Source organism: Mustela putorius, unplaced genomic scaffold, assembly GCF_011764305.1.
Source record: "Mustela putorius furo isolate JIRA1106 unplaced genomic scaffold, ASM1176430v1.1 tig00003976_pilon_pilon_pilon, whole genome shotgun sequence".
Classification (NCBI taxonomy): domain Eukaryota; kingdom Metazoa; phylum Chordata; class Mammalia; order Carnivora; family Mustelidae; genus Mustela; species Mustela putorius.
The window spans coordinates 3,165,592-3,740,298 of NW_025422118.1; the positions used below are offsets into that span (position 1 = coordinate 3,165,592).

General features: G+C 34.7%; 4 protein-coding genes and 2 pseudogenes across 9 annotated transcripts in view; 3 read left to right on the forward strand and 3 right to left on the reverse strand.

The window, feature by feature from the left end:
* The window catches only part of IDO1 (indoleamine 2,3-dioxygenase 1), a 15,111-nt gene extending 829 nt beyond the window's left edge, over nt 1-14,282 (reverse strand). Inside the window, exons 1-9 of one of the 2 annotated variants that reach the window (XM_004777699.3) lie at nt 14,073-14,280; nt 9,673-9,768; nt 9,426-9,545; nt 6,409-6,527; nt 5,289-5,303; nt 3,445-3,544; nt 2,515-2,632; nt 1,381-1,432; nt 772-920 (exon numbers count right to left, since the gene is read on the reverse strand). In XM_004777699.3, the coding sequence (XP_004777756.2) occupies nt 772-920; nt 1,381-1,432; nt 2,515-2,632; nt 3,445-3,544; nt 5,289-5,303; nt 6,409-6,527; nt 9,426-9,545; nt 9,673-9,768; nt 14,073-14,171 (868 nt within the window). In that variant the 5' untranslated portion in view covers nt 14,172-14,280. Of the gene's footprint in view, nt 1-771; nt 921-1,380; nt 1,433-2,514; nt 2,633-3,444; nt 3,545-5,288; nt 5,304-6,408; nt 6,528-9,425; nt 9,546-9,672; nt 9,769-14,072 lie in introns of both variants that reach the window. The other variant, XM_013048534.2, reaches the window with a different exon arrangement.
* A 49,865-nt stretch (nt 14,283-64,147) lies between these two features.
* Nucleotides 64,148-185,784, forward strand: LOC101673184 (A disintegrin and metallopeptidase domain 3-like). 2 transcript variants are annotated; one of them, XM_004777700.2, is made up of 21 exons: nt 64,148-64,405; nt 64,934-65,016; nt 71,943-71,998; nt 77,855-77,933; nt 94,449-94,525; nt 94,987-95,164; nt 104,987-105,049; nt 107,373-107,444; nt 107,680-107,846; nt 108,570-108,651; nt 112,188-112,327; nt 128,042-128,228; nt 139,333-139,434; nt 139,889-140,084; nt 146,980-147,070; nt 147,350-147,539; nt 154,081-154,167; nt 157,238-157,352; nt 180,346-180,508; nt 182,598-182,648; nt 185,614-185,784. In XM_004777700.2, the coding sequence occupies exons 1-20, from the start codon at nt 64,348-64,350 to the stop codon at nt 182,638-182,640; spliced, it is 2,229 nt and encodes a 742-aa protein (XP_004777757.1). In that variant the 5' UTR covers nt 64,148-64,347; the 3' UTR covers nt 182,641-182,648; nt 185,614-185,784. The 2 variants fall into 2 exon arrangements, with proteins under 2 accessions (XP_004777757.1, XP_044926932.1); XM_045070997.1 differs by lacking the exons at nt 182,598-182,648; nt 185,614-185,784 and having other exon boundaries at nt 157,238-157,398; nt 180,346-180,403.
* LOC106004209 lies at nt 173,192-173,589 on the reverse strand (annotated as a pseudogene).
* Nucleotides 185,785-187,589: 1,805 nt separating the features above from the next.
* Nucleotides 187,590-392,009, forward strand: LOC101691786 (disintegrin and metalloproteinase domain-containing protein 18-like). The gene is made up of 20 exons (XM_045070988.1): nt 187,590-187,681; nt 188,257-188,333; nt 196,342-196,397; nt 212,998-213,076; nt 213,482-213,558; nt 214,728-214,905; nt 222,764-222,829; nt 241,585-241,656; nt 241,830-241,996; nt 242,940-243,021; nt 258,896-259,032; nt 262,148-262,331; nt 268,912-269,007; nt 274,929-275,127; nt 282,178-282,283; nt 300,615-300,801; nt 317,852-317,932; nt 344,429-344,543; nt 362,355-362,514; nt 391,839-392,009. Exons 1-20 carry the CDS (start codon nt 187,627-187,629, stop codon nt 391,879-391,881), a joined length of 2,217 nt encoding a protein of 738 aa, XP_044926923.1. The 5' UTR covers nt 187,590-187,626; the 3' UTR covers nt 391,882-392,009.
* Nucleotides 219,950-220,879, forward strand: LOC101680495 (annotated as a pseudogene).
* A 9,758-nt stretch (nt 392,010-401,767) lies between the features above and the next one.
* On the reverse strand, nt 401,768-557,275 carry ADAM2 (ADAM metallopeptidase domain 2). 4 transcript variants are annotated; one of them, XM_013059256.2, is made up of 21 exons: nt 557,060-557,274; nt 556,480-556,556; nt 551,476-551,531; nt 540,058-540,136; nt 524,289-524,365; nt 523,707-523,875; nt 518,764-518,820; nt 496,588-496,659; nt 495,953-496,119; nt 494,840-494,921; nt 475,768-475,904; nt 463,115-463,295; nt 459,106-459,204; nt 458,798-458,993; nt 440,129-440,234; nt 433,013-433,196; nt 411,253-411,330; nt 410,888-411,023; nt 403,998-404,150; nt 402,523-402,584; nt 401,768-402,118 (listed from the first exon to the last, which is right to left on the reverse strand). In XM_013059256.2, the coding sequence occupies exons 1-21, from the start codon at nt 557,109-557,111 to the stop codon at nt 401,999-402,001; spliced, it is 2,340 nt and encodes a 779-aa protein (XP_012914710.1). In that variant the 5' UTR covers nt 557,112-557,274; the 3' UTR covers nt 401,768-401,998. The 4 variants fall into 4 exon arrangements, 2 of the variants coding, with proteins under 2 accessions (XP_012914710.1, XP_012914712.1); XM_013059258.2 differs by having other exon boundaries at nt 402,032-402,118; nt 403,991-404,150; nt 557,060-557,273; XR_001180466.2 differs by lacking the exons at nt 401,768-402,118; nt 410,888-411,023 and having other exon boundaries at nt 557,060-557,275.
* Nucleotides 557,276-574,707: the final 17,432 nt, after the last annotated feature.

Here is a 574,707-nt window from a genome sequence, read left to right on the forward strand (position 1 = left end):
CCTTTCTCACTTCCCTATTGTATTTGATCCTTCTAAAAAGCTGATGATATAGATAGGGTATATTTAATCTATACCTGACAGATCATGGCACTGACTTCAAGAGAGTTTAAGGGACAATTTTTACATAAATGAATTAACTAAGAAAAAAAAAAGCATATTTTCACCTATGTCAATATCTTTCCCTTTGACAATTACATAGAAGTTTAGGAAAAGAGAGAAAAGTACAAAAGTTCTTACTGGAGCTTCTTCTGCCTGCTCTAAACCCCTAGAAGGAATATAATGAATGTGGTTCATCTTTCACCTTTGGTTCATCTTTAAAATTTGAGCGAATGGGTCAGTAAGCCGGCCAAGAGCACTGCCAAGCCTCCCCTTACCACTGAGGTCTCCACCTCCCCAACTTCAGTCCCATGGCATTTGCAGGTGACTTTCTCTTTCTGAAACTGATCTCATACATTTCCAGAACACGTGCTATGGGCTTCACCATTCGGACCTTATGTACATGCCCAAATCTCAAGATTGAGAGGGTGATGAACTTGGGTTTTGGTTCTGGCTTCACTACTTTCTAGCTGGTTAATAAGGAGCCTATCAGTTATCCTCTAAAGAAACTTAGAAGTTCCTGCTTGGCTGTCTGTGGAATGGGATGATGACAATATAGTCTTGCCTTACTAATTCTTCTACAAGTGTCAGATAAGGTCAGATGAGATGCTGATTTTTTAGACATCAGAGCACTATTGTATATGAGATGATTATTATTTGTCATTGTCCACTCACCTTCACCAGATTTTTGCTGGATGCCCAGCAGAACATCAAAGCACTGAAAGATGCTGCTTTGGGCAGCACTGCCCCCTGCATACTCCCTTGGAGTGTCCGAGAAGCCTTCATACTTCAGACCCTTTGGCAGTTTGGAGCTGTTTTTCCACCTAGGCCAGGAAGGAAAAAAATAATCACTATTTGGATAATTGCCAAATTTTCGGGTATAAAATCTTATACTAGAGGATGAATGGAAAGTGACATAAGATCAACTTCATTATTCTTCTTCCACGTTCCCCTTCCAGTCATGTTCATGTTTGAGAAAGACAAATAACACGGTCTGAGCAAATTTGGCAAAAGTATTCTAAAAATGGAATTTTACCTTTGCACTAGCAAAGATCATTCTTTTTTTTTTGTTTGTTTGTTTCTAAATGATTACCTTTCCTGTTCATACTCCAGTGCATGCTTGGCCAAGGAATAACAGAGAGACAGTCTATTCTTTCTTTATAACATGTATTTTACGATAGGAATCATGTCCTAAACCCAATGGATAATGGGGACTATCAGTGGGAATTTGATGTGTACTTTATGTGAATTGTTTAAAACAAATTCAAGCATAAGATTACCTACCCAGACAAGTATATGCGAAGAACATTGTAAAATGTGTTTGGGTCCACATATTCTGTAAAAAAGATGAGGTGTGTTTAGTTAAGCAGTTATCAGAATTTTCAGAGGAGATCAAGATATTGTAAACAACTGATAATGGGTTTTGGTTTAGGCTGCAGGAAAGGCATTATGTCAGCCTGTGCAGAACAAGTCCCTGAGAACAAGCTCTCATTCACCTGATTTTTTCGAGGGCAGCCCACATCTACTCAAAGGGTCTACCATCAGCTGACACACAGCTTGGGTCAAAGAACATAGGCCCACCCAAGACTCGTCTTCAGGAGAGCAATTAAACTGTCAACATTTCCTTAAAGCTATTTCATCTGCTTACTGATATAACAGATAAACTACTTACATAAGGAAACAAAACTACACAAAATGAAAAGCAGAAACAAGAGCCTCAGGGGCTCTATGGACACCGTCCCTGCGTCTCCCTCCCCAAACATTACTAACTTTTCTGATTTAAAGGTCAATCTTTCTGCCAAGGATGAATCAGTAGTAACTCAAAGCCCAGTGGTACACAATCACATATTGTTAAGGCTGTCCAGCAGGGCACAATTTGTGTGTGTGTGTGTGTGTGTGTGTGCGCGCGCGCGCGTATGTGTGTGTGTGTAAATCCTTGTTTACATACTTTTTTAGTTATTGCTGTTTTTTGGCTCTTAATTTTGTAATAAATTTTGAGCTCAGTGGCTTTTCTATGTTGTTTCTTACTTAAATTGTGAAAAAGCAGAATTTTGGGGGAGTTCCTATAAAGCAGAAGCTAAGTACTTCAGAACTTAGAACAGCCTGAACCTTCCACAGGTTTCTCCATGATTTCAGTGAGAGGCAATGACATTATTTACAGTTAAGCAGACCTGGCTTCACAATTTATTACCTGTGTAACCTTGGGCCACTTATCTTATCTCTCCATTAGATTACCTTATCCATAAAATGCACATAATAAAACCTTCCACAGGAAAATATAGTCATTTAGGGAGATAAAGTGAAAACACACTCACTAAGTGAGAGTGTTTTTCTTCTGTTTTCTCAACAACTCTAGTCTCAGAAAATCAGAAGCACGTGACTGTGAGCCTTGCATGTTTTCGGGTATACAGTACTTACTATGCATTTTTTCAAACTCTTTACGGGCTTGCTTCAGAGAAGAAGCTATATAACGTAGTGCTTTTTGCAAAGCATTCTGGTCCTCGTTTTTAACTGCCTTGAATAAATCGGGAATTACCTTTAAAAAAAAAAAAAGATGAACATACAAGGTTTACTAGCATTAAATATTGGCATAGAATAAAATTCTCCTAATTCTTAATCCCTAAATTAAATGTAGGATTTCCACTTCATTTTTGGGCTGAGTATCCTTTTATTGTTTGACTAATCTCCTTATATTTAATTAAGTTTGGTTTTATTTTTATTTATTTATCACTTAGAGATAAATCTATATAGTTTTATATAGTTTCATTTCTATTTCTAATCATCAAAACCATTAGATTTATGTCACTATGTGATCTGGTTTCAGTGCCAACCTACATTAAAAATGCATCTCCCCTATTAAGGTTTTAAACTTAATTCTAAATATATGGGTCTTGGGGTGCCTGGGTGGCTTAGTGGGTTAAGCATCCAAATCTGGATTTCAGCTCAAGTCATGATCTCAGGGTCATGAGATCCAGCCCATCAGGCTCCATGCCTAGCATGGAGCCTGCTTAAGATTCTTTCTCTCCCTCTGCCCCTTCCCGCTTGTGCTTTCTCTTTCTCTAAAATAAATAAATAAATAAATAAATAAATAAATAAATAGGTCTTACATTTTTTATTTAGGTGATACACAAAAATAAAATATTTCTACCAGATGTTCATTTACCAGCCAATTAAATAATCAAATGCAGTATTTATTTATTTATGTTATGATTTATATATTTATAAATCATAATACTTATGATATTAAATATATCAAGATATATTTCATGCATAATATAGTTCAGTTACTAAGTCATTGCTCTGCTTATGCAAATAGAGATAAAAATTTGCTTGTAGGGATGGACTCACTTTGATTGCAGAAGCAGCTGCTATCTCCACCAATAGTGAAACCAGGAAAAATCCTTTACAGCAGTCTCCACCAGGAAACCAAAACAGAACATCCATGTTCCTAAGAAAATAAGTCAAGGAAGTCAAGAATTTAGCAGTAACACTGGTGTATTTGAGTGCTTTGTAGTTTTCAAGTATTTTTATTCCATTCTAGTTTCAAAAAAATCTTGTGAGGTTAAGTATAAGTTTTACTATCTATGTTACATTGTTGGGAATATGAGTGTTAGGTCCATTGTCTAAGATCTAACAGTAGGGTAAGTTGGGACTTGAAATTCGATTTTAGAATTTAGGGCTAGAAATACCAAGACCATTTCTGTTTTTATTCTCTCATTAATTTCTCGCATGCATATATATTACTGTATTTGTATGTTTATACATACTCAATGCTTATGGAGACAATTGTAAGGTATAATTTTAAGTAGTCTTTTGGCTTTAAATAAATATATCTATGTCCATATTTTTGTCTGTGAACCTGATTCAATTTTTCAGTGGTTTACCTGCTTTACATGAATTTGGGAAATGCAAATAACTGATTAGACCCTCATTTCTTTCTTTTTTTTTTTTTTAAGACTTATTTATTTGAAAGACAGATAAATAGAGACAGCTCGATCAGTGGTAGGAGCAGAGGGAAAGAGAAAATCTCAAGCAGGCTCTGCCCTGTGTGTGGAACCCTATGTGGGGCTAGATCCCAGAACCCATAAGATCAAGACTTTAGCTGAAACCAGGAGTCAGACACGTAACCATCTGAGCCATCCAGGTGCCCCCTCGCCATTTTCTCTTTTATTGTAGTTTTGCACTAGAGCAAACGAGGTCTCAATATCTGTAGATCTATACATTCATGGTGGTTAAATTCACGGACTCTGAAGCCAGACCATTTCTGCAACTTAACTTGCTGCGTGACACGTTTCTGCCTCCTTGTTCTCATCTTTAAAATGAGACTGATGATATCACCCTCTCATTTAAAAACCTTCCATAGATTCCCATTGATTTTAAGATGCTATTTAAACCCCTCATCATAGCCAAAAGTCCTATATAATCTTTCTGCTACGTTTACTTCTCCATCCCTTTTCTACTACGTCCATCTACTACGTCATCTACTACTTATCAGTGACATTAGCCTTCCTTCACTTCTGAGAATGCAACACAATTTTCATGGCTTTGAGGCCCTCACTCTTGCTGTCTCCTCCTCTATGAACACTCATCCTTTCCTTCTAGCTAATTCCTTCCTACTTACTCTTCCGAACTCAGCTTGAATAACTCGCTACAGGGATTCCTTATTCATCCCTTTCATTTAGTTGGAGTTCCCAGCACTTTATCCTCTTACTCTCCTCTTAATCATAAAGAAATTTACATAACTTTCCTATATCTGCTTTCTTCGCCAGGGCAGGATTATTCCTAGGTTATTTACCTTTGTATCCCTAACTCCTAGCCTCTGCCCAATGCATAAACTCAAAATGATAAGGATTGGGTCCAAAAGAACAGGTTTATGTATCTGGGCACTATGGTCATTAAGTCAAAGACACACAGATGTATATGCATTTTGCATTTATGCATATTAATTGCATTTTTATATATGCAAGTGCTATTTTTGTATCTATCTGTAGCTATAATATCAAGCAGACACAGTCCTATCACAGTCATAGAGCTAGTTAAGGATTGGGATTATTTGCTCTTTAAACAATTACTCGAGTTATTTTTTGCCTGAATTCAATTGGTCCTTTAAAAAGTACATTTAGAGGATATTGATAAACCTATACTCACTTTGAATAACAATTCTTATAATAAAGTAAGAAGCAAATACTTACTCATAAGTCATGGGCCTTTTGAAAACATCCATGAAGCAATGGATCAATTAGAAGAGAAAGAGAAAATCAATTTAAAAATCAAATAGCTTTGAGTTATTCTTATTCAATTTAATACTACTGAATTATCAGAGATATAAATAAAAGAGAAAAATATATACATGTGTGGTTTTTAAAAATATCAACTATGCATTGCAAACACTTAGGACTTTGTAAGTAAAAAAAATAAATAAATATAATAAAAAATAAATAAAATAAATATTCAAGGAACACACATGGTCAGTCAAAACTAGTTGCTACTAATAAACTTTTTTAAAAATTTAAATCCAATTAGCCATCACCTAGTTACCCCATCCCCTCATACTCCTCCCCTCCAGCAACCGTCAGTTTGTTTCCTATAGTTAAGAGTCTCTCCTGGTTTGTCTCCTTCTCTGATACCTTTCTATTCTTTTCTAGATCAAATCCTTTCGGTTTACACTTTGCTCTCTACAGTACTCCTCTGCAGATACGCACCCAGAGTCCTGGGACACCAGAAGTCTCAGGTCCCTTTATGGTAACAGATCGCATTGCTTAAAGGAGAGGAGGGGCCTAGAACCTCAGCAGATGGCACTGAAGGCCCAGGCATTGCCATCTCTACTGCTGAAAATGTGTCAACTCTTAACTTAACTGAATAGTTAAAAAACAAATTTGTAGGATCTCCAAAACATGTTAATTAAGGAAGGCCAGACACAAAAAGAGCACATACTCTATAATCTCATTAATATGAAATCCAATAGCAGAAAAAATTAATTTTTAATATGACAAATCAGAATAGGTTTACTTGGATGTAGAGGAGAAAACTGAATGGAAAGAGCCACAGAGGTGATATTCTGTATCTTGCTTAGAGCTAACCTGTATATAGAACAGGCAAAGTCAACAAACTGAGCAGTTAGGATGGTGCAATTCACTGTATATTAATTACACAATTCTCTTATATATTTTTAGTTATATGCCAGCAAAAGAAATCATACCTCCAAAACAGAGAAGAAAGCTGTGCTGCCGAAAATTAAATCAATGGCTAGTGCCCTATTGATGAAAATAGCATGCGCTTCTTTAGTTCCTATTATAATCACAATTCACATACCCACTGGGATCCTTTTTCTTCCAGTTTGCCAAGACACAGTCTGCATAAACCAGAATAGGAGGCAGACCGAGCTTCTCAGAGAGTTCACAGTAAGGAACAGCAATATTCTTTGGCAGGACCTAATGAAAACACAAAATTTAGTATTAACCTTCGAGGTGTCTTACATTTTCTTCTGCTTCCTGCTACCATTCCAACTACTCTATTAGTGCCAAAACATGAGCGGTTCATCACGGCACTCTGAAGCCAAACAATCATAATTTTCTCTTCCTCGTTTCATAACTTAGTCCTAGTAATCATTATATGTTTATGTTTTGGATGTGCGTTGTGTACATTATCTAGTCAGAGCAAAAGGACGTAGAGGGTACAAGGAGCAAGGATGCATCCTTGACTTTCTAATGGCCTGGAGTTACTTGTAGTCATTTATTTACTCATGTATCCATCCCATAAATATTTGTTAGACGGTTTCTCTATGTGAGGAGCTCTTTATCAATAGGCAATATAAGAATAAAGTCAATTGTCTTCAAGAAACTCAAAATCACTTGTAATTAAGACTTTGGGATATTATACATAGTAAAAGGGCAAGTGGTTGGCTGCCCTTGAGCACAGCGCTAACAAACTCTCTCCTGGATGATTTTTTAGAGTGACATTGGGGCTTATCCTTGAAGACGCGCTTGTGTCAGCCGAAGGAATCTCCTTTAGCCTTCTTTTCTGTTTCCATGCGGAGTACACCAACTGGACTGACACTGGGCTCTTTCACTCATCCTTCCTCAGAGGAGGTATAGAGGCTTATCTGACCATTGACTGTGGGAGTGGGACTGCTGCTCAGCAGACTTTGTTTTCAACACTTTTTTCCTGACCCTATTACTCTGGATCTGCTCTGTGCCTGGCCACACTCTAAAAGGCTACTATCCCCATGGGCAATCCTGAATGGCTATATGCTTTTCTAGCAGGCCCATTTTCACCACACATGCAAGCCATATTTTCTAACTGCTCTATTAATCATAATGCTGACCTTTTATTCTTTATCTCACTGACTTCCTCATCTAACTATCATTTGGTTTATAACTAGATGGTCCCATATAATAATTAAGGTTACACTTGTCATCAGCAGCTGATGGTTGGAATATGTGTATCCAACCAGGCAAAGGACAGGGATGTGTAGCTCATCTGGAGTTGTGGGCAGTGGGATTGCAATGGTAGAGGCGGTATGATGATGAGGTCCTCTCCACAGTTCTGCAAAACTTATGGGAGCTATAACCTAAGTGGCTTTATATTAACTTAATAGACCTCGAGATGATGGTTTAACAAAGAACAAAATGTTAGAAGGAAAAACATTGGCTATCAAAGTGACACCTGGATGTGTGCTCCCCGGTACAGAGCTTTGCCTCTGGGAATTGAAATATTTTGGTTTGCAACTGATTTACTTGTTTCAAAAGGAAATTTTTTGCTCTTTCTGAATTAAAGAAAAGATCAAAGGGAAACAAAAGGAAAGTTGCTTAATTAAAAAGTTAATTTGGAATGACAGGAAAAAGAAATGCTCAAACACATCTTAATCTATTAGAGACATGCAGTTACTAAGAAACTCAGACGCTAGTTTCTAGCCCATTGTAAAGAAAATTGTGCCTTATATTGATGTATCTTATTTTTTATCCATTTACTTTACTTTTCTACAATTTCCTCACTTAAATATATTTGTTGCTGGCTTCTAAAATCCTTTTTGGAATAATGTAGTATATAAAAACTAGATAAATTGAAAATATATTTTCATGTTTTATTTTAGAATTCTGACTTCACTCTCATAAATTTATTGTCTTTTGATTAATCCACATACATTCTGGTCTCCATATTTTTTTGCTGGTCCTTTCTTTCTCTTTTCTGCTCCTCTCCTCTTTGGGTAAGCTCTACCAATCTTTCAAGAAGTAGTTCAGGTCCCGCTTCTTCCTTCCCACTTTATTATACCAACTACTCTTTAGCTATTCTGGGCTCTCATGCTTCTGCATCTAGCACAGGCTACCTTTGTTATTGATGATCTTTCTATACAATGCTTACACATTTAGCGAGACTCAGATTTTAGCAAGTCTAGTGAGGTTGGGTCCTTAAGTTGTCAGGCTATCTAATACCTTTGTATCATCAAAAATCTAGACATGATAGTTTAATGATTATAAAGAAATTTAAGATGATCCCATGATTATGCAGAGCAGCTTTTTCCTTTTGTTTAGATATCAGGGGATGACATATCACATAGGTGGACAATATGTGTTGTTGTATATTTAAACAGCATGTGGAAAGACAAACAAGATAACATTCCAATTACTTTTGTCAAGGAGGGAAAAAAATATTCTTTAAATGGCAGAAGGTGCTTCTGGAATCTATTTTATCTCTTTGTGGTTTAAAGAGTCAGTATTACAATCTGCACTGGTTTCATGAAATTAGAATTGTCAGATAAAATACAAGATGATATTTTAAATCTAAAGTTATCTACTATTCATGGGAGTAGAGTGAAACCCATATATTCTTCCATGTTGATGGATGTAAGATAGCACTTTAATATTAAGAAAAGCCATAATATGTTTACATCTCCCAAAACTCATTAATAGAAAAAACATTTCATATTCAAATATACTGATTATGGTGTCATTTACAATGGTAAAATGTTAAAAATAAGTACAGAATAAATGAAGTTCAGGAACTCATTAAAAAACTATAAAGTGATTTCGAATGATGATTAGAAGGACTGTGTACTAACTAAGAAATGCTTACAGTATACATTCAGAGAAAGATAGAGAACATACACCTAGATACACAGGATAGAGCAAGTGTGTTACATAAGTAAGAGATGAAAAATCCAATAATGATAGCAGTTGGATATTAAATCAGTGAATGATTGTTTTCCTTTTTATTTTTTTCCTGTTATCCAAGCATCACAAAATCTAGTTATAATAGTTTCAGAATGTTTTTATATTAAATTGGATGTCAATTGTCATGTACCATAAGAAATATCAAAAAAATCTCCAAACCTCTCGAACATCTTTATCACCTTGATTCCACACATATGCCATGGTGATATACCCCAGGGTCAGATGTGCAAGGCGCTGCGACTTGTGACCTTTGAGGCCATCAATACTGTGAATTTGTAACTGAAAATAAAAGAGAGGTTGATTCAAATCGATATGGGGGATAGCACAGCTTCAAAGCCAGGTTAAAAATGTTAAGAAGCTAACATAGGAGTAACGTAATATAATGTAATGTAATGCTTTTCCAGACCTGGTCAACTCTTTCCCGTAGTTTATTTTTTTCAATCAGTTCCGGTAGATTCTTAGCAATGGAAATCCATTCATCATAAGGTGAAGGTAGCTCCTCCTTGAAAAAAAAGAAAGGGGACTTTTATGTAGTAGCAAAAGTTTTTATAAAATAGTTTTGCTTCTGACTGATAGTCTCTCTCGCCTCTAGATCTGTTCTGTGCAATGCTGTCCTGTCACACACTTCCCCGTCCAGTAACTCCAGTCCCTGCATTGCCACCCAGGGCTCACAACCTTCTTTTTCTCTTCTCAAGCGCTTTTACCTGCCTGTCTTTCACAGTTCATCTCAAAAAGTCCGCTGAAATCATCCTGATTATTCCAGTCTACCCTTATGTTATACCTTTACACTATTAAGTAATTTATTGTTATCTGCTATTTATTTTTTCTTCCTGGCTAAATTAAAAATTTTTTTGAATGGGAGAAAAATGAGATTTTTTTTTAAAGATTTTATTTATTTATTTGACAGACAGAGATCACAAGTACACGGAGAGGCAGGCAGAGAGAGAGGAAGGGAAGCCAGCTCCCTGCTGAGCCGGGAGCCCGATGCGGGGCTCGATCCCAGGACCCTGGGATAATGACCTGAGCCGAAGGCAGAGGCTTTAACCCACCAAGCCACCCAGGCGCCCCAAATGAGATTTTTTTTTTTAGATGTCACCAATAGACTAGACATTTTGCTCAATAAATATTTAAATGTTATAATGACCAAAAATGTTTATTGTTATCTCCATTTCATAAATGAGGAAAACAAAGCTCAGTTTATGAAGTTGTTTCGAATATGTAGTTTATTGTCATTGAATATATAAGTGTTTCCTGCTTTGAAAAATCAATGCTCTTTTAAAATCCCACTATCTGAGGGCAAGGATTTTATCATGCTTTTAATTTTCTATTTCTCACAGAACCTGGGACAATACTGGACATGTAGGAAATGCTGTATATTTCCATATTGATTGTCTGCTTTGGTACTATAGGCTTATATTTCAACCAGTAAGTGCAAATAAAAGACCAACAAAAGTTTCTCCTTGGTTCTTATTACATTTGTACTTTCATCTCAAAGGAAAACATATAGCAAAGACCTAGACAACACCCTGAAATGAGATTCAGATCTCTGCACAACTTCCCATATGCTCTTTCCTATTCCTCCTTCATGTCCTTGAGGTCATCAATTCTGAACTATGGAGACATAGCAACATTAGATTAACTCAAACCAATGTAGATGAAGTTTTGAGCTACAAAACAAAGTTAATATTATAAGTAAGCTATAAAACAAAAAGGCAAATATAACATAAAATTCAAACATTTTCACGGGCTGCAGGTAACAGAACAGTCTTTGTCTCTGTTGGGGCAGATTTTTAACAATGAAAGATCCAAGCACTAGATAGTCACCTTTCTTGTTTCTCTGAACTTTTCTCCTTATCCACAAAAAATGCTATCGTCTAGTGTTTTTAGTAATACACATATCTTTTGTTTTGTTTTGTTTTGCCTTCTACCATGTAACATAACTTAATTTTTGGTTGTTACTATTTTCCCCAAAGAATGGATTTTTTTTTTTTTTTTTGGTTATATATCATGATTAGCCTCCTGTTGGACAGAACTATCAACAGATGTAAAATTCAATCAATAATAACTTCTGGTTCAGGGATGCCTGGGTGGTTCATAAGTTAAACACCTGCAGTTCAGGTCATGATCCTAGGGTTCTGAGACTGAGTCCCACATTGGGCTCCTGGCTCAGTGAGGAACCTGCTTTTCTCTCTGCCTACTGCTCCCTCTGTTTGTGCTCTCTCTCCCCCTCTCTCTCTCAAATAAATAAATAAATAAAATCTTTATATATATATATATATATATATATATATATATATATATAAAAGATATATAAGAAGTGTATACACACACACACACTTCTGGTTTGGAGGGTGCTTAAATGGTATAATATAAATCAGTAAAAAAATAACGCAGCGGGTCATTCAACTACTGCTAGATTATATAATGTATTTTGTATTTATGTAGAATTAGAAGACATATTATTTTCTTTTGGAATAGAAAGCTAATAGATTATATGAGGTGAAATGGACATTTTTTAGTTTATAATTTTAAGGAAATATCTTCAGTGAAGAAATAAAAATAGCTCCTAATTTATTTCTCTTGTTTCGGGACATGATCTAACTTCCTAAGCATCTTAAGTAGCAACATTATTTTTTTTTAAAGATTTTATTTATTTATTTGACAGACAGAGATCACAAGTAGGCAGAGAGAGAGGAAGGGAAAGAGGTTCCCCGCTGAGCAGAGAGCCCAAAGCAGGGCTTGATCCCAGGACTCTGCGATCATGACCTGAGCCAAAGGCAGAGGCTTTAACCCACTGAGCCACCCAGGCGCCCCACAACATTATTTTTTAAACAGTTCAGGAAAGGTTTTGTTTTGCTTTGGTTTGGGGGTTTTGCTTTGCCCCTGGAAATCTGTTCTAGAGATCTCCATAACTGTCATAATTGTCTTTTTTTTTTAAAGATTTTATTTATTTATTTGACAGAGATCACAAGTTGACAGAGAAGCAGGCAAAGAGAGAGGGGGAAGCAGGCTCCCTGCTGAGCAGAGAGCCCAATGCAGGGCTTGATCCCAGGACCCTGGGATCATGACCTGAGCCAAAGGCAGAGGCTTTAACCCACTGAGCCACCAAGGCACCCCAATTGTCTTAATTTTAAGAGAACTTACTGTGGGGGAAAAGTGATATGAGGTTTCACAGTTCCTGAAAAAGATTTTTGTTCTTGTACCACTGTACATGTTCAAAATCATCTTATTCTCTCACTTTGGTGTTCTTGAATGAAACAGTAGCAAGTCTGAGTATTAACTGATTTGCAAATATAAGGCAAACTAGGTGCTTTTATCAATAACATTAAATTAAATTAATAATTTGAAGAGAAGAATAAGATTGGGAGGAAGAATTTGCTTTAGATTTGCCTTTATTTATACAAGATATTTGTAGGATGTTATTTCTAAGTACAGTCAAATTGGATCTGCATTTAAAGATGCCCTATAGGGGAACTTGGATGTCACAATCAGTTGAGCGTCCGACCCTTGGTTTTAGCTCAGGTCATGATCTCAGCTTAGTGAGATTGAACCCTGTATCAGGCTCTGCACTCAGCAGGGAGTCTGCTTGAGATTCTCTCTCCCTCTGCCCATCCCTCGCTCATTCTCTCTCTCTCTCTAAGATAAAAGATGTCCTCTAGAATACAGAGTCTGAGCCACAATAAATAGATACATACTTGTACATAGAATTATCACAACATGCAGCTGGTTCTTAGAAATCGTTTGGAATCTCATGAACCTTATTAAACTCAGGAGTGGGGTAGGGAGAAAGTAATGCTTTATGATATCTTCTTCTCTTTTTTTTTTTTTTTTACAACATACATAGCACTTTTTTTATTATTTTTTTATTTTTTATAAACATATATTTTTATCCCCAAGGGTACAGGTCTGTGAATCACCAGGTTTGTAAACCTGGTGATATCTTCTTCTCTTAAGAGAAGCAGCATATTATAATAATTTTAATATCATTAACTCTGGAGCCAGATGAGTCAAGTTCACATTCCATCTCTGCCATCGTTAGCTGTATGAGTTTGGGTAATTACCTAAATTCTTCATGACTTAAATTTCTCATCAGGAAAATTTAGGATACCTTTTAGCATGTTTGTAAAGAAGAAGTAAAAATATTTATAAATTGCTTAAAGATTCTATATGAATATTTGATAATTGAAATAGATAATAAGATGGTTTTCACAGCATTCTTTGGAATATGACTTAGAAAAATGTAGTTTTAAAGTCAAACGTTTACATGTCTTACTATTTTTACTATTTTTAAGCAAAGCTTAAATTACCTCTTTTTAAAGGTAGTTTAGACTCACTTGAATCTTACACTTAGTGACAACAAGCATTATTAATACAACACAAAGTTGCTTGATAGATTATCTCAAAAACCTAATCAAAGCAGGCAGACATACTTCATTCAGTTTATGATATATCACCCAAGAAAGAGGGTTCCTTTGACTCATGGATCATTTATTACTTTGGCTTTTTCAAAATGCCCCCCCCCCAAATGCAGTTGTATTAAAACAAAAAACTTTGATAGTTTCCTTATCACATCACTTTCTTTATTTGTGTAAGGTAACTAAAAACTGCATTTAATACTAAATTTCTAGGCAGAAAATTTTAAGTTAAGTATGAACAGTTTATTAAAATCTGCCTCTAACTTTGGCACTGCTTTATCAATTGTTTAGTAAAAATTACTGAACCGCATTTGTTCAATAGAAGTAGACTTGTCCAGGTTAGCAATGATAATAAAACATTTTTGCCCATATCTCAGTAGCCCCATCTTACCAGTGGTTTTGGCAGAGCGAAGCCCAGCTCTTTATCTATATGGTATTTTTCAAAAATTTCCTGAGAATTTCCCATAAAATCTGTTGCATTATGTGCCATCCTTGCAGTCTTCTCCTGTGGTCCTTCTCAGTTTGATGCGGTTTCAGAGCATCTATTTATTATAAAGGTGGCCATAGCCACTGACCACAAACTTAACACGTAGGCAGTAAAAAATTACTTCCACTTTTGGAATAGTTTCATTTTCTTTCTTTGTAATTTGATAAACAATAAAACCACAAAAGCATCTCTATTCATCACATGAAGAAACTGAAAGCTTCTTTTCTTATGAAGTGTTTATTAATGAGAACATCATCTGTTTACTGCCATCAGGGAAGTCAGAAGGAAACTGAAATAATCAAAACCATGAAAATAGGTAAGCAGAAAAAAAACATTTTTTATGGGACTATTTAAATCTTTGAATTAAGATAACAAATTTGACCTAGGCCAAAGTCTTAAACCATCACTTAGTCAGCACTGTCATCATTGGTTTTTCCTTAAAGTCTCCAGGGTTCTTTGAACATTTTAGTGCCTTATTTTGCAGCCCTAAAAGGCAACCTGTGGTACACTGAACCAATTGATGACTCCAAACCAGAAAAAAATAGAAACACATGAGGAATTAAGATAGTACCCCCTACACCTCCATTTTCTTACCCAGTCTTTTATCTGTGCTCACAATGATACAGTTCTTTCTTCTTCCTATTCCTTATAAGTCCTTTTTAGGAAGATTTTTATGCATCTCCTCTATATTTAACTGCTCAGGACTGATGATGAGGCAATAGTCTTTCACATTTAGAGAGCTTGTAATGTGTTAGAAGTTTAAATAAAGGATGAAATGCTCTGAAAATGTCTCTTTCAAACTGTAAATTAAAACTGCATTTGGTAAAGGTTTTTGAGGCTGCAGGAAGTTCTGTGGTCCCTTACAGGTATTGTTCGATCTTATTAATGAAGCTGAAGCAAGAGCAGAAACCATATCATTCTTTTCGATGATCAAAAGCAGAAATTAGTGTTCAGTACATTATAAAAATGCAGTTTTGTAATACAGCTTATCAGTACTTGAAGTAACTTTTGATGGTGCATGACTTTGCATTCTAGAATATCTTTCAGACTGTTCTTTCCTCTTGCATCATGGGTTTCCTCTACATCATAGTTTTTTAAGAATATGTTCTCCTGATAATAAAAGTAAGAGAAATTGAAACCAAAATTATACAGCAAAGAGAACACTTGGCTAAGCTTCTTGAAAATGAATGATTCATAAGGCTGATGTTCCTGAAACCAGGCCCAAGGCAAAAGAAACAAAAAATGTGTCATGTTGGGCTATCATATCTATATGAAAGCCAAAAATTCCAAAAAACTTTTAAGAATTAGAGAATGTGTTAGTCCTATGGTTTTTCACTTTTTGTACCTGAATTTGTTTTCATGGGTGAATCAAAAAAAGATACAAGGAATAGAGTTTCAGATAATTTTGTCTTTTTTTTTTTTTTTTGGTCTTGAAAAAGACTGATTTTTTTTAAGAAGCATAGCTTGATAAAAACTTTTCTTGACTCTGATTATCCAACTACTTCATTAAATTTGTCCTACTTTTTGGGGGGGGTGGTTGGGTTGCTCAGTAGGTTAAGCATCCAGCTCTTGACTTGACTTAGGTCATGATCTCATGGTCATGAGATTGAGACCCACTTCAAGCCCTGTGCTGAATCTTCTTCCTGTACCCCTTCCCCTTCTCATGTATGCTTTTACACCCTCTCTCTAAAATAATTAAATAAATAATAAATAATAAATCTATCTTTTAAAAAAATCCATCCTACCTTTGACTGCAGAAACAATAATACTTTAGTATCCTGCTTCATTCTTTACCTATTTATCTCTATTTACACACTTTTACCCTTTTCATATTTCAGAAACTACATTCTCAATTGATCCTCAGTCCTCATTTGTCTTACTTTTTCTTCAGCAATAATCACATCTCATTGAAAATCTCTTTTCAGGAGCACCTGAGTGGCTCAGTGGGTTAAAGTCTCTGCCTTTAGCTCAGGTCATGATCTCAGGGTCCTGGGATCGAGGCCCGCATCGGGGCTCTCTACTCAGCAGGGAGCCTGTTTCCTCCTCTCTTCCTCTCTGCCCGCCTCTCTGCCTACTTGTGATCTCTGTCAAATAAATAAATAAAATCTTAAAAAAAAAAAAAGAAAAAGAAAAAAAGAAAATCCCTTTTCACGTGGTGCCCAAAAAACATTATTATTTATTTATTTATTTATTTATTTATTTATTTTTTGACTTACAACCTTGCGGTCAAGACCTGAGTGGAGATCAAGAGTCAGATGCCTGTCCCAGGCAACCCTTTGGAAAAACATCTTGATCTTAATATTATCTATAGATTCCTTATCTTTTTCTTTCACTTTTTACCTGTGGCCAACTCATTGTGAGAGAAGGCTTCTGTAAGTTGAAACTCAGCGTTTTGCTCTACAGCCTCCCAACTCTGACAGATATGAATCTATCTTGTATATATCACCCGTTCTGATGACTAGGACTCTTCTCTATAATAATTGTACTGCCTGACTTATCTCCACAGCTATAAACTACATTCCAGTTGCCTGGTAAACATCTCCATCTGGAAATTCTGTTATCTTGTTTCATAGGGCACAATATCAGAACTATTGTGAGGAGACCTATAAATGGACTTTTATCCAGGACCATGATAAACACAAATATTTTCCCTGATAACATGGGATCACATATGATAATTCAAGTTTCTCTTTGCCATTAAGTTATGCTAGTTTACATAGAGAGTAGCTTTGTTTTAAATAAAGGATTTTTCAGTTAAAAAATAAAGTGATCTAAAGCATACACGAAGAATGAAGAAAATCACTGAAATACTGATATCCACTGACATTCACCATTAATGTTTAGTGATTATGTTTTCTACTGTTTTTTGTTTACATTAATAATATTAAAAATTTTCTGAACCCTTTTTGTGTCAGGGAATTTAAAAATTTTTTAATGCATTTATTATCTTATGAGGAAATCCTCATGATAATCCTAAGAAGAAATTAAGGTAGCTCAGGATTTCCTGTGCCTCTAGTTGCCTGAACAAAATAAAATTAAATACTCCCTTGAAAGAAGTACCCCTAAGTATTTCTGTTACTTTTATAGATATCTGGCAGTTATTAGATAAATAATCAGGCACACCTTGTAGTATCATGGAAACAACAAATTATAGAAGAGATCCATAGGGAATTAGATAAAAGAAAAGGGAAACAGACTTTAAAAGTAATTTGTTTAATATATTCAAAAAATAGAAGATAAGATTGGGAAATTTTTCAGAAAATGTGAAAACCAAATGACTATTCTGGAATTGACATCATTGATAAGAGAATTAATGAATTTGTAGCTATAGCAGAAGAAAATTTGGATTAAAGCCTGAAGAGGAAAAAAAAAGATGGGAAAGAGAGAGAGAAATAGAATGAAGAACACAGAGAGAGGGTAAAGTGAGGAAATCTTGCAGAGATGCAATCTCAGTCTCAAAGGAAGAAAAGATAGAAGGTAGAGAGAAGCAATAAGTCTGAGAAAATTTTAAACATGATAAAAGACTCTCACAAATAGACAAACACTATTTAAAAGGGCTAAATGAAAAGAAACCTATAGACATAATAGTAAAAGAGCAAAAAAAAAGTCTTTAAATTTTATTTTATTTTTCATTAAGATTGTATTTATTTATTTATTTGAGAGGGAGAGCATGATCCAGAAGGAGGGGCAAAGGGAGAGGGAGAAGATGACTTTCTAGTGAGCAAGGAGCCAGATGCTGGGCTGCATCCCAGGACTCCGAGATCATGACCTGACCTGAAGATGGATGCTCAACCAACTGAGCCACCCAGGCAGCCCCAAAACCTTTGAATTCTAAAATTAGAAAAAATATAACAAGTTATCTTCAAAGAAGCTAAAAGCCTGGAAGTTAAATTCTCAAAGAACAATTGGGACCTGAAGACAATGGAATAATATCTTAAAAGCATGCTGAGAAAAAAATCAAATCATAATTATATATTTACAAAAAATAATACTCAAGAATATAAATAAAATAAAAATATTTTCAGTTAAACAAACAAAAGATTAGAATGTATTACCAGCTAACCCACAATCAAGGAAAAATTAAGGTTTTCTGTTTGTGTGTTTATTAATTTCAGGCATAACAAAAAATGATAAATTATTATTCAGATGGATTGAATTAAAAATATATATCAACAACAGTATAAATATGAGGAGGGATAGAAACATAATTAAATTCCTTGCATTTCCTGATAAGAACTAATTTATAAAGGTTTTGAAAACTTGCATACATTTGTATTAATCCCTAGGGCTACAACAGATAAATAATGTAATAATGAAAACCAACAAGCCAATAGATGGGAAAAATGATTATAAGTAAATCTTAATCAATAAACATCAACATTAAAAAAAAAATAAAGATGCTGGGGTTCCTGGGTGGCTCAGGCAGTTAAGCATCTGACGCTTGATTTCTGCTCAGATCATGATCTCAGCATCATGAGATCAAGCCCAACATTGAACTCCATGCTTAATGAAGAGTCTGCTTTATATTCTTTCCCTCATTCTTTCCCTCCTTCTGAGCATCCCCCTGCTCACTCACTCACTCTCTCTCTCAAAACAAACAAATAAATGAATGAATGAATGACTAAATAAATAAATAAATAAAATTTAAAAAAGAAAACAAATAATTTAACATTGGATTTAAAATCATATATATCATTAATTATATTTTATATAAATGAGCCAAACCTTCTCATCTAAAATTACAAAGATTATCAGACTGCTCTTTTGAAAGCATAGTTATATGCTGTTTGAAATATAAAAATTGGAAATATAAGACTACAAAAAGTCTAATAAATAAAATAATAAAAATATATATTATATATTAGCAAACACTAATAAAAATATCTGTCATACCTATATAAATACTAAGTAGCATAGACTAAACAGTACTAGAGATTGTATCTGGTAGAGTTCTCCAGAGAAACAGGCCCAATAAGGAGATATTTTAGATGGACAGAGATGGAGGATAGATAGATGATTATAATGATGATAGGTAGATAGACAGATAGGTAGTAATGTAGATTTATAGATAGATAAACAGATATCAAGAAATGGACTTACATGATTGTGGGGGCTAGGAAGTGTGAAACCTGGAAATCTGGAGGGAAATCCAGCAAACTGGAAACTCTTACAGGATCTAATGTTGCAGTTCATAGGCAGAATTTCTTCTTTTTTAGTGAAATTTAGGTTTTTGCTCTTAAGTCCTTTCAACAATTAGAGGAGGCCCACCAAAGTTATCACACCTGATCTCTATTACTTAAAGCCAACTAATTATAGATATTAACTACCTCTACAAAATACCTTCAGAACAGTTTAACTTAGTGTTCACTTGAATATTGGGTGCTATAGCAAAGCCAAGTTGACATAAAACAAAGTATCACAGAGCTAAAAGGGGAGTACTTTATAATACAGTGTTTAATTTACAAAGATGATATAAATAACAATACTAAATTTTCTATACATTTAACAACATAATCTCAAACCATGTAAAGCAAAAACTGATGGAGATGGAACACAAAAGACAGAGATATACCCATAATTAGACTTCAAATTTTTGTTTTTATTTAAATTCTCACTGGCAGCTAGTCAAAAATCATTAAATATGTAAGCAATTTTAAAAAACAGGATTAATGAACTTGATCTAATTAAGATGTATAGATATCAAATTCATCAATTTCAGAATATGTATTATTTACAATGGAATATTTACAGGAAATGACTGTATTTGTACATGCAGGTGCATAGTCAAATTTCAAAAATTCCAGAAGATTAAATCCTACAGAATATATTTTTTAAGAAAGGTGAAATAAATAACAAAAAGTTAACATGAAAATCTGTTTGAAAATGAACACATACATTTATATAATTCATAGGTCAAAAGACCCACCAAAAAGGAAACTAGAAACTATTTTTATTTGAATAATGGTTAAAAAAAATTTCTGGGATGCAGCTAAAGTCATATTGAAAGGAAAATGCATAATCTATGATGCATAAATTATTTAAAAAGGACTCTGCATCTATTCTCATGATTTTGGGAAAATAATGTATTAATCTAAAAAATGTAAATAATGATGTGAAAGGAGGTAGATAAGTGAAGACATTAAAAAATAGAAAAATATAGGGGGAGGAGTCAAGATGGTGGAGAAGTATCAGGATGAGACTACTTCAGCTAGCAGGTGATCAGCTAGATAGCTTATCTAAAGATTGCAAACACCTACAAATCCATCGGCATATCGAAGAGAAGAAGAACAGCAATTCTAGAAACAGAAAAACAACCACTTTCTGAAAGGTAGGACTGGTGGAGAAGTGAATCCAAAGCGATGGGAAGATAGACCGCCGGGGGAGGGGCCAGCTCCCGGCAAGTGGCGGAGCAACAACCACAAAATCAGGACTTTTAAAAGTCTGTTCTGCTGAGGGACATTGTTTTAGAGGCTAAACCGGGGTGAAGCCCACGCGGGGCCAGCGTGGCCTCAGATCCCGCAGGGTCACAGAAGGATCGGGGGTGTCTGAGTGTGGCAGAGCTTAAAGGTATTAGAACAGGGAAGCCGGCTACAGAGACAGAGCCAACAGTGAGCTCACAGCTCGGGGGCACCCTGAACCTGTCACAGGCTCAGTGAGCTCGAAGCACGGCCAGAGGTCAGGCAGACGGGAGTTACTGGGCGCTGTTCTCTGAGGGCGCACTGAGGAGTGGGGCCCTGGGCTCTCGGCTCCTCCGGGCTGGAGACCAGAAGGCCGCCATTTGTATTCCTGTCCTCCAGAACTCTATGGAAAGCGCTCAGGGAACAAAAGCTCCTGAAAGCAAACCCGAGCAGATTACTCAGCCCGGCCCCTGGTAAGGGTGGTGCAATTTTGCCTAGGGCAAAGACACTTGAGAATCACTACAACAGGCCCCTCCCCCAGAAGATCAACAAGAAATCCAGCCAAGACCAAGTTCACCTACCAAGGAGTGCAGCTTCAATACCAAGGAGAGCAGCATAATTCCAGAGAAGGAGAAAGCAAAGCACCGAACTCATTGCTTTCTCCGTATGATTCTTTAGTCTAGCAGTTAATTTAATTTTTTTTCTTTTTCAATTTTTTTTCTATTCTTCTGCTAAATATTTTTTTAACTTTAACCCTTTTCTTTATTAACGTTTTTTAACTAGTATATCTAATATATATATTTTTTCTCTTTTTTATATTTTTCTTTATTCATTTTCTTTTTTAATTCTTTTCTTTTCTTTCTTTCTTTCTTTCTTTCTTTCTTTCTTTCTGAATCTCTTTTTAACCCCTTTCTCCCCCCTCACTATTTGGGATCTCTTCTGATTTGGTTAAAGCATATTTTCCTGGGGTTGTTGCCACCCTTTTAGTATTTTACTTGCTCCTTCATATACTCTTATCTGGATAAAATGACAAGGCAGAAAAATTCACCACAAAAAAAGAACATGAGGCAGGACCAAAGGCTAGGGACCTAATTAATACAGACATTGGTAATATGTCAGATCTAGAGTTCAGAAAGACAATTCTCAAGGATCTAGCTGGGCTTGAAAAAGGCATGGAAGATATTAGAGAAACCCTCTCAGGAGATATAAAAGCCCTTTTTGGAGAAATAAAAGAACTAAAATCTAACCAGGTTGAAATAAAAAAAGCTATTAATGAGGTGCAATCAAAAATGGAGGCAGAGGAAAGAATTAGTGAAATAGAAGACCACATGACACAGAATAAAGAAGCTGAGCAAAAGAGGGACAAACAGCTACTGGACCACGAGGGGAGAATTCGAGAGATAAGTGACACCATAAGACGAAACAACATTAGAATAATTGGGATTCCAGAAGAAGAAGAAAGAGAGAGGGGAGCAGAAGGTATGTTGGAGAGAATTATTGGAGAGAATTTCCCCAATATGGCAAAGGGAACAAGGATCAAAATTCAGGAGGTGCAGAGAATGCCCCTCAAAATCAGTAAGAATAGGCCCACACACCATCACCTAATAGTAAAATTTACAAGTCTCGGTGACAAAGAGAAAATCCTGAAAGCAGCCCAGGAAAAGAAGTCTGTAACATACAATGGTAAAAATATTAGATTGGCAGATGGCTTATCCACAGAGACCTGGCAGGCCAGAAAGCATTAAACAAGAAAAACATGCAGCCAAGAATACTATATCCAGCTAGGCTTTCATTGACAATAGAAGGAGAGATTAAAAGCTTCCAGGACAAACAAAAACTGAGAGAATTTGCAAACACCAAACAAGTTCTACAGGAAATATTGAAAGTGGTCCTCTAAGCAAAGAGAGAGCCTACAAGTGGTAGATCAGAAATGAACAAAGACAATATACAGTAACAGTCACCTTACAGGCATTACAATGGCACTAAATTCATATCTCTCAGTAGTTACCCTGAATGTTAATGGGCTAAATGCTCCAATCAAAAGACACAGGGTATCAGAATGGATAAAAAAACAAAACCCATCTATATGTTGCCTCCAAGAAACTCATTTTAAGCCCGAAGACACCTCCACATTTAAAGTGAGGGGGTGGAAAAGAATTTACCATGCTAATGGACATCAGAAGAAAGCAGGAGTGGCAATCCTTATATCAGATCAATTAGATTTTAAGCCAAAGACCATAATAAGAGATGAGGAAGGACTCTATATCATACTCAAAGGGTCTGTCCAACAAGAAGATTTAACAATTTTAAATATCTATGCCCCCAACGTGGAAGCAGCCAACTATATAAACCAATTAATAACAAAATCAAAGAAACACATCAACAATAATACAATAATAGTAGGGGACTTTAACACTCCCCTCACTGAAATGGACAGATCATCCAACCAAAAGATCAGCAAGGAAATAAAGGCCTTAAACGACACACTGGACCAGATGGACATCACAGATATATTCAGAACATTTCATCCCAAAGCAACAGAATACACATTATTCTCTAGTGCACATGGAACATTCTCCAGAATAGATCACATTCTCGGTCCTAACAGGGCTCTACCGGTATCAAAAGATTGGGATCATACCCTGCATATTTTCAGACCAAATGCTCTGAAGCTAGAACTCAACTACAAGAGGAAGTTTGAAAAGAACCCAAATACATGGAGACTAAACAGGATCCTTCTAAAGAATGAATGGGTCAACCAGGAAATTAAAGAAGAATTGAAAAAAATCATGGAAACAAATGATAATGAAAACAAATTGGTTCAAAATTTGTGGGACACAACAAAGGCAGTCCTGAGAGAAAAATACATAGTGGTACAAGCCTTTTTCAAGAAACAAGAAAGGTCTCAGGTACATAACCTAACCCTACACCTAAAGCAACTGGAGAAAGAACAAGAAAGAAAACCTAAGCCCAGCAGGAGAAGAGAAATCATAAAGATCAGAGCAGAAATCAATGAAATAGAAACCAAAAAAACGATAGAACAAATCAACAAAACTAGGAGCTGGTTCTTTGAAAGAATTAATAAAATTGATAAACCCCTCGCCAGGCTTATCAAAAAGAAAAGAGAAAGGACCCAAATAAATAAAATCATGAATGTAAGAGGAGAGATCACAACTAAAACCAACGAAATACAAACTATTATAAGAACATACTATGAGCAACTCTACACCAACAAATTTGACAATTTGGAAGAAATGGATGCATTTCTAGAAACATATAAACTACCACAACTGAACCAGGAAGAAATAGAAAGCCTTAACAGACCAATAACCAGTAAGGAGATTGAAACAGTCATTAAAAATCTCCAAACAAACTAAAGCCTAGGGCCAGACGGCTTCCTGGGGGAATTCTACCAAACATTTAAAGAAGAACTAATTCCTATTCTCCTGAAACTGTTCCAAAAAATAGAAATGGAAGGAAAACTTCCAAACTCATTTTATGAGGCCAGCATCACCTTGAACCCAAAACCAGACAAGGATCCCATCAAAAAAGAGAGCTATAGACCAATATCCTTGATGAACACAGATACAAAAATTCTCACCAAAATACTAGCCAATAGGATTCAACAGTACATTAAAAGGATATTCACCACGACAAAGTGGGATTTATTTCAGGGCTGCAAGGTTGGTTCAACATCTACAAATCAGTCAATGTGATACAACACATCAATAAAAGAAAGCACAAGAACAATATGATACTCTCAATAGATGCTGAAAAAGCATTCGACAAAGTACAGCATCCCTTCCTGATCCAAAACTCTTCAAAGTGTAGGGATAGAGGGCACATACCTCAATATTATCAAAGCCAATTATGAAAAACCCACCACAAATATCATTCTCAATGGAGAAAAACTGAAAGCTTTTCCGCTAAGGTCAGGAACACAGCAGGGATGTCCATTATCACCACTGCTATTCAACATAGTACTAGAAGTCCTAGCCTCAGCAATCAGACAACAAAAGGAAATTAAAGGCATCCAAATCGGCAAAGAAGAAGTCAAACTATCACTCTTTGCAGATGATATGATACTATATGTGGAAAACCCAAAAGATTCCACTCCAGAACTTCTAGAACTTTTACAGGAATTCAGTAAAGTGTCAGGATATAAAATCAATGCACAGTAATCAGTGGCATTTCTCTACACCAACAGCAAGACAGAAGAAAGAGAAATTAACGAGTCACTCCCATTTACAATTGCACCCCAAACCATAAGATACCTAGGAATAAACCTAACCAAAGAGACTAAGAATCTATACTCGGAAAACTATAAAGTACTCATGAAAGAAATTGAGGAAGACACAAAGAAGTGGAAAAATGTTCCATGCTCCTGGATTGGAAGAATAAATATTGTGAAAATGACTATGCTACCTAAAGCAATCTATGCATTTAATGCAATTCCTATCAAAGTACCATCCATCTTTTTCAAAGAAATGGAACAAATAATCCTAAAATTTATATGGAACCCGAAAAGACCTCAAATAGCCAAAGGAATATTGAAAAAGAAAGCCAAAGTTGGTGGCATCACAATTCCAGACTCAAGCTCTATTACAAAGCTGTCATCATCAAGACAGCATGGTACTGGCACAAAAACAGACACATAGATCAAAGGAGCAGAGTAGAAAACCCAGAAATAGACCCTCAACCCTATGGTTAACTAATCTTTGACAAAGCAGGAAAGAATGTTCAATGGATAAAGGACAGCCTCTTCAATAAATGGTGTTGGGAAATTTGTACAGCCACTTGCAGAAAAATGAAATTGGACCATTTCCTTACACCCCACATAAAAATAGACTCAAAATGGATGAAGGACCTCAATGTGAGAAAGGAATCCATCAAAATCCTTGAGGAGAACACAGGCAGCAACGTCTTCGACCTTAGCCACAGCAACATCTTCCTAGGAACATCGCCAAAGGCAAGGGAAGCAAGGGCAAAAATGAACTATTGGGATTTCATCAAGATCAAAAGCTTTTGCACAGCAATGGGAACAGTTAACTAAACCAAAAGACAACTGACAGAATGGGAGAAGATATTTGCAAACGACATATCAGATAAAGGATTAGTGTCCTAAATCTATAAAGAATTTAGCAAACTCAACACCCAAAGAAGAAATAATCCAATCAAGAAATGGGTAGAGGACGTGAACAGACATTTCTGCAAAGAAGACATCCAGATGGCCAACAGACACATGAAAACGTGCTCCATATCACTCGGCATCAGGGAAATACAAATCAAAACCACAATGAGATATCACCTCACACCAGTCAGCATGGCTAAAATCAACCAGTCAGAAAATGACAGATGCTAGTGAGGATGCAGAGAAAGGAGAACCCTCCTATACTGTTGGTGGGAATGCAAGCTGGTACAACCACTCTGGAAAACAGCATGGAGGTTCCTCAAAATGTTGAAAATAGAACTGCCCTATGACCCAGCAACTGCACTCCTGGGTATTTACCCTAAAGATACAAACGTAGTGATCCGAAGGGGCACGTGCACCCGAATGTTTATAGCAGCAATGTCCACAATAGCCAAACTATGGAAAGAACCTAGATGTCCATCAACAGATGAATGGATAAAGAAGATGTGGTATATGTACACAATGGAATACGATGCAGCCATCAAAAGAAATGAAATCTTGCCATTTACGACAATGTGGTTGGAACTAGAGCATATCATGCTTAGCAAAATAAGTCAATGGAGAAAGACAACTATCATATGATCTCCCTGATATGAGGAAGTGGTGATGCAACATGGGGGCTTAAGTGGGTAGGAGAAGAATAAATGAAACAAGATGGGATTGGGCAGGAGCCAAACCATAAGTGACTCTTAATCTCACAAAACAAACTGAGGGTTGCTGAGGGGAGGGGGCTTGGGAAAAGGGGGTGTGGTTATGGACATTGGGGAGGTTATGTGCTTTGGTGAGTGCTGTGAAGTGTGAAAACCTGGCAATTCACAGAGCTGTACCCCTGGGGATAAAAATATATGTTTATAAAAAATAAAAAATTAATTTAAAAAAATTAAAAAAAAAGAAAAGTAAAAGAAAAAAATATATATATATTTGAAAAAAAATGTGACCCCCGATAAGAATAATAAAGAAAAAAATAAAGGACCAAATATCTTAATGTCGGGAATGAAAAAAGGAACATCACTAGAATGTTACAGTCAATTAAAACATTAATATTCAAGTGAGACTATGTGCCACTTTTTTTGTTGTTGCAAATTTTAACTAAAATGAAGTCCAAATTATATGGAATAAATATGAATTTTTTCTTATGAAATTTTGTAAGAATGCCCTGTAAATCAAATCGTCATCAATATTTTAATTATGAAATCCTTAAATAAGTTTTTTTCTGAACAATTTATAAATTCTAACTCATATCATCCTTGCAATTATCATAAAAGGTATGTATGCTATTATTCTCATTTTCCTGGTGAGAAATATAAGAAATGCAGGATTTTTATTTTTTTTATTTTATTTTATTTTATTTTACTTTTTTGACAGACAGAGATCACAAGAAGGCAGAAAGGGACGCAAGGAGAGAAAGAGGAAGAAGCAGGCTCCCCACTGAGCAGAGAGCCCGATTTGGGGCTCCATCCCAGGACTCTGGGATCATGACCTGAGCTGAAGGCAGAGGCTTTAACCCACTGAGCCACCCAGGCACCCCAGAAATGCAGGATTTAAGTAACTCTCCAAGTTCACAAAATAAGTGTGAAAAAACAAGATTAGCGTTTAAGCAGTCTGGTTCTAGAGTCCATGATTTTAAAACTGTTATGCTATGGAGCCTCCGGTAAGGGACTACAAAGCACTGGTTTTGTTTGATTGTTTTCTTTCACTTCTGGGTTTAACAAGTTACACAAGTTTCCAGGAGAGGCTTTCTACAAACTAATTACATGTTGTGGTAATTCTGTGAAATTTATGCTAGTATACCTCTATTTGTTTATAGCTCAAACACCCCACAGTCAAGAGAGCACTTTTACATGGAAAATATATATTTTTATTCAGAGATCCCAACCTAACTGTACTTAGAAATCTCCATATATTAAATAATAAAAGGAAAAATGAGAAACAATTTTCAATGAGAATAAAACAGGGAAAGGGGAAAAGGAACCAAGGACAGAAGTTTGGTATAGAAAAAGTAGTTGTTAACATTCATAATAAATAACAGAACTTATACAGCTATATAGAAAATTAGTGAATTAGAATTGTTATGAGTTTAGTTGAACATTATTCTCTGATTTGAGCTTCAACCAAAATTCTGAGACAATAGGAAATTATCATTTAATCTCCCTTTAAAGAAATTCATAAAAACATATGTGGAAGTATCTTTCTCAATTCATTACTTCATCCTAATGCCAAAGGGAATGCCAGGTTGCCAACCCAAACTTCTAAATATTCTACCAAATAGATCTTGTAATATTTTGCTTAGGGTCCAGTAATATAAAGTATTGTGAGGGGCAAATAGACAAAGACAGGTTTCAGGAACGTGTTCTTGAAGAAATTTCTTTTTATTTATCACTGTATCTTTCACCTAATATTTGGGGGTTTTTTTTTGTTTGTTTTCTTTTTTTACATTTTGAATATTTTTATCGTGAAATGTTGGTAAAGACCAGTGAACATATGAAGACTACATTTAAGTTATAAAGGATAATACTAAAACAAGCCTATAGAAATAGAATATCACCAAATACCCAAACTGGATGCTCCTTCTCAATCACATTCCCCCAGACCCCCTTCCTATTTCAGGGAAACAGTATCCTGAATGCATGTGTGGGGATTTTTTTCTTATTAAGTTTTTTTAGTGTAGTTGACACGCATGGTACATTAGTTTCAGATGACAACATAATGATTCAACAAGTTCATACATTTTGTTATGCTCGCCACAAGTGTAGCTACCATCTGTCTGTTACACTGACTGTATTCCTTATGATGTGCCTTTTATTTCCATAACTTATTCCTTGCCTACCTGGAAGACTTTCACCCATTTTGCCCATTCCCCCACCATGCTCTCTTCTAGCAACCATCAGTTTGGTCTCTGTGTTTTCATGTTTAATTCTGCTTTTTGTTTGTTTTTCCATTTTTTAAAATTTCAAACGTGTGAAATCATAGTATTTGTCTTTCTCAAGTCTGACTTATTTCACTTTAGCATAATAGCCTCTAGATCCATCCATGTTGTCATAAATGCCATGATCATGTCCTTTTTTATGGTTGTATGATATTCCTGTGTATGTGTGTGTGTGTGTGTGTGTGTGTGTTTACCACCTCTTCCTTATCACAATTCCAGATTTTAAGATAACCACAAAGCTATAGTAATCAAAATAGTATGGCACTGGCACAAAAATAGACACCTATATTGAAGGAACAGAGAAGAGAGTTCAGAAATAAACCCACAATTATTATGGTCAATTAATCCATGGCAGAGGAAGAAAGAATATAAAATGGGGAAAAGACAGTCTCTTCAATAAAGGATTCTTTAAAAACGAGACAGCTACATGTAAAAGAATGAAACCGTACCACTTTCTAATACCATATGCAAAAATAAACTCAAAATGGATTAATAGATAAATGTGAGACCCGAAACCATAGAAATCCTCGGAGACAGCACAGGCAGTAATTTCTCTGACATTGGCCCTAGTAACATTTTTCTAGGTATGTCTTCTAAGGCAAGGAAAACAAAAGCAAAAATAAACTATTGAGACCACATTAATGTAAAAAACTCTGCACAGTGAGGGAAACCATAAACAAAACAAAAAGGCAACCTTCTGAATGGGAGATGATATTTGCAAATGATATATTTGAGAAGGTCTAAATATCCAAAATATATAAAAAACTTACACAACTGAACAACGAAAAAGGAAACAGTATGATTAATAAAATGGGCAGGGGACCTAAATAAATATGAATGCATTTTTTAAACATTATTTTTGCTTTTTTTTAGTTTTACAAGTTTTGCATGTAATCTTAAACTATATGTTGACTATTACTTGCTTTTAAAAATTTTGAAAATGATAACTCCATTGGTTATGTCTTACAATTTCCTTTTTCAATGATCATTATCTTTATAACAGTCATCCATATTGATACATTTAATTGTCATTAAATTTCACCACTTTATTGCATTCAATTTATAAATATGTTACATTTATCAATTTTCATGTTTCTGTACATAAAAGCTATTTCTGGGTTGTTTCTTTTTTATTATTTGTTTTCTTGTTTTTGCTATAAAGAACAGTGTTATAAAAATCTTCTGGTGAATCTATAAAAGAGTTTATTTAAAGCAAAATTTTTCAACCTTTGTCTCATTCACATTTGGGCCATGTCTCTTGGTTAGGTGTGGGGCTGTCATATGCACTTGAGGATGTCTAACAGCATCGCTAACCTCCACACACTTGATACCAGTAGTGCCTCTTTGTCCAATTCTAACAGCCAAAAATGTCTTCTAACTTGCCTAATGTCCCCTGAGGGCAGAAGTTGCATGTGATTGAGAGTGACTAAAGTAATACATGTAGAAAAGGAGAACTATTGAATAGAGAGGCAAAGATGTGCCACTTTTTACAAGGTACTTCTACCAAAACATTTTCCAACCAAGTGTGTAAGAATGTCTCATCATATTTTTGTTGAGACATTCTTCAACCTCATCAAATATTTGTTAGTGTTTGTAATTTTAACTTTTGCTCATATGGCTAATGTAAAAATGCCATTTCTTTGTGTGCTTGTACTTTTTGAACTTATGTTTAATTTTTTTAGAACAGAGTTAGTTTAACAAACAATTGATTAAAAAAAATGCAGAGTTCCCCTCTCCCCAGTTCTACTCTGATTCCATACTGTTTATCTATTATTTATATCTTGTACTGGTCACTGCTTTTGTAACAGTTGATCAGGTTTTATTCTTTATGTTGTTCATTCCATGGGTTTCAATAAATATATAATCAAAGTGTCCATCATTACGGTATTGTATAGAGCACCTTCACTTCCTAGAAATTGCCATGCCTCATCAACTCAACCCCTCCAAACTTCTGTTAACCACTAATCTTCTATTGTCTTCATACTTTTGCCTTTTCCAGAATGCCACATACTTAGAATCATAGAGTATGTAGACTTTTCAGAGTTTTTTTTTTCTTTTTTTTTTTAAACTTTGCATTTTATGATTACTGGTGAGATTAACCATCTATTCAGATGTTTAAGGCAAACTGTATTTTCTACTCTGTGAAATAATTGTGTCTTTTGGCTAATTTTGATTGGAGAGGTTTATAGTTATGTATTGATCTGTAATTTTTAATATTTTAATGTGCTAATTCTTATACAATTATGTGTTGTAGATAAGTACTTCTCAAATTATTTATGGTTAAGAATGAGATATTCTTTTTATTTTCAATCCTATTAAACTATTGCTTTTAAAAAATGCAAAAAAAATGCAATACAAATTATTTACTAGAAAAATAAAATAAAATGGGTAAAATATAAAATACCACGTTTTTATTACTAGAGTCAACAGATGCACATTTAATTTCCAATGCATCTATTTATTTTTAAGTACACATTATTTATAAAAAATTATAAAAATTATACACATTGTATATGGGTGTGAATAAGTGATTAATGTATACAGAGAATCTCCATTATACTTACAACTTTTTGTTATTACATAATTTTTAATAAAGTTAGGAATGAAATAGCAGTTATTCACATTAAAAGTCTGTAAGAGCACTTGAACGCTATTTTTTCAGTATTTAATTTCATATGGAAACAGGACTTAATAGGTATATAAATCATATACAGGAAAGTACCTAAATTTTCAGTTAGGGATTTGTGTTGTAAATGGAAGAGTAACTCCCTCTTGTGGATTCTTTAAGGATCATTTCAGTGTGGTTGTGAAATTACACTCTGAAATGAGGATAAAATTAAAGGATTTATTACACTCACAGTTTCTAAAAAAGGAGGCAAAATAGACCCAGATGGCCACACAGTCTCCAAAAGCCCAAAGTTTGATCATAGTAGGCAAGGAAGAAGCAGAGGAATTACCTATGGGCAATGAGTAAATACCTTTATTGTCATGAGTGAGGTAGTTTGAAGTATCCTGGAAGCATTCACATTGGATATTTGAATATGGAAAAGAGGAAAGGGATAAAATAGGGAGATCTTCATGAGACTTATTGCTTCAACACACATTGAGGATAGATACCCAGACATGGGAAATAGCTGGATAAAGTGAAAACATCCAGGGCAGGTGCTGGCACTCAAGGAGCCATTGACAGAATAAATAATAGTGTTACATTATAAGATTAATAAGATTTGCCATCACCTAGATTAGGATAGAGAAAATTTACATCATTTAGAATGTTCCCTTTGCCTCTTTTCAATCCCTTCTCACCCAGAGTCAACCACTATTTTGATTTTTATCACCAGAGATTAATTGTGTCTGGTCTTAAAGTTAATACAAATGTAATCATACAATACGTACACTTAGGATCTGGCTTCTTTCACCCAGCATAGTGTTTTGAGGATTCATTATTGAATTATTAATAACTTGTTATTCTTATTGCTCAGTCATTTTTCATTATATAAATATACTGATTTTGTTGTTTAACCATTCTCCTTATAAGTATTTAATTTGTTCCCAGCTTTTGACAGTTAAGAGTAAAGCTTCTGTGAACATTGGTCCATGTCTTTGTGTGTGTGAATTAATTTTTCTGAAGTGTTTGGCTAAGAGTGGAGTTATTATGTAATAACTTATTAGAAACGGCTACATAGTTTTCCAAGGTCGTTTTCCATTTTATATTCTCACTGTCATTATAAAATTTGTAGTTGCTTCACATTCTCACCAACATTTTCCTTGCTATTTTAGTAGATGTAAGTGGTATCACACTGTGGATTCCTTATGGTAATAATTGCTATTCAGATATCTTTTCTAATGTGCTGATTCACGACTTCCTAAAATTTTTAAAAATGTGATTTAATTTTTATTATTGACTTGTAAGAGTTGTTGATTCATTATGGATACAAATACTGTTCCAGGTACATGTCGTATTCTCCAGACTCTGGCCTTTTTACTTTCTTAATGGTGTACTTGGTGAAGGATTTTTAATTAAAGATCAATATATCAGCAGTGCCTGGGTGGCTCAGTCTGTTACGTGCCTTCAGCTCAGGTAATGATCCCAGAGTCCTGGGATAGAGGTCTACATTTCCCTCTGCCTGCTGCTCCCCTTGCCCGTACTCTCTCTCTGTAAAACAAATAAATAAAATCTTAAAAATTTGCAACAACATGGATGGAACTAGAGCGTATCATGCTTAGCGAAATAAGTCAAGCAGAGAAAGACAACTATCATATGATCTCCCTGATATGAGGAAGTGGTGATGCAACATGGAGGCTTAAGTGGGTAGAAGAAGAATAAATGAAACAAGATGGGATTGGGAGGGAGACAAACCATAAGTGACTCTTAATCTCACAAAACAAACTGAGGGTTGCCGGGGGGAGGGGGTTTGGGAGAAGGGGGTGGGATTATGGTCATTGGGGAGGGTATGTGCTTTGGTGAGTGCTGTGAAGTGTGTAAACCTGGTGATTCACAGACCTGTACCCCTGGGGATAAAAATATATGTTTATAAAAAATAAAAAATTAAAAAAAAAAAATAATCACTATATCAGTTTTTTTCATGTTTGGGACATTTCAGTATCGTATCTAAGAAAACGTCTACACCAAGTTCATAAAGATTAGTTTGTGTTCTGCTAGTAAATTTTATAGTTTTTTATTCACATTCAATTAATTTTTATATTGTTGAATAAAAATATTTTCTTTCTTTTTAATTATTCCTGTATATGAATATTCAGTTGTTCCAACACTACTCATTGAAATAACGATCTTTTAATGGATTTTTTGGCTATTCCAGATCCTCTGCATTTTATTTTTTGAAAGTAGAATAAAAAAACCTCTTTGGCTATTGATTGTCATTGCATTGAATCTTCATATCAATTTGAAGAGAATTTATATCTTATTTTGAGTCTTCTAATTTATGAATATAAATACAACTCCATCAATTTAGTTATCTGCTCAAGCTGTGTAAAAAAATGTGATTAACATTTACTGTGGAAATCTTGAAAATTGTTTCTAGGTATGTTTTTATAAACAGTAATCTCCTATAAATTCATTTTCTAATAGTTTTTTTTTATTTCTGGTATATAAGTACAACTGATTTTTGCATATTGTCCCTTGACCTTTTCAGATTTTCTTAATTGTTCTAATAAGTGTTTTGATACTCTTTTAGATTCTCTGCATATACAATTATCATATGCAAATATCGACTATTTGATTTCCTGCTTTGATCTATTTATCTAACTTAGTGCATTTATTAGTTCCTCAATGACAACAATATATAGAATATATGGGGCCCATGTTCTTGCCTTATTTTAGACCTAGAGAAAAGCATTCAGTATTTGAATATCAGAATATATATATATGTATATATATATATATATATATATATATATATATAGTGTGAATGCTATTTACTTATTGAAGTTTTTTTTCTTTCATGAGAGGAATGAATATTTTTAATTGGTTTTGAACCTTATTGAACACATTTCAAAATCCATGAAGATTAATTAGTTTTTCTACTTATTACCTTTAATTATGACTGTTAGAGCTATCTGTCATCCCCAGGTTAAATCTCTCTTGGTCATAATACATATTTTTAAAAATTTTCCCCTTTCTTTCTCTCATTTTTAAATTTTAATTTCTTTGTAGTAAATGTACAGTGTAATATTCGCCTCATGTGTACAATATAGTGTTTAACAATTCCATATATCACTCATGCTCTTCAAGATAAGTGTACTCTCATAATATGTTATTCTTGTTATATATTGCTAGATTTCCTCTGCTAATATTTTGTTAATTATTAAAATTTTATGTTCTGGAGTTTCTTTTTTTTTTTTTTTTGTTTTCTTTCTTTCTTTTTTTATTCTCATGTCCTTGCCAGATTTTGATATCAAGATTACACAGGTTTTAAAAAATAAGCATAGAAGTATTTATTTATTTTATAGCGTCTGAATGGATTTGGGTGAGATTGATACTATTTTGCTTTAACTTTTTCATAGAGTATAATAATGAAACAATGTGGGCCTAAGGGTTTATTTTATGGAGAAATTTCAAATTATGATTTTAATTTATTTAACAAACATATGCTTATTCCAATTTTCCATATGTTGTTAGGTCAGTTTTGAAAGTTCTATTTTTCTCAAAGTTACTATATTTGAATCAGCAAGAGACAGAAAATGAAACTCTGGACCCTCCTTGCTCTCAGAAACCTGCTGATTCAACAATATGGACCAATTCCTTTTGTTAGAAATCCACAAACCTGTTGAAAGGCTCTGAGATGGAGAGGGAGGCTGTGGAAAGCCAAAATGAAGACAATAAAAAAATTCATGGCATTTTGAAAACCAAAGTTGGTGGCATCAGAGAAGCAAAAAAAAAAGAAAAAGAAAAAGAAAACAACAATGAAAAAGAGTGAAGAAACCTTAAGAGACTTAAGGAGACTTCATGAAATAGATCAATATATGCATAGTAGGAGTCCCAAAAGGAAAGGAGAGAAAGGAGAAAAAAGCTTACTGAAAAAATATTGGCCAATGTCTTTTGTCTTAAGATGATTATTATATGTTGTTTTCTTTCATTTGTTAATGTGTTGTATCACATCAGTTAATTTGCAAACCTTGAAACATCTATGTTTCTAAGGAATAAATACCATTTGGATGTGGTTTATAGTCCTTTTAATGTACTAATGAATTGAATTTGCCACCATTTTAATAAGAATTTTTGCATCTGTATTCATCAAGGATATTTGCTTATAGTGTTCTTTTCTTATGTTGTCTTTCTCTGGCTTTGGTATTAGGGTGATACTTGCCTTATAAAATGAGATTGAAATTGTTTTCATCTGTTTTGGTCATAGTGAGAAGAGTTGGTATTATTGTTTTTTTAAATGTTTGGTAGAATGCACTGATGAAACCCTCTGTTCCTGGGCTTTTCATTGTTAGGAGACTTTTGATTATTGATCCAAGCTCCTTATTTGTTATTAGTCTGTTCAGGTTTTCTATTTCTTTTTGGTCCAGTTTAACTTTTGACAAGTTCAACATCTATTCATGATAAGAACTTGCAACAAACTAGGTACAGAAAGAGCTTCCTTAACACATTGAAGGCCATATATGAAAAATCCCACAGATAATATAATCAGTGGGGTAAAATCTAAAAGCTTCACTTATAAGATACAGTTTAAGGCAAGACTGCCCACTATCAGTACTATTCAATATAGTATAGGAACACATAGCAAAAACAATTAGATTAAAAGAAAGAAGGAAAGAAAGAGAGAAAGAAAAAAGAAAGAAAGGAAAGTCATTCAAATTGAATAAAATTAACTCTGCAGATGATGAGATGATCACCTATGTGGAAAGCCTTAAAAAGTCAAGAGAAAACTGTTAGAACTAATAAGTAAACTTGGCAAATTTGTAGCATATGGAAACTAGTTACATTTCTATATACAATGAACTATCTGAAAAGGAAAAGAAGAAAAAACAATGCCATTTACAACACCGACAAAAATATTTAAAGTTACATATTTAAAAATATTTTTATAAATACTTTTTATATTTTTATATTTATAAATATTTTATAAATATTTTAAGATATTTTAAAATAAAAAAATATTTAAAGTTAAGAACAAACTACCAAGAAGGTAAAAACAAAACAAAACACAAAAAAAATTGTACACTGAAAAATTACAAAACATTGATGAAGGAAATTACAAAAGATACAAATAGAAATGCACCCCATGTTTTTGGATTGCAAGAATTAATATTGTTAAAATGTTCATACTATTCCAAGTAATCTACACAACCTACAAATTCATTGTAATCCCTATTAAATGATATTCTTCACAAAAATAGAAAAGACAATCATAAGATTCTTATGGAAGCACAAAAGACTCAAATAGCTAAAGTAATCTTGAGAAAGAAAAACACAGCTGGAGGCATAATATTTCCTGATTTCAAATTATATTACAAAGCTACAGTATTCAAAACAGTGTGGTACTGGCACAAAAGGGCACGTTACCTAATGGGATAGAATAGAATGCTTAAAAATAAATGCCTGGTCAGCTTATCTTCATAAAGGGTGCTAAGAACACAATATAGGGAAAAGATCATTTCTCCAACAAGTGGTTGGAGAAACTGAATATCCACAGAGAATGAAATTGGATCCTTAGTACCCATTATATACAAAAATCAACTCAAATTAGATTAAACATTTAAACATCAGCCTGAAACTATAAACAGCTAGAAGAAAACACAAGCAAAATCTTCTTGACATTGGTCCTGGTAATGAGTTTTTGGATATGACACCCAAAGCACAGGCCACAGACACAAAATTACACAAATGTGATTATATCAAACTAAAAGCTTCTGCACAGCAAAGAAAACAACGAACAGAATGAAGAGGTAACCTACTGAATGGGAGAGTGTACTTTTAAACCATATAGCTGATAAGGGGGGCTAATGTCAAAACCAAACAAGGAACTCAAACAGATAGGTAAAAAACAACAAAATAAATGAGATAAGAGCCTGAACAGACATTTCTCTAAAAATGATACACAAATGGACAAAGATAGACATCATTAATCATCAGGGAAAGGCAAATGACAACCACAGTGAAATATCACCTCATACCTCTTAAAATAGCAATTTAAGAAAGCTATAAGATAACAAATGTTGGAAACAATGCAGAAAGGGTAAAATTTGCTCACTGTTGCTGGGAATGCAATTTGACACAACTATTATAGAAAACAGCATGAAGATTCCTCAAAAACTTAAAAATAGAATTACTAAATGATGATCCAGAGTTGTAATTCTTGGTATATATATATCCAAAGAAAATTAAGTCAGTATCTTGAAGAAATATAACACTATTATGTTCATTGAAGCATTATTTATGATATGATTAAGATATGGAACTAATCGTAAATGTCAATTGGTGGATTAATGGATAGAAAAAATGTGAAAATATAATTCAGCCATAAAAAAGATGGAAATCCTGCCATTTGTGGTGACACTGTTAAGCTTTAAGGAAATTCGATTAAGTAAAATAAGCCAGGCATAGAAAGAGAAATGCTGCCTGGTATCACTTATATGTAGACGCTAATTAAATAAAATCCATAAAAACAGAGAGCAGAATGGAGTTTCCAGGGCTAGGGGTGTAGAAAATGGATAGATGTTAGTCAAAGAGTACAAATGTTCACTTATGTAGAATAAATAAATTTTGGAGAACTAACCTACAGAATGGTGACTATAGTTAATAATGCTCTCCTGTGTATGTGAATTTTATAAAGATAATTGATCTTGTGCTCCAACCACACACACACAAAGTTGTTATTATGTGAGGTGATGAACATGTTAATTAGTTAAATTGGTATAATCATTTCACAAGGTATATGATTATGAAAACATCATATTGTACCCTTTAAATATGTAACTCTTACTTGTCAAATATACTTCAGCGAACCTGGAGAAATATTTTTTTAAGTAAAGAAATATATAACAGGCAAAAATTTTCCAAATTTGGGGAACAAACATGTGGTCCAAGAAGCCCAAAAGTCTTAAAATTGGATAAATCAAAAGCGTCTCACAACAAAACACATTATAATCATATTGTCAAAACGTAAAAACAAACGAATCATTTTGAAAGCAGAAAAAGTGATTTTTAACATAAATAAAACCCTTATAAAACAAACAAATAAACAAAGAAAAACAAAAAAGACTTGCCAGTGAAAAAGTGAAACGAAAGTGGCATCATATATGCAAAGTGCTGAAAGGAAAAAAAAAAACCTGCCAATAAAGAATAGTATATTGGACAAAAAAAAAGTCCTTCATATTTGAAAGAGATACGGACCTTCCCACATAAAAGCTGATAAAGTCCATCACTACTAGGCCTGTCTTACAAAAATGTCAAAGGGAATCCTTCAAGTTGACATAACAGTGCTAAAAAGAACCCTAAAGCATATGAAAGTATAAAGCTCTGTGTTAAAGGCAAGTATACAGACAAATACAGGATATTGTACTATAGAAACAGCCATGCAAAAATCACTTTCAATTCTAACATATAAGATAAGGAGGTTAAAAATAATCTGACATCAATAACAAAGTTTGTGGTGGGGAGAAATAAAAGTGCAGAATTTTTGTATGTGATTGAAGTAAAGATGTTATAATCCCTAACTACATCATTTTGCTTTTGTTTTACCACAAGAGATAAATACATTATATTGTGATAAAATTGTCAATTCACTTGGAAGATATAATGATTATAAATATATATATATAAAGAGCCAACATCAATACACCTAAGTATATGAAACAAATATTAACAAAACTAGAGAAAAAGCAATAATAAATAAAACTTCCCAACAGCAGATTAATAAATAAATCAAGAAGGTGAACATTATAGGCCAAATGAACCTAACAGAAATATACAGAACATTCCCTCTGAAAGCAACAAAATACTCATTCAACTTAAGCATACATGGACCATTTTCCAGGATATATCACATGTCAGTTTACCATTCTTCACAAATTTAAGATTGAAATCACTTTAAGTACATTTTTCTACCATAATAAAATGAAATTAGAAATTAATAACAGAAAGAAAACTGGAAAATTAGCAAATGTGTGAAAATTAAATAACACATTCTTGACAATAAATGGGTCAAAAAGTAATTAAAAGAGAAATTAGAAAATATCTTGACACAAGAAAAAATAAAAACGAAAACATCAAAATATGGTATACAGCAAAAGGAGTCACCAAAGGAAATTACAGCACTAATTACTTACATTAAAAAAATGAAAGGTAACTAAACAGTAGAATTTTATACCTCAAGAAATTAGAAAAAGAAGAATAATCCCAAATTAGCAGAAGAAAGGAAACAATAAAGATTTGAGCAGAAATACACAATACAGGAAATAGAATAGTCATTGACAAAAGTAAGAGTTGGTTTTTTGAAGACTGACAGACCTTTAGACTAAAATAAAAATATTCACAATTAAAAAGGCAGCATTACAACTGATACTACAGAAATACAAAGGATTATGTGACTACTATGAATGATTATTTGCCAACAAACTGGATACTCTAGAAGAAATAGATAAATTCCTAGAAACATAAACCCCCTACCTAGGTAGATTAATGAAGAAACAGAAAATCCGAACAGAACTAAAAGGGAACAGAACTAGTAGGGAGATTGAATTAGTGATCAAAAACCTCCCAATAAGAAAATCCCAGGACCAGGCAGCTTCACTGGTTAATTCTATTATACATTTAAAGCACAATTAACAATAATTCTTCTAATAATAATAATTCTCTCCCTAAAAACTGGATAGAAGGAAGCACTTCAAAACTCAATTTATAAGGCTAACATTAGACTTACCAAGGCAAAGAAACTACAGGAAAAGAGAACTACAGACTAATATCCCTGGTGAATACAGATGCAAAAATCCTCAGCAAAATATGAGCTAATCAGATTCAACAGCACATTAAAAATGCCGTAAGCTGTTGATGAAGTGGGATTTATTCCTGGGACGTAAGGATGGTTCAATATATGAAGTGAATCAATATGACACATCACATTAAGGGAATAAAGGACAAAAATCAACCGGTGCAGAAAAAGCATTTAACTAAATGCAACACATTTTCATTATGAAAAGACTCAACAAATTAGAAATAGAAGAGAATTACCTCAGTATAACAAAAGCTATACATGAAAAGACCACAGGAGACATATCAGTAAGTGGTATAAAACTGAAAGCTTTTCTTCTATGATCAAGAACAAGACAAAGATGCTCACTCTTGCCACTTCTATTCAACAATGTACTAGAAGACTGAACCAGAGTAGTTAGTTAAGAAAAAGATAAAAGGCATTCAAATAGGATATGAAATAATATTATTTTTGTTCATATATGATGTGATCTTAAATGTAGAAAACCTAGAGATTCCACAAAAATTTGTTAAAAATAATAAACACATTCACCAAAGTTACAGGATACAAAATCAACACACAAAAATCAGTTGCATTTCTATGCACTTGTGGAAAACAATCTAAAAATGGAAATTAAGAAAACAATTTTATTTATAATATACTGAAGGGAATAAAATACATAGAAATAAATTTAACCAAGGAGTTTAAAGTCTTGTACATTTGAAAATGTAAACATCGCTGAAAATAATTTTTAAAAGACACATTTAAATGAAAAGCTACTCCATGTTCATGGATTAGAAAATTTAGTACTGCTAAGTACTGCTAAGTTGTTCATACTATCCAAAAGCAATCTACAGATTCAATGCAATTCCCTTAAAAATTTCAATAGCACTTTTTAGAGAAATAGAAAAAAATAACTAACATTCATATAAAACCACAAAGGTCCTCAAATAGCCAAAACAATATTGAGAAAGCAGAATAATGCTGGAGGTTTGACACTTCTTGATTCCAGAACATATCACAAATCTACAGTAATCAAACAGCATGGTCCTGGAATAAAGACAGACATGTAGGCAGAAGGAAATTAAGAGCATAGGAAAAAACACAAAAAAATGGCCGACTCATGGATCATGAATACACAATCAGGAAAGGAAAGCCTCTTCAGCAAGTGGTATTTTTTTTTTTAATTTTATTTATTTTTTTTTTAAAGATTTTATTTATTTATTTGACAGAGAGAAATTACAAGTACACTGAGAGGCAGGCAGAGAGAGAGAGAAGGAAGCAGGCTCCCTGCTGAGCAGAGAGCCCGATGCGGGACTCGATCCCAGGACCCTGAGATCATGACCTGAGCCGAAGGCAGCGGCTTAACCCACTGAGCCACCCAGGCGCCCCAGCAGCAAGTGGTATTTTAATATTTTATTTATTCATTTTGAGAGAGAGAGAGAAAGAGATCACAAGCTAGGGGAAGGATAGAGGGAGATGACCAGGGAGTCAGATGCAGGAGTCCATCCCAGGACTCTGGGATCATAACCTGAGTTGAAGGCAGACACTTTACTGATTAAGCCATCCAGGCTCCCAACAAGCGGTATTTTTAAAAGCTGGACATCCACAGGCAAAATAATGAAATTGGATGCTTAGCTTACCTTTTTTTTTTTTTTTTTAATCTATTCATCCATCAGCAAACATTTAGGTTGTTTTCACCTCTTGCTATTGTGACTAATGCTGCAAAGAAAATGGGTGTGGAATAGCTTTTTTTTTTTTTTTTTTTAAGATTCTATTTATTTATTTGACAGAGGTCACAAGTGGACAGGAGAGGCAGTCAGGAAGAGAGAGGAGGAAGCAGGCTCTCCAGGGAGCAGAAAGCCTGATGTGGGGCTCAATCCCAGGACCCCAAGATCATGACCTGGGCTGAAAGCAGAGGCTTTAACCCACTGAGCCACCCAGGCGCCCCTGAAGTGGAATAGCTTTTTGAGGACTTGATTTCAATTTTTGTGGATAAATATCTGAAATTGGTCTTGTTGGATCATATGCTGGTTCTATTCTTATTTTGTGCAACCTCCATACTGTTTTCCGAAGTAACGATACCATTTTATATTTCCACCAATAGTTTACAAGCTTTCTAAGTTCTTTCCATCCTTGCCAACAGGTTATTTCCTTTTTTAATCTATCTTCTATCTATCTGTCTATCTATCATCTATCTATCACCTATCTAGCTATATATCATTGATTATCTATCTTTCTTATTAATTTTACTAATAGATTTGAGGTGATATTTCATTATTGTTTTGATTCAAATTTCCCTGATTATTAGTGATTGAAGATCTTTTTATATATCTGTTGGCTGTGTGTTTGTTTTCTTTGCAAAAATGTCTGTTCAAGACCTTTCCCCATTTAAAAATCAGACTCTCTGGTTTTGTTTTTTGTTTTACTAGTTGTAAGAGCTTTTTTTTATATGTTTTGGACATTAACTCATTATCAGATGTACAGTAGGCAAACATATTCTCCCAACCCATAGGTTGCCTTTCACTTTTTTTTTTCTTTGCTGTGGAGGAACTTTTGGGTTTGATATATTCTCACTTACCTGTTCGTGCTTTTGTTGGTGTGTTTTTTTTGTCATTTCCAAGAAATCATTGCAAAATCCAATGTTGTGAAGCCTTTCATGTATGTTTTCTTTTAAGAATATTATACTTTTAGCTCTTACATTTAGGTTGCTGTTCTATTTTGAGTTAACTTTTATGTATGGTATAAAAATCCAGTTCATTACTTTGCATGTGAATATCCACTTTTTCCAGAACCATTTGTTGAAAAGACTGTCTTTTCTTCATTGAATGGCCTTGGTACTTATGCCAAAAATCATTTGGTCATATAGATAAGGGTTTCTTTCTGAGCTCTCTATTGCAGTATTCTATATTATCTTTATGTCAGAATTATACTATTTTGATTTCTTCAGTTTTGTATTAAGAATAAATGAAACAAGATGGGATTGGGAGGGAGACAAACCATAAGTGACTCTTAATCTCACAAAACAAACTGAGGGTTGCTGGGGGTGGGGTTTTGGGAGAAGGGGGTGGGATTATGGACATTGGGGAGGGTATGTGCTTTGGTGAGTGCTGTGAAGTGTGTAAACCTGGTGATTCACAGACCTGTACCCCTGGGGATAAAAATATATGTTTATAAAAAAAAATTTTTGAAATCAGAACTCATGAGTTTCCAAGTTTGCTCCCTCTAGATAGTTTTCTCTATTCAGGATCTCTTAAAATTCCATATGTGTTTTAGAATGCTTCTTCTTGGGGTGCCTGGGTGGCAGTCGATTAAACATCTGACTCTTGGTATCAGCTCAGGTTGTGATCTCAAGGTCTAGATCAAGACTGGCATTGGGAGTCTGCTTGACTTTTTCTTTCCCTCTTCCTCTGCCCCTGCTGCTTGTGCTTTCTTTTTCTCTCTCAAATAAATAATTAAATCTTATAAAAATTTGTTTTCTATTTTTTCCAAAAAATACCCCTTGGTTTTTAATAGGGATTACATTGAATTGACATCTTAATATTTAAACTCCAAATCTGTGAACACCAGTGTCTTTCCACTTGTTCATGTCTTTTAAAATCTCTTCAGCAATGTTCTGCAGTTTTCAGCATACAAGTCTTTTGCTTCCTTGGTTAATTTTATTTCTAATTATTTCATTATTTTTGATGTTATTGTTAAATAAATTGTCTTATTGATTTTCCTTTCATATTATTCAGTGTTATTGTACAGACATGCAATTGATTTTTGAATATTGACTTTATATCCTGAATTTTGCTGAATTTATTAGTTTTAACAGTGTGTGTGTGTGTGTGTGTGTGTGTGTGTGTGTGTGTAATCTGTAGGGTGTTTTACAGATATAAAATTATGTCATCTGTGAATAGAAATAATTTTACTTCTTCCTTTTTGATGTAGATATTTTTACATTTCTTTTACTTGTCAATTTGTTCTGGCTTATAATTCCAGTACTGAATTGAATAGAACTGGTGAAAGAAGGCATGTCGTTTTGTTCCTACTCTTAGAAGGAAAGCTCTCAATCTTTCACCATTGGGTATATGATCTTTTCCTCTATAACCTTTATTATGTGGATGTAGTTTTCTTCTATTTCTAGTTTTATGAGAGTTTTTATTTTAAATGTTTCTTAAATGTTGTTATATACTTATTCTGAATCAACTGAAATGATCATATTTATGTACCCTAGTCTATTATGGTGATGTCCTTTGCTGTGCAGAAGATTTTTATCTTATCTTGATAAAGTCCTAAAAGTTCATTTTCATTTTTGTTTCCCTTACCTTTGGAGATGAGTCTTGAAAGAGGTTGATGTGGCCAATGTCTAAGAGGTTACAGTCAACAAAACAAAAGGGCAACCCACAGGATAGGAGATATATTTGCAAATGACACTACAGACAAAGGGCCGATATCCAGGATTTTTAAAGAACTTCTCAAACTCAACACCCAAAAAACAGATAATCAAAGTCAAAAAATGGGCAGAAGACATGAGCAGACAATTCTCCAAAGAAGACATACAAATGGCTAACAGACATATGAAAAAGTGTTCACCATCATTAGTCATCATAGAAATTCAAATCAAAACCACATTGTGATACCCCTTATACTAGTTAGAATGGCAAAAATCGACAAGGCAAGAAACAACAAGTGTTGGAGAGGTTGTGGAGAAAGGAGTACCCTCTTACACTGTTCATAGGAAATGCAACTTGGTGAAGCCACTTCGGAAAATAGTGTGGAGGTTCCTCAAAAAATTAAAAACAGGGTTCCTGGGTGGCTCAGTTGGTTAAGCAATTGCCTTTGGCTTAGGTCATGATCCTGGAGTACTAGGATTGAGTCCCACATTGGGCTTCCAACTCCACGGGGAGTCTGCTTCTCCCTCTGACCTTGTGCTCTCTCATGTTCTCTCTCACTGTCTCTCTCTTAAATAAATAAATAAATAAATAAATAAATAAAAATCTTTAAAACAAAATTAAAAACGGAGCTACCCTCTGACCCTACAATTGCACTACTGGGTATTTATCCCAAAGATACAGATGTAGTGAAAATAAGGGCTGTATGCACCCTAATGTTTGTAACAGCAATGTCCACAATAGCCAAGTTGTGGAAAGAGCCAAGATGCCCTTCAACAGAGGAATCGATAAAGATGTGGTCCATAGAGGCTTCTGGGTGGCTCAGTTATTTAAGCAACTGCCTTCAACTCAGGTCATGATCCTGGAGTCCCAGGATCGAGTCCTGCACAGGGTTCCCTACTCACCGTGGAGTCTGCTTCTCCCTCTGACCCTCTCCCTTCTCATGCTCTCTCACTCACTCTCTCTTTCTCTCTCTCTCAAATAAATAAAATCTTAAAAAAAAACCCCACAAAATTATGTGGTCCGTATACACAATGGAATATTACTCAGCCATCAGAAAGGATGAATACCCAACTTTTGCATCAACTGGGTGGGACTGGAGGAGATTATGCTGAGTGAAATAAGTCAACTAGAGAAAGTCAATTATCATAGGTTTCACTTACTTGTGGAACATAAGAAAGAGCATGGAGGACATTAGGAGAAGGGAAAAATGAAGGGGGAGAAATTAGAGTGGGAGATGAACCATGAAAGACTATAGACTCTGGGAAGCAAACTGAGGGTTTTAGAAAGGAGAGGGGATGGGGGGATGGGAGAGCCTGGAGGTGAGTATTAAGGAGGGCACAGATTGCATGGAACACTGGGTGTTACACACAAACAGTGAATCATGGAACACTACATCAAAAACTAATGATGTACTGTATGGTGACTAAAATAACACAATAAAAAAATAAAGTTACAGTTTAAAAATATAAGGTGATATACTACATTGATTTTTGTACTTTGAACCAGACTGGCAGAGCAGAAATAAATTCCAGTTGGTCATAGTGTATACTTCTTTAATAGATGTTAAATTTGGTTTGCTAGTATTTTGTTATCAATTGTTTCTGTGTCAAAATTCATTATGGTTATTGGCCTATAATTTTCTTTCCTTGTGGTACTTTGGTTTGGCTTTGCTCTAAAGGAAATGCTGACCTCATAAAACACAGTTGGAAGTGTCTCATCCTGTCTGACTTTTTTTAGAGGAGTTTAACAAAGTTTGGTGTAAAATCTTCTTAAATACTTGGCATTGCTCATCACTGAAATCTTATGGTGCAAGATTTTTCTCTTTGGAGAGGTTTTTGGTTACTAACTTAATCTTTTGTCACAGGTCTATTCAGATTTTCTCGTTCCTCATGAATTCATTTTGATAGTGTCTGTTTCTTCCAGGGATTTCTCCATTTCATCCAGGTGATCCAATTTATTGGCATGCAATTGTTCAAAGTTTTCTCATAATACTTTTAAAAACTTTCTGTGATACTGTTAGTAATGTTCCTACTTTCATTTCTGATTTTAATAATTTAAGTCTTTTTTTTTTTTTTTTTTTTTTTTTTTTTTGTTGGTCTTACTGAAGGTTTATCAATTTGGTTGAGCTTTTCAAAGAACCAACTCTTGGTGTTATGAATTTCTCTATTGCTTTTCTATTCTTTATTTCCACTTGAATCTTTATTACTTCCTTCCTCCTGACAGTTTTGTCTTTTTTGTTGTTGTTGTTGTTCCTCTTTCTAGCTCGTTGTTATGTAAAGTTAAATTGTATTTGAGATATTTTTAATGTAAGTATTTTATGGTATAAATTTGCCTCTTGGTAGGGCTTTCATTTTATCTCATATGTTTGGCTATGTTGTGTTTTTGTCCTCTTTTTAAAAAATGTGTTATCTAATCTCCTTTATGACTCTTTTTTTTTTTTTACTTAATGATTGCTTAATTATCTCTTTTTTACCTTTTAAGTGTTTTCAGGGCTTTCAATGATTTCCCATTTTTCTTCTGATAATGAAAGACATGATAAAAAAGATAAAATTTCCTATTATATTCTAAATGTTTAATTGGCTTTATATAACAAGAAATTGATGGCATTTAAATAATAATTTCTTTGGGGAAGTTTCCTTGAAGATCTTTGTAAGATACACTGTTCTAAAACAGTAGTTCATATAAATGTTAAGATAGAGTTTCCATGAGATGAAAGAATACATTGTTGCCCCTTTTTCCCTTTTTCTTGTTTTCTTTTTACTTTTTATTTAAGATTTGCATTATGCAGCCAAGATGGAATAAAATGCCTTCTGTCTATTTTCCTACTGATTACAATTAAATACTCTAGGCAGAATATAAAATAAACTACTAAGAACTCTGAAAATACACACTGTCAGGTAGACTGAAGACTAAAGTCAAAATCTGAGTATTAATTTGTAGGAGGAGAAAGTTTGCAATTTTATTTTTTTTTTCCTGGTTTTAATTCCAAACAGGTCTGTCAGGCACTAAATAAAAAGGCCATATTTCTAGTGGAAGGAATGGAGAAAGTATTCTTCACTGTTGGAAATTGTGCATGAGAGTGAATATTCATTTCTTTTCTCCTCTCTTTTCTTTCTCTCCTGCCCTACTCTGAAGCTAACTCTATTTATGGGATAGCACTACCACAAAAGTAAGCCCTGAGGTAAGGATTTCTACTCTGTTATTTACTTCCTTATGCCAACGTTAGGTTTAATTTTTCTTCTAGTTCTACCTATAAACTTCCAAAACTGAATCAGGAAGAAATTGACCACCTGAATAGACCAATATCTAGTAACAAGATTGACGCAGTGATCCAAACCTCCCAAAAAGTAAGAGCCCAGGACGTGATGGATTCCCTGGAGAATTCTACCAAACATTCAAAGAAGAAATAATACCTACTTCTGTAGTTGTTTCAAAAAATAGAAACAGAAGGAAAACTTCCAGACTCTTTCTATGAAGTCAGCATTACCCTGATCCTCAAGCCAGGCAAAGACCCCACGAAAAAGGAGAATTTCAGACCAATATTCCTGATGAATATGGATGCCAAGATTCTCAACAAAATCTAGCTAATAGGATCCAACAGTACATTAAAAAGATTATCTTCCATGACCAGGTGGAATTTATCCATGGGATGCAAGGGGCCCCAAGTGTTTGAAAAGACTATTGAATACTTTCATCACTCTTTTCTCTTACCACTTCACCTTCTAGTTATGCAAGGTTGCATAATAATAGTACAGAAGATTAAATCTCTGAGTTTATGTCCTCTTTCTGAACAAAGAAAATGTGTAAAATAATCCATAATGCAAGAATGTCAGAGAAATCACAAAAGGAGAGGGAGAGAGCGAGAGAGAGAGAGAGAGAGGTAAAAAATGGCAGCTCCAATTCTGGTGTGAGCTGACATAAGTTTTGGATTCTACCCTCAGCTGTGCACCCACAGAAACACATCCAAAGAAGTATGATAAAATTTTTAAGAACTGAACTATGATATAAATGTTTGCTCAGATCCCTAATTAAATCTTGAATTATATATGCATCCAGCAAATCCAAGTAGCATAGAAAAGCCTTTGAATTTACTTGGAAACTACTTTGCACAGAAGATGAGATAGAATTTGTGGTAGGAACCTAACCAGCATGATTATTTGCTAAAACAAATAACCAAAAAAAAAAAAAAATCAGCATTCTTCAAAAATGTTAACAGGAGCTAGAGCCTTACACCATAATATTAACAGTGTTAAAAATATAATCCAAAATTGCACGGCATTCATGGAGCCAGGAAAATCTGGCCAAGGTTTAATGAAAAAAAAAAAAATCCTGACAGGATGCACATTATAACCATCTTCGGTGCAGTAAATGTGAACACTTTTTTTAATTAATGAAAAGACAGACATCAGCAGCAGGAAATTAACATGTGAACTAAATGCAAAATTACAATGTACAGTATAAAAAACACATGTTACTGAACAACCAATGAGTTAAAGAAGAACTACAAAGAGAAATAAAAAAAGAAAAGCCTTGAGATAAATGGAAATAGAAATACAAGATGACAAAATTTACAGAATGCAGCCAAAGAAGTTATACAAAGAAAAATTTATAGTGACAAAAGCTTACATCAGGAGCTAAGAAAAATGTCCTAACTTTACACCACAAGGAACTGGAAGAAAAATTAAACCTAAAGTGAGCATAAGGAAGGAAATAACAAAGATCAGGGTGAAAATAAATGCAATAGACACTAAAATTACAATAGAAAGGATTGATGAAGCTAAGAGCTGGTTGTTTGAAAGATAAATAAAAATGACAAACTTTTAGCTAGATTCACCAAGAAAAAAAGAGAAAGGAATCAAACAAATAAAATTAGAAATGAAAGTAGGAAATTACAATTGACCACAGAAATACACAAAGGATCCTAAGAGACTACTATGAATAATCATACACCAACAAATTTGAAACATTAGAAGAAAGGGGTAAATTTATAGAAACATACAATCTACTAAAACTAAATCATGAGGAAATGGAAAATCTCAACAGGACAACAAGACTGAATCAATAATCAAAAACTTCAACAAACAAAAGTCCAGGATCAGACAGCTTCTCTGGTGAATTATACCATTTAAAGAATTAATACCAATATTTCTAAAATTCTTCCAAAAAATTAAAGAAAGGGGAATATACCCACACTCATTTTATGAGGCTGCCATTACCCTGATACTAAAGCTAGACAAGGAGACTATAGGAAAAAAAATTATGGTCCAATATCCCTGATGATCATAGATACAAAAATCTTTAAAAATACAAGCAAACTCAGTTAAAGATAGCATGAAAAATATCATACAATATGATCAAGTGGGATTTATCCCTGGGATGCAAAAATGATTCAACACCTGCAAAACAGTCAATGTGATACACACATTAACCTCTCCCTTTTGGTTTCCATATGCATGGAATATCTTTTCCCATCCCTTCACTTTCAGTCTGCATATAATGAAAGCTGAAGTGAGTCTCTGTTATGCAGCATACACTTGAGTCCCAGTTTTTTTGTTTTGTTTTGTTCTGTTAGTCCATTCAACCACTCTTTTGATTGGAGAATTTAGTTCATTTACATCTAAAGTAATTATTGATAGGTAAGGACTTACTTTTGTAATCCTTTTGTAATCTTACTTTTGTAATTTGTTAATTGTTTTCTGGCTCTGCTGCTATTCCTTTGTTCCTTTCTGTCCTGTGGTTTTCCTTTCTTGTAACCATCCATCAGAACAATGCACTGCTTAAAATATAACCCATGAGAAATTATACTAGCCACCAAACATGCTTAGATATAGCCTTAAGAAAAACAGGTACTGGCAACAGGCCTCTGGGGGAGATGATAAGCAGGTGGGAATGCCTGGCCTGCTTAGGGCAGAACGATGCCTCCTTCTTTTTTCTGTTATCTCCCCTACTCCAGACACCACTGTGGCTAATTAGATGATCCCTTCGAATGTGCTTGCTCAACTATAAACTTTATACTGCTTGACCAGATATGTTTGCCTCTCTTCTGACTTATCTACAAGGCTCATGATCAATGTGTAACCTACTCCAGCTTCTTTGTTGCTTGTTACCTGCTTTCCAATAAATATGAGACTGCAGTGTTGTCCTGGGCAAGTCTTTTCTACTGTCACCCCCTGCTCCCTGTCTCTTCCAGCTGACTTGTTTGTGCCTCATTCTACTCCCCTGAACCATCAGGAGGCAGCACTTTCTCATATGACTTTTTGTAGTGTATGCTTTGATTCCCTCTTCTTTATCTTTTGTATATACTAAAGACTTTGCTTTGTGGTTACCATGAGGCTTACATAAAACATCTGATAGTAATAACCACCTATTTTAACCTGATAAAAATTTAACTTCAACTGCATACAAAAAGTCTACTCCCCCCATTTTATGTTTTTCATGTCATAGTTTATATATTTTATATTGTTTATCCATTAACAAGTCTTAAGTATTAAATATATTTTAATACTTTATCTTTTAACTTTTATCTTGTAGTTAAGTGATGTACACACTATCATTACAGTATTTGAGTATTCTGAATATGACTCTATAACTACCTTTACCACTGAGTTTTTTACTTTCTTATGTTTCATGTTATTAATTGCTACCTTTTCATATTGGCTTGTAAGGCAGTCTAGTGATGCCATATTTGGTTTTTCTGTGAAAATTTCTACTTTTCATTTCTGAAGAGCGACTTTGCCAGGTGAAGTATTCTTGGTTGGCAGTTCTTTTCTTTTAGCATTTGAATACATCATTCCACTCTCTCCTGTCCTGCAGTATTTCTGCTGAGAAATTTGCTTATAGCCTTATGCATGTTCCCTTTTATAAGTTTCTTTTTTCTTACTGCTTTCATATTCTCTCTTTATATTTAATTTTTGACAGGTTTTTGTTGTTTTGTTTTTGTTTTTATTCTTTGCAATGTAACTCAGTGAAGTCCTCTTTGGTTTGAAATTATTTGTAGTTCTATGAGCTTCATGTACCTAAATGTACATTTCTCTCCCCAGATTTGGGAAGATTTCAGCCATTATTTCTTTGACTAAGCTTTCTGCTCCTTTCTCTTTTTCTTCTTATCCTGGAACTTCTATAATGCATACATACTTTTGATTAATTGTGTTCATATTCAGAAAATAATCTTTATCAGATATATGAACTGTAAATATTTTTCTCAACCTATCCTTTTTCTTTCTTTAATAATATCTTTTGAAGAGCAAAAAAATTCTCATAAGGTCCAATTTGTTATTATTATTATTAAAGATCATGGCTTTGGTGTATTTTTGAGAAATCTATGCTCCATTGCCATAAAAATAGTGAAAGCAAAAATATCTGTCTTATTCCTGATTGAAGAGTGACAGCATTCAGTCTTTTAATTTTAACCATGATGTTACTAGTAGGTTGCACATACTATACATGCCATTTGAGGAAGTTCCAAATTCCTTTGTAATCCTAGTTAGATTAGATGAGAATGTTTATCACAGATTAGTGCTGTATTTTATGAAATGCTATTTCTGTGTCCTTTGAGATGACTGTACATTTCCCTCCCTTTATTCTATGAATTTAGTCTTAGGTATCAACCCCATTTTGTATTCTTGGGTATGTCCCATTAAGTGATGGTGTGTAATAATTTTTATATATTTCTAACTTTAATTTGCTAATATTTCATTAAGGATTTTTATATCTATGTTTATTATACTGTAATTTCTTGGCTTGCCTCTGATAGGAGAAGAATGCTTGGCTTCTGAGTTAGAAAGTGTTTTATCTTCCTAATTTTCTATAAATGTTTGTGTACAATTAGTAATATTTCATCGAATTCATCTCTAAAGCCATTTGGCTTGGGCTTTTCTTTGTAGTTGGGGAGCACATTTAGATTCTAGACAAATTTAAAGTTCCCACTGATGTTACTTCCCATCAATCCTTCACAGATCCCTGTAGCATGTGCATGCTACTTAATAACTAGGGTTTGATAAACAGAAAGTTTATCATTTTTCTTTATAGAGCTATTATTTCCAGGATCATACCTTTAATTTCTGTCTGGTCTGTCACTAACCCCAAGTGGGACCTCAGTCTTGGGCTCACAGTGCTGCTGGTTTTTACATTCATTCCTCACCAACCTTGGTACTTTTATTCAAGGTGTTCATGGATAAAATTTGTTGTCCTCTTCACCAGATTTAGAGCCACTCCTCTGACATTTAATTTAAAGGTTTTCATGGCCAGCTCTGTCCTGGTAAAATAAGGGACAGGGCATAGGATTCCGGGAAGAAGACCACAGTTCCCACTATTCTTAGTTGATTTTCTGGCAGCTTTTCATAAATGATTCTCACTTTTTGTTTGTTTTGATCAGTTTTTATAGTTCTGAAATGGTTGTTTTGACAAATATCCCCAATTTTATACTTTTTTGGGGGGTAAATAATTTAAATATATCTTCTCTCTCTTATAGTCCCTCATTTAAATTTATCTATAAAATTTTCTTTATTTTGTGTCTGATGTATCACAAAATCTAACACTGACCCATGATAAATATTGTCATCTAGGAATAAAAAGGGACTACTTCAATCTGATAAAGCTATATGCATTTTGTACTTCTGCAAGCTTCCATCTAGGATAACTTCTCAGTGTGAAGAACTCAGTTTACTTTTTCTTTTGTCCATGAATGCTTGTGATGAATTTTCTTCATTAGTGTCTGAAAATACTGTATTTCACTTTGAAAGACATTTTCTCTGCATATAGAATGGAAAGACGGGGGCGCCTGGGTGGCTCAGATGTTCAGTGTCTGCCTCTGGCTCAAGTCATGATCCCAGGGTCCTGGGATCAAGCCCTGCATTGGGCTCCCTGCTCAGTGGGGAGGCTGCTTCTCCCTCTCCCACTCCCCTGATTGTAGTCCCTCTTTCACTGTGTCTCTTTCTGTCAAATAAATAATAAAATATTTTTTTAAAAAGTTTAAAAAAAAAAAAGAATGGGAAGACAATAGATAGTTTGTTTCTTTTTTGAACCTGTCATTCAATAATCTTCTGGTTTCCATTGTTTCTTTTGGAAAGTCAATCTTAAATTGTATTGTTGTTCTTTTGTTTTTAAGGCTTTTTCTATATTCTGGTTACTTTTATCAATTTTTCTGTAGTTTATAGCACTATCATTATAATGGGCCTTAGTGGTTTTACTTTACTTTATATTTTTAAAGTCTTTATTTATTTATTTGAGAGAGGGCACATGAACAGAGGGAGGGACAGAGAGAGAGGAAGAAGCAGACTCCCCACTGATCAGGGATCATGATGCAGGGCTTGATTCCCAAGACCCTGAGATCATGACCTAACCTGATGGTAGATGCTTAACCAACTGAGACACGTAGGTACCCCAGTGATTTTAATATTTATTACATATAATGCTTCTTGAGTGTGGGCTCAATGTCTTGTCAGATTGTAATGCACAGTGCTAAGCATAGGTATGGTGTTTAAAAAACTGAAAATAGGTGCACCTTGGTGGCTCACCATCAGTTAAGCATTGACTTGATTTCTGCTCAGGAGGTGATCTCCTGAGTTGTGGGATCTCTCTCCACATTGGCTCTGTGTTCAGTGGGGAAACTGCTTGGGATTTTCTCTTTCTCTCTCTCCTTCTGCCCCTCACCACCTCTCTCTCTCTCTCTCTCTCTCTCTCTCTAAAGTGAATGGCTAAAATCTTTATAAAACAAAAACAAAAATAAAAACACCTGAAAATAAATTCCAGTAAGACTGGTAATTAGGTAAACTTTACTAATTTTTAAGGATAGAATAAGCTTAAAATTGATCATGTTTAACAATCAAGAAAGAGTGAGGAATCATTAGCCAAAAAGTGACCAGGCTAACTACTAAAAAGATTATAATTATTAAAATATTCAGTCATTATTAACAATAACAAGTAAGAGATTCATATTTTTGGTGTTTCAAAATTAATTATATGCATCTTTTTGTAAACTTTCAATGCATTATTTAAATCTTTTTTCATTAGAAATAATATTTAATATTTCTCTGTATGGAAAACTAATAATTTTCATTTATTGATAAATTGCAAGGCTCTTCAGAATATAAAATTAATATGTAAATATGAAATCTTTTCTAAATAATATTCCTAATGCTACTATTTATAGCAACATAAATGGACACAGCTGTATCACCTTGGAGTATACATATGATTACTTTCAAATAGCTGTGAAAATAATAAATTCCCATGAGACTTTGGAGTGAATACAGTCCTGCTGTCATCTTGGTCTCAGCCCAGTGAAGTTATTTCAGACTTCTGGCTTTCAGAAATTGAAGACAATGTATTTAAGTTGTTTAAAGCCACGAAAGTTTGTTAATCTGCTGTAATGGCCATAAACTAATAATTAATTATTTCAAGTATTTTTTATGTACTTATTGGCCATTATATATATTTTGTGGAGAAATATCTTTTAAAATCACTTTCCACTTTAAAATTGGATTATGTGAGCTATTAAGTTATACTTCTTCATATATTCTGAAGGAATACAAGTTCCTTTTCAGATATTTAATTTGTAACTATATTATCCCATGTTGAGTTGTATAAGTTCTTTATATATTTTGGATATATAATATCTCCTTTGATATTATATCTTGCTAATACCTTCTCCGATTCACCAGGTTGTCTTTTAGTTTTGTTGATTATTTCCTTCACTGTGCAGAAGATTTTTATTTTGATATACTACCAATAGCTTATTTTTGTTTTATTTCCCTTGCCTCAGGAGACATTCCTTAAAAAAAAAAAAATAAATGTTGCTATTGCTGACATCAGAGACATTACAGCCCATGTTCTCTTCTAGGATTTTTATGGTTTCAGGTCTCACATTTAGGTCTTTAAACCATTTTAAGTTTATTACTGTGTATGGTATAAGAAAGTGGTCCAGTTTCATTCTTTTGGAGCTAGCCGACCGATTTTCCCCAAATAATCCAATTAAAAATGGACAGAAGACATGAACAGACATTTCTCCAAAGACGACATCCAGATGGCCAACAGATACATGAGAAGATGCTCAACATCACTCAGCATCAGGGAAATGCAAATCAAAGCTACAATGAAATACCATCTCAGACCTGTCAGAATGGCAAAAATAAAAAACACGAAAAGCAAAATTTGGAGAGAATGTGGAGAAAAAGGAAACCACTAGCACTGTTGGTGGGAATGCAAAGTTAAAATTGTTATGTATGAATGATATGAATATTATTCATCTGTAAAAAAGAATGAAATCTTGTCATTTGCAGGGACATGAATGAAGCTAGAGAGTATAATGCTAAGCAAAGTAAGTCCGTCAGAGAAAGACAAATACCATATGACTTCACTCACATGTGGAATTTAAGAAAATGAGGCAGAGAGAGAGAGAAACCAGGAAACAGACTCTTCATCATAGAGAACAAACTGATGGTTACCAGAGGGGAAGTGGGTGGGCAGATGGGTTAAAAAAGGTGATGGGAATTAAGGAATGCAGTTGTAATGAGCATTCAATGATGTATGGAACTGTTCAATGACTATCTTGGACACCTAAATAATGTTACACTGTATGTTAACTATGTTGCAATTAAAAGTTAATAAAAATAATTAGGAAGAGAAAATACCATTTCATGCTGTGGATTGTCTTTTCACTTTCTGATGGTATCATTTGAAATGTAGATTTTAATTTCAATGAAGTCCAATTTATCCGTTTTTTTATTTTGTCTCTTCTACATTTGGTGTGCTATGCTATAAATAATAGCTAAACCCGAGGTCATGAAGATTTACACCTGTGTTTGGTTCTAACAGTTTTATAGTTTTAGCCCTTACCACATGGTATACGATCCACGTGGAGTTAGGTTTTGTGTGGTGTTTGGTAGTGGTTCAAATTCTTTACTTGTGGTTACACAGTTGTCACCACAGTGTGTTACTTGTGGTTACACAGTGGCACCAGTTGTTGAAAAGACAATGCTTTCCCCCATTGAATTGTCTTTGCACTTTTATTAATAATCAATGGAAAGTAAAAGTAAGAATTCATTTTGTATTCTCATTTCAAAGCCATCAGTCTATATTTCTCTTCATATGCCAGTAATACACTGTCTTGATTACTGTAGTTTGTTGTACATTTTTAAATGAGGAAATGTATATGCCCCAAGTAAGAGATTGAAGATATTCCAGATCCTTTGCCTTTCTCTACTGGAGTGGTAAGTCTGTCATCATAATAAAATCCCATAGGATGGATGGCTAAAATAAAATAAATTAATTTTCTCACAATTCTGGGGGCTGAAAGTCCTTCTGAGGCTTCTTTCCTTGGCTGGTAGACAGATGGAGGCCTTCTTGCTGTGTCCTTACATGATTTTTTCTTTGTGCTCAAACATTGCTGATGTTTCTTTCTGTGTCCAAATTTCCTAATTTCATAAAGACATTAGTCACATCAGATTAATTTAATCACCCACTTAAAGCCTCTATATTCAAACACAGTCGCATTCTGAGGTACGTGGAGTCAAGTCTTCAACACATTTCTTTCATATCTCATTTTACTTGAGTTTTCTTACTTTCTTAGTCTAGCTAAAAGTTTGTCAGTTTTGTTTATCTTTTAAAATCATGAACTCCTAATTTTGTTGATCTTTTCTATTGTCTTTCTAGTCTCTATTTTATTTATTTATGCTCTGATCTTTGTTATTTCATTTCTTTTGCTAAGGGTATAAACTTAGATTGTTTATTTGACATATTATTGCTATGAACTTGCAATTGCTTTTGTTGCATCCTGTAAATTTTGGTATGTTGTGCTTCCATTTTAATTGTCTCAATATAGTTTGTGATTTTTATTTTGATTTCTTGTTTCCTGAACAACCCACTGGTTGTTCAGGAATGTGTAATTTTCACCATTTTTAAAAAATTTTCTAGGTTTTCTCTTATCATTGATTTCTATTTTTTAACACTGTGGTTGGAAAAAGATACTTGGTATGATTTTAATCTTCAGACATTTTCTATAGCTTATTTTGTGACCCAATATATCCTTTTTAATATTCCACATGTTCCTGAAAAGACTGTGTATTCTGCTAAGGATAGAACATTCTGTATATGTCTGTTAGATGCATTAGATCCAAAATATAATTTAAGTTCCATGTTTTCTTATTGATTTTCTATTGGGATTTCAAATTTGTTGCTATTTGCTTTATATACTTAGCTCCAATCTTGTTTATGTATAGATTATAATTACTATACACTCTTGTTGAATTGGCCCCTTCATCATTATATAATGAAAACCCAGTTAAACTGGACACAAAATTCTTAAGGACACTTCATTGGAGAGGATGTATGGATGGTAAATAAGCACATGGAAATCAGCTTACTACCACTGTTAGTTATTACACAAATGCAACCTTAAACCCCAATAAGATATCATTACAACCCATGTAGAATTACTAAAAATAAAAGACTAATTTAAGAAGTATGGGTAAGGATTTAGAGCAATTGCAAGTCATTTACTGTTAGTAAGTGTGTGAAACTGTACATTTTAGAAAACACTATGAAAGGTTCTTATAAAGTTAACCATATACTAACCTTATAACCCAGCCTTTTCTTTTCTAGATATTTACCCAAGAAAATGTAAAAACTGGCTACACAAAAACTTGTACATGAATCTTTATAGCAGCTTTATTTGTAATAGTAAAATGAGCATACAGTCTATTGTCCTTGAATACATGAATGCATAAACAAATGGTGGTATATCTATACAATGGACTGCTACTCAGTGATAAGCAGGAATGAAGTATTTATATACACAACATAGAAGAATTTTTAAATGGTTATGCTGAATGAAAGAAGTTAGACCAAAAACCATATATACATTATGTTTGCATGCTCATACAAACTTAGAGAAGATAAAACTAATCTATAGTGACAGAAAGCAGTCTATTGAGGATTGGGGGTGCTGGAGAGACAAATGGCTTATAAAGGGACAAAAGGAAACTGTTGGAGGTGATGGATATGTTCACTATTTTGATTGTGGTTTTGGGATTGTATTCATATGTCAAAACTCATTGAACTGTAGATTTAAATATGTGCAAATTTTTGTACGTCAATTATGCTTTAATACATATATAAGAAAAAGAAAAACAAAATAGGCAAAAACCTCTAAAGTCATTTCAAAATTTAATGCCAGCTTACAATTAGGTATATATATATATATACAATTTTATTTTTTGTTGTTGATTTTTCTTATTTTCTTGAGTGTATACATTTAGATTACACTTTTTATATTCAATAGATATATGTTCAGTATACGTAGTTATGGTTTTTCAAGCATTTTAGCTTATTTTGTACCAGAGGAATTTTTTAGCAAATATTATCATCCACATTGCAGGAAATATGCTTATATTCTCTCTTTAGCTTTCTTTTTTTTTTTTTTTTAAAGATTTTATTTATTTATTTGACAGACAGAGATCACAAGTAGGCAGAGAGGCAGGCAGAGAGAGAGGAAGGGAAGCAGGCTCTCCGCTGAGCAGAGAGCCCGATGCGGGACCCTGAGATCATGACCCGAGCCGAAGGCAGCGGCTTAACCCACTGAGCCACCCAGGCGCCCATCTCTTTAGCTTTCTTAATGAACTTAACTATGTTACAGGGAAGTCAGTTTATGTATTAGATGAGATATTAGATATTTATGATCTGATATAATAGCACATAATTTATCTCTCTAAAAATCTCCTAATTTCATCATTTCCATATATTGGGGGAAAATGACAATCACTGTTAAGTCCAACTGAATTCTGTTCAACCATCCACAGTGTATGCCTCCATATAGCAGCTTTTCAGCAACATTCAATTTTTTCTTTATATTCAGTTAAAAATGTATGTGAGGGGTGCCTGGGTGGCTCAGTTGGTTAAGCCTTGGACTCTTGATTTTGGCTCAGGTCATGATCTCAGGGTCATGAGATTGAGCCCTGCACTGGGCTAAGCTTGGATTCTGCTGGACAGTCTCCCTCTTACTCTCCCTCCATACACATGTACACACATACCAGGGAGAAAATACATGTAAATCTCAAACTGCCTTCACACTGGCATCTTTTTTCTCCTTGCCTCAAATATTTAAATACCTTTGTATCTTTAACAATGTTTTCATTTATCATCCATTGAAGGTCACTGGTAAATTGCTGTAGCATATGTCATGGCAGTATTCCACATTCTACTCTCTTATTATATATCTCAAATTTTGTTTTTCCTCCTTGCATGTAACATAGTTTAATGGACTGTCTAGCTGATTCATTAGGTTGTTCAACAAATATTTTTCCAGCATGTGGTTATGGACTACTAACTATATGCTAGACATTGTTCTAGGCACAGTGAGAAAAATAAAAATTTTAAAAAATTAATGAAGATATCCTTGCCCTATGCAGCTTACATTCTTTTTTTTTTAATTAATTTTTTATTTTTTATAAACATATATTTTTATCCCCAGGGGTACAGGTCTGTGAATCACCAGGTTTACACACTTCACAGCACTCACCAAAGCACATACCCTCCCCAATGTCCATAATCCCACCCCCTTCTCCCAAACCCCCTCCCCCCAGCAACCCTCAGTTTGTTTTGTGAGATTAAGAGTCACTTATGGTTTGTCTCCCTCCCAATCCCATCTTGTTTCATTTATTCTTCTCCTACCTAGAGCGTATCATGCTTAGCGAAATAAGACAAGCAGAGAAAGACAACTATCATATGATCTCCCTGATATGAGGAAGTGGTGATGCAACATGCAGCTTACATTCTAATTAGGAAAGTATTACATCATTACTATATTCTGTGTTCCACAGTAGACAATGCCTCTTAACATTTGAATTGCTACTTTTATCACCCTCTAAGTCTTATGTCTTTTGCATAAATGTCTCTCCCTTCTTTATTTTTCCGAAAATAGCAATAGGTTATTAACTTAATGTTTTAATCACGTCTCTTTCAAAGTGTGATTTCATTTTCTTTTTATTTGCATATTTTCTTTTCTTTTTTTTTTAAAGATTTTATTATTTATTTGAAAGAGAAGAGAGAGAGAATGAGAGAGGGAGCACAGCAGGGGAGGTGGGAGAAGAGAAGTAGGCTCCCTGCCAAGCAGAGAGCCTGATGTGAGGCTTGATCCCAGGACTCTGGGATCATGACCTGAGCTGAAGGCAGACTCTTAAGGACTGAGCCACCCAGGCACCCCCATGTTTTGTTTTCTAATGATCCCTTCTTATCCACCTTCACCCTTGCTTCCTTCCTAGCCAGACTTCTCTGGAAAGTATAAGTTACTCCTTCTAATATCTGCAGCATCTCCTCTCCTTTTCCTTCCCAGCTTTCTGCATGATGGTTTCTGTCCCTGCTGTTCTGCCATCTTTTCACAAGGTCTTTTTGGCTAACAGAAAAATGCACCACTCAGATTCCCCTTGAAGAAAGGATTTGCTATCTGAGGAAGAGTGTGTCTACCCAACAGCCTCAAACCCTTAGTTCCTTTAAGGTCTGTCTCAGCTTTTGAGCAAAGGACATGAGCTTTTGGGGGCGTATCAGTCCAATTACTGAGTGAGTCACCTATATGAAGGCCTATGAGTAATCATCAAGTAATCCAAGTAGGAGTACTGTTTGCCCGGGAGCTTCCTGGCTCTGCAGCAACCCTTCTGGATTGGCAGAAATTCTGTCAGGTCTTTATTACGGTCCTATGCTCCCTTTCCCAATCTTGTTTCCTCTTTCACAACTGTTACTCCCTGAAAAACCTTTTGCTCTATAACTCTTCCTCAGCATCTGCTTCCTGGAGAACACAAATGGGAACGTTCATCACTGACTCATTACCACCAAAACAATAATCACCTTCTCGGTTCTCATTCTGCTTGACCTCTGAGTAGCATTTGAAATTTCTAATATTCCACTTTGAAATTCTATTTTATTTTATTTGTAGTCACCCTAATACCTTCAAATTCTTACTCACCTTAACATTTGTTAGTGTGACTTCAAATCTGGATTCTTTTCTTCTAATCCCCAAATCCTCTGTGTTGACCACAAGTCTATTTTGGACCTCCTCTTTCTTTCCTCTGATTTCTCTCAGATGATCTTAGTCACTCTTTCTCCTTCAAGTTTTTTTTTTTTTTTTTTTTTTTTTAATGCGTTCGTAGGTTGATGTATTTCAGTTCAAGCTCTGGGAGATCAGGCACCATTTCCAACTGATCACCCAATGTCAATACCTGCTATTTCACAAGTATCTCCAAGTCAACTTCTTTAGCTGAATGTGTTATTTCTCTGTTTGAATCTGCAGCTTTCAGAACTGGTACCCCCCTCATCCAGTGGATTAGTCATCTTCACAATTTCATCAACCTCCATAAAAAAATATTCAATAAACTGACTTTCCTTCCAAAGTCTCTCTCTGATATTTCTACTACTTTTATTTTTCTACACACTCGAATCCTGAGGATGTAGACATTTTTGGCCTAAACTACTGAAAATACTCGTTAGCTAGCCTTTTGTTTCTAGTCCTCATCTTTTCAATCCCAACATACCCAAACTATTACAAGTTATTCCAATACAAAAATTCACATTTATTTGCCCCCAAATTTTTGGATTGTTTAAATTATTTAATTACTTAATAATAAAGTCCTAAAAGGCACTAATGTCCTTAAGAATCATTCACTTGCCTGAGTATTACTTACATCTCAAATGTCACAGCCACCTCTAAACTCACTTGATATCTGTAGAGGAAACAAAATTATCTTAGCTATATTCTGAGAGACTTTTGAACATCCTGGTAACAGAATTTTTCTTTCTAGTTGTGTCATAGTTTTCATGTTCAGTTTTCTGTTAGTTTCTGAGGTACTTGGAGACATGGATGTTGTCACATATATTTTGGTACCTATCTAGGTGGCCCAGGCCTGTAATAAGCATGTGAAAAACAACTGTATTACATTTAAATAATTTGAATATCTATAAATTACACTCACTAAAAATGAGCAGTCAATACCAACAATGGAAATACAATAATGAATTTAAATAACGAATATATATTTCTCCTTTTAAAACGATTTTTAATCAAGCCATGAACATTTTAATACTTATCATGCCTTATGTGATATATATATTAAACTTCAAAAATTTGGTCAGGTTATAGACAACCAGAAAGAAATTTTACTTTAAGGGCAACATAATTAATCCTGATATGCTAATTACATTGTTTCATATATTTTGGCAAAAAGATAAAAATAATAATATTAAGGTAGATAGAAATAATCAAATGAGTATTATACAATGTGCTTTCCAACAAGAATAAATGATTAGGCTATAAACGCTTTAGTGAAATATGCAGAATTGCTATTTTGAAGTTGAATTTCTTCTGTTGTCATTGTTATTGTAAGAATATTTTCTTGATAGACACCAAAGTTAGATTTTGGAAAAGCATGAAGAAGGAATATATATTTAAAGTTTTAAAAAGATTTTATTTACTTATTTCAGAGAGAGAGAGAGCCAGAGAGAAGGAGAGAGATCACAAGTGATGGAACAGAGGGAGAGGCAGAAGCAGACTCCCTGCTGAGCAAGGACACCCCCCAACCTCAGTGTCGGACTGGATCCCAGGATGCTGAGAACATGACCTGAACCAAAGGCAGACATGTAACTGACTGAGCCACTCGAGCACCCCAAGAATATATATTTTTAAAAGGCTAGCTTTCTCCATTTAATTTTTTTTTTCTTTTACAGACAGAGAAAACAATCATTTGGTTTTGTGGATAAATATTATATGTAAGGAATGCAAGCTAAAGCATTCCATAGAGGGACAGCTCAAGAATTGTCTGGCAGGGACCCTTGGTGACTCAGCCAGTTGAACATCAGACTCTTGGCTTCCCTGATCTCAGGCTCCAGGAATGGAGTCCTACTCAAGCTCCACACTCAACCTGGAGTCTTCTTTCCGACTCTGTCCCCCAGTGCTCCTCCCTAGGCTTGCTCTCTCTGAAATAAATAGATAAAGTCTCTAAAGAAAAAAAAAATTGTCTGGGGAGAAAAGTCTTTGTAAAACGGAAATTACGCAAGTCATCAACTTACATAGTAAGCCAAAAAATGAATGTTCTTTCCAAATTATTCCCTTTGCAAGTGTGAATGTCATATTGATGGAAAAAAAGTTTACATTTAACCTTTCATCCGCCACAGATTTTCCTAGGAAGCCAAGTTATATACAATGGAATAAATAAATAATGGGAAAATAAAGTTGTTCTTACAGGATCATTTTACAATTGTGATTTGTGTTTTGGATTTTTTAATTTTTTTTTTAATTTTCGGCCTGGTATTTAAATTGCAATTTCATTAAAACACATACATACATCCATTACATATTCAGCTTTATATTTAGTTTTCTTAACCAAAGAATTTTCTAAGAAACAAAGTTATTTACCACAGAACTGGTTCAGTACTATATGGTGAATTGCCATTTTCAGTTTTCCTTCCCCACAGTAATTTGGCTATTGCGCCAGAAAACCATGACGTGGACTATTAACATTGCCAAGCACTTCACCAGCAAATGGCCCATCTGCAGAAGAGAAAATGCACTTTATGATCCTTACATCATCCCTTAATGTGTTTCCAGTGTCTACGTTTTGGAAAATAAAAGCCCAAGCCCGTGAAGGCAGTGGCACCGAGTGGCGAGAGCCTCTCCGCGCGCCTCCCTCTCCAGCGCAACAGCGGCTGCGAGGGCTAGTCAGCCCAAGAGGGCGGGGTGGGCACAGCGGCTGCTCCGCGGGAAACCGTGCGGACCCCAGCCCCACCCGCCGCGAGCGCAGGGCCCCGCGAGAGCGGCCACCGTTAAGCAGCCAACAGCCACCACCGCGCCAAGACCAGCAGGCCCCGCAATGCTGTCTCTCCTGCTGATCCTCTCAGGCCTGGGCAGGCTGACCTCCGCGGGCCCTCGTGAGTGAAGGACACTGCCCCATAGAGGGCCACCTGTCGCAGAGCCTCTGGGCGTGGCGGGCCCCAGAACTTTGCTCCAGAACCCCGGGTCCGGCTGAGGAGAGCCCAGTGTCTTGTCACAGCCCACTTAGAGTCAGCCTCCTCCTGGCCTGCTGCTTGGAGGGCTTGGAGCAGAACTGGGACAGTCGCCCCTCACTTGCCTGACCCTGAACTTGGAGGAGTGGGCTCCCATCTTCTGGGAGGTGGGGCCTTAAGAGCAGCACTTCTTCACCTGCTGGGGCTGAGGTCAAGTCTCAAAGTCTCTGGATGGTGGCAGGGTCCTGCTCCAAAGTGTATGGGTGGTGGAGGTAGCCTCTTCGTGTCATGTACAAGGTCTGATTTTGTGGCGGGTGAGTGCATGCGTGTGTGTGTGTGTGTGTGTGTGTGTTGGTGCTTGGAAGTTCAAGGAGTGACGGGATGTGACGGGACGCGGGAAGAAGGATGCTGCCAGGCACTAGGCAACGCTCACACGTGTTTTTCTTACTGTAGATCTTGAAACATCGCTTCTGCAAATTACAGTGCCACGGAAGATTGAGACAAATACCAGTGCTGGTGAAGTTTCAGAAACGCGTGTAATTAAGAAGTCACTTTTTTTTTTTAATATAAATGTTTTACTTTTACCGGACTAAACTGTATTTATTACTTATAAAACTTATTTTTACTGACCCAAATCAATTCATACATATATCTCTTAAAAATTTTGTGCTCTAATTACTGTGTTAGAGTCCTTTCGTCTGAATGAAAGTGATGACTTTTTCATTCATTAAGTAATATATGAACATTATGAAATTACTTTAAAACACAGACTCAGGGGGAAAAAAATGCCCCAAATTCCTATCACACAAAATGATATATGTAGTCACTGGACTATTTGTTTGGAAAATAGGGACATTTAAATATTCTTTGTAAGTGAGGTCACAATAAAATGTATCTTGTAACATGATTTTAAAATGATAATATATAAACTCTTTCATGCCCATATTTGAGTATATATATACATAATATAAAGATTTGTTAAAAGGAAAGCACTGATATTTTTAATCTGATTAAATAAAACATACATTGTCAAATCTAGATAGCACAGAATGTTTTTTAATGGTGAAGCTCTTTTCATATCAGAGTGATTTTTATGAAAGATTCATTAAGTATAATTTCTGTGATATTTCTATGATGCATATAATTTGTGCCCATTAATTATATTTATTTATACTTTACATTTTTATTTAAATTCCAGTTAACATACAGCACAATATTAGTTTCAGGTGTTCAATGTAGTGAGTCAACCCTTCCATGCAGCACCTGGTGCTCTTTACAAAAGTGCCCTCCTTAATCCCCATCACCTATTTAACCCTACTGGTAACCATCAGTGCTCTACAACTGAGAGTCTGTTTCTTCCTTTGCCTCTCTGTTTTAAATCCCTTTGCTTTTTTTGTTTCTTAAATTCCACATATGAGTGAAATCATGTGGTATTTGTGTTTCCCTGATTGACTTATTTGCTTAGCTTAATAATCTAGCTCCATCCATGTCCTTGAAAATGCGAAGATGTCATTCTTTTTTACAGCTGAGTAACATTCTGTGTGTGTGTGTGTGTGTGTGTGTGTGTGTGTATACACACATATAATGGAATATTACTCAGTCATGTTTTTTTTTTTTTTTTTGCATTTTTACCATTACTGACTATTTTATTTCAGACAGGTGTGGCCTGGGACAACATGGGTTATATTCAGATGTCTTAATCTCAGTCATGTATTTTTTAAATTTATTCTTTAATTTCCTGGTTGGCCCATTCATTGCTTAGTAGCATGTTCTTTAATCTCCAGGTATTTGTGTTGTTTCCAGAATTTTTTCTGGTGATTGACTTATAATTTCATAGTGTTGTGCTTAGAAAAGGTGCATGATGTGATTTCAGTCTTTTTGTATTTGTTGTGACCTGACTTGTGACCTAGTGTGTGATCTATTCTGGAGAATGTTCTGGGGCACTTGAAAAAAATGTGTATTCTGTTGTTTTAGGATGGAATGTTCTGAATTTATCTGTTCAGTCCATCTTGTCCAGTGTGTCTTTGAAAGCCGTTGTTTCCTTGTTGATTTTCTGTTTAGTTGATCTGTCCATTGGTGTGACTGTGATGTTAAAGTTTTCCACTATTATTGCATTATTATTAGTTCCTTTTTGTTTGTTATTTTATATATTTTTGTGTTCCCATCTTAAGTACAGAAATATCTGCGATTGTTATATCTCCTGTCAGACTGTATCCTTTATGAGGATATGGTGCCCTTCTTTGTCTCTTGTTACAGTCTTTGTTTTAAAGTCTAGTTATCTGATATATGTGTAGCTACCCTGGTTTTCTTTTGACATCTATTTGAGTGACAAAAATTTCTTCATCCCCTTTTCTTTTGCAGGTGTCTTAAAGGCTAAAAATGAGTCTCTTGAAGGTTCTGTAAAGATGGTCTTGTTTTATTATCTATTCTGATATCAATTTAACACAATATTTGGTCTGTTTACATTCAAAGTAATTATTGATAGATGTGTATTTATCGCCATTTCATTATTTTGTGTTGTTTCTGGTGATTTCTCTGATCCTTTCTTGTCTTTGTCACTTTTGGTCTCTCCTTTGCACTCAAAGAGTTCCTTTTACTATTTCTTGCAGGCCTGGTTTAGTGATCACAAATTCTGGGATAGTCTTTATCTCTGCTTCTATTCTGAATGTAACCTTACTGGATAGAGTATTCTTGGCTACAGACTATTCTCATTTAGAACTTTGAATAAATCATGCCACTTTCTTCTGGCTTGGCAAGTTTCTGTTAAGAAATTTCCTAGCTAGACTTATGGGTCTTCCCTTTTAAGTTAAGGACTTTTTTTTGTCTTACTGCTTTTAATACTTTTTCTTTATCACTATATTTTGCAGATTTAATTACAATATATCTTGGTATTGGCCTGCTTTTGTTGACTTTAATGGAAGTTCTCTGTGCCTCCTGGATCTGGATGTCTGTTTCCTTCCCCAGATTCGGGATGTCTTAAGTTATTATTTCTTCAAATAAATATTTTGCTTCCTTTTCTCTGTCTTCTTCTGATACTTATAGATAGCACAGAGAATTGTTAAGAACATGAATGCCCATCTCAGTTTCTAAAGATAGTAAATTTGAACAGTTATTTTTTAGATACATGCACACTCCTATTTTTAATTTTTGTGATTATTTGTAGGTTTGGTATAAGTCTGTAATCTTGACATATATATTTTTATCCAAATACATTTCTTTCGACTCAGGTAGAAATACAATATCTGCTTATAGATTACACTGATAATCATGAAGTGATTTAAATTAGTAATTAATATAAATTGCCATAAAATCCTATTAGTCAAAGTTTTTATTATTTATTTAAGTTTATTTTTAATTTACTTTTATATATTTTAAAATAGAGAAGGAAAGAGGGGGAGGGAAAAAGACAGCAAGCACAGGGAGCGGCAGAGAGAGGAGATAATTTAAGCAGGCTCCACACTCAGCCTGGAGCCTGACATGGAGGTCGCTCCCAGAACCCAGAGATCATGACCTAAGCCAAAATCAAGAGTTCAACTCTTAACTGACTAAGCCACCCAGGTGACCTGGTTTTAAATTTTTAGACAAAATTCAAGAAAGGATGATGTGTCCTTTTCATAGACTGGAACACAGAATAGAGCATAAGTTAACTAATCCTTCCAATCATTTAGTAATTTTTAAAAATATTAATGCACCTTTGACATGGAACAAATAAGGTATGAGAAAAGGAAATTATAGGTCCTTTCACTTAATTAAATATTTAAAAAGTGAAAGTAGCAAGTAATTGTAGAACATTATGACCAAGTAGATTTTCTCTTGTGTTGAAGGGTGCCTTAGTAGAAGAAAAATAAGCTGGTGGGGCGCCTGGGTGGCTCAGTGGGTTAAAGCCTCTCCCTTTGGCTCAGCTCATGATCCCAGGGTCCTGGGATCGAGCCCCACATCAGGGTCTCTGCTCAGCAGGGAGCCTGCTTCCCTTCCTCTCTCTCTGCCTGCCTCTCTGCCTACTTGTGATCTCTGTCTGTCAAATAAATAAATAAAATCTTTAAAAAGAGAGAGAGAGAAAGAAAAATAAGCTGGTGCAACTATAATAATATCAGATAAAGTTAAAGAAGCACTTCAAGAGAAGAAAGGTACCTTAATGACAATGCGATCCATCTATCCTGAAGATACCATACTAAATCTGTTTGTTTGTACCTGAAAACAGAGCTCTAAAATATGTAAGGCCAAAAATTACAGATTAAAAAATTTAAAATTAAAAAATTATCACAATAATTTGGGGAGATATCAACTACCTTTTTAATATCTGTAAGCTTACAGAAGACTGAACATGAGAAAGTTTAAAATGACTTTGGCAGAAAACGGTATCCGATGACAAAATTCACATTCTTTGCAAATGTGGAAAATTTACCTACATTGACCATGTGCTATGCCATGAAGAATGTCTTTGTTTTATGTCTTTGGGATGTCTTTTATGTCTTTGGGATGTCTTTTATGTCTTTGGGATGCAGGCTTTGAGAAGATTCCTATGAAGCCTTTTTTTTAGGTTATGGTCTTGTGAGGAACCCCTGTGGAAGGGGAGGGGAGGAAGAGGGAGGGGTGACGGAGACTCAACCGAGTCTCAACTAAATGGGAAGCCAGCATGGCCCTTCAATATCGGGAGTTGGGATGCGGGGGTTCTCGTTAAATGTGGGCGGTCTCAGAACGTTGTGACTCGGTGTGAGGTGGCCCTTTGTAGCTGAGGCGATTCCTGAAGAAGACTGGGAGATGAAAAGTGTCCTTATACTTAGGGATACTTTCTTTAATCTGAAAGGGGGGCCTGCACTGCATTCTTTCCCTCTTCTTTTTTTTTTTTTTTTAATTAAGATTTTATTTATTTGACAGATCACAAGGAGAAGGAGGGGCAGGCAGAGAGAAAGGAGGAAGCAGGCTCCCCGCTGAGCAGAGAGCCCGATAGTGGGCTCAATCCCAGGACCCTGAGATCATGACCTGAGCTGAAGGCAGAGGCTTAACCCCCTGAGCCACCCAGGCGCCCCTTCTTTCCCTCTTCTTTTCAGCTTCATTATTCTCCATAATTTTATCTTCTGTACCACTTAATCATTCCTCTGCTTCTTCCATCCTGGTAGTCATCACATCCACTCAGTTTCAAATCTTGGTTTATTACATTTTTCATTTTGGCCTGACTAGCTTTTAGGTCTTTTATTTCTGTGGTAAAGGACCCCCGGGTGTCTTCTATGCTTTTCTCAAGCCCAGCTAGTACGCTAGTACCCTTATGATTGTTGCTTTAAATTTTGGATCAGGTCGATTATTTATATCTGCTTTGATTAGATCCCTGGCTGTGACCTTTTCTAATTTTCTTCTTTGGGGATGAATTCTTCCTTCTTGGCATTTTCTCTAGGTCTCTGTCTTCTTCTGTGTGTTAGGAAAACCTGTCAGGTCTCCTGCATCCTAAAAGTAATGGTTTTATGAAGAAGAGGTCATACACTGTCCAGGGCCTGGTGCTTCAGGAAGTGTCTCTGGGGTATGCTGTGTGCACTCTGCTGCTATTGTTTGGCTGCTCTTTCCCTCAGGTCAGTCTTCTTCTGCAGAGTTTCTCCTTGCCTGAGGTGGATGTTCGGACCTTGGCCAGAGTGCGGCAAGTTTTAACCAGGTGTGCTCTTGTTTGCTTGTTAAAGAGATCTGAGAGCTAAAGTTTTACAGAACTCTATGGTCAGTAGACGTGGTGTGTGCAGGGGTTTGTGCTGGTCTTTTTGGGGAGGGACCTGTTGCTCTGGTTCTCAGGTACACTTGCCTGAGAAAAGCCGTACCTGCAGAGGGCAGGGGTATGGGGCTTGGTGTAAGAATTTTAGGTAGTCAGTGTTGATGGTATGCTGCTTGTGAAGCTAGTTTATGCAGGAGAGAGAAATAACACCAGCGAGCTCCCTTGTCCCCGGAGAGGGGAGTTCACACTTGCTGTTCCCTGGGAAGTCTTCCCAGAAGAGCAAACAGTCTCCCTTCATGTGCCCCAGGCATCCCTCAGATTGTTGCCTTCACCCTGTCTGTGTTGGCCTCCTGTCCTACTGACAACAGAGTGCAACTTGGGCTCTGTCCCAGGCAGGCTGCCTGAATTTTAAAACTCCAAACTTTAGGGACCTGGGCTGGTGTGGACCCATGCTGGTCCTCTGGGGGCAGGGTCTCACTGTTCTGGGACCGGTGCAGGTTCATCCCAGAAGGGCAGTCACAACAAAGCACAGGGGCATAGAATTTGGAGTAAAGTGCAGCAAAGGGCCGGTGTCCAGGATGGGTGCCTTCAGCGGGTGACTCTGCATAGAAGAGGGGCAGGGGAAGGGAATAGTGCCCATTGGCAAGGGGTAATGCCGCCTCTGCCCAGTACACCCCCAAGAAGTGGGAATGGTCTCTTTCAGTGCAGCCCAGGGATCCTCAGATCATGCTGTGTTTCCCTGATCTATTTGGCCTCCTTCTTCACAGGAGCACTGCAGCACCCTCAGGGCTCCACACCTACCACACCGGTAACTCTAAAACTCTAGTCTTTGAGCCTCACTGGTTGTAAAACCTGAAAATCAACCATTCTCATTTTCCCATTCAGTGGCTTTGGGGAAATGTTTCCTTGTGCTACCCACCCCCGTGTGCCTCTCTCTCTCCTCTCCTGTCTTGGCTCTCCTTGTGGCCAGGGCGCCCTCCCTCCCTATTTCTCCCCTAAACCATGGCTTCCCACCTCGTGCCTTCCACAATGTGGCCCCTTCTCTCCAGTGCAGTCCTTGGATTGATTTCTTGGGTATTCAAAATGACTTGATAGTTATTCCTCTGGGTTCAGGGGTCCTCCTGCTCTGCCATCTTAGCTCCCCACGACCTGTGCTGTATTCTTTAATTTTCAATTTATTCGGGCTAGAAATTGGAAAGTACAAAAAAGATAATTCAAGTTTCTTCAAAGATTATTGAGTATATCAAAATGTAACCATTTTAAATTAAAATTTCACTATGAGGGGTGCCTGGGTGGCTCAGTAGGTTAAGCCTCTGCCTTTGGCTCCGGTCATGATCTCAGGATCCTGGGATTGAGCCCGGCATCTGGCATCGGGCTCTCTGCTCAGGAGGGAGCCTGCTTCCCCTTCTCTCTCTCTCTCTCTGCCTCTCTGCCTACTTGTGATGTCTCTCTCTCTCTGTGTCAAATAAATAAAATCTTTAAAGAAAAATAAAATAAAATTTCACTATGATAGTAAAGTCTAATGACTGATGCTTTTAGTTTAGAAATAGATTTAAACTCCTTGATTTTATTTACATTGAATTATGATTAATTCTGTCATATATTCCAAGATTGAAGAAAGATAGCAACATACATGTACATATAATTTTGAGATGTGTGATACCATCTGTTTACATGATTGAGTACTTAAATTTAAGAAATTATGGCTTTTGAATTAAGAACTTTAGATTTCTATTAATTATTTTCTCTCTGAATACTTTGCTGTAGGTCACTTATGTCATCCAAATTGACAGGAAAACATATACTTTCCATCTTAAAAAGCAGTAAGTGGCCAGTTTTCTTTTCATACACTTCTTTTTTGTTTGTTTGATTTTTACAATCACTACCCTACGTTGAGCCTAAACAAGAGCTTGGCTATTGTATTTATTTAACATGTATATCTTTGTGATTTATGACAGATTAAAATTTTAAGTCTTCATCTTGAGATTTCAAGTCTAATATTGGAGCCAAATTCTAATTTAATGATATGGCTATTAATGTATATTAGATAAATTAAAATTATTCTATGTAACTCCTTGAAATATAACCATAATAACATTAATTAAGGGAATAAATTTATTTGTACATGTACAATAAATTTATTTGTTCATTTTCGTGTTATTTTACATACATATGTGACTTTAAGCATTTTACTTGATATTGGACCATTTTTTTTCTCATCTTGGTATAAAATATAATTTAATCTCTTAAATTTTCTGCTCTTTACTTTTGCTCTTTGTGGAAACCAGCAATAATCTTGTATGTATATTTCCACCATTTTCTAAATTTCATCTTTCCCTTAGATCAAACATATAGAAACTGATCAAAAATGTTTGTTTTTACACAATTGGAAATACTGTTTTGCCACTGACAGGTCTTATTTAATAATTTTAGTCTTTATTTAATTTCTTGCCCTGTGTATATATTTTATATCATTTTTAATAGAAAATTAGTAGATTTAATAGATAACAATAATTTAATAGATAACACATAGTATGTAATTATTTTAAGATATGAGTTTAGTTCCAAGAATTATTACTATAGAGTCCCGCAGTAAACATCTTGTTTGTATGTTCTTATGTAATAGAGATTTTGTTCTTTGGGCTCAATATCAAGAAATGGGTTTCTGAATTAAGAATTATGAATAACAATAATAATAGTAATAGTAATAACAACAATAAAAAGAAAAACAAAAGTAACTGATATTTATATACCGATTGCCAGGCATATTTCTTTCTTTCTTTTTTTTCTCTCTCTAGAGAGAGTGTGTACAAATGAGTAGTGGGGGCAGGGAGGGACAGAGGGAGAGGGAGAGAGAAAATCTTAAGTAGGCTCCATGCCTAGGTTGAAGCCCAACATGGGGCTTGACCTCATAACCCTGAGATCGAGACAAAATCAAGAATTGGTCACTTAACCAACTGAGTCACCCAGGCACTCCTTGTCAGGCATATTTCTAAACAATTTGCATGTAGTAACTGATTTTATTTCACAGCAACAGTCTTAGAGCCTCTTCTGTTATCAACATGCCCACAAGAACAATACATTTGTTATAATTGATGACCCTTCATTGACACATCATTATCACCCAAAGTGCATAATTTATATTAGTCTCAAATTTTTACATTAACTTTTTTCCTTTTTATTAAAAATAAAAAAGGAACATTCTGAGAATCACATAAACTATTAGGTTTTCACCATGAGTGACACACATGTAAGCATTTTGTTTATATATTTTTCATTTTGATAGTGAAATCCCAGACTTATTCAGTTCTTTCACTCCCCAATGCTAATCACAATTATGATACTGACACATACTCTTCTGTCATATTTTCCCTTCATTCATCTGTATGCCTAGAGAGTAATAAGAATATGTTTTCAGTATTGCCCTAAATAGACTTAAATGGCATAATACTCCTCTATATAATTTATTTATCTTAGTATGGTGGACTACTAAAGTGACCCAATTCTTTATTTCTCCCTGTATCTTCACTCTTTGCCATATAATTTGAGTTCCTGTCATCAAGAGGTGGAAAATTTACATCTTCCCCAGCCTCCCCACTCCCTAGCTCTTGGATCTGAGTTTATCTATACAAGGCCAATTTCATGGGTACATGGATTCCTCAGAGTCCCATGGTTAGAAATGCCCTGTATGTTGCTGCCATGAGAGTCTTAGTACTTCTGGGAAAAACAAACACGCAAACAAACGAACAAACCCCCCAAACCTCATATTTTCATTTCATCACAGGGCCCGCAAATCATGTAGCCCATTATTCTATGGGTATGTCACTTACTTTGGCCAAAAAAATGTTAGCTAACTTGATTCAAACACAGGTTTGAAAAAGCTCTCCTTCTTTCTTGGTCTCCATCTTGTTTCTCTGCCATCCCCCTGAGTATATGCTTGGGCCATCTTCCTGGAAGATAGAGACAGGTGAAGCACAGCCAAGGTACCCTAATTATCCCTAGATCAGCCAAACATTCAGCTGAATGAATAAATCCAGAATCCAGATGAATGAATGAATCACTCAACATTCAACTGAATGAGTGAATGAATCCCAGACCATTGAGCAAGATGGGCCACCATTAGCAGAACAATTATTACTACTCACTCATGACCCAGAAAGGTGAGCAGTAGATATTCATTATGTTATTGTATGTGGTTCTGGCTTTGGGGTTGTGCTTTTTGTACAACACTTTGTATGTTTTGGATATTTTGTATATTTTGAAATTCATTCATATTGATGTGTACAAAATAAGTTCATATATTTTAAATACATATGTAACTATCAAGTATATCTCATTTATTATTTATTCACCCATATTTATGACAGGAAAATGTGTATTGTGGGTATCCTGAGCATCAATGAAATTGATGGGTTATAAATGATGCAATTCTCAGGATGCTATATTCTACCCATTTTTACTTGAGGGTTTATACCAGTTTTCATTCACACCAGTCATTCAAAAACATTGCTTTTCTCTATATTCTCAATAAAACTAGTATCTTCAGTTATTTATTTTCACTAACAGATTAGAAATGGTATTGTATTGTGTTTTTTTTAAAAAATTTTTAAATTAACATATAATGTATTATTTATTTCAGGGGTACAGATCTGTGATTCATCAGTCTACACACCACACTCACAGCACTCACCATAGCACATACCCTCCCCAATATCCATCACCCAACTACCCCATCCTACCCATTCCCCTCCCCTCCAGCAACCCTCAGTTTGTTTCCTGAGATTAAGAGTCTCTTATGGTTTGTCTCCCTCTCTGGTTTCATTTTCCCCTCCCTACTGTGTTTTAATATGTGCTAATGCTTTATTCCTGTTTATTTTTTAATATCTTATTTATTTAAATGATCAATTAATTTATTTATTTGAGGGGGGCAGACAGGGAGAGTGTACAAGCAGGGGACATAGCAAAGGGAGAAGGAGAAGCAGGCTCCCTGCTCAGCAGAGAGCTGATGTGGGTCTCAATCCCAGGACCCTGGGATCATGACCTGAGCAGAAGGTAGCCACTTAACCAGCTGACCCACCCATGTATCCCTTTATTCTGTGTTAAATAATGTTTTCAATATGTTTTAATTGTTTAAGAGTAATCTTTTCGAATGTTCACTGACTATTCTAACTGAATTTCTTCCCCTCCGTTTTGTGTTGTGTTTTTTTTTTTTTCCTTTGGGTTTTTAGTTTTAATTATTTCTTTTGAGTAATTTCAATCCACGGCTTATCTTTCTAAATTTTTTCTCCATGATCAGATTGTGGGAATTTTTATTTATCTTCTCTAAATATTGCACATATGCTCCCCAGCCTATTGGTTTCCCCCTCCCCGTGTTTGTGGGATTCATTGCTATAAAAATGAAATTTTTATGTATCATTATATTCATTATTTTTATAGGTTTTCAGATTTTTCTCTTGTATCTCTCATATTCTGGACATATGTCATAATATTCCTATAGTATTAAAAATTTATTTTATATTTAAGATATAAATCTGAGGAGTTCAGTATTTTACAACTGTATTGTGTTCTGTATTGTGTTTTCCAACTTTTATCACTATTTCTTTATTTGCAATTTTATGCTGACTCAGATATTGTTTATTTAATATACTTTCACATTGTTTTCTTCAGTTAGAATATGCAGATGGCATGTTTTCTGGATCTGTACCTATTTGCAAATGTCCCTTTTGTTCTCATAATTGAATAACATCTTGGCAGTAGGTAGAATCTGTGAGTCCTATTCCTTTGCTATTAATTTTTATAACATGATATAGTTAATCTTACATCAGTTTTCCAGTATGTATGTGTGGTGTTACATTAATCCTCCCTGACATATGATAAATCCCTGAATTTTTCATTTTAGTTTTAAATCTCTACACATTTTTAAAAAAATTTTATGGAAATCTATGGTTTCGTTGGGTCTTATGAATCTGCCCTCTATAGCATAGTTTTCCTTAGCTATTTTCAAATCTTTATTTTGGCTGTGTTTTTTACTAGCAAAATAGCAAATGTGTAGCAAAATGTGTTCCCTTTATTGACTAGGGACTCTATTTCTATTCTTAGCAAACAAATTCTCTTTGACACATTTATTGAATTATTTCTTTTCATCTGTCATCATTTTAGTTTCAGGGTGTCTTTTTTATTTTTTCTTTCTTGAAATGATCTGCTCTGAAAGATTATTAACTTTTTAAACTTCTCTTGAAATAATGATTATTTTCTTTAACCAATTTCTTCATTCAACTTCATTAGGAACTTGCTTTTATGTTTTGCCTTCTGCCCTTTTGTTGGTCATTTTCCTTACATTGGATGCTGTTTTTTCCACTGAGTGGTCATATGTATTTCTACTAATTCACTGATTAAGGCAGACTTTTTTGTTGTTTTGTGTAGAAGCAGAAGTATACGTTTGAGGACCCAGGGTGAATGAACTTACAAACTAGAGTTTTATGCTCTTAATTATGCTTGTCAGAAATCTGTTGAATTTCCTTTTCCTGGCAGATGCTTCTCGATTCCCATTTCCACCACCTCCGTTGTCTTGCTTAGTTACTAAAATGTGGTTCTGCCCTTGGGCCAGAATCCATGTTCCAGGTACTTGCACCTAAAGCAACATAGGCCGTTTGGCATTGCCCTTGAATACATGTGGAATATGAGCTGATAAATATCAGGATTTTGTTGTTGTTGTCGTTTATTTGTTTGTTTGTTTGTTTGTCTGGGAAGCTCTCTAGTTTTCTTATTTGAATTGAGAAAAGGAAGAGCTGTCAGGAATGAGAGAAGAGGAAGCAGGTCTGGGAAGAGAAGTGGTGGTGAATGGGCACACCCCATGAGTGCTCTATTCTCTCTTTGATTCTGGCTTTGAACTGCCCCTTGGTGTTGGGAATCCTTGAGAAAATGTAGTCTCCCGGCAATAAATACTATGGTCAGATTGTTCCATAACAATCACTATCTTCTCTGTTGGAAGATTACACTTTGGTACCATTTAGATGAGGCTTGTCTATAGAATTCATGCAGTTTATGAAATCTGAGCAAAACACTAGTCTTCTGATTCTAAACAAAGGCTTTAAGAACTACTGTATGGTTCTACAATTTCTTTTCTCCTTCTGCTACAAGAAAGATAGGTCCCATGGGGTAGGAGGTATGTCTTTTCCCAGGTTCCAGAATGAAGTCAGTGCGGAGCTGAGCCTGCAATAAACTTGTGAAGAACATTCATTGTTGTTTCAAAGCATTGAGAATTTGGGGTTTGTTTTCACCACAGTATAATTTCATTAAAAATAATGGGAAAGGCATATTTTTTTGTTTATCAATTCATGGCTACTTGTTAGCAAATAGTAACAAATTAGTAAATATTTATGCTATAAGATTTATTGATTATTGAATCTAAAAGAAAATTTTGCCATGGGAATCCGGAAATCCTGGTTTCTAGTATACATAAATCTATGTCATTATGGTGTCCCTACTGCTCTCTGATTATACTGCTTATTATTTTTTCTTATACAAAATGTGTTATCAGAAAGCATGTAAGATAATGGAAAGATGAGTCCATTTAACTTTTGGATTGTGGAGTTTGTAAAATTGAGAGTAAATTATTTAATATCAGATTTTATTTTTGTTAATATTACAATGAACTATCATTATTTTGGTTGAATTAGGTCATTTTTAGACCCTCATTTCCTGGTGTATGCATACAACAAATCAGGAACATTGTATCCAGATTCTTCATTTATAAAGGTACGTTTTCCTTTATGCTTTGTAGATTTACATTTTTTATATCATCAAAGTGCCATTGGCAGGAAGAAAAAGAATGCTTTCTACCCCCACAGAATTATTGGGCAGTCAGAAGCCCAAATGTAATGTGGTAACTACTTTTCATATTTGGAATTCAGGAACCTCTTACCCAAAAAGGTCTTTTAATCCATCAGAAATATTGAGAGAGGTTTGAGAGAGAAAGAATAAGAAGCCCCTAAATACAGAGCCATTTTAATTGAGATGTCATAGGACCTAAGCCGTGGAGGAAGTGGTGGAAATCACTTTGTGGAAAGACATTATAGAACGAACGAAGTGCCTTATAGAAAGGAAAGTGAGGATGCAAAAGCATAGTGGGTACCGAATCTGAATAGGTTCACTTGTGAAACATAGGAGTTTGCATTGTATCCCAAAATGCAGCTAGGGATCAAGAAACGGTTTTTCAAAAATAAATAAATAAATTTATTTATTTATTTATTTGAGAAAGAGAGATCATGAGCAGAGGGGAAGGGTAGAGGGAGAAGCAGACTCCCTGCTGAGCAGGGAGTCCACTAAGGGATTCGATCCCAGGACCCTGGGATCATGATCTGAGTTGAAGGCTCAGCTAACTTAACTGACGGAGCCATCCAGGTGCCCAGGACTCAAAAAATAATTTTAAGTGTGTGAGAAAGTTAATTTTGATTTTTTTGGTATTTATTTGGTATTTTGTGAGAAGCGATTGGAAAGAAGTAAATGCAAGTGAAGGGTCAGAATCTATTGCTATATTGCAATTAAGAGATAATGAAATAGGGACGCCTGGGTGGCTCAGTTGGTTAAGCAGCTGCCTTCGGCTCAGGTCATAATCCCAGGGTCCTGGGATCGAGTCCCACATCGGGCTCCTTGCTCAGCAGGGAGTCTGCTTCTCCCTCTGCCTCTGCCTGCCTCTTTGTCTGCCTGTGCTCGCTCTCTCTCCCTCTGTCTCTGGCAAATAAATAAAGTCTTTAAAAAAAGAGAGAGAGATAATGAAAAAAAGATAAAGTAACTAGTACAACATTGTCTTTGTAACCATCTGCAAGTAGAAAGCAGAACAAAATGCATGAGACACATGTTTGGAGACATTTGACAATAGTCAGGAAATTTTTTCCTGAGAGAAAAAAAAGCCCAGAAGGTGAGTCACATTCAACGTGTCCCTTCTGACTGAGGATAAAGTCTTAACCATAGCATAAGGAGTTGGAACCAAACAGAATGTGAAGAATTTGCAGTTCAGAGCTGCTGGGACTGGTATGACATAGGGCCAGGGAAGAGGGGCCATCAGATGTATGATACTTTTTGCAGGGAGGGGAGTTGTCCTCATTCCCTTGACTAAAGATTAGGCTGCCTGTGTGCTGGCTAAGACTCTATGAAGAGCAGAGAGTAAAATGAAGGTAATACTAACTGTCAAACAGGGCTGGGCGATGTTGGATTTTCAGCCTGGGCAGAGTGGAGTGACATTGCTAAAACCCCAGACATTCAGCTGAGACCAGAAAGGCTAATCCTAGGAAGAAGGCTCAAGCTCTAGGGTTAAGAGATACTCTTACCACCTCTGTTCCCTACCCCAAGGCCTAAAACAGCAACAAGAGGATGAAGGAAGGTTGCTATTAAATTAATTGCCTTCCAATACAAAATGCAATACTCTTTAAAGGGTTAAAGCATAGTAGAGGAAGGAGCTAATGCAGATAAGGGTAGAAATCAATGAGATAGAAAAAAAAAGATTTAAAAACTTAAAGTCCAGAATTTAGTTCTTTAAAAGAACTAATAACATTAATAATCCCTAGTAAGACTAATCTAGGACAAAAACTATTTACATCAATATTAGGGATGAACGGAGATATGATTAGTCATACAGAATATAAATTGGTATTTTGAAATATTATGAAACTTTATGTCAACAGATTTGGTAATTTAGATGAAATGGACAATTTCCCTGAAAAGGGCAACTCAGCAAAATTGAGGGGAGTAATAATAGAAAATCTTCATCACTTGAAATCTGTTTAAGAAATTCAATTTCTAAACAACTACATTCCCATGCCAGGTTTAGATATTTTCACACTTTACCTATTGAGAGATATTACGGTTGTTTCCGATTTAGCTATTAAAAATAAATAATGTTTCTATGAACATTCATATGCAGTTGTTATGTGGATATAATTTTTACTTTCTCTGGAATGCATGTCCAGGAATATGATTGCCAGGTCCTATGGTAAGTATGAGTTTATTTATTTATTATTTTTTAATGTTATTTGCATTCAATTTGGTTAACATATACTGTATTACTAGTTACAGGAGTAGAGTTTAGTGATTCATCGGTTGCATGTAACGCCCAGTGCTCATCACATCACATGTCCTCCTTAGTGCCCATCCCCCACCCACCTCCCCTCCAGCAGCCCTCAGTTTGTTTAATTACTAAACTGTTTTGGGGAGTAGCCTACCATTTTACTGTCATGTATGAGAAATAAAGAGGGCATTTTTTTTTTAATTTTTTATTTTTGATAAACATATATTTCATTTTTGACACCACTTGGTGTTATCACAATTTCTTTTTTAAATTTTAGCCATTGTGATAGAAAGGTAATGATTTTCTTATGTAAATTTGATTTGCATTTTCCTCATGACCAGTGATGTTGAACATATTTTCTTGTGCTTGTCATCTTCTGTGAAAAATTTTTTTAATATCTTTTACCCGTTTTCTAATTGGATTGATTGTGTTTCTATTGTTGCTTTTTTAGCAATCATATATTCTAAATACAAGTCCTTTGCTAGATATGTGATTTGCCAGTATTTATTTCGTCTATAATTTTTTTTATCCTCTTCTTAAGGTATGTCATTGATCAGAAGCTTTTAAATTTGATGAGGATTAATTTATCAACTTTCCCTTTTATGAATGTTGGTTTAATTATCAAATCTAAGAATTCTGTATATTTTTAGATCTTAAAGATTCTGTTTTTTTTCCTAAAATTTATATCATTTTATTTATACTTAATTTTATGTTCACTTTGATATAACTTTGTATAGGGTTTGAGATTTGAATTCATTTTCATTGTTTTGACTGAGGATGTGTGTTTTTTTTCAACATCACTGATAGAAAAGGCTGTTCTACATTAAATTGCTCTTGCATCTTGGTTAGAAAATCAGTGGGACATATTTTTGTGGTTTTATTTCTGGGTTCTTCATTCTGTTCAGTTCTTTTATGTGTTTATAATTCTGCCACTATCATGCTGTCTTCTCTAGTTTACTTGCATATTAAGCATTTATGTAAACAATAATGATTCCTCTAACTTTATTCTTATCTTCCAAGATTTTTAGATTATTGAAGATATTTTGTTTTTCATATAAATTTTATTTATTTATTTATTTATTTATTGAAAATTGTATTTATTTATTTGACAGGGAGAGAGAGAGAGATCACAAGTAGGCAGAGAGGCAGGCAGAGGGAGAGGGGGAAGCAGGCTCCCTGCTGAGCAGAGATTTCCCCCCCGCAACATGGGGCTCAATCTGAGGGCCAAGAAATCATGACCTGAGCCGAAGGCAGAGGCTTTACCCACTGAGCCACCCAGGCACCCCTTCATATACATTTTAGACTAAACTGCTCTATGTCACACAAACAAACTTGCTAGGATTGTGGTAGATCTTATGTCAAACCTATGCATCGGTTTGGGGACAATTGACATCTTCACTATGTTGAGTCTTCCAATCCATGAATTCAGTGAGTTCTTCATTTGTTTGGTCTTTCTTTATGTGTCTTTATTAACATTTTGTAATTTTAACATTTGGATTCTGTACATCTTTTTTAGGCTTATACCAATGTATTTCATTTTCTTTGATGCATTTGTAGATAGCATTGTATTTTAAGTTTTATATGCTTGTTATTATCTAGAAATGCATTTTGTTTTAATCTCATGTCCTACAAACTTGCTGAAGTTACATATTAATTCTATGATAACTTTTTTTTTTTTGTGTGTGTGTGTGTGTGTGTTTGGTAGAGTCTTTGAGATTTTCTACATAGACTTGTCATTTACAAATATGGATTTTTTTTAAAATTTTCAATCTGTGTGCTTCTATTCTTTGCTTTGCCTTTCTATGCTTGCTACAACTTACAGTACTGTGTTGAATCACAATAGTGAGGACCGACACCCTCATTTCTTCCCAATTTTAAGGATAAATTATTTACTCTTTTACCATTTAGGACAATGTTAGTTGTAGCGTTGTTGTTTTTTTTTTTTTTTTTTTTTTTTTTTTTTTTTTTTTTTTTTTTTTTTTTTTTACAGAGAGAGATCACGAGTAGGCAGAGAGGCAGGCAGAGAGAGAGAGAGAGGAGGAAGCAGGCTCCTGCTGAGCAGAGAGCCCGATGTGGGACTCAATCCCAAGACCCTGAGATCATGACCTGAGCCGAAGGCAGCGGCTTAACCCACTGAGCCACCCAGGCGCCCTGTAGGGTTGTTTTTAAACATACTTTTTATAAAGTTGAGGACAATCTCCATTTCTAGATTGCTACTTTTTTTAAATATCAAAATGTGTGTGTTTAAGTATATCAAATGTTTTTTCTGTCTCAGTTGATAAGATCACATAAATCTTTTTCAGACTATTGATATGATGTATTGCACCTATTGATGTTCAAATATTTAAAACAGTATTGCATATCTAGTAAAGTTACAGCTTGGTCCTCATATATAATTCTTTTTATTCCTGACTGAGTTTATTTGCTAACAATTTTTTGGTTTTGTGGTTGTCATCAAATTTTGTGAGAAATATTGGTCTGTGAGTTTGTAGCTTTCTTTTTTTGTACTGACTTTGTCTAAGTTTTGTATTGGGCTAATAAATTAAGCTGGGAAGTATTACCTTCTCTTCTATTTTCTGGAAGAAGTTGTGTCAAGTACATGGTAATTCTTAAGATATTTGGTAAAATTCTTCCTTGAAGTCACTGGGGATTTATGTGTGTGGGGGAGGAGATTTTTAATTACCAGTTAAGTTTATTTCATAGTTATACGACTATCTTATTTATCTGTTTTATTGTTTTGGTGGTTTGTGGTTTTTAAGGAATTGGTCCATTCCATCTCAGGTGCGGAGTTTAGGGGTGTAATTTTATCATGGTCTTTATTATCTTTCTAATGACTACGGGAGTATTCTTTTTCTGACATCAATGTTTGTTGTCTTCTCTCTTCTTAACCTTGTCAATCCAGATAGAGATTTTTACAATGTATTGAATTGATCAAAGAACCAGCTTTTTCCATTCTGTTGACTTATTTTTAATGTCATAGCATTGGCCCTTAGGTTTATTATTTTTTTCACTTATGCCTTACTTGGGGTTTATTTTCCCATTCTTTTCTAACTGTTGAGGGAAACACTTATATCATCAAGCTGTAGCCTTTCCTCTTTCCTGTTGTAAGTAAGCATTTTAGTGCTAAAATTTTCTGTTCAACACAGGTTGAGCTCAATCTGAAACAATATATTTTCATTTTAATACAGTTATGTATATTTTTAAATTTTCCTTCAAAGCTTCTTGTTTGACTTATGAATTTTAAAAAGTGTGTTGTTCAATTTCCAAGTGTTTGGAGATTTTTCTTGTTGTCTGCTGATTTCTAATTTGATTTCATTATGGTTAGCAAATATACTCTGTATGATTTTAGCTCTTATAAATTGGTGAAGGTTTGCTTTATGATCCAATATATTATATGTGTTAATGAATGCTCTTGGATAGTTGAAAAATATGTGTATTCTGCTGTTGGGTTGGAGTCCTCCATAAATGTCATGTAGATCATGTTGATTGATGCTGTTGTCCAATTCTGTATTTTTACTGATTTTCTGTCTAGTATATCAATAACTGAATACAGTGTATCGAATCCATCATTTATTATTGTGTTTTTCTGTCTTTCTCTTTTAGCTCTATCAGTATTTGATTCACATATTTTGAAGTTCTATTTTTTGATGCCCATGCATTTAGGATTGTCATGACTTCTTGATGGATTTATGCTTTCATGAATATATAGTGAGTCTCTTTGTCCCTAGTAGATTTCTTTGCTAATAAGTTCACTTTATCTCTTTATTTTTTATAAATATTTTGATGGTATATATCTTCCATCCTTTTAATTTCAATCTACCTACCTTATTATGTTTGAAGTTAAGTTTCCTATAAAGAATAGTTGGGCCATGGTGATTTCTTTTCTCTTATCTATCCTAGCACTTAGTATTTTATTTGGTGTTTTTAGACTTTTACATTTAATTATTTATATGTTAGGAATTTTGCTTGCCATAATACACATGTATTTCTCTCCTTTTTACCTGTGTTTCTCATTCTGTTGTTCCTCTCTTATTGCCTTCTTCTTTGTTACTTGAATATTTTTAGAATGGCATCACTTATTTATAGTGTTTTAATGTATTTTCCTTATAGTCTTCTTAACATTTGCTTTAGATATTATAGTATACATATATAACTTATAATAGCTGTACTGTTGTGGACTTTTTACTAGATCAACTGAAATACTAAAAATTATTTCTATGTAAGTTTCTTTATCCTCTGCATTTTAAAAATATAATTGCCAAAATATTCCTTTCCATATCTCAAACATCACATGATATTGTATGATTTTTCTTTCAACTACTAAATATGATTTTTAAAAATTCATGATGGAAAAGATAGTCCATTATATTTACCACTATTTTTACCTATTCTGTTTTCCCAAATCCGTGATGTTCCATATCTTCTTGTAATAGTCATTCTCATTTTTGGAATTTCTTTCTGATATTCTTTAGGGATATGTGTGCTAGTGATAAAATCTCCTGGTTTTCTTTTGTCTGAAAAAGTCTCTCTTTTTCCTTCATTCTTATTGGATAAATTTCCCAGATAATAGAGTTTATGTTTGTATGTTTCTTTCAGTACTTGGAAATTGCTGTGGCATTTCTTTCTAGCCTTTCTAGCCTTAATTACTTCTGATGTGAAATCTGCTATCATTCAAATTGGTGTTCCTCTATAGGTTATGTAACACTGTTCTTAGAATACTTTGAAGATATTTTTATTATTTATTCTAATTCCTAATTAGCATTTTTGTTGTTGTGGGTTACTTTGGGTCCATTACCTTTTCAGTTCACACAGCTCATGGAATCCAAATGTTTATGTCATTCATTGATTTGTGAAATATTCAGCCATATTTCTTTTTCTTAATTTTTACTTATATTTTATTTTATGTGATAAAATACTTAGCATGAGTTCTACTCTCTTAACCAATCTTACATATACATAACATTATTACTGACTATAAGTATGATATTTTATAGAAGATGCTAGAACTTATCTTTCTTGAATGGAACTTTGTACTCATTGGTTAGTAACTATCCATTTCCCCCTTTCCCCAACCCCTGGAAAGAACCATTCCAGTCTTTGGACGTATGAATTTGAACATTTTAAATATTTATATTTCCTATAAAAGGAATCATGCAATATTTGTCTCCTGTAACTGGCTTGTTTTGCTTAGCATAATGTCCTCAAGGTTCATACATGTCACATATTGCAGAGTTTACTTCTTTTTTAAGGCTGAATAGTATTCCATTGAATGTATATACCACATTTCTTTATCTACCTATCTATTGGTGGACCATTAGGTGGTATCCACATCTTGTCTATTTAAAATAGTACTGCTGTCAACAAAAGAATACCAATATCTCCTTGTGATCCTGATTTCAGTTCTTTTGAGTAACTGCACAGAAGTGACATCACTAGATCATATGGTAATTCATTTTTTTAGTTTTTAGAGGAACTTTGACTCAGTTTTCTGTAGTAATTACACCATATTTTACTCCCACTAACAGTGTACAACAGTTCCAATTTCTCTACATCATTGGAAATTCTCAGGTCTTTTTTAATATGATAATAATCATCCTAACAGGTGTGAGGTGATACTTCGTTGTGCCATTGACTTGTATTTCCCTAATGACTAGTGATGTTGGGTATATTTCATTACCTGTTGGCCATTTGTGTATCTTCTTCGGGAAAATGCCTATTCAACAGTTTTAACAATGTTATGTCTTCCAATCCATGGACACAGAATGTCTTTCCCTTTGTGTCTTATTTAATTTCTTTCATCAGCACTTTTAGTTTTCAGAGTACAAGTCTTTAACTGCCATGGTTAAATTTACTCCTAGATATTTTATTGGTTTTGTGTATGTGTTGGTGTGTGTGTGCATATGTGTGCACCATTGCAGATGGAGTTGTTTTCTTAATTTCCCTTATAGATAGTTGTTAGTAAAGAAATACAACTAATTCCTTACACCACACACAAAAATAGACTCAAAATGGATGAAGGACCTCAATGTGTGAAAGGAATCCATCAAAATCCTTGAGGAGAACACAGGCAGCAACCTCTTCGACCTCAGCCGCAGCAACATCTTCCTAGGAACAACGCCAAAGGCAGGGGAAGCAAGGGCAAAAATGAACTATTGGGATTTCATCAAGATCAAAAGCTTTTGCACAGCAAAGGAAACAGTTAACAAAATCAAAAGACAACTGACAGAATGGGAGGAGATATTTGCAAACGACATATCAGATAAAGGACTAGTGTCCAGAATCTCTAAAGAACTTAGCAAACTCAACACCCAAAGAACAAATAATCCAATCAAGAAATGGGCAGAGGACATGAACAGACATTTCTGCAAAGAAGACATCCAGATGGCCAACAGACACATGAAAAAGTGCTCCATATCACTCGGCATCAGGGAAATACAAATCAAAACCACAATGCAATATCACCTCACACCAGTCAGAATGGCTAAAATCAACAAGTCAGGAAATGACAGATGCTGGCGAGGATGCTGAGAAAGGGGGACCCTCCTACACTGTTGGTGGGAATGCAAACTGGTGCAGCCACTCTGGAAAACAGCATGGAGGTTCCTCAAAATGTTGAAAATAGAACTGCCCTATGACCCAGCAATTGCACTATTGGGTATTTACCCTAAAGATACAAACGTAGTGATCCAAAGGGGCACGTGCACCCGAATGTTTATAGCAGCAATGTCCACAATAGCCAAACTATGGAAAGAACCTAGATGTCCATCAACAGATGAATGGATCAAGAAGAAGTGGTATATATACACAATGGAATACTATGCAGCCATCAAAAGAAATGAAATCTTGACATTTGCGACAACATGGATGGAACTAGAGCGTATCATGCTTAGCGAAATAAGTCAAGCGGAGAAAGACAACTATCATATGATCTCCCTGATATGAGGAAGTTTTGATACAACATGGGGGCTTAAGTGGGTACAAGAAGAATAAATGAAACAAGATGGGATTGGGAGGGAGACAAACCATACGTGACTCTTAATCTCACAAAACAAACTGAGGGTTGCTGGGGGGAGGGGATTTGGGAGAAGGGGTGGGATTATGGACATTGGGGAGGGTATGTGCTTTGGTGAGTGCTGTGAAGTGTGTAAACCTGGTGATTCACAGACCTGTACCCCTGGGGATAAAAATATATGTTTATAAAAAATAAAAAATTAAAAGTAAAAAAAAAAAAAGAAATACAACTAATTGCATTTTTGTGTATTGATTTTGTATTTTGCAACTTTATTGAATTCTTGTGTGTGTGTGTGTGTGTGTGTGTAATCTTTAGGGTTTTCTATATATGAGATCATGTCTTCTGCCAACAAAGACAATTTTACTTCTTCCTTTCTGATTTAGATGCCTTTTATTTCTTTTTCTTTTCTAATTGCTGTAACTTCCAGTCCTAGGTTGAATAGAACTGGTGAGATGGGCATCTTTGCTTTGTTTCTGATCTTAGAGGAAAAGCTTTCAGTTTTTCATTGTTGAATATAACATTAGTTTTATAATTAGCCTTTCATAAATAGGCTTTTTATTATATTGAGGTAATTTTCTTCTATTCCTAGTTTTTTGAGAGTTATTATGAAAGTATGTTGAATTTTGCTATTTTTTCTCTGGCTGTATTCAGATGATTGTGTGATTTTTATACTCCGTACTATTAATATGGTTTATCATATTAATTGATTTTTGTGCATTAAACCATCCTTGCACTACAGGGATAATCTAGCTTGGTCTTGGTGTATAATCATTTTACATTTTTGGATGACATCATATTTGATTTACTTGTATTTTGTTGAGAATTTGTGTTTATATTCATGAAGGTTATTATAGTTTTCTTGTGGACTATGTGGGGTTTATACCAGGGTAATGGTGTCCTCATAAAATAGTTTTGAAGTTTTCCTTCCTGTTTAATGTTTTGGAAAAGTATGGGAAATGTTGTGATTTTTACTTAAATGTTTGGAAGAGTTCATTAGTTCATTTGGCTTGAGGCTTTTCTTTGTTATGAGATTTCTACTACTGATTTATCAAGACTCCATGCTTGTTTTAGGTTTGTTCAAATTTTCTATTCATGGGGGTGCCTGGGTGGCTCAGTGAGTTAAAGCCTCTGCCTTCGGCTCAGGTCATGATCCCAGCGTTCTGGGATGGAGCTCCGCATTGGGCTCTTTGCTCAGCAGAAAGCCTGCTTCCCTTCCTCTCTCTGCCTACCTGTAATCTCTGTCAAATAAATAAATAAAATCTTAAAAAAAATTCTATTCATGATTCAGTCTTGGTAGGTAACATGTTTCTAAGAACATGTCCATTTTCTATAATAATCAGTTGTTGGTGTATAATTATTAATAGTACTCTTTTTTGATCCTTTTTATTTTTATGACCTCAGTTTTAATTTCTTTGCTTCCATTTCTCCTTTTGTCTATTTGTGTTTTCTCTTTTTTTCTTGTTTTGGCTGGTGATTTGTCAGTTGTTGTTGTTGTTGTTGTTTTTTAAGATTTTATTTATTTATTTGACAGAGAAAGACAGTGAGAGACAGAACACAAGCAGGGGGAGTGGGAGAGGGAGGAGCAGGCTTCCCACAGAGCCGGGAGCTCAATGTGGGGCTCAATCCCAGGATCCTGGGATCATGAACTGAGCAGAAGGCAGATGCTTAATGACTGAGCCACCCAGGTGCCCATTGTCAGTTTCATTTATTAAGTTCATAAAAGCGACTAAGTTTCATGATTTTTTTCTGTTACTTTCTTCTTTCTTCTTCTTCCTCTTTGTCCACTCCCCCTCCTCCTTCCCCTTCTTCTTCTTTCCTCTTCTTCTTCTTGAGTGGTAATACAAAGCTCCCAAAGAAAGAGGGGACCTGAGAAGGTTGCCCTTTTTATTTACTTATTTCTGCTCTAATATTTGTTATTTCTTTATTTTTGCTACTTTGGCTTTAGTTTATTCTTTTGGTTTTAGCTTTTGTTTATTTCTAAGTAGGCTCCATGCCCAATTTGTGTGTGTGTGTGTGTGTGTGTGTGTGTGTATTTTTTCCTATTCAGCCACTGTATGTCTTTTGTTTATGGAGTTTACATTTAAACTATTGATAGTGAAGTTATTTAGTATTAAAATTTTATTAATTGTTTTGCGTTTGTTTTGTAGTTATTTTGTCTGTCTTTTCCTATCTTCCTGTCTTCTATTGTGTTTTATTGATTTTTTTTATCTTTTTATTTCCTAGTCTTTTCCTTTTGTGTAATTTCTATTAGTATTTTCATTTTGATTACCATGTGGCTTACATGAAATACTGTATAGCTATGACAGTGTATTTTAAACAAATAACTTCAATTACATAAAAAAAATTAGAAATTTATAACTCCCCTTCACACATATGTTATTAATGTCACAATTTACATTATTTTATATTTATGTATTTTTTAACATATTTTAGTTATAGTTTTAATATTTTGCCTTTTAACATTCGTATTAGAATTAAAAGTGATTTACCCACCAGTATCTCAGAAATAGAGTATTCAGAATTTTCTGTATATTTACCCTTACCAATGAGTTTCATTCATTTTTATGCCCTTATATCATTGTTTAGCACCCTTTCATTTCTACTTGAGAAACTCTAATTTGTATGTCTTGTCATGTAGGTATAGTGGTGAGAGCTACCCTGACTTGGGAAACATCCTTTACCATGTCTGATTATGATGCTTACTCTTTCTCCTCAAATTGTTTTTTTGATTTTTTGTATGCCTTGTAACCTTTTTCTTGTTAGTTGGGTACAAGAAACTGCTACAAATATATTTAGTGTTGGTGAGATGTGGGGAGAGAGGAGGTATCCTACAATCTTATGATTAAGTCTCAATTTTGTAGTGAACTTATGCCTTTGCATTCACAGGTGTTTCTCAGTTTTATTTCCCCTGAATGCAGGCCCTCTTATGAACAGAGTATCTGATGTATTTCAGAATGGTTTCATTTCCCCTCCCATTGCTGATAATATGAGGGCTTTTTTTTCTCTGATATTTACTGTGGCACCTTTGTCAAGCTCCTGTAGGTAAATCTTGCAAAATTGTGGGGGCTTCCTCGTGAGTTCTCTGGAATTTTTTTTCCAGATTTGTCCATACTGATCTAACATTTCATCAGTTATAATCAGGATGACAGGGGCCAATGGGTGGCTCAGAGGGTTAAGTCTTTGCCTTCAGCTCAGGTCATGGTCCCAGGGTCCTGGGATCGAGCCCCACATTGGGCTCTCTGCTCAGCAGGGGGCCTGCTTTTCTCTCTCTCTCTGCCTGCCTCTCTGCCTACTTTTGATCTCTCTCTCTAGCAAATAATCTTAAAAATCTTAAAAAATAATAGTAATCTTATTCCCTGATGCCGAGTGATATGGAGCACTTTTTCATGTGTCTGTTGGCCATCTGGATGTCTTCTTTGCAGAAATGTCTGCTCATGTCCTCTGCCCATTTCTTGATTGGATTATTTGTTCTTTGGGTGTTGAGTTTGCTAAGTTCTTTATAGATGTGAAGTGTGTAAACCTGGTGATTCACAGACCTGTACCCCTGGGGATAAAAATATATGTTTATAAAAAATAAAAAATTATATTAAAAAAAATAATAATAGTAATCTTAAATCTTAAAAATCTTAAATAATAATAATAATCTTAAAAATAATCTTAAAAAAATAATCGGGATTACATGCCCTGGTACTGGTTCCAGCAGCACTTTTCACTACTGATTCTCTACTTCAGTAATCTGCAACTCTCTGTGTTCTCTTCAACCCTGGAGTATGTCATTTTTGCCTTGGGTCCTTACATCTCTTGCAAATCCAAGAGGACTTATTGATTTTTCAGTCTGTTCAGGTTTTTGCATTCTGTTATGGTAGAGTGTTGACTTCCAAGCTCCTCACATGCAGAACCAGGAAACAGAAGTCTCTTATTCATTTCTTCAGATTTGTAGTGTATATTTTTGGTTGACTTTTTTTCTTCTCAGTACTTTGAATATATCATCTCACAGACTTTTGGCTTGCAAGGTTTCTGCTGAAAAATCTACTGAAAGTCTTAATGTTCTTCCATTATATATGGTAAATCCCTTTTCTCTTGCTGCCTTCAAAATTTTCTCTTTATATTTCACTTTTGACAATTTAATTATAATATATCTCAATGTGAATTTCTTTAGGAACATTTTATTTGCTGTCTTTTGAACTTTTATATCTGGATATTAATTTTCTTCTATACATTTGGAGGGTTTCAAGCCATTATTTATTTGAATAAGCTTTCTGTTTTTTTCTTTGGAAAAGAATATTTTTAAATTAATTTATGGGAGAAGGGGGGCAGAGTGGGAAGGAGAGAGAGAGTTAGAGAATTTTAAGCAGACTCCCTGCTGGGCACAAAATTCCATGTGGGGCTTAATCTCAGGGCCATGAGATCATGATCTGAGCCAAAATCAAGAGTTGGATGCTTAACCAACTGAGCCACCCAGGTGCTCCAGGTAGTATAGACACATGCTGATCTGTTAGGGGTCTTGCCACACTCTGGCCAGTGCCAGTTTGTCCCCGAAACCAGTCATATGACCACACAGCAGTTCAGAGTTTATGGTAAAGTTAAGGTTTACTGCCCTCAGCTGGTGTCTCTGTCTCTGTGCTAGTGAACAAGGCAGCACAGTGTCGGGCAGGAGTCAGACACTACTAATTATTTCGTCCTTAGAAAGGCAATTCCAACACTCCCAAATGCACTCAAAGAAGGGGAACTGTTTTTCCCCATTCAACCCATGAGATTCTCAGACCGTGCTGCCTGTTCCTGGACTTTTGCCCACCTTCCCCACTTGCTAAGCCCACCAGGCACCACCCCAGTGATGTGTGGACTTCTAAAACTTCATCCTTTGAGCTCTGCTGCTTACAAAAACTTATAGTAATCAGCCTCTCTCCTTTTCTCAGTCAGTGGTTTTGGGACAGTTTTTCTTGTGCAATCCCTTGTGCACACTTTCACTCTTTTTCTCTCCCTCTCTTTCTCTCTCACTCCTCTCTCCGTAATCAGGGTTCCCTCCCCTTCACAGCACCCACAGTTCTCTTCTCCCCCAAATCAAATCTGTGCAGTTCCTACTTTCCACAATGTGGCTGTTTCTCTCTACCTGTAGATGTGCAGTTTGTTCTCTGTCCTCAGATTGATTTATTGGGTGTTCAGAATAATTTGATATTTACCTAGCAATGTTCAAGGGATAAGGCAAGTTCAGGGTCCCCTTCCCCTCCTCCATCTTAATTCTATCATCTGTTTCACACTTTAAGAAAATATTTTCTATCCTTTTTTGAAATTCCCACTTTGTTCAAGCATTGCTCCCTTGACCTCTTTGAGCATTTTTAATTCTCTGTGAAGTAAACTATTTAGATTAATTTCATTAGAATTGGTTTCCAGAGATATCTTCTTTTGTTTGAAACTTCTTTTCCTGATCCTTCATTTTACTTGACTCTGCTTTGGTTTCTGCTCTTTAGGCAAAACTAATTGCTTTGAACTAGCAATTGTCTTTACTGATGGGCCCTGCACATAAGAGGATCCTAACAAGTCATCCTGGCCAATGATTATGGGGGCCTCTACCAAATCTTTATCTCTCCAAAAGGAAACATGCATCTGTCTTTTTCTGCTCTGTGTTGGGCAGGAGAGAGAATCAGTAGCATCTGCCCTGACAAGCTTCTGCCTCTATTCTCACCCTGGCAATTCTACCATTCTTGGTCCGTCTATACTGCAGGATTGTTGAGACAGATGCCAATTCTTTGGGAACTTTTGGTGAAGTAAGAAAACTGCATGCATGGATCAACTTTTTCTTCCCCAGGGAGAAGCAAAGCTGGCATCTTTTTGTCCATTTACTCTGTGTTTAGTGGGGACACAGGGGGAGAAATCAATAGTGTCTACTAGCCTAAGTCACCATCTCCATTTTTGCCTGGATTTTGGCTAGATTTTGTTGAATCTATTAGAGCTCCAAGACAGGTGAAATGGGTTCTAGTTCTTTGGATAACCCCTCCAGAAAAATTGGGGCACTAGACATGGACAAACCCTTCTCGTGCTCCGGGTCAAGCTGGGAGCCAGAGTGTCTTTTTCTGATCATATTGCAGTGCACTGGGGCAGTGTCCTTGTGGAAAGGGTATGCCAAATCTTCAAATTGGCTGGGTGAGTCTGATTTTGCATTCTTCCAGAGTTTGCAGGGGCCTTTTATTAGTTTCTGTTTCCTTATAAAGGAAATATGTCTGTGAATTGCTGCTGAATTAGTTTTTTTGTTTTTGTTTTTGTTTTTGTTTTGTTTTGCTTTGTTTTTGTTTTTGCTTTTGTTTTTTTAGGGATGGAGGGTTCAGGGCTTCCTGTTTTAACAAAATAAAGGCTAAAACTCTGACCAGAAAGATGGTTCCTGATGGAGAGGTATATCTGGGAGGAATAACATATAAACTAACTCATAGGTGAGAATGTGATAACACTGAAGTTTTTATAGCACAGCATTAAAGGAATAGGTTGGACTCTAGATATCAGCAAATTTTTAAGGCAGGAAAAGGGAATATTCACTGAATGAGAATATTAGGGGCAGGCCTGGATAAACTCATGCTGTGAAAGTTCATGGTACAGAGAGCTTGAACTAATGATGGTGAAATATTAAATAGATTGAATAATATGGTGAGATATTAAAGACAAATAAAAATGAGGAAATATCAGGATACTTTTGGGTAACTTAGAAAAAAAGTGAAATGTTAACATTGGAAGTCAAATTAATATTATTTATATTGAGTTAGGAGTTATAGATTATATATTCAAGAATGTCAACTATACTCAAATAAAAAAATTAACCTGATAGAAGAAAAAAATCTGAGTCATTAAACATAATACTGTAAAATAAACTAAGATCATAGAACAGAGTAAAGCAGAAAAAATGTTTACAAGTTAGAAAAAAAACAAGAAAATTGTGGCTGAGAAAGAAAAGATAAGAAAGTTATTCTTCAAAAACTTAGAATTATAGCAAGAATTATTTTGCAGAAGAAAAGCAAGAGTCATTACTTGTAGGTAAAAGTGGTTTAAGAGAAATAGGCTATGGGTAGGTAACAAGGAAGTGGGATATCTGGTGAATAATATATGGTAATGAGTAAATCTGAATGTTTGATGATGACTAGGAAGTAACGGTAAACCAAAACTTTATTTAAAATCATTCATAAATGTATCTTCATATACTCCCATTTAGGGCCATTGCTTTTATCAAGGATATGCCACAGAAGTTCCAAAATCAGCTGTGACGCTTAGCATCTGTTCTGGACTCAGGTAATGGCATATTCCAGAGGCGTACATGATTGAAAATTTTGCATGACTCTTTAATTTTTAGAAACATCTTGAAGGATAGAGTGAAAGCAAAGAAAATAGGCTTTGGTTATTTCTTCTCATATACTTATCTCTTCCTCCTCTTATCATTTTTCTTATCTCTTTGTCTCCATCCCAGGCTTGCAGTCATAGAATTTATGCAGGAAAACTCCCCCTAGTATGAGGAATATTCACATTCCTCAGTCATACTAAAACCACAGTAATCCTAAATGACATAATAGACAGAAATTGGTAAAATTAAGTTTGAAAGTTTATCCATGTAAGAAGGGATGATTCTTAGACTTTAGACTACAAAGACCACTATTAAATTTCTATGAAATGTTCTTATTTAGTGGTGATTTATATTCTCAGTGGAAAATCTATATTATCTTTTTATTTCTTTTTTTATGTGTTTAATTATCTAGGGGATCTTTGCAATTGGAGAATATCAGTTATGGCATTGAGCCATTGGAATCTACAGCTGTATATGAGCACATGCTTTATCAAATAAATAATGATAAAAATGATTTTTCTCCCTCAAAAGAAAATTTTCTTATGCCACATTTGGTACAAAAGTCCTACAAGATCCTTGTGAAATCAAAAGTAAGTAACTCCTTTTATGAAATCTTTGGGTTACTTTTAATAAATGTATTCACATTGAGATGTGTTATATTTGGGAAAAAAAATTTAACTGATATTGACTATACTATACTAAAACCTTCTGTTGTAAGATGCTTATTTTAAATATGTTTTTGTTTACTCATAGTATTTAGAAACTGTAATAGATACAATCCCATATAATTTAAAAATCAAAGTACTCACATTTCCCTAATTGGAGGTGATTTTTATGCATATGAACACAGTTTCATTGTTACCAAATTTGCATAATACTAATATAATGATATCCAAATTTGCTTATTATTAGTTTGTCTATGTTTTCCTTGACAATACATGTTTTCTTTATTATTTGATTAAAAAATTAAAAATAGAAAAGAGGGAAGAAATTATTCCAAAGATCATCATCTAGAAATAGTGCTTAGAATTTTGGATTATTTGTTCCAATTCTTTTTCTATATCTAGTTACAAATGTAGATTTACAAATATATTTTTTCAAACAAAAAATGAAACAACCACATATGCCTCTTTGAAATTTCCATTTTGCTATTAAGAGGATAATACACATCATGTTACACTTACTATTATTTACAATTAAATAATATGCATGTTAGCATCTATTAAAATATTAAACGTATGCATTTTTCAAGGAAGAAAGCATAGACCATAATGTTATTTTCTAAAGGTAAATGCACATTGCTGTGGTATCCACTGTGATCATTTTTTTTTAAAGATTTTATTTATTTATTTCAGAGAGAGAGATCACAAGTAGGCAGAGAGGCAGACAGAGAGAGAAGGGGAAGCAGGCTCCCCGCTGAGCAGAAAGCCCCATGCGGGGCTCTATCCCAGGACCCTGGGACCATGACCTGAGCAGAAGGCAGAGGCTTTAACCCACTGAGCCACCCAGGCGCCCCTCCACTGTGATCATTTTGTTGTATACTGCTCTATAGTTTTTCATATATATATATATGCATAAACTTAAAATGTACATATTTTATACAATTATGTCATATTTGCATATTTATATTTTCACATTAAGTAACCAGTTTGCATGAATGTACCACAGTTTTGAAAAATTACACTTTGACTATAAATGCTTACATACAAAGGTAAGCATATTTCTCAAGGTTTTTTTGAGATATATATATGTATATACCTATATCTATATGTATCCTAACTTCCTCTTCATTTCTACAACTTTATATTTTATCATCGGTGATTAAATAAATGAGTATCTGTTCACACACACTGTCATCACAATTAGATATCACATTGAAGAGAAGTAAAACAAAATAATTATGAATGAAACCTGAATAGAATTTTTTATGAACTCCGTCTCCTTATTGCTTCAATTTGCTTTTATTTATTTTGATAAGTGGTATGAAAACAGATTAATAAAACTATACTTTCTGAAACTCAAAAAAATGATAAAGTGTAATTATATAGAGAGATGAAAATTTCATTTTTAATAAAACTCAAATGTGACCCCAAACTTTATGCCAACTCTGGAAATCACCTGCATATTGAGATACAATATGAGATAAAATTGAAACAATTTTCACTTGTGAAATAGAGCACTATCACATAAGTAAATTGAAAAACTTTAAAAGAGGCATGAATACTCCTCTGTGGCAGAGGAAGAACCTGAAGGGATGGACATAACTTTGGAAAAGACAAATAACACAGCACTTGAAGTCATCCCCCTCCAGAATCAGCAAGAAGTTAGAGATTAGACAACATACAGATAACATGCTGTCCCAATTGCCTTGGTTTGAATTCCAAGTCTGTCTGTTTTACCCACAAGAACCTGGGCAAATAACATAACCTTTCTCTGTTTAAATGTTCTTATCTATAAAATAATAATAATAATAAATAATAATGATATTACATACCTAATTCATACAGTTATTTTAAAGATTTAAAAAGTTTATAAGTAGAAATTACTTAGTATGTGGACAAATTAAAAAACTGATCAATAAAAATTACTACTATTAATAGTTGCTCACTATAGTTTCTAATGTAGTGGAGCAAGGTAATGATGGAAAATCTGAGTACAAAACAAAATGTAATAATGAAGTAAAATAGAGACAAAAATTTCAGAACGTAAGAAGAAACCAGAATTATCACTGCAGGAATGGAGATAAATAAGTATTGATATGTGTTTGTGAATTTTATTTTTCATGAAGTAACTCGATAATTGTTTTTCATCCTGAATTTAGTAGACTTATCTTTAAGTTTGGTTAGGCATTCTTTCATATATGACCAGTGCTTTTACAAGCACAGATATATAGAATTAATATCTTTACTATATCAGATTTTTTTTCCTTTTTTTTGAATTGTTATTTATTTTTATTTATTTTTTTTAATTAATTTTTTATTTTTTATAAACATATATTTTTATCCCCAGGGGTACAGGTCTGTGAATCACCAGGTTTACACACTTCACAGCACTCACCAAAGCACATACCCTCCCCAATGTCCATAATCCCACCCCCTTCTCCCAAACTCCCTCCCCCCAGCAACCTGATTGGGAGGGAGACAAACCATAAGTGACTCTTAATCTCACTATATCAGATTTTTAAAAGAAACAGAAAAAATAAAAGCTTAAACTTTAGATATATTGGTATAGTTTTTAAAGTAAACAGAAAAACCTTATAAACGAGGTAAACAGCTTCATCATAACCAGAGTTGAAAAGTAGATAGAAACCAAACAAAATACTGTAAAGGGCTTCTCTGTTGAAAGCATCTTGGTCACATGCATTTACTCATCCCTTCCTTAATCCCCCCTAAAATGAAAATGGATTTTTAAAATGGTAAAAACATACAGAAACAAACAAACAAACAAACAAACCAAAAAAAAAAAAAAAAAAAGGAAAGGAGTAGTAACAATGGACAACGAATAGCAGATAGCTGGTTTAAGAACCTGAATTCTAAACTAGTAATTGGGATAGACTGTAGGAAACTTGAAATACTGCAGTACTATTCAGATGTTTCTGGAATTGCACGTCCAGTTCCCCTAGGGTTTTTAAAGGTGGACCTAAGAAGATAACTGGTTGAAAGTAAGTTGTGTAAGTAAGTAAGAAACCTTCATTTCCTTTCTTAACTAACTGTCTCTGATGTAGACTGACAGATTGTTGAAAGCTGTTTTCCTTGGGGAGTCTATGAAATGGGGACACCAGGCACGGATGTTCTATTGTATTTCCCAATAGAGGAGGAAAACCATACTAAACTAGTGTGATTAAGTTAAACCTGGCACATTGGATATTGGGAACCAGTGTTACACATTCTAAGAAGTATATTGGAAGACCTCCTCTTCAGGAGGGAATCAAACCAGCCAAAATAAAAAACAAACAATAAGAACAAAAACTAACCACATTAACAGTAGGGTTTTCCCAACCAACAACCCAGACAAAATTACTCTGTGTAAAGACAAAAGTTCATAAACTCCATATGTAGTCATAGAGATGTTGAAATAAGCTATTAAATGCTCAACTGCTAATATGAAGAGGCACTAAACATATGATGAAATAAGTTAGTATGAAAGGTAGAGACATGAATAAATCAAAATTTTCAAGTTTGAAGTACCAAAGAATACAGAGGGTGAGGAAGACACATGGTAGAAAAAATATTTTATCCACAAAATAAGAATGAAGTGATATTTTAAAAATAACTTTGAGTGGATAAGTAACAGTTGTTGGAAATGAAAAGTAGGATAATAAAAATGTAAAAATTCAATAGAAATTTCAAAGGATAAAATTCCAGAAATTACACAAAAAGAAAGACAAAGATAGATGACAGAAATTTGAGAGATAAGGAATGGAATTAAAATAATAACATGGCTGGCCCCCTGGGAGACTCAGTTGGTTCAGCATCTGGGTTTCCACTCAGGTGGTGATCTCAGGATCTTGGGATAAAACTCTACATAGGGGTCCCTGCTTAGCAGGAAGTTTGCTTCTTCCTTTTTCTCTGGCCCTCCCTCATATTCATTCTCTCTCAAGTAAATAAAACATTAAAAAAAATAAAGTAACAATATGGATGATAGAAGTCTCAGTATGAATAAATAGAGAAAATTAGACTGAATAACTCATAAAACAATTTAAGAAAAATTCTCAGAATTATTTAAGACTGGGACACCTGGGTGGCTCAGTTGGTTAAGACTCTGCCTTCAGCTCAGATCATGATCTCAGGGTCTTGGGATTGAGCCCCACATTGTGCTCCCTGCTCAGTGGGGAGTCTGCTCCTTCTTCTCCCTCTGCCCCTGCTTGTGTGCTTTCTCGCTCTCTCTCTCCAATAAATAAATAAATAAATAAATAAATAAATAAATTAAAAAATCTTTTCAAAAAGAATTACTTAAGATGATTTCTAGATTGATATTTTAAAAATTGGTTTCTTATATATGACCAGAATGCAGAATGGCATGAAATTTTCCCACAGCAAAACTGGAAGTTGAAGGGCAATGGGGCAATTAGTGAAACAAAATAATTTCCAATCTGTAATTCTATACCAATCTAGAACTTCAGAATTGAGCGTTTTTTGTTTTTTGTTTTTACTAAAAACCATTTCTTCCTAATGTGAAATATTCTTCCCAATATATAAAACAAGCAAACCACAAAAGGAAGAAAGAGACTCTAATCTCATCCTAATTGAAGATAGTAGCCAGACACAATTACAACCAAGTCCAAAAACAATAGTTGTCAAATATTGTGAACTTTCAACCAAATGAAAAGATAGAAGAAGTGTGTAAACAGGCGTCCTCAATCTGTATTTTTCATGAGAATCACTATTACGTCAAATGCCACCAGATGTTGAAGCAAACAATTCTGTCAGTGGTTTAACAGGTTTACGTCTTGCTCATGAAAATACCAAAGTGGATGAAACTCTAATAATTGATTCCCTTCCTAGCTCTGAATGGGGGCTCGTAAGGGCCCCCTACTAATTTATTTGATTTTAGAGTAAGGGGGAAAGGGTATGTACATCCCCTTCCATGCAGTTGAGCCTGAGCAGGTGTCTCATTGACATCTTCTCTTAGAGAAGGATGCAAACATTTTTAGATAATTGGCCCTTCCTTCTTTCCCTCCTCCCTCCCTCCTGCCCTCTCTTTCTTTTTTCTTTCTTTACCTTCTTTCCTTCCTTTTTTCCTCCCTCCCTCCCTTCTTTCCCTCTCTCTCTCTCTTTCAAGATTTTATTTGTCAGAGAAAGAGAGAGCACACAAGCTGAGGAGCAGCAGGCAGAGGGAGAAGCAGACTCCCCACTGAGCAGGAAGCCTGACTTGGGACTTGCTCAGCAAGTAGCCCAATGCGGGACTTGATTCCAGGGCCCTGGAATCGTGACCTGAGCTGAAGGCAGACACTTAACCAACTGAGCCATCCAGGCAACCCATGATTGGCAATTTCTTATAATAAAGCAAAAGTGTAATAAAAGTCATTAATCCCCACCCACTGTTCAAGATTCGTTTGGCTTGAAAGAACTATATATATTCTAAAATAATAATAATTTGAAAGGAATAAACATGGAGTATATGAAATATAAACATAAAATATAGGATAGAAAAACACAAAATCCAAATTGAATGAAAAAGACTGTATATACTGCCTATAGGTGCCACATATTGTTCTAAGAGCTTTATATGTGTGTGTGTGTGTATATAAATATATATGTACATATATATAAAAATTATACATATAGCCAATCTTTCCAGTTCTTTAAACCATTTTAATGTTACCATTATCTCCCTTTATATATCAGGAAATAGAGATTTAGAGTATTTAAATTATTATCTTGGGAAATTCTCTGGTAAATGTAGCATTAAAACTCAAACCCAGAGAATATGACCCCAGAGATATGTTCAGTAGTAGTTTAATGGTCTACCTTCATACAGTCTGTTTAAAAATTCCTTGAAAGTGCTCAGGAAATAAATGTAAGTGAAAAATAAAATGAAAGACATTGATAAAAGAACTACTGAATAATGGTAGACATTGTGGTAAAACCCCAACTTACAATTTATGTCAACTTGACAGGGCCACATGGCCCAGATAGTTATTTTTTTCTGGGAATTCCTGTGAAGTCATTTTGTTTGTGTGTGTTTGTTTGTTTTTAAAGATTTGACAGAGAGAGATCACAAGTAGGCAGAGCAGCAGGCAGAGAGAGAGAGGGGGAAGCCAGCTCCCCATAGAGCAGAGAGCCTGATGCAGGGCTCGATCCCAGGACTCTGGGATCATGACCTGAGCTGAAGGCAGAGGCTCTAACCCCCTGAGTCACCCATGTGCCCCTGTGAGGTCGTTTCTGAATAAGATTAATCTAAAACAGTGAACTTTGAATAAAGCAGAACGTCCTCCATAATGTGGATGGGCCTCGTGCAATCAGGTGAAGTCCTGAATGTAGCAAAAGGACTGACCACACCCTTAGTAAGAAAGAATTCTCCAGATGATTACCTTTGTACTGAAACTGTAGCGTCAGCTCACCCTGGATCTCTAAATTGATGATTTCTAGACCTAAAGTATAATGTCAGTTCTTACTAGGTTTCCAGCCTACTGGCCTTTTCTTTCTAGCTTTTGAACTTGCTAACCCTCCATAACATGTGATTCAATTCCTTACAATAAATCTAATTATAAGAAATAATCATATACATCTTACTGGTCCTGTTTTTCTGGGGAACCCTGAATAACTGAGTATGAAATGCTGATAATGGCAATTCAAGATAGTAAAAATATCATTAATGAATAAAGTAGCACCCAAGATATTTCTATTAAAGAATAAAATTTCTAAAAATACTCCTGAATTAAAAAAAAATTCTTAAGAAACCTGTCAACTTGAGATACAATATGATTAATATATTAGACTTTATAAGTAGATAATGAACAATCTCAAAGGCATCTTGGCCTCAAAATCACCCATAAAAGTAGAGAAATAGACTGGCTTTAGCCTTTGACAAATGAAGTGCTTATAAGATAGTGTGTAATGTATATCTAGAGTATATATGTATATCTAGTGGCTTCTCTGGAAGGCATAAAAATCCCAACAATTTTTTATCTAGTCAAGTTGCCATTATAGTTTAAAAATATTCATACTTTTTCAAGAATTTTGAGACTATAGTATCTATGGGACTTTGAGGCACTATTATTTAAATGAGTAGAGCAGAACAGGAATGAAACAATTTAACAGATTTATGTAGAAAGACACATGACCATATCAATAGTTCCAGAAATGCCATTTGGTCAAATTCAACACCCATTCATGATAAAAACTAGAATGTAGAAAACATCCATTATCTGTCCATGTCCCTCACGTGAGCGTATAAGAGGAAGATAGCCATTTGCTGTCCTCACACCGCACCTGCTGGTGCCTTTATCTTGAACTTCCCAGCCTCCAGAACTGTGAGAAGTAAGGGTACATTGTTTAAGCCACCTAGTTTATGGCATATTTATAAGAGCTTGAACTGACTAAAATAGCCTGTAAGATTAGGAATAATGCAAGGCTGTCTGCCCTCACTGTTTCCAGCCAACTTTTTCCTAGAGTTTCAATAGGAGAAAAAATAAAGGGCATACAGTGTTGAAAGAAAAATAATGTCTTTTTTTTTTTTTAAGTGGCCTAACTCAGTACATAGAAAATATTATACAATTTCCACCAAAGTTATCAGAACTAAAAAGAGAGTCTAGCAGGGTCACAAGAAAGAAAGAAATTGATGTTAAAATGTTTAGTTAACCCAAATGGATCTGTAGAGTCAGTGTAATCCCAGTTGAAATTCCAGAAAACATTTTTTGTGGAAATTGGTTCTCAATTTTATAAGGAGAGATGCAAAGATCATAGATTACTCACATGGTTTTAAAAAACAAGAACAAAATGAAGGACTTACATTGTTTTTTTCTTAACGGGCGACAGTGTAAATATTTAAGATTTGTGGGGCAGGTGGTCTGTTGCAGCTACTTCACCTAGCCTTTGTGGCATGAAAACAGCATAGAAGATGTATAAACAAATGGGGGTGACTCTTTTCCAATAAAATTTTTTTATAAGGTAGGTGGCTATATCTCGGGGCATAGTTTGTGGACCTCTGCTATAGATATGCATATTGTTATTATTATTATTTAGATTTTATTTATTTATCAGAGAGAGAGAAGGAGAGAGCGCAAGTGCAGGCAGACAGAATGGCAGGCAGAGGCAGAGGGAGAAGCAGGCTCCCTGCCAAGCAAAGAGCCCGATGTGGGACTCGATCCCAGGACGCTGGGACCATGACCTGAGCCGAAGGCAGCTGCTTAACCAACTGAGCCACCCAAGTGTCCCTAGATATGCATATTATTATTGACATAAATGTTGACATATAGATCAGTAGTAGATCAGAAATAGACCCACATGCTATTGGCTGATTGATTTTCCACAAAGGTACTAATAAGGACTTTGGAAGACTAGAAATGATCTATTGAATGAGTGGTGCTAAAAGACTGGATATTCACAGAAATAAAATCAATTCTGGCCCTTATTCAGGAAAATTGAATTAAAGCATAGACTTAAATGTTAAGGTTAAACATAAAATTTATAGGAAACTTAAGAAAAACCAAATTAATGAGACACAAGCCTGTAAAAGATGTTCATTGGGAAAGATGTTCAATATCATTCATTAATCATCAGGGAACTGCAAATTTAAATGTCAATGAGATAACTCTACAGACCAATAGGATTGGGTACAATGAGAAATACTGATAATACCAAATGCAGGAAAAAATGTAGAGTAATTGGCACTCTTTTTAGTTCTTCGTAAAAATGCAGAGTGATCAAACTGTTTTAGAAAGCAATCTGGCATTTTTGTCCTACTTTATACACAATTACTGTATGACTTAGGTATTCCATTTTTGAGGATATTCCAAGAAAAACTAAAGAACATAATTGCGAAAAGACTGCTACATGGATATGCATAGTCTTATTTATAATAGCTACAATTTCTTAATAATCCAAGTTATGATCAACAGGTAAATGTATAAACAAATTGGGATATATTTCTAAAATGGCACACTACTTAACAATAAACATTAGTGAATTATTAAAATCACAATGTAACAGATGAATGCTGAGTGAAAAAAGCCAGATATGAGTATGTAGCATATGATTCCAGTTTTAGAATAGATTATTCTAACCTATGGTGAGAGAAAGCAGATCATTGATTGCCTTGAGTCATGTGGGCTCTTGACTTGGAAGAGTGTGATGGAAACATTCTTAATTACAGAAATTATCTTAATTACAGAAACAGTTACATGGGTGTACACATTAGTATCAATTAATATAACTGTTTTAGAGTTAAATAGTTAAAAGTATAAAAATAATGAGAAATTAAAAGCAATGTTTGGGGGAAAGATGATGGGAGTTAATTTAGCTTGAAGGCTGGAGGAAGGTCTAAGACAAAGGTTTTGAGAAAAAGGAAACATGGGTTCTCCCTCATTTCACCAACTTTTTTGAGGATTCTAACTATAAAGCATATAAGGTAAAAGCTTTGATTTATTCCCAAAATTTTAATTTGGAATCTCACCTACTAATTCTTTCAGGGGCCTCCATCCTCTTATTTTCCTATTACCTATATCTGTACCTTTATGTATCTGTAGCAAACTATCGCATATATCTATCATCTACCTATTTGTCTATCATCATCTGTCTGTCTATCTCTTTCTGTGTGTGTGTGTGTGTGTGTGTATATATACACATATATATATATATATATATATATATATATATATATATATAATGTGTGAGAGAAGCAATATAAGATTTTTTTCTTATAAAATGTTTTATTTTAATTTTATTTAATTCATGTCCTCTGTTTTGCAGAAAGATTCAGATGAACTTTTGAAAAAAATTCTGAAAATACAAATCATTATGGATAAAGCTTTGGTATGCATTATTGATATTGATAATATCTTTGTTTTGTGTTTAAATTCAAAGGGAGCATGAAAATAAATATTCCACTTGTTGAAATACAGATATATTTTACTCCATTCAAAATATGTGTCTGAGTGTAGTAGGACATAAAGAAATGTCAATCACCTTTGCATTGGGGGGACTAGTATGCATAATATTGATTTCAAAATCAATATAGAATTCTAGCAAAAATGTATAATTTGTGGTATGGGAGTGTTCTACTACATTATAATCCAGTCAGTTATAATGAGCTGCATATATTTCTAGATTCACTCCAAATATTGAAGATTCAATATTCAATTGGAGATTCCTGTTGTTAAAATAATTTTTTTAGGATTATTTTATGCTTTATAATTTCTTGGATTCTCTTGGATTCTTTGATAGAAATTTTATATTTTAAAAATGGGAAGAAGTAGTCCTAGGGATATTCATTTAGTTATGGAACTTTTTTTTTAAAGAATTTATTTATTTATTTGAGAGAGAGAGAGCATGAGTGGGGTGAGGAGCAAAGGGAGAAGCTGATTCAAAGCCCAAAGTGAGTCTCCATCCTGGGACTTCGAGATTATGACCTGAGCCAAGGGCAGATGCTTAACCAATTGAACCACCCAGGAACCCCAGTTAGGGACGTTTCTGTTTATATAATCAGTTTTAGCAAAGTCATTATGGGTAGCAATGAACAAATCCTTTTCATTATCACTGGTATTTTTGTATAAGGTCTGTCAATATGTGCCATAATTTAATCAGACACTAAGAAAATGTTAAAATTAAATGGAAACATTTCATTAGCATGTGGGAAAACATTATAAAATAACTTACAAAATAGCATATATATAAAACAAAAGTATAAGAACATACATATATATATATATATATATTTAAAAAACAGGAAATGTGTGCATAAAATTTATCTCCTGATAATAAAATTAAATTTTTTTCTTTATTATTTTGCCTATTTTTTCCTGTAGTTTTTATAAAAAATTATTTAAAGATGTAAATATTTCCTTTTATCCTTTGCCTCATGTTTACCATTTTCAAAGCTCTTCTTTCCTTCTTATAAGTCTGTGTTTCTGAAAATTCTGTTTAGCCTGATGAATTTGGTTCAGCTTTTGCTCATCTGAAATCATTTTTATTTTATCTTCACTTTATAAATATTTTATTTGGAAATATTTTCAAACTTACAAAAAAGTTACAAGAATAAGAGTAAGACAAAAATACTTACACTCTCTTTACTCAGATTTATTAATACTCTACCCCATTATCACTTGTGCTCTATTTAAAAGTTGTAAATTGCATCATGGAGCTTTTTTCCCAGTGTGAATTTACCTAGAATAAGATCATTATCTTATATAGCCACAATAGAGTTACCCATGTAAGGAGAAATAACATTGTTAAAATATTTTTTATCAGGTCTACTGTAGCATGATTGCATTATAGTTGGACAATGTGATCTAAGTGACACTCAATATTTTATATTCAAATAACTTTTCAAGATGGGTCAATTTATATAAAACTTCCATATATATTTGAAAATGTATATATATTTTAATACGTATATAGATATATATACAAATAAGGCTTCATTTATGCCACACATGCTGCATGGTGTAAATATACAATATGACTTATTGGGAAAGATTACATACAGAGAAATAGCAAAGTACAAATAGTTTCTAGAGACCCAGGAGTATAACATCTCTTTTGTCTATATCAGACAACTCTATCCATTAAATTTTATTTTCTGTTAGTAATTCTCAGTAGACCTGCTGCAGGTTGTTGAAGATCTCATGTTGCCACTTTTCATGTTTTCAGCAAAAACTTAGAAATATGTGTACACATATAATTAAAGTATTTAAGAGAGAATATGTGATTTTTGTCTCCTTGAATGAGGACAATTGCTTGAATTTTTTTAATTATTATGGCACATTGTTTATCAAGGATATGTAGTCAAATTATCTTATTGCAATAAAGATAAATGGTGGCAGATAAAACAGATAAAAATGACTTAATACATTAGAGATTTGAGTCCCGATTCTTATATTTAGTAGTTTATAATCTTGGAAACTTACCTTTCAACCCTTCATGGGTGAAGAGGAAAATAATCACAACCTTCTCATTTTAATATTATTGATTAATACGTAAGCTCCACAGGTTGAAGCCTAAAACTTCCTAAGCAATTGATAACTCTTAATTCTGTTTTTTTCCTTTCACTGAGTACTACCTTATTCTAACATTTTATATCCATTTAAAATGTGGTAGTTTAGTAATTTTCAATAGTGAAATGAAATTTGTCTTTCAGTTTGATTATATGGGCTCTGAAGTGGCAGTTGCAGCTGAGAAAGTTGTCCATATCTTTGGTCTTATCAACATTGTAAGTATTTATGTTTAAATATTAAATATTCCTACTAATGCAATAACATTTATATTTATATTTATAAATAGCATTTGCAATTTTATTAAAAAGTTTACTCCTACCAACTAGTTTCAACCACCAATGGATTCCATCTACAAAAATGAATAAATTGAATATATTAGCGTTATGTATAGAGAAGTAATATAATACTTATGAAGACCTAACCTGTATGCGGTGTATCTTCTATTTTTAGATGTTTTCCCAGCTTAAAGTGACTGTCAAGCTAACTTCTTTGGAGCTCTGGTCTGATCAAAATAAGATTTCAACTACGGGGAATGCTGAGGAAGTACTACAAAGATTTGTGTCATGGAAAGAACGATTTTTGTTTCAAAGATCTCATGATATGGCATACTTATTAATGTAAGTGCATTTTTACATTGATATAGGGCTTATCAAATGATATGTGTTAGCTCTCAAAATTATATATAAAATGTGTTATATATGATGACAAGAAACCTCAAAAATTGTATGTGTACTGTTAGCAAAATGCAAAGTATAAAAATCTGATAACAATGTAAGACACTAAATCATGACAGACCATTATTCTCAGAGTAAACTGTTTACCCATGGAAATGTAGTAAACTTGAAAATTTGGAAAGCCTGGGGAGAAATATGGGGCCTCAAGGATTTTAAAGATTTTCTCAGAGGTAAATAATTGAAAACATTGTTTTAACACTAAATAAAATATAAATTAGTTAACAGAATGAAGTAATTGCATATAAAGATAGTTAAAATGCAAACATTTAAATAGTAATATGGTTACCTTCTGGTTTTATATACTGACCCAGTGTGTAGCTATATAACTATATGTATTGTAACTTTCAAAAGTTTTCTTTTTGCTTGAATAATTTGATTAAATGGAAAGAATAAAAACATAATTCTGAAGGTCTTAAGCAATATGGGATATATTTATACATCTATTAGAGTTTCCTGTGGTATTTAAGGTCAGGAGCAATATTAACAGGACTGAAATGCAAGTTTCAAAAAACACCTTTCTTTACTGAGGGATCCAATTTTTAAAAGGTCATTAAGTTAATAATAATTTAAAATGTATTTATTTACAAGAAAAATTTTGTTGTTTAGTTATAGGGATCATCCTAATTATGTAGGAGCAACATATCATGGAATGGCATGCAATCCAAAGTTTGCTGCAGGAATTGCTCTGGTATGCATTTTATTCCCATCTATTCAGTAATTATATCACATTTTGCAAGTTAATATCCACTTCAAGGAGCCAAAGTACATATAGTATATTTACCATGCTGTTGTGACATATTTCTATAAAATAACTTTTATTTGGATTTTTAAACTAAAATATTATAATTTTTGAAAGTTTGTGTGTATGTGTGTGTGTGTGTGTGTTTGTGTGTGTGTGTGTGGTAAAATACACAGAACATGAAATTTACTATTTTATAGTAAGTGTTAAGTTTGTTCCATTGTTGTGTGTAATAGATCTCCAGAACCTTTCATCTTGCATATCTGTAGCTTTGTACCTTTTCACCAACATGGCCCCATTTTCCAAACCCTGGCATCCACCATTCTACTGTCTGTTTCTGTGAGTTTGATATTTTTGGATTCCACATACAATGATGATCATACAGTATTTGACTTCATATGCCTGGCTTATTTCTCTTGTATAGTACCATCTAAGTTCATCTGTGTCATTACAAATAGCAGGATATCATTCTTTTTATGGCTGAATAATATTCCATTCTGTGTGTGTGTCAGTGACATTTTATTTTTCCATTCTTCTGTCAATAAACACTTAAGTGTTTTCAATGTCTTGGCTATCATAAATAATGCTGCAATGACCGTGGAGGTGCAGATATCTCTTTATGGATACTGATTTCAGTTATTTTGGATAAAAATACAAAAGTGGGTTTGTTAGATCATATGGTAATCCTATCTTTAATATTTTGAGCTATCATACTGATTTTGAGAGGGGTTGTGGAATTGTATAATTTCACCAGCAGTTCACATTATAGTCATCACATTCTCACCAACACCTATTATTCTATTATTTTCTGTGGTTGCTTTTTTTTTTTTTTTTTTTTTTAATGGTAGCCATTCTTTTGGGCATGTGGTGATATCTTAATGTGGTTTTGATTTGCATTTCTATGATTATCTTTTCATATACTTTTTAGACTTTTGTATATCCTCTCTGGAGAAATGTCTTTTCAAGTCTTTAGTCCATTTTTAAATTGGTTTATATGAATTTGATGTTTTTTATTCTTGGATTATAGGAGCTCTTTATATTTTGGATTTTAATATGTTATCAGGTATTTGATGTGCAAATTTTTTCCCTCATTTTTTAAGTTGCCTTTATGCTCTGTTAATCATGTTCTTTGAAGCACATAAGTTTTATGTTTGATGTAGTCCCATTTGTCCATTTTTGCTCTCGTTGCCTGTGCTTTTGGCATAATATCTAAGAAATCATTGTCAAACATGATGTCATGAGGATTCCCCCCATGTTTCTCTTAGGAGTTTTATAGTTTGGGGTCTAACATTTAGATTTTTAAGCTATTTTGAATTAATTTTTGTATATGGTGATGGAGGTCTAACTTTATTCTTCTGTATGTGCATATCCAGTGTTCCCATCACCGTTTATTGAAAAAGCTATATTTTCTCCATTGAGTATACTTGTTGAAGAGACTGTCCTTTCTGCATTATGTTATCTTGGCACCCTTTTATAGATCACTTAACCATATATGCAAGGGTTTATTTCTAGGCTGTCTATTTCAGTGATATATATGTCTGTCTTTATGCCAGTACCATACTGTTTTGGTTACTTTGCTTTATAATATGTTTAAAATCAGGAAATGTGTATCCTTAAACTCTATTCTTCTTTTTTGAAATTAGCATGGTTATTTAGGGTCCCTTAAGATTCCATATTAATTTGGGGATTATTTTTTCTCAATTTCTATTAATAGCTTAACTTTGATTGCATACAAAAGCACTACTCACAATTCTACTCCACACTTTATGTTACACCATAGATTATAGCGTTTTCTCCTCTCTTGAGTCCTCTGGATTTATCCTGGTTGGAATTTGTTGAGCTTCTTTTGTATGTTAACTCAGATTTCTGAAGTTTGTGGTCATTATTTCTCCAAATGAACTTCCTTTCTGTCCATTTCTTTCTCTCTTCTCTCTCTGAAACTCGTTATAGGAATAATGCATACATTGGTCTGCTTTTTGATGTCAATAGGTTCTTTTTACATCCTTCATTTTTTTTTTCTTTTATTTCTCTCACTGGATGATTTCAAATGATCAGTCTTCAGGTCTGATTTCTTCTTCTGCCTGATCAAATTTGATTTTAAATAACTTTTGTTTTGGTATTTGTCCTTCCAATTCTATACAATATTTAAAAGTGAATTTATCCATTTGTGATGAAATTTTGGAAAGGAGGTCTAGAAGGGAACTTCCTTAAAATATGAAAGAACATCTAGAAAAAAACCTACAGTTAACACCTCAATGGTGAGAAAATAAATGCTTTCCCAGTGAGATAAGAAACAAGGCAATAATGTAACTTACCAGTCCTTCTCGGCTTTGCGCTGGAAGTGCAAAACACTGGTAACACAAAATGTTGTGAGGATGTAGAGCAACAGAAACGCTCATTCACAAAGAATGAAGAAGACCATTTGGCAGTTTCCCCCACTTGTCCTCTTAACAGTCACTCAAATGAGTTGAAAACATATCCACACAAAATCCTGTACATGAATATTTATAGCAACTTTATTCATAATTACCAAAAATCGGAAGGAAATAAGATGTCTTTTAATAAGTGAATGGATAAACACACTGGAATAAATACATATAAAGAAATATTATTCAGTGATTTAAGAAGTGTCTCATTAACCCACTAGAAGATATAGAGGAATCTAATATTTGTTAGTGAAAGAAGACACTTGAAGAAAAGATTAAATACTGTTTATCCTTTATTATACTGTATATTTTACTGTATTATTATTCTGTGACATTCCATAAAAGGCATTATTTATGGAAATAATGCAAAGATCATTGATTACCAGAGGTTTCTATGTTTCTAATATCATTAATTCTCAAGTTTTAGTTTTTAAGATGAAAGAAATGCTACTTGCCAGATATTAATATTCTGCCTTTAGAAAAAAGTTAATTTGATTTTCTTCCCAAAAACTATTTCTGAAGTGAAAACTAATTGCTGAGTCAGCCCTTAAGAATCTCTGTGTTTTTTCTGAGGGTTCATTTGGAAAGTAATATAGTTACTGAAGCAATGCTTATTTTCTCAATTTAAAAAGAAATTAGGGGGACCTGGGTAGCTCAGTCAATTAAGTGTCCAACTCTTGATTTTGGCTCAGGTCATGATTTCAGAGTCATGAGATCAAGCCCCACATTGGTTGTCTCTTAAATAAATAAGTGAACAAACAAATAAATAATAAAAATAAATTAAAACCAAATTTAAAAAATAAAAAATAAGATCTATATCAATAAAGTCATAAAATCATGAGATTACATTAATCTTAATTATTATTTCTCAATGCTATTTGGATAAAAATGCTATTACTCAAAGATAATAACAAAATTTACCTATTTGTCCATATTTTTAAGCAAATAATTAATTTCGGTATACTGGTTCTTTTTTTAATTTGTATTTGCATTTACTTGACAAGATAAAATAGGTAATGAAACAACTTAGATAACAATTCTGATTTTTTTTCTTTTTAGTATCCACAGACAATAACTTTAGAAGCATTTTCAGTTGTTATGACACAGTTGCTTGGAGTTAGTCTGGGATTAACATATAATAATGACATCTTCACTTGTTACTGCCCAGGAACTACATGCATAATGAACAGCAAAGCAATGTAAGGTTTTATTTTTGTCAAATCTATATCTTCATATGGGAAATGTTTACAGTATTTTTAATGCAAAATATCTTTCAGTATAACCTGATTAAGAATATATTTATTAAATAAACATGCACTTATTTAATGCTTAGTGAAGGAAGTGAGTATTTTATATTGTAGAAAATGTGCTCAATCATTCTGTATTCTGTGTAATAATGCATTTTTAATGAGTGTCTACTATGTCCTGATTATTGTGTTTGATTTACAAGTGATAAACAAGGTAGATAAGTCCTATATATATTTGTCCATCAGGGACAGAAAATTAAAAACTGGACATAAGAACATAAAAACATATAAACATAAGACATAAGAACAAACAAAATCTAAACAGTTAATGATAGCTGCTAAGAGGAAAATGAATAGGGAAAATATGGGGAGGAAAAAATTCTGATAAAGTGGTCTAGGAATAATTATGGAAATAATTATGTTGGGATCTGAAAGGGAATGAATGAATCTGGTTATTAAAGAGCTCATTGAAAACTTTTCAGTCAAACGAAGTGAAGTAATACTTGGATAACAAGCTCAAAAACCTTGGCAGACTGAAATAAGAAGGTTGCAGGGAGAATAAAATTGAAAAAAATTACTAGTTAGGACTATAAACAAGAATGTTTTTAGATATAAGAAAAAGAAGTAATACAGGGTGAGGCTAAAGAATCAGTCAGAGGAAGAAGTCCAGGATATAATATAGGAATGTAGGAAAGAGCCTGCTCATGCATTCATGACGTGGGAATTGGGGTTTTATAATAACTGTAATTAAATATATTCTTAATTGGTTCCTTCAGTATGGATAATAAAAATTATAAAATTTTTAAAAAATAAATAAAATAAATATAAATATATAGAGAGTGTAGTGATGTTTGGGAAATGAAAAATTTTACAATAATCAATAGCAGTTTCTTATGACTGAGCAAAAAGGAGATGTCAAGAATTATTTATTGTAGAGGTTCTGGATCAAGAAGGCAACATAGGAAGAATCTGAACTCATGTTCTCCCACAGACACAACAAATCCACAGCTATGTAGGGAACATTTTCCTCTAAAAAATACAAAAATTAGCTGAGGGCTCCTACATATTGGGCAAATGAGAAAAAGCCCATATTTGAGTGGGAAGGAGAGGCTAAGACACAATCTTACATCTTTCTGTAATGGCCACCCCTCCAATACCAACCCATAACTGGGAGGGACATGAAATCAGGAGTTTCTCCCTGAGGAATAAAGGGTTGAACTCTCATCGGACACCCCAACCTTTAAGATAGTGGGTGCTCATTTGGTTCTCTCCATCTGTTGTACTCTAGAATGTCAATCTCTTCCAAAGAGGAGCTTTAAAAGTTGTCTGAGATACCACTTTTTAATGGCTGCTACCCAAAAGGCAACCCTTGATCACCTAGCTCTGTGTCCAGAAAGATGTGTAACAAATGGAGAAACATAGCTACTGTGTTCTTGGTACTGCACAGATAAGAGATGGAAACACAACCCCAGACTTTCTGTGAAATGGCCCATTTGATCATCCTGGAGCATCTACATGAGAGTCAAGCTTCTGGTTTGGGACACCTCTTGAGTCTAACTAGGGTGGACTCTGGAAATGAAATTTATTTTAATAATTTTTTAATTTTTAATAAACATATATTTTTATCCCCAGGGGTACAGGTCTGTGGATCACCAGGTTTACACACTTCACAGCACTCACCAAAGCACATACCCTCCCCAATGTCCATAATCCCACCCCCTTCTCCCAAAACCCCTCCCCCCAGCAATCCTCAGTTTGTTTTGTGAGATTAAGAGTCACTTATGGTTTGTCTCCCTCCTAATCCCATCTTGTTTCATTGATTCTTCTCCTACCCACTTAAGCCCCCATGTTGCATCACCACTTCCTCATATCAGGGAGATCATATGATAGTTGTCTTTCTCTGCTTGACTTATTTCGATAAGCATGATACGCTCTAGTTCCATCCATGTTGTCACAAATGGCAAGATTTCATTTCTTTTGATGGCTGCATAGTATTCCATTGTGTATATATACCACATCTTCTTAATCCATTCATCTGTTGATGGACATCTAGGTTCTTTCCATAGTTTGGCTATTGTGGACATTGCTGCTATAAACATTCGGGTGCACGTGCCCCTTTGGATCACTACGTTTGTATCTTTAGGGTAAATACACAGTAGTGCAATTGCTGGGTCATAGGGCAGTTCTATTTTCAGCATTTTGATGAACCTCCATGCTGTTTTCCAGAGTGGCTGCACCAGCTTGCATTCCCACCAACAGTGTAGGAGGGTTCCCCTTTTTCCGCATCCTCGCCAGCATCTGTCATTTCCTGACTTGTTGATTTTAGCCATTCTGACTGGTGTGAGGTGATATCTCATTGTGGTTTTGATTTGTATTTCCCTGATGCCGAGTGATATGGAGCACTTTTTCATGTGTCTTTTGGCTACCTGGATGTCTTCTTTGCAGAAATGTCTGTTCATGTCCTCTGCCCATTTCTTGATTGGATTATTTGTTCTTTGGGTGTTGAGTTTGCTAAGTTCTTTATAGATTCTGGACACTAGTCCTTTCTCTGATATGTCGTTTGCAAATATCTTCTCCCATTCTGTCAGTTGTCTTTTGATTTTGTTAACTGTTTCCTTTGCTGTGCAAAAGCTTTTGATCTTGATGAAATCCCAATAGTTCATTTTTGCCCTTGCTTCCCTTGCCTTTGGCGATGTTCCTAGGAAGATGTTGCTGTGGCTGAGGTCGAAGAGGTTGCTGCCTGTGTTCTCCTCAAGGATTTTGATGGATTCCTTTCACACACTGAGGTCCTTCATCCATTTTGAGTCTATTTTTTTGTGTGGTGTAAGGAAATGGTACAATTTCATTTTTCTGCATGTGGCTGTCCAATTTTCCCAGCACCATTTATTGAAGAGGCTGTCTTTTTTCCATTGGACATTCTTTCCTGCTTTGTCGAGGATTAGTTAACCATAGAGTTGAGGGTCTATTTCTGGGCTCTCTATTCTGTTCCATTGATCTATGTGTCTTTTTTTGTGCCAGTACCATGCTGTCTTGATGATGACAGCTTTGTAATAGAGCTTGAAGTCCGGAAATGTGATGCCACCAATGTTGGCTTTCTTTTTCAATATCCCTTTGGCTATTCGAGGTCTTTTCTGGTTCCATATAAATTTTAGAATTATTTGTTCCATTTCTTTAAAAAGATGGATGGTACTTTGATAGGAATTGCATTAAATGTGTAGATTGCTTTAGGTAGCATAGATATTTTCACAATATTTATTCTTCCAATCCAGGAGCATGGAACATTTTTCCATTTCTTTGTGATTTCCTCAATTTCTTTCATGAGTACTTTATAGTTTTCTGAGTATAGATTCTGTGTCTCTTTGGTTAGGTTTATTCCTAGGTATCTTATGGTTTTGGGTGCAATTGTAAATGGGATTGACTCCTTAATTTCTCTTTCTTCTGTCTTGCTGTTGGTGTAGAGAAATGCAACTGATTTCTGTGCATTGATTTTATATCCTGACACTTTACTGAATTCCTGTATAAGTTCTAGGAGTTTTGGAGTGGAGTCTTTTGGGTTTTCCACATATAGTATCATATCATCTGTGAAGAGTGATAATTTGACTTCTTCTTTGCCGATTTGGATGCTTTAATTTCCTTTTGTTGTCTGATTGCTGAGGCTAAGACCTCTAGTACTATGTTGAATAGCAGTGGTGATAATGGACATCCCTGCCGTGTTCCTGACCTTAGCGGAAAAGCTTTCAGTTTTTCTCCATTGAGAATGATATTTGCGGTGGGTTTTTCATAGATGGCTTTGATGATATTGAGGTATGTGCCCTCTATCCCCACACTTTGAAGAGTTTTGATCAGGAAGGGATGCTGTACTTTGTCAAATGCTTTTTCAGCATCTATTGAGAGTATCATATGGTTCTTGTTCTTTCTTTTATTGATGTGTTGTATCACATTGACTGATTTGCGGATGTTGAACCAACCTTGCAGCCCTGGGATAAATCCCACTTGGTCGTGGTGTATAATCCTTTTAATGTACTGTTGAATCCTATTGGCTAGTATTTTGTTGAGTATTTTCGCATCTGTGTTCATCAAGGATATTGGTCTATAATTCTCCTTTTTGATGGGATCCTTGTCTGGTTTTGGGATCAAGGTGATGCTGACCTCATAAAATGAGTTTGGAAGTTTTCCTTCCATTTCTATTTTTTGGAACAGTTTCAGGAGAATAGGAATTAGTTCTTCTTTAAATGTTTGGTAGAATTCCCCCGGGAGGCCATCAGGCCCTGGGCTTTTGTTTGTTTGGAGATTTTTGATGAGTGTTTCAATCTCACACTGGTTATTGGTCTGTTCAGGCTTTTTACTTCTTCCTGGTTCAGTTGTGGTAGTTTATATGTTTCTAAGATGGATCCATTTCTTCCAGATTGTCAAATTTGTTGGCGTAGAGTTGCTCATAGTATGTCCTTATAATACTTTGTATTTCTTTGGTGTTAATTGTGATCTCTCCTCTTTCATTCATGATTTTAATTATTTGGGTCGTTTATCTTTTCTTTTTGATAAGTCTGGCCAGGGGTTTTTCAATTTTATTAATTCTTTCAAAGAACCAGCTCCTAGTTTCGTTGATTTGCTCTATTGTCTTTTTGGTTTCTATTTCATTGATTTCTGCTCTGATCTTTATGATTTCTCTTCTCCTGCTGGGCTTAGGGTTTCTTTCTTGTTCTTTCTCCAGCTCCTTTAGGTGTAGGGTTAGCTTGTGTACCTGAGAACTTTCTTGTTTCTTGAGAAAGGCTTGTACCGCTACATATTTTCCTCTCAGGACTGCCTTTGTTGTGTCCCACAGATTTTGAACCATTGTATTTTCATTGTCATTTGTTCCCTTGATTTTTTTCAATTCTTTAATTTCCCGGTTGACCCATTCATTCTTTAGAAGGATGCTGTTTAGTCTCCATGTATTTGGGTTCTTTTTAAACTTCCTTTTGTGGTTGAGTTCTAGCTTTAGAGCATTGAGGTCTGAAAATATGCAGGAAATTATCCCAATCTTTTGATACTGGTTGAGTCCTGATTTAGGATCGAAGATGTGATCTATTCTGGAGAATGTTCCATGTGCCCTAGAGAAGAATGTGTATTCTGTTGCTTTGGGATGAAATGTTCTGAATATATCTGTGATGTCCATCTGGTCCAGTGTGTCGTTTAAGGCCTTTATTTCCTTGCTGATCTTTTGCTTGGATGATCTGTCCATTTCAGTGAGGGGAGTGTTAAAGTCCCCTACTATTATTGTATTATTGTTGATGTGTTTCTTTGATTTTGTTATTAATTAGTTTATATAGTTGGCTGCTCCCACGTTGGGGGCATAAATATTTAAAATTGTTAAATCTTCTTGTTGGACAGACCCTTTGATTATGATATAGTGTCCTTCCTCATCTCTTGTTATAGTCTTTGGCTTAAAATCTAATTGATCTCATATAAGGATTGCCACTCCTGCTTTCTTCTGATGTCCATTAGCATGGTAAATTCTTTTCCACCCCCTCACTTTAAATGTGGAGGTGTCTTCGGGCTTAAAATGAGTTTCTTGGAGGCAACATATAGATGGGTTTTGTTTTTGTATCCATTCTGATACCCTGTGTCTTTTGACAGGGGCATTTAGCCCATTCACATTCAGGGTAACTATTGAGAGATATGAATTTAGTGCCATTGTATTGCCTGTAAGGTGACTGTTACTGTATATGGTCTCTGTTCCTTTCTGATCTACCACTTGTAGGCTCTCTCTTTGCTTAGAGAACCCATTTCAATATTTCCTGTAGAGCTGGTTTGGTGTTTGCAAATTCTTTCAGTTTTTGTTTGTCCTGGAAGCTTTTAATCTCTCCTTCTATTTTCAATGATAGCCTAGCTGGATATAGTATTCTTGGCTGCATGGTTTTCTCGTTTAGTGCTGAAAATATCATGCCAGCTCTTTCTGGCCTGCCAGGTCTCTGTGGATAAGTCAGCTGCCAATCTAATATTTTTACCATTGTATGTTACAGACTTCTTTTCCTGAGCTGCTCTCAATATTTCCTCTTTGTCACTGAGACTTGTAAATTTTACTATTAGGTGACGGGGTGTGGGCCTATTCTTATTGATTTTGAGGGGCATTCTCTGAACCTCCTGAATTTTGATGCTCGTTCCCTTTGCCATATTGGAGAAATTCTCCCCAATAATTCTCTCCAGTATACCTTCTGCTCCCCTCTCTCTTTCTTCTTCTTGTGGAATCCCAATTATTCTAATGTTGTTTTGTCTTATGGTGTCACTTATCTCTCGAATTCTCCCCTCGTGGTCCATTGGATTTTTGTCCCTCTTTTGCTCAGCTTCTTTATTCTCTGTCATTTGGTCTTCTATATCACTAATTCTTTTTTCTGCCTCATTAATCCTAGCTTGAGAGCCTCCATTTTTGATTGCACCCCATTAATAGCTTTTTTGATTTCAACTTGGTTAGATTTTAGTTCTTTTATTTCTCCAGAAACGGCTTTTATATCTCTCGAGAGGGTTTCTCTAATATCTTCCATGCCTTTTTCGAGCCCGATTAGAACCTTGAGAATTGTCATTCTGAACTCTAGATCTGACATATTACCAATGTCTGTATTGATTAGGTCCCTAGCCTTCGGTACTGCCTCTTGTTCTTTTTTGTGTGTTGAATTTTTCCGTCTTGTCATTTTGTCCAGATAGGAGTATATGAAGGAGCAAGTAAAATACTAAAGGGGTGGCAACAACCCCAGGAAAATATGCTTTAACCAAATTAGAAGAGATCCCAAATCGTGAGGGGGGAGAAAGGGGATAAAAAGAGGTTCAAAAAGGAAGAAAGAAAAAAAAAAAAAAAGAAAAAAGAATTAAAAAAAAGAAAACAAATAAGAAAAATATAAAAAAGAAAAAATATATATATTGGATAAACTAGTTAAAAAACGTTAAAAAAGAAAAAGGTAAACGTTAAAAAAAACAAAAAAAAATTTACCAGAAGGCGAGATAAAAAACAAAAAATGAAAAGGAAAAAATTAAATTAACTGCCCGACTAAAATATATCACAGGGAAAAAGCCATGAGTTCCGTGCTTTGCTTTCTCCTCCTCTGGAATTCTGCTGCTCTCCTTGGTATTGAAACCACACTCCTTGGTAGGTGAACTTGGTCTAGGCTGGATTTCTTATTGATCTTCTGGGGGAGGGGCCTGGGTTAGTGATTCTCAAGTGTCTTTGCCCCAGGCGGAATTGCACCACCCTTACCAGGGGCCGGGGTGAGTAATCTGCTGGGGTTTGCATTCAGGAGCTTTTGTTCCCTGAATGCTTTCCGTAGAGTTCCGGAGGATGGGAATACAAATGGCGGCCTCCTGGTCTCCGGCCTGGAGGAGCCGAGAGCCCAGGGCCCCACTCCTCAGTGCGCCCTCAGAGAACAGCGCCCAGTTACTCCCGTCTGCCTGACCTCCGGCCGCGCTCCGAGCTCACTGAGCCTGCGACCGGTTCAAGGTAACCCCGAGCTGCTAGCTTACTGTCAGCTCTGTCTCTCTAGCCAGCTTTCACGTTCCAATACCCGCAAGCTCTTGCGACACTCAGACACCCCCGATCCTTCTGTGACCCTGCGGGACCTGAGGCCACGCTGACCCCGCGTGGGCTTCGCCCCGGTTTAGCCTCTGGAGCGATGTCCCTCAGCGGAACAGACTTTTAAAAGTCCTGATTTTGTGCACCGTTGCTCCGCCGCTTGCCGGGAGCCGGCCCCTACCCCCGGGGTCTATCTTCCCGTCGCTTTGGATTCACTTTCGCCGGTCCTACCTTTCAGAAAGTGGTTGTTTTTCTGTTTCCAGAATTGCTGTTCTTCCTCTCTTCGATCTGCCGATGGATTTTCAGGTGTTTGCAATCTTTAGATAAGCTATCTAGCTGATCTCCAGCTAGTTGAAGTAATCTCAGCCTGCCACTTCTCCACCATCTTGACTCCCTGGAAATGAAATCTTATGCCATTTTGTGCCCTCACTATGCCTCACAACAGATCTCTGGGATGTCAGGGAAAGGAACTTTTATAATCACCTGGTGCCCCAATTTTTGAAAATGATGCCCAATGGACACCTCTATATCTCATGGCTATGTTGGTCATCGGGATGTATGTTTGTGGTCCCTATCACTTGTGTACATTTTCATACTTTAAAAATTTGTTGCTTGACGGTCTGTCTTCCAATAACCCTGAACTTATGTGCTGATTGAGGTCCTCCTTTTGAGTCAACGAAAGGCCTTGGTACATCCTTCAACCGTTGGAGCTAAAAACTAAATTTAGTGCTGCTTGGACAATCATAATAGTTTGAGACAACCAAGATTTAGGACAAGGTTGAAGTGCAAGGTTCAAAGCAAGGGCACCCCTTCAAAACTGGAAGAGATGGCTGTTTAATCTAATACCTAGCAATGAACAGAGAATAAAACAGAATGAAAAGACAAAGGAATATGTTCTAAGCAAAAGAAGGTGGGAAAACCTCAGGGAAGGACTTCAGTGATACAGAGGCTAAGTAATCTACCAAATGAATGGGAAGTCATGATGATAAAGATGCTCACCAAGTTTAAGAGGAGAAGAAAAGATCAAGGTGAGAATATCAACAAAGAGTTACAAAATATAAGAAAGCACCCAAAGAAGTCATGGAACCGAAGAAGACAATGACCATACTGAAAATTTATTAGAGGGATTCAACAGTAGACTAGATGAAGAACAAGAAAAGATCAGTGAACTCGAGAACAGGATAGTGGAACTCACAAGCAGAGCATCAAAAAGAAGAGGAGAATAATAAAAATGAAGATAATTAAGGGGCTTACTGGACAAATTAAGCAAACCAATATTCACGTTATAGGGCTCCCAGAAGGAGAGGAAAGAGTCAAAGGGACGGAAAACTAGTTGACATTTGTCACCATAAAGAATAACATATGTGATTTTTTTTCTTGTGATAAGAACTTTTAAGATCTAATCTCTTAGCAGCTTGCAGATGTACAATACAGTGTTCCTCCGTCCTGCCACTCTTGCTACGCACACTTGGGCAATAAAGAGCCCCATCTAAGCAACCTACCCCCAGTCCTGCCATATCAAGTGGGTACCATCAGCTAGCACTAGAGCTGCTCCCAAAGGCCCCACATAATGGCCTGTAGGAGTCATGGCCAGGACTCTCAGGTGGGCCAAGGGCCTGCCCTGTTCGCTGGTGTGCCTGGAGCAGTTGTGGCTGCACCTCACAGGTGCCTTGAGAGACAGCCCCACTCACCAGAAAGTCTGTATCAGTCATAGCATCACCAGAACAGGAGATTGCACACAGCCCATACAGGGGGCAGGCCTGGAGCATGTGTCTAGGTGGGTTTACATTACTGGGCTCTACAGGACCACCTTCTGCTTAAAGCCACTCTTGCAAGACATAACTACCCAGTACATAGAAACAAACAGAAGGAAGCAAAATAGGCACCAGATGTTGCAAATGAAAGAACAAGATAAAATCTGACAAAAAGAATGAAATGGAGGTAAAGTTCAAAGTAATGGTCATAAAGTTGGTCACCAAACCATAAGAAGACCGATCACAGTGCGAACTTCAACAAAGACATAGAAAATATAAAAAAAGAACCCATCAAGCTGAAGAATACGATAATGAAATTTAAAAAAACACACACACTAGAGGTAATCAACAGCAGATTAGATGATGCAGAAGACTGGATAAGCAGTCTGGAAGACTCGATAATGAAAAGCACCCAGAGAAGCAAAAAGAAAAAAATAATTTAAAAAAAGTCAAGGATATTTTAAGGGACTTCTAGGGTAACATCAGGCATACTGGCATTCATATCAGAGGTTCACCAGAAGGAGAAGAGAAAGAGGAAAGATCAGATAACCCATCTAAAGAAATAATGTCTGATACCTTACCTAATCTGGTGAAGGAGATCCAAGTTCTTAGGAAGCAGTGTCTGAAATAAGATGGGCCCAAAGAGAGCAAAGACACATTATAATCAAAGTGTCAACGTTTAAACATCAACAGAGAATCTTAAAAACAGCAAGAAAAGAAACAGGTATAAGCGAATTTCCATAGGATTATCAGCTGTTTTTCAGCAAAAAATTTATAGGCCAGAATGTAGTAGCATGATATATTCAAATTGATGAAAGGAATACTTACATTAAAAAAAAAAAATGGTACCATCAAGATTGTCCCTCAGATTTTAAGAAGAGTTGAGGAGTTTCTCAGACAAGCAAAGCTCAAGGAGTTCATCAAAACCAAACAGGTCACACAAGAAATGTTAAGGGAGTTCTATCAATGGAATAGAAGAGACCATAATTAGAAATAAGAAAATTATGAATGAAATTAATCTCACGGGTAAAGGTAAACATATAGTAAAGGCAGCAGGTCAATCACCTATGTAACTAGTGGACGGCTGAAAGACAAAAGTAGACAATCATCTACCTATAATAGTCAAGGTATACACAAAATAAGATGTCAAATATGATATTAAAAACAAAACATAGGGGAAGTATAAATGTAGCACTTTTGGAACACACTTAAGCAACCATCAACTTGAAATAGACTGCAATATTCATATAATTTACATATGAAATTACATATTACATGGTAAACACAAAACAAATACGAATAGTTACACAAAAAATTAAGGAACTTAAACATAACACTAAGGGAGGTCGCCAAATACCAACAGAATACACCAAGAGAAGAAGGAAACAGAACCACAAAAACAATAAGAAAACAATTAATAAGACGGCAGTAGGTACATATCTTATCAATAATTTAAATATACAAATTGACTGAATTCCCCAGCCAAAAGACATACGGTGTTTAAGTGGACAGAAACAAGAGTATATGTGCTACCTACAATAGAATCAAATATAAAGACACACAGAATGAAAGTGAAGGGATGGACAAAAGATATCCCATGCAGATGGAAATGAAAAGAAAGTTGAGGTAGCAATACTTCTATCAGACAAAACAGATTTTAAAACAGAGGCTGAAATAAGAGACCAAAAAAGGCCATTGCATGATGATAAAGGAATCACTCCAACAAGATGATGTAACACTTGTAAATATCTATACACTTAACATAGGGGCACCTAGGGGCACCTGGGTGGCTCAGTGGGTTAAAGCCTCTGTATTCAGCTCAGGTCATGATCCCAAGGTCCTGGGATTGAACCCCGCATCGACCTCTCTGCTCGGCAGGGAGCCTGCTTCCCCCTCTCTCTCTTGCCTGCCTCTCTGCCTACTTGTGATCTCTGTCTGTCAAATAAATAATAAATAAAATCTTAAAAAAAATAGGGGCACATAAATACATGAAGTGTGTCTTAGCAGACACAAAGGGAGATATTGACAGTAATAAAATAATAAGAAGAAACTTCAATGCCCCACCTATATCAATGGATAGATCAACCAGACAGAAAATCAATAAAGAAACATTGACCTTAAATGACACATTATCCAGATTAATTTAATCGATATATACAGAGCTTTCCATCTAAAATTGGCAGAGTGCACATTCTTTTCAAGTACACATGGAATATTCTCCAGGATAGGTCACATTAAGTCACAAAACAAGAATAAATACATTTAAGAAGATTTAAATTCTATCAAGCATCTTTTCCAACCACAAGAGTATGAAACTAGAAGTCAAATGCAAATCAATTTAAATTTAGTAGAAGAAAGTAAATAATAAAGATAAGTGGAAATAAATGAAATACACACTTAAAATTAGAAAAGAGGAACTTAAAGCAGATGTCTTGAAATGATAAAATCAATAAGCCTGTAGCTATACTTTCAAGAAGAGAAACCTTGATGAAAGAAATTGAAGACAACACACAAAAAAAGGAAAGATATTCCATGCTCATTGATTGAGAGAATTAAAATTGTTAAAACGTCCATACAACTGCATTTACAGATTCAGTGCAATCCCTATCAAAATATCCATGACATTTTTCACAGAGCTAGAACAAATAATCCTAAATATATATAGAACCACAAAAGACCCTAAACAGTCAAAGAAATCTTGAGAACAAATAAAACTGTATCATACTCCCTGATTTCAAACTCTATCACAAAGCCATAGTGATCAAAACAGTGCAATGTTGGTAATTAGGACACCTGGTGCATTTTCTTTAGGATTATTTTTTATTGAGTTTCAATTTACATTAAAATAAGTGTTCATATTTTACCTGAACATTTTGATGCATTTTGACAACATATACATCTTCACAAATACCATCCCAATCAGGATAAGAATACCTCCCAATACCTCTGAAATTCTTGGTGTATTTTTCAAGTCAACCCTCCCCCCAAAGCAAATGCTTCACCAATTTCTGTCACATTAGATTAGTCTCATATGTTCCAGGAATTTGTATACACAATAGGCAATATTCACATCTGACTTCCTTTGCTCAACAGAATGTTATTGTATGCATCAGAAATTCATTCCTTTTTATTGCTGGCTAGTATTCTTTTTTTTTAAGATTATTTATTTATTTATTTGACAGATATCACAAGTAGGCAGAGAGGCAGGCAGAGAGAGAGGAGGAAGCAGGCTCCCCGCTGAGCAGAGAGCCTGATGGGGCTGGATCCCTGAACACCAGGATCATGACATAAACTGAAGGCAGAAGCTTTAATCCCTACTGAGCCACCCAGGTGCCCCACTGGCTAGTATTCTATTGTGTGGAAAAAAAAAAAAAACACCACAATTTGTATATTTACTGTTTAGTGGATGGACATTGGAGTTGTTTCCAGTATTAAACCTTTATGAATAAATCTTGATGAAAATCCTTGCGCCTCAAACCAAACCAAACCAAACCAAAACAAGAGTTAGCACAAAAATGAACACAGAGATCAGTGGAATAGAGTTCAGAAATAAACTCACACTTAAATGGTCAATTAGCCTTCAACAAAGTAGGCAAAAAATTCGGTGAAGAAAGAGAGTCTCTTCAATAGATGATATTGGGAAGACTGGACAACTACATGCAAAACAATGAAACTTGAATTTCTTATTTCATTTACAAAAATAAAGTCAATGTATTTAAAGACTTAATTGTAAGAATGGAAGTTATAAAACTCTCAGAGGAAAACGTAGGAGTAAACTTTGAACATTGGTCTGAGCAATATTTTTTGGATATGTCTGGTCATTAAAGGACAATAAAAGCAAAAATAAAGAAATGGGACTACATCAAACTAAAAAAAGCTTTTGCGCAGTGAAGTAAAACAATAAAACGAAAAGGTAACCTACTGAATGAAAGAAGGTATTTGCAAGTGATATACCTAATAAGGGGTTAATATCCAGACTATATAAAGAATTTACACAAAACTAAGAACACAAATAATTCCATTAAAAATTGACAGAGAACCCAAATAGACATTTCTCCAAAGAAGACTTACAAATGGCCAGCTGACTCATGAAATAGGCTCAACTTCATTAATCACCAGAGTAATGTAAATAAAAACCACAATAAAATATCACCTCATACTTGTCAGAATGGCTGTTATCAAAAATAAGAAGTAGCAAGTGATGGTGAGGATATGGAGTAAAGGGAACTCCATGTAGTGTTTGTGGGAATGAAAAATAGGGTAGCCATTATGGAATATAGTATGGGGGTTCCTCAAAAATTAAAAATGGAACTACCATACAATTCTGCAATTCCACTTCTGGGTATTTAATCTGAAGAAAATAAAAACACTAATTTGAAAAGATATATGCACCCCTACCTTCAATCGCAGTATTATTTACAATAGCCAAGATAAGGAAGCAAGCTAAATGTCCCCTGATAAATGTATAGGTTAGAAAATATTTTTTATATATATCATGTATATATATCATATATCAGCCATAAAAAACTATGAGATCTTGCCATTTGTGCAACATAGATGGACCTAGAAGGTACTATGCTAAGTGAATAAATCAGAGAAAGACACAATACCCATGATTTCACTTATATGTGGAATCTAAAAAAAAGTTAAAAAAAAAAAAACCCAAACAGAAACATACTGTAAATACAGCAAGCAAACTGGTGTACTGGTGTTTGCCAGAGAGGAGGGGATGGGAGAATGAAATTTTTAGAGGGGATGGGAGAAAGAAATTAAATGGTACAAACTGCCAGTTATCAAATAAATAAGACATGGGGATATAATGTACAGCATAGGAAATATAGTTAATAATGTGTAACAACTTTTTGTATGACAGATGGTTAGGGTCATTTCCTTGCAATGTATACAAATGTTGAGTCACACTATGTTACACAGGTGAAACTAATATAATATTATTGTCAACTACACTTCAATAAAAAGAAATTTAAAAAATACTATTCTCCACTAAAAGGAGCTGGGCTACCTTGGATAAATGATTGATTCTAGGCTAAGGCAGAAAAATCACATGAGTATGGAACATCTCATGTCAGAATATAAGGAGGCGTTCAAAGAACCATGGAGATTTGTCAAAGGGACACAAAACCAGTTTGAAGTGGCTCCCAAAAGCCAAATCAGGGACAATTTGAATGCCATAAATAACAATGGTAGTAATTGGATTATAACCCAGTTAGTATAATTTGAAAACATGATTCAAAATTAAAATTGGAGTCATTAGTATGCAATGAAAACAGACTCAGTAATGATTCTGTAACAAAGTTGCGAAGATGGATAACCTCAGTGTAGTTATGAAAGAACAATTTATAACCTTAAATCCTAAATTGAGGAGAAGGTTTGTTTTAGCAAATAATCAGCCTATAATCATAAAACTTTTCAAGATCATGAAATGTAAGAACAAATGTAGATGATTAAACTAAGCAACAAACTTAGATATTGAGAACTAAATGATTGATTGTGAACTGGATCCTATTGCTATAAAGTGCCAATATTTTGATGAAAGGGAAATTTGAATAGAATTTGAGGATTAGATATTAGTAATGTATCACTATTTCCTGATTTTGAAGGGCCTGCCTGAGGAGAATTCATTTCTATGTAAGAATTATACATTAAAATACTTAAGAGTTATTAAGATTATTTTTGGCAAGTATTCTTAACTGTTTCAGGAAACAAAATTTATTCTTTAAACCATGTTGTATCATTTCTCTGAGATTTATATTACTATAAAATTAAAGAAAACATTAAGCAGTACACTTAGAAATGTACAAATATAAGATAAGGATTTGTACTTACAGATTTTATATACTCTATGTTGATATATTTAAATTGATAGATTTTGATACCAAAGACTAAATAACTCTGATTTTTCATTAACACATTAGTCATCTTTTATTCCTTCAGTTTACATAAATTTCCTAATGTTTCATTTTAACTATTACTTATTATAATGCTAATAATTATATTGACAATAAAAATGAAAATAAGATGTATTTAAAGAGAGCTTTTTGTGTGTGAAGCACTGTTAAGATTGGTAATATATTCTGACTCATGTCATTTTAACTTCCTCTATGTACTAGATGTCTATTATATGAATTTACCACTTTTATTTTTGACTGGCATTAGGATAAAAGCACATGATACTAATAATACTCTATATTAACTAACAGGTATTTAAAAAAAAAAACTTAGGGGGGGGAAAAAAACATTCTCCCCACCTTCTTGTGCACCTGAAGTGCACAGAATTCATAGTATTCTATTGAAGGGGGGTTTCTTTGAAACTGATTTTATTCCATTTATCTGAAGAATGTAATTTATTTTTAGACGTTCCCATGGTGTAAAGTTTTTTAGCAGTTGCAGCATGGATGAATTTAAACGTATGATTTCACAGCCTGAATTTGAATGTCTTCAGAATCAAATAGCTTCAGAAGTGGTTTACCAAGGAAGACACTCACTTTGTGGCAATGGAATTTTGGAACCACCAGAACAATGTGATTGTGGTGGTACAGAGGTTAGTGATAAACATAATAGTTTATCTAAAGATTTTTCTTTGTGTTTCTTGTGTAGCCTTATAGATGTGATATAAAACGGAAATACCTCCCCCCCAAGTGATGCACCACTTATCAAATATCTAAGGGAGATATTGGGACATGCGATAATGGGCTTGTCATGAATTTAAAGCATTTGAAGAGTAAATAAGAAGTAAATGTAGCATGGATTAAAGAGGTAGATTTTCTTCACTGTGTAACCGTTAATAGCAATATCCACTTTTCTGTATTATAAACATGGTTAAGGTCAATACTATTACCATCACCTCAGTCAGCTCCTGAACTCCTCCAAAGCAACTGCATTGGTTCACTAAGTTAATACATGTGTATTGTTTACCTCCTCATCTCCTAATTTCCATTCTTGCAACTGTGGGATCTTTATTTATTTTACTTGACTTCAAAGAATTTGATTAATAATAAATCTTGATGTATTGTTTTTATATTTAGCTTTTTGCTATTACTTTTTTTTTTTTTATTTGTGCTCGGTAAGATGGCTAATCATTGAATTTTGTTATAACTGCTTTCTTATAATTTTTAAGTTAATGACTCAAATATTTTGTATTTTTATTAGTTTCATTTGCTCGAGCTCTCAGTACTTAAGAAATAATACTGATACCTCCAACTATACAGTTGTATTTGCCTAATTCTCATTATAATTTACTCATTTCGTGCTTTGTATATTTGAAGATTTTTATATAGTAAACATATTTACAATTTTTATATCTTCCTAGAAATTTAACGTTTACCTTTAAATGCTGAATCTGTTTTTCTCTCATGTTTATATCTGTTTTAAATTCTATCTGGTCTGGCATACATCTGTATCTGTGCACTCGCTTTCTTTAATTTGTATTTCCCTGATATTTTTAGTTTTTCTGTCTATTAAGTTCAATATTTTCATTGGGTTTTAATTTATTATTCACTCTGTCTTTGATTTATAGGATTGTCCCTATAAACATTATTATGATTTTTTTGCCTATTGTTTTAATTAACTAGAGTCCATAATTTATTTAGATTTCATTTGTTTTTACCTAATGGCATCTTTCTGTCACCGGATCATCTCCAGGATACCTCATTATATTTACCTGTTATGTTATATTTACCTCATTATATTTACCTGTTATAATATAATGGTATATTTACCATTATATTTACCTGTTACATTTATTTATTTATTTATTTATTCATTTGAGAATGTGGGAAAGAGTCAAGGGAGAGGAAGATAGAGAATCTTAAGCAGACTCCATGCCTATCTAACAGAGCCCATAACAGAGCTGATCTCACAACTGTGAGATCATGACCCCTGCTGAAACTGAGTTGGACACTTAAGTCACTAAGCCACCCAGGCACCCCTGACTATTATGATTTCTTATCGTCCTCTAGACTACATATTCTTCACAAGTTTAGTTGTCTCAAAATATGTATATTTTGTATGTTCACTTTGCCACATTTGTTTTTCTCTGTATGTTTTGTTTTTCTTCCACTATTTCTTTCAATGATTCAGTAGGTATGTACTTTCAGTCTCCCTTTAGTGATTATCCTTACATTTTTTTTTTTTTTTTACTATGCATACCTAAGGTTTAACCATATTTAGGCCACATTTCCCCCAAACTAACAGGATTTAAACCCAATTAACTTACAAGACATTTTTATAAAATATTTAATTTCTGTTATTTGTATTCTTTGCATTAAAAAGTACTCCAGGGGCGCCTGGGTGGCTCAGTGGTTTAAAGCCTCTGCCTTCGGCTCAGGTCATGATCCCAGGGTCCTGGGATCGAGCCCCGCATGGGGCTCTCTGCTCTGCGGGGAGCCTTCTAACTCCTCTCTCTCTCTCTGCCTGCCTCTCTGCCTACTTGTGATCTCTGTCTGTAAAATAAATAAATAAAATCTTTAAAAAAAAAAAAAAAAGTACTCCAGATATTTTATTCAGGAGATAGTTGTTTTATTTTGCCTACCATTCCTTTTGTTTATTAAAGGTTTTGTTTTTTTGCATGTATTTCATTTCATTATTCTGAAATAATGTCCTTTTGAATTATATTCTATTCCTTAAAATATACTTATACTTAAATATATACTTTATATATTCTCTTTATATATGTTCTTTTTTCAATTTTTTATTTTTTATAAACATATAATATATTTTTATCCCCAGGGGTACAGGTCTGTGAATCACCAGGTTTACACACTTCACAGCACTCACCATAGCACATACCCTCCCCAATGTCCATAACCCCACCCCCCTTCTCCCAACACCCCTCTCCCCAGCAACCCTCAGTTTGTTTTGTGAGATTAAGAGTCACTTATGGTTTGTCTCCCCCCCAATCCCATCTTGTATTTGCGACAACATGGATGGAACTAGAGGGTATCATGCTTAGCGAAATAAGTCAAGCGGAGAAAGACAACTATCATATGATCTCCCTGATATGAGAATAAATAAATATATATGCTCTTCTGATAGGGCAGTTCACTGCCCACTTTTGTTTATCAAAAAAAAATTATCATACTCATCATTTCATTGTGATATATAATACACATGAAATATGAATGATGAATATAACAAATAGATACTTAGCAAGCACCTGAATAATTTACACTGAGGTCCAAACAAACCTTATATCTGCCAAAGGAGTTCCTTTTATGTCTCATCCCAATCATATGCCCCTTCCTTCCAACCATCATTCACAATTTAATGATGATCATTTCAGTGCTTTACTCTTCAACATAGTTTTACCTCTATTTTTTGGATCCTTATGCAATATCATTTGGTTGACTATTTTCTACCTTTATATTGCAATCATGATTTATATCATTTGGTAACTTGGCCTTTCACTCAATATTATGCTTGCAAAGTTCATCTATTTTTAAATGTAGCTATAGTCCAAATGTTTTCATTCCTTTTAGTGTTAATTTTATGAATAGTATAATCTATTTATTGATCTATGTCAGTGAAAACATAAGCTTTATTATTAAGACTCATGTGATTATGGCTTTTTTTGCACATATTTCTTGCTGAACATGTGCCTGCATTGTTCTAAGCTGTACCCCAATAGGTGAATGTGCTATGTCCTGAGGTATGTGTATATATTTCTTTGAATTGAGGATATTTTACCTACTTTGGGTTTTTTTATTCTTGAATAGTCTGTACATGTCTTTAATACACTTTTTGGCTTATTTCATCAGCATTTACTTCTGTAAATTTTCAGCAATTTATCAGTAGTATGGTAGAAGGCTCAGAGATATGCTTTTTCTCCAGTAAAACAAGTTTTCTTGGCACGAGACCAGTCTTGTAGGGAGGATCCCAATGAGCTAGTAGTTCAGGTGAAGCAGTAGGTGGGCTGGTGATACCTGTTTCTTGTGGGTGAACAGCCTTCTGTTTGCAGAATTTACCAGTGCTGAAGGCCAGTCTGTTTATGATGGAACTTTTAGGGATTTTCCCACCCAATTAGATTGGATTGTTTCATAAAGAACTTCTAATGAGAATATCAGAATCATAACTTTACCTCACATAACTATGGAATAAAGTTCTTGGTTCCAATGAACCGGTGAATATCAAAGGAAATTCAGGGCCAGAGGATGAAATCAGCTGTGTGTGGCCACAGATACATGAAGTTTCATGAGATCATAATCAGATGTAGGGCCAACGGTAACTCTTTCTTCCCCCATTATCCTGGACTGCTTTCAGTGGTCTTGTGGCTGAACTCTGCCTACCCCCAATGAAACTTAGCTGCGTTTTTTGGTGACTCATATACTAGCATATCAAGAATATTATTTGGATTGTAAAGTCTGTCTTTAGTCCTTTGCATTTAAATTAAATAGCATTCAGCATAAAGCAATAAAGTTTTTCAGTGAAGGCTATTATAAAAATGTTATGATGGTGACAGAATATCTACACACTCAATAGTGTGTCACATTTTACAAGAATTAGTATAATCCAGAGAAGACACATCACTGTGGGAGTTAAGAACAGTAAAGCTATGCTCTAATTATTGCCTAATGAATTTAAAATGAATTTGGTCAACTTCCCATATGGTATACAAAATAGTAGCTATACACTTTGCTATATACCAAAGGTCATTAGTGGGGAAAAAAAATTATTTATTTTTTTAAAAGATTATTTATTTATTTATTTGTCAGAGAAAGAGAGAGAGAGAGAGCATGTGTGCACACAAACAAGGGAGAACAGCAGGCAGAGGGAGTAGCAGGCTCCCTTCTGAGCTGGGAGCCTGTTGTAGGACTCTATCCTCAGACCCTGGGATCATGATGAGCCAAAGCAGACCCTTAACCAACTGAGCCATCCAGGCGTCCCGGAAAAAACAATATTTTAATTATTGATAATTTGCTATTCATTCTGGGAACGATCGTTTCTAATTCTTTTTTATATTTCAGATCCCTAGGTAACCCAGTGGAACCATCAGTTCCACAAAACACACAGAGTCAGCAATGCATGACCTGAGAGTGTGTACCTTCTTAAAATTTGTTATACTAGGTTGTTTACCTACTTTACACAAGTCCCACCATTGGTAACCAATATCCATCATTGCCCCAGTGATCCTTTTCTGTGGATAATCCTGCCACACTGAGTAGAGCCCTCCTCTATGATCATTAGGATCTGTGGAAATGATGGTGTGCTACTGTTGTGGATAAGCCAAAACAAAGAGTTGTGATCTCTGCATTTTATAGAATATAGAGCAACACACAAATATTCACATGTATTTCTCAAAATATATTTGGAATTTTTTCTACAGTTTAGGTTTAGATATGCAATCCATCTTTAATTTTGCCTTACGTGGCAAAAGGGACTTTGAATATATGATCAAGCTAAGGACTTCAAGAGTGTTAATTATCCTCTATTATCTAAGCAGATCCAATGTAATAATGACAAGGGGCAGGTCAGAGTCAGAGGACATGAGAATGATATTTGGAGATATTGTACTACTGATTTTGAAAGTGAAGATTCCATGAGAAGGAATGCAGGTGGCCTCTAGAAGATTGAAAAGGTAGGGAAACAGATTTTCTCTAGAGCTTCCAGAGAATGAACAGCTTTCATTCTTAATTTTAGTCCAATAAGACCCCTTTTGGACTTTTATCTCCAGAGTTATAAAATAATGCATGTACATAGCTTTAGGCCACCGAGTATGGTAATTTTTTCTTACAGCACAAATAGGAAATGAATACAAGACTGTCAACTCTGTGTTTCTTTTGATAGGCAAATTCCTTGAATGCATTTTAACTATTTCCTGCCAAACAGCCTGCAGTTTCTTGAAGAGAACAGTGATTTGGCTATCATAGAAAGCCTAGATCCAATACATTGGCCTATTTTGGGAGAAATCATTATTAGTAGGTAATCTATATTCTATATCCCCTTATCCACCAACTGAGCCAGCTAGATGCCCTAGAAATTACCATATTTAAAGACTATACTGCCTGTCTTAAGTGTGTATTCCACTGGAGTTAACTCTTGGTTGTCTACTTACCTTTTTTAAAATTTCTTTTTAAGAATACATTTCAGGACACCTGGGTGACTCAGTTGATTAAGTGTCTGACTCTTGATTCCAGCTCGAGTCACGATCTCAGGGTTGTGGGATGGAGCCACGTGTCAAGATCCATGCTCAGTGGGGGGCTTACTAGAGATTCTCTCTCTTTCTCTCAAATAAATAAATAAATATTTTTTAAAAAAGCATACATTTCATCTTTCTGAAGATGATCTTCTATTGCCCAGTAGTGAGAAAGAATTTCTCCCAAGAACAGACCATCATATTCCTCATTAGATTTTCTCTGGCATAATATCCGAATCTTCATGGCCTAATGATTCAACTATTGGTTGGCTTCTTTTTCTGGCTCTTGGCTTGCAGGGAATTTTGTCTACCTTTTGCAAAAGTGTTTATTCAGAGTATTTCATTGCCCAGTTCCTGAATGGTTTTTCAGAGATTGTTCCTGGGACACAAGAGGAGATTCAGTTGTTCTGGTAGCCTGGTTGCACTGTTTGTGTGAACTGATTGATTTGACTTGCATGGCCTATTTCATCACCTGGACACTCTTAGTCTTCATTAAAAACCTAGGATGGAGTCACAGTGAACCAAAGGAAATGGTTGCTTCCCCACTGGATTTCAAGGGCATCTACTGGAAAACAGGAATTTATCTTGAGTAGACCATTGTTTTATTATAGCTGTAAAGACTGTTAAAAACAAGATAACAAGCCCACAAAGGAGTTAGTTGGCGTAAGCCCCGTGTTGACCAAACCAAGACTTACTTGGTTTTAACTCTCCCAGAAGAGAGTCTTAAACCAGCCAATCAGGAATCACCTGATCAGTACTAGGTATTCCCTGATAGATCCCTGATATCCCCTAAAGGAATATAACTTTGCAATAACAAACATGCCTTTTTGCCAGTATAACTTCCTGGTTCCCGCTCCCTTCTGCCTGTAAAAGTCTTTTATTTTGTATAGCTTCTCAGATCCTTCTTTGGCTAGATGGGATGCTGGCCAATTTGAATTGACTTTTGCTCAGTCTTTTAACAAGACCTACTGAAATAAGCTGCGGTAAGTCTTTACATTCTCTTCCTTAATGTCTGTATCATTAACCAGAGTGGTCATTGACCAATGATGCTTAGAGCATGAGGTTGCTTCTTAAGTGACCAAGTGACTTCCTATCTTCAAATCTAGAAAAACATGCACTGATCCCTCGTATGTTAGTCAGACAAGCCTACGTTTTAGGATTTCATTAGGCATTTGCCTAAATATATCTCTAATTTCTTCCCTTTCTCATATATTAAGAACATATCTCAGTAAATGTTACAGTGACTAACTGCTCTTGACCACCAGGGATTTTTCTATCTATAGTTACGGCTACTGGCAGAAGGAAAGTAGTTTTACTTTTTTGATGGAGTAGGTGAGTAAAATACCACCACAATAAGCTTTCCTTAATATTAGAAAACCACCAAGCCCACTGATGGAATTCATCAGGAATCTCATTATCACTGAAAACTTCAGCAAACAAGTTAGCTCCACAACTGGCCAGAAGATCCATAGAATCCATTTGTCTTTATAGGCATTGTGACTTTGCCTTTCTTTTGTTTCAGACAAAGGTTTAGGATATGTCTAGGTACTCTTCATTATATTTATTTATATTTTCCTTCTGGCTTACTGAGTTTTGTTTTGTTTTTTAATTTGACTTATGTTATACTTAATTAGATGTAAATAAAAGAAGTATTAGGATATTTACATTACCACAGACAGTTCTCCCATAACTCCATTGACAAGGAGGAGTCAATCCCATCAGCATCTGAAACTTCTAATCCAGTCACAACACATTATTTTTGCCCACTACTGAACTTCACATGAATGAATCATAGATTTTAGATCCTTTCTGATTCTAGATTTTTTTGCCTATATTTTTGATATTCGGTTTGCATGATTGAACATATCTATAGTTCATTGATATTTATTGTGGAGTAGTATTTCTTTGTATGAATATAACATTGTTTATTCATGCTATTATTAATGAACATTTAGGTTGTTTTTGGTTTCAAGTCTTATGAAATTGCTTCTAAAGAACATGTCTTTTTTTCCCTATTTTTAGGAATAGAATTGCTGGGTCATATGTTAAATGTACTATTAAATTTGTAACAAAGTATCACTCTGCATTTTTAAATTCTTGTAATATTTTACATTCCAACCACCTATGTATGAGAGGGACAGTTTTTCCTTATTCTTAACAACTTTTGTTACTGCTAGTCTCTTACATTTTGGTAATTTCAATGTATGCTTGTATTTCACTGCAGTTTTAATTCATATTTTTCTGATAACTGATCATTCTAGACAGTGTTTCATGTGATTGTGCGATATTCATATGTCTTTTTCTCCTTTTTGAATGTTCATGTATTTTGCATAGTTTGATGGATTTTTTTTACTATATAGTTATAGTAATTCTTAACATAAGCTATATGCAAATCCTTTGTCAGATTTTCTCCCAGTATGTGGCATGTTTTGTACTTTGTGTCTTATCAGTTCCAAGTTGTGAAACTTTCTCATAAGTTTTCTTCTAGAAGTTTACTGATTTTATCTTTGATGTGTATGCCTATGATACATTTTGAGTAGCTTTTGTTTTTAAGTATTAGGGCGTATTTTTTCTCTATATGTATATCTTTAAAATCTCTAGCCCTATTTGTTGGAAAACTACCCTTTTCCCATTGAATTACCATGCTATCTTTATTGAAAAAACAGTTCACATACTTTGTGTTTTATTGATCCATACATCTAGCCTTACATTAATACCAGCCCTTCTTACTCTGATTCACAAAATTAGGTAAATTGTGTCTTCATATTTTGTACTTTATTCTGAAGATAGATTTGGTGATTTTAGGTCTTTGTATTTCTGTGTAAAATTTGGAATCAACTTTTCCATTTCTACTCATAGCCCCCCAAAAATAAAAAAAAAAAAAACTTTGTGAAATTTTAATTGGAACTCTTTTGGATCTATATATGAATTTGTGGGGAATTAATGTATTCTTAATGTGATTTTCAAACTATGAACATAGTATATTGTTCTATTTATTTAGATGTCTCTAATTAAATTAAAACCTAAATATTTCATATTTCTGAATGTTATTATAAATTGTGTATCTTTTTAAAAAATCTATTTCCAGTGTCCTTTTCAGGTATATAGAAACAGAATTAAATCATGAAAGTTGATTCCTCTGATCGCCAGTTTAAGATTTCTTTGAATGATTCATATTTTGGAAAATACCCACAAAATGGCTAAATTAAAATGATCAAATAATCCCAGTGAATATATGAAAAAAGAATATACTTTTGGAGTTTATTCCAGAAGTAGGAAAACATTTCAGTACTTTTCAACATATATCAAAATTAAAAGAGAGACAAAAATTATGATATTAAATATTGAAGAGATATTTTATAAAAGTTTGGACATCTAGAACTAAAAATTATATCCTTTTGATTTCTCTAATTTCTCAATGGCATACCACAGTTACCTATTTTTTTAAAGATTTTTATTTATTTATTTGAAAAATAGAGAGCTAGAGAGCACAAGCATGGGAGAAGGAAAAGCAGGCTTCCTGCAGAGCAGGGTGCCTGATGTGGAGCTCAGTCCCAGGGCTCTGGGATTATTACCTGAGCTGAAGGTGGCAGTTTAACTAATTGAGACACCCAGACTCCCCAACAGTTAACCTATTTTAAAAAGTTCTCACATTTGGTCCCATTGTGGGATTCCATTTTTAAACCATGATTCACTGAACATTAATTTCTAAGCTCAATGTTTATTGTAGCTTTCCATTATACACTGAGTATTGTCAAAAAATGCTCCTCACTATAGGCTCTCTCTTTGATTCTAGCCTTAGGAGGCTTTCCCTTTCATGTCATTGATTTTTGTCCACCCCCCCAATATTAATATTTAGTGTGTGTTCAATCTTCTGTCTTTACTAAATACTTTTGATAAGTTTTATTAAAATCTTTATGTTATAGAGCATAATACATTCTTTCTCATAATGAAACAAAAATATCTGACTCATAAATATTAAAACTTATACAATAATAACTTTTTAAAATTTTATTTATTTTTGTATTTGACATAGAGAGATAGAGAGCTCGAACAGGGAGAGTGATAGGCAGAAGCAGAAGGAAAAGCAGGGTCCCCACTAAGCAGGATATCCCAATGCAGGGACTCTATCCCAGGACCCTGGGATCCGAGGACCTGAGCCAAAAGCAGAGGTTAACCGACCGAGCCATCCAGGCACCCAATAATAACATTTTAAAATATACTTTAGTATATGCAGTTAATGCAATTGAAGACATTGACATTGTATCTAATTTTATATAGGATATTTATTATAACAATCCAGGTATTACAAAAGTTCAGAAATAAATTTTATTCTATAAAAGCAACTGATAAACTTCTGTTTGGGGAAAGAGATACATCATTATAGTTTCTTTCACACACTACTCAAACCATTCAACAAAAAAATAAATAAATACATACATAGTATGTATAACACATTTTACACACATACGAAGACTCACATATTTCCTGGGGTTAGGGTGGAAGAAACTTCTATTCGTAAACTCAAGAACAAACCCCAAAAAGATGATAGCTCTCAGAGTTCTGAGATAGGTCTACTATTTCACACTCTCACAATATCAAAAATTTACCCAAACAAACAAACAAAAAAACCCAAAATGCACCAAAACAAAAGTCAGTTGTCAATGACAAATTATAAAATATAGCAAACATATACTGGTGGCCAAGGGTTAATATAATTACTACAAAAGTGCTTACAAATAAAGGAAATAAACAGAATGATTTGACAGAAATATATGCACAGAAATATAAAATAAACCAGAAATTTAAAAAATTTATAGCACATTAGTAATGAAAATTATAAAATTGAAACAGATGTAAGCACTTAGTTATTTTTACCTATAACACCTATTGCTTTACTAATTTTTAAATATTACTATCAGTCCTGTGAAACATCACTCTTGCACTTAATAAATATATAGAAAGAAGGAAATAAGCGTATTTTGTAGTCTTTAATAGTTTTATACTCTATGATCTATTTACTGCTAAAATCAATCTTTAATATAAAATCTTGGAAATAAAAATAATAAAAATAAAATTTTCATTGAAACATCCTTTGAATAAAAAAGTTATAATTTAGAAACCTCTATTTTATCACATTCATAAATTTTTATATAATCTCAATATGTTATCTTGAGGAGAATTGATGAGATGAAAAAGTACTTATAGTAAATGGAAAAAATACTTTTAAACTTATAGTGCGTCTATTTATGAACACAAAAAAGGTTGACAAATTACATTAAATTTTTAATGGTTCAGTTTATTAAGCATAGAATCATAAATAATTTCATTACTATCTTTTTTCCCATACTGGAACTATATTTTAAATGAAATGTTGTTAAAAATAAACAGAAGTAAAATTCATATAGTGATTGTAATTAACTAAGAGACATACTAAAGTACATTTTGACAATAAATAAAATAATTTATTTGATTGAAAATTCCTACTATTGAACTTAATTATATGTACTTTTAGCATTGCAGAGGATTTAAAAAATGCTGTAATCCTGCAGATTGTACTCTGACTGAATTTGCAGATTGTGGCACTGGACCGTGCTGTGATAGAGAAACTTGCCTGGTAAGCTTTCAAATTACTATAGTATTTTCTTTCATGATTTTTTTTTCTGCTATTGTGCATTCACTTTTTTTTTTTACTTCTTTTTTCATATCCTTCAAATATATAACTTTAAATACTTGATTCATACACGGTTGACTTCAGAATTCAGAAGATGTTCTTAGATTTTTTTCAATTTCTTTCTTATCTTTGCCTTCACTGTATTGTTTCAATCTCCACTCAAGATCCATCCAGTTATCCAATACCAATTCCAGATTATTTGGGCATATGAATTCTTGGTCAGACCCGAGGCAATACCTGAATGTAGTTCTTCATGACCTAACAACTTATAACAAAATTACAAATAAGCCAAATATAATATTAATGGAAATGACAGAAATACTTTGCTCTTGTGTAAGTTGTTTTATAGTTTTGATTTACTACCTTACAAAACTAATTGTTTTTCTTTGTCCCACAGATATCTATAAGAGGAACTGTATGTCGGGAAAGCAAAGATCCCTGTGATTTTCCAGAATTTTGTGATGGAAAAAGTGAATCTTGTGTACCTGATACAAAATCTGCTGATTTAGAGCCATGCAATAATAAGACTGCCTATTGCTATAACGGAATATGCCAAGATACAGATAGACAGTGTGCAGACTTATTTGGAAAATGTAATCGTTGTACTTTTTTTTCTGGGGTTCATTTTCATTATTTTGTCTTATATTTTTTTCCCAGTAAAGTTAGTATACAGAATTATATTAGCTTCAGGTGTAAACTTCAGTAATATAACAATTCTATACATTACTCAGTGCTCATCATGATATGTGTACTGTTTAATCCCCTTCACCTATTTCATCCATCCCTCACCTATCTGGTGACCATTATCTGGTAACCATTGGTTTGTTCTCTAGAGTTAAGAGTGTGTTTCTTGGTTTGCATCTCTCTTTTTTCCCCTCTGTTTGTTTTGTGCCTTCAATTCCACATGTGAGTGAAATCATGTGATATTTGTCTTTCTAAGATTGACTTATTTTGCTTAGCATTGTTCCTGACTTCCTGTATCACTTCTAAAATTTTTTTCCTAGTGTCTTTTGGGTTCTCTAGATAGAGTATCATGTCTGGAGGTGTCTTTGGGTCTAAAATGAGTCTCTTGCAAATGACATATTAATGGATCTTGCTTTTTTATCCAGTCTGATACTCTGTGTCTTTTGATTGGAGCATTTAGCCCATTTAGATTCAGGGTAACTATTGAAAGATAGGAAATTAGGGCATTATCTGTATATTAGGGTATAATATGTAAATGACTTTCTGTATATTGACTTTCTGTATATTGTCTTTCTTCCTTTCTGGTCTTTTTAACTTTTGGGATTTATCTCTCCTTAATGGATTCCCTTTAATATTTCTTGTAGGGCTGTTTTAGTGATCACAAATTTCATTTTTCTGTTTGTCCTGGAATCTTTTTTATTTCTCCTTCTTCCCTAAATGACAGTCATATTGGATAAAGTATTCTTGGCTGCATATTTTTTCTCATTTAGCACCCTGAATATATCATGCCAGTCCTTTCTGGCCTGCAAGGTCTCTGTGGACAGGTCTTCTGCCAGTCTAATGTTTCTACCCTTATAGGCTACAAACCTCTTTTCCTGAGCTGCTTTCAGGATTTTCTCTTTGTCTCCGAAATTAGCAAGTTTCACTTTTATATATGGAGATACTGACCTATTTTTATTGATTTTGAGGGAGTGTCTCTGTGTCCCCTGGAATTGAATGCCTGTTTCTTTCCTCAGATTAGTGAAATTCTCCACTATAATTTGCTCCTATATACAGCTTCTCTTTCCTCTTCTTCTGGGATCCCAATTATTCTAATATTGTTTCACTTTATGGTATGACTTATCTCTCAAATCCTCACCTCACGATCCAGTAGTTGTCTTATTTCTCTTTTTCTCAGCTTCTTTAGTCTTAATCATTTTGTCTTCTATGTCACTAATTCTCTCTTTCTGGCTCATTTATCCCAGCAGTTAGAGCCTCCATTTTTTTTAAATTGCATCTCATTTAGCCTTTTTAGTTTCAACTCGATCAGATTTCATTTCTTTTATTTCTCCAGAAAGGGATTCTCTGGTGTCTTCTCTGTTTTTTTCAAGCCCAGCTAGCATCTTTATTATAATTGTTATTCTGAACTCTTGTTCTGAAATATTACTTATATCCACACTGATTAGGTCCATGTCAGTCTCTACTCCCTCTTGTTCTCTTTTTGATGTGAATTTTTCCTTCTTGTCATTCTGCCCAGAGAGAGATGATGCAAGAATAGATGCATGTGAGAACAAAATACTAAAATGGCAACAATGACCCAGAGAAATGTACACTAAGCAAATAAGAAGAGACCTAAAACTGAAAAATAAAATTAAAAGGAAAAGAGAATATAATCAGACAGGGGAGCAGAACAGAACAAATTCCTGGATCCTGTGTGTATTTTGGACTTTTTAATAGAAAAGTAGATCCCAAAACTAAATAAAAACATAACAGTAAAAAAATAAATTATACAATATAAGGATAGAGTATAATTATAAAAATGAAATTAAAAGACAAAAAAACAAAAAGAAAGAATAGAAACAGGTGAACAGAACAAAACAGTACACTGTGTCCTGGGGATATTTTAGTATGTTTGTTAGAAGAAACTATATCCCAAAATGGCAAAGAAAGAAAAACTTTTTTATACACAAAAATAAAATTAAATACAGTGAAAGGATAGAATGTAATTGTGTTAATTGTGAAGGCAAAAATTAAAGACTTTTAAATGAGTTGATAAAATAAGAAATTGGTTGAGAAGGGAAGAGAGAAAAATTAAAATTGGAAGATTCAAGAATCATGGGAGAAAAACCATGAATTCTATATACAATTTTCCCTTAGCACTGGAGTTTTGCAGTTATTTGTGATCAGCAAACTTAGTCTTTTTTTTTCTTTTCTTTTCTTTTTTTTTTTTTTTTTTTTTTGGTGCAAAATGATGGTTTATTAAAGCACGGGGACAGGACCCGTGGGCAGGAAGAGCTGCTCAGCAAACTTGGTCTTAACAAGATGTTCTTGCTGATCTTCTGGTGGAAGGGGCCTGTTCCACTTATTCTCACATGTCTTTGCACCTGGTAGAACTGCACCACCCTTGCCAGGGGTTTAGGCTAATTAAGTGACTCTGGGTTGCTCTAGAGCTTTTGTTCCCTGAAGGCTTTGAGTGCCTCTCTAGAGGATGAGAATGAAACTGGTGACCTCCCAATCTCCAGTCTCAGAGCTAAAAGCTTGCATCCCCAACTACTCAGTGCCCCCTCATGGATAAGCGATCAATCACTCCTGTCTCCTTGGTCTCTGTCCACCCTTCATGCTCACCCAGTCTGTGATCAAGCATTTCTGTCTCAGGCATGTGATCCTACTTCAAGTCTCCAAACGCTACAGACTCCTGCAACAGATACATGTGGTGTTCCTGGTTGGGGAGATGACTTGGCTTGGTTTTTCTCCTTGCTGGGACCCAGCTGATCATGTTGTGGTTTGGGCATTATGGCAACCCTGAGCCTAGTGTTCACTACTGGACTTGCTGATTGCACCTGGCTTTCCAGCTCACATGCCTGGGGAACTCTGCTATGCTCAAGCATCCTTGTTCTTTCTTAACTCTGGGGATTCTGAGACCATGCTGTCTCACCTAGGATTCTACCCTGCTTTGCCATCTTAGTGCCTTTCAGGCAGGGACATCTGGAGAAGACTTTTAAAAGTTCTTATTTTTTGCTCCATTGCCACATCACTTTCTGATAGCTGACTGATGGAGGCTCTCTTCCCCCATGATTTATCTTCCCATGTATTGCCTTGGATTCACTTCAGACCTCCTACCTTGCAGAAAGTGGTGGCTTTTCTATTGTAGAGTTGTTGTTGTCCTTTCTTAGGTCTCCATTTGAGTTCAGACTAATTTGATAGCTTTCTAGCTGAATTCCTGGGACCAGATGAAACTAAGTTTTCCAAGTCCTCCACAGCACCTTGGACTACTTCCTTACTTATTTGGATAATATGTATTTCTTTTTGTTGTCTGATTGCTGGGGATAGGACTTCTTTCTATTATAGATCTACTTTTGTGAGGGTTTTTATTATGAATGGATATTATACTTTGTCCAGTGCTTTTTCTGCATCTATTAAAATGCTCATATGGTTCTTGCCTTTTTTCTTATTGATGTGATACTGATTTGTGAATATTGAACTACCCTTGCATCCCAGGAATAAATTCCATGTGTTCATGGTGAATGATTTGGATTGTTAGTATTTTGTTGAGGATTTTCGCCCCATGTTCATCAGATATATTGTCCCATAATTTTCTTTTTATTTATTTTTTTATTTTTCTTTTTTTCTTTCTTTCTTTTCTTTTTTTTTTTTTTTTTTTTTTGGTGCCCTCATATGGTTTTGATATCAGGGCAATTATGGTCTCATAGAATGAAGTAGTATTTTTCTATTTTTTGAATAGTTTGAGAAGAATAGATATTAACTCCTCTTTACATGTTTTGTATCTTTTGCCTGTAAAGCCATTTGGTCCTGGACTCTTGTTTGTTGGGAATTTTTTTGATTAGTGATTCAATTTCATTTTGCTAGTAATAGATATTTTCAAATTTGGTTTTGGTAGTTTATATATTTCTAGGAATTTATCCATGCATTCTAGGTTGTCCAATTTGTTGGCATACAATTTTTCATAATCTCATAATTCTTTATGTTTCTGTGGTATTGTTTGTTTCTAATTGTTTTTGTTTTATTTTTTTGTTTGTTTGTTTCTAATTGTTTTTTTTTTTTTTGCGGGGGGAGGTCCTCTCTCTCTTCTTTTTCTCTCTCTCTCTCTCTCTCTCTTTTTATGCTCTGGCTAGAGGTGTATTAATTTTGTTGATATTTTCAGAGAACCACCTCTTGGTTTTATTGATCTTTTTTTTTTTTAAAGATTTTATTTATTTATTTGACAGAGCGAGAGAGAGATCACAAGTAGGCAGAGAGGCAGGCAGAGAGAGGGGGAAGCAGGCTCACTGCTGAACAGATCCCAGGACTCTGAGATCATGACCTGAGCTGAAGGCACAGGCTTAACCCACTGAGCCACCCAGGCGCCCCTTATTGAACTGTTTTATTGTTCCTTTAGTGTCTATATAACTTATTTCTGCTCTAATATTTGTTATTTCCTTCCTTATGCTGGTTTTGTTTGTTGTTCTTTTTGTAGTTCCTTCAGGTACCAGGTTAGGCTGTTTATATGATATTTTTCTTGCTTCTTGAGGTAGGCCTGCATTGCTCTAAACTTCCCTTTTAGAACTGCTTTTTTTTCTGCATCCCAGAGGTTTTGGACTACAGTATTTTTGCTTTTATTTGTTTCCATGTTCTTTCTGATGTCATCTTTGATTTCTTGATTAACCCGTTTATTGTTTAGTAGCACATTAGTTAGCTTCCATGCATTTATGCTCTCTCCAGATTTTTTTCTTGTGGTTGATTTCCAGTTTTATAGCACTGTGGTCAAAAGAGATGCATGGTATGACTTTGATCTTCTTGAGTTTGTTGAGGCTTGTTTTGTGGGCTGATTCTGGAGAATGTCCCATGTGCCTTTGAAAAGAATGTGTATTTTGCTCTTTTAGAATAGAATGTTCTGAATATATCTATTAAGTCCATCTGGTACACTGTGCCATTCAAAACCACTATCTCCTTGTTGTGTTTCTGTTTGGATGATCTGTCCATTGACATAAGTGGGTTGTTAAATTCCCCTATTGCTATTGTATTACTATCAATTATTTTCAGTTATTATTTCTTCAAAAAAATTTTCTGCTCCCTTTTCTTTCTCTTCTTCTAGGAGATCCCTTAATGCAAATATTTTAAGCTTGATGCAGCCACTAAGTTCTCTAAAACTATTCAAAATTTGCATAATTATTGTTATTCTTATTTGCTCAGCTTGATTACTTTCCAGGCCTCTGACTTCCAGGTTACTAGTTCTTTTCCTCTGCTTCATGTAGTCTACTATTTATTCTATTGGGTGTATTTTTAATTTCATTTATTGTGTTCTTCAGTTCTGGTTCTTTTTTATCTTTAAGAGTCCCACTGATGTCCTCCACTCTTTTTTCCAGTCCAGGGAGTATCTTTATGATTACTACTTTAAATTCTCTATCAGGCATATTACCTGTATCAGTTTTGGTTAGGTCTCTTACTGTAGTTTGGTCTCATTCCTTCATTTGGGGCACGTTCCTCTGTCTCCTCATTTTGTCTAAATGTGTTTTTTTCTCTGTGTTAGGAAATTCAGCTATTTCTCTTGCTATTGAAAATAATGGCATTATGAAGAAGTGCTCCTTTAGTACCCTGCAGTACAGTGTCCCCTGTTCCCCAGGACCTGATACTTTCAGTGAGTGAGTGTGTTGCCTGAGCTCTCTTTTTCCTTCAGTAAGGTTGTCTGCAGAGACTCTTCTTTGCTTGCTGTGCACAGTGTTTTGTCCATGGCTGGGTGCAGCACATTTTAACAAGGTGTGTGTTGGTCTTCTTGTGAAATGAGACCTGCTGCCATCATCATGCAGGAACTGAGGTCTCATAAAACATGAGAGTCTATTGACTGGGTATTGGTGGGTTTTGCACTGATTTTCTGGGGTGGGAGGCCCATGCATTGGGATTAGGGCAAGCATGACTGGGTAGGGCTGATCCACTAAAGCATGGGGAGTGGGGCTTGGTATAAACAAATTAGGTAGCAACTGTTTGTGCCATGCTCTTTCCTGCAGGTGACTCTGTGTTTATACTGAGCAGTGGGGAGAAAAATGGCACCTGACAGCTTGTTTTTGGAGTCATTTCTCTATGATTCTGGCTTCTCTGAATGATGGTCTGAGATGAGTAAATCCCTTTCCTGCCTGTCTGCCCCTGGTATTTTTTAGACTGCTGTTTCCATGTTATATCTCTGCTGGCTGTTTGTTTTGCTACCTAAGAATGAGAACTCAGCTTCCTAATGACTTCTGGGCTCAACCATAGCCTACCTGCTGATTTTTAAAATTTCAAGCTTTAAATACCATTGGTTGTAAGAATTCATAAAATTTGTCTCCTCCTGCTTTCAAAACCAAATATGCAGGTTTATCTTTCCTGTGTGGGCTCCTGAGGGGATCATTTTAAAACTACATTTTCCTAAAGTTAGTAATCTACCCTGTAGCCATGATAAAAGGTATTGTTTGTGCAAATCCAAACTTGAAAATAAGTTGCGAATCAAAACAACTTTGAATTACATCAAGAGATAGATCTAATAATGATAAGACAAAAAACAAGATATTAGTTAAATTTCAGGTAAGTGGTGGAAAAAAGTAGAATATTAGAATTGCAGGCAAGAGAGTAAGTGATTGATTTCTCAATAATTTCTGCACTACGATGGCAATTTTCTTATTCTCAAGTAGATAGTTTTTAGTGTTTCTTCTTGTATAGCCAGTAGATAATATCAAAAAGTTACTGTAGCTGACACTGATTGGGCATTGCTGTCACCTAGATGTCTCTATGTTAATTTACCATACTTTAAGTTTTTAATCTTTTTAAAGATGAGTAATTGGAACTTTATATCTTCAGTTGCAAAGGGTTCTACTCTTCTGTGTACACAAGAAGTAAATATGCAGGAAGATGACTTTGGAAACTGTAAAAGAACCTTCTGTAATTTTAGGTATGTATTTAGAAAATTATACCTTTTCCAGTTGTGTTTGTGTGTTTATACTGAAAAGAGTCATTTAGTACAAAAGAGAAATGAATACATTATATACAGATAAATATTAATGTTGCACTTCCTTAGATTGTTTTGTTTTGAATAGCTTTGGTGCTATGATCTATAACATATTCAATAATCTTCATATTTTGAACTATTATTTCCCTTATATTTTTGTCCTTAAGTGAGATTTAGATAATTTTTTCTGCCTTTAGATAATTTTTTCTGCCTTATTGCCAGGGATATCCTTTGTGGAAAGATAGTTTGTCACTGGACACGTTTAGAAATAATACCATTTAAAAAATTTGATGTTCAGTATACTTACATGGAAGGCCATCTGTGTGTCTCTGCATATTTAAGAGTACCAACAAAATATGTAACAGAAGATTTTACCTATACTTCAGATGGCACTATGTGTGGTCCAAATAAGGTAAATAAAAATTTGACATGGTTAAGTATGTGGTGTGCGGGTGTCTGTGTGTGTGCACATGCACACATATGAGAGAGAAACAGAGAAGACCTTAACATCTGTTAATAAAGATTATAAATTTTGGTTACTGCATCATTATCTTAAGATTTAAATTTCAAAATTTCTGTTGGTCAAAAAACACTTGCTTCACTATCATTTGTTTATTATGAATTTTTCTATAGATATTTAAACTTGTTTTCTCAGACTTAAGAATATTAACCTCTTCATTAGGCCAGGATCTGGTCTGCAAAAATTTATAGAAAAAACAAAAAAGAATCAAGTAATACAGCAAAACTAAGTGAAAACTACCTGAATAATAAGAATGGCAATGAAAACAAAAACAGCCAAATATTTAATCCTGCAATAATTGACAAAGAAGAATTAATTTGATTTTTGAAAATAAAACAGCTATTTGCTCATTAGTCAACTCCTCTAATTGTTCTTCCAAGAGCATACTATATAGTTGTTAAAAATTTGGCCACGACATGAGACACAATAATAAAATGGAGTTTAAGCTTTATTTATTTTTCTTTTCTGTAAATAGTTTAAGAAACAAAATAAAGGATCTTTAAGCTTACTACCATTGAAAAATTAGTTGGCTAATTTAAAACACTACTAAAGTATCTCATGTTTATTTTTAGATAATTTATATCAAGATAACATATTTTAAGAAATGTAAAATAGAAGAAAATGGAAATGAGTAGTAAATTTATCTCAAAATGGGAAAATGTATCTCTGCATAAAAATACTGGAATAATCACAAAGGAACACATAGTGCTGACTACCTTATAAAAGTAATATGTCATCCCTTTAAGGATTTATTTCAGACAAATTGAAAAAATGTTTACTACAAATGTGAAAGATTAAATTTATAAATTTAATCAGCTAATTTAATTATTCATTATTAGAAAAACAAAAGCACTCAAATGGTGCAAAAACAATTTGATCTTTGTCCTTGATTTTTGGCACAGAGCCCCTAAATGCCTTGGAATTTCCCGAGTAATAGGAATTTTGTTATTGTTGTTGTTATTCATAAAGAGCCTCTTCTAATCAAACTGAATTTATGCTAATGAAGTAACAGGATGAAGACTTTAGGTAACTTTATGATGGAGCTGATCACTAGTAAGACCAATTAAAGTGTTATTACTTTCAGCCTTCAAGAAGGGAAGTAGTATGGTTAGAGATTGAACAATATAAAAACTTTTAAACAATGAGATATAGTATGCTTCTAGGTTGGTGAAATAAATACAGACTACATGAATATTCAGTTACTGTTTTTGTCTAATCAAATAGGAGTTGAACATAATAATTGATGATGAGAAGCATAGCTTATTATCATCCTAAAACAAATATAAATTAACACATAATTTCTGGGATGTGATTTAGAAATGTCTATGGAGCCAAATATATTGTTACATGTTTTTATTGATTTTTTAAAATTATTATTTGTTGCCAATTTTGATTGACATATAATTGAAATATAACATTACCTTAGTTTCAGGTGTACAACATAGTAATTCAATATTTGTATATATTGTGAAATAACAACTGTAAGAAATCTAGTTAACATCCATTACTATACATAGTTACAGAATTTTTTTATTATTTTAAAAATGTTGAAGTTTTACTCTTTTAGCAAGTTTCAAATAGGCAATGGTGTTATTAACTGTAGTTACTGTACAATAATTCCCATTAGTTATTTATTTTATAACTGCAAGTTTGTAGTTTTTTACCCCATTCGCCCATTTTATCTACTCCCCTAAAGCCCCACCATTGGCAACTACCAATCTGTTCTCTGCATCTAGGAACTTGGATTTTGTTTTTTTTTTTTTTTTTTTTTTTTAATTTTTTATTTTTTATAAACATATACTTTTATCCCCAGGGGTACAGGTCTGTGAATCACCAGGTTTACACACTTCACAGCACTCACCAAAGCACATACCCTCCCCAATGACCATAATCCCACCCCCTTCTCCCAAACCCCCTCCCCCCAGCAACCCTCAGTTTGTTTTGTGAGATTAAGAGTCACTTATGGTTTGTCTCCCTCCCAATCCCATCTTGTTTCATTTATTCTTCTTCTACCCACTTAAGCCTCCATGTTGCATCACCACTTCCTCATATCAGGGAGATCATATGATAGTTGTCTTTCTCTGCTTGACTTATTATACATCCAACTAAGATAACACAGTATTTGTATTCCTCTGTCTGACTTATTTCAGTCAACTACCATTCTCAAGGTTCATTCATGTTGTCACAAATGGCAAGATTTAATTCTATTTTATGGATGAGTAATATTCCATTGTGTATATTTGCTCCATTTGCTTTATTCATTCATTCCTCAGTGGACATATAGGTTGCTTATGTATCTTGTCTACTGTAAATAATGCTGCAGTGAATATGAAAGTGCATATTTATTTTTGAGTTACAAGTTTTTATTCATTTTGTATAAATACCCAGAAGTGAAATTGCTCTATCATATGATGTTTCTATCTTTAATTTTTTGTAAGAACCTCCATACTCTTCTATTTCTATCTATCTACTATTTCTACACTATTTTCTGATTTACATTTCTACGAATAGTGCACAAGGGTTCCATTTTCTCTACATTGTCACAAACATTTATTATTGCTTTGTGTTATTATAGAAGTCATTCTAAGATCCTAGAAGAATAGGAGAAAGAATTGAAGGATGGAAAAGTATTTCAGGGAATAATACTTGGAATGTTTCCACATTTGGCAAAAGGCACAAATACCCCGATGCAAAAAGCAAAGAACATCATATAGGATGAACCCAGTGAAATCCACAGCAGAATACAGCATAATGAAATTTCTGAAAATTAAAGACAAAGAAAAATAATCTTATCATAAAAGTAGTGAGCGTGAAATAACATGTACAAGAAAAATACAATTTTAATAGTGACAATTAAAACATACATATGCCACAAACGATTTCCATGCTGGTCAGTCCCACTACTGCATATGACCACTAAAAACTCTAGAGATCACTCATCTCTTCATCAGTGATTCTCTGCCTGGGAAAGTCTGATCATTAGCCTCTGTCCACCTGGCCAACGTCCCCATGGAGGGGAAATCAAAGAAAGAAGTGAGGGAGGAAGGAAACTGAAGGGAGGGAATGGGAAAGGAAATTGGAAGGAAGGAAAGAAAGAAGGAAGGGCAAGCCGGAAGAAGGCAAGCCAACTTTTCCTACTTGGTTCTGTAGAGGCTTTCAGCTGGGCTGACTTTATACTCCCATACCATTTTTAATTTATAAATAAATAAACAAATAAAACAACTGGAGTAGAATTTAGTGATTCATCAGTTACCTATAACACCCAGTGCTCTACTCCAGAAACCAATATCGCATTGTATGTTAACTACTTAAAATTAAAAACAAACAAAAATCCCCCAACTAACTGACAGGCTTCTACATGTAATAGGGACTTGTCACATGATAGTATGCATTAGGGAACTGGCCTGTAGGGCAAGGTACTTCCAGTAGTTTAATGGACTAACAACTCTTCTAGAGTACAGACCTCTTGAAAAACCCAAATTCTATAATCACCATTAATTCAATTGCTTTAGGAAACAAAATACCTTTCTAAATGTTCTCCCTTGGGATAAAAGTGTTGTGCTGGCTGAATTTTGTAATTGAGAGAACAGAGAGGTGAGTAGTGAATATGAGAGCTAACTGCTTCTGTGATTTTGTGTACACTTCCATGGGTAATTGCGCATTTTGCCCCCCTGGCCAAACTGCACTTTTGGCTCTATCCTTTGCTTTTCCTTATTACTCTGAGGCTGCAGATCCTCCAAGCATCCCAAGCTGGTCAACCAGGCTCCCTCCTTGACCATTGTATATGATGTGGTTGCTTCCTCACTTCATTTTACCCATCGGTGGCTTCGTTTTATTTTGAAACCCAGAAAGTTCTTAAATCTCTCGTCTTCTAATTGCCTTGTTCTGATTCTCCTTTACTCAGTTTAATTGGGAAAGGGGAGCAATTGTGAGTGCCATGTCTGTGAATTTGAACTGGTATTATTCTGTAGTTATTTTAAAAATTCATCAGATATACTTTATTTTCATTGTTATTCTACATTGTTCAATTGATCTCAGAGTGGTTGGAAAGAAAAGATGTCTTTATCTTACTCTCATTAACTATGGCTCCTATGTAAAAGTTATCTTGATAAGAGAAAGAGGGAGAGAGGGGAGACTATATGTCTTATTTATTAACATGAAGAAAAGTATGTCTCTTATGAATCATAACAAAATTTTAAACAAAACACATATATTAAATACTGAAAAAAGTATACTACATAGAGATAAGCTTTATTTTAACAATGCAAGTTTGCTTAATATTGGATGTGATAGAAAGATTTTATGATTTTTTTTTTAAATTTATAAGACTTAGAACAGGAGACTAGGTTATCATTTGATTTCTAGTTTGCTTAGGTAGGGTAGGGAAGATAATCACATCTCAACACATTCATTTCAAACTTGAAAAAGGTGCATTTTTTTCACCACATCTGTATCTTTGGAGTAAATATCCAGTAGTACCATTGTAGAGTCATAGTGTAGCTCTATTTTTAATTTCTTTAAGGAATCTTCACACTATTTTCCAAAGTGGCTGCACCAACTTGCATGAAGCAATGGGTGTGGTGCATAAACAGTGAATCTTGGAACACTGAAAAAATAAAATAAAATCTAATTTAAAAAATAAAGAAAAAGAAAAAAAAAGAAAAAAGTGCATTTTACTGTCCAAAATTAGGTAAGCTAATCAATGAATAAATAAATATAATTAACCATCTTTTTCTTACTCATACCTGGGACTATAAGGAAATATACTTAAATAATTTAGACATTTCTCCTTAGAAATAGGTATTTACTTACATTGCTTCTTATTGTTTCTTCTTTTTTCTTTTTTTTTCTTTGAACCATGATGTCCTGCGTCTGGGACACTATTTGTGTCTCTTATTCTAAGAAGGAGGTCTTGTAGAGTAGTTTATATTCAGAACATCATATCAATCATTGTCCAAGGCTAAGTACTTTTATAGTGTCTCTAAGTTTTTCTGTCATTACAAAAGAGCCAAATTGATCTGTTTACTTGAAAGTAACTGTATCAGGGGTGCCTGGGTGGCTCAGTGGGTTAAAGCCTCTGCTTTCAGCTCAGGTCATGATCCCAGGGTCTTGGGATCAAGCCCTACATTGGGCTCTCTGCTCAGCAGGGAGCCTGCTTCCTCCTCTCTCTCTACCTGCCTCTCTGCCTACTTGTGATCTTTATCTGTCAAATAAATAAATAAGATTTTAAAAAAATAACTATATCAGAAGTATAGGTTTTAACTTTCCTGGATTATTTTTCCCCTAAAGACAATGCAGTGAAGTATGACTAGTTTATTATTGCTTCAGTGATAATGTTTAAGAAGAACTAGAAAGAAGATGGTTCTTTGGACAGGTAATGCTGATTTGCCCAACATTTCATTATTCTTGCTAGTTTCATCAGAGCACTTACAGTAATGAACAAGTTGATATTCTTTCCTTTATGGTGACTGATTAATGGTGATAGAAAATAATGATTTTTAAGACTATTTATCATATATTGAATAGTCTATCAGATAACTTGAGAAAAGCCAACATAATTTTACAGACTCCCCTAAAGATATTCACATTAAATTAAAATTAGCATGAAGTTTACATACAAATCAGGTCATCAATAAATAATAATTAAAATGATATCTTGTATTTAGTAAGGATTTACTATGTGCCAGGCACTGCTTTTGTTCCTTTATGTCTAACAAATTATTTCATCTTCATAACCTACACTTTTAAAAAATTTGGGTATAATTGTTATTCCAAATTCAAAGGTGGATAAATGGAGGTATGGAGAGATTAAATAACTTGCTTTAGTGCAAATATGAAAGGTAAGAGACACTGTCATTAAAGCTGGAAAAATGTAAAATATAAAAATGACAAGAACACTAATTTAGCATTGATAAATATGTGGTTCTGTGACTAAGGGAGTTCTTCTACTGAATATTGGTCATTGATAACTTGTGCATGAATTTAAAAGAGTAGATTTATTATCATCAAATATAAAATGAGGATAAAAATATTTCCTTTGAGTATAATGAGCATGTCTCATAAAAATACATATAAAGTGCAAAGACAGATCCAATCTCATTACAAATCACCAGTAGAACTTGGCCATTTTTGTTCTTATATCAATTGGTATCAATATATCAAAATTCACAGCTGTGCTCCCTCATGGGAAAGAAATAGTATCTCATTTCAAAATTTTATATTTGGTAAAGCAATAACATGTCATTTGGACTCTCATGTTCTTCTTTTAGAATGAGTAGATTCGTGAAATCCAGATTCATATTATAGATATGATATATTTTATATGAAAAGTAAATATACAGTGTATTGTGCATTTAATTTTTGTACCAAGTACAATTGCTCAACTTTTGACTTTACATTTACAGTTTTTGTTGTTTGTTTTTTAACATTTTAGTATTGTGATCGGGGGCGTTGTGTTCCTAGGAGTTCGTACACACAGAGAACAAATTGTGATGCAAATATAAACTGCAGTGGACATGGGGTATGTAATGGTTATTTCATTTCAGTACAGCTATTTTAATTCATGTCAACAACATTGTCCAAGATAATGAGGTTTAGAATTATTTGATATAGAAATTACTTTGAAAATTTTCAGTTAAAATAAGGAAAGTAGATTCCATTATTTATACATATACATATGATTTGTGTGTTCACTCACATTGTTGTAGGCTTCATGAGCTTGGAAGTTTGTAAAAAAATACAATATGAAATAAATTCATTTCTAAATTGAATATTTTAAGGATTACTCATACACATTTAACATACATGTAAATCTTGCTTGTGGTTGAGTGTATGTGTACCGATAAATATTTGAAAGCATACTCAATATATTTATATTACACATATTATAATCTAATATTTTTGTGAGAGTAGAGTTTCTTGTCTATTAAGATCTCATTCATCCTTCAGTGGTTTCAATTTATTTCCCTGTATGTCTCCTCAATGCTATATTTTAAGAATCATTCACTGATGGACTTTTGGAAAATGTTAACTTTTACTTAACTATTGTAAGTAGTGGGACAATGGACATTATGGTACAGTTACCTTTGCACATTTGCCTGACTTCTTTAATTATTAATGAAATACATGATTGGCTACATTTATGCAACATTTAAATTTTTATAAATATTATATTGTGTTTAAAGAATATTATACCAGTTTTTACTCCCACCTACCGGATATAAAAATATGCATTTCCTTAAATTCTGACCAGACTAGCATCTCAGCTTTTTAAAAATCACTTTCAACATGCTAAATCCATTGCTAATTTATAATTCCTTAATGATAGAGTTTTTAGGCACAATATATGTATGGTCATACTTGCCAATTGCATTTTTATTTGTCTATACATTGTGAAATTATCTACTAGGGAATAGAAACTGGTAAACTTTGTTTTCCTGAACATACATTTAGGCTTTAACTTTGTGGCTGGTGTCTCTTGCCATATCAATGCTTCATATTTTATATGATAATCTGGAATAAAGTGACTTACCTGCATGTCTTGTATTCAGCTTTTCTCCCTAATCACTTATGTGCCCTATTAAAAATTTATTTCTTTTTTATTTTAATTTAATTTAATTTCTTATTCAATTTTTGCATGACCTAGTTCTAGATTCCCTATTCTGCTTCCAATCCTTTTTTCAGTTCATCCACCAGATGACATTTGGAGATAATTTCTAACCCTCCTATCTAGCAAAATATGTTTTGGTATTTGGTATGTCATTAAACAAACTTCTGTTTGTTTTTCTCTCCCATTTTTGGTAAAAGATTTTATAACAGCTATTTTTTAACTTAACACAATTCAAGAAAAACTTTAACTCCTACTATTTTATATTTTTTTTATTGAAACATAGTTGGCACACAGTGTTACATTAGTTTCAGGTGTAAAAGAGTAATTCAGCAACTCTGTACATTATGCTATGCTCACCACAAGTGTAGCTACCATCTGCTATTACAATATTATTGACTATGTTCCCTATGCTATATTTATTAGCCCCATGACTTACTCATTCCATAACCGATGCCTGCAACTCCCACTCGCTTTCACTAGTTTAGTCCTTCTCACCATTACTTCACTTTCTGGTAACCACAGTTTGTTCACTGTATTTATGGGTCTAATTCTGCTTTTTTGTTTGTTTATACATTTTATTTTTTATATTTCATATGAGTGAAATCATAATGGCCATTTTTCTTTCTCTGTCTGACTTACTTCATTTAGCACAATACCTTCTAGGTCCATCCATATTGTCAAAAATGTCAAGATCTCTTTCTCTTTATGACTGAGTAACATTCCATTGTATATATATACATACCACATCTTCATTCATCTACTGATAACCACTTAGGTTGCTTCCATATCTTTGCTAGTGTAAATAGTGCTGCAAGAAACATATGCCTTTCTAATTAGTGTTTTTATTTTCATTGGGTAAAAAGTAGTTTTAGAATTACTGGATTGTATATATTTTTATGTTTTGGAGGAACCTCCATAATGCTTTTGACAGTGGCGGTACCAATTTACATTCCCACCAACAGTGTTCAATTGTTCCCTTTTCTCTAAATCCTGTTTTTCTTGTTTTGGTACCAGCCATTCTGAACGGTGTGAAGTGATACCTCATTGAGGTTTTTATTTACATTCTCCTGATGATTAGTATAATTTTTGGTTCATAATTTTATGCTTTTCTGGAATAAGACATTTCAGTTGTGTCAAGAAGGTTATCTACTTTTACTTAAAAAATACATGAGAAACAATCTCCCTATGACTCTGCAACTGCACTACTGGGTATTTACCCCAAAGATACAGATGTAGTGAAAAGAAGGGCCATCTGTACCCCAATGTTCATAGCAACAATGGCCACGGTCACCAAACTGTGGAAAGAACCAAGATGCCCTTCAACAGACGAATGGATAAGGAAGATGTGGTCTATACACTATTGGAGTATTATGCCTCCATCAGAAAGGATGAATATCCAACTTTTGTAGCAACATGGACGGGACTGGAAGAGATTATGCTGAGTGAAATAAGTCAAGCAGAGAGAGTCAATTATCATATGGTTTCACTTGTTTGTGGAGCATAAGAAATAACATGGAGGACATGGGGAGATGGAGAGGAGAAGGGAGTTGAGGGAAATTGGAAGGGGAGATGAACCATGAGAGACTATGGACTCTGAAAAACAATCTGAGAGTTTTGAAGGGGAGGGGGTGGGATGTTCGGTGAACCTGGTGATGGGTATTATGGAGGGCACGTATTGCATGGAACACTGGGTGTGATGCATAAACAATGAATTCTGTTACACTGAAAAGAAATTAAAAAATAATAATAATAAAAAAGAAATTCTCTATGATATTTGAAAGGTATAATTGTAATAAATTTCATGGGAATTTATTATATTACATTTTATTTTTTTAAATATTATTTTCCACATTAAGTAAAAACCATTGATAATACATAAATTACAATAATTCAATAATTTACATTGACTAACAATCAGAGTAATGCATTTAATTTTTATGTTGTATATAAAATGTTATTTTTTTATTGGCTTTGATTTCAGGTTTGCAATAATTTTCTTCATTGTCACTGTGATGTTGGATATTCTCCTCCACTTTGTATACCGTCACGAACATCAAAAGGAGGAAGTATTGATGACGGGTTTTGGAGTAAAGCATGTTAGTATCTAGATGAGTGTGCTTCAAGGAGCTTTCTGCCCGTACAGTAAGGGTCTACATCTCCAATGAATATGTGGCTACAGAGCACCCAACATATGGATAGTGCAACTAGGAAATGAAGATTTCCATTTTATTTTACTTTATTTAAATTTAAGTAGCCACTTGTGACTTAGTGGCAACTATATTAAACAGTACAGCTCTGTACCATATTGCCAATCAAAATTTTATATATACTTTTAATTCCAATTAAGACGTGAACATTTTAATAGACCTCTTTAATTTTAACCATGGTTATGAAAAACATTTCTACATATACAACAGAATTCTCTAGATAGGTGATAGGTATAGTTAAAATATACAATAGGTGATAGTTTTAATATATATTCTGCATATTCCCAGGAAGTTAACTATCATGATGTGCTAGTTCACAACCAAGTTGCTTTTTTTTACCAACATATAATTTTTTTAACATATAATTATTTGCTTCAGGGGTCTGTGAATCATCAGTCTTACACAATTCACAGCAGCCACCATAGCACATACCCTCCCTATTTCCCATCACCCAGCCACCCGATCCCTCCCTCCCTCCCCAACCCCCCAAACCCTCAGTTTGATTCCTGAGATTAACAGTCTCTTATGGTTTGTCTTCCTCCCTGATCCCATCATTTAAAATTTTTCCCTCCCCTCCCCCCATGACTCCCCATCCTTCCTCCCAAATTCCTCATATCAGAGAGATCATATGATAATTGTCTTTCTCCAACTAACTTATTGTTCTTAGCATAATACCTACTAGTTTCATCCATGTTGTTGCAAATGTCAAGATTTCGTTTTTTTCTGATGAATGCATAATATATATCACATCTTCTTTATACATTCATCTGTTGATGGATATCTAGGCTCTTCCCATAGCTTGGCTATTGTGGACATTGCTGATGTAACATTCAGGTGCATGTGCTCTTTTGGATCACGACATTTGTATCGTTAGGGTAAATACCCAGTAGTGGGATTGCTAAGTCATAGGGTAGCTCTGCTTTCAACTTTCTGAGGAACCTCCAAACTATTTTCCAGAGTGACTGCACCAGCTTGCATTCCCCTTTCTCCACATCCTTGCCAACATCTGTTCCTGACATGTTAATTTTAACCATTCTGAGTAATGTGAGGTGGTATTTCACTGTGATTTTGATATGTATTTCCCTGATGCCAAGGGACATTGAGCACTTTTTCATGTGTTTGTTGGCCATTTGGAAGTCTTCTTTGCAAAAATGTCTGTTCTTGTCTTCTGCCCATTTCTTGATTGGATTGTCTGTTACTATTTGGGTGTTGAGTTTGATAAGTTCTTTATAGATTTTGGAAAATAACCCTTTATCTGATATGTCATTTGAAAATATCTTCTCCCAGTTAATTGGTTGTCTTTTGGTTTTGTTGACTGTTTCATTTGCTGTGCAAAAGCTTTTTATCTAGATGATGTCCCAGTGTTAATTTTTGCCCTTTCTTCCCTTGCCTCTGGCGATGTTTCTAGGAAGAAGTTGCTGTGGCTGAGGTCGAAGAGGTTGTTCCCTGTGTTCTCTTCAAGGACTTTGATGGACTCATGTCTCACACTGAGGTCTTCCACCCATTTCGAGTCTATTTTTGAGTGTGGTTAAGGAAATTGTCCAGTTTCATTCTTTTGCATGTGGCTGTTCAATTTTCCCAACAGCATTTGTTGAAGAGACTGTCTTGCTTCCATTGGACATTCTTTCCTGCTTTGTCAAAGATTAGTTGAACACAGGGTTGAGGGTCCATTTCTGGGCACTCTAGTCTGTTCCATTGATCTACGTGTCTGTTTTTGTGCCAGTACCATACTGTCTTGAGGTTTATAGTTTTGTAATAGATCTTGAAGTCTGGAATTGTGATGCCAGAAGCTTTCATTTTCTTTTTCAAAATTCCTCTGGCTATTTGGGGTCTTTTCTAGTTCCATATAAATTTTAGGATAATTTGTTCCATTTCTTTGAAAAAAATCGATGATATTTTGATAGGGATTGCATTAAATGTGTATATTGCTTTAGGTAGCATAGACATTTTCACAATATTTGTTCTTCTAATCCATGAGTGTGGAACATTTTTCCATTTCTTTGTATCTTCCTCAGTTTCTTTCATGAGTACCTTATACTTTTTTGAGTACAGATTCTTTGCCTCTTTGGTTAGGTTTATACCTAACCTTGTTATCTTATAAGGTATAAGATATACCTTGTTATCTTATGGTTTTGGGTGCAATTATAAATGGGATCAAGTCCTTACTTTCTCTTTCTTCTGTCTTGCTGTTGGTGTATAGAACTGCAACTGATTTCTGTGCATTGATTTTATATCCTGACACTTTACTGAATTCCTGTGTGAGTTCTAGCAGTTATGGAGTGGAGTCTTTTGGGTTTTCCACAGAAAGTATCATATAATCTTCAAATCAAATAGTGAAAGTTTGACTTCTTCTTTGCCGATTTGGATGCCTTTAATTTCTTTTTGTTGTCTGATTGCTGAGGCTGGGACCTCTAGTATTATCTTGAATAGCAGTGGTAATAATGGACAGCCCTGCCATGTTCCTGAACTTAGAGAAAAAAATCTCAGTATTTCCCCATTCAGAATGATATTGACTGTGGGTTTCTCATGGATGGCTTTGATGATATTCAGGTATGTACCCTGTATCCTTACGCTATAAAGAGTTTTGATCAAGAAAGTATGTTGTAATTTGTCAAATGCTTTTTTAGCATCTATTGAAAATATCATATGGTTCTTGTTATATCTTTTATTAATATATAGTATCATATTGATTGATTTGTGGGTGTTGAACCAACTTTGAGCCCAGGAATAAATCCCACTTTGTCATGGTGAATAATCCTTTTAATGTTCTGTTGCAACCTATTGGCTAAAATTCTGAGAAGTTTTGCATCTGTGTTCATCAAGGATATTGGTCTGTAATTCTCCTTTTTGATGGGGTTTTGAGATCAAGGTTTTAGGATCAAGGTAATGCTGGCCTCATAAAATAGATTTGGAAATTTTCCTTACATTTCTATTTTTTGGAACAGTTTCAAGAGAAAAGGTATTAATTCTTCTTTAAATATTTGGTAGAATTCCCCTAGGAAGCCGTCTGGCCCTGGGCTCTTGTTTCTTGGGAAATTTTTGATGACTGCTTCAATCTCTTTACTGGTTATGGGTCTTATTCAGGTTTTCTGTTTCTTCTTGGTTCAGTTTTTATAGTTTATATGTCTCTAGGATGCATCTATTTCTTCCAGATTGTCAAATTTGCTGGTGTACAGTTGCTCATAATATGTTCTTATAATAGTTTGTATTTATTTGGTGTTGGTTGTGATCCCCCCTCTTTCATCCATGATTTTATTAATTTGGGTCCTTTCTCTTTTCTTTCTGATTAATATGTTCAGGGATTTATCAATCTTATTAATTCTTTCAAAGAACCAGCTCCTAGTTTCATTGATTTGTTCTATTGTTCTTTTGGTTTCTATTTAATTAGTTTCTGCTCTGATCTTTATTATTTCTCTTCTCCTGCTGGGTTTAGGCTTTCTTTGCTCTTCTTTCTCCAGCTCCTTTAGGTGTAGGGTTAGGTTGTGTACTTGAGACCTTTCTTTTTTCTTGAGAAAGGCTTGTATTGCCATATATTTTCTTCTCAGGACCGCCTTTACTGTGTCTCAAAGATTTTGAGTTGTGTTTTCATTTTTATTTATTTCATGAATTTTTTTAAGTTCTTTAATTTACTAGTTGACCCATTTATTCTTTTGTAGAACGCTCTTTAGCTTCCATGTATCTGAGTTCTTTCCAACTTTCCTCTTGTGGTTGAGTTCTGGTTTCAAAGCACTGTGGTTGGAAAATATGCAGGGAATGAGCCCAATCTTTTGGTAGCAATTGAGACCTGATTTGTGATCCAGGATGTGGTCTATTATGGAGAATGTTCCATATGTACCAGATAAGAATTTGTATTCTGTTGCTTTGGGATGGATGTTCTGGATGTATCTATGATGTCCATCTGGACCAGTGTGTCTTTTAAAGCCTTTATTTCCTTGTTGATCTTTTCCTTAGATGATCCATCCATTTTGGATGGACCAATTCTTAGAGGACCCTTTCAATATTTCCAAAAGGCCGCTTTGGTGTTTGCAGGAGGGTGTTAAAGTCCCCTGCTATAATTGTATTATTGTCAATGTGTTTATTTGATTTTGTTATTAATTGGTTTATATAATTGGCTCCTCATGTCAGGGGCATAGATATTTAAAATTGTTAGATCTTCTTGAATGACAGACCCTTTAAGTATGATATAGTATCCTTTTCCATCTCTTATTATCATCTTTGGATTGCCACCCCAGCTTTCTTCTGATGTCCATTAGCATGGTAAATTGTTTTTGACCTCCTCACTTTAAATCTGGAGGTGTCTTTGGGTCTTAAATCAGTCTCTTGCAAAAAGCATATTGATTTTTTTTTAATCCATTCTGATACCCTGTGTCTTTTGATTGGAGCATTTAGCCCATTTAGATTCAGGGTAACTATTGAAAGATACGAATTTAGTGCCATTATATTGTCTGTAAGGTGACTGTTACTGTATATTGTCTCTGTTCCTTTCTGGTCTACTACTTTTAGGCTCTCTCTTTGCTTAGAGGACCCTTTCAATATTTCCAAAAGGCCACTTTGGTGTTTGCAAATTCTTTTAATTTTTGTTTGCCCTGGAAGCTTTTTATCTCTATTTTGAAAGACAGCCTAGCTGGATATATGATTCTTGGATGCATATTTTTCTTTTTTATTGCTCTGATGATATCATGAAAGTCCTTTCTGGCCTACCATGTCTTGGTGGATAGGTCTGCTGCCAATCTAATATTTCTACTATTGTGTTACATACCTCTTGCCCCAAGCTTCTTTCAGGATTTTCTTTTTGTCACTTAGACCTGTAATGTTTACTATTAGATGACAGGGTGTTGACTTATTTTTATTGATTTTGAGGGAGTTCTCTGGGCCTTCTGGATTTTGATGCTTGTTTCATTCACCAAATTAGGGAAATTCTCTGCTATTATTTGCTCCAATATACCTTTTGCCCTCCTCTCTCTCTCTTCTTCTTCTTCTGGGATCTCAATTATTCTAATACTGTTTCATCTTATGGTAACACTTATCCCTCAAAATCTCTGTTCGTGGTCCAGTAGTTGTTTATCTCTCTTTTTCTCAGCTTCATTGTTCTCCATCATTTGATCTTCTATATCACTAATTCTCTCTTCTGCCTCATTTATCCTAGCAGAAGAGTATCCATTTTTGCTTGTACCTCATTAATAGCTTTTTAAAATTTCAAATTGTTAGATTTTAGTTCTTTTTTGTCTCCAGAAAGGAATTTTATTTCTCCAGAAAGGGATTTTTCTTGCTTTTTTTGAGCAGAGCTAGCACCTTGATAATTGTCATTCTGAACTGTAGTTCTGACATCTTAGTAATGTCTGTATTGATTTGGTCCCTAGCCTTCAATACTGCCTCCTTTTTTTTTTTTTTAAGGTGAGTTTTTCCCCCTTGTCATTTTATCCAGGTAAGAATAAATGAATGAGAAAACAACATACTAAACAGGTAGCAAGAACCCCAAGAAAATATACATTAACTAAATTGGACGAGACACAAAACCGGAGCAGGGGAGAAGAAAGGAGAAAAAAGAAATATACATATATGCATATTATAATTTATATGATGTGTGTGTGTGTGTGTGTGTGTGTGTGTGTATAGAGACTGGTGAATAGAACAGAAGCACACACTTGATTTGGGGTGTATTTTGGTCTTTTAGAAGAAACTGCCACACAAAATTTTAAATTTTAAAGAAAGAAAAACATATTTATATAAAAATAAGGATAAACATGATGAAGGGATGGAATGTGACTGTAAAGATGAAAATTTAAAAAGATTCTGACAAAGGAATTGATAAGAAGTTTAAAAAAGAAAGAAAAAAAAAAAGAAAGAAGGCAATCAGTTTGGAGACTAGAACAAAGCCATGCACTAGATTTAGGGTATATTTTGATCTGTTAGGAGAAACTGTATCCCAAAATTTTAAGGAAAGAAAAACCTACCTGTGTATAAAAAAAAATTAAAGCTAAATACCAACAAAGTGATAGAATATGACTATAATTGAAAATTTAAAAAGATTTTTAAAAAATTATTGATAGGGCACCTGGGTGGCTCAGTGGGTTAAAGCCTCTGCCTTCGGCTCAGGTCATGATCCCAGGGTCCTGGTATCAAGTCCCACATCAGGCTCTCTGCTCAGCAGGGAGCCTGCTTCCTCCTCTCTCTCTGCCTGCCTCTCTGCCTACCTGTGATCTCTGTCAAATAAATAAAACTCTTTAAAAAAATTATTGATAAAATTGTTTAAAAAGATTAAAATAAGAAAGAGGAAAATTTTTTTAAAAAATGGAATAAGAAAAAAATAAAATTAAAAAATTTTAACTTTGAAAGACTAAAGAATCATGGGGAAAAAGCCATAAATTCTAAATGTTGCATTCCTTTAGCTCTGGAATTATGCAGTTCTCATTGATTGGTGAACTTGGTCTTAGCTAGATGTGCTTGCTAATCTTCTGGAGGAGGGGTCTGTTGAAGTGATTCTCAAATGTCTCTGACCAAGGTGGAATAGCTCCATCCTTGCCAAGGGCCAGACTAGGTCATCTGCTTGGGTTTGCTCCTGGTCACTTTTGTTCTTTAAACACTTTCCATACAGCTTTGGAGGACAGAAATAAAAATGGTGGCCTCTCAATCTCCGGCCCTGTAGAAGCTGAGAGCACAGGGGCCCCCTCCTCAGTGCACTCTCAGAGAAAAGCAGTCAATCGCTGCTGTCTCCCTGGTCTCTGGCCACACTGCATGCTCACTCAGCCTGTGACCAAGCATTTCTATCTCTGGTGCATGGCCCCAGTTGGAGTCTCCAAACCTAGCAGATTCCTGTAGCATGGTCCCATGCCACTTTTCCTGGAGGAGGAAGGAGCAGGTCTTCTCCTTGGGTCTGCCACTTATGGGGTCTCTGCTTGAAGAGTAGTGGCCTCACTGTGCCTCGGATCATAGCTTTTGGTAAGCCCAAGCTGAGAGCCCCCTCCTCAGCTCTGGTCTCTGCAGTCAGCTTCCCTGCACTGATACTTGACAACTCTGTCACATTCAGATACCCTTGCTCTTTTTGTGACCCCATGGTTGCTGAGATCACATTGTCCCCACAAGGGCTCCATTTCCCACTTAACCTATGGAGCAATGTCCCTCAGTGGAGAAGACTTCTAAAAGTTCTGATTTTGGCTCCATTCTCTACCACTAGTCAGGAGCCAGCCCCTCCCCCCGTGGTCTATCTTCCTGTATATCTCCTTGAATTCTCTTCTCTGCATATCCTGCCCTCCAGAAACTGGTTGCTTTTCTATTCCTAGAATTGGTGCTCTTCTTTTTTGATTTCCTGTTGAGTTCGTAGGTGTTCAGAATGGTTTGATAACCATCTAGCTGAACTGAACTCCTGAGACCTGAGGATATTTAGGTCTTCTACTCCTCCACCATCTTGCTCCACCCCCCTCCAAGTTGCATCTTTTAAGTTTCCCTTTTCAAAAGGGAAAAGTAATCAGATCTTCCATATCCATTGCATATGGATAGTAGATGGTACAATTTTAAAATTTTATTTGATAAACATTCATGAACAAATATAACATACTTGTTTTTTTCTAAACTTCACAATTTATAAATCTTAATGGTATAATTTCATTAATGTCTTTACATCATTTGTATTTTTACTTTATATTATATTTTTATTGTTGTAAATCTGATAGTACATTATTAGATTTGCCTTAAATAGGCAATGGAGGGACGCCTGGGTGGCTCAGTTGGTTAAGCGGCTGCCTTTGGCTCAGGTCATGATCCCGGCGTCCTGGGATCGAGTCCCACATCGGGCTCCTTGCTTGGCAGGGAGCCTGCTTCTCCCTCTGCCTCTGCCTGCCACTCTGTCTGCCTGTACTTGCTCTCGCTTCTCTCTCTATGACAAATGAATAAATAAAATCTTTAAAAAAAATAGGCAATGGAATTTTAAAGTTTTTTAATATAAATATTTACACTTACCCATTTACTGTTTCCAAGGACTTTTCAATTCTTCAAGCATATTCAAATTCCATGTGGGCATTTTCTTTCTATCTGAAAAACTTCCTTTTGTACTTCTTTTTGTTTTACCTTGTGATGAGCAGTTGTCTCAGCTTTTGTTTTTAAAATGTTTTTTATAAAAATGTATTAATTTGTGAAGAATATTTTCACTGGAATTAGAATGCTACATTGAGAAATTTTTCTTTCAGCCATTCAAGGATGTAATCTAGGTGTATCTAAGCTTACATTTTCTGATGAGAATATAATGTCATTCTTATTATTCTATTCATCCCAATAATATAATGTTTCCTTTATTCTTTGAGTTTCAGAAATTTTATATGTTTTTATTTTATATGTTTATATTTCATATGTTTATATGATTTTCTGCAGTTTGGCTGAAATTTATCAGGACACATTTCTTTTTTAATTTATCCTGCTTGCATTGACTGTGATTCTTGAGTCTATAGCTTACTGTGTTTGGGGAAATTTTAAGAAACCTTTTAGCTGTTTTCTCCTTTTAAATATTTTTTTTAATGTGTTTGCATTTAAAAAAATGATACACAGTGACATTCACTCTGTGGTATAGAACTCAATGAGTATTGAAAAAATACTTGTTCCCACTGCCAGTCATGATACACAATAGATCTATCACCTTAAAATTTCCCTCTGGCTGCCCCCTTCATATTCATCCCCCACTGCCAATTCCTGGCAACCAATTACCTGTTCTTGTTCCTATATATTTGTCTTTTCCAGAATGTCATATATAATACATAAGAATTTGAGACCCACTCCTGTTGCCATGTTTTAATAGGTCATGTGTTCTACCTACTAAGCCAGCTAGGTGCTGCTAAATAATTCATTCTTTTATTCTTTTATTGTTAAAAAAGTTTTTTATTTAAATTTTAGTAAGTTAACATACAGTGCAATATTGGTTTCAGGAGTAGAATTCAGTAATTTGGGGTACCTGGGTGGTACAGTCAGTTGAGTGCCTGACTCTTGGTTTCTGCTGCGTTTGTGATCTCAAGGTTGTAAGATAGAGTCCTGTGTCCAGGCTCCATGCTCTGTGCAAAGACTGCTTAAGTCTCTTTCTCCCTATGCCCCTCTCTCATACCCTCTCTTTCTCAAATAAATAAATCTTTAAAAAAAAAATCCAGTAATTCATCACTAACATGCAATACCCCGTGCTTATTACAAGTGCTCTCTTTAATGACGATCACCCACCTGGTCCATCCTCCACCATCTCTCTCCATCAACACTTTGTTTTCTATCCTTAGGAGTCGCTTATGGTTTATTTCCCTTTTTCCTTTTTTCCTATCTTCCCATATATGTATCTGTTTTGTTTCTTAAGCTCCATGCATGAGTAAAATCATATGTTATTTGTCTTTCTCTGGTTGACTTACTTCACTTAGCATAATCCATTCTAGCTCCTTCCACATTGCTGTAAATGTCAAGATTTCATTCTTTTTAATAACTAATATTCCACTATATCGATATATAGATATGTATAAAAATTTATTTATTATTTATTTATTTATTTATATATCACATCTTTATCCATTCACCAGTTAATGAAACATATGCATATAGGCTTTTTTGTATATGTAAGTTCTCTCTTTTGGTTGATAAATACCTAGGGATACAATATAATTTTATAAGAAATAGCCAAACTATTGCTAAGGTGACTATGCTAGCACTCCTTCCCATTCATCTACAAGAGTCCCAGTTTCTCTGCACAGATGCTCCATACTTCACAAGCGTACTGTCATTTTTGTTCTGTTTTATTTGATTTTTTTTTTGCCAGTTGAAGATGTCTAATGATATCTCCTTGTGATTTTTATTTAACTTTTTATCTTGAAGTAAATGTAGATCACAAAGAGTTGCAAAGAAATGCAGATGGAAGACCTGTATATCCCTTACTCAGATTCTGTCAGTGTTAAAATAAAATATTAAAGTGTTAAAATAAAATAAATAAAATGTTAACATGTTTTATTACTACAGCACAGTAGTAAAACCAGGAAATAAGCGTTATTAAAATGCATGGACCATATTCAGATTTCAACAGTATACATGCACTAATTTGTGTATATGTGTATAAGCACATATGTGTGTGTGTTTGTATTTAGTTTCATGCAGTTTTACATGTTCAAATTTATGTAACCACCATCACAATCAAGATACCGTAGTGTATTATCACTATATGGCTCCTAATATCACCCTTTTATATAGCCTTACTGATCCCCTTCTCTGCCATTTCTAACTCTTGGCAATCACTACTATTTGCCTCTAATTATGTTATTTCATGAGTGTTATATATATGGAATCATACAGTTTGTATCTCTTGGAGATTTACTTTTTTCTCTTCCATAATTTCTACCAACTGTATTGAAATTCCTTGCATGGATAAGTACTTCATTTCTTTTTATTGATGACTAGTATTCCTTTGTGTGGATGTATCAAAACTATTGATGGACATTTGGGTGTTTTGCCAATTTTTAGGTATTGTGGAGAGTTCTGCAGTGAACAATTGTGTAGAAAACTCTGCATGAATGTAAAATTTTAATTCCCCAAGAAACATCCCCAGGAGTGCGATTGGGGGGTCAATGGGAACCCATTTATATTTTAAAAGTAACTACCAAACTATTTTTCAGAGTGACTGTAACATTTGGCATTCCCACCAATACTATATGAATGACCCAGTGTTTTGGCATCCTTACTAACATTTGATGATAATGCTTTTTTCCCAGTCATTCTATTAGGTGTGTATTAATATTTCATTGTGGATTTAATTTATATTTCCCTAATGGATAATGATGTTGAATATCTTAAACATGTTTATTTGGCATCTGTATATTCTCTTCACTGAAAAATCTGTTCACATCTTTGTCCATTTTCTTATTTTTCTTATACCTGCTTTTTATATTTATTTATTTACTTTTTTTTATTTTGTTATGTTAGTCACCATACAGTACATCATTAGTTTTTGATATGTCCCATGATTCATTGTTTGTGTATAATACTTAGTGTTCCATACAATATGTGCCATCCTTAATACCCAGTCACTGGATTAACCCATCCCCTGATGCCCTTGCATTCTAAAACCCTCAGTTAGTTTCCTGGAGTCCATAGTCACTCACAGTTTGTTTCCCCCTCTGCTCCCCTCTTCATTTTCCCCTTCTTTCTCCATGCTATCCCTTTTGTTCCACAAATAAGTGAAACTATATGATAATTGACTTTCTCTGCTTGACTTATTTCACTTAACAAAATCTCCTCCAGTTCCATCCATATTGATGCAAATCCTTTATGATGGCTGAGTAATATTCCATTGTATGTATGGACCACATCTTCTTTATCCATTCATCTGTTGAAAATCTTTGCCCACTTTCTAATTAGAATTTTTAAGTGTTGAATTGTCAGAGTTTTTCTTTGTTTGTTTCCTAGATATATATGTTTTTGGATATGTGATTTAAACACATTTTTTTCCATTTATATAAATGGTTTTATCTCAGAACCCAACTTCCTTTAAATTCTTTTTCTGATAAAGCTTACTCCTTTTCCTTTTTGGATCATGCTTTCTGTATCAAGTGTATGAACTCTGTCAACCTTAAGTTTTGAAGATTTTCTATCATGATATCTCTAAAAGGTGTGGTTTTGTGTTTTACACATAAATACATAATCCATTTTGTGTCACTTTTTGTAAAGGGTGGGAGATTAAATTTTTGACTAATCTCACTTCAAATGTTCCACCATAATACTTTGAAAAAGATATCTCTCATCCTTTGAAATGTTTCTGCCCCTTTGTCAATAAGTAATTGGACATTTCTGTATTGGTGTATTTCTCACTTCTCTATTCTGTTCATTGATCTGTGTGTCATTCTCTCCACCATTTCTATGCTGTTTTGATTACTGTAACTGTATGGTAATCATTGACATTAGGAAGAGTGATTCCTCCCAATTTATTCTTCTTTTTCAAAATTGTTTTTGCTATCCTAGCATATCCTTCCACATGCACTTTAGAATAAGTTTATTTTTGTTTAAAAATTTTTGCTATTATCTTTATATAAACTATGCTAAAACTGTGGAATAATTTAGGAAGATTTTACACCTCTACTGTATATTATTGAACCTTCTAATCTATGAATATGGTATGTCACTTAATTTATTTAGAATTTGTATGATTTCCTGCATCAGAATTTTGTACTTTTCACCAGATATTGTACATGGGCTTTTAAATGTTTATTTATTTATTTATTTATTTATTTATTTTATTTAAATAAAATTAATTAACATTTAACATATTACTTGTTTCAGAGGTAGAGTTCAGTGATCCATCATTTGTATATAACACCCAGGACTCATTACAACAGGTGCCCTCATTAATATCCATCACCAAGTTACCCCACTGCCCCTTCTAGTGACATTTGTTTCCTAGAGTTAAGAGTCTTATGGTTTGCCTCCTCTCTGATTTTGTATTTTATTTTTCCCTCCCTTCCAGATGTGATCATCTGTTTTGTTTCTTAATCCCACATGTGAGTGAAATCATTCAACAATTTGTCTTTCTCTGATTGACTTATTTCACTTAGCACAATACTCTCTAGCTCTAGCCATGTTGTTGTGAATGGTAAGATTTCATTTTTTGATGGCAGAGTAATATTCCATTGTGTATGTATACCACATCTTCTTTATCCATTCATCTGTCTGTAGACATTAGGACCCTTTCCATGTTCTGGCTATTGTGGACATTGTTGCTATAAAGATTGGAATGCAGGCGCCCCTTCAAATAAGTATGTTTGTATTCTTTGGATAAATACCCAGTACTGCAATTCCTGGGTCATAAGGTAGCTCTATTTTTCATTTTTTTCAGGAACATCTATACTGTTTTTTTTGGAGTTTCTGCAGCAGCTTTTTCCCATTGGATATTTTTCCCTGCTTTGTCAAAGATTAGTTGACCATAGAGTTAAAAGGGTCCATTTCTGGGTTCTCTATTCTGTTCCATTGGTCTATGTGTCTGTTTTTGTGCCAGTAATATACTGTCTTGATGGTAACAGTTTTGTAATAGAACTTGAAGTCCAGAATTGTGATTCCACCAGCTCTGTATTTCTTTTTCAACGTTCCTTTGGCTATTTTGGGTTTTTACTGTTTCCATACAAATGTTAAGATGATTTGTTCCAGCTCTGTGAAAAATGTTGATCATATTTGGATAAGGATTGCTTTAAAAATATAGATTGCTTTAGGTAGCACAGACATTTAACAATATCTTTTTCTTCCAGTCCTTGAGCTCAGAATGCTTTTCCATTTCTTGTGTCTTCCTCAATTTCTTTCATGAGTGTTCTACAGTTTTTAGAGTACAGATCCTTTACCTCTTTGGTTAGGTTTATTCCTAAGTATCTTAAGGATTTTGCTGCAGTTGTAAATGGGATCAACTCCTTAATTTCTCTGTTTTTCTGTCTCATTGTTAGTGTGCAGAAATGCAACTGATTTCTGTGCATTGATTTTTATATTCTGTCATGTTGCTGAATTCCTATATCATTTCTAGCAATTTTTTGCTGAGTCTTCTGGATTTTCTACGTAGAGTATCACATCATCTGTAAAGAGGAAAAGTTTGACTTCTTCTTTCTTGCTTGGGTTGCCTTTTACTTCTTTTTGTTGACTGGTTGTCAACACTAGGACTTCCAGTACTGTGTTATACAGCAGTGGTGAGAGTGGGCATCCCTGTCCTATTCCTGACCTTAGGGGAAAAGCTGTCCGATTTTCCCCATTCAGATTCATCTTTGGTGTTGGGTTTTTTGTATATGTCATTTATGTTATGGAGGTATGTTCCCTTTATCCCTACACTGTGGAGAGTATTTTTTTAATCAAGAAAAAGATGTATATTTTGTCAAATGCTTTTTCTGCATTTATTGAGAGGATTATATGGTTTCTGTCCTTTCTTACTAATGTGATGCCTCACATTGTTGGTTTGTGGATGTTGAACCATCCTTCCATTCCAGGAATAAATCCCATCTGGTTATGCTGAATAATGCTTCAAAATGTACTGTTGGATCCTATTGACTAGTATCTTGTTGAGATTTTTTTCACCCCTTTTCATCAGGATATCGGTCTGCAATTTTCTTTTCTCATGGGGCCTTTGTCTGGTTTTGAGATCAAGATAATAATGGCCTCATAGAATGAGTTTGGAAGTTTTTTTTTACATTTCTATTTTTTGAAAGAGTTTCAGAAGAATAGGTATTAATTTTTCTTTATTTTTTAAAATATGTTTTATAGAATTCTACTGGGAGATTACCTGGTCCTGGACTCTTGTTTTTTTGGGAGGTTTTTGATTACTAATTCAATTTCTTTGTTGATAATGGGTCTGTTCAGGTTTGTTTGTTTGTTTGTTTTTTCCCTGCTTCAGTTTTGGTAGATTATATGTTTCTAGGAATGCATCCATTTCTTCCACATTGTCTAACTTATTAGTTTTAATTTCTCATATTCTCATAAGTTGTTGTATTTCTTCAGTGTTTGTTGTGCTCTGTCCTCTTTCATTCATAATTTTATTTATTTGGGACATTTCTCCTTTCTTTTTGATAATCTGGCTGGTGTTTATTAATCTTATTAATTTTTTCAATGAACCAGCTCCTCATTTTGTTGATCTGTTCTACTATTTTTCTGATTTCTATATTATGGATTTCTGCTCTAATCCTTGTTATTTCTCTTCTCCTGCTGGGTTTAGATTTTATTTGCTGTTCTTTTCCCATCTTACTGAGCAATAGGGTTAGATTGTGTATTTGAGACTTTTCTTATTTCCTGAGATAGGCCTGTATAGCCATATACTCTCTCCAAGGACTGCCTTTGCTACATTCCAAATGTTCTAAACTGTCTGGTTTTCATTTTCATTTTCTCCATGTTTTTTTTTTTTTTTAATTCTCTAATTTCCTGGTTGACCTATTCATTCTTCAATGGGATGATTTTTAACCTCCACATATTTGTTTTGCTTCCAAATTTTCTATTGTGATTAGGTTCAAGTTATAAAGCAACATTGTTTGAAAATATGCAGGGAATAGTCCCAGTCTTTTGGTGTTAGTTGATACCTGATTTGTGACCTAGTATGTGATATTCTGGAGAATGTTCCATTTGCATTTGAGAAGAATGTGTCCTATTGCTTTAGTAGTTCATCCTAATGTATATCTGTAAGTCCATCTGGTCCACTATGTCATTCAAAGCCCTTATTTCCTTGTTAATCTTCTGCTTAGATGGTCTATACATTGCTATGAGAGGAGAGTTATATTCTCCTACACTTTTTGGGGAAGGGTTAGGGACCCATTTGCTTTATTGCTTATGTTGCATATTCAAACAAATAAATAAACTCCACTTTAAAAATGTAAGGAACATAAAAGCCTCTGTGCAAGTTCTGTATTATTTTTAAACTTCTACTGGCTAATAAAAGTATTTCCACTATGGAATTGGAGCTATCTAGAAATGCACATGATGAATTTTTGTCATGCAGGATACCTGAAACATTATTATATCTTAACTCATGATACAATTGAACAGTTTCAAATCAAATGTCTCTATGTGAATAATGATTATAACTATTGTTACAGTTGCAAAAATCTTACTAGTTTAGGAACATAGTAATAGGTCCCCAAATGTTAATTATATAAAATCTTAAGGAAGAAAAACAGTGTCTAGTTGCAGCTGTGTCCCATTTCTTTAAAGGGATATTTGGCATTTTTCGTCTTCCTTCTTTAAGTCATGTTGATTTGCAAAGGTCAGTGTTATATGACACTGAAAACTGTGGACAGATACTGTTCATAGGACGCCTGAATCCAGATGTTCTGATCCATATCATAGCACCTGAATGTAATGGTCAACCTCTGCAAGATGACACAGCCCTGGATGAAATTGTCAAATGTGATCTACCCCCATCATTGTTGTTCAAACTTGCAAATGAAGATGTTGTGAAACTGGTCAGAGAGCTGGTACCCAAAACCAGCTTTGTCTGAGCTAGTTCTTGAGCTTGTTTGAGTTAGTTCTTGTTGGTCATCCCAGAGTTATCCATGTCATAAGTACAGAATACATTCTGCCAGTCTGTGTTGTATTTCCACATGCCAGTGAACTCATTGACCTTCATGCCAGCCTTGTTCTCTTGGTCAAACTTAGATACAATTGACATGATAGTCACTGGATTAAATGGAGTCCATATGCTTCCAGAAAACATTCCACAAGAAGCTTTGGTCGAGCAGTGCCTTGCCTTCAGCCAAGACGGTGGGAGCTGGTTGGGGCTAGCAGGTAGGAGTAGGCAGCCATAGGCCTAGGGGACCACTGGATTGCAGAGGCCCAGGGCATCTCCACTTCCACCAAATTCTCCTATATTTTATTATTGTATTATTTTCAATGTGTTTCTTTAATTTTGTTATCAATTGCTTTGTGTAATTGGCTTCTCCAATGTTAGGGACAAAAATATTTACAGTTTTTAGATCCTCTTTTTGAATAGGCCATTTTCTTATGATACAGTGTCCTTCCTCATTTCTTATTACAGTCTTTGGTTTAAAATCTACTTTGTGTGATATAAAGACAGCTACCTCTACTTTCTTTTGATGTCCATTAGCATGATAAATAGTTCTCCACTCTCTCACTTTCAATCTGGAGGTGTCTTTGGGTCTAAAATGAATTTCTTATAGACAGATATATAGGATGGGGTCTTTGTCTAATCTGATACCTGTGTCTTTTAATAGGAGCATTTAGTCCATTTATATTCAGAGTAATTATTGAAAGAAATGAATTTAATGTCATTGCATTATTTATAAAGGTCACTGTTTCTGTAAATCTAAAGGTCACTGTCCCTGTTTCTTTCTGGTCTATGTTAGTTTTGGGCTTCCTCTTTGCTCAAAAGATCCCCTTTAATATTTCTTGGAGGGTTGCTTTAGTGATCACAAGTTCTTTTAGTTTCTGTTTGTCCTGGATACTCCTTTCCTTCTCTTCAAGATGACACCTTGCCAGATTCTTGGCTCCATATTTTCCTCATTTAGCACCTTGAATATAATGCTGGTTCTTTCTGGCCTGCCGGTCTCTGTGGATAGGGCTGCTGCCAGTCTTATGTTTTGACCTCTGTAGGTTAAGGACCTCTTGTCCTGATCTGCTTTTAAGATTTCTCTTTATCTCTGAAATTTGCAAGCTTCACTATAAATAATATAATATAATATAAGTCAAGCCATTAACTTATTTTTTATTGATTTTGAGAGGTATTCTCTGTGTTTTCTGGACTTGAATACTTCCTTCTTTCCCCATATTAGAGTTCTCAGTTATAATTTGCTGCAATATACCTTCTACCACTCTACCCCTTTCCTCTTCCTCTGTGACTCCAATTATTCTAATACTGTTTTACTTTATGGTATTGCTGATCTCTTGAATCCTCCCTTTCTGATTAGGTAGTTGTTTGTCTCTTTTTCTCAGCTTCCTCATTCTCCATCATTTTGTCTTCTATATTACTGACTCCTCCGCCTCATATAGCAGTTAAAGCCTTCAGTTTTTATTGCCTCTCAGAACTCTTTTTTTATTTTGGCCTTTTTAGATATTAGAGGTTTCTTTTGTTGTTTATTTTATTTTATTTTATTTTATTTTATTTGGTTTCTCAATAAGGGATTCTCCAGTGTCTTCTCTGCTTTTTTCAAGTCCAGATAGTATCTATAGTCATTGTTTTGAATTCTTAGTATGTCATCCTTCTTATATCCATATTGATTGAATCCCTGCCAGTGAGTACTCCCTCCTGTTCTTTATTTTGGGGTGAGTTTTTCTGTCTTGCCATTATGTCCAGAAAAGATTAGATGAATGAGAGAGAAAATTCAAAATAGAAAAATAGCAAAACACACTAAAATACACACTAAACATATGAGAAGAAAATAGGGGAAAAAATGAGAAAAAAATCTATCAAGAAGTAGAATAGAACACAAAAATAAACTAGATCCTAGATATATTTTTGTCTGTTTGTTAGAAGAAATTGATCCCACAGAAAGAAAGAAGTTATATATATACAAAAATATAATTGAATACAATGAAAGGAAACCAAAAAGTTAAAAACATACATATAACATAAACGTAACAATAAAAATTTTAAGATTTTTTTTCATTTTTAAAAAATGATATTTATTAACATATAATGTATTATTTGCCCCAAGAGTACAGGTCTGTGAATCATCAGGCTTACACATTTCACAGCATTCACCATATCACATACCTTCCCCAACGTCCCTAACCCAACCACCCTCTCCCTACCTCTCCTCCCCCAGCAACCCTCTGTTTTGTGAGATTAAGAATCTCTTATGGTTTATCTCCCTCTCAATCCCATCTTGTTTCATTAAAAATATTTTTTAAAATGATTGATAAAATAAGAAAAGAGCTGAAAGAGAAAAAGTAAATAAAACTGAAGGACTAAAGAATAGTAAGGAAAAAACATGAGTGCTATATACTGTTTTCTCCAGGAGCTGACATTTTGCATTTCTCTATGATCAGTAAACTTGGTATTAGCTGGATGTTACTGTTGGTCCTCTGGGAGAGGGATCTGTTGCACTGATTCTCAGGTACCTTTGCCTGGGGGAATTGCACCACCCCTTGCCAGGGGGTGGGCTCAGTGTAAGTGGTTCTGGATTGCACCACATGGCACTGGTGGCTCCCTGAAGGATTCTAGTACCAATGGGGGCGGGGGGGGGGCTAAAGATGGTGATGTCCTGAGCTGAACGCTTGCTTCCCCCACTCTTCAGTGAACCTTCACAAAACAAAACAAAACAAAACAAAAACAGTCGATCACTCTTGTCTCCCTAGTTTTCACCAGAACTCTGTGTTCAGAGTTGCCTGTGACCAAGCATTTTTATTTCCAGCATCCTACCCTGCTTAAGTCCCCAAATTTTATAGACTTCTGTGGTGTGGATCCATGCCATTCTTCCCAGGGAAGGGTGGGGAGGGGACTCACTGTACTTCTGCGCTTTGCTGGACCCCTGCTCAGAGAGCAATTGCCCTACCATACAGTGGTTCATGGCTTATGGCAACACTGGCAGCAACACTGCCTAGTTTTGCTGTTTGCAGCTAGCTTCCCTCCTTTGATGCTTGAAAACTTTGCCACATTTAGGTGCCCTGTTCTTTTTGTGGCCGTTGCTCCATGCAACGCATGCCCTTAATACCCATGACCCAGGTCACCTGTCTCCACACCCCTCTCCCCTCCAAAACCCTCAGTTTGTTTCTCAGAGTCCACAGTCTCTCATGTTTCGTCTCCCCCTCCGATTTCCCCCAATTCATTTTTTCCTTTCATTCTCCTAATGTCCTCCATGTTATTCCTTATGCTCCACAAATAAGTGAAGCCATATGATAATGATAATTGATTTTCTCTGCTTGACTTATTTCATTCAGCATAATCTCCTCTAGCCCCATCCATGTTGATACAAAAGTTGGATATTCATCCTTTCTGATGGAGGCAGAATATTCCATTGTATATATGGACAATATCTTCTTTATCCATTTGTCTGTTGAAGGACATCTTGGCTCTTTCCCCAGTTTAGAGATTATGACCATTGCTGCGATGAACACTGGAGTACAGATGGCCCTTCTTTTCATTACATCTGTATCTTTGGGGTAAATACCCAGTAGTGCATTGAAGGGTCATAGGGTAACTCTATTTTTTATTTCTTAAGGAATTTCCACACTGTTTTCCAAAGTGGATGCACCAACTTGCATTCCCCCCAACAGTGTAAGAGGGTTCCCCTTCTCCACATCCTCTGCAACACTTGTTTACTGTCTTGTTAATTTTGGCCATTCTAACTGATGTAAGGTGTATCTCAATGTGTTTTTAATTCGAATGTCCCTGATGGCTAATGATGATGAACATTTTTCATGTGTCTGATAGCCATTTGTATGTCTTCTTTGGAGAAGTGTCTGTTCATGTCTTCTGCCCATATTTTGACATGTGTTTTGAGTTTGAGGAGTTCTTTATAGATCTTGTATATCAGCCCATTGTCCATAGTGTCATTTGCAAATATCTTCTCCCATTCTGTGGGTTGAAAACTAATTTCAAGGTTGTTTTTAAAATTCCATGTACCATGAATTTCTGTATGACTTTTATGGTCAGTTTGTCAATTTTTGCAGAAAAAAAAATACTGCTTGGGTTGGTTAAGAATTGTGTTGAATTTGTAGATTGATTTGGGAAGTATTTCTGTATTAACAATATTGAAACTTCTACTACATGAATATAGCATGTCTACATTTTATGCAGATCTTTCTGTCAATATTGTATTTTTAGTTTTCATGGTTTATCTTATACTCCCTTCACAAAATTAATTTAAAATATTATGCTCCTTTTGGCAATATCATAAAGGGATTTTTTCCTAATTTATTGTGCTAAAATACAAAATAGATAAAGTTTATAATTTTAAACATTTTTAAGTGTGCATCAGTACCGCCATCAGACACCAGAACTTTTTTATACCCCCCAGATGGAACTTCTTAAATATTAATTTACCATTTCCAGTCCTCACCCAACCTCTGATAATTACCCTTCTATTTTTTTCTATAAATTTGACTATTCTCATAAAAGCAGAATTATCCAATATTTTTTCTATTGTGACTGCCTTATTTTAATTAGTATAAGGTCTTTACATTCCATCCATGTTTAGCATGTGTCACAATTTCATTCCTTTTTAAAGCTGAATAATAGTGCATTATATGTGTATACTACATTATGTTTCTCCATTTATCTGTCCATGGACAATTGAATGTTGGTACTTTTTAGTTATTGTAAATAATGCTCTTAAAAGCATGGGTCTACAAATACCTGTTTAAATCCATGCTTCCAATACTATTAAGTATATAATTAGATGTGGAATTGCAGGATATGTTGATTCCTTATTTAATTCCATGAGGCACCACCATACTACTTTCCACAGAGGTTGCAGCATTTTATATTCCCACTAGCAATGCACAAGGATTATAATTTCTCCACATCCTTATCAGCACTTGACATTTTTGAATTTTTTCACAATAGCCGTCCTAATAGGTGTGAATTGGAGTCTCATAGTTCTGACTTGCAATTTCTTAACAATTACTGATGCTGAACACCTTTAAAAGTAAATATTATTTAAAAGTAAATATTTGTGAATCATATATCTCATATGGGACTTGTATCTAGAATATGTAAGCAATACAAGTTCATAATTTTTAAAAAAGACTACTCAATTAAAAATGGGAAGATATTTAAATATATATAACTCCATAAAAATATACAAATGGCCAATAAGCCTATCTTTAAGATAATTGTAATAAAAATACAGGCAACGCATGTTAGTGAGAATGTGGGTAAATTGGGATCTCCTTGCTGCCCTTTGCTCAGCACCGCTCCAACTCTGGTGTCTCCTTTCCACTCTCTACCCAGTAAGAGCTGCTGTTGCATTAGCTTTAGGTTATCTCATAGTGTGTGTGTGTGTTTATATATCTTTCCCTTTCCCTTCAGTGCTTCACCATGCAGATTCTAGCCATTAAAACTGTTGTGAATACTTTCTTCTGACTCCTTAACTCTGGGAATTCAGCACTTTCCCTAGGACTTCCAATTCTCTGTGCTGAGATCAGTAAATTGTCCATGGGTAAAATTGGATTTTTATAAAATCAATATCATGTTTCCTTCCTTCAGATATTATAGCTTTGCATTTTTTACTGCTTTCTAGAAACCATTTATTTCATGTATTTTGTCCTATTATATGTTTTGTTATGAGGATTAGTTAATCACCATTTAATGAAAAATAGTCATCATAGCCAAAGCAGAAGCTCTTTCTTCCTTAGAATAATGGATATTGCCAAATTAATCCAATAATGATTAGGTTCAGGTTGGTTAATGAGCCTTTGGAGTAATTAAGCACATGAGAAGGAAGCTCCACTTCCAGTATGGTATAATTTTTAGTTATGGTGAATTGATGGAGAGTTGACCTTTTCTGGCAGATGAGGCAGGAAAGGATAGCTTAAAAGTATTGAGTTCTACCACAGCCTAAGCCCTCTAAATATGTGCTTAATTTTAATATTTTGCATATATTTGTTCATTTATTTCCTTTAATACATGTAACATCTTGAGTCACTTTCTTTTAGGTAAATCACTTCTTATCAACATATAATTGGATTTTATGTTTTAAAGTTACAGAATTTTTATCTTTTTTGGAGAGACACTAAATTCATTTGCATTTAGTATCACAATTGTTTTGGTGGTGATTCTGATTGCTTAATTTAGTCTTTTATGTATTTACTTGTATAGTTTATTTTGTTTAATTGGAACAATGTTTCATAGGTTTTTCTAATTTTCTGTAACGTCTTTATAACATCTAGAGGAATATTTATTTTTCTAAGTAATATAGTCAAAATTAGAATTATATTACCTTATACAGATAATATGGAAATTTAACTTAGTTTACAGTCATTATTGTATTTTAAAAGTAGTCATCAATTACATCACTACTTTTTTATTAGATTAGTTTTTTTATATTAAATTAGTTTTAAAATATGTTTTTGCTTTACTTTTTTAATGGAAGAAATATTAGGTAAGTATCAATTTAATGTATACTACATAGCTCATAGAAGGGAATGTAATAGAATAGAATATGTATGATAAAGCACATAACTAAATATACATATAAAAATAAAATTATATTTTATTAAAAATAAATGTATAAAAATAGATTAAAAATAAATGTATATCAGTGATATAGATAGCTAGATATACATATACATATATACATATAATTATAAGGGACTTTAGGGAATAGTCACACAACACAGGAAAATGCTTTTAAATTTATTTCTTCTCTTACTGTGTTATTTGAATCCCTAACTTTTATATTTCAAATCACTAATATACTTTTAATATAATTCTTGAAAAAGTTAAAAGATACTCTCACATTTTCAGCTCAAGAGAAGTACCTGCCTATAAAACGACGCTCTCCTTCTCGAAAAAATAACTTCTTGTTTGGTTTCTACATTTTTCTGCCTCTCCTTGTTTTAACCGCCATCATTGCTTTTAAATGCAATAAAATAAGATTTGGGGACCGAGAGGGAACAGCAACCGAAGGGTAAGTAAACTTTTTATTATTTATATTTAACATTAAAATGCATTGCAAGAAGAATTCAAATGTAATTAAAATGTTGCAAGTAGGGTTTCTTGGATGGAGTGTGTTAATATTTTGAAATCATTGAGCCTTAGTATATACCAACTTGTTACTAAATTTCAGTCAGTCAGATATCCTTTATGTTCTTATAGGTCAGAAACAACTGAAGATACTTAGTAAGTTCATAGGACCTTTCAAGTAGAAAACCATGTTAACTATAATTTCTTCAGGAGTAATTTCTACTTCCCAAGCAACCCCACTTTCCTTGTCTTGACATTCAGTTGTGCCAAGGAGATTAGTAAAGATAGAGAAGGAAATTTTGTGACTAGAATATGTAGAAGGTGAGAAAAATATAAAAAGAATATAAGACATGAAGGAAAGAACACAGATCACAAAGTCACAAACCATTTACACTTAATATTGTTCATGTGTTTCTAAATTTAGCATTAAGGTACTTGCACAGCTATTTTTATATTCTTGTTAGAGCAGAGCTTGATTAGGTCTTTTATTTTAAATAAATATAATTTACATATGATATTATATTAGTTTCTGCTGTACAAAATAATGATTCAATATTTTTTATATATTACAAAAACAAGCACCACAATGTCTCGTTTAATGTCCATCACCATACATAGTTAACAAGTATTTTTCCCCTCTGATGCTGACTTTTAAGATCTACTCCCTTAGTAAGTTTCAAAGATGCAATACTGTATTGTTAGCTATAGTCACTATGCTGTATATTATATACCCACAATTTATTTATTTTTTATCTGGAAGTTTGTACCTTTTGGCTCCCTGCACCCATTTTGTCCACTCTGTACACTCATCTCTGGCAACCACCAATCTGTTTTCTGTATCTAGGAGTTTGTTTGTTTATTTAGTTGTGGATTATACATATAAGTGAGAATATATCATAGTTGTCTTACTCTGAATTATTTCCCTTAAACACAGCTTTTTTCTTTACCATCACACCAATAGAAACCATAATTTTGCTTAGTGGATGTTTAGGAAATGAGAATGCAGAAGTAAAGATAAATAAGTGGATCTTGTTGTTCCATGCTAAAGGAAAATATCTTTTTTTCTTACTTATGTAGACAGAGATAAAATAATATAAAATTTCCATTGACATCTCCATTTCTGAAGTTAGTTCATTTTATTTCTCAACAAGTTAGTAAGCAACCAGTTAAAGTCACCATAATTTGTACAGGTATTTCCATAATAATTAAATTGTTATAATTTATTTGAATGAATGATGTCTGGCATAAGCCTTCCACTGCTCTTACTTAAGACATCCTGGAAAATCTGAATAGTTGCTAGAAACAAATCTGACTTTTGGAAGAAATGTTATACTAAGGGATCATTGGTCATAAATAACAAACTCTGGTTATAACAGCCCAAGTTTTAGATCAACAGTAAGTGGTTTTAGGGCCACAAATGTAAGTCATTATGTAGAGCTGAAGTCCAAAGGAATGGTAATGAATTAGATATTCAGGAAATAGATTATTCTTTCCATCACCCAAGGACTTTATGAATAAAAACATCTCTTCTTGTCTATCAATTCCCTCCAAAATGACTTCTCTGCTTGCACATAGTCCAGAATACCTATCTCAATCCTTTCTAGATTCATTTTCAAAGAAAATACAAATAAGCTGTCCAGAGCCAATGCTTCTTAGTTCACATTTTCAAGAGATAAAGAAAATAGCTCTGCAAATGTATCTAAATTCAGCTAATGTTCTGTCTGGATTTATAGTTCTGAGTTAGATGTTCAAAACTGATCTCATCATCTGTGGCCAAGGAATTGTTGCCATGTAATATGAACCGGAACACAATAACACTCCTCTTCAACAGGAATTGAGTATGTATAGGAGCCAAAGGAAAATAAAAATGGAGGCTATATAAATTCCACAACATGTAATGTTGTAGCTGAGAGATATAGAGGACTCATTTAGGACCTCAAAAAAAGTGAATAGTTATTTACATAGTTAATTGATAAAACAATAAAATTGGAAATATGATAACCCTAAAAGTAACGCTATTTTTTTTAACACAGGTTTATATCAGAAGACAGCGATAGTAACAGCACCATGTCATAGAGTTAAAGGTGAATTGAAAGAGTCAAATTATTTAAAATGATGTTATTCATGAAAAGGTTTTTTAAAAGAAACTTAATAATGCTTCACTATAAGGAAGCTATTATTCCACATTTCATAATATTGATTCTTATTTATCAATATCATATACTAAAACAAAGACCAAAAGCATTTGATAATTTTGTTTTACATTAATTTAGAAATGTTAATATTAACTAATATTAGCTAGAGATTTATTAAACAACATATTTATAATGAAAAATTACATTAAAGAGAATTTAAATATATTCTTAAAATATTTATGAGCAATTATGCATCCTTCTCTGACATTTGAGATTCCTATTAGTAGATATATACAGATTAACTCCTGCTGTTTATATTTATTCTTCACTAAGATTCCATGGTTATTGTTATTCTCATACCAAAATGAGGAAACAGACATAAAGGAATTTAAGTAATTCCCTGTAAATTTTAGCAAGTTTCAGTGAGTTTTGAACTGGGGTTTCAATTCAGACAACCAGACTTCAGGGTTAAACTCTTAAGAACTCTACAATTTGACACATAGTCTGCTACATCTGGTGAAGGGGAATGGAATTTACATTTATTGAGGATCTATTAAATGCCAGGCAAAATGATAAATTAACTGTCCCTCAAGGGTAGAAAGATAATTCTTTGCTAAAAGAAGGAATAAGGTTGGCATCTGTATATATTCAATATACATACCTATATATTCTCTCTCTCTCTCTCTCTCTCTCTATATATATATATATATATATATATGAATATGTCTGTATGTATTCAAATTTATGAGACATATACATAAATAATAATATTTGACATATTAGACATATCACTGATAATAAATGTAAAAATTCAACCATGAGTGAAAATAAGAGTTCATCCAATTACTAATGTGCCATTCCTCCATATTTTACTTTGATGGAAAGTTAAGTCAATGGATCTCTGTTTACCATCTGCCACCAGAGAAGACATTTACAAATACTACCCTACACATAAAATGGTCTTATTTCTGAGTAAGGGTAAATGGGAGAGTTGGTGGTGAAGAAAGAGCTGGATAGAGGTTTTGAATATGATTGAAAGAGTGAGCCCTATTCAGCAAGGGATTTGTAAGCAAAGAGTTGGAGGAGGTGCAACTATTTACCCAGTTCAGATGTCTGAAAGTAGGTACTTGACGTCCCAGGGTCAACTCACAGGAGGCTTTTATTGAAATGTAAAGGATACAGTGCAGCTAAGAGAAGGCAAGCAAGCAGGAGACTCCCCAGAGACACTTCATGCACAAGGCCTCAGGTTTCCTTATTTTGAGCTGTAAACAGCCCATTACAAATCCCACTGCCATTGTCTTGGCAAAAAGTGACACCAGGCATCCAGGCTTTCCCAGAGAGAAAGAGTTTTTGCATTCCAGCTGTAAATCAACTCTTTCTGACACAGGTGTAGAGCTGGCAGAGGTATGCATGCATACATCTGGGCAGGAGCTTTTCAAGCACGTGAATGATCCAATGAAAAAATAAGTCAGGAATATTTGATGAATAAAAGTGATGTTTAGTTGGAGTAGAGTTAGCAGGCGGCTTGTGGTAGTAAGTCAGACAGTAAACACCTGTAGACTCTGGGAAAGTCTTGGGGGCCACCTGTGTCTTATTCTCAGTGAAAGGGGGAAATCACTGGAGAATTAAAGTTTCAAGCCTATGACTTCCACCTTAAAAGGCTGGTTTGTTAAAAAATGAAAAAAATAAAAGTCTGGTTTGTTGAAAATAGTCTGTATAATGACAAGAGTAGAAGTAGAGAAACCAGTTAGTGGTGAAACTACTGCCATGATCCAGGAGGGAAGGGGTGGTACCTCTGACCAGGAATAGCAAAGATGGTCTTAGGAATAAATTTTGAAGGTGACCAACAGAATGAATTGACAGTTTGAATATAAAGTAAAAGGAAGAGTGCTTAAATAATGTTTATTGATAAAGCAACAAGATCATCGAAGTTAAATGCAAATGCAGACTTATTTTAAAATGTGTGCTCTTAATACATTTAAAAATTTACATTAAAATTTATGAACATTGTGAGAGAAAAATCTGCATGGGTAATGGTGAGCCAAGACAAGTGCCTGGTATGCTCTGGCAAGTAGTTTGTTTTCTCATCTGTGAGAAAGTATTTTTCCTATAAAGTATTTTTGAAGTGGTAAGGGAATGATTCAGCATGGCATGGTTTTCTTTTTACAAACCTTACTGGGATAAAGTAGGGAAAAAGTCAGTCAGACACAGTAAGAACCAGAGGCTAGTGAAACAGCTATGAGACTAACGAATACACAGAAATGCAGGAGGAGGCAGAATCAGGTAAGAGGAAAGGAACAGGAAAGTTTGGGGAGTTATAACAGAGGTAGACTCAATTGAAGGGGTGACTGGATGGGTATACTTTGAGAGAACTACAAAGACTTAAACATTTCTGACACAATGGATGACAACACCTTTTAGTCATGACATATTGTGTAGCTAGGTCAGCACCAGTTTGTGTTGGTATTGACGTGGAGGGGTGAACAATGAGTTTGGTTTTGAACATGTGTATGTATGTGAGATACCTGTTGGACATGCACAGAGGACTTCTGGAAGTACTCTTCCTCTGAAGATAAAAATACACTAATAGTTATTATTTCTTCACATATTTTCCTTTTCCTCTGTTTCCTTGTTGATGATTTTCTTTTGTCTGCATGAATTGTTAAAACTGTGTAAATGAAATGCATGTGACTACCACTTTATAGTATTTCCCTTTACTGGGGCTGTTGCAGATAATTCAGGACAAAGAAAGCTGGGTTTAAGAATTTCATGGAGCATAGGCATAGACTGTGGCACTAAAAGCAGTGCTATAGGTTAATTACTTGCCACACCTGTAGTTGCATCATAAAATTAGATAGCTTTTATTAACAACTAAATTTTAATATTTCTTTTTTCTATACTTGTTTCACAACAGTGACTAAATGATGTCAAAAAGCCAAAGATTGGAGAAAGAATATTAATTATCAAGACGCTCACTGTTAACAGCTTTGCTCTTGAGTGTGGGAAAAAAAAAAAAAAAGAATCTGCTATTCTCTCCTTTTGTTATGGCTTAAAGTTTTGAATTTCACAAAAATAAATCCTGGGAGTGAAAATATATAGGCTTGTGTCTATTGATTCTCCTACCTGCTGTGATCCTCTAGGAAAAAATAAACATTGCCTCTTTTGAACCAGGGAAGCTTATACATCCCAAGCTGTAAGCATTCCATTGTTCACCCTCTGATGCCCAGGGCCATGCTCACTGCATGAAGACACCCACAGTCCACACCTTTCCAATAACTCATGGTTCCCTGCCTTATCCATTCCAGGCTTTGGGATGTTGAGAGGAAATGATGCTAGGTAAGGCCAGCCCCAGAACCCTTGGATAGTCATGGGTAAGATTTTCTTGCTTCAGTGCCTTCCACCCCATCTCCGTCTTACTGAGATAAGTGCATTTCTGCATACCTCAAAGCATTGTACATGGATAAAGGAACCCTCACCCTAGCTGGAGTCTAATGAGAACCTTCATAAAGAGTCTCCATCATAAAGAAGATGTTCCTGTTTCAGGGGTGGAAGTACCTCACCACAGAGACCAAGAGATTGCTTTTCCAAAAATCCATCAACTAATAAATGGATAAACGTTGCATGAATAGTGATCTATGCACAATGAATATTATTCAGTCATAAGGAGGAAGGAAACCCTGACACAAATTGCATGAACATTTGAAACCATTATTCTAAGTGGATAAAGCCAGTCACAAACCCTGTATGTTATTCATTGGTATGAAATACCCAGAATGGAGATATCTAGAGAGACAAAGTTTAGTGTAGGGCTGGGGTTGTTTAGGAGGATACTAAAGAGCTGGGGGTGAGGGGTGGTGATAGCACACATCTGTGACTATATGAAAAATCCTAAAATTATTCAATTGTACACTTTACTGGGTGAATTGTGTGAAAAAAAAAAGTACACTTCAGGATCATTCGAACATAACTTTCCTTCATCTTCATTGCCACTAACCTATTTTAGGTCATTATGATCAGTAGGCTGCCTTATTTTGAAAAGAATTTTTGAGGATCCCAGATATACTACCAGCAGGTCCAAGTTTTAATCTTGACTGGAGTTTGACGTTGCAACTGTTCACACAATTCATCTGTGCAAAAGGCTGTACTGGGATAAAAGAAGGTATAGATGAGAGGTGGGCAGAAGTTGTTTTAGGTTTTGGGTATGTGTGGTTTAAAATTTCTCTTAGAACATAGACATTCTCTTGTCCACTGGAGACATATTTCCTATTTGCCTTGTTGCCCTTCCCACCTCTATAGCTTCCCTGCTAGTGCTTAGAGTAACTGTTAACAAGACACTTAGGTTTCCTTTCCCTCTCTTCCGCTAATTACAATTTAATGCTATAAGCATAGGCACAGAGTTGAAAAGTGTTTTGATTGCCTTGTCCAAGATCAATTTCAATATTCTTGATTTTTCCTTATTTGCAAAGAGAAGTCAGCAGGAGCACCATTTAGAAAATTTCTCCCAAGAGTGGTTAACATTCCTATTTCCCTTTTTCTCCTCCATCACAGCAAATAAAAAACATATCAGAAAACCATGAAATGGAGAATTAAAAATTACCAAGAACTTCACCAGAAAAGCAAATCCCGCTCCTTTGCCCCTTTGTCTCTATTGGAGGGTTTAATCAACGTAAACTTAGCCAGAACAAATCAGTTGTGTGCAAAGACACAAGCTTGTGTCCGGTGTATCCCGTCCTTTATATGAGCTGTGGAAGCCGCTGATCTACTCTGGAGCCCTTAGGGTGAGCCAGCGCGAGCTTAAAGCAAGCACAACGCTCACCCGCCCGAATGGGCCAGCCGTGCTGGACTTTCCGGAGTACTCCTGACCACGAGCCTCAGAGCTGCCCAACGGCCTTCAGCCTCGGAGGTGCTGGTAGCGCTCTGGACAGCCATGTTCCTTCTGTTTGCACTTCTCTCTATGTTTGGAGGGCTGCGTGCCCACCTGGGTAAGACTACTGGAGCCTCGACTTCCTTTTCCTTTTGCCTCCAAGCAGGGCCAGACTTCTGGGGGAGCAATTTCTTTTTCTCTGGGACCCCTACTGCCCCCACTCACGGATCCCCTTCTGGTGCCCCCCCCACATCTCCCCCTCCCGCAGGTTAGAATAGGTGACTGAGGATGTTATCCAAAGCATCCACACTCCGCATCAAAGGTGGAAGGTCCTAGTGGCTGAAATGCAGCCAGTCTTCCTGGGTCAACCCGTCTGTGGCCAGAGGTTCTGGAGGTGTGAGCACTGTCCTCAGTTTATTCCTCAGTCTCAAGGAAACGGGTCATGATGTGGTTCTGGAAACAAACAAGATGGTCCTATAGAACTGTGATGTCTAATTTTTATTTATTTTTTGGATCTTAGCCATTTTAAGTGTGCCATTGAAAATCTAGTGAAAGCTGTACACCAAGGAAAGCGGGCACATCTACATAAATTCACTTACATTTTGAGACCCCACCATGTACTGAGGATTAAGAACCCAGGCTTGATTGAGAGAACTGTTCCAGAAGAAAAAAAAAAAATTTTTTCTATTGCAGATTCTGAAGGAATATTACTGCATATCACAGTTCCATGGAAGATAAGGTCGAATGAGAGTGAAGATTCAGAGAAACAGGTAAATGACAAGAATGTATGTTTTATAATTTAATTTTTTAAGTCTCTTTTTATTTACCTTTGTATTAAATCAGATCCTACTGCTCTATAGTCACTTGCAAAGTACAGTATTTTCCCTGTGCTATTTTGTACATTCTGATCCTCCCTTCCTATACTTCTGCTAACTCCTGTGCCTTCCTCACTTCTCCATCTCTTCCAACATACTTGTACACAACTTCCAATAAATATTAAACTCATTTCAGAAATCATACTGGTAGGAAAAATCAGTATGAAATAAGTATAACAATGGCCCAGCCTGTAATTTATATAAATTTGTGAATGGCCACCAAGTGACAGGAAAAATAGTCTTGAGGAAAATTTGACCCAGGAACAAAAGGGCTCATGGAAGTAATGGCCAAAGAAAGAAAGAAGAAGAAGAAAAGAAAAAAAAAATTCACATTTACTTGCCTATAATGATATTATAATAAATAAATAATGTAAAAAAAAAAAGTAGTTGAAAGAATGCTCACTTGTCATATAAAAAAAGTGATTAAATTGAAGGCATCCACTTTATTTTCTTGGTTAAAGTACTTCAAATTAGTATAGTTATAATGTTTTGCATTATAAACTGGAGGTTAAAGTGCTGTAGTCAATATATGGTAACTGAGCAAATTTTTCAGGTTGAAGGAAAAATTTTTGAAAAAAGGGTAAGTTAAAAAATTAAGAATTCATTAACTCATTTTGACACACAAAATTGGAACTTATCATGATTAAGTTCTACTATTGAACAATTACAATAAAAATTAAAATGTGAAAATGTACTTGAAAATCACAATAATTTCCTTTAGAATAGTTTCATATACTAATCTCATTTAGTTCTCAAATTAACCTTCTGAGGTAGGATATATATATTCATATATGTATATATATATATGATATATATGAATTTTTTAAAAAAGAAGATTAAAAAATGTTAACAGCATCAAACCTATGTTTCAGGACATGAAATATAATCTTTATGACTGCAATTCCATTACAAGTAAACTGTTTTCTGTTGAAAAACTTTTACATGAAAAAAATTTCTTCTGTCCTACTTTAGTTTGTACATTGCCATTGTATGACAACTTAATTTTTAAAAAAGATTTTAAAGAATTTATTTATTTTAGAGAGAGAGAGAGTATGAACAGGGGGAGGGGCAGAAGTAGAGAGAGGGAATCCCAAGCAGACTCCACACGGAGTGAGGAGCCAGACAGGGGCTGGATCCCACGATCCTGAGATGATGACCTGAGCTGAAATTAAGAGTTAGATGGTTAACCAACTGAGTTACCAAGGTGCCCCTGAATGATCACTTTAAAATTCAAACTGTTGGGGTGCCTGGGTGGCTCAGTCAGTTCAGCAGCTCCCTTTGGCTCAGGTCATGATCCAAGGGTCCTGGGATTGAACTCTGCGTCAGGCTCCCTGGTCAGTGGAGAGCCTGCTTTTCCCTTTCCCTCTGCCTGTCACTCTGCTTACTTGTGATCTCTATCTCTCTGTCAGAAAAACAAAATATTTACAAAGAAACAAACCAAAAACTTCAAACTATTTACTTCAAATGCCCCTCACAAAGCATAAGGTGATATTGCAGGAAGTAGTTTTACATGATGTGTTCAGTACCTGTCTACATTTTTTTGTATTCTATATATGGAATTCCATAAACTGTTTTTCCCTCTGGTAGAGTATGCTAATATGCTTTGGTTTCTGATAGTAGACCTCCTTTATCTCTCTTGTTTTCTTGTTTTCTTCCTTTAATACCTTATCATCTTTTTAAAACATTTTTATTAGACATATAAAAGATTCTTTTTTTTCATAGATTTTTGGGATGTCATAACAACCATACATTCCACTAAAGCAGTGGCTTAGATTTGGGGCTATTAGAGGCTTTATGCAGCAGGTGTCCAACCTTCAAAAGTTTATCTAAGTATGTCTGTGAGTAACACTGAGAAGAATGTCCTCAGTTGAGGAAAGTAGATAGAGTGGGTTTATTTCCTTCTGTCAAGGTCTTCCTGCAAAAGACCATTGTGAACACACCTATAGACAAACAAGTTAGGTTTATTAGTCATTGCAGTAGAGAGTACACAGACCATAAGTACCGATGGGGCATCTCAGCAAGGTGTTAGAAAGGCATTATAAGATTTAGGCTTAACAGATTTGGGAGAGGTTTTAGGAAACAGGCCTTTGCTCTGGTTTGGATGGAGCCCAGGAAATAAACGTAAGTCTATGATTATGCATTTTAATAAATTTTATCTAGGAGAAGGAAAGGGTAGAATAATCCTAAAGCTATGATTGTTAAGAAACAATAGCTCCTCAATAGCTCAATAAAGGCATACTTTGTCATTTTTTTCTGGCTTGGAAGATGTTTATATTTGATTCATATTTAGACACAATTGTGAAATTGCCTTGTTTTTGTCTTGACCCATTATTGTCTCACTGTGACTGTATGTGATGTTGATGTTTTATGAATATGTTTATGTTCAACAATAGAACAGCAAGGCTAGCTGATAGGACCAAATCAACTATTCAGTACCAGGGATTGCTTTTTCCTTTTTTTCTCTTTTGTAATTAATATAAGTTAGATTATGTTAGACCTTAATCAAGGCTATACATTGAAGCAGGAATTGTAATCATAAATGGCAGAAGACAAGTGGCTTATAGATGTATATATTAAGTTTAAGCTGTCCTGGTAGGGAGCAATAGCTACAAAGAGGACTGGTTTTACTGAACCCATCCTCCTGACAGGGGGTGGGGCAATTCCATATAGGTGGCATTACCTGAGAAACAGCACCACAGGCCCCTCCCCCAGAAGATAAGCTAGAAGAACAGGTGGATGACAATCTTTATGGATCCCATGAGAGTATAAAATCCCAATGCCAGGGGAAAATTGTATATTGAGTTTCAAGTGTGGCCTCACAACCTGTTTATTTTCAGATAGAATTCTCCTTTTTTTTTTCCCTTATACTTTATACTTTATCTCTGTTTTTGTTTTTTAACCTTCTAACTTCAACTAGATGTTTATTATATCAACTTAACTTGTATTGTTTCACACCTATATTTTTACAGATATATGCTTTATTTTAGTTCTTTTTTTTTTAACTCTATTCAATTTTACCTATCTATGTACAAGTTTTACCAAAAATGCTGTTAATGAGATGCTGTCTAAACTGGATAAGAAAAATAGAGATAAGTTAGTAGTAACACATGAAAAAAGAATTGGAGAGATTAATAATGCCATGAAATGTTCCAATATCAGAATTATTGGTATCCCTTAGAGGGTGGAGGGTGGTGTCTAGAAGGTAGATTTGAGCAAACCATAGCTGAGAACTTCCCTAATGTGGGGAAAGAAACAAGCATTTTAGTCCAACAGGCAGAGAGGACTCCTTTCAAAATCAATAAAAATCGATCAACACCCCGACATAAAATAGTGAAGCTTGCAAATTTTACAGCCAAAGAAACTATCCTGAGAATAGCCAGGGAGAGGAGGTTCCTTACATATGGAGGGAGGAATATCAGAATAACATCAGAACTGTCCACAGAAAACTGGCAAGCCAGAAAGGACTGGCAAGACATATTCAGGGTACTAAATGAAAAGAAGAGATTTGGGAGAGAATGAAATGAAATGAAAATGAAAAGAACATGCAGCCAAAAATACTTTACCTAGGAAGGCTGTCATTCAGAATGGATGGAAAGATAAAGAGCTTTCAGGACAGGCAGAAACTAAAAGAATAGTGACACTAAGCCAGCCATGGTAGAAATATTAATGGGGATTCTGTAAGCAAAGAGAGACCTCCAAGAGTAATATAATCCAGAAAGTAACAGAGACAATCTATAGAAACAGAGACTTTACAGGCAATACAATAGCACTAAATTCACACCTTTCAATAATTACTCTGAATATAAATGGGCTGAATGTTCCCATGAAAAGGCACTGGGTTTCAGACTGGGTAAGAAAGCAGGACCCAGAGTGGGAGGAGCAAGATGGTGAACCAGTAGGAGACCTAAATATCATCAGGTCCCAGGAATTCAGCTAGATAGTTATCAAACCATTCTGAATGCCTACAAACTCAACAGGAGATCGAAGAGAATAGCAGCAATTCTATGAACAGAAAGGCAATAACTTTCTGGAAGATAGGATATGTGGAGAAGTGAATCGGAGGTGATATATTGGAAGACAGGCTGCTGGGGGAGGGGTTGGCTCCCGGCAAGTGATAGAGAAGCAGAGCACAAAATCGGAACTTTCAGAAGTCTGTTCTATGGAGGGACATCACTCCAGAGGCTAAGCAGGGAAGATGGAATCTTCACTGGGGCAGGGTGGTCTCAGGACCCTCAGGGGTCACAGAAAGACAAGGACAGAGTTCCCAGGTATTGGAGCAAGGAAGCTGGCTGCAGAGACAGAGCTAAGGAGAGGGTTCTCAGCTCAGGGTTGCCAAAAACCAGGATCTGAGGCACAGTCAGGTCATTAGTCTTCAGGCAAGGACCCCTCAAGTGGCAGATGTGGGGACACCTCCCCTCCTACCTTCATCCACCAGGAGGATCAGTGCTGTGGGCATCTGCTGGGTTTGGAGACTCCAAACGGGGCCATGTGCCAGAGATAGAAATTGATTTATTTTATACCATTGTGTGTGGAGGAGATGCTTGATATGGTTTCAATATTGATTTTTTAGTCTTGTTTGGTATAACATGTGATCTGTCCTAGAGAGTGTTTTATGTGCATCTCAGAAGAATGCACATTCTTTTGTTTTGGTATAGAATATTCTGTGTAGAACTTTTAAATCCATCTGGTTTAATATTTTTTAAGACCAGTATTTCCTCATTGATTTTCTATCTGGTTGATCTACTGGGGTTTAATCTCCTACTATCTTATATAACCTTTTATTTTGGTGGTTGGGGGGGAGAGTGAGAGACAGCATGGTCCTGGGGAGGGGGGGAGAGGGGGAGAGAGAGCGAGAATCCCAAACCGGCTCAAGCAGGCATGGAGACTGACACAGGGCTCAAACTCAAGACCCTGAGATCATGACCTGAACTGAAATCAAGAGTTCAATGTTCAACTGACTGACTGAGCCATCCAGGCTCCCCCCATATAACTTTTAATTTCTCTATTTAGATACATCAATATTTGCTTTATGTATCTTGGTGCTCCTATTTTGGGTGCATATGTATTGATAAACATTATATCTTCATATTAAATTGACCCTTTTATCATTATATAATGTCTTTAACTATTATTACAGTCTTTATTTTAAAGTCTATTTTTTTGGTTATGAATATAATTATGCCAGCTTTTTTGTTTCCATCCCATGAACTATCTTTTTCCATCCTTTCCGTTTCAGGTTGTGTGTGTCCTTTCTTCTGAAATTCATTTCATGTGGGTAGAACATGGATAGGTCTTGTTTTTTTTTTTTTTTTTTTTTTAATTTTTTATTTTTTATAAACATATATTTTTATCCCCAGGGGTACAGGTCTAGAGGTCTTGGTTTTTTTAATCCATTCAGCCACGTTATGCCTTTTGATTGTAGAGTTCATTTACATTTAAAGTAATTATTGATAGGCATGTAGTTATTGCCATTTTGCTATTTGTTTTTTGGCTGTTTTTGTAGTTCTTCTCTGTTCTTTTCTTTCTCTCTTCCCTTGTGGTTTGATGTTTTTTGTTAGTGCTATCTTTAGATGTCTTTCACATTTTACTTTTGTGTAGTTAATTTTTTTATGTATTTGTGATTATTGTGAGGTTTACATATAACTTCCTATTTTATGTTTTGAGTTGACAGCAACTTAAATTAGAACATATTCCAAAACTTTACATTTGTCTCCTCCTCTCATGTGTTATATTCTTGTCACATGTTGCATCTTTTTATTACCCTCCAACTAATTCTTGTAGTTTTAGCTAATTGTATTATTCCTGTCTTTTAACCTTCATACTTGCTTTATAAGTCATTGACCCACTACCTTCACTATGTGTTGACCTTTTCTAGTGATCCTTTTTAATTTTATATGTTTTCCTGTTATCAATTGGTGTTATCTCTTTTCATTTTAGGGAAGGCTTTTTAACATTTCTTTTAAGGCCAGTTTAGTGGCGATAACTCCTTTAGATTTTGCCTAACTTGAAATCTTAATCTCTTATTCGATTTGGAATAATAGCCTTTCCAGGAAGAGAATTATTGGTTGGAAGTTTTTTCCATTCAGACACTTGAATATGTCATATCACTCTCTTCTGGCTTGCATAGTTTCTACTGAAAGACTTATGAGCTCTCCTTCCATGTGGTAACTTGTGCTTCTTTTGCTGTTTTTAAAAAATCTATCTTTAACTTTGACCATTTTAATTGTAATATATCTTGATGTGGATCTGTTTGAGTTTATTTTATTTAGGACTGTCAAGGCTTCCTGGACCTGTGTATCTGTTTCCTTCCTCACTTTAGGGAATATTTCAGTCACTAATTCTTCAAATAATTTTTCTGGCCCTTTGTCTGTCTCTCTGCTCCTTCTGGGATCACTATAATCTAAGTATTATTCAACTTGATGTTATAGCAATGGTTTCTTATTTATCTTCATTTTTTAATTCTTCTTTTTATCCCCTGGGTGAGTTCTCTTGCTTTTGTTTTCCAGCTCAATGATCCAGTCTTCGGCTTCATTCAGTGATGTTGAACCCCACTAGTATATTTTTCATTTCAGTTATGGTATTCTTTAGCTCTTTAACTTCTATTTGGAACTTTCTTATATTTACTGTCTCTTTGTTGAGGATATCACAGTGCTTATCACTATTCTTCCAAGTTTGGTGAACATCTATGGGACTGTTACTTTTAACTCTTTATCAGGTTGATTGTGCATCTGCATTTCATTAATGACTTTCTGATGTTTTGTCTTTTATTTGGAATATATTCTCCTATCTCTTCACTTTCCTGATTTTCTGTATTTGTTTTTATGTATTAGGCAAACCAACTACCTTTCCCAGTCTTGAAGGATCACCCTTTCGTAGTTGTCACAAGAAGCCTAAAAACACAGTCTCCTCTGACCGCTAGAGTTACATCCTCCAGGGGTGTCACTATAGAAGCTGTGAACACTCATCTGCCACACAGGGGTTGGCAGAGCTAACACCCATGCCAGCCAGATACATCATAGAGCTGCACTGAGGCCCAGGGTGAGTGCGGGGTGGTGTCTGGCCTGGCTGTAAAGAATGGATACCCTGCCATAGTGTGGACAGGGTCCTTAGTTGGGTGTGCCCAAAAGCCCTCACAAGTTAGAGAGATAGTTCCAAGATGACGCCCACCAACACTGACATTAGCAAAGTAGGATGATATTGCTGCTATGGGACCCACCAGCTTCTCTGTCACCAGAGAGAGTTCCAGTGGTTTCCTCCTTTTCTGGCAGGTGCTTTAAGTTGAGTAAATGGGTCACCTTTACATATGCTCTAGATGATTTTCAAATTCGTGTTTTTGCTCTCGGTCCCAGGGTCGGCAATCCTGCATGTGCTCTGTTTAACAGTGGGTTCTCCATGCTCTACAGTTCTGAGGTTTTCCTGGAGGTAATCTCTATTGGTTTTCAAAGCCTGGTATTTTGGGGACTCAGTCTCTTATCTAGGGTCTAACGTTTGAGGTGTCTACAGTATAGCACAAGCCTCTGACTCCTTAGGGAAGTCTTTGTCTTCCCTCCCAATTATGTACCAGCCTTCTGGAGTGTTTTTTGTTTGTTTTTTTTTTTTTTTTGTTTTGTTTTGTTTTGGGCAAGATTGTATCTCTGCCTCTCCTGGCCATTGCAATGCTGTCTTTTTTGTTTTCTCCTGTAGAGTCCCTATTCATCCAGTTTTCCAGTTTTCTTCAGAGTAAATTACTTCATATGTAGCTATATATTGGTTGTATCCATGGGGAGGTGTGAGTTCAAGATTTTCTTGTGTTGATATCTTGAACCCAGACCCCCCCAAGTGAGTCTTTTTTGTTAACATGAGAGAGAAGTATCAGTTCATATATTTCTGATTTACTAAATCATCTTTATTTGCTTTATTTTAGGTGACTTATATCATTACAATTGATGAAAAACCATACACTCTGCATCTCAGAAAACAGTAAGATATAATTTTTCATTAAAACTCGTATTTTAGTTTTTAAATATTTTGGTATACAATTTAAATTAAATAATGCAAAATAACGTAGACTGCTTGATCAATTTGTTTTTCAGTTAGGATTAATTAAGTCTTGAATCATGGAAGAGTAGAATGTTGAATAATAGAATGCTGCATTTTAATTTTCTAGCTTGCTATTGTCACATTAAGAAATAAATTACTTATTTGTAAATCTTTAATTGAGTATAAAGTCATTAAACCCAAGAACTGCAAGTTATATGTTTAGTGTGCCTGATGTTGGGGGGGAGGCAAGATGGTGGAGAAGTGGGAGGTGCTGTTTCAACCAGTCCCCTAAAGTGAGCTGATTATCTACCAAAGAACTCTGATCCCCCATGACATCAGTCTGAGATTAAAATTATATCCTTCTGGATCTCTATGGGGGCAGAAGATGCCAGTGGACAGGTAAAGCAGAGTGGGAACATCAGACAGATATCGGAAGATAAACAAAAGGGGGAGGGAGCTACCAGAAGCGACATATTAGAAGGTAATAGCCCAATATGAGAGTGCCCTGTGATTGGGGACCAGCATTAACCTGAAATCAGGTTTGAAAGCACTCAAAAAGACAAAATATTTGAAGGGGAAATTGGTGGAATCAGGCGGTTAGGGACAAGGGCTTAAGCCCACGGACCCAGGACAGCCACTGCTGGCACTGAGTCAGAGAGAGTGCAGCAAAGAAGTTAGGCGTTGGTTCCTGAACTTCCAGTGTTCATGAGAGAGTCTGGTGTGGACACCATCCAGCGCTCTCTAGAACCACAGCCTTTTGCACTCTGCACTTGCGCTGCACTACTGGGGTCTGAGTCATGCTCCACAGCCTCCCCTGAGAGAGTTCCATGCTAGCTGGTGCTCTCTAGGACCTGGAGAGTCTGAACACACCCAGTCTGGTCCAGCACAAAAATCTCAGTGTGCTATCTCTGGTCCCAACCTGCCCAGACAGTCATGGCAGAAGCAACCGCTGGAAGCCAGCTCTCTGGACAAGTACTTCTCATAGTTTTGGTAACACTGGAGTACAAGTAGGAGCTCCTGCGACCCTGAGCCTGTGACTGGGGTTGTGCTCTGCTGACAGCAGAGGGGGAGTTTATGTGCTCTGGAGCATCCAGAGGGGAACAAAGCTTCTCTCTGAGATGGAGGTCTGGGTTCAGTTTGCTTTCCTCTAAATCACCAAAGAACCGCCAAAAGATGCCAAGGGGAGAAAAACAAACAAAGAAACAAAAAACAAAACCTCCAGAAAACAAATGCCAAAAAACCAGTTTCCTCAGAGCCCACCCCTTGATAGGGGACAGGAGGAATCAACTCTAGCAAGACAACCTGAGAAACCATGTGGCAGGCCCCTCCTCCAGAAAGCCAACCAAAACAAAATAAAAGAAAACAAAAACAAGAGGACAACCACCACTACTTCATAGATATGACTTTTATTTTTAATTTGTTCCCACTATTCTCATTTTTTCAATTTTTTAAATAATTTTTTGGCCTATTTACCATCACAGTGAGATGTTCAGTACAACAAATTCCATAATAACTTTTTAACTTTTTTGATACGTATACCTGTGTTTTTCTTTTGCTTTTCTACTTTTTTTTTTTTAATATTCTTATAGAGATAAGCTTTAAGGTAATCCTCTTCCCCAGTCAATACTACCCCTATATATAAACCAGTTTTAATCCCCCTTTATCTCAGGAAAGTTGAGTCCTTTAACAAAGACACCAAGATACACCCAGGAAGAATCAAAATAACATTCCTTGGCCACACTGAGAATTTATAACCACCCTCCCATCTTTTTCTTATGTCAGTATTTCTGTGTATTTGTTTTTGTTCTGGTAGTATATAAATCTTATACTTCTGGTTCATTTTTGCTGGGTTCCTCTTTTTTTGGGGGGGTCAGTTTTTGTTTGTATGCTTTATAAATGTTACCTTTGTGGCCCATTCAGGCTGGGTTTTGTTTTGTTTTGTTTTGTTCCCTCTCCTTCTCTCTCTCTTTTTCTTTTTGCTTTCTTTTTGGCAGTGAATCCCGATTGCTCAGAAATATTCCAGGGTGCACCCTGCCTGCACCACAGTTGATACATTCAACTATACATGTTCTCAGCCATCTTTCACCAAAATGACTAGGAGGAAGAATGCCCAAAAGAGGAAAAATTCAGAGACTTTGCCCTCTCCATCAGAGCTGTTGGATATGGACATAAACTGTATATCTGAAAGGGAATTCAGGCTAACAATTATCTAGGCAATGGCTAGGTTGGAGAAAAACTTTAATGACAAAATGTAATTGATTAGGGCAGAAATGAAAGCCACCAGGGAAGACGTTAACGATGCTCTCAATGAGATCCAATCAGGATTCTCTAACAGCTAGGGTAACTGAGGCAGAAGATAGAATTAGTGATCTAGAGGACAAACTGATAGAGAAAAAGTATCAGGAGGAGGGTGGGAACAAACAACTTAGAAGCCATGAAAACAATTAGGGAAATAAATGACGCTATGAAATGTTGCAAGGTCAGAATTATTGGAATCCCTGAGAGTGAGGAGAAAGAAAGAAGACTAAAGAATATAGTTGAATAAATTCTCCATTTAAATTTTCCCAATCTGGTGAATGGAAACGACGTTCGTGTCCTAGAGGCAGAAAGCTTCCCCCCAAGATCACAGAATATAGAAAGAACTCGAGACACCTGATTGCAAAAATGATAAATCATAATGTTAGACAGGAGCTCTTGAAAGCAGCTAGGGGAAGAGATTCCTTACATACAGAGCAGGATCCATCAGAATAAGGTCAGACATGTCCACAGAAACCTGACAAGCCAGAAAGGGTTAGCAAGATGTATTCAGGGCACTAAATGAAAAGAACATGCAACCAAGAATACTTTATCCAGCAAGACTGACATTCAAAATGGATGGAGAGATAAAGAGCTTCCAAGACCAGCAAGGTTTAAAAGAGTATGTGGAGGGAGGAGTCAAGATGGCGGAGAAGTAGCAGGCTGAGACTACTTCAGCTAGCCAGGGATCAGCTAGATAGCTTATCTAAAGATTGCAAACACCTGAAAATCCATTGGCAGATCAAAGAGAAGAAGAACAGCAATTCTGGAAACAGAAAAACAACCTCTTTCTGAAAGGTAGGACCAGTGGAGAACTGAATCCAAAGCGACGGGAAGATAGACCCCGGGGGGAGGGGCCGGCTCCCGGCAAGCGGCGGAGCAACGGCGCACAAAATCAGGACTTTTAAAAGTCTGTTCCGCTGAGGGACATCACTCCAGAGGCTAAACCGGGGCGAAGCCCACGCGAGTGCAGCATGGCCTCAGGTCCCGCAGGGTTACAGAAGGATTGGGGGTGTCTGAGTGTCGCAGAGCTTGCGGGTATTGGAACGGGAAAGCCGGCTACAGAGACAGAGCCGACGGTAAGCTCGCAGCTCGGGGTTACCTTGAACAGGTCGCAGGCTCGGTGAGCTCGGAGCGCGGCCGGAGGTCAGGCAGACAGGAGTAACTGGGCGCTATTCTCTGAGCGCGCACTGAGGAGTGGGGCCCTGGGCTCTCGGCTCCTCTGGGCCGGAGGCCAGGAGGCCACCATTTGTGTTCCCGTCCTCTGGAACTCTACAGAAAGCGCTCAGGGAACAAAAGCTCCTGAAAGCAAACCTGAACGGATTACTCACCCCGGCCCCAAATAAGGGCAGTGCAATTCCACCTGGAGCAAAGACACTTGAGAATCACTACAACAGGCCCCTCCCCCAGAAGATCAACAAGAAATCCAGCCGAGACCAAGTTCACCTACCAAGAAGTGTGGTTTCAATACCAAGGAGAGCAGCAGAATTCCAGAGGAGGAGAAAGCAAAGCACGGAACTCATGGCTTTCTCCCTGTGATTTTTTTTAGTCTTGCAGTTAATTTAATTTTTTTCTTTTTTATTTTTTTTTCTCGCCTTCTGGTTAAATTTTTTTTTTAACTTTTACCTTATTCTTTTTTAACGTGTTTTAATTAGTTTATCTAATATATATATTTTTTCTTATTTATATTTTTCTTATTTGTTTTTTTTTTTTAATTCTTTTCTTTTTTTTTTTTTTTTTTTTTTTTTTCTTTCTTCCTTTTTGAACCTCTTTTTTATCCCCTTTCTCCCCCCTCACGATTTGGGATCTCTTCTAATTTGGTTAAAGCATATTTTCCTGGGGTTGTTGCCACCCTTTTAGTATTTTACTTGCTCCTTCATATACTCTTATCTGGACAAAATGACAAGGTGGAAAAATACACTACAAAAAAAGAACATGAGGCAATACCGAAGGCTAGGGACTTAATCAATACAGACATTGGTAATATGTCAGATCTAGAGTTCAGAATGACAATTCTCAAGGTTCTAGCCAGGCTCGAAAAAGGCATGGAAGATATTAGAGAAACCCTCTCGAGAGATATAAGAGCCCTTTCTGGAGAAATAAAAGAACTAAAATCTAACAAGTTGAAATCAAAAAAGCTATTAATGAGGTGCAATCAAAGTGGGAGCTCTCACTGCTAGGATAAATGAGGCAGAAGAAAGAATTAGTGATATAGAAGACCAAATGATAGAGAATAAAGAAGCTGAGCAAAAGAGGGACACACAGCTACTGGACCACGAGGGGAGAATTCGAGAGATAAGTGACACTATAAGACGAAACAACATTAGAATAATTGGGATTCCAGAAGAAGAAGAAAGAGAGAGGGGAGCAGAAGGTATTCTGGAGAGAATTATTGGGGAGAATTTCCCCAATATGGCAAAGGGAACAAGCATCAAAATTCAGGAGGTTCAGAGAACGCCCCTCAAAATCAATAAGAATAGGCCCACACCCCGTCACCTAATAGTAAAATTTACAAGTCTCAGTGACAAAGAGAAAATCCTGAAAGCAGCCCGGAAAAGAAGTCTGTAACATACAATGGTAAAAATATTAGATTGGCAGCTGACTTATCCACAGAGACCTGGCAGGCCAGAAAGAGCTGGCATGATATTTTCAGAGCACGAAACAAGAAAAACATGCAGCCAAGAATACTATATCCAGATAGGCTATCATTGAAAATAGAAGGAGAGATTAAAAGCTTCCAGGACAAACAAAAACTGAAAGAATTTGCAAACACCAAACCAGCTCTACAGGAAATCTTGAAAGGAGTCCTCTAAGCAAAGAGAGAGCCTACAAGTGGTAGATCAGAAAGGAATAGAGACCATATACAGTAACAGTCACCTTACAGGCAATACAATGGCACTAAATTCATATCTCTCAATAGTTACCCTGAATGTGAATGGGCTAAATGCCCCTGTCAAAAGACACAGGGTATCAGAATGGATAAAAAAACAAAACCCATCTATATGTTGCCTCCAAGAAACTCATTTTAAGCCCAAAGACACCTCCAGATTTAAAGTGAGGGGGTGGAAAAGAATTTACCATGCTAATGGACATCAGAAGAAAGCAGGAGTGGCAATCCTTATATCAGATCAATTAGATTTTAAGCCAAAGACTATAATAAGAGATGAGGAAGGACACTATATCATACTCAAAGGGTCTGTCCAACCAGAAGATTTAACAATTTTAAATATCTATGCCCCCGACACGGGAGCAGCCAACTATATAAACCAATTAATAACAAAATCAAAGAAACACATCAACAATAATACAATAATAGTAAGGGACTTTAACACTCCCCTCACTGAAATGGACAGATCATCCAAGCAAAAGATCAGCAAGGAAATAAAGGCCTTAAATGACACACTGGACCAGATGGACATCACAGATATATTCAGAACATTTCATCCCAAAGCAACAGAATACACATTCTTCTCTAGGGCACATGGAACATTCTCCAGAATAGATCACATCCTCGGTCCTAAATCAGGACTCAACTGATATGAAAAGAAAGGGATCATTCCCTGCATATTTTCAGACCACAATGCTCTGAGGCTAGAACTCAATCACAAAAGGAAGTTTGGAAAGAACCCAAATACATGGAGACTAAACAGCATCCTTCTAAAGAATGAATGGGTCAACTGGGAAATTAAAGAAGAATTGAAATAAATCATGGAAACAAATGATAATGAAAATCCAACGGTTAAAAATCTGTGGGACACAACAAAGGCAGTCCTGAGAGGAAAATATGTAGCGGTACAAGCCTTTCTCAAGAAACAAGAAAGTTCTCAGGTACACAAGCTAACCCTACACCTAAAGGAGCTGGAGAAAGAACAAGAAAGAAACCCTAAGCCCAGCAGGAGAAGAGAAATCATAAAGATCAGAGCAGAAATCAATGAAATAGAAACCAAAAAGACAATAGAGCAAATCAACGAAACTAGGAGCTGGTTCTTTGAAAGAATTAATAAAATTGAAAAACCCCTGGCCAGACTTATCAAAAAGAAAAGATAAACGACCCAAATAATTAAAATCATGAATGAAAGAGGAGAGATCACAATTAACACCAAAGAAATACAAACTATTATAAGGACATACTATGAGCAACTCTACGCCAACAAATTTGACAATCTGGAAGAAATGGATGCATTCCTAGAAACATATAAACTACCACAACTGAACCAGGAAGAAGTAAAAAGCCTGAACAGACCAATAACCAGTATGAGATTGAAACACTCATCAAAAATCTCCAAACAAACAAAAGCCCAGGGCCTGATGGCCTCCCGGGGGAATTCTACCAAACATTTAAAGAAGAACTAATTCCTATTCTCCTGAAACTGTTCCAAAAAATAGAAATGGAAGGAAAACTTCCAAACTCATTTTATGAGGCCAGCATCACCTTGATCCCAAAACCAGACAAGGATCCCATCAAAATAGAGAACTATAGACTAATATCCTTGATGAACACAGATGCAAAAATACTCAACAAAATACTAGCCAATAGGATTCAACAGTACATTAAAAGGATTATTCACCACGACCAAGTGGGATTTATCCCAGGGCTGCAAGGTTGGTTCAACATCCGCAAATCAGTCAATGTGATACAACACATCAATAAAAGAAAGAACAAGAACCATATGATACTCTCAATAGATGCTGAAAAAGCATTTGACAAAGTACAGCATCCCTTCCTGATCAAAACTCCTCAAAGTGTGGGGATAGAGGGCACATACCTCAATATCATCAAAGCCATCTATGAAAAACCCACCGCAAATATCATTCTCAATGGAGAAAAACTGAAAGCTTTTCTGCTAAGGTCAGGAACACGGCAGGGATGTCCATTATCACCATTGCTATTCAACATAGTACTAGAGGTCCTAGCCTCAGCAATCAGACAACAAAAGGAAATTAAAGGCATCCAAATCGGCAAAGAAGAAGTCAAATTATCACTCTTCGCAGATGATATGATACTCTATGTGGAAAACCCAAAAGACTCCACTCCAAAACTGCTAGAACGTGTACAGGAATTCAGTAAAGTGTCAGGATATAAAATCAATGCACAGAAATCAGTTGCATTTCTCTACACCAACAGCAAGACAGAAGAAAGAGAAATTAAGGAGTCAATCCCATTTACAATTGCACCCAAAACCATAAGATACCTAGGAATAAACCTAACCAAAGAGACACAGAATCTATACTCAGCAAACTATAAAGTACTCATGAAAGAAATTGAGGAAGACACAAAGAAATGGAAAAATGTTCCATGCTCCTGGATTGGAAGAATAAATATTGTGAAAATGTCTATGCTACCTAAAGCAGTCTACACATTTAATGAAATCCCTATAAAAGTACCATCCATCTTTTTCAAAGAAATGGAACAAATAATTCTAAAATTTATATGGAACCAGAAAAGACCTCGAATAGCCAAAGGGATATTGAAAAAGAAATCCAACGTTGGGTGCATCACAATTCCAGACTTCAAGCTCTATTACAAAGCTGTCATCATCAAGACAGCATGGTACTGGCACAAAAACAGACACATAGATCAATGGAACAGAATAGAGAGCCCAGAAATAGACCCTCAACTCTATAGTCAACTAATCTTTGACAAAGCAGGAAAGAATGTCCAATGGAAAAAAGACAGCCCCTTCAATAAATGGTGCTGGGAAAATTGGACAGCCACATGCAGAAAAATGAAATTGGACCATTTCCTTACACCACACACAAAAATAGACTCAAATGGATGAAGGAACTCAATGTGTGAAAGGAATCCATCAAAATCCTTGAGGAGAACACAGGCAGCAACCTCTTCAACCTCAGCCGCAGCAACATCTTCCTAGGAACAACGCCAAAGGCAAGGGAAGCAAGGGCAAAAATGAACTATTGGGATTTCATCAAGATCAAAAGCTTTTGCACAGCAAAGGAAACAGTTAACAAAACCAAAAGACAACTGACAGAATGGGAGAAGATATTTGCAAACGACATATCAGATAAAGGACTAGTGTCCAGAATCTATAAAGAACTTAGCAAACTCAACACCCAAAGAACAAATAATCCAATCAAGAAATGGGCAGTGGACATGAACAGACATTTCTGCAAAGAAGACATCCAGATGGCCAACAGTCACATGAAAAAGTGCTCCATATCACTCGGCATCAGGGAAATACAAATCAAAACCACAATGAGATAGCACCTCACACCAGTCAGAATGGCTAAAATCAACAAGTCAGGAAATGACAGATGATGGCGAGGATGTGGAGAAAGGGGAACCCTCCTACACTGTTGGTGGGAATGCAAGCTCGTGCAGCCACTCTGGAAAACAGCATGGAGGTTCCTCAAAATGCTGAAAATAGAATTGCCCTATGACCCCGCAATTGCACTATTGGGTATTTACCCTAAAGATACAAATGTAGTGATCCAAAGGGGCACATGCATCCGAATGTTTATAGCAGCAATGTCCACAATAGCCGAACTATGGAAAGAACCTAGATGTCCATCAACAGATGAATGGATCAAGAAGATGTGGTATATATACACAATGGAGTACTATGCAGCCATCAAAAGAAATGAAATCTTGCCATTTGCGACAACATGGATGGAACTAGAGCGTATCATGCTTAGCGAAATAAGTCAAGCAGAGAAAGACAACTGTCATATGATCTCCCTGATATGAGGAAGTGGTGATGCAACATGGGGGCTTAAGTGGGTAGGAGAAGAATAAATGAAACAAGATGGGATTGGGAGGGAGACAAACCATACATGACTCTTAATCTCACAAAAGAAACTGAGGGTTGCTGGGGGGCAGGGGGTTTGGGAGAAGGGACTGGGATTATGGACATTGGGGAGGGTATGTGCTTTGGTGAGTGCTGTGAAGTGTGTAAACCTGGTGATTCACAGACCTGTACCCCTGGGGATAAAAATATATGTTTATAAAAAAAAATTAGAAAAACAAAACATAAAAAAGAGTATGTGACCACCAAGCTGGCACTACATGGAATTTTAACGGGGGTTCTATAAAAGAGGAAAAAACCCAAGAATATCATTGGACAGAAATTTATGGAGACAATCTATAGAAACAAAGACTTCACAGGTAACATGATATCAATAAAAACGTATCTCTCAATAATCTCAATGTGAATGACCTAAATGCACCCATAAAATTCCACAAAGTTGCAGATTGGTCAAAATGATAGGACCCATCCATGTTGTCTATATGAGACTCATTTTGAACCTAAGGATACATCCAGACTGAAAGTGAAGGTATGGAGAAGCATCTTTCAAGCCAATAGGCTTCAAATTCTCATATCAGATAGCAATTCTCATATCAGATAAATTAGATTTTAAACTAAAGACTGTAGCCAAAGATATAGAAGGACACTACATCATTCTTAAAGGGTCTATCCACCAAGGAGATCTAACAATTATAAATATTTATGCCCCCAGTATAGGAGCAGCCAACTATATAAGACAAATGTTAATCAAGATAAAGAGTCATATTGATATGAATACATTAAGAGTAGGGCAAATTAACACACCACTCTCAGTAATAGAGAGATTATCCAAGCAGAAAGTCAATAAAGAAACAAGAGCATTGCATGACACATTGGATCAGATGGACCTCATAGATATATACAGAACATTCCACCATAAAACAACAGTATACTCATTAATCTTGAGTGCACATGGAACCCTCTCCAGAATAGACCACATACTGGGTCACAAATCAGGGCTCAACCAATACCAAAAGAATGAGATGATTCCCCGCATATTCTCAGATCACAATGCTTTGAAACTGGAGCTCAACCACAAGAAAATCTTTGGGTTGCAGCAAAGGTGGTCCAAAGGGGGAAATACATAGCTATCCAAGCCTCCCTCAAAAAAATGAAAATCCAGAGTACACCAGCTTTCCTTACACCTCAAAGAACTGGAGAATCAACAACAAATTAAGCCAACCCCACACACAAGAAGGGAAATAACCAAGATTAGAGCAGAGATCAATGAGAGACAAACTAGAGATATAGTAGAATGCATCAGTGAAACTAGAAGCTTTTTTTTTGAAAGAATCAATAAGATCAATAAACTATAGACCAAACTAATCCAAAAGAAAAGAAAGAAGACCCATATTAATAAAATTATGAATGAAAAGGGAGAGATCACAACACAAGGAAATAGAAACAATCATCAGAAATTATTATCAATAGTTATATGCCAATAAGTTAAGCAACCTAGATGGAATAGATGCATTCCTGAAAACCTACAAAACCTACAAACTTCCAAAACTGAATCAGGAAGAAATTGACAACCTGAATATCTAGTAACAAGATCAAAGCAGTGATCAAAAACCTCCCCAAAAAACAAGAGCTCAGGACCTGATGGATTCCCTGGGGAATTCTACCAAACATTCAAAGAAGAAATAATACCTATTCTCCTGACGCTATTTCAAAACATTGAAACAGAAGGAAAACTTTAGACTCTTTCTATGAAGCCAGCATTACCCTGATCCCCAAACCAGGCAAAGACCCCACCAAAAAGGAGAATTTTAGACCAATATCCCTGATGAATACAGATGCCAAGATTCTCAAGAAGAACCTAGCTAATAGGAGTCAACAGTACATTAAAAAGATTATACATGACCAGGTGGTATTTATCCATGGGTTGCAAGGGTGGTTCAACATTTGCAAATCAATCAATGTGATAGAATAAATCAATAAGAGAGAAGAACCACATGGTTCTCTCAATTGATGCAGAAAAAGCATTTGACAAAATCCAGTATCTGTTCCTGATTAAAATGCTTCAAAGTATAGGGATAGAAGGAACATTCCTCAACTTCATAAAATCTATCTATGAAAAACCCACAGCGAATATCACCCTCAATGAGAAAAAGCTGACAACCTTCCCTCTGAGATCAGGAACACGACAAGGATGCCCACTCACACCACTCTTGTTCAACATAGTATTAGAAGTCCTAGCAACAGTAATTAGACAAAAAAGAGAAATAAAATGTATTTAGATTGGCAAAGAAGAAGTCAAACTCTCTCTCTTCACAGATAACATGATACTTTATATGGAAAGCCCAAAACACTCCATCCCCAAACTACTAGAACTCATTCAGTAATTCAGTAATGTGGCAGGATATAAAATCAATGTACAGAAATCAGTTGCTCTCTTATACACCAACATTGAAAATACAGAAAGGGAAATGAGAGAATTGATTCCATTTACTATAGCACCAAGAACCATAAAATATCTGGAAATAAACCTAACCAAAGAGGTAAAGGATCTGTACTTGAGGAACTACAGAACACTCATGAAAGAGATTGAATAAGACACAAAAAGATGGAAGACTATGCCATGCTCATAAACATTGTTAAAATGTCTATACTGTCTAGAGCAATCTATACTTTCAATGCCATTCCGATCAAAATTCCATGGGCATTTTTCAAAGAGCTGGAGCAAACAATCCTAAAATTTGTATGGAATCAGAAGATACCCCAAATTGTACAGTGTGGAGATTCCTCAAGAAATTAAACATAGAGCTTCCCTATGACCCTGCAATTACATTACTGGGTATTTACCCCAAAGATACAGATGTAGTGAAAAGAAGGGCCATCTGTACCCCAATGTTTATAGCAGCAATGGCCATGGTCACCAAACTATGAAAAGAACCAAGATGCCCTTCAACGGACAAATGGATAAGGAAGATGCAGTCTATATACACAATGAAGTATTATGCCTCCATCAGAAAGGATAAATACCCAACTTTTGTAGCAACATGGACGTGACTGGAAGAGATTATGCTGAGTGAAATAAGCAGAGAGAGCCAATTATCATATGGTTTCACTTATTTGTGGAACATAACAAATAACATGGAGGACATGGGGAGATTGAGAGGAGAAGGGAGTTAAGGGAAATTGAAAGGGGCGGAGAACCATGAGAGACTATGGACACTGAAAAACAACCTGAGGGTTTTGAAGGGGCGGGGGGGTGGGAGGTTGGGAGAACCAGGTAATGGGTATTGGGGAGGGCACATATTGCATGGAGCACTGGGTGTGGTGCAAAAACAATGAATACTGTTACACTGAAAAGAAATAAGAAAAAATAAAATAAAAAATAGGAAGACAAGAAAGAAAACCAATGAAATAAAAAAGTGATTTTTTTGGAAAAAAAAAAAGATACTACAAATTGCTAAGGAAATGTTGAAAAAGAAAAACAAAACTGGGGGAATCATGTTGCCTGATTTCAAGCTTTACTACAAAGCTGTGATCACCAAGACAGCATGGTACTGGCATAAAAACAGATACCTAGACTAGTGGAACAGAGTAGAGAGCCCAGATATGGACCCTCAACTCTATGGTCAAATAATCTTCAACAAAGCAAGAAAAAAATATACAGTGGAGAAAAGACAGTCTGCTCAATAAATGGTGCTGGGAAAATTGGACAGCTATGTGTGGAAGAATGAAACTCGACCATTCTCTTACACCATACACAAATATAAGCTTGAAATGGATAAAAGACCTCAATATGAGGCAGGAATCCATCAGAATCTTAGAGGAGAACATAGGCAGTAACCTTTCGACATCGGCCACAGCAACTTCTTTTAAGATGTCTCCAAAGGCAAGGGAAACAAAAGCGAAAATGAATTTTGGGGACTTCATCAAGATCAAAACCTTCTGCACAGCAAAGGAAACAGTCAACAAAACAAAGAGGCAATCCACGGAATGGGAGAGATATTCACAAATGACACTACAGACAAAGGGCTGATATCCAAGATCTATAAAGAACTCCTCAAACTCAACACACTCAAAACAGATAATCATGTCAAAAAAATGGGTAGAAGACATGAACAGACACTTCCCCAATGAAGACATACAAATGGCTAACAGACACATGAAAAAATGTTCATCGTCACTAGCCATCAGAGAGAGTCAAATCAAAACCAGATTGAGGTAACACCTTACATCTGTTAGAATGTCAAAATTAACAAGACAGTCAAACAACACGTGTTGGAGAGGATGTGGAGAAAGGGGAACCCTCTTACACTGTTGGGGGGAATGCAAGTTGGTGCAGACACTTTGGAAAACAGTGTGGATATTCTTTAAGAAATTAAAAATAGAGTTACCCTATGACCCCCTAATTGCACTACTGGGTATTTACCCCAAAGATACAGATGTAGTGAAAAGAAGGGCCATCTGTACCCCAGTGTTCATAGCAGCAAGGGCCACAGTCCCCAAACTTTGGAAAGAACCAAGATGCCCTTCAATGGATGAATGAATAAGGAAGATGTGGTCCATATTTACAATGGAATATTATTCTCCATCAGAAAAGATGATATCCAACTTTTGTGTCAACATGGATGGGACTAGAAGAGATTATGCTGAGTGAAATAAGTCAAGCAGAATCGATTATCATATGGTTTCACTTATCTGCTAAGCATAAGGAATAACACAGAGCACATGGGGAGATGGAGAGTAGAAGGGAGTTGGGGGAAATCAGAGGGGGAGACGAAGCATGAGAAACTTTGGACTCTGAGAAAGAAACCGAGGGTTTTGGAGGGAGGGAATGGGACTGGGGTGAGCCTGGTGGTGGGTTTTATGGAGGGCACATATTGCATGGAGCACTGGGTGTGGGTGCATAAACAATGAATTCTGGAACACTGAAAATAAATTTAAAAAAAATAAAAAATAAATAAAAAATAAAAAATTTAAATTTTAAAAAAGTTTTTAAAAGTGTGCCTGATGTAAAATCAATCTTAATTATGCATCAAGTGGTTATTGGTGGGAAATTCAACTAATGACATATTTTATGAATGTGTTAATTATATTTGCATTTATTTTTAACAACTTTATTGGGTACATTCATATATCATAAAGCTCACTCAAGTGTATAATTCAATAATTTTTAATAACTATATACAGTATTGAAACCAGCTACCATAAATCAGTTGTAGAACATTTTATATCCTATGTAAGATCCTCATGCCATTTCACATTTAATCCCTGTTTCCACCCACCACTCCAGGCAACACTCATGCAATCAACATACTTTCTGTCTCCTAATTTGCAGTTTCTCAAAATTTCATGCAAGTGGAGCCAAACAGCCTCTTCTTTGCCTGCTTTGAAAATATATATTTGTAACTACTGCAATTTGTCTGCCTTACATCTCCGTAGTTGAACAACATGGAAGAAAACTCCTCATTTATGACTATTCTCACCTAATTCATGATCATTAAACCTATGTTGGTCTTTAATGTCTGTAAAACTCAATTATAATAAGAAACTTCTTCATGTTTCTGAATGCCAGTTATTTTTTAGTCTTCATTTTTCTTGACCAAATGGCAGTATTTTGTCTAGCTGATCAGTATCTCCTCCAAAAATACTTTCTTTATTTGGCTTCCAGAACACTGCAGACTTCTGGTTTAATTCTTACCATTGTGTTTACTCTCTCAGTTTTCTTTGTTTCATCTTGTTTGTTTTTTAGATTCTTCCCCATCTCTCCAATCTTAGAATACTCCATGGTACTTTTCTTGGATCTTGTTTTCCCTCACTGCATTCAATCATCTGGTTATTTCATCCCCTCTTGCAGTTTTAAATACATCCATGTATTGATTACTCCCAAGTTATATCTCTACTTTCTTCCTCTCCAATGAACACCTACTTGTTTATCTGACTACTTATTTGACAATCTGGTGTTTGCTAGAATTCTCATACTTATCATATCCATACTGTACTTCTTTTTTTTAAAAAAAAAGATTTATTGGGACGCCTGGGTGGCTCAGTTGGTTAAGCAGCTGCCTTCGGCTCAGGTCAAGATCCCAGGGTCCTGGGATCGAGTCCCACATCGGGCTCCTTGCTTGGCAGGGAGCCTGCTTCTCCCTCTGCCTCTGCCTGCCTCTCTGTCTGCCTGTGCTCGCTCGCTCTCTCTCCCTGTCTCTGACAAATAAATAAAATCTTAAAAAAAAAAAAAAGATTTATTTATTTGACAGACAGAGATCACAAGTAGGCAGAGAGGCAGGCAGAGAAAGAGGGGCTCCCGCTGAGCAGAGAGCCTAATGCGGGGCTCGATTCCAGGACCCTGAGATCATCACCCAAGCCAAAGGCAGAGGCTTTAACCCACTGAGCCATCCAGGTGACCGCATAATGTACTTCTGATACTTTCCTAAGATTTATTCCTTCCTACAGTCATCTCAGTAAATGGCAACTCTAGTTTCTCAAAACGAAATCTTGGAATCATGCTTGATATCAATTTTTTCTTTTGTTTTCCCTCACAATGCATTATTTCCCACAATAGGTTATTAAATTCCATGTTCAATCTTCAAAATATACTTGTAATTGGACCTCTACTATTGTTACTGTTTTAGTTCAAGTCACTATCATATCTTGCCTGGATAATAGCCTAATTGCTCTCTCTGCTTATTTACTCTACAGATAATTCTCAAGATAGCATTCAGTCTGATTCTATTAAAATGTTGGTCTGAGGGATGCCTGACTGGCTCAGTCAGAAGACTATGTGACTCTTGATATTAGGGTTGTGAGTCTGAGCCCCATGTAGGGTGTAAAGATGATGTAAATAAATAAAACTTTAAAAATAACATAAAATATTGGTCTGATCCTATCATATATCTGTATGAAATCTTCTAATGGCTTCTCATCTCTGTGACACTATCTCTTATTACTGTCTCTCATCTTCAATCAACATTTCATTCCAGTCACGCCACCCCTTAGCTGTTCTTTATATACCGAAGGCATATTTTGGCCTAAGGGTCTTTTCATTTTATCCTGTGTCTCAAATAACATATCTGTACAAATCCATGTGGTTTGTTTTCAGGTTCAGTTTATTCAGTGAGGTTTTTCATGCCATCCTATCTACCTTTGTAACCAAATTCCCTCACCCAGGCCTTATTTATAACATTTAACATCTAACATGCTAGCAGTATTTGTCTCTCACTCTCATGAAGACCAGTGGTTTTGTCTTTTGTTTACTGCTGTATCCCAATGCCTAGAAGAGCATCTATCAGTAGTAGGCACCTAGTAAATGTTTGTTAGATAAAGACATACATAGGCTCATATGTTAATATCTGATACAGAGGAGTCAGTATGCTCTAATTAAAGCAAATTATTATACAAACTTTAGGTTTTTCACATTTGTTTTTATTTTGATGTTTATATTAATATTAAATTCATGACTCAACCATTTTTATTTTTGTTTTTCTTAGCTCATTTTTATCCCAGGACTTTTTGATTTATACATATAATGAAACTGCATTTTTGCATTTAGAGTCTTCATATTTTAAGGTAAGCTCTAGATGTCACAGATATTTGTTTTCATATGTTTTTTTTTTTTTTTATTGACGTGGCCTTATCACTACCATTGGGATATGTCTATCCCATGATGACAATTTAATACAAATATTTTATTTTGCATAATTATGACCTGTTCTGTGGTTGATTGTTGTACATAAAAATAGTACATGATAGAGATAAAACCAGACCTGAAAGAATACTCATTGGCACCTTGGTGGTGCAAAATAAAGAGGATTATCAAATACCCTTTTTTCTTGAAAAGCTGCATTAACAAATCTATATGATACACAATCATTATTTTCAATTATTTTAACGTTTTTAATCTACTGTAATGTTAGCAAATACATTTTTATTCATAAAGAATTTATTTATTTACTTTTCCATACTGTTTTTTAGATACATTGCCATTACCAAGGATATTTTGCAGATATTCCAAATTCCCTTGCAACACTCAGCATTTGTTCTGGGCTCAGGTAATAGGATCTTACATGATACTTATACATGGAAAACTTTAAAATGAAACTTAGTGGCTAGCAGAAATAAATCTGGGAATGTTTAAGAAGAATATAAATCTGAGAGGTTGCTTTATATCAATATTAGCAGCTGAACTCTAGTGTCCATTCAAATGAAATCACTCCAGGGATTCCTGACTGGAGTTATTTTTTTTAAAGATACTGTGCAGAAGGGGATAGTTTCAGTAAAGGAAACTTTAGAACTAAATAATATTGTTGTTTTATCTTTCAACTATCTCAAATTGTTATGGAAAATGATATGAATTAATTATTTCAATACATACGTATTGTATGCTTTGAGTTTAGGTGCACTAAGTTTCAGACATAAATCAACTAATTAAGAAAGCCCCTGGGAGGTAAAAAGGCAGAAATAAGTTATTTTCATCAGTGGTGGTGGCAAGAGAAAGATACTAAGTTTATTAGAGGTAGTCTGGTCCAGAGCAAAGGAAAAAAAAAAAAAAAGATTCTCCAGATTCTCCCTAACTTCCTTTTGGTTTTGGTTGCCTGACTTCTAGAATTTGCTCATGTCAACTCAGAAAAATTGGCATTCGTTTAATGTGGTTTTCATAGATATCCACTTCTTTAAATATACACTCAATATACCTGCTTTCCCTTATTCTAAACTCTGAGAACATGACCATGATTGGAATTCTCAATAAGTACTTGATTTTCAACAAATACCTGATCTTAACTAATATATCTTGAATAAATATGACTACTATACAGGTAATATAAATTAATTTGAAATATATTTTTTCTTTAATATATGAGCAAAAGTAAGGTAAATGTGATATCTCAGTTACTAATGGTATACCAGAAAAATGGGAAAATAGAGTGTGTTCATAATGTGTTTCTTACTGTATTTCAAACTGCAGTTTCTATTGATTTCATCTTTATAATTTCCATGCCTTTGTTGATGTTCTTTATTTATTGAGACATCATTAAAATATTTCCCTTTAGTTGCTTATATATGGTTTCTTTCAGCTCTTTGAAATTATTTAAACACCTAGTTTAAAGTTTTTAAATTTAATCCTTTAAATTTTTTAAGTTTTTTTTTTTTCACATTTCAGATTATAGCTTTGATGGGATCACTTGTAGGGTTTTTATATCATTGCTTTCTAAATATTCAGGGGATTCCTTCAGTTTGAAAACATCAGCTATGGAATTGAGCCATTGGAATCTTCAGCACAATTTCAGCATGTAATTTATCAAGTGAAAAATGAGAATCCAACTATACCACTGTTAGCAGAAAATTATAGCAATATTTGGCAGAAAGAACAACCCTATAAAGATAATTTAAGCTTACAGGTAACATGATGATTCTAATGTAATAACATACTGTGAAATTATTTATGTAGAATTTTTTTGATTGTGGAAAGGAACTATTTAGCTATGGAAATATCAAATTTGATATCTTCTTTCTGACTTTTAAATAAAATGCCCATATTACATCTAAAATATATGAAAAATTACACAATAATGTATTTTAGGTTTATTATAATGTATTATGTAATATTTCTTGTTTTCTATCTTATTCCAGCAAAAATGGAGATTTTTGAGTAAAATTTAGAAATACAGGAAGAATGAAATCACTATATAAATAAAGACAATAAAATAAGTCAAATTACCACTACCTTGCTTAAATTACTTTTAATATTTTTATTCAGTTTTGTGTACTGCTGGAACATATCTTTCTAAAATAGATAATCATTTATGTATTATTAAACTCTTAATTTACCTGTTAGTTGTATATAGAGTTCCTGTGTGACAAATGTTTTTCTTTCATCATTTGGAATATTTTAATTCACTGATTTATGGCCTCCATGATCACTGATGAAAAATTAACTGTCATTAATCTTATTGAAGATTCCTTTTACATGATGAGTCCCTTCTCTGTTGCTTATTCCAAGTTTCTCTCTTTATCTTTGGCTTGCCTCTTTTTAAAATGTATTTTTTGAGTGGTTCTTTTGAGTTTATCTAAGTTGGATTTGACTGAGCTTCTTTTTTGTGTACATTAATATTTTTCACCTGATTTGAGAAATCAGGGGCCACTAGTTCTTTGAATATTCTTTGTCCCTTCTACGTACCTTCTCACTTTCTGATACTCCCATTATGTGTATGTTAATATGCTTGACAGTGCCCCTTAGGTCTATTAGATATTGTTTATTTTGCTCCATTCTTGTTTCTTTCTCTTTTTTAGATGGTTTAATCTCAATAGATCAGTCTTCAAGTTCCTTGATTCTTTCTCTTGTCTGCCCATATATGATGTGGAGCCACTTTAATAGATATTGTATTTCAATTGTGTTTTTCAATACCAGAAATTCTATTTATTTCTTTTTAATAATTTTATGCCTTTTTTGATAGTCCATATTTAGTGAGACTTATTATAATACCCTCCTTCAGTTATTTATACATAACTCCTTTTAGCTCTTTAAAATTATTCAAAATACCTGATTTAAAGTATTTTTCTAGTAAATCCAATATCTAATCATCCTCAAAGACAGTTTCTGTTGACATTTTTCCTGTATATGGGTCATACTTTATGTCCTTTTCATGTCTCATAATTTTTTGAAAACTGAAACTAGTCACTCCAAGTAATACATGTGGTAACTCTGGAAATCACATACCCCTCCATCAAATATTATTGCTATTCATTGCAGTTACTATTTGTTTTGCAAATTTTTGACTGTTTCCCTGAAGTGCGTATTCTGTGTTGTATGTAGCCACTGACGTTGTATGTTAATGATCAGAGTTTTTTTTTTTTTTTTTTTTTTTTTTTAGAGTTCTTTAAATGCTTGGAATCAATAAGTTTCCCAGTTCTTTTTTTTTTTTTTTTTTAAGATTTTATTTATTTGACAGAGAGATCACAAGTAGGCAGAGAGGCAGGCAGAGAGAGAAAGGGAAGTAGACTCCCCATTGAGCAGAGAGCCTGATGTGGGGCTCAATCCCAGGACCCTGATATCATGATCTGAGCTGAAGGCAGAGGCTTAACCCACTGAGACACCCATGTGCCCCAAATTTCCCAGTTCTTGCTGAGAGTCTCTCTCTACCTTTTGGAGCATGACTTTGTCACTCATTCAGGCAGTTAACAACTGCACCTTTCCTTCATTTCTGCTTGCACAGAGCCTCAAGATCAATCAGAGGTGAGAGTTTAGGTCTTTCCTGAGTATGTGTACAGACTTGGGGATGCACTTAGTCTGATACATGTGTGTGGTCTGCCAGATTCCCAGAAATTGATCATAGCTTTTCAAAGCTCTGTATGAATATCTTATTCCTCAGCTTTAAGTTTTTTTGTTGGTCTGCTGTTTGCCTCACAGTCATTCACTGCCCCAGACAACTCAAAATGCCTATAGTTTCTAAAAGCAAATGTCTTTAGAAAAACTATGTAAAATGTGACTTAGGTCAATATGGACCTATTTTAGGAACAAAAGAGGTCAGGTCATGACATTTCTTTGGAAATGAGATTTTGAAGATGTTCCAGCCATGTTTTTTCTTTTTCTGGAAGTTGTCAGTCTACTTGTATTCACTGAAAATTTGAGCTATTAGTTTTCAACTAATAGGAGAAAATACTGGAGTGAATTCAAGTTCCACAAAAATCATAATTTTTACCCAGATCAGTTATTTTTCTTGAATAAACACTCCCTCTAACACTGCAAGCCATTTGTTAATTTCTAGAGATCTGAAAAAAAGTTGATTCTAAATTTTGGCAGTTCTTTTGTTGGCCTTATGTAGGGGATAATTTTTGATTCTTAATCTGATTTTAATTGATGTATTTTCATTTCTTGAGTTTTATATACCATGTATTTATAATCTTTTAATGTAACATTTAAAATTTTATCTTGCTATTCCTCCATTGACCCATGGGAATTTTAGAAGTATGCATACTTACACATTTTCTACATATCTTTCTTGGTACTTACATTTAATTGATTTTGATCATATTCAGGTAGTGCATTTGACTTTAGTATATGTGTTTGTCTATATATCTTGCAGTTTCGTGTAGTGTTTTATAGATGTTCATTAGGTCAATTTATTTGTATTCTTCAAAATTTATGTTTTCCACATTTTTTTTTCTTATAGGAATTCTATAGTTTGTGTCTGCTATCACAGCATCCTCCTGTGGGACATTTTGAGCTTTGTTCTGTACTTTTCATTTTCACATCATATTTCATTATTAATTCTTATTTAAAGTAATAGAAGATATGTTTGCCAAACCTTCACTAGGTAATCATTATTTTTGCCTAAAAATTAGAAAATTTTAATATTTTTTTTTCTCTGAAAGACAAGCAGGCAACAATTTTCTCTTTTCCAGATCATTCCTAACTGCATTTACACACACAGGCTTATCAAGAAGACAATTCAAAGGTATTCAGTGTTAAAATAATGTGTGCATAGACACCTGTGGATAGGGGCAACCAACTACTTTCCATACATTGGATTTTCTTCTTGCCTGTCCTTATCCCTTCTCTCTCTCTCTCGTGAAAGCTGAACATGTTACATAACACAGTAAGCAGTCGATATTGAATTAAATATTAACTTTAGGTTTGGAGATGAACATATCTTGTTGCTGGGACTTTGGCTTAAAATTTTCTGTTAATATAGTCAGAATATACATCTGTTTATGTATGTTTTTGCTTTTGCTACTCTTAGTGTACTTACAACAGCTTCACATTGTTTTTAGCAATTACTTTTTGTTAAATTTTGTTAATTTTTGAGAGGAATCCTGTTCTGTATAGCTTTGTATTTTTCCACTTGACTGTTTTGGGATTTTTAGATAAAATCTGTCTCCTCCAAATCTTCCTGCTCTCTTTCCTGTTTTGTTTTGTTTTGTTTTGTTTTGTTTTGTTTTTGGTACATTTTAGCGCAGGTCATAGATTTGGCATGGAGCAGAGAACAGAGGGATTCTCTGATATTTGGATTAAAACTCAATGTTAGGAAGGCACTGTGAACCTGGATATGGGAACGTAGTCTTCACAAATGTCACCAACATTCTTCTCCAGATGTAATACTGGGCCTAACAGGTATTCCTTACTGTTCTTACAGAATTAGACCTTTTTATTCATTTTCCTATCCTGGCTGTAGTTTTTATCAGTGCCTTCAAGACATAAATCTCTTTCCACTTTTTCTGATAGATTAAGGCTTTTGTGTAATAAAGGAGATAGAGAAGTTTGTGTAGTTCCTTCAGTGTCTGATGTTCCTCTGCACCAGCCAACACTATATATTTTTCAATATATGCTGTAATCTTTATTTTGAGTAACTGATGGAATTCCTGAAGAAAAAGCCTGTAAGAATCTGTGAAATCAAATATCTTTATGATTCCCAGAGACTTCATAGTTTAATGTTAGCCAAGCTTGGCCCGTAGAAGTTTAGCCAAAATTCCTAGTTGGATATTCTTATCAACTTACATGGCTTTTGGTGTCATCAGAACCAGCTAAGCAAATACTTGATTTCTCGCCCTCCCTGCAGGCACATTTCTCTCTCCAGATTTTGGTAAATGGCTTAATTTGCAGTCTTAGTTTTCTGATGAGTTAAGTAAAAATCATTAATATGTACTTTGTTCAGGTTACACTCTGTTGTGCAACACTCATTTCTGATCTCTGATCTTAAACCAGATCACTAATACTGCAAACAACTCTAACTACATACATTCGGCAATGTAAATAAAACGTGGCCATTATCTTAAAAACAATGCACTATCAAAACCCAACCAAGAGGGAATAGACAACCTAAACAGTCCTGTAACCATTAAAAACCACTGAATTTTCAGTGAAAAATCTCTCAAACACAAAACTTCTCTGGTGTAGATGGTTTTATGTATAGCTTAGAATACCTGTTAAGAGAAGATAAAAGCCAATTCTGTACAATTTCTCCAACAAAAATGAGGAGGAGTGAACACTTTACAACTAACTCTGTGAGGACAATATTGTCCTGATACTAAAACTCTATTCAGACAGTATAAAACAAACAAGCCCATTAACCATATGAATATAGATGTAAAAATTCTGCATAAAATACTGGCAAAAGTAATTGAGTAATTTATTAAAAAAAATTGCACACCATGATTAAGCATTGTTTATCTAGCAATGGAGGTCTGGTTCAATATCTGAAAATATACCAAAATAATCTACCATATTACTGGGTTAGAGAAGAAAAGGTACACAATCTTCTCAATACAGAAATATAGGACAAAATTCAATTCAAAATTCATTTATTATATAAGGTCTTGGTGATGTTGGCAACTTGTAATGATAAAAAACAATCCTATAAAAGCAGATATTGCTCTCTGGTTTACCCCATTCGACAAACAGCTGCATCTTCTGCTGTGCAGTGCCAGCCGTCATCAAGAGACATGATGGTGAAGGTCAGAGTGAATGGATTTGGCAATATTGGGTGCCTGGTCACCAGGGCTGCTTTTAACTCTGGAAAAGTGGATAGTGTGGCCATCAATGACCCCTTCATTGACCTCAGCTACCTGGTCTACATGTTCCAGTATGATTCCACCCATGGCAAATTCCACAACACAACCAAGGCAGAGAACAGGAAACTTGTCATCGATGCAAATTCCATCTCCCATCTTCCAGGAACAAGATCCTGCCAATGTCAAATGAGGTGATGCTGGTGCTGAGTATGTTGTGATCTTCACCACCATAGAAAAGGCTAGCACTCAATTGCAGGGTGGGGCCAAGAAGGTCATCATCTCTGCTTCTTCTGCTGATGCCATTTTCATGATGAATGTGAACCATGAGAAATATGACAACTCCCTCAAAATTCTCAGCAATGCTTCCTGGACCACCAGCTGTTTGGTTCCTCTGGCCAAGGTCATCTATGACAACTTTGATATTGTGGAGAGACTCTGACCACCATCCATGCCATCACTGCCACCAAGAAGACCATGGATTGCCCCTCTGGGAAGCTGTGGAGTGACAGCCATGGAGCTGCCCAGAATATCATCCCTGCTTCCACTGACATTGCCAAGTCTGTAGGCAAGGTCATCTCTGAGCTGAATGGGAGGCTCACTGGCATGGCCTTCCATGTCCCCACCCACAACATGTCTCTCATGGATCTGACCTTGAAGGGCTCCTTCAAGGTTTTCCTGGGCTACAATGAGGGCCATATTGTCTCCTTCAACTTTAACAGTGACACTCACTCTTCTACCTTGGATGTTGGAGCTGACATTGCCCTCAAATACCATTTTGTTAAACTCATTTTCTGGTATGACAATGAATTTTGCTACTGCAACTGGCTGATGGACCTTATGGTCCACATGGCCTCCAAGGAGTAAGAGCCTGCTGGCCTATCAGCCCCAGTGACAGCAAAAAGAAAGAGAGGCCCTCAGTTGCCAGGGAGTCTCTGCCCCAACTTATCCCCCAAAACACTGAGACTCTCCCAACCTCCACAGTTTTCACCCCAGACTCTCAGAAGAAGTAGAGAGGACTGGGGAGCCCTCCTTGTCATGTATCATCAATAAACTATACTGTACTCAGCCAAAAAATTTAAAACACATATAGAAAATATAATACATAATGAAGAAAAACAGAGTACTTTTATGTTAAGATTTGGTATAAGGTAAGGATGTGCACTCTCTCCAACATTATTTAATGCTGTTGGATTTCTAGACAGAATAATAAAGCAATAAAAGGCATACAGATGAGAAAAGGAAACATAAGAATGCCTTTATGTGCAGATGACATAGTTATCTGCTTAGAAACTCATGAAAATACCTGCTGGAACTAAGTGAAATCAACAAAATTACAGAATACATTATCAAGATAAAAAATCAACCATTTCTACATATTAGCAATGAATATGTGGAAACTATAGGGAAAGTGTATGACATTTTCAATCACTGAAAGAATAAAATGGTATCTTAGTTTAGGCTGTTACAACAAATTACTGTAGACTAGTGGCTTAAAAAACATATATTTATTTCTCACAGTTCTGGATACTGGAAGTCCAAAATCGATGTGAGTATGTTCAGATTTTTGGTGAATGTCCTCTTCCTGGTACCTAGAGGACTTCTTCTTGCTGTATGGTGGAAAGACAACTAGCTAGCTCTCAGTCCTTTCTTATAAGGGCACTAATCCCATTTGTGAGGGCTCTAGCCTCCTGACCTAAATACCTTCCAAAGCCACCACGTCCAAATGTAATTACATTGTGAGTGTTTCAACATATGAATTTGTGGGATGGGAACACAGACACTGCAGATACATATATAGCAAAACATGTACAGGTTTTATATATTGAAAAGTATAAAATGTTGATGTAATAAATCAAAGAAGACATCAATAAATGAAGAGACATACTATAGATTGGAAGACTCAGCATAATAAATATTCCATTTTTCTCCAAATGAGTGTATAGGTTTAACATAATTCCTCCAAAATCTTAACAATAATTTTTATAGCTACATATAAACTTGGTCTAAAAGGTATATGGAAAGTCCAAGAAACTTGGATCAAAGAGGAAATATAGAATTTTTTTGAAATTTCTATAGGTAAAATGGAATTTCAGTATCTTAGAAATACAGCTCCTATAAAATTACCATTATAGTGTTGTGATGATATAATAAATTGATGATATATAGCTGACTGACTTGACACAATCAAGAATTATTACATCATACCAAATGGAACATACAGTCTATACTCAGAGAGTACAGAATTATTTCTGATATTGTGCATTTTGTTCTTTTATGTGTACCCATGTATTTAATAGCACCAAGTATGCTATTTGCCCAAATTTCTGTGTAGACTGTGAATTCTCAAATATTTCTTATATTTTTCTGTGAATGAATTAAAGATTTCCAGTGCACCATGGTTGTTGTTGTTACCATAATCTTTAGGAGGACAGTGTGTGAAGTATTTTCCAATATGAACTGGTAATGTAGGTTTGTCATGAGATGAAGACGTCAGGATGGTGTCTTTATTTTCACTTTTTCATTCAGTATTAGTAGAGAGTACCTAAGCTCTTATATTACTCCAGCAAGCTCACTGGAACTCTTAAACCTGGAGTATGTTTTCAAATGAAATTTTCTGATTTGTAATTAATTTTTATATTTAATTCCTTATGAATTTTTTATGTGTTCCCTTTATATATATGTTACTCTTTGCACTTAACAAATTCAATACATACTAACATTTGATAAATCCTGTTTTTTTCCTTTCAGGAAATAACTCTTTCAAAACTATTACCCCAATACCTAGAAATGCACATTATAGTGGAAAAAGCTTTGGTAAGTCAGACTTTTCCTTCCTTTCTTCCCTCTCTCATTCCTTTTATCTCTCTTCTTTTTCTTTCCTTGAACTCAAATATTTTTTTCTTAACTTCAAAAACATAATGTAATTTTTAAACTATTTCCAAGTAAAGATATTTTATTTTAGTTGTTAGTTACGACTAAAAACCCAAACTAGCCTAGAATGCCTTACATTATCCTCCCAGCCCCCAAGCTCAACATAGTTCAAATCTCTCTTTGACTTCACTTTCTAGCAGCCCTGAGTTTCCCTTAATCTGCTCTAATCTCTCTAGTCACATCACTTTTTAAAGCATGCCAGATAATTACCATACCAATTTACTTAATGTTTTCTAACTTTATTGAGAAATAATTAACAAATATAATAGTGTAAATATAAAGTTTTAAATGTGATGATTTGATAAGCATTGTGGATTGATTGCCAAGACAGATAATTAACACATCTGTTACTTACATAGTTAACTTTGGTTTTGCAAATAGGAATTGCAAATTTTTCTTATTTTTTATGACTAATATTCCATTTTGTGTGTGTGTCTTCCTGTGTGTGTGTACATACAATAATCATTTTTCTATCCATTCATCTATTGATGGACATTTAGGTAATTTCCATATTTAATCTGTTATGAATAATGCTACATTGAACATGAGAATGCAGATATCGCTGAGATACTGATTTTGTTTCCTCAGTATATATGCCCTGAAATGAAATTGCTGGATAAAATTGTAATTTTATTTACTTATCTTTATTTTTTTTTTTTGGTAGTTTTATTTTTAACTGTTAAGGAGCCATCATACCGCTTTCCATAATGGCTGTACCAATTTACATTCTCACCAACAGTGTAGAAGGATTTCCTATTCTTCACATCTTTACCAACATTTGCAATCTCTTGACTTTTGGATAATAGATATTCCAACAGGTGTATGGTGCTATCTCATTGTGGTTTTGATTTGCATTACCTTGATAAATAGTGATGTTGAGCACCTTTTCATGTACCTGTTGATCATTTGTATGTTTTTTAAAAAATACCTATTTGGTAGACATAATTTCTTTTGAATATCTACCTAGGAGTGAAATCCTTTTGTCATAGGCTTAGTATCTGTTATTTTAGGAGATATATGAGAGTTTTTCAAAAAATATAATAATTTGTTCTCCCATCAACAATGTATGAAAGATCCAAGTATTCCATATCCCCACAAAAAAATGCTATTAATAGTCTCTTTAAATTTTAACTATTCTGGTATATGTGTAATGAGATCATATTGTGGTTTTTATTAGTATTTACCTGATGATTAAAGAGTTGAAAAACATTTGATACTGTTCCTAACTATGTGGATACTCTCTTTAAGAGAATATACATGTGTTTTCCATTTTATTTATTTATTTATTTTATTTGAGAAAGAGAGGGAGTATATGAGCAGGGGAAGAAGCAGAGAGAGAGACTCTTGAAATAGATTCCCTTTTGAATGTGGAGCCCAACATGGGTCTCTATCCCACAACCCATGAGATCATGACCTGAGCCAAAACCAATAGCTGGACACTTAACCAGCTGAGTGACCCAGGCACTCCTCATTTTAACATTTTTATTAATCTTTGTGGGATTTTATATATTTTGAGTATGAATCTTTTGTCAGGTGGTATATCGGAGATATCTTCTTCCAGGTTGAGGCTTGTTTTTTTACTCTTGTAATGGTGTCTTTTAATGGGCATATTTCTTAATTTTTATGAATTTAAGTTCAGTATATGATTTTTATCATTATCTTTTCCATTTAAGAAATATTTTCTTGGGGTGCCTGGGTGGCTCAGTGGGTTAAAGCCTCTGCTTTCTGCTCAGGTCATGATCCCAGAGTCCTGGGATCAAGCCCTTCATCAGGCTCTCTGCTCAGCAGGGAGTCTGCTTCCTCCTCTCTCTCTCTGCCTGCCTTTCTGCCTACTTGTGATCTGTCTGTCAAATAAATAAATGTTTAAAAATCTTTTAAAAAAAAGAAATATTTTCTTACTCCAAGGACATAAATATTTTTACCTTTTTTTGGAATTTATTTTTATTTACCTTTTCACATACAGCTTTATGGTCATCTCTAATTGACAAAATGTGTGGTGTGAAGTAGGGGTTAAAGTTTATCTTTTCCATATTCATTTGCCCCAACACTATTTCTAGAAAGACCTGTCTTATCTCATCCAATTGTGTTGGCAATTTTTAAAAAGTTAAGCAATGGTTACATGTGGCCTATTTCTCAAATCCCTGTCTTCTTTCCCCCCATTGGCTAATTTATATATTGTTGAATCAATACTTCACTGTATTGATTACTAGAGCTTTATTACCATTTAATCTATTTGTTTAAATCCTCTTATTATTCTTCACTATTGTTTTGACTATTCTGGGTCTTTTTCCTTTAAACATATTTTAGAATTATTCTAAATACACACACACACACACACATAGAAACACAGAATACAACCAAGATTTTGATTTGGGAATTGCATTGAATGCTTATATCTCTTTGGAGAGAATTGTCATCTTAACAGTATTGAGTCTTCCAATCTAATACACACAAATCTTTACTTTTTTTTGTTATTGTTAATACCTTTCACCAGTATTCTCTCATTGTCTGGAATACCCTTTTTATTTTTATTGTTATGCATTTGATGGTCTATAATAATTATTTTACATTAACATTTCAATTTTTCTTGCTAGCTTATGGAAATACCATTGATATGTATGTATTCACCTTATATTCTGTGATCATACTTAATTGTTAATTCTTTTGAATTTTTTTAGTTTCTTATATGAACAATAATACTTTTTTAAAAATTATTTTTATTAACATATAAAGTATTATTTGTCCCAGGGGTACAATCTGTGAATCATCAGGCTTACACATTTCACAGCACTCACCATAGCCCACACCCTCCCCAATTTCCATAACTTAACCACCCTATTCATACCCCCCAACCCAGCAACCCTCAGTTTTGTTTTATGAGATTAAGAGTTATTTAGGGTTTGTCTCCCTCCCAATCTCATTTTGTTTCATTTTTTCCTTCCCTACCCCCCACAATCCACTGCCCTGCCTCTCAAATTTCTCATATCAGAGAGATTGTATGATAATTGTCTTTCTCTGATTGACTTATTTTACTCAGCATAATACCTTCTAGTTCCATCCAGGTTGCAAATGGCAAGATTTCATTTTTTTTTTAAGATTTTATTTATTTAATACTTGACAGAGACAGAGAGATCACAAGTAAGCAGAGAGGCAGGCAGAGAGAGAGGAGGAAGCAGGTTCCCTGCTGAGCAGAGAGCCCGATACCGGGGCTCAATGCCAGGACCCTGAGAACATGATCTGAGCCGAAGGCAGAGACTTTAACCCACTGAGCCACCCAGGTGCTCCAAGATTTCATTTTTTGATGGCTGCATAGTATTCCATTGTATATATATGTACCACTTCTTCTTTATCCATTCATCTGTTGATGGACATCAAGGTTCTTTCCATAGTTTAGCTAGTGGACATTGCTGCTATAAACACTTAGGTGGGTGTGCCCCTTATGATCACTACATTTGAACATTGATGCTTTTAATTTCTCTTTTCTGATCTTAGATTTCCTTTTCTAGTTTTTGGGTTTTATTTTTATTTATTTATGTATTTATTTATTTATTTGCTTCTTTACTTGTACTTCCTTTTCTTGCTTTATTGTCTTAGCTTGGCTCTCTAATACATAATATATATGAATGTATTGTGTATATTCCTAACTCCTCCTCCACCTTATAGAGTAGCTATTTTATATACTCCTTAATCAGATTGTACTCATCTTTACAAATCATGGATTTTTTAAAACTTGATATTCTGTTTAGGATTTTAGGGTTCATGCTTAGGAAATAATAATATGTAATATCCTTCTTATAATGTTTTATTTCATTATATTAAGCTTATGCAAACCTCATAAAATGAGTTATAATATTTTATTCAGAATTTATACATTATAAGTTTGATCTCTTCCATATGTACTTGGAAACGTTCACATCTGAAGCCAAAGAGATCTTCAGCTTTCTTAAGGGAATATTTTTAAGTACTGATTTAATTGCTTTGGTGTGTATAAGGCAGTTTAGATTTCTTTATTTTGTTTTACTTTCTGTAAGTTAGGTTTTTAAAGAATTTTTTATATCATTTAAGTTTTCTTTTTATCTTTAAAAAATTGGTAATGTAGTAGTGATATCACCATTTCTATTGCTCACCATTGCTATCAGTGATTTCTTTTTGTTCTTAAGTTTTTTAATGAAATCATCAAATATAAAAATTAACATTCCTACAAAACTACTTACTAGTATATATAGATTTTGTTTGAATTTTGATAGTTACCCCATAAATGTTGTTTTTCTTGCCCATCCTCCAATCTAGGATCCTACACTCCATTGAGTTGTAATGTCTTTATTCTCTTCTGATATGTTACAGTATTATGATCTTTCTGTGTGTTTCCTATACCTTGAAATCTTTCTTGTCTTTCCTGATACCTTTCTTGTATTGGAGAATACTATCCAGTTACCTTGATGAACATACCTCAATATTTAAACAGAAAATAAAAAAGGAAACAATGGCTTTGAATGACCACACTGAACCAGGTGGACTTAGCAGATATCTTCAGAACAATTCATCCTCAAACAGCAGAGTATACATTCTTCTTCAGGGCACATGGAACATTCTCCAAAATAGATCATATACTGGGTCACAAATCAGGTTTCAAGTGGTACAAAACATTGAGATCATACCATGCATATTTTCAGACCATGGTGCTATAAAACTACTAGTCAACTACAAGAAAAAATTTGGGAAGACTACAAATAGATGGAGGTTAAAGAACATCCTACTGAAGAATTAGTGGGTTAACCAGGAAATTAAAGAAGAAATGAGAAATACAATACAATACAATACAATAAAGAAGAAATACATGGAAGCAAATGGAAATGAAAACACAACAGTCTGAAACTTTTAGGATACAGCAAAAGCAGTCAAAAGAGGGAGAAATGTAGCAATACAGGCTTTCCTTAAAAAACAAGAACAGTCTCAAATATATCATCGAACCTACACCTAAAGGAACATGAAAAGAATAACAAATAAATCCAAAGTCAGTTGAAGGAGGGTAATAATAAAGATTAGAGCAGATATCAATGATATGTAAACAAACAAACAAACAAAAGTCCAGAATGGATCAGTAATCTAGGAGCTGGTTCTTGAAATAATTAATAAAATTGATAAACCTCTAGTCAGATTTATAAAAAAAAAAATAGAAAGGAAGGACCCAAATAAATAAAATCATGAATAAAAGAGAAGAGATCACAACCAAAAACAAAGAAGTACAATCATAAGAGAATATTGTGAAAAATCTTCCAAAAATTGCATAATTGGAAAGAAATAGGTTAGTTACTATAAATATATAAATTACCAAAAGTGAAACAGGATGAAAAGAAAATTTGAACAGTTGCATAACCAGCAAAAAAATTGAAACAGTAATCAAAAATCTCCCAACAGGGGGCGCCTGGGTGGCTCAGTGGTTAAACTTCTGCCTTTGGCTCAGGTCATGATCTTAGGGTCCTGGGATCAAGGCCCGCCCGCATTGGGCTCTGGGCGGGGAGCCTGCTTCCCTCTCTCTCTGCCTACTTGTGATCTCTCCGTCTCTCTCTGTCAAATAAATAAATAAAACTCTTTATAAAAAAAAAAAAAAATCTCCCAACAGGGTCCAGGGCCAGATGGCCTCCCAGCAGAATTCTGCCAAACATTTAAAGAAACAATAAAACCTATTCTTCAGAAACTGTTTCAAAAGTGGATGGAAGGAAAACTTCCAAATTCACCCTATGATAACAGCATTTCCTTGATCCCCAAATCAGACAAAGACCTGCAACAAAAAGAATTACAGACCAATATCCCTGATGAACATAGATGCCAAAATTCTCCTCAAGATACTAGCTAATAGGATCCAACAGTACATTAAAAGGATTATTCACCATGACCAAATGGGATTTAATCCTGGGCTCCAAGCATGATTCAATACCCAGAAATCAATCAATGTGATGCATCACATTAATTAAAGAAAGGACAAGAACCATATGAGTCTCTCAATAGATGCAAAAAAAGCATTTCACAAAATACAGTATCTTTTTTGATAAAAACTCTCTGCAGTGTTGTTATAGAGAAAACACACCTCAATATCACAAAAAGAATGTATGATGAGCTAATATCATCCTCAATGGGGAAAAACTGAGAGCTTTTCCTCTATGTTCAGAACCAAGACAGGGATGTCCACTGTCACCTTTGTTTTTTAACATAGCACTGGAACTATGTTCCAGTTGCCTCAGCAACCAGACAAAAGAAGGGCATAAAATCTATCCAAATCAAGAGCAAATCAACGAAACTAGGAGCTGGTTCTTTGAAAGATTAATAAAATTGATAAACCCCTGGCCAGACTTATCAAGAAGAAGAGAGAAAAGACCCAAATAATTAAAATCATGAATAAAAGAGGAGAGATCACAACTAACACCAAAGAAATACAAACTATTATAAGACCATACTATGAGCAACTCTACGCCAACAAATTTCACAATCTGGAAGAAATGGATGCATTCCTAGAAACATATAAACTACCACAACTGAACCAGGAAGAAATAGAAAGCCTGATCAGACCCATAACCAGTAAGGAGATTGAAACAGTCATCAAAAATCTCCAAACAAACAAAAGCCCAGGGCCTGATGGCTTCCCGGGGGATTCTACCAAACATTTAAAGAAGAACTAATTCCTATTCTCCTGAAACTGTTCAAAAAATAGAAACGGGAGGAAAACTTCCAAACTCATTTTATGAGGCAGCATCACCTTGATCCCAAAACCAGACAAGGATCCCATCAAAAAAGAGAGCTATAGACCAATATCCTTGATGAACACAGATGCGAAAATTCTCACCAAAATATTACCCAATAGGATGCAACAATACATTAAAAGGATTATTCATCATGACCAAGTGGGATTTATTCCAGGGCTGCAAGGTAGGTTCAACATCCGCAAATCAGTCAATGTGATACAACACATCAATAAAAGAAAGAACAAGAACCATATGATACTCTCAATAGATGCTGAAAATGCATTTGACAAAGTACAGCATCCCTTCCTGATCAAAACTCTTCAAAGTGTAGGGATAGAGGGCACATACCTCAATATCATCAAAGCCATCTATGAAAAACCCACCGCAAATGTCATTCTCAATGGAGAAAAACTGAAAGCTTTTCCGCTAAGGTCAGGATCATGGCAGTGATGTCCATTATCACCAGTGCTATTCAACATAGTACTAAAAGTCCTAGCCTCAGCAATCAGACAACAAAAGGAAATTAAAGGCATCCAAATCGGCAAAGAAGAAGTCAAATTATCACTCTTCGCAGATGATATGATACTCTATGTGGAAAACCCAAAAGACTCCACTCCAGAACTGCTAGAACTTGTACAGGAAGTCAATAAAGTGTCAGGATATAAAATCAATGCACAGAAATCAGTTGCATTTCTCTACACCAACAGCAAGACAGAAGAAAGAGAAATTAAGGAGTCAATCCCATTTACAATTGCACCCCAAACTATAAGATACCTAGGAATAAACCTCATCAAAGAGGTACAGAATCTATACTCAGAAAACTATAAAGTACTCATGAAAGAAATTGAGGAAGACACAAAGAAATGGAAAAATGTTCCATGCCCCTGGATTGGAAGAATAAATATTGTGAAAATGTCTATGCTACCTAAAGCAATCTACACATTTAATGCAATTCCTATCAAAGTACCATCCATCTTTTTCAAAGAAATGGAACAAATAATTCTAAAATTTATATGGAACCAGAAAAGACCTTGAATAGCCAAAGTTGGTGGCATCACAATTCCAGACTTCAAGCTCTATTACAAAGCTGTCATCATCAAGACAGCACGGTAATGGCACAAAAACAGACACATAGATCAATGGAACAGAATAGAGAGCCCAGAAATAGACCCTCAACTCTATGGTCAACTAATCTTCGACAAAGCAGGAAAGAATGTCCAATGGAAAAAAGACAGGCCCTTCAATAAATGGTGCTGGGAAAATTGGACAGCCGCATGCAGAAAAATGAAATTGGACCATTTCCTTACACCACACACAAAAATAGACTAAAAATGGATGAAGGACCTCAATGTGAGAAAGGAATCCATCAAAATCCTTGAGGAGAACACAGGCAACAACCTCTTCGACCTCTGCCCAAGCAACATCTTCCTAGAAACAACGCAAAAGGCAAGGGAAGCAAGGACAAAAATGAACTATTGGGATTTCATCAAGATCAAAAGCTTTTGCACAGCAAAGGAAACATTTAACAAAATCAAAAGACAACTGACAGAATGGGAGAAGATATTTGCAAACGACATATCAGATAAAGGACTAGTGTCCAGAATCTATAAAGAACTTAGCAAACTCAACACCCAAAGAACAAATAATCCAATCAAGAAATGGGCAGAGGACATGAACAGACATTTCTGCTGAGAAGACACCCAGATGGCCAACAGACACATGAAAAAGTGCTCCATATCACTCGGCATCAGGGAAATACAAATCAAAACCACAATGAGATATCACCTCACACCAGTCAGAATGGCTAAAATCAACAAGTCAGGAAATGACAGATGCTGGCGAGGATGCGGAGAAAGGAGAACCCTCCTACACTGTTGGTGGGAATGCAAGCTGATGCAGCCACTCTGGAAAACAGCATGGAGGTTCCTCAAAATGTTGAAAATAGAACTGCCCTTGACCCAGCAATTGCACTACTGGGTATTTACCCTAAAGATACAAACGTAGTGATCCAAAGGGGTACGTGCATCCGAATGTTTATAGCAGCAATGTCCACAATATCCAAACTATGGAAAGAACCTAGATGTCCATCAACAGATGAATGGATAAAGAAGAAGTGGTATATATACACAATGGAATACTATGCAGCCATCAAAAGAAATGAAATCTTGCCATTTGCGACAACATGGATGGAACTAGAGCGTATCATGCTTAGCGAAATAAGTCAAGCAGAGAAAGACAACTATCATATGATCTCCCTGATATGAGGAAGTGGTGATGCAACATGGGGGCTTAAGTGGGTAGGAGAAGAATCAATGAAACAAGATGGGATTGGGAGGGAGACAAACCATAAGTGACTCTTAATCTCACAAAACAAACTGAGGGTTGCTGGGGGGAGGGGGGTTGGTAGAAGGGGGGTGGGCTTATGGACATAGGGAGGGTTTGTGCTTTGGTGAGTGCTGTGAAGTGTGTAAACCTGGCGATTCACAGACCAGTACCCCTGGGGATAAAAATATATGTTTATAAAAAATAAAAAATTTAAAAACACTGCAAAAAAATCTATCCAAATCATCAAGGAAGAAATCAAATTTCCACTCTTTGTAGATGACATGATACTCTGTAGACTCCACCAAAAGAGTCTACCAAAAGAGAAGACTCCACCAAAAATTTTCTGGAACTAATACACAAATTCAGTAAAGTTACAGACTACAAAATTAACACACAGAAATATGTTGCATTTCTGTACACTAATAATGAAGCTACAGAAAGAGAAATCAAGGAATCAATTCCATTTACAATAGCACCAAAAATCATAAAATAGCTATGAAGAAATGTAACTTTATTTACAGAGATAACTGTCTAGAACAGTTATCTCTGTAAAAACAGAGAACTATTTATTTACAGAGAAAAGATCTGTACTCTGAAAACTATAGAACACTTATGAAAGATAGAAGAGGAATGGGAAAACACTCCATGCTCTTGGATTGGAAAAACAAATATTGTTAAAACTTCTATACTACCCAAAGCTATCTATACATTTATTACAATCAGCATCACACCACCACCAGATAAAATAATCCTAAAATATGGGTGGGACCACAAAAGACCCTGAATAGACAAAGCAAACTTCAAAAAGAAAAGCAGAGCTGTAGGCATCACAATTCCTCATTTCAAAGTATAATAACAAAGCTCTAGTCATTAAGACAGTATGGTACTGGCACAGAAACAGACACATAGATGAATTGAACAGAATAGAAAACCCAGAAATGTATCCTCAGTGCTATAGTGAACTAATCATAAACAAATCAGTAAAGAATATTCTATCAAAAAAAAGATGGTCTCTTCAACAAATCATGTTGGGCAAACTGGATAGCAAAACTCAAAAGAATAAGACTGGACCACTTTCTATACCATCCATAAAAATAAATTCAGAATTTGTGAAAGACCCAAATGTGAGACAAGAAACCATCAAAATCATAGAGGGGCACACAGGCAACAACCTCTTTGACATTGGCTGTAGCAACTTTTTACTGGATACATCTCTGGAGGCAAAGGAAACAAAAGCAAAAATTAACCATTTGGACTTCACCAAGATAAAAAACTTCTGTGTAGTGAAAGAAACATTAAACAAAACTTAAAGGCAACCTATGGAATGGAAGAAGATATTTTCAAGTGACATATCTGATAAAAAGTTAGTATCCAAAATATGTAAAAATATATCAAACTCAACAACCAAAAACCAAATAATCCTGTTAAGAAATGGTCAGAAGACATGAATAGACATCTTCCCAAAGAAGATTTGCAGATGGCTAACAAACAGATAAAAAGATGCTAAATATCACTCATCACCAGAGAAATAGAAATCAAAATCATGATATCACCTTACCTGTCAGAATGCCTAAAATTAACAACACAAGAAGCAGCAGATTTTGGTGAGGAAGTGGAGAAAAGGCAAAATTCTCACACCATTGGTGGCAAACTGTAAGAGACTATTAACTTTAGAGAACAAACTGAATGTTGATGGGTGGGGGGATGGGCTATATTAGGGTTAGGTATTAAGAAGGAAACTTAACTGTGATGAGCACTGACTGCTATATATAATTGATGAATCACTAAATTCTACTCTTGAAACAAATATTACAGAGTATGTTAACCAACTAGAATTTAAACCAAAACTTGAAACTTACAGAAGATAAAAAAAAAAATTAAAAATATTGGCATACTGTCTTGCATGGAACACTGGGTAAATGCAAACAATGAATCATGGAACACTACATCAAAAACTAATGACTAACATAACATAAAAATATATTGGCAAAAATGTTTTAATAGTCAATTTTTAGCCTTTCATTATCTGGTAGGATGTGTATTTTGGCCTCATTTATGCTTGATATTGGTAATTTATATCATCTCTCAATTTTCTTGATAGTACTTATAAGGGTATCAATTATACTCATCTTTTCAAAGAATCTTTATTTTTATTACTTTATTTCTATGTTTATTTCCTAATTTATTGCTTCCTTTTAAAAAAATTTTTTTTTCAGTGATCCAAAATTCATTGTTTATGTGCCATACCTAGTGCTCCATGTAATATGTGCCCTCCATAATACCCACCACCAGGCTCACCCCACCTCCAACCCCTCCTTCCAAAACCCTTTTTGTTTCTCAGAGTCCACAGTCTCTCATGGCTCTCTCCATCCGATTTCCCCCAACTCAATTCTCTCCATCTCCAAATGTCTTCTGTGTTATTCATTATGCTCCACAAGTAAGTGCAACCATTATGAGAATTGACTCTCTCTGCTTGACGTATTTCACTCAGCAAAATCTTTTCCAGTCCCATCCATGTTGATACAAAAGTTGGATATTCAACCTTTCTGCCGGAAGCATAATACTCCATTGTATACATGGACCATATCTTCTTTATTCATTTGTCTATTGAAGGGCATCTTGGCTCTTTCCACAGTTTGGTGACTGTGACCACTGCTACTATGAACATTAGGGTAGAGATGGCCCTTATTTTAACTATATCTCTATCTTTGGTGGTAAATACCCAGTAGTGCAATTTCAGGGTCATAGGGAAGCTCTATTTTTAATTTCTTAAAGAATCTCCACACTGTTTTCCAAAGTGGCTGCACCAACTTGCATCCCCCCCACAACAGTGTAAGAGGATTCTCCTCATCCACATCTTCTCCAACATGCTGTTTACTGTCTTGTTAATTTTGGCCATTCTAACTGATGTAAGGTGATATCTCAAAGTGGTTTTCATTTGAATCTCCCTGATGGCTAATGATGATGAACATATTTCCATGTGTTAGCCATTTGTATGTCTTCATTGGAGAAGTGTCTGTTCATGTTTTCTGCCCTTTTTTTTGACATGATTATCTGTTCTGTGTTTTGAGTTTGAGGAATTCTTTATAGATCTTGGATATCAGCCCTTTGTCTGTAGTTTCACTTGTGAATATTTTCTCCCATTCTCTGGGTTGCCTCTTTGTTTTGTTGACTGTTTCCTTTGCTGTGCATAAGCTTTTGATCTTGACAAAGTCCCAAAAGTTCATTTTTGCTTTTGTTTCCTTTGCCTTTGGAAACATATCTTGAAAGAAGTTACTGTAGCTAATGTCAAAGAAGTTACTGCCTATATTCTCCTCTAGGACTCTGATGGATTCATGCCTCATGTTGAGGTCTTTTATCCATTTTGAGTTTATATTTGTGTAAGAGAATGGTTAGATTTCATTCTTCTATTCATAGCTGTCCAATTTTCCCAGTACCATTTATTGAAGAGACTATCTTTTTTTTCCCCACTGGATATGTTTTCCTGCTTTGTCAGACATTAGTTGACCATAGAGTTGTGGGTCCATATCTGGGCTCCCAACTCTATTCCACTGGTCTATGTGTCTGTTTTGTGCCAGTACCATGCTGTCTTGGTGATCACAGCTTTGTAATGAAGCTTGAAATCCAGCAATGTGATGCTCCCAGCTTTTTCTTTTTCAATACTTCCTTAGCAATTTAGGGTCTTTCCTGGTTCCATGCAAATTTTGGGATTGTTCCAGCACTTTGAAAAATGCTGGTGGAATTTTGATCAGGATGGCATTGAAAGTATAGATTGCTTCTGGGCAGTATAGACATTTTAAGTGTTTATTCTTCTGATCCATGAGCATGGAATGCTTTTCTGTCTTTTTATGTCTTCTTCAATTTCTTTTATGAATGTTCCATAGTTACTTGAGTACAGATCCTTTACCTTTTTGGTTAGGTTGTTCCCAGATGTTATGGTTCTTGGTGCTGTAGTAAATGGAATCGATTCTCTCATTTCCCTTTCTGTATTTTCAATCTTCATGTGTAAAAAAGCAACTGACTTCTGTACATTGATTTTGTACCCTGCCACATTACTGAATTACTGAATGAATTCTAGTAGTTTGGGGGTGGAGTCTTTTGGGCTTTCCATATTAAGTATCATGTCATCTGTAAAGAGAGAGAGTTTGACTTCTTCTTTGCCAATCTGAATACACTTTAGTTCTCTTTGTTGTCTAATTGCTGTTGCTAGGACTTCTAATACTATGTTGAACAACAGTGGTGAGAGTGGGCATCCTTGTGTTCCTGATCTCAGAAGGAAGGCTGTCAACTTTTTCCCATTGAGGATGATATTCGATGTCGTTTTTTCATAGATAGATTTTATGAAGTTGAGGAATGTTCCCTCTACCCCTATACTTTGAAGCATTTTAATCAGGAACAGATGCTGGATTTTGTCAGATGCTTTTTCTGCATCAATGGAGAGGACCATCTGGTTCTTCTCTCTTCTCTTATTGATTTGTTCTATCACAAATTGTTCTATCACAAATTGATTGATTTGCAAATGTTGAACCATCCTTGCATCCTATGGATAAATCCCACCTGGTCATGGTGTATAATCTTTTTAATGTACAGTTGGATCTTATTAGCTAGGGTCTTGTTGAGAATCTTTGCATACATATTCATCAGGAATATTTGTCTAAAATTCTCCTTTTTGGTGGGGTCTTTGCCTGGCTTGGGGATCAGGGTAATGCTGACTTCATAGAAAGAGTACGAAAGTTTTCCTTCTGTTTCAATGTTTTGAAATAGCTTCAGGAGAATAGGATTATTTCTTCTTTGAATGTTTGGTAGATTTCCCCAGGGAATCCATCAGGTCCTGAGCTCTTGTATTTTGGGAGGTTTTTGATCACTGCTTCAATCTTGTTATTAGATATTGGTCTATTCAGGTTGTCAATTTCTTCCTGATTCAGTTTTGGAAGTTTGTAGGTTTTCAGGAATGCACCTCTTTCATCTAGGTTGCTTAACTTATTGGCATATAACTGTTGATAATAATTTCTGATGATTGTTTCTATTTCCTTGGTGCTGTGATCTCTCCCTTTTCATTCATAATTTTGTTAATTTGGGTCTTCTCTCCTTTTTTTGGATTAGTTTGGTCAGTGGTTTTTCAAACTTATTGATTCTTTCAAAAAAAAAAAAAAAAAAAAAAAAACCAGCTTCTCATTTCGTTGATATGTTCTACTGTATCCCTAGTTTCTATCTCATTCATCTCTGCTCTAATCTTGATTAGATTCTTGTGTGGGGGTTGGCTTAGTTTGTTGTTTCTCCAGTTCTTTGAGGTCTATAGAGAGCTGCTGTATTCAGAATTTTTCCATTTTTTTGAGAGAGGCTTGAATGGCTATATATTTCCCCCTTAGTACTGCCTTTGCTGTATCCCATAGGTTTGGGGCTGATATGTTTTCATTCTCATTGGTTTTTATGAATTTTTTAAGTTATTCTTTGATTTCCTGATTGACCCAAACATTCTTGAGTAGGACAGTCTTTAGCTTCCAAGTGTTTGTGTTCTGTCCAAACTTTGTCTTGTGATTGAGTTCCAGTTTCAAAGCATTGCAGTCTAAGAATAATCAGGGAATAATATCAATCTTTTGGTATCAGTTGAGTCCTTTTTGTGACCTAGTATGTGGTCTATTCTGGAGAAAGTTCCATGTGTGCTTGAGAAAAATGAGTATTCTGTTGTTTTAGGGTGGAATGTTCTGTATATATCTATGAGGCCCATCTGGTCCAATGTGTCATTCAGTGCTCTTGTTTCTTTATTGATTTCATGCTTGGATGATCTATTACTGAGAGTGGTGTGTTAAGATCCCCTAAAAGTAATGTATTCATATTGATATGACTCTTTTTCTTGGTTATGTCTTATGTAGTTGGTTGCTCTTATATTGGGGGCATAAATATTTACAAACTGATAGAGGAAAAGGATCAGGAGGAGGCCTGAAACAAACAGCTTAGAAGCCATGAAAACAGAATCCTGGAAATTAAATGATGACATGAAATGTTCCAATATCAGAATTACTTGGATCCCTGAGGGTGAGGAGAAAGAAAGAAGACTAGAGGATATAGTTGAACAAATTCTCCATGAAAATTTTCCCAATCTGGGGAACAGAACAAGCATTCGTGTCCTAGAGGTAGAAAGAACACCCCCATGATGAATGAATCTAGAAAGAGTTCAAGGCACTTGATTGAAGACTGTCAAATCATAATTTTAGACAAGAACTTTTGAGAGCAACTCTGAAGAAGAGATTTCTTACATACAGAGGAAGGTCCATCAGAATAATGTCAGACCTGCCCACAGAAACATGGAAAGCCAGAAAGGGCTGGCAAGACATGTTCAGGGCACTAAATGAGAAGAACATGCAGTTAAGAATACTTTATCCAGCAAGGCTGACATTCAAAATGGATACAGAGATAAAGAGCTTCCAAGACTGGCAAGGTTTAAAAGAGTATACGACCACCAAGCCAGCACTACAAGAAATATTAAGGGGGGTTCTATAAGAAAGAGAGAAAAAAAAAGAATATCATTGGACAGAAATTTACAGAGACCATCTATAGAAACAAGAACTTCACAGTCAACATGATGTCAATAAAAACGTATTTTTCAATAATCACTCTCAACGTGAATGGCCTAAGTACTTCCATAAAATGGCACAGGGTTGCAGATTGGATAAAACGACAGGACCTGTCCATATGTTGTCTACAAGAGACCATTTTGAACTTAAGGATACATCCAGACTGAAAGTGAAGGGATATAGAAGCATCTTTCATGCCAATAGGCCTCAAAAGAAAGCTGGAGTAGTGATTCTCATATCAGATAAATTAGATTTTAAACTAAAGACTGTAGTCAGACATAAAGTCTGTCCACTGCCTCATTCCTAAAGAGTCTATCCACCAGGAAGATCTAACAATTTATTGCTTTCTCTTCTTTTCTTTGTTATTTCATCCCTTTTAGTTTCTTTCATTTGAAGATCACTGATTTTATGCATTTTTTTAAATTTTATAGTATATACACTGTTAAAATATACACTGTTAAAATATACAATGAGTAACTGTCTAGTACAAGGGCTTTTGTTTGTTTTTAGCAACTGAAGTTTTGATAAGTCTGATTTGTATCATCATTTCAGTTTTTCTAAATCATTTTCTAATTTGTGTGTGTGTGTCTGTGTCTGTGTCTGTGTCTGTGTATGTGACCCTTGGGTAATTTAGAATTGTATGGGTTAGATTAAAAATATTTGGGGATTTTCAAGTTATATTTTAGTTGCTCATATCTAGGTTTTTTTTTTTTTTCTATATTGGTAAAAGAGCATAATCTGAATGACGTAAAATTTTGGAAATCTATTGTGACTTCCCTTGTGGCCCAGTATATGGTCAATTTTGTAAATGGTCCACACGCATTTGGAAAGGATTTATTACATTCTGCCCTTGTTAGATGCAGTACTCTTTGTATATTAATGAGTCAAATATTTTAACTGCATTGTTCAGATCTTCTATATTTATTACATTTCCTCTCATTGTATCAGTTGTTAAAAGAATTATTTTAATATCTGGAACTAGGATTGTGGGTTTCTTAAATTTTCCTTTTAATCGTGTCCATTTTGTTTTCCATATTTTGGTGATGTGTATTTTTTCCTACTATTTAAGCATTGTTATGTCTTCTCTATAGAGAATTTTTAACTTGTGAAATAAACCTTTGGAGCTAGTGATATCTTCCAAAGAGTCTTGACATTTAGTATATGAAATTATACTTCTACTCTGATGATCTTGAATATTCTCAGATTGTCGTAAGTAAGGATTATTCTATTTGTGTGTTTTATGGGGATATCTTTCATGTATATAACAACTGTCTAATGGACTGTTTCTTTGACTATAAGGAAAACATTTTGACTAGAATATATTTCTTATTCATCCAATGGAAATATATAATTAATTTTCCATTACTTCTATTATCAACAATTATAACAAGTAATTCATTTCCTTAACTATCATAATTTTGAGGAAACTATACAGATTTCTAAGATTTGCTAGGATTCTTTTTTTCATTTAAAAAAATTAGAACTTTTGCAAAAGTATTAATCATTTTCCAAAATATGACTCGAAAGAACATGTGTTAATTAAGTTCCCAAATAAGAATTTATGTCCTCTCACCTGGGTGGCTCAGTTGGTTAAGTATCTGCCTTTGGCTCAGGTCATGATTCCAGGATCGTTGGGATCCATGATCCCAATGCAGGGCTCCTTGCTCAATGGGGAGCGTGCTTCTCCTTCTGCCTGCAGCTCCCCTTGCTTGTATTCTTTCTCTTTCACTCTCTCTAACAAATAAATAAAATCTTAAGAAAAAAGATCTTATGTCCTCTCAAGAATTTTCTAGTTTCAAAGGACTTTTTTTCTCCTTGCTTTTACATAATTTCATCTTATTTATCAAAACTTTTAAATTCTTATGCCACATAATTTTTAATATTTTATAATTGGGATTTCTGGGTTTTGTTCTGTAGAAATATTTAAGCATTTTGACTTTTAAACATTTATTTATTTATTTGATTTTTTTTTTTAACCAACCATGTGACAAGAGGTTCTGTGATTCCTTCTGTGTCATAAAAAATGACTGCTATTTTCTCTGTGTCTGGCTGAAAAAAAAAATCCCATTATACTAAGGAGGAATCTATGAAGAAGTTATTTTAGGACTTTTTGATTTCAATTGTTTCTGTTTGAGAGTGTCTATTTTTTTTTGAACTATTTTAATTTTTTATTTTTTATAAACATATATATATATTTTTTTAATTTTTTTATTTTTATAAACATATATTTTTATCCCCAGGGGTACAGGTCTGTGAATCACCAGGTTTACACACTTCACAGCACTCACCAAAGCATATACCCTCCCCAATGTCCATAACCCTACCCCCTTCTCCCAACCCCCCTCCCCCCAGCAACTCTCAGTTTGTTTTGTGAGATTAAGAGTCACTTATGGTTTGTCTCCCTCCCAATCCCATCTTGTTTCATTGATTCTTCTCCTACCCACTTAAGCCCCCATGTTGCATCACCACTTCCTCATATCAGGGAGATTATATGATAGTTGTCTTTCTCTGCTTGACTTATTTCGCTAAGCATGATACGCTCTAGTTCCATCCATGTTGTCGCAAATGGCAAGATTTCATTTCTTTTGATGGCTGCATAGTATTCCATTGTGTATATATACACCACATCTTCTTGATCCATTCATCTGTTGATGGACATCTAGGTTCTTTCCATAGTTTGGCTATTGTGGACATTGCTGCTATAAACATTCACTATTGCACTATTGGGTATTTACCCTAAAGATACAAACGTAGTGATCCAAAGGGGCACATGCACCCGAGAGTGTCTTTAAAGCATCAACAATTGAGAACCTATTTCAGAAACCTATGATTTTTATTGTTTCTTTTATTATAAGTATTATTATCTTCATATTAATATGCTTTATATTGTCTGACAAATGCCGTGGTTTACCTACCTGGTGTAAGCAAGATATACCCACCATAAAAAATTGCTATCACTCACTCACATTTTTTTTAAATCACTTAAAATATTTTTCAGTATGATTATATGGGATCAGAAGTGATGGCTGTAACACAGAAAATTATCCAAATTATTGGTCTTGTCAACACTGTAAGTCTTAAGTTTTTTACATTTATAATTTTATGAAAAATCACTGAAACTTATTTCTATCCTGACAAATTAATGACTTAAAAATCTTAAACTGAACTTATTCTTTATTTTTATGTAATTTTGAACTAATGACTAATGTTATTTGAACAAGTATGCCATAAATCTTATTTTAGATGTTTACCCAGTTCAAACTGACTGTGATGCTGTCCTCCTTGGAATTGTGGTCAGATAAAAACAAAATTTCTACCAACGGGGATGCTGGTGATTTATTACAAAGACTTTTCATATGGAAACAGGACTATCTTATCCTACGGCCCCATGACATAACATTCTTACTTATGTAAGCACAATGTTCTACATTAAAAAAGAGATATCAAATAATTTCAATAATTTGATAATTTAATACATTTATTGTGTTCTTCAATTTCTGTAGGCCCCTCTGAAAATTTTAAATAAACATGGCTGTTGCCATGAGTGCAATAGTATAGTTGAGAATATGCTAAAAATAAAAACAACATAAATAAATTATATAAAAATATATTTTAGAATATAATTTATGTAAGATTTGCCTTTTATAAACTTTCATGATGTTAGCTATACTATAGAATACATGTAAGCTTTAGCTTTTTAATAATGTCAAAATTGTCACTATTCATTACTATGACCTATAATATGTTAATAATTTTTTGTCGACTCTTTGACTAAAGAAGATATTTTTGGTAATAATTTAAGAAAATGCTTACATTTTAGATAGGCAAGACTTCTTATTACACAAGTTAAAAACTCCTTTGTTTAACTTTTAGTAACCAAAAGAATGCATGCAGTACAAAGAAAACCGAGGAAAATTCAAGATAGTAAAATTTTATCAAGTCTAGGAATTAGGTGAGGAGAGAAAATTGGATTTAAAATGAATTTTAGGAGTGCCTGGGTGGCTCAGTTGGTTACGTGTCCAACTTAGGATTCAGCTCTTGTCATGATCTCAGGGCTCTGATACGGAGGCCCCACAATGCACTCAGAGATGACTCTGCTTGAGATTCCCTTCTTCTCCCTCTCCCTCAGCTCCTCTCCACCCTCAAATAAATAAATAAATATTTAACTAAAAAAATAAATTATAGTTTTTAATGATTTGACCCATTTTGTAAATATATTAGATAATATCCAGATCAAAAATTGGTTTGTTTGAAAAATCATTTTAAATATATAGGAGATTTAATTTAAAAGTAAGCTAGTAAATTGTTCTGAATAAGTATGGCAATAAAAAAGGCTATACTATAATGATGTAGTTACAGGAAACGTCCTGCATATTTGGGAGCAACATTTCCTGGCACAATATGCAATAAAAGCTATGATGCAGATATTGCTATGGTATGTAATTTTTATCCTTCTTTACTATTTTTATTTATATTTTATATTTATATTTTTATAATATATATTTTTTATTTTATATTTAATTATTATATATGTTTATATTTTATATTATTATATATTACATAATTATAATTATATATATTACATATATATTATATATATTGTTTTCTATATTTTATTTTATATTCTTTTACATAGCTAAATAGTATAAAATAAAAGTAGTGAATATTAACCTGACATTTTCCTCTATATGTGTGTTTATTATTTTGTTGGGACAGAATTATTTTAATCTCAGAAAGTTTATTTAATTATAAGTTATAACATAAATCAAAAGTGTAACATACATTAATATACTTATTCACCAAGTAGGCAAAATGACTAACGTTTATATCAGATTTTCTAAGCCATAGAAAAAAGAGCATGTCTACTTTAAAGAACAAAAATCATGAATTTGTGCTTCCATTTTATGTGTACTTTATGCAGTTGTTACAAATGTATGTATCCATTAACCATCATTGTTCTGCATTGTCCTTATTTATGCATCATTTCAGTCCTATTTTGAACAGCTTTTAAAAAGATGCATATATGTTGAATCCTATAGCTCCACTTTTTTGTTTAAAATTTATATGTTACCAAGAAATACACATTCACTTATCATAAATATAAGTGGTTTTACAGGACTATTACTGAAAAACAAACAAACAAACAAACTGAATCCCCCCTTGCATAAACTACACTCCTTGAATTATTTTTCTTAATTTTTAAAATTGTTCTTCCTGGCTTATACTTTCACTTTCATTTCCTTATAAATAAAAGTTTTACTGGAGTATATCATATATAGAGAACATGGAAAAGATCATAGATATATAGGAGAATAAATTTTGACTAAGTCAATATGTAGACATGAACCTCACAGAGACCAAGAAATAGAATATTTCAGCATTTCAGAAGACCACTGTGAATCATATATCTTGTTCCACTGACTATCCATACCAAAGAAAACCACTTTCCTGACACTTCACATCCTTGGTTAGTTTGGCCTCTTTTTGAACGTTATGTAACTTAAATAATGCAGTGTGTATTCTTATGTCTGCCATTTATTTGTTCAAAATTATGTCTGTGAAAATTATCCTGTTTATATGTGTAGGAATAGTTTATTCATTTTTTACTCCATATTTCTAAATAATATCCCCATGAAATTTCTTGCATTTTCAAATTTAGACATCTGTTGACTTCTTATCATTGAAATCAGAATTTAAGACCCTAATAGTTCATCATACTTACATGCCACTTCTTCCATTCTTCCTCTATAATCATATAAATTATTAGAATTTTGTTTTATTCTCTGATGGGCCAAATAATGAACTAAACTTAAATTGTCTTCATTGCATAACTTTTGTCTCTTCCCAAATTTGTAATTGTTATCATATTGCTTTTGCCCAATTTTTCTAATAAAATTAAAAATTTTCTCTACTTCTCTACATGTTTCAAAAAAATCCTCTTTTTAACCCTAGGGACGTATATTTATTCCCCAATCTCTATTAGACTTTTTGCATAGGTGTTTACAAATTTTCTATTGTGTCTTTTTTGGGACATGTGTATTCTTTTTTTCATGACTGGCTTACTCATTTTGGGAGTCTATATGCCTCTATAATTTACTTAAAAAATAGATGTGTATTAAATTGTTTGAGAGTGACATGATTGAAAATATATTTAATTATTTCAAAGATTGCTTGGTTAATTTTACTTTTAAAATAATTGTACTTTGGAATTTTAAAGGTCTTTTCTTTTGTCTTTTATCATTTCTTTAGGAATTTAATGCTATTCTTATTCTCATTCATTTGTGTGTGTTTTATTTGTTTTCTCTATGGAAACATTTAAATCTTTTGATCCTTACATGGTGTTGTTTTTCATCATCCAGTATGGCAGTTGTACTGAAGACCTTTCAATCTGGATACTATTTATTTCTGATCTGAGAAATTTTACTATATTACATTTAATCATTTGCTTCCCTTTTCTCTCTGGAGCTTTGTTAATTAAAGCATGTTGACTCATCATCTAATTTATTTTATCTTATTTAATTTTTCTTTTATTTCTACATCTTCTAATATTTCTTTATATTTTCACTTTGGAGCAATCACCTAAATGTTCTTATATCCACTTCACACTAATCCTCTTCTCTGGTCTATCGCACAAGGAAATATATACATTCCCTGGGCATCTTTGCTTTGATGCTTTTGAGTATATTCAGCAAATATGGATGATTGGATGGTGGCAGTGAAATATTTTATTATCTCTACATACTGACCCTGCTTAGAACAATGTATTAAAACTATTGCTTCCTGTTCCTGTGAAACTGCTCTCCCTTCTGTTATGTAGCTCTTGCTGAATAGCACAATCTAAATTTTTTAATTCATTCATCCTGTTCTGGTGTTGTTAGCAACATTCTGCTTTTCTAATCTTAGAGTTGCCTCTCACTTCTCTGGTGTAAAGATCCTGTAATAATTTCATTTGAATTGGATGCCTTATGATGACACCTATTCACTTTAAGCTCTACCTTAAGGATTAGAAAACATTATAAAGAAAGAGGTAGTAAATGTTTTAGGCTTTGTAGACCATGTGAACTACTATGTCACAGATACTCTATGGTACTAAACTCTGCCATTGTAATGCAAAATCCAATATAGAAAAATATAAATTTATGAGCATGGTGATTTTACAATAAAAACTTATTCATGAATACTGAAATTTAAACCTCATATAATTTCATATGTCACAAAATATTATTTTTTTTGTTTTTTTTCAACTATTAAAAAATACAGAACAATCCTTATTTGCAGACTATACAGGTCATACACCAGATTGGGTCTGTGGACCATAGATTACCCTGTCCTACTTTAATCCCAACAGCCCTTATCCTCACAGATTAATATTACAAATTGTAAGGGCTTTCTCAGAAAAGGATAATTTATAAACCGAAACAACTTATAAGATCTTGCTAATTTATGTTGACATTTTCCTGGAGAAACAAATAAAGGAATAGAAACTAAGTGTTCAGGACAAACAAGAACAGAAAAATCTTTATTTAGCAGTAAATTTATTATCTAGGTAAATACATTTGAGTTTTTGAATTTAGTGTGCCAGCTCAAATATTTGAGAGTGTTTTTTTTATTATTTTTTTAAATAATTTTTAAAATTTTTAATAAAACATATAATGTATTTTTAGGCCCAGGAGTACAGGTCTGTGAATCACCAGGTTTACACATTTCACAGCACTCACCATAGCACATAACCTCCCCAGTGTCCATAACCCCATCACCCTCTCCCTCCCCACGTCCTACCCTCAGTTTGTTTTGTGAGATTAAGAGTCTCTTATGGTTTGTCTCCCTCCCGATCCCATTTTGTTTCATTTATTCTTCTCCTACCCCCAAAACCCCTCACGTTGCATCTCTACTTCCTCATATCAGGGAGATCATATGATAGTTGTCTTTTTCCAATTGACTTATTTCACTAAGAATAATACCCTCTAGTTCCATCCACGTCATCACAAATGGCAAGATTTCATTTCTTTTGATGGCTGCATAGTATTCCCATTGTATATAAATATACCATCTCTTCTTTATCTATTCATCTGTTGATGGACATCTAGGTTCTTTCCATAGTTTGGCTATTGTGGACATTGCTGCTATAAACATTCGGGTGCATGTCACCCTTCAGTTCACTACATTTGTATCTTTAGGTTAAATACCCAGGAGTGCAATTGCTGGGTCATATGGTAGGTTTATTTTCAACTTTTTGAGGAACCTCCATGCTGTTTTCCAGAGTGGTTGCACCAGCTTGCATTACCACCAACAGTGTAGGAGGGTTCCCCTTTTTCCGCATCCTTGCCAGCATCTGTCATTTCCTTACTTGTTAATTTTAGCCATTCTGACTGGTGTGAGGTGATATCTCATTGTGGTTTTGATTTGTATTTCACTGATGCTGAGTGAGGTGGAGCACTTTTACATGTGTCCGTTGACTATCTGGATGTCTTCTTTGCAGAAATGTCTGTTCATGTCCTCTGCCCATTTCTTGATTGGATTATTTGTTCTTTGGGTATTGAGTTTGCTAAGTTCTTAATAGATTTTGGACAATAGCCCTTTATCTGATATGTTGTTTGCAAATGTCTTCTCCAATTCTGTCAGTTGTCTTTTGGTTTTGTTAACTGTTTCTTTTGGTGTGCAAAAGCTTTTGATCTTGATGAAGTCCCAATAGTTCACTTTTGCCCTTGTGTCCCTTGCCTTTGGCGAAGTTCCTAGGAAGAAGTTGCTGTGGCTGAGGTTGAAGAGGTTGCTGCCTGTGTTCTCCTCAAGGATTTTGATGGATTCGTTTCTCACACTGAGATCCTTCATCCATTTTGAGTCTATTTTCATGTGTGGTGTAAGGAAATGGTCCAGTTTCATTTTTCTGCATGCTTTCTGCATGTTTTCTGCACCATTTGTTGAAGACGCTGTCTTTTTTTCATTGGACATTCTTTCCTGCTTTGTCGAAGATTAGTTGAGGGTCTATTTCTGGGCTCTCTATTCTGTTCCATTGATCTATGTGTCTGTTTTTGTACCAGTACCATACTGTCTTGATGATGACAACTTTGCAATAGAACTTGAAGTCTGGAATTGCGATGCCACCAACTTTTGGCTTTCTTTCTCAATATTCCTCTGGCTATTCGAGGTCTTTTCTGGTTCCATATAAATTTTAGGATTATTTGTTCCATTTATTTGAAAAAAAATGGATGGGATTTTGATAGTGATTGCATTAAATGTGTAGATGGCTTTAGGTAGCATAGACATTTTCACAATAATTTTTCTTCCAATTCATGAACATGGGACATTTTTCCATTTCTTTGTGTCTTCCTCAGTTTCTTTCATGAGTACTTTATAGCTTTCTGAGTATAGATTCTTTGCCTCTTTGGTTAGGTTTATTCCTAGGTATTTTATGGTTTTGTAAATGGGATTAACTCCTTAATTTCCCTATTTTTCTGTTTTGTTGTTGGTGTAAAGAAATGCAACTGATTTCTGTGCATTGATTTATATCCTGACACTTTACTGAATTCCTATACAAGTTCTAGAAGATTTGGAGTGGAGTCTTTTGGGTTTTCCACATATAGTATCATATATGTGAAGAGTGAGAATTTGACTTCTTTGCTTATTTGGATGCCTTTAATTTATTTTTGTTGTCTGATTGCTAAGACTAGGACATCTAGTACTATGTTGAATAGCAGTGGTGATAATGAACATGCCTGTAAGACTGATATTCACAGTGGGTTTTTCATAGATGGATTTGATGATATTGAGGTATGTATCCTCTATCCCTACACTTTGAAGAGTTCTTTTATTAATGTATTGTATCATATTGATTGATTTGCAGATGTTGAACCAACCTTGCAGCCCTGGAATACATCCCACTTGGTCGTTCTGAATAATCCTTTTAATGTACTGTTGGATCCTGTTGGCTAGATTTTTGGTGAGAATTTTTGCATCTGTGTTCATCAGGGATATTGGTCTATAATTCTCCTTTTTGATGGGATCCTTGTCTGGTTTTGGGATCAAGGTGATGCTGGCCTCATAAAATGAGTTTGGAAGTTTTCCTTCAATTTCTATTTTTTGGAACAGTTTCAGGAGAATAGGAATTGGTTCTTCTTTAAATGTTTGGTAGAATTCCCCTGGGAAGCCGTCTGGCCCTGGGCTCTTGTTTGTTGGGAGATTTTTGATGACTGCTTCAATCTCCTTACTGGTTATGGGTCTGTTCAGGTTTTATATTTCTTCCTGGTTCAGTAGTGGTATTTTATATGTCTTTAGGAATGCATCCATTTCTTCCAGATTGTCAAATTTGCTGGCGTATAGTTGCGTATAGTTATGTTCTTATAATTGTTTGTATTTTTTTGGTGTTGGTTGTGATCTCTCCTCTTTCATTCATGATTTTATTTATTTGGGTCCTTTCTCATTTCTTTTTGATAAGTCTGGCCAGGGGTTTATCAATCTTATTCTTTCAAAGAACCAGCTCCTATTTTCATTGATTTCTTTTCTTTTTCTTTTTCTTTCTTTCTTTCTTTTTTTTTTTTTCCTTTGGTTTCTATTTCATTGATTTCTGCTCCAATATTTATTATTTCTCTTCTCTTTCTGGGTTTAGGCTTTCTTTATTGTTCTTTCTCCAGCTCCTCTAGGTGTAGGGTTAGGTGTCTTTGGGACCTTTCTTGTTTCTTGAGAAAGGCTTGTACCACTATATATTTTCCTCTCAAGACTGCCTTTTCTGTGTCCTACAGATTTTGAACCGTTTTGCTTTCATTATCATTTGTTTCCTTGATTTTTATCAATTATTCTATAATTTCCTGGTTGGCCCATTCATTCTTTAGAAGGATGCTGTTTAGTCTCCATGTATTTGGGTTCTTTCCAAATTTCCTCTTGTAATTGAGTTCTAGCTTTAGAGCATTGTGTTCTGAAAAAAGCAGGGAATGATCCCAAGTTTTTGATACTGGTTGAGACCTGATTTATGACCCAGGATGTGACCTATTCTAGAGAATGTTCCATGTGCACTCAAGAAGAATGTGTATTCTGCTGCTTTGGGATGGAATGTTCTGAATATATCTGTGATGACCATCAGGTCCAGTGTATCATTTAAGATCTTTATTTTCTTGTTGATCTTTTGCTTGGATGATCTGTCCATTTCAGTGAGGGGAGTGTTAAAGTACGCTACTATTATTGTATTATTGTCAATAATTTCTTTGTTGAACATTTCTTTGATTTTGTTATTAATTTGTTTATATAGTTGGCTGCTCCCATGTTAGGAGCATAGATATTTAAAGTTGCTAGATCTTGTTGGACATACCCTTTGAGTATGATATAGTGTCCTTCCTCATCTCTTATTATAGTCTTTGGCTTAAAATCTAATTGATCTGATATAAGAATTGCCATCCCAGCTTTCTTTTGATGTCTATTAGCATGGTAAATTGTTTTCCACTCCTTCACTTTAAATCTGGAGGTGTCTTTGGGTCCAAAATTATTTTTTGTAGACAGCATATTGATTTTTTTGTTTGTTTTTTGTTTGTTTGTTTGTTTGTTTTTCCATTCTGATACCTTGTGTCTTTTGATTGGGCATTTAGCCCATTTACATTCAGGCTAACTATTGAGATATATGAATTTAGTGCCATTATATTGCCTGTAAAGTGATTATTATTGTATATTGTTCCTTTCTGATCTACTACTTTTAGGCTCTATTTGCTTAGAGGACCCCTTTCAATATTTCCTGTAGAGCTGGTTTGGTGTTTACAAATTCTTTTAGTTTTTGTTTTTTCCTGGAAGCTCTTTATCTTTCCTTCTATTTTTAATGATAGCCTAGCTGGATATAGTATTCTTGGCTGCATGTTTTTCTCATTTAGTGCTCTGAATATATCATGCCAGTTCTTTCTGGCCTGCCAGGTCTCTGTGGATAAGTCTGATGCCAATCTAATATTTTTACCATTGTATGTTACAGACTTATTGTCCAGGGCTGCTTTCAGGATTTTCTCTTTGTTGGTAAGACTTGTAAATTTTACTATCAGATGATGGGGTGTGGATCTATTCTAATTGATTTTGAGGGGGATTCCTGCTCCTCCTGGATTTTGATGCTTTTTCCCTTTGCCATATTAGGGAAATTTTCTCCAATGATTCTCTCCAATATACCCTCTGATCCCCTCTCTCTTTCTTCTTCTGAAATCCCAATTATTCTAATATTGTTTCATCTTATAGTATCATTTATCTTTCAAATTCTACCCTCGCGGTCCAGTAATTGTTTGTCTCTCTTTTGCTCAGCTTCTTTATTCTCTGTCATTTGGCCTTCTATATCATTAATTCTCTGTTCTGCTTCATTTATCCTAGCAGTAAGAGCCTCCATTTTTTTATTGCACCTCATTAATAGCTTTTTAAATTTTAACTGGGTTAGATTTTAGTTCTTTTATTTCTCCATAAAGGACTTTTATTTCTCCAGATTTGTTTCTCTTATATCTTCCATGCCTTCTTTGAGCCTGAGAATCATCATTCTGAACTCTATATCTGACATATTACCAATGTCCATATTGATTGGGTCCCTAGCCTTTGGTACTGCCTCTTGTTTTTTTTTTTTTTTTTTTGGTGGTGAGTTTTTCTACCTTGTCATTTTATCCAGATAAGAATATATGAAGGAGTGAATAAAATATTAAAAGAGTGGCATAGACCCCAGTAAAATGCTTTTATCAAATCAGAAGAGACCCCAAATTGAGGAAGGAAGAAAGAGTGTAAAAAGAAGTTCAGAAAAAAAAATTTTAAAGAAAAAAATAAAGAAAAAACATAAAAAAGAGAAATACATATTAGACTGGTGAATAAAACAGGGTCATCCACTTAATTTGGGGAGTATTTTGGTCTCTTAGAAGAAAATACCTCCCAAAATTTTAAAGAATGAAAAACATATATAAGGTTAAACACAATGAAGGCATGGAATATGACATAAAGATGCAAAAAATTTTTTAATAAATTTCTAAAGAAGGAGTTGAAAGATAAGTTGGTTGGGAGAATAAAGAAAAAGAATGTGGAGAGAATTTGCTCAGGGTGGAGACTAGAAAAAGCCCTGTGCTAGATTTAAGCTATATTTTGATATTAGAAGAAGTTGTATCCCAAATTTTTTTAGAAGAAAAAACCCTATGTGTATACAAAAAAAAATAATAATAAAGTTAGACACAATGAAGAAAAAATATGACTATAATAATGAAGAGTCAAAAAAGATTTTTTTGATGAAAGGTGTTGTTAAGATATACTAGTTAAAAAACATTTAAAGAGGAAAAAATAAAAGTTAAAAAGTTAGCAGAAGAAAAAAATAAAATTAAAAAAATTTCTTAACTTTGCAAGACTAAAGAGTCATGGGGAGAAAGCATGAATTCCATGCTTTGCTTTCTCTTCCTCTGGAATTCCAGTGTTATTCTTGGTAAGTGAACTTGGTCTTGGCTGGATTTCTTGCTGATCTTCTTGGGGAGGGGCCGGTTGTTGTGATTCTCAAGTGTCTTTGCCTGAGGTGGAATTGCACCGCCCTTACCAGGGGGCCAGGCTAAGTAATCCACTGGGGTTCGCTTTAGGGAGATTTTGCTCCCTGAATGCAGTCCATAGATTTCCAGAGGACGGGAATGAAAATGGCTGCCTCCCAGTCTCTGGCCTGGAGGATTCAAGAGCTTGGAGCCCCACTCATCAGTGCGCCCTTGGAGAAAAGCACCTAATCACTCCCATCTCCCTGGCCTCCAGTCATGCTCTGAGCTCACCCAGCCTGTGACCAAGCATCTCTGACTCTGCACACCGACCTGCCTGGAGTCTCCAAATCCAGCAGATCCCTTCACTCTTCCAGGGGGGTCTCCCCGGATCTTTTTGGGGTCTCTGCTCATAGAGTAGTGGTCTAACTGTGCCACGGATCACAGTTTAAGGTAACCCCAAGTTGAAAGTTCACTCCTCGGCTCCGTCTTTGTAGCTGGCTTCCCCACTCTAATTCCTGCAAGCTCTGCAACACTCAGACATCCCTGATCATTCTGTGACCCCATGGGACCTGAGACCATGCTGTCCCACATGGACTTCACCCTGGATTAGCCTCTGGAGCAATGTCCTTCAGTGGAGCAGACTTTTAAAAGTTCTGATTTTGTGCTCCATTGTTCCCCCGCTTGCTGGGAGCTGGCCCCTCCCTCCATGGTCTATCTTCTTGCTGTAAGATTCACTTCTCCACAGGTCCTACCTTTCAGAAAGTGGTCAATTTTCTGTTCTAGAATTGCTGCTCTTTTTTCTTTTATCTCCTTTTGGATTTGTAGGTGATTGGAATGGTTTGATAAGCTATCTTATCTAGCTGATCTCCTGCTACCTGATGTTATCCCAGCCTCCTACTTCCCTGCCATCTTGACTCCTCCTCCCAAACTAGATTTTAAACCAAAGACTGTAATAGGACATGAAGAGGGACACTAAATTATAATAAAATGGTCTATCCAAAAAGAAGATCTAATAATCATAAATATTTATGTCCCTAACTTGGGAGCACCCATATATATAAGTGAATTAATAACAAAATTAAATAAATACGTTAATAATAATACAAAACTAGTAGGGGACTTGAATAATCATGCAGTGGATAGATCATCTAAGCAGAAAATCAACAGGAAACAGGCTTTGAATGACATACTGGACCAGATGGAGTTCACAGGTATATTCAGAGCATTTCATCCTAAAGCAACAGAACACATACTTCTCAAGTGAATGTGGGACATTCTCCAGAAGAATAGGTCACAAACTGGCTCACAGATCAGGTCTCAACTTGTACTAAAAGATTGGGATTATTCCTTGCATATTTTCAGACCACAGTGCTTTAAAACTTGAACTCAATCACAAGAAAAAAAAATTAAGAACACAAATATATGGAAGTTAAAGAGCATTTTACCAAAGAATGAATGGGTCAACAAGGAAACTAAGGTATTTTAAAAATTCATGGATACAAATGAAAATTAAAATACAACTGGGGGGTGCCTGGGTGGCTTAGTCAGTTAGGGGCTTGATCCCTCCCTGCTCAGTGGGGAGCCTGCTTCTCCCTCTCCTCCTCATTTCTGACCTCTCTCTTTCTATCTCTGTCAAATAAATAAAAACCTTTAAAAAAAAAAATAAAGAAAATTAAAAGAAAAAGAAAATACAACTGTTCAGAACCTTTGGGATGCAGCTAAGGTGGTCTAGGAGGGAAGTATATAGCAATACAGGCCATTCTCAAGAAACAATAAAAGCCTCAAATACACAAACTAAACTTACACCTAAAGGATCTGGAAAAAGAACAGCAAATGAAACTTAAATCCAGCATGAGAAGGTACATAATAAAGATTAGAATGGAAATCAAGGATAAAGATATTTTAAAAAAATAAAAGATCAATGAAACTAGGAACTGATTCTTCAAAACAATTAATAAAATTGATAAGCTCCCAGCCAGATATTAACAAAAAAAGGAAAGAAAAGGAAAGAGAGAGAAAGATAAAGAGAGAAAGGGCCCAAATAAATAAAATAATGAATGAAAGAGGGAGATCACAACCAATACCAAAGAAATGTAAACAATTATAAAATAATATTATGAGCAATATATCCCAACATATTAGGCAATCTGGAAGTAAGGGATGTGTTCCTAGAAACATAAACTACAAAAACTGAAACAGGAAGAATAGAGAACCTGAACACACTGATAACCAGCAAAGAAATTAAATCAGTATCAAAATCTCCCCCAAAATATGAGTCCAGAGCTGGATGGGTTCCCGGGGGAATTCTACCAAACATTTAAAGAAGATTACATTTGTAAAGTTCTTTACAGATTTTGTATTCTAGCCCTTGATCTGATGAGACATTTGCAAATATCTTCTCCCATTCTGTAGGTTATCTTTTGGTTTTGTTGAATATTTTCTTTGTTGTGCATTTTATCCTGATGAAGTCCCAATAGTTAATTTTTGCTTTTGTTTCCCTTGACTTGGAGGCATGACTAGTAGAATTTGCTGTGGCCTAGGTCAAAGATGTTGCTGCCTGTGTTCTACTCTAGGATTTTGATGGAGTCCTATCTTACTTACATTTAGGCCTTTCATCCATTTTGCGTTTATTTTTGTGTACGGTGTAAGAAAGTGGTCCAGTTTCATTCTGCATGTGGCTGTCCAAATTTTCCCAACACCATTTGTTGAAGAAACTCTTTTTTCCATTGAATATTCTTTCCTGTTTTGTTCAAGACTACTCAACCATAGAGCTGAGGGTCCATTTCAGGGTTCTCTATCCTGTTGCATTGATCTATGTGTCTATTTTTGTGCCAGTGCCATACAGTCTGGATGATTACATTTTTGTAATAGAGCTTGAGGTCCAGAATTGTGATACCACCAGACTTTCTTTGGAAAAGTCTTTTACTGTTTTATGTAGTGAGAGTGCAAACACAAATAGAGACATGCAAACACACACACAAATGTGTGTATAGAAAGTTTTATCACTTCAAATAGAATGTAGAAATGTTAACACCATCTTTTAGGTCTCAAATCATATCATATAAACATAAAATGAGTAATTATGTAATTTACTTAAATATTACTTTTAAATACATTTAAAACTATATCACACAAATTAACATTTTATTTTCAACCACAAAACAATTTCTTTAAAAAAATCAGTGGAGAGAAAGTTTATTATATTTTTCCATTTTCTTCCTCTTCATTCATCCTTGATGTTACAATTTCTCCTTTATTATCAATTTCTTTTTAACTTCCAAAAATTCTTCAGTCATTTTTTTTAAAGCATAATATCTTAGTTTTCCATCATTCCAGGATGTCTTCATTTCATCTTCATTCTTGAGGGATATATTTTCCAGATTAAAGTTGTGGATTGACATTTTTTTCTTTTAGCACTTGAAAAATATTGTGCTATATCCTCTGTGCATCATTATTTCTGATGAGAAATTCTCTGTTTATGAATCATTACTCTTCTATAAATAATGTGTTGGTTTTCATTGGCTGATTTCAAGATTTAAATATTTTCTCCAGCTATTTAATCATGATGTATCTGCCATGATTGTTTTAGTTTATCTTGTTAGAAATTGGGAACATTTTAGCAATTTTCCTTCAAATATTTTTCCGTTCTGCCCCCTTTCTCCTTTTCTGGAACACTAACAGCATTGATGTTTGATCTTTTGCCACTGTTCCACTGCTTCCTGTATCTCTAATTTTATAAAAAAAAATTTTCTCTATCTTGTTCAGATTAGATAATATATCTGAATTAGTCCTTAAATTCACTCATTCTAACATCTCCATTTTGCAACCAAGTCCACCTACTCAGATTTTATTTATACCTGGCCTTAGGCTGAAAGTCACAAATACTGTCACTGTTTATAGGTATTTTCTTTGGGCATGGACTCCCAACTAGTAATGTTAGCTTCTGATGTTTGTTTGTTTGTTTGTTTGAAGTTTTTAGTAATATTCCAGTTAGCTACTATATGATGTAATACTAGTTTCAGGTGTATAATATAGTGAGTCAGCACTACCATAAAACACTCAATGCTATAACTTTAAAAAAAGTCAAACTATGGAAACACAGAGTAGAACTGTAGTTGTTAGCAGCTAGGGGAAGGGGGAAATGGGAAAATGTTGGCCAAAGGGTACAAACCTCCAGTTATAAGATGAATAAGTTCTGAGGATCTAATATATCTATGGGAACTATAATTCATAATGTGAAAATTTGATATATTTATATTATGAAACAATTCCCATATCAAATTAATATATTCATCAACTCCCATAGTTATATTTTATGAGAATGCTTAAGACATGCTTTCTTAACAAATTTCAAGTATATAATACATAATGATAACTTATAGTTTAAAGTTATCATATGTATGTGATAGCAAACGTATTTGTCTTTCTCATTTTATTTAGAATAATGCACTCCTGGTCATCTATGTTGTTGCAAATGGAAGTATTATCTTCTTTTTTATGACTGAATAATACTTCATTGTATAGATACACTACATTTTCTTTATTCATTCATCTATTGATAGATATTGATGTTGCTTCCAAAACTTGGCTATTATGAATAATGTTGCTATTGACATTGGGTACAGATAGTGATTTCACTTATTTTGCTAATTTAGCCAGAAGTAGGATTGCTGGGTCATATGGTAATCCTATTTTGAATTTTTTGAGGAACCCCCACACTATTTTTCATAATGACCATACCAATTTACATTCCCATCAAGAGCTTTTCTCCACATCCTAACATTTGTTATCTCTTGTCCTTAAGATAATTAGCTATCTTACCTGCTCTGAGATATTATCTCATGGTGGGTTTGATTTGCATTCCTCTGATGGCTAGTGATGTTTAGCATCTTTTCATAAACCTGACCATTTGTATGTATGATTTGGAAAAAATGTCTATTCAAGTCCTTTGCCTATTTTTCAGTTGAGTTATTTGGTGTTTTGCTATTGAGTTCTGAGTTCCTTATATATTTGTTATATAATTACTTATTGGATATATGGTTTGCAAATATTTTCTTCAATTCCATAGGTTGCTTTTTCATTGTGTTGATTTCTTTATCCTTTGCTATGAAGTAACATTTTAGTTTTATGTAGTCCCAATTTACATCTTTTTGTTTTTTGTTTGTGTTTACTTAAGTGTAATTAACGTGCAGTGCTATGTTAGTTTCAGGTCTACACTATAATGATTCAACAATTTTGTACATTTCTCAGTGCTCATCAAGATATGTGTACTCTTAATCTTTTTTTAATCTGTTTTGTTCATCTTCCTCCATCCCACCAACCTGCCCTTATGTTGAGGTCTTTTATCCACTTTGAGTTTATCTTTGTGTATGGTGTAAGAGAATGGTCGAGTTTCATTCTTCTATACATAGCTGTCCAATTTTCCCAGCACCATTTATTGAAGGTATTTTTTCTTCTTTCTCAAAGATTAGCTGACCATAGAGTTGAGGGTCCATATCTGGACCTCTACTCTATTCCATTAGTCTATGTGTCTGTTTTTGTGTCAGTACCAGCCTGTCTTGGTGATGAGAGCTTTGTAGTAAAGCTTGAAATCAGGCAACCTGATGCTCCCAGCTTTGTTTTTCTTTTCAACATTTCCTTAGTGAATTGAGGTCTCTTCTGGTTCCATACAAATTTTAGGATTATTCCAGCACTTTGAAAAATACCAGTGGAATTTTGATCAGGATGACATTGAAAGTATAGATTGCTCTGGGCAGTATAGACATTTTAACAATGTTTATTCTTCTGATCCATGAGCATGGAACCCTTTTTCATTTTTTTGTGTCTTCTTCAATTTCTTTCATGAGTTTTCTGTAGTTCCTTGAACATAGATCCTTTACCTCTTTGGTTAGGTTTATTCCCAGGTATCTTATGGTTCTTGGAGCTATAGTGAATGGAATCAATTCTCTAATTTCCCTTTCTATATTTTCATTGTTCAAGTATAAGAAAGCAACTGATTTCTGTGCATTGATTTTGTATCCTTCCACATTACTGAATTGCTGTATGAGTTCTAAAAGTTTGGGGGTGGAGTCTTTTGGGTTTTCCATATAAAGTAACATGTCATCTGTGAAAAGAGAGTTTGATTTCTTCTTTGCCAATTTGAATACCTTTTATTTCTTTGTGTTTTCTGATTGTTGTTGCTAGGACTTCTAGTACTATGTTTAGCAACAGTGATGAGAGTTTATACTACAACATTTTAATGAGCTCCAATATAAGCATCTTACTCCTATTTATATTGCACCTCAGCTTAAATACTAATTCACAGATATTAAGTAGTTATACTCCTCAAAATTCTCTATTGGAGTACTTCATTTTCTTTAGAACACTTTTCATGATCTCTTTGTATTTGGGAAATTTGTTTCAAGTCGTTAGTTTATTTTCTTTCTCCCCTTCTGTAATGGAAGTTACCAGTGTGAATAAAGTCCATTTTTTCATGCATGCCACTACATTTTCATTTTCTTTTAATGTGCTTGACACATGTGTATTCTGAATTAAGATTTGTTAATTGGGTAAATTTATTTAATGAGAATATTAAATAAATGTATTTTGTTGATTGTATCAGAAATACTATGGCTATACAATTTGAGTATGTTAAATATTAAACCAGAGAATACTTCTTGCTTGATCATTCTTTACACTGTTGCTTAGTTCTTATGTCAATTAGTCAGTATGGATAGTCTTATCAATGACCTATCAAAATAACATGTTGTAAAATACACTTAACATAAGCAGTGTTAAAATATAAAATTTTACAGAAACAAAATATTTTATTACTTTATTTGTTAACTACTTGTATGATGGTTTTCCTTTCAATCTTCTTTATTTTAGTATCCAGATGCAATAACTTTGGAGGGATTTTCCGTTATTATAGCTCAACTACTTGGGCTTAAAATGGGATTAACATATGATGATATTAATAACTGTTCTTGTCCAAGAGCTACATGCATAATGAATCCTAAAGCAGTGTAAGACTTTTTTCTTCTTAATTAATTTCACATATATGTTTGTGAAGTTGTTTACAAGATGTGTTTTGTTTTTATTCTTTATATTCAACTCCATGTCAAAAATTGGAAAGTGTGTTGTGCCAAAAGAGATATCACACTAACAAATATGTCTAAGTGATATGACTCCAGGAAAGTGGTAAATGACATGATTAAGAAATGCTCACTTGAGAGAATTAGAGGGAAATTTTTAAGATTTATGAAGACTGTGAAATTTTAAATAAGCATGGTGCTATTGTTTTGGTTGTTGTAGTATATTGCATTCAAAGCAAGCATATCTAAAATTACCCTTAGTAATATAGTATTGGCAGTTTGGGTTAGAATTTTAAAGAGATAGTATAAGGGGAAAAGGTTTGCAGAGGAAAAAAAAATTGTCCCTATTTACAGATATTATGATGACTACCCACATATATCAACAGTATCAGTATGCAATTAGAAAAAGAACATCGAAAATTTATTAGGATGGGAGAAACTACATATTATATACAGGCCAAAAGACATAAAAAGAGAAGGAAAAGACAATGATGTTGGATATAATGAAGACTTAAAAACAAAATCATTGAGTAAATTAGAGAGGATAGAATTTAGTGCATGAGTAGAGAGGCTGACTTTTATTGGAGCTGAGTATATTCAGTTATTGTGGTAAGATGTTAGCAGAGTAAAGAGATAAAGATTTAGGTAGTTTGGTTAATTGAATTATAAAGATGAGGACAATTTCTTCTAGTAAGGAGTATATAAATTTGGATAAAATATGTGAAACACTTGTCTTGGAGAGAGGCTGTGGACTCTGAGAAACAAACTGATGGTTTTGGAGGGGAGGGGGTCCAGGGAAGGGTGAGCCTGGTGGTGGGTATTAAGGAGTGCACATATTGCATGGAGCACTGGGTGTGGTGCATAAACAATGGATTTGGGGACACACACACAAAATAAAATTAATTTTTTTTAAAGTATGGTAGGATTGTAGGACCTTTTGAAGATATACTTAATATTAGTAATTGCAAATGCAATGTGAATTCAAACAACATGTTATTTATTTTAGTCCATATAATTCCAGCCACCAAAGTGTATATATAAAGAAAGTAAATAGTTGAGGTTTTGTCAAGTTAATATCCATGGGATTCAAAGAGAGTTAGGATTGCAGGAAAAGCTATGTTCCCCTAAAATAATCATTTCAATTTTTCATAGACTGCTCTTGGAGTTTGGGATTAGAAATTAAAGGGAGTTGAGGGAAACTGGAAGGGGAGGTGAACCATGAGAGACTATGGACTCTGAAAAGCAACCTTGAAGGGGCGGGGGGTGGGAGGTTGGGGGAACAAGGTGGTGGGTATTAGGGAGGGCATATTAGGAAGCACTAGGTGTGGTGCAAAAACAATGAATACTGTTACACTGAAAAGAAATTAAAAAAAAAAAGAAATTAAAATACTTTGAGGCTGCTGCCTTACCTTGACTTATTTTATAGTTGTCTTTAGACCTGGGCTTTAATCTTCTCCACAAAAAGCTAATTAATTAATATTTACTTTTAAATGCCTTGGTCTATTAAAATTCTATATACTTAGGCTAATACATTAATTTCTTCCTTTTCATGGCCATCTTTTAAGTAAAGATTACAAAAATAAATTGCTTTGTACACAGTTATACAAATGTTCCAAATTCTAATTAATACTACCAATTTTTACTCAAAAACATGTGACCCAAGTAAAAGATAATGTTTCTATTTTTTATTTTTGAATTTTTATTTAAATTCTAGATAATTAACATATAGTGCAATATTGGTTTCAGGATTAGAATTCAGTGATTCATCTAAGTCTCTATTTTTAAATTAATTTTGTATAAGAAATATCAGTGCTCAAAATTTGTGACTTTTTGCCTGAGAATGGCCTGCAAAAGTGGAGTGACACTGATACCTATTGAAACAAAGTAGCTGTAAGTAATTGAAAATTGCTTAAATCATATTATTCCTTGTGGCATTCTTCCCATTTTTCCCCCATTTATTCCATTACAAAAGGCTAAGTGAAAGCTAAAGCATTACTTTTTCCTCACTTTACTAACATCAGAACGTTAGCAGCTGTACATTTAGAGGCTCAGCTATGGCTGTTTTGGAGTTATTGTTTCAGACATGATTGCTTAGACTGGCAATAGAAATAAAATGTGACCCACATATGTAATTTTAACTTTTTTAGTAGTTGCATTAAAAATTTTTAAAAATCATATGAAGTTAGCTGCAATAATGTATTTTAATATTTTATTTAACAATATATCAAAAATATTATCATTCCAACATTCAGTCAACATGAAAATTACTAACTGTATATGTTATGTTCATTTACATGCATGTGTATTAATAAAGGATGTATACAAGAGAAAAGAGTCCAGGGATTACACCAATGTGTATCAGCTTGAGAAACAAGAAGAATAGAATTGCCTGGAACTGAGAATAGTGGATGGTACAGTCTTGGCTGAGAAGACCAGTAGTCAGTATTGTACATAGTATATTCAGAATGTCTAGTGAAGATCCATTAGACATATTTTTTTAGATATTCCACTAAAAACATAGCAGTGAACATGAAAATGAAGACCTTAATGGAACTTATATTATAGTGTTAAATTTAAGTTACATAAAAACAAATTTAAAAAATACAAATGAGCTTATTTTTACATGATGCAAAAGTACCATGTGGAATAATAAATATTGACAGTGGAAGTAGAATGGGGGAGGGGACACAATTTTATATAATGTCAAGAAAGACTTTTTTGGACGATTACATTTGAGTAGACATCTAACTGAAATGAGGGAGAGAAGCTTTGGCTATATGAGAGAAGAACATATTAGGTAGACAGAAAGATAGATGATAGATAATAAATAGATGATAGATAGGTAGATATCTAACCATTTTACTTTATTGCTTTCCTGGAAAGATACATTTTTGATGGCATTTTAAATCATGCTTGTCTTCATCTCTGCTCAGGTAGAAGTTTTTCATTAGCCATCTTGCAATTTATGTCATTATATATAGGGGCATTGTTTAGGTGGAGTTCTATTAGCCTGAGGACTTACCTGAGGATTATTATTTCATTGTAGGGGTTCCAGTGGTATAAAGATTTTTAGCAACTGTAGCATGTATGACTATAGATATTTTATTTCAAAATTTGAGGCTAAATGTCTTCAGAATTTTTCAAATTTGCAACCATTATATCAAAATCAATCAGTATGTGGTAATGGGATGTTGGAACCTAATGAAGAATGTGACTGTGGCAGCCAAGAGGTAAGCAATAAAAATTGGAATTTGAGCAAAATTTCTGTGTTTCTAATAAGTAGTTGTCATGGTATATAGGAGATAATATATGCAATTATGTCTTTAATATAAAACTTAGATATGAAAATGAGTGTAAGATAGGGTGTATGAATTGCTTTTCCATCCCTTTTCAAATGAGAAAACAAATGACTCATGAAAACTTGGTTTGCATATACTGTTCCCAAGTATGCCAGCAGAGAGGTTTTGCACATAAGGTTAATCCTCAATTTATTTCCTAACTCATGTGACCACCATCTGTTTTCTCTACAAACTTTTCCTGAATTTGGTTCAAATTTCCCCATTTCTTTTTGTTACAAGAATGGTGAAAAATGATGATAGATTTTTCTTAATCTTTAAGCATTCTTGCATTTCCATGTTTCAGGATGATCAAAACTTGTTCTGTTTCCTCACTTCTAAAAATAGATATCCATTCTACCACAGTCCTATTAACAAAACACTCTCTGTACACTATTCTTAACAGATAATACCACATATTTAATCTAATATCATTATTATATAACATTTTGCAATTCCTCTCTATTTAAATAAAATAAGATTTAGTGATTAGTCCCCCAGCCATTACATGAATTTCTTATCCACCTACAAAAAGAGCTGACCATTTGTTTATATAACATTAAATCTCTACAAGTTTTCTTAATCCCCACTATTCCCAAAAGTGTGTGTGTGTGTGTGTGTGTGTGTGTGTGTGTGTGTAGGTTTTCCATTTATCTCAGATCTTTCTTTCTTCTTTATTTTTATTTATTTTTTTTAATCGCAAGAACTACCTTAATAGAGAAATATAGAAGGGGTCAAAAGCTCAGAATAGTGGTCATATTATAATTGAATATAAGAATACAAATCCAGCACCCAATTATTTGGATGGCTTACAGGATATTGCTTTCCACTAAGGCAATGAAAAAATCCACTACTAAGGAGGTAATAATGTTGAAAATCTCAGTGGTAGCTTTCTTTTATAGACAACAGTTGGTGGCTGAAAGTGCCCTTATAGAACTGGGCACCCAGTGTCATTAGGAATCACTGAATACCAAATAGCAGAGGCCAAGAGACAGTGCTTAACAATAACAGCCAAAGTGGATGAAGTTAGCATAAAGGGAAGAAAAACATAGATGGCATCTACTGGTTTTGAACTGCATGGATTTATACTGATAGTTAAGAAGGATCTGGGTAGTTAATTACCATATTTCTTGGTGTAAAAGAAAAAGTGAACAGAGGATTGAGGCCAATTGCTACAAATCTCTTACTAATCTCTCGCTAGATTTTCGAACCCAAATCAGTCTTAGAGCTTGAGCTCATTGCTCAGGTAGAGGATGAAATCCTACAATGCTCCAGTAAGGACAACAAGCAGCAATTTCCTCAGTCATTCCCCTCTCCCAACAGAGCGTCCTATAGTCTTTTACTGAAACAACTATCCACTGGGGTATGGAGAATACCCAGATCATTGTAGGATGATTCAATACAGAATCTTTGCTGTTATTCCCATGAGAGGACCCAAAACATCATCATGAGTAGAGTGAGGGTATAGAGAATCCAGGTGATACCTGGAGTCCTTGAAAAAAATCTAAATAAATAAATAAATAAATAAATAAATAAACATAAAACAATCCCAAACCCAAAACAAAACAAACAAACAAACAAACAAAGCCCAAACAAACAAAAAAAGAAAAGAAAAGAAAAAAGGAAAAGGCCATCTCATGGAAGGTTCAATGAACCCCAGGTTCTCACAGACTCTGCATCCAAGCATCCTGCAACCAAATGTAAGTTGTTTGAATAAATAGCTAGATAGCTAGAAATGCCCTTAATGACACTAATAAAAAAAAGCCAGCAATAACAGTAACTAAGACATTACTGTTAGGGATATCAATATAGATTTTATGAATATGATTTTAAAATGGTAAGAAGATATGATGAACAACATTATATTAATAATTTAACAACCTAGATTAAATGGACAAATTCCTCGAAAAAATGCATTTGCAAAAACCAACATGATTAGACATCTAAAATGTGAATAGCATTATTAAGAAATAATGCTAAAGAAATGCTATCTATATTTTCAAAACTTCTCATTAAGAAAAGCCCATACACATGGATGGAACTAGAGCATATCATGCTTAGCGAAATAAGTCTAGCAGAGAAAGACAGCTATCATATGATCTCCCTGATATGAGGAAGTGGTGATGCAACATGGGGGCTTAAGTGGGTAGAAGAAGAATCAATGAAACAAGATGGAATTGGGAGGGAGACAAACCTTAAGTGACTCTCAATCTCACAAAACAAACTGAGGATTGCTGGGGGGAGGGGGGTTGAGAGAAGGGGGTGGGATTATGGACATTGGGGAGGGTATGTGCTTTGGTGAGTGCTGTGAAGTGTGTAAACCTGGTGATTCACAGACCTGTACCCCTGGGGATAAAAATATATGTTTATAAAAAATAAAAATTAAAAAAAAAGAAAAGCCTATACCACATGGCTCTACTGGTGATTTTTTTTTAATTAATAAAAGCACAGGATAGAGAATATAGTCAATGACACCATAATAGCATTGTATAGTGACAGATGGTAGCTACACTTGTGGTGAGCAGAGCATAATGTATAGAGAAACTGAGTCACTCTGCTGTGCATCTGAAACTAATGTAATGTTGTGTGTCAACTATATTCAATTTAAAAAAAGAAATTATGCTGATTTTATACAATATTTTCTAAATTATAGAAGAAAGACATTATGTTCTAACTTTTTCTTTCCATGTAGAAATAAAAATCAAGTCTATACACCCATTTTATTAATTTGGGACAATTAACATCCCTAGCAAATTAAATACAAATGTGCACACACAAACACAAACACATACTGTGATTAAAATGAGGTGGCATTGGCAAAACAAAACAAAACAAAAAACAGAAAATTTAAAATAAATATAGTCCATATCTTAATAATTGCTTGATTGCCAGTGCATAGACTAGCATCTGGTACTTACAAGATACTCAACAAATACTTGTTGATTCAGTGAATGCGTGGATAGTGTAATTATCTTTATAATTATGTATCATTTCTAGAATACCCATTAGTCATAACAGTACTTGGAGAGTTTATTTGAAAGTTTTTCTTAACAAGAACTTAGAAAGAATGTAAGGAACTTTTTATAGAAAAAGTTGATTTGGAATAAATCTTGCCTTAAACATCAAACATACTTTGAGGCTGTTTAATTGCATTCATGTTGTATTGGGCTATTGGCACAAGAAAAGAAAATTGATACCTATATATCTTTATCTATAATATCTACACTTATCCATCAGTGATTTAACTATCTATATATGTAAAAGTTATATAGATATATAACATTCATTTTCAGGATGGAAATATATAATGTCAGAATTGTTTATCTATAAATCCAGTGCATTCATTATGAGAAAGGTAGAAGCAGCCTCTGATGTGCAGGATCTGGCCTAATAATATCAGCTGGGCCTTGGTGTTGCTAGGAGCTGGCCTGCCATAGATGGGTTGTGGGGTTCTCCTGTTAAATAATTTCAGAAAAACTCAACATCTGTGATCATGATAGATGAAGAGAAAAAGCAAGGCCACTCTCAATGTCTGAATACAAGTAAAACTTGGGAATTATTCAAGTCACAGAAATGACCAAATATCCTCCTATCCTGGCTAATGTGAGAAATTCCTGCTCCTTTATCAATTTCAGCTTTAGCATTAGTATAGTCCCTCCTCTTCTAGATAAGCACTATTAGAATACTTAGTCAGAGATATACCCCTTCTTTTCTGACAGCATCTAATCTGACAAAGCCCAGATTCCTTATATGCCTCAAATTACCCAACACAAGCCCAAATTCTGTAATTGTAACCTTTCACTGAGGAGTACCACAGTTTCTCAGAATGTGCATTCTCCTTGGCTGACACTAGTAATAAATCCAATTTGTTGAACTACAGGTGTGTTCCAGGTGGTCTTTGGCAGAATGAAATGGACATCTGTATCTTCATAAATATCCTTAATTTTACAAAATGAAGTTCTATTTTATAAACCCACCTATACATGTGGAGTATACATTTGTTCTTGTATAAACAAATATAATGACAAGTAATACATATTTGAACAAATATCCCACAAAATATAAACATACATTTCAGAAAAAATAAATCTGTAAGTTTTAAATAAAAACAAAGATACAATCAAGTATTGATAATAGTCTTTGCATAATGGAGGTCTTGGTAAAGAGACATAAAACCCAATAATCATAAAGAAAGGACATTACAAATTTCACAATATGACAGGCACCATTAACAAGACAAACAATAGACTTCAAAGAAATGTTGTAAACATACAGAAGAGAGAAAGGATAACTGGATATTATATAAAAACTTTTCCCACTAGTTAGTGGGAAAAAGAAGGAAAAACAAAATACTCAAAGTGGTCAAAAGTAATGATCATTTAATTCATAATGTTGTACAAAGTGAAAGTTCATGCTCACATTCACTAGTAATTAGAGAAATGATTTAAAAAATGAGACACAATTTCCCTACTAACTCATTGTAAGTTAAACACATTTTGTCATAATTAGTATTGAAATATGTAGTTGGGAGAGGATCTTCAATTACTGTCCGTGAAAGAGCACACACACACACACACACACACACACACACACACACACACTAATAAGGATATTGAAGCTATGGATAATCTGGGAAGTATAGAAACAGCTTCAGCTTTTACTCTATATTTTCTGCATGATTTCTAGCATGTGAATATTTATAAATACATTCCTATTGACATTGATTTGATTGATTGACTGACTATTGATTTTTCATGTCTTTAGACATGAAAAATCAGAAACAAATGGAATAGAAATAAAGAAGAATCTTACCTTTATGTTAAAGGACAAGATCTTTGAAACCAGTTTTTTGAGTAAACAGAAAATGTTTGACTTTTTTAAAGTGTTAAGAATACAAAAATATTAAAAAATTATATAAATGCAATTTATTTACATGGAAACAATATTTAGTTTATTATTTAAATTATTACTCCTTTTGAATAACAATTGACTGTCATTTAACTTGTAAAAATACAGAGGGGCACCTGGATGGATTAGTCCCTTAAGTTCTGCTTTAAGCCCAGGTCATGATCCCAGAGTCCTGGGACCTAGCCCTGCAACAGATTGGGCTACCCTGCTCAATAGGGAGCCTGCTTCTCCCTCTCCCTCTGCCTCCTGCTTCCCCTGCTTGTGCTTTCTCTCTTGCTCACTATTTCTCTGTCAAATAAATCTTCAAAACAAGAAATATTAAATGCAAGTTGGTGCAGTCACTTTGGAGAATAGTGTGGAGATTCCTCAAGAAATTAAAAATAGAGCTTCCCTATGACCCTGCCATTGCACTACTGGGTATTTACCCCAAAGATACAGATGTAGTGAAAAGAAGGGCCATCTGTACCCCAATGTTTATAGCAGCAATGGCCACGGTCGCCAAACTGTGGAAAGAACCAAGATGCCCTTCAACGGACGAATGGATAAGGAAGACGTGGTCCATATACACTATGGAGTATTATGCCTCCATCAGAAAGGGTGAATACCCAACTTTTGTAGCAACATGGACGTGACTGGAAGAAATTATGCTGAGTGAAATAAGTCAAGCAGAGAGAGTCAATTATCATATGGTTTCACTTATTTGCAGAGCATAACAAATAACATGGAGGATATGGGGAGATTGAGAGGAGAAGGGAGTTGAGGGAAATTGGAGGGGGAGATAAACCATGAGATACTATGGACTCTGGAAAACAACCTGAAGGTTTTGAAGGAGCAGGAGGTGGGAGGTTGGGGGAGCCAGGTGGTGGGCATTATGGAGGGTGTGCATTGCATGTAGCACTGGGTGTGGTGCAAAAACAATGAATTCTGTTACACTGAAAAGAAATTTTAAAAAAAGAATAAATTATAAGCATTTTTAAATAAAAAGCAAGAAATACTAAAAAATTAAAATTAAAATTTATTAACATATTATTATATGTTATATTATTATATAACTATATATAATTATATAACGTAAATATATGTTAATATTTATTAACATATTAACATATTTATTAACATATCTTTTTTGTTAATTTCATTATAGTAAAACATAACACATAATTATTAAATCAAATGTATTTTAGTTGTAATTATTGTCTAACTCTACTTTAACTTTATTTGCAAAATGAACCTGGAATAAACAAAACACGAAGAAGACAATTGGGGAAGATTTTCTCTTGGAAACTCACATGTTCCTTCCTCGAAAATATATTTCCATTTTGGTAATTTATGAATTAGTCACCAATGATTATAAGTAATAAATGTCACTGATCAACTACTATTTTAGATGTTATTTTGTTCTTATATGTTCTTTTGGACATTCTAGAAGTAATAAAATAATAAAGCTTCATTGAATATATTGTATAATTGAAAAGTTGAACACAAAAATGTATAAATAGAAGCTAAGATTAATACATAAGAGCTGTTAAATTGTTGAACTACAACAATATTTCTTATGAAATTTTAGGAATGTCAGTTTAAGAAGTGCTGTGATTTTAATACATGTAAACTGAAAGGCTCAGCAAGATGTGGTTCTGGACCATGCTGTACATCAAACTGTGAGGTAAGTTTCCAATGTTTACAAAAAGGAAATTAAATTGTGATCATAGAAGTCTATATTAATTAAATTATTGTGGAGTTGATAAAATGCATATAGAATAATGAAGAGTCCATAAACAACCACAAGTAAAAAGGAAAACTACCATGAATTAAAGAATGCATCACAGATAGGTACTGATTATTCTTTTGTGTTAAAACTACAGTTTACTGCCTTCTAAATTACCATATAAAGAAAGGGTAAACATAGGGGCGCCTGGGTGGCTCAGTGGGTTAAAGCCTCTGCCTTCAGCTCAGGTCGTGATCCCAGGGTCTTGGGATCGAGCCCCACATCTGGTTCTCTGCTCAGCAGGGAGTCTGTTTCCCCCTCTCTCTCTCTGCATGTTTCTCTGCCTACTTGTGATCTCTGTCTGTCAAATAAATAAATAAAATCTTAAAAAAAAAAAGAAAGGGTAAACATAGACATTACTATGTCAAGATATTATCAATTATACAGGAAATTGTGAAGTCAAATAAATGGTAAATGACCATGGAAAAATTGTAACACAAATCGACAAATTGTGTAGCAGAGAAAATGAATAGCATACAGAATATGTAAATAACTCTCAGATATTGATAAATAAAAGACAAATCACACACACAGGCAAAGGGGATGCTCAGGCAATTTATAACAATGAAAGTAAAATTGTTCAATATGTGTACTTCATGTGCAATAGTTAAGGTAAACACAAATAAAAATAATACAATATATAAAGTAGTCATCCAAATGGTAATCTTAAGAACAACAGTGTTAATATTAAACCAAAAAAAAAGGGATAAAGATCATTTTTTGAGAGTATTTGTGGAATTTTGAATTGCTACAATCCTTTTGGTGAGCAATATTTGAATATCTCTGAGCAGAGTATAGATTACCAGTCAGTTTCTCTTATGTACATATGTTAGAAATATGCACATGTATGGAAAATTCAAAAAAGAATATTAATTGCAGAATTGTTCACAGTAGCAAATAAACAATATTTATTAGTATTTGAACAGTTAGATAAATTAGTGCATATTATAAAAAAATTAGTAACTGCAGGCTAAATATTGGTATACTAATATGATATTATTTTTAAGACATATGTTTGGGTGAGAACTCAAGTTCCATAAAGCAAAATATTTTATAATTTTAATTTTGATATATTATATACACATAAATATTCCACATGTTCTTTTTGTTCAAATATTCCACAATATTCTTTTTGTTCAATTTTTCAATTAAGGTATAACTTACTAAAATATAACTTTATTAGAGTAAAATTCTTTCAGTGAATAATTCTGAGCGTTTTAACAAACTTTCAGTCTTATAAATAGCACCACAATAAAGGGACAGTTGATTTTATCACCACTCCCAAAAAGTCACCATGTACTTCCTTGTATTCAACCCATTTCTACACCCACTGACCCTGGAAACTACAGATCTGTTTTCTGCATCTGCAATTTTCCTTTTGCTGAAATATAAATGGAGTCATATGTGTAAACATTGTAATTAGGCATGTTAGCATAATGCATTTGAAGTTCATTTATGTTGCGGTGCTTGTTAGTGGCTCATTCCCCTTTTTGTTTGTTTAGTTTGTTTTCAAAAAAAGTATTCATTATTTAAAAATTATACAAACTGTCTCTTTATTATTCACAAATTATGAAAATTTGTAAGCAGTTTGTCTCAACCCTTCAAAAAAATGTACTCTCTCTTTACAGTCTTTAGTGGCAGTGCATTTTGATGGTGTGGAAACTAACTCACAAACATTCCAAATAACTTGGTTGGAATGTACAAAGATATAGCAGAAGATAGAATTCCTACAATGATTTAAAAAATACAAGTTTAAATTGAAGTTATAGAGAAAGTGAGGATTACAGAATAAATGGTAAACAGACGCCTCTGTATAATTTTGCAAAGCAAAAATTATAAGTTTTGTATGTTTTCACTTTGTTTCAGCCTTTCCAAAACACTTTTAACCACAAAAGTTGAGGGCACTTTGATGGTTCAGTCAGTTAAGCATCTGCCTTGGGGTCAGATCATGATCCCAGGGTCCTGGGCTTGAGCCCTGCAATCAGGCTTCCTGCTCAGCAAGGAGTCTGCTTCTCCCTCTGCCCAGCTCCCCAACTTGTTCTCACTCATTCTGCTCTCTCTCTATCTCAAATAAATAAATAAATAAATAGTCTTTAAAAAAAAAAGTGCAAAAGCTTAAAATTTTCCAGTTACCTAAAACTTCAAAAATCTATTGTACTTTAGGAAAACTCTAAAAAGCAGCAGCATTCAAACAGTGGTTAACTCACAAATGTGTGTGCAACATCCACAACTAAACTCACTATTACTCAAGCATGTCAGAGTACAAGCCAAGGCAGAGCCAGTAGCAGCATCTCTGAGAGTAAAGAGGACTAGTGTGCGGCCCAGGGCATTAGGGTGCTTGCTTGTGGAAAAAAACGGATAAAAACTAAAATGACTTTTTTTACAGAATCCGAGGTCCTAATTAAAAGCAGCTCCTTTAAACACCTAGGACAGTCTCATTTCTAGAAATGCAAAATATCTTGTTACTATTTTTGCTTTATATATATTTTTTTATCTTTTAGAGAAGTTAAATAAAGGAAAAATGAACTTAATAACTAAAAATAATTATTCCATCTTTTATTCTTAATTTCCTTTTGTATTTTAGATTTCTGTTTGGTATCATATTCTTTGTGCCTGACGTCCTCCCTTATGATTTCTGGTAATTTAGATCTACTAAAAAAGAATTTTCTCAGTTTATTACTTGCTTAAGAAAGTATTTCTCATTAATTTTTGAAATATAGATTTTGAAGGTATAGGATTTTAGGTTGAAATACTTTTTTTAAAAAAATTTCATCACTTTAAGACACCACTTCATTCATCTGTTACTCATCTTTGTCTCAGTCTATTATTAATTCAATTAAACAGAACTGTGGAGTGCGTGTGTTGGGGAAAGGAGATAAACCTCCCTATGAAAGGTAATAGATAAAGTACTTCACAGGCCCTATAAATTTGACAATAACTAAGCTATGCAAGGAGGCCATTCTACTTCCCGATAATAATCTATATAATGATGTTGATAACTATTATATACATTGTTTACTATGTGTTGTTCTAGCACTTTTTACTTTAACTCAGTTTTTTCTCAAATTTTTATTTAAATTCTAGTTAGTTAACATACAGTGCAATATTGATTTCAAGAGTAGTGTTGGTTCATCACTCACATACAATGCCCAGTACTCATCATAGCAAATGCCTATTTAATTTATTTTTTTTAATAACAAATGTCCTTCTTAATACCCATCACCCATCTAGCACATTCCCCACCCACATACCTCCATCAACCCTTAGTTTGTTCTCTATTATTAAAAGTATCTTATGGTTTATTCCCCCCCTCTTTTTTTCCCTTCTGATATGTTCATGTTTTATTTCTTAAATTCTACATATGAGTGAAATTATATAGCATTTTTCTTTCTCTGACTGATCTCCCTTAGTATAATACATTCTAGCTCCACCCATGTCATTGTAAATGACAAGATTTCATTCTTTTTGATGGTTGAGTAATATTCTGTTGTATATAGGAACCACATCTTCTTTATCCATTCATCAGTTGATGGACATATAATTTGGCTATTGTTAATAATGCTGCTATAAATATTGAGAGGCTTGTACCCCTTCATATCTGTGAATCTTTTGGGTAAATATCTAGTAGTACAATTTTGGGATCATAGGGTAGTTCTATTTTTAACTTTTTGAGGAAACTCCATACTGTTTTCCAGAATAGCTGCACCAGTTTGCATTCCTAACAGTGCAAGAGAATTCCCCTTTCCCCACATCCTCACCAAAACCTGTTGTTCCTGAATTGTTAATTTTAGCCATTCTGACAGGTGTGAGGTGATAGCTCATTCTGGTTTTGATTTGTACTTCCCTGATGATGAGTGATGTTGAGCATCTTTTCATGTGTCTCTTACCCATCTGGATGTCTTTGAAAAAAAAAAAAAAGCCTATTCATGTCTTCTGCTCATTTCTTAACTAGATTATTTGGTGGAATATGCCTCAACAGCATAAAGGCCATGTACAAAAAACCTACAGCTAATATCATCCTCAATGGGGAAAAACTGAGCGCTTTTTCTCTATAGTAAGGAGTAAGACAGGGATGTCCATTGTCACCATTACTATTTAATACAGTACTGGAAATCTTAGCCTCAGCAATCAGACAACAAAAACAAATAAAAGCCATCTTAATAGACAAAGAAGAAGTACAGCTTTCAATATTTGCAGATGATATGATACTCTGTATAGAAAACCAAAAAGACTCCATCAAAAGATTGTTAAAACTAATACCTGAATTCAGCAGAGTCACAGGAGATAAAATAAATGTACAGAAATTTGTTGCATTTCTATGCACCAATAATGAAGCAGCAGAAAGAAAAAACCAAGGGCTCAGTCCCATTTATAATTGCACTGAAAACCAAAAGATGTCTAGGAATAAACCTAACCAGATAGGTGGAAGATCCGCACCCTGAAATGTATAGAACACTGATGAAAGAAATTGAAGAGGACACAAAACAAATGGAAAGACATTCCATATGCATTGATTGGAAGAACAAACAATGTTAAAATGTCTATACTACCCAGAGCAGTCTATACATTTAACACTATCCCTATCAAAATACCAACAGTATTTTTTCACAGAGCCACATCAAGCAATCCTAAAATTTGTATGGATCCACAAAGACCCCAAATACCTAAAGCAACCCTGAGAAAGAAAAGCAAAACTGGAAGCATCATGATTCCAGACTTCAAGCTACAGTACAGAGCCGTAGTCATCAAGACAGTTTGATACTGGTACAAACATATATTGATCAATGGAACAGAAAAGAAAAACCAGAAATGGACCCACAACTATATGGTCACTAATCTTTGCAAAGCAGGAATTTACAAAAATTTACAAGAATATCCAATGGAAAAAAGTTTCTTCAACAAGTGATGTTGAGAAAACTGAAGAGTAACGTGTGATAGAATGAAACTGGACCACTTTCTTATACCATACACAAATATAAATTCAAAATGGATGAAAGACTTAAATGTGAGACAGGAAACCATCAAAAATCCTAGACGAGAACACAGGCAGAAAGCTCTTCGACCTCAACCATAGTAAATTCTTACTAGACATGTTGCCAAAGGCAAGGGAAACAAAAGCAAAAATGAATTATTGGGACTTCATCAATATAAAAAGCTTTGTCATAGCAAAGGAAACAGCAAAACTAAAAGGCAGCCTACTGAATGGGGAATATATTTGCAAATGACATAACTGATAAGGTGGTATCCAAAATTTATAACAAACGTATTAAACTCCACACCCCAAAAAACAAATAATCCAGTTTAACTCAGTTTAATACTAACAAAAACTCTCTGAGAGTATGTTTATCATCCTGAGTTTACAAACTAGAAACAACTGCAAAAGAGAGATTATATATCTCACCACACAAATAAGCTAGTGAAAATCCAAACAAGATATTGAAACGAGGCAGTTTGGTTCTTGGTCACTTCAAGAACAAAAAAGTATGGGCATTTTTCCTTCAGTTTTGCGGAACGGGTATGTGTTACCTCTTTAGGCTCCCTCTAAATGCAGGTTGAGTTAGATGGCCTCCCAATGCGGAACACAGAAGAGTTGTAAACTCTCTGTCACAAAGAATCCTTTTATATCTGAGACACTTTCCTTCAGGCTTTATAATGAATAATGGATCTGACATTTCTTTCAGAGAACTCACAACCTTGGGAATTTTATGATTCCCCCAAATATCAATAATTAGGCATATTTTATTTGATAAATCTCTTTACTAAGTAAGGAAGAATAGTCATCCCCAAGAACGTGATTTTCTTTTTCTGTTTGCTCCTAGATAGCAGTAGCAGGCGTTCCATGTAGAAAGAGCGTTGATCAAGAATGTGATTTTACAGAATATTGCAATGGAACATCCAGTAATTGCGTCCCTGACACTTATGCATCAGATGGCATGTTGTGCAGTTTGGGAACTGCATATTGTTATAAAGGACGATGCCAAACTAAAGATAACCAATGTGCCCAGGTACTTGGAGAAGGTATTGTTCTTTCTTATGTATTTATATTACCTTAAATTTGGATTCCTCTATATGATGAAATACATATCACACCACTCTGACGTAGAACTTGGATCTCAAGCTCAATAATGAACAAATTTGAATTAAGGAAGATTTTTTAGAGGACAGTAATATAGTATAGTATTGTATAGTATCTCCAGGATAATATTGTACATCTCTCTTTTCATGGTTTGATTTTTGATTTTTATACTTAGCAACCTGCGCAAAAATCCATTTTTACCACTCATAATTACTTAGAGATTGGAACAGCAAGTTAGTAGATTCTAGAATTTTACTTAAATTTTTTTACTTCGTATCTTCACCATCTAACTTTAATGGCATAAAACAAGAAGTTCAGAGTGAATTTCATTCAAGGATAATCATATCTCTTGACTGAGGAACAGTTAGGAGAGCAGTATCCATAAGCCACTGACCCAAATTCATTTTTATATTTTCTTTTTAAATGATTTTTCCAAATAATTCAAATAAGAGTTGCGCATCTATGCTTCCTTTTTAGGCAGTAAGTATTCATAATACCCCAATATGATTTTAGAAGGATTAAATGAAATTTGAATGGACAAAAATTACTCAATGAAATGTATTCAGATAAATCATTTACTAATTGAGTAAAAGTAGTGCAAGCACCACTTTTTAGTTATTTGCCCTGCAATAATAAGGTCTATAGTTTATACCAAAGGGCATGGAATGCAACTTATACTGTTTTCCTAATTATCTGAAACTTATCCTTAGTAACAAGTTTCAAATTAGGTGACTTAACCAACATTTAACCAGAGCTACAGAGCTATAATCTCCTAAATCAGAGCAGTGGTATTTTCTGTTGGCTGTATTTCAGGATTCCACTTTTTATTTGGTTATGTCTTTGCTGTTTTTCTTTTTCAGTGCTTATTTGCATTCAAAAATATTATTTGTCATTGCCACAGTATCTTTATATCAAGATTTAATACATCATTTAAAAATAAAATTAAATAATGGGGCACCTGGGTGGCTCAGTGGGTTAAGCCGCTGCCTTTAGCTCAGGTCATGATCCCAGCATCCTGGGATCAAGCCCCCGCATCAGGCTTTCTGCTCAGCAGGGAGCCTGCTTCCCCTCTCTTTCTGCCTGCCTCTCTGCCTTCTTGTGATCTCTGTCAAATAAATAAATAAATAAAATCTTTTTTAAAAATTAAATAATACTCCCTATAACATCCATTAAGGATTATCCAGGCCATACTCTTCTTTTTTATTAAATAAATCTTTGATCCAGAATTGAACTACTTGTCATTTGACATCTTTTTGAGTTCTAATTAAAATGAGGATGTTTAAGTATGACTTAACCATTAGTATGCATTTCCTCTTCTAAGTTATGATCCGGTGTCCCACAAAAACTTACCTAACTGGGTCAAAATTTGATCTTTTGATGTAGTTCATACATTCATCCCCCCTTTCTTCATTTATTTGGCTCCTACCCGAAGGAGGCACTTTTTTATTGTTCTTATGTTACCAAAAATTATAGGACAAAAGGCTGTACTTAAGGCAAGAGCACACAGAACTGATAGTATTCAACAAGTTGAATATTGTCACGTGGTTATTTTACTCATGGAGTTTATGATCAAGAGACAAAGATAGTAAAAACATAAATACAAAAGAAATATTAAAACTTTAATTGTGCTAAGTGCAGTTAAAGGAAAGAAAATAAAATGCTGGGAAAATTGTGTAGTGGACAAGAGAAATACCATCTGCTGTCATTATCAATTCTAGCTGTTAGCTCATTTCTCCAGAATTTGTCTTAACTACAGACACCTCACCCAAAAGTACATCTTTCCCAGGACAGCACAAATCTAATAATTAATTGAGGTGGGATATAAAGGCCTGAGCATTGGAGTCTAATCAGGCATAAATCAGGCACACTTTGTACTCTGGCAAACAGCGTAGGACTGGTCAAGTCTTTGTTGGGCTTGCATTTCTGTTTGACTTCTTATCTTTTCTATCCTGCTTTCTTCCTCTCACTTCCAGATGCTCTAATCACTAATAAATAGCTTTCACATTATACTTCATCTAGATGCTAGCTTCTGGAAGCTCTAAACATTAACAAACGATCCTTAGAGTGGTATGAAAATATTCTATAAGATCATTTTCTTTTCTTTTCCTTCTTCTAAAGACTTTATTTCATTTATTTGAAACAAATCACAAGTAGGCAGAGAGGCAGGTGGCGGGGGGCGGGGGGAGGCAGGCTCCCTGCTGAGCAGAGAACCTAATGCTGAGCTCAATCTCAGGACCCTGGGATCATGACCTGAGCCGAAGGCAGAGGCTTTCACCCACTGAGCTACCCAGGCACCCCTATAAGATCATTTTCAAAACGAAGTTACTTACTTCCAAGCTGTGAATAAGCATGCCATAACTGGTGAAAGTTGATAATACCCTCACTGAGTGAACTAAGAAGTCAAAGATAACCCATTAGCTGGTATAATTGAAATGTGTGGGGGAAATTGTAACTATAAGGATAGGGGTATTAGATGGTTATTACTAATCAACACTGAAATCTAAGAAAAGATAACAAAAAGGTGTTCGTTTGAAATCAAAGTGTATGTTGAATGAGCCCCCACTGTTAACTCATAGAAAGATTTTAATTTTTCAAAATAGAAGGTTAAAGCAAGTTAAAAACTTAATTATCAAGTTGAAGGAATTTTCAGAGAAGTTTAAATTCTCAGTCAAGTCTGCTTTACCATGATTAAGATTCTGGCTGGAAAAAGAAGAAGAACCACAATTGGGATGTGAACAGATGAAAACATGTTCCCTGCAATTTTAGCCTCTGAAACTACTCTATTTATAAAATGACACAACTCTGATCCCTTACACCACCACCTTTGTCCAATTAAGAATGGTAGAAGCATGTTCCCATTTTTTGAAGAAAATGTGGAAGCCTATCACTCATAACACAAATTTTATCTCCATTAGGATCTCTCTCCTACCTGTCCTGGACACTAAAGCTGAAAATTAAGTTAAGGCACAGCAAATAGAGACAGGATTTGCTGGAACTTATAAGGGAGTAAAGGAAATATACCTCAATGGATCTGTAGGTACTAGCCAGCATTTACTGCTAGAATCAAGAGACTTTACATGGAATTGGATTCTGAGAGTGTTTGATATAAGATTAGACAGGGGAACATAAGATCAGATAAGAAAGTTCATTGTTTTTGGAGTACTCTCTTAGAATAATAGGGATTAACATCCTGGCTAGGATCCTAGAAGATGGTAAAAAAATTCTATTAGAAGTGTTTCCAGAGGCAGGGGAGAAAATGGGACGGCTCACTCTAAGTGAAATTTAAATGATGAAATTATCATGAAATAATGGAGGAAAGAAAGAAAAGTCTCGGGGAAATGAATATAATGTATATGCTATAAATACAAGGCCAAACAGTCCCAACAGGAAGACCCAATGTCACAGGGAATGTGGTGCTAACAGGTGTATCAAAATCACTTTAAGTCTTCATTGTGGCCTTCTCTGTAGGCCAGTGGTGGCAGGAGGAGATGGTAATATAGAAGTAGGCTCACTAATAGCAAAGGCATGATTGATGATAGGTCTTAAAAATATCAAGGCCAGAGAGCAGTACTTGGCTTCCAGAAACCAGATGGATAAAATTATTGTAATAAGCAGTAGCAGACAAGGACACCTATGCTACAGACAAAATTATTGTAATAAGCCATAGCAGATATGGACACCTAGACTACAGACAATCAGGAAGATAGATAATAGAATATTACTCAGTTTGTACCATCAAAGGAAATTAAAAAAATGGATGACTAGGGGACTCGGTAGAGTTCCATTAATAAATGCTATAATTTCATGTTCAAATTCTGAATGTAAGCCACTTTTCACAACCAAAACTCATTGACATAAGAGAGGGTTAGAGAGTTCCAGAAGGGAAACCACACAACACCTTGGCAAACATACATGTTAATAATTTCTCTAGCACATCCTTGAATGATTCTCAGTCACCTAATTAGGTTTCTATCTGTTCATGTGGGAAATGAAATAGCCAAGCACCTTGGAAACTAGTGGACAAAGAGTGTATGAATTAACATGAATTAACCAGAAACCCAGTGTCATCATTTTGTCTTTGTAAGAGCGGGGACTCATAGGGGCTAGGTAATAGAGTCTTTGATAACTTTCAATGTACAATGGGTCCACTAGATCCACGAATCTATTTGCTAATTATTTTTCAGTCCTAGGGGATATCATCAGGTTTGACATGTTAATAGTTTTTGCAATCCTATCATTATATCCTTAGCCTAGTTGGCAAGGTCATGGAGAAAGCTTGTGTAAATGTCTCTTTCCAGAAATTAGTGCTATTTGTTTTAAAGCATCTTTGAGCTCATAAACCTGAGATCAAGATCTGACCTGAAACCACAGACAGATGCCCAACTGACTGAGATAACCAGGTGCCCCCAAATTAATGCCACTTTTTTTTAAAAGATCTAGAAAATGCAGAAATGGTTCTGTATATCTACATTTAATTACAGAAACCAGATGGCATCAGAAGATAATAAGAATCTATTGCAAATGCAGACAAGTAGTAGACTAAGTAATTATATCCACTATGCCAGATATGGTGTCTATGCTATAGCAGAATAACATGGCCTCAGATATGTGGTAGGAGTATAACCACTGATTTGGAAAATATATTCTTTTCTTTTCCTATTTGAAAAAAAATAATTAGAAATGGTTTGCTTTCATGTGGAATGGATAATAGCATTAATGTTGAGTTTTGTTGCAGGGTTAGTTTTACTCTCCTGCCCTCAATCATAATGCAATTGTAGAGATATGTAATATCACATTGTCTACTCCATCAATAATTTTGTTCTAATCCAGCTAAATAAGCAAAGCCTCCTAGAATATTAGAACATTAAATAAAACACACATAAATAAAAACACCAGAGACAGATTTTCAAAGTGTTTAGAAATTTGTCATCAGTAAAATTTTAGAGTCCAGTGATCAGAGGTATGACCTGACATCCCCTACAAAGTATAACAAACTTTATGTATCTTGCATCTTATTGAACTAAGAAGTACAATCGCTGGTAGTTCTTTTTGGGATCTAGAGGCAGTATATTCCACATGGGGAAGTACTGCTTAGTTTCATCTACTAGATGACATAAAATGTTGCTAATGTTGAGTGAGGTGAAAAGCAGAAAAGGGCTCTGCAGCATGTCCAAGCTGCAATGCAAGCAGCCATGCATTCTGAATTATAAAAACACAGTGGCCCCAATAATAGAAGTGTAGGTTGTGAGAGAGAAAAAAAAAAAAAATTCTGTGTGGGGTTTATACCAAGCTTCTTTGGGAGAATGACAGGGCAGTTCACTAGGCTTCTGGAGCAAGACTGTGCCATCTTAACTGGAGAACCATACCACTTTAACAAAACAATTCTGGTCACACTAGTGACCCCTGTAGAGATAAAGCATTTCAGACACCAAATAACCATGCATTCAGAACTGTACAGCCTAAACTCAGTTACGTCAGACATACTAAGTTAAATGGTCAGATAGATAGAATCATTCATTCACCTGGATTCAAGCACAGGCAAAAAGAGAGAGCAAAAGGAAAAAGTCCATAAGCAGGAAACCTAAAACAGTACACATTTTTCTTTACATCTCCTTCCACTCACACCTGTGGATACATGGGATTTCATCATGACCAAATTACGCAAGAAGAACAAACCAAGGCTTATTTTATACATATGATGGGTCAGTCACTGGTTATAAGTCGGCTGGGGGGAGCAGTAGCCATACTGCAAACTCACTATGGAGGATGCCTTGAAAGATACTGACCATTTAGTTATCCTTTTCATGTAGAAGGAGAAGCAGCCAGAGGCAGATTATAGATAAACTCATGAACAATGACAAAGGGCCTAGTTTCTTGGTGGGGAGCCTGGATGTGAAAAGACTAGAAGATTAGAGGCAAGAGTTTTGGGATAGAAATATGTGCGAAGAACATGGAAATGAAAAATAATATGAAAACTTTCTTATTAATCTAACAGATTAACACCCATCAACAAGCACCACCACTGAAGAGACACAGAACAATCAAATAAGCATAATAATTTGGCTAGTTTACACCAGCCAGCAACCATCATTATCCACACCAATGCCAGTAGAATGGACACCTTTCTAGGCTTTCTCATTTTTTTTTTTTATTACTGCCTCTGAAATAATTGATTCTATCCTGAGTTTAGTTTATCTTTTTCTTGAGTACTTTTGACTTCTGTTCAAATACAGCCAAAAGTAACAGACAGATTCTGTTTCCCTACTTCTTTGCCTAACACAACATGTTTATTAGAGCTATTATCACCCTTTCAATCATTGAGAAGAGAGTTTCTCCAAGTGTTTCACCCTCACATAGCATAAATTACTCTTCCTTATCCAATGATAATAATTTTCTTATCACCTACTATAAGGCTTCAATTGACAATGCCACATATTTTACAGGAAAATGCCACTTTTATGTACCAATTCATGTATTTAATGAAATGGAAACAATTCTAAAATATCTCAGATTTCCATATACAATACAACTATTCTGCTACTCCATATTACTTTGACAATTATACCTAGACAGACAAATGAACCTTTACTTAAAAGATTGCTTATTTCCCATCAGAAAAAAAAAAAAAGGAGAATGTAACATTTTTGTTCTATTCACAAGTCCCACAATACTTTCTGCCCGTGAGATATTCAAATCTCTCATTTCATTGAGAAGGTCAAATCACAAGGTCAATTGGATGAGGCAGTGTGCATTCTCACAGAGGCAGCAAATTATTTTTAACAATAATTTAATTTTACTACAATAGATATAATTATTTTCTGTTTTTTGTTAGATAATTATTTCTTTCTACTTGCATTAACAGTATACACACAGGAAAAAAAGAATGACTTTTTTTCTTTATATTTTATTTATGAATTAAGTTTGTTTTTTATGAACAAAAAATTTAATTTGGATTAAGAATAATAATTTGATAGACGTCTTTACATTTTTAGGTGCTCAAGGTGCTCCATTTGCCTGTTTCAAAGAAATCAATTCCCACATTGACAAATCTGGAAACTGTGGTTTTAAAAATTCACAACCATTACCTTGTGATCAGAAGTATGTATATAGAAATTAATTTTTATTGAGTCATAAAAATTATAGCTTTCTTGTCAATAGACACTAAAGAGTAATGGACAGTAAACTGTATAACAGGAGAAAAATTTTCAAGTAACATTATATATATTGTTCTTCAATATAATTCAGTTTTCTTTTTTGCTGTTTTTTTTTCCCAGATATAGTCTAATAATGAGACTAAACAAAAAAAAAGGGGGGAGCTGATGCTTATCTTATTACCAGAGGTAGGAAGTAGGCCAAAACCCAGAAACTTATACATTATCTTGAGATTTAAAACTGAGTTTTTTTTAAATTTAGGTAATAATCCTAAGGCTTTGATTTTTAAAACATAAAATTATTGAGAGGAGTAAGTTTCCTTCTTTTGTTTTTGTTGTTTGTTTCCAAAATACTGATATGTAAAGTGTGGCAGTACCTATGAGAACTTAATTGGGAGTACTAGAATATTTTTAAGGGATTTATGAACTCCAATAAAGGACAGCTTAATCCATAACAAATACTTCCTGAATTTCATAAAAGTATTGAAAACAAAAGAATCAAAAAGAATAATAATAACAGAGAGGAAGTTGACCAAGATGGCAATATAGGAGGTTCTGGAATTTTGCTGCTACCACAGAAACACTGCATGTGCATGTACACAGGGAACAATTACTTCTGAAAGAAATCCAGAAAATATCTGAGACTTCTACGCACTGAGCAATTGAGGAAATACACTGAAACGGGCAGATATATACTCTCTTCCTAAACCCCACAACTGGCCCAGCACCACGCAGTTGGAAGGGAACTCTCAACTGCAGCTTCTTCCTGAGGAGCAAAGGATTTGGACTCCGCATTTAGTGTCCCAATATGTACAACACCTCCATGTCTTAAAAAGGAAAGAAAAAGAGTGAAGATTGCTTAAGGAACTCAAGGAACACCACTAAAGAGAGCATTATACCACTAAAGAGAGCATTATAACAGAATGGAAAGAGAGCAAGAAAAAGACAGAAAGGTTATTCAAAGCAATAATGGGTGGAAATTTCCCTAACCTGGGGGAAAGAAACGGATACTCTGATCCAGGAAACCCAGGGGAAGCAAAAAGATGAATCAAAAATCCCCACAGCAAGATATGTTAAAATTAAACTGTCAGATTAAAAACAAAAGAATCTTAAAAGCATCAAGAGAAAAGTAACTTGATAGGTACAAGAGAACATGAAAAAATTATAAGTACGTTTTCAGCAGAAATCTGCATGCCAGAAGAGAGTGAGATGTTAGAATTTTCCAGTCAAGCAAAAGCTGAAGTTTATCACAAGACCAGCCTTACAAGAAATGACAAAGGTGGTTCTTTAAGCCAAAATGAAAGGATACTAATTAGAAAAAGAAAACATATGAAAGAACAAAACCCACAAGAAATAGCAAATAAATAGTTTAAATCCTAATGTAATATAGTGGGGGGTAAATCATTCACACTCTAGTTTAAGATTAAAGAACAAAAACATAAAAATAACTATAACTACCATAAGTTGTTAATTTATAAATACTGTAAAAAAAACACATTGTGAGCACAAAAATACAAATGTACAGGAGGAGTGTAAGAATGTAGAGCTTTTATATGTGTTCAGTTTTTATCAACTAAGATTGATTGTTACAAATATAAGCTGTTTTATGTAAACTTCTTGACAAACAGAAAGCAAAAACTTTAAAGTAGATACACATAAGATAAAAAAGAATTGTATGGAATCAAAGCATAAAACTACAGAAAATAAAATCATAGAGGGAGACAATAAAAGAGGAGTAAAGGAACAAAGGAATTACAAAACAACCAAAAAACAATTTACAAAATTGCAATAGTAAGTCCCTATCTATCAGAAATATACATAGACCCTGTTCTCCAATCAAAATACATAAAGTGACTGAATGCATAATCAAACAAGAGCCAACAGGGGTGGCTGGTGGCTCAGTTGGTTAAGCACCTGCATTTAGCTCAGGTCATGATCCCAGGCTCCCTCCTCAACAAGGAGTCCACTTCTCCCTCTGTGCCTCCTCCTGCTTTTGTTCTCTTTTTCTCTCAGATAAATAAATAAATAAAAATAAATAAAATAAATTTTAAAAAGACTTAGCAATACGTTGCTTTCAAGGAACTTCAGCTTTACAACACACAGAGTGAAAGTGAAATTGGAAAAAGGTAAGCCATGCAAAATGTGAATAAAAACAAAATAAATCAAACAAAACAAACAAAACAACAACAATGAAAAGCCAAAAGAAAAAGCACAGATAGCTATACTTATATCAGACAAAATGACTTTAAGCCAAAGACTATATAATAAGAGACAAAAACGTCATTATATATAATGATAAAGGGATCAGTTCATCAAGGCAACGTACCAGTAAGTATTTTTGTACCAAACGTAGGAGCACCAAAGTATATAAAGCAAATATTGATAGATTGAATGGAGAAACATAGAACAATACAATAATGGTTGGGACCTTCAATACTCCACTTTCAACAATGGATAGATAGATCATCCAGACGGAAAGTCAGTAAGGAAACATCAGCCTTAAACTACCTATTGGACCCAATGGACTTAACAGACATTTACAGAACATTCCATCCAGCAGCTAAGTACATTCTTCTTAAGTGCGCAGAGGCTTTCTTCAGGAGAGCATATGTTAGGCCAAAAAAAGAGTCAATAAATGTAAGAAGATGGAAACAATATCAAACATCTATTCCAACCATAATAGTATGAAACTAGAAATTAATTCCCAGAAGAAAACTGGAAAATTCACAAGTTTGTGTGGAACAAACAACATGCTACTAAACAACCAATGAGTCATAAAAGAAATAAGAAGAGAAGTAAAAAAATAAAAAAATAAAAATAAATGGAAATGGATACACAACATACCAGATGTTTGATGTAGCAAAGCAGTTGTAAGAAGGAAGTTTATTTGATAAATATCCACATTAAATAGAAGAAAGGTACAAAATACCTCAAATTCTAGAAAGAAGAATAACCTATGCATAACTTGAGTAGAAGAAAGAAAATAGCATAGAGTGGAAAGAAATGAGACTAAAAAGTCAAGAGAAAAGATCAATGAGGTCTTTCATCCATTTAGAGTTTATCTTTGTGTATGGTGTAAGAGAATGCTCCAGTTTTATTCTTCTATATATAGCTGTCCAATTTCCCCAACACCATTTATTGAAGAGACTGTCTTTTTTTCCACTGGATATTTTTTCCTACTTTGTCGAAGATTAGTTGACCAGAGTTGAGGGTCCATATCTGGGCTCTCTATTCTGTTCCATTGGTCTATGTGTCTGTTTTTGTGCCAGTACCATGCTTTGTATGATCACAGCTTTGTAATACAGTATGAAATCAGGCAACGTGATGCACCCAGCTTTGTTTTTCTTTTTCAACATTTCCTTAGTGATTTGGGGTCTCTTCTGGTTTTGAACAAATTTTAAGATTGTTTGTTCCAAATTTTGAACAATGGTATTGGTATTTTGATTGGGATGGTGTTGAAATATAGATACCTCTGGGCAACATATTCATTTTAATGACATTTATTCTTCCGATCCATGACCATCTAATGTTTTCCCATCTTCTTGCGTTTTCTTCAATTTCTCTTTTTTAAAAAGATTTTATTTATTCATTTGACAGACAGAGATCACAAGTAGGCAGAAAGGCAGGCAGAGAGAGAGGAAGGGATGCAGGCTCCCTGCTGAGCAGAGAGCCCCGATGTGGGGCTCGATCCCAGGACACAGATCATGACCTGAGCCGAAGGCAGGGGCTTTAACCTACTGAGCCACCCAGGCACCTCTCTTCAATTTCTTTTATGAGTATTTTGTAGTTCCTAGTGTATAGATCCTTTACCTCTTTGGTTAGATTTATTCCTATATTTTGGATTTGGGTGCTATTGTAAATGGAATTGATTCTCTAATTTCTCTTTCTACAGATTCATTGTTAGTGTATAAGAAAGCAACTGATTTTTGTATCCTGCCACATTACTGAATTGCTGTATGAGTTCTAGTAGTTTGGGGGTGGAGTTTTTGGGTTTTCCATATAAAATGTCATGTCATCTGCAAATAGAGAGAGTTTGAATTCTTTGCCAATTTGAATACCTTTTATTTCTTTTTGTTGTCTTATTTCTGTTGCTAGGACTTCTAGTACTATGTTGAACAACAGTAGTGAGACTGGACATCCTTGTCGTGTTCCTGATCTCAAAGGGAAGGCTGTCAGCTTTTCCCCATTGAGGATGATGTTTGCTGTGGGTTTTTCCAGATCGATTTTATGAAGTTGAGGAATGTGCCCTCTATCCCTATACTCTGAAGTGTTTTAATAAGGAACAGATGCTGTATCTTGTCAAATGCTTTTTCTGCATCAATTGAGAGGACCATATGGTTCTTCTCTCTTCTCTTAATGATTTGTTCTATCACATTGATTTGCAAATGTTGAACTACCCTTGCATCCCATGGATAAATCCCACCTGGTCATGGTGTATAATCTTTTTAATGTACTGTACTTTTTAATGTACTGATCTCTGCTGAGAATCTTGCATCCATATTCATCAGGAATATTGGTCTGAAATCCTCCTTTTTGGTGGGGTCTTTGCCTGGTTTGGGGATCAAGGTAATGCTTGCCTCATAGAAGGAAGTTTTCCTTTTATTTCTATTTTAGGAAACATCTTCAGGAAAATGGGTATTATTTCTTCTTTAGATTTTTGGTAGAATTCCCCAGGGAATCCATCAGCCCCTGGACTTTTGTTTTTTGGGGAGGTTTTTGATCACTGCTCCAATACCATTATTAGATGTTCATCTATCCAGGTTGCCAGTTTCTTCCTGATTCAGTTTTGGAAGCTTATAGGTTTCCAGGAATGCATCCATTTCTTTTAGGTTGCTTAACTTTTTGGCATATAGCTGTCGATAATAATTTCTGATGATTGTTTCTATTTCCTTAGTGTTATTCATGGTCTCTCCCCTTTCATTCATAATTTTATTAGTTTGGACCTTTCTCTCTCTCTCTTTTTGTATAAGTCTCTCTCTTTCCATCTCTTTTTGTATAAGTCTGGCCATTCTTTCAATGTACCAACTTCTTATTTTATTAATGCACTCTACTGTATTTCTGGTTTCTAATTCATTGATCTCTGCCCTAATCTTATTTCCCTTCTTATTCATGCATTAGGTTTGATTTGTTGTTGATTCTCACAGAATGGAAGAAGATATTTGCAAATGACTCTATAGACAAAGGGCCGATATCCAAGATCTATAAAGAACTTCTTCAGCTCAACACCTAAAAACAGATAATCATATCAAAAAATGGGCAGAAGACATGAGCAGACACTTCTCCAAAGAAGACATACAGATGACTCACAGACACATGAAATACTGTTTATCATCATTAGCCAGCAGGGAAATTCAAATCAAAACCACATTGAGATACCACCTTACACCAATTAGAATGGGAAAACTACACAAGGCAAGAAACAACACATGTTGGAGATGTTGTGGAGAGAGGGGAACCCTCTTACACTGTTGGTAGGGATGCAAATTGTTGCAACCACTTTGAAAAACAGTGTGGAGATTACTCCAAAAATTAAAAACAGAGCTACCCTATGACCCAGCAATTACACTACTGGGTATTTATCCCAAAGATATAGATGTAGTAAAAAGAATTGTCATATGCACCCTAACCTCCATAGCAGCAATGTCCACAATACAAAAAATGTGGAAAGAGCCAAGATGACCTTCAGCAGACAAATGATTAAAGAATATGTGGTCCATATACACAAAGTAATATTACTCAGCCATCAGAAAGGATGAATACCCAACTTTTGCATCAACATAGATGGGAATGGAGAAGATTATGCTAAGTGAAGTAAGTCAAACAGAGAAAGTCAATTTTCATATGGTTTAACTTATTTGTGGAACATAAGGAATAGCATGGAAAATTAGGAGAAGGAAAAAATGAGGGGGGAGAAATCAAAGTGAGAGATGAACCATGAGATAATATGAACTCTGGGAAACAAATGGAGGGTTTTAGAAGGGAAGGGGGTGACAGGATGGGTAAGCTTGGTGATAGGTATTAAGGAGGGCACAGAGTCCATGGAGTACTGGGTGTTATATGCAAACAATGAATCATGGAACACTACATCAAAAATTAATGATACACTATATGGTGCTAACAACACAATAAAAATGACCATGATTGAAGTATTAAAAACAGGGGAAAAAAGAAAAGATCAATTATACTGAAAGTTGATAAAAACATCAATAAAATTGATCAACCACTAACTAGATCTACTGAGAAAAAAGAAATATGACTCAAATAGCTAAAATTGGAAATGAAAGAGAAGACATTATAAATGATATCACAGAAACAAAAAGGATCATAAGAAATAACTATGAATGGTTATCTATTCCAAAATTAGTCAAGGTAGAAGAAATGGATAATTAACCTAGACAAACACAATATACCAAGGGAATCATGAATGAATAAAAAATCTTAACTGACCAAATGAGAGTGAATAATTAGTCAAAAACCTCCTCAAAAACAAAATTCCAGATTCAGATGTCCCATTGGTGAGTTCTTTTTTTTTTTTTTTAAGATTTTATTTATTTATTTGACAGAGAGAGATCACAAGTAGGCAAAGAGGCAGGCAGAGAGAGAGGAAGGGAAGCAGGCCCCCTGCTGAGCAGAGAGCCCGATGTGGGACTCGATGCCAGGACCCTGAAATCATGACCTGAGCCAAAGGCAGTGGCTTAACCCACTGCGCCACCCAGGTGCTCCCCCATTGGTGAGTTCTGACAAGCTTTTAAATGATCAATAGCAATCCTTGTCAAAATCTTGTAAAAACCTGAAGAGGAAAAAACACTTCTGAAGTCATTTTACAAAGCTAGTATTATTACTCTAATAACAAAGCTGGGCAAACATATTACAAGAAGAGAAATAATAGGCCAATACAACACAGATGCAAAAATCCTCAACAAAATATTAGAAAATTAATTAAGGAGTACATTAAAAGGGGGATGCCTGGGTAGCTCAGTTGGTTGAGCACCCAACTCTTGATTTCAGCTCAGGTCATGATCTCAGGATTGTGAGATTGAATTGGGACTCAATCAGCATTGAGCCCTCTTAAGATTCTCTCTCTGCCCCTCCCCTCTTGCTCTCTCTTTCTCTCAAAAGAAAAAGTACATTAAAACGATCACACATCATGATCAAGTGACATTTATTCCAGTGATGAAGGGATGGAGCACCCTCCACAAATCAATCACTATGTTATACCACATTAACAAAATGAAGTATAAAAATCACATGATTATCTCGACAGGTATGGAAAAAGCATTTGACAAACTTAAACATTTTATTATAAAAACATATTTGTATAGCAGGATTGTACCTCAACATGATAAAAGTCATATATGACAATTCTACAGCTAACATTATATTAAAGGTGGCAGCTCAATATTTTTCCTCCAAGACCAAGAAAAAGACAAGGATTCATTCTCTTGTTACTTCTATTTGAAATAATGCTACAAATACCGGTCATAACAATTAGGCAAGAAGAATAAGAGGCATCCAAATAAGAAAGAAAGAAGCCTGGTGGTCGGTAATAAAGAGAGCACATGTTGCACAGAGCACTGGGTGTGGTGCATAAACAATGAATCTTGAAACACTGAGAAAATAAAATTAAATTTAAAATAAAGAAAGAAGTAAAATTGTCTGTTGTAGTCGATACAATCTTACATGTGGGAAACACATGTGGGAAACCACAAAAATGTTAGAGCTAGTATAAAAATTCAGTAAAGTTGCAGGACACAATTTCAATATACAAAAATTATTTGCATTTCTATAACACTAATAATGGAAAGAGAACTATTGGAAAAGGAAATTAATAATCCCACTTATAATAACATCATAAAGAATAAAATACTTGGATATGAATTTGTCCAAGGAAGTGAAAGATATATGTATTGAAAACTATAAGAAATTGAAAAAATAAATTGAAGAACACACAATAAATATGAAGACATTCTATGCTGATGGATTGGAAGAATTAATATTGTTAAAATATCTCTGCTACCCAAGGTATGTACAGAGTCAATGCAATCCCTATCAAAATTCCAGTGTCATTTTTTACAGAAATAGACAAAAGAATTTAAATTATATGAAACCACAAAAGACCCCAAAGATCCACAGTGATATTGAGAAAGAAAAACAAAATGTCACACTTCTTGATTTGAAACTGTACCAAAAAACTATAGTTATTTAAAAAAAAAAAACTATAGTCCTTACAAGAGTATGATATTGGCACAAAAACTGGCATATATTAGTGGAATAGAATAGACAGTCTAAAAATAAATACATGCATATACGATTGATTAATTTTCAACAAAGAGACCAAGATTATACAATGATAGTCTGTTCAATAAATCACGTTGAGAAATTGGGATATCAATATCACAAATACACAAATATTAACTAAAGTGGAAAAAAGACTTGAATTTAAGATATGAATATGTACAACTCCTAAAGGAAAATACACATGATAATTTCCATGACAGTGGTCTTGGCAATAATGTTTTATTGTCACTGAAAGCAAAAGCAGAAAAATAATTACACAAGTCGGAGTACAACAAACTAAAAATCTTTAACTTAGCAAATGAAATCATCCAGAAAATGAAAATTCAAACTATGGAATGGAAGAAAACCTTTGCAAACCAAATATCTTATAAGAGTGATATTTAAAATAGGCAAGATATCTTCCAACTCAACAATAAGAAAAAAAAAATTATTTTAATGGGCAAAGGACCAGAACAAACATTTTTCCAAGGATATGTGTATGGTCAACAAGTACATGAGAAAGTATTCAGCATCACTAATCATCAAGGAAATGCATGTCAAAACTACAAAAAGATATCAAATCACATCTGTTAGGATAGCTATTATAAAAATGGATAACAAAGGCTGGCAAAGTTGTATGAAAAAGGGAGCCTTCATATAGTGTTTATGGGAATGTAAACCGTATAAACACTATGAAAAATAATTTGGAGTTTCCTAAAAAATTAAAAATAGAACCACCATGTGATCTCTCAGTCTTACTTCTAACTGTAATGAAAAGAAATGAAATCAATATTTTTTAAATTTTTTTATTTTTTATAAACATATATTTTTATCCCCAGGGGTACAGGTCTGTGAATCACCAGGTTTACACACTTAACAGCACTCGCCAAAGCACATACCCTCCCCAATGTCCATAATCCCGCCCCCTTCACCCAAACCCCCTACCCCCAGCAACCCTCAGTTTGTTTTGGGAGATTAAGGGTCACTTATGGTTTGTCTCCCTCCCGATCCCATCTTGTTTCATTGATTCTTCTCCTACCCACTTAAGCCACCATGTTGCATCACTACTTCCTCATATCAGGGACATCATATGATAGTTGTCTTTCTCTGCTTGACTTACTTCGCTAAGCATGATACGCTCAAGTTCCATCCATGTTGTCGCAAATGGCAAGATTTCATTTCTTTTGATATCTGCATAGTATTCCATTGTGTATATATACCACATCTTCTTGATCCATTCATCTGTTGATGGACATCTAGGTTCTTTCCATAGTTTGGCTATTGTGGACATTGCTGCTATAAACATTCAGGTGCATGTGCCCCTTTGGATCACTACGTTGGTATCTTTAGGGTAAATATCCAATACTGCAATAGCTGGATCATAGGGCAGCTCTATTTTCAACATTTTGAGGAACCTCCATGCTGTTTTCCAGAGTGGTTGCACCAGCTTGCATTCCCACCAACAGTGTAGGAGGGTTCCCCTTTCTCCACAACCTCGCCAGCATCTGTCATTTCCTGACTTGTTCATTTTAGCCATTCTGACTGGTGTGAGGTGCTATCTCATTGTGGTTTTGATTTGTATTTCCCTGATGCCGAGTGATATGCAGCACTTTTTCATGTGTCTGTTGGCCATCTGGATGTCTTCTTTGCAGAAATGTCTGTTCATGTCCTCTGCCCATTTCTTGATTGGATTATTTGTTCTTTGGGTGTTGAGTTTGCTAAGTTCTTTAGAGATTCTGGACACTAGTCCTTTATCTGATATGTCGTTTGCAAATATCTTCTCCCATTCTGTCAGTTGTCTTTTGATTTTGTTAACTGTTTCCTTTGCTGTGCAAAAGCTTTTGATCTTGATGAAATCCCAATAGTTCATTTTTGCCCTTGCTTCCCTTGCCTTTGGCGTTGTTCCTAGGAAGATGTTGCTGCGGCTGAGGTCGAAGAGGTTGCTGCCTGTGTTCTTCTCAAGGATTTTGATGGATTCCTTTCTCACATTGAGGTCCTTCATCCATTTTGAGTCTATTTTCGTGTGTGGTGTAAGGAAATGGTCCAATTTCATTTTTCTGCATGTGGCTGTCTAATTTTCCCACCACCATTTATTGAAGAGGCTGTCTTTTTTCCATTGGACATTCTTTCCTGCTTTGTCGAAGATTAGTTGACTGTAGAGTTGAGGGTCTATTTATGGGCTCTCTATTCTGTTCCATTGATCTATGTGTCTGTTTTTGTGCCAGTACCATGCTGTCTTGATGATGACAGCTTTGTAATAGAGCTTGAAGTCCGGAATTGTGATGCCACCAACTTTGGCTTTCTTTTTCAATATTCCTTGGGCTATTCGAGGTCTTTTCTGGTTCCATATAAATTTTAGAATTATTTGTTCCATTTCTTTGAAAAAGATGGATGGTACTTTGATAGGAATTACATTAAATGTGTAGATTGCATTAGGTAGCACAGACATTTTCACAATATTTATTCTTCCAATCCAGGAGCATGGAACATTTTTCCATTTCTCTGTGTCTTCCTCGATTTCTTTCATGAGTACTTTATAGTTTTCTGAGTATAGATTCTGTGCCTCTTTGGTTAGGTTTATTCCTAGGTATCTTATGGTTTTGAGTGCAATTGTAAATGGGATTGACTCCTTAATTTCTCTTTCTTCTGTCTTGCTGTTGGTGTAGAGAAATGCAACTGATTTCTGTGCATTGATTCTATATCCTGACACTTTACTGAATTCCTGTACAAGTTCTAGCAGTTTTGGAGTGGAGTCTTTTGGGTTTTCCACATATAGTATCATATCATCTGCGAAGACTGATAATTTGACTTCTTCTTTGCCAATTTGGATGCCTTTAATTTCCTTTTGTTGTCTGATTGCTGAGGCTAGGACCTCTAGTACTATGCTGAATAGCAGTGGTGATAATGGACATCCCTGCCGTGTTCCTGACCTTAGCAGAAAAGCTTCCAGTTTTTCTCCATTGAGAATGATATTTGTGGTGGGTTTTTCATAGATGGCTTTGATGATATTAAGGTATGTGCCCTCTATCCCTACACTTTGAAGAGTTTTGATCAGGAAGGGATGCTGTACTTTGTCAAATGCTTTTTCAGCATCTATTGAGAGTATCATATGGTTCTTGTTCTTTCCTTTATTGATGTGTTGTATCACATTGACTGATTTGCGGATGTTGAACCAACCTTGCAGCCCTGGAATACATCCCAGTTGGTCGTGGTGAATAATCCTTTTAATGTACTGTTGAATCGTATTGGCTAGTATTTTGTTGAGTATTTTCGCATCTGTGTTCATCAAGGATATTGGTCTAGAGCACTCTTTTTTGATGGGATCCTTGTCTGGTTTTGGGATCAAGGTGATGCTGGCCTCATAAAATGTGTTTGGAAGTTTTCCTTCCATTTCTATTTTTTGGAACAGTTTCAGGAGAATAGGAATTAGTTCTTCCTTAAATGTTTGGTAGAATTCCCCCGGGAAGCCGTCTGGCCCTGGGCTTTTGTTTGTTTGGAGATTTTTAATGACTGTTTCAATCTCCTTACTGGTTATGGGTCTGTTCAGGCTTTCTATTTCTTCCTGGTTCAGTTGTGGTAGTTTATATGTCTGTAGGAATGCATCCATTTCTTCCAGATTGTCAAATTTATTGGCGTAGAGTTGCTCATAGTATGTTCTTATAATAGTTTGTATTTCTTTGGTGTTAATTGTGATCTCTCCTCTTTCATTCATGATTTTATTTATTTGGGTCTTTTCTCTTTTCTTTTTGATAAGTCGGGCCAGGGGTTTATCAATTTTATTAATTGTTTCAAAGAACCAGATCCTAGTTTCTTTGATTTGCTCTATTGTGTTTTTGGTTTCTATTTCATTGATTTCTGCTCTGATCTTTATGATTTCTCGTCTCCTGCTGGGCTTAGGGTTTCTTTCTTGTTCTTTGTCCAGCTCCTTTAGGTGTAGGGTTAGGTTGTGTACCTGAGACCTTTCTTGTTTCTTGAGAAAGGCTTGAACCGCTATATATTTTCCTCCCAGGACTGCCTTTGTTGTGTCCCACAGATTTTGAACCGTTGTATTTTCATTATCATTTGTTTCCATGATTTTTTTCAATTCTTTTTTAATTTCCCGGTTGACCCATTCATTCTTTAGAAGGATGCTGTTTAGTCTCCATGTATTTGGGTTCTTTTCAAACTTCCTTTTGTGGTTTAGTTCTAGCTTTAGAGCATTGTGGTTTGAAAATATGCAGGGAATGATCCCAATCTTTTGATACCGGTTGAGTCCTGATTTAGGACCGAGGATGTGATCTATTCTGGAGAATGTTCCATGTGCACTAGAGAAGAATGTGCATTCTGTTGCTTTGGGATGAAATGTTCTGAATATATCTGTGATGTCCATCTGGTCCAGTGTGTTGTTTAAGGCCTTTATTTCCTTGCTGATCTTTTGCTTGGATGATCTCTCCATTTCAGTGAGGGGAGTGTTAAAGTCCCCTACTATTATTGTATTATTGTTGATGTGTTTCTTTGATTTTGTTATTAATTGGTTTATATAGTTGCCTGCTCCCACGTTGGGCGCATAGATATATAAATTGTTAGATCTTCTTGTTGGACAGACCCTTTGAGTATGATATAGTGTCCTTTCTCATCTCTTATTATAGTCTTTGGCTTAAAATCTAATTGACCTGATATAAGGATTGCCATTCCTGCTTTCTTCTGATGTCCATTAGCATGGTAAATTCTTTTCCACCCCCTCACTTTAAATCTGGAGGTGTCTTTGGGCTTAAAATGAGTTTCTTGGAGGCAACATATAGATGGGTTTTGTTTTGTTATCCATTCTGATACCCTGTGTCTTTTGACAGGGGAATTTAGCCCATTCACATTCAGGATAACTATTGAGAGATATGAATTTAGGGCCATTGTATTGCCTGTAAGGTGACTGTTAATGTATATGGTCTCTTTTCCTTTCTGATCTACCACTTGTAGGCTCTCTCTTTGCTTAGAGGACACCTTTCAATATTTCCTGTAGAGCTGGTTTGGTGTTTGCAAATTCTTTCAGTTTTTGTTTGTCCTGGAAGCTTTTAATCTCTCCTTCTATTTTCAATGATAGCCTGGCTGGATATAGTATTCTTGGCTGCATGTTTTTCTCGTTTAGTGCTCTGAAAATATCATGCCAGCTCTTTCTGGCCTGCCAGGTCTCTGTGGATAAGTCAGCTGCCAATCTAATATTTTTACCATTGTATGTTACAGACTTCTTTTCCCGGGCTGCTTTCAGGATTTTCTCTTTGTCACTGAGACTTGTAAATTTTACTATTAGGTGACGGGGTGTGGGCCTATTCTTATTGATTTTGAGGGGCGTTCTCTGAACCTCCTGAATTTTGATGCTCGTTCCCTTTTCCTTATTGGGGAAATTCTCCCCAATAATTCTCTCCAGTATACCTTCTGCTCCCCTCTCTCTTTCTTCTTCTTCTGGAATCCCAATTATTCTAATGTTGTTTCGTCTTATAGTGTCACTTATCTCTCGAATTCTCCCCTCGTGGTCCAGTAGCTGTTTGTCCCTCTTTTGCTCAGCTTCTTTATTCTCTGTCATTTGCTCTTCTATATCACTAATTCTTTCTTCTGCCTCATTTATCCTAGCAATGAGAGCCTCCATTTTTTATTGCACCTCATTAATAGCTTTTTTGATTTCAACTTGGTTAGATTTTAGTTCTTTTATTTCTCCAGAAAGGGCTCTTATATCTCTCAAGAGGGTTTCTCTAATATCTTCCATGCCTTTTTCAAGCCCGGCTAGAACCTTGAGAATTGTCATTCTGAACTCTAGATCTGACATATTACCAATGTCTGTATTGATTAGGTCCCTAGCCTTCGGTACTGCCTCTTGTTCTTTTATTTGTGGTGAATTTTTCTGCCTTGTCTTTTTCTCCAGATAAGATATATGAAGGAGCAAGGAAAATACTAAAAGGGTGGCAACAACCCCAGGAAAATATGCTTTAATCAAATTAGAGGAGATCCCAAATCATGAGGGGGGAAAAAGGGGATAAAAAGAGGTTCAAAAAGGAATAAAGGAAAAAAAAGAAAAAAGAAAAAAAAACCGAAAAGCATTTAAAAAAAAGAAACAAATAAGAAAAATATAAAAAAGAAAATATATATATATATATTAGATAACCTGGTTAAAAAATGTTAAAAAGAAAAAGGTAAAAGTTGAAAAAAAATTTACCAGAAGGCGAGAAAAAAAAAAAACAAAAAATGAAAAAGAAAAAAATTAAATTAACTGCAAGACTAAAAAAAATCACAGGGAAAAAGCCATGAGTTCCGTGCTTTGCTTTCTCCTCCCTGGAATTCTCCTGCTCTCCTTGGTATTGAAACCGCACTCCTTGGTAGGTGAACTCGGTATTGGCTGGATTTCTTGTTGGTCTTCTGGGGGAGGGGCCTGTTCTAGTGTTTCTCAAGTGTCTTTGCCGCAGGCGGAATTGCACCACCCTTAGCAGGGGCCGGGGTGAGTAATCCGCTTGGGTTTGCTTTCAGGAGCTTTTGTTCCCTGAGCGCTTTCCGTAGAGTTCCAGAGGACGGGAATACAAATGGCGGCCTCCTGGTCTCCGGCCTGGAGGAGATTAGAGCCCGGGGCCCCACTCCTCAGTGCGCCCTCATAGAATAGCGCCCAGTTACTCCCGTCTGCCTGACCTCCGGCCGCATTCCGAGCTCACCGAGCCTGCGACCGGTTCAAGGTAACCCCCAGCTGTGAGCTTACTGTCGGCTCTGTCTCTGTAGCCGGCTTTCCCGTTCCAATACCCGCAAGCTCTGCGACACTCAGACACCCCCGATCCTTCTGTGACCCTGCGGGACCTGAGGCCACGGTGACCCCGCGTGGGCTTCGCCCCAGTTTATCCTCTGGGGCGATGTCCCTCAGCGGAACAGACTTTTAAAAGTCCTGATTTTGTGCGCGGTTGGTCCGCCGCTTGCCGGGAGCCGGCCCCTCCCCCCGGGGTCTATCTTCCCGTCGCTTTGGATTCACTTCTCCGCCGGTCCTACCTTTCAGAAAGTGGTTGTTTTTCTGTCTCCAGAATTGCTGTTCTTCTTCTCTTCGTTCTGCTGATGGATTTTCAGGTGTTTGCAATCTTTAGATAAGCTATCTAGCTGATCTCCGGCTAGCTGAAGTAGTCTCAGCCTGCTACTTCTCCACCATCTTGACTCCTCCCCAGGGCTGAAATCAATATTTTGAGTCAATTTAAGTACAGCATGATTCATAACAGCCAAGATATGGAAACAATCTACATGTCCCGCAACAGGCAAATGGATCAGAAAAGTGTTATGTATAAAGTGAAATATTGCTCAGCTTTAAAAAGAAGAAAATCTTGTCATTTGTGACAACATGGATGTACCTAGACCATCTGTATGCTAAGTGAAATGACCCAGACAATGACAAATAACTCCACATGTGGAATAAAAAAGAAAGTTAAACTCCTATAAACAGAGAGTAGAAAAATAGTTGTCAGTGAGAAATAGAGGTAAGTTAATAAAAGGGCACCAATTTTCAGTTTTAAGATGACTAACCTGCAAGGATCTAATGTATAATATATGGTGACTATAGTTGATAACACTGTGTTATATAATTGACATTTTCTAAGAGAGTAGAACTTAAATGTTCTCACACAAAAAAAGATAAATAAATGAAGTGATAAATGTGTTACATCAATGGGGAGAACCCTTTCATAATATATACCTATATCAAATCATCACTTTGTGCATTTTAAATATCTTACACGTTTGTTAATTGTACCCCAATAAAGCTGGAAGAGCACAGTAACATAAACATGTCCTGGAGATCTACTATACAACATAGTTACTACAATTAAAAAGATGGCATTGTATACTTAAAATTTGCTAAGTGGTAGTTGTTATATTAAGTGATCATGCCACAAAATATTTTAAAATAATATAATAAATAAAACTATTTATTATTATTATTACACAAAGGCAGGAGGAAATTTTGGGAAGTGAAGGATATGTGTATGTCCATGACAATACTGATAGATTCATGAGTGTGTGTTTATCCCCAAATTCATCACATTGTTTACATTAAATCTGTATAGATTGTAGATGTTAATTGTAACTTAAAGTGGCTTAAAAAATAGGTATAGATCCAAATTCAAGAAATAAGGGAATGGAGAGAGAATATAAAAATATTCAGGGTCAAGTGATCCAGGGAGAAGCAGGATTTTCCTTAACTTCCAAAGACATGATCAGGAAAAATTTGTAAAATGCTTTGGTAAGCACAACATTCAGCATGCTTATAAAACAAAACAAAACAAAACAAAATACCTTGCTTCCTTCATGAAGATTACAAATAGCCAAAGAAAACATCTAGTTGGGTGGGACTAAGATTGTATCCACCACTTTGCATCCACATGAATTTACTATGACATATAGAGGATTCAGAATTTCCCATATGCCGCAATGTACGACTATTAGATTGAAAGAGAATCTCTGGAATCACAAAATAGTGATGAGGAGAGATCTGATAAGGAGATCCATATAAGCTCCAAAAGACAAGATTTAGTCAGTCACACCTTGTTAGACACTAATACAGAATACCAGTGATCAGGCGGATTCAGTTATACCACAGTGGATGACAACAAAAATAGGAGGTAGAGATAAGCCAGTTATGCTTAATTGCTCTCTGGGAAGGCCAGAAGGCATGTCAACTACCCTTGGCCTAAGATTATTTGTGGAAGTATGGACAGAAAAAGTGGAAGAAACTGTGAAACTCTAGCAAGCACAACTTACCCAGATTTTATGGTGCATACATTTTCCTGAAATAAAATCACCAGCACAATTCATCTGCTCTAAGCAGACTGATTCCTTTCCAGAAAAGAAAAGCCTGTTATTTTCAAGAATTCAACCATATATGCATATTCTGAGAGAAACGATTTTGGAGGAAGAATTTGTAATAAATAACCAGACTAGAAAGAGAACTACTATGAAAAGCTGGATTAAGACATATGCTATAGAAAGTGGAGCTGCAACCAAAAGAAGTATCTAGATCCAAGATAGAAAATGTTTGCCGGGAAGAAGAAAAGCTTGAAAAGAGATTTGAACTTTGGCTCCCAGTTTCACTTGAGTCTTTTTCCTCATTGTGCCATTAACCTTATCTCTGTGATGTTAAAAGAAACTAAAATGGTCTTTTAGGAAAAATGGATAAAATTTTCTAAGGGAAGACTTTTGAAGAAATCATAAGGACATGCTTGACAAGCACATATCGATAGTTAAGAATAGTTGTTTCTATTGAAAATGAGAATTGATATATTTGAGTGACTCCATGAGCAAGAAATGACATAGATTACTTTCCAGGGCATGGTCTAGGAATATTGTATGCCTTTAGAGAAGGCAGTATTCTGTCCTATGAATGGCTAAATAAACTGTTTATGGGATAATGTTTGGTATGCTTGTGGCATAAAGAAGATCTCAAGTTTCTTAATTCTCAAGTGAGGTGCAAAACCAGTGCAAGTATCAGCATGTTGGAAAAATCTTGGGATCAATGTGAAGAGTGTGTATACTAAGAGATGTACTGATTAAAGTTCATGGTAGGGACAATGGACATTAACAGAAGGGGCTCAAAATATATAAAGAGTTAATAAATGCAACCAGCTACTCTCAGGAAATGTTGGGTAACAAATGACCAGACTGGCCTAGCGGTATCAAAGTAGAGGCAGGTGATGAATTTTCCCAAAGAATGTGGTGAAATATGATGAATGGCCTAGGTCAACTGGAGACTAGACAAAACCTTGAGTTCTGAAATAGGAAATGAGGTTACGACTGCAAATTTGAGTTTAGTGTACAGTATTCAATTCAGTTCCAGTGCTGATGACTGGATTGTATTCAGTTGTTGTGCACCATAGGATAATATTATCTTGGCTTTTTTTCTGCCAAAAGTTTTATACCACATATTAAACAATATTAATGTTATATAATACTTATTTGGAAGTTGGTATCATTAAAAGACAAAATGATAGGAATTTTTTTTTTTTTCATTTCAGGGATGTTCTCTGTGGAAAATTAGCTTGTGTTTGGCCACTTAAGAATTATAAAAATGATGTTCAATCTGCAGTTTATTCATATATTCAAGGACATGAATGCATATCTGTAGCTACTGGGTCATCAGTGAGATCAGATGGAAGAGATTATGCCTATGTAGCTGATGGAACTGTTTGTGGTACACAAATGGTAACAAAACATGTTCATTTATATTTAGCTGTGTTATATTATGTAATTATCAAATACTATATTCCATAATGACTGTCACAGTTATACTGAATGGATTTGAACCTGGTGCTGTAAATTATTTTCCATACAATATTGAAAATATAATTAAACTAGGCCTCAGCTATCCAATAACTTTGCTTTTTGGTTGTTATAACCTGTCATAACCTTGTTAACATGTTATGTCAACATGACATAACAGGTCATGTTATAACCTGTTATGTCAACATGACATAACAGGTCATGTTATAACCTGTCAACTTCTCATCTTTCATGAGAAGATATGCATGTGTTTTAAGCACAGCATTCCACTAAAATGAGAGATGCTTTTTTTAATTAGATCTTTGAATTATAACAAATTTAAGAATTCTGAGCTTTCAGCTTTTCCTGCTTCACAAAGAAACATAAATGAGCTTTTATATTTCCTAAACCATCTGTTTACATTTATAATCGGAGTATAAGTGTGAGACGTTTGGAAGAACCAAATAAGAAGTCTATACCAGGAAAGCATGGTTATAGTGATGTACAAGCTTACATCCATATGCATATATACATACATGTAAGCATTTGCACTTTTATATGCATACAATAAAGGGAGAAAAAAGATGATTTCATTCAGAGGTTCTAGTCAATTTGGAAGTACAAGTGCACACATTCCAGAAACTATAAGGCATCTGACATTTAAAGTAGCAACTGTAAATCTGTGTGCTACATATAAATGGCATTCTAACTTACTTGTTGAATTAAAAATAAAACAAAACCTTGAAATGACAAATCGTTTAGCCAATTCTTTTTTATTTTATAATGTATGTTCATTTAATTTTTATTCAGGTATGTTTGACATAAAAATTATATTAGTTTCAGGTGTATAACACAATTTAACGTCATATACATTGTGATATGATCACGACAATAAGTCTATAGTCCATCATCATCAATACATTATTGACTCTATTCCTCATGCTGTGCATTATATCCCCATGACTTATTTTATACCTCTATGCTTGTACTTTTTAATCCCCTTCACCTCTTTTGCTCTACACAAACACTTTCCCTCTGACAACCACTGATCTGTTCTCTGTGACTGTAAGTCTGGGTTTTATTTTGATTGCTTTGCTCTTTAGAATTATAAAGGTGAAGCTATATGGTATATTTTTTTCTCTCTCTTATTTCATTAGCTTAATAACCTTAAGTTTCATCCACATTGTCACAAATACCAAGATTTTATTATTTTTTGTGGTTAAGTAGTAACGCATTGTGTATATATATATATATATATATATATATATATATATATATATATATATATATATATATATATACACCACATCTTTATCCATTCATTTATGGATGGACATTTGGGTTGCTTACATATCTTGGCTAATGTTGCAATCAACAGAGTGGTACACATACCTTTTTGAATTAGTGTTTTTATTTTCTTCAGATGGATATCCAGGAGTAGAATTACTAGATAATATGGTAGTTCTATCTTTAATACTTTTTAATTTTATTTTATTTTTTCACTGTATCTTTAATACTTCGAGGAAACTCCATACTATTTTTCATAGGGATTGCACCAATTTACACTCCTACCAATAACACACAAGATAGTCCTTTTCTCCATATCCTCACCAACACTTGTTATTTCTTGTCTTTTTGCTTCTAGCCATTGTGACAACTGTAAAGTGATACTTCACCGTAGTCTTGATTTGTATTATCCTGATGAGTAGTGATGTTGACCATCTTTTCATGTGCCTGTTGGCCATCTCTATATATTTTTTGGAAAAATGTATTCAGATCTTTTTTCCTTTTTTTAATCAGAATTTTTCGGTTATTGAGCTGCATGTGCTCTTTATATATTTTGGATCTGAGACCCTTATTGTACATATGATTTGGAAATATCTTTTTTCAGTAGGTTTTTGATTTTTTATTTTGTATCTTTTTATTTTGCAATTGTTTCCTTCACTGTGCAAAAGCTTTTTAGTTTTGATGGAGTTCCATTTGTTTCTTTTTACTTTTGTTTCTCTTGCCTTTGATGTCAGATTCCAAAAATATTTTTAAGACTGTGTCAAGGAGCTTATCACCTATGTTTCCTTCTAGGAATTTTATGATTTCAGATATTACATTCAAGTCTTTACTATATTTTGAGTTAATTTTTGTACATGTTAAGATGATAGTCCAGTTTTATTCTTTTGCATGTAGCTGTTAGTTTTCCCAACATTATATTTTGAAGACATTATACTTTCCTAATGTATATTTTTGTCTCCTTCATTGTGAATTAATTGACATACATGCATAGGCTTCTTTTTCTGTTCAGTTGGTTTATATGCCTATCTTGATTTCTGTACCACACTGTTTTATTTGCTATAGTTCTGTAGCCTAGTTTGAAAATAGAAAATGTGGTGTCTCCAGCCTTGTTTTTCTTTTGGAGGATGGATTTGTCAGTTCACTGTCATCTGTGATTCCATACAAATTTTAAACTAATTCTTGTTTCCATTTTGGTGATGAATGTCTTTGGAGATTTGATAGGCATTGAATTTAATCTGCAGATTGCTTTGGATAGTAGTGATATTTTAACAATATTTATTCTTCCACTGCATGAGCACAGAATATCTTTCCATTTATTTGTGTCATCTTCAATTTCATTCATCAATGTCCTATTGTATTTTTAGCATACAGGTCTTTCACCTCCTTGGTTAAATTTTATCTCTAGGTATTTTATTCTTTTTGATGAGTTATCAGTGGAATTTTTTTAACTTCTCTTTCTGATAGTTTATTAGCATGTAGAAAACACAACAGGTGTTTTTATATTGATTTTTTTTTTATCCTACAACTTTACTAAATTTAGCTCTAACAGTTTTGTGGTAGAGTCTTTAGGGTTTCCCCTTTTTTAAAGATTTATTTATTTTAGAAAGAAAGGGAGAGTGTGTGCAAGTGGGGGTAGGAGCAGAGGGAGAGGAACAAGCAGACTCTGCACTGAACATGGAGCCCAACATGGAGCTTCATCCCAGGACCCCGCAATCATGACCTGAGCAGAAATTAAGAGTTGTATGCTTAACTGACTGAGCCACCCAGGTGCCCCAAGGATTTCTATATATAATATCATATCATCTGATAATAGTTAGTTTTACTTCTTCCTGTCCACTTTCTATGTCTTTTATTTGTTTTTTGTTGTCTAATTGTTGTGGCTAGAACTTCCAATACTATGTTAACTAAAAATTGTCTTGTTCTTAGTCTTAGAGGTAAAATTTTCAGCTTTCCATCATAGAGTATGATATTAGCTGTAAATTTGTCATATATGGAATTTATTATGTTAGGGTATGTACCATCTATAGACACGTTGTTGAGAGTTTTTATCATAAATGGATGATGAATTTTGTCAAATTTTCTTCTGTATCCATTAAGATGATCATGTTTTTTTCTTTTATTTTGTTAATTTGGTATATTCCCTCAATTGATTTGCTGTTCCTGCATCACTGGAATAAATTCCACTTGATTATGGTATATAATTCTTTTAATGTATTGAATGCAACTTGCCAGCATTTTATTGAGAATTTTTATATCTATATTCATCAGGGATATTTGCAATACATTTATTTTCTTATCATGTTCTTGTCTGGTTTTAGTATCAGGGTAATGCTGGCTTTGTAAAATGAGATTGAAAATATCTTTTCCTCTCCAATTTTTTGGAAGAGTTTGAAAAGGATATGTAGTAAATCTTCTTTGAGCATTTGGTAGAATTTACCATTAAAGATATCTGGTCCCAAATTTTTGTTTACTGAGAGTTTTATTTTTAATCACTGAATCAAATTTCTTATTAGTAATTGATCTATCCAGATTTTCTATTTTATTTATTTATTCATTTATTTGAGGGAGAGAGTGAGAAAGGAAAGAGAGAAGAGAACACACAAGCAGGGGAGGGCCTAGGGGAGGAGAAAGAATCTCAAGCAGACTCCATGCTCAGCACAGAACTGAATGTGGGGCTTGATCTTGTGACACAAAGAACAAGAGTTAAGAGTCTGAACATAAACCAAGAGTCAAGAGTCAGACACTTAACCAATTAAGTCACCCAGACACTCATAGATTTTATGGGGTTTCTTAATGAGTTAGTACTAACAGATTATAAGTTTCTAAGAATTTATCCATTTCTTGTAAGTTGCCCAATTTACTACTGTAAAATTGGCAATCGTAGTCTCTTATGATTCTTTGTATTTCTATGATAGGAGTTGTAATTTCTCTTTCATATCTAATTTTATTTACTTGAGCACTCTTTTTCTTGGTAAGTCTAACTAAACATTTGTCAGTTTTGTTTATCTCTTCAAAGAATTAGCTCTTAGTTTTATTAATATTTTCTTTTTTTTAATTTTTTATTTTTTTATAAACATACAATGTATTTTTATCCCCAGGGGTACAGGTCTGTGAATCACGAGGTTTACACATTTCACAGCACTCACCATAGCACATACCCTCCCCAGTGTCCATAACCCCACCCCCCTTCACCCAGCCCCCCTCCCCCCAGCAACCCTCAGTTTGTTTTGTGAGATTAAGAGTCACTTATGGTTTGTCTCCCTCCCAATCCCATCTTGTTTCATTTATTCTTCTCCTATTCCCTTAACCCCCCATGTTAATATTTTCTATTGCCATTTTAGTCTTTGGTTCGTTTATTTTAGCTCTGATCTCTATTATTTCCTTCCTTCTACTAACTTTGGCCTTACTCTGTTCTTTTTCTAATTCCTTTATGTGTAAGGCTAAATTATTTACTTGAGATTTCTCTTGTTTCTTGTGATAGACCTGTATTGCTATTAACTTCCTCTTATAACTGTTTTTTTTGCACCACCCCATACATTTTGGTAAGCTGTATTTCTTTTTTTATTTGTCTCAGGATTTTTAAAATTTCTTTTCTGATTTCTTTTATGATCCAGTAGTTGTTAAGCAACATTTATTTAATCTCCATATATTTCTGTTTTTTCTAGTTTTCTTGGGATTGATTTCTGGTTTCACACCACTGTGGTGAGAGCAGATCTAATATGATTTCCATTATCTTGAGTTTGAGTCTTGTTTCATGGCACAACATGTGATCTATCTTGAAGAATATTCCATATACACTTGACAAAAATGTTTATTTTGCTCCTTTTGGTGGAATATTCTCTCTACATCTTTTAAGTCCATCTGCTCTATGTGATGTTTAATGCTGATTCCCTTTTTAAATTTTCTGTCTAGATGATATATTCATTGATTTTAGTGGGATGTTAGAGTGTCCTACACTTACTGTATTTCTGTCAGTTTCTCCTTTTAGTTCTATTAATATTGTTATGTATTTTGGTGTTTCTATATTAGTTGCATATATATTTATAGATACTACATCTTTCTTGATTGGTCCCTTTATCATTCTATAGTGTCTTTGTCTTTTATTATAGCCTTTGTTTAATGTCTGTCTGTTAAGACTATACTTATCTTAATGACCACTGAGTAACATAAGATATACTTATCTTAATGAGTATTGAGTAACAACATACTGTTGAATCACTCTGTTGTACAGCTGAAAATAATATAATACTGTAAGTTAATTACAGTGGAATTAAAATTTAAAAATAAAAAAGACTATTTGTCTGATATGAATCTAGCTATACAAGCTTTCTTTGCTATCTTTCTCCATTCCTACATTTTCAATATGTGAGTGTCCTTACTTCTGAAAGAAATCCCTTGTAGGCAATGTATAGATGTGTTTTGTTATTTTATCCATTCAGTCACTCTCTGACTTTTGATTAAAGGATTTAGGCCATTTACATATAATGTAACTACTGACACATATGTACTCATTCTATTTCATTCATTGTTTTCTGGCTGTTATTGTAGTTTGTCTCCTTTTCTGTCTATTCTCCCTTGGTGTTTTGATAATTTTCTTAAGTGTATGTTTACATTTCTTCCTCATTTTCTTTTGTGTGTTTAGTATAAATTTTTGCCTTCTGGTTACCATAATGTTTACATATATCTTCCTCTGTATAGCAACTTAAATTTGAATATGTTCTAAAACTTTGAATTTTTGATCCCCACATTTTATATTATTGATGTCACATTTTACTTCCTTTTTATTCTACATATCCCTTATCTAATTATTACAGCTTTAGTTAATTTTGCTACTTTAATCTTTTGACATTCATAAAGTAGCTTTATAACTATTAATTGACTGCCTTTATTTATTTTTTTGCATGAGATTTTTACTGTTGTATGTTTTTTCTGTTATTAATTACTGTTATTTATTTTCAGCTTTAATAAGTCCCTTTAACATTTCTTGTAAGGCTTGTTTGGTAATCACAAACTCCTTTAGCTTTTGCTTATCTTAAAGACACTTTACCATTTCTTCAATTCTGGTTGTTAATCTTGCTGGTAAGAGTATTCTTGGATGGAATGAATGTCATGCCACTTCCTCATGGCCTGAAAAAGAATCTTTGCTGAGAAATCATGGATAGCCTAGTGAGGTTTTCTATGTACATAACAATTTGTTTCTCTCTTGCTTTCAAGATTCTCTTCTTTAAATTTTAACATTTTATTTTTGTTTTTGTTTTTAGTTTTCTTTTAAGTCATTCAAATTCCAGTTAGTTAACAAATTATTAATATTATTATTATATATTATACATTTATTTTATATATTATATAATTATATTATATTATTATTATATATTATTTTCAGTTGTATAATTTAATGATTCAACACTTAATTTCAATACCCAGGGCTCATCACAACTAGTGCACTCCTTAATCCCTATCACCAACTTAACCAATCCTCCAACTGACCTCTCTGAAAACCATTAGTGTGTTCTCTATAGTTTAGAACCTTTCTGTTGGTATGCCTCTTTTTTTCCCCTATAGTCATTTGTTTTGTTTCTTAAATTCCACATGTGAGTGAAATCATATGGTATTTCTCTTTCTTTGACTGACTTATTTCACTAAACACAATACTCTCTAACTCCATCCATGTTGTTTCGGGTTACAAGGTTTCATTATTTTATGGCTGAATAATATTTCATGCTATATATATACTACATCTTCTTTATCCATTCATCAGTTGATGGACATAGGCTGTTTCAATAGTTTGGCTATTGTAGATAATGCTGCTATAAACATTGGACTACATTTATCACTCTGAATTGGATTTTTGTATTCTTTAGGTAAACACCTAATAGTACAATTGCTGGATCATTTTAATTATAATGTGTCTTGGTGTGGATTGCTTTAGGTTCATCTTATTTGGAACTCTCTGAGCTTCTTGGACCTTGATGTCTGTTTCCTTCCCTTGGTTATGAAAAATTTCACTTGTTATATTCTCAAACAAGTTTTCTGTCCCTTGATCTCTCTGTTCTCCTTCTGGAACACCAATAATGCAAATGTTATTCTGCTTCATGTTGTCTTAAAGGTCTCATGTTTTCTTCATTTCTTAAAGTTTTTTTTTTTCTTTTTTTTCCTTTTTGCTGGTCGGTCTGGATGAGTTACATTGCTTTGTCTTCCAGCTTGCTAATCCATTCTTCTATTTCACCCAGTCTATTGTTAAAACCTCTTGTGAATTTTTTTTTAGTTATTTTATGCTTAACTCTGTGACTTTTATTTAGTATTCTTAGATTTTCTTTTTTGTTTTTATTGTTGACTTTCTCACTATGTTCATTCATCTGCCAAGTTAAGTGAGCATTTTATGACCATTATTTTGAAACCCTTATCTGGTAGGTTACTTATCTTCGTATAACTTAGGAGTCTTTTCCTGTGTTGTTGTTTTCTTTTTTCTTGTTCCTTGTTTTGGGTTACAGTTCTCTGTTTCCTAATTTTGCTTGACTCTATGTATTATTTTTTAAAGATTTTATTTATTTTTGTGACACAGAGAGACACAGTGATAGAGGGAACACAAGCAAGAGGAGTGGGAGAGGGAGATGAAGTCTTCCTGCTGAGTAGGGACCCTGATGTGGGCTCAATCCCAGGACCCTGGGATTATGACCTGAGCCAAAGGCAGATGCTTAATGACTGAGCCACCCAGGCATTCATATTTCTAGCTACTTCTCTCAATCTGGAAGGAGTGACTTTGTGTACGTGATCAACTTTCTTTTTTAATTTTACCCTAACTATTGACTATCTCTCAAATCTTTGTGATTGTCTAACCACCCGATTTATTCTTGATTAATTCCTATTTCTGAGTGTGTACCAAGACCTCTCAGTATTCAATGGGAAGAATCTCATTTATGCCTACTTTCAGGTTAATTGGAAACCAGACCCTTAGGCAAATATGTAAATATGTAAAATGTGAACATATGTGTACAGTCCTATGGGAATGCAGTTATAATCCCTGCTGGTATCTAGAAGATCTGGAAGTATCCTTAGGGTGATAGTTGCAAAAATTGAGGTTGTAGATAAGTGCATACGCTCCTTTCTGGAGCAGTAGTGAGGCCCAGAAGGATGTGCTTACATTGCCAGGAGTGATTCCTTAGCCTCATTGTATGGAGATTTGAAAACTGTCCCTCAGGCTGAAGTTCCATATTTGACAAACAGACTTTTTCCACAGGAAGACTGGGGTTGTGTTTCAGTCTATTGTCTGTGTATTAACCTAGGTGTGGTGACCAACCAAGAACTGTGTTTCCAATTATCATATTCCCATTGATATTAGGGTGCCAGCCTCCTTGATCACCAGAATCAGGTAGATCAAAGGGAATTTCTCTTTGTGAATTATCCACACGTACTGGATTTAGATATACAGCTGGAGAATGTAGAGATTGGAGCATTATTTGCTGGCTTAAGAAAGGCAGTGATGATGTATCTTAACTGCACATTTCCATAGGTTAGAATGCAGCTGAGAGTCCTTGTCTGTTTATGTATGCTGGCTTTAGTTTCAGAGTAGAATGCCATAACCCCTTGCTCCCACAAAGGAGTGTCATAATTGTTCATGCTTGCTGACTTTATCTAGTGAGCATGAGAATGTCATAACTGTTCATGTTCACTTGCTCAAACCAGCTAGAGGGAGAGTGCTACAACTGCCTGCACAACCAGACTTCTGTAAGGCAGTAGAACAGTACTTGAATGCTGGCCTTTTCTGTCTTGGCAAGGTGGAGGGAATGGGCTGTGTCTGAACTTCCTCCTGTGCTAACAGGATAGGTGCAGATTGCAAAAATGGTATCTGCCAGTGCCTCTGACTCCAGGGAACACTCCTCCACAAGAGATTTTTGAATTAGCAAATGAATCTCCTTCACATATATTCATAACGCTTTCCAATCTGTTAAGGGATTTGTTTGTTTTTGTTTGGTTGGTTTTGTTGGATTTTGGTTGAGTGAGACCATATGTAAGCTGTTTAAAACGTGAATCTCAAGTTTGTAATAGCAGTTTGGGTCCCTTGAGCATCAGTCTATTTGGTTTTCTAAGCCATACATTTTGGGAGTTTGTGTTTCCAGTGCAGATCTCAAGGATTGAGATGACTAATATGGGGGCACCAACCCCTTGCTTCTCCACGGGAAACACTAGATGGGTGAGATCCATCCCTATTCTAGGATGCCATGGCAGCACAGTTTTTGGTGAGATGATATCCCTGCCTTCCTACCCATTTTGATATGGTCTGATTTTAGTCATAATGACTAAAATTACAAGTCAGGAAATGACAGGTGTTGGCAAGGATGTGGAGAAAGGGGAACCCTCCCACACTGCTGGTGGGAATGCAAGCTGGTACAGCCACTCTGGAAAACAGTATGGAGGTTGTTCAGAAAGTTGAAAATAGAGCTACCCTATGACCCAGAAATTGCACTACTGGGTATTTATCCTAAAGAAATAAATGTAACGATCCAAAGGGGCATGTGCACCCAAATGTCTATAGCAACAATATCCACAATAGCCAAACTATGTAAAGAACCTAGATGTCTATCAACAGATGAATGGGTAAAGAATACATGATATATATATATATATATATATATATATACAATGGAATACTATGTAGCTATCAAAAGCCTGAATTCTTGTCATTTGCAATAACATGGATGGAACTAGAAGGTATTATACTAAGTGAAATAAGTCAATCAAAGACAATTATCATATGATCTCTCTGATATAAAGAATTTGAGAGGCAGGGTAGGGGGGTTATGGGGAGTAGGGAGGGAAAAAAATGAAACAAGATGGGATCAGGAGCGAGACAAACCATGGATACTATTAATCTCATTAAACAAACTGAGGGTTGCTGGGGGGTGGTGGGGTAGGGATAGGGTGGCTGGGTTATGGACATTGGGGAGGGTATGTGCTATGGTGAATGCTGTGAAATGTGTAAAGCCTGATGATTCACACACCTGTACTCCAGGGGTAAAGTATGTGTTAATAAAAAAAAAAGTGTGATTTATGGTTCACATGAGAAGTGCATGTTTGATTCCGTAAGAACCTGATAGAATCTTTGCCAGAGTAGTTATGCCATTTACTTTTCCACCAACAATATTTAAGTGATCAAGTTTCTCCACATTTGGACCAGTATTTTTTGTTATTACTATTTTTTATTTTTGCTATTTTGATACATGTATATGGACATTTGTGCTTTTAATTTCCACTTCTGTAATGGTTAATTATATTCAACACATTTGCTTATATACCATCAATACACTCTTCTCATTAAAATGTTTACTCGTGTCTAATCAGATCACCTTTTTTATAAAAGATGTTGGTCTTTGTTTTTTTATAAATAGTACACTCAAGTTTACAAATGTTTTCTTCTATTCTGTAGCTTTTTTTCAAGCTTTTAATTTTCAGGATGTCCAGTTTATCAATTTTTCCTCTTATAGACTATGTTTTTGGTGTCAAGTCTAATAATTTCACCGAGCTCTAGATCATGAAGATATTTTTGCATGTTCTAATATTTTTTTCTAAAAATGTATAATGAGTTTTACAGTAAATTTTTACTTATTGCTAACTTTTTTATAAGGTGTGAGGTTTAGGTTGAGGTTCTTTTTTCTGTACCATTATAAAAATTAAATTGGGATATTTTTGTGGTTCTATATCAGGGTTGTCTATTCTGTTACATTGATCTTTCTATCCACCCACTAATATGTTTTCTTGATTAGTTCAGTAATGTAGTAAGCCTTACTAATAGGTAGAGTAAATCTTCCCATTTTACTTCCCTTTTTCAAAATTATTTTAGCTATTCTAGGTCCTGTATTTTTTCCATATAAGTTTTCAAATAAACTTATAAAGGACAATAAAATATTTTCTGGAATTTTAATAAGAATTGTGTTAAAACTACAGTTCATTTTGGGAAGTACTGATATTTTTACTGTACTGTATCTACCATACCATGAATATGGTAAGCCTTTTAAATTATTTATGTAGTCATTGACTTTTTCAAAAATAATTTTCAAGGTGGAGATCCTATACATCTTTTGTTAGACTTATATCTAAATATTTTATTCATTTGGGAGAATGTGTTTTCATCTCACCTTTTATTGTTGTTAGTATACAGAAATACTGTTTTTATGTATCTAACTTGTACCCAAAATACTTGCTGAACTCATTTATTAGTTTTAGAACTTTATGTAAATTCCTCAAGATTTTGTGTGTAGACAATGATGCCATCTGTGAAAAGGGATAGCTTTTTCTTTTTTTCCTTTGGTAGTCTCTCTCTCTCATCTATCTGTCTTCTGCTATCTATCTATCAGTCTGTCTATCTGTCTATCATCTATTTATCTATCATCTCTTTTAAATATATGTTCCTTGCTTATTGAACTGGGTAGAACTTCATGTACTATGTTGAATAGAATCATAAGACTGTATACCCTTGCCTTCTTCCTGATCTTAAGGGAAAGCATCCAGTCTTTTACTATCTAGTACATATCATGTTAGTTGTAGGTTTTTGAAGAGGACCTTTAGCCAATTGTGGAAGTCCCCTCTATTTCTTGTTTGTTGAGATTTTCTTTTTCTATCATGAATAGGTATTGAATTTTGTCAATATATATGATTATGCAATTTTTCTTCTTTGGAATTATAGTTTTATTTTATTGAAATCTAAAAAAAGCAATATATGGGAGTTCACTGATGGTATTTGAGTAGTCTAGATTCATAAGGAAAAACCATGGATATGTGAAGATATCAAACTTCCTCTTATGTTAGTTAATGTAGAGATTAGGCAACACACGTGATTAAATTTACATTGAGAATTTTGGGAAATTGTTCAGAATTGCCAGACTTTGATCATAACTATCTAGGAGACTCAGGATGCTAAGCACCACTGTTATTCTGAGCTTCTAGTGAAGAGTACCTCTCATTCTTAATTAAGCAGGATAAAAAATGTTATAGCAGTAGTAATGTGTGTTGTGTTATTCTAGGAAAATTGTATTTGGATGTATGTATAACACTACTATTTTGATAAAGTTATTTTTATTTAAAAATAACTATAGCTTATTTTCTTTGATGTTAAATACCTACAATTCCCTCCACACAAATAATAACTGATTATTTTAAAAAACGTTTTCAGACACAGATTTTTTAATTTATTTTTTCTTTCTAAAAATTCATAGAAATCAGAACTCTACAAATAGAAATTTACTGTAAAACTACTAGTTATAGTACATCATTTGTGGCATATTATTTGACTAAAAGGATACTTCCAAAACTTTGCCTGACACATATTTATAGTTACAGCAGTGTGTTGAATGGAAGCAAAGTGTGCTCTCATCACAGGATATGGAAAATATTGGTATTTTTTGAAATGCAAGATTCTTATTTTTGATAGACATATATGTTATAACTAGACTTTTAGAGTGGATTTCAGAAATCCAGGATATTAAATCTGGCATGTTCAACTATAATATTAATATACATGGTCCAATAAAGATAAATTATTACTAATAAGACTACATTGTCTTTTGTATTTGTATATAAAAGATATTTGTGCTACTCAAAATATGAAAATAAGATAATATCACAAGTATTGAAAACATCTCTTAAAATAGTCTTGTGAAGGGGGCACCTGGGTGGCTCAGTGGGTTAGGCCGCTGCCTTCAGCTCAGGTCATGATCTCAGGGTCCTGGGATCGAGTCCCACATCGAGCTCTCTGCTCAGCAGGGAGCCTGCTTCCTCCTCTCTCTCTCTCTGCCTGCCTCTCTGCCTACTTGTGATCTCTGTCTGTCAAATAAATAAATAAAATCTTTTAAAAAAAATAGTCTTGTGAAGTTGGCAGTGCCATTAAAGTGCCATATATGGTATGTTTTTTCTGTTTCCAAAATTATTTATTGATAGCATTGTCCTCATTTTCTTAATGAAATTATTTCTTGATTAATAATCTATAACTTGCAATCATGTGTGTATATATATATGTATGTATGTGTGTGTATGTATATATATATGTATATATATGTGTGAGTGTGTGTGTGTGTGTATAGTTAGTTAGAGTGGTGAATACAATAGAGCCACACACTTGATTTGGGGTGTGTTTTGGTCTGTTAAAAGAGACTGCCTCCCAAAATTTTAAAGAAAGAAAAACATATATATACAAAAATAAAGGTAAACACGATGAAGGAATGGAATATGGCTGTAAAGGTGAAAATTAAAGATTCTAAAAATGGAATTGATAAGAAGTTGGTTGAAAAAAGATAGAAAAAAAAGAGGAGAAAATGTGATCAGGCTGGAGACTATAACAAAGCCAAGCACTAGATTTAGGGTATATTTTTGTATGTTAGAAGAAACCGTATCCCAAAATTTTAAAGAAAGAAAAACCTATATGTATACAAAAAATAAGGCTAAATACAATGAAGGAATAGAATAGGACTATGACAATGAAAATTTTAAATTTTTTAAAAGGTATTGATAAGATAAAATAGTTTTAAAAGGTTAAAATCAGAAAGAGGAAAAATTTTAAAAATAGAATAAGAAAAAAATAAAATTAAAAAAAAATTAACTTTGAAAGACTAAAGAATCAAGGGGAAACGTCATGCATCCTATGTGTTGCATTCCCCTAGCTCTGGAGTTCCACAGTTCTCATTGATCAGTAAACTTGGTCTTGGCTGGATGCTCTTAATCTTAGTTTTGCTCTCAGGAACTTTTGTTGCCTGAACACTTTCTGTACAGCTTTGAAGGGTGGAAATGAAAATGGGGACCTCCCAATCTTCAGCCCCATAGGAGCCAAGAGCACGGGTCCCCACTCCTCAGTGCAGTCTCAGCAGAGAAAAGCAATCAATCATTCCTGTCTCTCTGGTCTCTGGCAACACTCTTTGCTCACCTGGCCTGTGACCAAGTGTTTCTATCTCTAGTGCATGGCCCTGTTTGGAGTCTCCAAACCCAGCAGATTCCTGCAGTGTGCACCCATGCCACTCCTCCCAGAGGAGGAAGGGGATGGTTCTTCCTAGATCTGCCACTTGTGGGGTCTCTGCTTGAAGATTAGTGGGCCAATTGTGCCTTGGATCATGGTTTAAGGTAACCCCGAGCTGTGAGCCCACTCCTTGGCTCCATCTTTGCAGTCAGCTTCCCTGCTCTGACACCTGGCAGCTCTGCCACACTCAGGCACCCCTGGTCTTTCTATGACCCTGAGAGTCCTCTAAGACCTCACTGTCCCCATGAGTGTTCCACGCCCCCACCCCACCCCTGCTTAACCTCTGGAGTTATGTCCCTCATGGAGCAGACTTCCAAAAGTTCTGATTTTGTGCTCTGCCACTCTACTGCTTGCCAGAAGCTGTTCCCTCCCCCCATGGTCTCTCATCCTGTATATTGCCTCAGATTCATTTTTCTGTACATCCTTCCTTCCAGAAAGCTGTTGCTTTTCTGTTACTAGAATTGCTGCTCCTCTTTGATCTCCTGTTGAGTTTGTAAGTGTTCAGAATGGTTTGATAACTATCTAGCTCAACTCCTGGGATGTGGGGATATTTAGGTCTGCTACTCCTCCACCATTTTGCTCCTCGCCCTGTTTTGTTTTGTTTTTAAGAAATGGTCATTCTGTTTTCACAGTGGCTGCACAATTCTACATTCCCACTGGTAATTCACAAGGGTTCCAATTTGAACTACTTCTTTACTAACACTTACTTTCTGTTTTGTTTTGTTTGGATAATAACCATCTTAACAGATAGGAAGTGATATTTTATTGAGTTTTTAATTTTCATTTTCCTAACAATTAGTAATATAGAACTTTTTTTCACAAGCTTGTTGGCTATCCCTATATCTTCTTTGGAGAAATGTCTATTTAAGTCTTTTGTCCATTTTTAATTTAGTATTGGTTTTTGTAATTGTTGAGTTTAAAGAATCCTACATATATGTTGGAAAATCCCTTACCAGATCATGATTTGTTAATATTCTCTCCCATTCTATGGATTTCCTTCTCAGTCTCTTGATAGTGTCCTATGGCACATGAAAGTCCTTTTAATTTTTTTGAAGTCCAATGTACCTGTTCTTTCTTTTGTTCCTTATCACTGGGTGTCATATTGAAAAAATCATTTCCAAATTAATGTTCTGAAGCTTTCCCCTATGTTTTCTAAGAGTTTTATTATTTGGCTCTTTAGGTCTTGAATTTTTTTGAGTTAATTTTTGCATATGGTGTAAGATCTAATTTCATTCTTTTCATATGGATATCCAATTTTCCAGGATCATTTGTTGAAAAGATTATGTTTTGTCATTGAATGGTCTTGGCAGCAAAATTATTTGACCATATATGCAAGGATTTATTTCTTGGCTAATATATTCCATTCATCTTTATTTCTGAATTTATGCCAAGACTACTGTTTTCATTGCTGTAGCTTTTTAGAAGGTTGTGATAGCAAGAAGTGTAATTTCTCCCACTTTGTTTTGTTTTTAGGCTGTTTTGGCTATTTGATGTCCCTTGAAATTCCATCTTAGATGGGTTTTCTATTTCTGAAAAAAATGTCTTTAGAATTAGCATCTTAACAATGTCTTTCAGTCCATGTACACAGGGTATCTTTCTATATATTTATACCTTCACATCACTTGCCTGCTTGGTTTAGTCGGTTAATAATAGTTAATACTGTTTCAAATTGAATTGTTTTCTTAATTTTTCACAATGTTTATTGCTAGTGTAAAGAAATGAGTTTATTTTTTGTATGTTAATATGTTATCCTGAAACTTTACTGAATTTGCCAATTAGTTTTGAAAAGCTTATTTGTGTGTAGAGAGTCTTTAGGATTTACTATATATAAGATTATGTCATCTGCAAACAGATAATTTTACTTCTTTCTATACAGTTTGTATGCCTCTTATTTATTTTTATCACCAAATTTCTTTGGCTAGAATTTCCAAAATTATGTTGAAAAGAGGAGGTAAATGTAGGCTGGAATATGCAACATCTTTTAAGTATTGGGTGTATGTTAATTTTCAGGAACTAATTTCAAAAATCCAATTTTTATTCTTATTATCTTCATATTTTCAATGTATTATTTATAATTTATGTGACTTTTTAAAATAAAACAAAAAAAAAAACGTAAGCCAAGAGGACAGTTAAAAAAATTTTGAAAGGTAAATGAGGCAAAAGTTATATATACAGGTGGCCAATTACCACTAGATTACCCATTTTGACATAACAAGGGTTTTACAATGGATACAAATATAGTTAAAATATTTTTGTTGACAAATTATTCTTATCAATATTTAACAAATATTCATAATCCAAAATACTAACATATCTGAAACTCAAACAAAATTAATAAATTTTGTTCTAATTTTTGAGGGGACAAATCATTAATATTAATCTAGCTAATTATTTATAATAGAACATTAACATAATGTAGAAAATTTTCCTGATGGAGATTTTCAATTCAATTCCAAATTCTAAGTATCAAAACCCAAATTATATTACATTATTTTAAAAATTACATCAAGGTAAACACCTTCAGTAATTTTTCTTTTTTCTATTGTTTAGATTTTTTTATTGAAATGCTAGAATCTTTGTATCAGAATCAGAGTAATATGGAATAAAATGTCTCAATTTGAGCATCACTTATGTGTATATAACAAATAATCCTTTTCTCATATTGCTTCAAATATGTGACTATGAAATATCTTTGTTTTATTTTAGTACTGTATAAATAAAACCTGCAAAGAAGTTCATTTGGCAGGAAACAAATGTAATGCTGTTACAAAATGCAGAGGAAATGGAGTAAGTTTTCTTTTTGTAGTTCTAAATTAAATATTATTTTTGTGGGTAATTCAAATTAAAGTTTATCTTACTGGGGAGAACTGAGAGTCTAGTTACTTTTAAACTGAACTTACCAAGGAATAGCTAACCAATATAAAGGAAATAATTGGGATGATAAATGTCTGCCATTTGCATCAACATGGATGGAACTGGAGGGGATTATGCTAAGTGAAATAAATCCAGCAGAGAAAGACAATTATCATATGGTTTCACTCATATGTGGAACATAAGGAATAGACCAGAGGACCATAGGGGAAGGGATGGAAAACTGAATGGGAAGAAATCAGAGAGGGAGACAAACCATGAAAGACTCTGGACTGTAGTAAACAAACTGAGGGTTACAGAAGGGAGGAGGGTGGATGAATGGGGTAACTAGGTGATGGGTATTAAGGAAGACAGGTGCTGTGATGAGCACTGGGTGTTATACAAAACTTATGAATCATTGAACACTACATCAAAAACTAATGATATACTCTGTGTTAGCTAATTTAACAGAATCATAAAAATAAATTTAAAAATAAAGAAAATCAGTGGAGCTAATTAAAACACTGTTAAACTGTACTACATCTGTTGATTTTATTCTCAAAATCCACAACTTATGAATTAATAACATGTTTGAATGAAAAATACTAATTCTTTTCTTATGCCAATAAATGTATAATTGACTTGTAATTATGAACATATTTTGTTCTTCCTCATTTTCTTAATAATTAAAATTTATAGCTGTATAATGTTTTATAGAGAGTACACTTAAAAAAACCTGTTGAAATGTTAGCGAATTGTCAGATTGTTCCTATGAAGAGGATTCCAGTCGGATATGTATCCTCATGCAAAATTTCTTTGTTTCTTCCCAATGGCTTATCTATCTTAATCTGCTAATACAAATCTGCTGTTACTTTTGTATTTAAGTTTTATATCTTAAAATTTATAGTATTGGTCCTTTTAAAATTATTTTTCCTGAAAGAAAATCAGTGTAAGTGACAGTCAACATTATAGGAATTATTCCGGATTTATAATATTTATCAGTATTCAATTTATAATTTTTAATTTGATTGGATTTAGAATGTATAAAATACCTATTCCATGTCTTTAGCTTTCTAGAGGCTGTTAACAAAGAGGATAAGTACATTTTCATGTTTTGTTTTTTACTCTCTATAGTTATAGTTATTGACCTTATCTTTTGCTTTCCATTGTTTAATTATCTGTTTTAAGTATGAGCACAAATTATTTTTATTAAGTCTCAAAACAAAGTTATAGATTATAAATTATTGATACTGTTCCACTGGATACAAATTTGTTTTCTTTGCCTACTACCATTTAGTTTCCATTTTTATTTTACTTAGTTTTTGGATTTTTAAATAAAATTTTTCTTTTTTTATTAATATATCCCTATGTCCAGCATATACTTTATGTTATTTTATTTATTTATTTTTTTTAATTTTTATGTATTTATTTGACAGTGAGAGAAATAACAAGAGAGGGAACACAAGCAGGGGGAGTGAGAGAGGGAGAAGCAGGCTTCCCACCCAGCAGGGAACCCAATGCAGAGCTTTATCCCAAGACCCTGGAATCATGACCTGAGCTGAAGACAGATGCTTAATGACTGAGTTACCCAGGAGCCATATTTTTTTTTATTTTATTTTTCCAGTGTGCCAAGATTCATTGTTTATGCGCCACACCCAGTGCTTCATGCAGTACGTGCCCTTCTTAATACCCACCACCAGGCTCACCCATCCCCTGACCCCCCCCTTGCATCCAAAACCCTCAGTTTGTTTCTCTGAGTCCACAGTCTCTCATGCTTCCTCTCCACCTCTGATTTCCCCCACTTCACTTTTCCTCTTCTTCTCCTAATGTCCTACATGTTATTCCTTATGTTCCACAAGTAAGTGAAGCCATAGGATAATTGACTCTCTCTGCTTGACTTATGTTACTCAGCATAGTCTACTCCAGTCCCATCCATGTTTCAACATGGACCCAAAAAAGTTGGGTATTCATCCTTTCTGATGGCTGTGTAATACCCCACTGTATATATGGACCATATCTTCTTTATCCATTCATCTGTTGAAGGGCATCTTGGTTCTTTCCACTGTTTGGTGACTGTGGCCATTGCTGTTATGAACATTTGGGGTACAGATGTCACTTCTTTTCACTACATCTGTATCTTTGGGGTAAATACCCAGTAGTGCAATTGCCTGATGGGTCATAGGGTAACTCTATTTTTAATTTCTTAAGGAATCTCCACACTGTTTTCCAAAGTGGCTACACCAACTTGCATTCCCCTCAACAGTGTAAGAGGGTTCCCCTTTCTCCACATCCTCTCCAACACTTATTGTTTCCTGTCCTGTTATTTTTTTTTTCCGTTCTAACTGGTGTAAGATGGTATCTCAATGTGGTTTTGATTTGAATCTCCCCTGATGGCTAATGATGATGAACATATTTTCATGTGTCTGTTAGCCATTTGTATATGTCTTCTTTGGAGAAGTGTCTATTCATGTCTTCTGCCCATTTTTTGACGTGATTATCTGTTGAGGAGTTCTTTATAGATCTTGGATATCAGCTCTTTATCTGTAGTATCATTTGTGAATATCTTCTCCCATTCCATGGATTGCCTTTTTGTTTTGTTGACTGTTTCCTTTGCTGTGAAGAAATTTTAATCTTGATGAAGTCCCCAAACTTGATTTTTACTTTTGTTTCCTTTTCCTTTGGAGACGTATCTTAAAAGAAGCTGCTGTGGCTGATGTCGAAGATGTTACTGCCTGTTCTCTAGGATTTTGATAGATTCTTGCTTCATGTTGAGGTCTTTTATCTGTTTCAAGTTTATCTTTGTATATGGTGTAAGAGAATGGTCGAATTTCATTCTTCTATACATAACTGTCTAATTTTCCCAGCACCATCTATTGAAGAGACTGTTTTTTTTTTTTTCCTACTGGATATTTTTTCCTGCTTTGTCAAAGATTAGTTAACAATAGAGTTGTGGGTCCATATCTGGATTCTCTACTCTGTTCCACTGGTCTATGTGTCTGTTTTGTGCCAGTACCATGCTGTCTTGGTGATAACAGCTTTGTAGTAAAGCTTGAAATCAGGCAAAATGATGATCCCAGCTTTGTTTTTCTTTTTCAACATTTCCTTAGCAATTCAGGGTCTTTTATGGTTCCACATTAATTTTAGGATTGTTTGTTCCAGCACTTTGAAAAATGCTTTTGGAATTTGATCAGGATGACATTGAAAGTATAGATTGCTCTGGGCAGTATAGACATTTTAACAAAGTTTATTCTTTTGATCCATTAGTCTGGAATGCTTTTCCATATTTTTGTGTCTTCTTCAATTTCTTTCATGAGGGTTCTCTAGTTCCTTGAGTACAGATCCTTGCTGTGAGTTCTAGTAGTTTGGGGGTAGAGTCATTTGGATTCTCCATATAAAGTATCATGTCATCTGTGAAGAGAGTATTTGACTTCTTCTTTGCCAATTTGAATACCTTTTATTATTGTTGTTGTTGCTGTTGTCTGATTGCTATTGCTGAGACTTCTAGTACTATGTTGAACAACAGTGGAAAAATGGATATCCTTGTCATGTTTCTGATCTCAAAAGGAAGGCTGTCAGCTTTTCCTCATTGAGAATGATATTTTTAGCTGTGGGTTTTTCATACATAGGTATTATGAAGATGAGGAATGTTCCCTCAATCCCTATACTTTGAGGAGTTTTCATGAGGAATGGATGTTGGATTTTGTCAAATGCTTTTTCTGTAACAATTTAGAGTACAATTTATTTTTTTTCTCTTCCCTTATTGATTTGTTCGATTAATTCTATCACATTGATTTGTGAATGTTGAACCATCTTTACATCCCAGGGAAAAATCCCACCTGCTCATGGTGGATAATCTTTTTAATGTACTGGATCCTATTATCTAGGATCTTGTTGAGAATCAATTGTATTCATATTCATCAGATATATTGGTCTGAAATTCTCCTTTTTAATGGGGACTTTGCATGGTTTGGAGATCAGGGTAATGCTGGCCTCATAAAAAGAGTCTGGAATTTTTCCTTCTGTTCCTGTTTTTTGAAACAGCTTCAGAAGAATAAGTATTAATTCTTCTTTGACTGTTTGGTATATTTCCCCAGGGAATCCATCAGGTCTTGGGCTCTTGTTTTTTGGCAAGTTTTTGATCACTCCTTCGATCTCATTATGAGGTATTGGTCTGTTCAGGTTCTCTATTTCTTCCTGTTTCATTCTTGGAAGTTTAGAGGTTTCCAGGAATGCATGCATTTCTTGTAGGTTGTTTAACTTATTGGCATGTAGCTGTTGATAATAATTTCTGATCATTTTCTCTATTTCCTTGGTGTTAGTCGTGATCTCTCTCCTTTCATTCATAATTTTATTAATTTGGGTCCTCTTTTTTCTTTTGAATTAGTTTGGACAGTGGTTTATTGATCTTATTGATTCTTTGCAAGAACCAGCTTCTAGTTTTGTTGATGTGTTCTACAGTATCTCTAGTTTCTAATTCATTGATCTCTGCTCTAATCTTGATTATTTCCCTTCTTGTGCCTGGTGCTGGCTTAATTTGTTGTTGGTTTTCCAGTTCTTTGAGCTGTAAAGAGAGCTGGTGTATTCAGTATTTTTCAATTTTTTTGAGTGAGGCTTGGATGGCTATGTATTTCCCCCTTAGAACCCTCTATGTGATATCCCATAGGTTTGGGCTGATGTGTCTTCATTCTCATTGGTTTCCATGAATTGTTTAAGTTCTTCTTTGATCTCCTGGTTGATCCAAGCCTTCTTAAGCAAGGTGGTCTTTAGACTCCCTGTTTCAATTCCTTCCAAACTTTTTCTTGTGGTTTCAAAGCATTGTGATCTGAGAATATGCAGGGAATAATCTCAGTCTTTTGGTATTGGTTGAGTCCTGATTTGTGACCCAATATGTGGTCTATTCTGGAGAAGGTTCCATGTGAACTTGAGAAGAATGAGTATTCTGTTGTTTTAGGGTGGAATGTTTTGTATATATCTATGAGGTCCATCTGGTCCAATGTGACATTCGAAGCTTTTGTTTCTTTATTTTCTGCTTGGATGATCTGTATATTACTGAGAGTGGTATGTTAAGATCCCCTACAATTAATGTGTTAATATCAATATGACTCTTTATTTTGGTTAGCAGTTGACTGATGTAGTTGGCTGCTCCCATATTGGGGGCATAAATATTTATAATTGTTAAATCTTCTGGTTGGATATACCCTTTAAGAATAATGTAGTGTTACAAAAGTTGGGTATCACATTGATTGATTTGCGAATGTTGAACCATCCTTGTAGCCCAGGGATGAATCCCACCTGGTCATGGTGGATAATCTTTTTTTTATTATTATTATTAATTTTTTATTTTTTATAAACATATATTTTTATCCCCAGGGGTACAGGTCTGTGAATCACCAGGTTTACATACTTCACAGCACTCACCAAAACAATACCCTCCCCAATGTCCATAATCCCACCCCCTTCTCCCAAACCCCCTCCCCCCAGCAACCCTCAGTTTGTTTTGTAAGATTAAGAGTCACTTATGGTTTGTCTCCCTCCCAATCCCATCTTGTTTCATTTAGTCTTCTCCTACCCACTTAAGCCCCCATGTTGCATCACCACTTCCTCATATCAGGTATATATACACAATGGAATACTATGCAGCCATCAAAAGAAATGACATTTGCGACAACATGGATGGAACTAGAGCATATCATGCTTAGCGAAATAAGTCAAGCAGAGAGACAACTATCATATGATCTCCCTGATATGGTGGATAATCTTTTAAATGTGCTGTTGGATCCTGTTTGCTAGGATCTTGTTGAGAATATTAGCAACATGGATGGGACTGGAAGAGATTATGCTGAGTGAAATAAGTCAAGTAGAAAGAGTCAATTATCATATGGTTTCACTTATTTGTGGAGCATAACAAATAGCATGGAGGACATGGGGAGTTAGAGAGGAAAAGGGAGTTGGGGGAAATTGGAAGGGGAGGTGAACCATGAGAGACTATTGACTCTCAAAAACAACCTGAAGATTTTGAAGGGGCCGGGGGTGGGAGGTCAGGGTACCAGGTGGTGGGTATTATAGAGGGCACGGATTGCATGGAGCACTGGGTGTGGTGCAAAAATAATGAATAGTGTTATGCTGAAAATAAAAAATAAATTAAAAAAAAAAAGAATGATGTAGTGTTGGGGCACCTGGGTGGCTCAGTGGGTTAAGCCTCTGCCTTCAGCTCAGGTCGTGGTCTCAGGGTCCTGGGATCGAGCCCGATGTTGGGATCTCTGCTCAGTGGAGAGCCTGCTTCCCCCCCCCCCTCTGCCTGCCTCTCTGCCTGCTTGTGATCTCTCTTTCTGTCAAATAAATAAAATCTTTTAAAAAATATGATGTAGTGTCTTTCTGTATCTCTGACTATGGTCTTCAGCTTAAAATCTAATTTATCTGATATGATAATTGCTTCTTCAGCTTTGTTTTGAGGCCCACTGATATGAAAGATTCTTCTCCATACCTTCATTTCATATGGATGTATCTTTACATTCCAAATATGTCTGTTGTACACAGCATATGGACTGGTCCTATGATTTTATCCAATCTGCAAGCCCTGTGTGGTTTTATGGGAGCCTTTAGGCCATTCTTGTTGAAAGTGCTTATTGAAGGAATAGTTTTTATTGACATCATGTTGCCTGTGAAGTCTTTGTTTCTATAGATTATCTCCGTAAATTTCTGTTCTGAGACTCTTGAGTTCTTTCTTCTTTTATAGAACCCCCCCCCCTTAATATTTCTTATAGTGCTGGGTTGGTGGCCACATCTTTTAAACCTTGCTGGTCTTGGAAGCTCTTTATCTCTCCCTCCCATTTTAAATGCCAACCTTGCTGGATAAAATATTCTTGACTGCATGATTTTCTCATATAGTGCCTTGAATATGTCTTGCCAGCCCTTTCTGGCTTGCCAGGTTTCCATGGACAGGTCATTATTCTGATTGAACTTCTCTCTGAACTTAAGGAATATCTTCCCCCTAACTGCCCTTAGGACTTCTTGTTAAAATTATGATACCTGAATTTCACAATCAAGTGTCTGGAGTCTTTCTAGACTTGTTGATCTTGGGTGGGGGGTGTCCTTTCTCCCTCTAGAACACAAACACTTGTTCCATTCCCCAGACTGGGGAAATTTTCATCCAGAATTTGTTCAACTATATCTTCTAGTCTTCTTTCTTTCTCCACCCCCTCAGGGATTCCAATAATTTTGACACTGGAATGTTTCATGGCATCATTTATTTCCCTAATTCTGTTTTTGTGGTTTCTAAGCTGTTTTTTCCAGGCATCCTCCTTCTTATCCATTGGTCTTCTAGATCACTAATTCTATCTTCTGCCTCAGTTACCCTAGCTGTTAGAGTATTTAGATTAGACTGGATCTCATTGATAACGTTTTTTAACTTATGCCAGATCAGCTTTCACTTCTGCCGTTAGAGATTCTATGTTGTCACTAATGGTTTTCTCCAACCTAGCCATTGCCTGGATGATTGTTATCCTGAATTCCCTTTCCGACATACTGTTTATGTCCATATCCTATAGTTCTCTGGCAGAGGGCACAGTCTGTGATTTTTTCCTCTGTTGGGTGTTCCTCCTCCTAGTCATTTTGGTGAGAGGTAGTTGAGGGGATGTATAGCTGAATATATCAACCACGATCCGGGCAAGGTGCACCATGGAAAGTTTCAGAGCATTCAGATGTCACCACTGAAAAGAAAGAAAAGAGAAAAAACAGAGAGAAAGGGAGGAAAAAAGAGAGAAAATCCAACCAAAATGAGTCCCAGAAGTAAGGTTTACATGGTACATAAACAAGAATGAACAAACAAAAAGACCGACAAAAGTAAACGACAAGAAAAATTTAAAAACCCAGCCAAAATGCATCCCAAGTATAAGATTTATATAATAACCAGAATGAAAACAAGTACAGAGAAATACTAACAGAAGAATAAGATGGGAGGGTGGTTATAAATCCTTGATGTGGAGAAGGAAATTTATTTTGGTTCTTCCTGGGTATATATTGTTATTTTTGTTAAAGAATAAGAAACCCTGGTATATGTATGAAAAAATTTCAAGTTAAAAAGTTATTATAAAGTATGTTTTATTATGATTTATGTAGCTGTAATAGTAAGTAGGTTAAAAAAATTAAAAGAACAAGAATCATTGAGAACTAATTTAAAAAAAAAGAAAGAGAAAAGGAGAAAAAGAAAGGAAGGAAGGAAGGAAGGAAGGAAAAGAAAGAAAAAGGTTGTATCTATGAAATATACAGGTTTTGGAGCAATATCAGGAGCTTAATATATTGTTTTCTCCTGCTGTTGGGGTTCTACAGTTTTATGGGGACCCTGTGATGGATGTCCTCTTGTTCTTTTGACTTCTCAAGGAGAGGCCTGTTCTGTTGTTTTCCAGTCAATCTTGCTTCAATTGAGTAGCCCTGCCCCCTCTCAAGGGGCTTGGGCTCTATGCAAACTGGTTTTTCAGGCTTTTGTTCTCTAGAGGTTTTTTTTTGTTGTTGTTCTTTGATGGCTTTTTGTGGCTTTTCAGAGGGTCAGAACAAAGAATCTGTCTGCACCCAGACCTCTACCTCAGAGAGAAACCTCAGTCTGCACCCCTCTGGATGGTCCAGAACACACAGACTCCCCCTCTGCAAGCTCCACTGAACCTCTCACAGGAGGCGTGCTCCCCCAGCCATGTCCCAGTTGTCACACAAGGCCCTGCTTGTCTCTGCACCCCCATGCCACGAATACCGCAAGAGATAGTGATCCAGGGAGCCCACTTCTGGTGGTTGCCTTTGCTGAGACTACTCTCTGGAGTCCAGGCCCACACCAGGTGCACTCAGATCCTACAGCTGCACAGGTCATGGAAGGCTATGGGCCAAGGGATATGGACTGGAGTTTGCACTGGGTTCTCTCAGGCACAGGTGGGATTGTGCCCAGTCCTGAGAGGTGGTGCAAGTAGTGGAAATCAGCAGGCTCAAGGACCACGGACTGGGGGCCCCACTGGCTCTGCAACAGGTTGTCACTGTCAGTGACCATGCTGGGACCATGGACTTAGACCCCTGCCTGTGAACGCTGTATTCCACCAGTTGCCCTGTAAGATCTTCTGCTTTTTTTGAGTGCTTTTAACCAACTCCAAGTTAATCCTGGTCCCCAATCACAGGGCACTTTCGTATTGGGGTATTACATTCTGCTTATCCTCCAATATCAATCGGAGCATTCCCACTCTGCTTTTCCTGTCCACTGGTGTCTTCTACCCCCAAAGAGATCCACAAGTATATAATCTTACATCTCAGGCTCATTTCATGAGTGTTCAGAGTATACTGGTAGATATTTAGCTCATGTTAGGGGACCGGTTGAAACAGAGTCTCCTACTTCTCCACCATCTTGCCCCTCCCTCTCAGCATATAAGTAAAATTTTTCACTATGAAATGACATACATAAAATAAGTAAATAAGATTAAACTTCTGCATTTATTTTAAGATATCTCTGTGCTTATTAATTTCAAAATTAAAATGTTAAGTAAAATCTAACTGCCTCTAGAAGCTCTGTTTACTTTCCAGTGACATCTCACCAGATAGACAGCTCTATTATTTACAATCGAAAGGGTTGACTTATAACTATAATTTGCAGTTTTAATTCAATTTTTGAGCTGTTTAGAAATCTTATTATAAAATATTGGCAAGCATTGTATTCTTTTTTAATTTCTGATACACACTTTTTTTTTTTATTAACAAGACTAGTTTTTAGACCAGTTTTAGGTTCACAGAAAACTTGAGGGAAAAATACAGAATTTTCCCAAATATCTCTTTTCCTGACACATGTATCGCCTCCCCCAATGTCAACATCCTGCACCAAAGGTGTACATTTGTTATTATTTATGAACATACATTGACACACCTAAACTATTGGTAGTTTACATTAGGGTTCATTCTTTTTGTTGTACATTTTATGGTTTTGGATGAATATAAAATATACCCTTTATTATAATACCATAAGAGAATTTCACTGGCCTAAAAATCTGTGCTCTCCCTCTCTAAGCCTTCCCCCAACCTATAATCTGTTATGTTTTTACTGTCTCCATAGTTGTGCCTTTTCCAGAATGTTTTATAGTTGAGATCATACAGTATATAGCCTTTTCAGAGTAGCTTCTTTCTTTCTTTCTTTCTTTTTTTTTTTTTTCAGAGTAGTTTCTTTCACTTAGTAACATATACTTAAGGTTCCTTCATGTCTAATGTCTGGATTTTCCACAGTTTCCCCTTAATACCCATTTATTTATTCACCACTGAAAGACATATTGGTTGCTTCCAAATTTTTGCAGTTATGAATATAATTACTTAAATATCCATCTGCAGATTTTTGTGAAAAGATAAGTCTCCAACTCTTTTGGGTATATACTTTACTTTAAATTAGGCTCCCTAGCAATTTATCATTTTATTAATGATCTAAGTATATCAAGAATTTAAAACAATAGATTATATTGAAAATTTTATTTATTGACTATAAATGGTGGACATTCCTGAATCTGGTCCCCATTGTTAAAGACAAAGGTTTCAATATTCAATTCCATGTCTTTCTTTCATACAACATGCTATTTTAAATTTTATTTTTTGTGTCCCAAGATCCACTGTTTATGCACCACACCCAGTGCTTTATGCAATACGTGTCCTCCTTAATACCAACCACCAGGCTCACCCATTCCCCCCACCCTTCCAAAACCCTCAGTTTGTTTCTCAGCATCCACAATCTCTCCTGGCTCATCTCCCCCTCCAGTTTCCCCCAACTCATATCTCCTTTCCTCCATCCAATGTCCTGCATGTTATTCCTGTACTACACAAGTAAGTGAAACCATATGACAATTGACTTTCTCTGCTTGACTTATTTCACTCAGCATAATCTACTCCAGTCCTGTCCATGTTGATACAAAAGTTGGGTATTCATCCTTTTTGATGCAGGCATAATAGTCCATTGTGTATATGGAACATATCTTCTTTATCCATTCATCTATTGAAGGGCATCTTGGCTCTTTCCACAGTTTGGCCATTGTAGCCATTGCTGTTATGAGCATTGGGGTACAGAAGTCCCTTCTTTTCACTACATCCTTATCTTTGGGTAAATACCCAATAGTTCAATTGCAGGGTCATAAGGTAGCTCTATTTTTAATTTCTTAAGGAATCTCCACACTGTTTTCCAAAGTAGCTGTACCAATTTGCATTCCCATCAACAGTGTAAGATGTTGTATATAAAAAGTTATCTCCAAACCCAAGATCACCAAGATTTTCTCCAGTGTTATCTTCTACAAGTTTGATAGTTTTGTATTTTACATTTAGTTCTATGATCCATTTTGAGCTAATTTTTATGAAAGGCATAAGTACTAATTTTTTGCATGTAAATTTCCATCACCATTTTTTAAAGTATGATTCTCCATTAAACACTCTGCCTTTGCTCCATTATCAAAGACCAGTTGACTATACTTATGTGGATTTAATTCTGGTTTCTCTATTTCATGCTATCAGTCTGTTTATTCCTTTGTCAACACCACACTGTTTTGATTTTTTAGCTTTAAAATAAGTATACACGTCAGGTAGTTAAAGAGAGCATTTTTTGTTCTTTAGTATTATGTTGGCTATTCTGTGTCTTTTGTCTTTCTATAATAAACGTAAGTTTGCCAAATAAGTTTGTCAGATCCACAAAATAACCAAATTGAATTTTGGCTGAGATCATATTGAATAGATCAAGTAGGGGAAGAACTAACATCTTGACAGTATTGAATCTTCATATCCTTATACATGGACTCTCTTTCCATTTATATAGATCTTTGAGTTTGTTACATTAGACTTTTGCAGTTTTCCTAATATAGGTCTTTTAAATTTATAAACAATTATTATTTTTTGGTGTTAATGTAAATGCTATTGTTTTTAATTTCAAATTCAATTGTTTATTGTTATATATATATAAATAAGCAATTAACTTATATATTAACTTTCATTAGGCTACTTTACATAATCACTTACTGGTTCTTATAACTTTTTTGTTGATCATTTGGGATTATTTACACAATCATGTCATCTGAGAACAAAATATTTTATTTCTTTCTTTCTGAATCTTATATCTTTTATTTTCTGTTCTTATTGCATTAGCTAGAACTTCTGGTATAATGTTAAAAGGAGAAAAAATATTAAGAATAAACATCATGGCCTTGCTCCTGATCTTAGCAGGAAAGCTTCTCATGATTTTTCTTATATTCTTTCAATGTAGTAGACCATATTAATTTGTGAAATTCTAAATAAGGTAGAGCAATTTTTTATCTGTATATTTAAAAATAGTTTCAAACTTTACAAAAAGTCAGATTCAAATAAACATGTCTAAATTAAAAAAAATAATAAAAACATTTACTTCCTGAATACAACAGAGGGGATGTATTCATCAGCCCAGGGCACACATCTTACATTCCTCCATCCTCTCATCTGTGACCTTCCATGACCAACACCCAAGTGAAAGCTCACTTGTCTCCAAACCCCATGGCTTACTCTCTCCTTTCCAATTTTTTCTTTTCTCCCTCAACTTGTCTATTTTTTTACTCTTTCATTTACTTCCTATTTTTTTCCCTAAGTTTCTCCAGATTCTCTTATATATTCTTAGCTTCAATTGTCCTCTACCTTTTTCTCTTTTTATTGAAGTATAATTGACAAATATACATTTTTTCCAGATGTACAATATAATGATTTAATATTTCTATGCATTGCAAAGTGATCACCACAACAATTCTAGTTAACATCCATCATTAACTTTTTTTTCTTGTGCTGAGGAACTTTAAGATCTACTGTTCTCTTGGCAACTTTCAAATATCCAATAACATATCATTAATTATATTCACCATACTTATATTACATCCTTATTATTTATTTATTTTATAACTGGAAGCTTTTATCTTTGAAGACCTTTACCAGTTTCACCCATCATTCCTTCCCCACCCTTCACCCTTAGTAGTGGCACCTACTAATCTGTTCTCTGTACTTATATACTTTCTTAAAAAAATTTCTATCTATAGAAGGGATCAGATGATATTCAACTTTCTCTGTCTTACTTATTTTACTTAGCATAATGCTCTCAAGATCCATCCATGTTGCCACAAGTGACAAGATTTCATTGTTTCTAATGGCTGAATAATATTCCATTGTGTCTGTGTGTGTGTGTATACATACAATATCTTTTTTTATCCATTTATTCATAGATGAACACTTACATTGTTTCTGTATCTTGACCATTACAAAAAATGTTACAGTAAATATCTTTTTAAGTTAGTAATTTGTCTTTTTGGATGGATACTCAGAATTGGAAGTACTGGATTGTATGGTATTCTATTTTTATGGTTTTTTTTTTAGGAAAAGACATGCTGTTTTCCACAGTGGCTGCATCAGTTTACATCCCCACCACCAGTGCACAATGGTTCCCCTTTCTTTTCATCCTGACCAACACTTGTTATTTCATATCTTTTTTAAAAGATTATTTATTTATTTATTTGACAGACAGAGATCACAAGCAGGCAGAGGGGCAAGCAGAGAGAGACAGAGGAGGAAGCAGGCTCTCTGTTGAGCAGAGAGCCCTATGTGGGACTCGATCCCAAGACTGGGATCATGAACAGAGCCGACGGCAGAGGCTTTAACCCACTGAGCCACTCAGGTGCCCCAAGTTATTTCATATCTTTTTGATAATAATCATTCTATCATGTGTAGGGTAGTATATAATTGTGGTTTTGAATTGCATTTCCTTGATGATTGGTGATGCTGAGCATTTTTGTATGCACTTATTGGTTATCTGTATGTTTTCTGCTTCTCGTTATTATGATTTAAGTTGTACATTCTTTTGTAAGTATTCCTCATATTGAGGAATTTCCCCCTCTATGCCTGGATTGATGATAATTTTTAATCATAAATGTGGTGTGTTAGTCAAGTCCTTTTTTCTTAATCTATTGATGCAATTGTATGACTTTTCTTCTTTAGCCTATTGATGTGATAGATTACAGCAATTGATCTTCAAATGATAATCTCAACTTGTATATCAGTAATAAAGCCATTTTGTTCTAAAATATTCTGATATGTTAATTAATTTGATTTACTAATTTTATTGAGGATTTATGCACTTATAAGTGATATTGTTTATAGTTCTTTCTTGTAATGGCTTTTCTGGTTTGGTATTGGGATAATGCTGACCTCACAGTGAATTTAGAAGTGATCTTTCTGCCTCTATTTTCTGAGGGAGGTTGTAAAGAATTGACATAATCCCTTTCTTAAATGCTTGATCAAATTCACCAGAGAACACATCTGAGTTATGTGCTGTTTTGGAAGATTATTAGATATAGATTTAATTTATTTAACAGATACAGACCTATTCAAACTACTTCTTCCTGTGTGACCTCCATAAATTGTGTCTTTCAATGAATTGGTTCATTTCACCTATGTTATCAACTTATACACATAGAATTTTTAGGATATTACTTTACTATCATTTTGTATTTTTATTTAAAATCAATTTAATTAACATATAGTGTATTATTAGTTTGAGGCAGAATTTAGTGATTCATCAGTTGCATATAACACCAAGTGTTCATGACATCAAGTACCTCCTAATGAAAATCACCCTGTTACACCATACTCTCACCTACCTCCCCTCCAGTAACCCTCAGTTTCATTCCAATAGTTAAGAGTCTCGTATGGTTTGTCTCACTCTTTAATTTCATCTTATTTTATTTTTCCTTCCCTTCCCGTATGTTCATCTGTTTTTTTTAAATTCCACACATGAGTGAAACCATATGGTATTTGACTTTCTCTGACTGACTTGTTTTCCCCAGCATAAAACACTAGTTCCATCCACATCATTGGCAAATGGTAAGTTTTCTTTTCTTTTCTTTTTTTTTTTTTTTTTTTGATGGCTGAGTAATATTCAAACACACACACACACACACACACACACACACACACATATCTTCTTAATCCATCTGGCCTCTTTCCTTATTTTGGCTATTATGAACATTGTTGCTACAAACATTGGGATGTAAATGCCCCTTCAGATCAATACATTTGTACCTTTGGGATAAATATCTAGTAATGCAATTATTTCTGGGTTGCAGGGTAGCTCTATTTTTAACTTTTGAGGAGCCTCCATACTATCTTCTAGAATGGTTATACCAGTTTGCATTCCCACTGTAGTGTAGAGAACTTCCCTTTCTCTGTATCCTTGCCATAATCTGTCATTTTGTGACTTGTTGAGCTTAGCTATTCTGACTGGTGTGAGGTGGTATGTCTTTGTTGTTTTGATTTGTATTTCCCTGATGCTGAGTGCTGCTGAGGATTTTTCATGTGTCTCTTGGCCATTTGGATGTCTTCCTTGGAGAAATATCTGTTCATATCTTCTGCCCATTTCTTGATCAGATTATTTTGTTCTTTGGGTGCTGAGTTTGAGTTCTTTATAGATTTTTGGATATTAGCCTTTTATCTGATAATACATTTACAAATATCTTCTCCCATTCTGTAGATTGTCTTCTAGTTTTGTCAACTGTTTCCTTTGATGTGCAAAAGCCTTTTTTGTCTTAATGAGGTAAAAAATAGTTCATTTTTGCTTTTGTTTCTCTTCCTTTGAGACATGTCTAGCATCAATTTGCTGTGGCCAAGCTCAAAGAGGTTGCTGTTTGTGTTCTTCTCTAGGATTTTGATGGATTCCTGTCTCACATTTAGAGCTTTGATCCATTTTGAATTTATTTTTGTGTATAGTGTAAGGAAATGGTCCAGTTTCATTCTTCTACATGTGGCTGTCCAATTTTCCCAACTCCATTTGTTGAAGGGACAGTCCTGTTTTCTATTAGCTATTCTTTCCTGCTTTGTCAAAGATTAGCTGTTCATAGAGATGAGGGTCCATTTCTGAGTTCTCTATTCTCTTTCATTGTTCTAAGTGTTGGCTTTACACCAGCTGTCTTGTTGATTACAGCTTCATAATATAGTTTGAAGTCCAAAATTTTCATCTCACCAGCTTTGTTTTCTTTTCTTTTTTTTCCCCCAACATGTTTCTGGTTATTCAGGGTCTTTTCTGATTCCATACAAATTTTAGAATTGTTTGTTCCAGCTCTGTGAAAACATGCTGATCGTATTTTTATAGGGATTGCATTGAATGTATAGATTGCATTGACAGTAGCATTGATATTTGAACAATATTTAGTCTTCCAATTCACTAGCATAGAATGTTTTTCAATTTCTTTGTGTTTTCCTCAATTTCTTTCATCAAAGTTCTATAGTTTTTAGGGTATAGGACCTTTACCTCTTTGGTTAGGTTTATTTCTAGATATCTTACGGTTTGGGGTACAATTGTAAATGGGATTAACTCCTTAATTTCTTGTCTTCCATCTCATTGTTAGTGCAACTGACTTCTGTGCCATTGATTTATTTCCTGCCACTTTGCTGAATTCTTGTATGAGTTCTAAAAATTTTGGGGTAGGGCTTTTGGGTTTCCTATATAGAATATAATGTTGTCTGCAAAGAGTGAAATTTTGACATGACTTTGTTAATTTGGATGCCTTCTATTTCTTTTTGTTCTCTGATTGTTGAAGCTAGAACTTTCAGCACTATGTTAAAGAACAGTGCTGAGATTGAAGATCCCAGTTATGTTTCTGATCTTAGGGAAAAAGCTCCGTTTTTCTCTGTTGAAGATAATATTCACTGTGGGTTTTTCATATATGGCTTTTATGTTACTGAGGTATGTTCCTTCTATCCCTACATGGCAGAGAGTTCTTATCAAGAAAGGATTCTGTATCACATCAAATGCTTTTTCTGCAACAATTGAGAGGATCATAAAGTTCTTGTTCTTTCTTTTATTAATGTGGTGTATCACATTGATTGATTTGTGGATGTTGAGCCACTCTTGCAGCCCTGGAAGAAATCCCACTTGGTTATGGTGAACAATCCTTTTAATGTATTGTGGAATCCTATTAGCTGGAATCTTGGTGAGAATTTTTGTATCCATACTCATCAGGGATATTGGTCTGCAATTTTCCTTTTTGGTGGGGTCTTTGGTTTTAAGATCAAGAAAACGCTGGTGTCATAGAATGAGTTTGGAAGTTTTCCTTCCTTTTTTTTTTTTTTTTTTTTTTTTCTTGAAACAGCTTCAGAAGAATAAGTATTAAATCTTTAAATATTTGGTAGTATTCTACTGGGGGCCATTTGGTCCTGGATGTGGTTTGTTGGAAGCTTTTTGCTTCAACTTTCTATGCTGGTCATGCGTCTGTTCAGGTTTATTATTTCTTCCTGTTTTAGTTTAGGTGGTATATTATAGGTTTTTAGGGATGTATCCATTCTTTCCAGATATAATTGTCATAATATTCTCTTATAATTGTTTTTATTTCTTTGGTGTTGCTTGTGATCTCTCTTTCACTTATGATTTTATTTATTTGAGTCCTTTCTCTTTTCTTTTTGATAATTCTGACCAGAGGTTTATGTAGCTTATTAATTCTTTTAAAGTCCTAGCTCCTAGTTTCATTGATCTGTTCTATTGGCTTTTTGGTTTCTATTTTATTGACTTCTGCTCAATATTTATTAATTCTCTTTTCCTGCTGGGTTTAGGCTTTATTTTCAGTACTTTCTTTAGCTCCTTTAAGTGTAGGGTTATGTTGTGTATTTGAGACCTTTCTTGTTTCTTAAGAAAGGCTTATATTGCTTCCTTCTTAGATACTTCCCTTATATACTTCCCTCTTAGTATCATCTTCACTGCATCCCAGTGGTTTTGAACATTTATATTTTCTTTTCATTTGTTTCCATGTGCTTTTAAAAAAATTCTTCTTTAATTTAGTGGTTGACCCATTCATTCTTTAATAGGATGCTCTGTAACCCTAATGCATTTGTGTTCCTTCCAAATTTTCTCTTTGACTGAGTTCAAATTTTAAAACAATGTGGTCTTAAAATATGCATGGAATAATCTCTATCTTTTGATACCAATTCAGGACTGATTTGTGACCCAGTATGTGATCCATTCTGGAGAATGTTCCCTGTGCATTCTGTTGCTTTAGGATGAAATGCTCAAAAATATCTGTTACGTTTATCTGACCCAGTGTGTCATTCAGAGTCTTGTTGATCTTCTGCTTAGATGATCTGTCCATGGCTGTGACTCAGGCGTTCAAGTCCTCAATTATTTTTTTAAAGATTTTTATTTATTTATTAATAAATAAATTGATGTTTATTTATTAATATGTTAATAATATGTATGTTTTTATTATTTATAAATTGTTAGGGCCCAGGCTACTTGTAATGGCTCCAGATCATACTATGTGGCACTGTTTTGCTCTCTGAAGGCTTTCAGTATCAATGTGGAGTTGAAAATGGTGGCACTCCAATCTCTAGCCCTGGAGATGAAAGTTCATGTTCCCCACTTTTCAGTGAGCCCTCACAGAAAAGGAGTCAATCAGTTTTATATCCCTGGTTTCCACCAGAACTCTGTGTTCATTTGGCCTGTGACTAAGCATTTTTATGTCAGGCATGCTACCATATTTCAAGTCTCCAAACTTCACAGGCTTCTGTGGTGTGAACTCATGTTGTTCCTCCTGGGGGAGGGAGGGGGGTCTTGTCAGACTTCTGCTTTCTGCTGGTCCCCTGCCCAGAGAGTGGTCATGGGAACTTGCAGCAGAGGAGGTTATAGCAATACGAAGTAGAAGGCCAGTGCCTAGACTCACTGTTTTCAGCCAGCTTCCCTTCTCTGATGTTTGGGAACTCTGCCACACTCATACACCCTCACTCTTTTTGTGACCCCAGGGATCCTGAGACTACACTGTCCCACCTGGGATTCTGTTCCACTTCACCACCTGAGCACCTTCAAGCCAGGGCCATCCCCAACTCTAGTAGACTTCTAAAGGCAGCACTCTGCTGCCTCTTTATGCAAGTTCCCTCCCCTCTGAGCTTTATCTTCCAATATATTGCCCCAGATTCACATCTCCACAATCCCTACCTTCCCCAAAATGATCAATTTTCTACCTGTAGAATTGCAGCAATTATTTTCTCATATCTTGATTTTGCTGATGTTCAGAATGATTTGATAACTATGTGCATTCCAAAGATCAGACAAAATTAAGGTCCCCTACTTCTCCACCACCTTAACTCCTCCTCCTCCATTATCTTTTCAATGTTCATGGATCAGTAATGGTGGTACTTTATGATATCAATAATTTGGATTTTTTTCTCTTTTTTCTTGAATTTACCTGGTTAGAGACGAAACAATTCATTTATTTTATTAATAAGTGAGCTTTGATTTTAATTTCCTCTATTAATTTTTAGTTTACAATCATTTTCATAATAATCTTTATTAGATTTAGTTTTCTCTCCTTTTTTCTTGTTTCCAAAGCACAGAATAGATTATTGATTTTAGATCTTTTCTAATGCATGCACTAAATGCTATAAATTTCCCACTAAGCTGTGGTTTCACTGTGTCCCACTAGATATTCATAAGTTGTATTTACATTTTGATTTAGCTTTTTTAAATTTCTTTTGAAACTTTTTTGACTAATATATTATTTAGAAGGTGTTGCTTAGTTGCTTAGTCACAACATATTTTGGGGTTTCCAGTAATATTTCTCTTATTGATTTCTAATTTAATTCCACCATTCCTTCTTGGCATGAAGCATACTTTGTATGATAGCTATTCTTTTAAAATTTTTAAGGTGGGTTTTATAGCCAAGCATTCAGTTTATCTTGGTGAATAATCTCTGTGAGCTCAAGAATAATGTATATTTTCTTGTTTGGGTAGACTATTCTCTAAATGTCAGTTACATACTGGTCCAGTCAACTATATACTTACTGATTTTCTGCCTGCAGGATATCAATTATAGATAGAGATGTATTAAAGTCTCCAACTAAAATAATGAATTTATCTTTTACTCCTTACAGTTCTATCAGCTTTTGCCTCATAAGCTTGACACCTTATTCTTAGTTGCATACACATTAAGGATTGTTGTATCTTTTTTTTTTTTCATTTTGTAATGCCCATTTTAGCTCTGAAATTTTTCTTTCTTTTGATTAGTGTTACTGTGGTTAATCTTTCTGCATTCTCTTTTAGTCTAGCTGTGACTTTACATTAAAAGTGGGTTTTTGGTAGACAACATTCTTGTTTACCCACTCTGAACAATCTCTTTTAATAATGGTGTATTTAGACTATTGGTTTTCAAAGTAATTATTGAGGTAATTAGATTAATATGTACTTCTGTGTTACAGTTTTCTGTTTGTTGCCCTGGTTTTTCTTTTGTCTTCCACTCTTTTTCTGTCTTTTCTGTTTTGAATTCAGCATATTAGAGAATTCAATTTTTACTTTTCTCTCAGTAAATCAAATATATTTAGAAATTTTTATCAGAAAGGTTGAATACCCAACACTTTTTTTTTAGTTAACTTTCTTTTTTTTTAATTTACTTTTTATTTTCAGCATAACAGTATTATTTTTGCACCACACCCAGTGCTCCATGCAATACATGCCCTCCCTAATACTCACCACCTGTTCCCCCAACCTCCCATCCCCCGCCCCTTCAAAACCCTCAGGTTGTTTTTCAGAGTCCATAGTCTCTCATGGTTCACCTCCCCTTCCAATTTCCCCCAACTCCCTTCTCCTCTCTAACTCCCCATGTCCTCCATGCTATTTGTTATGCTCCACAAATAAGTGAAACCATATGATAATTGCCTCTCTCTGCTTGACTTATTTCACTCAGCATAATCTCTTCCAGTCCCGTCCATGTTGCTACAAAAGTTGGGTATTCGTCCTTTCTGATGGAGGCAAAATACTCCATAGTGTATATGGACCACATCTTCCTTATCCATTTGTCCGTTGAAGGGCATCTTGGTTCTTTCCACAGTTTGGCGACTGTGGCCATTGCTGCTATAACCATTGGGGTACAGATGGCCCTTCTTTTCACGACATCTATATCTTTGGGGTAAATAGCCAGGAGTGCAATGGCAGGGTCATAGGGAAGTTCTATTTTTAATTTCTTGAGGAATCTCCACACTGTTCTCCAAAGAGGCTGCACCAACTTGCATTTCCACCAACAGTGTAAGAGGGTTCCCCTTTCTCCACACCCTCTCCAACACATGTTGTTTCCTGTCTTGCTAATTTTGGCCATTCTAACTGGTGTAAGGTGATATCTCAATGTAGTTTTAATTTGAATCTCCCTGATGGCTAGTGATGATGAACATTTTTTCATGTGTCTGATAACCATTTGTATGTCTTTATTAGAGAAGTGTCTGTCCATATCTTCTGCCCATTTTTTTGATGTGATTGTCTGTTTTGTGTGTGTGTTGAGTTTGAGGAGTTCATTATAGATCCTGGATATCAACCTTTTGTCTGTACTGTCATTTGTAAATATCTTCTCCCATTCCGTGGGTTGCCTCTTTGTTTTCTTGACTGTTTCCTTGGCTGTGCAGAAGCTTTTGATTTTGATGAAGTCCCAAAAGTTCATCTTTGCTTTTGTTTCCTTTGCCTTTGGAGACATATCTTGAAAGAAGTTGCTGTGGCTGATATCAAAGAGATTACTGCCTATGTTCTCCTCTAGGATTCTGATGGATTCCTGTCTCACATTGAGGTCTTTTATCCATTTTGAGTTTATCTTTGTGTACGGTGTAAGAGAATGGTCGACAGTCTCTTCAATAAATGGTGCTGGGAAAACTGGGCAGCTATATGTAGAAGAATACCCAACTTTTGTATCAACATGGACAGGACTGGAGTAGATTATGCTGAGTGAAACAAGTCAAGCAGAGATAGTCAATTATCATATGGTTTCATTTACTTGTAGAGCATAAGGAATAACATGGAAGACATTAGGAGAAGGAAAGAAAAAGTGAGTTGGGGGAAATCAGAGGGAGAGACAAATCATGAAAGACCGTGGACTATGAGAAACAAACTGAAGGTTTTGGAGGGGAGGGGCATGGAGGGTTAGGAGAGCCTGGTGGTAGGTATTAAGGAGGACATGTATTGCATAGAGCACTAGATGTGGTGCAAAAATGATGAATCTTGGAACACTGAAAATAAAATTAAATTAAAAAAAAATAAAGCCAACAATGGAAAAAAAAAGAAATTTTTGTGAGTAGTTTATGTACTTGTAACAAAGTATTCCCAGTACCTCCCTCTTATACCTTATGTTTCTATAATTAATTTTTCTTACCTATAAACTGTAATCACCAAATGCAATGTTGCCATTATTTTGATCAAATTGTTATTTCTTAAATCAATTAAGAATAAGAAAAAGAAAAGATATTATTTTACTTTCCTTTATTCCTTCTCTTTTACTTTTTTTTTTTTTATTTTTGTATGTCTGAGTTTCTAATCTATATCAGTCCTTTCTGTAGCTTTTCTTGGAAAACAGGTATACTCATGAAAATTTTCTGAAAGTTTGCTTAAGAAAGTTTTTATTTTTTTTTCTTCTCTTTTGGAAATAATTTTAATGGATACACATTTAAGATGGGGATTTATTTTTTTCACTATTTTAAATATCTCACTCCGTTTTCTTCTTGCTTTCATGATTTCTGAAAAGAAGTCCAATGTAATTCCCTTCCTTACTCTTCTATAGATGAGGGTTTTTTTTTTCCTACCTTTTTTCAAGTTTTTCCTCTTCAATTTTTTTTTTATTCTTTGCAGTTTGAATATGTTGTTTCTACATGTAGTTTTGAAATATTTACCTTGCTTGGTATTCTCTGAAGTTCCTGTATATAAGGTTTTGTATCTATCATTAAATTGGGGAAATTCTGCTTCAAATATTTTTCTCTTCCTTTCTTTTTTCTCCTTCTGGTATTCCCATGATATGCATGTTGTATCTTTTTTAATTATCCCACACTTCTTAGATATTCTGTGATGTCTTTTTTACTATTTTTTGCTCTTTACATTTCAGTTTTGGAATTTTCTATCTCTCTTCTTGTATTACCTATCTGTTCTTTTATATTTTCTACTTTCCCCTAGTACATTAGCCATGGTTGTTTAGACCTCTAGTCTAATAACTCCAACATATCTGCCCTATCAATCTGACCTTCACCTTGTTCTATTTCTTCAAATTGTGCTTTTTCTCTTTTAGTATGGCTTGTAACCCTACAGAAATGGTCCATTTATTTCTTTCAAGGGACAGCATTCCTTGCTTACTAGAATATTATACAGCGTTATGGTCCTTGCAACTTAACATCAGATATTGCTCTCTTAAGTTACATAAAAACAAAATGTGAAGTTAAAAGATTACAATAATATTAGCTTTTAGAGTAATAATTGTTTTTTAATCTATTAGTTTCTTGTCATGTAGAAAATAAAAAGTAGAGTTACAGTTGTTACAATAATTTTAGTTTTTGAAAATCCACATGAATTTGCCTTCATTGAGATCTTTATTTTTTTTTTAATTTTTTATTTTTTATAAACATATATTTTTATCCCCAGGGGTACAGGTCTGTGAATCACCAGGTTTACACACTTCACAGCACTCACCAAAGCACATACCCTCCCCAATGTCCATAATCCCACCCCCTTCTCCCAAACCCCCTCCCCCCCAGCAACCCTCAGTTTGTTTTGTGAGATTAAGAGTCACTTATCTTTATTTTTAAATATAAACTTAAGTTATAATATACTATCCTTTCAAATCACCCTGCCAGACTCCTTTGATCATTTCTTGCAAGGCTGCTATAGTAAGAGTTAATTCTCTTAATTGTTTGTTTGGGAATTAATTTCTCCCTTACATTTGAAGAACTCTTTTGCCAAATATAGGATTCTTAGTTGACAGGCATTTTTGGTTTTGTTTTTGTCTGTCTGTCTGTCTTTCTCTCTCTTTTTCTTTCTTTTTTTCTATCAGCACTTTGAATATAACTTTGAATATAACAGCCATCTGCCTGCTCGTTTCCCAAGTTTCTCACAAGAAAGCTGTTGATAATCTTACTTAGGATCTCTTGTATGTGACAAGTTACTTCTCTTGCTGATTCTAAATTCTCTCTCTGCTTCTGGCTTTTAAATTTTCATTATAATATGTACTGATGTGAGCCATTTTAAGTTCATCTTACTTGAAGTTTATGAGTTTCCAGATGTTTGTTTTCATGTTATTCATTGAATTTGGGAAGTTTTCAGTTATTATTTCTTCATATATTCTCTCTTCTGAAATGGACAAGGGAGTTCTTCAAGTTTAAAAATAGACACTAACAACATGAAAACGTGTAAAAGCATTAAAAGTCACTGTAAAAAATAAAATAAATTCAAATTCAGAATATTCTGATATTGTAATGTTAGCATATAAACTCTGATGTAAAAGTTAAGAAACACAAGTTTAAAATTAGGGCAGCTGGGTGGCTCCATTTAGTGTCTGCCTTTGGCTCAGGTCATGATCTCAGGGTCCTGGGATCAGCAGGTAGTTTGCTTTCCCTGTCTCTCTGCCCCTTCTCCCTGCTTATGCTCTCACTCTCTCAAAAAAAAAAAAAAATCTTTAAAAGAAATGTATTAAAATTAACTAGATACAAAAATATGTTAATGAATACACCATATAAAATGATGGAAATTTTAGTATCAATTACACAAAGTGTGGGAGAAGCTGAAATTAAAGTGTAGAATATTTGTGTAAGTCAAAGTTAGGTTGTTATCAGCTTAAAGTAGACTGTCTATCCAGAAAATATTTTATATAAGCTTCATGATAACCTCAAACAAGAAAACCTGTAGTAAACACCCTAAAGAGAAAGAGAAAGTAATCAAAGCATTAACGTATATTTTTAAAAATTAAATCATAAAGGAGGACAGCAAGAGAAGAAAAACAGAACAAAGAAACCACCAGAATATAATGAACACAAAGGCAATAGTAAATCCTTTCTAATCCATAATTACTTTAAATATAAATTAATTCATTTTTTATTTAAAAACAACAGGAAATTATAGGGCGCCTGGGTGTCTCAGTGGGTTAAAGCCTCTGCTTTCATCTCAGGGCATGATCTCAGGGTCCTGTAATCAAGCCCCCCATCAGGCTCTCTGCTCACCAGGGTGCCTGCTTCCCTTCCTCTCTCTCTCTGCCTGCCTCTCTGCCTACTTGTGATCTCTGTCTGTCAAATAAATAAGTAAAATCTTTAAAAAAAAAAAAAACAGGAAATTATATACTGCCTATAGTGATTTTCTTTACTTTTAAGAATACCCATAGGTTTGGGGTGCCTGGGTGGCTCAGTGGATTAAAGCCTCTGCTTCTGCTCAGGTCACAATCCCAGAGTCCTGGGATCGAGCCCCACATTGGGCTCTCTGCTCAGCAGGGAGCCTGCTTCCTCCTCTCTCTCTCTGCCTTCCTCTCTGCCTACTTGTGATCGCTCTCTGTCAAATAAATAAATACAATTTAAAAAAAGGAATACACATAGGCTAAATGTGGAGGAATGGAAAAGAGATTTTTCATGCAAATGGTAACCAAAAGAGAGTAATGTGGCTATATTTATATCAGAGAAAATACACTTTAAGCAAAAATTGTCAAAAAAGACAAGAAGGTCACTATATGAAGAGTCAATTCATCAAGAGGATATAAAAATTGTAATAGATACATGCCTGAATTTCAAACATCTGAATATATAAAAGAAATGTTAACAAAACTAAAGAGGGAAATAGACAGTGATACAGCAATAGGAAGGAAACAAGGAAAATTTTTAGTGGTGGAGAGTAGAACTTAGTGAGAACTCCTAGCTTTATGCATTTTAATTGTTTGAATCTTACAAAATTTTATTTACTTGTTTTACTTTAAAATGAAAATTAAAACTAAACTGTTAAATGTAAAAGCACAGTAACATGTAAACTCCATAGATGTTAACCTCTAGAATTGCAAATTTATTGTAAATTTTTATTTTATTGCTCATTTTAAATAGTTTTTGCATCTATTTTATTTTATTTTGAAAAATGTGTTTAGTTAAAAATGAAATACAAATATTGGTCGCTAAAGTAAAATTCGGAAAAGGGGATTAAGATAAAAAATTGAAGTGGCCAAGTCAATCGAGGATAATTTTATTATAATATTTTGTATAGAAATTAAAGTGTAGGTGTAGAAGAAGTGGTGATAGCAAATGTTTAGCAAAATAACTAAATGAGATATTTTTGAGAATTTCAAACTTCACAAAATGTACCTTTCTCTGAATAAAATGGCCATAATTTATTGTATCCTATTTATTAAAAATGATTAGGGCAAGGCAAGGTACATATCAAAAACAGTCAATATATAGAGGTCATAAATATAGTATCATGCAGGATCATGTAGGTATTAATTTTGTCATTGACTATTATGTTGTCAAAATTTTCACTACTTTTTCTCATACAGTATTTCTCATACAGTATTAAACATTTCTCATGCAGTATTAAACAGAAAAATAGTGATTTTATTCTTTTGAATATATACATAAGATATAAAAACTAATTTATAGTAATTATGTGACTTTTTTGTTTGTTTGTTTCAGATATGTAATAATTTGGGTAATTGTCATTGCTTTCCTGGCTATAGGCCTCCACATTGTGAATTCCAGATTGGCTCACCAGGGGGAAGTATTGATGATGGAAATGTCCAGAAATCTGGTGAGTAGAAATTAAACTTTTAAAACAAAATATATGCTCTTTTATTAAATACTTAAAGAACTATAACACTAAGTCAAATCTCTCATCATCACCTGAGTAACATTTTTTATTAACATATAATGTATTATCTGTTTTGGAGTACAGGTCTGTGATTCATCAGTTTTACACAATTTACAGCATTCACCATAGCCCATACCCTCCCCAATGTACATCACCCAGCCACTCCATCTCTCCCACCTTCTTCCCCTCCAGCAACCCTCGGTTTGTTTCCTGAGATTAAGAGTTCTTATGGTTTGTCTGCCTCTCTGGTTTCATCTTGTTTCATTTTTCCCTTCCCTCCCCTATGATCCTCTGTCTTGTTTCTCAAATTCCTTATATCAAGAAGATCATATGATAATTGTCCTTCTCTGATGTATTTTGCTCAACATAACATTCTCTAGTTTCATCCATATTGTTGCAAATGGCAAGATTTCCTTTTTAATGGTTGAATAGTATTCCACACATTCCGTGTGTGTGTGTGTGTGTGTGTGTGTGTGTGTGTGTGTGTGTATGTGTGTATAATATCCTTATCCATTTATAAGTTGATGGACATCTAGGTTCTTTCCATAGTTTGGCTATTGTGGACACAGCTTCTATAAACATTTGGGTGTACATGCCCCTTCGGATCACTGCATTTATATCTTTAGGGTAAATACCCAGCAGTATGATTGCTATGTCATAGGGTAGCTTTATTTCCAACTTTTTGAGGAACTCCTGTACTGTTTTCCAGAGTGGCTACACCAGTTTGCATTCCCAAAAACAGTGTAGGAGGGTTTCCCCTTCTCCACATACTCACCCACACCTGTCATTTCCTGACTGGTAAATTTTAACCATTCTGACTGGTGTGAGGTGGTATCTTTCTGTGGTTTGGATTTGTATTTCCCTGATGCCAAGTGACATTGAATGCATTTTCTTGTGTCTGTTGTCCATTTGGATATCTTCTTTGCCAAAATGTCTATTCCTGTCTTCCGTGCATTTCTTCATTAGATTATTTGTTCTTTTGGTGTTGAGTTTGATAAGTTCTTTATAAATTTTGGATACTAACTCTTTTATCTAATATTGCATTTGCAAATATCTCCTCCCATTCTTTTGGTTGTCTTTTGGCTTTTTTGATTGTTTCCTTTGCTGTTAAAAAGCTTTTGATCTTCAAGAAGTCCCAATAGTTCATTCTTGCCTTTGGAGATGTTTCTAAGGAGAAGCTGCTGTGGCTGAAGTCAAAGGGGTAGCTACATGTGTTCTCCTCAAGGATTTTAATGGATTCCTGTCTCACATCGAGGTATTTCATCCATTTTGAGTCTATTTTTGTGTGTGGTTTAAGGAAATGGTCCAGTTTCATTCTTCTGCATGTGGCTGTCCAATTTTCCCAACATTGTTTGTTGAAGAGACTCTTTTTTCCATTGGACATTCTTTCCTGTTTTGTCAAAGATTAGTTAACCATAGAGTTGAAGGTCCATTTCTGGGCTCCCTAGTCTGTTCCATTGATCTATGGGTTTGTTTTTGTGCCAGTACCATACTGTCTAGATGATTATAGCTTTGCAACAGAGCTTGAAGTCTGGAATTGTGATGCCACCAACTTTGGTTTTCTTTTTCAACATTCCTCTAGCTATTTGGGGTCTTTTCTGGTTCCTTATAAGTTTTAGGATAATTTGTTCAATTTCTTTGAAAAACATTTATGGTATTTTGATAGGGATTCCATTAGAACATATTTATTCCACATATATTCTAGAACATATAGATTGTTCTAGGTAGCATAGACACTTTCACAATATTTGTTCTTCCAATACATGAGCATGGAACATTTTTCCATTTCTTTGTGTCTTCCTCAATTTCTTTCATGAGTAATTTATAGTTTTCTGAGTACAGATTCTTTTTTTTAAAGATTTTATTTATTTATTTGACAGACAGAGATCACAAGTAGGCAGAGAGGCAGGCAAAGAGAGAGAGAGAGCGAGAGAGAGAGGGAAGCAGGCTCCCTGCTGAGCAGAGAGCCGGATGCGAGGCTCAATCCCAGAACCCTGAGATCATGACCTGAGCCGAAGGCAGTGGCTTAACCCACTGAGACACCCAGGCGCCCCCTGAGTACAGATTCTTTGCCTTTCTTTTGGGTGCATTGTAAATAGAATCAACTCCTTAATTTCTCTTTCTTCTATCTTGCTGTTGGTATATAGAAATGCAACTGGTTTCTGTGCATTGATTTTATATCCTGACACTTTACTGAATTCCTTTATGAGTTCTAGCAGTTTTGGGGTGAAGCCTTTTGGGTTTTCCACATAAAGTATCATATCACCTGCAAGGAGTGAGAGTTTGACTTCTTCTTTGCTGATTTGGATGCCTTTTATTTCTTTTTGTTGTCTGATTACTGATGCTAGGACCTCTGGTATTATGTTAAATAGCAGTGGTGATAATGGACATCCCTGCTGTGTTCCTGACCTTAGGGGGAAAGCTGTCAATTTTTCCCCCTTGAGAACAATATTTGCTGTGGGTTTTTCTTAGACAGCTTTTATGATATCGAGGAATGTACCCTCCCTCTATCCTTACACTGTGAAGAATTTTGATCAAGAAAGGTTGCTGTGCTTTGTCCAATGGTATTTCAGTATCTATTTAGAGTATCATATGGTTCTTGCTTTGTCTTTTATTAATATATTGTACCACATTGATTGATTTGCGGATGTTGAACCAACTTTGAAGCATTGAAATAAATCCCATCTGGTTGTGGTGAATAGTCCTTGTAGTGCACTGTTGGATCCTATTGGCTATTATTTTGGTGAGAATTTTTGCATCCTGTTCATCAGGGATATTGGTCTGTAACTCTCCTTTTTTTTTTTTTAATTCCATTTTTTAAAATTTATTTTCAGCATAGCAGTATTCATTATTTTTGCACCACACCCAGTGCTCCATGCAATCCGTGCCCTCAATCCGTACCCACCACCTGTACCCCGACCTCCCACCCCCCGCCCCTTCAAAACCCTCAGGTTGTTTTTCAGAGTCCATAGTCTCTCATGGTTCACCTCCCCTTCCAATTTCCCCCAACTCCTCTCTAACTCCCCATGTCCTCCATGCTATTTGTTATGCTCCACAAATAAGTGAAACCATATGATAATTGCCTCTCTCTGCTTGACTTATTTCACTCAGCATAATCTCTTCCAGTCCCATCCATGTTGCTACAAAAGTTGGGTATTCGTCCTTTCTGATGTAACTCTCCTTTTTGATGGGGTCTTTGTGTGGTTTGGGGATCAAGGTCATGCTGGCTTCATAAAATGAGTTTGTAAGTTTTCCTTCCATTTTTATTTTTTGGAACAGGAAAATAGGTATTAATTCTTCTTTAAATGTTTGGTAGAATGCCCCTGGGAAGCCATCTGAACCTGGGTCTTGTTTTTTGGGATATTTTTGACTACTGCTTCAATCTCTTTACTGGTTATGGGTCTGTTCAGTTTTTCTATTTCTTTCTAGTTCAGTTTGGTAGATTATACATCTCTAGGAATGCATACATTTCTTCTAGATTGTCAAATTTGCTGGCGTATAGTTTCTCATAATATGTTTTTATAATTGTATTTCTTTGGAGTAGGTTGTGATCTCTCCTCTTTCATTCATGATTTTGTTAATTTTGGTCCTTTCTCTTTTCTTTTGGTTAAGTCTGGACAGGGGGTTATCAATCTTATTAATTCTTTCAAAGAACCAACTCCTAGTTTCATTGATCTGTCATGATCACCTGAGAAATTAAAAGAGTTATCTTGAATAGTGGCTTTAATTAAATTGGTGTTACACAATATTTGTAATGAGATTTTCTCAGATACTTAGTTTTCCTCAACTTAGTTAAATAAGTTAGAAGACAGTCCTCAAGTGTTATAAGTCTCAAAGCAAGAAATAAGATAATGAACTTAATTAATAAATATTATATATACCTTGATTTCTCCACCAATAAACTATTCCTCTTCTCCCTCTTCATGGGCCTCTATATCCTTGATACACAACAATATTTAAGTTAGGCCAGTTAAAAACCCTACAAAGGCCTCTAAGTGCACAGGGAAAGGAAAAGTCTCATATCTCTGACTTTAAATCAAAAGCTCTAAATGATTAAGCTTAGTAAAGAAAGAAAACTGAAAGCCAAGATAGGTCAAAAGCTAAGCCTCTTGCACCAGTTAGGCAAGTTGAGGGTGCAAAGTTTTTGAGGAAAGTTAAAAATGTTAATCCATTAACATACAAATAATTTAAAAAACAAAATAACCTTACTGCTAATATGAAGGAAGTTTTAGTGGTCTGGATAGAAGATCAAACAACCATTTCTTTAAGCCAAAGCCCAATCCAGAGCAAGACCCTAATTCTTTTCTGTTCTTCTAATACCAAGAGATGTGAGGAAGCTGAAGAAGAAAAGTTTGAAAGTAGCAGAGGTTGGTTCATGATATTTAAGGAAAGAAACCATCTCCATCATATAAAAGTGCAAAGTGAAGCAGCAAGTGCTGATGAATAAACTGCAGCAAGTTAGCTAAAAGATCTAGCTAAGACAACTAATGAATGTGACTACACTAAACAACATATTTTCAATGTAAACAAAACATTGGAAGAAAATGCTGTTTATGAATTTCATAGCTGGAGAGGAAAAGTCAATGCCTGGCTTCAAAACTTCAAAGGGAAGGGTGAATCTTCCTGTTAGGGACTTATGCAGCTGGTGGCTTAGTTGAAGTCATTGCTCATTTACCATTCTGAAAATCCAAAAGCCTTAAGATTTAAGCTAAATCTACTATTTAAATGGAACAGAAAAGCCTGGGTGACAGAACATATGTTTATAACATACTTTACTGAATATTTTATACCCAATGTTGATGACTACTACTAAGAAAAATAGAAGTTTTTCAAAATATCATTGTTCATTGACAATGCACCTAGTCCTGTAAGAACTCTGATGGAGATTTACAATGAGATTAATGTTGTTTTCATGACTGCTAACAAAGCATTCATCCTAAAGCCCATAGATGAAAGAGTAATTTTAATTTTCAAGTCCTATTACTCAGGAAATATGTTTCATAAGTCTATGGCAGCCATAGGTAGTGATTCCTCTGATAGATCTGGGCAATGGAAATTTAATACCTTCTGGAAAAGATTCACCATTTTAAATGCAACTAAGAGCACTTGTGATTCATAAGAAGAGGTCAAAATATCAACATTAACAAGAGTTTGAAACAAGTTGATTCCAACACTTACTGATGACTTTGAGTTATTCAAGACTGGTGGAGGAAGTAATTGCAGACATGGTTAAATTGCAAGAAAATTAGATTAGAAGTGATACCTGAAAATATGACTGAATCACTGCAATCTCATGATAAAACTAACATTAGGAGTTGCTTCTTAGGATGAGCAAAGAAAATGGTTTCTTGAGAAAGAATCTACTCCTGTGAAGGTACTGTGAAGATTGTTGAAATGACAGCAAAAGATTTAGAATATTACATAAACTTGGTTTTTAGCAGGGATTCAATTTTAAAAGAGGGTACTTTTTTATATTACTATAGCTAAAAAATGCTACAAACAGCATCACATGCTACAAAGAAATCATTCATGAAAGGAAAAGTCAATCAATATAACAAATTTCATTGCTGTCATATTTTAACAAAATGCCACAGCCATCCCAGTCTTCAACAGCCACCCCCCTGAACAATGCACAATCATCAACACTGAGATAAAATTCTCCTTTGCAAAAATATTATGGGGCACCTGGGTGGCTCAGTCAGTTGGGTAGCTACCTTTGGCTTGGGTAGTGATCCCTGCATCCTGGGATTGGGTCCCCCGTTAGGCTCCTTGCCTGACAGGGAGCCTGCTTCTCCCTCTGCCTGCCACTCTGCCTGCCTGTGCACTCTCTCTCTCTCTCTCTGACAGATAAATAAATAAAATCTTTAAAAATACATTATGACTCACTAAAAGTTCAAATGATACTTAACATCTTTTAGCAGCAGTGTGTTTTTACATTAAGGTATTTACAGTGTTTTTGTAATGATATTGTACACTTAATAGACTACAATATACTGAAAACATAACTTTTATATACACAGGGAAACTAGAAGACTAAGTTAACTTGCTTTATTGTGTTACTTGCTTTTTTGTGTTGCTATGGAACTGAACCTGCAATATCTTTTGCCTGTATTGTAATTCCAGAGTAAATACTAGGAAAACAATTCAAAATTTTTAGAAAAAAATTAAAGAATTTTTTTTAATTGTACAAGGTATTCCTTTCCACCAATTAATAAGATGAAGTCTAAATAAAGGAAAAAGAACATTAGGTAAATAGAATAGTTAAATGTATATATTTAAATCCAATAATGATACTTTAACTAAATATCTATGAAGTAAACATTCAATTTAAAAGCAATTGCTCAGGCTTTCCAGGATAGTGATATATGAATACTCAGAACTTAACTCACCTTCCCCCAAGGACACATCAAGTCTACAGTTACAGATAGATCATTTCCTCTGAAAAAGATCTGAAAACTCAAGAACTCTCCACAACAAAGAATAAAAGACCACACTGAAGACTAAACATGGTCTTGCAAACACACACATATATGCACACACACACACACACACAAATACACCCTTGTGCAGAGTTACACAAGACAGGCACTTCTCCTAGAGGAAGGAAGTGTTAATGCCCCATGTAGCCCCTGGGATCTACACACAGAGATGAGTTCCCAAAAGACTTGGCTTAGGAAAAAAACAGTGGGAGTGATATCTGGGAATCCCAAAGTGCTATAGGAAACTGCGATTCTGCTTTTGGGGAGCTCATGAGTGGTCTCACTGCAAGACCTGATAAACAAACAAACAAACAAAAAACAGCTCAGTTTGCAAGGCACTTAGCTTATTTAAGAATTTTCTTGACTTTCTGGGGACATTGCCTCAAGAGCAGGGAACAGCTGAGACATTCAACAAAGACAGAAGCATTAGTAGATGCCAGTATTGCATTCTCCACATAGCCTGTTAATAAGGGCCGGTGAGTTCAGATGCAGCACCCTTCAGTCATCTTGCTGGGTTGGACAGGAGTGGCAGGCATGGCACCTTTGAGTCCTAAAAGTATGAGTGGTTGCAGTGCTCCCCCACTCTCTGGCTCCGATAGGCAAAACTAACAGTTGAGAGTTATTCCATTCCTTAGCATAAGTCTGCAAGAATAGGCTATCATGACATTTTCCTAATTCCTGGCTGGGGCTAAGAAGTGTGATCATGATCAGCATTCTCCTATTCCCAGACTAAACCCAACACATACACAAACGAGGCACTCTCCTGCTGCATTGCTGAAGCCCATGGGCTTGTGTAATCAAAACATTTTCTTGATGCTTTTCTGAAGCTGGTAAGAATGTTCCACCTCATACACTCTCCAGCTGTGTTGCTAAAGTGAGAGGGTACACATAATTCACACAGGAATCACCACTTGATTTCCTAGCCTAGTGGCCACAAGTGCTGGCATTCCAGAACTTCATGGGGCTATAACAATCAGAAAGAGTTTTTGACAGACCACCATCATAGTGGATAAACAGTGCATAACAGTGCATAAACAGCAGACTGAAACACAACCCCCGTCTTCCTTTGAAGAGGCCTATTTAGTTAGTCTGGAGTTTAGACCAGAGGCTTAACAAGTTTCCCACAAATGTAGAGGCTACATTTTAAAAAATATATTCTTTAAAAATATTTTAAAAAGACAAACATTTAACTATACTAACTCAAGAAAAGAGAAATAAATTTTAAAAATCAGAAAAGGAAAAGGAGACATTACAACAGATACCACAGAGTAACAAAATTTAATTAATTAAATTTGACTTATTTGCATGTGGTTATCCAGTTTTCCCCTACATGACGTGTTGAGGAGACTATCCTTTCCTCATTGAGTATTCTGGGTCTCTTGTCAAATATTACTTGAATATAAGTGCATAGGTTTATTTCTGGGCTCTCAATTCGGCTCCATTTTTCTACATATCTATTTTTATGCCAGTACTAAGCTGTTTTGATTACACTAGATTTGTAGTATAGTTTGAAATCAGAAAGTGTGATACCTTCAGCTTTTGGTTCTTTTTCTGGATCACTTTGGCTCTTCAGGGTCTTCTGTGACTCCATACAAACTTTAGAATTGCTTTTTTCTATTTTTGTGGAATATTTTTGAGGGATTCCATTGAACCGATGGATGACTTTGAGTCATATGGACATTTTAACAATATTAATTCTTTTAATCCATGAACATGGGGTACATTACCATTTGTTCGTGTCTTCAGTTTCTTTCATCAAAGTTTTATCATTTTCAGTGTACAGATTTTTCACCTTATTGGTTAAATTTATTCTTAAATATTTTCATTTTTTTGATGCTATTGTGAATGGAATGTTTTTGTTTTTTTAGTTTTTGTTGTTTTTTTTCTCAGATGTTCTGTTATACATGTAAGAAACACAACTGTTTTCTGGATATTGATTTGTTATCTTGGAACTTCATTGCATTTATTAGGTAGATACAATTTTTTGGTACTGTCTTTAGTATTTTCTATATATAGGATCATATTATCTGCAAAGATCATTTTTCTTTTTCATTACTGATTTGGGTACTATTTATATCTTTATCTTACCTGATTACTATAAATGGAATTCCAGTACTATGTTGAACAAGAGTGGCACCCTTGTCTTATTTTTCATCCCATATGAAAATCTTTCTTACCATAAATGGCCTTTATTAAGATGGGGTATCATAGTAAATTTGTTGAGAGTTTTTATCAGGAAAAGATACTATATTTTGTCAAGTGCTTTTTGTGCATTTATTGAGATGATTGCATGATTCATATTTTTTTATCTCTCATTAAATTTATGTGGTGTTTTGCATTTATTAACTTATATATGTTGAATCATCTCAGAGATAAATTTTACTTTCTCATGATGAATTACCTTTTTAATGTGTTTTTGAATTTTATTTGGTAACATTTTGTTAAGAATTTTTGCATCCATATTTATTATAGATACTTGTCTTTAATTTTCTTTTCTTGTGGTATAAGGTAATGCTGCTCTTGCAGAATGAGTTTGAAAGTGTCTTTTCAATTTTTGGAAACATTTGAGAAAGATTATTGTTAATCTTTCTTTAAATATTTGCTATCATTCACCAAAACAATCTGGTTTGAGAATTTTCTGTTTTGAGAGACTTTGATTACATTTATCTCCATACTTTTGTTGGTCTGTTCAGATTTTCTATTTTTCATGTTTCAGTCTTGATAGATTAGATGATTATAGGAATCAATCCATTTTATCTAGATTATCCAGTTTGTTTGGCTATAGTTATTCATAGTAGTTTCTCATGATTCTTTGCATTTTTGTGGTATCTGCTATAATGTCTCCTCTTTAATTTGATTTCTCTCTCTTTTCTTGAGTTAGTATAATTAAAGATTTATCTTTTTCTTTTCTATTTTTTAAGATTTTATTTATGTATTTGACAGACAGAAATCACTAGTAGGCAAAGAGGCAGGTAGAGAGAGAGGGGGAAGCAGACTCCCTGCTGAGCAGAGAACCTGATGTGGGGCTCGATCCCAGGACCCTGAGATCATGACCTAAGCTGAGGCAGAGGCTTAACCCACTGAGCTACCCAGGCACCCCAAAGGTTTATCTTTTTCAATATTTTTAAAAAGTCAAGTCTTAGCTTCATTGACTTTTTCTGTTGTTTTTCTAGTCTCTATTTCATTTATTTCTGCTATGATGTTAGTTATTTCCTTCCTTCTACTAACTTTGAGTTTAGTTGTTTGTTTTTTTTCTCCTAGTTCCATGAGGTATAAAATTAGGTAGTTATTTCCATATTTCATTCCTTTAACTTCTAGTTTTATACTACTGTGATTGGAAAAGATACTTGGTATGATTAAGGAACTTTTGTACACTGTGGGTAGAAATTTAAAATGGTACAGCCAGTGTGGGAAACATTATGGGAGTTCCTCAAAATTTTAAAAATAGGAGTACAAATGGATCCAATAATTCCACTATTGGATATTTACCCAAATAAATTGAAAATGATAATTCAAAAAAATTTGAATTTTTTCATCAAACATGCATCCCTATGTTTATTTCAGCATTATTTACAATAGCCAAGATAATGGAAGACACTTAAATGTGCATCTATAGACACATGTGGTATACATATACAATGGAATATTACTCAGCCATAAAAACGAATGAAATCTTGCCATTTGCAATGTCATGGGTAGATCTCCAGAATGCTATGCTAAGTAAAATGTCTGTCAGAGAAACACAAATACCATGTGATTTCACTTATATGTGAAATTTAAGAAACAAAACCAATGAGGGTGCCTTGGTGGCTCAGTGGGTTAAGCCTCTGCCTTCAGCTCAGGTAATGACCTCAGGGTCCTGGGATGGAATCTCGCATCGGGCTCTCTGCTCAGCAGGGAGCCTGATGCCCCCCCTCTGTCTGCCTGTTTCTATACCTACTTGTCACCTCTCTCTGTCAAATAAATGAATAAAATTTTTAAAAAGAAAAGAAACAAAACCAGTGAGTAGAGGATTTAGGGGAAGAGAGGAGAAAGCAAACCAAGAAACAGTCTCTTAACTATCAAGAAAAAAACTGATGTTCACTAGAGGGAAGGGGAAAGAGTAAAATAGTTGATGGGGATTAAGGAGTGAGTGTACTTGCTAAGAAGAGCATTGGATATTGTATGGAAGTGCTAAATCACTATATTGTACAAATGAAGCTAATATTACACTGTATGTTAACTAACTGGAATTTAAATAAAAACTTTTTAAAAAGACAAATGAATAAGGATGATTTTATTCTTCTTAGACTTGTTAAAACATATTTTGTGACCTATCATGTGGTCTACCCTAGAGAATATGTGCATAAAATATGTATTCTGCTGCTTTTGGATGGTAGAAATTTCTGTATGTGCTGTTAGTTCCATTTAGTCTACAGTATGATTCAGGTCAGTTTCCTTGTTGATTATCTGAATATCTAATTATGCAGAAAGAAGATTATTGTGGTCCTCTACTATTATTACATTGTTTTCTTTTTCTTCCTTCACACCTGTTACTATTTGCTTAATATATATGCAGGTGTTCTTATTTTGGGTGGATGCATAAATATAATTGCCATATCTTATTGATTAATTATATAATAATCTTCTATGTTTCTTGCTACTATTTTGGCTTAAAGTCTGCTTTTCTGATTTCAGTATAGCTACTTCTGCTCTTCTTGTATGGAATATCTTTTGCTGTCTCCTTACTTTGAATCTATGCATGCCATTGAAGCTGAAGTGAGTCTATTATAGGAAGCGTATAATTGAGTCTTATTTTTTATTCATTAACTCTATGCCTTTTATTTATTTATAATTTTTAAAACATTTATTTATTTGAGAGAGAGAGAATGTATGTGAGCAGGGGAAGGGGCAAAAGAAAAGGGAGAGAATCTCAGTCAAACTCCCCACTGAATGCAGAGTCTGACATGGATTTGATCTCATGACCCTGAGATCATGACCTGAATGGAAATCAAGAGTCAGATACTTAACTGTCTAAACCACCCAGGTACCACACTCTTTGTGTTTAAATTGGTCTATCCATTAACATTAAGAGTAATTATTGATAAATACAGACTTATTGATGTCATCTTGTTTTCTGGCTGTTTTACAGTTCTATTTTTCTTTTATTCTTTTTTTGATGCCTTCCTTTATATATTGATGGTTTTCTTCTCCATCTTTTTTGTTTCTATTGAGGAATTTTTCTTTGCGGTTTACATTATAAAACATTATAATGAGGTTTACATTATAAAACATAAAACATAAAGTAAAAACATCATAAAACAAATTATATATACATATATATGCATATATACACATATATGTATATATATATATATACACATACACATATATGTGTATATATGCATATATATGTATATATAATTCTGATAACAGTGTAACCTTGATCATATACAAGACTAATATTCTTTTATTCCCCCTTCTATGTTTTGCATTTCAAAATTTGTATCTTTTTTGTATCCACTAAAAACTGGTGAAACTATAACTATTTTTAATATTTCCTGTCCTCTAACCTTTATTCTAGATTTAAGTAGTTAGCAAATTAGTGGGGCATTTTGAATCTGACTACACACTTAACTTTGTCAATGTGCTGTGTATTTTCATATGTTTATATGTTACTAATTAGCATTCTTTTGTTTCAACCTGAATAAAACTTTTCAGCATTTCTTATAGGGTAGGTTTAGTGGTGATAAATTCCCTCAGCTTTTGTTTATTAGGGGAAAATCTTTATCATATCTTCAATTCACAAGGACAACTTTACTACTTGAAGTATTCTTAGTTGGCAGTTTCTTACTTTTAGCATTTTCAATATGTCATCCCATTTCTCCTGCCCTGTGAGGTATCTGCTGAGAAACCCACTGATAGCCTTATGGGGATTTTCTTGTCTGAGAGATATTTTTTCTCTCACTTTTAAAATCCTCTCTCTTTAGTTTTAGACAGTTTTGTTATTGTCTTGGAGAATAATATTTTGGTTGAAATTTTGCTTTATTGAAATATTTGCTTTATGAACTTTGATGTCCAAATCTCTCTCCAGTCTTGAGAATTTCTCCATTATTCTCTTAAAACTTATTTAAAAGTTTCCCATTCCTTTCTCCCCCTATTCTTCTTCCAGGAATCCAGTGTGTACATTATATCTTTTCATGGTGTTCCATAATTTCCACAGGCTTTCTTGATTCTTCTTCCTTATTTATTTATTTATTTATTTTTGTTTTGCACTTCTGATTAAATAATTTCAACTGATCTTTCTTCTAGATCACTCTCTCTTCAGCTTATTCAGGTTTGCTGTTGAAGATCTCAGCTATGAGAGTTCTAGTTTTTTTTTCTTTTTTTTTTCTTCTCTTTGTTGAGCTTCTCATTTTTATTCCTGGTATGATTAAGTTATCTGTATTCTTTTGTAGCTTTCTGAGTGTCTGTAGAGCAGTTACTTTGAATTCTTTGTTGAGCAATTATTCGATTACCATTTCTTTGGGACAGTTATTGGAGATTTCCTATATTCTTTTGGTGGAGTTATTTCCTGATTCTTCAGGATCTCAGTAGACTTGCATGGATGTCTATACATTTGAAGATGTGGTCACCTCTTCCAGACTTTATGGACCAGTTTTGAAAAAGGGAAGCTTTCACCTGTGAATGGAGCACACTTTATCAAGCTGTGATTCTGGGTGTAGTGATGCAGAGTACTAAGTCTTGTTGCACCCAGTGACACAGGGTCCAGGGAGCTGTAATGTCTTTTTGGCTTAGGTTACTGGGGTCTACCTTATCAATGCTTGTATTATCCTTGGGTAATACCTTATGGGGTCTATAGTTGCTACAAGTGTTGTTTGGGTCCTAAGTGGCATTTCCAGGACCAACAGTTAGCAGCAAGTTTAAGCAGTGTTGGTGGCTTGACCAAATGATGTGCACACATTTAACTGTAGAGCCCAGCTTCAAGTGCCTATGCAATGGCAGAGATCAGTTGTAGACACAGGTGTGATCAGGGCCAGGGTAAGAAGGAAGGGCCAGTGCCAGCTATGGGTCACGGGAAGCTGCAGTGGCTCTGGGTTTCTTTGCTTTCATGATTTCACAATCTATCTCCAGGTGTGCATACTTGAGTGGAGGCACTGATGGGTCTTTGGCTAAGAGGCATAGAGACGCACAGCTTGAGGGGTTATTTTCAGGTGCACTGTTGAAGTATTTGTATTTAGAATATACAAAAAGGATACATAAAGAACCTTGAAACAATAAAAAGCAGACAACCCTACAAAAAATGGACAAAATATCTGAATTGAAATTTCATCAAAGAAGAGATGACAAATAAGCACATGTAAAAATGTCCAACTTAATTTTTCATTGGGAAAATACAAATTATATTCAAAATTAATACCATTACATCTCTATAAAAATTGGTTAAATTTTAAAAACTAACCATGGTGTAAGATAGTGTCCCATATACTGTCATTGTAATGTAAAATTGCAATTTCACAGTTTCTTAAGAAGGTAAGCATTCACTTACCATATAACCCACTCATTTCATGATTTACCCAAGAAATAGAATGCTTATGCAAGTACAAATCTTTGTATATAAATGTTTATAACAGTTTTATTTGTAGTAGATAAAATTTGGAAATAACCTCAATATAAATCGACAGTGAATTAATAAACAAAGTACTATATATTTAAATAATAGATTACTACTGAACAACAAAAAAAAGAATGAGCTATATAGTTACATGAACCAATGTGTACGAATTTCAACATTACCCAATGTGAAAAGGAAAGATTAAAAAGAATACTGTCTAACTTTATATTAAATTGTAAAAACATGTAAACTAATGTATAGTGAGAGAATGCAGATAAATAAGTGGCTGCCTATGGGGGGGAGTGGTAGCATGGTGAGATTATAAAGGAGCAAGAGGAAAGTTTTGTGGATGATGGATATAGTTATTATTTTGATTGAGGTGATGATTTTATGGATGTATACATAGAACAAAACCTATTAATCACAAATTTTAAATATATGTATTTATTATATATCAGAAAACCTTAAAGTAAAATTTAAATAAATGAGGATATTCACACTAATTTGTTGTCCAATCTCAGACACTAGTTAAAACTAGCTAAAGTAACAAAATTTAAATAAATGAGGATATTCACACTATTTTGTTGTCCAATCTCAGACACTATCTAAAACCATTTTATTATTTACCAAATAAAAAATTTAAAGAATTTTACACTAAATGGAGGAAAGCCCCAAATGTCAAACAAAACAATCTTTAAATGTTTGCCTAATTGGGGTATATATTTATCAAATCTTATCCACATGTACAGTTGAAATATTTGCATTTTATTGTATATAAAGAATAACTATGATAAAAAATAAATATCATATATATGAAATATCCAAGACTCCCATCCACTGCTAATGGGAATACAATTGTTCATTTAGGAAAATCACTGGAAAATTTACTAATGTTTAAAATAGGCATATGCTGTGAATAAGCATTGCTACTCAAAGGGCATATATCTAATAAGAAGTATGTGTAGTGTACATATGTTGACTAAAAGACATGTAGTAGAATACTCATAAACCACTATTCATTACACTCATAAATGCAAGTTACACAAATATTCATGAGGAATAGAATGCATTAATGGTTGGTATTTCTATGCAAAGATATAGCATACAGTGGTGTGAATGAACATTTTGCAACTATAAACAACAACGTGAGTGAATTCTCAAGTTAGGTAATAATGAGCAAAAAAAAAAAAAAAGGAAAAAAGTATATACAATATAATTCTATTTACATAAGGCTTAAAATCTTTAAAAAAATGGATTCATGCTCTTAGAGACCAAAATAGTAATTATCTTTAGGAAGAATAATGATTGGAAGGAGTCAGGTTGGGAGTTCTGAGATACTGTAATATTATGCTTCCTGGATTTGGTGTTGGTTACATTGAATGTGTTTAATTTAGAAAATTCTTTAAGCTGTGTAATTATGACATACATCCATTTCTGTTTACATGTTATAATTCAGCAAAAATTCACTAAATAAATAATAATAATAGAGGAAATCAAGATATTTATAAACTTTGGAAAGAAATAATGATTAAAAACATCCTGAGGATTCTCTTGGATTCTGGCAGGATCTGTTTTGAGATCTAAATAATTTTTGCTAATTCATTGCTAATATATTTATATATTGTGTAAATTTCTGAATCATGTAACACTTTAATTTTTAAGTATAAGAAATGACAGATGTTTGTCTTTCTCTGACTGTTTGTTTCATTTAGCATTGTTCTAGTTCCATCCATGTCATTGGAAATGGCAAGATTCCATTTTCTTAATGGCTGAATAATACTCCATTGCAAATATATATATATATATATATATACACACAAATACACATCTTTTTTTTAATTTATCATGTTTTTTATTTGAGTTCCAGTTAGTTAACATGCAGTATAATATTAGGTTCAGGTACACATCATTTTTTATATATATTCTTTTTTAATTTAATTTTATTTTTTTACAGTGTTCCAAAATTCACTGTTTATGCACCAAACCCAGTGCTCCATGCAATACATGCCCTCCTTAATACTCACCACCAGGTTCACCTAATCCCCTACCCCCTCTCCTCCAAAACTTGGTTTGTTTCTCAGAGCCCACAGTCTCTCATGCTTCATTTCCCCCTCCAATTTCCCCCAACTCATTTCTCTTCTCCATCTCCCAATGTCTCCCGTGTTATTCCTTATGCTCCACAAGTAGGTGAAACCATATGATAACTGGCTTTCTCTGCTTGACTTATTTCACTCAGTATAATCTCTTCCAGTCCCACCCATATTGATACAAAAGTTGGCTATTCATCCTTTATGATGGAGACATAATACATTGTAAATATGGACCATATCTTCTTTATCATTCATCTGTTGAAGGGAATCTTGGTTTTTTCCACATTTTGGTGACTGTGACCATTGCTGCTATGAACATTGAGGTACAGGCAGCCCTTCTTTTCACTACATCTGTATCTTTGGGGTAAATACCCAGTAGTGCAATTGCCTGATGGGTCATAGGGTAACTCTATTTTTAATTCCTTAAGGAATCTCCACACTGTTTTCCAAAGTGGCTGCACCAACTTGCATTCTCCCCAACAGTGTAAGAGCGTTCCCCTTTCTCCATATCCTCTCCAACATGTGTTGTTTCCTGTCCTGTTAATTTTTTCCATTCTAACTGGTATAAGGTGGTATCTCAATGTGGTTTTGATTTGAATCTCCCTGATAGCTAATGATGATGAGCATATTTTCAGGTGTCTGTTAGCCATTTGTATATGTCTTCTTTGGAGAAGTGTCTGTTCATGACGTCTGCCCATATTTTGATGTGATTATCTGTTTTGTGTGTGTTGAGTTTGAAGAGTTCTTTATACATCTTGCATATCAGCCCTTTGTCTGTAGTGTCATTTGTGAGTATCTTCTCCCATTCCATGGGTTGCCTTTTTGTTTTGTTGACTGTTTCCTTTGCTGTGCAGAAGCTTTTTATCTTGATGAAGTCCCCAAAGTTCATTTTCCCTTTTGCTTCCTTTGCCTTTGGAGACATATCTTGAAAGAAGTTGCTGTAGCTGATGTCGAAGAGGTTACTGCCTATGTTCTCTATCATTTTGACAGATTCCTGCCTTGAGTTGAAGTCTTTTATCCATTTCAAGTTTATCTTTGTGTATGGTGTAAGAGAATGGTCGAGTTTCATTCTTCTACACATAGCTATCCAATTTTCCCAAGGTGTATATCTTCTTTATCCATTTATCTACACTGTACATTATTAACAGATTTTATCTAGTGCATAAAACATGAATCCTTTAAAGATGATTTTCTCCAAGAAGAGAAACTGACTAGGCAAGGATGAGGGAAAAGGGTTTTCATAGAATATTCCTTTCTAAGTTTTTTAACTTAAATCCTATTAATGTGTTACTTTTTAAAAACATTGATGCCATAAATATGCTGAATATAGTAAACAGTACTCAAAACATTTATACAGTTACCATAATAATTAAACTAATATCCATGAAAAACAAATATGAAATGTGATAAATGTATCATTGTTGTTAGGAGTTATGAGTTTAAATGTCCTTTCATTTTCCTCTGTAAGAGTTGGCAATGTATTAAAATTTTAATTATTTATACAAATATTTATATAAAAATATTAAAGTAAAAAATATGTTTATGTAAATATTTGGTGAAGTGAATATCCACTATGTTTTATTTCTAGATATAATTTTTATTAAAGAAGACTCCAGTGCACAGCAGAACAACTGGCTTATTCTGAGTTTCTACATTGTTCTGCCCTTTATCATAATATTCACCATTATGATCATGAAACGAAATGAAATGAGAAAATCATGCAACAGGGAGAATGCAGAATATGAAGGGTAAATATGACATGTGAATAATTTATTATCTTAAATTTTACTGCTCATCGACCGGTGAAATACATTCATAGTTCTATAATGCTTAGTGATATTCATTCTTAAGTATGCTTTTATATTTTTATTTTCCAATAGATTGTTGCTTGCATATTGCATCAAGTCAGAATTGTGGCTATTCTAGAATTGTTTTCCTCATAAGTATTTACAGTGTTTAGATGTTGCTATTCTTACATTTGCCATTCTTCTCTTCTGGTAACCAAACTGTTGACTCATTGAAAGTAAGAAACCCTCATTTAAATCCTTAAATGTAACATCACAAATGAAAATTTCAGCTTCAAAGTAGTAATGGGTCTTTTTTGAAGGCTAACTTACTGGTCTATTTTATGAAGATATTTTTTCTATACACACCTTGCTTGTAATATTGTTCAGGGAAGTGATGGATCATACACACTGAAAGAGAAAGTGAATTAACTGACCTATCATAATTCTCTGCAGAGAAAAAAAGAAAGAAATCAATGAAAGGCCTCACAGGTAATGATATTTATGGGATCTGAGTAATTTGCATGTTCGACCTATCTCCACAACCCAAAAATTTCTCAATAAATATCCCAGACTCAGACTCAATAAATATCCCTTTATAAACAGTTTTAGAAGTCCTGGGATATATATCTTTTGGCCTTTCATCTTGTGTATTCTATAAGTAATATACACTTGGAACCATTGAAAACATTATTTTAACCAGATAGTAATAAAATTATTTCATCTTATAAATAAATATTCATTTCTGTTATGTATTGCCTTCTTAATTAATTTTATAAAGGACCTTGAATTTCAACTAAGTTTGGAATATCTAGCATAGAACCATCTATCCTGAAATCATCAGGTATTCCCTTAGAATGGCATCCCAAGCTTGATCCTTACAGAGTCTTATTTTCAGAGTTGCCTTAATCAACTTATTGATATCTTATGCTATAGGTAAGAAAATATTGACTCTGGAATATAACCACCTCAACATTGAGTAAACTATGTAAGAGAGTTTGATTACCTGGTTTTTCTTTCTTATTTCTTCATTAGTTTCCCAAAGAAACTTTTTATCCATCTTTTTGTTATATTTTGGATGGCCTCTGCAAGAATGCCCTTTCAGTCCTTGCTCTCCATGACACACTCAGTCTTTGATTTGAGTAAACTTATGCAAAATTAATAGGTAAAATATTGGATCTTCTAATAAAATATGGTAATCTGGATCACTTGTCTTCATACCAAGTGGGATTTATTCCAGGGCTGAAAGGTTGGTTCAACATCCGCAAATCAGTCAATGTGATACAACACATCAATAAAAGAAAGAACCAGAACCATATGATACTCTCAATACATGCTTAAAAAGCATTTGATAAAGTACAGCATCCCTTCCTGATCAAAACTCTTCAAAGTGTAGGGATAGAGGGCACATACCTCAATATCATCAAAGCCATCTATGAAAAACCCACCGCAAATATCATTCTCAATGGAGAAAAACTGAAAGCTTTTCCGCTAAGGTCAGGAACACAGGATGTCCATTATCACCACTGCTATTCAACATAGTACTAGAGGTCCTAGCCTCAGCAATCAGACAACAAAAGGAAATTAAAGGCATCCAAATAGGCAAAGAAGAAGTCAAATTATCACTCTTCGCAGATGATATGATACTATATGTGGAAAACCCAAAACACTCCACTCCAAAACTGCTAGAACTTATACAGAAATTCAGTAAAGTGTCAGGATATAAAATCAATGCACAGAAATCAGTTGCATTTCTCTACACCAACAGTAAGACAGAAGAAAGAGAAATTAAGGAGTCAATCCCATTTACAATTGCACCCAAAACCATAAGATACCTAGGAATAAACCTAACCAAAGAGGCACAGAATCTATACTCAGAAAACTATAAAGTACTCATGAAAGAAATTGAGGAAGACACAAAGAAATGGAAAAATGTTCCATGCTCCTGGATTGGAAGAATAAATATTGTGAAAATGTCTATGCTACCTAAAGCAATCTACACATTTAATGCAATTCCTATCAAAGTACCATCCATCTTTTTCAAAGAAATGGAACAAATAATTCTAAAATTTATATGGAACCAGAAAAGACCTCGAATAGCCAAAGGGATATTGAAAAAGAAAGCCAACGTTGGTGGCATCACAATTCCGGACTTCAAGCTCTATTACAAAGCTGTCATCATCAAGACAGCATGGTACTGGCACAAAAACAGACACATAGATCAATGGAACAGAATAGAGAGCCCAGAAATAGACCCTCAACTCTATGGTCAACTAATCTTCGACAAAGCAGGAAAGAATGTCCAATGGAAAAAAGACAGCCTCTTCAATAAATGGTGCTGGGAAAATTGGACAGCCACATGCAGAAAAATGAAATTGGACCATTTCCTTACACCACACACAAAAATAGACTCAAAATGGATGAAGGACCTCAATGTGTGAAAGGAATCCATCAAAATCCTTGAGGAGAACACAGGCAACAACCTCTTCAACCTCTGCCCAAGCAACATCTTCCTAGGAACAACGCAAAAGGCAAGGGAAGCAAGGGCAAAAATGAACTATTGGGATTTCATCAAGATCAAAAGCTTTTGCACAGCAAAGGAAACAGTTAACAAAATCAAAAGACAACTGACAGAATGGGAGAAGATATTTGCAAACGACATGTCAGATAAAGGACTAGTGTCCAGAATCTATAAAGAACTTAGCAAACCCAACACCCAAAGAACAAATAATCCAATCAAGAAATGGGCAGAGGACATGAACAGACATTTCTGCAAATACGACATCCAGATGGCCAACAGACACATGAAAAAGTGCTCCATATCACTGGGCATCAGGGAAATACAAATCAAAACCACAATGAGATATCACCTCACACCAATCAGAATGGCTAAAATCAACAAGTCAGGAAATGACAGATGCTGGCGAGGATGCGGAGAAAGGGGAACCCTCCTACACTGTTGGTGGGAATGCAAGCTGATGCAGCCACTCTGGAAAACAGCATGGAGGTTCCTCAAAATGTTGAAAATAGAACTGCCCTATGACCCAGCAATTGCACTATTGGGTATTTACCCTAAAGATACAAACGTAGTGATCCAAAGGGGCACGTGCACCCGAATGTTTATAGCAGCAATGTCCACAATAGCCAAACTATGGAAAGAACCTAGATGTCCATCAACAGATGAATGGATCAAGAAGATGTGGTATATATACAAAATGGAATACTATGCAGCCATCAAAAGAAATGAAATCTTGCCATTTGCGACAACATGGAGAACTAGAGCGTATCATGCTTAGCGAAATAAGTCAAGCAGAGAAAGACAACTATCATATGATCTCCCTGATATGAAGAAGTGGTGATGCAACATGGAGGCTTAAGTGGGTAGGAGAAGAATAAATGAAACAAGATGGGATTGGGAGGGAGACAAACCATAAGTGACTTTTAATCTCACAAAAGAAACTGAGGGTTGCTGGGGGGAGGGGGTTTGGGAGAAGGGGGTGGGATTATGGACATTGGGGAGGGTATGTGCTTTGGTGAGTGCTGTGAAATGTGTAAACCTGGTGATTCACAGACCTGTACCCCTGGGGATAAAAATATATGTTTATAAAAAATAAAAAATTAATTAAAAAAAATTTAAAAAAATAGTCATTGAAATTAATAAAATAACATACTACTAAAATGTTCTATTAAATTAAACCCTGGAAAAAAACTAGAAGACAGCATAGTAGTTATCAAAACATGAAGAAAGCTTCAGCAAGACTGGCAAAGTTAAGGAAGAATATTTGGAATAGCCATAGTATTTTGGGGGCTTAAACAACTGGGAATAAGGGATGGCATGCAAACTGTGCTGGGAAGCCAATTCAAAGCCAAATCTAAGACCAAGATTTCACAACAAGAGAGATTCAATTTTACTCTATATGAGATAAGAATGATGATAGTGTTTCTTCTATACATATTTTAATTACTAGTGAGACTGCCAAGTTTCATTTTCTTCTGGGCCATACTGTTTTTCTGTACACAGAAATTACTTTTCATATCATTTGACCTCTTGCCCCATTTGTTTATATTTTATCTTTACAGAAGTTGTATACACACATATACGCACATATAGTTTACTCATGCTTTTTTAAAGATTTTATTTATTTATTTGAGAGAGAGAGAGACAGAGCACAAGTGGGGTGAGGGGCAGAGAGAGAAGCAGGCTCCATCCTGGGACTCTGGGATCATGACCTGAACAGACGCTTAACTGACTGAGCCACCCAGGTGCCCCTATCAATGCTTTTTTATTCATACATGAATAGTCCCCTGGAATCTTATATTTATAAAGTATTTAGAGAAACTGACTTTAAGTATTGTTTATGTTTATCCTGGAGCATGTAAAACAGGAATAAGTTCAAAAATATCAAATGATGGGGGGACAAGATGGCGGGGGAGTAGGAGGAGGCACCTTTTCAGCTGGTACCCCAAAGTGAGCTGATTACCTACCAAAGAACTCCATTCATCCATGAAATCAGCCTGATATCAGAATTATACACGTCTGGATCTCTACAGGGGCAGAAGACGCCAGTGGGCAGATAAAGTGGAGTGGGAACAGTGGACTGATATCAAAAGATAAACAAAAGGGGGAGAGAGCCACCAGAGGCAACCAGTTGGAAAGTAATACCCCAATACGAGCGAGAGTGCCCTGCGTCTGGGGACAAGCATTAACTTGGAGACTGGTTGAAAACACTTCAAAAGAGCAAAGGATCACGGGGGAGGGGGGGAGAATTGTGGGAATCGGGGCGGCTAGGGACAGGGGCTTAAGTCCCCGGTCCCAGGACCGCCTCCCTGGCGCTGAGGCAGAGAGAGTGCAGTGGAGAAACCAGCTCTTGGTCCCTAAGCCGCCAGCGCGCCCCAGAATGCCTGGGTTCTGGCTCCTGTGAGGGGATGGGAACCACGCTGGTGGACAGAATGCGTGAGCCCAGCTACAAAGCCCGAGATACGCGCGCACATCCCTCATGCTCCCCTGAGAGAGTCACAAAGGCCGGCCGGTGGTCTTTGACCCACGCCATTGTTTCAAAGCCTAAGCCACGCGCCCCAAACTCTCCCCTGACAGAGGTGCGCAAAAGCCCAGCCTGGGGCTTTCGGACCTGCGCCCCGTTCTCAGTGCCCAAGACGCGCACACGACCCATAGCCGCCTCTGAAAGAGGTGTGCGCAAGCCAGGCACTCTTTGACCCAGCAAGACCAGGCACTCCCAGCCCATACAGCGGCAAAATCTCAGTGTGCGATCGCTGCTTGGAACTTCTCTGGAGGTCTGGAGCTCCCAGACAGCTGCCACTGCCTTGGCTTTGGGTACAAGCAAAGGATCCTGCGCCCCCAGGGTCTGCAACATGGAACCTGCTCTGCCAGTGGCCAAAGGGGAACTTATTTAGGCTCTGCACCCAGACTGAGGCTTCTCTCTGAGAGGGAGATCAGGGTGTGGTTTGTTTTCCTCTAAAATTACAAAAACCATCAAAAGTGGTCAAGGTGAGAGAAAAAAAAAGTGAACAAGCATAAAAACTGCCAGAGAACAAAAGCCTGAAAAAAACCAGTTTCCTCAGAGCCCACCCCCTTGAGGGGGGCGGGAGGATTTAACTCAGGAAACATCATTGACTGACAACCCACGTGGCAGGCCCCTACCCCAGAAAACAAACCAAGAAAGAAAAAAAAAAAAAAAAAAAAGAGAAAAAAAAAAGGACCACAAGAGAACAACCACTATTTCATAGGAAAACTTGTATTGTTCACTTGTTCCCACTATTCTGGTACATTTTTTTTTTTTTACACATAGGTAATTTTTTTAACCTATTTACCATCACAGCAAGCTGTACAGTACATCAAATTCCATAATACCTTTCTAACCTGAACTTTTTGATACATACACCTATGTTTTTCTTTTGCATTTTTATTTTTTGAATTCCTTTTTTTAATTTTAGTTTAGTTTAGTCTAGCTTATTCCTTTTTATTTTTATCCTCTAATATTCATATAGAGTTAAACTTCAAAGTAATCTCCTTTCCCCAATCAATACTACCCCTATAGGTAAACCAATTTTTAATCCCCTTTATCTTAGGAAAGTTGAGTCCTTTAACAAAGATATCAAGATACATCCAGGAAGAATCAAAACAACCTTCCTCACACACACTGAGAATTTATAAGAACTCTCCCATCTTCTTCCACCAGTGTTTCTGTGTTTTTGTGTTTGTCCTGATAGCTTATAAATTTTACACTTGGGGTTCTTTTTGACAAGGTTCTTTCTTTATTTACATATATATTTTTTTCTCTTGTCATATACTTGTATCAGTCTTTTTATCTCTTTTTGTTTGTCTACTTCATAAATCTTCCCTTGGGGCCCATATGGGCTGAAACTTCTCTTTCATCTTCCCTTTTTTTCCTGTCTCTCTCTCTCTCTCTTTTGTTTTTTCTTCTTTTCTTTTCTTTTTTCTTTTTCTTTTTCTTTTCTTTTGTTTCTCATTTGGGTGGGGAATCCTGATTGCTCAGAAGTGTTCCAGGGTGCACCTTGACTGCACCACAGTTGATATATCCAGCTACATCTGTTCAGTCATCTCCCACCAAAATGACTAGGAGGAGGAATGCCCAGCAGAAGAAAAATACAGAGGATGGACCTTCTGCAACAGAGCTAACAGCTACCAACATAGACAATATGTCAGAAAGAGAATTCAGGCTAACAACTGAGAAAGGTTGGAGAAAGCCGTGGATGACCAAACAGAATTGATTAGGGCCAAACTGAAAGCGACCAGACAGGATGTTCACAATGTTAGCGCAGAGCTTAAAGCTACCAGGGAGGAGGTTCACAATGCTCTCAATGAGTTCCAATCTATTCTAAACTCTCTCAAAGCTAGGGTAACTGAGAAGATAGAATTAGTGATCTGGAAGACAAACAGATAGAGAGAAAGGATCAGAAGGAAGCCTGGAACAAACAGCTTAGAAACCACAAAAACAGAATCAGGGAAATAAAGGATGCCATGAAGCGTTCCAATGTCAGAATTATTGGAATTTCTGAAGGGGAGGAGAAAGAAAGAAGTCTAGAAGATACAGTGGAACAAGTCCTTCATGAAAAATTTCCCAATCTCGCGAATGGAACCAGCTCATATACTAGAGGCTGAATGGTCTCCACCCAAGATTCTACATTCCAAAAAAAATCACGACACCTGATAGTCAAATTGAGGAATTATAATTGTAGGTATAATCTCTTGAAAGCCGCCAGGGCAAAGAGGCTCCTTACTTAGAGAGGGAAGCCCATCAGAAGAACGTCAGACCTGTCCACAGAGACCTGGCAAGCCAGAAGAGGCTGGCAAGATACATGCAGGGCACTAAATGAGAAGAACATGCAGCCAAGAATACTTTATCCAGCAAGACTGACATTCAAAATGGATGGAGAGATAAAGAGTTTCCAACCGGCAAGGCTTAAAAGACTATGCAACCACGAAGCCGACACTGCAGGAAATATTAAGGGGGGTTCTATAAAAGAGTAAAAAATCCCAAGAATAGCATTGAACAGAAATATAGAGACAGTCTACAGAAAGAAAGACTTCAAAGGTAACTCGATGTCAATAAAAACATATCTATCAATAATCACTCTCAATGTGAATGGCCTAAATGCACCCATAAAATGGCACAGGGTTGCAGATTGGATAAAATGACAGGACCCATCCATATGTTGTCTACAAGAGACCCATTTTGAACCTAAAGATACACCCAGACTGAAAGTGAAGGGATGGAGAAGAATCTTTCATGCCAATGGGCCTCAAAAGAAGGATGGGGTAGTGATTCTCATATCAGATAAATTAGACTTCAAACTAAAGACTGTAGTCAGAGATACAGAAGGACACTACATGATCCTTAAAGGGACTCTCCACCAAGGTGATCTAACAATTGTAAATATCTATGCTTCCAATATGGGAGCAGCCAATTACTTAAGAAAACTGTTAATCAAGATAAAGAGTCATATTGATATGAATACACTAATCGTAGGAGATCTTAACATGCCTCTCTCAGAAATAGACAGAACATCGAAGCAGAAAATCAATAAAGAAACAAGAGCATTGAATGACACATTGGACCAGATGGACTTCATAGATATATACAGAACATTCCACCCTAAAATAACAGAATACTCATTCTTCTCAAGTGCACACGGAACCTTCTCCAGAATAGACCACGTACTGGGTCACAAATCAGGACTCAACCGATACCAAAAGACTGAGATTATTCCCTGCATATTCTCAGATTACAATGCTTTGAAACTGGAGCTCAATCACAAGGAAAAGTTCAGAAGGAACTCAAACACCTGGAAGCTAAAGACCACCTTCCTTAAGAATGCTTGGATCAACCAGGAGATCAAAGAAGAACTGAAACAATTCATGGAAACCAATGAGAATGAAGACACTTCTGTCCAAAACCTATGGGATACAGCAAAGGTGGTCCTAAGGGGGAAATGCTTAGCCATCCAAGCCTCCCTCAAAAAAATTGAAAAATCCAGAAAATCCAGAATGAACCAGCTGTCTCTACACCTTAAAGAACTGGAGAATCAACAACAAATCAAACCAACTCCACACATAAGAAGGGAAATCATCAAGATTAGAGCTGAGATCAATGAGGTAGAAACCAGAGATACAGTAGAATGTATCAATGAAACTAGAAGCTGGTTTTTTGAAAGAATCAATAAGATCAATAAACCATTGGCCACACTAATCCAAAAGAAAAGAGAGAAAGCCCAAATTCATAAAATTATGAATGAAAAGGGAGAGATCACAACGAACACCAAGGAAGTAGAAACAATCACCAGAAGTTATTATCAACAGTTATATGCCAATAAGCTTAGCAACCTAGATGAAATGGATGCATTCCTGGAAAAATACAAACTACCAAAATTGAACCAGGAAGAAATCGACAACCTGAATAGACCGATATCTAATAATGAGATTGAAGCAGTGATCAAAAACCTCCCCCAAAAAAAGAGCCCAGGACCTGATGGATTCCCTGGGGAATTCTACCAAACCTTCAAAGAAGAAATAACACCTATTCTCCTGAAGCTGTTTCAAAAAATTGAAGCAGAAGGAAAACTTCCAGACTCTTTCCATGAAGCCAGCATTACCCTGATCCCCAAACCAGGCAAAGACCCTACCAAAAAGGAGAATTTTAGACCAATATCACTGATGAATATGGATTCTAAGATTCTCAACAAGATCCTAGCCAACAGGATCCAACAGCACATTAAAAAGATTATCCACCATGATCAGGTGGGATTCATCCCTGGGCCACAAGGATGGTTCAACATTCACAAATCAATGTAATACAACAAATTAATATGAGAAGAGAGAAGAACCACATGGTCCTCTCAAACAATGCAGAAAAAGCATTTGACAAAATCCAGCATCCATTCCTGATTAAAACGCTTCAAAGTATAGGGATAGAGGGAACATTCCTGAACCTCATCAATTCTATCTATGAAAGACCCACAGCAAATATCATCCTCAATGGGAAAAAGCTTGCAGCCTTCCCGTTGAGATCAGGAACAAGACAAGGATGCCCATTTCACCACTCTTGTTCAACACAGTATTAGAAGTCCTAGCAACAGCAATCAGACAACAAAAAGAAATAAAAGGTATCCAAATTGGTAAAAAAGAAGTCAAACTCTCTCTCTTCACAGATGACATGATTCTTTATATGGAAAACCCAAAAGACTCCACCCCCAAAAGTACTAGAACTCATACAGCAATTCAGCAACGTGGCAGGATACAAAGTCAATGTGCAGAAATCAGTGGCTTTCTTATACACTAACTATGAAAATACAGAAAGGGAAATAAGAGAATCGATTCCATTTACTATAGCACCAAGAACCATAAGATACCTGGGAATAAACCTAACCAAAGAGGTAAAGGATCTGTACTCGAGGAACTACAGAACACTCATGAAAGAAATTGAAGAAGACACAAAAAGATGGAAGACCCTTCCATGCTCTTGGATCAGAAGAATAAACATTGTTACAATGTCTATACTGCCTAGAGCAATCTATACTTTTAATGCCATTCCGATCAAAATTCGACTGGTATTCTTCAAAGAGCTGGAGCAAAGAATTATAAAATTTGTATGGAATCAGAAGAGACCCCAAATCACTAAGGAAATGTTGAAAAACAAAAATAAAGCTGGGGGCGTCACATTACCTGATTTCAAGCTTTATTACAAAGCTGTGATCCCCAAGACAGCATGGTACTGGCATAAAAACAGACACATAGACCAGTGGAACAGAGTAGAGAGCCCAGATATGGACCCTCAACTCTATGGTCAATTAATATTCAACAAAACAGGAAAAAATGTACAGTGGAAAAAAGACAGTCTCTTCAAAAATGGTGCTGGGAAAACTGGATAGCTATATGTAGAAGATTGAAACTCAACCATTCTCTTACACCGTACACAAAGATAAACTCAAAATGGATAAAAGACCTCAACGTGAGACAGGAATCCATCAGAATCCTAGAGGAGAACATAGGCAGTACTCTCTTCAATATCAGCCACAGCAACTTCTTCCAAGATACGTCTCCAAAGGCAAAGGAAACAAAAGCGAAAATAAACTTTTGGGACTTCATCAAAATCAAAAGCTTCTGCACAGCAAAGGAAACAGTCAAAAAAACAAAGAGGCAACCCACGGAATGGGAGAAGATATTTGCAAATGACAGTACAGACAAAAGGTTGATATCCAGGATCTATAATGAACTCCTCAAACTCAACACACACAAAACAGGCAAACATATCAAAAATGGGCAGAAGATATGAACAGACACTTCTCCAATCAAGACATACAAATGGCTATCAGACACATGAAAAAATGTTCATCATCATTAGCCCTCAGGGAGATTCAAATTAAAACTACATTGAGATATCACCTTACACCAGTTAGAATGGCCAAAATTAACAAAACAGGAAACAACATGTGTTGGAGATGATGTGGAGAAAGGGGAACCCTCTTACACTGTTGGTGGAAATGCAAATTGGTGCAGCCTCTTTGGAGAACAGTGTGGAGATTCCTCAAGAAATTAAAAATAGAACTTCCCTATGACCCTGCCATTGCACTCCTGGCTATTTACCCCAAAGATATAGATGTCATGAAAAGAAGGGCCATCTGTACCCCAATGTTTATAGCAGTAATGGCCATGGTTGCCAAACTATGGAAAGAACCAAGATGCCCTTCAATGGACGAATGGATAAGGAAGATGTGGTCCATATACACTATGGAGTATTATGCCTCCATCAGAAAGGATGAATACCCAACTTTGTAGCATCATGGATGGGACTGCAAGAGATTATGCTGAGTGAAATAAGTCAAGCAGAGAGAGTCAATTATCATATGGTTTCACTTATTTGTGGAGCATAACAAATATCATGGAGGAAAAGGGGTGTTAGAGAGGAGAAGGGAGTTGGGGTAAATTGGAAGGGGAGGTAAATCATGAGAGACTATGTACTCTGGAAAACAATCTGAGGGGTTTGAAGTGGCGGGGGTTTGGGAGGTTGGGGTACCACCAGGTGGTGGATATTAGAGAGGGCATGGATTGCATGGAGCACTGGGTGTGGTGAAAAAATAATGAATACTGTTTTTCTGAAAATAAATTTAATAAAAAATATCAAATGATTTTTCATCACATAAAGGCATAATTGTTGATTTGCATTGATACATTGCATATGTGTGTGAGCTGTTGAAAACCTACAAGAAGCACACAACACAGTATGCACAATTTTAAAAACATCAATGTGGACACTCATATCTCCTCCAACAATTTCAAATGTAAGATATCACCAGTAACAATATCCAGTTCTGAGGTCTCTTTATAGGAAGAGTTTTAATATTATTTTGATGCCTTTATTTGTTGTAATCTATTCATATTTCATCTTCTTTCTTGAGTCAACTTTAGAAATTTGTGTCTTCTAGGAATATTATTTCATCAAAATACAATATTTTGCTACATACAGTTGTTCATAGTATATTTTCTTGAAATTATTTTAATTTCTGTAGGACAGTAGTAAATTCTTATATCTCATATTTGATTTTGTGTCTAACCTCCTTTTTTCTTCTTAAATCTAGTTAAAGCTTTCTTAATTTTTATACTCACCACTGCCTCTGCACTGTTTTTGATGGAATTACCAAAACTCTTAGTTGTCAAAACTGACCAGCATTTTTTTTAAAGATTTTTTTTAATTTATTTATTTGACAGACAGAGACCACAAGTAAGCAGAGAGGCAGGCAGAGAGAGAGGAGGAAGCAGGCTCCCTGCTGAGCAGAGAGCCCGATGTGGGGTGTGATCCCAGGACGCTGGGATCATGACCCGAGCGGAAGGCAGAGGCTTTAACCCACTGAGCCACCCAGGCGCCCCCTGACCAGCATTTTTAAAAAAGATTTACTTATTTGACACAGAAAGAGAGATCACAAGTAGGCAGAGAGGGAGGTGGGGGTGGGAGGAAGCAGGCTTCCTGCTGAGCAGAGAACCTGAATCTCAGCTCAATCCCAGGACCCTGAGATCATGATCTGGGCCAAAGGCAGAGGCTTAACCCTCTGAGCTACCCATGCGTTCCCTGACCAGCATTTTCTTTAATATTTTGCTTGTTTTGTCAGAATATTTCACTCTGTTGACCATTCTCTGCTTTCCTGAAATTCTTAATTGCAAAGCAGGTCTACTAGCAACAGGTTCCCTCATCAGTTGTTAATTTTCAGTTTGTTCTTTTACTTGTAGTTATTTGGGATGATTAAGGGATAGATTTATTACATGCCAAAATAAAAACTGAAAGTTTGTATATACTGTTTTTTATAGTCACCTACAAATCTGTCCTTAACTCATGCTCTTTGCCTTGTTATATGGATTAGAATTACTATCCTGTGTAGTTTGCTTCAGTCTGAAGAATGGCTTTTGTTATTTCTTGTAAGGGATGTCTACTAGTAACAAATTTTCCTAAAAAGAGAAAATATCTTTGCTAGAATTTTGTAAATTTAGGAATAGCTTTATGTGACTATTATTATGGAAACGCAGTCTTGCTAGATATAGGATTCTTAGTTGACAGGTTTATTTCATTCAGTAATTTCATATAGCATCAAATTGTCTTCCTGCTCCCACTGTTTCTGATGAGAAGATGCCATACTTAATAAAATCTCTTTGTAGGTGATAAATTGTTTATTCTTAATACTTTAGAGATTATTTTTATGTCCATGTCTTTCAAATTTTAACTATCATGTGTCTAAGTATGAATCCCCATGTTTATCCTACTTGAAATTCATTGAACTTCTGTGGTATTTAATGTATTTCATCATATTGGGGAAATACCAGCCACTTATCTTCGGATATGTACTTTTTTCTCCCATGTCTCTCTATTCTTTTCAGAATCTATTAGTTATATGCCAGTGCACTTCATGATGTCTACATATATGTGAAGCTTTTCTGACTTTTTAAAAAAAATTTCCTCTTCTAAATATTTATCAGTATGGATCTGTATTCAAGTTAGCTAAATTATCTACAAACTCACATCTACTGCTGAGTCTTTCTTTTGACTTTTTTATTTTAGTTATTGTATTTTCAATTTCATAATTTCCATTTGTATGTTTTTTATAATTTCAATTTTATGTTATCCTTTTTTAAATTGAGGTATGATTGATGATATACAGCATTATATTAGTTTTAGATGTACAACAAAATGATTTTATATCTATAAGCATTGCAAAATTATTGCCACACTAAGTCAAGTTAAGATGCCTCATACAGACATATAGGACCAATTTTTTTCTTGTGACAAGAACTTATAAGACCTGGATTTTTTGGAGCTTTAAAATATGCCATACAGTATTATTAACTATAGTCACTATGTTGTACATTACATCCCTATGATGTATTTATATATTACTGGAAGTTTGAACCTTTTCACTACCTTCTCCTATGTTACCCAGTCCCTAACCTCAACACCTGGTAATGGCAAAATTTTCTTTGTTTCTATGAGCTGGTTTCTTTTTGTTGTTGTCATTTATTTTACTTAGACTCCACATATAAGAAAGTGAGAGCATACAGTATTTGTATTTCTCTGCCTGACTTATTTCACTTACTATAGTGAATTCAATGTCCCTATGTGTTTCACTCCTTTTTATGATTGAATTCATTCATATATATATATATATATATATATAATTTATTTTAATTCATATATATATACATATATATGTATATATATATATAATTTTCTTGATAGGTCCATCCATTGATAAACACTTAGGTTGTTTCTATATATTGGCTAGTATAAAAATGCTGCAATGAACACATGGTGCATATATCTTTCTCAGTTACTGTTTTTTAGTTTCTTTCAGATAAATACTCAGAAGTGAGATTGTTGGATCATATGGTAGTTCAATTTTTTAATTTTTTGAAGAAAAGACATGCTGTTTTCCATAAAGGTAGCACCAATTTACCTTCCCACTAATAATGTGTAATGATTTCTTTTGTTCCACATCCTTGCCAACACTCATTTTTTGTTGTCCCTTTGAAAATATCAATCCCAAAGTTTCGCTGTAGTTTTGATTTGCACACTCCTGATGATTAATGATGTTGAGTATATTTTCAGATATCTGTCAGCCATTTATAAAACTTATTTGGAAAAAATTCTATTCAGATTTTGTACATGTTTTTCAATTAAATTGTTTTTTTTCAGTCAAGTCATATTAGTCATTTTTATATTCAGAATCTTAACCCCTTATCTGATTTATGAATTGCAAATATTTTATCCCATTTAGTAGGTTGCCTTTTCAAGTTGTTGATGGTTTTCTAGCTGTTTAGAAGTTTTCAGTTGGATAAAATGCCAGTTGTTTGTTTTTATTGCTTTTCTTTTTGGGGTCAGATTAAAAAAATCAACAAAATCAATGTCAAGAAATTTAACTGCCTCTGTTTTCTTCTGGAGTTTTACAATTTCTGGTTTCCATTAAAGTCTTTAATCCATTTTGAGTTAATTTTAGTGTATTGTATAAGATGGTGGTCCAGTTTCATTCTTTTGCATATGGCTGACCAATTTTCCAACACCATTTACCAGAAAAGATTTTCTTTTCTCCATTGAATATTCTTATCTCTTTTGTCATAAATTAATTGACTGTATATGCACGGGCTTATTTGGGGGGGCTTCTATTCTTTTTCATTGATCAATATGTTTGTTTTTATGCCACAACTATAATGTTTTAATTACTACACTTCTGTAATACATTTTGAAGTCAGAGACCATAATGCTTTCAGTTTTCTTCTTCTTTCTCCTGATTGTTTTGGCTATATGGGGTCTTCTGTTGTTCTATACCCTATTGTAGAATACTTTGATGTATTTCTATGAAAAATGCCATTGAAATTTTGATAGGGATTACATTAGATCTGTGGATCATTTGGGGTTATATAAAAATATTAATAATAAATTTTCTAATCCATGATAATAGATTATCTTTATATTTTTTCTTTAATTTCTATCATCAGTGTTTTATAGTTTCCATGTACAAGTCTTTTACTTCCACAGCTGAATTTATTTTCTAGATATTTTATTTTTGATGTATTTAAAGGCATTTTTTCTTTCTGATAGGTAATTATTAATGTAAAAAATGCAGAAGATTTTGTACATTGATTTTTCATCCTGCAACTTATTTAATTTGTTTATTCTAACAACTTTTTGGTGGAGTCGTTAGGGTTTACCATATATAATATGTCATTTGCAAAGTGACAGCTTTGCTTCATCCTTTCCAATTAGACACATTTGTATCTTTTCTTGAATAATTGCTCTGACAAGGATTTTAATCCTATGTTGAATAACAGTGATGAGAGTGGGCATCCTTTTCTTATTTCTGATCTTAGAGGACAGCTCAGCTTTTTCACTGTTCAGCATGGTGTTAGCTATGTGTTTATCATATTTGGACTTCAATATGTTGAGGTATATTCCCTTTATACCGTTTTGTTGAGAGGTTTTTTCATAAATTGGTATTAACTTTGTCATGTTTTTGCATCTAGAAAGATGATGATATAATTTTTCGCATTCATTTTGTTAATGGAATGTGTCATGTTGGTTGGTTTGCAATTGTTGAAACATCTTTGCATCCCAGAAATAAATACTATTTTGATTATGTATATGATCCTTTTAATGTATTGTTGAATTCAGTATGCTAATGTTCTGTTGAGAATTTTTTGCATCTATGTTCATCAGGGATATTGACCTACAATATCCTTATATTGTGGCATACTTGTCTGGTTTGAGTATCAGGGAAATGCTGGCCTCATAAAATGAGTTTGGATGTTTTCTTCTGTTTCTTTGGTTTGGTTTGGTTTGGTTGGGTTGGGTTTGGTAAGGAGTGGTTTTAAATCTTTGAATGTTCTGAAGAAATCATGAGTGAAGCCAATTGGTCCTAGAATTCCATTTGTTGAGTGTTTTTTAGTTATTCTTTCAATTTCCTTACTAGCAATTTTTCTAGTCAGATTTTCTATTTCTTTTTTCTTCTTTTTTTAAAATTTGTTACTTTTTATAAACATATATTTTTATCCCCAGGGGTACAGGTCTGTGAATCACCAGGTTTACACACTTCACAGCACTCACCAAAGCACATACCCTCCCCAATGTCCATAATACCACCCCCTTCTCCCAAACCCCCTCCCCCCAGCAACCCTCAGTTTGTTTTGTGAGATTAAGAGTCACTTATGGTTTGTCTCCCTCCCAATTCCATCTTGTTTCATTTATTCTATTTCTTAAGAATCAATCTTGGTAGCTTGTTTCTTAGATTTTATTCATTTCTTCTAGGTTGTAAAATTTTTGTCATATAATTATGGTACTTTTATGATTCTTTGTGTTTCTTTTTTTGAATGTATCTATCTTAAAAAGAGAGAGAGAGAAGGGGAAGGGGTAGAGGAAGAGGGAGAGAAAGAATCTCAAGCAGATTCCCTGCCGAGTGTGCAGCCTGATGAGGGGCTTGATCCAACAAACCTGAGTTCATGACCTGAGCTGAAATCAAGAGTTAGCCACTTAACCAACCAAGCCACCCAGGCGGGCCAATTTTTTGCATTTCTGACATCAGTTATACCTTATATTTCATTTCCAATTTTTTTTAAACTCCTCTCTTTTTTCTTCAGTGAGTGTATCAAACTTTGTTAGTTGTGTTTCTTTTTAGAGAACCAGCTTTAAGTTTTATTGATTTTTTTCTATTGTCTTTTTAATCTCCATTTATTTTATTGCTATCTTTATCTTATTGTTTCTACTAACTTTGGATTTGTTCATTCTTTTTTAGTTCCTTGAGGTGTAAAGCTATGCTGTTTACTTGGGATTTTTCTTGTTTCTTGATGTAGGCATATATTGTTATGAAATTCCCACTTAGAAGTGCTTTTGTTGCATCCCATAAAATTGGTAAGTCGCATTTCCGTTTTTATATGCTCAGGTATTATTTTAATTCTCTTTTGATATTTTGACCCATTGGTTGTTCAGCAGTATATTATTTACTCTCCACATATTTGTGAACTTCCCAGTTTTCTTTTTGTAATTGTTTTCTAGTTTTATGTCATTGTGATCAGAAAAGATGCTTGATATTATTTCATTCTTCAAATGTATTAAGACCTTTTTGTAGCTTAATATATCATCTCTCCTAGAGATGTAGAACTAGATCTATCTTTTCCAGGTATCTATAGCTTAATTTATGCTGTAACCTAGGTCTACACTAAGGTTCCATATATGCTTGAGAAAAATATGTATTCAGTTTTTCTTGGATGGAATGTTTTGTATGTATCTGTTAAGTCCATCTGGTCTAATGTATCATTTAAGGCAAATGTTTCCTTAATGGTTTTTCTGTCTTGGCGATCTTTCCTTTGATTTAAGTGGGGTATTAAAGTCTCCTACTACTATTGTATTGCTCTATCTCCTGGTAGGTCTGTTAATATTTGCTTTATATATTTAGGTGCATTACAATTGTTATATTCTCCTTGAACTGACCCTTTTATCCTTATGCCTTCTTTGTCTCTACTACAGTCTTTGTTTTAAGGTCTCTTTTGTATATCCCAGCTTTCTTTTGTTGTATTGTTATTCTATATTAGATAAGACATTATTACAATACTTTCTTTTCCTTTTTTATGGTTTCCTTTAATTCATGGAACAGCTGCTTTATTTATGACAGCTGCTTTAAAGTTTTTTCTTCTAAATCTGGCAACTATGATTTTTCAGGTAATTTGTTTCCTCTTCTTTCCCTGGGTGTAGGTCACAATTTCCTCTTTCCTTGCAGTTTATAACATCTTCATTAGAATCTGGAAATCTTAGATAATACATTAATATGGTAGCAATTATAGATACTTATGCCCACCCACTACACACTCACACAAGGCTCCTTGTTCTTGTTTGACTTTTTGTTTAATGACTTAACTAGAATATTTCATCAAAATGAATTTTCCCTATAATATGATGCCTCCATATTGCTCCTCAGATATCACAAATTGCCCTACTGTCTGATCCAATATATCCAATTGCCTTTGCAAGAGTAGCCTTTGAGGATTGTCTCTCTCTGACCCCAAAAGACTTTTCTTAGCTGTCTCTTTTTTTTATGGTTCTCTCTGTTAAAATTTTAGATGGTCTTTAGTTTAGCTTTTTCTCATGAACTACAAGCCTTGTGTACCCAACATAATCTTCATAGTGTATGACAGTGTCCTTAGGTTTGAACTGCTCCTGTTCCCAATAAATCATTTTCCTTCAGAGAGCTACAGATCTAACAATTTCACTCTTGGACATTTATCTTTGAGAAATGAAAATCATGCTTTCACAGAAACTTGAGAACATATGTTCACAATACCTTAATACACAATATCTTAATCTGTAAATCAAGGTCATTCAATGCATAAATCATTACACAACTTATGGTAAATCCATATTACCACATACTACACAATAATAAAAGAAAACAAAGTATTGATAGAAACAATTTTGAGGACACAAAGGGAACTATGCTAAGTGAAACAAAACCCTTTTCAAAAGTTTATATACACTATGCTTCCAGTTATATAAAGTTCTTGCTGCATTAAAAATTACAGGTTTGGAGAATACAGCAGTAGTTGCCAAGAGTTAGGGATAATGAGAAGAGTGGGTGAGTATGTCTACAAAAGAGTAGCAACAAGAACTTTTTTTGATGGTATAGTTCTGTATCTTGATGTGATTATAGTTACATGAAGCTACACATGTGATCAGGTTGCATAAAACCAAACACACACAAATACATGTGTAAATGGTACACTCTGAGCATATTCTGTGGATTGTATTAATGTCAGTTATCTTGCTTTCATATTATAGTAAGGCAACATGTTAATATGGGAGAACTGGATAAAAAGTACATGAAACCTTTCTGTACATGCCTTTGCAATTTCCTATGAATATACATTTACTTAAAAATAAAAGTTTAAAAAAATTGGATCATGGGTACAAATTTAATAAGTTGAATTATGCAATTTCCGAAGAAAACACAAAAAAATTCTGTGGATCTAGGACTATACCAAGAGTTATTTTACATAAGAACAAATCATGAGGGTCACCTGAGTTTCTCAGTGGGTTAAGCATCTGCCTTTTGCTTGGATCTTGATCCCATTGGCTCCATTCTCAGCTGGGAGTCTGCTTCTCCTTTTTCCTATCCCCCTACCCTCTCTGCTGATGCTCTCTCTCTCTCTCTTACTCATTCTATCTCTCTCAAGTTAATAAATCTTAAAAAGTAGAAGAAGGAGGAGGAGAAGGAGGAGGGAAACAAATGATGATCCACAAGGAAAATTTGTATGTGATCAAAATTAGAGATATCTGATCTAAAAAATACCTTGTTAAGAAGGTAAAAAGACAAGCTTCAGTCTGGTGGAATATATTTATATAATATATATTACCATATATCCAAATGTATAGACCATATATCCAACAAAATTTTTTTATCTGTAAAATATTTTAAAGTTCAGAATCGACAATTAAAAAGAAATTTGGTTAGCGAAGGGAAAAGACATGAACTGAGATTTGACCAAAGAATGTATAAAGATGGCACACAAGCACATTAAGTGATGCCTGACATAATTAGTCATTAGAGTAATGCTAATTAAAACCACAATGAGATATCACACTTTTCCCAACAGATTGACTAAGATTAAAAAAATAATAATAATAGTAAGTACTAATGAAGATAAAGAAAATTAGATCACTCATATATTGCTGGAGGAAATACAAAACATATAGCTACTATGACATATAACTTAGCCTTATTATAAAACCTGACAATTTTACTCTTGGGTATTTATCCTAGAGAGAACTTTTACAATTATGCAAAAAACCTGTAAATGAACATCCATAGCAATGTTATTTTTAATAGATAAAAACTAAAAATTATCCAAATAATCCTTTGATGGATGACTCATTTAACAAACTATGGAACACTTATACCATGGGCACTGCTCAGGAATAGCAAGAAATTATTAATACATGGCACAATTTTGCTGGATATCAAGGGATTTACATGAGAAAAAAACCCCAAAGCTCAAGAGCTACTATATGAAGTTATTTATATAAAGTACTTGCATTACAATTATAGAAATAAAGACCAATTAGTAGTTACCAGTGATTAGGAAATGGGAGTAAGGCAGATAGGTGTACTATGTAGGGGTTGTATGCTTTTTGTTGTTGTTATTGTTTGTTTGTTTGTTTGTATTTTGGTGTGGAACAATTCTGTATTTTGATTTTGTGTTGAACACACTAATCTATATGTGTAATAAGATAGGATACACTTATATACACATAAACATGTCAGTTCATGTAAACAATCATGAAATCCAAATTAACTCTGCAGATTATACCAATGTTGATTTTCTGCTTTTGACAATGTAATTAATCATGCAAGTGTTTACCATGAACAAAAACTAAGTGAAGGGTATACACATGAACACTCCCAGTAAAATTTTTTAAACTTTCTATAGATGTAGAATTATTCCAAAAAATTAAGTAAAACTAACTTTGGCTCCCCAAAAGCTTATTAAATGATTCCCAAGAATCTAGAAAAGAGGATAAAGAAAATGACAATAATAATATATACCAAGGTATTAAATTGAAACCCAACCTTATCAAGTCAATAAACTTAAATAGTCTAAGTATTTCAATTTTTTTAAAAAAGCAGAAAATGTAAAATTGGATAAAATCAAGAGAAACATATACTATCAACAAGATATCCACTTTCAATCTAAAGAAACAAATGGGTTAAAAGTAAAAGATGTACCATGCTAACACCAACCCAAAGAAAGCTAAAGTGACTGTATCTCTATCAAAGTAGTCTGAAGAAGAAATATTATCTTATGCAAAAAGCATAATTTGATCATTATAATTATAATAAAAGGATCAAGTCTTTAAGAGCACATAAAATCTTTCAGTTCTGACAGCCTTTGCTCTATGTATTTGAAGCTCTGTTATTAGCTGCATAAGAGAAAAAGCCACAAATATCATTAGAAGTTTCAACATCTCTCTCTCAATACAAATAGATTTAAAAACAGTAAGAATAAAATAGAAATGAAAAATATTAATTAGCCGCATGATCTTTCAGAAGACCTCACTACAACAGCAGAAATCACATTTGTTTCAAATACACCTGAAACATTTCACAAGTTAGGTCAAATGTGTGCCATGAAAAAGTAACAGTAAATTCAAACAAATTCATATCATGAAAAATATGTAGTCTAAACAAAGAGAATTACACTTGTCAATAACAGTAAAAAAATCTTAAAACAGTTTGGAAAGCACACATTTTTTTAAGTAATTCACTAATCAAAGAAAAAATCACCAAGGAAATTGAACATATTTGAACACTAATTGAAAAAAATATGATAAAATTTGTCAGATATATATAAAGCAGTACTTTAAGGGAAAACTTACACTCTTAATAATTTATATCAGAAAGTAAGAAATTTTAAATCAATTACATAAGCTTCCAAACAAACAAACTAGAGAAGGAAGAGCAAATTCAACCCCATGTAAAAAAGAAATGAAATTATTAAGTTTAGGAAATAGCAATAACAAAATGGAAAACAGGAAAAAAATATGAAATCAGTGAAACAAAAATTGTTTTCTGGGTAACATTAAAAAAGTACTGGGGCATCTGGTTGTCTCAGTGGGTTAATCCTCTGCCTTCGGCTCAGGTCATGATCTCGGGGTCCTGGGATCGAGCCCCACATCAGGCTCTCTGCACAGCAGGGAGTCTGCTTTCCCCCTCTCTCTGCCTGCCTCTCTGCTGACTTGTGATCTCTCTGTTACATGAAGAAATAAAAAATCTTTAAAAAAAAAAAAGTACTAACTGTGTAGCCACATTGGTAGGAATGAGAGAGAATAGATAACAATTACAAATATCTAGAATGAGAGAAGATCCCTCATTACTGATCTTATAGAGAATGAAAAAATACTGAGGAACTTTTTTCACTTTCATATATATTTTTTATTAGTAATGACGAGATTTTCCCCATTGCTTTATTTTTTATTTTTTATTTTTTCAGTGTTCCAAGATTCATTCATTGCTTATACACCACACCCAGTGCTTCATGCAGTATGTACCCTCCTTTATACCCACCACCAGGCTCATCTAACCCTCTACTCCCCTCCCCTCCAAAACCTTGTTTGTTTCTCAGAGTCCACAGTCTCTCATGGTTTATCTCCCCTCCAATTTCCCCCAATTCACTTTTCCTTTCCTTTTCCTAATGTCCTCAATGTTATTCCTTATGCTCCAGAAATAAGTACCACATTTACTCTCTCTGCTTGACTTATTTCACTCAGCATAGTCTACTCCAGTCCAATCCATGTATTGACATGGACCCAAAAAAGTTGGCTAGTCATCCTTTCTGATAGTTGTGTAATACTCCATTATATATATGGACCATATCTTCTTTATCCATTCGTCTATTGAAGGGCATCTTGGCTCTTTCCACAGTTTGACAATTGTGGCCATTGCTTCTATGAACACTGGGGTACATATGGCCCTTCTTTTCACTACATCTGTATCTTTGGGGTAAATACCCAGTAGTGCAATTGCCTGATGGATCATAGGATAACTCTATTTTTAATTTCTTAAGGAATCTCCACACTGTTTTCCAAAGTGGCTGCACCAACTTGCATTCTCCCCAATAGTGTAAGAGGGTTCCCCTTTCTCCACATCTTCCCCAACACGTGTTGTTTCCTGTCCTGTTAATTTTTTCCATTCTAACTGGTATAAGGTGGTATCTCAATGTGGTTTTGATTTGAATCTCCCTGATGGCTAATGTTGATGAACATATTTTCATGTGTCTGTTATCCATTTGTATGTCTTCTTTGGAGAGGTGTCTATTCATATCTCCTTCCCATTTTTTGATGTGATTATCTGTTTTGTGTGTGTTGAGTTTGAAGAGTTCTTTATAGATCTTGGATATCAGCCCTTTGTCTGCAGTGTCATTTGTGAATATCTTCTCCCATTCTGTGGGTTACCTCTTTGTTTTCTTGACTGTTTCCTTTGCTGTGCAGAAGCTTTTGATTTTGATGAAGTCCCAAAAGTTTATTTTCTCTTTTGTTTCCTTTGTCTTTGGAGACATGTCTTGAAAGAAGTTGCTGTGGTTAATGTCGAAGAGGTTACTGCCTATGTTCTCCTCTAGGATTCTGATTACTACCTCATGTTGAGGTCTTTTATCCATTTCAAGTTTATCTTTGTGTATGGTGTAAGAGAATGGTTGAGTTTCATTCTTCTATACATAGCTGTCCAATTTTCCCAGCACCATTTATTGAAGAGACTGTCTTTTTTTCCACTGGGTATTTTTTCCTGCTTTGTCAAAGATTAGTTGACCATAGAGTTGTGGGTCCATATCTGGACTCTCTACTCTGTTTCACTGGTCTATGTGTCTATTTTGTACCAGTACCATGCTGTCTTGGTGATCACAGATTTATAGTAAATCTTGAAATCTGGCAATGTAATGCTCCCAGCTTTGTTTTTCTTTTTCAACATTTCCTTAGCAATTCAGCGTCTTTTCTGGTTCCATGCAAATTTTAAAATTGTTCCAGCACTTTGAAAAATGCTGGTGGAATTTTGATCAGGATGACATTGAAAGTATATATTGCTCTGGGCAATATAGACATTTTAACAATGTTTATTCTTCTGATCCAAGAGCATGGAATTCTTTTCTATCTTCTTGTGTCTTCTTCAATTTCTTTCGTGAGTGCTCTGTGGTCCTTGAGTACAGATCCTTTACTTCTTTGGTTAGGTTTATTCACAGGTATCTTATTGTTCTTGGTGCTATAGTAAATGGAATCAGTTATCTAATTTCCCTTTCTATATTTTCATTTTTAGTATAAAAGAAAGAAACTGATTTCTGTGCATTGATTTTTGTAATCTGCCACATTTCTGAATTGCTGTATGAGTTTAAGTAGTTTTAGGTGGAGTCTTTTGGGTTTTCCATATAAAGTATCATGTCATCTGCAAAGAGAGCGAGTTTGACTTTTCCTTTACCAATTTGAATACTGAGGAAATATTATAAAAAGTGTTAATACTAATAAATCTGACAACTTAAATGAAATGGACAAATTCCTAAAAGACAAAAACTATCAAAGCTTATTCAAAAAGAAATGGGGAGGAGCTAAGATGTTGGAGTACTAATAGAACACTTGGTAGATAGATATCAACTCATTCTGAATATCCAAGAAATCAATATGAGGATGAACAGAACAAACTATACAACTAGGAGAGAAGGAGCCACAATATGGAAGGAAGGGGGTGTGAAGATGTGATTTAGGGGAGAAATAGGTAGCAGATGCTGCCAAGGGGAGGAAACCCTGGTCATGAAGAGAGAGAAAGAGAAGGACACAGGGGATCTTACAAGGAAAACACTTCCCAAAAGCCATTGACTGGATATTTCATGAGTTTTTTTTTAAATCAGCAAGGCTCACAGACTGGAGTTTTAGAGGTCCATGGTGAAGCTGGTATGGAGCCCTGAGGGTGTTGGCACTGCTCATGTGGAGAAGAAAGGAAGATAGCCCAGGAACAAATAGTGGCATCTGAGCATCCCTTGGGATATATAGGGAGAAAAGGTTTTCCCTTGTTGGAGTGCATCTGGGAGAGGTGCATTTCCTCTCCAGGAACCAAAGATCTGGTGAGATCCATTACCTTCCCCTTCCACTCAGCATGGGTGCAGAGACACCTTTATTCCAAACTCCACTGTACTGCAGTTTGGTGCAACTGCTCTTGTAGGGCAAACCTATGTTAGTAGCAAAGCAGTGAGATCTTCCCCCAGAAGGCCAACATGGGCTTGTGCCACACCAGGCCCCTAACGTTGAGAGTTTTAAAACTCAGCCTGCCTGCCTGCGATAGAACACAGGTGCACTGCACTACCAGGAGAGAAGACACACACACAGGGTGTGGGCAGGACACACAAAGGGTGAAGGCAGAGATCTGAGGGATGCCTGGGACATATGAGGGGAGATTGTTTACTCTTCTGGAAAGGCTTCCCAGATAGGGGTGGGCATGAACTCCCCTCTCTAAGAATGAGGGAGGCAAATAACTAACAATGTAAGAAAGATATTATTAATTTGTATCCCTCATGAAAGTGGATGGAAATTTTAACAAACTGAATCCAACGTTATATAAAAAGGGATAATATATCATGACCAAATGTAATTTATCCAGAGAATACAAAGTTGGTTTACCTTAATAGTCAACCAATATTAGATTGGATTTTTAAAAGATCAACTCAACAGGTGCAAGAAAATCATTTGAAAAAAATCACAATATTAACATTCTAATTCCTAACCTACCTCAATTTTTAATCTCTTTGTTTGATTTTCTCTCTTGACTGCTGTTCCCTTAATCACTTTATGATCCATAAACTCCTTTTGGACATCTACTTTTCATTCTATGTATTTTTTCTTAAGTTATCTAATTCACTATCTTTCCTTCAAATCACTTTAAGTGTTTAATTCAAATTGTAAGGATCAAAATTTGTCTCCAACAACCTATTGCTGGTTCACAAGGGCCTCAAATTCAACAAGTCTTCAACCCAATTGATTATCTCCCCACTCTTGCACAAATTTGTCTCTCCTAAAATTGGTAGTATTATCATCTGAGTTGAAATTAGTCAACACACCTATTTTGTTCCTTGTATGTCTTAAGTGTAAATACAAACCTATGAAATAAAATATTAATTTTCCTAGGCAACACACTTGAAAGAAAGTAAACACACACACACACACACACACACACACAACTTCCTTTTCTTAACTTATTTCCTTAGATAACTGTAACTGTTAATCCATTCTCTGTCTCTTTGAGATGTATGTAATTCTTCTTGAAAACTAAATAAAAGTTGTCAATTTCACATTCTAGGAATATTTTCCTTAAGGACTTTGTAGGCCGGTATCTCTTTAAAATATAAATATTAAGGAAGATAGCTTCCTGTCTCTCTGGCTCCTTGGGAATTTAACCTTGTTGTCTGGTTCCAAGCTGTAACTTCTTGGTTATCCTAAAGAAATTAGAATTTTTCTTTATACTTTGGATAAAGAAAGTTAACATGTATGAAATGGACTGTATCTGTCCTGTTAAATAAAAGGGTAAGATTTCTTCCTCTCCTTGCAATCTCCTTAATACACCTGTTCAGTTTAGCACTTATTCAATAATAAAACTGCTTTGTTCCTTTCTACCTTTGTGAAGAGGATTTCGGGTGGGTTGATAGAGATACTATTTTTAATTAGTTTTCCAAAATGCCTCTCATATTTCTATCCCCCCCACACACTCATGGCCTAAACTATGCAAAATTCTCCTAATTAGTTTTACTATTTTCAGTCCTCATTATTCCTAGCTTACCATCCCTAGGACAATGATAAGGTTTGCTTGTTTATTTGTTTGTTTGTTTGTTTTATTTTTTGAGATGAAATACCATTCATTCACACTTACAGATTTTGGGTGATTTAATATTACTCTTAGGAGAAAATTACTGACTTTATATAAGTCATTTATTGATCCAATTATGGTTCAAAACTCAGATGTTACATCCTTTCTTTTTTTTTTTAAGATTTATTTATTTATTTGACAGACAGAAATCACAAGGAGGCAGAGAGGCAGGCAGAGAGAGAGGAGGAAGCAGGCTCCCCGCCGAGCAGAGAGCCCGATGTGGAGCTCAATCCCAGGACCCTGGGATCATGACCTGAGCCGAAGGCAGAGGCTTTAACCCACTGAGCCACCCAGGTGCCCCTGTTACATCCTTTCTGTAACTACATTTGATATATGTAGAGAAAACAAATTAACTATATTTCCAAAGAATTTTGTATATCATGCTAACAATGAATTTATAACATCTCTCATGCATCTCTTTATGACGTCTCTTATGCAAATCTGCTTTCCTTCAGTCTCTGACCTGTTTGGTATATAGATAATTTTTCTTTTTTTTTGAGAGAGAGAGAGTACTAGTGGCAAGGAGAGGCAGAGAGAGGAAAGAGAGAATCTTAAGCAGGCTCCAGCCTCCGCATGGAACTGACATGGCTCCATCTCATGACTCTGAGATCATGAATTGAACTGACATCAAGAGTCAGATGCTTAACTGAGTGACACAGGTGACCAAGAAGTAAATACTTAAGCAAAATAAGCAGACATAGATATCTTAGGATTAAATATTATATTATTTGCTACTGAAACAAATATTTAGGAAGAAGTATGAAAATTAAATTTTCTTTAAAAACCCGTTTTTGTGTTTCTATTTACAAACAGGAGGAGCAATCAATATTTGAATCTCTCTATAGGTATTTATTTTAAGATATATAAGCACAACTTTTCATGGAAGGATAATTTAAGAATAACTTGAAAAATAGTCCTTATGAAATTGAAATTAGGTAATTCTGTTTTAAATAAGTGAAAATTTTTTCCGAATCTATATGCAGTTCACACATTGAAAGGCAATAAAGTTAACTTGGAAAGAACTATCATTTCATGGTTTAGTATACAGGTTGGTTACTTGCCTAACTTCAGATTTTTTTTTAAATTAACTTTTTATTGTAGTAAACTACATCTAACATAAAAAGTTACCATCTTAACCATGTTTATTTGTATAGTTCATTGCTATAGAGTGTCTTCACATTGTGTGCAAACATCCCCACCAAGCATCACCTGAATTCTTCATTTTGCAAAACTAGAATTCTATATCCATTAAGTAAGTCCCCATTTCTCCCTCTTCCAAATCCTGGCAACAACAATTCTGCTCTCTGTCTCTAGGAATTTGGCTACTTCAGGTACCTCATGTAAGTGGAGTCATACAGTATTTGTCTTTTATCACTGGCCTATTTTATTTAGCATAATGTCTTCAAGGTTCACCCATGTTGTAGCATATTGCAGAATTTACTTCCTTTAAAAAAAAAAACTGAACTTTTCCATTGTATGTACATACCACATTTTGCTTATCTGTTCATCTGTCATTGACACTTGGGTTGCTTCCATTTGTTAGTCACTGTAGTAATACCGCAATGAACATTAGCATATTAATCTCTCTTCTGGACCCTGATTTCAGTTATTTTGGATATAGACCCAGAATAACAACAAGTAAAAAGCAACCCCCCAAAATGGGAAAAAATATTTGGAAAGCATATATCTGATAATGGATTAATATCTAGATTATAGGTGCACCTAGGTGGCTCAGTGGGTTAAAACCTTTGACTTCAGCTCAGGTCATGATCCCAGAGTTCTGGGATTGAGGCCTGCATCGGGTTCTTTGATTGACAGGGAGCCTGCTTTCCCCTCTCTCTCTGCCTGCTTCTCTGCCTACTTATGATCTCTGTCAAATTAATCAAATCTTTAAAAAAAAAATCTAGACTATATAGAGAACTCCTCAGATTCAACAACAAAAACAAGCACCTGATTAAAAAATGGCAAAGGACCACTTAGTCTCCTAAACATAGATTTTTTTCTAAGAAATATGTGTACAGAATTGAATGAACATAATTTATTTTTCAGTCATTTCATAGCCAAAATTACTTCGCTTCATGCTTAAATTATAAATCAATACTAGAATAATATACACATATTTTAATTTGTTTCGTGTTTTATTTGGACTCTAGTTTTGTAAGAATCAAATTTATCTATAATAGAATTGATTTTTGAATTTTTAGTGTTCTTTTTATGTGTGTTTTCACCTGAGATTTAAAATTATAAATTCAGTAGTAGATATGGTTAAAACAGGCAACTGTTTGCTGCCAAACATATTGTGAATTTCCATTTTCTGTTTTCCTTCACCACAGTAATTCAGTCATTGTGCCAGAAAACTACAATGTGGACTATTAAAATTGCCAAACATTTCACCAGCAAATGGCCCATTACTAAAGGAGAAAACGCATTTTATGACCCTTATGCCATCCCTGAACACATTTCCGATGTCCGCAGTTTGAAAAATAAAGCCCAAGCCCACGAGGGCAGAGGACAAGCTGGCATATGCCTTCCTGTGTGCAAGGGGCGGTGGGTGGGCTCCCCGGACTGCGACTGTGCAAGCGACTCGACAGAGGGGCGGGATGGGCGGAGCAGCTGTGCCCCCTCCCCACCGGCCCCCTCCTCCCCCGCTCCTCCACCTCCCCACAGACCGTGCACTCCTCTGCCCCACCCACTGGAGTTTGCAGGGTCCCACGGGAGCCGCCTCCCTTAAGCAGCCAACAGCAGCCACCGTGCTAAGACCAGCAGGCTGCGCAATGCTGTCTCTCCTGCTGAGCCTCTACCCTCTCATGCCTGGGCAGGCTGACCTTCGTGGGCCATCTTAAGGGAAAGGACACTTCTCCATAGAGGGCCACATCCACAGAGCCTCTGGGCATGGCGGGCCCCAGAACATTGCTCCAGAACCCCGGGTCCAGCTGGGGAGAGCCCGGTGTCTTGTCACAGCCAGCTTAGAGTCAGCATCCTCCTGGGCTTTCTTCTTGGAAGGCTTGGAGCAGGACTGGGACAGTTGCTTCTCACTTGCCTGACCCTGAACTTGGGAGGAGAGGGTGCGCATCTTCTGGGAAGTGGGGCCTTAAAAGTAGCACTTTTTCACCTGCTGTGGCTGAGGTCAAGTCCCAAAGTCTCTGGATGGTGGCAGGGTCCTGCCCCAAAGTGTATGGGTGGTAGAGGTAGCCTCTTCCTGTCATGTACAAGGTCTGATTTTGTGGCGGGTGAGTGAGTGCCTGTGTGTGTGTGTGTGTGTGTGTGAGAGAGAGAGAGAGAGAGAGAGAGAGAGATGGGGCTTGGAAGTTCAAAAAGTGATGGGATATGACAGGACACTTGAGGAATAAGGATGCTTCCAAGCATCTGGGGAATGCTCACAGTTAGGTCCATAATCAAAGGAGCGAGACTGATACAAAGCGAAGGTCAAGCAAATCTTTATTTCGTGCCAAGCACTGAGAATCAAACTGACAGGCTGGGGCTGTCTCTTAGAAAGCGGCAACCCCTCCCAGCTTCACAGACTAACTTTTACAGAGCAAAGGCCATGTGGTTGAGCCTGGCCACACACAGGTGGCCAATGAGATTGCAACACATAGAGAAAACTGCACAGTCATGCTAGGTCACACACGGGTGGCCAATTGAATTTCAATTTACCCTAGTAGATATATGCGTGCCCCACTGATTGGATGTCTCCACCCTTGTATCTGGTCTTTGCTACCTGGGACTGGTTTTCCAGACTTGTTTTTAAGTAAGTTCCTCTGGGAGGGGCAGGGTCAATCTAAGTTTACTGCATAAACAACAAAATGGCTTCCTCTGTCTAAGTAGACCCTTACACTCACACATGTTTTCCTTACTGTACATCCTGAAACACAACTTCTACAAATTACAGTGCCACAGAAGATTGAGACAAACAGCAATGATGGCAAAGTTTCTTAAATGCATGCAATAATGGGGTACCTGGGCGGCTCAGTGGGTTAAAGCCTCTGCCTTCAGCTCAGATCATGATCTCAGGGTCCTGAGATAGAATCCTGCATCTGGCTCTCTGCTCAATGGCGAGCCTGCTTCCCTCTCTCTCTCTGCCTGCCTCTCTGCCTACTTGTGATCTCTCTCTCTGTCAAATAAATAAAGTCTTTAAAAAAAAAAGTATGCCATAAGAAATCATTATTTGTATTTTCTGTACTTTTTCTGCTTACTTGTGTTCTGTCAAATAAATAAAATCTTTTTAAAAAATGCATGCAATAAGAAATCATTATTTGTATTTTCTGTACTTTTTATTATTTGGACTATATGGGACAAATCAATTCATACATAATCATTCATAAAATTGTATTCATATTTACTATGTTAAAGAGCTTTGATATTTGAATGAGAGCATTTATATTTTGATATTTAACTTTTAAAAACTATTCCTCAAGTAATATATAAGTATAATTCTATCTCACAAAAGGGCTATACAACTTACCAGTATTTTATCTATTAAATTATGAATTTAAATATTTTTTAAAGATTTTTATTTATTTATTTGACCAACAGGGATCACAAGTAGGCAGAGAGGCAGGCAGAGAGGAAGGGAAGCAGGCTCCCTGCTAAGCAGAGAGCCCAATTCGGGGCTCTATCCCAGGACCCTGAGATCATGACCTGAGCCGAAGGCAGAGGATTTAAACCACTGAGCCACCCAGGCGCCCCTGATTTTAAATATTCTTATACAAGTGCGATCATACTAATACATTTGATGATTGTGGTAGCTATGTTTTATAAACACCCACCACACTGAATTAGCTCCTGCTGAATCAATCATTGCTGAATCATAGGTATATATCTCATGTATATAATCATATATATAATCTGAAATTCTAAAAGCAACCTATCCTTTGGAGATTTTATTTTCTCTAATTTACAAAGAAGCAAAGGAGGTTCAGAAGTGCAAAGTGATTTGCATGGGGCCACCCCACTAATAGATGCTAGAGTTGAGATTCAAACACTCTCCAATGGCCCCTCGATGTGATCTTGCAATACAGTGCATTGCTCCATACTTTTTTTATACTCTCTGTATAAGAACTGAAATAACAAGGCAGAGTATCATTTGTTCAACCTCAGCAGAGAATGTGAACCTTAGAGTCACTGAATTTTTTTTCATTTTGGGCATTAATTCAAATGATCAAGTGAGATCTATGAATATTGATTTGGGGGTAAAAAATCCTAGCAAGTAGGCAAATTTGAAAATACAGAATACTTGAGTAATTACTGACTATTCTGTAACATTGTTTGAAATAAATTTGAAGTAGATAAGTTTTAAAAGGTAAAATATAGGGGCACCTGATTGGCTCAGTCAGAAGAGCATGAAACTCTCATGAGGTTGCAAGTTTGAGCCCCACCTTGGGTGTAGTAATTACTTAAAAAATATATTTTTTAATCTTTTAAAAAATCAATCAATGGAAGGCAAAATATAAGCCAGATTTTTTTTTTTTTGCAGGTTATATGTTTAGTTGAAAGCTTGAGAGATTTTACATATAAGTTTTTAATATTAATTAGAAAGGTTAGCAAAAGATATCTGGGCACTGAAATAGATATGTGTATATAATACTGGTGAAAAAGCTGAAATGAGTTAAAGGAACTGATGCTTCCAGATATCCATCACTTACTAGCTATGTGTCAAAATAAACTTAACATCTTTAGTTCCCTTAATTGTAAAATGGATAAAATAGAACCTAGCATATAAGTACTGTGAGACTTTAAAAAGTATTTTATGGATTACTTAGCTATAAGGCAAAGAATTTATTTTTTTATATTTCTGTTATAACCAATAAGGTGCAGATATATTTTGTTGTTGAAACAGATTGGGGCTTTGAGTAATGGTACATGAAGAAAATATTACATGATATCCAGGATGTGGAAGGCAAATTATACATTTTTATTCTCAAGCAATAAAGGAAGGATAACGAAAGTATCTCATTGGTTTGTTTTATATACAGTTTGTAGCAAATATAGTTATAAAATTCAGTAATATAAAATAGTTTGTATATTTTTTTTTATTAATCAGAAACAGAATCAATGCAGCACACCACACTAATAGAATAAAAAAAAAAAAAAAGAACCACATGTTCACATCAATGATGTGGAAAAAGCATTTGACTAAAAGCACACCCATTCATGACAAAAACAACAAGGTAAGAACAGAATGATACTACCTCAAAATAATAAAGGATGTATATAAAAACCTATAGCTAACATTATGCTCAATGGTAAGAGATTGAAAACATTTCCCCTAAAATCAGGAAAAAGACAAGGATGCCCATTTTTGCCACTTCTTTTCAACAAAATTCTAGAAATTCTAGCCAAAGCAATTAGGCAAGAAAATTAAACTAGAGATCCAAATTGCAAAGAAAAATTATCTCTATTCACAGATGATACCATCTTATACATACAAAATCCTAAAGATGTCCCCCCAAATTGCTAGACCTAATAAATTCAGCAAAACATCAGGATACAAAATCAATACCAAAATATCAATTACATTTCCACACACTTAACAATGACAAGTCCAAAAAAGAAAACAATTCCATTTACAATAACATCAAAAAGAATGAAATACTCATGAATAAACAACAAAGAAGATGAAAGAACTATAATTAAAACAAGAAAACTTTGTTTAAAGAAGTTTAAAGAAAATATAGACTCCCATGTTTGTGGATTAGTCAACTTAATAGATGCAAATATTACCCACAGAAGTCTACAGATTCAATCAACTTCCATCAAAATCAGCATTTTTTGAAAAATGGGAAAATATATCCTAAAATTCAAATAGTCAAAACAACCTTTATAAAGATGAGAAAAATTTGAGTACCCACACTTCTTGATTTCAAAACTAACTAAAAATCTACAGAAGAAAATGGTATTGACAGACATGTATACCAATGGATGGATATAGAGCCCAGATATAAACCCTCACATATAAACCCTCACATATATGGTCAAATTATTATTGAGAAAGGTGGAAAGACTATTCAATGGAGAAAAGACAAATGGTGCTGGGAAAACAATATCCATATACAAATGAATGGAATTAGACCCTTGTGTGGCTGGTTTAGTGTTCAGGAACCCCTCTAATTTTTGTTTGTGTGGGAAACTCTATCTCTTTTTCTATTCTGAATGATAACCATGCTAAATAGAGTATCCATGGATGCACATTTTTTCCATTCAGCACTTTCAATATATCATCTTACATGATAACTGGGCTTGAACCAACTGTCCACAGTTAGCCTTATGAGTTTTCCCTTGTAAGTTAAGGACTTCTTTTGCACTTTCATGATTTTTTTCTTTATAATTGTATTCTGCAAATGCAATTACAGTATGTGTTGATATTGGCCTGCTTTTGTTGATTTTGATAGTTCTTTGTGCCTCTTGGGTCTGGATGTCTATTTCCTTCCCCGGATTAGGGAACTTTTTTTTTTTTTAGCACTTATTTCTTCAAATTTTCTGCCTCCTTTTCTCTCCTCTTCTTCTGGGACTTTTATAATGTGAGTATTATTATGTTTGATGGAGTCACAGAGTTCCCCTAAGTCTAGTCTTGTGTTCTACATTTCTTCTTTCTTCCTTTCGTTCAGCTTCCTTATTTTCCATTATTTTCTCTTCTATATCACTAACTAATTCATTCCTCTGCTTTTTCCAGACAATTGTTCATTGCACCAAGCCTGTTTTAAATCTCAATTATTGCATTCTTCATTTCTGACTTTTTTTAAATTATGTGGTAAGATTCTCCCTGGTGTCTTCCATTCTTTTCTCAAGCCCAGTGGATATCTTTATGATTGTTGCTTTACATTCTCTGTCAGGCATGTTACTCTTATCTGTTGTGCCTAGATATCTGGCCATAAACATATCTTATTCTTTCATTTTGAAAGAATTCCTCTGTCTTGGCATTTTGTCTAGTCTCATCCTTCTTTTCTATGTTAGGCCAGTTATGTATTCTTCTCCTGAGAGTAATGGCTTTAGTTTAGTTTAGTTTAGTTTAGTTTAGTTTAGAGATACACAGGAGTGACACTAAAAAAAATTTTAAGATGACTGGGTAGCTTAGTTAGTTAAGCATCTGCCTTTGGCTAAGGTCATGATCCCAGGGTCCTGAGATCAAGTCCCATGTAGGTCTCCCTGCTCAGTGAGGAGTCTGCTTTTCCCTCTGCTCCTATCCCCCATTCATGCTCACTCTCTCTCACAAAAATAAATAAAAGTCTTTAAAAAAAAATAAGAAAATGTTTTAATGTTTGTGAGTCAATAAGCTTTACTCAATAATGTTTGTAAGTTTTAATTTAAATTCCAGTTGGCTGACATACACTGTTAGTATTAGTTTCAGGTGTAGAATTTAGTGATTCTTCACTTAACATGGAACACCCAGTTGCCCTCACAAGTATACCCCTTAATACCCATCACCCATTTAATTCATTCCCCCACCCACCTCTCCTCTATTTACCATCAGTTTGTTCTCTATAGTTAAGAGTCTGTATTGGCCTTTCTTAAAGATATTTATTTGCAATTAGAAAGACCACTCAAGTGAGAGGAGAGGGACAGAGGGAGAAGGAGAGAATCTTAAGCAGGCACTATGCTCAGCATGAAGTCTGACATGAGGCTCAACTTCACCACGCAGAGATCATGACCTGAGCTGAAATCAAAATTTGGATGCTTAATTGACTGAGCCACTGAAATGTCCCCTCTCTTTCTTGTTTCCTCTGTGCTCATATGTTTTCTTTCTTAAACTGTACATATAAGGGAAATTATATGATATTTGTTTTTCTCTGACTTTTTTGCTTAACATGATACTACCTCCATCCACATCATTGCAAATAGAAAGATTGCATTGTTTTATGGCTGAAGAATATTCCATCGTTTTATATATATACAACACTTTATTCATTTATCACTTGATGGACATTTGGGCTCTTTCCATATATTGGTTATTGTTGATAATGCCACTGTAAACATTGGGATGTATATATCCCTTTGAATCAGTATTTTTGTATCCTTTTAGTAAATACCTAGTAATGCAATTGTTGGATTATAGGGTAGCTCTATTTTTAACTTTTTGAGGAAACTCCATACTGTTTTCCAGAGTGGCATTCCCACCAACAATTGTAACAACAACAATTGTAAGAAGGTCCCCCTTTCTCTGCAACCTCATGAACATCTCTGTCCATTCTTGTGTCATTAATGTTAGTCAGTCTGACAAGTGTAAGTTGATTTTCCATTGTAATTTTGATTTGTATTTCCCTGATGATCAGTGATGTTGAACATCTCTTCATGTGTCTGTTGGACATCTGTATATCTTCTTGGGAAAAATATTCATGTCTTTGCCCATTTTTTCATTGTATTATTCATTTTGGGTGTTGAGTTTGATAAGTTCTTTGTATTTTTTAGATGTAACCCTTTATAAGATAAATCATTTACAAATATTTTCTTCAGTTATGTAGGTTAACTTATAGTGTTGTTGATCATTTCCTTCACTGTATAGCAGCTTTTTATTTTGGTGAAGTTTCAATAGTTTATTTTTCTTCTGTTTCCCTTGTTTCAGGACATACATAGAAGTTGTTACAGTGTATGTTAAAGAACTTGTTGCCTGTGTTCTCCTCTAAGATTTAATGGTTTCATGTATCACAGGTTGTTCACCCATTTTGAATTTACTTTTGTGAATGGTGTAAGAAAGTGGTCCAGTTTCATTCTTTTGCATGTCACTTTCCAATTTTCCTAACACAATCTGTTGAAGAGACTTTCTTTGTCTCACTGGATATTCCTTCCTTCATTGTGAAATATACAGTATATAGTTGTGGGTTCATTTCTGGATTTTCTCTTCTGTTCCATTGATTTATATGTTCATTTTTATGCCAGCACCATACAGTTTGGATCACTATAACTTTGTAATATTACTTAAAATCTGGAATTGTGATGGCTCCAGCATTGCTTTTATTTTCAATGTTGCTTTGGCTATTCAGCATCTATTGTAATTACACACAAATTTTAAGATTGTCTGACCTAGGTGTGCCTGGTGGTTCAACTGGTTAAGCAGCTTCCTTAGACTCAGGTCATGATCTCAGGGTCTTGGGATTGAGCCCTGTATCAGGCTCCCCTACTAAGTGGGTAGTCTACCTCTCTTTCTCCCACTGCCTACTGTTCTGTTCACTTGTGTTCTCTGCTCTCTTATGTTCTCTCTCTCAAATACAGAAATATAATATTTTTTTAAAAAGATTGTCTGATCTAGCTCTGTGAAAAATGCTGTTGGTATTTTTTATACGGATGGCATTAAATGCATAGATTACTTAGGGTAATATACACATTTTAACAATATTTGTTTTTTCAATCCATGAGCAGAGAATAGTTTTTAATTTCTTAGTGTCATCTTCAATTTCTTTCATCAATGTTTTATAGTTTTCACAATACAGATCTTACATACTAGGTCACAAATCAGTCCTCAATAAATATAAAAGGATTGAGATAATGCCATACATATTTTCCAACAACACTATACAACTTCAAGACAACCACAAGAAAAATTTAGAAATACCCCAAATACATGGAGGTTAAAGAACATTCTACTAAAGAATACATTTTTAAAAATGGAGGTAAATGATAATGAAAGCATGATGATCCACAACCTCTGGGATACAGGAAAAGCAGTCATCATAGGGCAGTATATAGCAATACAGGCCGACATCAAGATGCAAGAAAAATTTCAAGTAAGCAACAAAACTTTACACCTAGATGACCTAGAACAACAACAAATGAGGCCTACAGCCAGTAGAAGAATAAGGATCAGAGCAGGCATAAATGACATAGAAACAAAACAAAACACCCAGTAGAAGAGATCAGTGAAACTGGGAGCTGGTTCTTTGAAAAAATTAATAAAACTAACAAACCCCTAGCCAGACTTAACAAAAGAGAGAGAGAGAGAAATAAATAAATAAATAAAGTCACAAAGGAGAAAAGTAACCAATACCACAGAAATGTAAACAATTATAAGAATATTATGAGAAATTTTATGCCAAAAAATTGGATGATTTGGAAGAAATGGATAAATTCCTAGAAACATACAAACTATCAAAACTCAAACAAGAAAAAAGAAAACCTGAACAGATGGATAACCAGCAATGAAATTGAATTAATATTCAAAATCTCCCAACAAACAAAATTCCAAGGCCAGGCAGCTCCTCAGAGGATTCCTACCAAATATTTAAGGAAGAATCAATACCAATTCTTCTCAAACAATTCCAAAAAATAGAAATGGAAGGAAAACCAATGGAAATAGGCATTACCACCTGTTGAGGACCTGAATAGGGAAAAAAAAAAAAAAGAAAAAAGAAAGAGAGAGAGAGAGAAAGAAAAAAAAAAGTTGGAATAAAGGTGAAGCTGCTCTCTGCTTGAGATAAGACATCCACCTTCTTCTGCCCTTGGACACCCATTGGCACTTCTGGTTCTCAGGTTTTGAACTCAGACCTTAACTTACACCATTGGTTTTCCATGTCTCAGAGTTTTTGAGCCATAGTAAGTTATACAACCAGCTTTCCTGGTTCTCTAGCATCCATATGGCAGATCATGGGACTTCTTGGCCCCCATAAACATATGAACCAATTTCTATAACAAATCTCATTTATCTATTTATCTAACTGTTATCATCTATCATCTACCTATCAATCATCATCTATCTATCATCTATCACCTATATCATCTCTATCATCTCTCAAGCACTGATATCCTATTGGTTCTTCTTCTCTGGAGTACTCTAACCAATGCATTTGTACTATTGTAATTTCCTTTTAAGAATAACCCTTTGTAGGTATCTAGGTTGTTCAGTCAGTTAAGCATCTACCTTTGGCTTGGGTCATGATCCCATGGTCCTGGAACTGAGTCCCATGTCAGGTTCCATGCTTAGCAGGGAGTCTGCTTCTCCCTCTTCTTCTGCCCTCCCCTCCATGCTCTCTCTCTATATCTCTCTCTTTCAAATAAAGAAAAAATCTTTTAAAAAAGAATAACCTTTTGTGTTATTTTTTATCTCTATGAATGTTTTTAGTGTTAAAGTCTATCAAGCTTTCTTTTGTGTAAAGTTTTGTGGTATATATCTTCCCATACTTTAACTTGAACCTTTATATAACTGAGTTGTGTCTTTTTCAGGCAGCTAAAATTGAGACTTTTTTTTCCAATTCTTAGGGTCATTGTTTTTTGATTGGTAGCAGACCCGACTATAACATAACTACATAGCACTGCAATTTAAAATATAACAGTGAGCTTTAGTCATGGTATTAGATTTATTATATTATCAACTGTATCACATTCCTACTAATAACAGAGTTATTAGTGCCTATGCCTATGTTGAATAGGCATAGATTAGTATGAGATAGCTTTAAAAATAAGAAATATGTAATATAAAAACTCATAAGTATGCATTTCTTACAAATAATTCATCTGAGGAGTTTTATATATAAACATAAATGTATATTATATTTATATTAAAAATCATCTATATGTTCTTATCTATCATAACTATTAATATGCAGGTTTTTGAATCCCAGATAATCAGGCCTTGCATGTAGTTTTGTTTTTGTTTTTCCATTTTTCCTGTCCATTGAAGATAATTACTCTGGAAGAATAAATAAAAGGGGAAAAGTTACCTATTTAATCAATCAAGTTAAAAATGACAATTCAACAAAAAGCATGAGGATACCCTAATTATAAGAAAGAGTTCTATCATGTGATTTATTCATAACCAACTTCTGAACACACAAATGCTAAAGGATTAGATATTATTAGAAAAAATTTAAGATTACAGCGCAAAGAAGTTTTAAAATGGCAAATTAAAAAGTCATTTATTGTTTACTGTGCCTATGATCTAGTTTTCAATATTGAAAAATATTTTCCAATTCAATTTTATTATATGTAGCTATATAACTACCATCATTAATATATATTTATATTATTTACATTTATCTGATACATTAAATTTTCTCTATTTCTGTCTCAACCCCTAAACTATTTTATACTCACTGTGATATGATGGATTCGGTTTTCCTGGTTACTCTTTAGTTTCACTCTCACTTTCAAGTTGCCTATATGTTTCAAAATAAATATAATCATTTAAAATTATATTTTCTTTGTTCTACAAAACTCTGTATACACCATCAATATTGAAACAGCTTTGAAATCCTATTTAGGATCTGATACTCTGAGACCAGCTACTACTTGAGAATATCTTGCCACTGAGAACACCTCTCAACTAATAATCCTAACATGAGAAAAAACAGTAATACAAGTTTACCTAAAAATGATTTCATAATTTCAATATTTGTAAAAAGTAGCTAAATAGACTTAAGCTTTCTCGTGATTCACCTTCTACCATATTTATTACTACTACTTTTACTAGCTTTTCCCCTCAAGATATGTTATCAGTTTTTCCATAATACAGTCATGCAACATATGAATATTCCTTTAATGTTGAATTATGTTAACTATTTCACACACATTATTTCAGCAATTTTACATAAATTTATCAAAACATTTCTATGAAATGTATTCCCTTTTGGTATTATCTTATCAATTTTAATATTTTAATAAAATTTACTTATATTAAATAAAATGAATAGCACAGATATAAAATTCAAAGACAAAAATTATTTTGTAGATATTTCTCTGAAGTAAGCTGATTTTAATATTATTTTTATTTTGAAGCAAATTTTCAGATATTTCTAAGGTCTTTTAATGAAAACTAATGAAAAACTATTTGTTCTATTTTTCATTAGGTTAGCTTTGACTACAAACTAGATTTTTCAGTCTATTATTTATTGATTTTTAAATTTTTCTATCTCTAGTTGCCTCTCAATCTATTTAACTGCCTGAAAGACTATTTTTTAAAGATTTCTGCTTTCTTTTAATAAGATATTCATAAGAGGGGTGCCTGGGTGTCTCAGTGGATTAAAGCCTCTGCCTTTGGCTCAGGTCATGGTCTCAGGGTCCTGGGATCAAACCCTGCATTGGGGCTCTCTGCTCAGCAGGGAGCCTGCTTCCTCCTCTCTTTCTGCCTGCCTCTCTCCTACTTGTTATCTCTCTCTCTGTCAAATAAATAAATATAAATTTAAAAAAAAATCATAAAATACTTTGAAATATAAAAATATTAAAGAATAAAGTAATAATGCTTATATATATTTAATAGTTAAGATCAAAAGTAAATGGAGGTAAACATTAACTAAAAATCATTTCCACTTAATTTTAACCAAACAGAATTAGTTATAAGATTAAAATTAAAATTGATGACTTTTGGAAAAATTCTGTTTTTCACCCATTGTACTAATTATTAATATATTATTATTATATTTTAATATAAATTTAAATTTTCTCCCTAATTTTGAGTTATTAGTTATATCATGATACTTTTATTAATAAGTCATATATATGCCAACAAATTATAAAAGTAATAAATCTTAAATATTAAATCATATGAAATATGAAATCAATATACTCATCACTTGTATACTCCTCAGTTTTCCATTTTTTCCTTTGGAAATAAACTTTTACCAGGGTGATAATCAGTACACAGAGAATAATGAAAAAGGGAATAAGTAAGAAAAATGGCCATCTGGTAGGTTTAGAATGGTAAATATCCTCAATGTAGCTTCTTTCTAGGAGAGAAAACATCAGTGATTTAAAAGCAATTACTAAGAATATAATAAAGATATTTCTTTATTTTAATATGACTATTAACATACGAAATTTTAACTTTTATAATTGTATAATTAACAAGATTTTAAATAAAGTAGATAAGTTGACAGCATAAGTGCCCTCCAAAATATTTCCTACTTCCAGAATATTCCTTTGCTTCATTATTAACTTTTTATTTCACAGTTTCTTTTCAGAACAGTTTGATAATACAGAGAAGAAAGTGTGACCTCTGTAAAGAACACTTTTTCTCAATACCCTATTTTTAGTAAATACTGTACATGTTATAACGTTTTCATGAGGTCCAAATTGCCTTTCATGTCTTGTATTGATATGTATTTTCATGTCTTATCTAAGAAATTATTGCTTATTTTAAGGTCATATGGACATTTCTCTGCTTCTTTCAAGAAGATATATAGTTTTCATTTATATGTTCAGATTTATGATTACTTCTTATAAACTGTTAAGTTGAAATTTTAAGTATCATTTGATCTTATTTGGATATTTAATTCTTACAGTACAATGTTTTGAACTGATTTCCTCCTTCATTGAACTACCTATATTTTCCTTGAAAAATTGATAAAGCAATAGATACAATTACCAATGCCACACTAAATATAATCTATAATATACAATCTATCTATCTATATATATATATAATCTCTATATGTACATACTATATAATAAAGTAAATGCAATATAAGCCAAATGGACAAAGATGTCCCTCTTGTTCTTTTTCTGGGATTTTTTTTTCTGTTCTGACACTTTTTGCAAATATTTTAGAATTAAGTTGTTAATATATAAAAGTTGCATGGTTTTATGATTGGGTATTTTAATCTATACATTTTATTAGAATTGACATCTTAGCAATAGTAAATCTTCCAATAGGTAAACATGACATATTTCTCCACTTATTTTGTTTCATTTAACATGTTTGCATTTCTGTTTTAGTTTCAGTGTAAAGGTATTAGACATCCTTTGTTAAATTTATCCTTAAAATTTTATTTTAATAATATTGTAAATGGTATTAATTTTAAATTGATTTCCACTTACTACTGCTATTATATAGCAAAACTACTGACTTGTTTTTCTTTGTTTCAAGTTTTTATTTAAAGTCTTGTTAGTTGGGGTGCCTAGGTGGCTCAGTGGGTTAAGCCTCTGCCTTAAGCTCAGGTCATGATCTCAGGGTCCTGGGATGGAGCCCCATATCAGGCTCTCAGCTCAGTAGGGAGCCTGCTTCCCCCTCTCCCTCTGCCTCCCTCTGTTTGCTTGTGGTCTCTCTCTCTCTCTCTCTCTCTTTCTCTTGTCAAATAAATAAATAAATAAAATATTTTTAAAAAATTCTTTAAAAAATAAAGTCTAATTAGTTAACATATAGCATAATAGTGGCTTCAGTAGAAGAATTTAGTGATTTGTCAATTATATATAATACCCAGTGCTCAACACAAGTGCAATCCTTAGTACCCATAACCCATTTAAACCATCCTCTGCCCACCTTCCCTCTAGTAACCTTCATTTTGTTTTAAATTTTTTATTTTTTATAAACATATATTTTTATCCCCAGGGGTACAGGTCTGTGAATCACCAGGTTTACACACTTCACAGCACTCACCAAAGCACATAGTGACACTCAATCTCACAAAACAAACTGAGGGTTGCTGGGGGGAGGGGGTTTGGGAGAAGGGGGTGGGATTATGAACCTTCAGTTTTATTCTCTATAATTAAGAATCTCTTTTAAAAAGTCTCTTAGGGTTTTCCTTTTATTTCCCCCCTTTCCCCTGTATTCATCTGTTTTGTTTCTTAAATTCCACATATGAGTAAAATTATATGGTATTTGTCTTTCTCTAACTTATTTCACGTAGCATTTCACACTCTAGTTCCATCCTCCATCCACATCATTGCAAATGGCAAAATTCGTTCTTTTTTAAGGCTGAGTAATATTTCATTATTTATCTATCTATCTATATCATCTATCTATCATCTATCTATATCTAGCTAGCTAGCTATCATCTATCTATCTACCTAATCTCACATCTTCTATCTATATCTATCTTCTTTCTATCATCTATCATCTATCTTATCTATCTATCATGTACCTATCTAATCTCACATCTTCTTTATTCATTTATCAATTGATGGACACTGGGGTTCTTTCCATAATTTTTGTAGATAATTATAAATATTTTTGTAGATAATACTGCTATAAATCTCAGGGTCCATGTGTCTCTTCAAATCAGTGTTTGTGACCTTTGGGTAAATACCTAGTAGTGCAATTCTGGGTCATAGGGTATTTCTAACTTGCAATTTTTGAGTAAACTCCATACTGTTTTCCAGAGTGGCTGCACCAATTTGCAACCACCAACAGTGTAAAAGGGTTTCCCTTTCTCCACATTCTCAGCATCTGTTGTTTCCTGTGTTGCCACTTTTAGCCATTCTGACAGGTGTGATGTGATATCTCATTGTAATTTGATTTGTATTTCCCTGATGATAAGTGATATGGAGCATATTTTCATATGTCTGTTGGCCAACTGTATGTCTTCTTTGGAAAAAATGTCTATTTGTGTCTTCTACCTATTTCTTAACTGGATTATTTGGCATTTGTGTGTTGAGTCTGATAATTTCTTTATATATCTTGGATATTACTGACTGAAAATTTCCTTTGACCTTTCAAAAGATATTATTTCTAAAAGTGTTTTGCAGATTCCTTAGGATTTTCTATATACTTTAAAACATCTTAGTCTCATTTCATCCTTTCTAATAATCTTTATGCTCCTGGTTTCTCCTTTTTTGTTATTGCACTGGCTAGGATTTATGGGAAAATGTTGAATAGGCATAGTGAGAACATAATTAGTTTCCTCATCTTCAAATTTTTTTTGAAAAAAGAGTGTATTTCATCACAATCTATAATAGCTATGTTTCCTTTTATTTTTTAAAATATTTTATTTATTTATTTGACAGACAGAGATCACAAGTAGGCAGAGAGTCAGGCAGAGAGAGGAAGGAAGCAGGCACCCCGCCAAGCAGAGAGCCTGATGTGGGGCTTGATCCCAGGACCCTGAGACCATGACCTGAGCCGAAGGCAGAGGCTTAACCCACTGAGCCACCCAGGCACCCCACTATGTTTCCTTTTAATTTTTTATCAGAGTAATCAAGTTTACTTCTGTTTGCTGCTTTAAAAAATTCATAAACAGGTGTTGAATTTTTTTTGTTAAATGATTTTTATGTATCAAGTGAGAAAGTCATATACTTTTTAAAAATAATTTTGTTGACTTGGTTGCACTGATTGACTTTCTAGTGATTAAGGAGACTTGCATTTCTAAGATAAAGTCCAACTAATTTGGATTACTATCCTTTTAATATAGATAGGTATAGAAGATGAGCTAATATTTTGTTAGGAATGTTTACATCTATGTTTATGAAATGTTTACATCTATGTTCTGTAATTTCTCTGTGTTAACTTCCTTGTATGGATTTGATACTGGGTTATATTTTCCTCATACAATTAGGTGAAGAAGCCCCCTTAACTTGTTTTTTATTTTTTTTTATTTTTTAAAGATTTTAATTACTTAAGAGAGAGAGAATAAATAGGTGGGAGGTGAGCAGAGGGAGAGAGAGAAGCAGACTTTCCACTGAGCAGGGAGCCCTCTGCAGGTGGTCCTAGGACTCTTGAGATCACAACCTGAGTCAAAGGCAGAAGCTTAACCAACTGAGGAACCCAGCTGACCCCCTACCAGTTTTGCGGGAACCAGGTGGTGGGTATTGGAGAGGGCACAGATTGCATAGAGCACTGGGTGTGGTGCAAAAACAATGAATACTACTACACTGAAAATAAATTTTAAAAATAAATTTAAAATAAAATAAAAATAAGTTTTAAAAAAATAAAAATAAATGATAAATAATATTTCTTCCTTGCAAACATTTGTTGGATTTGACCTGTGAAACCATCTATACCAATGTGTGGAGGGAGGGGGGGTTGTTTAATTCTGTTGGTAGTTACATTTAAAAATTATAAACCCACAGATCAAAAAAGTTTTAATTCTGGTGTCTTGGTTATATCCTTTGATTTATAATTCCTTTTCCAAAAGGAATAGCCATTTTTAAACAACTGAATAGCTTTATCAGCCTTGTTTCTTGCCCATACCTAATAAGATATAAGCCTTTTGAGATAAGCCTTTTTCTGCATAGAATCTTGGTGAGACTGCTATGGGATAACTGACTTAAGATTCTTCATAGTCTTGTTCTTTGACAGTTTTTAGAAGCATTCTACTACATCACTTGGAAGACCCTTGCATAGATTAAGATGTATAAAATGCATCACTACCTTCCTGAGGTTTAAAAAAAAGTTGGGAGGGGTAGATGTCTTAAAGGGACACCTGGGTCTCTCAGTCAGTCAAGTATCTGCCTTCAATTCAGTTCATGATCCCAGGGTACTGGGATTTAGTCCCACATCAGGCTCTTTGCTCAGCAGGAAGCCTGCTTATCTCTCTGCCTGCTGCTCCCCCTGATTGTGTTTTCTTTCTCTCTCCCTGACAAATAAATAAAATTTTAAAAAATATATAAATATTAATAAATATAAAAAATAAAAATTTTAAAAAGGGTCTTACAGTCACGTGCTTGATTTAATTTTTTAGGTCAAATTTTATTTTTCAATATCTCAAATTTAGTTTTTAGCCATTTCTTACAATAAGAATGTTTTGTTGGAAGCGAGTCCAGGGATAAGAATGTTTCATTTTCAAACTAAATCCAAATGAAACCAAAAAAACCCCAAATCCTGTCTTTGTGTTTGATCTACATTGTACTTGAAAATTGAAGTATTTTTCATCAATTATTACTGTCTTCTCATGTTTTACCATAGGTTACTTAAATCACATTCTGGAAATCTTTACAATCTACCTGGAAATCTTGTTGACCAGAACCAGTGAATTCTACTTTCCACATTACCACAGGCAGCTGTGATGACAAACAATTTACCACTTCATAATAAATGTCCCTATTTCTCCAACATCTAATAACATGTGTTTTTTTTTAAAGATTTTATTTGTTTATTTGACAGACAGAGGTCACAAGTAGGCAGAGAGGCAGGCAGAGAGAGAGAGAGAGGGAAGCAGGCTCCCTGCTGAGCAGAGAGCCCGATACGGGACTCGATCCCAGAACCCTGAGATCATGACCTGAGCCGAAGGCAGCGGCTTAACCCACTGAGCCACCCAGGCGCCCTCTAATAACATGTTTTTAAGCTGTCTTTCAATTGATCACTCACAGTCTTCTCAAGACAATTTCAACAATATACTAAAAGTCTTCAACAGTTTCCTAGAGGTCTACCTTCTGAGCAACATTCAGTTCCAAAGCTAATGCCTTAATATCTTAGATTCATTTTATGTAAATAAAAACCCCCATCTGATTATCAAATTGTTTTCTATTACACACACACAAAGATGTTTTCATATATATATAATATACAGAGAGAAAGATGTAAGACATGCAAGAAACTTCTTAGTAATGTAGTAATTTATATTTTTAAGATTTTATTTATTTATTTGTCAGAGAGAGAGCACACGCAAGGGGAGTGGCAAGCAGAGGGAGAAGCAGGCAGAGGGAGAAGAGGGCTCCCACTGAGCAGGGAAACCTATGGGGGACTCGATCATGACCTGAGTCAAAGGCAGACACTTAACAAACTGAAACACCCAGGCATCCACAAATATAGTACTTTAAAATAATCATTTACTTTTGTCCATTTTGTTCATTTTGTGTGTCATGAATTTGGGGAATTTGCATTTTGTGTCTCAGTGTAATCAAATTTCAAATTGGGAAGATGATTTTCAACAGATGAGTGTTCCAATAATGAGAGTTACAAGAATTAGTATTTTAAAAGACCCAGTCAGAATCTCACTTCTGTACTTTTTGTAAATAACATCACTAAGGTCAAACTGAAATGATATGTGTGTGCTCAAAATATGCCTTAATTATCCTAAATTTAAGTTTTCATATGTAGTCTGGCCCTAAGTATTGTGGGATATGCTGGGTTACTCTAAAACCCAATTCTTTTTGGACCTAAAAAAAAAAAAATGTAGGAAACTACTTCAGACTTTAGTTATATTCAGCCAACAGGAATAGCTGGGTAACATTTGGAAAGTCAGAATAATGAAATATTCATGATATTTATCCCCCTGCCTCTGCAGCATCTCCCATGGTGGCTGCATATACTCTATACCTCTACCTCATGCTGGACAGTACCTCTCCCTATGATTTAGATCCTAGTATGTATCCCTGACCATAGTTACATGTCATGAAAGTGCCTCAGATTCTGGTTCTAATAATACCACCTCTTCCCATTTTTTTTTTTTATAGGCCTAAGAAGTAGTAGTAGATTCCTGTGTTGCCTCAAGATTCTCTGACGGGCTTTCAACTCTGCTATTATGTGTTAGCTAACTAAGCCTTATATTGAATTCTTTCTGTGTGAAGGACTAAAGTCATTTCTATTTTACTGGCTGGGCCTTTACTGATATATCTTATTTATAATGTATGTTACATATGTTATATTACTCTCTACAGTAAAACTTAAGTTAGCTAAAATGTCTTATTATTTGATGTCTATACATAATTTAAATAAAGATTGACAGACAAATAAATAAAATGTTATTTTATTAAATTTAATAAATTAAAATAGTTTTAGTTATATTTTCAGTTTGCTATTAATACTTACCAGAAGAGAGACCACCAAGTACACCTTGAAAATTACCACTGTCAATACTCCCACCAATCCATTTTTCAGAAATAGTTAGGCAATTAGGAGGTAAATATTTGGGGTTACAATGACAGTTCTTTTTATTATTGCATATCTGAAACCAGGAGAAATATCACCTTATGAGATAGGTTGCTATAATTATTTGTGTTCCAGTAGAATTTTAAAAATAATACTTAGGTAAAGTAAGGCCAATCTTGTTATGTGGTTTATGAGTATATAAATCTGTGTGTGTGTGTGCGCGTGTGCGCACACGATATTGTGTGTTTACATTCTAGCATTATTCTCAATGATTTATATTCTCACATCATATTACTAGTACTTACTCCTTGTTCATTGCATTTTTTTGGAGTACAATCATAATTCAAGTATGCAGCATCTACACATTCTTTATTCCTACAAACCTAAAATAAAAATAAGCCAAAATAGATTAACATATGAAATAATATCTGTATTTGTCATTTCACTAAAAGAATTTTATATTATTCTGACATAAGACACATCCATTTAGCAATAAGTGTTAACACTAAGTGATTATTTTATAGTGCTACTGTGTTTCCAGCACTAGATGAGACTCTGATTATCTGATAGTAAAGAAAACAACAAAAGTATCTTCCCCTCTTATACTGGAATAAAATGTATGGACATGAAATAAATAAAAGTGAAGAGCTAACAGGAGATCAGCTAGATAGCTTATCTAAAGATTGCAAACACCTGCAAATCCATCGGCAGATAGAAGAGAAGAAGAACAGCAATTCTGGAAACATAAAAACAACCACTTTCTGAAAGGTAGGACTGGCGGAGAAGTGCATCCAAAGCGATGGGAAGATAGAACCCGGGGGGAAGGGCCGGCTCCCAGCAAGCGGCATAGCAATGGAGCACAAAATCAGGACTTATAAAAGTCTGTTCCGCTGAGGGACATCGCTCCAGAGGCTAAACTGGGGCGAAGTCCACGCGAGGTCAGTGTGGCCTCAGGTCCCGCAGGGCAGAAGGATCGGGGGTGTCTGAGTGTCGCAGAGCTTGCGGGTATTGGAACGGGAAAACGGGCTACAGAGACAGAGCCGACAGTAAGATCACAGCTCGGGGGTACTTTGAACTGGTCACAGGCTCGGTGAGCTCGGAGCGTGGCCGGAGGTAGGGCAGAAAGGAGTAACTGGACGCTGTTCTCTGAGGGCGCACTGAGGAGTGGGGCCCCAGGCTCTCGGCTCCTCCAGGCCGGAGACCAGGAGGCCGCCATTTGTATTCCCATCCTCCGGAACTCTACGGAAAGCATTCAGGGAACAAAAGCTCCTGAAAGCAAACACCAGCAGATTACTCAGCCCCTGGTAAGGGCGGTGCAATTCCACCTGGGGCAAAACACTTGAGAATCACTACACCAGGCCCCTCGCACAGAAGATCAACAAGAAATCCAGCCAAGACCAAGTTCACCTACCAAGGAGTGCGGTTTCAATACCAAGGAGAGCAGAAGAATTCCAGAGGAGGAGAAAGCAGAGCACGTAACTCATGGCTTTCTCCCTGTGATTTTTTTTAGTCTTGCAGTTAATTTAATTTTTTCTTTTTCATTTTATTTCTCTACTTCTGCTAAAATTTTTTTTAACTTTTAACCTTTTCTTTTTTAATGTTTTTTAACTAGTTTATCTAATATATATATTTTTTCTTTTTTATATTTTTCTTTATTCGTTTTCTGTTTTTAAATTCTTTTCTTTTATTTTCTTTTTTCTCTCTTTTCTTTTCTTTCTTTCTTTTTGAACCTCTTTTTATCCCCTTTCTCCCCACTCATGATTTGGGATCTCTTCTGATTTGGTTAAAGCATATTATCCTGGGGTTGTTGCCACCCTTTTAGTATTTTACTTGCTCCTTCATATACTCTTATCTGGACAAAATGACAAGGTGAAAAAATTCACCACAAAAAAAGAACAAGAGGCAGTACCGAAGGCTAGGGACCTAATCAATACAGACATTGCTAATATGTCAGATCTAGAGTTCAGAATGACAATTCTCAAAGTTCTAGCCGGGCTCGAAAAAGGCATGGAAGATATTAGAGAAAACGTCTCGGGAGATATAAAAGCCCTTTCTGGAGAAATAAAAGATCTAAAATCTAACCAATTTGAAATCAAAAAAGCTATTAATGAGGTGCAATCAAAAATGGAGGCTCTCACTGCTAGGATAAATGAGGCAGAAGAAAGAATTAGTGATATAGAAGAGCAAATGACAGAGGATAAAGAAGCTGAGCAAAAGAGGGACAAACAGCTACTGGACCACGAGGGGAGAATTCGAGACATAAGTGACACCATAAGACGAAACAACATTAGAATAATTGGGATTCCAGAAGAAGAAGAAAGAGAGAGGGGAGCAGAAGGTATACTGCAGAGAATTATTGGGGAGAATTTCCCCAATATAGCAAAGGGAACGAGCATCAAAATTCAGGAGGTTCAGAGAATGCCCCTCAAAATCAATAAGAATAGGCCCACACACCGTCACCTAATAGTAAAATTTACAAGTCTCAGTGACAAAGAGAAAATCCTGAAAGCAGCCCGGAAAAAGAAGTCTGTAACATACAATGGTAAAAATATTAGATTGGCAGCTGACTTATCCACAGAGACCTGGCAGGCCAGAAAGAGCTGGCATGATATTTTCAGAGCACTAAATGAGAAAAACATGCAGCCAAGAATACTATATCCAGGTAGGCTATCATTGAAAATAGAAGGAGAGATTAAAAGCTTCCAGGACAAACAAAAACTGAGAGAATTTGCAAATACCAAACCAGCTCTACAGGAAATATTGAAAGGGGTCCTCTAAGCAAAGAGAGAGCCTACAAGTGGTAGAACAGAAAGGAACAGAGACCATATACATTAACAGTCACCTTACAGGCAATACAATGGCACTAAATTCATATCTCTCAATAGTTACCCTGAATGTGAATGGGCTAAATGCCCCTGTCAAAAGACACAGGGTATCAGAATGGATAAAGAAACAAAATCCATCTATATGTTGCCTCTAAGAAACTCATTTTAAGCCCGAAGACACCTCCAGATTTAAAGTGAGGGGGTGGAAAAGAATTTACCATGCTAATGGACATCAGAAGAAAGCAGGAGTAGCAATCCTTATATCAGATCAATTAGATTTTAAGCCAAAGACTGTAATAAGAGATGAGGAAGGACACTATATCATACTCAAAGGGTCTGTCCAACCAGAAGATCTAACAATGTTAAATATCTATGCCCCCAAGGTGGGAGCAGCCAACTATATAAACCAATTAATAACAAAATCAAAGAAACACATCAACAATAATACAATAATAGTAGGGGACTTTAACACTCCCCTCACTGAAATGGACAGATCATCCAAGCAAAAGATCAACAAGGAAATAAGGCCTTAAACGACACATTGGACCAGATGGACATCACAGATATATTCAGAACATTTCATCCCAAAGCAACAGAATACACATTCTTCTCTAGTGCACAGGGAACATTCTCCAGAATAGATCACATCATGTGTCATAAATCAGATCTCAGCCGGTATCAAAAGATTGGGATCATCCCTGCATATTTTCAGACCACAATGCTCTGAAGCTAGAACTCAAACACAAGAGGAAGTTTGGAAAGAACCCAAATACATGGAGACTAAACAGCATCCTTCTAAAGAATGAATGGGTCAACTGGGAAATTAAAGAAGAATTGAAAAAAATCATGGAAACAAATGATAATGAAAATACAACGGTTCAAAATCTGTGGGACACAACAAAGGCAGTCCTGAGAGGAAAATATATAGCAGTACAAGCCTTTCTCAGGAAACAAGAAAGGTCCCAGGTACACAACCTAACCCTACACCTAAAGGAGCTGGAGAAAGAACAAGAAAGAAACCCTAAGCCCAGCAGGAGAAGAGAAAACATAAAGGTCAGAGCAGAAATCAATGAAATAGAAACCAAAAAAACAATAGAGCAAATCAATAAAACTAGGAGCTGGTTCTTTGAAAGAATTAATAAAATTGATAAACCACTGGCCATACTTATCAAAAAAAAAAAAGAGAAAGGACCCAAATAAATAAAATCATGAATGAAAGAGGAGAGATCACAACTAACACCAAGGAAATACAAACAATTTTAAGAGCATATTATGAGCAACTCTACGCCAACAAATTTAAAAATCTGGAAGAAATGGATGCATTCTTAGAAACATATAAACTACCACAACTGAACCAGGAAGAAGTAGAAAGCCTGAACAGACCCATAACCAGTAAGGAGATTGAAACAGTCATTAAAAATCTTCAAAAAACAAAAGCCAGATGGCTTCCCGGGGGAATTCTACCAAACATTTAAAGAAGAACTAATTCCTATTCTCCTGAAACTGTTCCAAAAAATAGAAATGGAAGGAAAACTTCCAAACTCATTTTATGAGGCCAGCATCACCTTGATCCCAAAACCAGACAAGGATCCCATCAAAAAAGAGAGCTATAGACCAATATCCTTGATGAACACAGATGCAAAAATTCTCACCAAAATACTAGGCAATAGGATTCAACAGTACATTAAAAGGATTATTCACCACAACCAAGTGGGATTTATTCCAGGATTGCAAGGTTGGTTCAACATCTGCAAATCAGTCAATGTGATACAACACATCAATAAAGGAAAGAACAAGAACCATATGATACTCTCAATAGATGCTGAAAAAGCATTTGACAAAGTACAGCATCCCTTTCTGACCAAAACTCTTCAAAGTGCAGGGATAGAGGGCATGCACATACCTCAATATCATCAAAGCCATCTATGAAAAACCACTGCAAATATCATTCTCAATGGAGAAAAACTGAAAGCTTTTCCACTAAGGTCAGGAACACGGCAGGGATGTCCATTATCACCACTGCTATTCAACATAGTACTAGAGGCCCTAGCCTCAGCAATCAGACAACAAAAGGAAATTAAAGGCATCCAAATCGGCAAAGAAGAAGTCAAATTATCACTCTTCGCAGATGATATGATACTATATGTGGAAAACCCAAAAGACTCCACTCCAGAACTGCTAGAACTTGTACAGGAATTCAGTAAAGTGTCAGGATATAAAATCAATGCACAGAAATCAGTGGCATTTCTCTACACCAACAACAAGACAGAAGAAAGAGAAATTAAGGAGTCAATCCCATTTACATTTGCACCCCAAACCATAAGATACCTAGGAATAAACCTAACCAAAGAGGCACAGAATCTATACTCAGAAAACTATAAAGTACTCATGAAAGAAATTGAGGAAGACACAAATGGAAAAATGTTCCATGCTCCTGGATTGGGAGAATAAATATTGTGAAAATGTCTATGCTACCTAAAGCAATCTACACATTTAATGCAATTCCTATCAAAGTACCATCCATCTTTTTCAAAGAAATGGAACAAAAAATTCTAAAATTCATATGGAACCAGAAAAGACCTTGAATAGCCAAAGGGATATTGAAAAAGAAAGCCAAAGTTGGTGGCATCACAATTCCGGACTTCAAGCTCTATTACAAAGCTGTCATCATCAAGACAGCATGGTACTGGCACAAAAACATACACATAGATCAATGGAACAGAATAGAGAGCCCAGAAATAGACCCTCAACTCTATGGTCAACTCATCTTCGACAAAGCAGGAAATAATGTCCAATGAAAAAAGATAGCCTCTTCAATAAATGGTGTTGGGGGCGCCTGGGTGGCTCAGTGGGTTAAGCCGCCTCCTTCGGCTCAGGTCATGATCTCAGGGTCCTGGGATCTAGTCCCACATCAGACTCTCCGCTCAGCAGAGAGCCTGCTTCCTCCTCTCTCTGCCTACTTGTGATCTCTCTCTGTCAAATAAATAAATAAAATCTTAAAAAAAATAAATAAATATATAAATATATAAATAAATGGTGTTGGGAAAATTGGACAGCCACATGCAGAAAAATGAAATTGGACCATTTCCTTACTCACACATGAAAATAGACTCAAAATGGATGAAGGACCTCAATGTGTGAAAGGAATCCATCAAAATCCTTGAAGAGAACACAGGTAGCAACCTCTTCGACCTCAGCCGCAGCAACATCTTCCTAGGAACATCGCCAAAGGCAAGGGAAGCAAGGGCAAAAATGAACTATTGGGATTTCATCAAGATCAAAAGCCTTTGCACAGCAAGGGAAACAGTTAACAAAATCAAAAGACAACTGACAGATTGGGAGAAGATATTTTCAAATGACATATCAGATAAAGGACTAGTGTCCAAAATCTATAAAGAACTTATCAAACTCACCACCCAAAGAACAAATAATCCAATCAAGAAATGGGCAGAGGACATGAACAGACATTTCTGCAAAGAAGACATCCAGATGGCCAACAGACACGTGAAAAAGTGCTCCATGTCACATCGGCATCAGGGAAATACAAATCAAAACCACAATGAGATAGCACCTCACACCAGTCAGAATGGCTAAAATCAACAAGTCAGGAAATGACAGATGCTGGTGATGATGCGGAGAAAGGGGAACCCTCCTACACTGTTGGTGGGAATGCAAACTGGTGTAACCACTCTGGAAAACAGCATGGAGGTTCCTCAAAATGTTGAAAATAGAACTGCCCTATGACCCAGCAATTGCACTACTGGGTATTTACCCTAAAGATACAAATGTAGTGATCCGAAGGGGCAGGGGCACATGCACCTGAATGTTTATAGCAGCAATGTCCACAATAGCCAAACTATGGAAAGAACCTAGATGTCCATCAGCAGATGAATGGATCAAGAAGATGTGGTATATATACACAATGGAATACTATGCAGCCATCAAAAGAAATGAAATCTTGCCATTTGCGACAACGTCATGGAACTAGAGAGTATCATGCTTAGTGAAATAAGTCAAGCAGAGAAATACAACTATCATATGACCTCTCTGATATGAAGAAGTGGTGATGCAACATGGGGGCTTACGTGGGTAGGAGAAGAATAAATGAAACAAGATGGGATTGGGAGGGGAACAAACCATAAGTGACTCTTAATCTCACAAAACAAACTGAGGGTTGTTGGGGGGAGGGGCGTTGAGAGAAGGAGGGTGGGGTTATGGACACTGGGGAGGGTATGTGCTTTGGTGAGTGCTGTGAAGTATATAAACCTGGTCATTCACAGACCTGTACCCCTGGGAATAAAAATATATGTTTATAAAAAATAAAAAATTAAAAAATTTTTAAAAATTTAAAAAAAATAAAATAAAATTTTAAAAAAAGATGAAAAACTGAAACTGAGAGCTAACATTTAGAAAAACTAATAAAATGAACAAACTTTTAAGAACACCCCATCTACCAACCTGAATCACAAAAAAGTAAAATGTCTGACTAGATTTATAAATCATAAAGAGATTAAATCAGTAATCACAATCCTTGAAACAAAGAAAATTCCTAGACCAGATACTTTCACTGGTGAATTTTACCAAATATTTACAGAAGAGATAAGTCAATCTTTCTCAAACTCTTCCAGTAAATATAACAATGGGTCCCACATCAAGATGCATTCTCTGAGGCCAGAATTACCCTAAAACATGAACTAAGTACCCCATAATAATGGAAAGTTATAAACAAATATTGATTATGAATATTAATATATGTCCTCAACAAAACACAAGTAAACAGAATTCAACAGATATTTTTAAAAATTGTGTATCATGACTACCTGGGAATAATTCATGAAATATGAAAATGATTCAACATATAAAAATCAATGTATTACATTGATTACAACACATTAAAGGAATAATAGGGAAAAAAACACACAACCATCTCCACTGAAACTGAAAACTTGGCAAAATTGAATAACTTTTCATTATTAATAAAATACATAACAAATTAGGGGTAGAAGAAAACTCCTTCAATATAGTAAGGACTACCTGTAAAAAATACATAGCTATACTTCCAGGGAAAATGGCAGAGTAGCAGAATTCTAAGTCTACCACATCTCATGGATACAACTAGATAACACTCACATCTGTGTAAATAATGCCCCAAATGGCCCAAAGACTAGCAGAACAGATTCTTCACATCTAACTGTAGAGAAGAGACCATCTTAGAGAGGATATGATAGACAGAGATTAGATCCAGAGAAATAGAGCTATCAGACCACAGATGAGAGAGACATTTCAGGTGTGGAGAGAGGAGAGAAACAGACTCACATCAGAAAGCTCAGGCAATGGGAACTCACACGGGAAAGAGAAATCCCCACAATATTTGGCTTTGAAAAACAGGGCATAATTTCACAAAGGTTTATAATCAGTGGGGCTTAACACTTGGAAGTTTAAATATCACTGGAGTTGGCTCTGGGAGAACCAGGAAGGTGAGAGGAAATTTGAGTCCCTGCCCTTAAAGAGATAGCACAACAAACAGCCTTATGAAGATGGAGCATAGAAAGCAGTTTTTAAAATACCTGAGGTATACAAGAGGGTGATTTATTTACTAATCTCAGAGCCTGAGCTGGAGGGGGATCTTTTAGAGACTTCTCCAAGAACAACGGAACTGTCAGGCACCATTTCCTGCCTCTGCTCCACAGCCTATACAAACAGACACCTGTGGGAAACAGTGCAGCGTCAACACTAGTTTGCTAGTTTGCTAACGGGTCACCCTGCCCTTTCATTCTCCTGCAGACATGCGCTTTCCAGCCAGGCCTTTTCTCATGTTTCCTTCCATAACAGCCCCACACAAAGCTTGCTCACACCATCCCCTAAAGTCCCCCGCAAACTTGCCCCCTCCAGTATGCCCTTGACCAGTGCCTATTCAAAGTAGTACCACAAACCTGGCAGACTGCAAGTTATCCCAACAGGGGCCAGTGCCTCACCAAAGTGACTCTTACTCTGGGGAGAGAGGAAGATAACCACATATACCAGTCCCATTGCAGCCCCAGCAGTGTGCTGGGGATAGTCATCTGGTCTGACTGCAGGCCCTGCCCACAAAACTTCTCAGGGAAGAGCACAGGGAAAAGTGTCCTGTAGTTTGGTATTAACACATCTCTAAGAAGCTCCTGATCTGACCCAGCTCAAGCCCCTGGATTTGCCCCCTAACTGCACAGGGACCAAGCCCTGCCTGTAATAGGTAAAAGCAGGTCAGCTATAATAGTAGGGTGTATACAATGAACATAGGAGATACCCTTGATACACCAGTTTCTGATAAATGGGAACATTGCACCTGCAGGGCACTATAGGACCTCTTCTTCATAAGGCCTCTGCTTTCTAAAGCAGGACACATAACTTCCTTTCCTAACATAGAAACAGACACAAAGAGGTGGACAAAATGCAAAGGCAGAAGAATATGTCCCAAATGAAAGGAAAGGACAAAATCACAGCAAGACACATAAATGAAATTGAGAGAAGTAATATGTTTGAATGAGATTTTAAGTTAATGGTCATAAGGATACTTATCAGACTTGAAAAGAGTGGAGGACATCAGTGAGACCCTTGACAAAGAGACAGAAAACAGAACCAATCAGAGATGAAGAACTCAATAACTGAAATTAAAAATGGGCTAGAGAGGTCACCTGGGTGGCTCAGTTGGTTAAGTGTCTGCCTTCAGCTCAGGTCATGCCCCCAAAGTCCTGGGATCAAGTCCCACATCCAGCTCACTGCTTAGTGGAAAGCCTGTTTCTCTCTCTCCCTCTGCCTCTCCCCCCTCTCAACTCTTCTGCTCTCTTTCTCTCTCTGTTCTCAAATAAATAAATAAATAATTTTTAAAAATACACTAGATGGGATAAATAATAGACTATAGGAAAAAGAATGTATCAGAAACCTCGAGAAAAGAGTAATGTAAGTGATCAAGTGAATAAGAGAAAAAATAATAATAAATTAAAATGGACTTAAGGAACCCAGCAACACCTAAAAGTGAAATCACATTTGCATTATGGGATCCCAGAAAGAGAAAACTTGGCAGAAAATGTATTTGAAGAAATAATGGTAGAAAACTTCTTGAATCTAGGGAAGAAAACAAAAATCCATACTCAAGAGGTACAAGAAGTCCCCAACAAAATCAATCTGAGAAGGTCTATACCAAGAGACATGGTAATTAAAATGAGGAGAAAATAAGTAATGAAGAGAATTTTAAAAGAAACAAGAGAAAAGAATACAATTATATACAAGAGAAACCCCATAAAGCTATCAGTTGATTATTCAGCAGAAACTTTGCAGGCCAGAAGAGAGTGGCATCATATATTCAAAATAGTGAAAGGAAAAAAAAAAAGCTGTGACAACACTCTATCTAGCAAGCCTCTCATTCAGAATAGAAGGAGATAAAGAGTTTCCCAGATAAATAAAAGTTAAAGGAAATCATGACCATTAAACCAGTTCTACAAGAAATGTTAAAGGGGACTCTTTGAGTGGAAAGGAAAAACCACAAGTAGGAAATAAGAAAAGTTTAAAGCACAGAAGCAGTAAAAATAAGTATATCTATAAAAATGAATCAAAATAGGAAGGCAAATGATGTAATAAGCATTGGGTATTATGTAAGATTAATGAATTACCTCTACCTCTGAACTAATAATGCATTATGTATTAATTAATTGAATTTAAATTTAAAAATAAAATTTTAAAAATGAGTCAAGGGATTCACAAAATAAAAGGATGTAAAGGATGGTACTACATACCTAAAATTTAAAAAGAGTTAAATAATGGGTTCAATCTTAAGCAATCATCAACTTAATATAGACTGGTATATACAGGTTATGCTATATATAAATGTGATAACCATGAATCAAAAACCAGTAATAAAGGTGTATAAAATAAAATATATCACTAAAGAAAGCCAACAAATCATGAAAGAAGAGACCAAAAAGGAACAGAGAATGACAAAAACAACCATTAAACGAGTAACAAAATGGTAGTAAGTACATAACTATGAATAATTATTTTGAATGTAAATGGACTAAATGTTCCAATCAAAAGATACAGGGATGAGTGGCTCAGTAAGTTGAATATCCAACTCAATTTTGCCTCAGGTCATGGTCTTGGGTTTGGGATAGGACCCCATGTCAGGCACTTTTCTGAGCAAGGAGTTTGCTTGAGCATTCTCTTCCTCTCCTCCTCCCTCATTAACATTCTGTCTTGCTCTCTCAAGTAAACAAATAATTTTTTTAAAAGATAGAGTGAAAGGATGGAAAAGAAAGCAAGACCTTTCTATATGCTACCTATAAGAGACTCATTTCAGACCAAAAACACATGAGATTGAAAGTGAAAAGACAGAAAAGCAATAATTATGACAATGGAAGTGAAAAAAAATAACAATAACAATACATATAGCGAAAATAAAATTTTTAAACAAAGGGTGTAATAAGACACAAAGAAGGACTCAATATAATCATAAAGGGAATAATCCAACAAGAATATATAACAATTTTAAATATGTATGTAACCAACATGGGAGAATTCAATTTCATAAATCAGCTAAAAACAAACACAAAGGAAATAATCAAAAGTAATCTACTAATAGTAGGAGACTATAACACTTCACTTAAATCAATGGATAGATCATCCAAACAGCAAATCAAAAAATAAACAGTGTCTTTCAATGGCACATTGGACCAGATGGATCTAACAAATACATTCAGAACATTCCATCCTGAAACAGCAGAACACACATTCTTTTCAAGTACAATTAGAACATTGTCCAGGATATATTATGTATTAAAACAAAGAAAATCTCAACAAATTCAAAAAGACCAAAGTCATGTCATTCGTCTTTCATCTCTCTGACTATAATGTTAGGAAACCAGAAATTAACCACAAGAAAAATCTGGAAAGAACACAAATAAATGGATATTAAATAACATGCTACTTAACAATGAATGGGTCAACTAAGAAACCAAAAAGGAAATTAAAAAACACATAGAGACAAATGAAAACACAATGGTCCAAAAATTTCGGGATGCAGCATAAGCTCTTCTAAAAGGAAAGTCTGTAACAATACAGGCCTACCTCAAGAAGCAAGAAAAATATCAAATGAACAACCTAACCTTACACCTAAGAGAGCTAAATAAAGAAAGAGAAAAAAAAAAAAAAAAAAACTCCAAACCAGTAGAAGGAAGAAAACAAAGATTAGAGCAGAAGAAAAAACAAAATGAAATGGGAACTAAAAGAACAATAGAACAGATCAGTGAAACCAGGAGCTGATTCTTTGGAAATATCAACAAAATTGATAAAATTTTATCCAGACTCAGAAAAAAAAAAATGAGGACTCAAATAAAGGAAATCAGAAATTAAAGAAGAGAAATAACAACTGACATCATGGAAAGACAACTATTTATGAGAATAGTGTGAAAAATTATTGCCAAAAAATTGGATGACATAAAAGAAATAGGTAAATTCCCATAAACATATAATTTCCCAAAACTCAATCAGGAAGAAATAGAAAACTTGAACAGATGGATAACCAATGAAATTGAATCAGTAATTAAAAAAACAAGCAAAAAAAACCCCTTCCAACAAACAAAAGTTCAGGACCAGGGACACCTGGGTTACTCCTTTGGGTAAGTGCCTGCCTTTGGCTCAGGTCATGATCTTAGGGTCCTGGGATTGAGTCCTACTTCAGGCTCCCTGCTCAGCAGAGAGTCTGCGTCTTCCTTTCCATCTGCCCCTATCCCACTTGTTGTTGTTGTTTTTTTTTTCTCTCTCTCTCTCAAATAAATAAATAAAACTTTTTAAAAATGTTCAGGACTGGGGCGTCTGGGTGGCTCAGTGGGTTAAAGCCTCAGCCTTCAGCTCAGGTCATGATCCCAGGGTCCTGGGATCGAGCCCCGCTTTGGGGCTCTCTGCTCAGTGGGGAGCCTGCTTCCTCCTCTCTCTCTGCTGCCTCTCTGCCTACTTGTGATCTCTGTCTGTCAAATAAATAAAATAAAATCTTTAAAAAAATTTTTCAGGACTAGATGACTTCACAGAGGAAGTCATCTACCAAACATTTAAAGAAAAGTTAATACTTATTCTCCTCAAACTATTTCAAAGAAAAAAAAATAGAAGAGGAAGGAAAACTTTCAAATTCATTCTGTGAGGTCAGCATTACCCTGATAACCAAACCAGATAAAGACACTACAAAAGAAAGAGAGAGAAGAAAGAACTAAAACTACATGTCAATATCTCTGATGAACATAGCTGCAAAAATCTTCAATAAACAAACAAACAAACAAAATTCCTCAACAAAATGTTAGCAAACTGAATCTGACAATATATTTTAAAAGACCATTCACCACAATCAAGTGGGATTTATTCCCAGAAAGTAAGAATTGCTCAATATTCACAACTCAGTCAATGTGAAAATGTAAGTCAATGTAAAAGAAAGTATAAAAATCGTATGATTACTTCAATAGATGTAGAAAAGCATTTGACATAGTACAAAATCCATTCATAATAAAAAACCCAGCAAAGTAGGTTTGGAGAAACATGCCTCAACATAACAAAGTCTATATATGAAAAACACACAGCTAATATCATCCTTAATAGGGAAAAACTAGCAGCTTTTCCCCCCAAGACTCAAGCAAAAACAAAAATACCCAATCTCACTACTTTTATTCAACATAGTACTGGAAGTCCTAGCCACAGAAATCAGACAACAAAAAAATTAAAATTAATTAGGAAGAGGTAAAACTTTTATTATCTTCATATGACATAATACTATATATAGAAAACTGTAAAGAATTCACCAAAGGGACCCCTGGGTGGCTCAGTTGGTTGGACGACTGCCTTCGGCTCAGGTCATGATCCCGGAGTCCTGGGATCGAGTCCCACATCAGGCTCCCAGCTCCGCGGGGAGTCTGCTTCTCCCTCTGACTTTCTCCTTGCTCCTGCTCTCTCTCACTGTCTCTCTCTCAAATAAATAAATAAAATCTTTTTTAAAAAAAAGAATTCACCAAAAAAACTATCAGAACTGATAAATGAATTCAGTAAGGTCACAGGATACAAAATTAATATACAGAAATCCATTGTATTCCTATACACAAATAATGAAGTAACAGAAAGGGAAATTACGAAACTAATACATTTACAATTACATCAGAAATAATAGAATACCTTGGAATAAAGTTAACCAAGAAGATTAAAGATTTGTATTCTGAAAACTATAAAACATTGATGAAAGAAATTGAAGATTACACAAATAGATATTCTAGCTCATGAACTGGAAAAACAAATATAGTTAAAATGTTCATACTATCTGAACAGTCTACAGGTTAATGCAATCCCTATCAAAACACCAACAAAATGTAGGTTGCCTGTGTGACTCAGCTGGCTAAGCAACCAACTCTTGATTTTGGCTCAGATCTCTGGTCATGAGATTGAGCCCCGAGGTCAGGCTCTGCACTGAGTGTGGAGCCTGCTTAAGAGTTCTCTTTCCTTCTTCCTTTATTCCTCCCTGCTCATTCTCTCTCTCTCTAAAGAAAAATACCAATGGCATTTTTCACAGAACTAGAATAATACTAAAATTTGTATGGAACCATAAATGACCCCAAATATCCAAAGAAACCTTGAAAAGCAAAATTATAACCTCTGGAGATTTTGATTCCTTAGGTCTGAGATGGTGCCTGGGAATCTGTTTTTGTGAGTGGAGCTTCAGGTGATTCTTAAGGATCAAACAAGTTTGGGAATATTGGTGTGGTAGTTAACCGCAGGGCTTTGGAAGCAGATGGACCTTGGTTCTAGTCACATTTCATTTAATTGCCAGCTGTGTGTTTTGGAGCACATAAATAGCCTCCTTAAGTTTGATCTTCCTCTAATATCAGTATTTACCTCTTAGAATTGTTGATAGTTAAAAAAAAAAAAGAATTGTTGATAGTTAAAGGAAATAGCCTATTTATACAGTGGGGCCCATAATAAATATGCAACAAACACTATCTATTATAATTATGTTCTATTTAACAATAATTAGAATATTTTTGAGCATTTATGGCTAATGATGAAGACTTATTCTTTGCCCTCTAGGTGGAGAAGATATTTTATACTAAAGGTAGTAAGTTATATCAAGGGGCACTGGCTGGCTCTGTGGGTAAATCATATGACTCTTGACCTTGGGGGTCCTGAGTTCAAGCCCACATTGGGTATAGAGTTTAAAAAAGCTATATCATCAAGTAAGTTAAGAGCCTTTTTTTTTTTTTTAAGAAAATAAATCACATAGGTGGAATATGCTAGAATTGAGTTATAGGGTGAGTGAGTGGGATGGAGTCGTGTACTTTAATCATCTTAAAAGGTTACTTCAAGTTGACCTGGCAATTGTGTGAATGCAAGAATTAATTCTGGGGAAAAATTAGAAGTTTGCTTCAATAGTACTGGTGATTTAATAGTAATTCAGGTTTAATAAAAATGGGAATCCATATCTCAAAACAAAATGTAGATGCTTAAAATACATCTGAGAGGTACCTGGTATCTCAGTTGGTTAAGTATCTGCCTTCTGCTCAGGTCACAATCCCAGGATCCTGGGATTGAGTCCTGCATTGGGCTCCCTTTTCAGAGGGAGTCTGTTTCTCCCTCTACCTTTCCATCCTGCTCCTGGTCTTCCTCTCTCTCTCTCTCTCTCTTATGCACTCAAATAAATAAATAAAATCTTTTAAAAAATACATCTGAAAGATGTTCTGTTTAACTCCTACAGTCTAGGTAAATAAAGAAAAAATGTTCATATTAAATATTTTCTGTACAGTCCACTAAAAAGAAGTAAAACAAGAATAAAACTGGAGCTCTCACAATTCCAGATTTCAAAATATATCACAAAGCTGTAGTGATCAAAAGAGAATGGTACTTGCACAAAAATAGACACAGAGATCAATGGAACAGAGAGCCCAGAAATAAACCCATGATTATATGGTCAATTAATCTTCAACAAAGGATGCAGGAATATGCAATGGGAAAAAAAAGTATATTCAACAACTGCTGTTAGAACTGAACAGTTGCATGCAAAAAGACAAAAAATGGCATCCATAAAAGATTAGTACAGAAATAGATAAAGAACTTATATAATTCAATACCACGAAAACAAATAATCCTATTAGAGAATTTGCAGAAAACATGAACATTTATTCAAAGAAGACATCCAGGTGGTCAAGAGAAACACTAAAAGATTTTCAACATCACCCATCATCAGAGAAATGCAAATCAAAACCACAATGAGATATCACCTCAGATGTGTCAGAAACAGGGAGCGCAGAAACACAAGAAACAGGGGCGCCTGAGTGACTCAGTGGGTTAAACCTCTGACTTTGGCTCAGGTCATGATCTCAGGGTCGTGGGCTTGAGCACCACATCAGGCTTTCTGCTCAGCAGGGAGACTGCTTCCCACCCCCCTCTCTCTACTTGTCTCCCTGCCTACTTGTGATCTCTCTCTCTCTCTCTCTCTCTCTGTCAAATAATAAATAAAATCATTTTTAAAAACTCAAGAAACAAGTATCTATGAGGATGTGAAGAAAAAGGAATGCTTGTGCACTGGTGGCAGGAATGCAAACTAACAGAGCCACCATGGAAAATAGTATGGAGTTTCCTCAAAAAATTAAAACTAGAACTACCATATTATTCAGCAATTTCACTACTGGATATTTACTCAAAGAATACAAAAGCACTAATTCGAAAAGATGTATGTCCCCTATGTTTATTGCAGCATTATTTACAATAGCCAAATCTTAGAAAGAGCCCAAATGTCCATCAATGGATGAATGGATAATGAATATGTGGTATATTTATATACTAGAATATCAGCCATAAAAAGAACAAAATCATGTCATTTGCAAAAACATGGATTAGAGAGTATGATGCTGAGTATATAAGTCAGTCAGAGAAAGACAATACCATATGGTTTCACCATAAGTGGAATACCATAAGTGGAATTTAAGAAACAACAACAAAAAAGGCAAACTGAAAAAATAGACTCAACTATAGAGAAAAGACTGATGGGTTATCAGAGGTGGATGGATGAAATTGGTAAATAAAACACACACACACACACACACACACACACACATACACAGTGAGAGACAGACAGAGAGAGAGAGCTAACATAACACTCAATGATGAGTTAAAATTTTTTCTTTAAGATCTGGAACAAAACAAAGATGACTGTTTTCATGACTTCTGTTCAACTTGGGATTGGAAATTCTATCTAGAACAATAAAAAGAAATAAAAGTATCCCAGTTGGGAAGAAAAGAGCATAATCATCTTTTTCCAAATAACATTATCATATTTGTAGAAAACCATAAATACTACACACAGAGAGACACACAATATTAGAACTAATAAAGAAGTTCAGCAAAGTTTCAGGATACAAAATCAAGACATAAAAATTGGATGCATTTCTACACACAAAGGGTAAACTTTCTGAAAAGGAAATGAAATTATCAGTTCCATTTATAATATCAACAAGCATAAAATACTTAGGAATAAACTTAATCAAGGATATAAAAGACATACACTGAAAACTACAAAACTCTGATGAAAATTATTAAAGACACAAGTGGAAATGTATTCCATATTCAATAATTGGAAGACTTGTATGGTTAGGGTGTCAATACTACTTACTTAAAGTGAAATGCAGATTCAAAGCAATCCTTATAAAATCCCTTGGGTTTTTGTTTATCTGTGTTTCAGAAATAGGAAAACTCATTCTAAAAATTATTATAGCATCAAAGGACCACAAATAGCTAAAAAGATCATTCAAATTTAATAAAAAGTTGTGTAATCAATAAAATGTAGTACTGACAAAGACAGCCATATAGACCAATAGAAAGGAATTAAGAGTCCAGACATAAAGTCTTGGCTATATGGTCAAATGACTTTCAGTAAGGCTGCCACAGAAATTCAATGGGGCAAAAATTAGTCTATTTAATAAGTGATGCTGGAAAAACTGGATGTCCACATAAAAAATAAATGAACGAGGACCTTTACCCTACACCATAAATAAAACTAACTATAAATGTATTCTAGGCCCAAACATCAGTACTAAAACTATAAAACTCCTCAAAAAATACTGGGGAATATTTCACGATATTGGGTTTAGCAATGATATCTTGAATATGGCACAAAAAGCACAGGCAAAAAGAAAAAAAATAGATAAATTGGATTTCATCTAAATTAAAAACTTTTGTGTATTAAATCACACTATCAACTGTTAAAAGAATCCCATGGATTGGGAGAAAATATTTTCAAATCATATATCTGATTAAGATTAATATTTAGAAAATAAAAAGAATTACTAAAACTCTCAAAATTCAATTTTTTTTAAATGAGGAAAGATTGGGAATAAACATTTCTCTAAGAAGATATGCAAATATCCAATATATAGAGAGATGCTCAACATCACTAACCATTAATGAATAAAAATGATAATGAAGTACTACTTCATACTTATTAAAATGGCTATTATAAAAAAATGAAAAGAACAAATGTTGGTGAGAATGTAAAGTCATTGCAACCCTTGTGCATTGGTGGCAGAAATGTAAAGTAGCAGAAAATGGTTTGGGAGTTCCTCAAAAGTTAAACAGAATTGTCATACGATCCAGAAATTCCTTTAGGTCTATAATCAAAACAAAACAATATAAACAAAACAATCAAAATCTGAACAGAGATTTGTACACCAAAAGAGGTAGAAACCTTTTTTACAACAGTCAAAAATGAAACAAACCAAATATCCATTTATATATAAAAGGATAAGCAACATATGCTCTAAACATGCAATGGAATATTATTCAGACTTAAAAAGGAATGAAATTTTGATAAAGCAACAAAACGGATGATTTTGAAAACATTATGTCAGGTAAAATAAATCAGACTCAAAAGGATAAATAGTGTATGATTCTACTTGGATTAGGTACCTAGAATATGCAAATTTATAAAGATAGAAAGTAGAATAGTGGTTATCAGGGCTGTGGGGAAGGCTCATTGGAGTGTTATAGTTTAACGTTTACAGAGTTTCAGTTTATAATGATAAAAATTTTCTGGAGATGAATAGTAATGGTAGTTGCACAACAATGTGAATGGACTTGTGCTCCTGAACTGCACACTTGAAAATGATTAAGGGGGTAAATTTTAAGCTATGCATGTTTTACCACAAAAAGTAGTATGTATTTTATATTTGGTGTTTTAAAAACTAAGATAGGAAATACAGTCACTAAACTCATATTGTGAGAACAGTATATACTGGTATTTATAGCAAACAAGGGCATCCTAAAAGACAATATACGATTTGTTAATATATGGGGAATATACAGTCTAAACAAATTGAATTATTCTCCATGGTTGAAAGGGTGGTGGGAAAGCAGAATAGTTATTTAATACACACTATAATGTGATTAAATGTAAATAAAATGCAAGATAAGTCAAATTAATGTAGACAGAAAAAAATTGAAATTCATTTATTATAATAAAAAAAGCAATTTGGGGAGGAGGGGCAAGATGGTGGAGAAGTAGGAGACCCTATTTCAACTGGTCCCCTAAAGTGAGCTGAATATCTACCAGAACTCTCTGAACACCCATGAAATCAGCCTGATGTAAGATTATACACTTCTGGATCTCTATGGAGACAAAAGACATCAGTGGAGAGGTAAATTGGAGTGGGAACACTCCGACTGATATTGGAGGATAAACTGAAGGGGGAGGGAGCCACCAGAAGTGACCCATTGGAAAGTAATACACCAATACAAAAGTGCCCTGTGATTGGGGACCAGAATTAACTTTTGTTAATTAGCCAGTGTATGGCTAAAAGCACTCAAAAAGAACAAAAGATCTTAAGGGGAAACTGGTGGGATCAGGTGGTCACAGGCAGGGGCCTAAGATCACATTCCCAGGACGGTCACTGCCAGTGATCACCCATGCCAGAGAGAAACACCCATGCAGAACCTCAAGTCCGTGGTCCCTGAGCCAGGGGTTTCCCGCTGCTTGCACCACTGCTCAGGCTGGGCTGACTCCTGCCCCCACCTTAGACAGCATGGTGTGGACGCCAGACTGCGGTCTCTAGGATCACAGCCGCAGGGTCTGAACACTCCCAGCCTGTGCCAGAGAGAACCCTGAATGATCTCTGGTTGGGATCCCACTGTGATAGCCTTCTGTGACATGTATGACCCCTGGACTGGGAGTACCTGGCGTGGCCTGGATTCCAGACAGCAGTCCCTGCAGAGGCAGCCACCAGAAGCAGGCTCCCCAGACCCACTGGACGGTGGCTGGGGTGTGCACCACCTGTGGGAGGTTGCGTTGTTCAGAGGAGTTTGCAGAGGGGGAGTCTGTGTGTTCTGGATCACCAAGTGAGGAACAGTCTGAAGCTTCTCTTCGAGGTGGAGATCTGGGTGCAAATTCTTTCTTTGCTCTGACCCTCTGAAAAGCCACAAAAATCCACCAAAAAAACAAAAAAACCCCACAGAACAAAAGCCTGAAAAATCAGTTTCCACAGAGCCCAGTCCCTTGATAACCTGCAGGAGGACTCAACCCAAGCAAGATTGTCGGAAGAACAATGCAGCAGGCCCCCCCACAGAAGACAAGCCAAAAGAATGAGAGGACAGCCACCACAGGGTCCCCATAAAACTATAAAACCCCAATATCATTGAAAAACAACATATTAAGCTCCCAGTATTGTATATTTCATAAATACAACTTTTTTTAAATTCGTTCTCACAATTCTTATTCTCTTAATTTTTTTAGCCTACTTGCAATTACAACTAGAGGTTTAATACAACGTATTCCATAATAAATCCAATATAAATCTTACTTTGGGAGTTCATTTTGACTGGGTTTTCTCTCTTTTCTTTTTCTCTTTCTCTTTTTTCATTTTTCTTTCTTTTTGGTGGTGACTTCTAATTGCTCTGAAAATTTCCAGGGTGCCCTTGCCTGGATTGTGGTTGATATATACAGCAATACATCCCTCGACCACCTCTCACCAAAATGACTAGGAGAAGGAATATCCAACAGAGGAAAAATTCAGAGACTGTGCCCTCTGCCACAGAACTACTGGATATGGACATAAACAATAAGTCAGAAAGGGAATTCAAGGTAACAGTTATCCAGGCAATGGCTAGATTGGGAAAAAACATTAGTGACAACATAGAATCTCTAAGGGCAGAAGTGAAGGCTGACCTGGAAGAAGTTAAAAATGCTATCAATGAGATCCAATCTAATCTAAATACTCTAACAGCTAGGGTAACCAAGGCAGAAGATAGAATTAGTGATCTAGAAGACCAATGGATAGATAAGAAGGATCAGGAGGAGGCCTGGAACAAACAGTTTAGAAGCCACAAGAGCAGAATTTGGGAAATAAATGATGCCATGAAACATTCCAGTGTCAAAATTATTGGGATCCCTGAGCGAGTGGAGAAAGAAAGAAGACTAGAAGATATAGTTGAACAAATTCTGGATGAAAGTTTCCCCAGTTTGGGGAAGGGAACAAGTGTTTGTGTCCTAGAGGCAAAAGGAACCCCCCAAGATCAATCACTCTAGAAAGACCTCCAGACACTTGATTGTGAAATTCATGAATAATTTTAGACAAGAAGTCCTAAGGGCAGCCAGGGGGAAGAGATTCCTTACATACAGAGGAAGGTCCATCAGAATAATGTCAGAACTGTCCATAGTACCTGGCAAGCCAGAAAGGGCTGGCAAGACATATTCAGGACACTAAATGAGAAGAATATGCAGTCAAGAATACTTTATCCAGCAAGGTTGACATTCAAAATGGATATAGACATAAAGATCTTCCAAGACTGGCTAAGTTTAAAAGAGTTTGTGACCACCACTCCGGCACTACAAGAAATACTAAGGGGGAGCTCTATAAAAGAAGACAGAACCCAAGAGTAACATAGAATATAGAACAGAAATTTCTAGAGACAATCTATAGAAAAAGGATTTCACAGGCAATATATTCAACAAATATACATAATTTCCATGAAAAATATATGAAATAGCCAATAAAATATTTATAGAAAAATAATCTGTGTGTGAATGAAAATTTAAATTTTTTTCTTATTTTTAAAGTTTCTTTTTTTATTTTTGAAATCAAATGTGCAATTAAATTATGAGAAAAATTTTAAACATATATTTGAAAATAGACTTTAAAATGTTAGGAATAAAATAAAGTAAATATTAGGAATTCATTTGGGAACAAAGGCCACATACCTTATTAACACCACAAATAGTTCCTTCTTTTACCCACATCATTTCACCATTACTAACACCATCTGGAAAATCCAAAGCAACACAGAGGAATCCATTTATATTGGCATAAATAGTAGTGGCATTTGGAATTTTTACTATTTCTTCATTTTTATGTAGACATATTAATTTTCCACACAGCAAATCCCTAAAATTTATGAATAATTGAAATCATTAGACTTTAACAAAAAGATATTGTAATATCATTTATAAAGCAAAAATATTTAAGTAAAGCATTTAAGGCGTGCAAAAAGATGCATGCAATTAATTATAAAATAACAGAAAAAGTATAAATATCTTGACTGCATTGTTAAAAATAACAACATTTTAATAATTTTTAACTACTTCACAGTTCACCTGATCACTTTCTTGGTAACAATTCCATCACTCTTTTTTTTTTTTTCAATTTTTAAGGATAAGCAATTCCAAACTTACTCCATTTTTAAAAATTGATAAAGTTAATCTAATTACCAGCCTCATTGAATTTTCTTTTCCCTGTTCAAACATAGCACCTACTCTCAGAATTATGGGTTCCAAATAGACAAGAATGTGAGATTCACATTCAAAAAGCATTATATAATAAATACTAAAATAAAACCATGAAAGATATCACAGAAAAAGTGATATTGTAATGAGAATATAAAAAAGTATTAAAAGCAAAAGAGCAATAATAAAATTTAAGATAGACTTTCCAAGAAAAATAATGACCAAAAGATTACTGAATGGAAGATTCATAAAAGAAACAAATTGTCTTCCCTCTATATGCAGAGAAAATATCTTTCAAAATGAAACATGGCATTTTCAGACAATAATTAAGAAAATTTATCACCAGCAGTCCTGAACTAAAGAAAATATAAACCAAGTTCTTCACACTGAAAGAAACTTAATCTAAGTGGAAGTTTTGCAGAAGTACAAAATGTATATAATTTTATCAGATTGAGGAAGTCTCTTTTTAGTCCTAGACAACAGTATTTATCATAGCTCATTGCTAGATTTTGTGATAATTTAGACACAAAACCAAAAACATTGTGCTGATAAATGTAAATGAGAAGGCTATAAGAGAAAGGGAGAAGATATATTTAAATCATCTACCCCAAAAACAAATATAAAACTGGTCAAATTTGTCAAAACAACCACTTCAAGGCTATAAAATCTGATCAAAACAAAAAAAAAGTGGAAATCATTTATGAAAAGCTGCCATAAAATCAAGAATAGTGGGAGGTATGATCTTTTTTGCTGAGTCTGCTCCTAAGTCCTCTCCCAGTTGATGCTGCTATTTACCAGGGCATGGGTGGCCATGAAAACCTTTAAATTAAATGTCAGAGGAGTGGTTCTAGTTTGGTGAAGAGAACAAACAACAACAACAACAACAAACACCTATCAACGCTTTGAATGAAAGTAGCCAATAAGGTCAGAAAAGAATGTAAAACCAGTAGCACCATGAGCCCAAGATTGAGGTCCCAATTAGGGTTAATGACAGATCAGACAGAAATTAAAGGCATGATCCTGGAAACAATAGTTCCATAAAGGGTGGTGATAAACTCTCCTCATATCACATCCCTAGCTGACAGGGAGGCTGCATTTCATGTGCCAGAGGGACCTGAGAAGTACTGATGAGAAGTAGCACCAGTGGGAACTTTAAATTTGCCTAAAATGTAAATGTGCTCCCCAATTACAAAGTAAAGCCCAAAGCCACATGATTCTAGTGATAAATTCTATGAAATGAACAAAGAAAACATAATTCTGCACAAATATTAACAGAAAGTGAAAAATCAATGTAAAACACCACATTAATAAAAGAAAGGAAAAGAACCATATGCCCATTTCAATAGATGCAGAAAAAAAAATTTCAACAAACTACAACATCCATTCATGATAAAAACCCACAACAAAATAGGGATAGAGGGAACATACCTCAATATAATCAAGGTCATTTATGAAAAACCCACAGTTAATAAAATCCTCAAAGGGGAAAAACTAAGACCTTTTCTTTTCTACAGTCAGGAACAAAACAGGCATGTCCACTCTCAACACAGTTATTTGATGTAGTACTGGAAGCCCAGCCACAGCAATCAGAGCATAGAAGAAGGAGAAGAAGAAAAGAAATGAAAGAGCAAGCGAGAGAGAGAAACAAAGAAAAGGCATCTAAATCAGCAAGGAAGAAATAAAACTTTAACTATTTGCGGATGACATGATGATGTATAGAAAAGACCAGAGACTCCAAAAAACTGATAGTTCCAATACACAAATTCAGTAAAATCACATGATACAAAATCAAGGTACAGAAATCTGTCACATTTCTATTTTTTTTTTTTTTAGATTTTATTTATTTATTCTACAGAGAGAGATCACAAGTAGATAGAGAGGCAGGCAGAGAGAGAGAGAGGGAAGCAAGCTCCCTGCTGAGCAGAGAGCCCGACGTGGGACTCGATCCTAGGACCCTGAGATCATGACCTGAGCTGAAGGCAGCAGCTTAACCCCACTGAGCCACCCAGGCACCCCCACATTTCTATACAAAAATAATGAAGCAGCAGAAAAAGAAATTAAGAAATTAAGGAATCAATCCCATATAAATTGCACCAAAAACAATAACAGGAATAAACCTAATAATAATAAACCTAGGAATAATCCTAAACAAAGAGGTAAAAGGTCTGTACTCTAAAACTATAATATAAACACTGATGAAATAAATTAAAGATGACACAAAGAAAGTTATTCCATGCTCATGGATTGGAAGAACAAATATTGTTAAAATGTCCATATTACCCAAAGCAATCTACACATTCAATGCAATCTCTATCAAAATACCATCAGCATTTTTCACAGAACTAGAACAAACAATCCTAAAATCTGTATGGAATCACAAAAGACCCCAAATAGCCTAAGCAAACTTGAAAGAGAAAAGCAGGATGCATCACAATCCTGGACTTCAAATTATATTATGAAGCTGTAGTAATCAAAACAGTACAGTACTGGCACAAAAATACATACATAAATCAATAAAACAGAATAGAAACCCAGAAATGAACCCACAACTACATGGTCAATTAATCTTCAACAAAGCAGGAAGGAATATCCAATGGGAAAAAGACAGTTTTGTTAAGGAATGGTGTTGGGGAAAACTGGACAGCAACATGCAGATAAATGAAAGTGGACCATTTTCTTACATGATACACAAAAATACAATGTGGTTGAAAAACCTAAATGTGAGACAGGAATATAAAAATCCTGAGAAGAAAATAGGTGGTAACCTCTTTGACACTGACTATAGCAACCTCTAACTACATATGTCTCCTGAGCAAGGGGAACAAAATCAAAACAATACAAAACAAAAACAAAAACAAAAAACAAACTATGGAGGCTTCTGCCTAGTGAAGGAAACCATCAACAAAACTAAAAGGCAACCTGCAGAATGGGAAAAAATATTTGCATATATCCATAAAGGGTTAGTATCCAAAATATATAAAGGACTGATATAACTCAACACTCAAAAAACAAATAAACCAGTTAAGAAATGGACAGAAGACATGAATAAACATTTTTCCAAAGAGGACATATAGATGGCTAACAAACATGTGAAAAGATGCTCCACATCACTGATCATCAAGGAAATACAGTGAGATGTCACCTCATATCTGTCAGAATGGCTAAAGTCAATTACCCAAGAAATAATGGGTTATGGTGAGGATATGTAGAAAGGGGAACCTCTTGCACTGTTGGTGGGAATGCAGACTGGTACAAGCCTCCGGAAAACAGTGTAGAAGTTCCTCAAAAAGTTAAGTTATGATCCAGCAACTGCACTATTTCGTATTTACCCTAAGGATACAAAAAATACTGATTTGAAGGCATGCTTGCACCCCTATGTTGTCAACAGCATTACCTACAGTAGCCAAACCATGGAAATGGTATAAGATCCACTGACTAATGAATGGGTAAAGAATAAGTGATATCTGTATATAATGGAAAATATTACTAAGCCATAAGAAAGAATGAAGTCTTGTCATTTGCAATGATGTGGATCAAGCTAGAGTATTGGGCTAGGTGAAAGAAGTCAATCAGCAAAAGACAAAGACCATATGATTTAACGTATATATGCAAATTAAGAAGCAAAGCATATGAGTATAGGGGAAAGGAGAGAGAGAGAGAGAAACCAAGAAACAGACTCTTAATTATAGAAGAAAGTGATGGTTACCAGAGGAGAGGTGGGTGGAGGGAGATGGGTTAAATACGTGATGGGGATTAAGGAGTGCTCTTGTGATGAGCATCAGGTGTTGTATATATGGTTGAATCACTAAACTGTATACCGAAAACTAATATACTGTATGTTTACTAGAATTTAAATAAAAACTTAAAAAATTAAGATTTTAAGAGCTTAAGTTAGATTAACAAAAGTAGATGAATTATATCTTGTAGAGTTATCACTATGTTTTTTAAGGTATATGCAGTATTTTAATGAAATCTCACATTCTTCTCTGGTGGATAATGTGAACATCTATTTATAGTAGATGTTATACCATAAAATTTTTATTTGGCTTATGAATAGTTTTGGAGGTCTCAAATGCCACACACCCACTGATATATCAGAGGATTCAACAAATTGTCCTGCACCAAAAGTGGGAAGGGAGACAAAGACCAAAAAAATATATACAACATGTTCTAAAAATAACATCCTAATCAGCAAAATCTTAGCAATGATGAAAATAGAGATATCTTAGAGCAATTTCCTATGGCCTGAACTTTTCTTCTTTGGGGCAAAAAAGGAAAATGGAAAAGAGAAAACAGCTTTTGACATTCAGGTGTAAGTATTAACAGCAAGACATGAGAACTGTTAGAGACTGACTTGCACTTATAGCTAGATCATCATGAGTAACTGTTGAATATAAGCAATTTGGGGAATATTAACTTTAAGCCACGTCACTCTGTGACCATAAAGGATCAAGAAAAAGACAAATCTGTTCCATAAGTTCTGTCTTGAATATGGAGAGACAAGCTATAAATGTTGCCCAAACAACAAAACTACCAAACATCCCTCTTAGCTAACTAATATGAGTGACTGTTACTCATTATCAGTTACAACTTTAACTTCTCTCCAGTCTTGCTTATTCATATATAAGATTATAAGTACTTTGTGGTGTTTAATCAAAAATAAAATTATTTCTTTGAGTTCATGTTTTAAATACAGAGATACATGAACATATAAGTAATTGTGTGATACATGTATGTGCATATATTACATGTATGTTCTAGCTCTGTTGACTAAGAAGGCTTAGAGGTAATGAAAGACAGAGGAAATAAGCACACTGGTGTCCAAATATTTATTTTTTAAATATTCTTCTCTACTCAAAGGTATATGAGCTACTTGGATAAATAGCTGAATCCAGAATAGGGGTAAAACAGGAGCTTAGAACACTTTGTGCTAGAAAATTGTGGAAGTTCTTGAAGAATCATATACACTTTTGAAAATGAGAACACTGTGGCCAAATAAGAGACTCTCAGTAGCCAAATTGATACATTTGAAAAAGAATTGACATAAGTAATAATAATAATGTATTCTATGCTATTGAATAAAATAACAATTGCTGAGTCTGAACTGACATAAATAAATACATAAACAAATAAATAAATATAGTGAAGGGAATACTTCCTACAGTACATTTCTAATTTAAAGGCAGAGTCAATAATGGAGTTAGAAATCAGCAATGGATTTTAAACCTAGTGAGTCTAAGTTTGAAAGGGAACAGAGTATGTCCATGGTCTCAATATAATTTAACCTAAAATATCTAAGATTGAGAAAAAATGTCATGTACCCTTTAAAAATTGCACCAAGACATACATCACTTCAGTAGTAAGAATGCCAAAATGCTTAATTTGAGTTTAATTATGAAAAATATCCATCAAAACCAAATTGAGGGAAATCTTTAAAACAATTACTCCATAGCATTAAAAAAAAAAAAAAAAAGAACCATGGAAAAGAAAAAAATTAAAACAACAAAAAAAAATCTAGATTAAAGCTTAAAAATACATTATGACTAAATGCAAATATATGACTGGATTAGTTCCTGGAAAAGGCAAAATAAGTCTAAATATTTTACTGAGACAATGAAAGAAGTTTTAATACGAACCATGTTTTATAGCTACAATATAGTTATGTAAGAAAATATCTTTATTCTCAGGAAAGACACATGATTTATTTAGAGGTAAAGGAGGATAGTTTTCAATATTCTTTCAAATGGTTTAGGAAAATCATTTTGATGACATAAGAGGAAAGTTGGAAAAAACAGAAGGATAAATAAAACAAATGGAGAAAATGTAAACAATTGGTAAACCTGGATAAAAATATATGGGGAATCTGTACTATTCATGCAAACTGGAAGTGTTTTACAGAACTTTTACTATCAAACCAATTTTGAAATCATATCAAAATAAAATATTATAAAAACAGTAACATTCTAGATCTAATATATATATATATATATTAATTATAAGATTTAATAATTAACTCTCCTACAGTGCATACTGGGTGTCAGTCCCACTCTAAATATTTTCAATAGAGTATCTAAATTCCATACTGGCATTAGCCCAATGGTGTTAGTGGAATTAATATTCATATTTTACATATCAGAAAAATGATGCACATTATCACACAAGAAGGTAAGCAGTGGGATTAGTATTTGAAACAAAGATGTATGGCTATAGAGCACATGATTTAAACCTAGTGCTTTACTTACTGGATAGTAAAAATTCATGCATTTCCATTTAATCACTGTAAGAATGCTCATCTTTTGTAAAATTAAAGTGACAGTATGCAAAATAAGAATTTTAAGTTTTAATTGGTTACGTCCACTTAACCAATGTTTTCAGTGCACCAATATAAATCAAACACGAAGTGGGAAGGTATAAGGGATAAGTGACTATATGGGAAGGAGCAGTACAAATATTCTACATTAAAGACATTTATGATTTATTGTCTCACTTTTTGATCAAGTAATATTCTGACTACCCATATGCTTAATTATCTTGTGCTATTTTCTAATTTAAAGCAATAAATAGAATTTCTCAGTTAAATTTCTTAAAGCTTACTGAGTTTTACACTGTATGTATCCTGAAGGAGTTGAACCACAGTTCCCAGATATATCAGCCTTAGAATTAAGATGAGTATAACACTCTTCAGGAGCAAATTCTGACTCTGAAAAAAAAAAGAGTGTGGTTAGCCATATTAAGCTTATATTAATTTAAATTAATTTATTAGTATATTTGAAATTCTGAAATTGTTCACAATTTATTATAGAAAATATGACCTTAATATGTTGAAAACAAAATTAGATTTAAGATTACACAAAATCATTTCAATTAAATATTTAAAATTTGAAAGCAAGTTGCCTCGTTAGTACAGTAGGTAACTCATCAGTCTCATAAATTGAAAGCACTCTTGTCTACTATCCAAAAAGATATCTTAAATTTAACCATGGTGTGCAGTTTATTTTGCTCATTTTTAGTAAGTCTAGATATCTATAAATGTATAAGAAACTAAAAATTGATCTAAAAATTGATTTATTGATCAAGAACCTATTTTGCATAAATGCCTTTTCAAGTCAAACTATGAAATTAATATCTTATTTTTTCATCATATTTTCCTCAGACCAAAAAATCTTGGGGAGTCATAATTTTTATATTCACTATCCAATCCACGTACATGATTTGTTCAATTCTCAGAAGAACTAACCTACTTAAAGAGCAGTTTATTTCTTATAACTTCCATTAGTTCTATTGTAGTTGAAAGATTATCCAAAAAATCTCTGATAGAAAGATTTAACCACTGCATTGTGGTGCTGAAGAAAAACAGCACACCTAAGAGGATCACAATAGATACATCAGGATCTCAGCTGAAACTCCTACAGTCTCTTGAACTGAAAATAAGCGCTTCATTTTATCCCGGAGGTCATTTGCAAACCTAGTTATGTGTGAGAAGTCATAATTATATGTTTAGCTAATGAACCAGGCCATTGATGGTAGACATAAAAATAAGCCAAAGTTGAAAGATCTTTATAGCTATAGTAATAAAATTGATGATCCAAGGAGTCTCAACATATAGTTTATTATCCCCTCAAAGTTTTTTTCTGCTTCTAACATGTGAAGAACAGGAGATTAAGCCATAAGAGATTCTTAACTATAGGAAACAAACTGAGGCTTCCTGGAGGGGAGATCAATGGGGGAATGGGGTAAGTGGGTGATGGGGACTAAGGAGGGCACTTGATAAAATGAGCACTGGGTGTTACATGCAACTGATGAATCACTAAACTCTACCTCTGAGACTGCTAATACACTATATGTTAATTAATTGATTTTAAATAAAAATGTTAAAAAAATAAAATAAAATATAAGGAGATGACTTCCATAAAGCAGTGTGGATTTTTCTGCCATTTCTGAGTTGTGGTTATGTATCTGCTAAGGGAAAGAGTCTCAGGAAATGTAACAACTCTCAGTTGAAAACCCGGAAGAGTTATGCCATAGAAACAACAGTGAACTAGACAGACTGAACTTTATTTAAACTCTAACCAAAGCATAATACATATCAGTTTCTGATATAATTAAAGTGATTACACTCTCATTTCATACACTTAACAGAAGAAAAAGATGGATAATAATAGTATCCATGCAAAAAGCATTTTAGAATGAAAGCAGGCATTCAAAAAGGCAAAAATTGAAAAAAATGAAAAAAGTTAACTAGAAATGTGTCTTTATCATTCAAGAAAAAAATAAGATAAAGATATCTACCTACATTAAAATAGTGGAGAAAGAGAACAATGATACATATATATGAAAATTAATTACAAAGATATAAATATGTAAGACAAGTATCAAAAATAAATATATTGAATTAATTTCGTGGAGAGATAATTAAATACAAATTAAAATTTTAAGAAAATCGATATAATAATATAGTATTTACACCAGAATTCCAAGAAACTCACAAAACATTAAGAAGAATTAAGCACACACATCCAAACATAGTATGAAGATTGGTTAAAAAAAAAAAAAAAACCCACAGGGAAAATCCTGATGGTTCAGAAAAAAGAGACACAATTTGACAGATTTTCTTTAGAAAATTTGGAAACCAGATGACAACAGAGGAACATCTTTAAAATGCTAATGGAGATAAGGTTTCTAATTCAAGATGGCAGCGTAGGAAGATTCTGAACTCAACCTCTTCCATGGGCACACCAGATCTTCAGCTCCACATGGAAAAATTTCATCTCAAAAACATTAAAAACTAATTGAGCAACTCGTACACACTGGGCAAAAGAGAAAAAACCCTCTTAGAATTTGGTAGAAGAGGCTGAGGCACAGATGTCACCCCTGACATAGTGATCCACAATCACTAAGAAATATAAAACCCAGAGCAATAACACAAAGAAAGCTGGAGTGCCTATACCAACATCACAAAAATGCACTAAACAACAACAAAAAAAAATTACTAAAGACAACCAAAAAATTTTTACAATGATAAGAGAATCAATCTGTGAAGAAAATATTAGTTTAAACATTTCCCCTAAGAAAAAAGCTCCAAAATCTACAAAATAAAAACTGGCAGAAGGAATAAACAAAAATAAAGCCAGATTTCTGTCAACTTTCAGTAATGGACAGAACAAATAGATCAGTAAGGAAATAAAAAATTAGAACACTAAAAATGAACTAGACCTAACATAATCTGTAAAACATTCTATCCAACAAAAGCAAGATACATATTCTTCTCCATGCATATGTGAGACCAAGGCAGTTAAAGAAATTGAAAAGAACTGAAATCATATGAATTATGTTCTCTGAATATTATGGAATTCAGTTAAAAATCAATAATAAAGGAGGGGGGAGGAGTCAAGATGGCGGAGAAGTAGCAAGCTGAGACTGCTTCAGCTAGCCGGAGATCAGCTAGATACCTTATCTAAAGATTGCAAACACCTGAAAATCCATCGGCAGATCGAAGAGAAGAAAAACAGCAATTCTGGAAACAGAAAAACAACCACTTTCTGAAAGGTAGGACCGGCGGAGAAGTGAATCCAAAGCGATGGGAAGATAGACCCCGGGGGGAGGGGCCGGCTCCCGGCAAGCGGCGGAGCAACCGCGCACAAAATCAGGACTTTTAAAAGTCTGTTCCGCTGAGGGACATCGCTCCAGAGGCTAAACCGGGGCGAAGCCCACGCGGGGTCAGCGTGGCCTCAGGTCCCGCAGGGTCACAGAAGGATCGGGGGTGTCTGAGTGTCGCAGAGCTTGCGGGTATTGGAACGGGAAAGCCGGCTACAGAGACAGAGCCGACAGTAAGCTCACAGCTCGGGGTTACCTTGAACCGGTCGCAGGCTCGGTGAGCTCGGAGCGCGGCCGGAGGTCAGGCAGACGGGAGTAACTGGGCGCTGTTCTCTGAGGGCGCACTGAGGAGTGCGGCCCTGGGCTCTCGGCTCCTCCGGGCCGGAGAACAGGAGGCCAGCATTTGTATTCCCGTCCTCTGGAACTCTACGGAAAGCGCTCAGGGAACAAAAGCTCCTGAAAGCAAACCCGAGCGGATTACTCACCCGGCCCCAGGTAAGGGCGGTGTAATTCTGCCTGGGGCAAAGACACTTGAGAATCACTACAACAGGCCCCTCCCCCAGAAGATCAACAAGAAATCCAGCCAAGACCAAGTTCACCTACCAAGGAGTGCGGTTTCAATACCAAGGAGAGCAGCAGAATTCCAGAGGAGGAGAAAGCCAAGCACGGAACTCATGGCTTTTTTCCTGTGATTTTTTTTAGTCTTGCAGTTAATTTAATTTTTTCTTTTTCATTTTTTTTTTTCTCGCCTTCGGGTAAAATTTTTTTTAACTGTTACCTTTTTCTTTTTTAACGATTTTATACTAGTTTATCTAATATATATATTTTTTCTTTTTTACATTTTTCTTAGGTGTATTCTTTTTTTAAAAATTCTTTTCTTTTCTTTTTTTTTTTTTTCTTTCTTCCTTTTTGAACCTCTTTTTATCCCCTTTCTCCCCCCTCACGATTTTGGATCTCTTCTAATTTGGTTAAAGCATATTTTCCTGGGGTTGTTGCCACCCTTTTAGTATTTTACTTGCCCCTTCATTTAGTCTTATCTGGACAAAATGACAAGACGTAAAAATTCAACACAAAAAAAAGAACAAGAGGCAGTACCGAAGGCTAGAGACCTAATCAATACAGACATCGGTAATATGTCAGATCTAGAGTTCAGAATGACAATTCTCAAGGTTCTAGCCAGGCTCGAAAAAGGCATGGAAGATATTAGAGAAACCCTCTCGAGAGATATAAAAGCCCTTTCTGGAGAAATAAAAGAACTAAAATCTAACCAAGTTGAAATCAAAAAAGCTATTAATGAGGTGCAATCAAAAATGGAGGCTCTCACTGCTAGGATAAATGAGGCAGAAGAAAGAATTAGTGATATAGAAGACCAAATGACAGAGGATAAAGAAGCTGAGCAAAAGAGGGACAAACAGCTACTGGACCACGAGGGGAGAATTCGAGAGATAAGTGACACCATAAGACGAAACAACATTAGAATAATTGGGATTCCAGAAGAAGAAGAAAGAGAGAGGGGAGCAGAAGGTATACTAGAGAGAATTATTGGGGAGAATTTCCCCAATATGGCAAAGGGAACGAGCATCAAAATACAGGAGGTTCAGAGAACGCCCCTCAAAATCAATAAGAATAGGCCCACACCCCGTCACCTAATAGTAAAATTTACAAGTCTCAATGACAAAGAGAAAATCCTGAAAGCAGCCCGGGAAAAGAAGTCTGTAACATACAATGGTAAAAATATTAGATTGGCAGCTGACTTATCCACAGAGACCTGGAAGGCCAGAAAGAGCTGGCATGATATTTTCAGAGCACTAAATGAGAAAAACATGCAGCCAAGAATACTATATCCAGCTAGGCTATCATTGAAAATAGAAGGAGAGATTAAAAGCTTCCAGGACAAACAACAACTGAAAGAATTTGCAAATACCAAACCAGCTCTACAGGAAATATTGAAAGGGGTCCTCTAAGCAAAGAGAGAGCCTACAAGTGGTAGATCAGAAAGGAACAGAGACCATATACAGTAACAGTCACCTTACAGGCAATACAATGGCACTAAATTCATATCTCTCAATAGTTACCCTGAACGTGAATGGGCTAAATGCCCCTGTCAAAAGACACAGGGTATCAGAATGGATAAAGAAACAAAACCCATCTATATGTTGCCTCCAAGAAACACATTTTAAGCCCGAAGACACCTCCAGATTTAAAGTGAGGGGGTGGAAAAGAATTTACCATGCTAATGGACATCAGAAGAAAGCAGGAGTGGCAATCCTTATATCAGATCAATTAGATTTTAAGCCAAAGACTATAATAAGAGATGAGGAAGGACACTATATCATACTCAAAGGGTCTGTCCAACAAGAAGATTTAACAATTTTAAATATCTATGCCCCCAATGTGGGAGCAGCCAACTATATAAACCAATTAATAACAAAATCAAAGAAACACATCAACAATAATACAATAATAGTAGGGGACTTTAACACTCCCCTCACTGAAATGGACAGGTCATCCAAGCAAAAGATCAGCAAGGAAATAAAGGCCTTAAACGACATACTGGACCAGATGGACATCACAGATATATTCAGAATATTTCATCCCAAAGCAACAGAATACACATTCTTCTCTAGTGCACATGGAACATTCTCCAGAATAGATCACATCCTCGGTCCTAAATCAGGACTCAACCGGTATCAAAAGATTGGGATCATTCCCTGCATATTTTCAGACCACAATGCTCTAAAGCTAGAACTCAACCACAAAAGGAAGTTTGGAAAGAACCCAAATACATGGAGACTAAACAGTATCCTTCTAAAGAATGAATGGGTCAACCGGGAAATTAAAGAAGAATTGAAAAAAATCATGGAAACAAATGATAATGAAAATACAACGGCTCAAAATCTGTGGGACACAACAAAGGCAGTCCTGAGAGGAAAATATATAGCGGTACAAGCCTTTCTCAAGAAACAAGAAAGGTTTCAGGTACACAACCTAACCCTACACCTAAAGGAGCTGGAGAAAGAACAAGAAAGAAACCCTAAGCCCAGCAGGAGAAGAGAAATCATAAAGATCAGAGCAGAAATCAATGAAATAGAAACCAAAAAAACAATAGAACAAATCAACGAAACTAGGAGCTGGTTCTTTGAAAGAATTAATAAAATTGATAAACCCCTGGCCCGACTTATCAAAAAGAAAAGAGAAAGGACCCAAATAAATAAAATCATGAATGAAAGAGGAGAGATCACAACTAACACCAAAGAAATACAAACTATTATAAGAACATACTATGAGCAACTCTACGGCAATAGATTTGACAATCTGGAAGAAATGGATGCATTCCTAGAAACATATAAACTACCACAACTGAGCCAGGAAGAAATAGAAAGCCTGAACAGACCCATAACCAGTAAGGAGATTGAAACAGTCATTAAAAATCTCCAAACAAACAAAAGCCCAGGGCCAGACGGTTTCCCGGGGGAATTCTACCAAACATTTAAAGAAGAACTAATTCCTATTCTCCTGAAACTGTTCCAAAAAATAGAAATGGAAGGAAAACTTCCAAACTCATTTTATGAGGCCAGCATCACCTTGATCCCAAAACCAGACAAGGATCCCACCAAAAAAGAGAGCTATAGACCGATATCCTTGATGAACACAGATGCAAAAATACTCAACAAAATACTAGCCAATAGGATTCAACAGTACATTAAAAGGATTATTCACCACGACCAAGTGGGATTTATTCCAGGGCTGCAAGGTTGGTTCAACATCCGCAAATCAGTCAATGTGATACAACACATCAATAAAAGAAAGAACAAGAACCATATGATACTCTCAATAGATGCTGAAAAAGCATTTGACAAAGTACAACATCCCTTCCTGATCAAAACTCTTCAAAGTGTAGGGATAGAGGGCACATACCTCAATATCATCAAAGCCATCTATGAAAAACCCACCGCAAATATCATTCTCAATGGAGAAAAACTGAAAGCTTTTCCGCTAAGGTCAGGAACACGGCAGGGATGTCCATTATCACCACTGCTATTCAACATAGTAATAGAGGCCCTAGCCTCAGCAATCAGACAACAAAAGGAAATTAAAGGCATCCAAATCGGCAAAGAAGAAGTCAAATTATCACTCTTCGCAGATGATATGATACTATATGTGGAAAACCCAAAAGACTCCACTCCAAAACTGCTAGAACTTATACAGGAATTCAGTAAAGTGTCAGGATATAAAATCAATGCACAGAAATCAGTTGCATTTCTCTACACCAACAGCAAGACAGAAGAAAGAGATATTAAGGAGTCAATCCCATTTACAATTGCATCCAAAACCATAAGATACCTAGGAATAAACCTAACCAAAGAGACACAGAATCTATACTCAGAAAACTATAAAGTACTCATGAAAGAAATTGAGGAAGACACAAAGAAATGGAAAAATGTTCCATGCTCCTGGATTGGAAGAATAAATATTGTGAAAATGTCTATGCTACCTAAAGCAATCTACACATTTAATGCAATTCCTATCAAAGTACCATCCATCTTTTTCAAAGAAATGGAACAAATAATGCTAAAATTTATATGGAACCAGAAAAGACCTCGAATAGCCAAAGGGATATTGAAAAAGAAAGCCAACGTTGGTGGCATCACAATTCCGGACTTCGGGCTCTATTACAAAGCTGTCATCATCAAGACAGCATGGTACTGGCACAAAAACAGACACATAGATCAATGGAACAGAATAGAGAGCCCAGAAATAGACCCTCAACTCTATGGTCAACTAATCTTCGACAAAGCAGGAAAGAATGTCCAATGGAAAAAAGACAGCCTTTTCAATAAATGGTGCTTGGAAAATTGGACAGCCACATGCAGAAAAATTAAATTGGACCATTCTCTTACACCACACACAAAAATAGACTCAAAATGGATGAAGGACCTCAATGTACGAAAGGAATCCATCAAAATCCTTGAGGAGAACACGGGCAGCAACCTCTTCGACCTCTGCCGCAGCAACATCTTCCTAGGAACAACGCAAAAGGCAAGGGAAGCAAGGGAAAAAATGAACTACTGGGATTTCATCAAGATCAAAAGCTTTTGCACAGCAAAGGAAACAGTTAACAAAATCAAAAGACAACTGACAGAATGGGAGAAGATATTTGCAAACGACATATCAGATAAAGGACTAGTGTCCAGAATCTATAAAGAACTTAGCAAACTCAACACCCAAAGAATAAATAATCCAATCAAGAAATGGGCAGAGGACATGAACAGACATTTCTGCAAAGAAGACATCCAGATGGCCAACAGACACATGAAAAAGTGCTCCATATCACTCGGCATCAGGGAAATACAAATCAAAACCACAATGAGATATCACCTCACACCAGTCAGAATGGCTAAAATCAACAAGTCAGGAAATGACAGATGCTGGCGAGGATGCGGAGAAAGGGGAACCCTCCTACACTGTTGGTGGGAATGCAAGCTGGTGCAGCCACTCTGGAAAACAGCATGGAGGTTCCTCAAAATGTTGAAAATAGAACTGCCCTATGACCCAGCAATTGCACTATTGGGTATTTACCCTAAAGATACAAATGTAGTGATCCAAAGGGGCACATGCACCCAAATGTTTATAGCAGCAATGTCCACAATAGCCAAACTATGGAAAGAACCTAGATGTCCATCAACAGATGAATGGATCAAGAAGAAGTGGTATATATACACAATGGAATACTATGCAGCCATCAAAAGAAATGAAATCTTGCCATTTGCAACAATGTGGATGGAACTAGAGTGTATCATGCTTAGCGAAATAAGTCAAGCAGAGAAAGACAACTATCATATGATCTCCCTGATATGAGGAAGTGGTGATAGAACATGGAGGCTTAAGTGGGTAGGAGAAGAATAAATGAAACAAGATGGGATTGGGAGGGAGACAAACCATAAGTGACTCTTAATCTCACAAAACAAACTGAGGGTTGCCGGGGGCAGGGGGTTTGGGAGAAGGGGGTGGGATTATGGACATTGGGGAGGGTATGTGATTTGGTGAGTGCTGTGAAGTGTGTAAACCTGGTGATTCACAGACCTGTACCCCTGGGGATAAAAATATATGTTTATCAAAAATAAAAAATTTAAAAAAAATCAATAATAAAAGTTCATTAGGGAATGTACAAACATGACAATTTATTTAAAAACACACTCCTAAATAACCATAGCACCAAAGAAACAAATCTCATGGGAAATTAGAAAATATTTCAAAATGAATAGGAATAAAAACATGACATACAAAAATTTATGAGAAACATTGAAAGCAGCATTTAGAAATTGATATCGGTAGATGTTGAAAATAGGAAAGAATATTTCAAATTTATAACCTAGAATTCCATCTTAAGATACTAAACAAAGAATTCTAAGCAGAAGGAAAGAAATAATAGGAATTATAGCAGAAAACAATAACATAAAAAACAAATGACAGAAAATCAATGAAACCAAAATTTTGTTCTTTGAGAAAATCAACAAAGCTGATGAATTTGAATTATTAATCAGGAAATCTCCTGCAATGAAAAGGCTGAATGCAGATGACTTCATTGGTAAATACTGCAAAATTTTCAGACAACTGATACATTACAGATTCTTTCCCAAAATATGAATAATGAATTGTATCATTCACTATGACTTATCAAAACAACTCAAGCCATTTCAAAAAAGAAAAAAAATTAAAACAGTATCTCTCACAAATATAGACATAAAAACTTCAAAAAATCTGTGGAATTTAAGAAACAAAACAAGTGAACATGGTGGGCGTGGGGGAAGAGAGGAAAGCAAAGAAGCAGACTCTTAACTATAGATAACAAACTGATGGCTCCCAGAGGGGATGTGGGGAGGTGGACAGGTTAAATAGGCGATGGGGATTAGGGAGCACATTTGTGATGACCACTGGTTATTGCATGGAAATGTTGAGTCACTATGTTGTGCACCTGAAACTAATATATTATACTGTGTGTTAACTGAAATTTAAATAAAAGTGTTTTTTAAAAACCCAAAGATTAATGCCCTTTATGGAGAGTGACTTAAAAACCTCAACAAAATGCTAGTAAACTGGATTTTAAAGCATATTAAAAGCCTTATACTTCAGGGTGCCTGGGTGGCTCAGTCAGTTAAGCATCTGTCTTTGACTCAGGTCATGATACTAGTGTCCTGGGACCGAGCCCTATGTCAGAGAGCCTGCTTCTCCCTCACCCTCTGCCAACTCCCCCTGTTTGTGCTCTCTCTATATAATAAATAAAATCTTTTAAATTTTTTTTATAAAATAAAAAACAAAAGCATTATACTTCATTTACCAAGTGAGATATTTTCCTGTAATACAAGGATGATTCAATATACCAAAAAAAGCCAATGTTATACACCAAAATAGCAGGATAAGTGGGCTGGGGGGCGGGAAACACATGATCATGCCAATTGATGCAAAAAAAAAATTAAAAATTCAATACATTTTAATGATAAAAAACACTTCAACTAGAAGTAGAAAGAAATATAATATTCAATATAATAAAGACCATCTATGAAAAACACAACACAACACTCAATGGTGAAAAATTGAAACCCTTTCCTCCAACAAGGAGCAACACAAGGATGTAAGATTTTGTTACTTATTTAATGTAGTAGAAGTCCTAGTCTAGAGCAAGAGCAAATAAAAGAAATAACAAACACATAAATTGGAACAGAAAAAGTAAAATTATCTCTCTTCACAGTTCCCATGATTTCATATAGATAGAAAACCCTAAGGATTTTACACATATACACATAGACACACACAACTAATAAATTCAGCAAAGTTTCAGGATAAAAAATTAACACGTGAAAATCATTTGTATTTTTATACATCAGCAATGGAAAGTCTCAAAAGGAAATTAAGTAAAATATTTGATTTATCAATGTATCAAAAGAAAAAATACTTACAAATAAAATTAACTAGAAAAGAATTGTAAAATGAAACCCACAAGATGTTGCCAAAGAAAATTAAAGGAAACACACCAACAAGTGGAAGGTTATCCCATGTTTATGGCTTGGAAGATAAACTATTTAAGATGGCAATATCACCCAAACTGACCTACTGTTCCAAAGCAAACCATATCAAAATACCAACATGTCTCTGCAGAAATAGAAAAGTCCATCTTAAAATCTGTATGGAATCTCAAGTGCCTCAAATACAAAAAACAATCTTGAAAATGGATAACAAACTTAGAGGTTTTATACTTCCTGATTTCGAACCTTACCACAAAAGCTACAGTATTCAAAACAATGTGTATTTGCATATTAACACAAAGACAGATATTTATACACTAATAGAGACCCCAGAAGTAAATCCTTCCATATATGCTAATAATTTTTGAGATAGGCACCCAAACCATTCAATTGGAAAAGACAGTCTTTTCAACAATTGGTGTTAAGAAAGCTGTATATACACATGCAAAAGAATGAAGTGAAATGCTTACCTACATGATATTCTAAAATTAACAAAAATGGATTAGATACAAATGTAAGAGCTACAATTATTCTTTAAAAATGATGGGAGATTAGATAAGCACTGGGTGTTACATGTAAGTGTCGAATCACTAAATTGTACACCTGAAACTAATATTTCACTGTATGTTAAGTAGCTGGAATTTAAATAAACACTTTAAAATATTTTTGTATGTATAGTTGACACACAATGTTAAATTACTTGCAGTTATACAACATAATTATTCAACTTCTCTAGGCATAATACTAAAAACTATACAATACTTAGAAGAAAATATAGAGGAAATGTTTTTTGACATTGGATTTGGCGATTATTTCTTGGATATGATGCCAAAAGCCCAGGCAACAAAACAAAATATAGATCAAAATTTTAAAAAGATTTTTACATGAAAATCGACAGTGAAGCCAACTTTAATAAATATAGAGTTTCAGTTTGGAAAATTGAAAAATTTCTGGGGATGGATGATGGTAATGTTTGTAAAGTAACATGAATACATTAATGACACTGAACCGTACACTTAAAAATAGTAAAAGTGCTTTTATGTTATTTAGTTTTTTCACAATGAGAAAAACATTCAAGTATAAACCAACAATCCATATATATATATATATATATATATATATATATATATATATATAAAGGTAATATGCCATGACCAAGTGGTATTTTTTTCCAGAAATGCAAGGCCGGAAATTAAACAGTGTAATGTACTGTAATAAACTAGAAGATGAAAAAAATGATCATTTCAATAAACACAGAAAAGAACAGGAAAACCTGACATTTATTTATTGATTAAAAAAAAAAAACTTAGTGAGTAACAGAAGTGGAACTTCCTTAACCTAATAAAGAGGATTATGAAAAACTGTAGTTAACATCATCCTTAATAATGAAAATCTCAATGCTCAATCTGTAAGATAGGGAACAAGTCAGAATATATACGATGAGTACTTCTACTCAGTATTGTATTGCAAGTACTAATCAGGAAAAATATCCAAGAAGAAAAATCAGAAGGCATATAGATTGTAAATTAAGTAATTAAAATATATCCATTTCCTACAACATTTTCTGATATATAGAAATTCTAGGAATCTGCTAAAAATACTTACTAAAACTACAAAGATCTTTAGCAATGTTGCAGGATAAAGGTTCAATATTCAAAATCAATTGATATCTATATACTAGTAATAAACAATGAAATTTTTAAAAATCCTATTTATAATAGCATCAAAAGAATATCAAGAAATATATTTAACAGAAGAAGTATAGAGCTTGTATACTGATAATTATAAAACTATAAAACATTTAATTGCAATTAACTAAATAAGATACAAATATTGTAAAGACATTTTATGTTTATGGATTGGAAACCTTAATATAGTTGATGTAACATTATACCTCAAATTGACGTACAAATTCAACACTAAATTACTATCAAAATTCCACAGCAGACTTTTTTTTGCAGAAATTGAGAGTTGATTTCAAAATTCAAGAAATGTGGGAGATCTAAGATATCCAAGACAATCTTAAAAAGAAAAAAAAGTTGGAGTGCTCACATCCTTGATTTCTAAACTACAAACCTAAAGTAATCAAGACAGTGTGCAACTGACATAAGCATATACATGTGTAGATCAATAGAGTGGACTTTGCCCAGAAATAAACCCTTATATTTTCAATCAAGGGATTTTTCAGCAGAGATGCCAAGTCAATTAAATGGGGGAATAATCATCTTTTCAACAGTGATGCTGAAACAATTGGATATCTGCATGCTAAAGAATTAGGTAGGAACCATTTTTCATACCATATAGAAGTTAGCAAAATGGATTCTAGACCCAAATTTAAGAGGAAAACATATAAAAACCCCAGAGGAAAAAGAGGGGTGAGGGAATAAGTCAGGATCTTGGATTAATCAATGCTTTCTTTCTTGTAACACCAAAATCACAAGCAGACACACACAAAAAAATAGATAATTTGAACCCCACCGGAATTAAAACTTTGCATTTCAAAGGTGGCTATCAGGAAAATGATGACATAATATATACAACAAAATACAAGATTTGCAAAACATGAATTTAACAATAAACTGAATACAGATTATATAAAGAACTATTACAACTCAATAATAAAAAAAAAACTAATTAAAATAAATGGCTAAAGGATATAAATAGATATTTCTCCAAACAAGATACAAATGGTCAATAAGTACATGAAAAAAATGTTCATCACTAGTCTTCAGGTAAATTCAAATCAATACCACAAGATACCACTTCACACATGGATATCAATTCAACTAAACTTAAGCATGAGTTAACATATTAATCTGGTTCTTAAATTCATTAATCTGTTCTTAAGGAAAGTCATGTCAATATGTATGAAGAAGATACAAAAGCTAAGATGGCTTATTTTTGAGATATTAAAATAATTATAAAGGGAGATAAATTAAAATAGCATAAGATTGGCAAGATAGAGAAAAATTGACCAAGGGCATGAGAAATATTGACAGTTTGGGGTTTAAAAACAACCAACCAATCAACCAAACAGACAATTTTTAGTAGATACCTGCATGGCTGTGCATTCGAGTATTAAATTGGTTAGTAAAGGTAATTGATCATCAATAGGCAGTAGTATTAAACTGGATATATGTCAAACAACACACACACAATTACATATATGCTCTCCTTCCCTCCCTTAGCCTCAGGCAACAATTAATTTACTTTCTGTCTTTATATATTTGCCTATTCTGTAAGTTAAATATAGTTGGAATCAGAATCTGTGGTCTTTTGTGACCTGCTCTCTTAGCTTGGTGTAGGTTTTCGATATATATTCATATTTGGTAAATATCATCACCTCATTTTTATTAACTAAGTAAAATTCTGCATTTTGTTCACTCATTCATCAGTTGATGGACATTTGGGTTGTTTCTACATTTTGGCTATTATGAATAATGGTATGATGAGCATTTGTACTTAAGGTTTTGTGGGGACATGTTTTCAGTTCTCTTGGGTACACACATCAAGGATTAAATGGTTATGTTCAACATTTTGAGGAACTCCCAAATTGCTTTCTAAAGCAACTGTACCATTTCTATCTAGCAATTCATGAGTTCGGATCTTGCCATAACCTCACAAAAATTGCTATTGTCTTTTAATTATAGCATATTTAGTGACTATCTTTTTTTCCAGTAATGCCTATTCAATTTTTTTCCTTATTTGTTAAACTACATTATCTTTTTTATTGTTGAATTATGTATTCTATATGTGTCCGTATTAAAAATATTGTTTCCAAATATATTCTCCCATTCCTTGAGCTGTTTTTACATTTCCTTGGAGATTTTCCTTGAAGAACAAAGGTTCTTTAAATTTCTGAAGTCCAAATGATTCCTTTTTCTTTAATCACTTGTGCTCTGGGTACCTTACCTAAGAAAACATTGCCTAACCCAAGATCACTAAGATTTATGCATATTTTTTTTCTAAAAGTTTTATAGCTTTAGCTCTTACATTTAGGTCTACAATACATTTTAAGTTAATTTTCCTGCTTGGTATGAGGTAAGGGGTCAAATTCATTCTTTTGCCTGTGAACATACACTTGTTCAAGCACATTTATTGAAAAGATTTTGTATTTTTGCTCATTACAGAATTCTGGGTGGGCAAATATTTTCTTTTAGTTCTTTAGAAGTGTCTTTGTCATCTGGCTTCTGTAATTGTTGACAAGAAATCTGACTCACACTTGCTTTTTAAAAGTTATTGTGTCTTTTTCTCCCACTCTAGATGTTTTATTTTCATCTTTTCATTTTTTGTAGTTTTGCTATGACTTCTTTATGTGTTTTTTCTTTAAAGACATTCTTCTTAAGATTCATAGAGCATCTTGAATTTGTGGGATTAACTTTCATTTTGAAAATTATTGGTTTTATCTCTTTAAATATTGCTGCTTTCTGTTATCTATTTTATCTTCTTAATGACACTTTACTGAGTTAGGCAGATCTGGTGAGGTAATGATCGCTGAAATCTAATCAGGCAATTAAATGGGCCAGGTCTGATGTACATTTTTTTTCTGGATCTGCTTCATTGTCTTTGGTGTGACCCATGTAAGCTACTGATTTAAAGCCTTATCAATATTTGTTTTCACTGTAAGTCTGCCTAAGATAAATTCTTACCATTTAGAGAATCTCAGAATAGCTTTCTAGCCTACTAACATAGGCACTTCAAACTGTAGTGAAATCTTTCAGAAGACTAAGATTTTCTGGAGCAAGCTTCTTCTACCATTTGGTCTTTGATTATCTTGTGACTGCAGGGAAATTCATAATGCTTTTTTAATGTTCTTAACCTGGTTAACCAAATTGTTGAGCAGCTTCAGACCTTCAAAAATGTCTCATAGAAAAAATTTTCTATGGTTTTGATAGTCCCCTTAAATTTTTTTTTAAAGATTTTATTTATTTATTTGACAGAGATCACAAGTAGGCAGAGAGACAGGCAGAGAGAGGAGGAAGCAGGCTCCCTGCTGAGCAGAGAGCCCGATATGGGGCTCGATCCCAGGACCCTGGGATCATGACCTGAGCCAAAGGCAGAGGCTTTAACCCCTTGAGCCACCCAGGCGCCCCAGTCCCCTTAAATTAACTGCTAAAATTTTTCTTTTTTTCTTTCTATTAGAAGATCTCTGCCTAATCCAAGCTTGATCTTCAACTTTCAAAATCTCCAAAGTCTCTAGGAAAAACAACTGTCTAACATAAATGAAATGTGCAAAATTTCTCTCCTGTTATAAACAATTAGTTGGCTTTGGTTTTATTATAGTCTAATGCTTTTTATAATAGACCAATAAAATATATCTTAATTTTTCTAGTTATCTTCTCACAGTTATATCTGTCACTACTTGCTAAAAACTTTCCCTAAATTCATTATTTAATACAGGTTTTTGATTTAATGTAACAGCTAAATATTTAAATGTAAATTAGCTGCCTTAGAATTTATTGTCTTATGTCCTTTTTAAACTCTGTTCTTATCATCTTTGGAATTAATCATGTATTTTTATTGTTTTCGTTTTTCTCCTTTATGAGCTTGCAGTTTCACCTTATTCTTATTATAGCTGTCTTAAATTATAAAATTAATACTTGACTTATGCCGATTTTTAATTCCACTTTATGCTACATTTTATTGGAATAATTGAGTTTTGTTTCAGGTTTTTTTTTTCCCTTGGTGAAACTATTTTTTCTATTATTCTTCTTCTAGAGTTTAGCATTTTTGACATATTAATATCTCCATTTCATACTATTCTTTATATTTTAAAATATATAAATTTTAAGAGATATGTACATTAGCCAAAAAATGAATTCTGCTAATTTCTATGATGATTATTTCTTCTCATTTAATTCTTCCATCTCCTGGCTTAGAATCCCTTTTTTTAGACATCATTCACAACCAGTTTCTACAGAAATAAATTTAGAAAGCAAATTACAGGTGTTCAAATGTGTGCTTTCATATTTTTTTTGAGTATCTACCTATTTAACATTGGGTGAAATTTGCAATTCTACCTGCCATCTTAAGTTCTACCATTTCAATGATCTAACCAATATGCTTATTTTTACATTTTAACAAGTATACCTTTCAAATCAGGATTTTCTTTTCCTTTCTCTTTCTTTCTTTTTCTATCTATCTATATATATGTATAGGTAGATATAGATAGATCATGTAGATGAAAGATAGAGATGGGGGCGCCTGGGTGGCTCAGTGGGTTAAAGCCTCAGCCTTTGGCTCAGGTCATGATCCCAGGGTCCTGGGATCAAGCCCTGCATTGGGCTCTCTGCTCAGCAGGGAGCCTGCTTCATCCTCTCTCTCTGCCTGCTTCTCTGCCTAATTGTGATCTCTGTCTGTCAAATAAATAAATAGAAATCTTAAAAAAAAAAAAAGAAAAGATACAGATGATAGAGATAGATAAGAGATAGGTAGATCTAGATGATAACTGATATTAGATGACAGATTAGATAGATAGATAGATAATAGATAAATGATAGATGACAGAAGATAATTAAGGGAGAGATGGAGAGATAGAGATATCTTTCTTCAAAATTTTCTTTGTGGTTCAAATCACCCAGTTCCTTGGGAGAGCACTTCACCATTATATGTTTCTTTTCTTGTATCTTTGTGTTGCCTTTCTCCAAATCAATATTCATTCTATATGTATTTTGGGAGTTGATAAACACTTTGCAACTCCTTTTTACACAGAAATTAGAGTAGGCATTTACCTGTTACCATTAAGAAAAGTTTTACCCACCCAGCTATTTTTATGAGTATCCTGAATATTTCCTCTGTCAATTGCTCTTGCTTCTCCTGATAGAGACATAACATGCTGCTGTCATTTCTGCTGTCTCCATCTACTTCAGCAAATGATTCTGTGTATATTTTGTACCATGGCTTTCCTTTTTGCTTTCAACCTTGGTGCACATCATCTTTCAATGATTTCATTGTTACTGGATCTTCATGACCCCTTTTAGGGATTTTCATAAGCTTTTCTTGCAGTTCCCAGGTTCAAATGCGTGTATCTGGTTGTGTGTATCTGCATGTATGATTTAAATTGCACTCATATGCCAACTTACATTTATGGCCTTTAATGTCCATACCCATATGTGTTTATTTTATGTTTACTAAGAAAACTGTGAATATGGCTCAAGTGAGGAAAACGTAATTTATGTCCAGTCTGCTTTCTTCCTTCTCAAATGAAGATCCCATGGATTTTGAATGTTTCCCTTTATTATTCTGTGGAAACAATTCATAGCTCTAACTCAAGACAACTTGTCTGGGGCGCCCTGGGTGGCTCAGTGGGTTAAAGCCTCTGCCTTTGGCTCAGGTCATGATCCCAGGGTCCTGGGATCAAGGCCTGCATCGGGCTCTCTGCTCAGCAGGGAGCCTGCTTCGCTCTCTCTCTCTCTCTCTCTCTGCCTGCCTCTCTGCCTACTCTGTTAAATAAATAAACAAAATCTTAAAAAAAAAAAGACAACTTGTCTGATTTTTTTCTTACAGTATTTCTTCTTTCTGTAATCCTTTAAAATATTTATACTAAAAAATCACATTATTTTTTAAAATCACAATTATGTATCAATTTCTATTTTTTTGGTGTCCAGAAAAACACATATATGGGAAATCAAATTATGATAAATACCTTCACCAAATACAGCTGTACATTGTTTTATCCCACTTATACAAGTTCCATTCAGACAGAGCCATTGGTTATCTCCACATGGATGCCCATTCTGAGCATAAAAGTTGTCTTGGCACATCGCAGAGGATCCATTGCAGAACTCAGGGAGATCGCATTCATCAGTGGGAGGCCTACATATTTTTCCTATTGCCGAATACTGATGGGGTGAAGTAAATGACATTGAATAAAGCAGAATGTGAACATATAAATATTATTAAGAAGATGACTTTGTTCACATAGGCAGTTAGAAAATTTAAAAAGACTCTTACTTGGCAATTTGAACAGCATTTACCAGTATCACACACTGAGCCAGCTTTCAGTGTACATGTGGCAGGATTACAGCATGTGTTTTCCTGAGTTTCACAATCCTGAAAAGCAAACCAAATGCTCTGAACTATCTTCCAATTTTTACTTGCATTAGATAGATATTTTAATGGTAACAGTGTATTATATAATATACAGATAGATGCCTAAATCCCATGTTGGCAAACATGAAAAATAAAGCCACTTATTGATTTACGTAACAGATATTTATTAGTTACTACTCAGTGCTATATTGTGTATCCCTAGAGTAGGTTTGACTATATTGGTAGTAGGACTTTCTGAAACTTTCTGAAGCAAAACATCAAGCTCTCTGGTGCTTGTAGACAAAGAGACAATTAAATACAAGACATAAAATAAACAGAAGCTATGATATATCAATTTCATTATAGTGACTAGTTCCTAATCAACTCTTATGAATCTACTGTATTTTAATAATTCTGTAACTTTTATGGGATGTCCAAAGTTTACTTTACTTTTAATACTCTAAAGACAAAAGCTAGAAATGATATTTCTAAACGTGATTGAAATTATCACCATTATATCACTTATCTATATCTTATTATGCCTTGGTTAATGCTATGATTCATCCATGACTAGTGATTTTGTTTTTAAAGATTCAATTATTATGCTTAATAAAAACAACAGATAAGAAAAGATGCTAGAGAAACAATTCTTACACACACACACACACACACACTTTTTGATTTCCCCAGGATTTGGAATAAGTTAATTGGACAAAAGTATTAATAAGAAAATAACAAATAATAAAAATTAATCATATTATAGCATAATACTTACTAGGGTAAACTAAATTTGCAGTATTTTCCAGAACTATTTTGTTCTTTCCAGAACAATGTCATTGTTATTGCTATTTATATGGGATTCCAGAGAATCAAGTTATATCACAGGGACTAGCTCAATTATATGACAGTTAATAGAGCTAAGATACACAACTGTGAATTTTTACGAGAAATTTTCAATTTCCATTCAGACCCAAACAAGAAAAGACAAGTAGGTATTGGGAAATAATTTCCTAAAAACACATCATCCAACTAGGACTCTAAAAGCTCACTTTTATATTGGGGAATGTACACATGTGTGACTAGCTACTGCTATAGGGAACAGTAAACTTCTTTCATGTCTTGATTTTTTCACATCCATATGCCCATCTTGAGTCTCAGGATCTCTCTCCCTTACAGCATTCCTTTTAACTCCCACTTCCCTCCAATTCAGCAACTTTATCTAAGACTTTTGTGGGTTAGAAAACATGCCTTTATTGGTTATGTATGTCCAAATATTTCTTACTTAAATATTGACCTGTATTAAAATATTCAAAGCCACAAGTGTGCCTCATTTTCTTGTTGATTTGTGAAAACTGTATCTATCTATTTTCCTGAATGCCAGCAGATCTTAGGTTTGGAAGAAATATGAGCATACCCTAGTTTATTGTGCTTCACTTCACTGCACTTTGCAGAGATTACATTTTGTACAAACTGAAGGTGGTAACCCTACATGAGGCAAGTCTATCAGCATCATTTTTCCAACAGTATCTGTGTCACATTTTGATAATTCTTGAAGTATTTCAAACTTTTTATTTATTATTATATTTGTTATGGTGATCTTCTTTGAGTGGTTTTTGATGTTACTATTGCAATTTTGGGGAGTGTCATGAACCATGCCCATTTAAGACAATAAACTTAATTGTGTATGCTCTGACTGTTCCACTGGTGAGCTGTTTCTCTTTCTCCCTCTTCTCAGGCCTCCCTATTCCCTGAGACATAACAACATTGAAATATGGCCAATTAATAACCCTGCAATGACCTCTAAGTGTTCAAGTTAAAGGAAGAGTCTCGTGTTTCTCACTTTAAGTGAAAAGCTAGAAATTATTAAGCTTTGTGTGGAAGGCATGTTGAAGGCTGAGATAGGCCAAAAGACAGGAGTCTTACACTAAAATGTAAGCCAAGTTTTGAATGCAAAGGAGAATTTCTTGAAGGATATTAAAAATACTTGCTTCACAAGGAATCAAAATGGACTTAATTGCTGATGTGGAGAAAGTTTTAGTGATCTGGATAGAAGATCAAACCAACCATACATTTCCTTAAACCAAAGCCTCATCCATAGAAAAGAACCAATTCTTTGCAATTCTATGGAGGCTGAGAGAGGTGAGGAGGCCGCAGAAGACCCTGAAGCTGGCAGAGGTTGGTTCATGAGGTTTAAGGAAAGAAGCTATATCTATCACATAAGAGTGTAAATTTAAGTAACAAAGTAGAAACTGTAACAAGTTATCTCAAAGATTGACTAAGAGAAGTAATATAGGTGGCTACACTAAACAACAGGTTTTCCATGTATATAAAATAGCCTTCCATTGAAAGATGTCACCTAGGACTTTCATAAGCAGGGTGGAGAAGATAATGCCTGGTTTCAAAGCTCAAAGGACAGGCTGAGTCTCTTGTTGGGGATTAATGCACCTGATGATTGCTAGTTGAAGTTAATACTAATTTACCATTTCAAAATTTCCAGGGCCCTTAAAAATTATCATAGATCTACTCTGCCTGTGCCTTATAAATGCAAAGTCTGGATGACAGCACGTCTGTTTACACCAAGGTTTAGTGAATATTTTAAGACACTGTTGAGACACACTGCTCAGAATAAAAGAATCTTTTCAAAATATTACTGCTTATTTACAATGCACCTGGTCACCCAAGAGTTCTGGTGGAGATGATGTACAAGGAGATTAATGTTGTTTTTATGATTGCTAACACAACATCCATTCTACAGTCCATCAATCAAGGGTAACTTCAACTTATACTTCAAAAGGTTATAATTGCAATACAGAGGATTTCTCTAATGGACCTGAGCAAAGTTGAAAACTTTGTGGAAAGGACTTACCATACTAGGAACCATGAAAAGTATTCAGAAAGCAGTAACCCAAGTTTGGAACAAGTTGATTCCAACCCTCATGAATAACTTTGAGGGTGTCAAGTCTTCAGTGCAAGAAGTAATTATAGAAGTGGAAATATCAAGAAAACAAGTAAAGCCTGAAGATGTGACTGAATCACTAAAATCTCATGATAAAACTTCAATAGACAAGGAGTTGCTTCCAACAGATTAGCAAAGAAAGTGGTTTCTTGAGATGGAAACTACTCCCACTGAAGATGATGTGAAGACTAATGAAATGACAACAAAAGACTTAGAATATTACATATATTTGTTGATTAAATAGCAACAGGGTTTGAGAGGATTAACTCCAATTTGAAAGTTCTATTTTGAGTAAAACATCATCAAACACCATCAGAGGCTTACAAACTGTTTATGAAAGAATCAATCAATGCAAGGAGCTTCATTGTTGTCTTATTTTAGAAACTGCCACAGTCACCCAATCTTCAATAACCACAAGCCTGATCAGTCAGCAGACATCTGCATTAAGGCACGACTGTAACTTGCTGAAACCTCAGATGATGGTTAGCACTTTTTTAAGAAAAAAAAAAAAAAGTACCAGCAAATGTATTTAGAAAAAAAAAAAAGTATTTTTAATTAAGATATGAACCTTGTTTTTTAGCCATAATTCTATTTCACACTTAATTGAATATAGGATAGTATAAACACAGAACTTTTATATGTACCAGGAGAACAAAATTTATTGTGATATTCACTTTATCATCGTGGCCTGGAATCAAAGCCACTATATCTCTGAGGTATGCCTATATTCAGGAAGAACACACTCAAGAAGGAAAGTAAAACCTAGGTCAACTCAGAGAATTAATGACCTTGAAAATCACCTGTATGGATAATCTACAAACCACTGAATCCATATACTGATATATAAGTGCACTTATCAGCTTATTACAATATAAAAGTGAGCTTGACATATGAGGGAAAATGACCACATAATACTGTAAAAATTTATAATTTTTCAAGCAATTCTGCTATATATTCTTCCAAATGCGTACTCACCTCTGCACTTCCACAGTCACATTGTTCCCCTTGTTCTACTTCTCCATTGCCACAAACTGCCGCTTTGTATGATGGATCTAAGTGTGGCTGATTTTGAAGACAATGGGACTTCGGGTTTGAAATAAAATGCGCAAAATCCTCCATGCTGCAGTTACTAAAGCTCTTCACACCCCTGGAATGACTAAACATACATCAAACATCAGATTTTTATTAAGTATTGCTTCATACATTGTGCCAAGACTTGGAATAAAGCTATTTTATCACATTCCACAAGTCAGAATTCTTAATTTTGTTAGTGTCAAACTTTTATTTTCTGTACAAAGGAAGTCAATTGTGCAAGAACTTATATTAAATATCTTTAGTTACAATGAAATAATAAAATTTTATTCTCATATTACACTCACTCATGAAATTATTTCCTCTTATAGCTCCTACCTGAGAAAGTACTCCATCTATTTCATTTGTTTCTTTTTCTTTTCATGACTCAAAAATGTTATAATAGCCTGTGTTAACGAAAGATTGGATTTTTTGTTTCTTTTGTCTATATTTATTTATAGATGATCTTATTCAGCACTGCATTTTGAATAACACCTATACCTGACTGCTCAGATAATTGTTTCTCTGACTTAAATTGCCTAAACTTGAGCCCAGTGTCTAATTCTTTATTCAGTAACATTTAATAACAAGATAACATTTCTAAGCACACATCTAAAATACTACTCTTTTAAGTTTGCTACTCTTTATTATTTATTATTTGTTTTAAATTACTACTCTTTGTTCTTTTAGTGACATTTATTTTTCTTTAAAATCTTTATTAACAATGAAAATATTATTCATTTGCTCATTATCTTCTCTAAGTTTTTTAGCTCCAGGAGAAAAGGCATTCCAATCCCTTTGTTCTCTAGCACAGAGTACAGATTTTAATGACTTTTTAAAAAATAAATGAGTCTATGGTGGAAGCCATCTGTTGTAAATAGTACATTCTTTGGTTGCTGTTACATTATGACTTTTATTATTCTGAATAGTATTAACACACGAAAAGATTATATTCAGAAAGGTTTATAACTTGATGACAGATATAGCCAATGTGAAGTTACTGGATTTTTAGGGCACTAGACTCAAATCATAGTCCTTTGGGTTAGGACAGGGAAATGTTATATACATAAGGCTCATGAACAAATCAGGAATTTTTAATGGATTACCAATTATTTTTTAGAGGTCACATCCAGGTTGAACATACTGTTCAGTTATAATAAGCACAATAATGGATTTATTGTTACATTGCAAATAATTCGGATGATTTCTATCTAAATGCCAAAAAGCAAAAGCAAAAAAAAAAAAAAAAGTGATACAGCATTATATTACTTAAAACAAGGCAATGTAATATATGTTTATTATGTGTAACTGGTTTATAGGGAATACACTTCCTAGTAGTAAAATCAATGTCACTGAAGGAAAATATTAATCAAAATTATATCCAACTAGAGAATTTATTTGCAGCTTGAATCTTTGCAAACATTTGTTAGGCATTCCAATTCTCCATTCTCTGTTTTCCTTGATAATAGATCTTCTGATTTTCGGTTGAATATAGGACTTCCTTGTACAATCCTTACATTTCTTAGCCTTTCATAAAGTTAGGAGTATACGTCTGTAAATGTGAGATAATCAGCGTATGTTTAAACACCATATGTTTAAATTCTAGAAAGTAATGTTGACAACCATGCTTTCATTCTATTGATGACTATAATTTTTGTTAACTGTTATAGTTAAAGCTTCCATCATGAACTATGAGATGATCTTGGATAAGAAAGCCACTGTGTATAAATTAATGTGAAATTAATAGTGAAATGTGCAATTAATATAATGCTAATTCCCAAAAATAAAATTAACTTTTTTTAATTTAAGCCATTATTACTTTGGGATTTATGTAACTTATACTCAAATCTAAATACAAATTCCATCCCCGAAAATACAGATCTCAATCAGGGCATTGTTGTTTTAATTACATTTCAAACACTCATTTTTCTCACCACTCACCACAAAATTGCAAAGTATTGACAGCAAGGTGCAGGATTCTAATTACAGTGAGGTAGAGAATGCTAGAATAGATCATCTTTTGCTTAATCCATAAGCAAAACATGTGTCCAATATCTGCATTTTTTTTAGAACAAGCAATACTCATTAGAAATAAAATGAATAAAACCCTGTATTCAAATATAACTCTGGAGAAGTTATTAGAGCATTTTGATTACTAATTGAAAAAGAAATACACTTCAACACATACTCTCTGTAAAGTTTGTAAAGCATGGAGATAATCAAGCAAAAATGGGAAACAATAGGATAAAAATAATTACTATTATTAAATAAGTCACAATGAATTTCAAAATATGTACATCTAAAATAATAAATATTCAATAAGAAATTAATAACAAAAAGGCATCTAGATGATCCACAAATATTTGAAAATCAATGGACATACTTCTATTTTTTTTTAAGATTTATTTATTTGACAGAGAGAGAGACAGCGAGAGAGGGAACACAAGCAATGGGAGTGGGAGAGGGAGAAGCAAGTCTCTGTGGAGCACACAGAGCCCCATATGGGGCTCAATGCAGGGCTCGATGTGGGGTTTGATCCCAGGATCAGGGGATTGAGATCTGAGCTGAAGACAGAAGCTTAACCATTGAGCAACCCAGGTGTCCCCAGTTGACATACTTCTAAACCAACCTACTAGACAAAAAAAAAAAAAAAAAAAAAAAAAAAAAAAAAGCAAGCATCACAAAGAAAAGGGCTTACACAAAAAGAAAGAAGGTTTAAAATTAAATATTTGCATTTTCACATTAAAAATCTAGGAGGAAAAACTAGTTTACCCCAAACTATGCATAGAATTACAAAAATAAACTGGACAAGTGACAAAAATTAATAAAATTAAAGTAAAGATTTTTTTTTAAAAAAATCAATTGATTTGATAAAACCCAAGTTGGATTGATTAAGAAGAAAAAAAAAGAAAAGAAAACACAAATTGTACAGAGATAAAAGAAGTAATACCAGTAGAGATTCCAGTGACTTTTAAAGAAAAATAAATGGAATTCAGACTTGGGAAGATGCAGAGTAGGAGGACCCTAAGCTTACTTCATCCCATTTTACAACTAGACATCACTCTCATTCCATTAATAAATCAGAGAGTGATCCAAAGACTGGCCAAATAAATTCCATGACTAAATGTAGAGAAGAAGCTATATCAGAGAGGTTAAAAAGAGCAGAAATGGTGGTCAGGAGTTGTCCATAAGAAAAGGGGAGCTTCAGGATCTCAAAAGGGAAAGTACCAGGGGGCCACATGGAGGGTAGCGGCCCCCAGAAGTTTGGCTAACCCAAACTTCTGAAGGCTCCAAGTTTTGGAGCCTGGAACTTCAGAAGTTTGGGTTAGCCAAAGAGTGAGTAATAAATGGATCCTCACCCTTAAAGAAACAGCAGCTCTCAGAGAGACAACATAGAAGTGACAATTTGCACAACAAAGAAGCAAATGAGAGGGAATTTAGTTTATACTAATTTCAGAATGTGATGAGGGACTTCTCCAGCAACAAAAGACCTGGCAGGCACCATTCTCTTCTCTTGCAATCTAGCATAAACATAGAGCCACTATGGGAGATGATACTGCACTGACACTTGCTACCTAACTTGTTAGTAGCATTCCCTGTCTGTGAGTTCTCCAGAGGAAAAACACAGTCCAAGGCTGCCAGCCTCAGCCCTGGACTCAGTGCAAATTTTGTTAACTCCACACATGTCCTCTCCAGTTGCCTCAAGAATAGTAGCCACAAAACATATGCCATACTGGCCTGTGACTAGCAGCTCAGTGCAAATTTTGCTAAAATCACTGTCCCACCCTTGAGTACTCTTGCAGTCACATCCCCTCAGAGCCAGCCTGCCTGGGTCTCACTACCACCACAGAGAGCAAGCACAGCCCACAACAGGTAGAGAGCCAGTGGAGACATCTGGACTGAAAGATAAAGCAACTCAAACACAACAGCATGATGCAGGCAACACACAGAGAAGACTCCATTGAAGTGTGAGATTCTGGTGAACAGGAAACACTGCACTGCAGGACATTACAGGACCTCTTCTTCATACAGGCACTACTTTCAAGAGCAGAAGATTTAACTGTCTTTCCTAACACAGAGAAATAGACACAGAGAAGTACACAAAATGAGACAGAGAGATATGTCCCAAATGAAAAACACAACAAAATCATAGCAGGAGATCTAAGTGAAACAGATATAAGTTATATGTCTGATAGAGAATTTAAAATAATGATCATATAAGGTTACTCATTGGACTTCAGAAAAAGTGGAGGATACCAGTGAGAACCTTGACCAACAGATACAAAATAATATATCAGAGATGAAGAATTTAATAAGTTAAAAACAAGATAGATGGAATAAATAGTAGACTACAGGAAGTAGAGGAATATATCAGCAACCTGGAAGATAGAGTAATGGAAAGCAAGCAAGCTGAACAGGTGGGAGACAAATACTGCATAATGAGAATAGACTCAGAGAACTCAATGACTCTATCAAGCATAATAACGTTATACTATAGGCATCCCAGAAGGAGAAGGGTAAAAAATAAAATGTATTTGAAGAAGTAATAGTTGAAAGCTTCACAAATCTCGGGTAGGAATCAGATCCAGATTCAGAAAGCAAAGTTTCCCTCAACAAATTCAACCAAAAGAGGTCCACACCAAGACACCTATTAATTAAAATGGTTTAAGAAAAAAGAAAAAAATAGAGATAAATAATTGTAAAGGTTGCAAGAGAAAAGAGGATGGGTACATACAAAGGACACTTCATAAGGCTAACAGCTTACCTTTCAGCAGAAACTTTGCAGGTGGGAAGAGAATGGCACAATATATTCAACATGCTGAGAGGGAAAAATCAGCATCCAAGAATACCCTATCCAGGGGGTCCCTGGGTGGCTCAGTGGGTTAAGCCTCTGCTTTCATTCAGGTCATGATCTCAGGGTCCTGGGATCAAGCCCCACGTCAGGCTCTCTGCTCAGCAGGGAGCCTGCTTCCCCCTTCTCTCTATGCCTGTCTCTCTGCCTATCTATGATCTCTGTCTGTCAAATAAATAAATAACATATTAAAAGAAAAAAAAAAAGAATACCCTATCCAGCAAGACTATCCTTCAGAATAGGAGAGATAAAGTGATTCCCAGACAAAGAAAAGTTAAAAGAATTGATGACCACTAAACCAGCCCTACAAGAAATCATACAGGAGACTCTGTGAGTGGAAAACAAAAACATAAGTAAAAGTAATAAAATAGGAAGAACAAAAGCCAAAAAAAATGAATTATACCTGTAAAAATCAGTCAAGAGAAGCAAAAAATAAAAAGATGTAAAATATGATACCAAATATGTAAACATGGAGGCAAGAGGAGTAAGAATGAGATCAAAATTAAGTGACTATTAGCTTAATATAGACTGCTATATGTAGAGGATGTTTTGTAAAAATTGAATAGTAGAATAGAATAGTAGAATAGAAAGAATAGTAGTCTTTCTCCAGAAATTAAAAAAAAAAAACAGTAATCGATTTTTAAAAATTCTTTTCTTCACTTGTATTCATCACTAAAGAAAACCAGCAAACCATGACCAAGAGAAAGAGAAGAAAGAATCAGACAAAAACTACAAAAACAATGAGAAAACAACTAACAAAGTGGCAATAAATATATACATACCAATAATTATTTGAATGTAAATGAACTAAATGCTGCTCCAATCAAAAGACATAAAGTGAGAGAGTATTAAAAAAAAAATACCCTTCTATATGCTACTTACAAGAGACTCATTTCAGAACCAAAGACACCTGTAATTTAAAAGTCAGGAGATGTTTAAATAACAGCTGTTGGCCAAGATGTGGACAAGGGGGAACCCTCCTGCACTGTTGGTGGGAAGGCAAGTAGGTACAGTCACTCTGGAAAACAGGATCCTCAAAAATTTAAAAATAGAACTACCCTATCATCCAGCAACATGCAAGTTAAATAACATAATATTAAACACTGAATGAGTCAATCAAGAAATCAAAGAAGAAATCAAAACTACATGGGAAAGAATGAAAATGAAAACACAATGATCCAAAACCTTAGACTACAGCAAAAGCAGTTGTAAGGGGGAAGTATACAGCAATGCAGGCCTACCTCAAGAAACAAGAAAAATCTCAAATAAACAACCTAACCTTAAACTTAATGAAACTGGAAAAAGGAGAACAAGTAAAACCAGCAGAAGAAAGGAAATAATTAAGATTAGAACAGGAATAAGTGATACAGAAACTTAAAAAATGAAGGAGATGGAGTAGGAGGAGAAGGAGATCAATGAAACAGGAGCTGGATCTTTGGAAAGATCCACAAAATTTATAAACCTCTAGCCAGACTTATGAAAAAAAAAAGATTCATATAGACAAAATCACAAATAATGGGAGAAATAACAACCAACACCAGAGAAATACAATCGTAGGACAATATTATGAAAAACAATACAACTGGGTTTTTTTTCAAGATTTTATTCATTTATTTGACAGAGAGAGCAAGAGAGCACAAGCAGGGAAACCAGCAGAGGGAGAGGGATAAGAAGCAGGCTCTCCACTGATCATCTGGGACAAGATCCTCGGACCCTGGGATCATGACCTGAGCTGAAGACAGATGCTTAACCATCTGAGCCACCCAGGCACCCCTGAAAAGCAATACAATCATAAGAGAATATTATAAAAAACTATATATACCGAAACATTAAACAACCCGGAAGCATGGATAAATTCCTAGAAAAGTATAAACTACCAAAACTGAAATAGAAAGAAGTAGAAAACTTGAACAGAGCAATAACCAGGAAGATCAAATTAGTAATCAAAATACCTTCAACAAACAAAAGCCTGAGCTGTATGGCTTCACAGGCAAATTCTACCCAACACTGGAAGAAGAGTTAATATTCTTCTCAAACTATTCCTGAAAAATAGAAAATGAAAGAAAACTTCCAAATTCATTCTATGAGGCCAGCATTACCCTGATACCAAAATCAGATAAAGACTCCACTAAAAAAAGAGAAATGCATGCCAGCATCACAGAAGAAAATGGATGGGAGAAATTCTCAATAATATACTAGCAAATTAAATTTAACAGTATATTTAAAAAGTCATTCACTACAATCAACTGGGATTTTTCCTGGTTTGCAAGGGTAATCCAATATTGACAAATCAATCAACATGATATCTCACATCAGTAAGGGAAAGGATAAAAACCTTTTAATCATTTCAGTAGACACACAAAAAAACATTTGATAAAGTACAACTTCCATTTATGATTAAAAAAAATCCCTCAGCAAAGTAGGAATAGAGGGAATATACCTCAATATGATAAAGGTCATATAAGAAAAACCCACAGTGAATATTATACTCAATTGGGGAAAACGGAGATCTTTCCCTTTAAAGTGAAGGACAAGACAAGGATGTCCATTCTTACCACCTTTATTCAACATAGTACTGGGAGTCCTACCTTCAGCAATCAACAGTAAAAAGAAATAAAAGGCATCCAAATTGGAAAAGAAGAAAACTCACTTTTTGCAGATGGCATAATACTACATATAGAAAACCTGAATGACTCCACCAAAAACTACTAAAACTGAAAAAGAATTCAGTAAGGTCATAGGATTTAAAATCAATGTACAGAAATCTGTTGCATTTTTAGAATAAGAAAGCAGCAGAAAGAGAAATTAAGGAACTGATCCCATTTATAACCGCACCTTAAATAATTAGATACTTAGTAATAAACATAACCAGAGGTGAAAGACCTGTACTATAAAAACTATAGAACCTAGATGTCCATCAACAGATGAATGGATCAAGAAGAAGTGGTATATATACACAATGGAATACTATGCAGCCATCAAAAGAAATGAAATCTTGCCATTTGCGACAACATGGATGGAACTAGAGCGTATCATGCTTGGTGAAATAAGTCAAGCAGAGAAAGACAACTATCATATGATCTCCCTGATATGAGGAAGTGGTGATGCAACATGGAGGCTTAAGTGGGTAGGAGAAGAATAAATGAAACAAGATGGGATTGGGAGGGAGACAAACCATAAGTGACTCTTAATCTCACAAAACAAACTGAGGGTTGCCGGGGGGAGGGGGTTTGGGAGAAGGGGGTGGGATTATGGACATTGGGGAGGGTATGTGCTTTGGTGAGTGCTGTGAAGTGTGTAAACCTGGTGATTCACAGACCTGTACCCCTGGGGATAAAAATATATGTTTATAAAAAATAAAAAATTAAAAAAAAAAACTATAGAACACTGATGAAAGAAAGTGAAGATGACACAAAAAAAGACATTTCCATGCTCATAGATTTGAAGAATAAATATTGTTAAAATGTACTATCTAAGGCAATCTATACATTTAATGCAGTTCCTATAAAAATACCAGTAACAGTTTTCACAGACCTAGAACAAAAAATCCTAAAAATTTTTATGGAACAACAAAAGACCCTGATTAGCCAAACAATTTTGAAAAAGAAAAGGAAAGCTGAAGGCATCACCATTCTAGACTTCAAGTTATACAAAACAATATGGTACTCGCAAAAAAAATAGATACATAGAGCAATAGAACAAAATAGAAATTCAGAAATAAACCCTCAACTCTATGGTCAATTAATCAACAAAACAGGAAAGAATATCCAATGGGACAAATTCTCTTCAACAAATGGTGTTGGGAAAACTGGACAGCAATATGCAAAAGAACAAACCTGAGTCATTTTTTTCACACCATATACAAAATAAACTCAAAAGGAATTAAGGATTTGAAGTTGAGACCTGAGATCATAAAAATCCCTAAAAGAGAACAAAGGCTGAAATGTTTCTGATATCAGCCATAGCAACATTTTTCTACATATGTCTGAAACAAACTAAATAAAAGCAAAAATAAACTACTGGGACTATTTCAAAATAAAATACTTCTGCAAAGCAAAGGAAATAATCAACAAAACTATAAGGCAACCTACAGAAGATAGGGATAAAAGATTTTAAATTACATATTTGATAAAGGGTTAATATCCAAAATATATAAAGAACTTCTAAAACTCAACACCCAAAAAAGAAATAATCCAATGTAAAAATGGGCAGAAGACATGTACAGACATTTCTCTGAAAAAAAATCCAGATGGCCAACAGATATATGAAAATATATTATACATTGCTCATTATCAAGGATATATAAATCAAAACCACAGGGAGATATCACCTCACATCTGTCGGAATGGCTAAAATAAAAAACACAAGAAACAAGTTTTGGTGGGAATGTGGAGAAAAGGAATCCTTGTGCACTATTGGTGGGAATGCAAACTGCTGCAGCCACTGAGGACAACAATATAAAGCTCCCTCAAAAAGTTTAAAATAAAGCTAACCTATGATCCATTAATCGCACTACTGGGTATTTACCCAAAAAATACAAAAACACTAACTCAAATGGATACATGCATCCCCATGTTTATAGCAGGATTATTTATACTATAAAAGTCATGGAAGCAGGCCAAGTGTCTTATCAATTGATAGATAAAGATGATGTAGTATATATACAATAAATATTATTTAGCCTTAAAAAGAACAAAATCTTGCCATTTACAATAACATGGATGGAACTAGAGAGTATTGTGCTAAGCAAAATAAGTCAGTCAGAAAAAGACAAATGCTATATGATTCACTTATATGTGGAATTTAAGAAACAAATGAGCAAAGGTTAAAAAAAGAAAGAGAGAGACAGAGACAAACTAAGAAATAAACTCTTAACTACAGAGAACAAACTGATGGTTACCGGAGAGGAGGTGGATTGGAGGGATGGGTGAAACAGGTGGTGGGGATTGAGAGTGCATTTGTTGTGATGGGCACTGAGTAATACATGGAATTGTTGAATCACTGTATTATACATCTGAAACAATATAATGCTGTATGTTAGCTATACTGCATTCAAAATTAAGTTAAATTTAAAAATAAATGAAGATTATAGAAACTTTATGACAAGTTAATTTCAAAGAAATACTTTTTAAATCCCAAATAAATATCCTCATATCTTAAAATTAACTATTAAACACCTTTCCAGAAAGAGAAGTCTAAGTCCATATGGCTTCACTGATGAATTACTATCAAATAATTTGTGAAGAACTAATATCAATTTTCCAGATCACTTTTAGGAAATTTTAGGATGCCTGATAATAAAACCAGTCAAAATTATTAAAAGAGTAAACAACTAAAGACCAATGTCCTTCATAAATATACGGAGAGGCAAATATTAGAGAAGAAAAATCCAGCAACAAGTAGGGCAATACACAAAAAAGATTATTCATCATGTCCAAATGTGGTTTACCCCAGGAAAACAAGTTATTTAACAATTTCAACATATCAACTGAAAAAAGTAAAAACAACAATAACAACACACTAACTTTTTTATATGCAATGAAATCTATTCATGATGGAAATTTGGACAAAGAATAAGAAAAGTACTTCCTCAATCTGAGTGAAAGCCTCTATGAAAATATTTCAGCTCATATATTTAATGGTGAAGGATTAAAGATTTTGCTCTTAAATTAAAAGAAAGAAAAACAGCCACACATCCCATATCATCTAACATTGCATTAAAGGTCCTAACCACCATAGTAGGCAAAAATAAGACTTGAAAAAATATGAAGATTGAAAAAAATGTAAAACTGTATATATAATATGTGATCGTATATGTGTAAAGTTCTAATAAAGATAAATTAAAATTCCAGAACTAAGTTTAGCAAAACTGTAGGAAACAAGTTCCATGAAATTTTATATATACTTGCTACTTGCTATGAACAGTTGGAAATTTTATAGTCTTATATATAAAGAGGTGCAATTAGAAAGAATAGTATATGCTAATCTATTTATACCTAATTTAATAATTTCCCCAAAGAAAAAAAATTGTGGAAACACAGCACTTTGAAAATTTCTAACCATGATGATAATAATTTAAGCATCTCAACAAAATAAACTCTTTTTAAATTGAGCAAAGAATACTTTGACAATATTGAGGAGAAGGTGGAGGGTCCATGGAGCTATTAATATTCAGATCTTCTAGTCCTTCTGTCATTTCCTTACCATCATAACCCTTATAATCATTGTAATCAGTATTAAAGGTAACATACCATTATTGTAAAAAACTATAGTTCAGTCAAAGATAAATCAATATTTAATAGGCAGTGTTAAACATTATTAATATGAGGTACATATACCATCATCCATCTTTACTTAGATTAAAAACAAAAGCAAAAGTAATGAACTTGATTGTAGGACATACATTTGGGACATGATACTAGGAAATAGGACTAAAGAAGTAGGAATAGAGAAAGAGAGAATGAGGAAAAGTCAACATCTTTTATTGAGATGACAATTGTCACTCCATTCCGCTGGGACCACAGAGAAGTACAGAATATTTAATGGATTGTAGGGTAGCTTTGTTGCACTATTGGGTATTTATTGCAAATGGCAAAATTTCATTCTTTTTGATAACTGAGTAATATTCTTTGTGTGTGTGTGTGTGTGTGTATACACATAAATGCACACACGCATGCATACAATCCTCTTCTTTATCAATTCATCATTGATGGACATTTGGGTTCTTTCCATAATTTGGCTATTGTTGATAATGCTGTTCTATAGCCCCTTCTGAGATAACTATTTCCATATAAGTCGCTGCCAAATCAGAGCCTGAGATAAAGATTTGAGTGCAAGTATTCTTTTTTTTTTTTAAGATTTTATTTATTTGATAGAGATTGCAAGCAGGCAGAGAGGCAGGCAGGGAGAGGGGAGGAAGCAGGCTCCCCGCTGAGCAGAGAGCCTGATGTGAGGCCTGATACCAGGACCCTGGAATCATGACCTGAGCTGAAAGGAGAGGCTTTAACCCACTGAGCCACCCAGGTGCCCCGAGTGCAAGTATTCTTAAGAAACAATTCCAGAAGCAGAAGTGAAGGAGTGGAGAGAATGTGATGTTATCAACTTTGTTGCTGTAGGAAATGGGTCTTGATTTTCTAAGACATATGAGAAGCAGAAAGTGGCTGTGAGAAATGTCCTTCAGAAGCACAAGAGGCTGGCTCTAATCACTTGCTGGATGGTGGTTTCCCTAAATCTTCTATTTGATCCTAATTCTATGAAATCTCACCATTGTATACTCCACCAGATTCACTAGGTCTTTGAGGCAGGGTGAGGATATTGCAAAAAGGCCTTCTCTAGTAACAGAAAAAGCTGAAAAACAGCACCTCCCAATTCAGACAATGCCAAGACTTCAGGTTGAGAGGGCAAAATGGAAGAGATTCATGCAAACAAAAATCATTCTTGTAGAGTGATCACAAGCCTGTATTTAGCTTATGAAATCATGCATTAGATTATAATATCTGGCAAGTGATTTAGTGATAACTGTAGAGTTAGGTCACATATGACAAAGCAAGTGCGGTATCAGATTACAAGTGACAGGGATGTAGACATGCAGCATTGGGCATTGTTGGGTATTGTTTTAGCACCCTAGACTTTTTAAAACTAAATACACCAAAGTTATTTTTACATAAACTATGTATATAAAGAATATAAAAGTAAAGCATCTTACATTGCTTCTGGATTCATTATGCAGACAGTTCCTGAGCACTGGCATTTGCTAATATCATCATAAGCTATTCCCATACTAAGGCTTAGTAATTGAGCTATAACAACTGCAAGCGATTCCAGACTTATGGTTCTGGGGTGCTGGAAAAAAACACACACACACACGTACAAAAACAAAACAAACAAACAAACAAACAAAAAAACCCACACTCAAATTTTAGAAGATACTTCATTTACCTGGAAAGTAATGTAATTATTAAAAATAGTCACTCAATAAAATTGAATAGAGGCATCTAATATGTTAACCACAGGTGTGCCAACCATATTTATCTAACATGTTACAGGTACCATTACCAATATAAGAAAAATATAAAAAGGGAGATCTGAAATTTTACCAAGATGTAAATGCATGGTTCACTGGGTGGCATCAGGGCAAGAAAAATATTGTCCCAATAACTTGTTAATTATATATGAGAATTATTATAGTCATACTTGCATTCACAAAAGAAAATCTTTAGATACACACATATACACAAACTATATGTGTGTCAAATTAACAGGTTATGATCATTTATAATTTAATTATTTGGGGGTAATATTTTGTGTAAATTTTCCATACATTTAAAAAATCATAAATTAACCCATTAAATTAAGCTAAATAATGACTGAAATTAAAAATGCTGATTTTCCATAGTTGTTTAAACTTTATTTTTAAAACTAAAGTAACTTTATAATTTTGCTTTTTGCAAATATAGGATACTTATTATAGCACATTTTAACCATACTAAAACATAGGCAGTTTAAGAAAAATACAAAAATTACATTATCTGTTCATATAGATCTAATAGTATTTTATTAAATATACTTCAAGATTGGTTTCTAGGAATACATTTTGGTATCTTCTGTTTACCTCTCAAACCTGCACCATTTTCCACCATTTTCCACCTATTTAGCCCAGAAAGTGAAACCAATAGATTATGTTAAAGCGTTGCTTTAACCTAGATTTAATCTAAAGAGATTAACAAGCTAAGAAAAGAGTAGGACGTTTCACTGCCAGGGTGCCTATAACTGTCTGAATCCTTGAGTGGAAGCCTCTACCTTCTGTCTGTGACTGTAGGAAAATGACATTGTCCTTTCTTTCAAGTCTGAGTGACAATTAAATTTTTTTATTGCTAGCCCTAAAGTACGGCAAAGTTCCTATATCTTGCATACACATTGATAAATGGTCCCTTTATCAAATTACCACAGTTTAATTTTCAGAGAGAGAAAGGGAGAGGGAGGAAGAGTGGAAAAGAAATTGAAGAACTCTGAAGATTCTAAATTTCAAGAATTTAAATAATTGGATGTTACAAATAATAATAGTATATTACATTTTTGCTGCAGTTACAAATTTTCCTTTTGCGGGATAAGTAGAAAAGGTCTAGCATTATTCAATGTATCTTTACATTTGTTTCTTATTCTGTATCTGTCCCATTCCCTGTTATCTTTTACAGCTTAGTAAGATGAAAAAACCAATATTCAAAAATTCCATTTTAGTTATTTGTGTGAAAGTATTCTCCTCCCCACCCCATGCAACTGCTTCTTTATTTTCTATCTTCTTACTACCACATGTATTTTGACTTTTCCTTTCATTGTATGATAGGATCAGATACATGGTTTAGTTTTTGAGATGAAATTTCTTTATACTCTATACTTCTACTATTCAGCTCAGAATGACATTACAAAATACTACAGATGGGGATGATTTAAACAACAAAATTATTTTTTCATAGTTCTGAAGATCAAAAGTCCAAGATCAAAGTACCAGCATCATTCGTTTCTGGTGGGGTCCTTCTTCCATGGCTGCCTTCTTTTCTCACTTGGTTTTTCCACTGCGTATGTACAGATAGGTATCTCTGCTGTCTCGTTCTCTTTCTTTATGAAAGCCAGTTCTATTGAATTAGGGATCCACTTTTATGATCTCTTAAGTATCTCCACAAAGTGGAGTCACATGGGGCTTTGGGGTTCAATATATGGATTTTAGGAGGACATGACTTAGTCCATAACAGACCAGTATGAAAAATTTGAAAACGGTATGGACTAGAATATGAGAATTTCCTATAGGATATTTTTATGATTACTTCTGTTTTGAAAACAAAATAATGGAAAAAAATAAGTTAAATATAACTTATAATCTAATGTTAAATATTAGATTTTTTAAAAATATTTGAGGAAAAATGTTACGACTAAGTAGATGTTTCTTTTTGTAAATAATACCTACTTAGAACAATAGTTGTAAAATATTAACAGTAACTGACATTTATTAAGGCTTCTTAAGCATCAATCACCAGACAAAAAAGTTGGTAGACAAGGAAGTATTGATTGAGACTTCCTTACTCTGCAACATGTGATTATTCTACAAATGTGCCTGACACGCTCATAAAAACTTCTGATCTCCAATTTTAGAAATCAAGATTCTATATATGTCTTTCAGATAAAGCTTGCTAATATTGTTCAAATCTTCTAAATTTTAGTCTGAAAAATTAATTATCCAAGTATGATTTATTTGGGCTAGTAGTTTTCAGTGTTTGCTTTGTGTACTTTGAAGGTATTTAGTTGGATACATATGATTTCAGGTTTAATATATAAGGCAGATAAAATTTTGTTTCATCCTAAATAATGAATCACTTAAAATTCATATCATTTTACCTGAAGAACATTTTGCTGTTTTATACTAATACTGATATATTAGTTTTCCTTTGGCACCATATTCTGTATTTTTATACTCATTAGGGTTAAAATTTCTGGCATTAGATAGGTAGATTGATTTGAAACATAAAAGAGAAAAAATCTGATTTTTTAATTTTTTATAGTTGAAATTAAAATATTTTTAACCACTTTTGGGTATTGCCTTTTCAAAATTATTGATAACATTTTATTTTGTGTGATGTTTTCATGCTGAGTGTACAAATCTTACGTACCTTGATGCAGTTTTAGGTAAATATACACATACATATATATAGAATATTTATTTACACATACATATGTATTCATATATAATTTATACATATCATATGTGTATACACATATACATACATATTTATGATGTGTATGTGTCACAAACTTGCTTAAGTACTACACTGTAGAAGATACAGAATGTTTTTACTACTGAGCAAGCTTTCTCCAGCAAGTTTCCGGACATTACCTCTCCACTAAATATAACTTCTTTTTTTTTTTTTAAGATTTTATTTATTTATTTGATAGACAGAGATCACAAGTAGGCAGAGAGGCAGGCAGAGAAAGAGGAGGAAGCAGGGTCCCTGCTGAGCAGAGAGCCCGATGGAGGGCTGGAACCCAGGACCCTGGGATCATAACCCAGGCGCCCATCCACTAAATGTAACTTCTAATTCTGACTTTTAAAAATATAGCTTATCTTTAGCAACACTTTAGCTTTATTTTTTTAAATGGCATCATGCTCTTCTTTTGCTCAGCCTACAGTTTTTGAGATCCATCAATTATTCAGTGTACCAATAGTTCTTTTTTTTTTTTTTGCTTGTATCATATGACTATACCACACATGTTTATCCAGTTCATGGATAAGAGGACTCAATATTGTTAAAATGTCAATCTTCCTCAAAGTGACCTAAGGATTCAATTAAAAAAATAATCAAAATCCAAAGATTTTTGTTGAAATTCACAAACTGATTCTAAAACAGAAATGCAGAAAACTTAAGATACCCAAATTAGGGGTGCCTGGGTGGCTCAGTGGGTTAAGCCTCTGCTTTCGGCTCAGGTCATGATCTCAGGGTCCTGCGATCGAGCCCCTCCCCTCTGCTCAGCAGGGAGCCTGCTTCCCCACCCCTCTGCCTGCCTCTCTGCCTACTTGTGATCTCTCTCTGTCAAATAAATAAATAAAATCTTTAAAAAGATACCCAAATTAGTCTGAAGAATTAGTAGGAGGGTTTATACTACCATTGTTGATAATAAATATAAAACTATAATTATTAAGATAATGGTGTTGGTGGAAGAACAGAAAGAGCAATGATCATAAAAGAATCAAGAGAGAGACCAGGAATATGATGATCAGATTTATATATAACAAAGGCACCACTTTAATTCTGTGAAAGAAAAATGGCCTGTTTACTAAGTGTCATTTAGTGACTACTTACCTAATGTGAATAAATAATCCTGACCCCTAACTTACACCAAATGAGTTATTTTAATGTGGTTTATATAGACCTATAATTGAAAGGTAAAAACAAGTTTGTATTAGAAAACATAAGTGAGGAGCACCGGATGGCTCAGTGGGTTAAAGCCTCTGCCTTCAGCTCAGATCATGATCCCAGGGTCCTGGGATTGAGCCCCACATTGGGCTCTCTGCTCAGCAGGGAGCCTGCTTCCTCCTCTCTCTCTACCTGCTTCTCTGCCTACTTGTGATCTCTGTCTGTCAAATAAATAAAATCTTAAAAAAAAAAAGAAAGAAAACATAAGTGATTAACTTTAAGACCTTTGAGTGGACAAAAATTTCTTAAAGGTGTTAATTTTTATAACTAGTTTGTTGACAGTTTTATCTCTATTTTGTCATAAACAGGTTCTAACTTTACCAAATGTTTTTTTCTGCACCTATTATTTCTTTTGGTATGGTAGATTATGATTTATTTTCAAATACAAAATTGACTTTGCATTCCTGGAATAATTCCTACTTGGGTTATGTTGTGTTACTCTTCTGATAAATTGCAGAATTCTTTTGCTAACATATAGTTGGCATAAATCTCAATTCATAACACAAGCAAAGAAACAGCCCCTCCTTTTATATTCTCTAGAAGAATTTGTTTTACACTGGTACTAAAACTTTTGGGACTTCTTCAAGGAGGCCCTCTGAACCTACTGTTTGTGTGTGTTCATTTTGAAGTCTTAAGACTCAGTTACCCAATAGGTCAATGTTCATTCAGGTTTTCTTTCCTATTCATTTGATAGATTTTATTATTCATGAAATTTGTTAACTTTATCCAAATCTCTTGCCATACATTAGTTGAGAATCTGCCTTGTTTTATTTTTAATATATGTAGGATCTGTGGTGATTGTGTACTTTTATTCTCAATGAGGTATTTTTTGTTTTGTTTTTTGGTTTTTTGGTTTTTTTTTTATTTATTTTCAGCATAACAGTATTCATTATTCTTGCACCACACCCAGTGCTCCATGCAATCTGTGCCCTCTATAATACCCACCACCTGGTACCCCGACCTCCCACCCCCCGCCCCTTCAAAACCCTCAGATTGTTTTTCAGAGTCCATAGTCTCTCATGGTTCACCGCCCCTTCCAATTTCCCCCAACTCCCTTCTCCTCTCTATCTCCCCATGTCCTCCATGCTATTTTTATGCTCCACAAATATTGAAACCATATGATATTTGCCTCTCTCTGCTTGACTTATTTCACTCAGCATAATCTTTTCCAGTCCCATCCATGTTGCTACAAAAGTTGGGTATTCGGTGTTTTTTTTTTTTTCTCAATGAGGTTTTGATAATTTATTTGCTCTTTTACAAATAGGACACTAGTTTTGCTTGAGGTTTATCAATTTCATTTATCTTTTCAAACAAATTACTTTTGGATTTGATGATTTTTTCCATGATATACATATTTTATATTTTTCGTTGATAGTATTATTTTTTATTACTTTCTCCTTTCTAGAGTCTTTCAGTTTAACTTGAAACTGTTAACTTGTTTTTTTAAATTGGATTTACATCATCTATATTCAAGCCATCTTTATTTTAATTTGTTTAATTAAAGGACACATATTTCATGGAGCACTGGGTTTTATACACAAACAATAAATCATGTAACACCACATCAAAAACTAATAATGTACTGTATGGTAACTAACATAACATAATAAAGAAATTATTTTTAAAAAGCTACAATGTTCTCAGTTCTGTTTTTTTCTGATAGCCCAGGAGTTTTTTAGGATATTTTTAGTGTCATTTAGTTCAAAATGAGTTCTAATTTCTCACATTTTATTTGCAACCCTTTAGAGGTTTTAAGTGATCTTTCTATTATTTAGTCTAATTTTAATCCATAGTGGTCAGAAAATATTCTCTGTAAGATTTCTATCATCTTATATTGATATTGTTTTATTTATCACTATTTTATTTATTTCAGTAATTTTTTTTAAAAAGCAGAGGAACAGAAGAAATCTTTTGTAGGTGATGGATATATTTATTCCTTTGTTTGAAGTGATGGTATTACAGATTCATGCATATGATAAAACCATCAAAGTGTATACATTAAATATGTATAAATTTTTATATTAAATATACTTTAATGGAGTTTAAATAATATCCTGCTGCTCTTTGGAATAGAGCTTTTAAATATTTTTCAACAAAATGGAAAATAGGGCATTGCTGAGTTAAATTTCTCCTCATTCTCAAATTATCATTGTGTACATCTTTTTTCTTTTATTCTTTCACGTTTGCTATATATATTTTGATGCAATATAATTAGTTATATACAACATTATGATTGCTATGTCTTTCTTTTCAATTCCTTTGATTATCATTTGATAGTCCTCTTTATTGCTTTTGTTTTGCTTTGTTTTGTTTTGTTTTGAATTTAAATTTTATTTTTCCAGTGTTCCAAGATTGTTTATGCACCACACCCAATGCTCCACGCAATCTGTGCCCTCCTTAACACCCACCGCCAAGCTTGCCCAACTTCCCAATCCCCTCCCCTTCAAAACCCTGTTTGTTAATTTCTCATAACACATCTTTCCTTAAAGTCTACTGCTATAGATCGAATTGTGTCCTTTGCAACATCCTATGCTGAAACCTCAGCCCCCAGTGTGACCAATGTGACTGTGTTTGGAGATGGGTATTTAGAAATAATTAAGGTTAAATAGGGGCATCTGATAAAACTGTGGCCTTAAAAAAAAAGAATATCTCTTTCTCTTTCTCTCTTTCCCCACTTCTCCCCACTATTTGAGAACACAAGAGAAGGCAGATACCTGCAAGCAAGCAAGACAGAGCTCTCACCAGAACCTGACCTTGCTGTCACCCTCATCGAAAACATCCAGCCTCTAGAATTGGAAGAAAATAAATTTGTGTGGTTTGATCTACCCACTCTATGTTATTTGGTTATGGCAACCCAACCTAATTAAAGCAAGTATTTTGTATTTTGTTTTAATATACCCAAAACAAATTGCTTTTGTTTAGTACTTACATTGTATAAATTTTCATTGTTTAAATTTCAGTGTATAGACTCCATTTCCAAAAAGATGGAACAAACAAATGTCAGTCTATCTCTCCCACTGAACTCAGCTATAATACCAAGACAGAATAGATACACAACTATTTGATTTTACAAGCCTGAAAGTATCAGCATTCAAAAGGGGAAGAACACCCAAATTCAAAGTACCAGTGGATTGGTCTCTCCCAACCTAAAAGCCATATAGTCTGAATTTGCAAGCAAGCACTATAGTGCACACAGAGAACCAGGAGAAGTTCTGAAGTTCTGAATTGAAGAGTGGAAAAGGAAACTCTTAAATCTCAGGGAAAGTGGGTATATCCTATTTATTTCTTTTTTCTTTTTCCTTCTGTTCTTTCATGCTCCATCCATCAGATGATTCTTCAGCAGCTTTAGCACCACCAAAGCTGCCATAAGGGGGTAATTACAGAACCAAAGTTCCAAAGGAGGAGCATTATTCCTTTCCTTTCATAGAGTTTTATGTTAATGAGTTTGGGATCAAATAAGGTAGTTCTGTTATATTCTCTTCTCCAGTACTTGGTCTCCAGAGGTGACACAATCACAGAAATGGGAAGATTCTGGACAAAATACTATAAAAAAAAGCAGCCATAAAGAACTGAAATGTACTAGGGAGATAGAGAGCTGTGAATTAAGGAAATCAGTCCCACAAAGCTATATTCTATCTATCATCTATCTCTCATCTATCTACATCTATCATGATCATCTCTATCATGGATCTATCTTTTAATATTTAAGTATATATTTTTTATATTTAAGTATTAGCCATTGTATTAATCTGGGCTCTCCAGAGAACCAATAGCATAGGGAGAGAGAAGCAGAGAGGAAAAGATATAAGGAATTGGCTCACATGGTTATGGAAGCTGGCAAGTACAAAACCTGCAGAGTGAGACAGTAGCCTAGAGACCCAGCAGAACCAGTGATTACATTCCAGTTTGAAGACCAGAAGGCTGAGAACACTCAAAGATGATGATGGTGCACATGAAATCTGAAGGCAGTTCTGCTGAAGATTTCTCTCCTGTTTGGGGAGGATGATCATTTTGTTCTATTCAAGCTCTCAACTGATTGGATGAGGCCACCCACATTAGGGAGGGCAATATATTTTACTCAAATTTCACCAATTTTTTAAAAGATTTTATTTATTTGTTTGACAGAGAGTTCACAAAGAGACAGAGAGGCAGGCCAACAGAGAGGGGGAATCAGGCTCCCTGCTGAGTAGGGAGCCCAACTTGGGGCTCAATCCCAGGACCCTGAGATCATGACCCAAGCCAAAGGCAGAGCCACCTAAGCACCCAGATTTCACCAATTTAAATATTAATCTCATCAAAAACTCTCCAAGTCAACATACAAATTAATCATCACAAGCATCACTCTACCCTTTCAAGTTTAGGTTCCAAATTAAACTTCTCTTCTACCCTTCTCTTTCCCTTATACCTCCTGGCCTGTGTCCCTCTGCTTAGGGCCTATTCTTATTGATTTTGAGCGGGGTTCTCTGCACCTCCTGGATTTTGATGCTTGTTCCCTTTGCCATATTGAGGAAATTCTCCCCAATAATTCTGCTCCTCTCTCTTTCTTCTGCTTCTGGAATCCCAATTATTCTAATGTTGTTTCGTCTTATGGTGTCACTTATCTCTCGAATTCTCCCCTCGTGGTCCAGTAGCTGTTTGTCCCTCTTTTGCTCAACTTCTTTATTCTCTGTCATTTGGTCTTCTATATCACTAATTCTTTATTCTGCCTCATTTATCCTAGCAGTGAGAGCCTCCATATTTGATTGCACCTCATTAATAACTTTTTTAAATTTCAACTTGGTTAGATTTTAGTTCTTTTATTTCTCCAGAAAGGGCTTTTATATCTCCCAAGAGGGTTTCCCTAATATCTTCCATGCCTTTTTCAAGCCCGGCTAGAACCTTTGAGAATCGTCATTCTGAACTCCAGATCTGACATATTACCAATGTCTGTATTGATTAGGTCCCTAGCCTTTAGTACTGCCTCTTGTTCTTTTTTTTGTGGTGAATTTTACTGCCTTGTCATTTTGTCCAGATAAGAGTGTATGAAGGAGCAAGTAAAATACTAAAAGGGTGGCAACAACCCCAGGAAAATATGCTTTAACCAAATCAGAAGAGATCCCAAATCGTGAGGGGGGAGAAAGTGGATAAAAAGAGGTTCAGAAAGAAAAAAAAAGAAAGAAAGAAAGAAAGAAAAGAAACAATTAAAAAAAGAAAATGAATAAAGAAAAAATATAAAAAAGAAAATATATATATTAGATAAACTAGTTTAAAAACATTAAAAAAGAAAAGGGTAAAAGTTAAAAAAAATTTAGCAGAAGAAGAGAAAAAAATTGAAAAAGAAAAAAAATTAAATTAACTGCAAGACTAATGAATCATGGGGAGAAAGCCATGAGTTCTGTGCTTTGCTTTCTCCTCCTCTGGAATTCCGCTGCTCTCCTTGGTATTGAAACTGCACTGCTTGGTAGGTGAACTTGGGTCCTGGCTGGATTTCTTGTTGATCTTCTGGGGGAGGGGCCTGGTGTAGTGATGCTCAAGCGTCTTTGCCCCAGGCGGAATTGCACCGCCCTTACCAGGGGCCAGGCTGAGTAATCCTCTTGGGTTTGCTTTCGGAAGCTTTTGTTCCCTGAATGCTTTCCATAGAGTTCTGGAGGATGGGAATGAAAATGGCGGCCTCCATGTCTCTGGCCTGGAGGAGCCGAGACCCCAGGGCCCCACTCCTCAGTGCACCCTCAGAGAACAGTGCCCAGTAACTCCCGTCTCCATGGCCTCCGGCCACACTCCAAGCTCACCAATCCCGCGAATCGTTCAAGGTAACCCTGAGCCGGGAGCTCACTCCTCCGCTCTGTCTCTGTAGCTGGATTCCCCATTCTAATACCCGCAAGCTCTGCCACACTCAGACACTCCCGATCCTTCTGTGACCCTGCGGGATCTGAGGCCACGCTGACCCTGCGTGGGCTTCAGCCCGGTTTAAACCCTGGAGCGATGTCCCTCAGCGGAACAGACTTTTAAAAGTCCTGATTTTGTGCTCCGTTGCTCCGCCGCTTGCCAGGAGCTGCCCCTCCCCCCGGGGTCTATCTTCCCGTCGCTTTGGATTCACTTCTCCGCCAGTCCTACCTTTCAGAAAGTGGTAGTTTTTCTGTTTCTAGAATTACTGTTCTTCTTCTCTTTGATCTGCCATTGGATTTGTAGGTGTTTGCAATCTTTAGATAAGCTATCTAGCTGATCTCCTGCTAGCTGAAGTAGTCTCAGCCTGCTACTTCTCTGCCATCTTGACTCCTCCCTAGAAGTTTTTATCTTCTACTTTTCCTTCAATTTCTAAACTTGCTTTATCTATTTTCTTTTTAATATTTGTATATGAAATTTTTTATCAGCTTGTTAGTATTTACCAAAAAAAAAAAAAAAGGAAAAAAGCCTGCTGATATTTTGGTTCGGACTGCATCATTATTTCTATAAAATTGGAAAGATAATTTAGTTTTATATGATAAGGATATTTCAACAAAATTTTTATAAGAAACAAAGATATGATTAAAAAAATAAAATACATTTTAAAAAGCTTAGAAAATTCAAAATAAAAATGAGCATCTTTATTATGTTACAAAGTGTCTGTAATAATCTAGAGCAAACATAATACCTAACAGTGAAATACTGAGTTTTTCCCTTAAAATCAAGAATGATACAAGAATGAATACAATTGATTCAATTAAACATTGTTCAATTTGGGGTTCCTGGGTGGCTCAGTTGTTAAACATCTGCCTTCAGCACAAGTCAATGTCCCAGGGTTCTGGGGTCAAGCCCTACATGGGGCTCCCTGCTAAACGGGAAGCCTGCTTCTCTCTCTCCCTCCCCCCTTCCCTCCTTCCTCTGCTTTTGTGACCTCTATTGCTGTCTCTTTGTCAAGTAAATAAATCAAATCTTAAATAAATAAATTAACACTGTTCAATTCAACTGTTTCAATTGAATATTATTCTTGAGATCCTAGCCAATTCAATAGGAGGAAATACCTTAAAAGATGTTTGTATTAGAAAGGAAAAAAGAATGCAATTTTCCTTATTCACATAAGACAATATTGGACACAGAAAATTTAAATTTAAAACTACAAATAAATATAGAAATATACAAATCAGTGGATAATATTTTTCAACATAACAGAAACACATATTATATTTAAAATATAATATTCACCAATATTTCCAAGAAGGTCAAATACCTATATATATGGTACTTAATATATGCAAAATATCTACATGGAAACCTACCATGAAATTTATGCCTATTTGTTTTCTATGTTTTCTATAAATTCTGTCTTCTCATATTTACTTGCTTTTTATTTAACTTCAATATATTTTATCTTTTTATATTCACCTTCACTTAGTCCTAGTATATCTCTTACAAATAAATATTTGACCTTTAAATAATATTTAAATCCATCAAAGATTTTATCACTTAGTTGGTGAGTTTAACCTAATTTATATTCACACAATTGCTGTTATATTAAAATATATTAAACCATTTTATTTTATATTTTCTATTCATTTTCTATTCTGTTCTATTTTGCATTATTGTTCTTATGCTTCTTCTTCCTTGGCTGTATTTTCATTTCTTTCATTAGGTTATTAAATAGTATAGCTTTGTTCTTACTACCTGTTCTTAAGACCAATATTCATCTCATATGCCCTTACTTCTTTCTAAAATTTATCATTATCTATACCTTTCTCTTAAGAAAACAAGTCCTATAACACGCTTTCATGTCAATTCTATTACTTTCTTAACCACACCATCATAGAATGTGCTCTGGTTTAATATTGATATAATACCTGTCATTTCGCACAGAACTCAGTTCCAGCTCTTTTAATTTTAAGACAATAATAAAATTTAGCAATATTTATTCACTTTTAGTTTCCTGATCCTTGTAGTTTTTCATATTATAAGTAATTTCTACAAATGTATTCTGAATGTTAGTCATTCATTTGGTAAATCTTTTGAGGACTTATATACCTGAGACTGTTTTTATTGTGTCTTATGTTGAACGATTTTTTAAAGATATTAATTGTGCTTTTAAAGTACTTTTATGTTATTATTTTAAGAATACTATCTTTTTTTGTATTCAATGTGATCTTTCCCATTATAGAACTTTTTTATTATGATTTTCTTTTTTCAAGAGATAAAGAAATTTCTCTTTGTATTTGATATTTTCATTTCATTGTCAGTGTGCATTTTTTTAATTCTATTTTGACATTTTATGTGCCTTTTTCATCTGACAACTCAGTTTTCTCCCCTCCTACCAGATGACTCAGGATAAGGGATTATTTGGAGACTCCAAAAAGGATTTCCTGGCATAAGGGTATTGTTGATCAGATAATGGCTATAATTTGGTGAAATTTATTTTCATTTCTCCTTCAAAAGTTTTCTTATGGTTTTTTTTTATTATTATCTCCATTACTCTTTTTTTAAAAGATTTTATATACTTATTTGAGGGAGACAGAGAAAAAAAGAGAGCATACTCAAGTGGGAGGAGGGGCAGAGGAAGAGAACCTCAAGCAAACTCCATGCTGAGCACAGAGCCCCACAGTGGCTCAATCTCACACCCCTGAGGTCATGACATGAGCTGAAATCAGGAGTCAAAATCTTAATAACTGAACCACCCAGGCGCTCCAATCTCTTTTACTTTTAATATCTAGATATTAGCATTTCTACTTCAGTAATCCATTTCTCTTAATCTTGTTGTTTGTTTGTTTTGATTTTTGGGGTTTTCTTTTTGTTTTTTTTTGTTTTGTTTTGTTTTGTTTTGTTTTTACTGTTCCTATAACTTTTCTGATGTCTCCTAGGAGAGGTTCTGATTCTAATTTAATCTAACACCCATGCAATTTATTATATTTTTTTGTGCCTAATACTTCCAACTAGTCCTTTTCTATAATTCCTTACACTTTATTTTATTTGAAGTTTCTATAACTACTGATAGTTCTGCTTTAGGTAGTATGTAATGTGTACTGTGTTTTCTTCTGAGGACATTTAGTATTCAGGATCTATACACTCCATGAACTGAGGGCAAGAGATAATGTGTCCAGTAATATGTAATGGTATAAAAATATTGAGACCAAGAACTAGCTTGTGTCAGTCCTCATGAAAGAGTAAATTAGTGACTAACAAGGAGTAGATGAGTCCCAGGAAAAAGAGTTGCAAGACATCAAATATCTTCTGCTAATTATTCCTACATGTTTCCACTCATCCAAAATCACCTGGGCTGTGGTTTATCTATAAACTTTTAAGAAGTATGAATGAAGGGATATAGATCTTAGATTTTATTCCACAGATCTGGGAGATTAGGGAGGACTATGGGTGTTTAAGAGTACAGAGAGGACCTAAGATGGAGTAGGAGGACCCTAGGCTTGCCTTTTCCTTCAAACACAGACAGACAACAATGAAGTCATTCAGGATATCCAAGAAATTGATCTGAGGACCAACACAACAAATTGTGTAACTAGAGAGAGAAATAAGAGGCCACATTATGGGAGGTAGGAGGTATGGAGAGGTAATGTGGGGAAGAAAAGGATCCCAGTGAGGGAACCTAGGTCAGGGAGAGAGATAAAAGGGAGGGAGGGAGGGAGGGAGGGAGAGGGAGAGAGAGAGAGAGAGAGAGAGAGGACCCCAAAAGAGATCAGACAAGAAAAACACTTCCCAAAAGACACTGAATGGTAAAATGAGAAAAGCTTATTTTCATGAACTTTAAAAACCAATGGGACTCAAAGATTGGAGTTTAGGTATCTACATTGTTATCAGTGTGGATCCTGGTGGGTGCTATACTGTTCCTGTGGAGAAGAGCAAACAGCCAAGTAAGCAGACCAAGAAATCTGAGGATCTCTTGATGTGCACTGGGAGATAGTTTCCCTTCATAAAGAGCATCTGGGAGAGATGGCATTGTTTCTCCAAGGATAGAAGAGCTGGTAGGCGCCATTCTCTTCCCCACCCTTCAACATAGGTACACAGATAACTGCTGAGGGCTGCTCACCTGGACACTGGCTCTTTGCTGCACTTTATTCCAAAATCAACCCCCCTGTGCTTGGTGTGTCTGTCCTTCTGGGCAAACCCACATCAACACCAGCATGGCAAGATCCTCCACCAGAGAACCAATGGGTTCATGCCATGCCAGGCCCATAAAGTTTGGAGTTTAAAAACTTAGACAGCCTCCCTGGGATAGAATGCAGGTGGCATAGTGCTTCCAGGGTGCAGTTAGTCAGTGTGAAGGCAAAATATGAGCCCTGCCTGGAACACATGATGGGAGATTGTTCCTTCTTCTGGGAGAGCTTCCCAGACAATGGCAAGCAAAAACTCTTTTCTTCATGATGATGGAAGGGGCTTGCATCATTTTTCTCCTCTTCCCTTAAGCATAAACTAACTTCAGTAAGCACAGCACCAACAGTGGGAGCCTAAACGGCTTACACGAAGCCCTACCCTCTCACACTCTGCATATGCTGCTTTTCTAGAGCACTTGTGCTAGAGAACAAAATCATTGGAGCCCTATACCAGATAAGTAGCACAAACTCTGCATGTACCATACCTACTGACCATAAAGTTCTATAAAGCTTCAGTGCTAGTAGAAATAGTATCAGGTCTCTTTTAACAAGCAAACCAGAGCACACCTAATTAAAACTCACCATACTCTGGACAAGATCCAAACACTCCCCACTGCAGGCAAGGAGAAACTCTACAGAGGACTCACTGAAAGAAAACAGCAGCCAAAATAAAATAGCAGAGTATACACAACATACACCAGAGACACATCCTAACATGCCAGGACCTGCACAGTATACAACTTCTTCTTAATAATGCCACTACTTACATAAGCAGGAAATATAACAGGCTTTTGTAATGCAGAGAAGAAGACAGGGACCTAGCCAAAATGCCAAGATGGAGGAATCCATCTCAAAGAAAGAACAAGAAAATGTCATGGCCAGGGATCGATCTAATTGAAACAGACATACAGATATGCCTGATCCAGGATTAAACAACAATCATTAAGGATACTAGGTGGGCTTGAAAGAAGCATAGGAGACATCAGGAGTCCCTGAAACACAGATATGAAAGACCTAAAAACTAGTCAGGTCGAAATAAAAAATGCTATAACTAAGATGTGAAAGCAAGGGAAAATAATGGCCACAGGATGAAAGAAGCAGAAGAATGAATAAGTAATATAGAAGAAAAAATTATGGAAAATATGAAGAGAGAAAAAAATACTGGATCACAAATGCAGATTTAAGGAAATCAGCAACTCCAGAAAGCATAATAATATTCATATCATAGAAGTCCCGGAAGAATAATAGAAGGAGAAAAAGTGGGCAGAAGATTTACTTGAGAAAATTACAGCTGAAAACTTCTTTAATCTGGAAAAGGAAATAGATACTGAACTCCCATCAAAATCAGGAAAAGCTGCCCAAAATGTATTTTAGTCAAATTCACAAAACACAGACAAGGAAAGAGTCCAGAAAGCAGGAAAAGAGTCGTTAACCTATAAGAGAAGGCAAATCAGATTTGCAGAAGATCTCTCCACAGAAATTTATCAGGTCAGAAGAGAGTAGTATATATATTCAGTGTGCTTAATGGAGAAAATATGGAGCCAACAATACTTTATCCAGCAAGGCTTCCCTTCATAAAAGGAGAGACATAGAGTTTCCCAGACACACAAAAACCAAAGGAGTTCATGACCACTAAACCATCCCTGTGACACTGAATGGGGGGAAAAAAGACCAAAAGCAACGAAGACTAGAAAGGAACAGAAAAAACATCACCAAGAACACCAACTCTACAGGTAACACAATGACACTAAATTTATATCTATCAGTAATCACTCTGAATGTAAATGGACTAAATGTTCCAATCAAAAGACATAGGATATCAAAATGGATAAAACAAAACAAAACAAAACAAAAAATGACCATCTATATGCTACCTGCAAGAGAGTCACTCTAGATCAAAAGTCACCTACAGATTTAAATTGAGGAGATGGAGAACCATCTATCAAGTCAAAAGAAATCCTAAGTAACCATACTTATATCAGTCTGATATAAGTATGGTTATATCAAAGATATATAATAGATGAAGAAGGGCACTATGTCATAATAAAAGGGTCTATCTAACAAGAAATTCTAACAATTGTAAATATTTATGCATCCAACTTGGGAGCAACTAAATATATAAATCAATTAATAACAAAAGTAAAATGATTGGTAATAGTACAATAATAGTAGGGGACTTCAACATCCCACTTGCAACATCTAAACAGAAAATCCTCTCGGAAACAATGGCTTTGAATTACACACTGGACCAGATGGACTTAACAGATATATACAAAACATTCATTCTAAAGCAGCAGAATACACGTTCTTTTTGACTGCACACAGAACATTCTACAGAATAGATCATATACTGGGTTACAAATCAGACCTCAACAAGTACACAAAGGTTGAGATCATACTATGCATATTTTCAGACCACAAAGCTATAAAACTTGAAGTTGACGACAAGAAAAATTTGGATAGATCACAAATATATAGAGGTTAAAGAATGAATGGGTTAAACAATACTTTTTTTTAAGATTTTATTTTGAATTAAACAATACTTTAAAGAAAAAATAAAAATATATATGAAAATGAAAATATGACAGTCCAGTATCTTTGGGATGCAGCAAAGGCAGCACTAAGAGGGAAATAAATAGTAATACAGGCCACCTTAAGAAACAAGAAATGTCTCAAATCTACAACCTAACCTTCCACTTCTAAAGGAGCTAGAAAAGTAAAACCTAATAAAGCCTAAAGCCAGGAGAAGAGAAATAATAATGACTACAGCAGAAATAAATGATATAGGAACAAACAACAAAAGAACAGTAGAATAGATCAATGAAACTAGATGTGGTTCTTTGTCAGAATTAATAACATTAATACCCCTAGCCAGACTTATCAAAAAGAAGAGAGAAAGGACCCAAGTAAATAAAATAACGAAAAAAGGAGAGATCACAACCAACACCACATAAATATAAGCAATTATAAGGGAATACAATAAAAAAGTATATGCCAACAAACTGGTCAATCTGAAAGAAATGGGTAAATTCCTAGAAACATATAATCTACCAAAACTGAAACAGGAAGGAATAGAAAATTTGAACATCCCCATAACCAGCAAAGAAATTAAGTCAGTATGCAAAAACCTCCCCCTCAAAAAAAAAAGAACAAAAATATTAAAAAAAAAAGGGGCCAATGGCTTCACAGGCAAAGAGTTAACTCCTATTCTTCTTAAATTATTACAAAATTTCGAAAAGGAACAAAAATATCCAAATTCATTCTAAGAATTTAATATTTCACATTTAATACTCTACAGTACATTAAAATTACCCCAGAGAAATCAAGAAATCAATCCTATTTGCCCTTGCACCAAAAATAATATCCTTAGGTATAAACCTAAAGATGGAAAAGACCTGTACTATGAAAACTATAGAAGAACACTGATGAGAGAAATTGAAGAGGACACAAAGAAAGGAAAAACATTCCATGCTCATGGATTGGAAGAAAAAATATTGTTAAAATATCTCTAGTATCCAAAGCAACCTACACATTTAATGCAGTCCCTATCAAAATACCACCAGCATTTTTCAGAGTTAGAACAAACAATCCTAAAATTTGTATGGAACCACAAAAGACCCCAACAAGCCAAAGCAATCTGAAAATGAAAAGCAAACCTGGAGGCATCACAATTCCAGACTTCAAGTTATATTACAAAGCTGTAGCCATCAAGACAATATGACACTGACACAAAAGAGGCACAGAGATCAATGGAACAGAATAGAAAATCCAGAAATGGACCCACAACTATATGATCAACTAATCTTTGACAAAGCAGGAAAGAATATCCAATGGAAAAGAGATAGTCTCTTCAACAAATGCTCTTGGGAAAACTGGAAAGCAACATGCAAAAGAACGAAATTGGACCACTTTCTTACCCCATACACAAAAATAAACTCAAAATGGATGAAAGACCTAAATGCAAAACAGAAAACCATCAAAATCCTTGAGGAGAACACAGGCAGTAACCTCTTTGACCTCAGCTATAGCAACTTCTCCAGAGGCAAGAAGGATGATAAGAGAGGCAAGGGAAGCAAAAGCAAAAATGAACTATTAGGGCTTCATCAAGATAAGAACTTCTGCTCAGTGAAACAGCCAACAAAACTATAAGGCAACTTTCATAATGGGAGAAGATATGTGCCAATGACTTATCTGATAAATGGTTAGTATCCAAAATCTATAAAGAACTTATTAAACTCAACAACAAAAACCAAATTATCCAATTAAGAAATTGGCAGAAAGAAAACATGAACAGACATTTTTCCAAATAAGACACATAAATGGCCAACAGACAGATCATCAGGGAAATAGGAATCAAAACCACAATGATATATCACCCCATACCTGTAAGAATGGCTAAGGTTAACAACATAGGAAATAATATGTGTTGGCAAGGATATAGAGAAAGGGGAAAATTTTTGCACTGTTTGTGAGAATGCTAAGTGGTGAAACCACTCCAGAAAACAGTACTAAAAATAGGACTATCCTATGATCCAGCATTACTAATTATTTACCCAAAGGATACAAATTTTATATTTATGAAGTTCAATAAGATCTTTTTAAAGTCCCAACATTTCCAATCTGCAGCAAGGACAAAGATCCTCAGAATCATTTTGCAAAATTTAATGAACATAAAATAATAAAATAAAGAAATGCTTTACTATATATTAATCTAAATAGCATTCTACTTAGACATCTTAGCCAAATAAATTAAACCATATCATACCAGAGCAACAGCTCCTCCATAATGGCTATCACACATCTTCCCTTGAAAGGTTGCACCAACATAATTTGATTTTTCTCTGTAACTTAAGTTTAAAAAAGGATCATAGTCATATAACTTTGTAAAATTAAGCACAATTACTATTAAATATTCCTAATAACATTTTTATTTGCATATTTATATAATAAATTAATAAATATTTCCACTTAACATTAGGGTAATGAAGCTTGGAAGTGACTAAATATGTCTGCTTGTCTTGAAAACAATGAAATATTTTTAAAAAACAAATAATAGAAATTTTATATTCATACTGAATTTTTAGAAAACAACATTATTATGTAATACTTTTTAAAATTAGGTAATTCCTAAAATATCAAAATAATAAAAATAAATAAAACTTCTTAAAGTTAGAAAGCTAAAGAAATACAATTGATAAATAAAATGAGCAGAGTCACCTTATGGGTTGAAGTTTCTTATATAATTGGATAGAATTAGACAACCAGGATCATGAGAATATATGGCATACTTGTGGAACAGAAAATAATTTAAAATATTATAATTTTATAAATATATTTTATATAATATAGTAATATATTATATATAGATCCTAAATATTAATAAGAGAAAAACAAAGAGCTTATTAAATAGAAAGGAAGCCTTATATTTTTTAAAATGCAGCACAATGTAAATATGGTATGTTAGAGATATTTAAATTTACAGTAGTGTCGCCATATCCTTGGGTGTTTTTTTTTTGCTATCTCATAAAAATAAAGCATAAAAAGAAGTCCTAATTACTACATTCATCATGTGCATTTCTTCAGACAGATACTACTATTATTTTAAGTATTGTTAGGGACATTTAATGATATGGTACACATTCAAAGGTAATGGAGCATATAGTAACAATATTGAAAGGGCGAGTTTTAACTACAAACAAGTAAATAGAATGATTGACATCAATAACTGTTATAAAAACTGTTTGAACAATAATATTCACATGATATTGTATGTAGAAAAAAATGCATATGTTCCCTAACAGCCTGTCAACTATCAGAAATGAGGCCAAATATGGATGGTTCCTTTGTATAAGACATAGTAAAACCAAAATATGCTTACACAAGTAAAAATGCTATATCATGTGGACGCAAAACAAGATAAGATCTTTTCCATTTTAAAAATCTGTATAATAATTCATTTGCATCTCCGGTTACTGAGATTTTATTTTCATCTATCCAAAGTTCCAATGAAGAGAGAATTATTGTAACATTAAATGATGTAAAAATCTAAAATAGAAAACATGAAGAAAATAGGTTCAGATATCAAGGTTTAAATAGATCTGGAGATCTATCTATAAAAATAAACACTACACTGATGACAAATATTAAACAACAGAATTGCTAAGTCTGGATTGGATCTTAGAAAGTATATTAAGTAATAAGTATGACTTATAAAACAAGTAATAATTAAGTTTGAAATGCTTGTACTTCAGCAAGCCCTATGTGAAGTGCTTTATTAATTTTATAATTAGGTATAGATTATTATAGTATATATAATCATGGTATACAAACTTAGGAATATATAATAATTATTATTCCTATTATTATTCCTATTCAGAAAACTGAAACTTAAAACAGTTACATAATTTGGCCTATTTTATACATCATGTGCATTCAGCAGTGCCATAAATAAAGTATGGGAATTCTTTAGGTAACACAAGCAAATGCAAAAAGAATTTAAAAGCAAATACTTACAGCATTGGTCAGTCCAATCAACTGGAAGATCTTTTGAGTGACAACAATTGTATCAGAACCCATATGATTATACTGAAAAAGGTAAGAAATTGTTTAATTTACCAATTTATTAGTTTTTAAACATTATTATTATAGAAGTAATATTATACTCAGTGTAAAATAGGAAAAATATTTTTAAAAATACAAAAGACACTACAAACTCTTCCAAATATAAGAGGAGGGAAGATTTCCAAACTCATTTTATGATGCCACCATTACCCTAATAACAAAATCAAACACTGCAAAAGTAAAATACAAACCAGTATTCCTAATGAACACAGAGGCAAAAATTCCTCAACAAAGTATAGGCAAATTAAGTTCAACAGCATATTAAAAGGATAATATGCTATGATCAGTAGGGATTTTTTCTAGTAATTTAAGAATGGCTCAACATCTGCAAATCAGTCAATATGCTACATTACATCAACAAAATGAAGGATACAAATTACATGATCAGATGATAAAGAATCATCAGAAGATGCAGAAAAAAACATTTTAATGAACTTTAACATCTTTTCAAAATGAAAACTCTCACCGAAGTGGGTATGGAGAGAAGGTACATTAACATAATAAAAGCCATATATAACAAGCCTATAACTAATATTATACTCAACTGAGAAAACCTGAAAGCTTTTAGTTTAAGATCGGGAATGAGACAAAGATGCTCACTCTCACCACTTTTATTTTATATAGTATCAAAAATTCTACCCAGAACAACTAGGTAAGAAATTATACAAATTGGAAAGGAAGAAGTAAATTATCATTATTTGCAGATCACATGATATTATACATAGAAAACCCTACAGATACATACACACATATACACACACACACTTAGAATAAATTTTTAAAATTCACTAAAGTTGCAGGATAAAAAATCAATATGCAAAAATCTGTTGCATTTCTGTATACTAATAACAAACAATTAGAAAGAAAAACTAAAACAATTCCATTTGTATTTGCATCAAAAAAAATAAAACACTTAGAAATAAGTTTAAATAAGGAGATTAAAGATATGTACAGTGAAAACTATAAGACAATGATAAAAGAAATTAAAAACACACAAATATTGAAATATATTCTATATCCAAGGATCAGAAGAATTAGCATTGTTAAAATGTCCATACTACCTAAAGTAATATATGGATTCAATTTTATTAAATGAATGCTTATTAAATTTTCAGGGACATTTTTCACAAAAATCAAACAAAGAGCCTTGAAATTTGAGTGGAACCACAAAAGACCCTGAATAGCCAAAAAATCTTGAAAAAGAACAAATCTAGAGACATCATGCTCTCTGCTTTCAAAATATATTACAAAATTATAGTAATCAAAACAGTATGATATTGCCATAAAAACAAACACATAGAACAATGGACTAGAACAGAAAGCTCAGATATAAATCCATGCATACCTTATAGTCAATTAAGTTGTAACAAAGGCGCCAACAATACACAACAGGGAAAAATAGTCTCTTCAAGAAATGGTATTAAGAAAATTGAACAACACATACAAAAGAATGAAACCATACCACTATCTTATACTATATATAAAACATAACTCATAATGAGTTAAAAACTTGAATGTAAGATCTGAAACCATAAAACTCCTAAAGGACAACATACAGGAAACTTTTTCACATCAGGTGGCAATGACTTTTTTTGACTTGACACCTAAAGCAAAGGCAACAAAAGTAAAATTAAGCAAGTGGGACTATATCACTCTAAAAACCTTATGCACCGCAAAAGATGACAGGAATAAAATGAAAAGGCAATCTACCAAACAGGAGAAGATATTTGTAAATCATACATCCAATAATGTGTTAATATCAAAATATGTAAAGAACTCATATGACTCAATAGCAAGGGAAAAAAAAAGCAAACAATCCAATTAAAAAATGGGCAGAGGATCTGAATAGACAATTTTTCTGAGAAAATATACAGATGACCAAGAGGTACATGAAAAGGCACTCAAAATTACTAATCATCACGGAACTACTAATCAAAACTACAATGAGATCATCTCACACCTGTTAGAATAGCTGTTATAAATTTAAAAAAAGGAATAGCAAGTATTGGTGATGATATGTAGAAAAGGGAACCCTCATGCACTGTTGGTGGGAATGTAACCTGGTGCAGCCACTCTGGAAAAGAGTATGGAGGTTCCTCAGAAAATTAAAAATAGAGCTGCCATATGATCCATCAATTCCACTTCTGGGTATTTGTCCAGAGGAAATAAAAACATTAACTCAAAAAGACTTGTGCCAAAAAAAGAAGAAAGTCTTGCCATTTGTGACAACATGGATGCAGCTTAAAAGCATTATTCCCAAGGAAATGAGTCAGAGGAAGATAAATACTGAATTATCTCATTTATATCTGGAATCTAAAAACAAAACAAAAAACCAAGCTCATAGATACAAAGAAAAGATTGGTGGTTTCCAGAGGTGAGATGTAGGGAATAGAAGAAATGGGTGAGGTGATCCAGTTATAAAATAATTAATTCCTGGGAATTAATATACAGCATCATGACTATAGTTAATAATACTGCATTGTATATTTGAAAGTTGCTAAAAGAGAAGATCATAAACATTTTCATTATAAAAAATTATAGATATGTGTGATCATTTTTCAGTACATATTTTGCAAATACTGAATCCTTATGTTGTACCCCTGAAACTAATATAATGTCACATGGAAATTTTATCTCAATTTGAAATCAGACACTACAACTAAATTATAGTTTTACTATCAAATAATAATTGTTGAAAGAAAATGTTACTTTAAACTATAGGATTTAAATGTGAATGAAGATTATGTATTGAATATATGCTTTCAAAACCATGCCTTAGTGAAATATTTAAAAAGTTAAAAATATTAAATTATTAAACATTGCTAATAGAAAAATAAAGTTTCAAGAGCACAAATAAAAGTAAAAGCAAACACAAAATTTGAAAACTGAAGAACAGAAAAGTGATAAAAGATAAAGCAGATTTAAGATATTTAAATGATAGACCAGTACAGCAATATAATTCACCTCAGAAACCCTAAAATATTCAGATTGGCTCTATCAACTTTTCTTCAAGTACAAGAAATTGGCACTAAGAGCAGGCAGATTGACTTTAAAATTTGTTTAAGGAGCAGTTAAGGCGGGCGCCTGGGTGGCTCAGTGGGTTAAGCCGCTGCCTTCGGCTCAGGTCATGATCTCAGAGTCCTGAGATCGAGTCCCGCATCGGGCTCTCTGCTCAGCAGGGAGCCTGCTTCCCTCTCTCTCTTCTGCCTGCCTCTCCATCTGCTTGTGATTTCTCTCTGTCAAATAAATAAATAAAATCTTTAAAAAAAAATAAAAGAATGAGAAAAAAAAAAAAAAGGAGGAGCAGTTAAGGCTGGGAGAACATCCAGAATGGCTGTGTGAGAAAAGGCAATCCAAGGATATTATATATTGAATGATTCCATTTAGATAACATTTTGGAAATTTAAAAGTATAGACATGGAGAACAGATTAGTTGTCTTCAGAGATCAGGGAAAGGGTAATGAAGGAGAACTGGGTGTGGCTGTGAAAAGGCCACACAACAGATCCTCATTTGAAGTTATTCTGCACTTTGACTATGTTTGTTAATATCCTAGATGTAATACTGTATTATGATATTTTAAGTTGTTACAAATTGGAAAAAATGGATACACAGTATCTCTATATATCCTTTTTATTTTGATATATTTTATTCATGTTTTATTCAGTAAAAATGAAAATTGACACTACTAACAATGTGTACACACAAACCACACAAATTCACAAACACATAGATATATATTAAGGTGATTAGTCAATAATGTAAGCACTCTATGCCAACATTTGAGATAACAAAGCTATGCTAAATGTTTCAAACCAAATTTATAACTCACCCATCTTTAAGTAATAAAGAAGACCAAGAACATAATTTTTGGAAGGCAGATAGGGCAGAAAGTTCATCAAAGTAATTGAGTCTTTATTTAAAAGTGCATTAAACCTCAGAAAGGGTAAATATCATAGATTTTTCAGGATTAAATGAAAGAACAAGGGAGTTTGAGATACTCAAGAGTAAAAACTTCAGAATAAAAGTTTTTGTTTGGGGCCAATGGATTTATCACACAAAATAATCTTTAAATATTCTTATAAATGCATGTGAGTAAATGACTATTTCTAATAAAAAGATAATTCTAAAAAACTAGAAAGCATGTGCTTATGACAAAAGGAGATAGTAAGGAAAGAACAAATAGCTATAAAATAGAGAAAAAATCAAGATGGCAGATATACATATAGACATATAAATAATGACATTAAAATGGATGAAAAAAAACTATTTTTTATAAAGATTTTATTTATTTATTTTACAGAGTGAAAGATCACAAGTAGGCAGAGAGGCAGGCAGAGAAAGAGGGGAAGCAGGCTCCCTGCTGAGCAGAGAGCCTGATGCGAGGCTTGATCCCAGGACCCTGAGATCATGACCTGAGCCGAAGGCAGCGGCTTAACCCACTGAGCCACCCAGGTGCCCCTCACTTAAACTATTAAGAAATTAAAACTACAATGAGATAGTACCACACACCTGTTAGAATGCTTGCAATCAAAACAAGAAGATATAATAAATACTGGTTGGGACATGGTAAAAATTTAAGGGTTCATCAATGGATGAATGAAGAATTGTGAGATGTGTATGCGTGTGCATGTACACACATACACACACCACAATGGAGTATTATTTGGCCATAAAAAATGAAAAATTTCCATTTGTGTTATGGATGGACCTTGCTATGAACATTGGGGTGCATGAGGGCATTATGCTAAGGGAATTAATAAGTGAATTAAGTCAAACAGAAAAAGACAAATACCTCTGATCTCATTTACATGTAGAGTTAAAAAAAAAAAAAAGCACACAGATAAAAAAAAAGAAAAAATTGGAAATTGCCAGAAGGAGGAAATGGGCAAAATGAGTTAAGAGAACTAAAAGGTACAAACTTCCAGTTATAAAATAAACAAGGTATAGGGATGTAATATATAGCATGGCAACTACCTAACAACACTGTACTGCATATCTGAAAGTTGCTAATAAAGTAAATCTTAAAAGTTCTCATCACAGGAAATAAAATTCTGTGACTATGTGCTGTGGATATTAACTAGACTTATGGTGGTGATCATTATGCAATATATACAAATACTGAATCATTATGTTGTACACCTGTAACAAATATGTCAATCATATCTCAATGAGTAAAGAGAAGAAAAAACTATTCAAAAGTCTTAAGCAGGGGATAGATACAATTTGATTTATGTTTTTAAAAGGTAAAAGGTCCTAGCCTCATGAGATTTGGGATATTAAAGATTTTGTCTATATAAAATGAATTAGGAGCCTTTTTAAATTATGTTAGTCACCATACAGCACATCATTAGTTTCTGATGTAGTGTTCCATGATTGATTGTTTGCATAGAACACCCAGTGCTCCATTCAATATGTGCCCTCCTTAATACCCATCATTGGACTAACCTATCCCGCCAACATCGTTCCCCTCTAAAATCCTTAGATTGTTTCTTGGAATCCATAGTCTCTCATAGTCCCCAAAGCTATTACTTATGTTCCACAAATAAGTGAAACCATATAATAGTTGCCTTTCTCTTCTTGATTTATTTTACTTAGCACTTAGTAATCTCCTCCAGTTTCATCCATGTTGATGCAAATGTTGGGTATTCATCCTTTCTGATGGCAGAGTAATATTCCATTGTATAAATGGACCATATCTTCTTTATCCATTCGTCTGGTGAAGGGCTTCTTGGCTCCTTCCACAGTTTGGCTATTGCGGACATTGCTGCTATGAACACTGGGGTGCATGTGGCTCTTCTTTTCACGACATCTGTATCTTTGTGGTAAATACCCAGTAGTTCAAAAGCTGTGTCATAGGGTAACTCTGTTTTAACTTTTTGAGGAACCTCCACACTGTTTTCCAAAATGACTGCACCAGCTTGCATTCCCACCAACAGTATGAGAGGGTTACCTTTTTCCACAACCTCTCCAACATTTGTTGTTTCTTGCCTTGTCAATTTTTTGCCAATCAAATGGGTGTAAGGTGGTATCTCAATGTGGCTTTGATTTGAACATCCTTGAGAGTTAATGGTGTTAAACATTTTTTCTTGTGTCTGTTAGCCATTTGTATGTCTTCTTTGGAGAGCTGTCTGTTCATATATTCTGCCCGTTTTTTAACTTGATTATTTGTTTTTTGGATGTTGAGTTTGAGAAGATCTTTATATATCTTGGATACCAGCCCTATATCTGTAGTGTCACTTGCAAGTATCTTCTCCCATTCTGGGGTTGCCTCTTTTATTGACTGTTTCCTTTGTTGTTCAGAAGCTTGTTATCTTGATGAAGTCCCAAAAGTTCATTTTCACTTTTCTTCCCCTTGCCTTTGGAGATGGGTCATGGAAGAAGTTGCTGTGGCTGATGTCAAAGAGGTTACTGCTTATGTTCTCCTCTAGGATTCTGATGGATTCCTGTCTCACATTGAGGTCTTTCATGCATTTAGAATTTATCTTTGTGTATGGTATAAAAGAATGAGTTTCATTCTTTTGCATGCGGCTGTCCAATTTTCCCAGCATCATTTATTGAAGAGACTATCTGTATTCCATGTGATATTCTTCCCTGCTTTGTCAAAGATTAGTTGACCATAGAGTTGAGGGTCCATTTCTGGGGACTCTATTCTGTTCAATTGATCTATGTGTCTGTTTTTGTGCTAGAACCATGCTGTCTTGGTGATCACAGATTTTTAATATTTTAAATAATAATTTAATATTCTAATTACTTGAATTTGAATATTTGAATTCAAATAATAATTTGAAATCAGCCAATATGACGTCCCCAGGTTTGTTTTTCTTTTTCTACATTTACTTGATGATTCAGGGTCTTTTCTGGTTACTTACAAATTTTAGGATTGTTTGTTCTAGAACTTTGAAAAATACCACTGATATTTTTATTGGGATGGTGTTGAAAGTGTAGATTGCTGTAGGCAGCATATACATTTTAATAATGTTTATTCTTCTGATCCATGAGCATGGAATGTTTTTCCATCTTTTTGTGTCTTCTTCAATTTCTTACAGAAGTGTTCTGTAGTTTCTAGAGTATAGATCTTTTACTTCTTTGGTTAGGTTTATTCCAGGTATCTTATGGTTGTGGTGCTATTGTAAATGGAATCAATTCAAATTAATGCTAAACCATGCACAAAAAGAGAAATAATTAAGATTAGAGCAGAGATCAATGAATTAGAAACCAGAAATACAGTAGAGCAGATCAATGAAACTGGAATCTGTTTTTTTTTTTTTAAAGAATAGTATCAATAAACCACTAACCAGACATATCCTTAAGAAAAGAGAAAGGACCCTAATTTGGGATATTAATTATTAATACAAAATTATTAATGAAAGGGGAGAGACTATAACTAACACCAAGGAAATAGAAACAATTATTAAAGACTATAATCAACAACTATATGCCAATAAATTAAGCAACCTGGAAGAAATGGATGCCTTCCTGGAAATCTATAAACTACAATGACTGAAACAAGAAGAAACTGATAACATGAATAGACCAATAACCAGTAATGAGATTGAAGCAGTGATCAAAAACCTCCCCCAAAATGAGTCCAGGGCCTGATGGATTCCCTGCAGAATTCTACCAAACATTCAAAGAAGAAATAATACCTGTTCTCCTGAAGCTGTTTCATAAAATAAAAACATGAGGAAAACTACCAAACTCGTTCTATGAGGCCAACATTACCTTGATCCCAAAACCAGGCAAAGACCCCATCAAAAAGGAGAATTTTTTCCAGACAATATTACTGATGATTATGGTGACCAAAACTCTTAACAAGCTCTTAGCTAATAGGATCCAACAGTACATTAAAAGGATTATCCATCATGACCAGGTAGGATTTATCCCTCGGATACAAAAAGTGGTTCAACACTCATGAATCAATCAGTGTGATAAAACACATTGCTAAGAGAAGTGACAAGAACCATACGGTCCTCTCAATTGGTGCAGAAAAAGCATTTGACAAAATACAGCACCCTTTTCTGATTAAAACTCTTCAGAGCATAGGGAAAGAGGGAACATTCCTCAATTTCATAAAATCCAGTTATGAAAAGCTCACAGTGAATATCATTCTCACTGCGGAAAAGCTGAGGGCCTACCCCTTATGATCAGAAACACAACAAGGATGTCCATTCTCACCACTATTGTTAAACATAATACTAGAAGTCCTAGCAACAGCAATCAGAAAACACAAAGAAATGAAAGGTATTCAGATTGGCAAAGAAGAAGCCAAACTCTCTCTCTTCATGGAGGACATGACACTTTATGTTGAAAACCCAAAAGACTCCATCCCCAAACTACTAGAACTCATACAGAAATTCAGTAATGTGGTAGTATACAAAATCAATGCACAGGAAAGAAATTAGGGAACTATGAGCTTTTAAAACAGTTTAGAAAGTAACTCTCAGATTTTGGCAGGTCAGAATCACCTGGAAAATGAGTAAAGAATACAGAGACCTAGATTTGTTGAAGTACAACAGGATCTGGGTGTGTGATTTTATCACCAAGTTTCCTTAGTGATTCTTATTTATACCAAAGTTTGAAAATGACTAGATTATAATGTGATTATCAATTATTTAAAGCTTAGATAAAATGCAGATATGAGATCATAAGTTCCTGAATTTTTAATCAACTTTCAGGTTTCTTCTGTGGTAAATGATCTATTTAATAAAACTATAAAATATAAAACATCTGTATCCATTAATATGAATGCAGATTTTATAAATGTTAGTAGATTCCAGCAATGTATCATAAGAATAATATTTGAAGATGAGGTAGCTGATTTCCCATAAACTCATGCTCAACATCAATAAAATATGTATTATTGCATTACATCAACAAACTAACAAATAAAACCTGCATGGTTGATATAATAAATTCTGAGAAAGAATTCAATAAAATTCACCAGAAATTCCTAATAACAAGTCAAAACATTGGAATCAAGTGAAACCACTCAGGTGTTATAAAGACTAAACACAGCAACAATGGCAAAAATCAACAACAAAAAACTAATAATAAATATCATTCTAAGTGGGAAAACGATTTCAACTAAAATGAGGAGCTTATCTATTATTCTCTTCATTATTTAACATGGTCAGGGAAATTTTTGTGAATGCAAAAGCACAGGAAAATAAAATAACTAAGGCACACATTTGGATAGAAGAAATAAAACTCCATCTTTGAGTTTATGATACATTTTATACTAGAAAACACATGAGATTCCAGTAAAATTACTACAATTATAAGAATATGGTTAAGATTGCTAGATATAGGAGATATCTATAAAGTTAATGATTTTTTTAATTTTATATAAAAAATTCACTTGCAATACTAAAAAACTAAATTACTTTACTTAAGAATAAATTTTAAAAAGGCAATATCTATATGAAGAAAACTACAGTAATCTTATTAAAAGGTATAAAATCAGTCTAATGACAAGAGTATACATTATTTTTGGATAAGGAGACTTTCTATCCTAAGTTTGTTAATCACTTGAAGTTAGTATTAAGTTTTAATGCCATCCCAACTAGAGTTCTCCATTTTGGGAGTGAGGATTACGAAAATGATCTTAAGGTTTATACATAAGGAAAAGAATCAAGAGAGAAAATATGTTAAAGTATGAAAAAAACAGGATGAGATTTGCCTTGCTAGATATTATGATACCATAAAGCCACTGCAATTGTCACTATGATGTTAGCTTATGAGTGGAAAAATATTAATGGGATGCAAAATAGAGAAATCAAAATGTATCCCAATCACATGTAAGACTTTTTATATTTAAGAAATAATGCTTGCAGAACCAACTATTCATCTGAAAGAAAACAAAAGTAGACCCCCATCTCGGGTCGTGGTTTATCCTATACCATATATAAAAATAGATCCCAAGTGAATTAAAGAGTTAAATGCAGACAAATCTAGAAAACTACATAAAAAAATATAGGCATTACTGATACCTCCTAAATAAAATTGCAAAGCTGAAAGTTGTGTAGGAATAGGAAGACATATTTGAATACATGAAAATCAAAGTTTTGTGATACAAAAAATCCACAAATGAAGTTAATTACCAAAGTCAGCATTTTGATAATATTTTATCTCAGACAATAAAAATGTGAATATTTTTAAATATTCAAAGATTTCTTCTAACAAGGCAAACAAGTAAAACATGAGAAAAGGCATAAATTATCAATTCAGAGAAAAGCTATATCAGTGACCACTAAATATTAAATGATGTTTAAATTAATTCTCAAGGAAATAGAAATTAAAATCCCATTTAGATAAAATTTGATGTGCACTAACAAAAATTAAAGATAAATATAAAATCAATGATTACTAGTTATGAAAGGAATATTGTATTTTCAGTTTTAACTTGGATATGTGAAAAAAGTTACAATCTTTATGAAGCAATGGATAATATCCATTAAAATTAAACAACATAAATCCTTTAAGCCATCATCCCTATTCCTGGTGAACTTTCTGATAGGCGTTAAATGCCCAAGATGGAAGTGCTCATGAATAAGGATAATTCATAAGCATTATTTATGGCATAAAGCAAAAAAAAGAAAGAGAAAAGAAAAGGAAAAGAAAAAAAAAGAAAGAAAACTGGAAATAGAGTGAATACTCACCAAAAAGGGAATAAGTGAATCCATTACAGCACATGCATACCATGAAGTACTATTAAGACCTCAAAAATGAGTTAAATACTCAGTTGACTTGAATAACCTCCCGTACACAAAAAAATATATTTAAAAATTAAAGTAATCCAACATCATTGCATGGCTCAGTCAGTCTAGGAACTGCCTTAAGCTCAGTTCATTATCCCAGAGTGCTGGGATTGAATCCCACATTGGGCTCCTTGCTCAGCAGAGAGCCTGCTTCTCCTTCTGCCTGCCCCTCTCTCTGCTTGTGCTCTCTCTTGCTCTTTCTCTCTCTGACAAATAAATAAAATCTTTTAAAAAATTAAATAATCCAAGAAGATATCAGAGGCTGCCAGATTTGATAAAGGGAAAAGAAGAACTAAATATATATTGTTTACAGAAGACATACTACATTTTATTTTCAAAGATACAAATAATTTGAAAATAAAAGTACTGAAAGAGAATAATATGAAAACAACAAGAAGAGAACTGACATGTCCATGAAGAAGATATAAAATTATAAATACATACACATCTGAAAACAGAGTCTGGGGAAGGAGTTAAGATGTTAGAGGAGTAGGGGTCCCTAATTCCTTCTGGTCCCTGGGGTGCAACTAGCTCTCTAGTGGGGATCTGAGAGAAGATCTGAGAAAATGGGATATCTGAGAAAATAATTGCTGCAGTTCTACAAATAGGAAAGTGATGCACTTTTTGCAAGGTAGGAGGTGTAGAGGAGATGTGAATATGGGGCCAAGGAGGGGAGGAAGCACTTAAGCAGGCTACCAGAAAGTATTAAAAGCATATAAGCATCAGATTGCAAAATGGGAGCATTAAGAAATCTGCCAACTTGGGAACATCCCTGGCTCAAAGGTGCTCAGGTTGTGAAGTGGGGCCAGGTGGACAGCATGGTATCAAGATCCTCATGGTCACAAAAAGAATGGTGGTACCTGAGTGTGGCAGAGTTCCCAAGCATCAGAGAAAGGAAGCCAGCTGAAAGCAGCAAGTCTAGGTGTGCCACCTTTCTGCTCAGTGTTGCCATAAACCAAGTACCACTTTATGATGGGGTGACCCTTCTTTGGGCAGGCGCCCAGAAAAAGACAGAAAATCAATGAGAACACCCCCTTCCCCAGGAGAAATTGCTCCAGTCCACACTGGAGGAGCCCATAAGTTGGGAGACTGGAAACTGGGTCATGTGTTTAAAATAAATAAATAAATATACATATATATTAGATTAATATATAATATTTAATAATATATAAATATATAAAATAGAAAGAAAAACATTTGTATATAAATTATATATTATATATAATATAATATAAAAATATTATTAAATATTAATATTAATAAAATTTATTTATTATATGATATTATTAATTAACAATAAAATTAATTAATAAAATTAATATTAAATATTATATATTATTCATATATCATATAATGTATATATGAGTAATTATATAAATTATATATAATTAATATTACATATTAATTATATGTGTTTTATATTTATATTAACCTATATAAATATAAAACATATACAAATATATTAATATATAATATTAATTAATTAATATAAATATAATTTATATTATATATGTTATATAATATATAAATATATATGTTATATGTAATATAAATATATATATGTAATATAAATTATATTTATATTAATTATAAATATATAATATAAATATATAAATTTATAAATATGGATATATATTTATATTTTATATATAAATTTATATATATATAAAAATATAAAAAATTATAATTAATTATAATTATATATAATTAATATAATATAAATGTATTTATATTAATATTATAATATATAAGATTAATAATATTAATTAATATTGTATAGTGATATTATGTATATATGTAATATAATAATATTATATAATATTAATATATATTAGTAATATAATATTAATATATTAGTATATATAAATACATATATATATTAATATATAATAATATTATATAATATTATTATATAATCTAATTATATAATCTATTATATAATCTAATTAATATTAGATACCTATAATTACTATATAATTACTATATAATATTAATAGTAACTTATTTATTAATAATATGTTAATGTTATTAATAATTTATATTCATATGAATTAATATATTGATATGATTATAACATATAATAAATAATAAATATAATATATATTATATATCTATATAATTGATATTAATATAATTAATAGTTATATATTAATATATATTAATACATTTATATATAAATGTTTTCCTTTCTATTTTATATACATATATATTATATATGATCATATATATAATTATAATATATATATTAAAAACATTTTTATAGGGGCGCCTGGGTGGCTCAGTGGGTTAAAGCCTCTGCCTTCAGCTCAGGTCATGATCCCAGGGTCCTGGGATCAAGCCCTGCATCGGGCTCTCTGCTCAGCAGAGATCCTGCTTCCTTCTCTTTTTGCCTGCCTCTCTGCCTACTTGTAATCTCTGTCAAATAAATAAAATCTTAAAAAAAAACATTTTTAATATATAAATGTTTTCCTTTCTATTTTAAGATCTAGTTTCCTTTGACAAATAGACCAAAATACACCCAGGATCTAGTTTATTGTTTTGTCCTGTTTTACTTATTGTTTGATTTTTTTCTTCCTTTGTTTTGTTTTTGTTTTCTTCCAGTTTGGTTTGTTTGTATTTTTCTGGTGTTGTTGCTATTTTTGTCTTTTTCTCTCTTTCACTCTTTCTAGACACAATGATGAAACCGAGAAACTCACCCCAAAAGAAAGAATAGGAGACTGCCCTCCCTGCCAGGGATTTAACCAGCATAATTATGTCAGAATTAGAATTCAAAACAATGAGTATAAAGATACTAGCTGGGCTTGGCGGGGGGAAACGAAACACAGACGACAGTAAAAAATCCACTACTATAGAAATAGAAGAATTAAAATCTAATCAGGTCAAATTCAAAATGGTATTACTGAGATGCAATAAAAAATGGAGGCTCTACCTGCTAAGATAAAGAAAGCAGAAGAGGTAGTCAATGATATAGAAAATAAAATGATGGAGAATAAGAAAACTGAGAAAAAAAAGAGAAAACTACTGGATCATGAAGGTAGATTTTGAGAAATCAGTGAACATAACGCAAAATAATATTTGAATAATAGGGGTCCCAGAGAGGAGGAGAAAGATAGAGGGGCAGAGGTTTATTTGAACAAATTAGAGCTGAGAACATTGTTAATCTGTGGAAATAAACAAGCACTCAAGTCCAGGAAGCATAGAGAATGCCTTCAAAGTCAATAAAAATAGGTCAGCATCTCAACATATCATAGTGGAGCTTGCAAATTTCAGAGACAAAGAGAAAATCCTGAAAGCAGCTTGGGACAAAATGCCATAACCTACAAGACAGAAACAAGGCCGGCATCCAGAAAGGACTGGTATGACATATTCAATGTGCTAAATGGGAAAAATATGCAGCCAAGAATACTTTATCCAGCAAGGCTGTCATTCAGAATGGAAGGAGAGATAAAGAGTTTCCAGGACACACAGAAACTAAAAGAATTTGTGATCCCTAAGCCAGCCCTCCAAGAAATATTCAAATGCACCCTTTGAGCAAAGTAACAAAGACCAGAAGAGAAAAGACAATCTACAGAGACAGTGACTTTACAGGTAATACAAAAGCACTAAACTCATATCTTTAAATAATTACTCTGAATGTAAATGGACTAAATGCTCCAATCAAAAGAGAGTATCATATTGGACTAAAAAACAAGATCCAGTGATATGCTGTCTACAAGAGACTCATTTTGGACCCAAAGACACCTCCAGATTGAAAGTGAGGGGGTGGAGAACCATTTATCATGTTAAAAGACATGAAAAGAAAGCTGGGATAGCAATCCTTATATCATACAAACTAGATTTTTAAATCAAAGACTGTAATAAGTGATAAGAAGGACACCATATTATAATAAAGAGGTCTACCAACAGGAAGATCTAACAGTTACAAATATTTATGTGCCTAACTGGGAAGCAGTCAATTATATAAAGCAATTAATAACAAAAACTTAAATAAATTCATTTGTAACACTACAATAATACCAGGGAATTTTAACATCCCACTCACAGCAATGGACAGATCATCTAAGCAGAAGAGCAAGAAGGAAACAAAGGTAACACACTGGACCAAATGGACTTCACAGATATATTCAGAAGATTTCACCCTAAAGCAACAGAATATATTCTTCTAGACGATACATGGAACAGTCTCCAGAATGCACCACATACTGGGCCACAAATCAGGGTTCAACTGGTACCAAAAGCTTGAGATTACTCCATGAATATTTTCAGACCACAATGCTTTAAACTCAGGGGCACCTGGATGGCTAAGTCATTCAGTGTCTGCCTTCAGATCAGGTCATGATCCCAGGGTACTCTATCAAGCCCCACACTGGGGTCCCTGCTCAGCAGAAAGTCTGCTTCTCCCTTTCCCACTCCTACTGCTTGTGTTCCCTCTCTTGCTGTCTCTCTCTCTGTCAAGTAAATGAATAAAAAATTTTTAAAAAGCTTAAATTTAATTACAAAAGAAAATTTGGAAGGAAAACAAATACATGGAGGTTAAAGAGCATCCTATTAAAGAATGAGTGGATTAGCCAGATAACTGAAGAATTTTAAAAATACACAGAAACAAATGAAAATGAAACCACAAAATTTCAGAATATTTATGATGCAGCAAAGGCAGTCCTAATAAAAAAGTATATAGCAACAGAGGCTACTCTCAAGAAACAAGAAAAGTCTCAAATACACAATCTAATCTTACACCTAAAGGGGCTGGAAAAAAAAGAAGAGCAAATAAAGCTTACATCCAGCAGGAGAAGAGAAATAATAAAGATTAGAGCAGAAATCAATGATATAGAAATTAAAAAAAAAAACCAGTAGAATAGATCAACAAAACAAGGAGCTTGTTCATTGAAAGAATAAGCTAGATAAACCCCATCTCAATAGATATAGAAAGAACATTTGACAAAATAGAGCATCATTTTTTATAAAAACTCTCTGCAGTGTAGGGATAGAGAGAACATATCTATCATAAAAGCCATATATGAAAAACCCACAGCAAATATCACCCTCAATGGGGAAAAAGCTGAGAGTTTTTCCCCTAAACTCAGGAACATAACAGGGATATTTACTCTCTCCACTCTTGTTCATCATAGTACTAGAAGTTCTAGCTTCAGTGATCAAAGAACAAAAGAAATAAAAATCATCCAAATCAGCAAAGAAGTCAAACTTTCACCCTTTGCATGATACTCTATGTTGTCAACTTGTAAGACTCCATCCCAAAATTGCTAGAACTCACATAGGAATTCAGCAAAGTGGCAAGATATAAAATCAATGCACAGAAATCGGTTGCATTTCTATACACTAAGAATGAGGCAGAAGAAAGAAAAATCAAAGAATGGGTCCCATTCACAATTGCACCTAAACCATAAGATACCTAGGAATAAAGCTAAACCAAAGAGGTAAAAGTACTTTGAAAACTCTACAACACTTATGAAAGTAATTGAAGAAGACAAAAAGAAATGGATAAACATTCCATGCTCGTGGATTGGAAAGACAAATATTGTTAAAATGTCTTTATTACCTAAAACAATCCACACTTTCAAAGCCAGAGCAGTAATGTTTATATGAGACAAACTAGACTTTAAAACAAAGACTGCAACAAGAGATAAAGGATGCTATATAATTATAGAGGGGACAATCCAACAATATTTATTCCTCCATGGGAGCACTAAGTATGTAAGTATTAAAAACAAACATAAAGGAACTCAATGATAATAAAATAATATGGGACTTTAACACATCACTTATATCTATAGACAGATCATCTAAACAGAAAATAAAGAAACAATGGCTTTGAATGGCACATTGGAACAGACAGACTTAACAGATACATTCAGAACATTTAATTCTAAAACAGAATATAAATTCTTTTCAAGTACATATGGAAAAATCTCAAGAATAGATCATATATTAGATCTCAAATCAGGCCTCAAAAAGTACAAAAAGACTGAAATAATACCATACTACATTTTCTGCCCACAATGCTATGAAATTTGGAGTTGATCAAAATATAAAATTTGGAAAGATCATAAGCACATGAAGATTAAACACCATGCTACTAAAACAATAAATAAATCAATCAAATAAGAAATTTTTAAAAATACATGAAAACAAAACAGTCCAAACCTTTGGGATGCAGCAAAAACATTTCTAAAGAGGGAAGTATATAGAAATACAGGCCTATTCCAAGAAACAAGAAAAACCTCAAATAAGCAACCTAACTTATTACACCCAAAAGAGCTAGAAAGTATAACAAATGAAGACTAATCCACCAGAAGGAAGAAAATAGTAAAGGTTAGAACAGAAATAAAAAATATAAAAACAAACAAACAAAACCCCAAAACCTCAAAACCAAACCAAACCAAAATAAAACAAAAACATAATAGAATAGATCAATGAGACCAGGAATTGGTTCTTTGAAAAAAATTGACAAACCACTAGCCAGGTTTATTAAAAGAAAGGAAGAGAGAGAAATTAAATAAGTTAATTCACAAATGAGAAGAAAAACAATAATCACTACAGAAATATAATTATAAGAGTTATTATGAAAAAGTATATGCCAAAAAAAGCATATGCCAAAGAACTGGACAACCTGAAAGAAATGAATAAACTCCTAGAAACATACAGATTATGAAAACAGAAACAGGAGAAATAGAAAACTTGGAAAGACCAATAACCAGTAAAGAAATTGAATCAGTAATCCAAAAAATCCCCCTCCACCTGCCAAAAACCCAAAAGTCTAGGACCAGATAGCTTCACAGGTGAATTCCACCAAACATTTAAAGAAGAGTTAAGGGGCACCTGGGTGGCTCAGTCGATTAAGCCTCTGCCTTCAGGTCAGGTCATGATGTCAGGGTCCTGGGATCAAGCAGCACAGCTTGATCTCTGCTTAGCAGAGAGCCTGCTTCCCCTTTTCTCTCTGCCTACTTGTGATCTCTCTCTCTCTCTCTCTCTCTCTCTCTCTGTAAAATAAATAAATAAAATATTTTAAAAATAAAAAATTAAGAAGAATTAATACCTATTTTTCTCATAATACTACAAAAAATATAAGAAGGCGGCAAACTCTCAAAGTCATTCTGAGGCATTACCCCAATACAAAAGCCAGATAAAGGCTCCACTAAAAACAGAGAACTACAGGCCAATATCACTGAAGAACATGGATCCAAAAATTCTTAATAAAATTGTGGCTAACTGAATCCAACAATACATTAAAAATAAAATCACTCACCAATCAAGTGATATTTGTTCCTGGGTTGCAAATCAATGTGATATACCACATTCATAAAAGAAAGGATAAAAACCATACAATTGTTTCAATAGATGCAGAAAAAGTATCTGAAAAGTACATCAATTTATGATAAAAACCCTCGACATAGTAGGTTTAGAGGAACATACCTCATCATAATCAAGAGAATTTATGAAAAACTCTCAGCTAACATCATCTTCAGAAAAACTGAGAGCTTTTCCTTTATGGTCAGGAACAAAACAGGGATGTCCACTGTTATTTAAGATAATACTAGAAGTCCTAACTAGAGCAATCAGACAACAAAAAGAAATAAAATTCATCTATATTGGCAAGGAAGAAGTCAAACTCCCACTATTTGCATATGACATGACACTCTATATGGAAAAACCTAGAAGATTTCACCAAAAAAAATGGCTAAAAACTGATCCATGAATTTAGTAAAGTCACAGGATACAAAATTAACATAAAGAAATTTGTTGCATTCCTATACACCAATAATGACACAGAAAAAGGAGAAATTAAGGAATCAATGCCACTTACAATTGCACCAACAATCATAAGATACCTAAGAATAAACCTAACCAAAAAGTTGAAAGAGCTGTACTCTGAAAGTTATAAAATAGCTAATAAAAGAAACTGAATAGAAATGGAAAGGTGTTCCATGCTCATGGATTGAAAGAAAAAATATTGTTAAAATGTCCATAGTACCCAAAGTAATTACACATGTAATGTAATCTCTGTCAAAATACCAATAACATTTTTCACAGAAGTAGAACAAACAATCCTAAAATTTGTATGGAACCACAATACATCTTTCATAGCTAAAACAACTGTGAAAAAAGATATCAAAGCTAAAGACATCAAAATCATAACTTCAAGTTGTGTTACAAACCTGTAGTGATCAAAATAGTATAGTACTGGCACAAAAATAGACATACAGAGCAATAGAACAGAATAGGAAACTCAGAAATGAACTCACAACTACATGGTCAATTAATCTTTGATAAAGCAGGAAAGAATATCCAATGGGAAAAAGATTTTCTCTTCAACAAATTGTATTGGGAAAATAGGATAGCAACATGCAAATAATAAAACTGGATCACTTTCTCACACTATATACAAAGATAAATTCAAAGTGGATGAAAGATCTTAATGTGAGACCTGAAGACATAAAAAGACTTTGGGCAGTAACCTCTCTATTGGCCACATCAACTTTTTTTCTAGATATAATATGCTGAGCCAAGAAAAATAAACTATTGAGACTTCATCAAGATAAAAAGCTTCTGCACAGCAAAGGAAAAATTAGAAAAACTAAAAGGCAGCTTACAGAATAGGAAAAGATATTAGCAAATGACATATCTGAAAAGATTAGTACACAAAAAGAATGTATAAAACTGAACACCAAAAAAAATGAATAATCTAATTTTAAAAAGGGGGAAAGACATAAACATTTTCCCAAGAAGATGCACAGATGGTCAACACACATGGTTGCTCAACATCATTCATGATCAGGGGAATACAAATCAAAACTGCAATGAGATATAACCTCACACCTATCAAAATGGCTAAAATCAACAACACTAAAACGATAGCTATTGGTGAGGATTTGGACACAAGAGAACCTTCTTGCACTGTTGGTGGAAATGCAAAGTAGTTCATCATTCTGGAAAACAGCATGGCGTTTCCTCAAAAAGTTAAAAATGAAAATATGCTACAATCAGCAGCTGCACCAGTAGATATTTACCCAAAGTACACTAAAATACTAATTCTAAGGGATGCATAAACTCCAATGTTCATAGCAGCATTATCTACATAGCTGAAATATGGAAACAGCTATATCCATTGACTAATGAATGGATAAAGAAGAAATGGTATATATACAAAATGGAATATTACTTAGCCATGAAAAAGAATGAAATCTTGCCCTTTGCAGTGACACAGATGGAGCTAAGAGCATTATGCTAATACCATATGATACCACTCATGTGTGGAATTTAAAAAATAAATTATTTAAAGTGGGAGGAAGATTAAAAAACAGAGAAGTTCTTAACTATAGACTATAGAACAAACTACAAACTGATGGTACCAGAGGAGAGGTAGATGGAAAGATAGGTGAAATAGGTGATGAGGATTAAGAAAGGTACTTGTGATGAGGACCAGGTGTTGTATGGAAGTGCTGAATCACTATATTTTACACCTGAAACTAATATACTGTTTGTTAACTAACTGAAATTTAATTAAAAGCTTCATAAAAAGATAACATAAAATATGTTAACAGCTAAAAGGAAGAACTAAGGAAAAGGAATATGAAACATGAACAAAATGAGAATAATAACAGACATAGAAATTATAAAAAGAAATGAAACAAATTCTGGAGTAGAATTAAACAGTAAGTGAATTGAAAATTCATTAGAAGTGTTCAACAGCAGATTTGAAGAGACATAGGAAAGAAACAGCAGGTAGGATAATTGAAATTACTGAGTATGAACCATGAAAACTATAGACCCCAAGAAACAATCTGGGGGCTTCAGAGGGGAGGAGGGAGGTGGTTAGGGGGGAATAGGGTGATGGATATTGGGGAGAGCATGTGCTGTGATAAGCACTGGTTGTTATACTTAACTAATGAATCCCCAGACACTGCATCAAGGACTAATTATGTACTATGCAGTGGCTAGCTAAACATAAATAAATAAATAAATAAATAAATACCTAACCAATGAATGCATAAATAAATAAAATTAAAATAAAGTAATAAAAAATTACTGAGTCTAATGACCAGAGATAGAGAAAAAAAGAATTATGAGACACTATTGTGTGTAAAAATATATTAATATGGAAGTCCCTGATAAAGAGAGAATTTTTAAGAAACAATGGCCAAATCTTCCCAAATTTGATGAAACACATAAACCTATAAATCCTGGAAGCTTACCAACACTAAGAAGCATAAATCCAAAGAGAACCATACCAAGACACATTATAATCAAAGGCATTATAATCAAACTATCAAAGCTAAATACAAATATAGAATATTGAAAGCAGAAGAGAGAAGTAATGATAAGATATCAGTCAGTTTTTCACCAGAAACCTCAGAGTTCAGGGACACCTGGCTCAGTAAATTAAACATCTGACTCTTGATTTCTGCTCAGGTCATGGTCTCAGGATTGTGAGATGGAGTCCCACATCAGACTCTCTGTTGAATGTGGAGTCGGCTTCAGATTATTTGCCCTTCCCCCATTCTTTCTTTCAAAAAAAAGAAAAAGAAAAAGAGAAACCTCTGAGGCCAGAAGACAATAGGATGATATATTTAAAGAAGTGCTAAATGCAGAATGATGCAGTCACTTTAGAAGAAATTCTAGAAGTTTCTTATGAAATGAAAAGAACTCTTACATTAGGATCTAGCAATAATACTCCTTGATATCTCCCCAAAGGCCTCAGAATTTAAATCCACACAAAAACCTGCATATGGATGTTTTTTCAGTTTGGTTCACAATTTTCCAAACTTGGAAGCAACCAAGATATGCTTCAGTAGTTAAGTGTATAAATAAATTGTAGTATATCCAGATAATAGAATTTCACTCAGTGCTGAAAATAAATGAGCTATTAAGCCATGAAAAGGCATGGAATAAAGTTAAAAACATATTACTAAGGTAAATAAAACTGTTCGTAATAGCTACATACTGTATATTTCAATTACGTGACATTCTGAAAAAGACATAACTATGGAGACAGTAAAAAGTTCAAGTATTCCCGAGCATTAGGAGGATGGGAAGGATAAAATTTACTAAATAAATAAATAAAATTACATTCTAAATGTAGCAGTTGTTTTAATCTACATTATTTATATAAGGCTAAGAATAAAGTTATAGAGATTTGATTTCTAATTTACTACTAATTTAAATTTAAATTTAAAATACATTAAAGCAAAAATGGTCATTTATTGTCATTTGTTAAAAATTTATTCCAACTTTTTATAACCCTTCATTGTTAATTTAAATGGACATAAAATAAACAAATGAAAATATACTTACCAAATTTTTTTCTACTACAATATGCATTTCTATATACTGAGAGAACTCTGAAAGTGGCTGAAAAAAATCCACAAATTTTATATCAAAATTGAAGTATTACTTGTTTTAATATATATCACTGTCTCATGAATTCAATGTTGCAAAATACAATTTTAGATATAAAAAAGAATTAGATAACTTAACCAAAACTTGCCATCACTGAATCATTTTCAGAAATTTTGCATTTGTCACTTCTTTTGTGCTTGATCAAATATTTAATTTATTCAAAAAAACCTTTCTTTTACTTCCATTGTCCATATTCTCACTGGTATTGGGCTATTTGTATTATTTTCTCTAAGGAAACTTTTCCATTGACTTTCCATTACAAGATGATGTTTAATTAGCTTAAAAATTATATTAAACTGTAGTATGTAGTCCTAATAGTTTTTTCTATACCCCAAAATAGTGAAGACACAGCTCTGAGTCTAGAAGAGTGGGATTTCATTTGAAAGATAAAGTTAGTGTTTGTATAATTTGCCCAGAAAAATGTCAGCAAATTAAATTAAAAAAACAAACAAACAAACAAACAAACACTATCCAACAGAGATTCAAAATGACAAACTTTGTTAAATCATATCATAGGTATCTCAAGATGTACATTCTGGATTTTGTGTGATCCACCTTATCATGGTGGTTAAATTAGGCACAAATGTGAAGTCTAATGGTATTTGAAATCTGGCTTATCATTTATGTGACTTAGACTGTTTCCCAAAAATTAGGATAAAGTAATAATTGTTAGATACTAATAATAAAATTACTTATATTCATCATTATTTTTTGGTGAAGGAGGAAGGCACTGGAGAAAACATATAAGACAGTCTTTGTAAGCACTTAATATATGTATGGAAAACTTCAAATATTTTGTTTACTAAAATAGCATACATTTACATTACTGGAAAATATTTGGAAGCAAAGAAGGATCATCAAATTTCAGAAACTGAGTTTATCAAGTTTATTTTAGTGTCTACATGTTTTCTTCTTTAAACTGATATTTAATCCCCTGAAAGTTCAAAACCATTCCATTTTAGGTAAACTATTTTCCTTAACACATAAAAAAGGACAATTAAAGAGGGAAAAACAAATCTGGGGTTTAGTGGAGAAGAAGAATAATGATTTTAGTAACTTAAAGGAAAAAGAAAAGTTGAGAAAGATCAGAAAAACAAATTTAGGGATCACTAATTACTCATTTTCCCCCCTTACTTTAAAATTCTCTTTCTTGGCCCAAGTGTTGGAGATTTGAGGATTTTATTTTTAAAATGCTGATGCGAGGCCTGGGTGGCTCAGTGGGTTAAAGCCTCTGCCTTAGGCTCAGGTCATGATCCCAGGGTCCTGGGATTGGGCCCTATATCGGGCTCTCTGCTCAGCAGAGACCCCGCTTCCTCCTCTCTCTCTGCTGCTTCTCTGCCTATTTGTGATCTCTGTCTGTCAAATAAATAAATAAAATCTTTAAAAAAATAAAAAAATAAAAATGCTGATGAAATCCCCTTATGGTCTAATTGGTTTCTTATCATTTCTTCCAAAGTTAAGTGCCAAACGTTGCAAAATAGTCTTGTCTATAGGGCTCTATCCTTTAATTAAAGTCCCTAAACAAGTAAGTGACACTACCTTACTGGCCAATAAAACATTTAAATTAATTGAGAGAAATAATATATTAGTGAACTGAGGGATTCAAATTTCTTTGTTTTAATGAACGTAAGTGTTGTGGAACATTCCCTGAAGTAATTCTTGACCTTCAAGATGAGGATTGGTTAATATTTAGTTAATAACAATTTATTTATTCATTTAATGAACAGTATGCTTCTATGCAGAAAAAAATACACAGTCCATTCTAGCCAAATAAAAGCTTAAGACAAAGGTGCATAAAATAATTTGAGAAATTGTGTGTGTTGGAAAAGTGAGAAGATATTTGATTTCAAAAGATCTCTAAAACTATTTTATTTAGTAAGAGAAAGTAACCATATACAGAGACAAGTTATTTATACATCTGTTATGTAAAGATGACTCCAATTGCAGGCAAATTTGCTTTAGTCAAGTAAATACTAAAGAATTGAATCCAAGCAAGAAGATCATATAATGCTATCAGATGATCCAATTGCAACATATATAGATTAAAGATTTAAGTTCAAAAAATGTAGAAGTCATGGGTAGGAATATTTAGGGAGTGAGAAGGGACATAAAGATAATTGATAAGTAGACATGATAGAAGATAGATAGATGATAGATGATAGAGGATACAGATATAGATAGATCATAGATAGATGATAGATGATGATAGATAGATGATATCTATTATATAGGAGATACTCAGATATACAGATGATACACACAAAGATACATAGACAAATAGATGATAAATATATATAGGTAGATAGATAATATGTATTTGTGTATTTTAACATGAGATAACTCAGGAAAATTTTAGAAAGAGTGGGAGATCTGTAAATCACAGTAGATAAATCCATGAAAAAATATATGACAAACAAATGAAAACCTGAGACATAACATAAGAAATATCAGTATCTAGAATGTGATTGTGTAAGAAAAAGTCAGAAAAAGTAGGATGGAATGAAAAACAGGAGAGTTTTATCAGAGAGTAAAGTGAGTCAAAAATTCCAGAGAGTTTTTATTTTATTTCACCAATAACATACTTAATGACAGCAGACTTAATCCTTTCCACCTAAGATTGGAAAAAGACAAAGATATCTCTTCTTACCTATTCAACATCGTACTTGAGGTGCTAACCAGGCAATTCAGCAATGAAAAATAAGTGAAAGTTATCTTAATTGCAAAAGAAAAAATAAACTACCTTTATTGAAGATGACATTATCTTATACATAGAAAACTACAAAAAGTTCAATAAGAAAACTAATAAATAATTTAAACAAGTTTGCAAGATAGAAAACCCGTACAATGAATTCTGGAACTGAAAAGAAATTTAAAAATAAATAAAAATTAAAAAAACAAAAGCATTATAAATAAATAAATGCTGTGTAAGTACATCTAAAAAAAAAGAAAATTTGTACATATAAACCAATAATTTTTGAACTTTAAAATAAAAATTAAATGTACCTTAATATTTTTTTAAAGATTTTATTTATTTATTTATTTATTTATTTATTTGACAGACAGAGATCACAAGTAGGCAGAGAGGCAGGCGGGGTAGGGGGAAACAGGCTCCATGATGAGCAGAGAGCCTGATGCGGGGCTCAATCCCAGGACCCTGAGAACATGACCTGAGCCAAAGGCAGAGGCTTTAACCCACTGAGCACCCAGGCGCCCCAAATGTACCTTAATTTTTAAATAAAAAATATAGAAATAAATTTAACAAAAGAAGTTTTGACAACAATTTGAAGACTGAACAATATAAGACATTACAAAATGAAATTAAAGTAAACCTAAAAGTAAAAGGCTATTCGATGCTCATGGATAGAAAGAGTTAATATTGTTAAATGTTAAATTTCCCAGAGCAATCTACAAAATCAACATAATCCTATCTAGCTTTTTAAGGGAACTTAAATAAATAAAATTTAAAATTTGTTTAGAAATGAATACTACCCCAAATATCCGAACAGTCTCATAATAGGACATCTCTGAAGAGTTTACACTTGCTAATCCAAAACATACTTCAAAGGTATAGTAGTTAAGAAAAAAAAAAGTGAGGTTCTGGCATAAAAATAGACACACGGATCAATGAAACATAATTGCAAGTACAGAAATAATCCCAAACATTTATGGTCAACGGATCTTTGGGTAAAAAAAAAGCTATGAAAATTCAGTGGAACAAAGTATAGTTTTTTCAATAAAAAGGTGTTGGGAAAACCAGTTTTCAAATAAAAAATAATGAATTTAGAAGTCTACCTCACTCTTTACAAGAATTGACTTAAATTGGATCATATATTAAAATGAAAGAGATTAAACAATAAAAGTTTTAGAAGAAATACAGTAATGAATTTTCTAATTCTGTGTGATAGTTAATTTTACCTGTCAACTTGCTTGGACCACAATGCTCTGAATTGTAGTTAAACATTATTCTGGATGTTTCTGTGAAGGTGATTTTAGATCAGATAAACATTTATATTGGAGGACTTTGATTAAAGAAGATTATCCTTCAAAATAGTTGAAGCTCATCCAATCATACATACACATATATAGGCATCTTGGTTATGTTTCTCTGGAAAATTTCTGCCCTGAAAGATACCCTTAACTACTGTATTTGTAGAGCTGAGATTGTTGAAAACCAAGTTCAGAATCTCATTTGTATGAATGGACGAATTATAACACAAGCTGAACTTCCAATGTTACATGTGTCTACTGTTAAATTATGGACATTGATTAGGAGGAAATGAGATCCTGAAAACCGGAATAAGGACATATGGAAAGATTCTGATGAAGCTGAGATTCACTGAACCCCTGAATTCTGATGAATCTTCTTTGCCAGTAGAAGTAACCTCTCCATCCCTGAATGTTAAGATCAACCCTGTCTTTCTTTAAGATAATGTAATGACCTGTCTTGAGGCAGTTGCTTTAAAAGATGCTGGTGATTCTCCTCAGGACTCTAGATATGTATCTTTAATATTTATGTGAATTGAAATTGTGTTAATTATTTGACATTATAAATATGGAGAAAGGAGTGTATCTCCAGACAATAAAGATCTAGATATCACAAGTAAAAAATGCAACTAACAGTAGAAAATGCCAACTTGGAGTTCTAAAAAATTGAATGACTAGTTGTAAGGCTTACAATGGAAGTCATGATGTTTCTGGTGCATCTATCTATCATCCATCCATCTATCTATCTATCAATCATCTATAATCTATATTAATGTAAATAACTTGTACATTAGAAACATACATTGTTTATATTGCTGCATATCAATAATCATATATTTTACTCAATCACCTACCTCTATGCTTTGTATTTTATAGGGCATTTCTCTTGACTCAATATCCTTCTCAGCATATAAAGAAACATCTTTATTCTTATGTTCTACTTGATAAATCACATGTTCAAAACCAATTGAAGGTTCCAAGGGCTCAATACCATAACTTACATTTTCAAATTGTAGTAAGCCCCTACAAATTTCAAAAAGATAAGTAAATAAATAAGATAATGCATTTTTAAAGTCAACACAATAAATACGAAAATGACACTGAATGAGTTTTAATAGTATGTAGATTATTTTGAGTTTTAGTCTTAGATGGTAATATAGGAAAAGATTACTGAATATCCAAATACTTATTGAGTAGCACAGATTAGTAACATTATTGGTATTCGCTTAGCAATTAATATTTTATGGTCTACAAATATATCAAAAGTCTTAATTCAAAATTGGGTAGGAGACATTATACGAATTTGCATATTCTGCTTTTCCCCTTAGAGTTTCCCACAATAAGTCATGCCTCACTTTAGAACCCCTGAATATAATTTTAAAAATTTAAAAATTTCTAAAACACTATTCTACTTCATAATCATAAAATGATATAACCTGAGTCCAGTACATGTGCTAACAATCACCATAGAATTTGGATAACCTTCAATATACCCTTGGTAGTAGCAAAAGTTCTGAAAAAGATAAAATACAAAAAGATAAAGATAAAATACATGCACCACTATTACAATAATTCATTAAAATAATTCATGTTAAAGGAACTACTTTCAAATATTTAAAACATATATTTTATTTGTGTGTATGTGTCAAATACTCATTGTTTCCAAAATAGATTTCTAAGATTATTAAATGAAGATTTGGTTCAATTTTCCAAAAAATTTCCCTGCAGGGTCAAAAAGAATTAAGTTTGTACTGATTTTGAAAACTTCAAAATTGCTCCCAACATTTTCAAAGGGCAATCATAAAATATTACCTCTCGGTATTCAGAGAATTAAAACCTTTAAGTATTAAAAAGGAATAAAGAGAATTAACTACTTTTCATATTTTTTCCCGTTAAAAATTTAACATGACATTTGCAGTCATTAGGATCAAAATAAAAATCATTAAAAACTTTTTCTCCACTCTCTTCACTTAATTTTGCAAGATTGAGGTTTTGGGACTTCATTGAGATAAAAAGCTTCTGCACAGCAAAGGAAACAGTCAACAAAACAAAGAGGTAACCCATGGAATGGGAGAAGATATTCACAAATGACACGAGAAACAAAGGGCTGATATCGAAAATCTATAAAGAACTCCTCAAACTCAACACATCAAAAAATGGGCAGAAGACATGAACAGACATTTCTCCAAAGAAGATATACAAATGACTAACAGACACATGAAAAAATGTTCATCATTATTAGCCATCAGGGAGATTCAAATCAAAACCACACTGAGATACCACCTTATACCAGTTAGAATGACCAAAATCAACAAGACAAGAAACAATAAGTGTTGGAGAGGATGTGGATAAAGGGGAACCCTCTTACACTGCTGGGGGGGAATGCAAGTTGGTGCAGCCACTTCAGAAAACAGTGCAGAGATTCCTTAAGAAGTTAAAAATAGAGCTACCCTTTGACCCTGCAATTGCACTACTGGGTATTTACCCCCAAAGATACAGATGTAGTGAAAAGAAGGGCCATCTGTACCCCAGTGTTCATAGCCCCAATGTCCACAATAGCCAAACTGTGCAAAGAGCCAAGATGCCCTTCAACAGATGAATAGATAAAGATATGGTCCATATATGCAAAGGGATATTATGCCTCCATCAGAAAGGATGAATACTCAACTTTTGTATCAACATGGACTGGAATGGAGGAGATTATGCTGAGTGAAATAAGTCAAGCAGAGAGTCAATTATCCTATGGTTTCACTTAATTGTGGAGCATAAGGAAAAACATGGAGGACATTAGGAGAAGGAAAAGTGAATTGGGGGAAATTGGAGGGGGAGGCAAACCATGAGAGACTGTGGATACTGAGAAACAAACTGAGGGTTTGGGAAGGGAGGGGGCAGGGTATAGCTGAGCCTGTTGGTGGATATTAAGGAAGGCATGTATTGCATTGAGCACTGGGTGTGGTGCATAAACAATGAATCTCGGAACACTGAAAAAATAAAATTAAATTAAAAAAAAAAAAGATTGAAGTTTAAAAAAATGATTCCAAAGGAGAATTTTTTCTTTTCAGAATTACTTGAGTGTAATGCCAGAGTAGCATGCATCAATTCTCTCACTGATAACAAATATAAATTCTGGAAAAATAATCTTTAAACGATCACTACAAAGGATGAAAAGTAAAGTAAGGGTCAGGGAATCCAAACTAGGAAGAAGAAAGCTGCATTTTCTTAATGTGCATTTGTAATGACTTTCAACTGAGGGCACTCCACAAGGCAGGGCAGCATAAAGCAGCTAATGTTCAAACAACAACCAAAACAACAACAAAAATTACCAAGTGTCTAGAAACTGAGATGCAATATTCAGGAAAGGAGGCGGCATAAAGTTAGGGCTTAAAAACGGGTGCTATTAACATAGGTGTAGGTTCTTTTCTTACATCTAAACTGAGACTATATGAAAGAAATCTCAAGTAGCTTAGCAGAAACTAAGACCAGAAAAACTGGAGGAACTAAGGAGAGATTTTTGGCTATCTCCAAACACAAGACAGTAGAATTTAGAAACTGGTTCCAATCAAGTTAATTGTCTGCAATAGTGGGAATAAAAACAGTCACATGGTCCAAAGTGTCATTGAATATGGTCAGTATATGATTTTAAAATATTGCATATCTGAATAAAAGAAAAATGTGGTCCATAGTCAAGAGAAAAATCCAAAATAGAACTGACAAGGAAATAACTCAAGAGTTTGGAATTAGTAAAGAAGAAAAAAAAGGCATGAAAATAGATATTAAAAATGTGATCAAGAATATAATGGATAATTTGAGCACAATAAGGAAATTCAGCAGAGAAATAAAGGTTATAAAAAATGTCAACTCTAGGGGTGTCTGGGTGGCTCAGTCAGTTAAGCATCTGCCATCAGCTCAGGTCATGATCCCCGGGTCCTGGGATCAAGTACCACATTGGGCTCCTTGCTCAGCAGGGAGCCTACTCTGCCTGCCACTCCCCCTGCTTGTGCTCTATCTCTCTCAGACAAATAAATAAATAAAATCTTTTTAAGAAGTCAACTCTAAGTTTTAGAACAAAAAATGTATTTAAAATGAAATATAGTGTGACATCTAGGTGGCTCAGTCAGATAAGTGTCAGCCTTCAGCTCAGGTCATGATCCCAGGGTCCTGAGATCAAGTCCTCCCGTGGGTTTCTTACTCAGCAGGGAGCCCACTTCTCCCTCTGCCTGCTGTTCCTCCTGCTTGTGCGCTCGCTCTGTCTCTCTCTCTTACATACATAAATAAATAAGATGTTTTAAAAAAAATTAAGATAAAATAAAATGAAATATACCGGGTAGGTCTTACCTGCACAGTGGAGAAGGTAAGAGAAAAGTTTTAAAAAAAATACCTAGAGTATGAGCTTATGGATATTATAATGTCTGAAAGAAAGTTAAGGAAAAAAAGAGGCTTTAAAAATTAAATGTAGTTGGGGGAGGAGTCAAGATGGCAGAGAAGTAGCAGGCTGAGACTACTTCAGCTAGCCGGAGATCAGCTAGATAGCTTATCTAAAGATTGAAAACACCTGAAAATCCATCGGCAGATAGAAGAGAAGAAGAACAGCAATTCTGGAAACAGAAAAACAACCACTTTCTGAAAGGTAGGACCGGTGGAGAAGTGAATCCAAAGCGACGGGAAGATAGAACCCGGGGGGGAGGGGCCGGCTCCCGGCAAGCGGCGGAGCAACGGTGCACAAAATCAGGACTTTTAAAAGTCTGTTCCGCTGAGGGACATCGCTCCAGAGGCTAAACCGGGGCGAAGCCCACGCGGGGTCAGCGTGGTCTCAGGTCCCGCAGGGTCACAGAAGGATCGGGGGTGTCTGAGTGTCGCAAGCTTCCGGGAATTGGAACGGGAAAGCCGGCTACAGAGACAGAGCTGACAGTAAGTTCGCAGCTCGGTGTTACCTTGAACCGGTCACAGGCTCGGTGAGCTCGGAGCGCGGCCGGAGGTCAGGCAGACGGGAGTAGCTGGGCGCTGTTCTCTGAGGGCGCACTGAGGAGTGCATCCCTGGGCTCTCGGCTCCTCTGGGCCGGAGACCAGGAGGCCGCCATTTGTACTCCCGTCCTCCGGAACTCTACGGAAAGCGCTCAGAGAACAAAAGCTCCTGAAAGCAAACCCGAGCGGATTACTCACCCCGGCCCCGGGTAAGGGCGGTGTAATTCCACCTGGGGCAAAGACACTTCAGAATCACTACAACAGGCCCCTCCCCCAGAAGATCAACAAGAAATCCAGCCGAGACCAAGTTCACCTACCAAGGAGTGCGGTTTCAATACCAAGGAGAGCAGCAGAATTCCAGAGGAGGAGAAAGCAAAGCACGGAACTCATGGCTTTTTCCCTGTGATTTTTTTTAGTCTTGCAGTTAATTTAATTTTTTTCTTTTTCATTTTTTGTTTTTTTTTTTTCTCGCCTTCGGGTAAAATTTTCTTTTTTAACTGTTACCTTTTTCTTTTTTAACGATTTTTTAATAGTTTATCTAATATATATTTTTTTTTCTTTTTTACATTTTTCTTAGGTGTTTTCTTTTTTTTAAATTCTTTTCTTTTCTTTTCTTTTTCTATTTTTTTTTCTTTCTTCCTTTTTGAACCTCTTTTTATCCCCTTTCTCCCCCCTCACGATTTGGGATCTCTTCTAATTTGGTTAAAGCATATTTTCCTGAGGTTGTTGCCACCCTTTTAGTATTTTACTTGCCCCTTCATATACTCTTATCTGGACAAAATGTCAAGACGAAAAATTCAACACAAAAAAAAGAACAAGAGGCAGTACCGAAGGCTAGGGACCTAATCAATACAGACATTGCTAATATGTCAGATCTAGAATTCAGAATGACAATTCTCAAGGTTCTAGCCGGGCTCGAAAAAGGCATGGAAGATATTAGAGAAACCCTCTCGGGAGATATAAAAGCCCTTTCTGGAGAAATAAAAGAAATAAAATCTAACCAAGTTGAAATCAAAAAAGCTATTAATGAGGTGCAATCAAAAATGGAGGCTCTCACTGCTAGTTTAAATGAGGCAGAAGAAAGAATTAGTGATATAGAAGACCAAATGACAGAGAATAAAGAAGCTGAGCAAAAGAGGGACAAACAGCTACTGGACCACGAGGGGAGAATTTGAGAGATAAGTGACACCATAAGACGAAACAACATTAGAATAATTGGGATTCCAGAAGAAGAAGAAAGAGAGAGGGGAGCAGAAGGTATACTGGAGAGAATTACTGGGGAGAATTTCCCCAATATGGCAAAGGGAACAAGCATCAAAATTCAGGAGGTTCAGAGAACGCCCCTCAAAATCAATAAGAATAGGCCCACACACCGTCACCTAATAGTAAAATTTACAAGTCTCGGTGACAAAGAGAAAATCCTGAAAGCAGCCCGGGAAAAGAAGTCTGTAACATACAATGGTAAAAATATTAGATTGGCAGCTGACTTATCCACAGAGACCTGGCAGGCCAGAAAGAGCTGGCATGATATTTTCAGAGCACTAAACGAGAAAACCGTGCAGCCAAGAATACTATATCCAGCTAGGCTATCATTGAAAATAGAAGGAGAGATTAAAAGCTTCCAGGACAAACAAAAACGGAAAGAATTTGCAAATACCAAACCAGCTCTACAGGAAATATTGAAAGGGGTCCTCTAAGCAAAGAGAGAGCCTACAAGTGGTAGAACAGAAAGGAACCGAAACCATATACATTAACAGTCACCTTACAGGCAATACAATGGCACTAAATTCATATCTCTCAATAGTTACCCTGAATGTGAATGGGCTAAATGCCCCTGTCAAAAGACACAGGGTATCAGAATGGATAAAAAAAAACAAAACCCATCTATATGTTGCCTCCAAGAAACTCATTTTAAGCCCGAAGACAGCTCCAGATTTAAAGTGAGGGGGTGGAAAAGAATTTACCATGCTAATGGACATCAGAAGAAAGCAGGAGTGGCAATCCTTATATCAGATCAATTAGATTTTAAGCCAAAGACTATAATAAGAGATGAGGAAGGACACTATATCATACTCAAAGGGTCTGTCCAACAAGAAGATCTAACAATTTTAAATATCTATGCCCCCAACGTGGGAGCAGCCAACTATATAAACCAATTAATAAGAAAATCAAAGAAACACATCAACAATAATACAATAATAGTAGGGGACTTTAACACTCCCCTCACTGAAATGGACAGATCATCCAAGCAAAAGATCAACAAGGAAATAAAGGCCTTAAACGACACACTGGACCAGATGGACATCACAGATATATTCAGAACATTTCATCCCAAAGCAACAGAATACACATTCTTCTCTAGTGCACATGGAACATTCTCCAGAATAGATCACATCCTCGGTCCTAAATCAGGACTCAACCAGTATCAAAAGATTGGGATCATTCCCTGCATATTTTCAGACCACAATGCTCTAAAGCTAGAACTCAAACACAAAAGGAAGTTTGGAAAGAACCCAAATACATGGAGACTAAACAGCATCCTTCTAAAGAATGAATGGGTCAACCGGGAAATTAAAGAAGAATTGAAAAAAATCATGGAAACAAATGACAATGAAAATACAACGGTTCAAAATCTGTGGGACACAACAAAGGCAGTCCTGAGAGGAAAATATATAGCGGTACAAGCCTTTCTCAAGAAACAAGAAAGGTCTCAGGTACACAACCTAACCCTACACCTAAAGGAGCTGGAGAAAGAACAAGAAAGAAACCCTAAGCCCAGCAGGAGAAGAGAAATCATAAAGATCAGAGCAGAAATCAATGAAATAGAAACCAAAAAAACAATAGAACAAATCAACGAAAGTAGGAGCTGGTTATTTGAAAGAATTAATAAAATTGATGAACCACTGGCCAGACTTATCAAGAAGAAAAGAGAAAGGACCCAAATAAATAAAATCATGAATGAAATAGGAGAGATCACAACTAACACCAAAGAAATACAAACTATTATAAGAACATAATATGAGCAACTCTACGCCAATAAATTTGACAATCTGGAAGAAATGGATGCATTCCTAGAAACATATAAACTACCACAACTGAACCAGGAAGAAATAGAAAGCCTGAACAGACCCATAACCAGTAAAGAGATTGAAACAGTCATTAAAAATCTCCAAACAAACAAAAGCCCAGGGCCAGACGGCTTCCTGGGGGAATTCTACCAAACATTTAAAGAAGAACTAATTCCTATTCTCCTGAAACTGTTCAAAAAAATAGAAATGGAAGGAAAACTTCCAAACTCATTTTATGAGGCCAGCATCACCTTGATCCCAAAACCAGACAAGGATCCCACCAAAAAAGAGAGCTATAGACCAATATCCTTGATGAACACAGATGCGAAAATTATCACCAAAATACTAGCCAATAGGATTCAACAGTACATTAAAAGGATTATTCACCACGACCAAGTGGGATTTATTCCAGGGCTGCAAGGTTGGTTCAACATCCGCAAATCAGTCAATGTGATACAACACATCAATAAAAGAAAGAACAAGAACCATATGATACTCTCAATAGATGCTGAAAAAGCATTTGACAAAGTACAGCATCCCTTCCTGATCAAAACTCTTCAAAGTGTAGGGATAGAGGGCACATACCTCAATATCATCAAAGCCATCTATGAAAAACCCACCGCAAATATCATTCTCAATGGAGAAAAACTGAAAGCTTTTCCGCTAAGGTCAGGAACACGGCAGGGATCGCCATTATCACCACTGCTATTCAACATAGTACTAGAAGTCCTAGCCTCAGCAATCAGACAACAAAAGGAAATTAAAGGCATCCAAATTGGCAAAGAAGAAGTCAAATTATCACTCTTCGCAGATGATATGATACTATATGTGGAAAACGGAAAAGACTCTACTCCAAAACTGCTTGAACTTATACAGGAATTCAGTAAAGTGTCAGGATATAAAATCAATGCACAGAAATCAGTTTCATTTCTCTACACCAACAACAAGACAGAAGAAAGAGAAATTAAGGAGTCAATCCCATTTCCAACTGCATCCAAAACCATAATATACCTAGGAATAAACCTAACCAAAGAGACACAGAATCTATACTCAGAAAACTATAAAGTACTCATGAAAGAAACTGAGGAAGACACAAAGAAATGGAAAAATGTTCCATGCTCCTGGATTGGAAGAATAAATATTGTGAAAATGTCTATGTTACCTAAAGCAATCTACACATTTAATGCAATTCCTACCAAAGTACCATCCATCTTTTTCAAAGAAATGGAACAAATAATGCTAAAATTTATATGGAACCAGAAAAGACCTCGAATACCCAAAGGGATATTGAAAAAGAAAGCCAAGGGGCGCCTGGGTGGCTCAGTGGATTAAGCCGCTGCCTTTGGCTCAGGTCATGATCTCAGGGTCCTGGGATCAAGCCCCGCATCGGGCTCTCTGCTCAGCAGGGAGCCTGCTTCCCTCTCTCTCTCTCTGCCTGCCTCTCCGTCTACTTGTGATTTCTGTCTGTCAAATAAATAAATAAAATTAAAAAAAAAAAAAAAGTAGGTTTCCTCAGTGAAGCCTTTAAAAAAAAAAAAAAAAAAAAAAAAAGAAAAAGAAAGCCAAAGTTGGTGGCATCACTATTCCGGACTTCAAGCTCTATTACAAAGCTGTCATCATCAAGACAGCATGGTACTGGCACAAAAACATTCACATAGATCAATGCAACAGAATAGAGAGCCCAGAAATAGACCCTCAACTCTATGGTCAACTAATCTTCGACAAAGCAGGAAAGAATGTCCAATGGAAAAAAGACAGCCTCTTCAATAAATGGTGCTGGGAAAATTGGACAGCCACATGCAGAAAAATGAAATTGGACCATTTCCTTACACCACACACAAAAATAGACTCAAAATGGATGAAGGACCTCAATGTGAGAAAGGAATCCATCAAAATCCTTGAGGAGAACACAGGCAGCAACCTCTTCGACCTCTGCCACAGCAACATCTTCCTAGGAACAACGCAAAAGGCAAGGGAAGCAAGGGAAAAAATGAACTATTGGGATTTCATCAAGATCAAAAGCTTTTGCACAGCAAAGGATACAGTTAACAAAATCAAAATACAACTGACAGAATGGGAGAAGATATTTGCAAACGACATATCAGATAAAGGACTAGTGTCCAGAATCTATAAAGAACTTAGCAAACTCAACACCCAATACACTCAACACCCAACACTCAATACAATAATCCAATCAAGAAATGGGCAGAGGACATGAACAGACATTTCTGCAAAGAAGACATCCAGATGGCCAACAGACACATGAAAAAGTGCTCCATATCACTCGGCATCAGGGAAATACAAATCAAAACCACAATGAGATAGCACCTCACACCAGTCAGAATGGCTAAAATCAACAAGTCAGGAAATGACAGATGCTGGCGAGGATGCGGAGAAAGGGGAACCCTCCTACACTGTTGGTGGGAATGCAAGCTGGTGCAGCCACTCTGGAAAATAGCATGGAGGTTCCTCAAAATGTTGAAAATAGAACTGCCCTATGACCCAGCAATTTCACTACTGGGTATTTACCCTAAAGATACAAACGTAGTGATCCAAAGGGGCACGTGCACCCGAATGTTTATAGCAGCAATGTCCACATAGCCAAACTATGGAAAGAACCTAGATGTCCATCAACAGATGAATGGATCAAGAAGAAGTGGTATATATACACAATGGAATACTATGCAGCCATCAAAAGAAATTAAATCTTGCCATTTGCGACAACATGGATGGAACTAGAGCGTATCATGCTTAGCGAAATAAGTCAAGCGGAGAAAGACAACTATCATATGATCTCCCTGATATGAGGAAGTGGTGATGCAACATGGGGGCTTAAGTGGGTAGGAGAAGAATCAATGAAACAAGATGGGTTTGGGAGGGAGACAAACCATAAGTGACTCTTAATCTCACAAAACAAACTGAGGGTTGCTGGGGGGAGGGGCTTTGGGAAAAGGGGGTGGGATTATGGACATTGGGGAGGGTATGTGCTTTGGTGAGTGCTGTGAAGTGTGTAAACCTGGTGATTCACAGACCTGTACCCCTGGGGATAAAAATATATGTTTATAAAAAATAAAAAATTAATGAAGGCAAAAAATAATAATAATAACTTTGCCTCCACTTTTCCAAATAAAAAAAAAATTAAATGTAGTTGCAGCAATCAGTGAGACAATATTATCTAATATAGGTTTAATTGGAGTTTCAGATAAATGGAAAGAAAAAAATGGGTAGAAAAATAGTTGAAAAGATAATGGCCAAAGTTGCCCTAAATTTAGTGAAAAACTACAATTATAGATTGAAAGACTGAATATACAAATGGACAAAGGCCAGACCAAATATAAAAAGAGAAGTGTGTCACACAACCTTCAGTAACCTATCCAGGAAACTAATCCTGTTTGTGAACATAAATAACCTAAAAAGACAGCCCCACTACATGTCAGATTCTATAGGAAGTCATATCGCTATCTTCAGTAACAATCAAGAAAACTAAACAGTAACTTATATAACAGTCACTCTCAAATAACCAAGACTTGATTAAAACCCTTCAGCTTTCCTAAATTTTGTCTCTCCTTCCAACTTAGAAACAAGCAGAGAAAATCATATATGTAGTCCTAAACATAAAATACTTCACCACTTCTAGTTAGCCTACCTACAGATTTCTCATGCAAATGATTTCTCATCAGGGCATTCCTGAGGCTTTCCCTTTTTTCTACAATATCAACATTTCCCACTCTTTTCCTGCTTTTAAGTGCCTGCAAAATTCAAGTGATGGTGGCTGACTCTCTTACCATGGCAAGCTCTGAGTAAGTAGTCCTTGCTTATTCTCATTTGTTTGGTTTGTTTATTTCCCAATATCATTAGTGTGAAAAAAGCAAGCATTAGAAACTGCTTGTGAAAGTGACCAGATATTGGATTTAACAGAAAAAAACTTCAAGCAGACATTATAATTATATTCAAAGAATTACTGAAGTAAACCATGATGTAAAAAATAGATGTATGTTAACAATATATCAAATAGAGTCTATCAGTATAAGGTAGAGATTGTCAGAAGAGGTAAAACACAAGACACAACTATAGTCTATCGATGGGTACCATGCTTTAAATTCAAAGATGCAAATAGGTGGGGAATAAAAAGAATGAGAAAAGATGTATCATGCAAATAGCAACCATAAGCAAATCAGAGTGACTATTTCCAGTATCAGACAAAATAGACTTTAAAACAAAAAAATTGTTACTAGAAAAAAAGAGCAACATTTTATAATAATAGAAGTTTCAACCCACAAGGAAGATACAACATTTGTAAATATATATGCACCAAATAACAGAACACCAAATTGCACAAAACAAAACAAAAAATAAAAATATAAGGAGAAATAGACAATTCAACAATTATGGTTGGAGATTTCTTTTTCTATCTTACCTTACTTTCAGTAAGGGATAGAACAACTAAGCAGAAGATCAACAAGAAAGTATAAAGCTTGAAAACACCATAAACCAATGAAACCTTACAGACATCTATAAAACACTCAACTGAACAACAATAGAATATATCTTCTTATGAACACATGGAATATTTTCCAGGACAGACCATATGCTAGGCCATAAAAGAAGCCTCAATTAATTTAAAAGTATACAAATGATAAACGTATGTTTTCTGATTACAATCACATGAACTTAGAATCATTTACATAAAAATCTGGAAAAACTAAAAAAATAAAGATCACATCCTAAATAACCTATATGGGTCAAAGGAGAAATAACCATGAAACCAAAAAATAGTTTAAAATAAACTAAAATGAAGACACACCATACTAAAAAGTATGGTAGGTATCTAAATTAGAGATAAATTTATATGTAAGAAAATCTTAAATTAATAATCTAACCATCCATCTAGGACACAGGAAAAAAAATATAGTAAATCAATATCAAGCAGAATAAAAGAAAAAAGATTAGAATGAAATAAAATAAGGATAAAAAATAAATCAATAAAACCAAAATGTGACTCTTTAAAAAGATAAACAAAAATGACAAATCTTTATATAACAGTCTGTGTTTGATACAGAAACTTATTTCTCAGAAAATAAAGTACATCAGGGGTTTATGTGCTTGAAATTAGCATATGCTTTACCATATAATCAGTTGAAAGCAGCTAACCTAGTTGGAAGATATATTAGGTTATTAAATAGTCATTTACCATGCCAGTCAGTACTCTGAAAGACTGGGGTTATGGCTGATCAGTATATGATAGTTTCCTGATAGCCAGAATACATAGGTTCAGGAAGTGGGAATGTTGAAGTGGGAATGTCTCCTGTCACCATTATACCTAACATGCTAACCTTTTTCTTTTTTCTTCTTCCTACAAGCTGTTGGAAGTTAACTTCACAATTTAGTCTCTAGTTAACATAGTATTAATTAATGGACATGATGGTTCTTGTGATTGTGTGTCTCCTCAGTTGAGGGGAAGGGTGGGAATTTCTTCACTTGTAAAAAGGGTAGCTGAATCTTGTTAAATAGAAATATGGGATAATTATGCTGTTTTACCAGAGCTCAAATGTGTGCAAATGAAAGCTGATTTTCATTTAGCTAACTTTATTTAAGCTGACTTCATTTCAAAGCTGAAGTCAAAGTTGTAGACTTTATCAATTACTGATGTCTTGGCACTCAGCTTCTAACAGATCTTTTACCTGCTTTGTGAAAATGAATCTGGGCCCCTAAATGATTTTCTCCTTTGCCAAGTGGCTCTGAAGTTTTGCCAGTAAAGGGTGTAGGAGAGCATGTCTCCTGGTTCCAGTGTGCCAGTTTGGAAATCTCCTGTAAGTATCCTGCTCATTGAACCACCAGGATCCCTCAGTGCTCGGTGATTCTCCAGTACACAGACCCTTCAGTGTATCATGTTCACTAGCACCCATCAGCCTCTAGGTTCCCCCCATAATTCAAGTTTCTCTCCTTTCACAGCAGAGTAACTTTGTGAAATACTTCTTTGTGAACAGCTTTCCTGACTACCCTAAAATGATTTCTGGGAAGTTCCAAAGAGAAATTCTATGGCAATACCTACTGGTACAGCACCATTGTGACTTCCTACTATTCAGAGATCCACAGCTGTGTCCCTTCTAACAAGGTTTGGATCTCAACGCTGGGATAACAACATTGTCTTCTTCATTACAGTCCTAGGGCTGCTGGCTGTTTCTTGTATCTGGTATTCCTATGTTTTTTAGAGTTCTCTTTACTTCTTACTTTTTATTCTAGTCTCTGTTACAGTTAATAACTCTTTATATTACACCTTCCCTGTTCAAGTTACTATATGATTTCTTTACATTAATTAAACATAAACTAAAACAGTATCTTATTTTTTTTAAAATTTCATTAGCATACCATCATAATGAATTTCTTTGTATTTTTTTTATTGTGGACCCATGCAGCATTTCAGTTGTATGAATCATACTTTTTAAGATCAAGATAAAATACCTGGACCTTCCCACCAGGTTAGTCTACTTCCTTCTAAATGTGGTTTCTATTGCTCAGATTGATAACATTTCTAATTCTTTGGAATAATCAGTTATATCAGCATTATAAATAATTAGAAAGGTTATAAATCAATAAGTAAAAAATTATTTTTAAGTAAGCATTAAGAGAAAATTTTCATGGAGGAGTCAAAAAGCTCGTTATTATTATTAATGAGCTTATTATTATTATTATTAATCTATTTCTTTCTTTGGTTTTTCCTGTTCTAATCATTGTCATTTCTTGCACTGTTTTCCTCTATTATATCTTGCTCAATGTTCTCTTTGCCCTGAGAAGAACATGTATACTGTTGGAACTGTGTGTTCGCTCCTATAATTGTTGATTAGATGAAGTTGATTGATAGTTCCACTCAAAATCCAAAAGATTTGTTGAGTTTCTTACTTTTCAATTACTGAGAAAAGAATATTTAAATCTCCAGTTATATTAATAATTTATCTGTTTCTCTTTTCATTTCTGTCAATTTCTGCCTGATGCAACTTGAGGTTTGTTTTTATATGCAAACACATTTTGAATTGTCATGCTGTTCTGGTGATTTTACCTTTTAATCATGATGAATATTTATTTGTTCTATAGAGATTGTAAAGTCCATGACAATGATGAATGGCTTATACTTCTAAGCTCTAGGCGCTGGTAACAAATTCCTTCTATGTATAACGGACTGATTTGTTCTAAAATAAGTCTGTATTTACCAAGATAATATGAGGTTGAAGGATAAAAATCATTTGTAGACTTCATTAAAAATAAATTTACCTACTTTAATCTAATTTAATAAAATTTCCTGATTTTTCCTGCACTGGAAATAGGCTTGCAGCTTTAGTAAATGTAAGCTATCTATACAGCACCAATATTGATTGCATTCGAAGCTGACACTAACGACCCACTTCATTCAGGTTATCAATAAAACATTCATTGCTTTGTTTCTTAAATTATACATTTCTCTCTCATGGATACCTCCTGGGAAGTAGGAAGCAGAGTTAGCTGTTAACTATGGCAGAATTACATAAAATTCAGGTATGGGATACTATAGCCCTGTATAGCTCTTTGTCTCACTGGTGCTAACTCTGTCTCTCTCTCACACACAAAAGAAGAACAGCATTTCAGACAAGAGTAATTCCTGCAATTCTATGCATACTTCTCAATTATTTTTACAACAAATTATAGATACTATTTTTTAAAGTTTGTTTTTTTTTTTAATTTATTTGAGAGAGAGGGAGAGTACAAGCCAGGGTAGGGGCAGAGGAAGAGGAAGAAGCAGGCTCCTGGCTGAGCAGGGACCCACCACGGGACTCGATCCCAGGACCCTAGGATCATGACCTGAGCCAAAGGCAGTCGCTTAGCCAACTAAGCCATCCGGAAACCCAGTTATAGACATTATTAAATGAAGCTCCAAGCGTTCCAAATACATGAAAGTTTAATATATTCTTACATGCACATGAAATTCTGTTTGTATTTATTTGATCCTTGAACGTATGTTAGACAAGCCTTTGGATTTTCCTCTTCTTCCCAGATTTACCTTTCCTGATTTAAATCATAATTTTTTCGCTCTAAGTATTTCATGGTATTTTCAATCCTATTGCTACATGTACTTAAGCACATATATGTACATCACTGTGAAATAATAGCACAATTGTTTTTGGTTTGGTTAACCATCTGTTTGATAAGGCTAACTTGAGACACATTTTAAGCAGAAAGTGCAGGGTCCCCAGAAAAAGAAAGATGAGATATAGCTTTTGTGATACAAGAGAAGGCATTTTAGGTCCCCAGCTCTTTTCTGTGATCTGTGCCCTACCAGCACTATTTGCCCAAGAACAGTTTTTGCAGATCTTCCAAGGAGGTATCAGAATTACAAAGAAATGCTATTAAGGAGGGCACAGTATTGCATGGAGCACTGGGTGTGGTGCAAAAACAATGAATTCTATTATGTTGAAAAGAAATTAAAAAAAAAAAAAGAATTACAAAGAAATGCAAAAACCTCAGTAGTTAAGGATTTTAATGGAACAAAGGGAATAGGAAAACTAAGTCTCAATCAGGCCAGGAACCAGCCTAACCATATCAGAAACAATAAATCTGTAGTAAAATAAGCAAGACTCTGCATTCTTTACTCAAGATAAGAGCCCAAGATCCTCTCTAGTTTACACTCTCTGAGTATCCCCATAACCCTCCGACACTTACCTCTGTTTCATTATAATGCTTTATAATTTTTTTATAATGTTTTCATTATAATCTCCACCCTATGAGGAGTACAAGCTTCATTAACAAGCATAAAATGTGTGTATAGGTGTGTTTTCTAAGGACACATGCACAACTTTATGCCTACCTTTATATGCGATGACAAAGCTCTCCTTTCTGAATCTTCATCCTAAGCACTAAATAAAAAGAACCTGCCCCTTCTTGCTTAGGCTTTGGAGCTATGCCCTATGATCTTATTTGTTGTAAAAATTTTCCTTTATATGACAACCACCTGGTGTAGTCTCTATCTGTAATTCGCCAAGGAGCTAACTCATGCTAGTTCAGTTACATCATCATCAAAAGTAAATGGTTAACCTCCTTTTAAAATAAAACATAACTCCAACCCTTTGTGTTCTAACAGGCCAACCCTAATTAAGGCGAACAAAGAAACACATAGTAAAGATAAAATAGACAGTAAAAGTCATACCTGAAGCAGTTGTTCAAGAGGCTTCATACTTCCTGTGCCATTATAACCATAAACTCTAAAATTATTAGGTAAAAAAGCTCTGTAAAATAAAGATAAAATGTATTTAATGGGGAATTTGTTTTCTAAGCTCCTATCTTGAAAATGTGTTTATTTTATCCTACTTATTATAGATAGGTAGAAAGACAGGGTTAGGGAGAAATAGAAAGTCCTGAAAATATGGATTTCATTCTAATTTTACTCAAAAATCCTGGTGTCTAGACCTCTCCTCGTTCACTTTACCATCACACTGTCCTCTAGGCTGTTTTTTAAAATATAATCACCAAGGGGTGCCTGGGTGGCTCAGTTGGTCAAGCATCTGCCTTTGGCTCAGGTCATGATCCCAAGGTCCTGGTGATGAGGGAGCAGGAGGCTGGCTGAAGACAAAGCAAAAGCTGGCACCTTGCACCCCCTCTCCACTTGCTTCCCTCAGTAATGTGTGTGACATTCCTCAGGCACCCCTGACTGCCATAAATGAGAAACAAATAGTTAACTTGCAGAGATCACAATCCTGCAAGACAGCGTCACCCTTGGTTTACAAATGTCCTAGAGATCTACAAACAAAGAAGTTACCTTATCAATAATACAATTTCCAGAGGCAAATAACTCAGTTCCTCAAGCCCTAAATAAAGTTAAATTTCTTCTAAACCCAAATCTCACTAACAAAGATGCTTGATAGCAGAAATGTGAATGGCTTGCCAAAAGACAACATTGATCAAGTTGCAAGGCCTCTGGTATCCCAGCACCTTCTAGGCCCTCTTTAGCATATGAAAGTTCCGTTGAACTCCCTTCCCCTCACCTTCCCCTACATAAAACCTGCCATCTCTCACAACCGAGGGGGGGGGGGGCCAGCTCTTCCTGCCCACGGGTCCTGTCCCCTTGCTTTAATAAACCACCATTTTGCACCAAAGATGTCTCAAGAATTCTTTCTTGGTCATCGGCTCCGGACCTCAGCCCACCAAACCTCACCTACGTTCTAGAACTTCGTCACTGGGATGGAACCTGAATTGGGCTCCCTGCTCAGCAAGCAGTCTGCTTCTCCCTCTGTCTCTCCCTGTGCTTGTGATTTTCCACACTCTCTCCCTCAAATAAATAAAATCTTAAAAAAAAAAAATAGACAAGTTTGTCTCAGAGTATTTGTACCAGTTGCTGCCCCTTCCTGGAATGTTCTTCAGCATAGTTCATTGTCTCATTTACTTCAAGTCTATATATCACCTTCTCAGTGAGACTGATCTGGGTAAGTTTATTTTTTAAATGCAACTTTCCTAATTATCAAAACATAGGATTTTCAAACAATACTTCTAACTTTGCTCTCTATTTTTGCTTAAGCATTTATCACCTTCTAAAATTCTTCCTAATCCACTCATTTACAGTATTTGTGTAGGAAAGAGATTAGGGTTCAAAGCTGACAGCCAGAGAAGAGAGAATTCTTGAGACATTTTGGTGCAAAAAAGTGGTTTTATTAAAGCACAAGGAGAGGACCTGTGGACAGAGAGCTGAACTGGGATCATGAGGAGTCACCAATCATATACTTTCAAGTTTGGAGGGGATTAGGAATAGTGTAAATCCCTAAGAAATTTTAGAAGCAAGGTTTCTAGGACCTTGAGGGGCTAACTGTTGTTAGGAAAAGTTCACTTATGACTGTCTAATAAAACCTTAGTCATGTGATCCCCTCAGATGTATATCAGTGGGTCATATGCTTGTGGGAGGACTACCAATATACATCTTTGGGGATAGAGATAAAGGAAGTTTCCGAAGGAATTTTTATATGTTAAAATAGACTTACACAATCCTGGGGGTTGGACTAAGATTGCCTTTCAACCCTAACAAAGTCTTAATATCAAGGCAGCAGAGTTTCTAGAGAAATGTCACTCTGCCTATTTCAAGGACTTGTTATTAGGCTATAGGCAGGTAAGGAAATTTAATTTTTCCTTTGTCATTAATATCATTATTAGTTTCATTTGATAATATAAACAGAGATTCTTGTCCATTTTGTTTACTAGTGCATCTCAAGTACTTAAAAGAATACTGGTAAAATAGCAAATGGTCAGTAAATATTGAACTAATGTGACAAGAATTCAACAGATTAGATGGAGAATTCACATGATAGTATATTATTTGTAAATATGGGATGGATATGCTGAAATGGCTTTATAAAAAGAAAGGGTAAATGTAGATATCCCATTTCATTTCTCTAGTAAGTGTAACATAAAATTTGTGACTACCATGGCAGTCTGGATTTGTTGGAAGCAAAAGGTCAAAGAGCCAAACATTGATAAACAGAGCAAGATTTTTTTTGCATTTTTGTCATACCAAAAAAAATAATATGACCCACAGTGGGGGAGGGGCTCCAGGAAACAGATTCTCAGTAGAAGGTCCTATAAAGAGGTTTAGCTGGTCATATGCAGGCACCGGTTTTTTGGAAAAGAAAGAAAAAGCCAAATGTCTGTGTTTGGGCAAGAAAACTGCTGGGATGTCTAGAAACAGGCTGAATCACTGGTGTCCTGTACCCCTAGAGAGAAAGTAATAAATGTTTGAGGTATATCAAATACATAACTTCTCTCCCTGTAAAATCTTTTGCCTGTGTTGGAAAATGTGCAGAGTGGCCAAAGAGCTAAATTTAAATTCTCTGAAAACAAGAGCAAAATTTTTATTTAAAAAAAAACTGAGGGGTGCCTGGGTGGCTCAGTGGGTTAAAGCCTCTGCCTTCAGCTCAGGTCATGATCCCAGGATCCTGGGATCAAGCCCCATATCAGGCTTTCTGCTCAGCAGGGAGCCTACTTCCCTTCCTCTCTCTCTGCCTGCCTGACTACTTGTAATCTCTGTCTGTCAAATAAATAAATAAAATCTTTAAAAAAATGATAATACAGAATTAAGAAGCTCTATGTGATTCAACCATGATAAAAGCAAAGAAAAATTACATGTGTTTTGTTTAGAAGACTAATGAAAACCAAAATAAAATCTTCAAATTATTAAGAGGAAAAACAAAGATGTTACCTTCAAAGAATCAGCAATAAGACTGACAACTACTTTGTCCGTAAAAATGAAGAAAGTCAGAAGACAATAGAATGACAAGTTTAAAAGGTTAAAATCATTTTTTAAAATGTCATCCTAGAATTTACTTCAGCAAAAAAATGTTTCAGAGGAAGGTTAGGTAAAAATTTAACAATGAATACAAACCAATATAATTTTTAAAAAGCAGACTCACAACAGAAATATAGATAATTCCAGAGAGATATATAAATTAACTGCATATAGAAACAGACATGGGGAAGGAGATGTAAAGCACCAGAATAAGTAAATTTATGGTTAAATTTAAAGAATGTTGGCTGTACAAAAATAATCTAATTGGGGTTTAAAAGTATCAGGATTATAATGGGTGAAAAAATAAAAACACATAAAAGAAGGCAAATGGAATTAAAAGATTTAATAATTTGACAATACAGGATAACTGATAAAAGTAATAATGCATATTAGTGTCAATAACTCAGAGATTAACATGTTAATCGAAATAAACTATTAAAAGAATAGTAAAAGAACATATAATAAAGAATTTGATTGGAAATGATACAATATAAAATGACAGATTCATTAAAATGAAGATAATAAAAAAGAATATAAAATAAAAGGCACAAAAGAAAAATAATAAAATGACTTCAAAAATTATATGGAAAATCAGAGGGTCAAGAAAAGCAAGGACATCTTAAAACTCTTGAACAAGGCTGGGCATCAAGAACTGTAATAAATTCACTGTAATTAGTTTAGTATGGTATTTTATAGATCAATAGGATGCAAGAATAAATATATAAACTAGCAGAAGAGAAAAAAGGATCCAGAGTCATTCAATTTATGACATCAATTACATTACAATGCAGTGAAGGAAGGTTGTGTTTTCTTCCAAATGGCCTTTGCTAAATCCATACAATGCTAATATGAAAAAATAATTAAATCTTCACTCTTATGCTCACAAAACACATAAATATCAATTCTGGATAAATTTTAGAGCTAACTGTGAAAGTGAAAACAATAAGAATATTAAAAGAAAGTAGTAGCTTTGATGGGTATCTGTATGTAGACCATCACTTCTTTAAAAATTATAAAAAGAATAATAACTACAAAGTAAAAAATGATCATTTGTACTGCATTTAAAGTAAGAATATCACACTCAATAAAAGAAAAATCCAGACTGGATAAAAATTGAAAGACAATGGTAGGAAAAATGTAGTTTACAAATACTAAACAAAAGAAAGTTTGTGTAACTATACAAACATCAAATAAAATGTAAAATAATTACTAACCACTTCATAATGTTAACATTTTATTCATCTAAAAGGGAAATATTTAAAATTTTTACTTAATTATTTACAATCTCAAAATAGGGAATTCAAAAATTAATCAATTTGAAAATCACTGTGGAAGATTTTAATACATATATTATTAAATAGAAAACTCATTTTTGAATATGGAAGAATTCTATGATATGATTTTAAAAGAACATTATAGTAAGTAATTATAGGATACTTGCTATTTTCTAGTACATATAGAATATTTACAAAAACTGAATATATATCACATCACAAAGTTAGCCTCAACTTTTAAAGGATTGAAATCAGAGCATATTCTGTGGTTAAAAATTACTAGAAATAATTCTTAGAAAAGTGCCACATGTATTGATGTTTAGAGATACAGTGAAATAATTCATGGGCCAAAGAGGAAATATAATATAAAGTTTAAAATGTTTGTTAATGGCAAACTAGAGAAAATTCTATACACCAAAGATGTAAGGGACAACTAAGCAGTATTTGGAGAAAAAAGTTAGCCTTAAATCTTTAAACTGGAAAATAAAAATGGTGATGAGTAATCAACTTAGAATTATTTTAAGGAAGTTATAAACAAAGTTCAAAATAAACACAAAGATATTAAAAGCAAAACAATAATACAAAATTCATATAATGTAGAGGACACCTGGAGTAAGGAGGCATTTTTTATACTAGATAAAACAAAAATTTTTCACAAAAGAAAAATTCTCTTTACTAAAATACCATAAGTATGAAAACAGAAGGCATAAAACAGAAGTTATTTGAAAAACACATCATGAATTAGGCTTTTAAGGCAAAACGTTAAAAGAAATCCTTAAAATAGGAAAGAAAAGGTCAAATTAGACATGTCTTTTTTAGGAAGTATAAATGTCTTAGGAATACAATGGTGGAGGAGATTTAAATATTTAAATATTTATTTATTCATTATATATAAATTATATATATATTATTTATATATTTATTTTAAATATTTAAATATTCTCAGGTCCTGGGAGTTCAGCTAGATAGCTATCAAACCATGCAGAACACCAACACACTCAACAGGAGATCAAAGAGAAGAGGAGAAACAATTCTAGGAACAGGAAAGCAACCACTTTCTGGAAGGTAGGATGTGCAAATTATATATATATATATATAATTTTATTTTTTTCTTTTTCTTTCTCCTTTTTTCTCTGCTGGTTTCAGGTCTCTTCCGATTTGGTTAGTGTATATTTTTCTGGGGGCATTGATACTCTTAATATTTTGTTTTCTCACTCATCTATTCTTATCTGGATAAAATGACAAGGTGAATTTGAGGTGAAATACAAGAAGATAGACCTGGGCGGGGGGAGGGGCCAGTTCCTGGCAAGCCGTAGAGCAGTGGAGCATAAAATCAGAACTTTAAGAAGTCTGCTCCATTGTGAGATGTCTCTCCAGAGGCTAGGCAGGGGGTGAAGCCCTCATGGGAACAGTGTGGTCTCAGGACCCACAGGGTCACAGGAAGACTGGGGGTACATGAGTGTGGCAGAGCTCCTAGGTGTCAGAGGAGGCAAGCCAGATGCAAAAATGGAGCCAAGCAGTGGACTCCCAACTTGGAATTACCTTAAACCATGATCTGAAGCACAGTCAGGCCGCCACTCTTCAAGCAGGGACCCCTCAAGTGGCAGGTCTGGGAAGACCCACCTCCTTCCTTCACGGGAGGAGTTGCATAGGAACACATTGTAGGAATCTGCTGGGTTTGGAGACTCCAAACTGAGCCATTGCCAGAGATAGAAATGCTCAGTCACAGGCTGGGCAAGCATGGAGTATGACCAGAGACCAGGGAGACGGGAAGGGTTGACTTCTTTTCTCTGAAGGCACACTGAGGAGTGGGGCCCCGAGCTCTCAGCAACTACAGGGCCAGAGATTGGAAGGCTGCCATTTTCATTCTCATCCTCCAAAGCTGTACAGAAAGCACTCAGGGAACAAAAGCTCCCAAAAGCAAAACCAAGCAGATTACTTAGCCTGGTCCCTGGCAAGGGTAGTACAATTCTGCCTCAGGCAAAGACATTTGAGAATCACTGCAACAGGCCCCTCCCCAAGATCAGCAAGAACATCCAGTCAAGATCAAGTTCACTAGTCAATGAGAACTTTGGAATTCCAGAGTTAGGGGAACACAGAACATGGAATTCATGTCTTTTTTCCCCCATGATTCTTTAGTCTTTCAAAGTTAACTTTTTAAATTTTATTGTTTTCTTATTCTTTTAATTTTTTCTCTTTCCCATTTTAAATATTTTAACTATTTTATCTTATCAATACCTTTCTAAATTCCTTTTTTACTTTTTCATTGTTATATTCTATTCCTTCATTGTATTTAACCTTATTTTTTGTATACATATAGGTTTTACTTTCTTTGAAATTCTGGAATACAGTTTCTTCTAACAGATCAAAATATACTCTAAATCAGCACATAGCTTTCTTCTAGTCTCCAGCCTCATCACATTCTTCTTGTTTCTTTTCTTTTTTCAACCAACTTCTTATCAATTCCTTTTTTAGAATCTTCTTTAATTTCCATCTTTACAGCCACATTCCATCCCTTCATCATGTTTACCCTTATTTTTGTATATATATAAGTTTTTCTTTCTTTAAATTTTTTGGATAGTTTCTTCTAACAGACCAAAATACACCCAAATCAAGTATGTGGCTCTGTTCTATTCAGTTTAATCATATATATATATATATATATAAAATTTTATTTTTTTCTTTTTCTTTCTCCTTTTTTCTCTGCTGGTTTCAGGTCTCTTCTGATTTGGTTAGTGTATATTTTTCTGGGGGCATTGATACTCTTAATATTTTGTTTTCTCATTCATCTATTCTTATCTGGATAAAATGACAAGGTGGAAAAACTCACCTCAAAAAAACAAAGAACAAGGGGCAGTACCGACAGCTGGGGACCCAATCAATGCAAACATTAGTAAGATGTTAGAAGTAGAGTTCAGAATGACGATTATCAAGGTGCTAGCTGAGCTTGAAAAGAACATGGAACATACTAGAGAATCCCTTTATGGAGAAATAAAAAAACTAAAATCTAACCAAGTTGTAATCAGTGAAATGCAATTAAAAAAAAAAAAAAAAGGATGTTCTAACTGCTAGGATAAATGAGGCAGAAGAGAGAATTAGTGATATAGGAGGCCAAATGATAGAGAATAAAGAAGCTGAGAAAGAGAGAGATAAACAACTACTGGACCACAAAGGGAGAATTCAAGAGATAGTGATACCATAAGATGAAACAATATTAGAATAATTGGGATCCCAGAAGAAGAGGAAAAAGAGAGAGGGGCAGAAGGTATTTTGGAGCAAATTATAACAGAGAATTTCCCTAATTTGGCGAAGGGAACATGTCAAAATTACTTTTAACAACATTGATAAATCTCACAGACATTATTTTGAGTGACTGTAACAAGTTGTAGGAGAATAAGCTATGATTCATTTAGAATTCAAAGCAAACAAATAGAAATATGTTAATTAGGATAATTAAATAAAATCAAGGAAATGGTTAACACAATGATCAAGAAGGTAGTTACAAATAGGGATGGAAAATGATACCTTTTTGAGGGCAGTCAATGTCAGGGGGTACAGGAATGTTTATTTCGTAGTTATTCATTTAACTGCATAAACATATTTCAGATATTTTAACTTGTACTTAACATATTGTACAATAAGGAATATTAAAACAACAATTAAATAAAGGTAATTGGTAGTGATTTTTCTGAAAGAGAGAAGATCCAATCCCCTATTTCCATCTCCACTCTCATCATTCAGAAATGACCAATTAACCATTAACCATTTTTAAATATGGTACTAAATTTTAGAAAATAAAATATGTTGACAAAGTATGGCCTATAGGCCAAACCCAACCCACCACTTTTTTTTTATATAAAGTGATATTAGAATATAGCTATATCCGTCTATCTGCATATTCCCTATGACAGCTTTCACAATAGCAGAACTGAGTGGTTGCAAGAGAGACCATATGGAGCCCATTCTAAAATGTTTGCCCTGTGCCAAAGGAGTACTGATTCTTGCTTTAAACAGAATGATCAAATGGGGCACCTGGGTGGCTCAGTGGGTTAAAGCCTCTGCTTTCAGCTCAGGTCATGATCCCAGGGTTCTGGGATTGAGCCCAGCATTGGGCTCTCTGCTCAGCAGGGAGCCTGCTCCCCCTCCCCCACCATCTGCCTCTCTGCCTACTTGTGATCTCTGTCTGTCAAATAAATAAATAAAATCTTTTTAAAAATTATTAAACAGAATGATCAAAGAAATAAAAGTAAAGACTAGTGCTGCAGCTGAAAGAGTGAGCAGGTGACATTGCAAACAAGGACAGAATCTGGACCAGAACTGTGGCCTTATGGATGGAGGGTTAAATGGCCTCTGGTCTCTAGCATGAGAACACACTGTGGACTTTCCAGTAAAGGGCATAAAGCTAGAAATATCCTCACAATTTTTAAACAGAAGGAGAAAAAAATCAATACCTGCTGTCTATAGACAATGGAGGAAATGAAGCTACCCAATCCTGACAATGGCAAAAGGAGCATCACATGCAAAAATGAAAACCCTAAACTACATCTCATGCAGATGTGGAATGGATTACAAATAGCCCCATCACTGCTGAAATTCTTAGGTGATGAATTATATAAACATTGGAGCCAGCTAAATGGATTCACTAAATGGAATGAAGCCACTGCTTGACATAGGGTTGCCACAAAAACCCTTAATATGTAAAACATATAGTATGTGAACAATAAGATGAGGCTTGCCTGTAGTATTACCTTCAATATTTTAATCTAGAACCATTCCTGAGTTTGGCAGGAACACCTTTGAGCAATGTGATAAAACTGGTGTTCTAATTTTGTGTGTTTGAAGGCTGTAGGGGACTGTGGAGTTTCTGTGACAAGGCACAGATTGCTGCTAGCTCTACACACAGCCAAAGCTTCATAGGCTGTTGAGAGTGCAAGTGACATCACTGTTTGTATATAAACTGTTGACTAAGCCTGAAGCCAACTACATGGCAAGACACCCTGAGTCCCTGGGACAGTGGTCACTGAAGGCTTTGTGACTCCACCAGCAGGGATTCCCTGGACACACATTATTCTGTCTCCTCTTCACCACAGTCTTACTCACTATATTCTCATCTGTTGCATTAAAATGAAAAAAAAAAAAGGAAAAGTTTTTATGTTTTACTTTGTATAGTTTTGGTCAGATCTAAAAAGCTGAGTTCTATTTGTGACTACTTTTTTGACTTTTTGCAACAATATTTTGAAAATTTTTAAGCCAAGACTTACTAGGTAACTCTTACTTAATTTCCAAAAAGCTGGTTCCTCTTTGATTAAACATTTGTAATTATGTTCTAATTTTATCATGCTAGTCATTGAGAATATGGTTACTCTTAAAAAACTTTGTGATGGTTTTTCCTTAAGTGTATTTTGCTTGTATGCATGAAGAAAGCATTAATTGTAGGGTATGTAATACTCAATTCATCCATTATATCATCATCAGCTGTATTGTATATTCTATACTCTTTTTTCCTAATATAAAAAAAGACAGAGCTTAAGAAATATACTGCTATTCAGAAGCCAACTTTTTTAATATTAGGAAAAAATATAGAATATACAACTAATGATGACACAGATGGCTGACAGACACATGAAATAGCAGACACATGAAATGATCAACATAACTCATCATCGGGGAAATACAAATCAAAACTTCAATGAGATATTACCTCACACCTGTCAGAATGGCTAAAATAACAACACAGGAAACAAAGACGTTGGCAATAATGCAGAGAAAAGGGAACCCTGTCACAGTGTTGATGGGAATGCAAATTGATGCAGCTGCTCTGGAAAGCAGTATGGAGGTTCCTCAAAAAGGTAAAAATAGAACTACCCTACAATCCAGCAATAACACTACTAGCTATTTACCCAAAGAATACAAAAAATTCAAAGGGATACATGCACCCCAGTATTTGTAGTAGCATTGCCTACTGTAGCTAAATTACAGAAACAACCCAAATGTGCCATCAATTGATAAATGGATAAAGAAGAGGTTGTATACCTATATAATGGAATATCACTCATCCATAGAAAAGAATGAAATCTTGCCATTTGCAATGACGTGTATGGAGCTAGCAAGATCAGTCAGTCAGAGAAAGACAAATAAATACCATATGATTTCCCTCATATGTGGAATTCAAGAAACAAACAGATTAACATAGGGGGAAAAAAGAGAGAAAGGCAAACCCATAAAAGAGACTTAGCTATAGAGGGGCACCTGGGTGGCTCAGTGGGTTAAAGCCTCTGCCTTTGGCTCAGGTCATGATCCCAGGGTCTTGGGATCAAGCCCCTGATCAAGCCCCGCATCTGCTCTCTGCTCAGCAGGAGGTCTGCTTCCTCCTCTCTGCCTGCCTCTCTGCCTACTTGTCATCTCTGTCAAATAAATAAAGAAAATCTTAAAAGAGAGAGAGAGAGAGATTTATCTATAGAAAACAAACTGATGGTTACCAGAGGTGAGTGAGGGATGTGCAAAATAGGTGATAGGGATTAAGGAGGGCACGTGTGATAACCACTAGTTGTTATATGTTAAGTGTTGAATCACTAAATTCTACTCCTGAAACTAATATTACATTATATATTAACTAACCGGATTTTAAATAAAAATTTGGAGAAAAAAGAAAAACAATTTCACAGTTTTAAAAACAAATTAGAGTTCTGAAATTCCTATTTTTACCATTTAAGAAGTACCATTACAATTCTGAATTTTATTTATTCCTTAGTATGATGTGCTTATTTTTCCTAATTCATCAGCTGGCATGGGATTGAGTTTGGCTAATTACACTTATATTCTAAGTCCTAAATACATTCTGATATGATGTGTTAAGTAATTTTCTTTTAGTTACCACTTTTCTTTCCACCCTAAAATTCAAGATGTTTTCAAATGAATAGTTAGTAACTAGGAACATCTAGAAATACAAAATAATTAGACTCTGGATTAATTATAAACAATAATTAGAACAAATAGAGATGACAAAATAATCTAGAACACCTACTTTTGCATTAGGTTCACCGTGTATGTTTTTCCTTCAATCATAATGTTGTAGGACACCTAGAAGAAGAGTATATTAAAAAGGCAAAGAAAAGTGAGAAGAATGTTAGAAAGGAACACTATCATTTTATATCAATGCTAACTACATTCAAAGCACATGAATACAGTAAAAAGAGGAAAATTTATAATTTAATGTTGATTTATTTCAGTAAAACTTGATATTTAAATATTGGCTTTCATAATAAATATAATGGAAGAATATGATTTGTTATTTCTTATTTGTTAATTTTCAAATGTAGCTAATAAAATATTTGAATCTGAAAAATTAGTTTTTATCCAATAATTACATTAGTTTAATGAAGTCACTGCAAAACTTATGCTTAAAATGGAAGAGTAGAAATTATTCAACACAAAATTTATATGGTAGAACAAAGATTTAACAGCACATATTTGCAGATTTTATAAAATTCATTCCAAGTTTGGATCAAAACTCATTGACTTATTTTATTAATAGTAAGATTAAGAAATGATGTCTCACAAATGGGCAATTCAGTCTTTGTAGATCAATTTGGGTAGCTTTGACATCTTTACATTATTTGGCCTTCCAATCCAATAACATGGGATATACTCTATTTATTTAAGCTTTTAATTCTTCTCATCGTTTTATTGTCTTCAGAGAGGAGGCTTTGCTTATTTTTGTTAGAATTTGATTTTGATTTTTATGTAGTATAAAATTTTCTTTTTAAAAGTTTCATTTTAGGTGTGCCTGGGTGGCTCAGTGGATTAAAGCCTCTGCCTTCGGCTCAGGTCATGATCTCAGGGTCCTGGGATCAAGTCCCGCATCAGGCTCTCTGTTTGGCAGGGAGCCTGCTTCCTCCTCTCTCTCTGCCTGCCTCTCTGCCTACTTGTGATCTGTCTCTGCCAAAGAAATAAAATCTTAAAAAAAAATTGTTAAAAAAAAGTTTCATTTTATATTTTTGTTCTGCAGAATAGAAATGCAATTGATTTTTGTTTTGATCTTGTTTCTTTTTGTCTTGTTGTGTTCTGATCTTGTTTCTAAAGATTTTACTAAATTATTGTGCTATTTCTAATTTTCTCTAGATTATTTTGGATTTTATTTTGTAGAGAATTATTTAATCTGTAAATAATGATAGCATTATATTTTCTAATTATTATGCTTATTTTTAATTTTTGTTATTTTCTTTCCTTACTGCAGTGGCTAATATTTCCAGGCAAGGATAAATAGAAAAGGTAATAGTGGACATCCTTATCCTTTTCTTGATCTTAGGAGAAAAACCTTTCAATATTTCAACTTTATGCATGATTTTTTTTCAAAGGCATTTGATATCCTCTATAAGCCACGATTAATTATTATTTTTAATTATTATATATTTTGGACATATAAACATGACAGAAAATCATATAAAATGCCTGTCACTAATGTCTATGTTAAAAATTAAGAGCATTGCAAGTATTTGAAAGCAATTTTAAGTACTCTCTTATCCCATGATCAATTCCCTTTCTTACACTCCAGCTAACCAACATCCTGAATTTCATGTTTATCATTCCCATTCATATTTTTATATTTGTCCTAATTATGGATGTTTAATTTTTTGCATAAATTTTTGTTCTTCATAGATGTAATCCTACAAATTACGTATTTCATTGCTGGATTACATCTCTGCTTGAAACACTATCTCATACAATAAGCACAATGCAAACATTGCTATCGTCATCATCACCAATACATATACCTTTCTAATTTATTTTTTTGATGGTATAGCATGCCATATGAATATAGCACAGTTTATTCATCTATTCTGTCAATGGATGTTTAGTTTTCTTTCATCACTATTTTAAGCAATGGCCCAGTAAATAATCTTAGACATATATCTTTGTGCATTTTTGTTAAATATGTTAAACTAAACCTATGAGTGAACTTCTTTTATTGAAAAGTACTTTTACAACTTCAAGCTTAAAATTAATCTGCAAATTTGTTCTACCAACGTAGACACTCACAAAAAGTAATATTATCCTTCAATCCATCTCCTTTAATTGCATTTTGTTTTGTTAAGAGTTAACTTTTGCCATTGCTGATGTGAAATAGTAACTTATTGTGTTTACTTGGCAATTCCTTAAAAATATCCTGATTTGTATATATGTTTGATAATTATTACCCACTCAAGTTCAACCCTTGTCATTTATAACTTTGTACGTTTCTATTTTTTGTTGTTGTTTTTTATCTTATTGACTCGTATGAATTCTTTTTTTTTTAAGATTTTATTTATTTATTTGACAGACAGATATCACAAGTAGGCAGAGAAACAGGCAGAGAGAGAGGGGGGGAAGCAGTGCTCCCTGCTGAGCAGAGAACCCAGTGTGGGGCTCGATCCCAGGACCCTGGGATCATGATCTGAGCTGAAAGGAAAAGCTTTAACCCACTGAGCCACCCAGGCGCCCCATGACTTGTATGAATTCTTGATATATTCTGGATACCTTTTCTGTGTTATATGGATTTCAAATATCTTCTGTGAGTCTGGAATATTTTTCACTTTATTTATTGTATCTATTTATTTTTATCTTTGAATCTAGATGTTCCTTAATCCTTCATTTAAGTATTTATATTCCATTTTCTTTCTGGTATAATTCTTCCCTATTATAAGGTCCTAGAAATAATCTTTTATCTTGTCTTCCAAATTTTTAGTGTTTTACTCTCAGATGTATGCATTTACATGATCTTGAAGCAATTTTGGTGTGTAATGTAGCATTAATATATACTTTATCATTATTCCATATTATTAATCAACTGTGCCTTCACCATTTATTAACTAGTACGTTTTTTAACCAATGATTTCATTGCCACCACTGAACTGAGTAAGCTTGTATGTATGTGGGTCTTTAGGAGGCACTCTTTCTGTTAATTTATTTTTCCCTTAGAATTACCATATTACTTAAACTTTAAAATATGTTTTGAAATTAAACCAAAGTGAATCACTATTTTGTTCTTCAAAATTATTAATTTTTTTAGTTTTAACCTTTCCATACATATTTTAGAATCAACCTGCCAATTTCCTTAAAATTTCTTATTGGAACAGCAGTCAATCTATATATATTTGGTGAAAATTAGCCCAAGAAAATACTGCATATTCTTGACTGCCAACATGATTTATTTTTTATTTTTCCATTTTTATTAGTGGTTGTATAATTTTTTAAAAGATTTATTTATTTATGTTAGAAAAAGAGAAAGAAAGAGGGGGCAAGCAAGAGGGGCAGAGGGAGAGGGAAAGAATCTAATGTCTTTCAATAAAGGTTGACTATATCCTAAAAAGTATTTACCTTTATATATATATATGTACAATATACACCTTCATCAAAGATACGTTATTTACCAATAAGATTATTATTAAATATGTGTATGTGTGTATTTTCCCTTATTTTTTTTGTTCTACATTTCTACTTAATTTCAATATTTGATTCTTATTCTTTGTTCTTGTTTTACTCCTCTTTTATAACATCCAAGTAGATGTCCGGTATTCTGATTTCGCTATGTCAGGGTTTTCTCTATACTGATTTCTATTTATTCTGTGTTGTCATACTTGCATCTAAAGATACTCTTTTTCTATAATTTCTCAGTTATTATATGTTTAATACAGCCTCTTCTCCAGATTTCTTCCCCCTCTGTCAGGAATATCAGTTATTATATACTTAAGCTTCCAATTCTATCTTTCTTCTCCCATAGTCATTCATATGTTGCATTTTCTGATCTCTTTAGTTGATTCTGGTCTACTGTTAAGTCTTGATTTTTTTTCCCACTTTCATTATACTTTTCACATCTAGACAGACTGTTCAGGTTTTTTTAGAACTTTTAGTGAAGAGTATCTTCTTATAAATTATATCATTTATTTATTAATTATAAGTTATTAACATGCACTATGTTATGTTTATAACAATTGTTAAATTCATAAGTACAATATAACCTCACTAATTCAAAAAATACTATGTATTCAGCACTATTCTAGACATGGGGGATAGAGACATTAACAAAATAGTCAAACTTTTTTCCTCGTAAATTTGAAAGTTGAGGACAGGTAATTTTTTTAGTACTTCTCTTATGAGAATTACTATCATAGAAGGTAGTGATGCCTGGTTGAAGATATTTCCTTCTAAGCAGATTCTGTATATATTTTCTAATAAGAGCAAGCAATTCCATATTATTTTTGCATTGAAAAATAAAACTCTCTCAAAATAGTGTTAAATGCCTCACTTTTTTTTCTATTTAAATGGTTAAATCTAAGTTTTCATAAATATACATTCCTTTTAAAATGATATATTGAAAATTTTAAGCTTGTAAGTTAAGGTGACAAGTGGGTAATTGGTAAGGAAATATTTGCACTCAAATTACCAGAACATCTACTACCCAACCAAAAAGAAAATTAAGATGTGATATTTGAAAAAACACATTTCACATCTTGGATTGATTCCAGAAATTAGTAAAAAGGAAAAAAAAAGATATTTTCTAATTCAAAGAAAACAAAACCTAATACCCTGAACCAAGATGAACTAAGATGGCATAAAAAAAGTCTTAATAATTAACATATTTGCAATCAAGATGGAAAAACTGGTCATATAAACTTCATTAAATGAAATAAATTATACAGTATAAGGAAGCCATGGGTTTACTTAACAAAGAAAAAAACCCTCAAAGATAGCCTAGTAAGAAGAGACTGTCTAGATGGATCAGGTCAATGATTATTCAAAGACACTCAAGAGGAAAACAGATTTAAATGATGGGACTTGGGGCTTTGATAATAACCATCACTATACCACATTTCTATGAAGCATGGTTTATCTTGGTTCATTTCCAAAAGGGCTTTTCCACTTACGGAAAACCAGGTATAAATATAAAATTCACCAAGTTTGCATGGATGAAAATGCCCAGTTTACTTCTTACAAAAAAAAAAAAAATCCGCATCATTTTAGAATGTGAAAAATGCTAGTGTTTAATTACATGTGATTCAACTCCTCCACTTAATATTGACAGTGTTTTCTCTGGTATTGTAATTTGCACACGTAGTCTTTCAGAATCTGCAAGGTACAAATATTTTATTAGAGTAACACCATCACTCCATAGCTTCCTCCATTATTTCCTCATCTAAATCTGTAATCTTTCACCTGCTACCTTTTTTTAAACTATCTTTTCAAATACAGTCGATTCCCACTTCTTCCTAGAATTACAAGACTTTAAAGAGAAATTCAGTACAAATAAAGTCAGGTCTTTGGGACTTTTCCAACTACAGAGTCTACAGGTCAAGAATGCAGAGCAATAAATGAAATGCTAACCTTGATACATTCACTTAAACCATGGCACATCTCATCTTTTACATGGTACCAAGACGAGTGGGAAAGTCCCCTCACATCCAATGTGGATTTTGGTTGGGGGAGGTGATGCGGTGGTGGGGTCTGGCTTACAGAGTCAGAGCCCCTACAAGAAAGCAGTTTCCCAGGGATACCTGGAATCTCAGAAAAAAAAAATGGAGAGGAGAACTGACATTCCCAAAATGTCAGAAGAAAGGATTTTTTTTACTTACTATTGTCTGTCTGGACCCCAATGAGCCCGATAAGAAGTAGTAAACACAACATGGCTTCATGTACGGATGCCAGCCCGAATAATGGCAGTTGGCTTTCCTAGAGGGCAGTTGGGAGCGCGAGGAGAGCCTTCCTGGTCACGCACCTAGCAAGAGCCAGTCGGCTGTGAGAGCAGAGGTGGGTCGAGAGAGTGGGTGCTGTGCACTGTTGAACATAGGCTGTCTTGGCCCCTATGTCTGTGCAGAAGACTTCGAATCAGTTTGACGCCGCTTTTGGGACTCACAGAAGAGCAGAATCACTCCCATACCACAGGGCTGAAGAAACAGTTAATGAGCAGGAAGATTCATACACACTTCTTACAGAACTTTTCACTGAAGATATCTATATATCTATATAGATATATTCTACAAACCATAGGCTAACTATTCGATTAATATTCAAGTGAACAAACCAGTGTAATTAACACCTAGATTCAGATCAAGAAATAAAACCTAGAACCACCAAAACCCACAGAGTGCCCCATGACGATCATTATCACTACCATCATAGTTTTGTTTGTTTTTGAACATTACATAAATGGAACCAATCACCATATAGTCTTTTACATCCATCCATCCATACTGTGAAGAGTGGTAACTTTCGTTTTTCCTCATAGATATTTATCGCCCATTAAATGAATATAACGCCAACCGTTTTTACATTTTATTGATGATTAATGCTTGTTTATTTATGGTGGTGGCTATTAAAAATCATATATGGCTATTTTATTTCTTTGGTGAATGTATGTAGTGATTTCCTTCACGTATATTTTTAGAGTGAAGTTAACTGAATCCCCAGGGTATGTTTTATAGATACCTCCAAGTTTTCCAAGATTGTTGTACTAATTTATGTTTTCACCAGAAGTGTATGAGAATTCCAGTTCATATCAATACCTAGACTTGGGGGGGTTGTTTGTTTTTTATTCCATTATATTTATTAATTTGCATTTTCACAGTTATTAATAAACTTTAGCACAATTGTATATATTTATTGGTCTTTATTTGATAAATAGTGCTTATTTAAGATGTTGGTATATTTTTCAATTGTGTGGCCTTGTCCCTTTCTTATTATATGTTGAGCCTATTAACACATTCCAGATATAATTTTTGTTGTTGTTGGATATCATGGTTTACAAGTATCTTCTATACTATGGCTTACATTCAGTGGATTTTTGTACATACACATTCCTATTCAGAAATTTACTCCCCCAAGTTTGCTGGGATTTTCATATGTGTCTTACTGCACATGTGAATTTTATCTAAAGTTTTTGTTATAGGGGCACCTGGGTGGTTCAGTCAGTTGAGTGTCCAACTCTCACTTTCACCTTGGGTCATGATCCCAGGGTCATGATATTAAGCCTCATGATGGAGTGTGGGGCCTACTTATGATTCTCTCTCTCTTTCCTTCTACTCTTCCCCCCATGACCCCTCTCCTACACTGCCCCCCGCTATCTCCAACTCTTTCTATTTTTCAAAAAAGCTCTTGTTATGTTAATTGAGGTTATCATATAGCTTTCTTCATTTTCTGTTAATTTAGTGAATTAGAATTATTGACATTCTAGTGTTGAAACAAATTGTATGCTGGGGTACATATTATTTGATGTACTATCTTTTTACATTTTGCTGGATTGATTGATTGGCCAGCATTTTGTTCCACATTTTTGTATCCATAGTCATTAGAAATATATGTCTGTAATTCTTTTTCATTGTAAGAAGCTTGTCAGTTTTTGTACCAGAAAAGAAACTGAGAACTGTTATTCCTTCCTCTAGTCTTTGAAAGAGTTAGTGTAATGCTGTTAACATTTCTTCTTCTCATGTTTCTTGGAATTTAGAAGTGGAGTGATTTAGACTTAGAATTTTGTGAGAAACTTTCTTTTCAAATTATGAAATCAGATTTTTAAAAAATATATATATTCAGATATTCTCATTCTCTTTGTGTTAGAAAAGTTGTTTCTGATGAATTTTATCTATTTCTTCTGAGTTGTTAGATATTTTGGCCAAAGTTGTTCACAATACATCTCCCTTATCCTCCCTTGAACTGTATAGAATCTCTACAAAACCCTTTTGTTCATTCTCAGTATTGATAATTTTGTGATTTTTCTACATTCTTTATTCATTCTTTGAGTCTATTATTTTATTAACTTTTAAAATAACCAAGTTTGTGGTTTTTTTTTTCCTATTATTTGTTTGTTTCCTGTCTTACTGATTTTTGCTCTTGTGTTCCTTTTTCTTCTTTGGGTGTAATTTGTTCTTTTTCTAGCTTTTAAGAATGGAAGTTTGTCTTATTCCTATTAAACCATTCTTCTTTCTAAAATATACATTTGGGGCACCCAAGTGGCTCAGTAGGCTAAGCCTCTGCCTTCGACTCAGGTCATGATCCCAGGGTCCTAGGATCAAGCCCAGTATCAGGCTCTCTGCTCAGCAGTAAGCCTGTGTCCCCACTCTGTCTCTGCCTGCCTCTCTGCTTACTTATGATCTCTGTCTGCCAAATAAGTAAATAAAAATCTAAAAAAAAAATTAAAATTAAAAATATATATTTTAAACTATAAATGTTCATCTACCATCACTTTAAATTTATCACCAAATTTATATGCATTATATTCAATATATGTTGATAGGCTTTATTTCCATTAATAGTCATTTCAAAATATTTTCTTTTTTTTAATTTTTTTATTTTATTTTTTAAAGATTTTATTTATTTATTTGACAGACAGAGATCACAAGTAGGCAGAGAGGCAGTCAGAGAGAGAGGAAGGGAAGCAGGCTCCCCACTGAGCACAGAGCCTGATGTGGGGCTCGATCCCAGGACCCTGAAATCATGATCAGTCAGTTAAATGTCTGCCTTCAGTCCAGGTCATGATTCCAGGGTACTGGGGTCGAGCCCCACACATTGGTCTCTCTGCTCAGTGGGGAACCTGATTCCTTCTCTCTCTCTCTGCCTGTCTTCTGCCTACTTGTGATCTCTATCTGTCAAAGAAATAAATAAAATCTTTAAAGAAAAAAATGTTATAAGGGAAAGAGGGGATGAAGGGGAAACCTGCAATTTAGAGTGGAGTCTTTTGGATTTTCCACATATAGTATCATATCATCTGCGAAGAGTGATAATTTGACTTCTTCTTTGCCAATTTGGATGCCTTTAATTTCCTTTTGTTGTCTGATTGCTGAGGCTAGGACTTCTAGTACTATGTTGAATAGCAGTGGTGATAATGGACATCCCTGCCGTGTTCCTGACCTTAGCGGAAAAGCTTTCAGTTTTTCTCCATTGAGAATGATATTTGCAGTGGGTTTTTCATAGATGGCTTTGATGATATTGAGGTATGTGCCCTCTATCCCTGCACTTTGAAGAGTTTTGATCAGGAAGGGATGCTGTACTTTGTCAAATGCTTTTTCAGCATCTATTGAGAGTATCATATGGTTCTTGTTCTTTCTTTTATTGATGTGTTGTATCACATTGACTGATTTGCGGATGTTGAACCAACCTTGCAGCCCTGGAATAAATCCCACTTGGTCGTAGTGAATAATCTTTTTAATGTACTGTTGAATCCTATTGGCTAGTATTTTGTTGAGTATTTTCGCATCTGTGTCCATCAAGGATATTGGTCTATAGCTCTCTTTTTTGATGGGATCCTTGTCTGGTTTTGGGATCAAGGTGATGCTGGCCTCATAAAATGAGTTTGGACGTTTTCCTTCCATTTCTATTTTTTGGAACAGTTTCAGGAGAATAGGAATTAGTTCTTCTTTAAATGTTTGGTAGAATTCCCCTGGGAAGCTATCTGGCCCTGGGCTTTTGTTTGTTTGGAGATTTTTAATGACTGTTTCAATCTCCTTACTGGTTATGAGGGAAACCTGCAATTTAAAAGAAACTTAGTGTATTATGAACTGTAGAAAACACAAGGGACAAGATTAAATCACAATGCCCAGGGATGCTTTTGGGTGACAGAACAATAAAGACATATAGATATAATTGTTATGAAATCTGCTGGATGTCACTTTGGTCGGGGAGGTGGGTGTGACTGAGGGGAGCACAGAGAGGAGCTGCTGGGTGACTGGGATAGTTCTGTTTTTCATCTGGATTACAGGGATGGCATCTCATAAAATGCATTCATGTGTTGGTTTTCTGCATCTATGTTTTACTTTACATTAAAAGTAATAAAAGTGTATCTTTATTTTTAAAGTATATATGTGTCGGGGCACCTGGGTGGCTCAGTGGGTTAAAGCCTCTGTCTTGAGCTCAGGTCATGTTCCCAGGGTCCTGGGATCAAGCCCTGCATCAGGTTCTCTACTCAGCGGGGAGCCTGCTTCCCCCTCTCTCTCTGCCTGCCTCTATGCCTACTTGTGATCTCTTCCTCTGTCAAATAAATAAATAAATAATCTTAAAAAATAAAGTATATATGTGTATTTGTAAGCAGCATATAGCTTTCTTTTAACTCTAGATTGACAATATTTAGCTTTAATGGAAGCAATATGTCTATTTCATTTACTGTTCATATAGGTATGTTAAGTTTACTTCTCTCATCTTGCTAGAATTTTTCTATTTTTTTCTGTTTTTTGTCTCTCTGTTCTTTTTTTTAAAGATTTATTTATTTGTTGTAGGAGGGGCAGAGAAAGAGGGAGAGAAATCAAGCAGACTCCCTGCTGAGTGCAGAGCCTGATTTGGGGCTCGGTCCCATGACCCTGCAAGCATGAAATCAAGAGTCAGATGCTTAACTGACTGAGGCACCCAGATGTCCCTTGTCTTTAAATTGTTTACCTTTTTGAAAAGTTGTTGTGATGAGCACTAGTGGTTGTATGGAAGTGTTTAACCATTATATTGTATACTTAAAACAAATATTACACTGCAGGTTAACTAACTAGAATTGAAATAAGAATTTTAAAAAAAAATAAAATCACTGTCACCTCCCCTCTGGTAACCATCAGTTTCCTCTCTATAGTTTAGAGTCTGTTTCTTGGTTAGTTTCTCTCTTTCTTTCCCCCTGCCTTTGCTCCTTTTGTTTTGTTTCTTCAATTCCATATATGAGTGAAATATAAAGTTTTTGTGCTTCTCTGACTGACTTATTTATCTTAGCATAACACATTCTAGCTCCACCCACATCATTGTAAATGGCAAGATTTCATTATTCTTTATGGCTCAGCAATATTCTACATGTATATGTACAATCTCTTCTTTACCCATTTATCAATGGACACTTGGGCTACTTCCATGATTTGCCTATTGCAGATTATGCAGCTATAAATACCAAGGGGGTGTGTGTCCCTCTGAATTAGTATTTTCATATTTTTGGAGTAAATAAGAGTAAAATCTGAGTCATCAGGTAGTTTCTATTTTTAATTTTTTGAGGAAATTCCATGCTATTATCCAGAGTGTCTGTTCCAGTTTGCATTCCCACCAACAGGGCACCAGGTTCCCCTTTTGCCATATCCTAGCTGACACCTGTTATTTCTTATGTTGTTGATTTTAGCCATTCTCACAAGTGTAAGCTTGTATCCCATAACACTTTCGATTTGTATTTTCCTGAATACAATGAGGGATATTGAGGATATTTTCATGTCTATTATCCATCTGTATGTCTTCTTTGGAAGAATACTATTCATGCTTTCTGCCCATTTTTTAATTGGATTCTTCATTTTTGGGGTGTTGAGTTTTATGAGCTTTTTATAGATTTTGGATATTAAGCCTTTGTCAGATATGCTATTTGAAAATATCTTCTCCCATTCCATAGGTTGCCTTCTACTTTTGTTGATTGTTTCCTTTGCTGTTCAGAAGAGTTGTGTTCTGACAAAGTCCCAATAGTTTATTTTTGCTCTTGTTTACCTTGTCTCAGGAGACATAACTACAAAGAATCTGCTATGGCCAATTTCAGAGGTTATTGTCTGTTACTGTTCTCCTCTAGGATTTTTATGGTTTCAGGTCTTTCATCAATTTTTAATTTATTTTTGTATATGATGTAAGAAAGTGGTTCAGTTTCATTCTTTTGCATGTTTGCTGTCCAGTTTTCCTGGCACTATTTGGTGAAGAGAGTGTCTTTTTCACATTAGATATTTTATTTTGCTTTGTCAAATATTAGTTGACCATATAGTTGTGGGTTCATTTCTGGGTTTTCTATTCTGTTCCATTGTTCAATGTGTCATTTTTGTGACAGTACCATAATGTTCTGATTACTACAGCTTTGTAATACAACTTGAATTCCAGAATTGTGATGCCAACAGCTTTGCTTTTCTTTTTCAAGATTGCTTTGGCTGCTTGGGGTCTTTTGTGTTTCCATACAAATTTTTAGATTGTTTGTTCTATGTCTGTGAAAAATGCTGTTGATGTTTTGATAGGTATTGCACTGAATATGTAGATTGCTTTGAGTAGTATAGACATTTTAACAATATTTGTTTTTCCAATTCAGAAACATAGAATATCTTTTCATTTCTTTGTGTCATCTTCAGTTTCTTTCATCAGTGTCTTGCAGTTTTCAGAGTACAAGTCTTTCACATTTTTGGTTAGGTATATTCCTAGGTATCTTATAGTTTTGGTACAATTAATTGTAAATGGGATTGATTCCTTAATTTCTATTTCTTCTGCTTCATTATTGGTGCATAGGAATGTAGTAATTTTTGTACATTGATATTGTATTCCATGACTTTACTGAATTTGTTTATTGTTCTAGCAGTTTTTTGGTGGAGTCTTTTGGGTTTTCTATATAGACTATCATATCATCTGCAAATATTGAAGTTTCACTCCCTCCTTGCCATTTTGGATGCCTCTCATTTCTTTTTGTTCTATGACTGCTGAGGCCAGGACTTGCAGTACTATGTAAATAACAATGGTGAGAATGGATATCCTTGTCTTATTCCTGATTATAGAGGAAAAGTTCTCAGTTTTTCCCCATTGAGGATGATATTAGCTGTGGGTTTTTCATAAATGGCCTGATTATGCTGAGGTATATTCCCTCTAAACCTACTCTGTTGACAGTTCTTATTACGAATTTTAGTTGTACTTTGTCAGGTGCTTTCTTTGCATCTACTGAAATCATCAAATGACTCTTATCCTTTCTTTTATTAATGTGGTATATCATGTTGATTGATTTGCAAATACTGAACACGCTTGTAACCTAGCAATAAATCCCACTTGATCATGGTGAATTTTTTTTAATGTATTGTTGGATTCAACTTGCTAGTATTTTATGGAGAATTTTTGCATCCATATTCTTTCAGCAATTTTGGCATGTAGTTCTCCTTTTTAGTTGTATCTTTATCTGGTTTTGGTATCATGGTAGTTCTGGTTTCATAGAATGAATTTGGAATTTTTCTTTCATTTTCTATTTTTCTAGGATAGTTTGAGAATAATATGTATTAACTCTTCCTTCAGTGTTTGGTAGTATTTGCTTGTGAAGCAAATTGGTAGTCCTGGGCTTTTGTTTGTTGAGCTTTTTGAATACTAATTCAATTTCTTTGCTGGTTGTTGGTATGTTTAAGTTTTCTAATTGCTGTTTCAATTTGGTAGTTAATATTTTTCTAGGAATTTATCCATTTCTTTCAAGTTGTCCAATTTGTTGGTGTATAGTTTTTCATAATATTCCCTTATAATTGTTTCTATTTCTATATGGCTTTGTTATTTTTCCTCTCTCATTTGTAATTGCATTTATTTGATTGCTTTCTCTTTTCTTTTTGATAAACCTAGCTAGCTGTTTATCAATTTCATTATTTTTTTCAGAGAACCAGCTCCTGCTTTCATTGATCTGTTCTACTGATTCCATAGTTACTGTATCATTCATTTCTACTTTAATCTTTACTATTTTCTTCCTTTTGCTGGATTTAGGCTTCATTTGTGGTTCTTTTTCTAGCTCCTTTATGTATAAGAATAAGTTGTTTACTTGAAATTGTTCTTGCTTCTTAGGGCAGGCTGATATCGTGATCTACTTCCCATTTAGAACTGCTTTTGCTTCATCCTATAGATTTTGGACTATTGCATTTTCATTTTCATTTGTTTATGTGTATTTTTAAAATTTTCTTCTTTGAATTCCTAGTTGACACATTCATTTTTTACTAGCATGTTGTTTAACTTCCATTTACTTGTGGTTATTTCCAATTTTTTTCTTGTGGTTGACTTCTAGCTTCATGATGTTGTGGTCAGAAAAGGTATGGTCTGATTTCAATCTTGTTTATATTTGTTGAGGCCTATTTGTGACCTAATATATGACCTGTCTTAGAGATTCTTCCATATATATTTGTAAAGAATGTGTATTCTACTGTTTTAAAATGGAATGTTCTGATTATATATGTTAAATCTATCTGTTCCAATGTGTCATTTAAAGTCATTGGTTTTGTTTGTTTGTTTGTTTTGTTTAGATTATCTGTCCATTGATATAAGTATGGTATTAAAGTCCCCTACTATTTTGTATTATTATCAATGAGATGTGTTTGTTAGTAATTGTTGGGTGCATAAATATTTACAATTATTATATCTTCTTGTTGGATTGTTCTCTTTATTATGATATAGTATCCTTTTTCTTTTGTTACAGTTTTTGTTCTAAAGTCTAATTTTTCTGATATAAGTAATGATATTCAGGCTTTCTTTTGATATCTATGTGGGTGTTTAATGTTTCTCCATTTCTCACTTTCAATCTGCATATTTCTTTAGGTTTGAAGTGAATCTCTTGTAAGCAGCACATAGAAGTATCTTGTTTTTTACCCATTCTGACACCCTATGTCTTGTGATTGCAGCATATAGTCTATTTACATTCAAATTAATTATCAGTAGATATGTATTTACTGCAATTTTATTACTTGTTTTCTCTGAACTTTCTTGTCTTTGTCACTTTTGGTTTTTTTTTTCCACTCAAAGAGTCCCCTTTAATATTTTTTTCAGGGTTGGTTGAATGGTTACAAACTCCTTTAGTTTTTCTGGGAAACTCATTATTTCCCCTTTTATTCTGAATGATAGCTTTGCTGGATAGAGTGTTTTTGGTTGCATGTTTTCCCATTTAGCACTTCTATAAAAAGATTTTATTTATTTATTTATTCATTCATTCATTCATTTGAGAGAGAGAGAGCATAAGCTTGGAGAGAGACAAAGGGAGAGGGAGAATCAGACTCCCTGCTGAATACGGAACTTGACATGGGGCTCTATCCCAGGACCCTGAGATCTTGACCTGGGCCAAAGGCTGACTGAGCCACCCAGGCACCCCCAATTTAGCACTTTGAATATATCATGTAAATTTCTTCTAGCTTGCCAAATTTCTGTAGAGAAATATTTAGGTAGCCTAATAAGTTTTCCCTAGTAAGTTAAAAAGTTCTTTTGTCTTGCTGCTTTTAAGAGTTTTTTCTTTATTACTATAATTTGCTAATTTAAGTATATTATGTCTTGATGGTGGTCTGCTTTTGTTGATATTGATGGGAGTTTTCTGTGCCTCCTGGATCTGGATGTCTGTTTCTTTCCACCAGATTAAAGAAGTTTTCTTCTATTATTTCTTCAAATAAAATTTCTACTCCATTTTCTCTCTCTTCCTCTGGGGTTCACATAATATGAAAGTTATTGTGTTGGATGGAGTCACTGTATTCCCTAAGTCCGTTCTCATGTTTCATATTTCTTCTTTTTTATTCATTTTCATTATTTCCCACTACTTTGTTTTCCAGGTCACTAATCATTTGTGTGCTTCCTCCAGCCCATGGTTTGTTGCATTTTGGGTGCTTCCAATCTCATTTATTTCACTCTTCATCTCTGATTTATTTTTTTAATTATTTTTTTCTCAGTGATAAGCATCTCACTAATGTCTTCTATTCTTTTCTCAATCCCAGTAAGTATCCTTATGATTGTTGTTTTAAATTCTCTATCATTCATATTATTTATATCTGTTTTGTTTAGGTCTTTGGCCATGACCTTATCTTGTTGTTCTTTGCTTGTTTTTTCATTTAGGATAAATTCCTCCATCTTTGCATTTTGTGTAAGTCTCTGCCTTCTCTGTGTTAGAAAAGTCAGTTATGTCTCCTGCTCCTGCTCATTGTTTAAAAAAAGGTCATGTAGAGCCTACAACCTGGCACTTCAGGGAGTGATTCAGGTGTGTGCTGCATTAACTCTGCTGTTGTATTTTGGCTGCTCTATCCTTTAGACCAGTCATCTACAGAGGCTTCCCTTGCCTGCTGTGGTATTTGGTCCCTGGTCTGAATGTAATAACTAGATATGCCTTCATCTGCTTGTGAAATGAGACATGACACCACCTCTACCAAAACTGAAGCTCTGCAGAACTCCTTGGTTGGGAGACATGGGAGAAGCATTGGTTTGTGCAGGTCTTTGGGGGTTGGGGGTCGGGGGTGTCCTGCCACAGTGGGACTGAGGCAAGTTTGACTGAGAAAGGCAATCCCACCAGAGTGCAGGTTATGGGACTTGGTGTTAGCAAGTTAAGCAGCCAGTGTTGGCACAGTGCTGCTTCCCAGAGATGTGTTTATGCTGAGGGGTGGAGGAGTAGAGATATGTTACCAACAAGTTCCTCTGTCCCCAGAGAGGCATCTCTATAAATGTTGTCTCTCAGGGAAGCACTACAAGAAGAGTGAGTTTTCTTCCCCACTGTGTGTCCCAGGCATTCTTCAAGACCCTGTTTCCATGTTTTCTTCCCCCAGGCTGTTTTCCTGCCTTTTCTCCAAGAGCAGGAAAGCCGACTCTGGGCTCCATCCCAGCCACACTCACTGATCTTTAAAACTCCAGGTTCTAATCACGGCTGCTATAAGAACTCACAAAATTAAGCCCCTCTCATATTCCAAGCCAATGGCTTTGGGGAAACATTTTCCTTGTCTGCTCTCCCTTGTGCTCTTCTCTCTTTCTCTCTCACCTTTCTCTGCAACCATAGCCTCCCCCATTCCATAGCATTCATGATCCATTTCTCCCCTAAACTATGTCTCTGTACTTCCTACCCGCTTCAATGTGGCCTCTTCTCTTCCTTTGGTTGTGGAATTTGTTCTGTTAATCTTCAGGTCAATTTCTGGGATATTTAGGAAGATTTAATGATTATGTAAGATTTAATAATTATGTGTTCCTGGAAGAGAACCTATGGTCCTCCTACTCTGCTGCCATCACCCTCCTCTAGACCACAGTTTTTAAACATAAAACTGGCTGAGATCTCACTAGAAGGACACTCATGAGAGAATTTAGAATATTGGGATCTGATACTTCATGACCAAGACTTCAGAAAGCAGTTAATTGATTACCAAAAGGACAATACTTTCAGAAAAACAAATCCTGAATAACACTAGGAAGCTTAAGCAAAAAGAGAGACCTCAAATCCAAGATGATACTTTCCAAACTGAAAGGAAGAAGACTACTCATGGAAATGGAGATCACAAATGGGCTCAAATGTGTACATTAGCTCCTCCAAGCTTCAGCTTATTTGCATCCCACTTCTGACACCCTGAAATGTCTTTTGAAAAAAGAAAGTTAACTAATTCAGCTGTAGCCCATTGAAGTGGTGGTGGCTTCTCATTGGCTGAAGGCAAAGGCAGCCTGCTTTTGTCAGACAAAGAGGAAATATTCTTTCTTTCTTCAGGGTAGTGCAAGCTGTGATGAATGGTACATGCATGAGAATCCTGCCTCCAGGCTTTCTTCACATCAATTTACTTAGGTTTCCTTAACACAGCATCACAAAACTTATCTAGAAATCCAGAGCCATTCCCAATAAAAATCCCATCAAGCTTGTATGAGTGTGCATATGTGTTAGAATATATGGTTATCATGACAAAATGGAAGTTCATGAAAAAAGAATCTTATATGTCTAAAAAAACCAAAATGGGATAGTAAGGGATTAAAGGAACAAAGAAAGATAAAGTCAGTCAACTCTAAGAAATAAAAGAAGAACATTAACATACTCTATCACAGAATAAAATGGCTTCAGGAACTCCAGGTATAAAATATAAAAAATGTAGACAGGTTCTGAACACTTCATATGAAACTATTTCATGTCATGTACAGTTGCCGTATACTTTTTGACAAGCAATTTGATGTAAAGAATTTGAAGTTTAAAGTGATCATTCAATGGCAATGTACAAACAGAAGTAAATCAGAAAAAATAAAGAAAAAGAAAATAAACTTTTATGCAAAGAATTTTTTCCACCAGAGGTAGCTTAATTGTAATTGAATTACATTCATTACTGGTTTTTAATTTGTGTTTACCATTAGGTTTCTATATAGCATCTTCTACATATGTTAAGTTGATTGTCATTTAAACTTAAACCAATTCTTTCCTCCTCTCCCCCCACATTTTAGGTATATGTTGTCACAATTTACATCTTCTTATTTTGTGAGTTCTTGACTGATTTTCACAGATATACATATTTTCACTGTTTTTATGCTTTCTACTTTCTATGCTTTCTACTTTATATATATATATATGTGTGTGTGTGTGTGTGTGTGTGTGTGTGTGTGTATGTATACATGTCTGAGAAACTCTTTTTTTTAATAAAGATTTTATTTATTTATTTGACAGACAGAGATCACAAGTAGGTAGAGAGGCAGGGAGGAAAAGAAGCAGGCTCCCCGCTGAGCAGAGAACCTGATGCAGGTCTCAATCCCAGGACCCTGAGATCATGACCTGAGCTGAAGGCAGAGGCTTTAACCCACTGAGCCACCCAGGCACCCCAGGTCTGAGAAACTCTTTATCTCTCCATCTATTTGGATGATAGTCTTGCTAGATAAAATATTCCTGGCTGCAGAATTTTTTTTTCCTTTCAGCACTTTGAGTGTATCATGCCACTTTTTTTTTAGCCTGCAAAGTTTCTGCTGAAAAAAATCAGTTAATAACCTTATGGGGTGGGGTGGTGGGCTTCCCCTCGTATGTAACTGGCTTCTTTTCTATTGCTGCTTTAAAAATTCTCTCTTTATCTCTACTTCTTAATTTATTTTTATTTATTTATTTTACAAAGAGAGAAAGAGCATGTGTATGCATGAGTTGGGGAAAGGGCATAGGAAGAGGGAGAAAGAGAGAATCCAGGGTTCCTGGGTGGCTCAGCCAGTTAAGCACCTGACCTCAGCTCAGGTCATGATCTCAGGGTCCTGGGATTGGAGCCTGCATCAGGTTTGCCATTCAGCAGGTAGTGTGCTTGTCCCTCTTTCCCTCCCACACATACATGCTCTTTCTCTTTCTCTCTCAAATAAATGTAATATTTTTTTTAAAAGAGAGGGAGAGAATCCACAAGCAGACTCCCAGCTGAACGTGGAGCTTAACACAGGGCTTGATACGAGGACTTTGAGATCATGACCTAAGCTGAAATCAAGAGTTGATGCTTAATTGATTGAGCCACCCAGGCATCCCTTCACTACTTTTATATTACTATGTTTCGGGTTGAGTTTGTTCAGTTATCTCCATGACTTTTCGATCTGAATTTCTGTTTCCTTCCCCAGATTCAGCCAGTTTTGTTATTATTTCTTCAAATACATATTTTGTCTCCTTTTCTCTTTCTTCTCCTTCTGGGATCCCTATAATGTGAATGTTATTATGCTTGATGGGGTTGCTGAGTCCTTTTTGCATAATTTTTTCTCTCATCTTATCAGTTGATTGCTTCCCATTCCTCTGTCCTCCATGTTGCTGATCTTTTTCCGGCATCATCTAGTTTGCTATTTATGTTGTATATTTTTAATCACATCTATTGTGTTTTTTATCTCTGATTGGTTCTTCTTTTTAATCTCTTTTTTAAGGGTCTGACTATTGTCTTCCACTCTTTTCTCAAGTCCAGTGAGTAGCTTTATGATCATCTTTAAATTCTCTATCAGACATATGAATTATTTCTGTTTTGCTTAGGGCTCTTGCTATGATTTTGTCCTATCTTTTTTTTTTTTTTTTTCCATTTTGGACATAATCCTGTCTCCTTATTTTTTCTCTCTGTGTCTGCTTCTCTGTATCAGGAGTCTATTACATTTTCTGCTCTTAAACGCAATGGTCTTATAAAATGCAACATGGGTGGTTAAGGGGGTAGGAGAAGAAGAAATGAAACAAGACTGGATTGGGAGGGAGACAAACCATAAGTGACTCTCAATCTCACAAAACAAACTGAGGGTTGCTGGGGGGAGGGGGGTTGGGAGAAGGGGGGTGGGGTTATGGACATTGGGGAGGGTATGTGCTATGGTGAGTGCTGTGAAGTGTGTAAACCTGGCGATTCAGACCTGTACCCCTGGGGATAAAAATATTTTATATGTTTATAAAAAATTAAAAATTTTAAAAAAATGTCCTGTAATGCAATGTCCACTATTCACTAGAACCAGATGTTTCAGGGGTGTCTCATGTGTTACATGCACCCTGCTGTTGTGGCTAAGCTACATTTTCCTTCAGTCCAGTCATCTGTAATGGCTCTCTTTGCCAGTTGTGGGCAGCGTTTGGTCTCTGTGGTGTTGGTGGACCAATTTTGGACTGACTTGGGCTTTGGCAGCAAACCTCAGGGTACTCTCTCTGTATTATCTCTTGAAAAGCTTTCACTGGTGGGTGGAGCCTGCAGTCAGACCAGCTGTCTGCCCCTGGCCCACTGCTGAGGATGCAGTCTGACTGGTGTGTGTGGTTATTTTTCCCTCATTCTGGGGAAGGGTTCACTTTGGAGTAATGTTGGGCCTGTCCAGGCTGTCCACTGCCAGGCTTGTGATACTACTTTGGATGAGCTCTGGCAAAAAGTATATTTTATGGGGTGGATCCACTAAATTGCAGAGGGGCAAGACATGCAGTGTTAGCAAGTTTGCTAATTAGTGTTGGAATTGCACTGGTTTTAGTTTGTGGCCCTGTATTTATGTTGGGGGACAAGGGCAGGAAATGGCATTTGCCAGCTCCTTTGTTCCTAGAAGAGTCTCTCAAATGCCTCTATTCCTTCAAGATATGCTATAAGATTAGCAAACAATTCTCCCTCCTGTATGTTCTATGTGTTTTTCACACTGCTGCTTCTATGCTGTATCTCAGCAGGGCTATTTATTGTGCTCTGTTTAAGGTGAAGGGTTCAGTTTCCCCTTGCCTCCTGGTTCTCCCAGAGCTGAGTCTGATTTTTAAAACTCTAGGTTTTAAGTTCTGTCAGTTGTAAGAGCTCATGATATTCAACCCCTCTGGTTTCAAAGCCAAATGTTCTGGAGATTTGTCTTGCCCATCAGGACACCCTAGTGTGATAGTCTTTTTCTCCATGCCTGCAGTCTCCTCTTTCCCACTGACAGTCTCTTGGGGCCACTTAGCTCTCCTACCACATCTATACAATTTCGTACACTCTTTCTCATGGTCTCTTCTCTTCATTTCCTTGTGAAGCTTGTTCTATTAGTCTTTGGGTTGTTTTCTGAGTTACACTGATGTTAGTGATATCTAGTTGTATCTGTGGGCTGAGGTGAGGCTGGAGTCATCCCACTCACCATCGTCCCAGCAATCTGCACTCTTGACCCTTGATTCAGAGAGTGGATACCTTGACTAACTTCCTCAGTCCTGACCTGGGGGTTATGGAGACAGAGAGGAAGGAATCAGCAGAAGATTTAGAAAGGGAGAGGTAGGAATCCCAGAGCTACAGGAAATTTCTCTTCAGGTAGAGCCTGGGCCTGCTTGGAGACAAAAAGAGGTGGTTGAGAGACTAGTAGTCTTGCCAGGTGAGGGTGTGGTCTTTCAAGATCAGAGACCAGTGCAAAGAGAAGGAACTAGGCTGAGCCAGAGCACAACCAGCATGGCAGGGCTAAAGGCCATTGGAAAGCTCTGAGACTTGAAGGTAGGGATACTCAGAAGTCCATCGCACTGTCTTCAGCCCTGTGAGTAAGGACTGCATTTGTTTCAGCTCATACTAGCTCACTCTTAGGGCCCCCAGCTGGCTGCCACAGGTTGAGGAAGAGGAAATACCAGAAATAAGCTCATGCCTTTGCATACAACTGATTTTCTGGCTAAGGGTACATTGACTAAACCCTTCAGTAGTGACATAGGGGCATATGAGCATGATTTGCTTTTTTGGTGAAGTTCTTAGTAATTTTGATTCTCCATGTCACAGTATTCTGGCATGCTTTATTGGCTGTGGTGGAAGAGAGAGAATAAAATAGAAATGTTAACAATTTGTACAATAAATTTTTATTATTTTATGTTAGTCACCATACAGTATGTCATTAGTTTTTGATACAGTGTTCCACGTTTCATTGTTTATATATAACACCCACTGCTCTATGTAGTATGTGTCCTCCTTAATACCCATCACTGGGCCAACCCATCACCCACCCTCTTCCCCTCTAAAACCCTCAGTTGGTTTCTTGGAGTCCACAGTTTACTATCTTTGCAAATAAGGAAAAATCAAGAATATTAAACTTGATCTTGGGGAAGACAATAAAAAAGCACTTTTCTTTAACTGTGTGCTTATTCTTACATATTAGATGGTAATTAGTTGAAAAAAGGGAAAGGAAACCTAAGTGTTTTGTTAACAGTTACTCTAAGCACTAGCAGGGAAACTATAGAGGGGGGAAGGGCAGTGAGGCAAGTAGGAAATATGTCCCCAGTGGACAAAATAATGTCTTTGTATGTTCTAAGAGAAATCTTAAACCATACATACCCAAAACCTAACTCAACTTCTATGCACCTCTCATCTATACCTTCTTTTATCCTAGTACAGCCTTTCGCAAGGATGAATTGTGTGATCAGTTGGGACATCAAATTCCTGTCAGGATTAAAACTTGGGCCTGTTGGTAGTATACCTGGGATCCTCAGAAATTCTTATTAAAATAAGGCAGGCTACTGATCATAATAACCTAAAATAAGTTAGTGGCAATGAAGATGAAGGAAAGTTATGACAGAATCATCCTAATGTGTACTTTTTTCCCACACAATTCACCCACTGTGTACAATTGAATAATTTTAGGATTTTTCATATAGTCACAGATGTGTGCTATCACCAACCCTCACCCCAAGTCTTTAACTCTCTCCTAAACAACCCCAGCCCTACACAATCACTAAACTTTGTTTCAATAGATGTCCCAATTCTGGGTATTTCATAGCAACGAATAACATAAGGGTTTTGTGACTGGCTTTATTCACTTAGCATAATGATTTCAAAGGTCCACCCAATTTATAGAGGTGTCAGGGTTTCATTCCTTTTTATGACTGAGTAGTATTCATTGTATGCATAGATCACTATTCATACAATGTTTATCCATTTATCAGTTAATGGACATTTGGAAAAGGAATCTCTTGGTCTCTGTGGTAAGGTACCATTACCCCTGAATCAGGAGAAAAGAATCTTTGTTTATTAATGGAAACTCTGTAGGTTCTCATTAGACTACAGCTAGTATGACGGTTCCCTTATCCATCAATGTCTTAAGGTATGCAGAAGTACACTCATCTCGTAAGAGGAAGATGGGGCAGAGGGTACTGAAGCATGAAAATCTTACCCAGAAAAGCTCAGCTTAGTGAAAAATGAGTAATAAGTCTGGGATCCCCCAAAGGACAAAGATATATCCTAGATCTCAATTTATCTGAGGCCAAGGAAGTATATCACCTGGAGACACAATAGTTATCTGTGACCAGGAACTCAGTTCAAATAATTCCCTGAAGATATAATGATATTAGTGACTATCCGAGGGTTCTGGGGCTGGCCGTACCTAGCATCATTTCCTCTCAATATCCCAAAGCCTGGAATGGATAAGGCAGGGAACCATG

Coding starts and splice junctions, on each gene's coding strand:
- LOC101673184 (XM_004777700.2), top strand. CDS start 64,348: ATGCTGTCTCTCCTGCTGATCCTCTCAGGCCTGGGCAGGCTGACCTCC. Junction 107,847..108,569: donor GATATGGCATACTTATTAAT/GTAAGTGCATTT, acceptor TTTGTTGTTTAG/TTATAGGGATCATCCTAATT. Junction 157,353..180,345: donor CGGGTTTTGGAGTAAAGCAT/GTTAGTATCTAG, acceptor TCACATTTTCAG/CTCAAGAGAAGTACCTGCCT.
- LOC101691786 (XM_045070988.1), top strand. CDS start 187,627: ATGTTCCTTCTGTTTGCACTTCTCTCTATGTTTGGAGGGCTGCGTGCC. Junction 196,398..212,997: donor ACTCTGCATCTCAGAAAACA/GTAAGATATAAT, acceptor TGTTTTTCTTAG/CTCATTTTTATCCCAGGACT. Junction 213,559..214,727: donor AGCATTTGTTCTGGGCTCAG/GTAATAGGATCT, acceptor CTAAATATTCAG/GGGATTCCTTCAGTTTGAAA.
- ADAM2 (XM_013059256.2), bottom strand. CDS start 557,111: ATGTTGTGTTTACTACTTCTTATCGGGCTCATTGGGGTCCAGACAGAC. Junction 556,557..557,059: donor TGGGGTCCAGACAGACAATA/GTAAGTAAAAAA, acceptor TGTACCTTGCAG/ATTCTGAAAGACTACGTGTG. Junction 404,151..410,887: donor ACTTGGTGGTCTCTCTTCTG/GTAAGTATTAAT, acceptor TTTCTCTCCTAG/AAAGAAGCTACATTGAGGAT.